Source organism: Styela clava, chromosome 8 (genome assembly GCF_964204865.1).
Source record: "Styela clava chromosome 8, kaStyClav1.hap1.2, whole genome shotgun sequence".
In the NCBI taxonomy this organism is placed as follows: Eukaryota; Metazoa; Chordata; class Ascidiacea; order Stolidobranchia; family Styelidae; genus Styela; species Styela clava.
The window spans coordinates 6249481-6826196 of record NC_135257.1 but is presented as its reverse complement, the minus strand read 5'-3'; the positions used below and the strand labels follow the sequence as shown (position 1 = coordinate 6826196).

The 576716-nt window shown below is 34.1% G+C and overlaps 32 protein-coding genes and 2 long non-coding RNA genes across 45 annotated transcripts in view; 12 read left to right on the top strand and 22 right to left on the bottom strand.

The window, feature by feature from the left end:
• Positions 1–3211: 3211 nt before the first annotated feature.
• Positions 3212–14195, bottom strand: LOC120346321 (DNA helicase MCM8-like). Its single transcript, XM_039416031.2, has 17 exons — positions 13978–14195; positions 12839–13001; positions 12159–12336; positions 11739–11844; positions 11139–11235; positions 10557–10757; positions 9847–9961; positions 9314–9439; positions 8599–8744; positions 7476–7693; positions 6256–6432; positions 5629–5778; positions 4902–5004; positions 4647–4784; positions 4447–4571; positions 3788–3956; positions 3212–3703 (listed from the first exon to the last, which is right to left on the bottom strand). The coding sequence occupies exons 1-17, from the start codon at positions 14037–14039 to the stop codon at positions 3536–3538; spliced, it is 2442 nt and encodes an 813-aa protein (XP_039271965.2). The 5' UTR covers positions 14040–14195; the 3' UTR covers positions 3212–3535.
• Positions 14196–14364: 169 nt separating this feature from the next.
• Positions 14365–21714, top strand: LOC120346352 (TBC1 domain family member 22B-like). Its single transcript, XM_039416062.2, has 13 exons — positions 14365–14765; positions 15031–15190; positions 15638–15863; positions 16446–16517; positions 16821–16943; positions 17243–17313; positions 17866–17994; positions 18210–18275; positions 18716–18830; positions 19550–19738; positions 20055–20151; positions 20504–20630; positions 20952–21714. The coding sequence occupies exons 1-13, from the start codon at positions 14701–14703 to the stop codon at positions 21084–21086; spliced, it is 1575 nt and encodes a 524-aa protein (XP_039271996.2). The 5' UTR covers positions 14365–14700; the 3' UTR covers positions 21087–21714.
• Positions 21715–22247: 533 nt separating this feature from the next.
• On the bottom strand, positions 22248–37547 carry LOC120346512 (uncharacterized). Of its 2 annotated transcripts, XM_078115141.1 has the most exons (17): positions 36884–37547; positions 36098–36211; positions 35174–35260; positions 34536–34696; positions 33860–33986; positions 33128–33251; positions 32313–32485; positions 31328–31564; positions 30425–30541; positions 29449–29569; positions 28883–28962; positions 27985–28052; positions 27276–27463; positions 26743–26825; positions 24974–25112; positions 24147–24293; positions 22256–23272 (listed from the first exon to the last, which is right to left on the bottom strand). In XM_078115141.1, the coding sequence occupies exons 1-17, from the start codon at positions 36993–36995 to the stop codon at positions 23089–23091; spliced, it is 2262 nt and encodes a 753-aa protein (XP_077971267.1). In that variant the 5' UTR covers positions 36996–37547; the 3' UTR covers positions 22256–23088. The 2 variants fall into 2 exon arrangements, with proteins under 2 accessions (XP_077971268.1, XP_077971267.1); XM_078115142.1 differs by lacking the exon at positions 30425–30541 and having other exon boundaries at positions 22248–23272.
• A 143-nt stretch (positions 37548–37690) lies between these two features.
• On the bottom strand, positions 37691–56898 carry LOC120345409 (uncharacterized). The gene is made up of 23 exons (XM_078115140.1): positions 56736–56898; positions 56169–56282; positions 55397–55495; positions 54985–55071; positions 54021–54184; positions 53028–53166; positions 52524–52647; positions 51115–51287; positions 47603–47845; positions 46864–46980; positions 45467–45581; positions 44738–44814; positions 43391–43523; positions 42743–42822; positions 42457–42512; positions 42182–42357; positions 41970–42046; positions 41679–41731; positions 41094–41281; positions 40577–40683; positions 39729–39867; positions 39163–39309; positions 37691–38876 (listed from the first exon to the last, which is right to left on the bottom strand). Exons 2-23 carry the CDS (start codon positions 56176–56178, stop codon positions 38690–38692), a joined length of 2691 nt encoding a protein of 896 aa, XP_077971266.1. The 5' UTR covers positions 56179–56282; positions 56736–56898; the 3' UTR covers positions 37691–38689.
• Positions 56899–58064: 1166 nt separating this feature from the next.
• Positions 58065–68874, bottom strand: LOC120345410 (uncharacterized). The gene is made up of 16 exons (XM_078115143.1): positions 68695–68874; positions 67626–67715; positions 67274–67354; positions 66557–66717; positions 65973–66099; positions 65374–65497; positions 64853–65022; positions 64169–64402; positions 63072–63188; positions 62650–62761; positions 62317–62396; positions 62018–62085; positions 61665–61861; positions 60213–60289; positions 59722–59848; positions 58065–58929 (listed from the first exon to the last, which is right to left on the bottom strand). The coding sequence occupies exons 1-16, from the start codon at positions 68735–68737 to the stop codon at positions 58779–58781; spliced, it is 1959 nt and encodes a 652-aa protein (XP_077971269.1). The 5' UTR covers positions 68738–68874; the 3' UTR covers positions 58065–58778.
• Positions 68875–79410: 10536 nt separating this feature from the next.
• LOC120345416 (sodium-dependent organic anion transporter-like) lies at positions 79411–85352 on the top strand. Its single transcript, XM_039414858.2, has 7 exons — positions 79411–79663; positions 80033–80157; positions 80330–80465; positions 80903–81021; positions 83331–83419; positions 84017–84115; positions 84609–85352. The coding sequence occupies exons 1-7, from the start codon at positions 79563–79565 to the stop codon at positions 84951–84953; spliced, it is 1014 nt and encodes a 337-aa protein (XP_039270792.2). The 5' UTR covers positions 79411–79562; the 3' UTR covers positions 84954–85352.
• Positions 85353–85905: 553 nt separating this feature from the next.
• LOC120345412 (uncharacterized) lies at positions 85906–92560 on the bottom strand. Its single transcript, XM_039414852.2, has 13 exons — positions 92359–92560; positions 92144–92233; positions 91854–91934; positions 90082–90186; positions 89850–90016; positions 89620–89749; positions 89429–89549; positions 88588–88757; positions 87790–88137; positions 87593–87673; positions 87191–87303; positions 86523–86677; positions 85906–86059 (listed from the first exon to the last, which is right to left on the bottom strand). The coding sequence occupies exons 2-13, from the start codon at positions 92181–92183 to the stop codon at positions 85981–85983; spliced, it is 1590 nt and encodes a 529-aa protein (XP_039270786.2). The 5' UTR covers positions 92184–92233; positions 92359–92560; the 3' UTR covers positions 85906–85980.
• Positions 92561–92713: 153 nt separating this feature from the next.
• On the top strand, positions 92714–94611 carry LOC120345423 (signal peptidase complex catalytic subunit SEC11A). The gene has a single exon (XM_039414866.2). The coding sequence runs from the start codon at positions 92802–92804 to the stop codon at positions 93330–93332; it is 531 nt and encodes a 176-aa protein (XP_039270800.1). The 5' UTR covers positions 92714–92801; the 3' UTR covers positions 93333–94611.
• Positions 94612–94959: 348 nt separating this feature from the next.
• On the top strand, positions 94960–98427 carry LOC120345418 (delta(3,5)-Delta(2,4)-dienoyl-CoA isomerase, mitochondrial-like). 2 transcript variants are annotated; one of them, XM_039414860.2, is made up of 8 exons: positions 94960–95376; positions 95549–95669; positions 95753–95880; positions 95953–96077; positions 96574–96687; positions 97200–97342; positions 97459–97609; positions 97913–98427. In XM_039414860.2, exons 1-8 carry the CDS (start codon positions 95337–95339, stop codon positions 98015–98017), a joined length of 927 nt encoding a protein of 308 aa, XP_039270794.1. In that variant the 5' UTR covers positions 94960–95336; the 3' UTR covers positions 98018–98427. The 2 variants fall into 2 exon arrangements, with proteins under 2 accessions (XP_039270794.1, XP_039270795.1); XM_039414861.2 differs by lacking the exon at positions 96574–96687 and adding an exon at positions 96412–96525.
• On the bottom strand, positions 98214–99017 carry LOC120345424 (centromere protein V-like). Its single transcript, XM_078115134.1, has 3 exons — positions 98900–99017; positions 98440–98624; positions 98214–98353 (listed from the first exon to the last, which is right to left on the bottom strand). Exons 1-3 carry the CDS (start codon positions 98998–99000, stop codon positions 98220–98222), a joined length of 420 nt encoding a protein of 139 aa, XP_077971260.1. The 5' UTR covers positions 99001–99017; the 3' UTR covers positions 98214–98219.
• Positions 99018–102226: 3209 nt separating this feature from the next.
• LOC120345413 (adiponectin receptor protein 2-like) lies at positions 102227–113343 on the top strand. 4 transcript variants are annotated; one of them, XM_039414853.2, is made up of 11 exons: positions 102227–102392; positions 102691–102802; positions 104565–104622; positions 105190–105337; positions 107456–107613; positions 108086–108272; positions 108573–108660; positions 109165–109264; positions 110484–110615; positions 111046–111107; positions 111777–113343. In XM_039414853.2, the coding sequence occupies exons 1-11, from the start codon at positions 102304–102306 to the stop codon at positions 111900–111902; spliced, it is 1260 nt and encodes a 419-aa protein (XP_039270787.2). In that variant the 5' UTR covers positions 102227–102303; the 3' UTR covers positions 111903–113343. The 4 variants fall into 4 exon arrangements, with proteins under 4 accessions (XP_039270787.2, XP_039270789.2, XP_077971259.1 ...); XM_078115133.1 differs by lacking the exons at positions 102227–102392; positions 102691–102802 and adding exons at positions 104293–104354; positions 104414–104481; XM_039414855.2 differs by lacking the exons at positions 102227–102392; positions 102691–102802 and adding an exon at positions 104133–104481.
• A 7412-nt stretch (positions 113344–120755) lies between these two features.
• Positions 120756–128351, bottom strand: LOC120346515 (ciliary microtubule associated protein 1A-like). 2 transcript variants are annotated; one of them, XM_078115440.1, is made up of 4 exons: positions 128098–128351; positions 127356–127466; positions 125376–125489; positions 120756–121440 (listed from the first exon to the last, which is right to left on the bottom strand). In XM_078115440.1, the coding sequence occupies exons 1-4, from the start codon at positions 128144–128146 to the stop codon at positions 120956–120958; spliced, it is 759 nt and encodes a 252-aa protein (XP_077971566.1). In that variant the 5' UTR covers positions 128147–128351; the 3' UTR covers positions 120756–120955. The 2 variants fall into 2 exon arrangements, with proteins under 2 accessions (XP_077971566.1, XP_077971567.1); XM_078115441.1 differs by lacking the exon at positions 120756–121440 and adding an exon at positions 123200–124522 and having other exon boundaries at positions 128098–128350.
• A 2005-nt stretch (positions 128352–130356) lies between these two features.
• On the top strand, positions 130357–132136 carry LOC120345425 (uncharacterized). The gene is made up of 3 exons (XR_005569910.2): positions 130357–130676; positions 131336–131404; positions 131971–132136. It is a non-coding gene; the product is annotated as an uncharacterized LOC120345425 (long non-coding RNA).
• Positions 132137–134016: 1880 nt separating this feature from the next.
• Positions 134017–134523, bottom strand: LOC120346517 (universal stress protein Sll1388-like). The gene has a single exon (XM_039416283.2). It carries the CDS (start codon positions 134521–134523, stop codon positions 134017–134019), a length of 507 nt encoding a protein of 168 aa, XP_039272217.2.
• Positions 134524–135054: 531 nt separating this feature from the next.
• Positions 135055–135688, bottom strand: LOC120346518 (uncharacterized). The gene is made up of 2 exons (XM_039416284.2): positions 135294–135688; positions 135055–135076 (listed from the first exon to the last, which is right to left on the bottom strand). Exons 1-2 carry the CDS (start codon positions 135686–135688, stop codon positions 135055–135057), a joined length of 417 nt encoding a protein of 138 aa, XP_039272218.2.
• Positions 135689–139298: 3610 nt separating this feature from the next.
• Positions 139299–156945, top strand: LOC120346463 (uncharacterized). The gene is made up of 23 exons (XM_078115515.1): positions 139299–139436; positions 139918–140012; positions 140860–141067; positions 141502–141648; positions 141922–141998; positions 142503–142713; positions 143075–143221; positions 143842–143886; positions 144356–144415; positions 144889–145040; positions 145157–145215; positions 145292–145485; positions 145612–145782; positions 145913–146202; positions 146685–146836; positions 147204–147622; positions 147843–148306; positions 149513–149668; positions 149803–149966; positions 150296–151200; positions 151460–152818; positions 155746–155955; positions 156075–156945. Exons 1-23 carry the CDS (start codon positions 139367–139369, stop codon positions 156638–156640), a joined length of 6321 nt encoding a protein of 2106 aa, XP_077971641.1. The 5' UTR covers positions 139299–139366; the 3' UTR covers positions 156641–156945.
• Positions 156946–160920: 3975 nt separating this feature from the next.
• On the bottom strand, positions 160921–163161 carry LOC144425712 (zinc finger MYM-type protein 1-like). Its single transcript, XM_078115240.1, has one exon. It carries the CDS (start codon positions 163159–163161, stop codon positions 160921–160923), a length of 2241 nt encoding a protein of 746 aa, XP_077971366.1.
• Positions 163162–168529: 5368 nt separating this feature from the next.
• On the bottom strand, positions 168530–170269 carry LOC144425711 (zinc finger MYM-type protein 1-like). The gene has a single exon (XM_078115233.1). The coding sequence runs from the start codon at positions 170267–170269 to the stop codon at positions 168530–168532; it is 1740 nt and encodes a 579-aa protein (XP_077971359.1).
• Positions 170270–175600: 5331 nt separating this feature from the next.
• Positions 175601–182825, top strand: LOC120345992 (eukaryotic translation initiation factor 2 subunit 3-like). Its single transcript, XM_039415615.2, has 10 exons — positions 175601–175820; positions 176290–176481; positions 177109–177316; positions 177854–178012; positions 178647–178781; positions 179153–179247; positions 179661–179805; positions 180432–180601; positions 180971–181143; positions 181927–182825. Exons 1-10 carry the CDS (start codon positions 175734–175736, stop codon positions 181991–181993), a joined length of 1431 nt encoding a protein of 476 aa, XP_039271549.1. The 5' UTR covers positions 175601–175733; the 3' UTR covers positions 181994–182825.
• A 79729-nt stretch (positions 182826–262554) lies between these two features.
• On the top strand, positions 262555–263506 carry LOC144425910 (uncharacterized). Its single transcript, XR_013477723.1, has 3 exons — positions 262555–262760; positions 263261–263354; positions 263463–263506. It is a non-coding gene; the product is annotated as an uncharacterized LOC144425910 (long non-coding RNA).
• A 15345-nt stretch (positions 263507–278851) lies between these two features.
• Positions 278852–281010, top strand: LOC120346641 (uncharacterized). Its single transcript, XM_039416408.2, has 4 exons — positions 278852–279012; positions 279573–279734; positions 280136–280298; positions 280422–281010. Exons 1-4 carry the CDS (start codon positions 278932–278934, stop codon positions 280592–280594), a joined length of 579 nt encoding a protein of 192 aa, XP_039272342.2. The 5' UTR covers positions 278852–278931; the 3' UTR covers positions 280595–281010.
• An 11739-nt stretch (positions 281011–292749) lies between these two features.
• Positions 292750–306035, bottom strand: LOC120346257 (phosphatidylinositol 4,5-bisphosphate 3-kinase catalytic subunit gamma isoform-like). Its single transcript, XM_039415960.2, has 20 exons — positions 305907–306035; positions 304969–305185; positions 303853–304031; positions 303158–303391; positions 302516–302614; positions 302131–302278; positions 301598–301805; positions 300828–300966; positions 300075–300263; positions 299420–299564; positions 298853–299043; positions 298448–298571; positions 298035–298154; positions 297249–297494; positions 296567–296805; positions 296028–296158; positions 295105–295317; positions 294654–294847; positions 294191–294319; positions 292750–293951 (listed from the first exon to the last, which is right to left on the bottom strand). Exons 2-20 carry the CDS (start codon positions 305167–305169, stop codon positions 293817–293819), a joined length of 3264 nt encoding a protein of 1087 aa, XP_039271894.2. The 5' UTR covers positions 305170–305185; positions 305907–306035; the 3' UTR covers positions 292750–293816.
• Positions 306036–307098: 1063 nt separating this feature from the next.
• Positions 307099–309515, bottom strand: LOC120345777 (uncharacterized). The gene is made up of 6 exons (XM_039415326.2): positions 309358–309515; positions 308717–308838; positions 308402–308475; positions 308175–308243; positions 307861–307944; positions 307099–307549 (listed from the first exon to the last, which is right to left on the bottom strand). Exons 1-6 carry the CDS (start codon positions 309454–309456, stop codon positions 307389–307391), a joined length of 609 nt encoding a protein of 202 aa, XP_039271260.2. The 5' UTR covers positions 309457–309515; the 3' UTR covers positions 307099–307388.
• A 2690-nt stretch (positions 309516–312205) lies between these two features.
• On the bottom strand, positions 312206–316080 carry LOC120346310 (uncharacterized). 3 transcript variants are annotated; one of them, XM_078115689.1, is made up of 5 exons: positions 314596–316080; positions 314164–314293; positions 313880–313984; positions 313278–313498; positions 312206–312984 (listed from the first exon to the last, which is right to left on the bottom strand). In XM_078115689.1, the coding sequence occupies exons 1-5, from the start codon at positions 314707–314709 to the stop codon at positions 312787–312789; spliced, it is 768 nt and encodes a 255-aa protein (XP_077971815.1). In that variant the 5' UTR covers positions 314710–316080; the 3' UTR covers positions 312206–312786. The 3 variants fall into 3 exon arrangements, with proteins under 3 accessions (XP_077971815.1, XP_039271953.2, XP_039271952.2); XM_039416019.2 differs by having other exon boundaries at positions 314164–314290; XM_039416018.2 differs by lacking the exon at positions 314596–316080 and having other exon boundaries at positions 314164–314562.
• A 147-nt stretch (positions 316081–316227) lies between these two features.
• Positions 316228–318223, bottom strand: LOC120345952 (uncharacterized). Of its 2 annotated transcripts, none has more exons than XM_039415561.2 (4): positions 317875–318223; positions 317604–317708; positions 316959–317164; positions 316228–316580 (listed from the first exon to the last, which is right to left on the bottom strand). In XM_039415561.2, exons 1-4 carry the CDS (start codon positions 318158–318160, stop codon positions 316383–316385), a joined length of 795 nt encoding a protein of 264 aa, XP_039271495.2. In that variant the 5' UTR covers positions 318161–318223; the 3' UTR covers positions 316228–316382. The 2 variants fall into 2 exon arrangements, with proteins under 2 accessions (XP_039271495.2, XP_039271494.2); XM_039415560.2 differs by having other exon boundaries at positions 316959–317179; positions 317875–318222.
• Positions 318224–318948: 725 nt separating this feature from the next.
• On the bottom strand, positions 318949–321220 carry LOC120345953 (uncharacterized). The gene is made up of 4 exons (XM_039415562.2): positions 320900–321220; positions 320616–320720; positions 319964–320184; positions 318949–319614 (listed from the first exon to the last, which is right to left on the bottom strand). The coding sequence occupies exons 1-4, from the start codon at positions 321183–321185 to the stop codon at positions 319603–319605; spliced, it is 624 nt and encodes a 207-aa protein (XP_039271496.2). The 5' UTR covers positions 321186–321220; the 3' UTR covers positions 318949–319602.
• Positions 321221–324018: 2798 nt separating this feature from the next.
• LOC120345971 (uncharacterized) lies at positions 324019–327222 on the bottom strand. The gene is made up of 6 exons (XM_039415594.2): positions 326880–327222; positions 326431–326580; positions 326194–326250; positions 325360–325632; positions 324817–324883; positions 324019–324604 (listed from the first exon to the last, which is right to left on the bottom strand). The coding sequence occupies exons 1-6, from the start codon at positions 326934–326936 to the stop codon at positions 324303–324305; spliced, it is 906 nt and encodes a 301-aa protein (XP_039271528.2). The 5' UTR covers positions 326937–327222; the 3' UTR covers positions 324019–324302.
• A 3396-nt stretch (positions 327223–330618) lies between these two features.
• On the bottom strand, positions 330619–411823 carry LOC120345445 (MAM and LDL-receptor class A domain-containing protein 2-like). Its single transcript, XM_039414898.2, has 115 exons — positions 411702–411823; positions 411353–411498; positions 410806–411037; positions 410387–410520; positions 409681–409805; positions 409049–409223; positions 408623–408828; positions 408387–408546; positions 407980–408070; positions 407660–407797; positions 406609–406876; positions 406185–406323; positions 405902–406107; positions 405577–405741; positions 405105–405219; positions 403424–403607; positions 402175–402359; positions 401624–401812; positions 400927–401066; positions 400691–400848; positions 400302–400443; positions 399866–400077; positions 399130–399286; positions 395077–395252; positions 394749–394995; positions 394049–394184; positions 393451–393558; positions 392705–392852; positions 390248–390437; positions 381102–381338; positions 380721–380909; positions 380159–380306; positions 379746–379845; positions 378761–378897; positions 377923–378055; positions 376850–376976; positions 375994–376104; positions 375151–375461; positions 374660–374835; positions 373971–374184; positions 373429–373588; positions 373175–373287; positions 372411–372572; positions 371924–372133; positions 370941–371122; positions 370048–370201; positions 369559–369687; positions 369049–369236; positions 367359–367626; positions 366894–367063; positions 366551–366812; positions 365774–365980; positions 365128–365328; positions 364626–364734; positions 364018–364202; positions 363345–363501; positions 362621–362814; positions 361203–361348; positions 360415–360814; positions 359920–360044; positions 359234–359465; positions 358495–358613; positions 358034–358229; positions 357558–357729; positions 356887–356990; positions 355765–355937; positions 355389–355539; positions 354981–355142; positions 354487–354684; positions 353032–353258; positions 352538–352736; positions 351911–352093; positions 351483–351664; positions 351223–351340; positions 350689–350866; positions 349941–350118; positions 349745–349861; positions 349331–349429; positions 348658–348831; positions 347961–348250; positions 347623–347776; positions 347193–347314; positions 346884–347032; positions 346512–346686; positions 346078–346237; positions 345826–345898; positions 345263–345463; positions 345047–345164; positions 344683–344818; positions 344186–344347; positions 343677–343887; positions 343315–343431; positions 342666–342805; positions 342138–342308; positions 341230–341323; positions 340722–340910; positions 340174–340397; positions 339488–339697; positions 338936–339070; positions 338725–338819; positions 338168–338379; positions 337660–337878; positions 336903–337148; positions 336466–336589; positions 336110–336251; positions 335851–335984; positions 335454–335613; positions 334987–335173; positions 334327–334512; positions 333948–334190; positions 333425–333621; positions 332907–333104; positions 332279–332447; positions 331949–332042; positions 330619–331235 (listed from the first exon to the last, which is right to left on the bottom strand). The coding sequence occupies exons 1-115, from the start codon at positions 411817–411819 to the stop codon at positions 330995–330997; spliced, it is 19635 nt and encodes a 6544-aa protein (XP_039270832.2). The 5' UTR covers positions 411820–411823; the 3' UTR covers positions 330619–330994.
• A 172-nt stretch (positions 411824–411995) lies between these two features.
• LOC120346520 (MAM and LDL-receptor class A domain-containing protein 1-like) lies at positions 411996–454563 on the bottom strand. Its single transcript, XM_078115232.1, has 72 exons — positions 454511–454563; positions 454265–454420; positions 453610–453767; positions 453203–453398; positions 452781–452918; positions 452279–452538; positions 451909–452035; positions 451445–451666; positions 450980–451155; positions 450162–450405; positions 449208–449420; positions 448372–448601; positions 447391–447541; positions 446592–446758; positions 446024–446330; positions 445445–445671; positions 445089–445224; positions 444362–444542; positions 444114–444217; positions 443731–443889; positions 443250–443518; positions 442873–443104; positions 442493–442656; positions 442145–442261; positions 441842–442007; positions 441334–441477; positions 440922–441052; positions 440381–440552; positions 437733–437991; positions 437263–437464; positions 436556–436823; positions 435516–435647; positions 435200–435336; positions 434819–435037; positions 434486–434685; positions 433633–433789; positions 433167–433353; positions 432170–432474; positions 431786–431926; positions 431549–431668; positions 430361–430615; positions 429378–429594; positions 428791–428974; positions 428216–428462; positions 427808–427974; positions 427036–427276; positions 426782–426926; positions 426127–426237; positions 425630–425781; positions 425175–425316; positions 424498–424742; positions 423698–423934; positions 422967–423189; positions 422174–422315; positions 421147–421291; positions 420608–420701; positions 420228–420359; positions 419310–419427; positions 418620–418746; positions 418321–418423; positions 417948–418043; positions 417304–417474; positions 416924–417018; positions 416085–416256; positions 415563–415704; positions 415039–415166; positions 414669–414777; positions 413962–414130; positions 413669–413770; positions 412664–412855; positions 412222–412414; positions 411996–412093 (listed from the first exon to the last, which is right to left on the bottom strand). The coding sequence occupies exons 1-72, from the start codon at positions 454554–454556 to the stop codon at positions 411996–411998; spliced, it is 12414 nt and encodes a 4137-aa protein (XP_077971358.1). The 5' UTR covers positions 454557–454563.
• A 1157-nt stretch (positions 454564–455720) lies between these two features.
• LOC120346521 (MAM and LDL-receptor class A domain-containing protein 1-like) lies at positions 455721–472532 on the bottom strand. The gene is made up of 29 exons (XM_078115231.1): positions 472362–472532; positions 471603–471767; positions 471129–471234; positions 470112–470262; positions 469592–469676; positions 469355–469504; positions 468787–468927; positions 467869–468087; positions 467602–467736; positions 467121–467229; positions 466697–466850; positions 466284–466368; positions 465590–465900; positions 465018–465147; positions 464343–464483; positions 464129–464225; positions 463594–463713; positions 462844–462998; positions 462525–462667; positions 462189–462305; positions 461716–461898; positions 460537–460681; positions 460193–460374; positions 459376–459517; positions 458487–458661; positions 457414–457538; positions 456709–456913; positions 456236–456345; positions 455721–455986 (listed from the first exon to the last, which is right to left on the bottom strand). Exons 1-29 carry the CDS (start codon positions 472447–472449, stop codon positions 455721–455723), a joined length of 4335 nt encoding a protein of 1444 aa, XP_077971357.1. The 5' UTR covers positions 472450–472532.
• A 2437-nt stretch (positions 472533–474969) lies between these two features.
• LOC120345326 (chondroitin sulfate proteoglycan 4-like) lies at positions 474970–508241 on the bottom strand. Of its 2 annotated transcripts, XM_039414734.2 has the most exons (42): positions 508088–508229; positions 507018–507139; positions 506421–506555; positions 505901–506067; positions 505029–505245; positions 504304–504447; positions 503921–504089; positions 503488–503616; positions 502402–502680; positions 500944–501968; positions 500253–500395; positions 499258–499409; positions 498539–498775; positions 497648–497852; positions 497125–497307; positions 496768–496841; positions 495470–495606; positions 493702–493895; positions 492920–493034; positions 492223–492373; positions 491326–491521; positions 490834–490946; positions 490022–490146; positions 489362–489551; positions 488701–488935; positions 488008–488133; positions 487503–487701; positions 486967–487088; positions 486467–486598; positions 485403–485486; positions 484523–484679; positions 484118–484229; positions 483471–483612; positions 482576–482740; positions 481834–482130; positions 481260–481436; positions 480462–480636; positions 479866–480018; positions 479092–479257; positions 477544–477659; positions 476995–477197; positions 474970–476735 (listed from the first exon to the last, which is right to left on the bottom strand). In XM_039414734.2, the coding sequence occupies exons 3-42, from the start codon at positions 506485–506487 to the stop codon at positions 475899–475901; spliced, it is 8010 nt and encodes a 2669-aa protein (XP_039270668.2). In that variant the 5' UTR covers positions 506488–506555; positions 507018–507139; positions 508088–508229; the 3' UTR covers positions 474970–475898. The 2 variants fall into 2 exon arrangements, with proteins under 2 accessions (XP_039270668.2, XP_039270667.2); XM_039414733.2 differs by lacking the exon at positions 507018–507139 and having other exon boundaries at positions 508088–508241.
• A 4037-nt stretch (positions 508242–512278) lies between these two features.
• LOC120345349 (centrosomal protein of 120 kDa-like) lies at positions 512279–559247 on the top strand. 2 transcript variants are annotated; one of them, XM_039414768.2, is made up of 20 exons: positions 512279–512604; positions 512995–513151; positions 514047–514161; positions 515018–515159; positions 515547–515692; positions 516160–516348; positions 517522–517761; positions 519944–520099; positions 520677–520839; positions 521446–521614; positions 522538–522687; positions 524902–525108; positions 525637–525739; positions 526488–526637; positions 548719–548901; positions 549079–549191; positions 549567–549663; positions 549934–550128; positions 556944–557068; positions 558447–559247. In XM_039414768.2, exons 1-20 carry the CDS (start codon positions 512562–512564, stop codon positions 558706–558708), a joined length of 3105 nt encoding a protein of 1034 aa, XP_039270702.2. In that variant the 5' UTR covers positions 512279–512561; the 3' UTR covers positions 558709–559247. The 2 variants fall into 2 exon arrangements, with proteins under 2 accessions (XP_039270702.2, XP_039270701.2); XM_039414767.2 differs by having other exon boundaries at positions 512280–512604; positions 519944–520177.
• Positions 530257–537543, bottom strand: LOC120345350 (uncharacterized). The gene is made up of 7 exons (XM_039414769.2): positions 536709–537543; positions 536574–536639; positions 534782–534879; positions 534135–534187; positions 533613–533717; positions 532117–532431; positions 530257–531278 (listed from the first exon to the last, which is right to left on the bottom strand). The coding sequence occupies exons 2-7, from the start codon at positions 536591–536593 to the stop codon at positions 530823–530825; spliced, it is 1047 nt and encodes a 348-aa protein (XP_039270703.2). The 5' UTR covers positions 536594–536639; positions 536709–537543; the 3' UTR covers positions 530257–530822.
• Positions 559248–564068: 4821 nt separating the features above from the next.
• The window catches only part of LOC120345815 (uncharacterized), a 13614-nt gene continuing 966 nt past the window's right edge, over positions 564069–576716 (top strand). The window contains exons 1-9 of the mRNA XM_039415369.2: positions 564069–564291; positions 567751–567895; positions 569762–569942; positions 573366–573559; positions 573916–574066; positions 574930–575053; positions 575709–575815; positions 575900–576070; positions 576554–576716. The exon at positions 576554–576716 is cut by the window's right edge and continues 966 nt beyond it. Coding sequence (XP_039271303.2) covers positions 564106–564291; positions 567751–567895; positions 569762–569942; positions 573366–573559; positions 573916–574066; positions 574930–575053; positions 575709–575815; positions 575900–576070; positions 576554–576716 — 1422 coding nt within the window. The 5' untranslated portion in view covers positions 564069–564105. The remainder of the gene's footprint in view (positions 564292–567750; positions 567896–569761; positions 569943–573365; positions 573560–573915; positions 574067–574929; positions 575054–575708; positions 575816–575899; positions 576071–576553) is intronic.

Below are 576716 nucleotides of genomic sequence, written 5' to 3'. Positions count from 1 at the left end.
TGTCCAAAAAAAAGTTCAGTGTTTATTTTTAATAAAGAAGGTTAATCTGGTGAACTCGTAATATTTTGATAAACACCGATAAACTATAATATATTATTCTGCTCTAAAATTTCTGTGGTGCCCCTCTTTGCTTGGTGCCCTAAGCACGTGCTTATATTGTTTAATGGTTAATCCGGCGCTGGTGACCATACGTCCTCCTTTTGAAGGATTAGTCTTCTTTTTTCGTTGAAAATTTTACGTCCTCCGAGGACGCTCTAAAATGCCAAAATGTCCTCCTTATTCACGGGATTGAATTTTTAAAATTTTCTTATGATATTATCAACAGTTTTTGATGTGTTTAGAAAATTTTAAAATAAGTAGAAACTTGTGATTATCATTACACATATGACGCAATGCAACGAGATACCTTGAGGTCAGTGTTTTATACCCTGAGTTCGGTGGAGCTGTTCCAGGGGTTCGCCGAAAGTCCTGTAGAACAGTTATATATATATATATATATATATAATAAAATCTTTTTAGTACCCTGCCTACTAATTAGGAAAAATTATCAAAGTTACTATAGTTCACCGAAGATATACAATCTTACACGTTTAACGTCGCGCACTCCAGTTTTTTTTTTAGCTAGTCCCGTAATACCAACTTAGACGGACTTGGTTGGTATTTGACGATGACACTGAGCATGCTCACGCTGCAAGTTTTTAAATTACTCAATATAACAATTCGTTATAAAATGAGTGTCGCAAGAAAAGGTGACATAAGTAAAACACGACGGAAACGTATTTCCTTGCCCATTACACAGTGTCTGGTTTAGAGCGAAATTAAACGCGAGATGCGCAAAATACAACGGTGATTTTCGGGAATAAACTTTAAAATACCTGAAGGCTTTATATATCTTCTTTGAAAGAACGCCAACCATGCAACAATAATATATAATAATAGTCTGATTAGAACGGTAAACTCACGTTGTTTATTCAATTTAAAGTAAACACGCGATATTTCGATCACTTTTGGGTTTTCTCCGACTTGCGGCCAGCGAGACCTCCTCAAAAGTTTTTGCGGTCCTTCAACCTAGCAACCTGGAACCACCCTGAGGTAGACTACTAGGTACTGGAAAATTTCAGTTGTGACTGACTTGTATCCTTTGGTATTTCGACTCATGTTGAGACTGGAGGCATGAATCTTTATTGTCACACTCCCTCAGGATCAGAGCTCAATCGATATATCGGGCCGATATTGCATGTTTGCCGATATATCATATCGGCAGTAAACGGCCGATATATATATATCGGCTATATATAACAGTTTGTTTGTAAAAGTTGTTTTATTCACTGTTGGGTGTAATTATTTTTAATGGATAATACACTTATGTGGTTTATTGTTTTTATAATTAAATTACACATGAGGGGACACCAAAGTCTTCAGTGCTTAGGGCATCAAAGGGGCTTAATCCGCCCCAGATTGTCACCCTATATATACATGAATGCGTTACCATCAGATCAGTGTGGAATTTCAGGATCAATGGAATTCAGCCGGTTCCGTCTCACGGAATTTTATGAGATCAGCGAACCGGTTCGCATTACTGGTCACTGTTAATGACTTTTTGTAACAGAACCGGGTGAAAAATATGACTTCTGTGATGGAACCGGCTGACAAAAAAATTGAATCCCACCACTGCATCAGATGTATTCATCTTACGCTTTACAAAACTGTTTCCTGGTCTGCATAGATCATACTTTTTTCAAGGAGCTAGGAGAAGTTATTCAATGAAATTACATTTGACTACGTTAAGGGAACTGAACATAATTCTACATCATGATATAATGCATTGTTAACATGTCGAAATTATGACTAGTTTAGCTGCATACAAGACAACTGCTATAAGTTACTTCGGCCTGTTCTTATTTGCCATCCCTGTGATGTTTTCATTTCATATTCCCAGAGAACTGTTTATGATTTGAGGAACGTATTTGTGACGTCTTGTATTGATCTTTCAGGCTTTGTTTACTTTGCAACAGGATAAATCCAATCTTGACATTCAAAGGTATATCTCTAAAATATGGCCCCATCGGTATAATTTCTATTGGCAGATACATTAGTGAGAATTTGACAATACATTTGGGAACTTTAGTTTTGTTGGTGGGCCGTATATTTAGTATGAAAACTCAAGATCACGGAAACCGTGGTAATCTCATTTTCCCGTTTACGCGCTTGTCAAAGCAAAACATGTAAAACGTATAGGACATGCGTAAAAAATCAATGGGCTAATTCACTTTGTGCCGGTATATTGGAGTGACAGTTCTATCTAAAAAGTGTCCACTTTTTGTAACAATCCGTTAAAATGAAAATCTGCTTTGGTTGCTTTTTAAATAGACCAGTGACAAAATATGGCCCACAAATCCGTTGGTTTCAATTATATAAGGTAGCTCGTACGATTGATTATACATAAATATATATATTTGAATAACCAGAGGATAATACTTCCCTCGTAAAGTGTCAAACACACATGACGTGAGAGTGTAAAAATATCTTGTCATTATTATTATTCCATATTTGCTCATATTTTTTAATGGAATTTTGTGGCGATTTTTGTAATACCTTTAGTCTGCAATACATTATTTTTAACTGTTGGATCCAGAATTAGGCATCTTAGATGGCGGTGTATGCTTAGGCTTACCATATTTCTGAAGCAAAAAACCAAGACGGCGCGGATTGGACAGGCCAACCTTGGTTCGATTCGAGGGGCTAAGTAATAGTTTACAATCCCCATACCATTGTGGGTAGATTAAGGGGATCAAAATTAGCTGTAAATCCTATTAAAATATCCTGGTCTTCGCTTCAAATAATGGAAATTGTTCAACCCATTGGAAAACTTGCACTTTGTTTCCGACATTTTGATGATTTAACGACAGTACAGTTGGGGGTTGAATTAACGCATGGTTCATACTTCATATCCAACTATGACATAACAATTTCTCTGAACCAGTGAAGTGAGACGAAAATCGGCTGCATCCGTTAAAATAAAAGTATTTGTAATAGTATCAAATAGAAAAATTATTTAGAATTGTCATGCTGCAAAACCGGGACACTTTATCGCCAGGACAGTGGAAAAACATGCTAAAACCGGCACCGTCTCAGCTGAACCGGGACGTATGGTAAGCCTATGTATGCTGCTCCCATAATGCTATTTGGTCTCTGCATGTGGCGTTCAAAATTTTTGAGATGTGATTTTTATTACTAATTTTTTAACAGAGAAAAAAAGAAAGACTAACTGTACCTGAATTTATTCAGCAGTTCTATTTTCACTTGAGTTATCAGATAAACTAAATTCAGTTTGAAGAATTGGACTGTGGGCATCCAAGAGGCGACTGGCATGTTCGAATCATAGTAAATTGATTGCAACTCTGAAGTAGTTATAAAATGTGAAATGTATGGCACATATGTGGGGTAAAACAAAATAACGATAAAAAATAAATTTAAGGACGAAATGGATTAAAAAACTAAAGAAAATTTAATTACGGTAGTAAGATAAAAGTATTCATAGTGTCTGCAGTTTATACATTCTATTCCCTTTATTCAAAAGGTATCCTTGTGTATTCAACGACTCAATCAAGTCGGAAAATTTTGTGCTATCTAAATTCAAGTTCTTTGCAATTCCCCACATTTCATCCATTGACATAATATTGCCCGATTTGCGTCTCGCAGCCTGGAAAATATATTTGATACAAATTCAATGTATTGTATAGCCTCCCCATATCCCCAATAACTAAAAAAAGTATTCAAAACAGACCTGATGTAAAGCAGAGACAAGTTTTTTTGCTGCACCTCTCCCACTTACACCCGATCCATTCAAGGATCTCGTGAAAACAAGTGAATCAAATTCATCAGAAAAAGTATCATACAAGCTGTGTTTCATTATCTCCACTACATCCATTGCATCTTGAGCTGAAACTACGTTTCTGAAAATGAGACAGACAGTATTATTGAAGGTATCAATCTTAAAATATAAGATCTAAACAAGAAATCAATACTTAGGTATATAAAAGCATCAGCATCAGTGGGTATGGTATGGTAAGAACTCAGAGCAGCTAGATTGCTTAGAAGATAGGCATACACGCATGACAGAATAAAAGTGTTTCTCTTTAATGAAAAATTTTTGGGTGAAACGTCGGATCCCAAAGAAAATTTAAAAATAAAATAATCGCCTTCTATTGTCTTCAATCATCTTATAGTTAGAATTTGAAATAAATCGATATGTCAGTTACAGATAAGTGACTTTTTTCCTACCATACAAGGAATTCGCAAAACGATGCATATGTTCACATCATGACCAAAAATCATGGTTTCAGTGGACTAAATTTCACTTCGAAGATATACTATGAACAACTATTTTGAATTTTTATATTTGTCAATTGTTTTGCAATAATGCAGCCTATCCAATTCACTTACCTCATCTCTACTTTGGCTTTTGCTTCTGATAATCTTTTTAAAGATTCGAGTTGCCTCGTGGTAATTGGTGTGCTGTCACCTTCATATCCTTGGCGTCTTAGTTCGAGATAGAAATTTTTTAGAACCTGTATGTTTAATTAAATTTTGAAACACTTCATATTTAAGAAAATATGTTTGATTTAAGCAATGTCGTGGTATACCTGACAAGCTTCTGGACTCAGAGTGATGTCATGAATGTTTTTTCGAGTGTACGCAATGTATTTCCAAGCTAATGCATGAGGCAGTGGATCACAATCCTTGCTTCTTGCGTATGTCGATAACCTTTTCTCCAAAGAAGACTGTAAAAAAGTTTAAACATAAATATAATATTAAATTTCTTAGACAAAGACATAGTTACCATGTGTAGATATTTTGGAGAGAATTAATCAACCCAGAATCATCACATATTTCATTACTTTGCAAGGTTTAGTTGAAGTCAGATCAAGTGTAGTTTCAGACTTTTCATCATACATTGCTTTTGAACCAGTGTGCATTGCCATTACGTGATCAGACAGCATTCTAAATAAAGATGAATGCATTTTATATAAGAATATTTCAAATTAAATGCTAGTTAACTACATAGTAAGCATGATTTCATATTTTGTGATTTTTGCAACACACAGGTACAAAAAGAAAATGTTTGTAGAGAAATAATGAAGCAAGGATGGTTTTGAATCTCATAATACACAATAGGTCGTATTGGAGCATGTTATATCAAAAAGTTATCCCTGACTCCAGCACAAAAGTTAGTATGTACAATGTACATTCCCTCCTCATATCATGCATTTTTCATTTAACCTGGGACAACCTTGCACAGGTTCCAAATTTTGGGGGAATAAGAGAATTACTTGACTCCTTACTGCCATAGGCAGTTCCCGGAATTGCTGTTTAGTCACATTTCCTCTAATGTCAAGTCCATGAATCTGAAACAACTGCTTCACTTATTTCATTTCTGATGGTCATGAGGTCGTGTTTTGCTATATGATTATTTGGTCGTTTAAAATAAATTGGACACTCTGGCTAATGAGTGAGGACAACGATTATGTGTTGATCCATAATAACACTAACCAATTCCTTTCAAACTATTTTCAGAAAACTCGGTCAAAAAAAATATGAAATTTCTCTGGTAAATCATCATCTTACTTGTCTTTTGCTTCATCTGGTGTGTCGAGCAGAATGAAAACCAAGTCAAATCTTGATAGCAAAGCACTTCCCATGTGTAAATTTTCAGATACAGTTTTTGCTTTGTTATAATGTCCTCCAACTGGATTAGCAGCTGCCAATATCGAACATCTAATCAAGAACGAATATGATTACGAATTGTATTAGGTATAGTATAATTTCTAAACCTCAACAAATTAGGAATGTCTTAGCTGAACCTGAAAACATGATCAAATATAATCGTAATCATGTATCTATACTGAACACATTCTTAATTCGTATTTTTGTATATCACCTTTATTTTAAATTACTGGTAGACATTGTTCAACAGAGAACATGTTCATACCATTGTATGTTTATAGAAATTGAATTCATTAAAATAATTTTGAATATCTTTATTACAAAATTCAAAAATAAGCATTGTTTTGAAAAGTTTATTGTTTTCTATAGTTATCACTAGGTAAATGAGATAAAAAAATACTTCCCAAAAAACAAAAATATAAAATTAAGACTGTATTCAGAAATTCAGTTTGGTATAACCATTCCTGAATATACAGTACCACAAGCTTACAGGACTATTAAGTTATTCTCAAATTCAATAATGCCTACCTTGCAGGCAAGCTGCAAACAACACCAGCTTTGGCAATACTGATACACTGCTGTTCCATTGCTTCCAATAGTGCTTGTTGTTGACCATGCATTTTATCAAATTCATCTATGCAGCAGACTCCCTGGTCAGCAAGAACTAAAGCCCCAGCTTCGAGAGCAGTGTCACCTGCAGTATCCCTGTAAGAAAATGCAAAAAGTAAATAAGCATTTGAATTTTGACATTAAAATCGATAAGTAAAAACAGCAAAAAGTTTAGATTTGGAAAATTGACAATGGATTGCTAATTCCCAGTTCAGAAAAATTTTGGCTCTGAATTGAAAAAAATTTGACTCCACACACGACTTCGGGTTATTAATAGGGATTTTGACTTCAGTTCCGAACTTCTGGGGAAATTAAATTTAAAAATAAAAACTGTGGCATATGCAAGCCTTCATTAATAGACTGTTGGGTATGCTACTTAATTTTTTTCTGCTGAAAATGTTGATTTTGCAAATGACCACAAAAAGCCTGAAATTTTGACTCCAGCTCCAATGAAAACATGTCAAACCTTGTACCTATATAGTTACTCAGAATTAACTCCATAGTCCATACCCACCCTCAGGTTACTAAGAATTATTAACCCCATACCCGCAAGGAGCAAAATGAAATGAAAGCCTTAACATTGCACCCAGGGTGCAGGGAGAGCTATAGGATGTCTTCTGGGCTGACAAGAACATGAAGAAGTGGCAATTCAATATTGCAACATTGAACGAGGGAGCACTGCTCTAATATATGGGCGTAAAGTAACTTACTGTACTTAGTCTACAGTGTAATACCAGTATCGAAGAACTTCCAACTTTTATGTAGCATGAGTTCGCAAAATAAAAATGGATAATAGTCATCACAGCCGCTTGGCGGAAGAAAACCCGCCATGAAAAAACTAAACAACAAAATTTTGGGTGAAATATCCAATCTCATAGGATTAATAGAAAATTTAGGAACAAATAAAGGTAAAAGCCTTCTATCAACAACAATACTCTTCAATCACTTAAAATTTCAAAGCAATTGGTCCTGTAGTTAAAATGAAAAGCAAAAAATACTAACAAGGAATTAGGATGAAAAATATTCATATCAGAACAACAACATAATTACCAAATGATCCATAGGTACACTTAGTGTCCAATAAATGCATATTGTAGTTAATATTCCTAACATAGAAAATATTTTTGTATTCAACTTACCTAGACAAAGTAACAGTCAGGCCACTGCTTGTTGATGTGTTGCCACAAACATACACACCTCGTGGTGCCAGCCTACTTGCAGCACGTAACAACTGACTTTTTCCTAAACCAGGATCACCAACAATTAAGATATGTGAATCGGCGCGAACAGGAATTCTATCATCTTGTTTTCGACTACCAATCTGAGCTCCACCAAATAATGATAATACGATACCTGCCTGTAAAGATACAATAACCTTCACATTAAAAATATATAGAAATATTTTCAGCAACAATGTACGGTGTCATGATCAACATGTAGTAAGGTAAGTTACAACCTTGAAAACAGATTTTTTCATCTACCGTATTTATTCGATTATAACGCGCAAAATTTTGAACTGAATTTTAGGCAAAAATCAATGCTGCGCGTTATACACGAGGTCTGAGAAATGCGGTATTGAAAATGTGGTTTTAAACATCTGAAACGTGCGTGCGCTCGCGCATGCACATTCCAATGCAGGACGATTTCGTGCAAGCACACGCACATGCGACAGCTCAGCGTGCGTTTGACATTCGTGCAAGCGTTCGATCTCGTGCAAGCACACGCACATGCGACAGCTCAGCATGCGTTTGACATTCCCGCTGCGTTGAGAATATTTATTTGCCATTATCGAACTGTACTGTAGATACCCGTTATATATTATGGCAAGACAAAAACGTTCTGCATATAGGGCTGCATTCAAACTGGAGGTGATGTTCCCGCCGATTGGGACACTGATTTAAACATAACCCAAACAGAAATCGAACAGTTGTTTGGTGAATCAGAGACTGAATCCGATTTTGAAGAGTTTTGAATTACTGTGTGCTTTTAATAAATTTTTGTTCATGCTGTGAGTTGTTACCTTATGTGCTTACCAGTGGTTAGTAGAGAAAAAATAAAAAATAAAAATTTTATACCAATTTTCATTCAAAATTTAAAGGTGCGCGTTATACACGAGTGCGCGTTATAATTGAATAAATACGGTAATTACTCTATTATCCATAAAGCAGCCATCAGACATAGTGTAGCTTAGAAACTTGAAGACCACCTGTAATAACCATGCAACTGTTGAAAATATAATCCAATAATTATGACAAAACATACCTTGACCATCTCCAGCCCATAGATAGTTGGACAAACTGATGCTACAAGAAGGGAAAATATATCATCTTGTTTCTTAATTTCTTCGATACCTTTCATGTCCAGTTCGCTAAACTCCAATGGTGTTTCAGCATTTAGACCTCGACAATCTAATGTTAAATAATATCATCCCAGATTAAATATATGTGGTTTGATCAATAGAACGGGTCTTAGTCGAGAATTTTATTTTAGCTGCCAGGTGCAGGGTCAGTTTCCTGTTCGGCCTGAACTAGTTAACATCGATTGAAAGCAATTAAAATATTGCAGAGGGAGTTCTAACTCAACTGTAACAGATACATGATGCTATAATACTAGCTTAAAGTAGATCATGCTACGATGTGGTAGACCCTCTTGCTGTAGTTTAATAGTTAAAAAAAAGTTTGAAACACAATCTGACTATCAAAATGCAGAAACATTCATTTCTTTGAATTTAGAGCACAGATACTGAAGCTCACTCTCAAATTAACTGACATGCCACAGACACACACTCTACATTTTAATTGTGCCTCCGCCAGTACTTGCTTGCCCTTTTTAAGCAAGTGTTCATATATTGTGCATTTCCAATCATTTTATGTTTATTTTCTATCCTTAAATTATGTTCGGGATATTTTTGCTATACCGCGATTTACAGATTTTTTGTAGTTAATACGAAAAAGCAAAATCCTGTTCAAAGTTTCACCTTGCATATTTTTTCTTCTGCTATTACCAACATGATTTCCTTCAACATAAATTAAATACATGCATTTATCACGTACACGTTTAGAGAAATAACCATTTTCTTCAGCCTTTTTTACTTTTACAATTCCTGAAGTAAATTTGACAACATTATTCAGTTTCATAAAATAGAACTTTTAATCAAAGCAAAAAGAGCACCATTACTGACAATTAAGTCCTGTCGATATATCAATTAACCACATCAGATATTCAAGGCAACAAAACTTGAAACGATAAATTTTAATTCAATTAGTAAATCTTGTACTGCCCCAATGGATAATTTGGATTCTCAGAAAATATGAAATTTCAGATTCTGGACGAGTTCATAATTTTGACTATTATAATTTAAAAATAAGACTTGGTCTTTAATATAAAAAAAAAATCAGAATTTTACCCAGGGCCTGTTATTTGATTCTGCTTTGAATGGTCAAAAAGTTGGCAATAGAGATTTTGGAAAACTGATGAATAGTTTATTGTCTTCCGAAAAGCACAATTTACCAGTAACTGTGACAACATCTCCAGGAGATGCAGTATCTGCTAAATCTCTTGAAAGTTCTATTTCAACATTCCTTGGCATCCGACCAGATTCACGATGAGTATCAGACAAAGTTTCCTGTGAAACATTAAAAAAATTAATTGAATTAATTACTAATGGGTAAGAGACATGGTCAAAATGGAATAATTTACTAATTTAAATACATTTCAAAAATATAATTTTTCAACAAGAAATATAGAATATAATATATACTGAATAGTAGTATACAATATAGTTGTATATACATGATATATAGAATATATTCGAGAATTGACTGATGTTAACTAAGAACACATAAGGATCTTTAAATAGTTTGTATTTTTATTAATAGTTTGGACTTTAGATAAACCATACTTTTTGCAGTTTTCAGAAATTAATTGAAGGCCTCTTTTGGTCAAATTGTGAGCTTACAATTGCTAAAAAGGATAATTTTTCAAATGAATCTACTGAACTCCAAATTATTCCAAAAGTCAAATATTTGAAATGTTGAATATACAATATAATAAACACTTTCACACCGAACTTGGTTTCCGAAAATATTTGATTCGTTTTAGACATCATTATCTTTCAGAATAGCTAAGATTGCAAAAACAGGGTTGGATCATTATGCATAAACAAATTGCCTGTTTCCCTGTCAAGCCTGAAGTAATATATTAAGAAGATTAATCCTTACTTGTAGTTTAACATTTTGCCAATCTGTAATTTCTGTGAGAGGATGATCACGTTCTGCTGAGAATGTTTTACCGCTGCATCTTGGGTCATCACAAGCATTTGGGGTGACATAGTTGTTTTCTATAAGCAAGATTGCCTGCATTCGACCACACATGTTGCATTTGAACGCCATTGTTGTACAAAGAGGTTTGACATTGCTCACCTAAATATTTTAATAAAAAGTAAAATGTTGTCTCTGGATTCTTCAAATAACTAAACTTGAAAATGATAATAAAAATAGTTATTTTTATTTACATAACTAGTTTTTTCAATGATTTGAATGGTGAAAATTTAGCTTTCTGAATACTAATTTTGATATTTTCACATCAAAATATTGACCGGTAGATCATTTTAAATCACTCATAATCTAAATTATTTCAGATATGAACAGTCCGATCTCAAATTCAAAAACTTTTTGAGGCAAGAAAACGTGTACTGTTGTCAAACACTTAAAATATTGAAATATGTCATACTTTGTAGGTTTTCCCAATATATTTTGAAATCATGTATTATGAAGTTCAAGCACATAAAAAAGACAACAAACCTTCACAATTGTTCCTCGGATTGAAACAAATTTGCCATAACTTCTTGCTTTGAGATGTTTTAGTGAAGTAGATGGCTCATAGTTACTTATCCTTGCTCTAAAAAAAATACCATCGTACTATACTTTGTTCTTCGGCCAGACTTTCTCAGACAAGCGGTTTATTACAATGAATGAATAGATGCATATTTGTAAACCACATGTCTGAGGAAGTCTGACTCGAGTCAGATGAAAGCTGCAGGATAAAATTTGTGTAAGAGTGATGTTCAATGCAGGTGCGTTCAATAACTTTATATGGCCATTTTGTTTCTTGCTACAGTATCTATGCAGTCGTTGTTTAGGGAACTGGTAACACAAACGCCCCAGAGAAAAAACTACATGATGTCAGAATTGAACCCAAAATCTGAGCTATCTTGATCAATTTTTTGGAATTTGGAGCCTGAGGTATGATTTTTTAATTCCTATTAGACTCTTATCAGACATAAAATCCATACCTTGATTTCTATAGCGATGCCCATTTAATATCATTTGAATAGTATTCAAATGACCGTGTGGTGTGATACAACAATCTAAAAACTACATTTTTTTTTCTGAAAATACTACCTGATTACAGGAATATCATCAACAGAAGTAGGTTTATTATCCTCTCCATCTTGTTCTATTCCAAGTTTTTGACATGCTTGTACAGCGGTTTGATGAGCCGCTAATCCTAATGAAACAAGAATATTTATTAAACTAAAACAGATTAAGAGGGAACAATGAATAGCATCGAAAAAAGATAAAATATCGAATTGTCATCAGATCACTAATGGTTTAGCAAAATTCTTGATAAAGATAAATGACTATTATATAGTAATTCAATTTTGAAAGTTACTTGAAAGTCAATTGATTGAGAATCTTAACAAAGATTGTCATTATGAATATATTTTGATATTATTATTACCAAACCATTCATTTTGGAATAAATTTGGTATAACCAGAAATCCATCTAGCGCCCCGATCAACTATGGCCACCAAACTTACCGAGACAATTCAGCAAGTGATCAGGATTATTGAATAGTTTATCAGCAAACTCAGGTAATGATGTTTTGATGACATTGTGTGATGTTATCTCCTTAAAATCGATTGTGATACTTTCGCTGTTCAATATTGTTTCTTGATCACATTTATCAAAATAATCTTTCATGTATAATTCTAGAACCTGTTAATTTAATTAAAATAAATAAATATTATGAACAATTGATGAAATTTGAATTTTTTATTCTGAACAAATAAATATCCAAAATGAAAACACAACCAATAACGTTGAAAAGATAAGAGAGATGGTTTCACTGAACTCAAAATTGTAAAAATAAAAAAGCTGCTGAGGATTTATTTTTTCTCTTCATTTACTCTTCATTTGTGAATACGGTACTATCACTAATATTCTTTACCTTTTTTAGTACCTATGCTCAAATTATAAACAATTGAAACTTTACAAAAGCCATAGTGCGAGTTCAGATTATCACTAACTGATAATACATTGGAGATTAAACAACAAATATGGAGTTTTTATGAATGAAAAGTGACATAATGATAGAGCAATGAGCATTCAAAAGTCTTTGAGGGGGGGAATGAAAAGAGCCAAATAGATTCAAATGGATAAGATGAAGTCTACTAATAGTGCAAAGATATGCTCTTTAATGAAGATCTTGAAATTATACCTTTACTATAGAAGCTGTAGCAGATCCTAGATTGTATTCTTCTACTGGAAAATAGTTTTTCCAGGCTCGATACGGACAAAAACTTCCTCGGACCAAGTCTGGACGGACATTCACTCTTGGCTGAGTCAGCTCAACTATTTGAGGCTCTCGAGGGCCACGGAAGCTAAAAATAACAGAAATCATCGAATAATAATGCATAGAGAACAAATTGGACAAAAAATAGACAGTAGCTTAATATTTATAGGTTCACATACTAGAGATCCTGAAATCTCTGATAACAAGGCAATTCCATGTTAAAAAAAAACTTAATGTAAACAAATAAACGAGGTTGCATTGACTTTCTTCACTTCGATACTGAAGAAACATGTTGATTGTGATATTGTTATGACTAGAGTGAGGATATAACTATATTAGTGTCACACGTTAAATATCCCATACTTGACCCCATGCCCCAACCCATTTCCCAGTTATATACTAAATTTAGTAGGCAATACTAAAATATTTTCAATCGTTGCAAACGAGTAGGTATCTTGCCCAGAGCCATGCTTAGAGTGAAACCTCATAATGAACAAAATTTAATGATATTTATTCATCACCATGCTGCCATGTGTAAATATAACATTGCCAAATTTCCAAAAATATCGCTAATCACGGGTGGTGAACTCACAGAAAACCTCAGAACCCCGAGCGGTTATCTCTGTATCTAACGTTAGCTGCAAAACTGTGATACATGATGTATTGCTGCTATTACTGCAGTACTGTATTAAAAGACTGAAGCAGTGAAGGGTGAAAATTAGGCTATGTGGAGAATAAAAAAATGCATATTTTGCTTATTATTATAATACAAAAAATAGAATTAATATGCCTCCTATGGAATATCATGAACACTGGTACTGCGAAATGAACAATGTAGCAGACATTGAACACAAGCAGACAACTTTCAGACTTTCCCTACTGCTCCATGCATTTAAAAAAAAAATTAAAGTTTGAAAGCAACTAAAGATACAGGTATATCTGTATACTGGTACCGGTACGGTATATAGAAAAAAACGAATCAGCTTGGCCAGATATCAGGATATTACCGGTATTACAAACTCTCATGTCCCTTTTCTTCTGTTGTTACGGTAGGTATGTCTTACCGAAAAAAGCTGTTTCCGCTTTTCTTTTTCTTCCTATTCTGCTTTTGGGGCGGAGTCGTCATTTTTCAATTTCTTTTTTTAATTCCTCGGTATTTCTGTAGATCAGATTACACGCAAAATAACCGGTCACAACAACATAATTACATGCAAATGCAGAAAGTGGAAAAGTGGGGATTTCCAAACTTCCCACCAAAAGCTGACTTGCTGTAGCGAAAATATAATTGCGATTACAAAAATGGAGCAATAGTTTCTTAATTATGCTTCAAAATTTATATGTATACCTACTGCATTATTTCGATGATTCATAGATGATCTCCAATTCAAAAAACAATGAAAATATAATCACTACAGTGTAATTCACGCACCAGTGCAGGCGATGACGCGTAACTACTCTTTGCATTGTAATTTACTTTGGCTACTTCTATTTTTTTACCTGTGGTACTTGGGTGGAATGAGTTCAGAGGGCAATTTTGCCTGTTTCTCATTCTGGACATTCATACATTGCTTGGTAGTGTTGTGTGTCTGATTCAAGATATTAATTTAAAGTTATAACTTGGGTTATTATTACTGAATTAGGGAATGTTGAAATTGGATTGTTATTAAAAACTGAATGAAGATCAGCTCCCATACGGTAACTGAATAAAAACCAAACTGTGCAAAAACAGTCGAAATACTGAAATAATACGTAATTACTAAGTGACCAACAGCCTGACAGCTACCGGTATGTCTTCCAAATCGCCAAGCAAAGTTCCATTTTGGAAGAGATCTTCACCGAAAATGCCTGGAGGGTTAGTACTTTTTCATTCCTGTATAGACAACTGAACAAAGGTTTGAGATGATAGCAGTATAGTAACAATATGCAATCTGCTTGTATTTGAGTTTAATTGTAGGATTGTCCTGACAAGTGACCTACCTGTTTGTGTACACAGCTCTGCAGGTTTCAGAATTTAAGCTTTATATTTCACTTGATATTATGTATCATTGGCCTTGTGTATATTTCAAAATAATTATCTGTCTATTAGAAATTGTAAGCAATAACTTTATACATTGTAGGTCAATCAAATCCTCAACACAAAACATATCACCAGTTCCGAGGCATAAATTGTCTTTCAAAGAATTTGAGCATCATACAGAAGATGCATGGGACGCTAGTGAAGATGATCTTCTCAGAGATGCTGTTTCAAAAATTAACATTCATCCAGAACATGCAAAGGTAGTATTGAACGCACGCTGTTGTTCTATAATTCAAACTTGAAAAAAAAAAAGTTGAACTTGTTAAAGGCGAAATGTTTTCGAAAATTTCTTTAAATATGTCATTGTAAATTTAGAAGTAAAATTTCTTGAACACTTTCTGCAAATTTAATTTGCATAATATTATAAAAAAATATTTACATATATATATGTATTTAATTAAGTTATATGTAAATGAGGTATACATCTATCTATGAAGGTTAGGGTTATGCACGTATAAGCTGAATTTTTCTAATGTGATTAGGGGATGCATGTATAAGTCGACCCCTTAGTTTGGCAATTTTTATTTGAGTTTTAAACTTGGCTTATATGTGAGGATATACAGTGTGTAATTTGCTTCAATTGGATTAGAAATTACTGAGATTCTCTATTTTTACCTTTAATATGACTTTATTTTGTTATCATACAGGAATCTGCAAAAGCAGTTATTGCGAGTCATAGCAAGCGTGCAAGTTTAACGTCAAGCAACAATGATTCAAAAAATAAATCTACTGCAGATGAAAAAGTGCTGCAAAGTTCAACAATGAAATTTCCCGGTGGTGCAAGCAGAACTGTTCCATCAGTGAATGTTAGTGAAGAAGAATCAGTAAAGAAGAATTCCACTGAACAAAATATATCTGAACAAGTGACTCAAGGTATGATAATCTGTAAATATTTGTTTTTAATAGATGTTTAAATCTGACTACTCAATTCATAGTAGAGTGTATTTATTCTATGTAGTTTTGAGTGACTTTGCTAAGCCCATCTTATTCTTTCCAACGGGGGTGTGCAACAGGCAGCCCATGGTCCACAACCCGGCCCGCCAAGCTATTTAGTGTGGCCCTTGCCAGCACTCAGATGTTGTATTATTGAGCATAAAATTTTAATCTGACAGTTTATGTTCAAAAAGGTGCTCACATGGGTATAAATACATAAAGTTTTTTACTCTTCCCGGTGTTGAATCTTTTGCCGTTTTGCCCCGGTGCCTACATTTCTGTGAGGCTGTGGCCCGCCTGGATGTCTAAGGTTGGTTATATGGCCCACCGACAAAAATTGTTGCACACCCTTGTTTTCACAGGTATGAACATTTGACTGCCAATATATTCTACTCAAAAATATCTTCGACTTCGATTTACTCTTTCCATCCAGTGTTTGTGTATTTTAACAGGATTTTCTCACTGTATTTGAATCTATTGATTGATTCATATTTAATTTAAGATTCTTTGTTATTTCATTAGATGATGAGAAGTCTGATAAATCTCAAGCACACATCACAACACCACCAAATAATAGTAAAGATCACCGTAATGGTAGTATTTGTTTTTTTGTACTTGTTTCTAAATTAGTTAAGGTCTTCTTTGCACTAAAATGACTCTAAAGGCTTAAAAATTCAGGTAATTGAAGGATTGAGATGGTATGAAAGACCCTAATCATTCCACAATTTTTCTGTTTCATTTTCATACGAAAGAGTATTGTGAGATTTTTAAGTGGCATAGCTTTCATGACAACATGTAATATGACACTTATTGTACATACACAGCATTTATTGTTTTACATCTATTGATGTAATGATTGTTGCTTCAATCATGAATGAAAATCTATGTGTTTTTCAGATGCCTCAAACGCACCGAACACACAATCCATGCGTGCACCGCTTCAAACAATTGATAAATCGAGGGAAACCATCCGAATCTCAAAGTTTAAAAATCTTATTGACAGTCCGAATACAGATCTATGTGAGTAATTGTGTAATAAATAGTAGTCGTGTATATTCCTACAATAATAGCGCTCATCATGAATACTAAAAATCAGAAAAAATTACTGATAAACAAAATGTTACAATATTTTTGCTACAATCCATTTCTTTATCCAGTTCAGATAGATATCATTTTTTTCTTTGAATCAAAACCTATAGCAGTTTCTTTTATTAGCTTCCCTTTGCATGTAGGTTTTAAAATTGCTTGATTTGTTTGTATTGTAAACTTTCTGTTCCACTCATTTATTGTTACCAACTTACCATATAAAAAATTTTCAGCTGAACTCCGGGAATTGAGTTGGTCTGGTATTCCAGCCTGCATGAGACCTGATACCTGGAGAGTATTATGCGTAAGTATACCAGCTTAAAACATGATAGTAATTATTGAGCACAGACTTCTAGCGAACTGGTCATCTGTTTTCACGTGTACAGGAATACATAGATCAAAAAATTGAAGAATTTGAAAATTTGTTGATCAAACTTACTGACCATACTTTTATGTTTCAAATTTCAATCAACCAAAACTGAGATGAAACACCCAGTTCAAGTAGTTTTTTATATGAAAGATATTTATCATGTTTCAATGTGCTCTCATTAATATTTTAATTTATTGGGACTTTGTGAGTTGCGACCAATTACTATGTTAATATGAATGTCAGTATTTAATGTTCATATTTTATTGTTTTTACAATAAATATACCTTATTATTCTTATATTGCATTGACGGGTCGTTTTTGTGATTTGGTATAGTCATAATAACAGGCTTATTTACTCATGAAATCTACATATATGAGACCAGTGCAGTTGTGACTTGTGAGTAATAATAATCTATGATTCATATTCCTTGCAATGTATCCATTCATTCAAACATATGACCAGAATAATATCATTCCTGTCTATAGGATTATATGCCTGCTAATAAAGAGAGACGTGAAAGTGTTTTGATAAGAAAAAGGAAAGAATATTTCAATTTTGTGAGAGATTATTATGACAGAGAAAGACAAGGAATGCATAAAGAAACGTTTCATCAGGTACGTCATATGATTCAGTGATGATTACAAATATTGTAGGTGGCAATGTGATGAGTCGTTAAATACTAGCAATATTTTTCAAAGATTCTTATTGTGCTGCAAGTTTAATATTAAACCAAATTTTTTCAATTTAGAGCTATAACTGTTTCTCATTTCAATCCTCAAATGTAATTTTAGTGGATCAAATCAACACTTTTGACTTTGGCTATTTTCAGATACACATCGATATTCCAAGGACAAATCCACTCATACCATTGTTTCAGATGAAAATAGTTCAAGAAGTGAGTGTATACTTTACTTCCTTTTTGCAAGCCAATCAGAAATAAGAATATGCAGGCAGAATATTTTAGGCAGAATGCATCATGCTTTATGAGTGCAATCAATATATAACTTATATTCGACAGTTTTTGACTTACCAAGAATTATCCAATGAACTGAATTGCCATTTTCTGACTGACTTGGAAAATTACAATTTTATTTATCACTTCATAGTGACTAATTGTGAGCACTTCTGCTTTTTGGTACTATTCACTTTTTGGGTGTCTAAACAGCAGAAGCACAAAAAAATGACAAATATGTATATTGTCACAATCATTATTATAATTTTTGTAAACATTTGTTTAAACTTCATTTCTATTTTAATGTTTGCTTAGTTTTGTAGTCAAGTTGTATAACACTTCTCACAAAATACTTACGGTAGGTTTTTTATTGTTTATTTTAGATGTTCGAAAGATTATTATTTATATGGGCAATCAGACATCCTGCAAGTGGATATGTTCAAGGAATAAATGATCTTGTTACTCCATTTTTTATTGTTTTTCTGTCAGAACAGATAAGTAAGTTATTCTGGTAATTGAAATTCTATATAGATACTGTACATGGTATCCAAAAGATTCATTTCATTAAGTTTAAATACATTTTATTGTGTGATAAATGAGAACCACAAACACAATAAGAACTATTAATAAACATAGGCAAAGAAAATTTGAATTGTTATTGGGTGAAATTTTTTGGGCACCCTATATATTGCATTTCCCCCTTTTCTACTATGTTCAACTCTACTGCAACGTTTTCTAACCGGGATGGAATTTTGCCTCATGGTTACTGTAGTATTCCCATTCTTCTTGAGCCTTTTATCATTACTATAAATAATACTTATTCATGATTGCATTATGAATTATTTAAACCGTACAAAAAACTGCGACTTGTGTTGTGTCTAACACTAGCAAAGGCTCCATTAAAGATGGAACAAATAATGTTCTTTTTTATGAGTTTTATGCGTAATGAGGTGAAAATAAGGAGTTTCAAAAATAGGCAACAGGAGGAATTTAGCATAAAAGGTTGGAAACCACTGCATGGTATTTGCATTCATAGATTGCTGAGCCTTGTTAAGCAATGTAATATATTTGTGAGGAATAATTCTGCTATTAATATTTACTCAGATTTTATTAAGCTGTTGGTAAGTCCATAACATCCATCCAAGTTCAAAGCAAATCTGTTATCCTTAGCTTAAATAGAGTAGGAAATGACTTAGATTCAAGTCCTAATTTCGTAGGTGCTGATGATGATGTTGAAACCTATGATGTGTCGCAGCTTTCACAAGAAATTCTAGATCGAATGGAAGCAGATACTTATTGGTGTACAAGTAAACTACTTGATGGAATTCAAGACAATTACACATTTGCACAACCAGGTGTACAAACTAAAGTTCAAAGGTTAAAAGAATTAAATAGAAGTGTTGATGGTGAGTACAAGATCAATCGTTGTTTTCGTTATTCTTGATGCATAGATTTGCCGAGATCAACTCTAGTTGGCTTTGAATGCTCAAACAATGTTGTGCCATTGCTGAAGTGTTTATATAGCGTTTTGAGAAATATTGGTTGTAAATTTAATCGGTGCATCTTTAGTGGATGACAAATGATACTAGGTTCCTTTGTAATCACTTTGGAAAGGAAAATTACATATTGCATTATATTCTGCATATTACTGGTGTATCATATTGTTTGTTGTTTAACGGATGCTGCATTCTATAAGATGAAATGTACTTTTACTTATTTCAGAACAATTGCACAATCATCTTGAACGTGAGCAGGTTGAATATCTACAATTTGCTTTCCGATGGATGAACAATTTATTGATGAGAGAAATTCCACTCAGGTATGCCTAGTCCGTCCGATGGCGATCATTTTTCTGACCCACTCACAGGTAGAATTAGGAACAAGGGCATTTCTGTGAGTGGCAAAAAAAATATGAAATTAAGGCGCACTGTAACGCCTTACCTACAGCCAGGATTTTCAAATCTGAAATTTCTGTGCATTGGTCGTTATGATTACGCCGCTCGTTAAAAGAGCCGTGAAATATTCAATCCATGGCTGATACGAGCATTTAAAATGTCTTGCCATAATACCATAATTTAATTGTACAAAATTTATTAGGTTTGGCCCCTGTCCGCACGATTGCCTACAGTTAATCTTTCAATAAGTAATAATTGAATTTTCTTTTATTTAAGGTGCACAATAAGGTTGTGGGATACTTATCTAGCAGAGACTGAAGGCTTCTCAGATTTTCATCTGTATGTTTGTGTTGCATTTTTAAGACAGTGGAGAAAACAACTCCTTGAAGAAAGAGACTTTCAGGTAATATAAGACAATGGGTGTTTATTCACTACCCAGAAGCAAAGTTTTATTTCAATTGATTTTCATACAATGACTGATTCAATGTAAACTGACTTCAGATTGCGAAATGGTATCATAATTTAGAATTCGAATATTGGATTAATATAAATAGTATTTGACCCAGTAAAGAATTTGTTTGAATTCTGAAATAGAACAGAATTTCTTATTAAGTGGGACTGAATGTGGGTGGTTCAAGTATATGCGTTTGAGACCATGCAAACCCTGGCACACGTTTACCATATGAAGAAGTCATCCTATGTGGTAATGTAATATTATTTCCAGGGTTTGATGTTGAGGTTACAAAATGTACCAACTCATCACTGGGGAGATGAAGAAATTGGTCTTCTTATTGCGGAAGCTTTCAGATTGCGTTACACGTATGAAGATGCAAAAAGTCATTTAGCGGCCAAAAGGTGATGCTTGTCATAAAGAAGCAATCGTTGTTGGTAGGTAATTATGACATGATCATATACTCATCTAAAACTGGTATAGTACAATCAGTTCCATTATGGCCAATGCTGTTTCTTCTATACAAGAGACTTCAGTATGATGATTTACACATGCACCAACCATGCAATTCGTCATGATTATATAATCCATATCAAGGTGTTGCACTTCAAGGATTGTTGAAAGCAGGAGCTATTACAGAAGCATCAACAACTTTTCATATATTTAACCATCTTCCTAACACCAAATAAAATAGATGCTCCTCAAGAATGGTATTGTCATAGAGACAGTTTGTAGCTATTAGAACGATGAGATATTTGACAATTTGCTAAAAAGCAAGAAACACTCGTCTATCCTTTGATCCAGTTTTTCAAATCTATAAAGAAATGTCAAACCTCATTGCTAAACATTCTAATATGAGTAGTAAGGTACGGTGCTTTCCATTTTCATATAAGTTGGAAGAAGCTACTTATTAATAAATTCTATTGTTTCATGCTTAGTATGATATTAGTTCATTATCTCTTAAATATTTAATAGTTTAGTCATGTATTGTTAACTAACCACTTAACTGTGCAATAAATCAATGCTGTAGAAAATGTGCCTTTCTGTGTGGTGAAATATCAGAAATATTCTTTCCAGCGATAATAAGCCATATACAATTTTTTGGTATTTGGAGCTAAAGATCCGGATGTGTACTTGAACAGTCACGCTACTGTTTATATGGAAGTGTAATGCTATTTTTCAATCTATCATCTCAAAATTTTCCAAAAAAGCAATTTGTTCATGCATATTGATATGGTGCTGAAGCATTTAGTTGAAGTAAGAGAGGCAATGTTACTACTACTGGCAACTACGTCGAAATGCCAAGAACTATATAAGTTTGTGCATTACGTATCAAAATGTTGATTGACATGGGACGTTGAGCAATTAAGTCAATAAGATTAGAAAAACTGCCCTTTTGAGCGTCGTCACTCAACTGAAATTTGGAAATAAACATGAGCCCACCCACATTTTGTCATGGTAAAGTGTTTGCGAGGTGAAACGCCAATTGTGAGCCAGTACTTCTTTAATTTGGTTTAGTGCAGTTACAGAGGGACCAACTCAAATATGACATCAATACTCCATGGAAGCATGTTTCAGGGTGCTTAAGTACAGAGACCACATTCTGAGGGTATGTTAACAAAAGAAGAAGCACTTTAAATTAGAAGTTTATTCTTAGTGTGCATGAGGTCTAGTAGGAAATTTAAAAAAACAAATGATAATAGGCAAGTATAAAATAAGTTTCTTCACCATATTACAAACAAAAGATAATATTTTTAACCCAATGACTACAGAGATAGTCTCTACTCAAATGAAGCTAAATCATTTTTAGAATAAAAGAAGCCACACTTCCCTATAATTGTGATTGAAAATAGTCCCATCAAAATTTTGAATTAAAATATCCCGGACACTGAACTGAGTGGCAATTTTAGATAAAAAAGCATAACAAATGTGAAATGAAGTATGCATGGCTTTTGTCTTTGGACATTGATTCACCTAATATACAGTAACTAACATCATAGTGTGCACCTACATCTGAAAATATATGTCTATGCATGAACCACGAATGCAATACGAATTCGGAAGCCAATTCAAGTAATTTTTTGCACTCCGTTATAAAATTTAGGGTTTAATTTAGAATTTTCAATATCTTGTTCAACAGATCACATTGTGATCGTATCTGACAACCTCTTGCCATCACATGACTTAGGGCATTACCAATGCATATGTGCCATTCATCACATATATCGGTATTTTTCAAAGTGATGATTAAACTGATTGGAGAAGATGATACCCTGACTAACCATTTGCATTGTGACAAATTTGAAATGGTGACTTGGGGATGCAGAAACTTCATGTATTTGTTTATGGAGAGAATATCCACATGTTGAATCCCCAGATATTTTGCATTCCGCTACCCATGAATAACATTTCATATTCTATTGAGCCGTATTTCTATATCCACATTAGCATAACGACAAATAAGATCAGCTTTTCCATCGCCGTTTACGTCAGCTATAAATATCCTATCTGCTGGTTGTGTACAAAAATTTCCTACATTTAATTCCAAGTCATCAAATTGTCCATCTTTATTGGCGAATTTTATTGTCAATTTTCTGTTGAAAAAAAAATAAATGGTCTAAAATGAACACACAACTAAAAATTTCAACACAATATATAAACTTTTATCCACTGCCTCAATAGTACAACATCTAATAATAGAAGCAATCGTCATCTGAAATACTAACATTTCTAATACAGTACGGCTTTTTCCACCGTCAAGTCCATGCATCTGAAAACAAATATCTGGCTTACTAATCCCATACCCGACATGGACTGGTAACCGGACGTGAGACTGTGGTTCGCCATATGTTTGAGCTGTCTTATCGGCTTTCTCCTCCCAACAGATAAATAGGTAAATTTTATCCCTAATAGACCTCAATGAAAATTGAGAAATTTGGAGAGTAAGGGTATGGAGTGTCCATTTTAACAAATGAGTCTTTATACTATTTTTTCTCTTCTAGGCAAATTTTTTGCCAAAGAATTAGTATCTCAAAAATTTAGTAAAGATTGCTTATTGTCTCTATTTGTATGATTATTGCTGCTTTGAGAAAGTTAAGTAATGTGGTGTCGATGAGTGTCTAAGATTCAAGCTCTGGTCGTCAGTTCATTGCTAAGTGCAGTAGTGCACCCATCCACTGAGAATGTAAGAAAGTTTGATAGGTGGGCAACCCCATAAATAGAAGCTGAATAAACTTGTCTTCAAGGTCAATTTGTCTGGAAAACAATTAGATGCTACTCTCAACAGGGTGTCTCAAAAATATCGCATCCCACTTGTCTCTAAGGTCCGACGTATTGTACTTGTCTAACGGGAGCAAGTGGCACACACAGAAAATACTCTCAGCATTGTAAGTGTCTTGATCTCTTGATAGAACAATGTTATTGAATAGACCTACAGTAAGTATTTTATTGTTTTGTAGAAACTAATACCTTGATTGATCATCTCTGCAAAGAACATCATCTCTTCCATCTCCATTAAAATCACCTATAAATCTGAACCAGCCAGTACATTCTCGTAAATATCCTTGCCAGTTCAGTTTTATCGGTGCACCATCAGGACTTGTATGTGCAAGCTTACTGAAAATTACAAGTTAAATTTAGTTCAATTCCAAACTATGGAATGGCTGGTTAATATTTTTTTTTTTGCAATTATACACAGCAAAGTGTATTCACTACAGGCAAAGGAAACTGTTTGTTCAAAGAAAGTAAAACTAATTACATAACCAAAATTGTTTAACGAATTCGAATGAGACAATACAAAAATTTTTGACTTTCATCAATAATAATATTTGAATGGGGGATTTTTATAGAAAATGGCAGATATAGGGTGATGACATTCAGAGTGTAATATTTCTCACATTATAAAAAAATAGTCTAATTCTCTGCAATATACCTGTTCGAATCATACCATTAAGATTGGACTAGTTGGATTAAAATTGGACATTGCATAAGTAGTATATCAGGAAATATAATTACAGTTAAAACTCGTCAGACAATGTACGATGAACGTGAAGTTGTCATATTTATTGTGATTTAAATAGTATTGCTTGATTGTTTTATGACAGCCGGATTGAAATTTAAAAATAGGTTTCATGCAGTATAGTGCTTCATTTGGTGCAGCTCTAACAATCTGATAACAACAAAATCTGATACAGGGAAACATCAATGTTCTGCCAAAAGCTTGTTTGGTTATTCAAATGTTAAAATATGATTGATTCAAAGTATCGGATTCTCGAGTGTAAAATATAGATACGCACAAAAATTCCTTATCAGACATGCAAAGTGCATCTGTTCTTTTATCTCCATTGAAGTCGCCAAAATACCACCTATTTCTTGCTGATGGATTACAAAGTACTTGTGGCATCTGTACCACATCCGTGAGATACATTTCTGGCCCTATGAATAAAACAACAAAGTATTAAATATATTTTACTACTATACCTAAAAATACAGAGTTTTGCTTATTACAATACCTGGCTCAAACTTACGTGGAAAAAATAAGTTATGCAATTGCCCTAAAATGAGATTAGGGAGAAAGGCCAAATAATTTATTGAATAAGAATTGCGAGCCATTTTTGGGTTTTGAAACTTACAAAAAATTGATAAACTCCTGATGAAAGGGTCATGAAAAGATGATCAAAAAAATGGTATAAGTTACAAAAGTGGCCAAATTATGACGTTAGTCTATCTATCAGATACCATTCAATGAATTGTAGCATGTTTAATTTTATAAAGATGTATCATGTAATGGATATTTTCATATATTATAATGAGGATTCTAAAACTTTGAAACAGGATGTTCGACAACTGGAATTAATATTACCTCAATTTCTAGTAATTCCTAACACTAGATAACTCAGCTCCACTCTAGACAGAAAATTGAAACGGTTATTCTTTAATAGTAATACATTAGTGTCTTGATGGCTCGGCGTTGCGGTGCATCGTGCTAAGTGTTGGGGATACGCTCGCCACCGCACCTCTGATTACCCTGGTGAGTTCGCAAGTTTGAATCCAATGTGGGGATAATTATATGCAAGAGAATTGTTGGACTCCTCGCCGTCACAGGGTGGTTTAGTAACCGGTGGGCGTTTGCGGCTTCCTCTACCATCAAGTCCCCCAACTCCTGTTGCATCATCCCCTTCACAAGTCAATGCTGCTACGAAGTCAACAGTTAAGCATTGACGTTTGCATGAGTGTAAAAATAGGCTTTTGATAAGCTATTCAATTCGTGAAAATAAAAAACAGAAACTAAAGAAATAACTTATGGAGTAGTACTGCTCTAAACTAAAAAATTTGGAAAAAGTAAAGCTATTATTGAATCGAGCAACATTTTTTGGAATCTTGGTTAAGACAATCATGTCAAGAAAAAAATCTACAAAAGTACTACTTGGTGTAATTGAATGGCTATAACCATAACAGTGTTTCATCTCATCAGATACCATTCAATGAATTGTAGCATGTTTAATTTTATAAAGATGTATCATGTAATGGATATTTTCATATATTATAATGAGGATTCTAAAACTTTGAAACAGGATGTTCGACAACTGGAATTAATATTACCTCAATTTCTAGTAATTCCTAACACTAAATAACTCAGCTCCACTCTAGACAGAAAATTGTAACGGTTATTCTTTATTAGGAATACATTAGTGTCTTGATGGCTCGGCGGTGTGGTGCATCGTGATAAGTGTTGGGAATACGGTCGCCACCGCACCTCTGATTGCCCTGCGTGAGTTTGCAAGTTTGAATCCAATGTGGGGATAATTATATGCAAGAGAATTGTTGGACTCCTCGCAGCAACAGGGTAGTTTAGTAACCGGTGGTTGTTTACGGCTTCCTCCACCATCAAGTCCCCCAACCCTTCATGGACTGGTAACCGGACAAGAGCCGTGGTTCGCCATATGATTAAGCCTTTCATCTTCCCAGGATAAATATTTAAATCCTATCCTACTGGCAATTAAGCATGTTATAATTGAAAACAACTTTTGTTACAGCAAAAAATGGGAATAATATGAAAACATACTTGGACCATCACAAGCACCAACATTGCATGGTTGTTTTTCAATATTTTGACCAGGAGGACAGCTACCTTCACAAATTCTTTCCCTGCAAAAAACATTGCCTGGCATTGCGAAAGCAATAAAAATTGTATTCAATGACCAAAAATAATTTATTTGGGATTTTTTGGTATATCTAGATATAGAACCTAGATATAGAGAATTTCAAAATCCATCTGGGATGACTGAAACCATATGGTCTGGAAAATGTAGTATAAAACAGAGTCATGTTTAACAGAGAATATTGCGGAAATTATTTGGTGACTAGGTCATATGAAGGCCAATTTTGAAAATAAACAAAATTAAAAAGGCCGACCAAGAAATTGACCAATGCCATTTTGTTGCATAAATTTCAAGTTAATATATCTAGGGACCGTAATTTCCAGAAATTAGTATATTTGAACCTTATTGAATATTCAATTAATTTTAGACATCCATGAATTTGAAGTATAACAGTTCCTGAAGTTCAGGTATAGAAAAATTCCTTTTGAAATATTACCTTGTTTTTGTACCCTCACAACTAGATGAACAACTAGACCAAAGATTTTCATAATCAGACTCAATGGAAATTCCGCCACAGTCATTTGTATTACAATCTTTTCTTTGTGTCTCAACTCCTGTTGCATCATCCCCTTCACAAGTCAATGCTGCTACGAAGTCAACAGTTAAGCATTGACGTTTGCGTGACTGTGAAAAGTAGGCTTTTGATAAGTTATTCAATTTGTGAAAATAAAAAACAGAAACTAAAGAAATAAATTAGGGAGTAGTACTGCTCTAAACTAAAAAATTTGGAAAAAGTAAAGCTATTATTGAATCGAGCAACATTTTTTGGAATCTTGGTTAAGACAATCATGTCAAGAAAAAAATCTACAAAAGTACTACTTGGTGTAATTGAATGGCTATAACCATACCAGTGTTTCATCTCATACCGATGACAGAGTGAGACAGATCTATCATAATTTACAAGCTCCGTTGCTAAACTCGTTCAAAAACTGACAGTTTCTAATCTACGAAGATGAGAGCTGTAGTTCAATACACTATACCTACCATACCCTTTCAATGTCAAATAGAACAATGAGCTAAGATAGCAAAACACCTGAAACTGACTAAATAAACAGTGACATTTAGACACATGAATGTAACGATATGAAATCCACATTTCAAATCGATTGTGAGCCTAATATAATTGTTATTAAAATAAAACTGACCATTGATCCTCCTCCACACCTATTACTGCAAGTACTCCAAGCAGACCACTCTGCCCACCTTGGCATACCTGGAAAATGAAATATTGTTAATCTAAAACTAGCTTCTCAGTTATTTTGCTTCACTAATCTCATTCTATAAACATTACAACAGACTTTGTTTGTGAAAGCTTTCTATCATTAATGCCTAAAATACTTTTCATCCAATCTTAGCAGCTAGTTTTTATTCATGAATTGTTTTTAACAACTTTTGCAATGGGGAGTTTGCTGTTTACCTGACAAGGACCTTAAATATAGGGTTTAGATAATTATCCCACAGAAAAGAAAAGCCAATGAGACTGCTCAAAAACATGGTCAACCACGGCCTCTGGTCGGGTTACCAGTCCATTGGTATGGGATTAGTTAGCCAGGTATTTGTTTTCAGATGCATGGACTTGATGGCAGAGGAAGCAGTAACTGACCAGCGTTTACATGAACCCCTCTCTGGCAGCGAGAAATCCAGCAATCCTCTCGCACATATTAATCTTCCACAGAATTCAAACCCATGCAGGGTAATCAGAGGTGCAGTGGCAAGTGTATTCCTAACTCTTAGCATGATGCGCCACACCGCCAAGCCAATTATAGCTCAAAGTCAGAGTATTTATGGGTATTTCTGTAAAAACTGCAAGTCAATATGCAGATCTCTGCATGCAAGTTGTGTTTTGTTACCTTTCTTTCTGTGATCTTTCCACTTTTAGTTTATGCCTCACTTTGACTGAGCTTCAGAGAAAAACTAAACAACATTCTGATACATTTCATCCCTCAACTACTGTTATATATATATGTACAGACAATACATTTTTATATACATTCTCTTATGCATGCAAGTGATAAATGAATAATTGTCACATCTTTGAATTACCTTCACAAACTTCTTTATTGCAGGATTGTCCTTGATATGATACACCTTCACATTCACCATAAGCAGAACATCTTCTTCTCCTGTTAGGTGAGAATATATCTAAATGTTGACGTCCCTACAACTTCACGTCAAGTTGGTTGCACAAATGCAGGATGGTATTTATAATATTCACACCACAGGTAAATTGCAGTTGACAGCTTAATTCTAATATAAGCAACCACATGGTTTTGAGAAATCACCAGTGTGAGTCAAGTATGCTATTTAATAACTAGTTCAATGTTGTAAACCTTTACTATTGGTGAAAAAAGAAAAGTAGATCATGCAGACTTTTGAACATTATCCAATTATGAATATATGTTCAATACTCAAGTCACTGAAACAGAATATAAGAAATAATAAGAACAATACTCAGTGTGTAACAAAACATAATGCAAATACTCCTCATCTTCGTAGCTTCTTACTCAAGATATTTTTCTCCAAAGCCTTTCAGGATTGCTAAGTACAGGCAACGCAATAAAAATATTTGAATACCCAGAGATTCAACCATGATATTGTATTGAACAAACCTCCATTGGAAACCACCGCTGCATTTTTCACTACATTCTGTGAAAGATCCCCACTCACTCCATCTCCCAGCTTTTCGTGGACATGGTGGACCTTGGCAGGCTATTCGTTGAAACTTAGATCCTAAATATAGGTTGATGACAGAATTTGATAATGATAAAAAACTGACCTGAAGATTAGAATCAATCGTGGTCAGTGTCTGAAAGATTTGAGATTTAGAACCGTATTTTAGATCTTAGAATCGTATTTTAGAACCGGTAGATCTTATGAAGAAAAACTGAACAAATCTTGCCATGAAACTTTTCCAGTAATAGTCATTGGTATATTTTAAATCCAAGATGAAAAAAGTAAAGCACAAACTGGTTATAAACAAAAATTCGATTTAAAATAAAAAATTAATGAAAACTATTTTAAAACTAATTTATATACAGACGGAGTTCATTAACTGAAAGTATTTTTTGGGCCTCATGATTGAGAGGGTCATTATTCAAATAATTATATTCTTCTAGATTCTAAAAGAGTCATGATTAGGGCTGGGCATTTCCGAATATCTTACGATTTCTCAATCAAATCATATTTTTTTTGAATCAAATCGAATCTCAAATACTTGGAAGATAGATAATTACAAGTGATTTTTTTTTGTAATATGTCTTCCAGACACATAAATTATTGAAAACATAGAATCCATCAATCAGACAGTTCGCTGAATGTTGACAAATAACAAGAAACATGTTACATCAATTACTCACTAGGAAGAAAAAAGTCATAAGTCAGAATAGCATTTTGAAAATATGGTTTCAATAAACAAAAATTAGGGATTACCCTCACTTTAACAGAAAAAACAAGATGGTGCCAATTTAAAATTTTTGACAGAACAGATTTACATAATTTACTATTCAAATCAATTTGAATATTCGATTCGAAATGTCCAGCCCTAGTCATGATCTGTGAAATTTGCGAGCACCAACCAATTAGCACCTTTGCATCCTGCAACTATTTCATCTTTCATATTTTTACATTTTCTAAATCTAGATCTTTCGCCAAATCCACAAGTCTCATCACACAAACTCCATGGTGTCCAAGATGCCCACTTAGCTAAGAAAATAAAAATATCAATTGTTGGTCTGCGATAATTTACAATCGACTCTGGCTTCCATTTGATTCAGTTTTGACTTCTAATTCGGCTTTCATACTCAAATCACTTTTTGATTACAAAAAGTAGGCATTCGCTTCCTCCTCTGGTAGACTGTAAAGAATGCTCATTAAACTTAATGCCCTTTGAGTTTTATAGGTAGTTTTAACTTTTTTTTATCTCCAATTGAAAGACTGCAATTCTGATTCATACTTCAGAAATTCAAATTTTGACTCAGACTCCAGTAAGTTCGAAAATACGACACAGGCTGCGACTCTCTTGTTGAGTCAATCGCTGAGAATTCCCAACACTGGTTGTTTGACAGTGTTACAAGTGTCAGTCTGCAGTCCCTGGACTATCGCTGTACTATTTATAAAACTATCTGTTTTTTATATTAGGTTTTGTTCACTAATAATCCAAAGGAGCTTATAATGCATATTCATGTTTTAAACCAGTACAATCTTGTCCAAGAATCCCATCTTCAAATTAATATTTCCACATTATCTATAAATCTTATCATTACAAGACAAATGAATATACAATCATATCTCAATTCTGAGATAAAAAGTCAACTTTTTATATATTTAGTTTGTATCAAACATATATGAATAAATCCATCACAGAGTATTCAAAATTTATACTTTTTACTTTAAAATGTGACAGGATAAGACTGAACTGTTAAGAACTATTTGTAATTTTTCACTAATGCGAAAAAGTTGAAAATCACCATTGACATCTACACCACTCACCTGCTGCTGCTAATTCATTGTAGCAGTTGTACAATAAATTGACTTCATATAAATCTTCATTTGTGAATCCTCGTCTTTGTGCTTTTACTAATTTATCATTTTTCCTGTTTAGTATTGTTGGTTTCTTATTTTTACTGAATGCATTACTTGGATAATGCATTACAGAAGTTATGTCATATTCTGAATCAAGATCTCGCACTTGACTCTTTAATCTCTTCTTGAAGTTGCCAAATCTTTCTAAAACATGAAAAAAAATTTATACTAGTAAACTGATATAATGGCAACAAGGGCATTTTAGCTAATGAATGATATATAAATGAACACGGGAGACAAAATATGCAAAACCAGTAACAAAACAGCATCATGACAATTGTCTAAAGTAGGGGTTCCCAGGCTCTTTTCAGTACGACCCCAAGGACAACTTTCAAGTGTCCAGTGTGACCCCAGGGTAATATATATATTTTTCATGAAACTTTATAGAGCTTCTTTCACTGGACTTTTGAGTTTGGTCATGTGAAGGTGTTAGGTAAAATAAGCTAAAACCAAACAGTGATGTCACAATAAGCATCTACATTTTCTATATCATAAACATAGAGCGATGCTTATGAGCCTCTTTTACAGTAAGCCATGGTATAAACTGCTAAATTTAACATAGTTTGTCAAATCTTAGATGATTTGTACAATTATCCTCCACCCTACCTTAGCGACCCCATGACCTGTTTGCGACCCTACTTACTACTCCGACCCAATTTAGGGTCGCGACTCCTGGTTTGGGAACCCCTGGTCCAAAGTAACTAATCTCGAACTACTTTTCTTCTAGAGAATTTTCTAACTAATTATGTTTCTCAAGATTGGAATTAAAAAAGTTTCTTTTGTCAACACAAACCTTAAAGCATGCCCCCTGCAAACTTCAACAAATATTTCAAATAACAGTATTACTTAAAACCTTGAACTTAGCAATTTGTTAACTGACTTCAAGCCTTACCTTTGAGTATGTTCTCTTCTAAAACTTTAAGATAGGAATCTCGATCTGGTCTAGAATGTTCATGATGAAATCCGAGCAGATGTAGTAATTCGTGTTGAACAACACCTGGTATCTCACAACCTTTACCTATAGATACTTGTTGTCCATTTTTTCTATGCCTTCCTATCATTGACCTATTGAAGTTAACAACGCAAGATTTATTCAAAACATGATTTGTGAAATCGTTGAAAAATACCAATGACTAAAATATGTTATCTTATTCCTTCCCACTATTCTGAGTTATGATAAATATATCCTTTAGGGCAAATAGTTATTTACACACTTCTTAAGGTTTGACATCAATTTCGCGCTGTCAAGAAGATCAGTGTTATCGGCAAATACTCCAGTCAATAGATCTGGGAAATTAGAGATATTGTTGATGTATAAAATGAAGAATAGAGGTCCTAAGCAAGAACCCTGGACGATTCCTGGAAAGCTCCTGAGAACTGTTGGTGTCAATTTTCTACATATTGCTGTGTACCTGTGATGTAGTCTTTAAAAATTGCGGTGTGCACAACCGCAAATTCCATAATGAAGTTTTTATCTTCCTACAATGTGAGCCATACTCGGGACAAGTGAGACACAACATTTTTCAGACACCAAACAACGCTATCATAAATTATGTGTTGCAGGATTGTGTATCAATCAAACTGTCCATCACGGCAAAAAATAATGATATAAATCAAATAGTGGATTGAAAAATTTATCATCAGCTTGAAGTTTCCTTTGATTTAACTCCCGGGTCCTATATACATGTGAATAATGATTGCACTCACATACAACCTCTTCCCGAAGTGAATCTGAAATAACGTTCCTCAGTTTTCCTTTCAATAAAATCGATGCATGTCTTTTCTTCATATCGTTTAATAGCTTCAATAATTGCCTTCTCTGCTTTTTCAGCTGAAATTACCAATTAATAGTATTTAGCTTAAAGTTTGAAATCATTTTTATTTCGAAAAGTGACCAAAATTGCAATTCTCTGAAAAATGGTACCATTTGCATAACAAAATTCTAGGATATATCACTATTCAGATAACAATACTGTTAGTTATACAACAATAAAGCATGTGTGTTACACACTACCAACACAACAAAAACAAACAAATTTGCTTATTATAAAAACAAATATGGATTTATGCTTTAGTTGATTGAAACAAGAGAGTAATTCGTATTTATATAAATTAACATGCAGGCCGTGCACCAATACGAAGCTGATCTAAGCTGAGCATGTAGTTTGCTGGAAACATTAGTGGACAAGTGTGACTGAATAAAAAAGTTTCCATACATCATGAGTGTTCCATGAATTAAAATAAAAACAAAAATAACAGGACTGGGAAAACTGAATTTGAAAAAATTAAATATGAGCAATAGACATCTAGCAATTTCTTTCAATGATTGGGCATTGCCGAGAAATCAATTTTACCACCAAAACACAATAACAAAACGGTCGCTATGCTCACTCTTTTTCCAAATGCCAGTAAAAATGAAACACAATGTTTTCTACTCACTAACAGAAGATGCCCATTCATAATAGATTTTATGCCTCTCATCTACAGGTTTATCATTCCATATACGACCTGTTGTTGACGAACCAGAAAATACGTCAAAATCACCAGGCATTGAGTATCCATAAAGCTAGATATATATATATGACATTGTTAGTAATTCCATTGAAATTGTTTCATTACTACAAAGGTCTATAACAGACCTGACAATGTCTCCATCTGTATGGTGGTGTTGTGTGCAATTCATTCTATTTTGAATGTTCTAAATAAATTTCTATGTAGCTAATAAAGGTAATATCTATTTGAAAGATAAAATTTGACAAGAAATATTTTTTCGTCAAGATATTTTGAACTTCCCCAAAACAGCTAAAATCTAAACTTATTTTTTGAAACTCTAAAGAAAAAAAACATCTTGAATCTTGAGTTTCAGGAAAAAAATATCATATTGACAACATTAATCGCAGTTTATTCATTATTCGTTCATAAATATATATATTACTAAAATGAGGGCAAATATCAAAATTTGACTCATGAAATGGTAATAGTGTATTTGCCTAGAGGAGGGAAAAAGACTTTCGAAGTAGACAAAGTGTTGTTGAGACTACAATGTTGAGAATACTGACAGAAGATGTATTTTAATTTGACCAACAAACTTTATCATATTTTCAATTGTACACACTTCTGTTAATTTAGGTATTTCATCTTCAGAAAATGCAATATCTCCTTCAAAACTTCCTTCAATAGCACATTCACAACTATCTTCACATCCACTTTCATCTGTTCTATAGCCGAATGGACATGGTTCAAAACAAGTAGAAAGATCAAATCGACAGTTAGAATCTGAAAGAAGACAAGAAGGCAATGCTCAAATGAATGTACACAAAGTTGATACCAATATCAAAATATGCTGCTATTTGAGCCCTCACACAAAACAAATATTCAATGTTTGGTAAAACAACAAGGAGACGAAAGAAAATTATGAAACAAATAAAGTCAATAACTCTTTTGAATACACATACAACTTTAACCAGTTTCTTCTACAATGACAGTTTTCAAAATCAGTTTGTTAATTCCTGTGTTCCAATAAATTCACTTTACAGCATATGTTTCTCACAATCGCATCACAATAATATTAACCTAATCTATTAGAACAAGGACAAAAGAATGCTGAAAAAAGAATGATGGAATTCAAAGTGACAAAGGAATAATAAAAAACATTTGCTTAATTTTGCCATCCTAAAATTATTTGAGTTTTGCAAATCATATATCACAATATTTCAGATAGACTAATTCATTAATGAAATATAATTGACGCACTTAAACATGAATTTATATGCATAGGCGTTGGTTCTACTTCATCACATGATGCTTTCTCAAAAGCTCTTAATGAAGATGACATTTGATCTGAAAACAAAGATATTCGAACTGAAAAAATTCTATCAACTGTTCAGTTGGGTATGATTATTCAGTGATAGGCTCATCAATGCAAGTTACTACAAAACAAAATGTAAGCATTCTGAACAAGAGCGTCGAGAAATTTGCATGATTTTATCAATACTGGAGTTAGAAATCAAAATTTTGATCCCATCCGAATCAGAAGTTGGAAAGTTACGGGCAACAAAAGTGTTGACTGAAATTTCCAACGAAAACTCATCCATTTAACTAAGCATTCTCAACAGGAGGAAAAATCTTGAATGCCCAGAAGATTTAGATATAAAAAATTTGGTTTTCTCAGAGCAGGGGTCCAAGGCAAAATTTCTCTCAACCTGGTGGAGGAGAGACGAGATTTTAGTGATTCCGAAAGTGGTGGTCATTTTTTGAATGTAGCTGGGTGTAAATTTCCCCAACTCAATGGTCCTTTTTCTGAATATTGAAGACAATCATGATTTGGATAACTATTATAAAATACTATTGTCGAAAATTTGGATATATGAATGTTATCATACTATATGGTATGCATACCAATTATTTCCTCCACCATTTAAAACAGGGAAAGAAGACAGAGATTGGCAGACAGACAGAGAGAGATGATGGTCATGGTATTTGAACCACATATTTTAAACTTGTGATGCTAACATAGCAAAGACCAGCGCTTCAACCACTAGGCCACTTTGCAGTTTCTCTAAATTTAGTAGCTCCCGATATCTGAGTAGCTGTCTGAATAAAGTTTTATTAAGAGCAAAGCTATAAAATTCAGCTTTAAAAAAGAAAATGCATAATGCATTCATGAATCATACATACCCATAACAATTACTAAGACAACTGCAATGAGGGCAGAAACAAGAATTAGAATTGTGATGATAACAACAATAAGCTTTGTGACATCACATGTTGTAGTACTCGACGATCGAACACCTGTAAAAAATAATTGATATACCTGAATATCAACAAGACATTATATTTATTAGGATAAATCACAGATGAAGCCTGCCATATTAATTATTTGAAAAGTAATCTATTCAGAAGGTCACAATTTAGATAAAATTTGTAGCCAAACATTCCCAAATATTTTAGTTCAAATCAAGGGAATGCTGTTCAAAAATTTTTAATTGAGATCTCAGACAATCAAAATTTCGGTTTATAGCCTCTGAGAGGTTGCCATTTTTGCAATGCTAATGTTGTTAAATTTTATTAGAAGTAATTTGTTGTATATCATAATTTTCCAAAAAATCAATTTATCTGAATACCTGCAAATCAAATTAATCACAAATCATAATTCAGTCTTGCTGTGTGCTAACAGGTATCTATTTCTGTACTGTCAGATTAAAGGAAATTGCTTCAGAGTACAACAAAAATAAAAAGAAAGGGAAGAAAAGTATTTTCGAGTAACACTAACTGATTCTAGGATTCCAATCTACTCCGCGAAAATAAAAACTTATTGTGACTTATTGTGTTACGTCTTACAACTTACTCTGGCATTCATGACTGTATTGAATAAAGCAACTAGCAAAATATTTCTAAACCGGATAAAATTTTTCCATTTCTGAACCTCAAATGGAATAAGTTATTGATTATTCCCAATTTCACCTTTCGATCTTCCACCAGCTGTCTTTAATTTCTTTCTATTAGTTGTTGTTTCAGTCATAGGTCCACAAGATTTGCCTGGAATTACAGTGTCTACTGGTTGAAGTTCAACCATATTTTGCCACCACAAGGCATATGCTGCTCATATTGGTAGTATTAATAAAACAATTCTGTCAGGACATTTTTGTCAACTTTGCACTAACTGTAAAAATGAACACATAACATATTTAATTTAAAATGAATAAATATTTGTCTATTCGGAATATAAAAACCAATGCTAAGAGGTTCAAACTTTGGATTCAAGTAGCAATCTCTGAGTCTGGATTTCACAGCTTTGGTTGTTAGTAACATTCAGACATGTATGGTTCTGTAACGCTTGTTTACAACAACAAAAATTTCTCCAAGAACAAAATAGAAACATCAAAAATAAAAAAAATTTACACAACATAAAATTGAAATTGAAAATAAAATTGTAACATATCAGTAATAAAAATATTATGTCAAGTTTCTAATTCTGGATTGGATATACAGTATTCACTTATTGCATTTATCATTGCATTGCGCTTATGACAACTGGTATCAACACCAGACAATAAAATGAGAGTGAATTGTAATTTAAAAAGATGTACAAAATGAGGAACTTTAAAATAAAAACAGGTGTATATATATTCAATTTTTGGACCTCCTGAAGTATGCGCACCAAGATGGCGCACAACCTGAACTCAGGTTGTGTACCAGGCTGGGGTTTAGGCTATGCGACATCTTGATGCGCATACTTCAGAAGCACCCAATTTTTTTTGAATAACCACCACAAGAGGGCGTTGTTCAAATACATAGTAATAGATGCCGTGCATCGTTCCGGAACATTAACACACGAAACAATCAAGTTTGCAAGAAAAGATCTGTAAACAAGCAGTACAAGGGTAGTAGAGCAATACAGAATGAAATGTACCCTCATTTAATTAAACTGAAGCAGAAAAATTTTTGAGGCGAATTACCAACTTCAACCGGATTCTAAGGTCATTTCCAAATAAAAAATTAGCTTTGTCGCGACTTCTGTCATTTTCAAGCACTGAAAATCTGAAAATGATCGGCACATTAGTTTTGAAGAAAAACAAGCTGAAACTGTGAGCTGAAAATTGATCAAAAGACCTACAGTAAATAACAAAAATACCATCAAAAATAGACTGACCAATTCACTAGCAAATTTGAATAGGTATACCAACAAAGCATCGAGTAATACATAAAAGAAGTCAAATCAATGCACAAGCTTGAAATATAAACAGTATACATTGTAAAATAAATAGGATAGTAATACATGCCAAATCAAACAAATAAAGCATAAACCTTAACGTTTAAGTATTGAACAAATGAAGACATTCAGAAATAATAAACAATATTTCATACCGCAATACCATGAGAAAAAATAACAGCAAATGGTTACAAAATCCCTTTTATATATTATAAATGAGTAGGCTTCACATGAATATCAGGACAAAGTGCACTCATATGAACTGTTATTCAAAACTAGAGTCATGGATACATATAGAAGTATGGTAATCGCAGATATCAAACATTTGATTTTCAAAATTGTGTCTCCTATGTATATTTCAAGGTAAATGCTCAAAAAAATTTGAAAATGTTCAAAATTGAAATCCTCTTGTGAAAATACCTACGGTATGGATCGTATGGAAAAACACCTGACCATACCTAATTCACACTCCCATAAATGAAAAGGCCTTGTAAAGAGAATTCGAGTATGTAAATATGACACTTCTATGAATGAGTCCATCATTTTCAAATGTCTAATCAACCTCCAATATTCGATCGAACTTCGATATGTTTATCTTCGAAGTGACAAAGAAGATCCATAGTTTTTGAGTTTGGCATATTGATAAGAACCAGATTATCAGAAGGATCAGTGCAAAAATTTCCTGCATCAACTTCTTTTTCACTTAATACTCCTACACTATTCGCATATAACAAAACAAGCCTCCTGAAAACAAGAACAGAATGTTCATTTTAGATTAGTATTTGAACCTCTAGTGTGATATTATTTCCTATTTGTTTAAAACAAAAACATCCTCCAAAGTCTAAATCAGAAGAGATGATCTTGAAGTTATCGTCATTTTATGAATAAGCCTACTAGAAATCAGAGCAGGATCTTATTCTGTCAAAATCTGCGACGAAAACAAAAAGGAACAGATTCCATCTTTCTGCTGACGACTTATTGAATTCAAAACAAGATGAACTTGACAATATATATGTAATTAAATTCTTACCTTTTCATTTCATCCTTGCACAGTACGTCATCTTTACCATCTCCATTAAAATCAGCGATGTAAATATTTTCTCCGGAACAAGATCTTGCTGTTCCTTTCCAATGTAGTTTTTCGACATTTCCAACTGTATTTGCATGCCCGAGAGAACTGAAATGAATGAATGAAAAAGATCTAAACATTTATCTTCAGTAGCACAAATTTTACTAATTCAACGGAATTGATGACAGGTTTTTAATAAGTTATCCCAAGCATTTACTTAATAAAAATATCTTTACAAATAGTCAATAGTATTTGAAAAGGTATTTTTCTTGTGCAGCATTTCCTAATAAATTTAGTGAGAATAAGATTTGAATCTAACATTCATAACCTGAGATACCAACCTAGACTACTTTGGGTTAATATTTCAAACGAAAGTAATATTAATTCCCACATAAACTCGCATATAAGCCAAGTTTGAAACCCAAAGTCGCCAAACTAAATTGCCACCTTATACGCGCATAACGGCATATATGCGAAGATATAATGTACTAAGAAGAAAATCATTAAAAATGAAACAAAGTACTTACAGGCTACCACCCGAAGTGATACATAACGCATCAGTTCGTCTATCACCATTGAAATCACCAAAGTACCATTTGATATTAGATGATGATCCACATAAAGTATTTGATATTTTCAATTCTCTCATTTCAAAGATGCTGTTATCTGTGAAATTTAAATCTTATTATTATTACTACTCCTAAGACATTAACTATTTACTTGTTTTTATTTCTTGTTTTCGTTAGTTTAATTGTGTAATTGCAAGATGAGGTAGAGATCTAGTCCAATGTGAACTCGAGGGTTCTATACTAAAAATGATAAATTATTAATGCACAAATTTATTAACACACATATCATCTTTTCAGTCTCCAGCTACATATTAAAAATATTCGAATCCTAATTCAGCGTCCACATACAATGAAAACAAAATTGGAATCCAAACGCTTTATCACATGCAAGCCTTTCGGTTATAGTTTCTATTCAAATATAAACTACAACTGCGCTATTAAAAATTGCAACTCACTTTTCTAGAAACGGGGGTAACGGAACAAATCAAATTTTCAAATATATTTGAATGTGATTATGTTCAATATAGATAATTCTGTAATTTAGGAATAATTTATTATATTTTATTTCAGAAATTTGTCACTTTGAAGATTTGACATCAGACAAAAAAAGCTCAGTTTCCCACTCTCAATATTATTCGGTCTTAGCAATATCGGCTCTGACTTAAATATTTGGTTAAAAATGAAAACAACACTGTCTAATACAATAATTTCCTGAAAATCAAAATCTTAAATTGAATTAATGTCCTATTAGACACTCTCATCTTTCATCTGTAATAAGACGTAAAAAACAAAAATAGTGAACCCACTTTCGTCAGTTCCATCACCATTATCCTCACCAGTACATACACCAACATTGCATTGTTCACTTTGTTCCTTTTGGTTTGGACAAAATGACTGTTGACATTTTTGTTTCCTAAATAAAGAAATAAAACCAACAAAATGCGAAAGTGAAAAAATGCATTGTGAGCTTAGGCTATTTGTTCAGGAATCATCAACATATTTATCCTAGGAGAAAGGAAAGTCGATAAGACGGTATAGTCATATGGCGATCCACGGCCTCTCATGCGGTTACCAGTCCATGTCGAGAAGTCCAGCAATCCTCTCGCACATAGGATCCTTGCATGGGATTCGAGCCTGCGAACCCACACAGGGTAATCAGAGGTGCGATAGCGAGCGTATTCATAATGTTTAGCATGATACGCCAGGCCGCCGAGACGTTTAGTGTGAGGACAAACAAATATATTGTTGTGAGAAAACTAGTTTAAATTACTGTTAATTCTGAATAAATACAGAATTGGGCAAGAATATTATGCTTGCGTATACCTGGTCCTGGTCCCATCACATGATCTCGAACAACTTGACCAAAATCCCCATTCTCCAATGGAAGAAGATGATTCTGATTCACAATTTTCAGTATTGCAAGATCTTTTGTCATATTCATATTCTTGAGCATTATAACCGCACAAGGTACTAACTTCATTGTTCAAGTCTCTACATTTGCGTTTCCTTTCCTTAATGATAAATCAATCCTTATTATTGATAATCAAATCGATTCCAATTGGTCATTCAGGGTTATATGGTGGACTTGGGTTGGATAATAGACTAACCACAGCTAAGATCCAAAATTTCTGCTTTCCAATGCTAACAATGTTTGGCACGACTATGCCAAACCCAAAATACCGTTATCAAAATAAAGTAAAATTCTTTTTACCAAAATTTCATTCATACTCCAGTAATTTCAAAAAATATATAAATAGGGAAAATAAATTTTTTAACTATCCCTGCCCAAAAAATTCTATCGTTACACTGTTTTTAAACCATTCATCCCCGAATAGTGAGTGCAGGGTTCAATATATCTCAGAATATAAAATACCATAATACCACACACAAACAAAGAATAATGCACACCTGAGAACATAAATGGCTACATGATGACCAGGTGCTCCATATACCAAGGGTATCTGAAAATTAAGAGTTTTGATCAATTTAATTACAATACATACCGTAAATTACATAACTTTATCTCAAATTAGATTATCATATTATATTCCCATGTTTTCATGAAATTGTGTTGGAAAGTAATTTTTTTTCAAAATATTGACATTCTTGTCATAACAACTGCATATTGATAACACTCAATATCAACTGTATATTCAAACGCATAGGTTCAAAATTTACAAGAGTAAAATAGCGCATTACCTTCACATGCTCCCACATTACACATTTCTCCTTCCGGACTTTCACCAGGACACACCCTGCCATTGCACATCTTATTTCTAATGGAAAACGATACATTATCAATAGACAGAAAATATTGACACAATAGTAAGTTCTCCGCAAGTTTATAGTTTAGAAATGTACGGCACTCACAAATACATCACTTCAAAAATTCAAAAGAAACAACAAATAACCTCATTCTCGTTCCCTCACAACTAGCAGAACAAGTTGACCATTCTCCCCACTGACCCCCTTGATTTCGACAATTATACGAGTCACATAATTTCTCTTCAAATTCAAATTCAGGAGCATTTGCCCCACATTTATCAACAGGTTTTCTGTCCACACCATGACATCTTCGCTTGCGTTTCTAGAAATGCAATTGATACGGCTCACAGATTTTCACAAAATTTGAAAGACATTTTATATACATACATGAATTTGTTTAAAAATATTGAATAGACTTTACCTGATTGCACTCTGCAGTACAAGAACCCCATTCTCCCCATTCACCAAGGACATCTCCTGCATATTAAAAATGCAAAAAAAATACATTAATTTCAAGTGAGAGTTTAGGACTAGAAAAAATGTTGGGACTAAAAATCAGATACAACAAACAAATAATCAGCCTTGCTCAAAGAATATTTTATTATCAAATATTGGTAGGTTGGGTGGGGGTAAGTATGGTTGAATAGATCAAATCAGCATTTGAAAGGCCTTCACTGAAGATGGCCAATATGATGCATTTATAATACCTTCGTAACATATTCCTGTATTACAAACTTCTCTTTCAGAATTTGAACCCGAACATAATGAATTCCCACATGATTTCTCTCTGAATTGTAATAACTTGTATTAATACACAATGGAGAATGACATAACAAACCTGGTCAGTTTCAACATTAGATCAATATCAAATTGCACATAAAATAAAACAATGGGGTTCTTACATAATATAATTGAACTCTTAATATTTTCATAAAAAAACAAATTACCGGTATGTGTACTGAATTCCCAATTTGATCATACAGGGTGGTCGCAAGAAAAGCAGAAAATTTGAATGTTAGATGAGATCGCAAATAAAATGCGTATAGGTATAGGTTGATTTGGAACAATATCCCACAAGCCGACCTTCAAAACACTACATGAGCTTGGACTTCTAGGTTAAGACACTGCTCTGAAGTGCAAGGTCAACATTTTGATGTATATTGATATTAGAAACCATAAATAAGCATAAAGAAAACACTGATATACCAAATACATCACATTTTATTACTAAATTAAACTGGAATCCAATTATATGCCAAACACAATGAATTTCACAATTTATAGGGGTAATTTGAAAAATATTTATTTATTAAAAAATTATTTTGTATTTTATCATCAAGATTTATATCACAAACCTTTTTCTTTCTCCATCACATGAAGCAGAACAAGCCGACCATTCTCCCCAACTAGATTCAGTAATCCCACCATCATTACCAGTACTGTCACCACCAACATTTGTGCTTCCTCCTGCAGGCTTACCTGACTCATCTTGCAGTAAAAAATATTTGAGTAGGAAAATTTAATGCTTTCAAGTTTAATGGTTTAAAACTAAGATCTCAAAATGTAAACTGAATTCCACTATCCCAAGGCACCTGAGTGAGTTTCAGTGATGGATTAGTGGTATACTTCAAATCAAGTTAAATTTTGTTCATAAATTACAGTGATAAGTCGGTAGTCGAAAATAATTCGTTCTGGATTGGTGTTCGACTACTGATTTGTTAGAGTACCGAAACTTTTTTTGCAATACAAAACAATGGTGATTTTTTAATTGATTGAGCAAATTTCTGAGGGTTCTATGAAATTCGTTTTTCGTGTGCGACTACGTCATCAAAATTGCGCACTTTGTTGCGATTCTGCTTTCATGTTAGTCAAAAAGACTGCTGTACAAGTAGTCTACCTTGACAGATTGCATAACTGTACTACTTCGTTATGGCCTTCGCTTCCACATATTTGAGCATCTCTTTTGTTGAATGGCAGCTCTGATGCACAGTTCTCACTTGGTGGTGCACTCGGGAGTTCGGGCGCTGGATTTTCGCTCCAATACCGCAGCATTTTTAACTAGAAATTTGTGTCCAACTCCCGAGTTGTTCGAGTCGGTCGACTACCAAGGTATCACTGTATACCGAAACAGGCCAACAACAAAAAGTAAACAGGAATACCGCATTTTCTTATTTTTTTGCTCATAAACATCAACTTTAATTTCATGCAAATAACTTGTAAATGGTTCTCTGACAAAAGCCACAACTCTTTTATTTGTATATACCATCTATGAAGTATTTAATATCATTGCTACGAACAATGATCTTTACAATCATTTGGAAAGATGTGAAAAGTTAAATTTTGTATAAACTGAAAAGTGTGACGCATACTACTCATTTTTTGCACCCTGAATAAAGTGTTCAAACCCAGGACATTGAAGCTACAAATTTGCATTGGAGATTATTATTTCCATATGCCATCCCAACCAAGATATCGGGCAAACCTCGAACACTCTAGGATGGATACTCAACTATCCAAATACATTGTTGATACCGGTACATAAATGGGTATGGTTGGTGGCGGATAGTATAACCAGCCATTGATCAATAAGTCATATGAGCCATCATGCATTATTGAGAAATCCAACATTATTGTTTCCACAATGAAGATTTCATTGAACAATAACCATATATCGACCAACAGAATATATTAGGCTTTCTTACCACAAGGTGGATGTCCACAATCCTCCACTATAAAGGATTTTCCAAGGCATTCTTCAGCCCCAGTACATTTCCTGAAACTTAAAAGGTCCATTGCAATTAAATATTAGCCAATATCTCACACTGAGAAAAGGTCGTGATAAATACTGGAAAGCACCAAAAGAATAATGGGGTTGAAAAGTACCAGAAAATCAGAAACTGCATGATTTGGCCTTTAAAGTGAATATAAATTCTTAAGAGTAATATTCTGACTAATCCAACACAAGAGCACTACATGTTGAAGCTTGTGGATGAAGTTAATCATTTTCACTCCAGTGGTAAAAGGGCTATTTTCTAAATGCTAGCTAACCTTACAACAGCTTCTAAACTATAATGGGGCCGAGAACCATATCAGTAAGGTTTTTGTGCAAAAATAATGCCACAGTTCATTATTGATTTACTTCTTGTGGCAGGCTCAGTTTGCCCCAGCTATTGGCAGATACCAGATAATTGAACGAAGCAGAATGAAATAAATTGCAGCGTAACCTTGGCTGCACGAGTTTGGATCATGTGACAATTAAAAGTAAGAGGGTAGATATCCTATTTGGAATCCCATAACCACTGGTTAATGCATGCATCTTAAAGACCAAAACAGAACTGAACTGGTAACCCAATGTGTGGCTTTGGTTCAACATATAATTAAGTCATCTTATCTCTTTTTTCTATCCAGGATAAATATAAAATCTTCAATACTTTCCACGTATTTCTGGTCCACACTTTTCATAACAATGACTCCATCCCTCCCAAGGCAACCAAGAATAGGGACATTCTCCACCCTCAGAACAATCCTGTTTTTCAAAATATCCACCTGCCCAGTGAAAAAAAACAAATTAGTAGTTCAAACAAAAGATAATTTTCTACCATATATGATATGTCAGTCAACTTATGACTGGGCTAGAATCTACAGCAGGGGTGGACAACTTCTCTAGTCGGCGGGCCAGATGTGGGAAAATGAAGTCTTCGGCGGGCCGGATTAGTACAAAAAATACTTCGGTATCTAATCATTGTTAAATGCTGGACACTCTCTGTCAACTTTACGTTTCTTGGGATATTCCATGGTTAATAAAACTTAATATAAAATCTAATTTGCAAAATCTATTTATATTTAGAATCTGAATATAACTGATAACAGTAGTGGGGAATGTTTACAACGCTCTTTGCTTTGACCTTATATTGTTTGTTTATTTAACACACGTTATAACGCAATTGTTTGTTCACTAAGACAATTGTTTATTTTCCCAGCTCGCACTGACAGTGCGGTGAGAGTAGAGCGATCGGTAACTTTCAAGAATGATGTGTCGGACCACATTACAGAGTGTGGTTGGATACAGTCAGCGAGCAAATCTGGTCTGTTTGGTGATTCAATCTTGTCCTACAATAGGCTGGTTAGATTATGATCGTAGTCTGTGTAAGTTGTATTTTAGGTTGCCACAGACTATCATGATAAGGAATGTTAACAAAACTTTACATTTTCTCGCTCACTCGATTCGGCAGTGTACTTTTAACATCTCTTTCTTTTGCCTTGTGTGCTTGTCGTGTGCCTCACTCAAGTCACATGGCCTGTCAGTCTGAGCAGGCAAAATTTTTGGCCTCTGGTCAAAAAACCTTTCCCATCCCTGATATAGAGCGTCCTAACTCAATTAAACAATGTGCTTTGCACACCTCTTTCTTGCGCCTTTTGGGCTTGTCGTGTACGTCACTTGTATTACATGGTCCGCCAGTCTAAGAGGGCAAAATTTCCGGCATCTGCTCCAAAAACCTTGCCCACCCCTGATCTAAAACAGTCAACTAGGTATTCAGTAATCCCATATACAACTAGTACTGGTAACTACTTGAAAAAAGAGAGAGATACTATGATGTCCCATTTTTTATCCTAGCTTCCAAAATGAATGTAAAAAAGATATCTATAATGACAATTTTGATGATAGTTGTAATTTAAATATCATTTGTGAAATACAGAGTTTATGCGTGTATGAATTCATTTTTTTCAACATGTTATGCAGTACAAGCAGAATTAAAAATATTTGCGTGAACTTAAATATTTCCCTGGTAAAAAAATCCCATACCGATACAAGATTATTATCACATACCTGGGCACTCTATAACAAGCTCTTTATTTTTGTTTTCACATTTTCTGTATCGATACAATTCACCCTTGCCACAAGTTGCATCACATGCACTCCATTCTCCCCACTCAGACCAGGATGCTGTATCACGAATCAACAAATATGAAATTAATAAAGGATTGCATAATGTGTCAGGACTAATTAATACAAAGTGCTTTAAACCATATTCTATGTGAAATAATTAATATTTCAGTTCTCCGTGAAATTTTTTTAATTTAATTTAAGAAGAATGTGGATTTCATTGCACATCTCAACAATTTAAGAAGACAAACAGACAAAGTGTCATTTATTTCGTGATCAAGGAGCATCATGCTAACACATACCGGTATATGATTATCTCTTCAAATATAACATTTTCACATTATACCTAGCAAAGTCGCAGAAAAAGTGGGAAATTTGTATTGCATCGACCAACTTACTATATAAATCATGAATAGAGCATTTCAAGCAGAGTAACTGGAAGCATTTGAATAATTGTGGGTGAGGTATATTTCGACTCCATAATCAGCATAACAGACGATAAAACAATTGTTAAAAAAACAAATAAACGAAAACTGATTAAAGAATCCTAAGGTTTATAGAATACAAAACTTAGGTTGGAAAGTTTCCCAAACGAGGTGGTACATGTTCACTCACCTAAGAGTAATAAATTAATTCACACACACAGTTTCTAATCACAAAACAAATATAATGTAATGCTCACCATCAGATACTGGCTTCAGGCAATTGTAAGCATTACGTATTTCAAATAAATCAGATTCTGAATAAGGAGAGTGGTTATCCCTTAAAACTCTTTCATGCGTTCCACGAATAAGAAATGTATCGAGTCCTCTTCCTTTTGCAAGCGAACTACTACCATATTGCACTCGAGACTTTAAATCATACATGGTATTTGCAATTAAAACATCATCCTTTACTTTCTTCATAAAATTATTTGCATACATTCCTGAATTAACAAATGAATTATTATCATATTTTGTCATAACATATATTAAATAGAATATAAGATATTTTGTTCTGTAGTAACTAAAATAAATCTAACATAAGCATGTAGTCCAACATACCACAGAGTTTGAAATGTTTTTCTGTGGAATGTTATTTACACATGCATATCACCAAGGCTAAAGATTGAAAAAAACTTCCTTTGTCTTATCCAACAAAAACCTTTTAATGTAGTTTAATGGCAGGTTTACCAGCTCTGAACATAGCGAGCTTGATATTGTTTGCATGCAAAAGAGAATTACATTTAACATGCCTAAATAAATGTCTGCTTAATCACTTTGGCATTTCTAACATACAATAATTTCACTCGACAAAAAGATTGGTATTTATGAATGATTAAACTCATTTCATTTTGTGTTACTGTAACATGAACTAAATTTTTTCCTCGCTTTGTCGATTGAGCGACTTGAAAACAACTGATAGTCTGAAATTATATTATTATTTTATGTTACGATCTCAGAACAGCTAACGATAAAAAAATCATAACTTCTCTTACACTTTTGTGTAGTCATTTTTGTGCAGAATTGCAATACAGTAGAAACTCTACCTACGAAAGGCTCTGGATACAAAAAATCCAACTTGCTTCCAAAATATTGCTTCGACTAACGTAAGATTTTCCACATACGAAAGGCCGAAAACCAAAAACAAAAAACGTGTCCAGTGATATTTGTATATTTTAGGTTAATTTAATGCAGTATTTGAAGCAGGTATGTCCAATTCAAATTTAATATTCGAATATTGTTTTTCATGTTTATAGGAATACCGAATATGGTGCACATATACTAGCATGCCATTCGCGTTTTGATTTAAAACATTCTACAAATTATTTCATTTTCATCGTAATCGAAGGCAGCCGTGTGCGGCACAAAAATAAATTAGAGGCATGAAAGGATTTTATTTAGTGCCGACTTGAAGTGCTTTTAACACGTCGAGGATGTTTTAGATAGAAAATATTTTACAATTGTTATCGTATATTTTTTAATTTAGTCGAGATAGTTTGTGCTCTCTCGGCAATAGTCTAAAAACAAATTGTCGTATTTAATTGTTTTTTATTGATCTCAAAACTTATTTAGTATATATCGCAGATTTTATCGTTAACCCGGCGCCGTTAATAACAATAGCGTTCAGTTAGGTTTAGGTTTTAATTTGAAATCAAAAATAAAATCATAACAGCCAACATGAAATATTTAAATCAGCGCCGACTTGAAGAATAAAACGTGATTACTAGTCTTAATTCTCCATCATTAGCGGATGGAGATTTGGGAATCAGGTTCATTCATTTGATTATGACAATCATCGCGTAATAACATTTGCATTTTTGTGAATCATCAAATAGTTCTGTGAGCAAAATAAAAATTCAAGCCCGTGGTAGCTGCCCTGCCAGACACCCAGTGACTATCTGCCATCTCATTGGCCCGTTTCTTTCCCGCGGGTATGTTATATCATTATTATAATTTATAAAAATATTATGCCTGAGTTTTGTGGGGGCTTGGAACAGCTTAGAGTAGTGGTTCTCAAATTTTTTAGGGTTGCGACCCACTATTTATTACCACAGCTTATGGCGACCCATTTAACTTTTTAGGACATAACACAGAACACAGCAATGGCTGGCTAATCATCGTAAAACTACCGTGTTTTCTCGAAAGTAAGACATGGCCTGAAAATGAGACCTAATTTGAATTTTTAAAATAATTTTATTTAAACCCCACCCTTGAATGAAATTTAAAATGTGTAGAAGAGGAAAGATTCAATGACCTGAGGTAAGATGAAAATCACACCACTATTCAAGATTGTGTGATGTTACTAGGGCTGTCCAAAATCGAATATTCGAATCGAACCGAATAATCGAATATTATTGCGCAATCCTAAATTTGTCTCTAATGTACAATAAAAACTTCATCTTCAATATTGTGATAACGTATGTGCAGTTATATCTAAATTATTGCAAATATGTTGCATAACTATGTCATAAAAGTTCCAGAGGTATAAAAGGAGATCACAAGCCTCCTTGAACTGGTCAAAAAATTAGGGTTTCGAAAACTATCAAGTTTTAAGAGTTGGAAATTGCACACTTTCAATGCCTGTAGTTCAGTGGATGGAACGAACCATTGTCATTAGAAGAAATTACAAATTCTATTGGAAAAAGGTATTGGACCTCCAAAACGTGTTTCAGTCCTGTACCATACTACCATGTTCCTATGATTACTGACTGAACAGCTACAAATCGATTCTATTTATAGAACTGGCGTTTTTGCTGACACAAAATTTGCCTTTTTCTCCTTTTGTGTTCTCTCAAATAACGTCATCTTTAAATCATTGTAACCGATAACTTTTCATTTATGACCATGCATGAAATGGATAATTACATGTCACCGGGCAATAGGAGAGACCTTTTTACAGCAAAGAAAGCGATAGAAACATGTGTTTGCTTGCCCGGTGAAAAACGCGGGGCAAAGGTGGTCGTGATACGCATTATGTACCGAATTTTAGCAATTCGTAAATTGGACGAAAAACGCTTCGAATTTGATTCGATTTCGAATATTCGGTTCGGTTGGACAGCCCTAGATGTCACAATCACAACTATGATATTTGCCACTGGATTTTTGTAAGGAATTAAAAACAGTGGATGTCGGTTTTTACATAATGTTTATTAAAAAACCTCGTGATTTTCTACAATGTAATTTTATTTTTGATAAATGAACTCAAAAGACCTCTTCCAAAAAACCATAGTGTTATTCTTTAGAAGAAAATAAAACTAAATCCTGTCTAAATTTCGGGGCAACACAGTAAGAAGTGCTGTACAGTGTACAAAACTGCTCTGCGTAAAAAAGCCACATGTTCATTCTTTGTGTAGCAAATTTTTGTTCCTTTGAGAAGATCGTAAAAAGGAAACTTTGACAGATAAGATTTTGAATTCAATCAAATTTCTTTTGTTTTTTTAAAGATTTACGTATTCGAGTCGCCACCGAACCTAATAACCAGTATAATTAATCAAAGTTTTCTACATCTTTTCACGACCCCCAGTGGGTCGCGACCCATAGTTTGGGAACCGCTAGTTTAGAGCATTTTAACAAGTAAAATGCGTCCCTACTTACACAATTTTCAACATACGAAAGGGCTTCCGGGACAAAGGTAGAGTTCCCACTGTATCAGAAAAAATTAATTGATAAACTCGTATTATATAATTGAATCATTCTTTTCATTACCATTTACCTTCAAGGATATTTTCTTTGAAAATTTCAATATACCCATCTCTGTCAGCACGAGTGTGCTCATGCGCCCATCCCAACAAATGTTGAAACTCATGTAGAGCAATTACAAAATAATCACAACCATCATCGAGTGAAACTTTCTGTTCACCATTCTTCGCATTTCCAAGAAATGAACTAAAAAAGATGAAAACTAATATTTGCTAAAATATACACATGGTAATTTATCTTCAAATGTTTGTGTATTGCTATTAACAATTGGCAATCTTCATCAGCTATTCCCAATCTAATGCATGCCTTCAAATCAGGGGTCAGTAACCTACGGCTCGGAGCAATATAATCCGGCCCGCGACGCTTCACTAAATTATAGTAACAAATTATAGCTGTTTTGTCGATTATATTCTCTACGCAAAAGAATTTACGTTAGACTAAATTATATTATAACGTAACAAGTATATAATTCCCAATTACTCGTTTAATGAGCCTATAATTTAATTATAATTTAGACAAATGGCAACAAAACGCAGAAAAGTTGATGGTTAAATGGCGCATTTAGGTCAGTCTTCGTGCGCTGTTTAAAATTTAACTTTCGATCTGTGTGATAAAATGTGATTCATCGGTCATCCATTCGATTCTTAACTTTTTGAAAATATGTGCAGCCAGCCGATGACTTGCAACCTTTATCTTTGGCCCGCGAGCGACAAAAGGTTGCCGACCCCTGTTTTAAATCATGCATTGTACAAATGTTCGGCTTCAAATGGGATAGCATAATATGAGATATTTTGGTGCTCCCGAAGTATGCGAACCAAGATGGCGGACATCGGAACGTAACATGGGTAACAGGTTAGGGTTAGGAGATAATTTTTTTCCAATTTTCCCTATTTCAGTCCTATTATCAGTTCGAAGACTAGCCAAGAGTCTCCCGTAGTATTTATACCTAAAATTATGGCCTAACCCTAACCTTGTACACATATTACATTCCGATGTCCGCCATCTTGGTTCGCATACTTCGGGAGCCCCGATATTTTATTTTAAACAAAATAGAAAATGGAAGATCAGGGAACATCTATTCTACGAATATAGTTGTTACAAATTGTGATTATATTCTAAAAGTCATCTAATGATGGGGTTAAAAGTGCTATTGACTGAATTTCTGCGGGACTAACTACTTGCACTTCTTGTATGTTTTCGCGTCGGTGGATCTGTATGCATATAATACAAGAATGCTGTAGCAAAGAGTGAAGGTAACTATTCTAAGTGTATGTCATTTTATAAATTGGAAACTTTAATAATAGAAATCTCTTATGATAAGGACATCTCGAATAAATATGCTAAAAACATAACATGGTTTAAAATCCCACCTTTCTAAAATATAACTAATATATTCAAAATCTAAATGTCTCTTCAACTTACGTGCATCCTTCACCAGATACAATAAGAGCATAATCTTTTTCAGTGGTGCGAGGTACGAATTCGATGCAAAGCATTTTTGTAAAATATTCGAAAGTTTCTTCGATAATTTGCATTTTTCTTCGACCTAAAAATATACCAAGCAAAGAAACCCAAAATAGTTTATTTTATAAATATTGGATTAAAAGCTAACACTGTATTAGTTTGCTTTGTTTTGCTTTTGAGATAAAATGCTCCACTCGCATACACAAAGATTACAAGCAATACACCATATCTCTCATATAAATATTATTTTTTTATTTTGTCGAATAAACTAGGGCCGCTACAGAAATGTCACACAAAAACGTGGGGATACATAGCTGTATGATTGTTTCGAAATTTGATCTGAAACAAACTTTGCAAATACAAACTTATACTGCTTTAATTGTCTGGTCTACATTTCTTCCAGAACATCAATCAGTAATAGCTTGTATAACTTGTTTCACTATTATACACATAGATACACACTCGCTTTTATATTATCATGCAAAGTATATGGTATTCTGTTTATTCCATCCACAACATCGTCAGTCCAAAGATGAGTAGAAGTAGTTACTGAGCCATAAAACAAGTCAAAATCTTCTTTTTCATCCAAATATCCATATTCCTGAAATTGATTTTATTATATACGATTAAAATTTCAAGAGAATTTTGTTGACCAAATTTGAAACTATTGCTATATAGAAAATCCCCTATTACATTCAAACGATGTTTGCAATGATCATAATTTTGATCGAATGAAAATGTACAATATTTAAAAGAAATGAAATATAATTATTGGCGCAACTCAAGAATTCCAGTCAAGACATGACTATGCCTTGATATAATACTATCATTAAGGATTTATTACTTTAATACATAATTCAATTCAAAATATTTGGAGTAAGCTTGCACATAATTTACAGAAACTTATTTTCAGTTACGTCGGAAAATTTTGAATTATGTAAATGTCGTAATTATTGACAAAAAGCACCAAGTTTTAGTAAATAGTCCAGAACAGTGTTTACTCCCATTGAATTTTGTGCTGCCTGTAGTTCCTAGTACTACAAAATTTAGAACACGCCAACTAGCATGTAATGTTTTATGCCTTCGTCATATGCTGTAACATTCTGCTCTCATTTCTAAAAGTATTTGAGCAAATGTGTGACTTTGCTTGATATTATATTTTTGTGAACTTTACCCAGCGCTTGGGTTTAAACAGTGTGTCAAAGAATTCCTAAACCCAATATTACTTTATGTCAGTTTGCACCTGCCCCATAGTTATGCCCTTGTCCTCCCCCCTTAGTATTCTACCATGGATTAAATCAGTAAGTACACATTTGAAGATCTCCGTATGAATATAATATTGAAAACAAGGTATATATCACTTTATATATATCTTTATGTGAACCATACAAACAAATACGTGTTTAAAATCTAATTAGATTGTAAAAATAACATCGAAAACAGAATATCAATCACCTTGGCCATGCTATTAATTTGAGATATATCATATCGTATGTCCCCTTGATATTGGCCATTCTCTGCGCATTCACAATTCGTCTGACAACCATTATCATCTTTTCGGTAATCAAATGGACATTCAAATTCACATATTTTATTATCGAATGTACAGTGAGTAACCACTAAAATTTAAAAAAAAAAAAGATTAAACAGTTGTCGCATCCTGCCAGTGCTGAGAGTTTGTGTGAGTCAAAATTATTCCATCCAGTAAAAAAGCATATAAAATTAAGAGGGAAAGAAATTTAACACACATATTTATTTGGGAAGGAAAACGGCAGATAACCATATAAAAGGTTAGAAAATATGGAATGCACTCATGTAAAATATTGCGAAGCACAGTCCAACCCCAGAACCTTCGTTTACATAACCCAGTGCTCGCAACTCGATAATTCTGTAGAGTGGGGGGATACTGAGTTTCCTCGAAAATAAGACCTAGCCTGAGTTTTAAAAAAGATTTTAATATAAGCCCTCTCCTTAAAATAAAATCTAGTTGATAGCGTGAAAGTTTTTTTGACCTAGTCGATAGCAAGAAGTCTCTCTTATCATGTTTAAATGATTAAACTAAAACGTGTAAAAAAGGAAAACGTGTTATTCATAAGTGAAAGGATATCGGTTTTCACATTTTGTATATTTGAAAATTCTGTAATTCTCTACTTAGTAACTTTGTTCTTGATAAATAAAAATAAGACATGCCCCTTAAATAAGCCCTCATGTTATTTTTCGAAAAGAAAATCGAAAGGCATTTAAATATACTAAGAAGGCTACTACAGTATTCTATTTTTACTTCAGCTACTACTTCAAAGTTGTGCAACATAAGTGTTAAAAATATCAAATGACATCACCTGGCCATGTATTAAACTAATAAAATACGGTACCAAAATTGTCGCAGAAAAATACAGTGTCGCATTTTTCATTAACGTACTTGAACACATATTTATTTCAATCGGCGAGGGGTCTTCCACATTACAAGTCGCATCTTGAAATGCTTTCCTTTCTGATTCACCTTCATCTGTATAAAATTCGGTTTATATGTCTTTCATTCATATAGCTAACCATTGTATATAAATGTACCTATCCAAAAATTGAACAATGTATTTATATTTTAGGACCGTAATTTGATGCCATTTTAACTTTAATCTACAAACTCAAAAAATTAAATTTTTTCGAAATGTACATAAATTTTAAATCAAATTTTTTATAAACCCGCAAACAAAAGTTTGAGGTTGATCGATGGAGCATATCTTCAATAAAGCATATTAAAGTCATGATTCAACAATACAACAGATCAATTCAAAATTAAATTTTCGAACACAAAAGTATTCTAAATTGCATACCTTGCATCAGCATTGCTATAACTGCAATGATTCCAATAACAATAAAGAGAATGATTCCACCAATAATTATCAACTTCACAGGGGATGAAGACTTTGACGCTGATAACGGAAAAAAATTAAAAAATGTTCATAAAAACAACAACAGTCAATGCTAAATATAACTCAAAGATAACTACCGGTAATATAGCCATCACAATATCAGTAAAATTGCCCCAAATGTTGAAAAAATCGCATTTACTCTCACATGGAGATGTTTTCATCAATGATAAAAACTAGCAAAAACTTGTATTGGTATATACCATATAGGACCCCGTACGGCTGAAGAAAAATTACAAACAAACAAAATTAATAGATTTTCAACGACTCTCTTCATCTTTGAGTACTGAAAAATCGAAATCAATTGGACCAATAGTTGCGAAGAAAAGCGATTTTTCACAAACACACAGCAAAATGATCCATGGGTTCACTTCGTGTCCAAAATAACAGCACATGAAATTATGCAAATAATGTTGCTACTAAAATCATCATATTATCAAACTGGCACAAACCAGACCCAGAAGACTATAGATTAGAGAGCGCAAATTGTGAATAGAATTCTAATAATCACACAAACTCAAAACATTAGGCCTGCAAAATAATGCAAAAGACATCTTAAATGTATTGAATTAAGCCTTTTCTGTATCCAACATCTTAAATTTTGAAATATTGAATTTATAATATTATCTGTACAGATAAAACCATCACTCAAAATAGAAAAATTATTTGAGCTGACCTGATTCCATTGTCTCTAATATTCACGATTGTTTCTTTGTAGAATAATTTAATAATATATGCTTGAAACTGGGTTATAGAATATATACTAGTAGCTTGCTCCCTTAAGTATGGTCTGAAAGACATTATAGACAACGTTATTTCATTAAGCTTTTAGGTTAGAAATCTCATGAATAATATATCAAGATATAGCAAACGAAACTGTACCAAATTGATATTTGTTCATTCATAAATACGACAATGAACTGTAAAATATTTACATATTATAGGAAAATTTTCAACCTTGAATAGTCTTGCAACCTGAATATCTACACAGGATTTACTACATTTATAGGGAATTTTTTTTTTTTCACCTTATAGTCTTGCCACCTGAATATTTACTCGATATTCACTATGTTGCACAACCTGTATATCTCCTTGAGGAAAAACATGATGATAACTATATTTTGATTATAGGTTCTAATTCTAACCTCGGTTAGTAGAGCAATTACAGAGTATAAAAAATTGAATTTGCTATGACTCAATGAGGAGAATTTAGGCAAAAATTTGATTTGAAGAAATGTCTTACCATGGCACCTCAGGAAGCCATATATTGATATGAACACTCCATAGCGACTCAAATCATTTCTTTGATTTTCAAAACTCTGTGTATTCGTTTTTCAATATCAAGAAATTATAATCCGTTTCATAACGAAGACAAATTTTCTATGTAGTGCCCTAATAATAAATTGACTAAAAGTAGAAAAACAAAATAAAATACAGCTGAAAATGGTCAAATCATAGACTATTCAACGGACTGAGCAATAAAATTGGCAAATAAAAAAAATCAGTACATTGATACATTGAATTTTGATAGCAATTGATATTGTGAAACAAATTTATCATAATATAAAATTTCTAGACAATAAAATCTAAATTTAAAAAATGAATTTTTAAATAACATATTTCAAGACATATCAATGAATTTTGTTGACTAGCGCTGCCTTTATTTCTACTCTCAGACAAAATTACGAACCAACTGTTCCTCTCAACTTTTTGAAATAAAGCACTATGACAGCTGTTATAATATAAGCTATACTTTAATATACCTCTAGCATAAATCCTATAAAACAGCTTGACGATGCAATACTGAAGAACTAAAGTGATTTAACTGAACTAGGTGGAAATATTAAATTAAATATATAGACAGAATAGCAGGAACACAACTACAAATGATTGTGAAATACCCTCACATGTTAATAATACACACATCATCGAATATGACCAAGTCACAGATAACTACCGGTACTTCCTTTGAAACTGATGCAAGAATGATTAAATCAAAATGAATTAATAAACGTTGAAATTATCTTTGAAGTAAGTTATTCACTTTTTTAATGCGAAATGAAATTAATTCAAAATCAAATTAATCAACAAAGTAATTCATTGCTTTAATTGAAGTCAATGTCGTTTAAAGTTTCAGCAACTTTCTTTTTTCTACCATGGCGTAGTTCAAAATATTTCATGTCAAAACTGCGTTGTGCCTGGATTCTCGCCTTAACCATGATACTTACTGCTCGAGAATCACCACTTCGATAAACAAAAACTATATAAGTGCGAATTGAATTAGAATATCTGTTTATTAGTCACATCATGGTTCATAAGTGTTTAATCTTATAATAACATCCTTTTGTTTCTCATCACAAGCTAAATCTGTTTTTCCGTCTCCATTTGAATCAACTAATAATAGAATTTTGTCTTCATCTGCACAGAAATTTCCTGCATCTGTAGCTATGTCATTGAATTTTCCTTCTGTTGTTGCAAACTTGATACTCAGACGCCTTGAAATAACAGTAAGTTTTAACTTTGAATTGCTAGATCAGGGATTCTCAACCTATTCTCAACCTCAACCTAGTTTGGCTTGCCTTGGGTCAATTTTGAAAGCAATAAATTCACACTTCTTCCTACTACCACATAAATAGCCAACTACTTGTTCTATTTCAGTATGATCCCAACTGTGGGAACTTATGAGATTTTAATTGCTTGTAGCATAATAGGGTTACCGGGGAGCCCGGCGCCACAGATCATTATATTTTCACAAGAAAAAAAGATTTAGTAGTGGTACATTTTACAGTAAAAGTGGAAAAAGGTAGAATGAATACAGGATAAGAGCTCCAGCTCTAGATTAATATACATTTACAACTACAGACTTTAATCATGTCAGTTTGGTTGTATTATGTTAACACAATAATTAATACACAATTTCAAGGTATTACTGCAAGTCGTCACACAACATTTTGCATTTGGACAACCCTTTGACTTGGAGAATATCTTACATATATATCACACTTTCTTGGCAATGCCCTAGCTAGCTGTAATAAGAATTGGCCATGGCCTGTAAGTTTAAATCTTGTGCAAGAGGATTGGTGTCTTCACCTTCGCAGAGTGGTTCATATAAGCACTGTTGGATTTGAGCATACAAGGCTTTGAAACTATTAATTTGTTACCTGATCCAATACCCATAGGCTATAAGTCAACACTCATCCAAGATTTCGTAATAACTTTTCTATTCCTAAGCCAAATCATTTGCCAGATTCATAAGATTCATGCACGTTTAGTTATAATCATGGTCTCACCTCTTTGTGATATCTTTGCAAAGTAAATCAAACTTCCCATCACCATTAAAATCTCCTGTATATCTTAATCCTTTTGAACATCCTGCTAGAGCTCCTTGCCAACTGACAGAACTGAAACTATTTGTTCCCTCACCATGACTTAATTTACTGTGTTAAATTGTGTTCAATAATCAATCATCAAAAAATAACACATTGCTGGCTACAATGCTTGCATGTATGGAACATCCTCGACCCCACCAATACGGTGTCTCAAAAGTGTCATGTTCCACTTGTCCTATTTTAGCACACTTGCCCCACTTCGCTACATTTTCCCCATTATTCAGCAAATATTTGTGGTCAATGCTTCAGTAGCATGTGTAGCGGAGTTCATGCTATGATCTGGGTTGGAGTATATATAATCATTTAGGATAGGTATTTATTTGTGAGATTCATGCAATTAGGAAAAGTGAGGCAAGCGTGAGACAAATAGGAAAAGTGTGGGACAATTGAGAGATGACAAGTATGTGATACCCCTTACCAGATAAGAAAGAGAGGCAATGGCTTATTATCTAATGAAGTGTGCATATAATTTTTGTATTTGAGATATTTCATTGGGAGTTTAACACCCCTCCGAAAGTCTTAAATGATATGGCTCAGCAAAGCCTACCCTACTTCACTATGATTTAGCAGGTGTAAATCTCAATGAATGTAAATCTCAATAATGAAACATAAATTTCACATGCACTGACCATTAGGCTTTTCCCATAGTCTAAATGATAAGCAGTGTACAAAATCAAAAATAGTGTCAGCATTTGCCCTATTGTGACTATTACAAATACAGAAACAAATTATTTGTTTCATGCAAGAGATTCTCAAACAAGAGGACAGTCACAACTCGATGGAATCGAACTCAATAAAACAGTGGTTAAAGTGCTTTAGTTTTGAAAAAGAATAACTTACAATTTCCCATCCTGATTTTTACACAATGCATCTGCTTTTTCATCTCCATTAAAATCAGCAAGATTCCATAAAGATGATTGCTTACATAACGCATTTGTTTTTTTAGATTTTTCAGAAAAAAGATCTTCTGCAAAATACATATTTTACATAAAACTGCTATTATCACATATCTGAAACATGACAGTAAATAAGAGTTGGAACAAATGATGAGCATGGAAAGAATCATTTCGGAACACGAGAAATTATTCCCACAACCATAACATATACCAATTTTTAATCTAGTAAATAATGATGAGAAAAGTCATTGAGGCTCTGTTAAGAAATAGAACATTGAAAGCAGAAAATAAACTATTTTAATAGTTGTGACATACAAAGCAATATTTTCTATGAACATTATAAATGAGCATATTATTAAGTTTTAAATCTTAATATAAAATCTTAGTTATTAATTAATATTTTCCGAATTTCAATTTAAAAAAAGTATGAATTACTTTCACATTTTTCTGTATTACAATCTGTTATCTCAGTAGAATTTCCTTGACATTTTTCCACTTTACATCTTCTTTCTCTGAAAATGAATCAATATACAGAACAACAATGTTACATTTAAAGTATATTAGTCAACTGAAGTTTTTATCAAAAATCAAATTTAAATTCCAGTTGTTTCTTTAACCATTATCAGATAAACTTTGATATCAAAATACCATATTTCCACCCGAATAAGTTGCTAACCTAGACCCAAGTTTTCGGCCTGATTTTGAATCCTCTAAATTTCCCATCCCTGATCCGGGGGTCTCAAAATCATACCTTCAATTTATCACTAGCAGCAGACTTATGTAAATAAAATCCTATTAACGAAATTAAACAACCATTAAATTAAAACGAAATTAAACAATAGACACTTTAAATTAATACGTTTAAAATCCATAAAAGTCATCATCACCATCTTCGGACAATCGACTCCAATCTTTGACAGAAACATGGTCACCATAAGGATCATTTTTAAGGAGCAATGGTCTTGATTTTGGCAGTCCACTGGGACGATGCGCACACTTCATTGATCCATTCAATGCAATTCTTGTCATCCATCCATATGTTTTCTTGTACATGGACTGTCACACATTTCGGAATGTTTTGTTCATTAGAGAATGTTTTTCTCTTAAAAATTACCATAGGCAGCAATTTCGTCCCATCAGCAAGGCATGATAAGACTGCCTTAAAACGTTGTTCATCATAGCCTGTTGTCTTAATCCAAACGGTTTTATCACTAGCTTTATGTATCATTTTGTTTTCAACCATATAGAAAAATCGTCCATCTTCTTAATCGTTTGTAGCAAACATTCATGTTTTTGGTGATGACGAATGATATATTTCTAGAACGATGTGATTTTACAATCCCTGTCCCGCGGCAGTTTCTGCACAATTTTCGTTTTTTTTTTCGAAGTACAAAGCCATGTCGATTCATGAAGCAGGAACACCAGCTGTTAGTTGCTTTGAGGTCTATTGAATTTTCTTCATTTTGACTAGCCCAGTTTAGTGCAAAAAGACTCACCTGTGCACTAGTGACAGCCAGGCCTTCCTGTCGATTTACGTTCACCCATTCAACTGCACATTCATCAAGTTTTGACCATTTCGGTGAAATGTTCTGGTTACTTTTACTTGGCATTTCTTTGAGCATGCACACATTCTGCTTACCGACACTTCCAATCACTGACTAGTTTTTTGTTCACATAGTGTTGGCGAGCGGCATTCATATTTGAGGTTTGCAAGGCTAGCTCAACCACTTTTAGTCTTCATTCATAACACTTTCTTTCCTGAGATGTAGACATCTTTTCACAGCGAAATATTGAATTTAAACAAGGCTCGTCTTATTTGCAGGTTAAACTTATTCGCCAAAATATACGGTATTCATCAGAATCAATAAATATAATGTATGAACTCACCTGCTTTTGTTTCCTTCACAAGTTTGAGAACAGCTTGACCAAAGGCCCCATTCATCCCAACCATCGCCCTCTGGTTCTTTTGGCTCACAATCTTTTGTATTACATAATTGTTTATCTTCAATAACCGGTTTACCTTCACTACCTTCGCATTTAATGGACATTTCATTTTTAAAACCGAGACACTGACGTCTTCTTGTCTTATATAAAAAAAAAATACCTGTTATCTCACAAAAAAAAACATTAATTTAATCAGATAAATTTTCAAAAATTGAGATTTTTAATTTGTTTTGAATGAATTATTTGTTTGTTCTATCAAACCTCTCTGTTAACGGTAAAAGATTCCTACAACTTACCATGTTACCACTTCCACAAGTCTTATCACATTCACTCCAGGACGACCATTGTTGCCAGTTAGCATCAGCTGAGAATATGATAAACAAAAATGATCACATATGAATGGAAGTGGCATGAAAAGCAGAATGAAAATGTTTCAATGTATAAAAAGCCCTAAGAAATTCAATCTTTTCCCACAAATTGAGATTAAAAATGGCATGAAATTACAGACCAACAAGCAGGAATTTGTTGTTTAGTTCTACAGAGATTTTAATTTTACAGTAGACACATTCTGTATGTTCAGTAAAGTAGAAAGTACCTCCACAAGCTTGAGTATTGCAATCAGAACCTTCAGAATCCTTTCCTTCACACATATCTGGCAAATTACAAGTGCGATTCCTTAATAAACAACATTTACATGTCACATATTGGTAGTACTTGAATGCAAGTCGTAGAAAAAAAATTGACAATATTGCTTGATAGAATAAAACTGATAATTAAATCTATTTTAATGCCAAAATACAATCATAAAATGTACCACCTTTCCATCAATCACATTGTTTTAATTAAGTGAAGTATCTCATATATACCTGACAAACAAGCGAAGTTTTCTGCAATGGTAATATTATTTGTTTTATGTTTTAATGCATACCTCCATTGTAAACCACCATCGCACTCCTTAGAACAATCACCAAATTCACTCCAGTCGCTCCATTCTCCTGGACAAGCTTCATTTTCACAATCAATTCTTTCAGATTTTTCACCTAGAACAAAACAATATATTCATGTCACACAACCTGCGAATAATTCAGAATATTTTACACGGAATAGCTATCTAAAACTTTTGCAATGATTCGAGATTTACAGATGAAATACCACAGAATTTTATTTTACAACATAATACAAACATTAAGTAATTGTTAATGAGCATTGGATTACGTTATTGCATTTTGTGTTTTCAGTACAGATCATCACTTTGACAGGTAGTTTAGAAATATCACATCTCGGCAGTTAGCATATTACGAATTTTGAAACAAAAAGGTATAGAAGTGGTTAATCTACAAGAGCTCATACCTTCACATCCTTCTACAATTTCTTCCTTTGCATCTTTACAAACTCGAAATCTTGACTTCTCTCCTTCTCCACATGTCTTATCGCAAGCACTCCAATTACCCCACTCTGTCCACTCTACTGCAAACCACATGAATATAGATATTTGAATAATTTTAAAAGTATATTTTGAGTTTTTTACAACAGTTTGATAATTAAGAAAAGCTTTGTTATAATAGTTTAGTAAGCATTTATAATTCAAAATCTCTGATTGTGTGAGTTTCTGTAATACATTAAATTGAAACAGCAACATTTTATTTTCTTCTATTCAAATTAAGGTAGTAGGCCTATACACAGAGGTCAGCTTTATAAATGAATGAATGAATGAAATAATACAAACCAATATTTAACTGAAAAGGTTCTGTATCTTTGTCAAAGTAAAAATCCTACACTTAAAAAAAGCTTGTCCAATTCCAAACACTTTGGATTAGAGGAGAGAGAGATTTCAATTTAACAAAATAGCATTAAGACTAACACGTAAATATACAATATATTGAATATAAAAGTTCCACAGTTCGGATAATGCCATTTTGTTTAGGTTAGTTTGCAAGACAGATGAAAGTCATCAAAACTCTTTATCTTTTGGGCTTGGCTGTTTTCAAGCATAGAATACAGTAAAAAATACAAGAATATAAGGCAATATAAATGTAAGGTCAGCTAACATGCATGAGTTTAGATAACAAATAGCAGCAATCGCCAATAAAAAAACAGGAAGAAAGAAGTGACTGGAAGCATCTAACACCTATCAACAGCCTGAACCTAGCCTAAACAAATAACTGGCTAATGATTGATAAAAACTGATTATGAAATCAGGAGAGCAAACAAAACCTCAGATAAGGTTTGAAACGTACAGAATATAAGATGGAAGAATTTGCCAAGAGGAAGTGGTACATGTTCACTTACCCAAAATTATTACAATAAATTAATTCACAATCTGGCTCACTGCGACTTACCACTAGATCTCCGACATGAGAAAACATGCCTAAGAAGATCAATCCTTAAATTCGCAATTGAGCAAATTGGCCAGTTACCAAAGATGTGGATTGATTTGATCAACTTACCAACAGGCTTTTCAGGCAAGCACTTAAATAGAATATTAACTCTGTAAATATCTTGATGACTGAGATATTTTTTCTCAACTTGTACTGGTTCATTATTTGAGCGATCCATAATAGTGGGTTGACCATTTTTGCTAAAGTATCGTCCAGAGAAATGAATAATAGAAGTTGTATCATATTCAGCATCAAAATCAGTTGGACTTCTTTTAACCCTCTTGGCAAAGGCACTTTGGAAGGCTTTAAAAAAAATAAAGTTAAGGATTGGTATTCTGATCCAATCTCTCTGATATTAGTCTTAACCTGGTCCTTATCCTTCTGCTTTGCGAAAGCCATACTGTCAATTTTGCACTTTCGTGGTCATGGTAATTACTCGAAAGATAGCTATAAATTTTTAGTTTTAATCGTTAATATGATACAAGCCTAATTGTACAGTAAAAGAAGTGTTTCCTTCACAATTCAATTCAAAAGTTCCAATATGACAATTTAAATGCAACCAATTCGCTAACTAATCTTGTACATGTCGTGTGAATGAACTGTACAAAAATCAACATTTTTTGCATGATATATTTATTTTGATTTGGTTCGTCTCCTTATCCTTTTAAACAGATATTTCAAAAATTAAGAACTACACTCAACCTTGCGTAGAATTAAATTCCCTACTGATTCTTAATAATGAATTTATATCACCTGGTTTTATATTTTCATACAAAATATCAACATAGCCATCTCTATCTGGTCTAGATTGTTCATGATGGAAACCAAGTACATGAATTAGCTCATGTGAGACGGAAGCTTCATTTTCACATCCAACACCTATTGATATATCGTGAGTTGCTCCACTCTTTCCAATACCAGACCTAAAAGCATGTTTAAGTACTGTATCCAAATATTAAAATGATTGTTTCTAGCAAATACACATTGGAAAAAATTGTCATGATATGGCACGAACAATATCCTCAAATTTTATCATCCCATTATAAAAAAAATTTGTCTGGCTACATTACCATCTTATATATGAAGAAGATTATTATTGTTTTTTGTTCACCATGTATTCTTGAAAACTGTGCTACAGTTTGCTTGTATATATATATACCTTTCTAGCAGAATCTAATATATTATCACATATTGACGATAGTAGAATTGAGTAGAGCAGTCGAAATCATGAAACAGCTTCAACAAATAAGTACAAGTTTATTCATAAAACATACCAACATCCAACCTTGGAAACGAATCGAATGTGTTGTTCTTCTGATTTTCGGGGAACAAAATCTACACAGGTTATCGATGATAAATTTTTAGCTGATGATTCAATAGCAGATCGAGCTTTGCTTGCTAAAATAGAAGGCTTTACCATGTTACATATGAAAAGACAGCAATTATCTGGTCCTCATTAATAATAACGTATTCTTTTTGACTGACTCTTGCCAAACAGATATAAAGCTGGAAAAATCTTTCAGATTGTAGGGCACAACAAGGATTAAATATGACAATAAAAGTCAAGAATGAGTTATCCCAAGTTCTTCACCCTATTATTTGCTAGATTATGGCACGAACACCTAGCTAGAACCATGAACTTCCAGGAATCTCGAGTTCAGAACACACCTAAAAATTTTATTTTAGATTTTGAAATTGTCCAAAAACGATCAGTTCCTCAAAAACTGAAAACCTGTCATTCATTTGACATATACCGTAACAAATAAAGCATTATAGGACACAAGTTTAAACATAAAAACATTTTAGTAACAGCAATAACTCAAGGTAATCTAATGTGGCTAATAAAGTAATCCTGGAAAAAAAAAATACTTACAAAGCCTCTCACTAATAGTATAAGGAATATTATGTCGACCATCTTCAGACTGTATGCCCCAGAGTGAAACTACTGCTTCAGTCCTCCTTCTACCTGAATCAAAATTCTCCTCAACGTAGCCATAGTCCTGAAAAATATCCAATCTTAAATTTAGAAATATTGCTATAAAAAATTGAACCTGTAATGAACAATTATACACACTGGACAGACTAAATCACATGCACGGATTCTAGAAGCTCTGCAAATGAGAGGCAAAATTTGAATTTATTGTGTTACAGGACAACATAATGGCGCGATGAATCAGCTTCTTGGACCCTGCTGGCATCGAAGTTTACAGATCTTTTAATCAGACTATATACCATCAATCCGACTAAAATACAATAAAGTGAATAGCCTTCGTGATTCATCAGAAAGCTTCTGGTTTTCCAAGAGACGTAGCATCTCCCTCCAAACCAGTCTTGCCTGTCTAGAGCCTTGTTCAGGGCAAAGATGTGAATCACTTCATAAGAATACATATTGCGGGGTATTATATCTTCGGAAGATTGAATATAAAACTACTTCTGCAATATTTTCTTGAACTGCACCTTTAAAAATGTAGGAAGACTATCCATATCAAATCTTATATCTCCTTCAAATACACCTTCGCTTGCGCATTCACAACTAATCTGACAATCTCTGTCATTTGTCTCATAACCAAATGGACATGGAGATGAACAAACCTCGGTATCAAATCTACAATGTGACTCTGAATAGGTAAAAATAATATTAATAATACTAGTTACAAGACAAGGATGCAATATCAATTGCTGGGGGAGAGGAAAGGCGATATACACTTAATCATACGGCATGCCACAATCGCTCATCGAGTTACCATATCGGGTATTTGACATATGGCTGCAATAGTCTTGTTAAACTAATAAATTTTTTCCAGTGAACCAAATTGAAAAAAACTTGATTTGTCAAATAACATGGAGAAAAGTAAAGGACATATACCGGTACATCTTGATCATAGGCCATCTGTGAATACCTTTTGATACAAACTTTCTGACCATAATTGACAATATATAGTCTGGAACTCCCACTGGTGAGATATACTACATTTATAAAGGCATCATCACATATGACGCATTTTCAAGCAAACATTTTCAGATATCATTGAATAAAGGTTCATAAAAACTTATAATGTATCCCAGACAATACTAAACCATGTCTAAATTGTAAAGTGAATAATCTGTACGAAACACTACACTTTAATCACTGCATTTTAAAATTGTATCCCGTCTAGCAAACAGTGAACATACTCAGGCATTCATTGATTCCAACAGGATCACCTTTGAATTCAACATGGCAATCTTTCAACACAGTTATAGTTTCTGTTTTTGCTGTAAAACAACATGAAAGAATTTTGAACTGAAAACCAGTTTGAAGAAATAGAACTGTTTTTATGTCTGCCTCTGTATGCATTATGAAAATGGTTAACTATAAATGTAGTTCATCATCAACTGTTGAGAGCTATTTTGATATAGCTTCACATATAACACCAGACAGCAGGTGGAATAAAAAATACAATTAAATGGTGCCGATATCCAAATTGAAATGTCATAACTTGCACTTTATACACCTGATTATTTATCCTTGCAAAGAAAATCTTACCCACAACAAGCACTGTTATGATAGCACAAATAGAAATAATTGCTGAAGCTGAGATGAAAATAACAACCCAGCGTTTTTTGGCTTGTGGATCTGCAGAAATAAAATTGATGATTCAATGATTAGACAAATAAGGATATTCGATTTGCACGAAGCATCATACAAATTAGAATTTAAAATGTCCATATAGATATATTATTAAATTCATAAATGCATCAATCCGTCGTGGTCATTTTAGGGATGTGGATCCTTATAAATTAGAAAATTCAGTAATTAAATATTTTGACATATTTTGTATGTAAATTGAAAAAATTGTATTTGAGGCAAAGTATATAGGCGTACATAAGGAAAAGTTTGAGAGTTTTGACTAACGGGCTCCAAACGGATGTATCTCTTGTACAGTTGTATAGACAGATGATTATTAATAACAAAAATACTGTGAAAATGCAAAAATATGGAAAATATATGGAAGATTCGAAAGTCATTATACTGGTACCAAAAGTGCCAGCTGAAAATGTGAGTTAGTGTAGGGGTGGACTCTCTACTTACAATAATTCGTTCAACTCATAATATAAGCATATAAATGAAAAATATTCCAAATTTCCGAATGTAGCACCAGGGCCAGTAAATATTTTATTTGAACTCATCCAATCTATGTTATCAGAGAAACAAGGTCGTATTGACTTAATAGAAGGAGCAATTGCAGCACTGACCCGTGTGCGACTGGGCTATAGCCTATTGTTAGGAAGTTCAGCGGTTGGAGTGAGTTCGCTCCAGTCTGCCAGTACTGCAGAACGGTACCGTTACGGTACGTTTGTGAGTACCATAAGTGCATAACGGTTTCATTCAAACAACAGATTCCTAGCATCAAAGAATTGCCCATACAGTAGGCTAGGCTAAATTCAAACATTTGACCAGTAGACAGTACATATCTGAGTACCGGCACATACAGTCGTACGGTACATATTACACTGAAAGTACGGTGCCGTACGGTACCAGTACAGAACGACGAAACAATGAAACATGAACTGCCCACCGGCCATACCGTACGGTAACGATACCGTTAACTTACCAAATTTTGTCTGAAGATCTTCTCGCGATTCGACTATATCCATTACTGAAATTGTTGTAAATAGCTAGACTAGTGGTGTAAACGAAATTGGCAATAAGCGTAAAGCGGCAACTGCAAAGGTTCAAAACATTCACCACCAACGTTAGCTGAGCACTCGCCCGCCAAAAGACGATACCGAGAAGAAAATGTCGCGGAGTCGAAAAGTTATGAAATCCGGACCTGAACCAGAGCTCAGTATTGTCAACGAATAATTTACGGTACTAAATTATTTTATGTCAAATCTTACGAAATATTCCAGTTTAGGCTTATGGGAAATCCCACTTTTGCCTAAACACAGGGATTATTTGTACATATCATCATAGTCGACAGCAATGTCCATTGCAGAAAGTGCTTCGAAATCTTCACCGGATGCACCATAATATTACTACAAGAGAGCTGTGCTCAAATATATGAACACGTTCCCAGAGCGAAGCAGTATTTACCTTTGACGCCACCGGTACCCACAAAAAATTCCGAGTTTCGCGTAGAAATAATTTACAGAATCAAACCGGACAGCCAGTGTTCCCATGGATAAAATAATACAGCAAAATTTTAGACGAAATATCAGATTTCATGCGAAATTTATAAATAAATAAAAGTAATAGCCTTCTGGCAAAAAAATCAATCTTTACTCACAGAAAATTTCAAAGCAATTGGTCCAGTATTCGAAGAGAAAAGCGATTTTTAAAAAATGATGTAAACAAATAATAACAATAACAACATAATATTGAAACGATCGTTATGTCCACTAAACGTGTCCAAAAACTAACTATCGTAGATTATTGTATCGACGTACCACATGTTTACGATAATTCCGTATATAATGCGAGACACTGGATAAGTTACTTTCCATAGCTGAAAAATTCGGTACGTACCGAATGCCGATGCATTCAGTGTACAGTATTGTGTGCGGGCCGCGAATCATGTTTTTTTTACTTATAGGCCGCGAGCCGAGGCCATTTATCTTTCAGTTTCGTAGCGCACATAAGGTAACTACCTGAAAATGATTTTAAAATGTTCCTTAGAAATTTAGTAACAAATATTGCCTTGTTCCCACTTCCAAAAGTTGCACGTTTTACAGAAAAAACGCTTTACTACAATAAATATGTGTTACCATCTGTCCTATTTTCTCCTTCATTGGGGTTTTCAGTTCATTTTATTCTCAACTATGAAGATCTTTTGAGGTTAATGAGGCATTAATAAATAAAGCTGAGGAATTTGTTTGTTCACTGTATGAAGAGGATATGAAGAATGTAAATGATACCAGGGCACGTCTATTTAACACTGGCAAACATAAGGATTATACTCTCCCACCCAACAATGATTCACTGAAGAAGCATGTGGCCCTCAAATCAGTTCTTGAGTTGGCAAACTGCAAGTATATAAAAAAAATAGTCAAAATAATGTATGCAAGTGTGCCAAAATCAACTTATATTGCACAAATTTTTGTTTTTGTATTGACTGCAAAAATCACAGTACACTCTTAGAGGAAAAGTCGATTTTCGAGATAGTGGATTTCGAAAACAATTCAGAAGAAAGTGAATTAGATATTGCAGTTGATTTAATAAGTATCATTTATTTGTTTGTTTTTTCGGACATTTGTTATTGTCGTAGTCCTGTTCCTAGAAATAATATTGCCTTTGTTCAAATACATAACCACATAAACTAAAAGAGGACTAATTGTAATATTTCTGTTCACTATGTTATGTACATATTGTACATTCATATAATTTTCTTGACTTTCTAATTGAGAAATTTCTAAGTGAGAAATAACTGATTTTTTTGTGTTTTCGTGCTCACGATGTTAATTTGTGACTTCATTGCTTAAAAATAAATACCTTTGATAGCTTCTATAAAATGGATGTCGCTTTTTATGCTGTTCTTGTTGTAAACTGTTTGTGGTTATTACATAAAATTTATTCGCTAATGTGAATCAGCGATGTTGGTGTCGCTGCTTTCGAGTTCACTCGCGACTCCTGTCACACAATTAAAGTATTTTTTGTTGTTGGTTACATGTATGCCATATTTTTCGTAATCTACCTAATAAATTATGATTGACTGAGGAAGTCCGATTTTGGTCAGGCAAAGCATTACAGGAATACATTTGTGTTAGTGTGCTGTGGGGCTCTCGAATTGCATAGTTCTTATGTATGTGTTGTAAACTTATGGTTATTGAATTTCCGGGAACCCCTTATATTCAATTTCGCATCAGGATTGTGGAACAAGCTGTAATGCGTTCAGTATGTTCATTTTCACACAAAACTGAAGAATTTATTTAGTTACCAGATGTGCGCTACGAAACTCATTTTCTGGACGTTTTCAAGGCTTCGTCTCACGGCCCATATCTGTGGTAAGGATCTACAAGTGTTTAATAACTTACTTATACATTTTTCAACAACGTCTTAGAATAACTTAACTAACATGAGAGCTATGCTCAAATATATGGACACGTAGCGCCACCCAGTGGCAATAATTTTGATGACGTCATAGCGGAAAAAAAAAGTGATAGCCTTCTGGAGAAAAATTTTTAACCACTGAAAATATCAAAGCAATTGGTCCAGTATTCGAAGAGAAAAGCGATTTTTTAAAAATGGAGACGGAGACAAATAACAAGAATAACAATAACAACAAAATTTTGAAACGATCGTTATGGCCACTAAACGTGTCCAATAATAACTAAACAGGGCTATGGAAAGGCTGCCCAACTCAACGCAAGGTCGAGCAGTAATAACTAATATTCATCCGCTCGCTAACAGCTGATTCGATTCAACTGTTACGTCATGCAGAAGTCATTGTTCATTGCCGAAAATGTAGAGAATATAGGACAGATCGTAGCACATATTTCTTGTAGTAAAAGCGTCTTTTCCGTAGAACGTGCAACTTTTGGAAGTGGGAACAAGGCAATATTTGTTAGTAAATTTTTAAGGAACATTTCAAAATCATTTTCAGGTAGTTACCTGATGTGCGCTACGAAACTCACTTTCTAGGCGTTTTCCAGGGCCTCGGCTCGCGGTTTATTACCCATATTATCACAAGTACAAAGCTCATTTTAAAAGTAACTAATAGTTTGTCCTTTCTACTTATTTTCTACACAAAATGAATCTATGGATCGTTTTGTTAAATTTGTTGTTGTTCTTTTCAGTATTCCAGTATTTCAGTAAAATTGTTCCAGCAGTTAGAAAAAAAGTTGTCGCTATAAAGCTATTACTTCTATTTATTTCAAATATTTCTGTGGGCGATTCGTTTTTCACTTTGAAGTTTTGTGTCATAACAGCATGAAAAATACACATTGCGCGCCCTGTGGCCTTCCGCGATCGCATTTCTGCGATTTGGTGGTCAGCATTGTGGGGAGTTTTTAAGGAGACCCACCAGTACGGTGAAAGATACTACTTCGTTTTGGACATGGTGCATATATTCGAGCATAAATCTCTTGTATTGGTGTATGATCACAGGCTTGAATCTCGATTGTAGGTAAATATGTGATCGCGTTTTTTCCCCTTTATTCTATATCACAAGAGGCGATTTTCTGTGTAGTACTTTTTTATCTTATGTTCATAGCCTATATTTGTTCGACAAATTTTCGTACTGTGTGTCTGTCTTGTTAATTTTTTTGTATCATGTCAAAGTTCCAAAAATATTATATACTATTTGCCGATGCGTTGTCGTCACTCATTCGTTTTGAACTACTGTCTGGACAAGCAACTACTCGGAAATGTGAGAGTGTTCATCAACACATTTAGTGTATATATAAGTAACATATTCGAATCGTGGAGATGTCCCTTTGAACTATATAATCTATATATAACCTGTCTATCTCTATAACCTGTAAAAGTGTTCGTTTTCAACTTTGCAATGAACTGAACAAGGCTCTGTCTAGACAACTACTAAACAGTTTGGTGGTGTTTGTATACACATTGGTTTTGAACTACCGGTAATCTATCTAAGCGCAATTACTCAATACTATAGTGGGGTTCCGTGACCGAAGATATGGTGGAAAAGAGGGCGATGGTGTGATGAACATACCTGCACAGTATATACGGTGTAATTTGACATGTCAATGTTCACACAAATTTCCAGCAGATGCATCTGAAGAGTCTAGTGAGAAGAGATAGTGTAAGCCGTAGGGCAAAACCCCATAGTTTGAATCATAGCCGGACAATGGCTTTTGCGGAGCTTAAGCGCAAGTGTATGAATGAACTTTTCATGCTTGTACAAAGTGCATACAAGAAAGTCTTGATAATGCCACGTTTAGTAGTTGTTTTTATGGTTAGCCTAGTTTACAATATGTCGATGAGCATACCCATGCTTTAGGAGCTACTTTTACTTGAGTTATGTGTATATGAACAAAGACATACACTTTGACGAGTCGCTTGCTCGGAGCATAATTCGGATCCTATGTGCATCTTTAATAATTTTTTCACTAGTCGTTATTTAATGCTGTGCATTTTTGGAGACAATGTGTACGTGAATATCTCATCCACGACAGATAGTCAACAAACTACACTGCAGCCCTACTACACTTTGCTGATAGTCAACAAACTACACTGCAGCCCACTTCATACACTCCGACAAAGTTAACATACCCGACCTTGTTCAGTAAATGACAAATTAGATACTCAAAAAACAGATTGAATAACGCTGCGTCTACTGGCACCAGGATATCAGGCATGAGGTCGACAATCCATTGAATGAAGAGCCACAATATAAACTTGATGTTCTTGAAAACACTTTGAGTATTTATTTCAACACTTTATTGGATACGAAGTGTATTTTTGGAAGACCGTTTTGCCAATACTTTTGAAAACATTCGACACTGTACCTGCCATAAAAGCAAGCCTATTTGCGACCCACAAGGAAAGAAACGTCTCAACGGGCTATCTCTGAAGATTCACCGAGAGAATGATCCAAACTGAATAATAATCGGCAAATTTACGCATTCTTGATTTGTTTTAAAAATTGACGTAAATTTGCCGATTAATATTGATTGATTTTTCGAAGCTACATAATAATCGGCAAATTTATCTGTACGGCGTGATCTTGATTTGTTTTAAAAAATGGCCTATGAAATTATTTGTGATTGAAAATATCATTTTTGTTCTATTTGCATGCAAAACATACTTTTCTAACGACTCCGCAATAAAAACAGCCAGAGTCCGCGACTATTCAACAAATTTTTATTTATTTTTGACATGGTCAGTAATCAGTATAGCACAGGGCTTCCCAAACTAGGGGCCGCGGCCCTCGAAGAGGCCGCGAAACAAATTTTAGGGGCCGCGAAAAGAGCAACAATTTTACACAAAGTACCATATCAATTGTACTTTTTAGACTCTTGATGCGAAATACAATTATTAAAAATAGTGTAAATCAAAAATTTCACGATTCCGAGTGAATACATCATCATAATATCGTGTTTCCCGGAAAATAAGACACTGTCTTCAATTTTATTTCGAAAATAACACTAGGGCTTTTATTGGGGATAGAGAATACCGAGATTTTTTATTATACAAAATATGTATACCGATTTCCATTTGCTTATAAATAGTACGTTTTTATTTAAAATAACTACTAAATATAGATTATTAACCATTTAAAAAGTAGAAAAGATTTCTTGCTATCGACTGAGACTGAGTGGTTCTCGAACTTCATTGTATTGTGAAGCCCTCCAAAAATATGCTCAAGTATCGACTCCCGTGAAAATACGTATTGATCATATAAACGAGAATATCGGTCAGAGACCGAAGACTTATCGATCGAAAGTTAGGGGATCCCAAAACAGCGCTCTTACTCCATAGAGACACCTTGTGTCCCATCACTAATTAATTAATAACTCGCTAATTATACGACATAATTCGCCAAAAATCAATAGGCTTCTGGTCCGAGATAAGATGATTCGTGATAAGATAAGTCCGAGATTCAATCACGCTTTCGTGAGATATCACGTGCATCTAACAGACAAATAAACAGACATACAGACAGACAAATACCTATCAACATACTTACCGATTAAAATCGATAAGTAACAAACAAAACGTCACGACAGTCAGTGAAATCGCATTTGATGGCCCCTGGTAGAAAGACTGCTTCATATAAATACGAAACAAAATTTTTTGTAACAGTAGAAGATATGGTTTGGTTGAAACGTTCACGGATCACAAAATTTCGCGACGCCCTAGCAAAATTGAAACGACGCACTTCCACGGGATTAAGTAAAAAACAATAGTTACGCTATCGACTAAGTAAGTCTTTTTTAAAGGCGAGCTTATATATTAACATCCTTGTTAAAATTCAGGCCTGGTCTTATACTCGGGGAAACACGGTAGAATCATCGCGCTTGCATAACAATGACGGCTTCAATCCTTAAGCTAGCGGTTTTCGAGGGCGATTTGCTGAGTGCGCCTCGAAACATATTACATATTATATTTATTCTAAATGTTTTATTGTCTCTGATTGTTGCAAATTCAATTCGTTTATTACTCCAGACCGCTGTGGTCCATATAAAAACAACACAACAAATAAACATAAGCAAAACTAAAATAACGCAATAAATACATAAAATACCTGATATGACAATCAGATTCACAGTAAGTCTCAAAAAAAGAGTTATAATATAGCATTTTAAGAGACCAAAAGTGAAGTATAGAATCTAAGATAGCCCGTAACAAACAGTATCTGGGAATCAAATAATGATTGTAATAGAATCAAATTCATTTTACCATTTGTTGTTTACTTTCTGTTACACGTAAGATAAGAGGTAAACCCTACATGCTGCAATTTCATAGGCTGCAGTTTATTCATTTGCTGAACCGAGATTATCAAACATGATTTTTTTTAGCATTTTAAAGAAAAACCTGGCAGAGATAAGAAAGAAACGTTAACCTTTTGCCTTTATTTCTTAGACCTACATGTTTAAAACCCTCAAAAGACATAAAGTACATATTAACGATGACAAAATTGTGTTTTGAGGCAGCATATTTTTCGTGTAGGTGCGCCATGAGTTTTTCCCCTGATAATTTGGCGTCGTACAAACCGCTGCCTTACGCTAAGTTCGATCTATAAGAGTGAACAACTCGAGATGAGGACCATGTCGTCAGTGGCCACTGGCCAGACATCATAATTCATCATTTAGGCCTGCATAAACAAACATTGAACAACGGCTGGACTTGCTATACAGCAAAAGCATTCGCACCCATTACACTGAATAATTGAGTAACGTTAATTTGAATAAATGTGTGCTTGTTTTTTATTTGGTAAGGATATAATAATAGTTGAGAATTAGCTGTGCCAATAAGATATCAAAAATGCATATTTCGAACTGTTTAGCATTATCAACGTGGACAAGGGCCGTTAAAAATTTTAATATGTTAAAAGGGGCTGCGAGCTCAAAAGTTTGGGAAGCCCTGGTATAGCATATATATATAAGCATGTTTTTATACCAGAATACTACATTCGTAGTTAGGTAACCCCGCAATTAAAGTATATCCTATTACTAAAGTTATAAACATGTTAAAGAACGATCGCTGCTAAAACAATATCATTTTTATTGAAGAAAAGTTTTTACCTGGTTAATTAACAGCGTATGATGTAGCTTCAATGTGACAAAATCGTGCTGTGTGACTTGAAATTATTTAATAAAATATTTCAGCCAAGAAATGTAACTTCAACAGAGTCATAAAAATAATAATATACTATGTGTATTACGATGCGAAATGAAAAATCAAGTTTACTAATTGGGAACATGCACGTCACTTACCAAAAATGACCAACTGCTGAGATTCTTTTATTATGATATTCAGGTCAATTGAGAATTACAATAACATTGCCTTCAGATTAACAAAAGGGAGGATGTTAATCCTCCTTTACACAATAGTCTCGTGACAAATGCGAAATGGACGTACAATAAAAACAGACTTCCACAAAGTTTTCGCTCGTAGCCATTGTCATTGGATATTCAATAATTTCATAACAATAGTGCGTGTGCTGACTCATGAAATGAGAAAAGCGTTTTTCAGTTGTGTCAGTCAATCCCGAAAAGAAGAACATTATCACATTTCAAAACGACTAGTTGTGTCAGAAGAGAAGTGTAGTTTAGAAAGAAAACGAGATTAGATTGCGCTTGTTTATCGATTGAGCTAATATGTCTATCAATTTTATTAATGCTACAATTCATGAAGTGACATAGTTCATACTAATTTTCGATATAATGATAACTATTTGTAGTATTTACGTATTTGAAACAAATATCCAACCTATTTTCCGACAGTATCGTCCTTACGCGGTGCTTCTTAAGCTTTTCGATTCTGTACGCATTTTCTACATATTGCCAGAAATTATTTTGGGCACCATTTGATGTGGGTGATGCACCATTAGATTTTCAAACCCAGGGCAAATAATTCCTTTCATGTGCCTCTCATCATAATTAAGCATGGACATTTTTTGTGACATGTATATGCCAGGAACACCAGTTATTACCAGAGTGTTTGATGGCAGTTCCTTTATTAGAAACATATGATTAGATTATCCAAAAGGTTTATTGAATCTTTTGTACAATGCCTCCGCCATTAATGCAAAAATGTGGGATTCGAGAAAAACCGCCCGTATGTTTTCAAATAACAAATTAGTAATTATCCAGTTGGGGTTAGGAATGATTATAAAATTTGAAGTACCAGCGCAGTCTGCATCACTAACGAAAACCCTGACAAGATGATTACTAATTTTCTTTTTTTCAGCGTTGGCAAGGCTGTTTTTGCGGGGGCTTTGTACAAAAGATCCGGTTTATTTTCTATGCATGTAACGGTTTGAATCATGCAAAACCAGGACCAATTAGCGTTAGCTTAAAAAGGTTTGATGTCACAGAATGACAAGACAGGCATCAAAGCGGGAGTAGGGGAGCAGAATCCTAGCCATTTATTCCAGAATTTCTCAGCAGCTTCAAAATAAAACAATTCTATCAAATTTTAAGATTCGCCGTTATACAAAAATTCCAGCATTCCTAAGCAATTTCTGCTCAGCACAAGATGAAACATTGCTGCCTTGAAAGCTTATATATATTTTTTAATAGTAATGCTTGTGATAAATACCTCTAAAATACGTCAAAATGGTATTAATTACTCGAACCGAAACTCATAAATTCAAGCTATAATACGTCGTTATAGGCATGCCTGAATTCACAATCAAAAGCGCGGTCATTGTTTAGCACCGGAAAATAGTTTAGCGAACGCAATACTCATCGTTACTCCGCGTAGTACCTCGATCAAATTAAGGCGAAGGCGTATTATAGTATGGAACACTGAAGGATTTCGTGATACGGTACTTCTCAGTAAGTTACGCCTCGCTCTAGTGATTTGCTGACAGAAATAAATTGACTTTAAACAACAACATTTTCTTGATTGTGAGGCCTAAAATGCTTTATTTATTCGGTACATTGCGCACAGATCGACTTGGGTGAACTGAGTACATTTCTACTGCATTGTATATACATAGTTATAAAATTAGTTTTGTATGATGAAATCGAGCGCTTTCTTCGGTGGGGAATTCCTTATATGACATCGGAACCGTATGCTTCGACAGCAGGCAGAAAAATAACCTTTCCTTAGGCATAAAATATGTTTGGTGATTGGCAAGCGGTAGAAACAGTTTTCCTCGATATAATACATGTGCGAATTGAGGTAGGTAATGTGGCAAATTTACTATCTATTTTGAATTCGATACGTCAACATATTTGTCAGAAATTACTTGAAAGCGGAAATTCAGTACGTAACTTAATCTATACTACCTTTCAGGCTTATTAGATAGTCGTGGTAGAAAGTGATTAAGGCTTGACTTCCAACATAGGTGGTTAATTAGTTATGAAATAATTAGTTAATTAGGGACTGGCGTCTATGTGTATATGAGAATATGAACCACGTCCACGAACCGCGAGAACACAGTTGGTAGAGCACACAGACACGTAGCAGTAATGCCCTTATCGGGTAGGACAGAAAGATGGGAACGTTCAGCTCTTGCAAGCTCATGCACACGTACGGACATAATTCCGCTTTTGGGCCATGCATATATCTCAGAATATTATAGCTATAGCAATTTTGTAGAAAGTAGGCCCTACAAGATCATAATTGGCCATATTTTAGGTAAAAAAATATTCTGGACAGTTTCATGAAATGTTATGTATGTCATTACTTTTTGATCAGCGAAATGATAATTTGTACCGGAAGAATGCTGTGTAAATCATCTTATAGAATTATAGATAGTGTCACAAACAATATTTGGACGAGAGTTGTGCAAAATGTCTAATCGTATTTTTCAGTTGAAACATATTGGCACTTACGTATTTGTTACACAGTTACGAATAAGATCATCAAAGTGACGTAACATTTCAACGTATATTTTAGCAAGCTGTGTGTCAGATTTTTGACACTGATAGGTCAAACTTGCCTTAATCATAGCGAAATCAAGCAGGACAGCATCTGTTTTTGTTGTGGAAACTATAGCCATATAATATTCCACTTATTGTCGTGGATTTTTGCCCAGATACTGGTACTGATTTAGCCTTTGTTAAATATGTCATCAAACATATTGCGATCCAAAAAATAGTTAATTATTATGTGCACTCTCTCAAACGTAATATGAATGTTTTTTTTATGAGTCAGTTTGATGACAAATCGTTTTTCTGTTAACAGCTATAGCGTGATATTTAATTTGAAATAGTCTTGGATCATTTTGTAGTGAAAGCCTGCAGTAGAAATGGAATAGACTATATACAGCCTTTTGGTTAGAGATTCCTGTATAAAAATCCCACAAAGCTATTCATTCGCCAACCGACACAGGCATTGGACATGGAATTTACCACTACAGCAGGAAATGCAACGACATTCGGGAATACAACGGCGGGATACGAATTTGACCCCCAGATTGAAATGTTCAAAATACTTGTGACGTGAGTGTGTTTCAGTACGATAATCGCTTTACTATATTTTAGCGTTTAGTGTTTCACGCGTCTGCTTTGAACAAGCAGCCACATATGATTCTGAAATTTTGAGAAGGACCGAATCGATGTGGCGCGACAGATATCACAAACTTCACAATTCAATGTTTTTTGGTTACCGATGTTACTTGGACGTAATCACAAAGCTGCTTTATAGTTGTATGTATTGGAAACCGCCAATATCACAAGGCATAGACTGGCTCCTGGTTTCCTTGCCAAAACACCACTATAAAATCAGCGTACAATAAATTGTATTATAGTACTATGCGAATGTGGAATTTATGAGCTTATAGTTCACATTATCTTACTCTCATTTTGCAGATGTATTCTCGCACTCGTAATGTTTGGAATGGGATGCGCGGTGGACCATGAAAAATTGATTGACAATTTTAAAAGGCCCATTGGAATTCTTATTGGACTCGGATGTCAAATTTTGATGATGCCTAGTAAGTCAATTTCAAAAATTTCATTGTACTTCCCGAGCAGTGTATGTTTTGATTTGAGTCCATAGGAAGTACATTCTCATAAAGTCATATTTCAGGCCTAATGGGAATTTCCTGCCTCGCATTCATGGAAAATCACCGAATGCGTATTAACTCGAAACTAATTTCTTTACAGTGATTGCGTATGGATTGATAAAAGCGACATCAATGTCTGAATTACAGGCAATCACGTTCATGGTGGTAGGCTGTAGTCCTGGCGGGACTTTCAGTAATATTCTAGCATATATGGTAGATGGAGATATGCCACTAAGGTGAGCAAGCAGTCCTAGCTGGAGACTTACAAGGATAAACTCGTGTTTTTTGTGTTGATAATACTGCCGAAAATTAATGAAGTGACAAAATTAAATAGCAAAAATATCTCATATTTCGTAATGATGGCTATCCGTAAATCACCAGCGAATGTACGTGTATATATATTAGGTGATTCATAGGTAGAGATTTGTCATCCAGTCAGCGATGTATAATTAGACTTTAGACATTTCATTCAATGAAATATGCATTGCTGTTATCATTATGTTCATAATTATTGCGATTTATTCATACACTCCTTTCAACTTTTGTTAACTATTTAGTTACGAGTAAATAATATAGTTTCAAAGCATGTAAACATAACAGATTTGCAAAATCGAATACTAAAGTATTATTGAATCAAATTTCAAAAATAGTATCACAATGACAAATATTTCAGTGTTGCCTTGACAACTTTGAGCAATTTGTTTGCCCTTGGAACAGTCCCCATGTGGCTCTTTTTATACACGTGGATTGAAGAGGTTGATGAAAATATTCAAATTCCGTACAGTTCATTAGGTAAGCATTTTTATTATTCATGGTTGCCACTATAGGCAAGTTTCTGTTGTGTGGGAGAATCCTGTTCCCCGTATATGTTACACGCATAATCACCCATTAGCTTTTAGACCAGCGTTTCCCAACCTTTTTTGGTCGCGGACTATTTTCTCGTAGGCGAAAACCTTTGCGGACTCAACGTGAGTTTATTGCAACCGTACTCTGTGCGAATAAGTAATGAAACCGAACACAAAAGAATTTTACCAAATTTCGGAGATTACGCCTATGTTAAAAGGGCCGATTTATTTAGTGTATAAATGGCCTTTTCTGTCACACAATATTCAATCCTTGACAACGACAAAAATTTAAAATGTGTTCTTATTTTAATTTAATTGTGTTCATGGTCATTCGCGGTTGCGTTGACTTATGAGTTATGACAAGACGAAAGCATTAATTCTTTTAAATGCCACGGCAATTTGCGAACATAATAATGTGAGAATATATTGCCCGGTTATATTTAGTTTTGAGATAAATTATTTGCGATCTTGCGAATTTATTATCGCCGTTGTACAACCTGATTCAGTACTTATTAAAAATATAATTAGTATATTGGTAAATAAAAATAAAAAATATCCATCGCCTTGCTTTAATATTAATTTATTTGTGATCATTTTAATCTGCGGTTGTGTTGACGAAATAAAAGCAATACTATTCAGAAAATATCATGACAATCCGTGGACACAAAAATGCGGGGTAAAGTGTCCGATTATATTTTTTTTTAATTCGTATTTTTGTGAATTCGACAAATATGAGCTGTTTGTGCAACAGTAAAGCCAGAAGTCAAGTCGCTTGCAGGCCAAAATTAAAGGTTGCAAGTCATTGATTGGCCGCGCATATTTTTGGAAAGGTAAAAGCCTGACGTATGACCAATGCATCACATTTTTTCATACAGATCAGAAATTGAATTTTAAGCAGCGCCCAAAAACTGACCATTTAAATATTGAACCAATTGCACTTAGCGTTCAACTTTTCTGCGTTTTGTTGCCATTGAATGCCTAATTATAATTAATTTATAGGCTCATTCAACGAGTAATTGTGAATTATATACTTGTTCGGTTATGATATAATTTAGTCTAAACATGCCGCAAAATAAATTCTGTCACGTAAAGAATATAACCGTAAAAACAGCTGTTTTGTTACTATAATTCAGAGAAACGTCGCGGGCCTGATTATATTGCTCCGCGGGCCATAGGTTGCGGACCCTGCAGTAAAGCAAAGAATTCTGAGGGAAATGCCCTGATACGAATACTACGGTAGCACCCGAAATTTTGCATTTGCAACATGTCTAAAAAAGCGTTTTTAAAAAACTCATGGTGTTTTCAGTATTATCTTCAGTATTTTGTATTGCCGCTTTTCAATTTAGAAAATTTAGGTTGCCACCATTGACACCTACCAGAAAAATTATTCCTCGAACAACAACGACTAAATCCAATCGTTTGATTAAACGACGCGCAAGTGACCTGACGCGTCACCTGTTACCAAATTTTCGAATAATAAATTGCTATTCTAATAGTTGAATATTCGAATATATGCCAAGCCGTACTCATTCAGTATCCAGAAATTATTGACTCGATTAATGTTATATGGATAAACTTGCTTTTTTATGTTTTATGTAATTTCTAACGTAAACCGTGGCTGATGGTTAAGTTTCGCAAAAACGTTTGCGGCCCGCAGTGAATTTCTGGCTCGTTGCGGACTCATTTGAGACCGAGGACTCGGGTTGGGAAACACTGTTTTAGACTATTCGTGTATAGTTTTCTGGAATAGAAACTGAAGCATAAGAAAATAACATCGTTTTGCTGGAACTTGTTTACGTTTAGTAGAATGGATATTAAATTTCTATATTATGATAGAATTATGTTAAAATCGGATACTGTTGACATCCATATAGGTTGGCATGTCTTTAGTTAGGCATAACAATAGGTGGGCTACTATAATGGTCAATGGTCTCGATATGCAGAAACCTGTGATGAAAGTTTGGCTACAGATGGTAGTGACTTTACTATAGTCGAGTCCGAGCGGAAAATATAGTTCTGAGTGGAACCATGAAATATTTGCCATATCTTTTATGTTTTTCATATTCAAGCAAATCCATGTTTTCACACACGGATTTTATAGATACAGAGGGTTATTTTTTCATGATAAAAATGCAATGTGTGACCCCATTCAGTAAAAAAGTATCGCCATCTCTGCTGGTCAATGCCTTAGTTTTTTTCTCCGACGCCACACCAAAAAGGCATTAATGAAAATTGAGAATTTTCTTGTTAATCCAGGGATCACTTTAGCAAGTTTGATCATTCCAATTGTTGCCGGAATCTTATTTCGATACAAGTTCGTCAAAATAGCCAAATATCTAGCAAAGGTCAGTTCGATTTTCGACATAACTATTCTATTCGCTGGGTATTCATGTTATTACTTGTGAGCAGGATGGTCGCCTTGCTACAATTGGATTGGATATTATTGTGCTATCTTTTAGCGATGTTGGAGAAATTTAGATTTGATCTTTACTGTAGAAAAGTTTTTCGTTACAGATATGACACTATAGTAAAATCAAATAATTTATTGACAGTATTTTATGATGATATGGTATTTGTTATACTTGAACTATTAAATATATATGACATTATTACTCCTGCTTAAGCTCGTTTAGAATTCAAACTATAGCTTGCTCGAGAAAGCTATATTTATTTATTTAGGCATCGCCAGGTTCACTGACCTTAGTGGAGCTGTTGTTATCATTGAATTTGATCATTATCATTGAACGAATTTAAGAAAACAACAAATTTTTGTTGAATTCATCATTTCATAAAAGCCAAGCAGACCTTGTTCACATATAAAAGGCAACTTTTATGAATGCCGTAAATGTTCACGTAGGGGTGACTATAATAACACATATTATCAAAGCGTATTTATTTTTCCCGATTTTATATTTATTTCTTATATCGCCCCTATTTCTCAGGGATGTGCAATATTCGGATTTATTCTATTGGTTGCAATTGTTGCAGCGATGTTGATAAGAAATGACATTCCAATTGTATTCTCGGTGAAGACTATACTGGTAAATTAATTTCTATTATTATATATATAACGACAATATCGGATTGCGTGGGTGTGATTTGTCTAATAATGTTTTACTCTTGAGAATATATTAGTTTCGGAACAGAATTTTCAGTTCTATCCCAGGGTAACTCGTCGTTAGGGATGGGTAGCAAATTATTCGAATCGATTGGGAAGGAAAATTTCGAAGCACCGCCATTTTTATTATCCGCAGAAGGCCGAGGTGAATTCGGCAGTTAATAATTTTTGAGGCCACATTTTTAAAACGCAATTTTTACATATGAATCTTTTCTTACGTAACATGTTTCTTATTGTTGGTGACAACTCGGCGAACTGCCTAATGTTGATGTAAATATTTTTCGGTCAGTTGTGTTTGATTGGTATTTGAAATCCCCACTACAGTAAACTTTGAGCTTAATTCTATGTTGCAAATTAAATAAATATCATTAGAAGCTTACTAGTTTGTATCAAATTTTACTGATGCTTTACTACAGCCAATAGCAGTTCTACCAATTGCCGGCATGGTGATTTCATTCTGCATCTCTCTCATTCCGAGACTTGAATTGTCACGGGAAGCAAGACGAACGATCGCAATTGAAACGTCAATACAGAATGGAAGTCTTTCGACAAATGTTGTTTTTTTAACTTATGGAAATCGTTTGAATATGTTCATGGCTGTTATTACTATACCACTGTTATACTCAATATCGCAAACTATTTATAACATTATTTTAGTAGTGATTTATAAAACCTGGAAATTTTATCAAACGTCCAGGAACAGAAAATTCTCTGGGCAATCTGTGACTGCAGTTGGGTACGAGGTAATGGAGATGACGTAACGACCAAATAATTTTCGTTGAAATGAGTCCAAATTCTACCACAGCTGTGTACTTCACAGTGAATTTGTGACCGAACATATGTGAAAGTGAAAAAACTTTCGGGTGAATCATTTCAAAAATATTGATTATAAACAGTATATTTTAGTTGCCTCTAGGAGGGTGTAGAATTCAACTATTTTCCACGATGATTTCCACATTTTTGCACAAAGCTCTCAACTACAGCGCGAAAGTCGTTTACGAATCCTACTGTTTTGATCATGATATTATTGCGTTTTTATTCTTCAACTTTACATTTTCATTACACATTTGTTTGTAATATCGAATTTGCACCGACGCACTTCTCTGTATTATAATTTAAATTGTATTTAAGGCGCTAAATAAATCATCCACAGTATGCAATGGAATTTGGTACATGGTTATACTTGGATACACATGAGGTATGCGGCATATTTTAGCTGTTAAGGAAAAAAGCTTAAGGTAGGTCGCGCGCAGATCGCACTCTGGCTTTTCGGAGGTACCAGCCCGTGACAAATTTAGGAATTTACTTTGGATGGGGATTGATGACATCACTAGCAAAATAGCCGTTCATTTGCCGCGACCGTTTAATCGCCAGCAAAAGTGGATCGGCTGTCAAATGCTCTCCGCAGATTAAAAGACTTCAAAGTTTTGCTGCGTCTTCACACGATTTTATTTAAAAAGCGATGCGATCATCTCCGAAATCTTTCGATATTACCACCAATAAGGCAGTAATTCGGCCCTATAAAAATCAGAAGTCGAACTCACTTACTTTATCAATTCAGCACAAACTGTTGTGAAACGCTGGTATTCCATTCTCGCAATTAAATACGTACTCGAAAATTACCCCGAGCAGAAAAATCACTTAGGGGAGCAACTATATGTATGATGTAGTTGAAATTTCGGCGAAAAAATTGTTTGTCAAACACATAGATAATTCGTTAATTTATTATTTCACAACTTTAATATATACTTATATTGAACTATAATATGACTAAAATTCATTTCAAGTTCAGCATTCAGGATTTTGACAATACCTTCCATCTATACCGAATCCTTCGCATAATTCAGCATCAGGGCATTTTCGATTTCTAAAATAATGTTATAAAGTTAAGCTACAATGATACATTTGATTAATTTAATCTTGTGGAATTGTTCAGTAGTCGCGCGGAAATATGACATACCAGTTTATCCAGAGTCAATCTTACGTCAATCATTGCTGGCATTCCGATTGACATTTTGCAGCCTTTTCGGTCGTATATGAGGTGACCATAGTAAGACTGTCCAGTGGGGGATGGTGCAAGTAAGCACCGACTCCATGCGACTTCCACCATCAATCACTTTCTTACGCTCCATGCCAAATTATTGACTATTAATGTCTTGTTAGCCATTTAATTATGACGTATTTTCGACTTGTCTTCATTGGGTAGGTATTAATATTCTATTACTAAAAAGCTACTTTGCTTTACAGTAGTTTTTACATTTATTGTTGACATTGTGTAAGTGTTTGCGATCTTGCTTCGAACAATACATTCAAAATAAAGTTATTCTCACCGCCATTGGTAACCCATTGAACAAGTTCTACTGCAAGACTCCCAGGATTCCCATGGCTGCCATTCTCCAAATTTTCCAGGACATGCATCCTTCTCACATTTTCTCGTATCATACCATTCTCCCTCGCATCCCCAACCAGAAAATCCATCCCTTTGCTGCAGATTATTACTCAAATAAGGTCGCTAATTATACCGAATATTCATCTATTCAGCCTACTTTAAAAAACTGGGGCCAAAATTGTTTGTGGCACTTGCTCTCTTTATCATAAGCATAAAGAACGAATTTACTACTCACCAGGTATGTGCCAATGTAACAGTATTGGTTCGTAAGTTATTCCAGTAAATGAAAATGATTCAAAATCACTGATTTAGAAGTACTGATGAAATACGTGAAAAACATCTGAACGGCTAAATTGATTCATGATCATAATTTTGTTGGCAACGCGATAATTGTCATGCTTTTGATTTATATATTAACCTTGGAATGAAACGAATGTATATGCATTGTCATAATAATGTTTGGAATATATTCATATCAATGTGCCATATTTGCATATTGGTAGAGACCAATATCGAAAAATTACGACCGCCTGGATCGATTGTGATTTAGTGATATCAGATAGGGTTTCGCTATGGTTATGTTAAAAATCCATTTAAGGAAAGGCATACCATACAACTTCGAAATCGTAAAGCTTCACTTATTCCACAAGTTTGTGTACAATCAGACCAAGTAACCCATTCACTCCATGATACATCATCGTGGGGTGCAAAAACTGCTTGAGCTATAAAATACGAGGCATATGGTTTGTGTAATATGTGATACTATATGCTTGATTGAAATAATATAAACTATTCGGATTAATATATTTATGCTGTGCCACGTCCCCAAACATGTGGAGGATCATGCATGACTAATGATCGGTACTATAGCGATCCAATGACGTATCACGTTGCCTTTACATCATATTGGTCAAAATGATAATATTTACGAAGTGTAGCAGCCAGGAGCATTATTGCAATACATATTGTTTTTCCAACTTCTCAACTACGAAAAGGAAAATACATACTCACATGACGGAGACACTGTGACGCCTTCTGTTTGTTGAGCGGTCGAAGTTGACTCTGTTGATGACAAGTTTTCATTCATGTCGTCTAAATGTAAAATACCTAATTGCATTAAAATTTAGATTTTTCTTTATCCTTGGTCGGGAGAGGCATAATGTGATGTGAGAACAATTTTAAAAGAATCCTATGCTATCAAATCATACCTTCTGGAGGTGCGTCTGGATCGTACGGCTGACCGAATTGTTCATCATTTTCGATATCGTCTGGGACTTCTTTCGAAGCGGACACAGTCAAAACAGATACTCCTTCAATGTTGCCTCCTCCGCCACCATGTCCAGCACATTCATATAATGCATTTATCTCCTTCACATCTTCTGTACTCAAGCTTTTCCTTTGACCTTTGATTGGGGTGCCATCTTTTTTTACAAATGAATATTCATCGGGACTGATCGACCAAGCTTTACTTCCGTAATGTGTCACTGAACCCATATCATATGGTCTTCCAAGATTTTTCACTGGGTCTAATATCTTCGCAAAATTCAATAGATACTCTGCAAATAGCATCCGTTTTATAGCATATATATTAAAATGTCACAGTTTTGCATCAAACTATTTACAAAAAAAAGAAGGGATATACTTGCGCCGTAAAAATAAAAAAAACTTTTAAATTTGAAATGAAACATTGGGAATTTTGCAACAAGATTACGATTTTCGGCGAAAAATCACTTTTCAAGGTCCGGGGATTGTTGACGCCTTACCGAAAAAGAGTAAATTTGCAAAATTAAGCAGTGCAGAAACGCCAAGATATTGAAGACAACATCCCACGAGAGACCAAATAATAGTAGTGTAAGAGTTTCATCAATTTAATAGTAACATTGACAGGCGGTTCGTTAATCTACATTTCTGCTTAAGGCATTTTCAAACGTGCTCCGCATGGATTTCTATGAGTGTTCTGAATACCGGTATATTCCAAACAAATTAACAACATTAAACTTACGTACTCTGATCTACTCTATTCATATCAATAGTAATGAATGCGTCTCTGTCTGGTCTTGTATGCTCGTGTTCAAACCCAATAGAATGCATTAGTTCGTGCATGATTATTCCGGCTGATTTACAATTTTTCCCCACTGCAACATCTTGTTGCCCACCAATCATTCCAACTCTTGACCTGTAATTGAAAGGACTAATCCTGAAACTATCTTTAAAATGTGTCATGATAAGTCCAATTTTTAATTGTAAATCGTACGCACAATTTAATCTCGAATGATAAGCGAACATAATAGACATATCATTTGGTATCAAGTTTATAGTCTTGAAGCCCCAACGAAAACTTAAATTTAGTGTGTCTGTGTCAAACACAAATATTGATTAAACTTTTCATCTTTGGGTGAAAAAGAACTACTTGTTAGCGATCCCAGTGATTAAAAATTGAAGCAACCATGCTGATGCTGAGTGGTTATTGATATACGCGTCGTCAACACCGTCTTGCAAACATCAGATACGTTTTCATTGAAAGAGAATTTTTTCATATTGTGAGGCGTCTCTATATCACCGAGGATACTGGCTACTCCCTATGTCAACTCTGCTTTACACTCATGTGTGCGTTGTGATATATTCGTTTTGAAGTATTTTCCAACTCACCAATTAAACAGAATTCCTTTTCTATATACTTCTTCGCTGTTCGAGTGATATAAAAAGGTTAGAACTATATTTCTCTGTAAATCTATATGATGATCTTGTTAGATAATGAACACCGGAAACACACAACTCCCAATTCGTTCGAATTCAAATCCTATTTCATCAAAATCCTGTTTACTATAGAATAAGCAAGCCTCTTACCAACACCCAACCCCTGACTGAAACGTCACATAATTTTCTTCCGAATTTCTGGGAACAAAGTCTATACAAGTCTTTTCTTTGTATTCCGAAATAGCTTTTTGAATCGCTTGTTTACTTTCGCCTGAAATATTTTCAATTGATAGAAACTCCATTCACTTTTGGAAATGGAAAGAGATAGCAAATCCTCATACCTAACGTTTCATCAATTGTATAGGGGATCTTGATTCGGTCATTTATTTTTTCTGCCCACAAAATGGCTGACTCTCTGACAGAACTCGAGAAAACAGCAAACGTTTGTTCACGAGAAGCATAGCCATATCTCTGAAATATTGAATACCAGGTGACTTTTTCTATGACTTTATCTAAAATGAGATCACAAGTACCAAATTTCATCATTTCAATTCAAATGAAATATATTTACTACTAGCAGCCCGTTAACTTCGGTGTCATCAAACTGTATGTCTCCCTGAAACGTTCCTTTTGAGTCAGATGAACAACGGCAGCTTATTTCACATCTGTTATCATCTGTTTCGAAACCCAATGGGCACGGAATGTCGCAAGCAGATACATCGAAAGTACAACCGTAATCTGAAAATAATATATTATTATAGTCAAGACTCAAAATAATTTCAATTTACAATCTTGGTTCTTACTTTCACACGCATTTATTTCCGCCACGTCATATTCAAGGGTGAAATCCCGACCTTCAGCAGACGCTTTCCTTATTGCTTGGCATGATTTGATCTCATTGGTAGGCGCTGAAATATAACGAAAAATGAATTTTAAAACTGGGTTCAAAATTAAATCTATTTTCGAATTCTTATTACCAAGTGACCCATTAGAAGAGAAAATCTAGCTGAGTGACAGGCAAAAATATCGTTTTGTTCGAGGAACATACGTCATTGTGAAAAAGTTAGTTACACTCGCTTTAAGAACATCAATAAAAAGTATGTTGTCAAGCGACATAACTCGCAGCAACGCAATTAGTATATCAGTAATTGATACTTATGATCTGCGTTTTGATGAATAATCGTGCAAGAGTATTCTTTGCAGTAGTCCATATTCTATACCAGCGTTTCCCATACTGTGTTCCGCGAGCGTCTTTCGAGTGTTCCGTGGAGAAGGAATCAAAAATATGGTCATTGCGATCTAGGGATCGTGAAGTTGTCGCCAAACTGACCGTTCAATATCGTATTATCGTCGGCCTAAAGCGGACTAACTGAGGTAGAGTAGTGGCATATTCGTGACCGTCGGTGCAGCTTTTTGACTGTTAAGTTTACATAGACTTAACATACGTCCCGTTTTAGGCGGGACAGTCCCACTTTTTAACGTTTTGTCCCGGCGTCCCGACCGGTCAGCCAAAAGTCCCGCTTTGGCGTTCCCCTAGTCAGCATGATACATGAACATTACCAAAATCTCGATACTGTTGTTGCCGTGTGGCGTACCGGTGGTAGCATACTTACTGAAGGTGGTGGTTGCGTGGTTTTGTTTGTTTCGTTGTTTTTCGCTAACATTATTAGCGGTTAATTGCTACAATTTGTTACGCGTGAGCCCCAGACGCCAAAAGGGCGCTTAACGTAAAGTCCTTTCTATTTATTGAATTGAAACCGATTATTTTTAGACAGACACCGCATGCACTCTCGATGACAATATAGTCAATGAAGACAGCCGGGATGGTTTTAAATGTGTGCCTAATGTAAAATCGGTAAATTTGAAGATGAAAAAAACACAGCTATGGCCTTTAGAGGCGTCCCGCTTTGAGGTCACAAAAATATGGTAACCCCAAGTTTACAGCAATCCTTTTGGTTTTGTTATAAGCAAACAAGTAGGTCTAAAGAATAAAGGCAAAAGGTCAACTCTTCTTCCTCCGTCCGTCTCTGCCTGGTTTTACTATGAAATGCTGAAAAATTACTCATGTTCGCTAAATTCAATTCAGCAGATAAATAAACTGCAGCTCGCGAAATTGCAGCAAGTACTTTTATCTCCATTAAAGGTAACATTGGAGGCAAGCACTACGTGATGGAAAGTAAACGACATAGATAGGTAAACAATTGTGAATTGGTGAATTTATTGATTCATATACACAGCATTTAAATTAGGAGACAATAAAAAATTTATAATAAATGCAATATGTAAAATATTCAATCATATTTCAGGTATGTTTAACCGTATTAGTATATATTTTCGGTTTAACACAATTCTGTTAGTTTTCGCGGAGCATTTGGCAACTCGTCACGGCGAACCCATTGGGAACCGCTACATTACACCGTTTTTCTTTATCAATTTTAGCTTTCCATTTTCTGGTGTTCCGTGAGGCGAGATAAAAAGTCTAAGTGTTCCGTGGCCGAAAAAGTTTGGGAAACGCTGCTCCATACTATTAACGTGAAGTTTGGCAAAGAATGAGAATTTTTTCTAAGATACTAACCTGTGATAACAACGATCAAAGTTCCAATTGCGGCAACAAGGATGATTGCGGAGCCAATCGCCAAAATACGTTTGTTTCTACCTGTAAATATATATGTAGCAACACAGTAAGTGCCAATCACGCGGCAGCGGTTCGAAGGTTCAAAAACACTGCTAGAGAGAAAAGTCGGGTCCCCCCCCCCCCCCTGGGTGCAGGGTGACATACTGAATATTGCTTTATTTTCTATTTGCACATACAGAAACACGGTTGAACATGATCCAGGTAAGACACAACATAAATATACGCCATACCTGTTTGAACGGCTGCACCATCTTTTTCTTCAGCGGGCATTATACAAATTCTTAGTTCACGAGCGAATGTTCGAGTAGCCTATTGTCTTTCTGTAATTAGATGGCGTTATTTTGATTACTATTTATTAAGGTAAAAAGACAAGAGCAATGAAACAAAAATAAATAAAATACCCCAAAATCGAGTATATAAAACACTAATGCGCGTTCTAGCTCACCTTGCCGTCGGCACATCAACTTGGCGGACACTTTTTTATGTAAAAATCATCATGACGCCAGTGGACAATGAAAACAGAACTAGCACGCTACAGCTGATTTAATATTTGTGACGTTATAATATGGGAAATAAAGCTTAAATGATATGCGATGCCAGATTATGGCAATAACGCTCCCATTGAATGAATAAACGTGTCGTGCAAAACAGTGAACAATTACATTGTATATAATAATAAATTATACAATATAAATTTTTTATGAATTTTGTGTTACTTATTGAAAGAAAACTACAAAAATATTGACATTTTATATCAATGTGAAAAATTTCTGGTAAGCGCCAAAAGTACACGTCGAGCTCCCGTTCCTCTCATTCCTGGTCAGCCGCTTGTTCAGTCGTTTTTCTGTCTGTCTGTCATATCGATTCACATATCAAAGTTCGAGCGCTATGGAGTACATCGATGAAATGCGACGATTGAACAAAAGACAACTGTATTTTCAAGTTTTGAATTTTGGAATGATTGTGTCTTCAGCGCTGATGATATGGAAGGGAATGATGGTTGTGACTGGCAGCGAAAGTCCAATTGTTGTTGTTTTGAGTGGCAGTATGGAACCAGCGTTTTACAGAGGAGATCTACTATTTCTCACTAATTACCAACAAGACCCAATTCGCGCAGGCGAAATTGTTGTTTTTAAAATTGAGGGACGTGACATCCCAATCGTTCATAGAACCATAAAGGTGCATGAGCGGGAGGATGGCAAAGTAAAATTTCTCACCAAAGGTGACAACAATTCAGTCGATGATAGAGGACTATATAAGCCCGGCCAACTGTGGGTTGAGCGGAAAGATGTCGTGGGAAGGGCACGGGGTTTTGTCCCGTATGTCGGGATAGTGACTATATTGATGAATGATTATCCTAAACTAAAATATGCAGTGTTAGCATTACTAGGAATGTTTGTTCTTGTTCATAGGGAATGAAATGTTGCAGTATTAATATTATTTCCTATATGTTCCACTGGTTGACTGACTTGTTCATGTTGCATTTCCAACTCAAACTAAATTTCATTCTGTGCTAATCTTGCTTACGATGATGCTAGATAATACAGTTTATTTCAGTGTCTGACTTTTGCTTTTTATACTGAAAATCAATGTCATTCGTCTTTGCTGTTTTTTTCACATTGTCGTAATACAGTAATATAGTATAGCTGCCTTCATGCTCTCTAATCGCAGAGCATTTGTTGTGTAGTGCGTTATGTGATTATGCACTGATACTCATTGAATTATAATGGCATTTATTTCTTTCATGGTCTATTCCTACTTCCCTGCCCAGTCATTGAAATTGGGATGGTGTGGCAGTTGGTATCACAAGGACCTAGTTTCAGTAATGGTATTGATATGTGTTGGGTGAACGAGTCGTTTGTATTTGTTTTGCCAAGTAACCAGACAAATTTTCCATGAGACTGAGAAAATAATTATGTGTGGTATTTGAAATGGCAAACAATTTTTCTAATTATGTACTGTTTGGCACTTACGTCAATAAGATAATTTGCTAGCTTGTCGTGATAATACCTCAAAATCCTTGTGTATCCACCACTGACCTGCCATATCTGTTGCTTGTAATTTTATCAAAAGCACTGTCTTGTCAGTTTATAAAATTTATCTGAGTGGCATACTTGAAATACATGAATTGCAAATGATATATACCGGTAAGTTATCATTATTTGCAGAAATTGTTATTGGAGTGTAACACTGGTCCACATTTTATGTTCAATAGACAAAGTATCTGGGTATCAGCAATGCTGAATTTACAGAAAATGGATATATAATTTACATTTGGTAATGCAAATTCGGTGTTGATGCAAGATAATGGTTTTGATGCGCAATCTGGGCAATTTGTTGAACAGTAGTTGTGTTTCTTATTATTTTTGTAATGCTATCGATTCCACTAAATCAGATTTTTTCAGTGAGTGGGGGGGTTACTCCATGCATCTGATGAAAATTTATGAGGCAAATGGAAATTTTTAAAGCACATTCTAGCAGCATAAAAGTGTGAATATTCGATTTTCTTTGTCGATTTAGTGACTTGTTTATAATTATACCCAGAAAGCAAGAAAAAGATTTTCTTATTTGCATCATCATTTTTTTGATTTATTTGTGACATAAAGAAGACCGGATATTGTGCTAATGTGTGTTAAAAGAAAATTAATTGCAATCATTACATTATTTGTGGATAATCTTGGTGTTTTTGTCTTGCAAGTTCTTTAGTTTAGAGATAAGATATTGTTAAAATAATGTAAGAATAAGTTCAAGGATGTCATCAGCCAGGGAACTTCGTTATGCTGTGAAAACGCTCTATAAAAACCTTATATTTATGGGAAAGGATTATCCACTCGGTTCCACATACTTTCGTGATAAATGCCACAATGCATTCATGAAAAACAAAGATGTCCAAGATCCAGAAAAAATCAAACAGTTGTTGAAACATGGGGATTACATCATAAAGGAGCTTGAAGCATTGTATATGCTGAAAAAATACAGAACATTGAGAAACAAGTATTATAAGGATGAGCCCCACCATGAAACTATATTCAAAGCAAATAAATAATACCGAGTACCCAGTGAAAACATTGATCAATGCTGATGTTTGCAATTTAAAGTATCAATATTTGTTGGTTGTGTTACATTGGAAATTTTTTCTATAATGGCAACAGATAATAACAACTTCACTGTGATAAACAATTGTAATATAACTCGTGTAAGATAAATGCATAATTTATTTCAATATCTTCAATAGGTGTTTCACACTTGCTTCAAGCAAGCTGGGATATATCGACACCCGTCGGTGAAAGCTGGAAATCCTAATCCAATTATATTGATATGTTTCATTCAAATCATTTGTGAGCATCTTAATGATATTTGCCAATTTTCTAACCATTAAATACAAGGTAATTGCCAAAGACATTGTCTAACTTAACATACAGAATGTTGTCATCATCTCGAATAATGACGCAGACCATGAATGGTAAGCCATAATTTAATATAGTGATATATATATATTCATATGAAAAACTTCGTTTCTGAACCCTAGAGAATGAATATGAATAACCATTATCATGGGAGATCGAGCAGTTAAAAAGAATGATGAATACTATAGTCAATTTAAATATGGCTTACACTCAACTCTTTGTTTTTAGCCATGAAACGTTTAGCTGTCAGACCGATGTCTGCAAATGTAGCGGATGTTGGCAACTATAAGTTTGAAACACTAGCTGTAACATCCCCAAAGGACTTTGTACTTCATGTGGAATTGAACAGGTAAGCTTGTCTATAATGATTATATATAAATGATAAAGTTTATCAAGGGCAATTAAGTCCAAAATCTTTTTGTTTCTTTACAGACCTGACAAGTTGAATGCAATGAACAACCAAATGTGGAGTGATATGATATCATGCTTTGATATTGCAGCCAAAGACTCCAATGTAAGAGCCATTGTGGTATCGGGAAAAGGGAGAATGTTTACAGCAGGTGCTGGTGATATGTCTTTCATTGTTTTTTCATTCCTTCCTCATTTGTAACAGTGAAATTGTCTTGCTTTAGGTCTGGACCTCATGGCTGCTGCATCATCACTTGCCCCAGATCCAAACAGTGACGTTGCAAGGAATGCATTTCGAATACATGGTTTTATCAAGTTCGCTCAAGAAAGTTGCAATTCTATTGAACGGGTGGGTGGCTACTAGTTATTATTATTTCTGATATCAGTTTCATAGAAAGAATTTTGACAAGAGTCTTAAATTGTTTCAAATTCTAATATATTGATTGCAAAATAGTAAGTCTAATTTTTCGATCTAAAATGCAATTGGTTCTTATACAAAACTGTTATGAAAATTTGGTCATATTTTCAATTCTTAACTTGTACAATGAAAAAGGGCTATAGCAAGTTGGCATTAGCAACCCTTATTACTGTAAATTGCAAGACTGCATTATATCTGTATACCAAACAAAGATCCTTTCATTTTTGGTCAAAAGTAGTTCTTAATTTATAACACAATTATACAGTGCAGCAAACCAGTGCTGGTGTCTGTCCATGGTGGTTGTGTGGGTGGAGGAGTGGATCTAATCACAGCTTGTGATGTGAGACTCTGCACCAACGAATCCTATTTCTGCGCTAAGGTATATTCGTTACTGCAGTGATATAATTTTGCATGTTTTCATTTCAAGTGCCAAAAGCCTGTGATTGCTGCAGTTCACAATGGTTGTATCGGAGTTGGTGTAGATGCAATAACAGCATGTGATATCAGACTTCAAACAAAAGATGCATATTACTTAGCCAAAGTATGTTGAGAATTTCATAAAACATAAAGTCAATATGGAGCGCATAATATTTGACAAACGGACAAGTGATGATATAACATTTTAAATTTACATTGCATGTATATGATTTGAAATCACCCCAAAGCTGAATGATTGGATTGTTTTACCAAACTACCTATCCTTCATTCCAATGTTCCTTGTACTGCTGGATCTAGGTGTAACAAGGATGCTTGAATAAGTTGAAATCAGTTGAGCAGGTGCTTATAACAACTGAATAATAGCGTTGGGTAAACTTGAATCAGGGACTTTTGAGGAAGTCTGCATAGCTAATATTCCAATAAAAAACGATCCAATGAGCAGATTGATGTAGTATGAGAAATTCTATAGATTGTTGCAGCAATAACTTGAAATAGGCTGTATTGATGTACAACACTGCGAAATACCATAATCTAATCTCTTATAATGCAAGTTGAGACTTTAATCAGGTGGAGTGAGATTCCATTTTTGTCATAATATTTTTTTTTCAACTTCAGGAGATTGATGTTGGTTTGGCCCCTGATGTTGGAACTTTGCAAAGACTGCCTAAAGTAATTGGTAATGACAGTGTTGCAAGAGAACTATGTTTAACTGCCAGAAAACTAGAAGCAGATGAAGCCAAACAGATAGGTTTGGTCAGGTAACTACTGCTTTCCTCCTCTAGCTATAAGTTTTAGTTACTGACTTACTGCCTCTGTTATCATCTTTGGGGCTACTGGTGCTCCACTGGATTGATAGTTAAAGCGAATTTTTCAGTCGAGTTTATGATGATAAAGATTCTATGATGGAAGCGGCCATGGAATTAGCTTCTCTTATTGCAACCAAGAGTCCTGTTGCGGTCCAAAGCACCAAAATACATATGAATTACTCAAGGGATCACACAACACAGGAGGGGCTGGATTATATGGTATGTAATAATGTTATATCCAATTATCCTTTGCAGAATAATGATAATTATGAACAAAGTGCCTTGAGATTACACATGCCAATGTTTGATAATCTGATGCAAAAAAGTTTCAATTTGGAATCTGCACTCATCTCGACAAACTTTTTGAATCATTCAACAATACCACTGGATTGATGAAACATTAGCACACATTGAAATTTTATTTAAAAATCAACCCGATATATTGAGAAAATTCTGTAGATCCTTTAGGACTCCTTACGAAACCAGTACTTGGATAAGTATGGTTATTTTTGCACTGTTCAGGCATCATGGAATGCAGCTATGTTGCAGACTGAAGATATTACAAAATCAGCACAAGCATTTATGGCAAAGAAAACACCAGCAGATGTCGAATACTCAAAATTATAAACTTGATTCGCCTAATTGTAGTATGCCTGCAACCCGATTAATTAATCAATTATGAAAGTGAGTTGGCTGCAACTGCCTTGTATAATTCTCTTGGCATTTCCAGGTCACAATGGATCCATGTGGTATTTCTTGGACCATCTTTATTGATTAGTAATTAAGCACCGATGATTTTTCCAATTATGCATTGCTTGTACTGATGATGCTATTTTGACCAGGATTGTATTGGTACAGGCTTCTCCAGTTGTTCATCGAATGAAGCTTCCCAATTTTGGCCATCATATTTTTCAATTGTTATACTTTTCACTGTGGAGTGATCTAACGAGTTTGGGTTGACGCCTGCATGATATAATTTATTTTCATATTATACAAATGTTAAAAATGAAAAATAAATTCTTTTCTAATCATCTGGATATCTCACTCACCATATCCATCCGGGTTAGAGCGAGGCCTATAAAAACTCTGGACCCCGCAAATTTTACAGAACATATGCTTGGCAATGCCTGTGTTGAAAGTATAAGTGGTCAAAGCATCGGATCCTTGGATTAGCTCAAAGTCCTTTTCCGGCACAATGAAGTGAATATTGTGTTTCTTTACACAAATGCTGCAACTGAGAGAAAGTAATGACAATGCTATAACATGGTTCAATGAGGACTTAGTCTGTTGCGCTCTTCTAACAAAACCTATGGATTGATTCTAAAAGATGGCATATCTGTCAATAATATATATATTGATGTCATCAGATCATAAGGCCTAACTGTTGCATAAGAATGAAAGAAATTTGTCTTGAAGCGGTATTATAACATAATATATGAATCGTCGAAATGCTGTGACAATATTTCAAGTAGGCTATGTGTTCTATGTCTAAAAACAAGAGAAAATTACTTGCAGTCATAAACATATAATTCTTCAGAGGCATAAACCTCAAACTTGACAGCTCCGCAATGACAACCTCCATGATGTTTCACTTTCTTCTTGGATGCCATTATAAATTTGTATAATACTGTAAAAGATATGGGAAACTAATAGTGAAACAAATGTTATTATATAAATGATCTATTGAACTAACTTTACAATTCTTCCGGAGGCACAATTGTACAACAGGTGCACACTTAAACCCCATACAGATATTAATTAGAACGAACCAAATTGTTGGAATGGTTTCAATAAGATACTGCGATGGAATCAGTGGAACACTTCAAAAATAATCTATTCTAAAGACCGATCTGGGAATTATACCGGTAAGTTTATACGCGCAACCCGCCAATATCGCACCAGAAATCCATTAATCACAGCAGAGCTGCAGTGTGCACACGCGACTACAGGACTATGGTTGAAAATTCACCTCCGCAGTCACTCGGCGTCCTTTCCACGACCAGCCGCTTTGCCCCTGGCGTACCGGTACATATCGAGCTCGGTTCCATTACATTTGAACCCATGTCAATTGCACCTGCATACTATTGCACCTATGGAAATTTTTTTGTTGTACGGATAGTTGAACCCATACTAACCCTAACCCATGGGTTTCAGCACCCGCATATTGATTGAACCCGCGGATATAGACATGGGTTCAAATGTACGTGGGTTCAAATGTACGGTCACCATCGAGCTCGTACCAGTAAACATTCTAATTTGGCAAAATTCGCCCCCAGTGGAAACCGAGCGCAATGGCTACTGATCAAATAAAAAGAGTTTGTTAGGTAAGATAGTACCGGTGCCATACTTATTACAGAGTTAATTATAAATATACGGTACCGATATCCATTCATTTTGAGAATATACGGTATTACTGCAAATACGAATAGGGTACCGGTACTGGTGCCATACTTTAAGAAAGTGAAGATACACCTAGCACCACACTGTATCAGGCAAATTTTTGTCATGTGACCATTGTGACTTTACCATTGTCGGTGACATTGAAGAAGACTGGCAGGAGAAATTTTTTCGACGTCGGATACGGGATTTCATTTTTGATATGGCGAAAGTTTATGAGACAGGTATGAAAATGCAATATAATGTGGAGAACAAATATAGCAAATTCTAGAGTAGACAAACTCTTAGAAAAGTAATTACAAAAATTATTGGAAGCATTATTTTAAATATGAAATTAAGATGTTCGGTTTATGATAAGTTTTGTCTTTTTTTTCAGGTAGTTACCGGTACGGTAAGACGAATTGCGGTACAGCACAATTCATTTCGGCATTCTGAAAACACAAAACTTGATGAAACTAACGAAGCATGTAACAAAAATGCCTGGAAAACGAGCAAAACTTAAGAATAAACTTACCAAAAGTAACCCAAATAACAGAATAATATATTTATTAATACTGAAATAATCAAAAGACTCGATGAGCAGCAGTAAAAGGCTCCTGGGGCGTTTCACACATAAAAGTTACAAAAATGATAATAAAGTTGATAGTGTGTCAGACACAAACAGTTTCAGTCAAATCAACGCATTTGGGCAATATTTACATGTGATTGAAGAGATTGCAAAACGAACACAAAAAAACAAATTCTAGAACACGCATACATGCAGATACTAAAATTTGACGGCAGTCCAATTGCTGCACATAAAAACTAGCAATCAAAGTTTCTATCGATTTTTTTTTATCGAGGGCATTCTTTACATTGAATAGGATTATATATTGGTTTACTAATGGCATAGGGTTTTTCAGTGTTTTGACCTTTTGTTTGTATTGTGTTCGCTTTCGCTGGTAGCTAGTGATTCCGGATTCTAATCAGCCCCCTTGGCACTGGTCCTTTGCTTAATCGCACATTACGTTTTGATTACCTGGTGCCCGCCATATTATTTGGAAAGGCAGAAAGGGAACACCGATTAGTAAACTTGCTCCCTATTTTGTACATTTTTCATATTAAACCAATTTAAAATCACTCATTGAGTGAACCGAGAAAAAATAAAATTTGTACTTATCAGTTGACTTGTTTGTATTTCCGCTCTAGTTGAAATAAAATTGTTAGATTGATCACTAATGTCAATGTTGCCGCAATGAAACAACGAGTACCTATGATGAACTCCAAGTAATTGGATATGTTTACTCTTTTGGTGCGATTAAAAACGTTGTTCTTATATATATGAACTAAATGGATGTGATGGCACAATGTATTCGAGTTTTCGGTCTGCCATGCTTTTCCACGATCACTGTTATTATTCATGCATAACAAATTAATAAAACACAAAATATAAAGGGTAGGCTATCAACTTAAGGGCTTATATCATCAAGAACTCTTTTAAATTAACTTTATTACATGCGATTTTCTTCCGGAAAAAAGAATTTTTTTGAAAGCTACAAAATTTCACTTGGAGCCAAGTTCATCACCAACGGAATACAACACCATCCTATGCTAAATAGACGCTCAGAGTTCATCGAAACCGGTGGGTCGGTTTACAACAAGGCATACTGCCCTACATTCGTGTTTGTATTATAGCCAAACAACACGCAAAAAAATATATTCTTGGAATGGTTCAGCACCAATTGGCAAGGAAATACGAGATACGACTCTGAATATCCAATTTGAGTGCATGAGCTATCAAATTCTGGACTCTTCGCATCCCTAGTTAAAGCTAGCACTGCAATCTCAAATTTTTTGAGAAGCACTACATTTATAAGTGCTGTTATTTTTTACATTTCTCTTATCCTATTCAATTTATTGTGATGGATATGGATTGATTGTTGAACTGATTATATCACTTAAACGTAGAATCATCTATCAACATTTGTCAGCCTTCGTGAATGGTTATCTACCTCTGTTTTATTAGATTATTTATATTCGGACAGACATTAGTTACGGTAAGTTAATCAGTAGAAAATCGGCATTAAGTCCTTCATCTGGCATTGAGATTAAGTACTTCTGTGCAGTGCTACCTGATTGCAGATTATCTTATAAACAGCACTCAATCAGCTTACCAGATTGGTTAACCCATATAGACCAGGTATATGAAAGCTGTTATATTATGTGTTAATTATTTTGTGGTATTCAACATTGCTTCCCCTATGTTTGGTAGCTTTTTTAAGTCACAAACGTAAATTATTCTCTCGATATCAATTGTATCATCCTTTATTACTGCTACTGAATTATACACTTATCTTCCACCTACCTCTTGTTCCGATATATTCTGCGTAATAGCATTATTTAAACTGAGAAGTTGTTATGATGCAAGTTGTGATTCATATTCTTTTATCTATTTTTAGAAATAATTTAATATAATAACCAAACAAAGTTTAATTAGATTAAGTATTTGTTTCCAATACTCTTCTGCTATTGTCATAATGGCATTTAGTCTAGTTGATGACAGCGCTCTGGACCAAAGTTTACAAGATGCAACGAATCAAACTGACATGAAACAAGGGAAAAATAGGTAGGTTTCAAGAGCATACTTTTTCTGAATTGAATCATATATTTAATGTTGGTTTTAACAATGTTATAATAGAATTATATTTCTCAGTTTTGAATTTGTTTGGTTAGACTTATATGACAGTTAAGAAATACAACAGTTATTTCTTATGAATTACTTTAAGCATTTTAGTTTGTCAATTAGACAATATAATTGGCTGAATTATTTTGTGGTCTAATTTTACCCACTGAGAATTCAGTCCATTGCTCACCAAGATTATCTAGATTTGTGAACAAATTAGAATAATTATTTTTAATTTCAGATGTACAAGTATGTACGATACACAACTTCATAACCTGGGATATATTTCAAGTGAAGATGAGGAGGAAGTGGAACCACTATTGTCAACTTCATGTCCTAATTTGACAGCAACGGTAAATTTAATATGTTGTAGATCAGTGTTCTTCAAACTTTTTTCAACATGACCTAACCCAATGGCCAATTTTATTTTTTTTTGCGGACCTCTGGTACTTTAATCAGACAAATGTACTCGCATATTCTCGCACAAAAGATTGAAGCTTTGTTCTGTTTCGGCGATGATGGTTATCAGTACTGGCCAATTTTGGTTTTAACATAAGTTGTGCAAGATTTTTCGCACAGATAAGTGGAGGCGAAAGAGCCATATGGCTAGTTCTGACATTGACATTGAGCCTTTCCTCACCTACTGGGGGGTCGAACTTAACCGTCGTTGTGGGTGATCAAATAAAATTGTTATATGCTGATTCAGGAACTTTCTTTTAAACTCCTGACACAATCCCTTCCATTAATATAAATCATGGCGCATTGAAAAGCAATATAGACTTCATTAACATAAATTTACAAGTAAGAATCCACCTACGACCCTCGCTAACAGGCAAAAACGATAAACATAAAAAAAAAATGTTTGTGTTACAGATTCACAGTAATTTTGTTTTCTTTCTGCGTCTTTCTCGGGCGTGTTACAATTCGCAGGGTCGGCTTATATGCGAATTTTTATAAAATCGCCATTTCAAAACTGGTTTCGGGGAGTCGGCTTATATGCGCGATCAGCTTATGTGGTAAATCATGAAGTCATGAGTCATGATCCTTTTGTATCTCATACTTGGGTAAATAATTTACCAGAAAACAAGGGCAATTGCCAATTGGGTTGTCCAATTATTCTTACATTGCTCTCTTTCATAATCATGATTCATGATGGCAGACTAATTCATTTTGATTTTGTTGTGCATCAAAAACCTACAATTTTTTTTGCCATTTTCTAGATAATTATCTTCTGATATAGAAAGAAAATCACTGTCCTGTATTGGCTACCACATGGATTTTCTCTTTATTTAGGTTTTAATATTATTTTAATATTATGACTGTGAAATATAAAAGAGATTGTCATGTTCTTGTTTAAACAATTAGTTGATGATTAATTTCTTATCTGACTGGTATATTTAGAAGTTATGTAACACATAACCTGTAGCCTCTGTTTAAAGTTTTATTTGTTATTCATCAGATATTTCAAACTTTATATAAAGTAACCACATTTTGAATGTTGATAAAAATTTAGACTTTGGTACATTTTGATTGTAACAACGATTTTATATTGTAACAATTGCATCATAATAAATAGTGATGTTTTCAAAATTCAAGCCTTTATTTTAATATTATAATGTACTATTTTTTCGGTAGTTATAGTTATCAATGGACATGGATAAAAAGCATAAAAACTAGATGCTGTCATACTTATTGCTGGTCAGCTTTGTCAGCTCTAAAAATAAATTAATGTTTGCATTAGCTATGTGTATCTCTCTTTATATTAGTATGTCGTAATATTATTTGGACCCATGACTGTACTCTCTATTGGTTTTAGTTATATAAGCCCAGACATTATTTGCCTCTCACATAACTGGTTGGGAAGTTGTTACATTCGTTATATGCATGAATATAGATTGTTCAGTTACGCATCAAATAGCCACCAGAAAGAAAACTTATATTTTTGTTAACGTTTGTCAACGGTTTTGTTTTAGTTAATTTTAAATCTTACAATATGGATTCCAGAAGCAATTTGAGACATCGTGATATGGAAGTAGGTATCACGGATGACTGTAGTTATAATGCATTATCACTTCATGTGATATATTCTAATTTCTTTCATGTTTACTCAATCAGGGAAGATCATCATCACCTTCAAATCTTGAAGAAAGTGAAGCCTTGCATTGTCCTTTAGGTAAAGTATCAATATTGTACTCTTTTTAATCTCGCTTTATTTTAATCTGATCAATAACGAAGTATTTTCTTATTATTTACAAATTTTCAAATATAAAACAGATCAATATCTTTGTGAAATAAAATGATTAAAAATCGACTTGAGGTTGATTCATTTTACTGTTCAAATTATAGCATATATCAATGGTTTCGGATATAAAACAACCATGATTTGGGGTACGGTAATACCTGGATTTGCGGAATTAATGTTATTGATAGCCCATAATATGTCTGGTGACATGATGCGGCCATTAGAATAGCGCTATTTATAAATACATGTTGCATCATATGCTATTCATTTTTATAATTGAATTGGTTTAAAAGTATTTTAATATTCAGTAATCGAAGAGAAATAATTTACAGTGAATATAATTCATAGTGTGGTGGTTTGGACAAATAATGTATCAACTTTTGCTCTGTTTATATGTGAAAATTCTGACTGAATTTCACCTCAATATGTTCTTACTGAAAGAGCCCAAGATTTATAGGCATTTATTTTTAAATTCTTATTTGAATTTGGCTCACCCAGCTGCGGCAACGTCATCGTCTAATGTCGTCCAAGATTCCGTCCATCACGCAATGAGTTATGTAGAAGAATCAATGCAAACTGCGAAAGAATCATTGCAAAATGCTTTTGAGAGTGTTGACAGATTTGCACATAAAGTTTGGGATGGAAGGTGAGTAGTAGCTTATGGAAATAATTCTATGAGTTTGTGTTTCAAATGCTAATATTCAAGGGAGTTACAGCTATGTAGAAAAATAGGAAAGAATAGTTTTCATATCCAAATAAGGCTAATAGATAGAGGCATGTGTGGTATACTATATAAAATAAAATATAACTTAAAGTCACCTCTAAAACTAAACTAAAGTTTATTATTTAACACTATAATTGTGTGATCCATTTCTCATCATTTCAAATGTTTAAATTGATTGAATCATAATCAATCCTGTTATTTTACCAACATTCACATGAACAGTCAATAGCAGTGCTTCCCAACTATTTTCAGTTTGCAACCCACTTTTAATTGCCATTCTTTGTACGACCCACAATGAGGGGTTGATATAATAGAAAAGAAACAATGTTCCCCCTTGCAATTTACTTTTAATGCGAAACATGAGCTTGTATAGTGGATATTATCGAATCAAGTCGGAGCTTGATATAAGACAAGCTCACACACAACGTAGCATTTGCACTCTACATATTGTGCTTTTGGCCCAAAGTCATTTCTTGCCTTAATGAAACCACATTTTATGTAATCAGTGTCATATTTTTTCACTACAATTTTTCGAAGCAACTTTTTTTCTCATACTTTGTTACTTTTTCTTACTAAAAAAAAATCAAACAAAGTTAGGGTGTTAAAATGAAGTATATTAACCCTGTTTAGCCGGTAACTTAAATGCAACTCATAATCTGCCTTGTAGCCTACCTACAGTTTCCAACATGTAGTAGCGTACTGGAATTATTAACGGGACAAGGCATAATTGGAATTGTTACATTCTTTGAGGATTTTTACATCAATTTCCCGATCTCATCGAAAACTGTTTGTAACATTTGGAAAAACTTCGCGACCCATTTTGTATAGGTTCCCAACCAGGAAGCACTGTTCTATACTGTCTGTGTTTAAACTGAGCTTGTCAGTAAATAGGTTGTTTTTTCTCTCATAGTCATTGTTAATTTGTAGTTGTACTTTCATCATGTATATAGGTGGTAGGTGGATGTAATATACTTTGGCAGTAAGCTTTTTCAATAAACTTGCCTGTACAATGACTACAAGTAACTGAATTTATGTGAATTTGGACAATCGGAAAGGGCTCATGTTTTTAAATTTATTGTCCTTGTGTATGTGATTCAATACATACATACTTCCTTTAGGTCATTAGTGACTAATACCAAGTTTTTTTTTATCTTTGTTTCTACATAACCATATTTTATTATGCTGATCCATTTTCAGCTGTTGGGATTGCTGCAATTTAATATCCATTGTTACATCATAGGAAGCATTGTTTAGTTGCAATTAGGTATTTTATTTAAGATATAGCAATTTTGAAAATTCCATTATTATTTTGATTTCGTGTAGTCAGATTCTGGATATTAAGCACTGATGTGTACTAATTAGTTATGTTTTTTTTGATATTTTTAACTCTGGAAATAGTAGGAAATTGTTTAAGATCATTTTGTTAGTATTATGGGTTCTGAACAACGGATACAGTGATGTTAGAGTTAACTTGGGATTATATAAAACCATGCAATATGCAGAATTCAGAAATAGAAGGTGTAGGATGTCTCGAGATCAAGATGATCATTTAAGTAATGAAGGCAGAAACGCCAGTTTTTCTGATCTTTTTAATGAATTATGGATAGAAGTGAAATCTAATGTTCAAGCTAAATCAAGCCGGAAATCTTCTGAATCATCTTCATCTACTGCTGAAAGCGAGGCAAAACAAAAAGTTGCGCTGTTAGATTTTAGCAAGTGAGAATTGTGAAAGAAAGAAGCTAAACTTTATTATTTACCATCTGAGTTATATTGTTTGTTTGTCGAATGAGTGGAGAATGACTGAAAGGGAGAAGAGTATCTATGACAATGTAATGGCTAACTTATGATAATGGCTAACTTATGATAATGGATCCTATGATATGGTTCGCTACTTCATAAAATTTTCTTATTTTGTTTTTGTGACCCATTTTGGTAATAGAGTGAATGGCTGTGTTTCAGTACTACCGGAAATGTCATTGTGAAACTCTTTTCTTGTCTGTATGAAATCCATACATTGAGGGCTGCATATGTTTCTTTTAGATGGCGTGTTGTATCTCATTTTCAACTTCCGGATTGGCAGAGAGACAATGAATTTCTACACCATTGGCACAGACCGCCCATGCCATCCTTTCGAGCATGCTTTGGATCAGTATTCAGACTTCATTCAGAAACTGGAAACATTTGGACACATTTAATAGGTGAATTCCCTGTCAAAATATATTTTTTTAAACAAATTTTAAGAGTCTCACAAAGCTAGTTGCGGAATAATGAAAGGAAATAATAATTCTCTTCATTCTTCCGTCTTCAATGTTGCCGTATACATATCTGAGCTGAAAATTGTACATGATGCGTTTCCTAATTTCATAGCAACCTCCTGATTAGTAAAACAGTAATTGGCTGAATCCTAATCATGTAGCATCTGGCTGTGATGTCACAATGAGTGCTCGTTATGTGGGCTTGATTAGAATGTGACTAGAATACATAAGTCATTAAAAATATATTGGAATTTGGAAATAAAATCATGTTTGTGTAACATTTAGTGCTCATGATAATATATCATTTGAGAGCACTCAAGTTTAAGAAGCCATTCCTAAAATAGTATAATCTATGTCATATTAATATTTTTACAGTCACAAATGGCTAAAAAGAGTATTTTCATATGTTTTACAGGTTTTATTATGTTCATTGGAATTTGTATCTATTTTCAATGTCTACCTGGAAAATATTTTGTCATTGAATGGCAAGAGAAAACAGTATTCACAATGTTTTTTCTCGGAGCAATCTTATGTCTGTGCTTCTCGACACTATTTCATACTGTTGGTTGCCATAGCGAACGAGTGTATAGAATATTTGGGAAGTGAGTAACATTAAAAAATTGCTGAGAATATTTAGTTTACTGTAAATTTATTACTGTAATAGGCCCTCTTTTGTATCGTCATCGTTTTACAGTTGTACTTTTATGCAGTGAATGCCTGCGATTTTGTGATACTATGAAGCAAGAGGGAATATTTCATATCAAAATAAATGGAGAGTAAATTGTTAGCTACATTATTACTTTTCTTGGATCAGCATATATTATGTAGCAGAAAATTTTATTTGAGATTACATCTAAACATGTGAACACATGTGAATTCATATTTTTTTCTTCCATTTGCAGACTTGATTATTCTGGGATTGCATTGATGATTATGGGATCATTTGTACCATGGATTTATTATTCATTCTATTGTGACACAGAACCAAAGGTAGGTTTAGTTTTTATAGTGAAATGTTAAAGAAGTTAGTTATTGAGTTGATGCCTGCCCATGGTCTGAAATTTATTAAGTGTTTGGTAGAACTATTCTATATTTGAATAGTATCAATATTAGATTTATGATTAGATTTATGATTAGTAATGATGATTTGACAGAAATTTATTTGCAAATTAGATCATTTATTCTTAAAAAAAAAATGTGTGAGGTTACTGTAAACCATGCCAAACTGAATTTTTTTTCACATTTCCAACCTTAATAATAGATCCTTGAATGTTAGAGTGATTGTCTAATAAAAAAGTTGACAATTTTAATATTTGGTGAAAGACAATACTACTATTTTTTCAAAACTCTGCAATTCTTAAAAACTCTATTTTGAAATCATATTTGACTGAAAATAGTTATTCTATAAAAAACCTTTAATATCGTTCTTTTATTTATAAAATACATCGTTTTGGAGAATGTTATATCAATAAATGTTTGCTCATTTGTATTCAGATAATATACATGACATCTGTTTGTGTTCTTGGTGTATTATGTATTGTGATTTCACAATGGGATAAATTCAGCACAGCTAGATTCAGGAGAGTCAGAGCAGGTAACTCACGACAGAGTTCTGAATTTGCTGAACAAATTTGTCTGGTTTGCCCAAATAGTTAAAGACCTAATTTTTTTTTATTCCATAACATCAAGGACGTTTCTGAATTATATTAACTGCTAAAGATGGGTTTCAAAATGATTTCTGAATTAATTTCAAATTGGTATTACACAACTTGAAAGGTGTTCTGTGTAATAATTGTCATAAATTTTGGCTAAAGCAACTGGGATGACATTGTGCTGTAATGAGGAAGTGACTCATCATGTAAAATATCATGTAATGATTAATTTATCCTATGCTTTATATCAGGGTTGGCCAACCTACCTGCGACCACGATCGACTGATATTGTCAAAATAGCCTATACGATTGACTGATCGGTAATAAGATCGCACACAAAAACAAACGAATTCGAATATGCAAATAATTGCACACACGCATACAAAAAATTCCGCCACTGCCAATAAGCCTGGTTCTTTGGATTCCCAATGAAATCGCCATAAATTTTTTTTTTTTTTTATGTTTTATTTAATTTGTAAATTTGATTATGTAATTGTACCCGAGGTGAATGATTCATGATTGATCATTCATTTGAGATCATCCAAATTATTCAATTCAGACTTAGGACCTGTCTAATTTTTAGTCGTAAGTGTTGAACATTCTTTATAAAACTTGGCCAAGTATGCATGTATTATCTGAACAGCGAAAAATGAATATTCCCAAACTTGACTGCTCAAACTTTCTAATTTACATTTTCTCCAGAGTCCTATTATCTGCTCGCTTAGGAATTCTGATGCCATTACGAGGTGTTATATTGCGTGTTTTTGTACGATTGTTATTCAGTCAAGGCACACGATATTGAGCAAGTTCATTTCTTAAAATTGGCAGCGGCGAAACTTGATTTTGTTATGTAATGATATGCTCTATCGGCCTCGTCCAAGCTCAATTACTATATCTGTATCGTATTTTGCGCATAAACAGTACTGTATTATTCCTGTTTTAAAGCACACAACATGCACTGGATGAAATTGGTCCAAGGCAATATTTTGAGGTATGTTACCGAATTCTCAGGCGTGGTGACGCGATCGATGTGTTGGCTACCCCTGCTTTATACAACAATTTTAGGACATTTATCAACCAGCAGAAGAATTATATTATAGAACATATTCAGTACTTTTATATACGAGAAATATTAATGTTCACATATTCTTTCTTATTCAGTATTGTTTGCTGCTCTGGGATTGAGCGGAATTGTACCATGTATACACACTATTATTAGGATGGGATTTATGCAAGCTGTCAATTATGGACAAGTAGGATGGCTGTCTCTAATGGCTTTCTTGTATTTATTCGGTAAGGTTTAAGGAAATTTGTACTTTGTGATCCTTCCCTCAATTAATTTGCATAAGCTGGAGATAAAAAAACGCATCTAATTTGCATAACAAATAGAGTTGTAGAAGAAAAAGTTATGAATGAATATTTTTATATCAAAAATGCAGAACAATATTCCATATATACATTTGTCTCAGACTTTGACTGGCTGCTTTAACTCGAATGTTTTAATCACTTGAGTCCAAATCTGCTATTGGTACAACTTTTAGTTAGGTACCTCTTTTTATTCAACAGTCTTATTGTCCAAATTCAAATGTGAATTTGTTAGTATCGGAGAATGAAACAATGGATATATTGCCCAACCTATAACAACAAATATTTTCATATTTCTCTTATTAATTGCAAAAAGATACTATACCCCTTTTTCTAAGTTTTCATGTTTTTTTTTCAGGTGCCTTTCTCTATGCACAGCGAATTCCTGAAAAGTATTTTCCAGGAAAATGTGATTTGTGGGTAAGTTTTATAAATATTATTTCATGTTTAGCCTGAATGGATGTAATATTTAACTGTTTCATTGCATTTGAACCCACGTACATTCGAACTCGTAATTTGAACCCAGGACAATTGCACCTGCATATTACTGCACCTACGGATATTTGAACCCATACTAACCCTAACCCATGATTTTAAGCACCTGCATATAGATTGAACCCGCGGATGTATGAGTGCAAATGTATGGGTTCAAATGTACATGGGTCCAAATGTGCTGTCACCTTCTTAACACAATGTTTCAATTAGATATCTTTGATTTAGACCCACAATGGCCAGATTGTTCAAAACCATGATAATGAAAAATATCACCGCGCCGTATGTTTGCATATCATAGTTTCAGAATTTTCAAGACTTTAGCTATAAATAGTTTCAATCATTTGGTTTTGTGATTTTATTCTTCGCTTTCTTATACTAAAACAATATTTAACAGATAAACAGTTTGTCACAAAAATATCACATTCTATATTAATTTAAATAACAAAATAGACATTCTGGTGATAATATTGCGTTTTGTCTTTCAAATATCTCTTGGATTTGGAAATTGTGGATGAGCATGATGTTCCTAATTGTATAGTTTTCATTCTGAACATTCCCATGCAGAGAATTTCAATTTTATCTTAATGTTTTCAGTTTCAAAGTCATCAAATATTCCACATTCTTGTTGTATTGGCTGCTGTTGTACATTTTCATGGAATATCGAATCTTCAACATTATCGATTCCAATTTGGGGATCAGTGCGTTATCACTCAACAATAATTTTTTGAAGCAAACATCTGCCAATCAAAGCGTCGTTGATTTATTTCTCATGTCAAGAATTAGTTTTCAGTGTCAAAATGTTTTGGCATGTTTAAATAATTTATAATGTATTATTTTTCAAATTGAATGCGACCTTGTCAGACCAAGTAATATTTTTCAATAGGTCTCACATAGTCCCATCCAATTTACATGGCCATTGTGATTATATTCGACATGAAATGGTATAACAATTTCATTAATTAGTATTAAATTGTAATTTTATGTTCTTTTTCTTTCAAATCTAATGCCTTGTTTCTACTTAGGTAATTATGAGAGAATAATTTTATTATATTTATGGAGACTTTATGCATGATGCATTTTATGTATAGACTATCTTTTCATTTGCTCTTAGTAACAAGTATTTGGTCGTCAGTGATCTTCAAGTATACATAATTGTTCAGGGTGAACCAACATGTGTACGGAGTATTTCTGTCCAAAACAAATGCAATATTGGCAAGCTAGTTAATAGTTCCGATAGCGTAAAGTTATCAGTATTAATATTATCAATAAGATATAATTCAAAAGTTCGAGATTTCAAAAGTTTTTGATTTTCGTTTCTAGTTGTGCTTTTGGTTGATTTTTAAAAATATTATTGTTAAAAAGCATGCCTAAATTTGGAAGCCCACTAGGTCCTTTCGAGTAGAAAATTTAAATGTAATTGGCGGTAATATATAACTTTTTCAACTAGCACTTTGTCTCTTGGTGATATATACTTCACATTATTGATTTAATTACAATAATTTTTCATTTGAATACTTACATGGCTCAATATTTTTTATGCTATGTTTTTTGATGTTTTAACGATTCAGGCTGGTCCTGTGAAGCAAATTTACAATTAGGACATTGGAATCATAGATAGATGTGATTGCAAAATGATATCTATTTTCTCTTACATAAGAATTCTGATTTTGTTTTTAACCTTAAATCTAAGTAATGTATTATATTAAGTAGTAGGGTTCATAATTTCTGTTTTTACTTATGCTTATACACAAAACAAATTATATTGGTTGATAAGGAAAACAGTTTTCAATTCAACTTCTATTAAGCATATAATATTTTCGAAAGCATTTAAAAAATTTTGATTGATTTAGATTTTGCTTTACACTTACACAAATGTTAAAAAAAATGTGGCTTTCGTAATAAGTTGACTTTACTATGATTAAATTTGCGTTATAATCCGTTTCTTACTGGCACAATCTTCCTTCCATATCAGAAAGGGAGGTCAAGGCTTTAAAAATGATATATGGTCAATATTGTATTCATATTTGAGTGAAAATTCTCACTTATTCTGCTGTCTCATTGTTGTATAAGAACCATGGTCGGCGAAGATCCATCATTTTCTGAATATTCGGTTACTGCTGTCTCAGTTGAAACAGTGTTCAATAAATAACCTCGTACAGTATTTCTTTCGAGTGATTGTTTTGAGCTAGTCTCATATGGTAACAATGATAATATCCTTTTGCCAATAAACCTGGATGGGTTCGCTGGTTTAAATCCAGTGGGGAATGATAGCTTGATTTAGGCTTTTTTACCAACCCAGTTGAGCGTTTTCGAATACCTGGTGATTTCAGAATTGAGTATTTTTTTAATCGAATCTCTAATACTGTCATTCGGACAGTTTCACGCACAATAAAAAGCATGTTTCATCAAGGGAGAAAAAAGTCATATTTCACAATTGCGTTTTGAAAATACAGCCTCGATGTAAGAGATGGGATTCAACTTGACCTTTGGCGGACAAAAAGACAAGATGCCTATGATTCAAAATTTTCGTCCGAATCCATTCGGTTCCAGTTATTCATTTCGCCATGAACCGCAATGCTTATTCTAACTAGGAAGGAAGCAAACTACGGTCCGCAAAAGCAGTTCGTGCGGTCCTCCGCCCTTTGAAAAAGTCTACAATACAAACCGCCGCCGCGTCCATCATCGTTAATGCATTAATTATCAGTAGGTAAGACGAGTTATGGTAGTGTTTCCTGATTCTAATCAGCTCCCATGGCACTGGTCCTTCGCAGGATCGCACGTTTTGTTCGGATTACCTGGTACCCACCATATTATTTTAAAGGGAATCAGCGTTCAGTGCACTTATAGGAATAATCTTGTTATTTTGTTAAGTTTTGACTGTTGTTTTTAATATTAATTGTATTAAAACCAGATAATCCAGAATTTCTTAAAATTATAAACCGCCAAAACAAATTTGGCTAGTAAACATAATTGATTTAAATAGCCAAGCCATATCACAAACCAGTTTAATATAATTTTTCTGTTTCCTACTTGATTAGTACATTTTAATCTGTTGATAATTAGTATATATATAAGCTACGCAATATTACTAGTTTTTTATCCTTTTATCTTTTCGGCAACACAGACTTCGCATCGTTAAAGTGTCTGAAAGACTGGGGAATCGGTGCAGACGCTGCAGTGGTATTCGTTGTCGTGTGACAACAGAGGAAACATCCTCTAATCAACAAACAAATTAGTCAGAATATTAATAAGGCTATAATTATAAACTTGCGCCAAATGTAGTACAGCTACATACAAAATGTATTAAGATTAAAACTATCTGAACTAATAATTGTTAAAATTATTGTTTTTGTTTCATCTCCGGTTCAACAATGTCAGCCACCATCTCAAATCAACACTATCACAGCGGATGGCAATAGTAACTGTGACGTCAAACAATCTATTTTCTCAACGCGGTCATTTGCAAAAGATATTTTCTGAGTGCGGCCTTCACAAAATGAAACTTTTCCCAGCCCGGTTCTAACCATTAGCCTGAAGGTATTGTAGCGAATGTGCATTGTGTAATTATGGATTATAATGTATTTAACTCTTTCATATTAATAGCATGTAATATTTCACAAAATAGGCCGCATTATGTTTCGCAACAGCGATAATGGATTCGCTCCATGTATTGCCTTTCTCGTTTCGACCACGTTCGTTTCCGGTTTGCCGAGAATGCTCTATAATATTGTGTTTTTTGTTTCACTCGATATATGACTTGAGATCTGACCGTAATCTTACTAATTAAGAATTAAGTGTGTACAATTTTATCTGTATTTGGAATTTGGATCGTGCATCTTTTCAATAATATACAACAATTCGACAATCATCATCGTGTGCTTATTATCGTCTGAGGGAATCCAGATTGGAGTCACATTCCATAACACGTGAAATTAATAACGTGGGAATCGAACTTTGAATATTAGGGTGAACAGCCTTTATCTCTAAGACCGCATCTTGTCTCTCTATAGTATATATAACATACAAACAAATAGGAGTTCACCTAACAGTACCATGCTTAAAATCAGCTTTTGCGCAAAAGTACTACTCTAAACCTTCCTGGCGAATCACTGAGAACTGGAGAACACAAGGAGAACTGGCTTGTTTATTCCATCACCCTTGTGCGTGTTCGCGTTGTTCAATCTTCGCGAACTACCTACCCAGATTGTCAATGGACTGCAGCGAAGTACAAAAGGACAGTTTTTGACATGAAAGCAGGCTAGGGCAAAGCACTTGTTTTTGGATATAATATGCCATTAAATGACGCTTAAAGATCACTGTTTTGAGTTATAAAATACGGCACTACCAATTAAAAGAACTAATAGCTAAATTTAGCCAATTCTCTCACAGCTTTTGCGGGACCAATTTCTTGTTAGTGCAACAAAAGTAAATCTTCATGACAAAAAATGACCAGTTATTTGTAAATGTAAATGTTTGTCACCATGTTGGTGTTATTGGACACGTAGTGGACATAACGATCGTTTCAATATTATTGGACACGTAGTGGACATAACGATCGTTTCAATATTATGTTGTTGTTGTTGTTCTTGTTCTTGTTCTTTGACACGTTTTTAAAAAGTCGCTTTTCTCTTCGAATACTGGACCAATTGCTTTGAAATTTTCAGTGGTTAAAGATTAATTTTTTCGCTAGAAGGCTATTACTTTTGTTTATTCTTACATTTTATATGAATCCTATGAGATATGATATTTCATACAAAATTTCGCGGTATTTATTTTTACTCATGGGAACACTGTTTTACACTTATTTCAAGCGGTTTCGCGATCGATTGTCTTGCTCAGTACTACAGCTACTGTAGGTCGGTACTGGTAAGTTGCCATACCGGTACCGTAACGCAGTGAAATTGACTTATTCCTTCCGCGGTATTACTAATGCTGCAATGCAAGTTTTATAGCCTATCGTATGCGGAACGGAATATCAGACCTACAGGTTCGGTACCGGTACTGGTAGCTCAGTACGTAAGTACGATACTGGTACTGGTGCCGGTACCGGTGTCTTACCACAATGAAATTACCGTAACTTATTCTTTCACGGTCCTACCAGTGCAGTAATGCAAGCGTTGTAGCACTTGTAGCCTACTATATTTGTTTATTTTGATGAGAGTCTACTGGAAACAACATAAAATTTGAAATGGAAGAATTGTTCTGTGATCAATTATCTGTCCTAAAGTGTAAACAACATAAAATTTGCAAGGGAACAACTGTTCTGTGATCAATTACCGTATATGGCCTACAGTGTACAGGTAAGATGCTGGCTGACTGCTAACCGGTACTGGTAGCTCAGTACGTAAGTACGATACTGGTACTGGTGCCGGTACCGGTGTCTTACCACAATGAAATTACCGTACGGTAACTTATTCTTTCACGGTCCTACCAGTGCAGTAATGCAAGCGTTGTAGCACTTGTAGCCTACTATATTTGTTTATTTTGATGAGAGTCTACTGGAAACAACATAAAATTTGAAAGGGAAGAATTGTTCTGTGATCAATTATCTGTCCTAAAGTGTAAACAACATAAAATTTGCAAGGGAACAACTGTTCTGTGATCAATTACCGTGTATGGCCTACAGCAGGGGTGGCCAACCTATGGCGCATGCGCCAAACGTGGCGCATTGCATGATTAGAAGTGGCGCATTGCATCTTTAACCCTTTTCATGCCAAAATTGTTAATTGCACTTGGCTTCTCAAGCCGAGCCGTTTTTTTGCGATTTACATGGTGACTTTTGATTGTACCTAAAATTTATTCTCCTTACTCCACGTCGCCCACTTACGGCTTGTTGGAATTGGAAACAACAGGCGATTATCGACTTTAGTTTTTGGACGAACTTTATCACATTCATTCTAGACTTTTAGCAAAAATTAGTAAAATTTACTATTTTTCCCTACTGAAGTAAAAAGTTCAGAACTTCTGGAAAAATAGAAAATCGTCATTTATCAGCTTGAAACATGGATTTTCCATTGCCCAGACTTCCCAAATATCTCCCAATAACCATTGAACAACCAGTTGAATTGCCCAAGCCTAAAAAATTTATTATAAATCAACCCACAACATGCTGAAAAGGACCCCTAAATACCACCTTTTTCATCCAAACTTCAAATGACCGTTGTCAACAAAAGCGAAGCGTAAAATACGTGTGTATATATGTGTGTGTATTATAAATTTATATAATTTCAACAAGAAGCGGACATTAGGCGTGGGAATACAAGAGATTTACGGCGCATCTGAAACATTATGTTTAAAACGTGGCGCATGGTATGTGAAAGGTTGGCCACCCCTGGCCTACAGTGTACAGGTAAGATGCTGCCTGGCTGCTAACTCAGTACCGCACCTACGTTAGGTACCGGTACCGCCGTGAATTCAGCTCTCATCTCTTTGTTGGACACGTAATGAACATAACGATCGTTTCAATATTATGTTGTTGTTCTTGTTCTTTGACACGTTTTTAAAAAGTCGCTTTTCTCTTCGAATACTGGACCAATTGCTTTGAAATTTTCAGTGGTTAAAGATAAAAATTTTCTCCAGAAGGCTATTACTTTTTTTTTCGCTATGACGTCATCAAAATTATGTGACTCTACGTGTCCATATATTTGAGCATAGCTCTCTTATTCTTGTTCTTTGACACGTTTTTAAAAAGTCGCTTTTCTCTTTGATTACTGGACTAATTGCTTTGAAATTTTCAGTGGTTGAAGATGAAATTTTTCTCCAGAAGGCTATTACTTTTATTTATTTCAAATATTTCTGTTAGCTCTGTAAGATTTGTTTTTGTTTGCTATGACGTCACTAAACGTTCTGCGGGTATTGGACGCCATTTTGTGTCCAACGAACCATCTTGCAATTTCAATTCACGCTGTCACAAGACAGGACCTTCTAAAGATAGAGAAGTTCTGGTACCGTAACACAGCGCGGTGACACTGAACTAACTCGTAGCTGTCAAAAGCTTGAAAATCCATACAAACATGGGAAATAAAAAGATGAAACTTGGCAGGTGGGTAGAGTTGTGTTTCTTTTAACCATATTTGAAGGTTTCGCGTTTCTACATTTGAAGGAGGGGGAATAGGGGGTGTGCATTTCCGATACGTCGATAATATCTTTGTCAACCAATTTGCGACCACCGTGTTTTCGTCTGTTTGATTGCTGTGATGTGGTGCTTTGTTTATAATTTAACGAGTTTTGTTCGAAATAACCGTGTTCTTGAAATATATGACGGTCAGAAATGCAATTAGAAGCCCAATGTTTTCACGCTGTCACAAGACAGGAACTTCTAAAGATAGAGTAGTTCTGGTACCGTAACACAGCGCGGTGACACTGAACTAACTCGTAGCTGTCAAAAGCTTGAAAATCCGTACAAATATAAGAGATAAAAAGATGAAACTTGGCAGGTGGGTAGAGTTGTGTTAACCATATTTGATAGTTAGGCTACTTCTCTCCCCCGGGATAAATATGTAAATCCTATCCTAATACGTCGATAATATCTTTGTCAACCAATTTGCGACCACCGTGTTTTGTCTGTTTGATTGCTGTATGGCTGCGTATACGATAGTCTCGACGCAGCAGAAACGATGATCAAGGCTTGAAATCCGTGGTCGCAAATACGTCTTTCGAGTGCCGTACTTTGGGGATTTGTATAGCTTTAACCCTTTGTCGTAGAAAGTTAATACGAGGTTTAGCGTGTAGAATAAATGCCGCCAATGCACCCACGGTGAAAAAATTAACGGGTTAGATATATTGGTTTTTGTTTTATAGCGGTTTGAATGAAATTGTCCGCAGACTGGCTACACCACCCTAGGCCTGGTGAGTTGTCCGTGTAGTCGAATTGTCCATCAGCCTTAAACGACTATGACAGTCACTGTACCAAAAATTGTACCCCGATTCGGGTGGTGTTAAGTTGACGCATGTTATTTAGTAACGTTTTTATGTGAAATGTTTGACTGTGGTTCGGTACCTGATCCTGACTCATATCACGAGATATTACAACTGATGTTTCAATTGTCACAGGACCTAAAATATATATGACAGTCCCTGTACCGTCACGGTACCCCGATACAGGTACTGGTAAGTCACCGCCGGTATGTTAGTCGTTGGTCACCGCATATGATTTTTGGGGAGTTGTTCTGCGTGTCCATATATTTGAGCATTGCTCTCTTGTGTTGTTGTTCTTGTTCTTTGACACGTTTTTGAAAAGTCGCTTTTCTCTTCGAATACTGGACCAATTGCTTTGAAATTTTCAGTGGTTAAAGATTAATTTTTTCGCTAGAAGGCTATTACTTTTATTTATTTCAAAATTTTGCGTGAATTCTATGGAATTTGATATTTCATCTAAAATTTTGCTGTATTATTTTTTATCCATGGGAACACGGATTTTAGTCAGTGTCATGACTGGCTGTACGTTTTGATTCTGCAAAATTCTTGCTACTGGAAATTCAAAACTTTTTTGAGGGTACCGGTAGCGTCAAAGGTACCGGTAAGGACTGATTCGCTCTGATATGACGTGTCCATATATTTGTGCGTAGCTCTCTTGTTTTGTTATCGCATAAGATGCAGTGTGAGTGGCCATGTGCGTAGTCCGTAATATAGGTTCTTTTTTGCCTTTTATCTATTTCACAGCAGTTAACTAAGTGGACGGCGTTGAAAATGAACATGCCGGGTCGTATTTCTGTAAATTGCAATCCCATGCGCGTGAGTATTGCTGTACTACTAGTCCCCCCAGAGGCGAGTCACCATTCTTCATGATTGGTCTCATACCTAAGACGTTTCTACCGGTATGTATGAAAAATCTCACCTGTTAATTTTATTTAAACAAATATGTGGCGGGACTGGAATTGTCCTACTTTTTTATTGTTTTGTATTTTATTTATATTTCGTGTCTAGTTATTGCATATGCATTGGTGTGTGGAGCCCTAATTCGCCCGACAGTTAGATTTAGTTACTCGACTCCAACCACCACTGCATATATGAACTATGCTGCGGATTCGCAGTGTCAACCTCTTTCTACTTTGCTGTCCTAAGAGTAAGCGTTGTATTTTGTCGCTCTTATTTTATCTGCTTCAAGCGTGGATTTTACACTATTTAAAAAAAGTCTCTTCGTTGGCATCGTGAACTTCGAACCTATTTGTGTGGCTTTGCAGCACACGGGATCTTCTGAACTAATTATTACAGTATCACTAGACTGTATTAGTGGCGAGCACCTACCGGTATTCCGGTTAAGTCGTACTGCTGCAAATACAGCTTTCAAACATTAAAAACAACTGTAACAGTTTATTACGCACTGAACTATTTTTTAAACTTTATGCCTTCGTCTAACAGACTCTAACAGTCTAATTTGTCCTTGGTCTTTTGTTTATGAAAGTGCCATAGCCTACTTCATAACACTGGTAGTTTATATGCTTCACTCCTGTTTCGATTATTAACAGTTTTTACGCGAGTATTCAATTTGTTCGGTTTAACTGAACTTGATATAACAAGAATGAACGCCTCCCCTTGCCATGAAAACGTGTTTCACTTGATCTACTCACAGAATTTCGTGTGTTCAGTTGATTTATGGCATAAAACAGAAAAGCACTAGGGTGACTAGACTACAACATCGACGCGACACAATATTGGGCTTTAAAAGCAAATAAACAGCAGGCATTAAAATTTTAAATGTATCAATCTGACTGTATAAAATTTGAGCGAAGTGCGTGATGAAATGACAAAATAGAGAAACAAAAATAGTTTCATTAGTTGAAGCCAACGTCGATTATCAAGGGAGTGATGAATTCAGAGTGCCGTATACCCATAGAAAATGAAGGACTGCGTTTCAAGTGGTATGATACACGTTCTGCATTGTGAGCTCCCGGACCCGGTTTCTTTGTACTGTCGCTCGGCATATAACACCGGGCACTCAGAGAATACTGAGGAGCTGCTCTTCTTACCGTATTGTAGTTGGGAACTCTGTATCCAGCAGGACCAGGAGTCTTTGCGAGGTCTTCGGCAAACCCCATCGCACTTGTTCGACCTCTCAGTGTGTAGCAAGCGCTCGATGGCTTGTTGGGTACATTGGATCCCAAAGCACTAGGCAACTTGTAAGTATTTGGGGAAGGATTAGCATCAAATCTTCTATATTGTGTTCGTGCTGACATGGAATACCTCGGTGCGCATCGCTCGTTTTGGGGATGCACCGATTCCACCCGGTAAGTTCCTGGACCGGGATTGTTAAAGGGTCCTAAATAGAATATGAAAGTTGTTAAATAATCTGTTCTAACTATTCTTCTTGCATTAGAGAAGGGAAAGGTTTCTTCAAACTGAGCCCCCTTGGAGGCAACAGGGCGGTCACCCGAGGGTCACAACTCACGAGCTTATGCTCTTGTTTTCACTAGGTATCATTCTCTCGTTTCTTGACAATTTATCGATTAACTTCATGCATGAAAAAACTGATGGAAATGCGTGGGTAGTTGTATAGAACTGACAGTCTTTGAGAACTGTATCGTACTATACTAGCGGTATTGAAATTGTTAGCTCATAATGTGAATACACGACCCATGTCTCATTCAATGACCCCGTTTTGATAGGCTTAGTGTTCGTTTTCATAACTTGCCACAGCGTGTACAAAATCCGGTGCTCCTGAAGTATGCGTACCAAGATAGAGTACACCAGAACGTAGTATGTGTACCAGGTTAGGCCATAATTTTGGGTACAAATACTACGGAAGACACTTGGCTAGTCCCTGAACTCGTAATAAAACTAAAATAAGGAAATTGGAATGAAATTGTGCCTAACCCTAACCTGGCACACATACTACGTTCCGTTGTTCTCCATCTTGGTACGCATACTTCAGGAGCACCCAAAATCCTACATATTTAAATGAGCGTTGGAGTTTAGCAATCCATACAGCCAAATGTTACATACTTGGAGATAAATCGAGTGTAATTTGAATGTTTATAGACCGTAAAGATCGGGCAGATAATTATGCCGCCAATACATCATTTCCAAAGGGAAACAAAATCCAAAATTGAAGCAGATTCGAACATAAAATAGCAAAACAATGCATATGTACCCTTCGAGTTCAATAAAGAGATTTATTATCCCTTTCATTCATCGGAGCCTTGCAGGATTTCTCAGCTAATTACGAATATGAATCAACTCCGTACACCTCCCGATATTTACTGTGGCATTAATGACAAGCCACTTGAGATTGCCAGGAATCTAGCTAGATCCATAATTAACGAAAAATTGACGCATATGTCACATTAATTATGCTGTGCATGATTGTTGTGTAGTGAAAAAGTGGGAATAGTACAATTATGAAATTCTGATTCAATTTTTCTGACCAACTTTGAGTGTTTCCAGCAGAGAATAACTTTATCCCGAGTTATATTGGGGAAAATTTAAAATCAGAATGAATTCTTGTGCTCGTCTAATGAATAATGATATAATACATATTGGACAACTTTGACAAATTTGGACAAACCTTCAAATTAAATCTGAAATGCTCCCGATTTATGTGATGCATGAAATTCACATTTCGTAATGCTATGCTCATCTAATTCCGAGAACCTAATTGAGAATAAACAATATAGATCTTGTACAGACTCATGTACAGACTCAGACAAACTCACGTACAGACTCATAGATATATATATATAATATGCGCTCAGGTACCAATGATCGATCTCATCATCGCGGGTAATGATTTCCCAAGGCCACGGCTGGCTTCTTGGATTAAGCTTATTGGGTCCAGTAGGCTATCGACCTTTGATTCCGAGTCACATTGAAAAATTCAACTTCTTATATTTCAAAATTGGGAAAAACATTGGTTGCAAAGATAATATATCGAATGATTCTGTGTCCTGTACTGGCAAGTCACAATTTCGAAAACTACGCTTCTACTTTTTCTATAATAGACAGAACTAATTAAACTAATTGCACTAACAATGTTATGATAGCTATTCTAACGCCATATGTAAATCAGCAGTTACATAAAGTTCAACGAAGCTTGATAAAATTTATTAGCATGCAAAAAAAAATAAAATGATCAGCAACGTACTTCGATGGAGAAGAAATATTTTATTTTTCACAAAGAAAAAATTTCATTGTAGATGATAATATTCTAATAAAGTCGGACAAACATTCAGCTAAGTCAAAGTATAAGGACCACTAAGAAAAGTGAAACATACTATACATGAAACAACTATAAAAATTCTGTTATATAAAGTTTACAATGTATGGACGGTTAATATGAACAAGACGGACACTATAAAGTATTCAATTCGGATATACATTTTGTATCTGGCTCAAAATTGGAGGCCAATCAAAATTCTACTAATGGGCGGATTAATCTTGATAAAATTCCACCCACGATAATTATGTACGGCTTAATTTTTTTTAAATATGGAAATGAATCTCAATGGTGAAAAGGTATGGCTTTTGGTCATGGACGGCTAAGTGCATTCAAAAGAAAAAATGTTTATAAATTATTATTACAGCAATCTTAATTTCAAATGATAAATTTTGTAAATGTTTTACATTAGTTCCTAAAGAACATTGCCATAAGACCATTCTTATAACTTAACTCGTGTTTAACGCTAAGGGCATAGGGTTTGATACTTATTTAAAATTATAAAAAAAAAAATCACTATTTTAGAGGTATCAAAACATAATTTCAAACACTTGATAATATTATAATTTAATAGTTTTTTTGAAAAATACGAGATTTTACATACGAAAATACGAAAATTTACATATCACTAACTTTTCTTTTCACAATCGTTAAATTTTTGTTTGGTCAACACAACCCTGTTTTTCGAAATGGCATAAAAATGCACATCAGTCAAGAACGTCTATGATCAGAGGAGTAATAAATTCGGAATGCCGGATGCCTATCGAACATGCTGGAGCTCTGGTTTTATTCATGTATACCTTTTCTGGAGAGTGAGCACCGGGACCAGGTTTTCGGGTATTATCGCCAGGCATTTCGTTTCGCCCTAGCATGGAATAAAGGGGTTGTTTTGTTCGGCTTACATTGGGACTAGTAACATCGTATTTCGCTGGGCCCGGGGTTCGGGCCAAATCTTCATCAAATCCGTTAATTTTAGAACGCCCTGTCATGGAGTAAGCTGAACTTGCATTTTTATTGATTACCCTGGGTCCTACTAGTTGGGGTAAGGAATACGCATTGGGAGCTGGATTTGCATCTCGCTTCCTAAATCGTGTGCGCATAGACATGGAATACTTAGGGGCGTGTCTTTCACCCTGGGGATGCACCCGTTGATTGTCATATGTGCCCGGGCCAGGTGTTTTAAAACCCCCTTTTTTGTGAAATAATGCAATGAAATAACCATTGTGTAAAGAATAAAATAAAAATAGCAAAGAAAATAAAAATGAAGAAAATGCGATTGGAATAATCAAAACCAGAACACCGAGAAGATGAGATGATTTCATGATGATGAAGTTGACGCAACAACGATGCAGATTGAAAGTTGAGAAAATGAAAAAACAGAATGCTTGATTAGAGACTACATAACTACATAATACTAATAATCTAGGTATAAGATAGAATCAAATGCAAGATGCTTGTAAAATGATTATATAAAATTTGGCTTGAAGTGCTATAATTACATCGAACTCAAGTTTGATGAAATACATTCAATTGAGGCATAGTGATACATACATTCTACAGGTTCTGTCACAAAACTTTCAAAAATGTTTTTGTATTACACCACATAGAATTTGAGTAGTCTTCCGTAAATATGAGTTCTATCCAACGATTTATCTTTCTCCCATAACAGTAAACAGTGTTAATCACTAACGCAATTTGTTGCGTGTTTGCTTATTGGAATAAATGGCGGGTATATTGACAAGAGGTAATAAATATGATCTTTTTTGTAGGAATATGCCGTAAAAAAATTTTTTTTTAGCTCACAACGAAACTGGGACTAAATGGTATTGCTAATATTCTCGAGCATGTTGTATAGAACAAATAATTTTATGTCCAGTTTTATCCAAATATTGCTAGTTCTAATTTTAATAATATCATGACAATATGCTACTGATTAAAGGCGCAGCACATCTATGATAAACACTACTGTACAGGAGATTATTTCTTACTAAAAGAATTGCAGATTGCTTTTCATTATTCGTTTTACTTGGAAATTCACTTACTTAATTCTGGCTGTCTTGCAAGCATCGAATATTTAGGTTCGCCTTCCGGTCCATGCCTTGTATAACGTGATTCTATCAGGTATTTTGGTCCAGGACTTACATCCTTAGAGAACACTGTTATATATAATGAAAAAAATATCACCGATTTTGGAACTCTTCAATAACTTACGATTCAGTAATGTTACGAGAAGGTTTAGATAAAAATACGGTTGCTGTTTGCGCAAGGTTACCTGACGATCACATAATTTATTGTTTCCAAACAATGTAGTACCAATGAAAGACCGGACATGCTTTTTGCGATAATTGAAGTGGCCTGCCTTGAGTAAATAATATTATGCTATTACGATAAGACTTATCAGATACAACTGAAAGTATTAACATGCGCGCATATAGTTCATTACAATTTTGCTGCGTATTAGTGAGGGATAGTACAAAAATTCCGTTCAGTTCATTTATTTAACCCAATTTATTATGGCGAGAGTGAAATTCACGTGTTTTGGCAGCCTGAATGTTATGAAGATTATACATTTCTTCATAGTAAAGTTATTTCGTTATTGTGTTTGCTCAGTCCCAACACACACACAATATGAAATTAAAATATATTTACACGAAGTGGTTGCGATAGTCGTTAATCATCCACAAAATTACTAAGATTTTACATTTGTGAATGGTTACGAACAAGTTATAACGTTAGGTACATATCCAAAATCATCATCGAATTGTACGAGGTATATATTAAAAAATTTTGGTATTTCGAGTAAATTAGCTTCTAGGCTTGTTTTTAGCCATGTTACTAACTCCATAATTGTAAATAAAACCCAGACGAGAAAACGGATCTGTTAAGTGTTCTTTACTTGGCATCTGCATTCTTGTTGCAAATAAAATTTTTGGCCCTGCTGACTTAAATCATTAAGTCGAGGACACTTTAGAACATCTCATATTACCCAAACGTGACTTCAATTGAAAGCTAACTTTAGTAGTTTCAGGCCCTACTTGAAAGTCTCTTTAGATTATTCCGATTACTTAAATTAGCTCGTTTAGACGTTATAGTGTAATCCGTTCAATGGGCTTGTCTTTTGAGAAGTGATTTACAAAAGATAATTTTCTACGTTTCTTTAATAATCCTTAAATTCCAAGTAAACGCACAATTGAACTTCGCTCATTGTTACCTCAAGGACATTGAAAGCCAATTTACAATGGCCATTTATGAGGTACGCCATTAAACGTTGGCAGACTCCAATAACATAAAACTGTTTCGATCGAGACGACATTTGTTATAATAAACAAATGCTGAATCCAAATTTAAATACATATTAGATATCGGTGGTGTGGTCTATTATCCCATATATGAATTTCACAAAGAAGTTATTTTGGAAATTAATTTAACATAGCGGCCATTAGGAATCATCTCATTCTGATTAAAAAAAAAGCAATTTATTTCAAATTATATTTGAAGGGAGGTCGCAATTACATTTTTCGGTATATTTTAAATTTATTTTGTACACCAAAATCAAGCTTGAATATGTAGATCGTTACGTTGATGAGTTGACACGGCTGATTTGGGGTTCGGTGTAAAACTTAACGTACAAGTACATTTGTTCACGCATGTAAATGCTGCAAATCATGGACCGTGATTCAATATGATAGAATAAGGTGCATTTCGGTTTCAATTGGTGCCCTATAGATTCAGAATGTCTGCATAATACACAATGTGGCAATATGCACCGGCCTGACAGCACTCGAAATTCACCTCATTCGATTACAGATAGCTTTTTCGCGTTCAAATAGGCGGAATTTCAGCAAACAAGCTCAATTTGCTAAAATGCTTATTCCTCCAAACACGCACAACCACACATGGTAGATCCTTATTATGATCTCGTCGGACCACAAAACGTTACAGTTTTCATTGCATCTTGTACATTGAAACACGCGAAAGTATTTCGTCATTTGAACCAGATTATCAATACACAGCAAACTTACTTGAATTGTCTAGTCTCATTCCGAATGAATACGAAGGCTTTTGATGTTTTGTGAAATCATGTCCTTTGAACCCAACCGTACTAGGAAGTCCATATCTACCAGGCCCAGGACCTGAAAATATACATCACTCTTACGTTATATCTATCTACTATAATACAAGTTCTTGCGCACATTGTACGTTGTCAAAAATTAATATTCAAGGGCACTTATACACATTTGAGCACAGTTATCCAATGTGCAAATATATTGGCAAATAAGGACATTAACACACGGGCATTAATGTGATAGACAGGCTGCCTGATTTTATATCACCAGCATTATATTATACAGATAGTGAAAGGTGTTAATCACTACTTTTTCTGCCTATGTACGGGCGTACGCCTTGTCTGACTGCAAGAATAGGGATGGCAAAATTAAGACGAATAGCGAAAAATATATGAAGTTTCAGAAGTATTGTTTTACACTTACAGAAATATGTCACCGATATATTTTGTAAGGCTATGAGTAGTTTCTCAGTGAAGTCTTTTTTTCCTGATAATTGACTATTGACACTTTTTGTTCACTATGAAGATATATATATATGTATATGCACACATGTACTTGTATTTATGTCTGTACTTACATATAGCTACGTATATTTTAATTGAATACACAATATAGTAACCATTGGGCAGATTTCAGTCAGAGTTATGTGTTGTTATAACTCTAATCTATGCAAGAAAAATGCCTAATCCATACTAACCTCTTTCACGCGCTGCGATCATTGTTTTCTTTCTTTCAGTATCCTCCATTATATTTCACCTTTTGACGTGTTTCCAACTAGATCAGACGCCACAAGTACACACTAATCTATGTAATTAGAGTGAAATGCAGAATAAAGTAAACTTCACTGCCTTCTCGCTTGCTAATGGGAGTGATAAAGTGACTGTATAAGACCCACGAGATTCCTGTCGACCTGGTTGCCCTGACGCCTGGTGCCTGGCAACCGACTCTCTCCCGTCTCGCAATCTACAGCACTCAACCATTTTCTAAAAGCTTTTTCTTTTGCTTTGTTTGCACTGAACGTCGTTCTCTCCTAGTGTGATCCGCAATGTATCTTTGATAGCTTCGAGGTGTTCTGCGTACTTTTGTAAATATTAGCCTATTGTGCTCTTCGGTAGGCGGTATTGTGTTCGCCTCGATTTAGACAAAAGATGGAATTTTGACACCGAATCGTGTGTGTAACAAGGTCTTAACTGCTCTAAGATCGGTTACCAAATGTAATTATTTTAGCGTTACAGTTTACAAGCTGTCTCGCAGCGCAAACATTCCCAATAAGACGATGTAAAAAAAAAAAATTATCACAGAATACCAGAATCGCTGAAATTATTTTAGTTTTATCATTTTCTTCTTATTGGAACATGACACACGATCTGTTCTTCTAAACACAGAGGTTTGAGATATTTTTGCCGATACTATATCAAATCTAAGTTATTGTCTATACTGTATGCGGAGTTGGAGGACAAGAACCGATCCTAGATGCAGCTAACATATGAACCATTACTTGTTTATCATAAATTTAATCTTCCTGTTTTTTACCCATTTTGCTGAGATGTCAAAATTAAACAGATCTCTCATTTTCAAGTATGATATGTAACATGTTTCACAAAAATATTTCGAGTAAATTCATAAGGCTAAGTAATTAACTGTTTGTTACATCCAACATTGAAATTGAAAAAATGTTATTGACTCTGAGTTAATGTGCTCTCGCGTAGGTCTTTTAAAGCCATTTAAGTGTCATTGATGGTTTTCAACAAGTGCTTGTAAATACAATGATGCGCATCGCATACGGTCGTCTGAGATTGATTTAGAAAAGCAAATTATTAAACTTCTGCGCTTTCAAAACGAGTAGACGGGCGTACTGTTTATTTTACAATGTTGATATAAGAAACATTCAATAAATAGCAGGAAATCACTCGTGCTAGTTGATCTTGAATTGGGAAGAAAGTTTTCGTCTGGTCTGTTTGGTCAATTTAATTCACATCTATTATGTCTCAAATATATTAAAGTGAATATATTCGGTTAAGAAAATCTAATAACGTCTAATTTCAATGCCTCCTTCGGTTGTGCAACGGAATTCAGTCCAGCAAAAAGAGATCTAATATGAAAAAAGGTTATGCGTGATGCTCGTACGAAAGCGGGGTAACACAATTTGCATTGACAAAACAAAAATAGATCAATATGTCCACTGGCAATGGAGGTATTTCGTGCTTTTGGCCCCAAAATAATTCTTTTTATATTTTAATATTGTGTGATTTTTTATGTTTGTTTCGAAAATGTTGCGATGTTTTTTGAAAGCAGACTATCTAATATTAACTAAATATTAAAGCGACAATCGTTAAATTCAACTCCATTCGCGGATAAAATGAAAACTAGTAACTACTTATTTCAGTTGTTGCAACTCAGTTGACGTTTTTTAGCATTGTGGTCAGAACCGATTTTTCTACCAGAAGTCCCAAGCCAGAGTTAGAGTCAAAATTTGTATAAGTCAGGGTTTGGATAAAGATCTTCTCCCGTAAAATCGCTTTGATACAACTGAATGAGTAAGTTATACTTTTCCAACAATAACATGAAAGTCCACTTCGCGTCAGTTCTATTTTCACCAATCACCATATATACCCCAATGGTTTAGGCCTTCAGGAATTTTTCATTGCAGTACTTTTCATGAAGTTAGCTTGACTTGCGACCTCAGTCATAATGCTAAATTATAAAATTACATATTAGAACATATAATATTCAATGTGCTGTGTGGCGTATTAGGAGAGTGGGGATTGCCAACCTTCTAAAGCTGCCACAGACATTCATTCTCACCGTCCATGAATCTGTTGAAAAGTGAATATTGATTGAATTGAGACAGATCTTGGTTTATTCGATGTAGTACAAAATATACGATTTAATACCAGCTTGCTTTGTTCAAGCATGCCAACAAAACGGGGCGTCGAAACGCCCGGTGAAACAACCGAGGAAAAAATAGGGAATACCCCAAATGTTCTCCTTATTAAGTCCCCTGTGGTGACCGAAAAACTGATATTAGGCGTAGAGCGAAAAGGCAATATAGTTCTTGTTCTTGTCTGTTTCGAATTTCATCATTGCAGTTAGTAATCGTTTAGTCGTGTACGCGCGGTGTATATAGCTTACAGATAAGCTTTGAATACAATTTTTCTAATATGACGAGGAACAAAACGAGTGGGTTCACATATTATTCTACTGGAATAATTTTTAAGTTATTTCTGGCAATTGTTGTGGTATTTTCTCTTGCGACTGCAGTTAAGGCTGTATACTGTGAGTATTAAATAATTATACAATCTTAACACGATTCTTCTGATTACCACGGCAGTATGTAATCTGTAGATGATTTTATTAAAAGAACAGTTGATGGGGTACAACAGTGAGAGCCATCAGAGAAACCTAAATAATTGCATTTATATGGCGTAGTACAAGCATTCAACCGTTGTATCCCAGACGAGACATATCCATTATCTGTAATCTCACGCCGTTACTCAAGCCTTTTAGAAAATGCATCAACCGAAGACACCCTATTTCTTAGACTAAGATTTTCATGAAATGTTTTTTAACCCTATTCTGGTACTTTGGCATTTAGTTCTTTATGTACAAATGTATACATCTGCAAATAAACCTAAAGTACAGGTTTCTGAAGAGTTCGGAAATTCCACTAAATGTCCATAAAACGAGGTGTTCAATCTTTTGCTCTGAATTTGTAGCGCCCTCCAGGTCACGGTAGGTGTCTGTTTTGTACCCCGATAAACGCTTTTTAGTAATTTTAGTGCGTTTATAACTGCGGGCCCCAGTGCGGGTTCAAGAGGCAGGGGTCACCTGGGATGTGCTCCGATAAGAAATCTAGGTTTGTGCGGTTCTGGTAAAAAATTGTTTAGCAAAAGTACACCGACGATAACAAGAGCTGAAAGTTTACTATTTTTCAGATTGTGCAAACTAGATGGATTGCCCTCCTGGAAGTTATTGCTACCATGGCGTGTGTAAAGATTTGATGGGTAAATGACGTTTCCGTATTTTAGTCTATATTCTTTGTAACGTGCCACTGATAACTAAACATTTTGATAAACTTATGGTAGTATCCCCTGGTTCAGCGCATACGTGAAATTATTCTTTAGTAAATTGCCAAAGAGCAAATTACTTGAGACAAATAGATTTTCGACACATCGAGTATCTCAGGCTTAAATTGAACTTGCGTGCTTTTTAATTAATATGGTTACAACCTTTGCTTTGTCAATGTCATTTTATTGCACTAGAATTATGCAACGTATTGCTACAATGTTTATGTTAGTGTTATTTTTGATACAAAAACCCACTCATGTCCTTTACTACTTTACTAATTGCTTTCAATAGTTTAGATTCGAATAAGCTCCTATTTTTTGTACATATTTCTTGCACTTCTTGAGCCATGCGTTTTACACCAAAATTTTCCAGTTTTTGAAAAATTGCAATACCGTTGGACTTTTCATTTGTTATAAGTAAGATCGTGCTTGACAAATGCTACATCTTCAGGTCACATATATTTGTTCATTGCTGTTTTGTTTTCATTCACTCTCTTATTTAGATGATGAATTCTGACGTACCGTAATCAAGTTGAATAAAGAACCAAGACGATAGAAGAACACACAATTTATACATTGATATTGCTTTACCTTTCGAATAGTCTCAGCATGTGTGATTTTTTATTGTCGATGTTATTTTAGATTAAATACAAAATTCTATTAACAATGCATGATATATATTTATTTCAAGGCTATGTTAAAAACTTCTAATTCTACCTAATTTGTTTGTAATGAAAGTTAAGTGTAAAACAAGAATTAATTTTTGAAACTTCGTCGAAAGTTTTGAAAACGGCTGCCAAATTTAGAATTCTACCGAGTACAAATCAAAGTTTTCAACTTCCTAGACGGGGGAGAATATTTCCCATTTTTCAAAGTGGATGGTCGGATTCAAATATTTTTTACTCTTTCAGGATTGATTTCATTCAAGACAATCATGTAGAAATTTTGTTACTCACGAAGTCAAGAACCGACAACTTAATTAAGAATCAGATTTATTTTAGAGTTGAAATTTGGTAATTTGAGACGAGAAGAAGAACATCCAACTGTTAGTGTTTCAAGTTTAATTAAGATGCTTATATCACTACAGAGCTTAATAAGCTTCAATATAACGTCCCTTATGTCGTTTGATGCATTTACCTCAATTGCTCCATATCTAAATTCGCCATTTGATATGTGCTAATTAACACATATATTTTAATCATAGACTAGTGTTTCAATTGTTGTTAGCTTGGTTGCAAATTTCGAACTGTTTTGAAAAACATTAGTTGTCTTTAAAATTATCTAATCCAGGGTGCATGGACACATTCCTTGCGGATCGCAAAACAATTTTAGCGTGTACTAAAACTAAACCATTGGCAAATATTTGTATTTATTGGCAGAACATTGTTGTGTTTTTAAGATGTTCTAACTGGGGTTGAGATCCAGAAATTTGAATCAGTTTCTAAATACCGATGTTGGGAATGATGTTTGTTAAAATGTTCGGAACGGAACTTTAATGTTGTATCTATAAACAATATGGGAATTTCGTCCTGTGATCGGTACAAGGAGAATGAATTGTCATATGCAGACAGGACCGAGCCGATAAGATAAGTCGCGCGTTTATCTCAACTTCGCACCTGAGCTTGCGTCTAGCAACTCCTTATTTGGAGAGACGTTTTGTGACTTTATTTTAGTAAAAATCACGCCCCTACTTTCAAGCGTGAGCCATGTGACAGCCATGACGAAACGCAGAGCTGGCTTTTTTTAGTTAGGTCCCGAAAGCCCAACTTGGACGGACTTGGTTGTTCTTTGACGATAGCACAAAATCTGCTCTTCCTTTCAAGCTATTAGATTAGTCAAATATAACAATTCATCAAGAAATAAGTGTCAAAAGAAAGGTGACAGAGGAAATCTGGGAGGAAACATATTTTCTTTCCTATATCAACTGTGTAAACCACAGTGTCTGATGTGCTTTCAAATGATACCTGCCAGCCACAAGAGAATATAATTTAAAGCGACATTACAAAACCGAACAACACAAAGAAAAATACCACGGTACTTCTCGGGAAGCAATTTTAAAATAACCAAAGGCTTAATTTTCTTTCTTAATTGAAAATATACGTCACCCATACAACATAATAATAGGGTGATCAAAACTCATGATTTCCTATTCTTTAATATATTTAAAGTAAGTAAACTCGCGATATTTTGATCACTTTTCAGTTTTCTTCGACTGCGGTCCGCGAGACCTCCTTAAACGTTTTAGCAGCCCCTCAAATTCGCAATCTTGGACCACCCTGATATCTAATCATAAATATCTATACATCAAAAGTTATTGATGAACGATATATCATCCGAGTATATTGAATAGTTATTGCTTTTTGATCAGATCGGATCATTTCCTGATTACAAATTTTGACACATCTGATTGCTAATCAATAATGAAAAACGACACGGTAATCACGAAATATTGGTCCATATATTAGTTAGCATTAGCATATACTTCGTGCAGTGAATAATTGAATTTCTGAATATAACAATTATAGCAAACATTTACACAATTGGTGACACTATTTAGTCTTCAATCTCCAGTCATCAACTGGAGGACATATCAGAGTTGGAAGGTGACTGTGATGCAAAACATAATCACTAACGGACCCAAGGAATGTTCTCCTAAGTGTTCCTCGTCCCCTGGAACCCATGACAATAACATTCGCCTCTTTTTTCCTTGCACACCCCACAATAGATTCACCAACCGCGCAGCTCGACTGTGCCAGTGCAACAAATTCGTGTTTCAGTTTGAGTTGATCACATTTCACTTCAAAATGCCTCTTAATTTCATTGACTCTAATTTTTGATTCGGCAAACTGCTGCTCCATGAGGGTTGCAATGGCAAACGCTGCTCCCGGACCAATAAACGGCATATCAGGACTTCCTATTTCAGCAACATGCATCAGTATTATATGATTTTCGGGCTTATTAATATGTTTCACGTAAAATTCAAAAGCTCGTTCCGAGTGTTCGCTGTCGTCAACACAAATTACAACTCGAAACTTTGAATTTGTTGTGCCAGTCATAGCTTTGAAATCAAACACTACTCAATATGCTGAAAGTTAGAAGTGAAAATTAATATTCGCATTATGGCACGAATAAAGATGCAATTTTATTTGTCAAATGCAAATATTTAATTTGGTTTTTGAAATCAAGTAAGGTCAAGAAATGTTACCAAAGATCGTCAGAATAACATCATAACCGATGTGACACAAAATATAACGATATTTCTATTTCTTATGATAGTTAAGAATTTTCAACAATGTGCATAAATTAACACAAAACTTTTCAACAATTTTTAGGTTAAAATTCTCTATTTTGTAAAGTTTCTGATGGAATTATTATTTTTTATATTGTTATGCATTTGTGATATCAAATAATATTGGCGAATAGCAATCTCAATATTCCAATGTATACAACCATATCAATAGATGAAAATAATTTACACTTGAATGTGAACTACCTCAATAGTGTAGTGATATCCACTTATGTAAGGGATTTTCGACGTAAAAGTAACTGATTATAATTATTTAAAAAAAAACAATACAAAAAAGAGTTTAATCTTCTGACAAATAAAACCTAAAAATGGATGTTGCATAATATATATTTATGTAGTTTTCATGCAAATGTATGATAAGGGCCCAAAATGTGATTACTCAATATGTTTTGTAAAGTTGTGAAAAAAATCATATATACATATAACTACTTTAGAGGCATTTATTGGGGTTGCCCCGGGCAGATTAAGACGGGAATAGTGCTGTGGTGAAGTACGTAATCACTGACTGTACCGACAAACGTTCTGGACAATCGTTGACTTCTTGATCCAATAACAACTAGATCTGCATCTCTTTTTTTAGCCTCATCTACGATTGCTTCGCCAACACGGCCATTCGGATGATGTATAGCATATTGGTGTTGTATTCCCAAGTGTTTGCAAATTGAGCTATAACGTTCCGCAATTACTTCACTTTTATGAACATTGTCTTCCGTTATCCTTTTCAAATCCTCGATTGGTACAGACAGCGGTGCACTAATCGCTAATGCAGGAACTGCGGGCGTCCCCGCTACGTGAAGTATTATCAATTTATTATCTGATTTGTGGATATAGCTTGTGTAATAGTTAAATGCTTGTTCGGAATGCTCACTGCCGTCAACGCATAGCATAGTGACAAATGAAGCTCCAGTTGCCATTCTCAAGAATTTATTCTAAAAACTTATTGATATTCTCTAAGTCTAAAACAATATATATCGATTAGTGTCAAAACACACGATTTTGATAAAACTCACCAAAATAACAAACCAAACACAGATAATCTTATTATTCCCACGACAGTTGAATCACATCATTTTGGTCGTACATATGAAATAGTATCGTCAAATAATATCTAACAGATACAAACTTGTCGCATCTACTACATTTGTCAGAATGCAATGAATAAAAAAGAATGAAGGAAGTGTTTAACAAAGCTGAAACACCCTTAGGCGTTACGAACAGTTCTTTCTTTTATATTAGAACATATTAGCATTGACATTACAGTATTCTGAATTTAAAATAGGATCTGAGATTGTTTTCTTCCCATTACCAATAGATGAAATGAAAATAATACGTCAATGAAGTAACGTCGATGCCCAGTTATTTTAAAATAATTTGTTCTAATGGCGCCATAAAAACATAAACAACTTACATTCTATGGGAGCGTTAGAATTTTGCTCATAGTATTCTACGTTTGCTGATGTGCTGTTAATTTAGAATTGTCAGCAAGCTTTATACAGCCTAGTTAAAATGAAATGATAATCAAAAACTGTGTAAGTTTTAGATCCCGACTAGCCTACTTTTATATCTGACTCCCCCTACCTCAATATACAGCTAAATATATTAACAATTACAATACAAAATAAGATATTTACTTCACAGTAAATAATTCATCAAACACCCCAGATTTTCCTTAGACACAATGTTGGATTTTGCATAGCCTCGTTTGCTCCTATTTTGGGCAACTCAGAAGTCTGACATAACATTGATTAATGCACCGACAGTTGTGTGTCATTGTGCATCCTGCAATGACGACTGCTTCAGTCGCAACAGTCGCAAATACGTTGACATTATTTAAGCGCGTAGCTGGATGCAGACGTGTTACGAAATTGATGATATCTATTAAAGAGTTGCAGCAATATTAAGAGAAGCAAATTACTTTTCTCATTAATGGATTTCTATGAAAATCAATCATTTGTATCGAAATGGTATCATGATATACTATGCTTAATAATATTATTGGACGTTAATCAATTCTCATTTTAAAGCATTATTCGTAACATATTCGTGACGTTCTTAATATCAATTCAATGCTTATGTTATCGAGAGGAAAAAAGATTTTTGTACTGTCTCGAACTCAATATTGATCTGGACGTTTTTACATATTTTTTCATTCTGGTCATTTAAATGCATAATTATGTCACCATATCAAACCGAAATCAATAAGACCGAGTCTTAAAATTAGGTAAGTACCTCATTAACAAGGTGTGCTGGTTGCAGCTATGTAAATTGAGTATGACAGTGCTTTTTCTTGCAGCTGCAGCCACTCCAGTTCTTCAACAAATAGTGTCACCAACAAAAATCCGATTTTGTCCATAAATACTATGTCGATTGATTTCAATATTTTTGTACGAAACTTTTTTGTGAAGACCTCTCATTTTTTTCATACTTTTTCTAACCCATAGCATCTTGTTTTACCCTAAATTGTCCCGATTTTGAAGATTTACAAATTGTGTTGATCACTCGGATTTTTCATTTGTGGCGTGCTTGGTAAACATCTATCTTGAGACATATACTTACTTGTTCATGTAACATATCCCGTGGGCGCCGTTTGGATAGGGGCGCAAAAAGGAAGGGAAGTTTTAATCGTAAAATATTTCAATAAAATAATTTAAAACTCGTATTACATAAATAATAACGTTGACGTATCACAATTCATCAACAGCCAGTAAAAATTATCAGTCAACGAACAAGTGGCACCTTTAAAATTTGCCATGAGTGCCATTTTACGTAGCTACGCCACTGTGTATACTCAACCATTAACAATATAAGCATGTGCTTAGGTCACCAAGGGAAAAAGTGCATTGCAGAAACTTTCCATATAAGAGTCTTCAATGGTGACTCAGTGTTGTAGGGGTAATTCGAGCTGCTCAACCGACTCAGACCTCAATATTGACCCGGTTGAAACAATTAGTGCATGTTCTTCGTTCACAAGTATAATCTTAAACCCCTTTATATAAAAATGTTTGTAGGCATGAGTACTATTTTAAAAATCCATGCAAATTAATCATGATTCCAATAGATATTTCCCAGACCTTTGACACCAGGAACATTTTCCCAATGCTTCACCATTCCAAACAATTTTATGCTTATTTTGAGTGTTTCAAGAATTAGCGCCTACAATTTTTTTTTATTTTTTATAAAAACTATTTGACCATGTGCCACTTACACGTTGGCTTAGTCTGTCGCAGCGTTTGAGGGACTAATTTTTGATTATTGCGACCAAACTAAAGCTCGGGGGACATAATGAAAATAAAGTTATTAAGAAATGGTTTTTGGAAACACAACAAGTTATTCAAATAGATCTTGTCCTTGAAAATTGACAAGTAACACGCGAAACAACAAAAACGAAGCAATGTTTGAAAGGCATTATCTGGCACCGTGTGTACTATAAAAAAACTGGCTCTTTATTCTAATCTTGTTACTGGGCAGTTCAAGCTGCTTCGTTCCACAAGTTTGTCCGTTTCGCAAAATAAATTTTTTTCTCATGTTGTTCAAATTAATAATGCTCCCTACTAATATACCGACATTGTGTGTCATTACTTATCGATCTTGATCGGTAGGTATGTTGTTAGGTATTTGTATGTTTGTTTGTTAGATACACGCGATATCTCACGAAAGCGAGGTTGCATGCGCATTTATCATGTCTCGGATCAGAAGCCTATTGATTTTGGATGAATTATGTCGTATAATTAGCGAGTTATTAATTAATTAGTGATGAGACACGCGGTGTCACTAATGAATCAGTGCGAAAGATACACGCCGCTAAATCGATAAGTCGGCGATCTCTGATCGCTATCTCGTTGTGTATTGCAGCAAATACTACTTCAGCTTTAAAGACGTCAGCATATTCAAAATATGTTAGAATTCAAGCACGTGGTACACACAAGCATACACATCTTATAAAATTAGTAATATTTATCCGAAGAATTGTAGCAATGTTGAAACAAGAAGTAGCAAATGCTATTTTAATATTATACTTTTTATATGAACGAGAAGTTTATATCAGTACAAAATATTTTTAAATTCTGGAAATGAAATAACAGATACGTAGTAGCCTCAAGCTGATAGTGGTCATTATTTTTTAAGTTAATTTTTACGTTTTCTCTTTACGTACCTATTTCATATAAAATGATAATGGTAATTTAACATATTACGTAAATGTTTGTATTATAACACAATATAATATACGCTTTGTTACTATATATATATTCACAATATCAAAAGATATTTTAACACAAATTAGATCTAAAATGATAAACTCGGTATCACGTTCACAATTTTTATTCCGTGAACAATGATGACAAATACTAACAAAAGAATGTAGGCATAAAATATTCATGTATAATAATCCGGTTTGTTAATAATAAAGTAAAAATGATGTTTTTGTGGATGAGTTTAGGAGAATGACTTTATAATACGATGAGTAATATTATAAGTTTACTTCATCCTTTCTCAATTCAAAAGGACAGAAAAAAATAAATGAAAGATAAAATGAGTTTGGACAATTTGTAATCAAACGCATGTTATTTACTTCGAAATTGAACTAAAGAATCATGACTGCCTGTGAGATGTGGGAGAGGACTCTGAAATCTCTGATCGTTTGGATTATTTGTACACAGCTAGGTGAGTCAAGTCAAATTTAACCAGTAAAAATAATATCACATAAGCACAAATTACGAGAAAATGTTAATTTACACAGTTTTACTGGGGAAGGGAAGTCGCAGGGAACCAAAGCTGGTTATCGAGCAGCGACACCCGAGGTTCTAATTTCTAATTAAAAAAGTTGGAATTCTAGAGTTTTGAAACTACTAGGATTCCAACTTTTTGAATTGAATATTAGAACCTCGGGTCAGACATGTTTTTTTGTTGTTGCTATCTTTACATCAATAACAAGAATGAATAGAGTGGAATAGGCTAACATTCATATCTTTTTGTAAATTTTAAAGACACAAGTATAAATGAAAAGCATGCTTGAATATTTAAAATGAGATTCATTTGTATACAATTTTATCTAGGATTGTATAACCACAAAGTTTTAACAAATTATCGTATCGATTCCACTTGATTAAAATTTATTTGTTTCCCTCCTATTTCGTTTTTTTAGGAACACACGCTCAGTGCAATTCAAAAACTTCAAAATTTAACATGAACATGGGAATATACGCGCTTCCATCGTCATCGTCTGATGTACAAACACAGGTATAGAATATAGCTAAACTGAAATAATATCTTAATCTTGGCAAAGACACCAAAGCGGTCAGCATTGACACAGGAAAGCTGACAGAACCTACATACGATAATAGAAATCGGCTGCCATGTCCCACGTTTTACTCCAGATAAATCCTAGCTGCGTCTCTGCGCGGGCCACAGATTGAACACTCCACTCGTCAATAGAGAGGATGGGATTTACATAATTATCCCGGAAAAAGGAAAGCCGCTGAGACGACTTAATCATATGGCGAACCACGGCCTCTCGTCCGGTTACCGGTTCATGTAGGGTATGGGATTAGATAGCCAGTAATTTCTCACATAACTATCCCCTAATGGGATTCGAACCTGCGAACCCACGCAGGGCAATCAGAGGTGCGGTTGAGAGCGTATAACGCTAAACCGAACCAATGTTTCTATGTTATATTTTCAATTCTCTTTATGATACAGTATAGATAGGTAATTTGACACCCAAATATGATGTATCAGTGTTTACGTTGAAACTTCAATGTTTATTTCTTGAAGTGAAAATTAGACATATATTTGACAAAGGAGGAAACGGAATGTCCGAGGGCGACAAGGCGGCGCGTCAGTTTCCTTCTTCGAGCTAACCATCCTCGGCAATTCTATTTATATTTTCAACAAAATTACATGCGTAGAGATTTGTTGTCTAAACGGGATATTTACAATTAGGCTTTCTCGGGTTAAGCTTTATCCAGAATGACCCACAACCTTTCAATTGACTCTATGATTGGAATGTAGGGAATTTGTACAGACCTAACTTGTTGTTTAGTAATTTGGTCGCGCCACGCTTTCTATAATGCCGAATTAATTAAAGTTTCAGGCACATGGTGTTAGCTCTATTCCCGATGCCTGTTCATTTGTCTTCTCCGACGTGTCCTGGTCATTCGGAATACCTTACAAGTTTTCATCTGTTATTGACTTGAATACAACCGATGGCAACCTCATCACCATACAAGAAGTGGAAACTGCATTCAGTCTTACAAAAATATCAGTCTATAATTTCAAAGATGTAGTTATATCAGGTGAACAGTATTTCTCAATATTATCATTCATGGGTAGGGTAGGATGTACATATTTAAACCGTTTATTTATACCGTTAGACAGGATAGCTGATAACGCGGCTCAATCGTATAGCTAACCACGGAATCTCGTATGGTTACCAGTCCACTGGTCTATGCCAGGCGTGTATGGGATTCGTTAGCCAGGTATTAGGTGAGGTGGCGAGCGTATTCCTACGCTTAGCACAATGCGCCACACCGCCGAGCCAAATAATAATAGAACTTGAGTAAACCTTATCAAAGGTGAGAAGACACATATGTTCATGTGATGATGAGGATATTCTGACATCCTAGTGTTCTTGAGATGACACGATTTATGTGGATACTAATATGTTTCAAATTGTTATTATTTGAACAAACTAGATAAATTAATATAGATAATTTTCTGTTTTCTTCAGACTATAAAGAATGTGAAAACGAAAACGTTTGTGGACAAAACACCAAATGTGAAGAAATAGAAGGTTCATATCAATGTTCCTGCAGTGATGGAAATTTTAGTGCAACCCATACTTCTGAGTTATATGGCAATATCACATGTGAACAAGGTGATGCCTTTAATTTGCTATGCTATGCTTATGTAAAAATGCATTATTGAAAATGCAAACTGCACATATACACTTTATACACTTTGTGCTATTATGATAAGAAAATAATTGTATATTCATATGATACTTCTCAAATGGTTCAGGTTTAAACAAATTATTATCAGTTGGACTCCACCCTAAATTTTAAACATTTTTTCCTTTACAAACAATAATATTTCCTTACCTATTGTTTTTTAAAAACAGTACAAAACAATTATTATGTTCATCATTTAGAATGTTCATCAAAACAAACTGTGTATGAATATGAAGTTGAAATGAAGTCTAGCAGTTATGATGAATACAATTCTAGTGTAAGATTTTTTTTATATATACTACATATTTATTTCACAATCGGATTTTTGATAACAACACATACCACTTGAAAAAAAAATGGACATGTCAAATATTATTGATATTTGCAGTGGTTATAGGACAACTATTCCTGTCAAGAATATCTGCATATTGTAATGCACTAAACATTTCACAATGACAAATATATGATGTGATTTGAATTCTACCAAAATATGATATTACTCCCAAAAAAAAAAAATTACTACTACTATGAATATAGTTTGTCAAAATTTAATATATGAAAAACCAAAATACATTTTGTTTGTATTTTCTCTGCATTTAAGACAATTTTCTTAGAAACATTTTTTTAGTGTGGAGATTTATATTAACTGAAAAAAAAAAAAATCAATCAAATCTGTGGTTTTGAGTTGCTATGATATCAATAAAAATTATACCCCCATTTATTGGAATGTAAGGACATGCTAGATTTTGAGCAAATTTGGTCAAAAGTCATACTTTTTCAGTTGGAAAGTGAGTTGAGAAAAGCATTCAGTAGTATATGTGTTGTTCAATTTTGGAATCAAGTGTTCGACAAAAAAAATGGTGGAAAATACAAAGCAAATGGTGTTGTTGGGATGAACACCACAGATGGAGCAATTCTGAGTCGAGATAGTGTCAAAACTGTTTTTGAAATGGATCTTGGATCAATACAGATTTTAAAGGTGAAACTTGAAGGTAATTTTTGACATCAGTTTTTAATTTCTACCTTAACACACCAATATCAATATTTGAAAACTTATCTATCTATCCTACAGCATTGTGAGGTTGGGAATGTTCATGTGTAATCAGGTCAACCTGGTATATAACGTTATCGGGATATCTAACAAATAGGAAATATACATATGTACAAATTTAGAGCACTGGTGAGCTAGTAAACAGGGCTAGTAGAGCACACAAAAACATTTCTGTCATTGGTTACTACTGTGTCCTTAATACGAAATCAATCCACAAAATCTTTGTTAATAGGAATAATCCTGGACATTGTCGCACATCCTTATTTTCCTCTTGTTCTTTCAGTAAGCATATATATATTTAGGATTTGACGAATGCGAGGAGAACACTCATGCCTGTGAGGAATTTACTGTTTGCAAGGACAATGCAGAGAGTTACACATGTGTTTGCGTTGATAATTATGTTGTATCTAAAAGAAATGATAACAAAGAAACAATCGCTTGTGCCCCTGGTAAAACAAAATTCTGGTTTTGCACAAATGCACTGCTACAAAAATAAAATAAATTTGAACATTTTATCAACATTTGATTATATTACGCTACAATTATGGTGTTTTATGGATCATGAGGCGCGCTTAAAATTTTTTTTTTTTCAAAAATCGATTGAATGCCTTTTAAGCCGGCGCGCATAATATATGGATCTAGTAGTGTTTTATGCTTCATTGCCTATACGCAAAACCAGTAGGGGTTGCGCTTGATAGTCCGATACACCTTATGTATAAAACGGTGTGCCTCATGGTCCGTAGAATATGGTAATAATATTATTTGAAATCAATCCATTATTTTGAAGCTATATCCATAATATATTTGTTGTGTTTTCATAAAAACATTGCAGTGAGGGAAAAAGGTTCTTAATTGAATGTATTTCACACTATTACATTCTTGTCATTAGACTGTATCACTATGTCTCTAATCACCACACCAAATTAACTATGAAAATCAATGAAACCAAGTACAATCAAGTATGACTCAGAATATTGACACTAGTATGACAACAATTTCAAGTACCGGTACCGGTATGCATAACTTGTCGCCTTATGCACCATTTATTTATTATGACTTCCTATTCTAGCTGAGGAAACAACTTCATATACAACAATTGAAGCTACTACTATTGGTGAGATTAATATCCAAGTTTACACACATACAACTATGTTTTTGAGCAGTAACAAATATAATTTCTATAGTCTTGAGTTTCTGCTAGAGATTGGTGACTTTGAGAGGTATCAGAAAACATGTTGTCAATTACAGATCCATCTATATACACAAATAATATTTAATTCCTTCAGCTCATCGCATATTGAAATCAATCCATTATTTTGAAGCTATATCCATAATATATTTGTTGTGTTCTCATAAAAACATCGCAGTGGGGGAAAAAGGTTCTTAATTTAATGTATTTCATACTATTACATTCTTGTCATTCAACTGTATCACTATGTCTCTAATCACCACACCAAATTAACTATGAAAATCAATGAAACCAAATACAATCAAGTATGACACAGAATATTGACACTAGTATGACAACAACTCCAAGTACCGGTATGGATAACTTGTCGCCTTATGCACCATTTATTTATTAGGACTTCCTACTCTAGCTGAGGAAACAACTTCATATACAACAGTTGAAGCTACTCCTATTGGTGAGATCAATATCCAATTTTACACACATACAACTATATTTTTGAGCAGTTACAAATATAATTTCTATAGTCTTGAGTTTCTGCTAGAGATTGGTGACTTTGAAAGGTATCAAAAAACGTGTTGTCAATTACAGATCCATCTATATACGCAAATAATATTTAATTCCTCTGGATCATTGCATATTGACCAAAATAACACTCTCAATTGAAACAATTTGTGGGTTTTCCCAATGAACAAAATGCCTTTTGAATGCTCAAGTAAACTGTCATTCATAGTGGATTCACCGTGAATCATGTTGTCAATATTTTAATTGTATGATTCAGGAAGGTAAATTTAAATGCACCTAATTATAATGAATTGATGTCTTCATAACATTGTTCAAAAAATGGGTAAATGATAATATGCAACTGTAGCAATTATCTTATTATACATGTTTCCTTCAAAAACCATTTGTCAATTTATTTTTTGAAAGTATCATACACTGAAACTACAACAGCCAATGTACAGTATGAAGAAATTCTTGTGGCTGATTTATCAATAGCCTTAGAAGAAAAATTTGAAGCTAGTTTGTCCTTGTCAACAACTTCAGAGTTCCAGTCATTGGAATCAACATTAACATATGAAGTAATTAATATATTTCCACACAGTTAATTTTTTTTTGCGCACACAAAAGTTGATTGTTTTATATTGATCATTTGCTAAATTTTTTATTTGATATACAGATAATAATCTTGTTTTAGGTGGGAAAATCATTGCAGAACGATGGAAATTTCATTGGCAGTACAGTCGATAGATTCAGGTTAGAGCAGTTTGATTTAGGGCAATCATGTCATTTTAAAAACTATGGTTTTTACACTAACTACCTTTTTATACAGTGAAGGATCTATTGTTTGTCACCTGGAGGCTACATTTGGCACTGTAAAACGCTCTAATTCTGATGATCCTAAGCGAGATCTTAGAAGAGAAACAGTTTCATCTTTAGAAGCCTTCATATATCATTTTGAAAGTGTTGGACTAATTGGAAGATATAAAATCATCCCAGGATCTCTGTTTTATGTAATTAGAGAAGGTGGAGCTTATTTTTTTCGTTGAGGTTTTCTTTATTAGTTATACAGAATGCGCAATTTTCGATAGTGAAAGCTTTTGCACATTCGAGAACCTTCTTTTCTCCTATTTAAGTACTGTATTCTTTCAGACCTTTCCTGCTATGGTCAACAATACCCATGTCTTGATGTAGAGGGAGTTAGAGTGATTGGTTGTATACCTCAATCATGGACTTGCGATAAGCTTGCTGACTGTCCAAATGCTGATGATGAATTTAATTGCACAGATGTTAAAAATAACATTAAGCACTCAAACTCGGGAGGTATTTCATTTAAATATCTAGTGACTACTGTTCTTTCGGAAGACAGGCAAACCTTGCTAACCTTAATCGTGTGTTTTTGCTATATAACATAATATGGTATCTGTTTTTATAGTATCATCTTTCTATACAGTTATGTCAACCTGTGGATCTGAAATAGTGTTGTCAAAAAATGAAAGTGTAACAATAAGCCATTCAACATGGCCGAAATACTATTCTCCAAACACCGACTGCATTTGGAACATCTCTACCAACTCAAGTTACTGGTTATCACTATGGTTCCACAGTTTCAGTCTTGAACTTGGTTATGTTTGCGAACATGACAGTTTGGAAATTGCAGTTCCTGTGAATAAGTTGTCTTCAAACTCATCTGCAAAATACTGTGGTATTCTGTCGGGAATAAGTGCCCCACCTTTTCACTCTGTAAGTAGACAAATTCTATTTTCCTCATATTGGTTAAAATAGTGACATTAATTGATATTGTATTTGATTGCATATTTATCACTTTCTCACTTGGTCTTTTTTGTAAAAATTTTGCCAAAATACAGCTTTGTATCAGGTATTCTGAGTATTTCTAAAATAGCTATATAAACTCTCCAGGGGATATCTGTTCTTATATGACAGTACCCATTTTGGTAAATCTGTGCCCCTATAAAATTACCATTATGAATGATCATGATTTCAGCAATTCATATTCTATGCGATTGATTGAAAATCTACTTTAAGGAATTGTATGAAAAGATAGGTTTTCTCAAAGTGACTATGTCACTTTGGGTTTACTCATATAATATTATAATGATTCAAATCTTTGCCTGTTATACAAAGCTACAAATTTAAAAACGATTTTGTAGTATGAGTTATTAGTTGAATGGTAAATAAAATACCATGTTAAACGTTATTTTTAGATAATACCACAAGATGAAGTATATATGCGATTCAAAACTGACGGCTTTACAAACTACTGTGGATTTCTACTGACAGTACGTCCCAGAATGAAATATCTGGGAAGTGGCAACAAAACCTGTAGAGAGTATCATTGCCAAATGTCATCGATCAGGTAAGTGAATGGCAAATACCATCGATTAACAATATTTGATCATAAAAACATGTTAGTGGCCATCCGGTCCATGTATCTTTGGAAACCTCTTCACGAAAAAGTACAAACCACAAATGGTTCATTTTTCTGTTAGGCTATTTACAGCAGCCAGAGAAGCTCATTCATACATTTCATGTCATTCAAAGGTCATCAAAAATAAATCCTGTGACTCACAGGATGCGTTTTTATGTGAGACAGCAAGTTATTATGCCAGTCTCTATGTTTTTATATTGTTGTAAAACTAATGTCACGATATTACAACAACAAAAAAGGAATCGTTTTTGCATGTTTTTGTATAATAAATTTTTGAACATAATATTTGTTTTAGCATGTGCATACCTTATTCCTGGGTTTGTGACGGAGAAGAAGATTGTTTTCTTGGAGAAGATGAGAAATCCTGCGATTATCGAAACACTTTTGCTCCTTCTTGTCATAAAGAGAGCAGTGTGAAAGCTCCCACTCAATGTGTTATTGAATCGCATTGTGATCGCAATGATTCACAATACATTTGCTTACCTTGGTCTCAATGTTATGATAATTATACCACTTCCAACTGCTTTGGAGACTCTTCAAACACAATTTCTTTTGAGAGTCACTCATTGTCGACATATGGATTTGATTGTGGAAACAATATATCAATTCCTTTAAGTTGGGAATGTGATCGTATGGTAGATTGCCCATCAGGAAAAGATGAGCTTAATTGCAGTTCATTAACAAAGGACCCTTTTGATGAAATTATTGAATCAGGTAATATAAAATTATTCCCATTTTCTATTTAATAAGACACGATTATTTCTAATCAAATCTATAAAAAGATTAAACTGTTTGTAAGCAATTATAGTGACATTTTCAAAGATGCAAAGTATTATATTATTGCTATAGCGAGGATGTGTATAGCTACAACTGAACTTCATATTTTAAATGAGACATGCTATAGCTCGCGAATATAATCTGACATGTTTTTCAGAAAATATGGTGAAGAGATGTGGAGGTCATTTCATAGGAGATAATCTGACAGTATTCACTCATCTGAATTTCCCAGAAAAATATTCTAGTAGTACATCATGTATTTGGACAATTCAAGCCTCAATTGGACGGGTTGTCAGATTATTTTTCATCAAATTTGCTTTGCCAAGTGTAGCTGGGTGCCTTGCAGATATGCTGACTGTTTATGATGGTCGTGATGCATCTCATCCTCTCATTGGTTGGCACTGTCGAACTCCATCACATATCCCTTTGTATATAACATCCACTAATAACACTATGACAATAATTTTCAAATCTGATTGTGACAACAATGGGCAACTTGTTTTAGCATACAAAGGTATCCCTCCTCCTCATATGCATGAATTGATGAAGTCATTTCAGGAAGATTGCTACATAACAGGTTTCTCATACAGAGGAAATGCCTCAACAACAGGGTCTGGTTTGGTGAGTACTTTAAACATTGTGTGTTTGTATTTGCAGACTTTGTTGCCATCTCTCTTTTCATGGGGTTGCAAATAAGACCGATGTATGGTTGTAAATGGATGGTAATTTAAGGTATTTTATGGTACAGGGTGATCAGACCAAGTGTAGACAAATGTTTATTAAAATATCTACAATATAAATGTAAGAAAAAAATTATTTTGCAGAAAATAGCCTTATAAAGATAAATAATCTAATCCATTGTTATTTTTCGATATATCTTTCCTTTGCGTTCACTACAAGCCTCGATTTGTCTGGAACTTGACTGCACCAGGCACGCATGGTTTCTTCTGGAATTTTGTCCCAACAAGTCATCAATCTATTCTTTAAAGCAGTTATTCCCAACCTGAGGTACGCGCACCCCTAATGGTACGCAAGCAGCTTTGAATTATTGCAACAATTAACTTTTGTATTTGCTGAACAGCGTTTATGGCGCTACTGACTCTTATCTTTAGAGATCGCCCTCGCCCGTTATTGTCCACCATAAATGACAGACACGTTTTCGTCGTTTTGCGTTTTATGTCACAATGCGTCTGCATTAATGAATCGGCAAATAAGGAGCGTTCATGATAGCGTCTAGCACCGATCAAAGTGTATTCGTCCAAGGTTTCGGATAATTTAGTGGTTGTAATAAAATGTATTGTAACGTAACGCGCGAAATGAGTTTCCTTTTGGTTGGACAGTAATGGGCGAGAGCGATAAAAGACAAGAACTGGTAACGCTATAAAAGGCGTTTAACGAATACAAAAGTTATTTGTTGCAATAATTTAAAGCTGCTTTCGTACCACTTGAAAAGCTCCCGTGTATCACTCACTAGTGGTGCGTGTAACTCAGATTGAGAACAACTGCTCTAAGGCATACATTGATGACTTGTTGGGACAAAATTGCAGAAGAAATCTTTCGTGCCTCGTGCAGTAAATTTCCAATCAGATCGAGGCGTGTATTGAAGGCAAAGGGAGGATATATCAAAAAATAACAATGGATTAAATTATTTATCTTTATAATGCTATTTTCTTTCTTTTTTTTCTTTTTCTCTTTTACATTTTATCTTGTAGATATTTTAATAAACATTTGTCTACACTTGGTCTGATCACCCTGTACATAAAACATGTATAAATTGATATATATTATTAGGTACATCCAATTCTCTCAATAATGAATCATATTCAGGAATGTCAGCAATGGCAAAAACAAAGTCCATGGCAACATGATCAACTTCCTGAGAAGCTTCCGAATGCAGGATTGGATGAAAATTATTGCAGATACCCTTTGGAAGATTGGAGAAAACCATTTCAAGCACCTAGATGTTTCACGCTTAATGATTCGGTAACTTGAGCTTTGAGTTGACAATAAGTTTTGAAATAGTGTCTTACCATATTGATGATTTTATTTTAGGTTAGTTCTGATGATCTGTTCTAGATTCCAGATTGAATTATAAAAATAAAATTATTGTAACCCAGGTTCCCTTTGAAAGTTGCGATCAGATACCAAGATGCAAGTTTCCAAAATGTCCATATGATGACATGTATCAGTGTGTTACTGGAGACTGTATTCCAGTTACAAGACGATGTGACGATATTCCTGATTGTCCATTGATGGATGATGAAAATGATTGCCAATATCGGTAAGGCAGACATATTTGCATAATGCCTTATGTTGTGTGTATGGCATTAGTTGATGGTTTGTAGCGATCAGCAACTCATAGCTTGGATGTATTCGTGTTTTGTAAAGATATATCGGTACTCCTGAAGTATGCGCACCAAGATGTCGCATAACCTTAACCCTAACCTGGTACACAACCTGAGTTCAGGTTGTGCGCGATCTTGGTGCACATATTTCAGGAGGTCCGATATATCTTATACATTTCATTTTGAGATGAAATAGTTTCGAATAACATTGGGTAATAAAGTGGAAACATAATGACTATGCAGCAATAATCTATTCTCTTTACAGTTGGAAAGATTTTCAACAGATCAAACATCTTCCACAAGCATGTGCGCGAGGTGTTATGCCATCATCTCAAGCGAACATAACTTCGCAAAATGGATATTTTGGATTACCTGATGCATTCGATATAGAATATGAAAACACAACCATATTCTGTGACTGGAAAATTGAACTCAGCCCTGCGTACTTGTTGTTGCTGTTTGACGCATACAATCTAACAAATCAAAATGATTATCTACAAATCTGGGAACATAATAAAGTTATTCTTGATTCAAGAATTACATCTCTTCCATCGAGTTCCTTTGATATGATGGTTCACTCCAACAGTTTGAGAGTAATCTTGAGGGCTACAGTATCAAAAGCGAGCCCTCCTATATTTCATATGAACTATAAAGAAGAAATATGTGTATATCGAGTCATATTACCAAGTTCTTGCAAGCATTCAAACATAACAGAAGGTGAAATTACATCACCAGGATATCCATATTCTGATTACAATCCAGGGACAACTTGTTTCTGGATTTTTACTCAAGAAAAAGATGAAACTTGTCAGTCACCAGAAAATATGTTTCGAATTGAGTTTGAAGTAATTGAAATAAAAATTGAAAGTGTTCCTTCAAAATCATCAATAGTTTCTACACATGAATGCATCGATAAATTGGTGTTTTATAATGGTATTGGTCCCAACAAACAACCAATTAGAAGTCCTGTTTGTGGCACCAGGCCTCCCTCATTTAAAATATTGAGCTCGGGACCTGATGTAATAGTTGAATTTATCAGTGATAGAAAAAATCCACTGGCTATATACGATTATAGTGAAGGCTATGCTGATGTAAGAAGAAAAACAAATTCTTGTTGTTCCTATGACTGCGAACTCAACTATGCCTGTGTGGACTGTCCGGAGGACACAGGTATGTTTGCATTCAATTTTCTGTGGCATAGCATTACGCAGACATCAAAATAAATATTCGAAAATGACATGGATGAAAGGCTACACTTCATATGTTAAGGTATAAATGATGGAAGACCCTTGTCCTTTAATATAAAGGCATTTATTTCAGCATTGACTAAATAAAATAAGGCAATGCGTTCATACGTCTTTTTGTTGATGAAATGACAATTATAATATTTTCCTGCAACCTATTTCAACTCCAAATTTCTTTTTTTCAGGTTACTTTTCAGTTTTATACAGATTTGTTCAGTTGGATAGTACAGAATCTACAACCTCTAGTGATTCAGATACCAGTGCCCCCAAACCATTTTGTGTGGATAGCTGGACCGAGTGGTTCAACGTTGCTAAACCGACAGGTATCACTATCGCCGGTGTCACACTCTCCGGTGGAGATTTTGAAAGTATTTATAAAATTAGGCAAAAATATGACGAAGAATGGGGAGGTAGCGGCAAGCTGTGTTCTGAGTCAAAAACTGTAGCAATAGAATGCCGCACTTCAAATGGGATTCCATGGCAACAGACAGGACAAATTGGACTTGAATGTGACTTGTTTGATGGTTTTATGTGCTATAATCGACCTCAGCCTGGCAAATGCTTTGACTATGAAGTAAGATTCTATTGCATATGTAACGAAAGTTCGTCTTTTAACATGGAAGAAATAATACCATTCACAGCAGCGTATAACACTTTTACACAACAAAATGATGTTGCTACTGACATGGAAAGCAGTGGATCAGGAGACATCATCATCAATACTATTCATAGCAATGTATTTACTAAACTTGAACTGACTACATCATTCTCGAATGGCACTCAAAGAACAAGCACAATGGCTAATGACAATGAGTATATGATTACAGAGTTCACCAGATTAAAATATCACACTGAAGCTTCCACAAAGTCAGAGTCTAAAAACCATGAGGAAATGATTACAGAGTTCCCCAGTTCAAAATATCACTCTGAAGCTTCCACAAAATCAGAGTTAAAAAACCAAGAGGAAATGATTACAGAGTTCCCCAGTTCAAAATATCACACTGAAGCTTCCACAAAATCAGAGTCAAAAAACCACGAACAAACGATTACAGAGTTCCCCAGTTCAAAATATCACTCTGAAGCTTCCACAAAATCAGAGTCAAAAAACCACGAGGAAATGATTACAGAGTTCCCCAGTTTAAAATATCACACTGAAGCTTCCACAAAATCAGAGTCAAAAAACCACGAGGAAATGATTACAGAGTTTCCCAGTTCAAAATATCACACTGAAGCTTCCACAAAATCAGAGTCAAAAAACCATGAGGAAACGATTACAGAGTTCCCCAGTTCAAAATATCACACTGAAGCTTCCACAAAATCAGAGTTAAAAAACCATGAGGAAATGATTACAGAGTTCCCCAGTTCAAAATTTCACACTGAAGCTTCCACAAAATCAGAGTTAAAAAGCCATGAGGAAATGATTACAGAGTTCCCCAGTTCAAAATATCACACTGAAGCTTCCACAAAATCAGAGTCAAAAACAAAGTTGAGATCGAAGCATTCAATTTCAGGTGACGAAGGAGAACAAACATCGGTGAGGTTAGGTAAGCAATTTTGATATGGACAGGATGTGCGACTGCTGGAAATTTCATATAAATTTTATATTCATCTAAAATCTATATGCTCATGACCAATTTTACAAAACATCCTCTGTCAAGGATTCTACTTTCCTACCTGACAAGTGGACATAGCTTAACTATGGAGCTGTGAAAGTCATGTCACAACTAGCTGGGCATTTCGAGTAAATTATACGAATCGGTTTAGAGCAAAATTTCAAATCGCCTCATTTGTTTTCTTTTCGTTTCGGCCAATGATTGAGGTGAACTCCTCATTTTTATTCTATTGAAGCCATACTTTTTCAACGCAATTCAGACATATGACTATTCTCTGTAAGGAGGTATTGATAAAACATGTTTCTTATGCTATGTGATCGCTCAGCAATCTGGATTCTATTTTTTCAGTAATTTATTTGTTGACAGGACCAATTACAATCACAAAGAAGTAGCATACAGGTATATATCTCACAAGTAGTTAAGATTCGATTCGAAAAATATATTTGATTCGATTCTGAAATCATAAGGTATTCGAAAATGCCCAGCCCTAGTCACAACTTGAACATTGTATAATTTTCAGTATTGACATGGACACAGTTGACATACAGTATTACACTGGCGCAGCCAAATTTTTGGAAAACTGAAAAAGTCCCTAATAACGCATATTGCATTTTGCTAATATCGCCGATTGTTTTTGTCACCGTGATGTGTTATTTAGGCCGTAAACACTTTTACGTTCGTGTTTAATCTCCCTAAATCACAAATTTCCCACAAATTTGTGCCACAGCGACGATGATGATTTATTTATTTTTTTCTCGCACAGGATAGTGAATTCGATGAGAGTTATTATACATTCGTCGGCGGCGAGATGCTAAAGACAAATAAAGAAGTGAATCCCCGACGAAAAGTTTTTGATTGAAAAGTGGCAATATAAAATACTAAAATAAAACCGTAAACAATTTAAGTTCTGTTGCACGCGACAGATTAAAAACGCTAATTTATGCATTGTTAATCGCAAAATTTCGTGTGCATACGGCACACATTACGCTTGGTCGTCGTTGGGAATCATATCGTCACTGAAATCGAAACACAGTCAATTGTGCGCGGGATTTACATTTTCATTCATTACTTTAAATTGCCCTCAAAATTTTTAGTGTTAATATTACACAAAGTTAGAATCCGCCGAATTCGCAAAATGGCAAAAATAGGAATCAAAACTGAATATAACCGGGAAATTTACAACACATTTTTATGTCCGCGGACTGCTGTGGTATTGTAGAACAATGATGCTTTTATTCATCGACGCAACCGCAGGTTTAAAGGAAGACAAATAAATTAATAAAGCAAGACATTTTAAATATGCACGTATCGGCCTTGGATTGATTACGGTCCTTTGTGCAAACAGAAACATCAATATTGTCCGTAGAAAAGTCGTTCCGCGGTGATTTCGAGGCGATAAATATGTGTTTTTGATTCACTGATATACCCTATATATTATAGGGCCTATAATATATATTTTAACTCTGCGGAATTTGATTACAAATGTTGAGATTTTTTTTTTTTTTTTTTTTTTTTTACGGATCAGGACGACAAGTCTGGAATCCAGCCCAAATGCCTTCATACCCAGATTATGCCGACGGAAGTTTTATGAATCAAATCTCTCTGCCATAGAGATCACCATTTTATGTACCACATAAAGAGGTAGACTTCCTTTCATCACATCCGCTATTTGTGAGATGGTATAATCGAATTTTGTTGAGTTTAATGCCATCAACTGGGCGTTTTAATACAAGTGATTTTTGAAGGCCGAAATAAATGTCCCAGAGTAAGAATTTGATTTTGTGGGTCCGAATTTTTACTCACTGCTATTTTTTCTTTTTTCCAACTAACTTAACTTCCAAGGAAGTTGAGAAAGAGGAATCGGATGATGTGGTGTCGTCACGGTATCTTTTATTGTCCAATTTTGGTTGAGTTGAGTCCGGAGTCTTTGGATTTGATTTATTGTATTCAAGGTTGGCTGGGGCTGAGGATATTTCGTCCGGTGTGCTGTCGAAAACGGAAGTTGTTGATAAGTCACAAGGGTCGATGTTGCGTAGCATTACCTTCACGTAGGCATTTCCTTTTGATGTAGGGTGGAAAGGTGTGTTGCCTATCGTTGAAGTCTGCTTCAACCTCGATGACTGCCGGGTTGGTTTTTGTTGTAGTTGATTAGGTGGAGTCGACAGAGGGCTCAAGACGTCTCCTGGATCTTCGCACTCCGACCAGTTACTAATCTCCTTTAGGTCATTAGAACCGGTGGAAGAGGAAAACTCGTGTAAATCCGAGACCAAATCAATTTCCGGTATCCTATTGTCAAGCATGCTGTTAGTTGTGGTGCCGTTCGAGGTATTTCCCATAGTAATTTCAGGTAGTGAGACATCTTGGTCGATCGTGGCTGGTATATCCGGTGTGTTTTGAGCAGTCGATGAAGGTTGTACGTCGTTTTGATCATTTTGTTTGTGTAATTCCGAAATCTTTGTTGATGTCATTGCAGGTTGTGTGACACTATTGTTGTTCACACGTTGTATATTCAAATGAGGTGGGTTTGCCGTCTCCAATCTTCTACGTCGTGGAATTGTCCATGTAGGTAGAGAAAGAGATGGAAAGTCTTTCTTTTTTGATGGGCAGTCTTTTTAGAAGGAAATTTTAGATTCTCGTAGCTGTCATGAATTGAATATTTTAGGCGACAGAAAAGTCGGTATACGCTTAAAAAGTCGGCTTTTTTAATGAGCGCGTAATCGCGGCGATTGTTTCAGAAGGGAATAGAAATTTCCGATATTGTGAAACTACCCTTTTCAAAATCCTTCCCGCTGCGCGCCTTCGCGTACTATAGGAAATAATTAATATATTGAATTAATGTTGATTGTTATAATTCGTAGTGTGTAATCCTGGTTGGACTTCATGGCTACAGATACAAAGCAGTACAGACATCAACTTTTCTACTTTCGCAGAGCAGATTTCTTTATTGAAACATTTGACAGCACTTCTACAGTCGCAAGACATTTGTCAAAACCCTATAGCTGTATCATGTAGGAGAACGTCTGACAAAAAGTCCATTTTCGAAATACACAAAGAAATGAAACAAGGAGGTTGGTTAATTTTAATGACATTTATAAGACTTCGAACATTTTTGCATCCACCAAACAGCGTACAATAATAATGTAAAATTTTTTTATTTAACGGATGATTTTTTTTCAACATATTTTAGGCAGTTCTCACAACTTCGATCCTGAGTATATTTGCGATCCACAATTGGGAGTGAAATGTAACCAAGTTGTCCCATGTCATCCGTGTGATTCCATGGAATTCAAACTATACTGTGGATGTCCGGGAGACTCTAATACAACTGTCAATGTGACACCATATATTCCCCCATCACAACCGCCAGAGAAAATTGACCCCTTATTGTGCTACCACTGCAAGGATACAAAAACAGGGAAATGCTCTGATGCTTTGACTATGGATATGTCTGTTGGGAATTGCACCAATGGTGCCTGTTGGTCGGCAGTTTACTATGATCATAATGGTATCACAGAAGTATGGCGTGGTTGTGATAGCAGTAGGTGCTCAACAGCATATCAAGAGGAAAAGTGTTTTTATACTGGGTCAGGAAGAACAAAAGCTGTATGCACAACTTGTTGTGAAAATGAACTCTGCAACATGCACTCATTTGAAAATACATTAAACTTGATTGAAAATGGTGCCTTCCATTTCAACCAATCACCATTAAATTTTGTCGCTCATTTATTGACTTATTACTTGTTTCTGATATAATTGGATACTTTAAACTTGTCCGACTCACCTCAGAAAAAAAAACACTCAATTGGTGAAACTGATAGTATGCAAATAAACTACATGCATTCCATACTTAAACCAGTCAAAGCACGTTATGTTGGTTTCATATATACTTGAAAAAATTTGAAAGGTAGGTCGTGAAGCGATATCTTATTTGACCTGGTGTCTGTGGAATCTATCCTAGATACCTGATGATTTTTCCCTTTTTCAAGATACGAAAATCACTACTTTAAATCAAAACTTCTGTACTTGTATATATATATATATATATATGATATATGTGTGTGTATACCTTTCAGCTCGTTTCAATGATTCAATGCAAATCATATATACAATTTCTGTAGCAAGCGATTTCGAATCAAGCGAATGTAATTTATCTCAGATGGGTGATCCGAGGGGAGAAAACTGTAAAATTATATTTTTAATTGAGCAAAATTTCATTCCCACAAGGACATATATCTATATGTGAATATTGGAATGTTGAAAGTCCAGCAATCCTCTAACATAGTTATAGTTGATTATTGTTATGCGCGAGAGCATTGCTGGACTGGACTCCTTGGATGATTCACGTAGCAGCAGATCGACTTCGACCACCCCCGTCATCCATGAAATACATGGACTTGTTATCAGACGGTAAGTCGAGGTTCACCACACGATTATGTCGTCTTGTCGACTTTGATTTCTCCGGGATAGATATGAAACCTTATCACGAAACATTGCAGTTATTTTTGCCAATCGCATTGCCTGAAAGTAAGCTCAAATTCTAAATAGAATAGTGTACTGTAGGCGATACTTAAGAAACCCGCGATTTTGTAATGTCTCGAAATGAAAGGTGTTGTTTGTTACATAATTATTACTACCACCAGCGCTGGATTAACCAACCATTGGGAAATATAAGCAAGTGCTAGTGCACCATGCAAAGGTGGGCACCACAGGGTTTTTTATAGCAGAATTTTCAATAGTTCATCAGTGTTTAATAAAATATTACGAGTTGGTCAGACGACTCAGACTTCAGAATGTTCGCTCATTCTTTCTCTACAAGTATCATATTAAACTTATCTATTAATTAATGTTTGTAGGTTTTCGAACTAAAAATCATGTAAAATAATCATAGGTTGGCATCAATTAGTAATGAACATTGAAACTTACTTACTCTTCTTTTTAGTATTCTCCTTGTTGTTTTATTTTGTTTTGAAAACTCTCTTTTTTCTTTAACTATTGTACCAATTGCTTTTTGGTTGAAGATTGTTGTTTCCGGTATAACTAGGATATTTATTCTATATATTTCAAAAATTTCCTTGGTCTCTATGGGATTTCTTTTCACTCCGAAGTTTTGTGTGGCGACATCATCAACATTAAAAATGACGCAGTATGTGGCAGTTACGCGATCGCATTTCAGCTTTTGTTTTGGAAATGAAATTGTGCTGAAATCTCTCTCTGATACCAGATGGGAGGCAATTTTGAAATCATTTTTCAAAATTATAGAAGCACTGGAATATATAGGGAAAGTTACATGTTATCGTTTCGGAATGAAATTTTACAGAATTTTCACAAGTTCAAGACAAAATATGTGCAGATCTGTATCTGCATCATTACGTCACCGGCTGCAAATGGATGAATTTGAACCTGCTTCACGAGGTGAATTTAAACGTTATGAAGCAGCTACGAAGGGAATTCTGCCAGATGTGGATTACAAGGCAGCTACGACTTGCAAACGTATCAGAAATAATGTACCTAATAATGGAGATGCACCAGGTTTTTATTTGAATGCCAGAGATAAATTTCGTATCCCTTCATTTTGCGCAATTAGTGACAAACTTGTAACTGGGATGAAGAAAAGAGGAGAGATGTACAAAGAAATATTTTTTTTTTATTGATTTACCCCTACAACCAAATGTCTCTTCATCTGTTGACAAGTATTCGCAGTGTTGTCAAAAGCTTATTGATGCTCACGCAGAAGATTTCAACAGTAATTCATTTTGTGTGGGGACAGAAGTGTTGTTGAGAATATGATGAGTAAATTCATTAGGAAAAAATTTAAGCTAATGTACTGGAAAATAGATACGGCTTGCTACCAAACCGTTAGTTTTGTTTTTATTTCAATGGATAAAATTTTGGGACCTTCAGAAGTATGTGCACCAAGATGGCGCACAGCCTGAACATAGTATGTGTACCAAATTAGAGTCCAGGTTGTGCGCCATCTTGGTGCACATACTTCGGGAGCGCCAAATTTTGTATGATCTATTATGTAATGCGTGTTGTGTAGGATACGTTTTTAGGACCTGGGCAAAATTTTACAGTTAAAAATTCTAAGAAAACCTAAAAATGTTCGTAAACGCTGTTTTATTACTGTTGATTATGATAAAATTTGATGTATAATACACTTATGTGGTTTACAGTATTAGCGCAACAAATCGGCATGATCCGCCCCTAACTACCACACAATTGTGATCTCAGATTTTGTAGCCTCGCTGTCATTTAAACGAAAGTAATAATGACCACGTCTTATCTGGTTTCCAATACAGTGTTTTTTTGCCTTTTCGATAGAGTGGATTGCAACGTAACATTACAGAGGCACGGGGAACAGTAGTGCAATGGTTTAATTTTCTTTTATTGTCTGAAATGAACTATAAATATACAGAGTGTCTCAAAAGTAAGTATACACTATTAATTTTTATTTGCTTTTCAAGTACTCATCATAGAGCGATCATTTCTTCAGGAAACATAGTATGAATGAGTAGTAAAATTTAGGTATTGTTTGCATTTTTCAACAACCCACAGAATGACAAGGAGATTAACCCAAGAAATGAGGTGCAAAATTGCTGTTTGGCAATTTGGAATTAATTCGGCTCTTTCACGACGAATAATTTATGTAATTCATCGTAAATTCATGGAGACTGGATCTGTAGTTGATGTACAAGGAAAACATTCAGAGGAAAACATTCAGAGCCGAATTAATTCCAAATTCTCTGTTAAAGAGTCGATGAGCTTGCCATACAGCAATTTTGCACCTTTAAAGTGTGACAAATTTAACATAGTAGTATTAACTTAATATGTATTTAAATATATTTAAACAATCAACGTACATTGATTATAGACCAGGGCCAGGCTCGTCAACCGGGTGTATAGTACACGCCAGGGTGTACCAAGAAGTTCGAAGGGTGTACCACATCGATAGGGTGTACCGTACCGAATGTTGTAGGGTACACACTAAGCACTAACACATGATATGTTAATTAAATTGGTTACAATTGACAATGGTATGTGAATGTGATATCTAACGGTTTGACCTACATGTAAACTTAAGGCTAACGTATGCCAATAATTTTCCGATTTCTGTCATCTGCTTGTCATAGTTGTGACGTCATAATACTTTTTTATAGCAGTGTGATTGATACCTTGCTAACGTTGCATACATCGAGAGAATCTTGTCGTGAAAACAACTAAGTCAGTGCTCTTCAACCTTTGTGTTATTGCGGAACCCCTGATATCACTTTTTATGGAACCCCAAATAACAAAAATAAGAATTAAACACGAAATACTCGTAACACGAAGTATTTGTAATTCAAATATTTCTACTTAAACAACGAAACAGAAAACCGGTAACAAGCGTGAAATCCAATGGCTAGGTTGTTTTTGCATTTCTTTTGCAATCTTCTTGAATCGTGGCTCCACGGCGCTCGAAGCAATTCTCATGCTCATGTCTACACTCTTTGAAAACTTCTTTTTTGTTTTTAATAGTTGTTAAAGCAGAAAATGCTAATTTACACGAATAGGTATTGGGAAATTGACACAGAAGTTTTAATGCTTATTTGCAATGGCTGTACCCAAAAAATATTCCTTCCCATGTTTTTCGAAGGTTTTCTCCGAATTAATATCATTACGGATATCTAAGAGTCCTTCTTGCTGTTGCGCACTTAGAAATTCATTCAAAAACGGAAACAAAGAATAATCATTTTTTGCAACTTTACTGGCTCAGCAGTCAATTTTACCTTTACGCGGAACCCCTAGGGCAGGGGCAGTGGCGTAGCCAGCCCAAAATTTGGGGGGGGGGGGCCAAATTTGAAAATTTTAGAAATTATATTGGGTTTAAAACACCCGTTCTTCAAGCGCAAAACAACAACAGTTGGTCAACAAGCAAACTGATTCAATTACTCAGCTGGATTTTTGTGAATACAAAATCCATTAATAAACAATTTTTTATTTGAAACAACAAATATTAACAACGCAATTTGAATAAGTAAAATACATCGCCCCGATTAAAAGTCCATCCTCCGCTTCCCGCTAACTATGCTCGACACAACTCGATTAATTTTCTCCTCGGTGACCATTTCACGGTGACAGTGAAGCACACACAAATCAGAAAGGCGATTGGACGTCATTGATGAGCGCATCCATGTCTTTACCCGTTTCATGCAGGAGAAAGACCGCTCAGCCTCAACGGTGGTTGCTGGTAGCGTCATAACGATCTGTATTGCGGTGTACACGCTTGGATAATCTCGAGCGCTCAGAAGAAGCCCCTCCAAACATTCGTCGTTAACGTCGGAGCTTAAAGAAGTTCTCCACAGTCTCACTTCATTCTGGAGGTTATCCAATAAATACAGACGCTCTACCTCATCCACGTGAACTGGTTTGTTCGGTGGAAGAATTGATAGCAATGAAAAAAATGATGGGTTGTCAATGAAGCGTTCCCGAATAGAGCAGCTCAAGCCGTCGACGTAGTGGAGATATACGGAACGTTTAAAATACTGGGATGCTGAATCAGCACAGACATTGTCGCGATAAACTTGTACTTCGACTACTCTGGGTATTGTCAACTCTTTCAAGCCAGCTATTTCACAAGCTTCTTTGTAAATATTCAATGCGATTTCAGAGTCATTGCGTTCTTCAGCGATAACGCTCTGAAGAGAGGATGTGAGGTTCTTTACTGACGGCACACTGACTCCGACCGCCTGAAGTGCGCGCGCTAGTGGCTCCATTAGTGCCGAATATCGACCAATCAAACATACGGCGTAGATAACCGACGACTTTTCTAGAGCAGATTTCAGAGAAAAAGCCTTCGCCCGCGTCTCACTGTTAGCATCTCTCGCCAAAGAATCAAGAGCCTCAAGTACTCGTTTGAAGTTGCATTTGAAGATTCGGATGCTCTTGTACTTCTCAGACCATCTGGTGGGGCAGAACAAAGGGATGTTAATTCCTAAACCCGCGCGCCTTTTAGGGCTCTCCCTGAAAAAACGAATAGTCTCACGAATGATATCACAGGTGCTTCTGATGATTGCAACTTTACTTTGGTCATTTATTACCAAATTCAAACAATGAGAAGCGCAGTGCACAAATATTGCGCGCGGGTATTTATCACGAATGCGTTTTTGCACACCGCTGACGTGACCTGCCATTGTCGTTGCACCATCATAGCCTTGCCCCACAAGTTTTTGCAAATCCACTCCTATACCAGAGAGGTGGGTCAAAATATTTGAAGAAATTGATTCGGCAGAAACAGAATCCATTTCCACTAATCCTGTGAAGCGCTCGCACACTTCACCACCTTTCACATACCTCAAAACGATGCTTAGTTGTTCTTTCCCAGAAATATCACATGATTCGTCGGCTATTACGGACACAAACGATTTATTAGCCTCCATAACGATATCTTGCACTATCATGTTGCTTGCTACCTTGAGAATTTCATTTTGTATCATCGGGCTTGTATACTTAGCGTTTCCGGCCATTCGAGCGAAATGCCTTTTCAAATCTTCATCCCCTGCGTCGATACGAAATAGAAGAAGGTTCACCAAATTTCCACTATCCCCGGAATGTCCGCGCAAGGGTATGTTACCCGAAGCACAGAACATGACAGTCTTGACAATGGAAGTCATTATTCGTCTGTTTTCTTTTGTTTGCGTAGCATATTGGGCCTCCATGTTTGCACGCACATTTTGACCAGTTTCCATGCTTTTGACACAATTTTTCGCAGCTATATTTGATTCTCGGTGGTAATTTGTGTCTCGATGGGCTACAGCCTTTTCCATAAATTTTTTGTAGTCAATGCATGGTCTTGTAACAAAGGCAGTGTCCCTGAGAGTTCCATGCTTCAAACGTGCTTGCATGACTATGCATATCTTACACAAACCACCCCCATCAGAGAGTTGGGTGTAAACTAACCAACTGCAAAATCTGTTATCGTCAAGCCATTTTTTGAGAAATTTACGACGACTTTGTCTAACAGTATCCAGAATCGTCACGTTTTTCGGACCATCCGAAGTTAGAAGCCTGTATCTCTCCGCATCGGTAAGCTGTGTATGTTTCTTAAGAATGAATCCAAGATCGTTTGTTTTTCCTTCGTTGATCATTAGTTCATCTTCGGGAATAGAAGTGATAGACGTAACTGACGTAACCGGTGCATCCACAGCCTGAGAAGCGCTTATTGATGTATTTGAGGGAAGCGAGTCTTTATTTCGCTGGAAAAAACTATCTAATTTCGCCTGTTTAAATTTAGCCATCGAAGTAATTGGTCATCAAAATCCAAGCGTTTCGAATAAAAATCCGGCGAGAACAAATCAAGACCGAGTAACTGACCGAAAGCTTGCGAAACAGTCTTTCCCATACGGCTCATAAGAGCGAACGGTCAAGTCTTTGTGACGTAACAATGACAATCAGCAAGCGTGACGAGACAAGATGCCACAAAACTGGTGGATTAGGAATGGAATTCTTGAAAATTTTTTTGGGGAGGGGCCATGGCCCCTCTGCCCCCCCCCCCCCTGGCTACGCCTATGGGCAGGGGTTCTCAAACCTTTGGTGTTGCGGAGCCCTTGAAAGGTTGAATATTATTCGCGGAGCCCCAAAATTAATTTTAAAATTGTTACTTTCAGATTATTGTTCCCGAGCAAGTGAAGAGTACTTTATTTATTCTAAATGCTGAACCTTTTTTAATAGGGTTAACACAAGTCATAAATAAATCTAAATTTTATACTAAAGCTGTAAATTTGACACTTGACGAACATATTAATAAATTAGGGATCGAATCTTTTCTTTTTTGACATTTTTGGAAGACTTAATTAAAAGGCCGTTAGTAACGTGCGCTACTTCATTTTGTTACAATCGCCGATTTTTTCCGTCAGCATGGCGTGTTTTAAACATCTTTACGCCGCTGTTTATTCTACCTAAATCAAAAATTTCCCTCGGCATATACATGTATTGTTACACAATGACGACGTTAATTGCTTTTTTGTTCTCGTGGAGAATTATGAGTTCAATGTGAAAAACATGTTACCATATTATAGTCATCGGCGACGAAATGCTAAAAATAATAATCAGTAAAAAGGTAAATCCACAACTCAAATTTCTTGATTGGAAAGCGGCATTCTAAAATATTTAAACTGAAACTTAAAATGGAAGATCACACTTTGGTTTCAGCAGACTCACCTCAGATAGAAAACGCTTCTATAGACATTGTAAATCACAAAATTTGGTGTTATGTTAGGTTTTCATCGTAGTAGCTGCGAAATCGAAACACAGTCAATTGTGCGCGCGATTTACCTTTTTTTTCATTCTGAAACTACCGACACAGCCGCACGCAATCAATGGTGCGCGCGATCCGCGATGTACCTTTTTTCATTCTGAAACTACCGACGGAGCTGAATGCAATAAAATAATTTTCAATTGTTCGTATTTTCCCCAGACATTGTGATTTTTTAAACAGCGATATCTTGCTTAAAAATAATCTCAAGTGCGAAAGAACAAATCAAGTTTGACAAATCCCAAGATCGCAAAAATACGACACCAATTTATTTATAGTTGGCAGTTTATCACATATTTTATGTTATTTTAGAATAGTATTCTTTCATTTTAGTAATCCTAATAGTAATCTCGAATCAAACGTGAGTAACGATGAGCACAACTACATTATACCGACGAGACACGTCAAATGCTCCATCGGTCTTGGATTGAATATTTTACGCAACAGAAATCTCGTTATCCGTTTTTTTAATCGCGAAAAATGTTGCGCGGAAATTTCCGATTCCAATTTTGAACCACCTTCCTTTTAAGAATCCTGGCTGCGCTACTGCTCATAAATAATGTCATTTTTTAATTCCGGCCCTTTACCATATTTCGAGGCTATATTGTTGTCAGATGTTATCAAAGCTGTTAATGCTTCTTTGAACAGTTACAAAATTTTGAGTCAGTATTTTGAAGAGTAATCGAATAGCTCGCGGAGCCCCTGGGTTTCTCTCGCGGAGCCCTGGGGCTCCGTACGGAGCACTTTGAGAACCTATGCCCTAGGGAACCCTATAGACTCACAGAACCCCACTACATGTGTTGCGGAACCCTAGGGTTCCGCGGAACCCCTGTTGAAGAGCACTGAACTAAGTTATGAAAAGGCTCAGAAAAGTGATTTGGATATTATTCCCAGTGATATCATAGAAGTTGTTAATTTTGTTCGGCCTCATTCCAGAAGCATAGAATGTTTTCAGAAATTTGAGACATAAACATATATATATCCAACCACAAGAATTGAGTTTCTTATGTATTAAAAATGTAGAATGGGCGGGGTGTACGAGTTTTTAAGAAAGGGTGTAGGTAAGCTACCATTCCAAAAACGATTGACCAGCACTGTTATAGACTCTGGGATATGAATGAAAACTTGTGAAACCCGTGGATTGTACTGGCAGAATCCCATATGAAAACCACTGTTTTAGAGTAATAGCACATGTTGTTATTATATCGTCGTTAATAAAAATATGTTCCTATATCTCAGTTGTTCTTAACGTTTGTGGACCTGCCGAATCGTCTGCGGACTTTCGTTGTATTCCAACGTTTTTAAACAGGTAAAACCAGAGGCGCAACTTGATTTTATGATTTTGTGCGGTTTAACAAAAAGCAACAGTCAGTATAAATTTGTTAAGTTTTTGTTGGGCATAGTCTGTGATTTTATGTTTATATTTAAAGGACATGCAATAACAAAGGGGTGTCAACCACCTACTGCCTGAGTGCACCACTAGTTATAACAGCATGCATTGCAACAAGAGAACAGTTAGCTGCGTGTAATCATCCGACAGAGCACATTTTTAGTTGACATATTTTTTTCATAAACAACATTAGATATCAATACACTGTGCCGAAATAATCAGTGTTGTGCTACAACAAAGTTGTGGGACTAGAAAAAGGAACATACGCAAAGCAAAAGTTGCAACTTTGTTAAGATATGAATTGATGCCTCGAAAGTCTTGATGGCCAAAGTCCGCCATTGCCGGACTTCAAACATTGTTTTACAGAATAGAAATACAATTTTACTCAGCGCCGTCCAGGCCGTTTATTAAGGCCGTCCAGGATGGGTGATGCTATTTTTTAATCAAAACTGCTATATTATTATTCTTTGCTGTGAATTCTATCATTTAGTGAAATTATTACACGCCCTGATATAAGATTCATTCATGTACACTTAGTTCCAATTTTCAACTTATCTTTAACACTGAGCTACATTTTATTAGTAGATTTGAATAAGGTGTCATTCAACAAAATATTAGGCTTGAACCCCAGAGGTTTGACATAACAACCTAACATATTTTGTAGCTATAAGCAGAAAGAATCTGAAAACGATATCATACAGAACACCCGCGACATCTGTGATGAAACATCGAGTTTTCAATGTATCCAAAGTATAACATTGACGGGCCTAAAAAAACTTATATTATATCTGCGAGAAACTATACCGAGTTATATACTGTTTTATGAAATGTCTTACTGTTGAAGTTTGGATATATGCGGTAAACTATAGTAATTTTAACACAATTGAACTGCTGGATAATATAATGAATTCATGATAAACATTTATTTCATAGGGATTAGGACAAAAAAAAATCTAGAAGAGGACCTTCGTCGAACCCCTGTAATAGCTCCACCGAACCTCGGGTTCAAAACAACACAATGTCAAAAACGATCGTTATGTCCAGTTCGTGTCCAATAACATAATCTCTTTCCACGAAATAGCTGGTGTAGTCGTTAGTTTTTATTAGGCTCGGCAGCAGTGGCGTAGCAAGACTCTCGTGCTCGTAGCAAGACTCCCAGAGGCTCTTATCTTAACCTTTGCGATCGTGTCGAACCCCTACGTTATTCTGCAAGCTTCCGTCAAACCCCGACATTTTGAACAGTAAAAACCAAAGGGCGAAACTAAAACTTAATAAGCGGGAACATAGCATACATAAATTGCAACAAGAGAACGATTAACTCTCATGGTCATCGGATTAAGTGTCTTTTTTGGTTACCTCATTTTTCAAAAATCTCCTGGGAATAAAATTGCCTTTCAGACAAACTTGCAACTAGGGCCGGTTTCAAGCCGATTTTATCAAATTGAGACCCAAACCTGCTATAGTGGGTGCATTTTTCTGTATTCTGTATGAGGTACAAAATATTACTGAAAATGTGAAATAAAAAGTGAAATAATCTTTCTTATAATATTAATTTGTTATGCACGGTAAATTTAGTAAATTATCGTTATGTCACTATTAGCAATCAAATTCTTCCGTTCTGCTTTATTTCAGAAATTCAGATTAACATTTTTGTACTTTGTCAACCTTTGTGTTATTGCGGAACCCCTGATATCACTTTTTATGGAACCCCAAATAACAAAAATAAGAATTAAACACGAAATACTCGTAACACGAAGTATTTGTAATTCAAATATTTCTACTTAAACAACGAAACAGAAAACCGGTAACAAGCGTGAAATCCAATGGCTAGGTTGTTTTTGCATTTCTTTTGCAATCTTCTTGAATCGTGGCTCCACGGCGCTCGAAGCAATTCTCATGCTCATGTCTACACTCTTTGAAAACTTCTTTTTTGTTTTTAATAGTTGTTAAAGCAGAAAATGCTAATTTACACGAATAGGTATTGGGAAATTGACACAGAAGTTTTAATGCTTATTTGCAATGGCTGTACCCAAAAAATATTCCTTCCCGTGTTTTTCGAAGGTTTTCTCCGAATTAATATCATTACGGATATCTAAGAGTCCTTCTTGCTGTTGCGCACTTAGAAATTCATTCAAAAACGGAAACAAAGAATAATCATTTTTTGCAACTTTACTGGCTCAGCAGTCAATTTTACCTTTACGCGGAACCCCTAGGGCAGGGGCAGTGGCGTAGCCAGCCCAAAATTTTGGGGGGGGGGCCAAATTTGAAAATTTTAGAAATTATATTGGGTTTAAAACACCCGTTCTTCAAGCGCAAAACAACAACAGTTGGTCAACAAGCAAACTGATTCAATTACTCAGCTGGATTTTTGTGAATACAAAATCCATTAATAAACAATTTTTTATTTGAAACAACAAATATTAACAACGCAATTTGAATAAGTAAAATACATCGCCCCGATTAAAAGTCCATCCTCCGCTTCCCGCTAACTATGCTCGACACAACTCGATTAATTTTCTCCTCGGTGACCATTTCACGGTGACAGTGAAGCACACACAAATCAGAAAGGCGATTGGACGTCATTGATGAGCGCATCCATGTCTTTACCCGTTTCATGCAGGAGAAAGACCGCTCAGCCTCAACGGTGGTTGCTGGTAGCGTCATAACGATCTGTATTGCGGTGTACACGCTTGGATAATCTCGAGCGCTCAGAAGAAGCCCCTCCAAACATTCGTCGTTAACGTCGGAGCTTAAAGAAGTTCTCCACAGTCTCACTTCATTCTGGAGGTTATCCAATAAATACAGACGCTCTACCTCATCCACGTGAACTGGTTTGTTCGGTGGAAGAATTGATAGCAATGAAAAAAATGATGGGTTATCAATGAAGCGTTCCCGAATAGAGCAGCTCAAGCCGTCGACGTAGTGGAGATATACGGAACGTTTAAAATACTGGGATGCTGAATCAGCACAGACATTGTCGCGATAAACTTGTACTTCGACTACTCTGGGTAATTTTCAACTCCTTCAAGCCAGCTATTTCACAAGCTTCTTTGTAAATATTCAATGCGATTTCAGAGTCATTGCGTTCTTCAGCGATAACGCTCTGAAGAGAGGATGTGAGGTTCTTTACTGACGGCACACTGACTCCGACCGCCTGAAGTGCGCGCGCTAGTGGCTCCATTAGTGCCGAATATCGACCAATCAAACATACGGCGTAGATAACCGACGACTTTTCTAGAGCAGATTTCAGAGAAAAAGCCTTCGCCCGCGTCTCACTGTTAGCATCTCTCGCCAAAGAATCAAGAGCCTCAAGTACTCGTTTGAAGTTGCATTTGAAGATTCGGATGCTCTTGTACTTCTCAGACCATCTGGTGGGGCAGAACAAAGGGATGTTAATTCCTAAACCCGCGCGCCTTTTAGGGCTCTCCCTGAAAAAACGAATAGTCTCACGAATGATATCACAGGTGCTTCTGATGATTGCAACTTTACTTTGGTCATTTATTACCAAATTCAAACAATGAGAAGCGCAGTGCACAAATATTGCGCGCGGGTATTTATCACGAATGCGTTTTTGCACACCGCTGACGTGACCTGCCATTGTCGTTGCACCATCATAGCCTTGCCCCACAAGTTTTTGCAAATCCACTCCTATACCAGAGAGGTGGGTCAAAATATTTGAAGAAATTGATTCGGCAGAAACAGAATCCATTTCCACTAATCCTGTGAAGCGCTCGCACACTTCACCACCTTTCACATACCTCAAAACGATGCTTAGTTGTTCTTTCCCAGAAATATCACATGATTCGTCGGCTATTACGGACACAAACGATTTATTAGCCTCCATAACGATATCTTGCACTATCATGTTGCTTGCTACCTTGAGAATTTCATTTTGTATCATCGGGCTTGTATACTTAGCGTTTCCGGCCATTCGAGCGAAATGCCTTTTCAAATCTTCATCCCCTGCGTCGATACGAAATAGAAGAAGGTTCACCAAATTTCCACTATCCCCGGAATGTCCGCGCAAGGGTATGTTACCCGAAGCACAGAACATGACAGTCTTGACAATGGAAGTCATTATTCGTCTGTTTTCTTTTGTTTGCGTAGCATATTGGGCCTCCATGTTTGCACGCACATTTTGACCAGTTTCCATGCTTTTGACACAATTTTTCGCAGCTATATTTGATTCTCGGTGGTAATTTGTGTCTCGATGGGCTACAGCCTTTTCCATAAATTTTTTGTAGTCAATGCATGGTCTTGTAACAAAGGCAGTGTCCCTGAGAGTTCCATGCTTCAAACGTGCTTGCATGACTATGCATATCTTACACAAACCACCCCCATCAGAGAGTTGGGTGTAAACTAACCAACTGCAAAATCTGTTATCGTCAAGCCATTTTTTGAGAAATTTACGACGACTTTGTCTAACAGTATCCAGAATCGTCACGTTTTTCGGACCATCCGAAGTTAGAAGCCTGTATCTCTCCGCATCGGTAAGCTGTGTATGTTTCTTAAGAATGAATCCAAGATCGTTTGTTTTTCCTTCGTTGATCATTAGTTCATCTTCGGGAATAGAAGTGATAGACGTAACTGACGTAACCGGTGCATCCACAGCCTGAGAAGCGCTTATTGATGTATTTGAGGGAAGCGAGTCTTTATTTCGCTGGAAAAAACTATCTAATTTCGCCTGTTTAAATTTAGCCATCGAAGTAATTGGTCATCAAAATCCAAGCGTTTCGAATAAAAATCCGGCGAGAACAAATCAAGACCGAGTAACTGACCGAAAGCTTGCGAAACAGTCTTTCCCATACGGCTCATAAGAGCGAACGGTCAAGTCTTTGTGACGTAACAATGACAATCAGCAAGCGTGACGAGACAAGATGCCACAAAACTGGTGGATTAGGAATGGAATTCTTGAAAATTTTTTTGGGGAGGGGCCATGGCCCCTCTGCCCCCCCCCCCCCTGGCTACGCCTATGGGCAGGGGTTCTCAAACCTTTGGTGTTGCGGAGCCCTTGAAAGGTTGAATATTATTCGCGGAGCCCCAAAATAAATTTTAAAATTGTTACTTTCAGATTATTGTTCCCGAGCAAGTGAAGAGTACTTTATTTATTCTAAATGCTGAACCTTTTTTAATAGGGTTAACACAAGTCATAAATAAATCTAAATTTTATACTAAAGCTGTAAATTTGACACTTGACGAACATATTAATAAATTAGGGATCGAATCTTTTCTTTTTTGACATTTTTGGAAGACTTAATTAAAAGGCCGTTAGTAACGTGCGCTACTTCATTTTGTTACAATCGCCGATTTTTTCCGTCAGCATGGCGTGTTTTAAACATCTTTACGCCGCTGTTTATTCTACCTAAATCAAAAATTTCCCTCGGCATATACATGTATTGTTACACAATGACGACGTTAATTGCTTTTTTGTTCTCGTGGAGAATTATGAGTTCAATGTGAAAAACATGTTACCATATTATAGTCATCGGCGACGAAATGCTAAAAATAATAATCAGTAAAAAGGTAAATCCACAACTCAAATTTCTTGATTGGAAAGCGGCATTCTAAAATATTTAAACTGAAACTTAAAATGGAAGATCACACTTTGGTTTCAGCAGACTCACCTCAGATAGAAAACGCTTCTATAGACATTGTAAATCACAAAATTTGGTGTTATGTTAGGTATTCATCGTAGTAGCTGCGAAATCGAAACACAGTCAATTATGCGCGCGATTTACCTTTTTTTTCATTCTGAAACTACCGACACAGCCGCACGCAATCAATGGTGCGCGCGATCCGCGATGTACCTTTTTTCATTCTGAAACTACCGACGGAGCTGAATGCAATAAAATAATTTTCAATTGTTCGTATTTTCCCCAGACATTGTGATTTTTTAAACAGCGATATCTTGCTTAAAAATAATCTCAAGTGCGAAAGAACAAATCAAGTTTGACAAATCCCAAGATCGCAAAAATACGACACCAATTTATTTATAGTTGGCAGTTTATCACATATTTTATGTTATTTTAGAATAGTATTCTTTCATTTTAGTAATCCTAATAGTAATCTCGAATCAAACGTGAGTAACGATGAGCACAACTACATTATACCGACAAGACACGTCAAATGCTCCATCGGTCTTGGATTGAATATTTTACGCAACAGAAATCTCGTTATCCGTTTTTTTAATCGCGAAAAATGTTGCGCGGAAATTTCCGATTCCAATTTTGAACCACCTTCCTTTTAAGAATCCTGGCTGCGCTACTGCTCATAAATAATGTCATTTTTTAATTCCGGCCCTTTACCATATTTCGAGGCTATATTGTTGTCAGATGTTATCAAAGCTGTTAATGCTTCTTTGAACAGTTACAAAATTTTGAGTCAGTATTTTGAAGAGTAATCGAATAGCTCGCGGAGCCCCTGGGTTTCTCTCGCGGAGCCCTGGGGCTCCGTACGGAGCACTTTGAGAACCTATGCCCTAGGGAACCCTATAGACTCACAGAACCCCACTACATGTGTTGCGGAACCCTAGGGTTCCGCGGAACCCCTGTTGAAGAGCACTGAACTAAGTTATGAAAAGGCTCAGAAAAGTGATTTGGATATTATTCCCAGTGATATCATAGAAGTTGTTAATTTTGTTCGGCCTCATTCCAGAAGCATAGAATGTTTTCAGAAATTTGAGACATAAACATATATATATCCAACCACAAGAATTGAGTTTCTTATGTATTAAAAATGTAGAATGGGCGGGGTGTACGAGTTTTTAAGAAAGGGTGTAGGTAAGCTACCATTCCAAAAACGATTGACCAGCACTGTTATAGACTCTGGGATATGAATGAAAACTTGTGAAACCCGTGGATTGTACTGGCAGAATCCCATATGAAAACCACTGTTTTAGAGTAATAGCACATGTTGTTATTATATCGTCGTTAATAAAAATATGTTCCTATATCTCAGTTGTTCTTAACGTTTGTGGACCTGCCGAATCGTCTGCGGACTTTCGTTGTATTCCAACGTTTTTAAACAGGTAAAACCAGAGGCGCAACTTGATTTTATGATTTTGTGCGGTTTAACAAAAAGCAACAGTCAGTATAAATTTGTTAAGTTTTTGTTGGGCATAGTCTGTGATTTTATGTTTATATTTAAAGGACATGCAATAACAAAGGGGTGTCAACCACCTACTGCCTGAGTGCACCACTAGTTATAACAGCATAAATTGCAACAAGAGAACAGTTAGCTGCGTGTAATCATCCGACAGAGCACATTTTTAGTTGACATATTTTTTTCATAAACAACATTAGATATCAATACACTGTGCCGAAATAATCAGTGTTGTGCTACAACAAAGTTGTGGGACTAGAAAAAGGAACATACGCAAAGCAAAAGTTGCAACTTTGTTAAGATATGAATTGATGCCTCGAAAGCCTTGATGGCCAAAGTCCGCCATTGCCGGACTTCAAACATTGTTTTACAGAATAGAAATACAATTTTACTCAGCGCCGTCCAGGCCGTTTATTAAGGCCGTCCAGGATGGGTGATGCTATTTTTTAATCAAAACTGCTATATTATTATTCTTTGCTGTGAATTCTATCATTTAGTGAAATTATTACACGCCCTGATATAAGATTCATTCATGTACACTTAGTTCCAATTTTCAACTTATCTTTAACACTGAGCTACATTTTATTAGTAGATTTGAATAAGGTGTCATTCAACAAAATATTAGGCTTGAACCCCAGAGGTTTGACATAACAACCTAACATATTTTGTAGCTATAAGCAGAAAGAATCTGAAAACGATATCATACAGAACACCCGCGACATCTGTGATGATACATCGAGTTTTCAATGTATCCAAAGTATAACATTGACGGGCCTAAAAAAACTTATATTATATCTGCGAGAAACTATACCGAGTTATATACTGTTTTATGAAATGTCTTGCTGTTGAAGTTTGGATATATGCGGTAAACTATAGTAATTTTAACACAATTGAACTGCTGGATAATATAATGAATTCATGATAAACATTTATTTCATAGGGATTAAGACAAAAAAAAATCTAGAAGAGGACCTTCGTCGAACCCCTGTAATAGCTCCACCGAACCTCGGGTTCAAAACAACACAATGTCAAAAACGATCGTTATGTCCAGTTCGTGTCCAATAACATAATCTCTTTCCACGAAATAGCTGGTGTAGTCGTTAGTTTTTATTAGGCTCGGCAGCAGTGGCGTAGCAAGACTCTCGTGCTCGTAGCAAGACTCCCAGAGGCTCTTATCTTAACCTTTGCGATCGTGTCGAACCCCTACGTTATTCTGCAAGCTTCCGTCAAACCCCGACATTTTGAACAGTAAAAACCAAAGGGCGAAACTAAAACTTAATAAGCGGGAACATAGCATACATAAATTGCAACAAGAGAACGATTAACTCTCATGGTCATCGGATTAAGTGTCTTTTTTGGTTACCTCATTTTTCAAAAATCTCCTGGGAATAAAATTGCCTTTCAGACAAACTTGCAACTAGGGCCGGTTTCAAGCCGATTTTATCAAATTGAGACCCAAACCTGCTATAGTGGGTGCATTTTTCTGTATTCTGTATGAGGTACAAAATATTACTGAAAATGTGAAATAAAAAGTGAAATAATCTTTCTTATAATATTAATTTGTTATGCACGGTAAATTTAGTAAATTATCGTTATGTCACTATTAGCAATCAAATTCTTCCGTTCTGCTTTATTTCAGAAATTCAGATTAACATTTTTGTACTGTTTTCTAAAAAAGACTTTGAAAATATTTTGAATGATTTTGCTAATAAAAAGTCTTTTTCTGAAAGAGTATAATGTAATTGCCTATTTTGACTATCTTGATGTCACAGGCATGCTAAGCATTAGGAATACGCTCGCCACCGCACCAATGATCATCCTGCGTGGAATCACAGGTTCGAATTCCATGCGTGGACAATTATGTGTGAGAGGATTGCTGCACTCTCCGCCGTCGTAGGGTTGTTCACGTAACCGCTGGTAACTTACGTCTTCCTCCACTATCCATTCGATGCATCTGAAAACCAATAACTGAAAAACTAATTAGCGCTCTTGAAGTATGTGCACCAAGGTGTCACACAACCTGAACCCTAACCTGGTACAACTACCTAGTAGTATATATTTACGGTTAGACTATGATCTAACGAAAGCAAACAAATAAATATTTTTGCAATGAAATTGAACTGAAGCATCACCATTTTACGTCAGAGAGTGTTTTTTATTTCATATTTTTGTAGCAAAAGCAATGATGTATGTATGTATGTATGTATGTATATATGTTTACATGTACATGTTTACATCCTACATGTTTACATGTTTATGTATGTTTACACATACCATAGCCATGCATACCATCCAATCAAAATGTATTTATTAAAATGTATTTGTTAATTGGGACCCAGAGAGTGTTTATGTTACACAAGTTCGACGCCCGAACGATACCCGTTCGTGTCTTTGTCTTTTTTATTTTGAAAGTATGTTTGTGTGTTGAATGTGGGTAAACTGGCGCATGCATATTTACATGTATTAAACCTTTATAAAAGGTTTTGCCAGTTTCTCCGATTTTCTCAATCTTCTGTGTGTTCATTGTTTGTGTTTTGTGTATGATTTTTTTTTTTGCGGGAAAATCAAAATATACTCATAATATATTATATATTATTATATTATAAACTTGCTATTTCGTGGAAATAATTTATTGACATCTAGCGGCGTTGTTGTTTATGGGTTATGTCGTTGCCAAATTCTCATAGTAACATATCATATTATTTTAAAGAAATGAAAATAAAAATATATTACATGCTGAATGTGAATATTTTTTCATTTTCTTGACCTAAATTATGTTATATTATTTATATTTTCAAGAAATGTTGTTTGTATGCATGAAGATCGCACAACACTGAAAGACAAACAAATTAAATCTGGCATGACTCTGAAAAGATCGTGTTATTTCATCATGCTTTTATCATTTTATGTATTTTATTTGGTTCTGAAGTCTGGAATTAGAATTTTTGATTTCGATATTCCTTTGCTTTGTGTGGAATTTTGTAGGAAAATTCTTGTTTTCTTTTGTGAAATTGCGATTTTCTGTTCATTTTCAGCTTATTTATTTGCATTTTGTGTATCAAGTCATGCCAGAAGCAATGACGGATTTAAACGGTGAAATCGTAATTGAGCCAAAAGTTCCCAAGTTATTAAAACAAAATTTAGATACGTTGGTAAGTTGTTTTTTGTTTATTAATTGGTACCGTAATATGAGACGAGCTTGTTTAATTTTCGTGCAGCTTATTGCTGTATTGCTATTGTGAGTTGAAATTTTTCATTGTGCTTTTTCACCGTTTTTGAGCATGGAATGTTAATACAGCAATACCAGTACCGTACTGCAATAAGGCACACTTAACACAATAACAAGTCTGCAATTGCACTAAACATAAACAGTTATTAAGTTTTTGTGAAACGTACTCAACGAGCAAAATACGGAATGCAACTTACAGACCTATGTTGGGTCTAGTGTAGTTTCTTACCTCAAGTAGGCTACTTCTAGTGGGGGCAGCGTAACAATTTTTGTATATGTCAATCTTAACCTCCATCTGACTGCGGAATCCAAAAATTACGCTACTACTGCTCTACAATGTCATATGACACTCTTATCTTCAACTAAATTAATTGATATTTCTTTTTACTTAGGACCCTAAAGTATTGACACCTTTGACACCCGAAGTTATCAGCAGACAAGCTACAATAAATATAGGAACAATAGGACATGTCGCACACGGAAAATCCACAGTTGTGAAAGCGATATCTGGAGTTCATACTGTCAGATTCAAGAATGAATTGGAAAGAAATATTACAATCAAACTGGGATATGCAAATGCAAAAGTCAGTGGAGAATACTGCAGAATCTTACCTAATTTTAAAAATTGATTCAATTTCATTGGAGTTTTGCGGAACTTACTACTTTTCTTATAATTTTGTGTTAGTACAGCGATTCCCAAACTTTTTGTTCGTGCGGCACCAACTTATTAGAAAAAAAAACTCATGGCACACATATATGAAAACTCAATTCAATTTTGTGATCGGTAACATGTACTTTTAAAGTTTGTAAACATGTAGGCCTTTGGGAACTGCTCTGTTTGTGGATTATTATGCAGACTCTAATGCAGTGATGCTGTATCAATACTGAGAATGTTTACCTGAATAGGTTCAAGAGTGATGTTGTTAAAGTAGTTGTATAAATCATGTTTTATATTTGAAATATTATGTCTAGTTTTATGCGAATTAAATTTTGTATCTCAACTATGTTTTTTCCTTGTTCACCTTTTTAAACATTGAAAACTGTATTTTGCCATGCTCAATTCTGACATGAGTTTCTTGGATGAATGAAGAAATTGGAGTTTAGTTTCATTCATATTTCAGCCTATTTGAGTAACAACCATAAACATCAAAACAAGAATGCTATAATGGCTAGTGTTTTTAATCCGTCCAACATTTTTTTTATATATTCAGATTTATAAAACAGAGGGACCACGCCCAGAATGTTATTGTGCATGCAGTAGCAACAAAGAAGATGAATTTCCCTGTAATATACCTGGATGTACAGGACCTTTCAAATTAGTTCGTCATGTTTCGTTCGTGGATTGTCCCGGTCACGATATTCTTATGGCAACCATGTTGAATGGAGCTGCTGTTATGGATGCTGCACTTTTATTAATTGGTAAGAGTACCTTCTATCTTCATTTATTTCAACTATAGGGTGGCAAGTGACTATTGAAATATTGTACAGCCTTGCGTATAAGCAGAATCAAAAACCGAAAAAAAAGTTGCCAAACTAAAGGGTGGCATATACACACATGACCTTGATCACACTAAAAATTGGGCTTCTATGCACATAACTGAACGCACTAGAAATTTGCCTTATACACACTTAACTATGATCAAACTACCAAGTACCAACGATATGACATTATGCCAACTTCATTCCAACAGCTACAAGTTCTCACGATGAGCAAGCACAAAATTACGCCAAGCGCTTGGCATGACAGCAATAACAGTCTGTGATTGTTTGTCATACACGTGATTGACGTGTTACGTTTTGTAGGGTCTGCTTTTATGCGAATTTTTATGAATTCATCATTTAGGGGGTCGACTTATATATGAGGTTGGCTTGGTGTGATATTATAGTTGACTTTTTTACCAATGTTTTGGAATATCTAGTTTATATGAACCATAATATGTTTACTGTTTATTTCAGCTGGAAATGAATCTTGTCCTCAACCACAAACTTCAGAACATCTTGCTGCAATCGAAATTATGAAACTGAAGCACATAATTATATTACAAAATAAAATTGATTTGGTCAAAGAAAGTCAAGCGAGAGAGCAATATCAACAAATTGAAAAATTTGTTCAAGGTAGGGTATTATGATGATGGTAGTTTAGATGGCTTTAGATGACTTTAGTGGTTAAATCAACTTGGATTTCATGCTAGCTTGTTGTTGATTATGGTTGTACTTGTATCTTGTTATAGTTAACTTTTAAAACACATCGATTGTGAATTATTCACTGTTTGCTATTCATAACTTGTTTTATCGAGATACTATATGTGATGGATTCTTTCTATGTCTGTATTGCTGCATGCTCGTAAGAAAGAGATAATTCAATTTCAAAAACATGTCAGTTAATACTATCTCTAATCTTTTGATCGACGGTTGGCACATTCTTCTTGGAACACGCTCAACATTGCACTGATTACCTTTTGCAAGTTTGCAATCTTGTGGAGGATAATCATGTGTAAGAGAATTGATTACATGACGCCCTGCTGTTGTAGAGTGGTTCACCAACCCGCTGACAAATGTCTTTCCCCCAGTCACCTAAGACTAATACCTGCTCAACTATTCCCATACCTGACATGGACTGGTACCAGGACTGGAGGCCATGGTTTGCCATATGCTGAAGTCATCTTATAATCTTTCCCATTCTATCCAATGCTAGTAAGTTTACTATTCATTGCCTATAATATTATTTGTTTACATTGTTTTATTATAGGTACAGTAGCAGAAGGTGCTCCAATTATTCCTATCTCGGCACAACTCAAATATAACATAGAAGTTGTTTGTGAATATATTGTGAAAAAGATTCCTATTCCTGTCAGAGACTTCACATCACAACCAAGGTTGATTGGTAAGAAATTTTATTGAAAAATATGCATAAAAGCAACTTGCGCTACCTTGTTTTTCTGTCCTGTTTGAGGCTAAAAATACTTCTCAGATTATGTGCCTATGTTGAATTAGATGTCATTGTCGAATTGCTATCTTAAAGGCCTGCAAAATTAAAAAAAATCACAGGGTATCGCTAGAAAAAGTGTCGTTTTTCAAATTATACCAGGAAACTACTACTGTAAGATTATGATTAAGTCTTCCATCTCAAAGAGAGGAGCAAAGCACCTAATTATTCAACATGCATTGAATTCTCCATATATTTCTAGTTATAAATGTTTTATATAGGGTTGATGTAATAAATTGGCTGGTTGGCTAATCATACCCTATTTTCAGTTATTCGATCTTTTGATGTAAATAAACCTGGTTGCGAAGTAATAGATTTGAAAGGTGGTGTTGCTGGTGGAAGTATATTGAAAGGTGTTTTGAAGGTAATATCAATTTGCTTAATTGTGTTTTTTGTTTTTCACTCCAAACATGGTTGTAGCTCGGTCCAACGTTCAACTTGGCCACTAGTTCCCAACCAATTTTTGTACATTAGTACCCCTTCCGTTACCCATATAAACTGTTTTCATTTGTTGTTCAATATTTAATGGATCGTTAGCTAGTTTTATGTGCACCCACACTCTATATATCGTACAGTGCATAATTATGTATACAATAATACAGAAAGAATACCGGTAAGTAGAAAATGTTAGTAATACTACTTTCAACTATGAAGTGCGAATTCTTCCCTGCCCAGTCAACCCTGCGCAAGGAGTGGGGACATCGTGCCCACACTTCGTCTTACAGTGTCAAAATGAACAATAATTGTAATTTGTAATTCTCGACTTGTAACGGACAGGTTGGTCAAGAAATAGAAATTCGACCTGGAATCGTATCAAAAGATTCTGAAGGAAAACTTGAAGTTCGTCCTATATTTTCGAAAGTTATGTCATTATTTGCAGAACACAATGACTTGCAATATGCTGTTCCTGGTGGTTTGATTGGTGAGTAGATTGAAATGAACTGGAGGGCCCATAACTACTGCTAAAGCAGTGGTTCTCAACCTTTTACTGACCGCGCACCACTTCACTGTTTTTTTACTCTGGCTGCGTACCACTGAAAAGCCCCTTTTTGGCGCGAGGAACAATGGCACAAGACAGGCGCTATGGGAGTATTTTATAATGTGCCACCCCTTAGTAACATAATTCGCAAGATGGACGAAAACATTCCCAACTCGATTCGTTCGTGGACAATAGCTGGCGAGGGTGATCTCTAAAGACTGGAATGGCTCATGAGACGTTTCTCCGACCTTTGACCCCAGAAAAATTCTTCCTATACTTCACTATTGCCAAATTTTTTATACTTATTTTAAGAACGTTTTGATGTGTTGGCTCTTATAAGCTGGTTTACGAGTTTAAAAACCCTAATTCTTATTAAAATTAATCAACCATAAGCCGCTTACAGTCACTGATAGCTCAGTTTAGATTAGTCTATCGTCAACATGCATCATGTATGTGTATTTTACTATTTTTATTATGCTGTCAAAATATCTCATTATTGTCACGCTTACTTTCTGTTGATAATACTATGCTGGTGAAAATTGAATGATCTGGTTGTTTTTGTTACCAAGGTGTTGGAACAAGAGTGGATCCAACTCTCTGCAGGGCTGATAGAATGGTGGGTCATGTACTTGGAGCTGTTGGTTCATTGCCTGATATATTTACTGAAATCGAAATCTCGTATTTCTTACTTCGGCGCTTACTAGGAGTCAAAACTGAAGGAGACAAAAAAGGAGCAAGAGTAAGTGATCATTCGTTTTCAGTAACATTTGCGAAAAGTTTACATCAGGGTTAGATTTATTTGATTACTTTGCTTCTAGTTGTTTTTCACAATCTTGATCTGCAACAGGGTTTATTAAAATGAACAATTTAACAGGAATATTTGTCAATTCATTACGTGCTTCCCATGCAACAGTGTTTTGACGTGTATAATATTAATTAAGAATATTGTGACCAGTTGCTTATTTGAGTAGACGTAAAAATGACAGTAAAATTCGTATGTATTTAATATCTTATTTTTTGTGTTTCGTTTAATGACTCTGTTGGGGAAACATACCCGGTCTGAAAGAAGATAATTTCTTTATTTCATGATGACATTTGTTTATTTCAGGTTCAAAAACTTGCAAAAAATGAGGTTTTGATGGTAAATATAGGTTCTCTTTCAACTGGAGGCAGAGTATTGGCTATCAGGGCTGATTTAGCTAAAGTAATGTTGACTGGTCCAGTATGTACAGACGTTGGTGAAAAAATTGCCCTCAGTCGACGGGTTGATAAACATTGGAGGTATGTTTGTGTCATCATGATAGATTTTAACGAGTCCAACTTCCGCTGGTGATAAAGCTAGGTCAGGTGATAGATAGATGATTATGGTCATAGATTCAAATTTTTTACTGCTCTATGTACTTATGATATTCACTCTTTTCATCAGTTTTTTTACGTTTGTTTCCTGGTTTATGCCATGTACCCATCTTCTTTTCTTGGGTATAATATATTGGATTGGTTATATAGTATATACATCAGCAGTGTGCAACCTCAATACAGGAGGGCCATATACAATTAAATGGCTAATTCTGTGGGCCAAATGTTTATTTAACATAGGCTTTCTAATAGTTGCAGGCACCAAAATTTTGGTAATTGATCCTATGACATGTGTTGTTCGTTTCGCACAAGCTACCACCTGTTAGGGCATTGTAACATCATAAACATGGGTAATAAATTGGACTCAGGTACGGTATAGGCTTTGCAACCCAAAGGGATTGGAATCTAACCTAACGTACCAGATTAAACTAAGTTAAAAACTCGTTTCATGAGCCCCATTCCACTTGAAATTGGCATGTATTCGTAAGCCGCACAATGTTTTCTTGTGTGTCGCAGGTTGCACACCCCTGTTCTGCATTACAGCGGCTTCTTGTGTATCTTGAAAAACAATAAGAAAACCGATTTTTATTAAGTATTAAAAATTAATTTCTGAAGCATTTATGAAGTATTAAAAATTAATTTCTGTACAATAAATACATCATTCAAATAATATACGATATAAACTAGTTGGGCATTTTGTTTGTTCAGATTGATTGGTTGGGGTCAGATAAGAAGAGGCACGAGGGTTAATCCGAAAGAGCAGAACGAAGAATGAAACGAACCATTTTGAACGAAATACATTCAAATCTATCATTATTTTAAATAGAACTTGTCAGTCATGGAGCTTGTGACAGATGACTGGAAATACAATATTGTAAAGTGTGATATTGACCGGCTTCGTTTATTTGTGAAACGTCTCTTTGAGCCTATAATTGATTGTTGCTTATTATTCTACTAGTCTAATATAAAATTAATATTATGTAGCACCATGCGAGCAGGTCCATTACATGACAAGGTGGTCAGTTGTCTTATTGGCTCCTGTGGTAAATAGGAGAAGTCATAACTTATTTGGGTTGGTTTATCGAAATTCGATGGTGTTTTGATAACTGATACACATTTTGCTTCCATCGAGGCTGTACAGAGTATTACTAAGTAATTGGTAGTTATTCAATTCTCTTTGGTTCAAAGTAGCCTGTTTAATTCGTATCATCCTAGTAGGTGTTACAGACCATGGTAAACCATAACAGGAGGGAAACCATATCTTGGATCACCAACATGCTATACACTGAAAAGCCCATTTAGAATGAAATTTGGAATGGGAATTGTGTAAACTCAAATACTGCACAATCTTGATTTTTGTGTGGATACAGTTTCCATTTATTCATGTAATGGTGATAATATTTGATTGGTCGACATCTTCTTCGACAGTACTCTTATCACTTTTGACAGCATATTGATGAATTTACGGTTTATTATTAGACTGTTCCTTACTTGGTGACATAATTTTATTGCAAATGGTGGATGCAGTGCTTTTCCTCTAATCATTTATCTTGCATTTAAAATGCCTGAATCTATTGGGATTTGAAAATCATATTTGACGTTTTGCATATTTGTAGTCTTTAATTATAGTTGGGTAATAGACCAGTGGGAATAGTTTTGACATACCGTTAATCTGAACTTTCTCATTTCTTGAGGCATGCATATATACAAATAGTCTTAATGCTAGAAAAGGCTACAACGCTGTGGTAAATGATGTTTGATTATGCACTCGCTCTTAGCGCTGGTACGACCATGTGACCTGGTTAGCGTTTAAAGTGTTCAGAAAGCGACCTTCGAGTTTTGTTAGCAACTAACTAGGATCACCTTATTCGGGAAGAGACAAAGCGGGGGTGTTCAGCCTTTTTCGTAGGCCGCGTAGGCGAGTCAGTTATCGATAACTGGGTAAAACCGTGGGCCGCACCTTCATTTAACATGGGCTCTCTGTTAGTTGCTGTCAACGACTAGTGTCTTTTTGTTATTGATCTTATGGCATTATTGGAGGTCCTTGCAGAAATGATGAGTTGAAACGCAAAAATGTTTGAAAACTTATTCAAATTTAAACAAATTGTGTGAGAAATTTGCTGCTGGATTATTTTTCCGACTACCTTCATCCAAATTTGCTTTAACGTAAGTGCTAGCAATTCGATATATATCCATTTCGAAGTCTTTGTTTTTCAGGCGGTTTATAAAGTCCATTTTAGAAAAAAATATGTTGAGCCAAAAATTCTCTTTCCAATATATGTGGAAAGTTATCTCGGTTGAGATGTTTTCGGTAAAGATCGCTAGGATTCATTTCTAAATAATTTACTGTCAAATCTTACTCTAGATTCGATTTAGACGAAATCAACTGATAGGTTAGAACCAAAACTTATTTAGCTTTTGTATCTCTCAATATAATTTTTTTTAAACTTCTACCCAATTGCCTAATCTTCGATTGCCCGTTCTTACCAGCTCATTAGCGTCTGCTCCGCACTTTCCTCAAATTGTGACAGCTTTCTGAATCGCGTTGTTTGCTTCGCTGTTAGGAGATTGTAACGCCATATGCATAGATAATAAATTGGACTCGGATGTAAGCTTTGGCTCGCGGGTCGCACTTTGCTCACCCCTGAGATAAAGGATTATAGTGTGCGAATTGGGGCCTTGCTTCAGTTGCCTAGTCAAGTATGGGAATGGTCAACTAATCACAAGTTTCAAATTCGTAAAATTGGATGCGGGAAACCGTCTCCGGCTGACAATTACTTGGAGTCTGCGTCGGTCGGGAGTACGCAATGCTCTCACACAAGAATAATCTTCACGGGATAAAAACTACCAACAAAGATTGAGCAGCGATAGTGTATTCCCAAATACCTTTTGCACAGCGCGGCGCCGCGCCTGAGTATAAATATAATAGAGAAATCCCGTCAGTGTGTGAGTAGCATACCTAGTATAGTATTGCCACCAAGACACGCTAATCGTCCTTCAGATCTCCCCAAAGTTATTTGACAAAACACTCTCTTCAAGTATCTGCTGCTTACTCCAGAGAACGAAAAAGAAGTGTTACACAGTTTTCATCTGACTACAGTTCTAAAACGTACAATAAATTTCCGATATATATTTGTACTTTGAAGTTGTTCCTCTAATATCATGTATTCTGGGGTCATTATAATTTCAATATTTAAGGTCGCCTTTTCTTTTTTCTTAGTTATGAAGTTGGTGTCTAGTGTCTACTTACTTTTGTCAAAACAATATCACTTTTTGCTGTCTAGCGTGTTACCTACAACTTTGGCGATTTCTGGAATGTACCTGAAAAAACATGAACCAATGACAGTTTATATATATATATATGTATTATGCATTTCTATACCAATTTATCAATGTACATTTGTTATATGGCTGTTCTCCTTCAGACCTTTATTCCGGGAAGTATACGAATATAACACGATTATGGATCGTATTTGAAATCTTTATCGAACTCCGCATTTCCGTTGGAGCCGCCACCCTTGTATCTAGAATTGATGGCCCTGATTTTTGACTCGAGCTTTGGATATAATTCCACTAGGTCGTCGGTTGTGGGTTTATAAAAATATTCCAAGTTCCATCCGGGTATTACAGTTATTCCAAGCAAACAATATCTTCCTGGAGCAGGCTTCTTTACAGTTATAGCATGCCAGTCACCTGTTAAATTGTTGAAAGATAAAAAAAAAACTGTTGACTACTTCACTTGGGATAAAAAGTTTCGAATACTGTACAAAATTTCGCTTTGTGCACAGGTGCAAACGCTTTTGTTTAAAGTTTTCCGTTGGCTTTTTTTTCATCTTAGTCGTGACTCAAACTCAGGAATTTAGAATTTTGAAATCCGCGCTATAGGAAGTTTGAAAATATCAAACCGGTTCCTGAGTTTGAGCGTCAATTTGTAAATTCTTTTCAGAGTATGGCTTATTGAAATGATTAAAAAATTCTGCTTGATGGGGACTTAGGGAGCAATTTTCAGAGCGACTAGAGAAATTACCAAAAAGGCTTAAAACTTCACGAAAAAGGTTGCCTTGTTTGACGGAAATGGAATATGCGCTTTTTTATTTGTTCGTATTATCTTAGGGCGTGTACAGAAATGTGTGGAGTCAGAGATGGTATCAACTGATATAATATTGAATAATGGGACAGATTTGACTATTCTTGACCAACTCCAAGAACCTCTGTTAACGTGACCCCGTTTAGGCGTGTCGTTTTCGCCTGACTGTCGCGCAGGTCGGGCGTGTTTTCATTGTTCTGCATTATACTGTTCAAATCCGTCAATTTCTTCTGGGAAATAAGGGATTCTACTTGTCTCCTCGGGCTATCAAACCTGTTGGGTGGCTTTGTAGCACAAAGAATCAACTGAGGTCTTTACAGACCTGACGAGCGCACTTATTTGTGAAACCACACCGCTGCAATTGACCTGAAGGAACGGTGGTTTCTTTTTTAAACAAATCAAAAGTATATGTATATACTCAACAGCTCACCTCTCTTCAAAGGCACTACAAAGGACTTAGCAGCGGGACCTATGTCTTGGTGGGTCAATCGTCCCGTTTGCTTCTCGATGGTGTAGATTCTGCAAGTTGCTCCGTAGTAGTGATGGCGCAATTCATCAGATTTTAGGCGGTAAAAAGGTGTAACTATATCACTCTAAGAAGAAAGGTATGCCGTTTTGAAAATGTTTGATGGCACGTCATTACCAAAATGAATAATGTGTTTACAATATTTTTATTGCTTTTTGTGTAAGTATGTTAAGTTAAGGGTAGGTTAAATAAGTTCAGTTATCATCAACTTATTTCCAATATGTGACTAATTAAAAATCGGTCCCGAATTCTACCAACCTCCAGAAGAAAGTAGATATGTTCTGCAAAATGTCTTGTTGCGTTCATTCCATATCTTTCCGGTAGATTATCGTACGTTTCATCACTTTTGTAAACATCACTTAGCCACCCTGATGTATCGCCAAACGGCTGCGTCATTGAAAGCTTCTCTGTCCAATATCGAACCGTCTAAATAGGTTCGAATTGTTTAATTTAAGTCACCAACATGTGAGCGTTCTCTAATTTATTGTCCCTATAATTCGATTTCTGGCAGTGTCAGGCAAACACTCAACAATCACTCAGAAGTTATGGACAGTCATTGTGATGTTAACCTCTGAGGAAGATTTGAACAAATAACAACATCCCAACTGTAAAACGGTATAACAACGAATTCTTTCTATGGAATGCAAAAAAATTGAAGTTTTAGCATGATTAGGTGACAAATCACTAGCGAATATACCTTGAACGTACCGTACCGAGTTTATAATAACCCCAGAAATGGGACAATACATGGAATCAACATCTGATGGTTCAATATCGCTGATGTTGTTGATAGTTGTATAGCTAGTCAATTTGCGACAACGGCATATCATTTTCAGATATCGCGGTAAGTAATTGATACTTTTCCCGGAAATCGAAACTATTCGTCTTATTAAAAGACACGGACTATTGTACTAGTTAAATATTAAAAATATTAAGCTTGTGGAGTTCGATATCTGCATAGACTCAAAACCATTGTGAATCACATTTCGTTGCAAATTATGAAACTTACTTTCCAACTTTCGACATGGTAAAGAAGTGTTAAGAACACGGCGAGTTGAACTAATCTATTCATCTTCTCACTGAAAACTACAAATTGATCTGAAGACCTCTTGGTAATTAGACTTAAGCAGTTTTATATGCAGCGATGACAAACGCCCTGGGCTTTTATGCCTTATTTTGAGTTGAAGTGTTTATTGTGTATAATTGAAACAGTGCGATTAAACACGCGAAGTAAAAGCTCTTCTTTCAAACTTCAACAAAGCAACAATGGAATTTTTTTTATGTAAATATGTGCAAAATATAGATTTATTCGAGATTAAAAAAAAAAAATTCCAAGCAATATCAATTTTTCATTACAAAACGATTTATTCATACCATTGAAAATATGAAAACGAGACTAAATTTTTCAAAGTTTCAATATTCATACAGAACAGAAGCGTATATATCTGATCAGAGGCTCATACAATGCCACCAAGTGGGTGGCGTAATTTTCCAAATTTTAAGCAAAGATACAGAAAAAACGAAAAGCGTCAGAGATATTGTGGAAGCTTTTGAAAGTATTAGCCATACAGGTAACACCTTCTTCTCGCCAATCTAGTTTTTCAGTGATATCCAGTATATCCAGTTTCCAGTGATTCGAGAAGAAGGTGTTAACTGTATGACCGTATGCATGATGGCGTGATCGTAGCAAATGCCTCTTTGCTATTTTTGTAGAATGTAATTTGTTTGAGTCTAAGCATAAACGATTGATTTGCAAATCAAATGTTAATCTCGAACCAACAATTGAATCTACCATAAATACTTTATTGAGTACATGAATTATAAGTTAGTGCATTTTAATACATTTAACCACTGAATGCTAAGAGCGTTTTGGTAAATTTACTGAATTAAGTTCGAAGCACGATTAGTTCCTAATGTGACATGCGAATTGGAGTCTTATGACCCACTCGTATCCAAAATTTGGTCGTTTTCTATTGTTTTTAGGTCATTATAATAAGGTTTATTCTTTTACGTCGTCTAGCTACACCAAATAGTTATCTCAATGAGAAATGAATGTTTCACTGATTTGGATATTAAAGTTGCGGTTCTTAAATTTTTTCTGTCTATAGCGTACAAATTGCACCTACAAACCTACAAATTGTCACTTTCTCGAAGGTTACTAAACATGCCAAACGCCCTGGGCCTCCATGCTTTATTCTGCGTTGTTTATTGTGTACAATCGAAACAGTGTGTCATGAACTCACGCATTGTTAAATAAATAAGTTAATCCGCAGCAATACAATTTGTAGATTAAAGATATAAGCATGGAAACGAACAGTCCTGTGTATAGATGGTGGTAGAAATATAAGGAAAATGTAAACTCAAATTAAATATTATTTGCCAGTGTTTATGATATCTTGAAACAAATCATAAGATTTGCTAATGGTGGAATACACTCCACATAAACATGCATGGCATGACTGCATTGAGAATTAGGGTTAGGCCATAATTTTATTCAATTTTTTATTATTTTAGCTCTATTACTAGTTCAGGGACTAGCAAAGTGACTTCCGTAGTATTTGTACCTGAAATTATGGCCTAACCCTAACCTGGTACACATACTACATTCCGGTTTCCGCCATCTTAGTTCACATACTACGGGAGTACCCCCGAGGACACTTGAACCCATGAATATTTGTACCCACGAACACTTGCAATATTTGCACCCACGAACATTTGCACTCATGAACGTTTGCACCCTGGACATTTGAACCTGCGTGTATTTGCACCCGCGTCCATTTGCACTCACGTATATTTGCACCCACGGACATTTGCATCCTCGGGCATTTACACTCATTGACGTTTGCACCCTGGACATATGCACTCACGGACATTTGAGCCCGGGGATATTTATACCCGTGTCCATTAGCACCCATGTACATTTGCACCAACGAAGATTTGCACTCCTAGACATTTGCCGCCACAGTGACGTTCGCTCAAGAATAACTGTGTTTTCGAAACAATTTGATTATCGAGTAATTAGCATAATTATATGTTGGAAATGAAGAAAGCTAGCAAGTTTTAGGTAGCCCTTATGCTTGGTTGTAGCCAAAACTTTTTTATAGGTATTGCAAATTACAATCCAACCGTTGTCTGTCATTTTCATTCTACAGAATAAAACAAACGTAGTCGAATTTGCTGTGGTGTGTATTTTAAAGGCGATGACAATGGAAATTGGTCATACAAATTCATCACGTCAACGTTAAACCAATTGTACAAGAGAGACGTGATTCTAGAATGATGCAGATGAACGTGGGTGCAAATGTACACGGGTGCAAATGTCCATGAGTACAAATGTCCATGGGTGCAAATGTTTGTGGGTGCAAATGTACGTGGGTGCAATTTACTGGGGAAAATGTACGGGTGCAAGTAAAATGAATATATATATTTATATATATATAGATATATCGACAGAGTAAGGTATTTTTTTTCACTGCTCATTTCCATTGTATATATATATGAACTATAGCGAGAGTGTTAGCAGATACATTAACGATTGTCTTAATTCATTGATTTATCAATATTCATAAACGAGTTCCCGGAAGATCCGAAAGCTTGCTTCTAATTAATTACCGACCCTCCATTAGCGTTGCTCTGAACGTCTTCATATGGTATGACGCAAGAATGTCCTCCTAACAAATTCATTCCAATTTCTGTTGATATTTTAGTGCGTGTGCTGGTTTTCTCAAAGATCATTCCAAGTGATTTTCCTTCCAGCTTGCGGAATCTATTCGAATGCAGTAGAACAAAACTAACAATTGATCATTTAAAAATCTAACATAAGAAAGAATAAAATAACAGTCTTCCTAGCACCGTTGCAATAATTTAGTACAAAAAACCTTGGTGAAGACATAAAACATAAATTTTGCAATAAAAGGCAGACCTTTATCACGCTTCAGTGATATATATATGGATGGATAATATACAAGCATGATATATATAGCATGATATATACAAGCATGGATAATTTAAACTCAAACATTTTGAGTTTTGAAATTGGTTTTGTTCACATGCAGACCACTATGAAATACTATTGACCCCCCAAAATACATTTAATTTAGCCATAAACCCAAATTATGACACAGATCAGCCATTTATGACCGGGCCGAAACCCTAGGGGAGCTGGAAATATCTTGTGATAATATACTTATCGTGGCGTAGGCTACTTTGTGTGCTTTTGGAGGATTTCATTCAGGTGGGCAACTGGTTAACTATTGACCAGACTTCACAAATATATCTAATTCACAAATATAATTGATGACGCCCTGTTATGTAGTATATATATATATATACATCTATTTGCTGCATTTCGGTCACATGTTATTTTTTGCTGTAGTTGGGCTACTCGTTTTCTGTGGCATATGGTGAGCCACTCACAGCGTTATTTTTAGCGGTTTTCAATAAAAAATGGTATGACAATTTCACGCAAGTAATACAGTTCGTTTTAAATATAGTGGAGTTGGTGCCCAATCGTCGTCGCCCAATTCCGAGGGACTACGTTATTTAGCATATTTGCGGGAATGAGGAACATCATTGGATATGGTCGACACCGCGAGCTGGCTATTTAATCATAGTCCATCATTAAAAACGTTCACGCTTCCCCTAAATGCTTTGCTTGTAAGCCACTGCCCATCTGTTGAATATATTTGTAAAAATATAGTCTGCAAAACGCTCTGCCCGGAAACAGAGCTCAATGACCTGTAAACATTGAAATCACTCGAGTGTGACTAGATTGACGGGTACTCGCATCCGAGACCCAAAAACCCGATTTTGCAAAAAATAAACCTCTTCCTTTGGCCTGATCACTTTTGTGGGTTTTGTAGACATCGCGACAGACCTTCTTGCCGAGTTTGGCACGGATTAGTTCCCTGTAAAATGTTCGTTTGTTCCCGAAACCCCGAATATACTTTCGTATCAAGTTTCGTCGTGCGTAACGACATCTGACTCCGACTGCGCTTTCGAACTGAAGTGCTCTCGGTTGCCTAATCACAAATGAGTTTCTCGTGTAACAGACGATATTAGACCATGCACATGAAAATATGAGACTACTCATTTAATTATTTTTATACTCGTAATAGATGACACACATGGAAAAATAATAAATTGACAGTATACATACTGAAAAGTATTGTTCAGGAATTGTTCAGAACTAAAATCTCATCGTCTACAAAATTATATTTTGCGAAGTAATTGCAATTTCAAAAATAGAATAGATTTTTTTATTGAGGTCAAAGTGTAACCTGAAAAGAGATCTAATAGCGATATTTTGAAAGTTGTTCATAGTGGAGTTTTGAATACCACATGACAAAATTTCCATAATTTCATAAATTGGATTATCTGTTAAATGACTTATTGCTGAAAGTTACGAAGTCGTGAGTTAAACTTCAAACACATATAAATGAGCGAATTTTCAGTCAAACTTAATTTTTTTTTGCATTAGTCGATGTGAAATTTTTATATTTATATCTTAAGGGAGTGGTTTCAATTACCTATATGACCTCGGACCCCAAAATGGAAAATTTGTTCTAGTGCATTTGGATTAAAATTTTTAGTATATTCGGATATATTTCAACATAAGAAAGCTAAAAATGTTATCATCAATAAAATTCGAAAAAATTGGATTTTAAATTCATTTTTTTATCGTTTTTTTCGGCCATCACTTTTGATATATTTGATGAAAACCAATGATGTCAATACCAATCACTTGGTATTTCAGAGACGCATTAAATTCGCAAATAAATGGGGTTAGAAAACTAATTATCGCATATCGAAGTTACTATAGGGTTTCATCGATTATCTCAATTTTGTGCATTCGATGTCGTTTTTTGTTGTATTCAAATGTATTTGTCTATAATAAGTGCATTACACGTGCTTTACATCACTTTTAGGCAAAAGAACTAGAAAATATCGATTCATGATGTTGAGGGTCTTGAAATCGCCATAATTATTAAGTTGTTTTGCGATAATTTATTGTATTAACAATTGAAAGTATTTATATGAGCAAGTTAAAACTACACGTTGTATTTTGGTACCTCCCACCATTAAATCGAACCATCACCTGAATAATTACCCGTTCTTTGAAATAAAATATATTCTTTCAAATATAGTTACCATTTCCAGAAAACTTTTACCATTACCAGAAACTTTTCCTAATAAATGCAATATTTCGTGTTCTGATGACCGTAAGTTGCATAATTATATATTTAAAACGGGAGAACAGAGGGAATGGGGGTGGAAAACGAAATAACTCGGCACCGTCAGGAGCAATTCAGACTTTCCGTACATAGACGTGTCCTAATTCCTGCGTTGCCACAAGTCTCAGCAACAAATTGTACCCCATTTGTTTAATTAGGAATGCTGTCGCTAAAAGAATAACATGAGCTTTTAAATATGCCAGAGTTCCAGTTCGTTAGAAAAATTTCAAGAGCTAAGTAGATCTTTTTAATCTGAATTTCAATTTCAGGCAATATATATATCTGAGTGGGATGCGTCCAAATTAGTCTACAGTGTATAGGCCATTAACTGATTTGCTTATTTGATAGTCGGAAAATAGTTACGCCAGTTAATGTAATTAATATTATGTGTTTACAATAATGCGGAAAAATCCTAGTAAAAGTACACAGTAATCAAGAATAAATATCACGATGACCGCTATATATCACGCACCACACTTTTTCTAGTATTTCGTTGTCAGCGATTCAAAGTCCAGAAACGTTATGAAGGTATTTCGAACAATTTTTACAAAATGAATAAAAATAACCTATATTCATTTGCCAAAATGGGCATGGTTTCAGAATCCAGTTTCATTTTTAAGATAAGGGAAAATCAATATGTAGATCAAAAATTGGTGCGCGTGTTTCGTGCCGAAATTTTAAAGAATTTAAAAACCAATTGAAAGATGCATTATCAGAAACTTAGAAAAGAGGGGCGATATTACATATTAGAAAATAACCTGAGTATCTTTAAGAGAGAATGTAAGAGTAAATTTATTTCTCATTTACTTTTAGTTTTACACCAATCGCTTATTCACTTCCTCATAAAGCATAAGGTACATGTATAGGTTCATAAATTTTGAGTTTGAGAATTAGATACAGATGTTAAAAAAAGACATTCCTTGTCGATCACCAACATATTTTACCAGGCTCGCACCGATTTCGATTGTAGTTTTGTTGGCATACTCAGAATCAACACTCACTTAGAGGCCAGCTTACAATGCTATATCACTTATATTCGTGAATGGTAATAGATAAACTTTTATAGTGCACAAGAGGGGTTTGGCTGATAAATAACTTTCCAATCATACCAACGGTTTGTGGATATTCGGCCAATATGTCTTTTTCCCGATATTTGCTGAACAACTTCTTTTTTCAGATCAACCATATGATTTTTCTTGCGATATTTACTAGTTTTATCCTCACCGAATTCTTCATTCTCCAAATACCATCTTTCCTTCCACATGTTTTTGAATGACTCCGAATTATCTTATATACTGTACAATGAAGCACATATTTCTTCAATCATTTATTGAACCGCTTTAACGTCTTTCATTTATTAAACCCTCAAAATGGAAGCAAAGCGCCTTGTTTTTTGTCTGTTTTCTTGTTAGCATCGTAATTCACCACATCTGCGATTAGGAAAACCACGCTAACGTTATTTGATCCAAAATGCATCTTCAGCAAAAAAATGATTTTGTTGATTTGGTTTGGGAAAATATAATAATGTACCGGTATGAATGTTTGGCGCTCCAGAAATATGTGAACCAAGATGGCGGACACCGGTACGTAGATGTGTACCAGGTTAGGATTAGGCCATAATTGTATTCTAATTTTCCTTAGTTCTATTACAAGGTCGGGGAATACCCAAGTGAGTCCCGTAGTATTTGTTCCTGAAATTATGGCCTAACCCTAACGTTGTACACATACAATGTTCCGGTGTCCGCCATCTTGGTTCACATACTTCTGGAGTACTGAATGTTTCATATTCATTTATCGATATAGATAGGTACCAGTTTATGGGACGACGTCGCCGCTTTTTTGTTAGCTTTCAAGCAAAATTTAAATAAAGTCGGCAATAGTCAAGCATGTTGAATTGATATATCAGCAAAACCCTGAAAAGAAACTCTATAAACACTCCTAATAATATCACGAAAAGACTCTATTCTGTCACTCTGGAGAGCATTATTATGTTTGCTCCATATATTCTCATGGCTGCCATAATTAGATAGTGAGATACTTTGCACACTTGAAGTGATATCCCCACCAAGGCTGAAGTATTAATCGCAGTGCATGTTATGGATTTTCCTCAAAATCGCAATAATATATGTAGAGTTCGACTAATTTCTATTATAGTAGCACAAGATACTATTTACCTCTGGAAATAGGAAATCTGATAACAATGATTAGCGTATTGCAAACCATGTCGAGTCAATCAGTACTTTTGTGATCACGACCATTCCAATAAATTGTATTCGAAATTCCAGTAATGTGAAAATTGTGGTAAAGTGTACGAATTATATCAAAAAAGGCTAAAACATCATCAATTTACAACTTTACTCGAAGAATATAAATCAGTACATAGCCATATTTTTTTTTTTATTCAGTTGTTAATCTTGGGGATAATACAGGGCTTCCCGAGATAAATATAGCGAAGAGTTAATTTACGTCTGCTACTCGTGTATGATGATTAGGGTGCTCGCCGCACATGAAGTTTGTGCATTCCTTCTATATGCAATCAGAGCAAAGTGTGTGTGTTTGTATAAGCAAATTTACTGAAAGCAAAGTTACGCGCATCACTCAAAAATATAGAACAATGATCTCTGAGCAAAGTTACAAGAGACAAATGAAGTTGAGCGAACTTCCGATACATTTTTGCACTTTTTAGCAAGGTTTCTAGTGCTTTTTGACGTTTTTTTATTGTTTTTGCACGTTTTAACAAGATAATCACGGCGTAGAAATGAGAATTGTAATTGGTTAGGACTGCAACACGAAATAAAAACTTCGTCACAAAACTTAGATTTTGAAATGTTTGTTTGTCGAATTCAAAATTTACCGCAATTGTAAAATTTGAATTATTCGTTTGCTGAATATGAAAATCTTATAAAACTTCGAATTCTAAACCTTTGTTACCGAATATGAGATATAATCTTCACAGCTGTTCGCAAGTTCACTAAAAAATGTTTCGTTTCTGCACTTGTTTCAGTCCTATTCATCATTCAAAAGAATATGAGACAAAATAAGCATATGGTTTGCCTTGAAGTGGTGGGAGTGACGGTGTCGTAGCAATTGTGTTCATTAGACAGTGGGTAAAAATTTATAATTGAGTACGCTGTGAACAATCAAATGGCGATAAACAAGAGAGTTATGCTCAAATTTATGAGCACATAGCGCAACATAGTGGCAAAATTGTGATGACGTCATATCACACGAAGAAACGAATCCCATACAGCACACCGGGATACTTAAAATAAATAAAAGTAATAGCGTTCTAGCGAAAAGTTTAGTTTCAAACTGATTAGTCCAGTAATCAAAGAGTTTTTTTCTGCTACAAAGAACAAGTACAACAACAACATAATAACAAAACGATCGTTATGTACACTAACATGTCCAATAACGCAGAATGCAGCCAGCCTTGCACAATGGATATGACGGCAAAATAAATGACATGAAAGAGGAAACACTTAAAAGTTAGATATCAACCCTAGCGGTCTAGATTCACGTTGGATGGATCGTTTACAACGTAACAATTTGTATATGTGACGAATGAGAATGTAGTTATGATAAGTCTCCGCGGTCATTTTCTCACGGTGTTTCGTATTTCCACTCAGAACGAGGCTTCACGGAAACTGTAACTCTTACGTAAAAATCTGAAACTTGCGGCTTGGTAGGAATATACTGCTAGACCAAGCAGGTTTCGAACCTAAAATACTTAATTCACAACCGCCGTGTATAGAGGCAGGGTGTGTGGTAACTACATATGCGTGTTATTTGGGTTTTTAAAAAACTTCGAAGTCTTCTCAAGATCCACTGCATATTTTAATCCGTCTCCTGTTCATTTTAATCGGTTTATATATTACTCGATTCCACACTTTTACGCTTTACATTGAGCAACTTGACATTTGAAATGTCTATCTTAATTATCTCCAAGTTTTAGCAACGGATAAAATTACTATCTAGAATTAAAAAAAAAGTCGGTGATTTGACAACTATTTTCATTTATAAGTTTACCGCAATACTTCCCACTGAAGTTAAACTTTAATTACTTATTGTATTTGAGATGTTTTTAACAGCTGATTAATTTCAGCATTTCAACCCATTTTTCTTAAATGTGTGATAATTATGATAAAAATACATTTGGTTATTATCGATTGTTCGAGCAAATATTCATTTCATCTTAAAAGTATTTCGAGATATTAGGAGGAAGTAAAAATCTACCACGAAGGGTTAATTTATACTTTAAAAAGGATACCTAAGTTCATAATATGCACTATTTCTTACGGCGATGAACGAGATCCGTCAAAGATTTTAGGCTAGAGCGAAATGTTAACAGGAAAACATGTTTCTCACTTTGGAAGGACCGTTTGCAAACGCGATGACCACTACACTACGCAAAGACATCAGGGTCGGTTTCAAGCCGATTCCACGAACCACGGGTGTATATGTTTCCCTATATAGAAGTCTCCCAAGAGTATTGTTCATTTTAATATGACCCAACGGCGTATGCGTTTCTGTAGTGTAGTGGTCATCACGTTCGCTTTACACGCAAACGGTCCGCATTGTTTAAAAATTGGTATTTATCTAGTTAGTGTTAGGAATGATTTGAAAATTAGAATTTCTTGCACAATCTTTTTTTTTTTTTTTTCAATTTTGAGTGGTAGCGAGTGTGTTTATTTTTTGCCCTAAGATCCGAAATTTTGAAACAAACGATTTCAGTCTTTTTCAATATTATTTTGCTCTATTCTAGAGCTATTCACTGATATTTGGCCGTTTTGGGGCTTACTATCAGTTCATCCTCCAAAAATGTGACCCTACAAGTTTTGGTGCAATGTGATAATGTTATGTATCAAATTACTCACTCTTCTTAGGTATTTTCGATTTTTGGATTCTGCCAAAAGCAATGAAGTTTCAAAAAAAAAAATATGAAATTTAATAAGAAGCATTTCCACACACAATCCGGTGGGGGTGATGAAAGCCGAAATGACTGCGTAATCAAACCTGAGTACCACGCCCTTTTGCCAGGTTACCAGTCCGTGTGGGTTATGCGATTAAAAATCGGTTATGCTGTCCAGTTAGTCAAGTTATCAAACATGGAATCATTTATTGATGCAACCCAGTGGTTTTGAATTTTTTTTTTTTTTGGTGAAGCATAATTCCAGTGGAACATTTAAGGGGCCCGAGGAATCCAATAGTGCGATAGTTCAGTTGTTTGAATAGTAGGCTACATATAGAAAATCTAATATTGGAGACACAGAATTATATTTATGCAAGTGTCGTAAGTTTTATAATATTGGCGAATCTAAATGGATTACGAGTTGGATTGCGCGAGACCAACTTACTGTACTTCCAACATGTGGTCGACTATGTCGAGTATATCATGTATTTTTATAGTCTTTCTTGGCAGTTTAGTGTGTTGGCCTGTAACTTTGCTCAGATATCGGTCTCCTGTATTTCTGAGTGAGTGCGCGTGATGTTACCAAGTTAGGCTTTTTCAGCTCATCCTCTCATTGGACACTGAGTGTACAAATGGATCTTTACAAGTCAGTGTATTAAATATACATTATCCAACTGGAGATCCAGAGTTCAGACCTCAGTCCAGTCGCGCTTATATGAAGATCCTACCCAAAGCGAAACCCATAAAGACACAAGTAAGCTTTCCTCACTGCTTCAACTTGTAATGGGCCGGAATCGATTCTCTTGCGTTCTTCCTTAGCTTGGAAAGTTAGGAGAGAGCCTTTAAATGATCAATGAAATTGTGCAAGATGATTAATGAAATCCATCAGTCGATGTTATGGTTGACACGAATCATCCAACTGAGCGAAGTCGGGCCAATTTTGCCAACCAGTAAAATTTAGGCTAGCCCTACTCGCGGCCAAAGTTAAGAAGTTGAGCCCTAGTTTCGTGGAGCTGATGACTTTATGTAAATGTTTAATCTATGGCTGCAAAAATTATACATAATGAGATTTTTTCCTCCGGTAGTGGGAAAGCCTACAAGAAAACATCTTTTTATATGGCGTTCGCTTAGGGCTAAATTGGTCGCCATGTCAATCACGTCATCGTAAAGTTGTCGCTCAACTAACGACTGTTGAATATCGCGTCACCGTCGGCCTAAAGCTGACAAACTTTTTGCGGGTGGTGGCATTTTCGTTAACCGTCGGCCTAGCTTTTTGATTGTCAAGTTCAGTATCAAGTTTACAGCTTTTGGTTTTGCTGTAGGTAAACATGTATGCCTAAAGGATAATGGCAAAGGGTCAACTTTTCTTCCTCCACCTCTGCCTGGTTACACTTTAAAATGCGGAAAAAATTACTTATGTTTGCTAAACTCGATTCAGTGGATAAATAATAATAGATTGAGCAGATAAATAAAAGTACTTCATTGTTACGTAACATTAAAGGCACACACTACGTAATGAAAAGTAATCGACATAGAAAGGTGAAAATAATTTATTAATCCATATACCCAGCATTTAAATTGAAAAGCAAAACAAAAATATCCAATCATATTTTAGATATTCGCGGCGCATTTAGCAACTCGCTGCATTGAATCATTTTTCTTTATCAATTTCATTTTTGGTGTTCCGCGAAGCGACCTAAAAAGTGCAAGTGTTCTGTGGCTTGGGGTAGGGGTGGCGGGAGGAAGCCGCCAGCAATCCTCTGGTACTAAATTATCCCCTACGGGATTTGAACCTGCGAATCTAAGCGGGGTAGTCTTAGGTTAGAAATCAAGCGCATTCCTAGGGCTTAGCACGATGCGCCACTCAACGCAAACGTAGTCAGCTGCAGTGCACTGGCTGACATAGATACTAAATACATTAAAATACGTGTATACCCTTCCCCTGGGTGTTGAAATCTCAGGAATGTTCTTTACGGCCTTACAAACCTGTATCATGATCGTTCTTTACCAAGAGGTCTAATCTAGAGACAGACTCAAAGTGCTTCAAACGGACCTAAGGTCTCCGCGATCTATTCGTCTACTCAAAATGACATTAATAAAATTTAAGCAGCAGCAAATACATCTGAGGTATTAAATAGAGTAATTTCAATTCACCCATCAATATTGATCGCTAAGTAACAATTTGTTTTTGTTACGTCATTATTGTGGGGCTACGTCAATAACAGTCCACCTCTTCACGAGCTCCATAACACCAAATATTTGAATGGTCTCGAATAGTTGATCTATATATCATCAGTTGTTGTCGTCGGTATGCTCTTGTCTTGAGCAGTCAATTATTTACTTCACATAGAACCGTGATTAATCTCGTTGCTGGTGTTATGTCTCCGCCGTTTGGTTTGGGCGAAGAAATTACTATATAGAGGACTTGCACGAGTCACGTGACTATGTTACTGGACGGCAATAAAACGAAAACGTCCATTTGGCTCCTGTCAGTTGCAAGTCGGATTATACGTTTCCGTTTTGTTTGGCTGTTAAAAATGGTTATTTCGTATTGTTCCGTTGGCCTTATAGTCTAGACAACGAAATGGATCTTCAGTTATATTCCACTGATTTCAAAAGATCCGGAACGTCGCGCAATGTGGATATCATCTATTGGCAGGACTGCTTGGTGTCAAGTCCAGAAGCCATCTCACTTGTGTTTCACTGTTTGCGAACAGCACTTCGTTGATGGTGAGTCATCATGTGCTGTTATCAAATTTTTATATATTCATAAGCTCCCTCATTTCAATGGAAAGCAGATGACAAACTACTGTTATTGGTAGGCCTAGGCGTAGGCCTACTTGCAGACTTGACTCGTGTAAGGTATTAATCGATAATTGCCATAAGGTATTGTTTTCCTAGTTAGCAGGTAATCTATCAGTAAGTGTGAAAAGTTGAATAGATAACTAAAGTTTAATGCCAGTGCTAATGCAAAAAATAACCAGAATTCAATTGAATTCTCCATCTAAGAATACGCTCGCCACCGCATCTCTGATCCCCCTGGGAGTTTCACAGGTTTCAATCCCATGCGGGGATAGTTATGTGCGAGGGGATTGCAGCTCTCCTCCCACTAACGACAACCTGGAGTAATTAAAGTAATCAGGTAAAAACATTTGATTACCAACAATCAGACAGCTTTTTTCGTCAGATATTTTTGCGCGGGAAGCCACAAGCGACATCGCTTTCAGTCAGTCACAAATGTTCGTGATAGGATAAGATTTGATTTTGTGTAGGATGTATGGATAGGCTGCCTGTTGGGTTAGGACAGCGAGTTCGAAACAATATTCAGGTGAGTTAAATGTTTTTTATACCCATTGTTTTCATTGCTATTATATTGCTTTCATTTTACTATTGTATAAGTGGTAAATTAGAGGTTTTCGGGCCTATACGACTTGGACTTATTAACTAATACAGAAGTCTAGATTGATGGATGATTCTCTTTTGCACCCAACTCACTTACAGCGGGTTCTATCGTTTTCTCACAAATAGGCCAAACTTAAAACCTATATGACAATACATAAGCTTATCATGAAGAAACTTAAACGTAATACACTTACTTTCAAAACTTTCGCAAATGTAGCGCAAAATCCATGGTTTAATAGAGATTCGCCATAGCCTTTTTACTTTAATATATTATTGTGTATGGATTGGATCTTTGTACAAAGACCCTACCAACGTTCAAAATAAGAGAATTAGTAATTATCCAGTTTAAGTTAGGAATGCAGATTGCACTGGAAATTCAAATTTTTAAATCATTCCTAACCCCAAATGGATAATTACTGATATGTGATTTTAAAACGTGGCGGGAGCTTTGTGCAAAAGATCCGATAAATTCAGTCCCACTGTCCATTGATTATGCTAGCTACAGTTCTGCGTCAATTTATTTATCAATATCTTAACTTTTTTCAGATGAAGAAATATTGAAGGTTAAAGATTCAAAGACACGAACTAACGAACGAGGAATATTACAAGTAAATATTATTTGAACATTTTATTTGACGCCTATTGATTCCTGTATACCACTGTTTTTGTTTAAAATGCTAAAAAATTCGATGCGAGCGCACCGCGTCTCTGGTCTTGCGATCAGAGTCAGCATTGTTATGCCACTTATTTGATCATGTGTTTTCTCTCGAAATTGTAAGATTTATATAAAAAAGTCAGACCCACGTTCACGTTTAAAATGCTAAATAGTTCGATGCAAGCCAACATTGGGTGCTCCTGATGTATGAGCACCAAAATGTCGCATAACCTGAATCCTAACCAGGTACACAACCCGAGTTCAGGTTGTGCGCCATCTTGGTGCGCATACTTTAGGAGGTCCGAACATTGTTATGCCGCTTTTTTGATCCTGTGCATTCTATCGAAATTGTAAGATTTAGATTTTGCACAAGCTTTAATAATTGTGTTTCAAAGCAGAAGTCCAAAAAAGTACTATAAATATAGTATCTTGTATCAAATTGGTGTATTCTTTGCGACCCCTAAAATTCGTTGCGCGCTTCCCTGCTGGATAGCGATCCCCAGTTTGCGATCTCTACCGTGAACAATGTGATAATGCTACAAATTACTGATCAGAGGTGATTAATTAGTCATATACTCCATGAAAGAGTTAAATGAATTCATTGAGTATTTTATTATTATTGTAATATTTGCAATTTGTGCAGTTTGAAGACTACACCTGATATGTTATAGAGTTTATATTTGAAATTTAATGTCAATCGCTGAATGAATTTTATTCGTCTATTCGTCTAAACTTTCTAAATTTTAAATTTTATGAAATTAAATATCGAAATTTACCCGTTACGTATTTTATTAAAACTTACGTATATTTTCAGAAGAAAATATTCAGAAAAGAGTCTCACTTTAACAATACAAAATGAGGTACAATATGATACACTAACATATCATTTCAACTAAAGGATGTAAATTTGGGGAAATCAGCGACATAGTTGAAAATGACCTCAATTGAATTACATAGTTGGTTTTTTGTATCTTTAGCATAAGCATAGCTTTGTAGTGTCTCTGTCAAATAACATTTGTGTGAATTAACTACCTGAAAATGGCATAGTTGGCTCCATGAAATTTAGTTTAATTCAAATTTAGAATTGACTTACACAAAATCACGATCTATATATTGATTTTCAGCGTTTTAAAACACTGCTTGAAAGTCGACAGAACAATTTATCATTGCACCAAAAGAAATTCGTCAAGTGTCAGATTTTCATCACTGAGTGAGATGGAGGCCTATCAAGTCTGAAGAGCAAGTATGTAATCATATCATTTGAAATCTTTCAATTTACATGTCTATGAATAAATAATATGTTGTATTTTCTTCGGGAAATCGACAGACAAATTATTACTTTTAATATTTTGAGTATAATCGCGAAATTAACTATTCTGTACTACAAATTAACTGTAGCAATATCCGGTGAATAATGGCGTAGTCAGTATAGCGCTGCACGTTCAGGGGCTAACTGCTGTGTTGTCCCATCTGCTGTTGTTTCGTTTAATTAATCGTCCAAACCGAAAGACCAATTACTATCTTGTAATGTCAGTTTAGGTAAAGTTCATTGGGTCAGCATAAATAAAAGGCGTTTCATCGCAATAGGGCGTCACGTTGTGATTACTACAAACAGTGAATTTTTTAAAGTAATACTATAAGTTAATCCAGCAGTGTATATCTGCAGAGATACTGAAAGGATTTGAACTATGCCTCGTTAAGTGCAATTCGGTTAAAACACAACCCCAACTTAATAACCATGCAAATATTAAAACTTATTGTTTACCTTGTTGTTCACCATGGGGTGCCTATATACACACTAATATGCCTAATTTCTCTGAAATCGTAGTCCTGGCCTTTTTTATTGATCTGATGAGCGTTTTTGCCACAAATGATAATGGTAATCAGACTAATGTCTTAAATTTAACTGTAGCTCATCGTGGTAGTAAACGCTCTGGTAGTAAACAGTTGATAACCATGTCATTGATGTTCCCAACTATACTTCAAACTGAAATCGCCCCGAATTTCCAATAATGATATTATAAGAGTGAGTCATACTAAGTGTATTAAGATAGCCGTTAATCTTACACCTTAAAGAACTCGTGTCCCAACTAAAATTTTCAAAAACAATACTGTGTAAATTATATTCAACCAAGTGTAAACTTTTTTTGGTTCATATCCCCTTGGTAAAAGTGCTAAGTATTCATATGTTCATGACTGTTTAAATTTAGAGACATGGAAATATATGTCATATTTTCCCTATTGTTGGTGCAGGTCACGTCGTGTTATGCCTAATCACGTGTGAAGAGCTTAATTCATGTAAACTCTCGTTTATAATCTCTACTGAATGGTGTTAGTTGAATCGTTTATACGGCACACACCGTCAATATAAGATATAGTAGTTTCAAATCTCTGGAATTCTTACTTTTTTAATTAGATGTTAGAAACGTGAGTGTCGCTGCTCGATAACCAGTTTAAAGATCACTATATACATGAGATCCCACCAAATTGTAAATCTACTATAGTCAGCCTATATATCCGTTGCTAGTAGTCTCAGTAATCATACCGTCCCATGTTTATAAGTTTTCGAATCTGGAAATATAATTCTTATTTCCTTATCGTTTATTCCGTAGTAATAATCTGTCCTGTTCTTATTTATATATATAAATATATGTCTACAATGTCTGTGGCTGAAGTTATTTATTGACCTATATTTTCAGGAAGTTGCTGGAAGGGAAAGACTATAGAGAACTTGAAGGTAAAATATAACACACTGAAACTATTAACTATTTAAGATTTAGATAATGAGATACAACATAGCACACTGACAGATCATTCAAAATAAGTAATATTTATAATATTGAAAATCTGCAAATAATATAGAATGAATGTAAATGGATATCAGTATGCTACAAGTTGTCGTCTTTGTATCTTTAGAATAAGCATAGCTTATCACAAGGGCGTGGACAATTTATTGAGGGGCGTAAAGGAAAAATTTGTTAGATTTTATCTTTCCCGCCTTATTTTCGATATTTTACTTTCTTGAATATGTAGCCGTATTTTCAACGTGCTCTTCATGAATATAAATGTATTTTATATGATGTGTTGCAATATTATACGCTGACAAATCATTTCAAAGTAATATTTGTAATTTAGGGGGAAATCTGTGAATAATTTGTCAATGAACTGACAATTAATATTTTCATTTTTATGTATCTAAACTCTAAAGTATAAGCATAGTTTCTCTGTGCTCCTGTCAAATTACATTTTCTGTAACTTATAAACCTCAAACTTAATAATGACGTAGTTCGAACATCTATATATAATTCAAATCAATATCATACAAAATTTACCTACATTTCATTATCTCATATAAATTTCAGCTTTCTGAAACACTTCTTGAAAGAGGGAAAGACAATTCATCATTATATCTAAAGACATGCGGGGTTATTCGTCCGATTATGCATCACTGAGAGAGGTGGCTGCCCCGAGTCTAAAGAGCAAGTATGTTATTAAAATCTTTTTAATCTTTCTAATTTACATTCATCACCACTATTCACGGATCCCCACAATCAATTTTAAAATTGGTATCTATTACTATTCCTAAATAAGTTAAAATTACTTTACTTAATTTAAATGCTAAACATTTTAATAGGCTTAATACCAGGTGAATTTGCAAGCCAATTTCTTAATTGAAAACCGGCATTATAAAATATTAAAACTAAAATCTAAAACGGAAGATATCACCATAAGTTTTGTTCTAACAGTCTCACAGCAGATTGAAAACGCTTTTCAGACATTGTAAATTTGTGTTATGTTAGGATTCTTTAAAATGTATACCATATAGGAACTGAAATGGAAACACAGTAAATTGTTCGCGCGATGTACCTTTTGTCTATTTTGAAACTACCGATGGAGCCCAATACGACTTTTTCTCTGTATGTGACGATATATAAGATAATTAATGCAAAATATATCGAACATTTTTTTTTTGCAATATTTTAAATTACAATCGTTCGTATTTTGTCGATATCTTTAAAATAATTTTGAGTGCCGAAAAAACAAATCAAATTTGATTAACTTCAAAATACGATTCCGGTCTACTTATAGTTGTCAGTTTGGGACGTATTTCGTGCAATTTTCAAATAGTGATTTTTCATTTATTAAATAATCGTAAAAGTTTTCCCGACTAAAATTCGAGTAACGAAGAACACAAATAAATTACTATGACAAGATATTTTGAATGTTCGCACCGGCTATGAATTGAATGTTTTACTCGAGAGACAACTTTTTATCCTCTGCGATCTTACTTATATATAATGTCACATTTGAATTTGCGCTCGTTGTCATATTTCGACACTACTGATGTCAAATTTTATTAGTGTTATTACTCCTTTGGACAGTCACAAAATTGGACAAGTCAGTATTTTATTAAGTAATCGGAGCGCCTAAGTTTCTCCCACGGAGCACTTTGAGAACATATGCCTTAATAGACCAGGGAAGAAATTTTCGTAAAAGTGTTTGAAGTATCGTTGTACATGTTTAATAGCTGAGTTTTAGGCGGAATATTGTACAATTTTAGCATCTCTTTGAAAATTAGCTGTTTGCATCTAATAATTAAATATTCACTCCAGCTCACCATATTAAGATTTTGTGTCAACGCTTCCGAGTGGCCAAAAACTTAATATGGATACGCATTATCGCAAAGTTACCTTATGTCCAGGCTTGACCATGGGAAACGTGCCATGAGATGGGATGGGATAACACACCTTTGTATTTCCCATGGGACGCGTGGGACACGAAAACCATATGATTTTCAGGGAAATGATGGTAAAAATTTTCGTTATGGATTTAGTGTCCATATATTTGAGCATAGCTCTCTTGTTAGTTATAAAGAGCAAAACATATTCAGTATTAACAATATACTTCGTGAAAGGGCTAATGGACACATATATAATAGTTATGAATAAAAAGTTAACTAAGTCCGTTTTTTCGGGAAACCTGCTGACAAAATATTATTTTTATTATATTGAGTATAAGCTCAGCTTCGGTTTGTCTGTCAAATGGAATTTTTTTTGGTAAACCCCCCAAATACTTTATAATATCATGATTCGGACAACTATCGTTTTTTTGTGGCTAATGAGCGAATAAGACAAGAATGAATTTTAGCAATAAAAAACCGTGTTTTTGTTATATTGCCGCCCAATATTCGGAATAAAAACTTGCATTACTTTGTTCCAAATTTTGTCAAATTTTCGTCATTGTTGAGAAGGAACTTTTCCCCTTGTGTTTGCAGTAATACTGTTAGTTTAGGCACCAATGCGCGCTAATAATTTTATATGGCAAAGTCTTTAGAACCGGACCAGTGTTCATTTCTCAGTATCGTTGGCATGAAATTTAATAGTATCAGCAATTATTCACTGGGGCAATGGTTTTCAAAGGGTGGGGCGCGCTTTGCAAAAGGGGCGTAGACAATTTTTGAGGGGGCATGTAGCTAATTAAATCTATTTTGTGTTTGTTGGACTTAATCGTGCATTTTTTGGATATTTTCATTCCATCCCCGTATTTTCAAGGTATTTTTGAATGAAACATAATATTTGTTATATGTAGCTTATTGCTAGCTAGTTATTTTTAAGTTGTTGCGAGCATTTTCATAACAAGAGTTACATTGTAATCACCACAATTCGTAAAAATATTTTCATAGCTATACTATACTTATGAAAAAAAATTATACTCAAGATATAAGTACCAGTACTTCTTCATCGATTTCTCCTTGAATCCTCCCTTGAAAACGTCTACCTAACTGCTAGAACAGCATTGTATCAATAATAATATAGAGAGGAAATCATTAATTCTAAAACATTGAAACTCATTTCTATGTATAATGAATTAAATTGAGTACACACTGAGTTTTGCGGATACAAGGATGTCTATATATCCTGTGTCATATTTATATGTATATTGCCTTCTTTTATTGATAGCATAGTCATTATTTTCTTGCATAGAATTTATTGATTTAATTTTCTGGGCCAATCTGGCTAATCTTATATATGTAATTTGAAAGTATCATGGTCTATGACCATGGTAGTAACCAGTTAACCGTGTCATTCGTGTTCCAAGCTAGAATTACATTAGCTTTCCAATAACGATGTGATATAAGTAATTCCAACCGAGTGTATCAATGGGAATTCTATATCATTTGGCACTGGTTAACTACGCCATGCAAGCCCCGAACTAAAATATCGTTTCAAGTGGCGATACTGTAACGCAGTGGTTCTCAAACTTCTTCGTATTGTGACACCCTCCAAAAAATATGCTCAAGTTGCGACTTTTCGTGGAAACCGTATTAAACCGTACCTTCCAATAAAGGACCTTTTTTGAAATGAGTTTTATTTAAACGATCAAAGAAAACTAAACCAAAGTCAGTGAAATAGCATTTAATGGGATTGGAATACTTGCGTCTTTTTACCTTAGTAAAGATTTGTGAGCGCCGCACGCATTTCTCTCTCAACATTTACTCGAGATCGATATTTTGTTCGTATTACGACCATGGTCGCAAATCTTGCTTCGCATGAATACGAAATCGCAAAAGGGATCAGAGTGCGCAACGCTTTTTTTTTTACCAATGAAGAATGATCCTTATTGAAGAAAATCCAAATTTCTTTTTACATCGATTTCGTTTAAAAACGACGAAGAAAAGCAGCAATGTTTTGTTGAAGCAAGATTTTGGCCAGTGAAACATGTTATCTAATAAGCCCAAACGGCATTTAGTATCATCGCATCCCCAGTTGCAACAAAAATCACGGAATGTTACTACTTGAACGATCCAAAGTCAATGTAGCCTACGTCGTAACTGCGTTTTTAGCCTTTTCTTGTTTAGTATCATTTTCACGCTTGTATTATTACTTTTTCTACGTGCCGCAAAAGAGATTCCGCAAAAAAAAAAAATTTACGACGCCCTGTTTGAAAACCACTGCTGTAACGTATCAATATAGCCGTAAATCCTATTGGTAATAGTTCGTTCATGTTCATAACTGTCTGAATCTAGAAATATATTTCCTATTGGTAATAGTTCGTTCATGTTCATAACTTTTTGAATCTAGAAATATATTTCCTATTGCTATATCGTTGATTGAAGGTACTAATATGTTTGGTTATTATGTGTATACATCTATATAAATGATCCAATAGAATAAATACACGGATTTGTCTATATTTCTTATGTTTTATTTATATGGGTATTACTTTATTGATAACATGGTTCTTAATATTCTGTGTAGAATTCACTTGTTTTTTTCCACAAAATAGTATCATACTATAAAAAAGAATCCGACTAAGCGCAGAAATGTATCTGTAAATTATCATGGTCTATATCAGTGGTTCCTAAACTTTTTATTCGCAGTAATATATACCCACCCAGTTTACAAAAACATTTGAGGTCAGAAACGAATATAATACAGAACAAATAAAAAGATAAATCATAGTTTATAGTGTTTTTTCAATGAGATATATAAGCTTATTGGTCTCCCAGAGAGTATTTTTTTTTTAATTTTTGGTGACATTTTCGTCAGCCACAATCTCAACTCACCCCGTTTACTAATTGAATGGCGATGTTTTTTTGATAGCACTTGTTTCATTGTTACAAACCCCTTCTCTACCACAAACGAGGTCGTAAATTAAAAAAATCCAGGTTTCTGACTTCTGTCTTTTTTGCATGGTTTGTCAAATTATGAGAGATTTTCATTAAAAAGATACATCTTTATAAAAATCACGTATCGATGCATTTCTCAAATATAACATATGGATTTTATTTCCTCATTTCATTGCATTTCAAGGAGCTCCATTTAAATTAAATATTTTCTGCGCTATTGAACCCCTGCCCATTGCAGCGTGTTCTCATTCGTCGTATTATATTTAAATTGTAGGCTCGTTAAACGATTAACTCTTCACTAAATTATCAGGTTATGATATAATTATAACCGCCCACTTTGGGAATCCCTGGTTTATACCACCTGGTAGTAAACAGTTAATAACTATGCCATTCATGTTCCAATCCAGAATCACAATAAATTTTCAATACTGGTAATATTGGAGTGAGTCTAATCAAGTACATTAATATAACCGTGAATCTTACTACCTTCGATACTGGTTAACCATGTAATTTGTGTCCCAAACTGAAATTTTCAATAAGGATAATATATAAATTAGGCCAATTGTACACCCGACTTATACTTCCCTTGGTAGTCCTAGTAACCAATAACCATCCAATTCATATTGATAAGTGTTCGAAGCTGGCAATCGATGGTAGTCCAAGTAACCATACGATTCATATTGATAAGTGTTCGAAGCTGGCATTCCTTGGTAGTTCAAGTAACCATACGGTTCATATTGATAAGTGTTCGAAGCCGGCAATCCTTGGTAGTCCAAGTAACCATACGATTCATATTTATGAATGTTCGAAGTAGGTTGATAAGTGTTCGAAGCTGGCAATATTCCTAATGCGCTGTTATTAAGTGCGAGTATTCATATCTTATATTCATGCGTGTATGTAATATGTATGACGCTTTATTATTGCAAATATTACGAGGAGGTACCAAAGCTAACATGTCCTTATCATTCTGCATACCATATACCATTTTTTTTTATCTTGAAACCCGTTTTCACCAGAGGGTATTAATGTAGTTGTTAATCCCCTCTCCCAAAATTCGTGTCCTAAAATTAAATTTCCTATGATATACTATAGCCGCAAATACCTTATAACCAGTATAGACCTTCATTGGTAGTGTTCCTAGAACCCATGCCCCTCATGTCCATAAGTTTTCAAATCTAGAAATATATTCCCTATTTCTTCATAGTTTATTTCGAGTATTAATATGTTATGTTCTTATAATGAATGTAGAATGTCTACAATCCCTGTGGCTAATTTAGAGGACCTCAATATTAGGTAAATATAACGCACAATTCCTGTGGTACACAAACATTTTAAGCCGTTCAAGTTTGGAATATCTCGCGTCTCGTGTAAATTACTTGTATATCTATCAATAAATAATATCTGCAATTTTTTCGGGAAACCTGCTGACAAAGTATTATTTTTATTATATTGAGTATAAGCTCAGCTTTGGTTTGTCTGTCAAATGGAATTTATTTTGGAAAATCCTCTAGTCTAAATACTGTATAATATCATGGTTCGGACAACTATCGTTTTTTTCTGGCTAATAAGTAATTCCAACCGAGTGTATCAATGTGAATTCTATACGATTTGGCATTGGTTAACTACGCCATGCAAGCCCCAAAGTTTACCTTTGCTTTACCTCTGCCAAACAGCACTTTTTGTGATTTATAAATCCCAAACTTGATAATGAAACTATATATTTATTTTCAGTTTTCTAAAACACTGCTTGAAAGAGTCATTGCATCAAACAGAATCGACATTGTTAATAGTCTGGTGCATCACGGAGTGAGATTGACGCCTATATAGTCTAAAGAGTAAAGAGCAAGTATATATGTAATCTTATAATCTTTTAATTCATATTTTGTCACGTATAAACTGATATATATATCATGTTCAATCCCGCTAGTCAGGAAGAGCTGCAAATATTTCAATTATCGCACAAGATGTCCAAAATATTATCCATTGGGAACCACTGCATTAGACCGTTTTCCTTTATATCAATTTTACCCTTTCATTTTTGTTTCGCGAGGCGAGATAAAAAGTGTAAAAGTTCCGTGGCCGAAAAAGTTTGGGAAACGCTGGTATAGAACAGTAGTTTTTTTTTTACCTGGGTTCAATCGAATTTTTGGTGTTCGTTGGAGCTGTTCCAGGGGTTCGACGAGGGTCCTTCAAATTAACACAGTTTTATATTATGGCACTTTTCTATCACATCGTCTACAAATTATGCAAATTTAGCTACAGTTCATCTCAGATATTAGAACTTACACGTTCAACAACTAATAAATTAGCGATCAGTAGAGGTTGCGCGAGACTAACTCCCAATCCTTTCTCTATGCCTTTGCGCTAGTGGAATTTACCAATGTGTTTAACATTCATCAATATGTTCTAGGCTCAGATCTTGATAGCCAGGGTCCTTTTAATGTGATTCTTTTAAATGCGTTGAATTATTTTTAGTATTGCTTCTAAATTCTTTTCTTGTGGTAGTTGTCGAGTTTGGCAGGATCCATTCGGATACAGAAGTCACGCGAAAAGACTAATATAACGATCAGTAGAGGTTGCGCGAGACTAACTCTCGATCCTTCTTCTATGCGCTAGTGGATCCGTATGCATGTAATGCAAGGATGCTGTAGCAAGAATAAAATACCACACTATGCGATTCAAGAGTACGCTGTGCACACTAACACAAATATATTTCTGTAACGTTTCGTCTGACCAAAATCAGACTTCCTCAAAAATCAGACAAGCAGTTTACAACAATGACAAGAAAAGAGCAATCATGCAGTTTAAATATAGCGATAAATAAATTTGTTTGAAATTAATTGTGACCAAACAATGAAAAAACAATTATTGATATTCAGAAACAGATTGCGAAATAAAAAAATGCGATCGGTTCTCAGCATGGAATAATTGTTCCGCGGCGTGCTTGATTTCACAATAAGTTTTACTAGAACATTTATCAATGTGTTCTAGGCTCCGATCTTGATAGGATCTTGATCTTGATAGATCTTGATAGGAAAGGTCTGGGCCTAGAATGATTTTTCAATTCTGATTTTTTTTTCGCCAAGTTAGATCGAAACAGCTAGCGAGTCCGATCGAACGCTAGAATACGCGTGTTTCAGCAGTCTTTGGAGTCTAAAAAGCGTTTCAATGTACGGAAGATACCCATCTATGATACAGAAAAATCTTTTTTTTTCTTTTTAAAAGAGGGGAGGGTGGGTCGACCCGCAAAACCACCCCCGGTCTACGCCACTGTGCAGTGGTTAGTTCACGGGCAGGTGTGCAGTTTTAGCCGGTATGCAATAAATTTTTCTGCTTTGTTAATATATCCAATTCCAATATATCCAATTCATATCTAAATTATCAAATTACATTTTCTGTCATTCATAAACCCAAAACTTGAAATAGTTCATATAGTTCACATAATGACATAGTTCGAAAAATTATTGGTACATTCAAATTTTTTCCCCCCAGCCGAAATTAAATCAAAATAATTAATTATTTTTTTGAAATTAATCACATTGAGCCACCACAACTTTTTGTTGAATCAAGTTTTTTATATTAGTGCTCGATTTAATGAAATATTCAAATTTTCCCCCGCTATTGTGTTTCATTCTCAATTTCGTTTGCACTGTATATTAAATATTTAAGTATATTACCACAGTTGAATATGTTTCTTTGGAAAAATGAGATTTCGGAAAACACCCCCGCTCGCTTTAAAATAACAAATTAATAGTTGTTCAGCTTGGGTTATATGGTTCGGGTTAGGAATGATTTGAAAATTTGAAATCTGCATTCGGGTGTTTTTTTTTTGAAGTTGATGCTTCCATTGGATTGAATTTAAATCTGTCATTAACTTAACTCAATCTACCCGCCCTCCATTTGAGCTAAATCTCATCGGAAAACTTGATTAGGGCGCTTTGTGCCAGACCTTCCGATACGCGTGTGCCTTTCGCTCAGCCGTGTCGTGTTGAAAATGAGAGAAATTTTTTATTTATTTTTTTTTTGAAAGTTTTGTTTTGGTACCGCTCTGATAAATACAAGCGAAATCGACTCGACAACAAAGTCTCCCACGAAAGAAAAAATTACGTCACCGTTCTGGCAAGCCCAAACCTTGCTTTTGAAGCAAAGTGAATATTCAATTAACAAAGGGCGCATGTTTTCGCGAGTAATTTCGATCGAGCGCATTTAATGTTTGTTTATTATTGTGCGGGTAATGATTACTAGCATTTATACGCGCTGAAAACGATTGCTCGCTAGCTCAAATTACTTTCTTTCAAGTAATAACATATTCCTCTGTATATTTCTAACTTTGAAATACTTACAGACATAAAACTCGGAGAATTGAAAATATGATAAAGAGAAATTACGTGCTACCGTGGCCACAAACAATCGGACAAGCATATATCATGCTTGAAAACGACGCAAAAGTTTCTTATTGCTTTTGTTTTGATTTACTCTTTTGACTTAGTGCACGATGAGACGTATACGTAAAGGATATTTACTCTTACTCAACAAACATATTAGGGTCACATTTTTATGAGCACCTAAGTGCTTTCCCGGCATAACAAATTAGTAGTCGTTCAGCTTGGGTTCGGGTTAGGAATGATTCAAAAATTTAAAATCTTATTCAGGGATGTGTTTTTTTTTCTGAAATAAATTCTTCTATTGAATTGAATTTAAATCTGTCGTAACTTAAATGCCCGACTCAGATTTGTGTTTGGTGAATTTGAATTTTTATTTAAATAGAAAAAAATTCTGATAAATAATAATTTATTTCTAAGTCATTGTCGCATGGATGTCTTAGCCGTACAAAAATACATTGGAAAATTCCCAATGATGTTTATTATTCTTACTTAAGTAAAACAGTAAAGATGGAAAGTAATAATGTTAAGCTAAATATTGGGGAAATGCAAGCAAACGTATCAACAAAAAAGCGCTGAACGTTTCCACGAATTTAAGAAAGAAATGAAATGGTCACTTCTAATTCTCTGATAAAGCTTAATAAATTGGTAGATTTAAAAACACGCAACATGAGGACTTTTCTTTATTTTTCTAGAATTTTCTGATTTTGTCGTATTGATACTGATCAGTTTGTTTTTCATTAGATCTTGCGAGTACTTTTGCAGAACAATGCTTTATTACACAATGGTATTTTGCGAAAATCTTAAGCTACGTGGTAAAGAGATGAAAATGAACTGCATAATTCTTGTTCCTAATACCATGTTTTATTTATACAAGATTCCCCACACTATATCTCCGCCATAACAAAAACGCTTGATCAGATGTTTGAAAGCCATGCACAACAACAGATTCATAAAAAAGCCCAATTTATTGGTGCAAATATTTGACTGAAAACATATTAATTGAAAGCGAAAGTTTTTCGGATTTTGTCTCCATTAGTAAATTCATTAGAACCGTTAAGTTTTAATGTCAGACACGACATAGTTTTGGTGGTAAAAAATGTAAATCAAACAGCTGGGGTGTACAAATTATAATACAGGAATAATAATACATACATTCATATAGTTTTTGATTGTTATCAAATTGTTGTGTTTGATTATTACTCGATCTGTTTATCCTGGGTTTGTGCGCTTGATATTCCAACGGTTGATGTTTTTGACTCCTTTTCAAAAGGTGCAGTCCGTCTGTCGGGTATCTAATGTAGCAAAGAAATGTGATTTCTTGTGATTGGTTGCTAAATCTGTTGAAGGCTGCAATGTTGCATATTTGACGCTTACACTGGATATTCATATTTTTGAGCGCATAGAAAACAGTTCCAAACAGGCTGGCAGGCCAGAAAATATCCAATTTAGACTGCACACATGCCGAGTCATATTAATTAAGCCCTCGCTTAATCGTTTGTTCATCTATTTTAGCTGATCCTCTGCTAATAAGTGGACATTCAAAAACTTGTTTGGGTATACCAAGGGCATGCCACTATAATGTCGTATTACCATACAGTTCTTCAAATAGCCGCGTTTTCATTACTTTAACTTGTTTCTAATTTCAATGTTGGATAGTGTTAGATTAATTTTAGGTTAAAACACGTCCAACTAACTGTTAACTGAAGGCGCTTATATTCACCCAATATGCTGGATAATGCCTCTGCTACAAATGCCTAGCACTGGTTAAACTTGTGCGTGCACTGAAAAATATACACAAAAGGAAACTGATTCATAATTTAAAGCCGAGATAAAATAATGATTATGAGACAGAATGTGCTTGGGCGCTAAACTGTGTTTGGAAAGACAAAGTTTTGGCGTTGGATGGATAGTTTTAAATTTCGCCGACGGAAATGCTTTGCTTTTATTCATTCCGTATCACATTAATGAAATTTGAAGCGTCAAAAAATAAATAAAAATACGCTCGTTGCGTAAATGAGCCTTGTTGGTTGTAATTGTGACAAAATTTGAGCATTTGAAAAAATAAAAATGCGGATTCTACTTGCTTTCATGCAGAGGAAAATATGGAATACATGTAAAGAAGAAAAATGTCTGTCTATTCCACATTGTTTTCTGTAGCTCCTTGCGTTTCAGACTTATTCATTTTTTGTTGTTGTCAAGATCGTTTTTGATTTTACAGTTTTTTTTCTCTTGGTTTTAAAAAGACCATTTATTGTGAATGTTTACACGCATTTTCTACTTGAGTCTTTTGCTTATCGTTTGTTCTCCTTTTCCCCCTAATAAGAGGTCATCTATGAACTTGTCCTGGAATCACGATGCCATGAAAATATAATGTAATTGTAACTTACGGGTCGTCTTCTGATAGTCTCGTTTTTATTACTTCAACTTGGTTCCAATTTTAATGCTCGATTCAAATTAGAATAATTTTAAGTTGAAACACGTCCGAATATTAACTGAGGGCAGCTAAACTAACACAAATTGCTAGGTTCATTTTGCAATAATATCGTCTGGCTTGAATATTAATTTTTTAACGAATGTTCATACTACTATCGTGTATTGTTTACTTGTTTTATTTCATTATTAATTGAGATATATTGGCTTTTCATTAATTTCAATTTCGGGTTGGAGTGGTTAAATGAGTGTTCTACCTTCTGCTTAAAACAAACATCAATGTCGTTATACAGTCAGTGCTGGTCAAAACTAAATTAAAAGGCTTTCGGTAAAAGGTATCGGGCATCGGTGATAATATTTTGTATCGGTATTCGTATTGATATCGGCTAAATGTAGACTGATATTTCCACGATAAGTAACTTTTTGATCAATTCCAGAATGTTTTTAAAAAGTAGCTCGAAATACTGATAATAAAATTATTTTTTGCTTTTGACGGTATTAGCCTCGTTAAGTATGAGCAATGCTGTTTCTCGGTAACGGCGACAAGTGGTATCGGTACATCTCTCTTGTTGGAATCTCTAGTATAATGTAATGGACGTTAATGTTATGTTTAAAATAGACATCCATCCCATGCGTTATTGTATCAAATGATATGTTGTAAAACAATGTACTCTTTTACTGCAAACATTAAAAACTCGTATGATATCGAATAGCATCCCTTATTATGCCACAATAGCATGTAATTGGTTACACATACTAATAGTAAGATTCATTTCCTCAGCTACAGACAAAGTTTAATTGTTTTATTCCGTATATATGTTTGATCCGAGGTTATTTTGAAAGTTATCGGCCATTGTACTTTTGGTGAATGACCGTTCATAGACTACTCCCTTTAAGGCAATTTAATCTCCTGTTCGTAGGACGAAAATAAGCATGTTGACGTAAACAAAATCTTGTATCGTCTTGTCTTCTCATATTCTTGTTTGTTTATTATTATTTCGGTATTTCGGATCATTGCAAGTCGGCTATTTAATTAAGCCTCAAGCCCTGCCCATTTTATGGGTATTTTTAAACTTATTTTTTTTATGTCAACCATTAAGCCCTAAAGCTTTACTCATGGGTTTTTAAAAGCGTCTGCTAGAGTTCTATTCAGCAATATATCTTTAAAACACACCCCTCGAAAAAAAATTTTGCAAAAAAATTTCAAAAATTTCTAAAAAAAAATTGGACTTTGAGATATTCTGTGTACAGTAGAGGGTTAATAATTAATTCCTAGTTAATTAATTTTTTCTTCAACGTTTTCGTCAAGTTTTTCCTAACATAACAATACCAAAACGACTATTATAGCATAAATGGTTATTACTCTGAAATTCACAATTGTATTTACAGTATTGTCAAGTTCAAGGACAAATTACCGATACTGATGACGTCACAGCTCTTATTATTACTGCACATACCACCCCCAATGCAAAAAATTAAATTTTTCCGACGGAAATGCGCGTAGAACGGCGTAAACAATCTCATACGCGCATTTACGCGTTAAAATTACCATTAATTTTACGTTTTTTTTACATACAAAAAATCTCCATACCTCTGCCAACTATGGAGCATTCGAAATCATATTTATCAAAACAACACAGCGCCAGGGATGGTCAGGGATAGTTAGTATGACTGAAAATACATGCTAAAACAATAATAAGTCGTTATAAAGGAGTATTTCCTGTCTGAGCTGAGTCACATTTTTTAGACGTCTGACAGGTGATTTTGAAATCCAGGCTATTTATACGATTCGCACTTTGCGTCACGGCTGGAAGGTTTTATCGCTTCTCTCATATCAGGGCATTACGTCGATAAACAGCTAAGAGCGATATTGACCCTATAAGTACCGAAATTTAAAAACTATAGGAAAGTAAACCCATATGGGCGTTCCGCGTTCCGGCTGTAGAAGGGTGAGTTAATGCTCGCATTAGAAGTTTGTCGTTTAAGTAGTGTTAATTTAATTGCCGTAATAAACGGATTGTTTGCTTGTTTTATATTTTGGTTAAATAGGTTCATTCATATTACATAAATTATTGATGTTGCTATTGTTTGCATCTTTTGAAATTAAGTATGTTGTCGACATACTTAGGTTGGACGTAAACTTTAGCAACCCTATACATCTACAATATGCGTTTCGACCTCTACAATAATCATTTTTATCACCACACTATTTGTCGTATTTCATCACATATTATTCGTCTCTCGTACATTGTTCATGTAGATTGGATATTTCATTGCCAGTAATGGACTACAATCATATTCAAAGTGGTGGAGTTGTTAATATTGTGAAACTAGAAGGTTATAAGTCTGAGGGAGTTGATGACGCGCAGCGTCACCGCCCAACACGTTATAGGCGCCTTGTAGAGCCTCATCATACGTAATAAGTTTCTTATAATTTACTTCCTCTACTATAAAAAGGCATAATAACTAAATGTATATATATTTTTACAGGATTACTCAATTATGAAACTTGACGACTCTTTCTGTTTTTCAAAAGAAAATGAAACTCAATTATTCAAATAGGAAGAAGAGTTTTATTGAAGATAACTAAGATGTGCTAGCCACCAAATGCGTTGAGTCCACACACAAGACTTTGATATAGAAAAATTGACTGTTGGTTTGAAACTGTATCCCATTGTCATACGTACTTTGAGATCGTATGTATGTGCACTGATTACCAATATGTGGTCGCAAACAAATGCACTGGGCAGTACACACGAATGTATTTATATCAAATAAGACTGTTGTTTAAAACTATACCAAAATGCCATACACACTGTAAAAGGATTATAAGCGGAAGTTCAACATGGCTCGACCCGTGAAGAACTATTTATGTAATTTGAATAATTGCAAACAAATTCTTGATTATATATTCATTAATGAATTGAATAATAGCTCAGAAAACTAAATACAATTGTTATTTGTATTTTAACACTCTGTAATGCAATCGTTTATTTGATGTCCTGGTATGAAAAAATTAAAATATTTCTTTCGTTTTACGTTATACTTATATTTATATTACTGATTTATTATTTATATTATTGTTTTTCACTGATATTGTACATTTTTTAATAAGCTTTTTTTGAAAATATGCTACTTCCATGTTTGGCTATCTTATTTGTTATAATCATTATTTTCTATAGTATTTTCAGATATTTTTTAACAGGAAAACAAGATATCGTGAAGACAAAGGAAAAGTATTGACAGGGATTGCCATGGCTTTTTTTTAAATATTTGTTTCGTTATAGATAAATTTAGACCCATTCCCGTCATTAGGAAAAATAGGGTTTTTATTAGGCTTAGATATTTTTAATGTTATACTAGCTTCTCAGACACAGAACTATGAAGGGACCTGGAAAAATTAAGAAAAGACGGATACAAGAAAAATCTACAAATTACATGTAAATATCTTTACTAATTTTATTAGGCTTAGATATTGTTAATATTATCTTAGCTTCTCAGGCACGGAATTTTGAGGGCACTGAAGAAATTGAAAAAAGACGGAACCAGAGACAAATCTAAAATACCGGTAAATATGTTATTATTATTATTGAATAATTATTAATAAAGCTTTTTTGATAATATGCTGTATCCACATTTGCCTATCTTATTTGTCAAAATCATTATTTTCTTTTCTATTTTAGAGATATTTTCAACAGGAAACAAGATATTGTGACACCGACAAAAGAAGAAAAGTATTAACAGGGCTCGCCACGGCTTTTTTACTATAAACATTTTATTTGTTATAGATAGATTTAGACCCATTCCCGCCATTAGGAAAAATAGGTTTTTTTTAGGCTTAGATATTTTTAATGTTATTCTAGCTTCTCAGGCACAGAACTATAAAGGGACTGGAAAAACTAAGAAAAGACGGATCCAAGGAAAATCAACAAATTACATGTAAATATTTTTACTAATTTTATTAGGCTTAGATATTGTTAATATTATCTTAGCTTCTCAGGCACAGAATTTTGAGGGCACTGAAGAAATTGAAAAAAGACGGAACCAGAGACAAATCTAAAATACCGGTAAATATGTTATTATTAATATTGAATATTTATTATTAAAGCTTTTTTAGTAACATGATGTATCCATATTTGCCTATCTTATTTGTCATAATCATTATTTTCTCTTCTATTTTAGAGATATTATCAACAGGAAACAAGATATTGTGACACCGACAAAAGAAGGAAAGTATTAACAGGGATTGCCATTGCTTTTTTACTATAAACATTTTATTTGTTATAGATAGATTTAGACCCATTCCCGCCATTAGGAAAAATAGGGTTTTTATTGGGCTTAGATATTTTTAATGTTATTCTAGCTTCTCAGGCACAGAACTATGAAGGGACTGGAAAAATTGAGAAAAGACGGATACAAGGAAAATCTACAAATTACATGTAATCATTTTTACTAATTTTATCAGGCTTAGATATTGTTAATATTATCTTAGCTTCTCAGGCACAGAATTTTGAAGGCACTGAAGAAATTGAAAAAAGACGGAACCAGAGATAAATCTAAAATACCGGTAAATATGTTATTAATATTATTGAATATTTATTAATAAAGCTTTTTTTGATAATATGCTGTATCCATATTTGCCTATCTTATTTGTCATAATCATTATTTTCTCTTCTATTTTAGAGATATTTTCAACAGGAAACAAGATATTGTGACACCGACAGAAGAAGAAAAGTATTAACAAGGCTTGCCATGTTTTTTGTTTTGTTTTCAATATTTTATTTGGTATAGATAGATTTAGACCCATTCCCGCCATTAGAAAAAATAGGGTTTTTGTTAGGCTTAGATATTTTTAATGTTATTCTAGCTTCTCAGGCACAGAACCATGAAAGGACTGGAAAAATTAAGAAAAGACGGATACAAGGAAAATCTACAAATTACATGTAAATATTTTTTACCAATTTTATTAGGCTTAGATATTGTTAATATTATTTAGCTTCTCAGGCACAGAATTTTGAAGGCACTGAAGAAATTGAAAAAAGACGGAAACGGAGACAAATCTAAAATACCGGTAAATATATTATTATTATTATTGAATATTTATTAATAAAGCTTTTTTTGATAATATGCTGTATCCATATTTGCCTATCTTATTTGTCATAATCATTATTTTCTCTTCTGTTTTAGAGATATTTCCAACAGGAAACAAGATATTGTGACACCGACAAAAGAAGAAAAGTATTAACAGGGATCGCCATGGATTTTTCATTGTTAACATTTTATTTGTTATAGATAGATTTAGACCCATTCCCGCCATTAGGAAAAATAAGGTTTTTATTAGGCTTAGATATTTTTAATGTTATTCTAGCTTCTCAGGCACAGAACTATGAAGGGACTGGAAAAATTGAGAAAAGACGGATACAAAGAAAATCTACAAATTACATGTAAATATTTTTTACCAATTTTATTAGGCTTAGATATTGTTAATATTATCTTAGCTTCTTAGGCACAGAATTTTGAAGGCACTGAAGAAATTGAAAAAAGACGGAACCAGAGACAAATCTAAAATACCGGTAAATATGTTATTATTATTATTGAATATTTATTAATAAAGCTTTTTTTGATAATATGCTGTATCCATATTTGCCTATCTTATTTGTCATAATCATTATTTTCTCTTCTATTTTAGAGATATTTTCAACAGGAAACAAGATATTGTGACATCGACAAAAGAAGAAAAGTATTAACAGGGCATGCCATGTTTTTTGTTTTGTTTTCAATATTTTATTTGGTATAGATAGATTTAGACCCATTCCCGCCATTAGGAATAATAGAGTTTTTATTAGGTTTAGATAATTTTAATGTTATTCTAGCTTCTCAGGCACAGAACTATGAAGGGACTGGAAAAATTAAGAAAAGACGGATACGAGGAAAATCTACAAATTACATGTAAATATTTTTACTAATTTTATTAGGCTTAGATATTGTTAATATTATCTTAGCTTTTCAGGCACAGAATTTTGAAGGCACTGAAAAAATTGAAAAAAGACGGAACCAGACACAAATCTAAAATACCGGTAAATATGTTATTATTATTATTGAATATTTATTAATAAAGCTTTTTTTGATAATATGCTGTATTCATATTTGCCTATCTTATTTGTCATAATCATTATTTTCTCTTCTATTTTAGAGATATTTTCAACAGGAAACAAGATATTGTGACACCGACAAAAGAAGAAAAGTATTAACAGGGATCGCCATGGCTTTTTCACTATTAACATTTTATTTGTTATAGATAGATTTAGACCCATTCCCGCCATTAGGAAAAATAGGGTTTTTATTAGGCTTAGATATTTTGAATGTTATTCTAGCTTCTCAGGCACAGAACTATGAAGGGACTGGAAAAATTAAGAAAAGACGGATACAAGGAAAATCTACAAATTACATGTAAATATTTTTTACCAATTTTATTAGGCTTAGATATTGTTAATATTGTCTTAGCTTCTCAGGCACAGAATTTTGAAGGCACTGAAGAAATTGAAAAAAGACGGAACCTGAGACAAATCTAAAATACCGGTAAATATGTTATTATTAATATTGAATATTTATTATTAAAGCTTTTTTAGTAACATGATGTATCCATATTTGCCTATCTTATTTGTCATAATCATTATTTTCTCTTCTATTTTAGAGATATTTTCAACAGGAAACAATATATTGTGACACCGACAAAAGAAGAAAAGTATTACCAGGGATCGCCATGGCTTTTTTACTATAAACATTTTATTTGTTATAGATAGATTTAGACCCATTCCCGCCATTAGGAAAAATAGGGTTTTTATTAGGCTTAGATATTATTAATGTTATTCTAGCTTCTCAGGCACAGAACTATGGAGGGACTGGAAAAATTAAGAAAAGACGGATATAAGGAAAATCTGCAAATTACATGTAAATATTTTTACCAATTTTATTAGGCTTAGATATTGTTAATATTATCTTAGCTTCTCAGGCACAGAATTTTGAAATCACTGAAGAAATTGAAAAAAGAGGGAACCTGAGACAAATCTAAAATACCGGTAAATATGTTATTATTATTATTAATATTATTGAATATTTATTATTAAAGCTTTTTTAGTAATATGCTGTATCCATATTTGACTATCTTATTTGTCATAATCATAATTTTCTCTTTTATTTTAGAGATATTTTCAACAGGAAACAAGATATTGTGACACCGACAAAAGAAAGAAAGTATTAACAGGGCTCGCTATGGCTTTTTTACTATAAACATTTTATTTGTTATAGATAGATTTAGACCCATTCCCGCCATTAGGAAAAATAGGGTTTTTATTAGGCTTAGATATTTTTAATGTTATTCTTGCTTCTCAGGCGCAGAACTATAAAGGGACTGGAAAAATTAAGAAAAGACGAATACAAGGAAAATCTACAAATTACATGTAATTATTTTTACTAATTTTATTAGGCTTAGATATTGTTAATATTATCTTAGCTTCTCAGGCACAGAATTTTGAAGGCACTGAAGAAATTGAAAAAAGACGGAACCAGAGACAAATCTAAAATATCGGTAAATATGTTATTATTATTATTGAATATTTATTAATAAAGCTTTTTTTGATAATATGCTGTATCTATATTTCCTATTTTATTTGTCATAATCATTATTTTCTTTTCTATTTTAGATAGATTTTTAACAGGAAACAAGATATTGTGACACCGACAAAAGAAGAAAAGTATTAACAGGGCTTGCCATGTTTTTTGTTTTGTTTTCAATATTTTATTGGTATAGATAGATTTAGACCCATTCCCGCCATTAGGAAAAATAGGGTTTTTATTAGGTTTAGATATTTTTAATGTTATTCTAGCTTCTCAGGCACAGAACTATGACGGGACTGGAAAATTTAAGAAAAGACGGATACAAGGAAAATCTACAAATTACATGTAAATATTTTTACTAATTTTATTAGGCTTAGATACTGTTAATATTATCTTTGCTTCTCAGGCACAGAATTTTGAAGGCACTGAAAAAATTGAAAAAAGACGGAACCAGAGACAAAACTGAAATACCGGTAAATATGTTATTATTATTATTGAATATTTATTAATAAAGCTTTTTTAGTAATATGCTGTATCCATATTTGCCTATCTTATTTGTCATATTCATTATTTTCTCTTCTATTTTAGAGATATTTTCAACAGGAAACAAGATATTGTGACACCGACAAAAGAAGAAAAGTATTAACAGGGATCGCCATGGATTTTTCACTGTTAACATTTTATTTGTTATAGATAGATTTAGACCCATTCCCGCCATTAGGAAAAATAAGGTTTTTATTAGGCTTAGATATTTTTAATGTTATTCTAGCTTCTCAGGCACAGAACTATGAAGGGACTGGAAAAATTGAGAAAAGACGGATACAAGGAAAATATACAAATTACATGTAAATATTTTTTACCAATTTTATTAGGCTTAGATATTGTTAATATTATCTTAGCTTCTCAGGCACAGAATTTTGAAGGCACTGAAGAAATTGAAAAAAGACGGAACCAGAGACAAATCTAAAATACCGGTAAATATGTTATTATTATTATTGAATATTTATTAATAAAGCTTTTTTTGATAATATGCTGTATCCATATTTGCCTATCTTATTTGTCATAATCATTATTTTCTCTTCTATTTTAGAGATATTTTCAACAGGAATCAAGATATTGTGACACCGACAAAAGAAGAAAAGTATTAACAGGGCTTGCCATGTTTTTTGTTTTGTTTGCAATATTTTATTTGGTATAGAAAGATTTAGACCCATTCCCGCCATTAGCAATAATAGAGTTTTTATTAGGTTTAGATAATTTTAATATTTTTCTAGCTTCTCAGGCACAGAACTATGAAGAGACTGGAAAAATTAAGAAAAGACGGATACAAGGAAAATCTACAAATTACATGTAAATATTTTTACTAATTTTTTTAGGCTTAGATATTGTTAATATTATCTTAGCTTCTCAGGCACAGAATTTTGAAGGCACTGAAAAAATTGAAAAAAGACGGAACCAGAGACAAATCTAAAATACCGGTAAATATGTTATTATTATTATTGAATATTTATTAATGAAGCTTTTTTTGATAATATGCTGTATCCATATTTGCCTATCTTATTTGTCATAATCAATATTTTCTCTTCTATTTTAGAGATATTTTCAACAGGAAACAAGATATTGTGACACCGACAAAAGAAGAAAAGTATTAACAGGGATCGCCATGGCTTTTTCACTATTAACATTTTATTTGTTATAGATAGATTTAGACCCATTCCCGCCATTAGGAAAAATAGGGTTTTTCTTAGGCTTAGATATTTTTAATGTTATTCTAGCTTCTCAGGCACAGAACTATGAAGGGACAGGAAAAATTAAGAAAAGACGGATACAAGGAAAATCTACAAATTACATGTAAATATTTTTACCAATTTTATTAGGCTTAGATATTGTTAATATTATCTTAGCTTCTCAGGCACAGAATTTTGAAGGCACTGAAGAAATTGAAAAAAGACGGAACCTGAGACAAATCTACAATACCGGTAAATATGTTATTATTATTATTATTGAAGATTTATTATAAAAGCTTTTTTAGTAATATGCTGTATCCATATTTGCCTATCTTATTTGTCATAATCATTATTTTCTCTTCTATTTTAGAGATATTTTCAACAGGAAACAAGATATTGTGACACCGACAAAAGAATAAAAGTATTAACAGGGATCGCCATGGCTTTTTCACTATTAACATTTTATTTGTTATAGATAGATTTAGACTCATTCCCGCCATTAGGAAAAATAGGGTTTTTATTAGGCTTAGATATTTTTAATGTTATTCTAGCTTCTCAGGCACAGAACTATAAAGGGACTGGAAAAATTGAGAAAAGACGGATACAAGGAAAATCTACAAATTACATGTAAATATTTTTACCAATTTTATTAGGCTTAGATATTGTTAATATTATCTTAGCTTCTCAGGCACAGAATTTTGAAGGCACTGAAGAAATTGAAAAAAGACGGAACCTGAGACAAATCTAAAATACCGGTAAATATGTTATTATTATTATTAATATTGAAGATTTATTATTAAAGCTTTTTTAGTAATATGCTGTATCCATATTTGCCTATCTTACATGTCATAATCATTATTTTCTCTTCTATTTTAGAGATATTTTCAACAGGAAACAAGATATTGTGACACCGACAAAAGAAGAAAAGTATTAACAGGGCTCGCCATGGCTTTTTTACTATAAACATTTTATTTGTTATAGATAGATTTAGACCCATTCCCGCCATTAGGAAAAATAGGGTTTTTATTAGGCTTAGATATTTTTAATGTTATTCTAGCTTCTCAGGCACAGAACTATGAAGGGACTGGAAAAATTGAGAAAAGACGGATACAAGGAAAATATACAAATTACATGTAAATATTTTTTACCAATTTTATTAGGCTTAGATATTGTTAATATTATCTTAGCTTCTCAGGCACAGAATTTTGAAGGCACTGAAGAAATTGAAAAAAGACGGAACCAGAGACAAATCTAAAATACCGGTAAATATGTTATTATTATTATTGAATATTTATTAATAAAGCTTTTTTTGATAATATGCTGTATCCATATTTGCCTATCTTATTTGTCATAATCATTATTTTCTCTTCTATTTTAGAGATATTTTCAACAGGAATCAAGATATTGTGACACCGACAAAAGAAGAAAAGTATTAACAGGGCTTGCCATGTTTTTTGTTTTGTTTGCAATATTTTATTTGGTATAGAAAGATTTAGACCCATTCCCGCCATTAGCAATAATAGAGTTTTTATTAGGTTTAGATAATTTTAATGTTTTTCTAGCTTCTCAGGCACAGAACTATGAAGAGACTGGAAAAATTAAGAAAAGACGGATACAAGGAAAATCTACAAATTACATGTAAATATTTTTACTAATTTTTTTAGGCTTAGATATTGTTAATATTATCTTAGCTTCTCAGGCACAGAATTTTGAAGGCACTGAAGAAATTGAAAAAAGACGGAACCAGAGATAAATCTAAAATACCGGTAAATATGTTATTAATATTATTGAATATTTATTAATAAAGCTTTTTTTGATAATATGCTGTATCCATATTTGCCTATCTTATTTGTCAAAATCATTATTTTCTCTTCTATTTTAGAGATATTTTCAACAGGAAACAAGATATTGTGACACCGACAGAAGAAGAAAAGTATTAACAAGGCTTGCCATGTTTTTTGTTTTGTTTTCAATATTTTATTTGGTATAGATAGATTTAGACCCATTCCCGCCATTAGAAAAAATAGGGTTTTTGTTAGGCTTAGATATTTTTAATGTTATTCTAGCTTCTCAGGCACAGAACCATGAAAGGACTGGAAAAATTAAGAAAAGACGGATACAAGGAAAATCTACAAATTACATGTAAATATTTTTTACCAATTTTATTAGGCTTAGATATTGTTAATATTATTTAGCTTCTCAGGCACAGAATTTTGAAGGCACTGAAGAAATTGAAAAAAGACGGAAACAGAGACAAATCTAAAATACCGGTAAATATATTATTATTATTATTGAATATTTATTAATAAAGCTTTTTTTGATAATATGCTGTATTCATATTTGCCTATCTTATTTGTCATAATCATTATTTTCTCTTCTGTTTTAGAGATATTTCCAACAGGAAACAAGATATTGTGACACCGACAAAAGAAGAAAAGTATTAACAGGGATCGCCATGGATTTTTCATTGTTAACATTTTATTTGTTATAGATAGATTTAGACCCATTCCCGCCATTAGGAAAAATAAGGTTTTTATTAGGCTTAGATATTTTTAATGTTATTCTAGCTTCTCAGGCACAGAACTATGAAGGGACTGGAAAAATTGAGAAAAGACGGATACAAAGAAAATCTACAAATTACATGTAAATATTTTTTACCAATTTTATTAGGCTTAGATATTGTTAATATTATCTTAGCTTCTTAGGCACAGAATTTTGAAGGCACTGAAGAAATCGAAAAAAGACGGAACCAGAGACAAATCTAAAATACCGGTAAATATGTTATTATTATTATTGAATATTTATTAATAAAGCTTTTTTTGATAATATGCTGTATCCATATTTGCCTATCTTATTTGTCATAATCATTATTTTCTCTTCTATTTTAGAGATATTTTCAACAGGAAACAAGATATTGTGACATCGACAAAAGAAGAAAAGTATTAACAGGGCATGCCATGTTTTTTGTTTTGTTTTCAATATTTTATTTGGTATAGATAGATTTAGACCCATTCCCGCCATTAGGAATAATAGAGTTTTTATTAGGTTTAGATAATTTTAATGTTATTTTAGCTTCTCAGGCACAGAACTATGAAGGGACTGGAAAAATTAAGAAAAGACGGATACGAGGAAAATCTACAAATTACATGTAAATATTTTTACTAATTTTATTAGGCTTAGATATTGTTAATATTATCTTAGCTTTTCAGGCACAGAATTTTGAAGGCACTGAAAAAATTGAAAAAAGACGGAACCAGACACAAATCTAAAATACCGGTAAATATGTTATTATTATTATTGAATATTTATTAATAAAGCTTTTTTTGATAATATGCTGTATTCATATTTGCCTATCTTATTTGTCATAATCATTATTTTCTCTTCTATTTTAGAGATATTTTCAACAGGAAACAAGATATTGTGACACCGACAAAAGAAGAAAAGTATTAACAGGGATCGCCATGGCTTTTTCACTATTAACATTTTATTTGTTATAGATAGATTTAGACCCATTCCCGCCATTAGGAAAAATAGGGTTTTTATTAGGCTTAGATATTTTGAATGTTATTCTAGCTTCTCAGGCACAGAACTATGAAGGGACTGGAAAAATTAAGAAAAGACGGATACAAGGAAAATCTACAAATTACATGTAAATATTTTTTACCAATTTTATTAGGCTTAGATATTGTTAATATTGTCTTAGCTTCTCAGGCACAGAATTTTGAAGGCACTGAAGAAATTGAAAAAAGACGGAACCTGAGACAAATCTAAAATACCGGTAAATATGTTATTATTAATATTGAATATTTATTATTAAAGCTTTTTTAGTAACATGATGTATCCATATTTGCCTATCTTATTTGTCATAATCATTATTTTCTCTTCTATTTTAGAGATATTTTCAACAGGAAACAATATATTGTGACACCGACAAAAGAAGAAAAGTATTACCAGGGATCGCCATGGCTTTTTTACTATAAACATTTTATTTGTTATAGATAGATTTAGACCCATTCCCGCCATTAGGAAAAATAGGGTTTTTATTAGGCTTAGATATTATTAATGTTATTCTAGCTTCTCAGGCACAGAACTATGGAGGGACTGGAAAAATTAAGAAAAGACGGATATAAGGAAAATCTACAAATTACATGTAAATATTTTTACCAATTTTATTAGGCTTAGATATTGTTAATATTATCTTAGCTTCTCAGGCACAGAATTTTGAAATCACTGAAGAAATTGAAAAAAGAGGGAACCTGAGACAAATCTAAAATACCGGTAAATATGTTATTATTATTATTAATATTATTGAATATTTATTATTAAAGCTTTTTTAGTAATATGCTGTATCCATATTTGACTATCTTATTTGTCATAATCATAATTTTCTCTTTTATTTTAGAGATATTTTCAACAGGAAACAAGATATTGTGACACCGACAAAAGAAAGAAAGTATTAACAGGGCTCGCTATGGCTTTTTTACTATAAACATTTTATTTGTTATAGATAGATTTAGACCCATTCCCGCCATTAGGAAAAATAGGGTTTTTATTAGGCTTAGATATTTTTAATGTTATTCTTGCTTCTCAGGCGCAGAACTATAAAGGGACTGGAAAAATTAAGAAAAGACGAATACAAGGAAAATCTACAAATTACATGTAATTATTTTTACTAATTTTATTAGGCTTAGATATTGTTAATATTATCTTAGCTTCTCAGGCACAGAATTTTGAAGGCACTGAAGAAATTGAAAAAAGACGGAACCAGAGACAAATCTAAAATATCGGTAAATATGTTATTATTATTATTGAATATTTATTAATAAAGCTTTTTTTGATAATATGCTGTATCTATATTTCCTATTTTATTTGTCATAATCATTATTTTCTTTTCTATTTTAGATAGATTTTCAACAGGAAACAAGATATTGTGACACCGACAAAAGAAGAAAAGTATTAACAGGGCTTGCCATGTTTTTTGTTTTGTTTTCAATATTTTATTGGTATAGATAGATTTAGACCCATTCCCGCCATTAGGAAAAATAGGGTTTTTATTAGGTTTAGATATTTTTAATGTTATTCTAGCTTCTCAGGCACAGAACTATGACGGGACTGGAAAATTTAAGAAAAGACGGATACAAGGAAAATCTACAAATTACATGTAAATATTTTTACTAATTTTATTAGGCTTAGATACTGTTAATATTATCTTTGCTTCTCAGGCACAGAATTTTGAAGGCACTGAAAAAATTGTAAAAAGACGGAACCAGAGACAAAACTGAAATACCGGTAAATATGTTATTATTATTATTGAATATTTATTAATAAAGCTTTTTTGATAATATGCTGTATCCATATTTGCCTATCTTATTTGTCATATTCATTATTTTCTCTTCTATTTTAGAGATATTTTCAACAGGAAACAAGATATTGTGACACCGACAAAAGAAGAAAAGTATTAACAGGGATCGCCATGGATTTTTCACTGTTAACATTTTATTTGTTATAGATAGATTTAGACCCATTCCCGCCATTAGGAAAAATAAGGTTTTTATTAGGCTTAGATATTTTTAATGTTATTCTAGCTTCTCAGGCACAGAACTATGAAGGGACTGGAAAAATTGAGAAAAGACGGATACAAGGAAAATATACAAATTACATGTAAATATTTTTTACCAATTTTATTAGGCTTAGATATTGTTAATAATATCTTAGCTTCTCAGGCACAGAATTTTGAAGGCACTGAAGAAATTGAAAAAAGACGGAACCAGAGACAAATCTAAAATACCGGTAAATATGTTATTATTATTATTGAATATTTATTAATAAAGCTTTTTTTGATAATATGCTGTATCCATATTTGCCTATCTTATTTGTCATAATCATTATTTTCTCTTCTATTTTAGAGATATTTTCAACAGGAATCAAGATATTGTGACACCGACAAAAGAAGAAAAGTATTAACAGGGCTTGCCATGTTTTTTGTTTTGTTTGCAATATTTTATTTGGTATAGAAAGATTTAGACCCATTCCCGCCATTAGCAATAATAGAGTTTTTATTAGGTTTAGATAATTTTAATATTTTTCTAGCTTCTCAGGCACAGAACTATGAAGAGACTGGAAAAATTAAGAAAAGACGGATACAAGGAAAATCTACAAATTACATGTAAATATTTTTACTAATTTTTTTAGGCTTAGATATTGTTAATATTATCTTAGCTTCTCAGGCACAGAATTTTGAAGGCACTGAAAAAATTGAAAAAAGACGGAACCAGAGACAAATCTAAAATACCGGTAAATATGTTATTATTATTATTGAATATTTATTAATGAAGCTTTTTTTGATAATATGCTGTATCCATATTTGCCTATCTTATTTGTCATAATCATTATTTTCTCTTCTATTTTAGAGATATTTTCAACAGGAAACAAGATATTGTGACACCGACAAAAGAAGAAAAGTATTAACAGGGATCGCCATGGCTTTTTCACTATTAACATTTAATTTGTTATAGATAGATTTAGACCCATTCCCGCCATTAGGAAAAATAGGGTTTTTATTAGGCTTAGATATTTTTAATGTTATTCTAGCTTCTCAGGCACAGAACTATGAAGGGACAGGAAAAATTAAGAAAAGACGGATACAAGGAAAATCTACAAATTACATGTAAATATTTTTACCAATTTTATTAGGCTTAGATATTGTTAATATTATCTTAGCTTCTCAGGCACAGAATTTTGAAGGCACTGAAGAAATTGAAAAAAGACGGAACCTGAGACAAATCTACAATACCGGTAAATATGTTATTATTATTATTATTGAAGATTTATTATAAAAGCTTTTTTAGTAATATGCTGTATCCATATTTGCCTATCTTATTTGTCATAATCATTATTTTCTCTTCTATTTTAGAGATATTTTCAACAGGAAACAAGATATTGTGACACCGACAAAAGAATAAAAGTATTAACAGGGATCGCCATGGCTTTTTCACTATTAACATTTTATTTGTTATAGATAGATTTAGACTCATTCCCGCCATTAGGAAAAATAGGGTTTTCATTAGGCTTAGATATTTTTAATGTTATTCTAGCTTCTCAGGCACAGAACTATAAAGGGACTGGAAAAATTGAGAAAAGACGGATACAAGGAAAATCTACAAATTACATGTAAATATTTTTACCAATTTTATTAGGCTTAGATATTGTTAATATTATCTTAGCTTCTCAGGCACAGAATTTTGAAGGCACTGAAGAAATTGAAAAAAGACGGAACCTGAGACAAATCTAAAATACCGGTAAATATGTTATTATTATTATTAATATTGAAGATTTATTATTAAAGCTTTTTTAGTAATATGCTGTATCCATATTTGCCTATCTTACATGTCATAATCATTATTTTCTCTTCTATTTTAGAGATATTTTCAACAGGAAACAAGATATTGTGACACCGACAAAAGAAGAAAAGTATTAACAGGGCTCGCCATGGCTTTTTTACTATAAACATTTTATTTGTTATAGATAGATTTAGACCCATTCCCGCCATTAGGAAAAATAGGGTTTTTATTAGGCTTAGATATTTTTAATGTTATTCTAGCTTCTCAGGCACAGAACTATGAAGGGACTGGAAAAATTGAGAAAAGACGGATACAAGGAAAATATACAAATTACATGTAAATATTTTTTACCAATTTTATTAGGCTTAGATATTGTTAATATTATCTTAGCTTCTCAGGCACAGAATTTTGAAGGCACTGAAGAAATTGAAAAAAGACGGAACCAGAGACAAATCTAAAATACCGGTAAATATGTTATTATTATTATTGAATATTTATTAATAAATCTTTTTTTGATAATATGCTGTATCCATATTTGCCTATCTTATTTGTCATAATCATTATTTTCTCTTCTATTTTAGAGATATTTTCAACAGGAATCAAGATATTGTGACACCGACAAAAGAAGAAAAGTATTAACAGGGCTTGCCATGTTTTTTGTTTTGTTTGCAATATTTTATTTGGTATAGAAAGATTTAGACCCATTCCCGCCATTGGCAATAATAGAGTTTTTATTAGGTTTAGATAATTTTAATGTTTTTCTAGCTTCTCAGGCACAGAACTATGAAGAGACTGGAAAAATTAAGAAAAGACGGATACAAGGAAAATCTACAAATTACATGTAAATATTTTTACTAATTTTTTTAGGCTTAGATATTGTTAATATTATCTTAGCTTCTCAGGCACAGAATTTTGAAGGCACTGAAAAAATTGAAAAAAGACGGAACCAGAGACAAATCTAAAATACCGGTAAATATGTTATTATTATTATTGAATATTTATTAATGAAGCTTTTTTTGATAATATGCTGTATCCATATTTGCCTATCTTATTTGTCATAATCATTATTTTCTCTTCTATTTTAGAGATATTTTCAACAGGAAACAAGATATTGTGACACCGACAAAAGAAAAAAAGTATTAACAGGGATCGCCATGGCTTTTTCACTATTAACATTTTATTTGTTATAGATAGATTTAGACCCATTCCCGCCATTAGGAAAAATAGGGTTTTTATTAGGCTTAGATATTTTTAATGTTATTCTAGCTTCTCAGGCACAGAACTATGAAGGGACAGGAAAAATTAAGAAAAGACGGATACAAGGAAAATCTACAAATTACATGTAAATATTTTTACCAATTTTATTAGGCTTAGATATTGTTAATATTATCTTAGCTTCTCAGGCACAGAATTTTGAAGGCACTGAAGAAATTGAAAAAAGACGGAACCTGAGACAAATCTACAATACCGGTAAATATGTTATTATTATTATTATTGAAGATTTATTATAAAAGCTTTTTTAGTAATATGCTGTATCCATATTTGCCTATCTTATTTGTCATAATCATTATTTTCTCTTCTATTTTAGAGATATTTTCAACAGGAAACAAGATATTGTGACACCGACAAAAGAATAAAAGTATTAACAGGGATCGCCATGGCTTTTTCACTATTAACATTTTATTTGTTATAGATAGATTTAGACTCATTCCCGCAATTAGGAAAAATAGGGTTTTTATTAGGCTTAGATATTTTTAATGTTATTCTAGCTTCTCAGGCACAGAACTATAAAGGGACTGGAAAAATTGAGAAAAGACGGATACAAGGAAAATCTACAAATTACATGTAAATATTTTTACCAATTTTATTAGGCTTAGATATTGTTAATATTATCTTAGCTTCTCAGGCACAGAATTTTGAAGGCACTGAAGAAATTGAAAAAAGACGGAACCTGAGACAAATCTAAAATACCGGTAAATATGTTATTATTATTATTAATATTGAAGATTTATTATTAAAGCTTTTTTAGTAATATGCTGTATCCATATTTGCCTATCTTACATGTCATAATCATTATTTTCTCTTCTATTTTAGAGATATTTTCAACAGGAAACAAGATATTGTGACACCGACAAAAGAAGAAAAGTATTAACAGGGCTCGCCATGGCTTTTTTACTATAAACATTTTATTTGTTATAGATAGATTTAGACCCATTCCCGCCATTAGGAAAAATAGGGTTTTTATTAGGCTTAGATATTTTTAATGTTATTCTAGCTTCTCAGGCACAGAACTATGAAGGGACTGGAAAAATTAAGAAAAGACGAATAAAAGGAAAATCTACAAATTACATGTAAATATTTTTACCAAATTTATTAGGCTTAGATATTTTTCATGATAAGAAGTTCAATTAGGTGAATTTTATTATCAAGTTCGATTTTATTGAATATTTTATTAAATGATATTTTTTTCAGAAGATTACTTACCAAGAAATAGAAGAAGCCGAACAATATCTGTGAAGACAATCACGATAAGGTATAATATAATGCATTAATGACTGGGTTTTTATAATATTGGTAAAGTCTTGTTTCCCAAATTAGTTAATTCGTTTGGAATTTAAATATGGGCATAGGGCGTTTCAGATTTTTCTGGAGCGCGATAGGACCCCATCAACAAGTCCTAACGAGTGGAAAAACCGACACCTCTTGGGTCCACATGGAAGATCGGTATTTTATTTTGACAATTTAGAAAATACTTTTTTTTTTTAATTATTAAAAAATACAATGTTACTATTTGCAATGAATATATATTACCCAATATTTCATTAAATATGTGACTACTGCACTTACTTTGCAATATGTTTTAGTTATATTTTGCATATATATAATAAATGAAAAAATAGATCTGTATAATAAAATAACGATTTTGACTGTTTTGTTCTATTCCGTATCAAAATGGCAGATCTAGTCGGGCTATTGAATTATATAAATCTACCCAGCAATTGTCTGTATTAGACAAATATTATAAGTTCGCAATTGATGAGGGTTCCCGAAAGACTACAAAAAGAAATGCATTGAAAGGTCTCCAAGAAAATGGGTGAATTTTACTTTGCAACTTCATGCATGGGTGGTGAGCATAGTCAGTGTTACTTTGAAACGTGGGTGAGCATAGTTAGTTTTACTTTGCAACTTCATGCATAGCAGTTTTGCAACTTCATGAATGGGTGAGAGTTTTACTATGTAACTTCATGCATGAGTGAACATCACTTCATGCATAGATGAATGTAGTCAGATTTACTTTATAACTTCCGTCAATTTTACGTTGTAACATATAGTGAGCGTAGTCAGTTTTACTTTGTAACGTCATGCATGAGTGCATGGGTGAGCATAGCCATTTTTACTTTGTAACGTCATGAATAGCTGAGCGTAGTCAGTTTTACAATGTTATGTCATTCATGGGTGAGCGTAGCCGGTTCCACTTTGTAACTTCATGCATGAGTGAGCGTAGTCAGTTTTACTTTATAGCGTCATGCGCGAGTCAGCGTAGTCAGTTTTACTTTGTAACGTCATGCATGAGTAAGTAAGCGTATTAGGTTCAATCAGTTTTACTTTGTAACTTCATGCATAAGTGAGCAAGTCAGTTTTACTTCGTAACTTCATGCATGGGTGAGCGTAGTCATTTTACTTTGTAACTTCTTGCATGGGCGAGCGTAGTCAGTTTTACTTTGTAACTTCATGCATGAGTGAGCATAGTCAGTTTTACTTTGTAACTTCATGCATGAGGGAGCATAGTCAGTTTTACTTAGTAACTTCATGCATGGGTCAGCGAATCAGTTTTACTTAGCAACCTCATGCGTGAGTGAGCATAGTCAGTTTTACTTTGTAACTTCATGCATGGGTCAGCGAATCAGTTTTACTTAGTAACTTCATGCATGGGTGAGCATAGTCAGTTTTACTTTGTAACTTTATGCATGGGCGAGCGTAGTCAGTTTTACTCTGTAAATTCATGCATGAGTGAGCATAGTCAGTTTTACTTTGTAACTTCATGCGTGAGTGAGCATAGTCAGTTTTACTTTGTAACTTCATGCATGGATGAGCATAGTCAGTTTTACTTAGTAACTTTATGCATGGGTCAGCGAATCAGTTTTACTTAGTAACTTCATGCATGAGTGAGCATAGTCAGTTTTACTTTGTAACTTCATGCATGGGTCAGCAAATCAGTTTTACTTAGTAACTTCATGCATGAGTGAGCATAGTCAGTTTCACTTTGTAACTTCATGCATGAGTGAGCATAGTCAGTTTTACTTTGTAACTTCATGCTTGGGAGGGCGTAGTCAGTTTTACTTTAGAACTTCATGCATGGGAAAGCGTAGTCAGATTTACTTTTTAACTTCGTGCATGGGAGAGCGTAGTCAGTTTTACTTTGGAACTTCATGCATGAGTGAGCATATTCAGTTTTACTTTGTAACTTCATGCATGAGTGAGCATAGTCAGTTTTACTTTGTAACTTCATGCATGAGTGAGAATAGGCAGTTTTACCTTGTAACTTCACGCATTTTGTAACTTCATGCATGAGTGAGAGTAGTCAGTTTTACTTTGGAATTTCATGCATGAGTGAGCAAAGTCAGTTTTACGTTGGAACTTCATACATGGGGTTGACTTTGTAACTCCATGCATGGGGTGAGCGTACTTTGTAGCTTTATGCGTGGGTGAGCATAGTCAGTTATACTTTGTAACATCATGCATGAGTGAGCGTAGTCAGTTTTACCTTGTAACATACTCAGTTTTAATATAAAACTTCATGCGTCGGTGAGCGTATTCAGTTTCACTTTGTAACGTCATTCATGCATGAGTGAACTTAGTCAGTTTCACTTTGTAACGTCATGTATGAGTGAGCGTAGTCAGTTCACATTTTTAACGTCATGCATGAGTAAGCGTAGTCAGTTTTACTTTCTAATGTCATGCATGAGTGCACTAAGTCAGTTTACTTTGTAACGACATGCATAAGTGAGCATGGTCAGTTTTACTTTGTAACGCCATGCATGAGTGAGCGTAGTCAGTTTTACTTTGTAACTTCATGCATGGGTGAACGTAGATACACCAAAGAAATTGCTGACTAGCATGACAGAGTATAGCAAGTTAAAAACCATAAAGGGGGGATTCGTTTTTCGTGCTTCGGAAGAATCAGATAAAATAAATATTTGACGAGAGAGTCGTGCTTGAGGAGACCCAATAAAATTTATATTTGACAAAAGAGAGACACCACCATAAGTATATCTCATTCTGCATGTACACTTGTGCAAGTGATCATTTCTATAGAAAATTTTCTTTCTAGGGTCACTTTGGCGACGATCTCCATGTTTAAACCAGAAACGTGACAATTTATACCAACCAATTTCGACGTGCAGTTTTGTACATATATGTTGAGCAATACAACAGAGTGTGTCAATATGATATGTAGGGTATAAGCGACTTAGTACTTATGATGAGGATCTACATTCTACAAGAAGCCTATAACGTGTTGGGCGGTGATATTTTGCGCTATTAACTTCCTTTGATGTATAACCTGCCAGATTTCTCGATAATTAAAAACTCCACCACTTTGAATATGATTGAAATATATTGCAGTCGATGAAATACCGACAAGTAAATGTGATGAATGAAACAACAAAATTGTGTGGTGATAAAAACGAATGATTCCAGTATCGTAGATATAGACGTGTGAATAATTTTTGCAATGTAGAGGGCCCAATAAATGGATATAGTAATGTTGAGAGTTGCTAAAGTTTACGACCAACCCAGCAGGCAGGTTAAAACATACTTTATTCTAAAATATGCAAACAATAGCAACATTAAATTATGCAAAATAAATCAAACTCCTAACACTAAATAAATAGTAAACAGCCGACTGGCAATGATTCAAAATAATAAATAAACAAGAATGAGAAAAAAAGAAAAGGCCTATAAAGGGTTTTGTTTACGCCGACAGGCCCATTCCTGACCACAAACAGATGGTGAAATTGTTTAAAAAAAGGGAGTAATTTATGAGCGGTCAACCAAATAACAAAGCTCAATGACCGATATCTCGAAATAAACCCTGTCAAATATATACAAAATAAAACAAAGAAACTTTGTCTGTAACATGCTACGTCGAGATGGTAATCAATTAATTTTAGTCTCTGCTTAAGATAGTTATTTAACCCAATGTCAGGCATTCAAACGTGCACAAGGTTTTAAAATGCCAGATCAAGCCCCATAAACGGCGCTCCAGAAGTGTGTGTACAAATATGGAGGTAACTAATTTTGTTGGGCCACTTTACATCAAGGACAAAAACCTATGTTAAGGAGTATTTTTACTTGGCCAACACAGGCAGCCCGATTTCAAAATATAACTATAAATCTAACTAAATATAACTATAAATATAAGGAAAATCTGAATGAAGGTATGGCTTAACCCAGTTCACATACTACGGAAATATATAACTTATAAACTTATGGCATTGTGTAAAATATGAACCAGCTTGCAATTTTATTTACAATTACCAGAATAATAATGAACGTGAAAGACTTCTAACATTTTCCCCCCATGTTTGTTTTTTGTCACAATATTCAAACATAGGTGAAGCAAGTATTTGCCTGAAGCAGAGGGCTAAGATTTTTTGCAATCTTGTAATTTCCATGTCATACGATGCATCTGTTATTGAAGCTGACGTTTGCTATCTTTGCCCAAATCGTACGGTAGCCTACTTTCAGTTGATTAATTTTTGCTGGCATAGTTTCGGAAGAATTACAAAGTTGCAAAATAATCGCAATAACGTTTGTAAATTAGATTGTAGTCTATTATTTATAGGTCAAGAGCAGTGGAATGAAACGAAATGAAGACTTGGATAATGCTGTCAGAAGAAAGAAACATATATAGTCCATTACCGACAGGCTGTGGCTGCTAGGACGTGTTACCGTAAATGATTGGGAACCACTGAATTAAGTAATAGATCAGGTGCTTCTGGCAATAATGAAAATGGGCACCACAGAAATATCTGCTCTTTAGTAATTTCCATAGACGATTTTTCAATGGGCTCAGTGTTTAGAATTAGACTAATTGGCAGATTCGAATCAGTCAAACGACATATACCTCAAACGACATATACCTCGATATTGGCCGGTTGAAATAAAATACTCAAATAATAACTTGAATCTGTTTGTGAAGGATGAAAAAGCTGACTGAACGTAAGAAATTTGGTTCGCGGATTCACTTCTCAAATTATCTTACGCATCTTTTCGCAATTACGCATTTTTATCGAAAAAACTAAAATGATCAAGAGCCAAAATGAGATATCATTTTATTTCCACGAATACTGTAAAAGTGTAAAGCAAACGCAAACGATAGTTTCAGATGAACGACTTCCATTCAGCTATAACAACACTTCCTTTAAAACAATCCAGTATGTGTATTGTAATTTTTGAGAGTTAATTAGCCCAGTCGTGGGTTGTCATGCGTGACGTTATTGAATAAGCTAGATTCTGATACACCAGGGCAGGACAGGATCAGCACACGATACAGGTGGTCGTGGTAAACAAGGGAGGGCATGACAGCAGGCCAAGAAACATAAAAATGGTGGTGGTAGAAACCTGGGTAGAGAATAGAAATTAGCGAGTGCGGTCCCGCAGAGGAAAATAATAAAAACGAGCAAGCAAATCGTCAGTCGATAAATAATACAATACAAGTAAAATGAAATATGACGAACTCGGCGACCACATACACCACATAACGTTTGCACCTAATATATGACTAAGTATTCGACTTCGGTACTCCCGAAGTATGTAAACCAATATGGCGGGCACCGGGACGAATTATGTGTATCAGTTTAGGGTTAGGCCATCTTGTTACGCATACTTAGAAGCACCGGCTATCGTGTCCATCTATTTAAGTATCGTTCTTTTATTATTTCAAATATAGTCTGATGGTGAAGATGAATAGAAGGAGGTAAAGTAATTGCTGACGTGTAAGTATGTTCACGGTGCAATATACTGCAAGGAAGTATTGGCTGAAGCAATGAGGTAGCTAGTGGCACATTCTAGAGCGCATATGCTGTAGGCAATATGCTTTGTTCATGAAAAAAGTGCAAAGCGAAATAAAGATCGCAGAAAATCGACTTTCAAAGTAAACAATGCAGTAAATTTCTACTAGACTCCGTATAGCGAGCGACTCATACGTTGAGTAAGTCTGTTGGCGCTTTTCTAATTTGGTGTTGGCATAATATAATTTGGTGACGTTTCAATGCAGACAAACTTAATCAAGGAATAATGATATGGTAAGAACGCTGGCGTATAATGAAAAATATTATCACAGGGTAAAAAGAAATCTAGAAACACATTTATTTATAGAAGTTTGACATTCCTCAAACTCTCGTCTTTGTTCATGTGTCGCAATTCGAAAAATATTCTTTTCCTTTGATGTGTCTGAATAGATGAGTCAATTAACTGGCCAAGTTTAATTTAAGTCGCCAATCCGAATCAATAAAAAAAGATAGTTCCCAGGTTATTCGTTCCTAATGCGAAGTCTTGAATAATTAGAAAAGCCATAAGTATCTCGCACAGTGATTATCAAAATTTTAATATATATCGTAATTTCTACAGTCTGTACGGCAAAGTATATTATATTTCCAAACCGCGTAACTATATGACCAGGCTCATTGACTAGATTCGAGCATTGAATTTCCAACTTTTTCGCGGAATATAATGATTCAAGGCAGGATGATTCAATAATTAAACAAGAATCGTTTAATTTTAGAAAGTTAGATAAGTCTTTGGCAATATTTAATTAAGCAAATTCACAAAAGGGTAATTTACCCTGTACAAAGATCTGCATAATAAATTTCAACACTTGTGACAGGAGCCGTTGTAAGTTAGGTAGAAGTTGTCTATTTTCGTATATAATTTTTGATAAAATTAAAACGCACTATAATGTTTTTGTTTCTAATAAATACGTGCATCCCGCCTTTTCTTCACCTCATATATATTTTGACATTTCAGTTTTGTAATGCGAGAATTATCCTCTTTTACTTTTAAGTAGACCTGATATGACTCAACACGGTATGTAACTCTGATTTTTACAATATAATATATATTTCCCATTATTTGTTCTTTCAGGGAAAAAATGGGCTTGAAAAATATTCGCAAAGGGTTGGAGATATCGTTCAACTCTTCTTATTATATAACGAGGTATTAAAAAAGCTATTGTGGACATTCCAACATCTTGTCCAATATTTGTATCATTGCGGTTGACATACAGACAAAACGAAATTAATCAAAATTACATGAAGAATGTATTACAGGAACAAAACAAAACAGCACCATTTGTTTTGTGAATTATTGAGGAGCTTTGAAAAAATCATTCAATTAGTTTTTGATTTTCAAAAGAATTCTTTACGGCTTTATGCTTAGCAAGAGTTATTTGCAAACTTCAGAATGTGAAATTCAGCTACAGAGCAACAACATTAAAAAATTTAGTTTGATAGCAAGATTTCATTTTAGGTAAATAATGATGCATCATTCACTATAACAGATATTACTAAAGTTGTAGGAGCAATTTACAAGGTAAGGAAAATATTACATTTGGGATATTGTCGTTGAATAGCCATAAATTTGACTTGATAAATTCATAAAAAATATTTTTTTGTTATTATTTGCTATACACTATCAAATACATCTATTTTGAATCATTTTTAGTTTGAATTGAGTTTCAATTTGAAAAACAAACAAAAAAATGAACATTTCTTCTGTTTTTCAGAATATAATCTTATATTACACGCAATGGGTCAGTAAAACAGTTGGAAACTCCGGCCTGTGTTGTATTGTGTTTGAGCATTTTCTGGAAAAGGGCGAATGCCGCTTAATCTACGTTGTAATTGTTTGCACCAAAATTGTTCAGGGAAGAAATATTGTTGGCGGTGAAAATCTCTTGAACTTGTCCCATCCAATTCGTTTTCAATCATTTCAAAAATTATATAATGCTGTCAGTGTTCATCAACCCTGTTAAAGATGCTAATGGCGTTATTTTCCAGAATTCGTATGACCCAGCCGATGAGGAATATATCATAAATGAATTCCTTCGGCGATTAAATGAGGCAGCAAATACAAATATTGAATAGAAGTTGATTTTTCGTCGTGAATATATGCTAACAAAGCCGGCTTCATAGAAAACTAAAATCGAATGAGGAATCTATTAGCGTTGGTTGGGTATGCCTGATAACTAAATATTAATGAAAATAAAGCTGACCAATTGAGACAGACAATCTTAAACGGGAACTTTCACAGTTATGAGTTTGAAATCTTACACTAAATGTAGATATAATGAGATTTTTGTACGTTTTAGTGAGTTTTTTGGTAGTTTTTGCATGTTTTAGCTTGATAAATGACAAATAACGATCAATGTGTTTGGACAATATTCTATACAAATATTGAATAGAAGTTGATTTTTCGTCGGGAATATATGCTAACAAAGCAGGCTTCATAGAAAACTAAATTCGAATGAGGAATCTATTAGCCTTGGTTGGCTATGCCTGATAACTAAATATTAATGAAAATAAAGCTGACCAATTGAAACAGACAATCTAAAACGGAAACTTTCTCAGTTATGAGTGTGAAATCTTACACTAAATGTAGATATAGTGAGATTTTTGTACGTTTTAGTGAGTTTTTTGGTAGTTTTTGCATGTTTTAGCTTGATAAATGACAAATAACGATCAATGTGTTTGGACAATAAAAGTGCTTGTTTTGTATTGCACTGTTTACCTATACTTGACACTATTGTGGCCCGCAAACAATACAAAAATAATTGTGGGGCCCGCGTGTACCCAGTGTATATAGAATACGTCAGCGTCGGAAAGTTCTCAACAACTTTTATCATTTTTCTGCTGTTCCAGTGAAGATATCCGGTCAATATCTTTTGTTAAGTCACTTTCATATTTCTTCCTATCTCTATTCATGAATCGATATTTTTTTCCGTCTATGTAATCAGAATGTAGAAGAAACGTTTTAAAACTGCTTTTTTCGATATTGTAATCGTACAAATGTGATGATACTCCACGTTCGGTTGATTTATAGTCGATGTTTACAGCACATCCTGCGATACTGTCGATCGTTATGTTAGTATTTAGAACATTGAACCATTCTCCGTTTGATATGTCTCCGTTCAGCTGATGCGCCGAATCATGTCCCTGAACACTTTACTCATTGCTGCCATACGTTGCAGTTAAAAATATGAGAACATGAAGCCAAAAAATAAAATGTTCCTTCCCATCTTCACCAACCAACAATAAAATTATTCGGGTACAGTTGTTTGCCAGGGCAACCTGTGAAAACTCAATGCTGCTGGATGCAAGAGAATAACATGTCGTTTTGCTTTATGTGTTTTTTCATTCCGATTGTAATGATATTGAAGACGTACTTAAGGGTAAACAGTACATCTCGCTTTTTATGTGCGATTCAAGCATGGATGAAACTTTTTCAAGCAAGGAATGTATATCGATATACCGTGAATTCACACGACCATCTGATGTATGTTTTCTAGGCATATATATGATAGAACCAATTTTGTGCATATCTTGAATGCATATTTCAAACGTATTTTGCGTACATTATGTAGTTTCTATAATCAGTATAAATAAATCTATATCTTATCTTAGAAAAAGTTTCGACAAGTTCTTTTTCAATATCCCGTTGTTTTGGTAAAATTGCAACTATACCGCCTTCAAAGCCAATTTCCATTTTTTCTGAATTTCTATTTATCAACCGATATTTTCCGTCATCTATATATTTATAATAAACTGGAATTTTTTTGTATTTTTTTCGTTCGATGTTGTGCCAATCGTATCAGCAAATCCTCCGCGCTTGGGTGATTTGTAATTGCCCATTGCCATACATACTTTTATCCTTAGTAATGCAGGTGACAGGGGTACCATCCAGACAAATGCAAAGGATAAATAGCAGCAAACTTGTGAATGATATATCTATTTTCATCTTTAGCAACCAACGTTAAATTGTTGAATCCTTGCGTCTGTCGCTACGACAAGAAGGGCAAATGAGGGATATGTTCCTTGTTTGCGCGTTTTATTGATTGCAAAAGAAACGTGAAATGATTTGTCGGCAACATTTTTTCGTACAGGTTCTGTAATCTCAAAAAACATACACTATCATCGCATAATTTTGTATGTAGCTAATCAATTGACACGCAGCCCCTGCTCACAGCAACTATAGGGTAATCTATGTCATCCATGCAAACCTCGGGAATTTGCACTACAAATATAAATTTTTATTCTGAAATCTGAACGAATCTAATTAGTGCACACACTCTCAATCTTGAGAAATGGATTGGAAGAGGCATCATGGATTTTGCATTACTGGATGCATTACAAAACGATTACAAGCGCGAAGGATTTGCGTATGAGGTTGACTATAACATCGAAAAAGAAAAATATAAAAAGTTTAAGTTCATTACAAATATATAGACGCCGGAAAATATCGGATTATGCATAAAAATTTGGAGAAATTGGAAACAGGCTTTGAAGGCGACATTGATGTAATCTTACCAAAACAACGTAAAATTGAAGAAGAACTTGTCGAAAATTATTCAAAGATAAGATATAGATTTATCTATACTGATTATAAAAATTACATAATGAATGCAAAATATATTGACAAAAACATCGAAGGAAACTCGAGAGGGGTTGGGTAGGCATGCGCAATCGATATCCGACTGCAGAAGATTTTTTGCGAGTCTTCAACAAAATGATTGAAATAGGAAATGGATGGAATGCCGTATAATATTGTATTTTAAATTTGTATTTGTAGAAAACTAATAAAAATAATTTTTCCGAAGAACGATGTGTTGTATGACATTACTCTCTCTAAAATATTCAGTGGAGTGTTAAAATATATTCAAGTCAACTTTTATCTTTGATGAGTAGTTAAATACTTGATATATATATTATACAGGATGCCTCAAAGTAAGTAAGGGAAGGTGGGCCACGGGGCACAACAGAAAATCAACTCTCACACTCATACTATACCCGAAATCAGGTCTGCGGTTCAATTTTTGAATCCGCCCTTCGTTGAGTTACAACGTCCTCGCAAACGGACAACGGCTGTGAGCGACGTAAGTTATGGGATAAAATTTGTTTGGAGGGTTGAAACTAAAATTTTAGCATTGAAGTTTTATTGTTTTTCTACCATAGCCTTTCCAACATGACAAACCAACGTCTGATATTTTTCAGCTTCAGTCCGCTGTAAAACATTCAAAACGTTGGCGTTTCGATGTGCATTCCTAATCTCGACGTGGGGTAGTCTGAAAATATTTGTTCCCTGTGGGGAACAATGGACCGGGGTTTAGTGGGACATGCTCCACTGGACACAATTCGACAGTTTTTGATTCATCAAGTGCTTGGAAGTCTAGAAATGCGTTATGTTTTGAGCACTATTAGGTTACCTTTTGACGCATAGCTCAATATGAAATGTAAACCAGATTCAATTTGTTTTGATGCAGGTTCGAAAAAGTAAATAACTTGCCTTTGGCCGGAATTATAAATTTTGCTTGGTAATATATAAATGCCGGTTTTATTTTAAATATTACATCATTGTTTTTTGTTCTTTTTGAATGTCCCCAGGGCCTGTCCGAATGTGTCCCACAGGTGGAACACTTGACAGACGTTTTTAAAAGCATTTTGGTGAAAAGATGTGTGTCGCTAGGGAATTTCTTAGTTAATAATACTTTGCCTTCCTAATTTATATGCTTCTTGCCAAACAGCAATTTTTCACCTCATTTCTTGGGTCAATCTCCTTGTCATTCTGTGGGTTGATGAAAAATGCGAACAATATCTAAATTTTACTTTTAGGATGTTTCCTGATGAAATGAACGCTCTATGATGAGTACCTGAAAAGAAAATCATAATTAAAAGTGTATACTTACTTTTGAGACACCCTGTATATATATATGCTTTATATTTAGGCTTACGTCCCGTTTTAAGCAGGACATTCCCACTTTTCACGTCTTGTCCCGGCGTCCCGACCGTTCAGCCAAAAGTTCCGGTTTGGCGTTAAGTCAGCATAATTCACGAACATTACCAATACACATGTTCTTGGTACTGTTGTTGCTGTGTAGCGTACCGGAAGCCTATACTTACTGAAGGCGGTTTTGTTTGTTCCGTTGTTTTCCGCTAACATTGTTGGCGGTTCATTGGTACAATTTGTTACGTGTAAGCCCTGTATGTTGCTAGAGAGGTTGCTAGTCAGCAGGACGTAAAAGTCGTACGCAAGAATGTAACATCGAACAACGTCTTTTTAAAAAGGTGTTATCTACAGAACAATATGGTTGGGCGAATAAGTAAATTATCATTGCTTGAAAGCGTACATAAAAAATTCTAAATTCGAATTATTTTGTATCGTTAGTAAACAGTAATATAGAGTATAATAAGTAAATTCTCATTGCTTGAAAGCGGCAGGCAATTTTATTATTCTTTTTCTTTTTGCTGTACATAAAAAAATCTAAATTCAAATTATTTTGTATCGTTAAAGTCAATTCCTTGCTATTTTCGAACTGAACCAGATATTTAGACAGAGAATATGCGCATGAACTCTCGTTTACAATATGGTCAATGAAGACTGCCGGGATGGCTTTAAATGTAGGCTTATGTGGTAAAATCGGAAAATGTGAAGTCAAAAGAATCAAAGCTAACGGGTCTTGGTCTTTGGAGGCGTCCCGCTTTGAAGTCATTAAAATATGGTAACTCTATATATATTCCATGTGAAAGTAATGAAACGGATATAAGTAAATCACAGCTATTTGCTCGAATTCGGGGTGAGTTTGTCTTGAAGTAACACAGGGCTTTGTATTTTTTTTTGTAAGAAAAGCAACGTGTGGCAATGAGGAAAGTGTTCAGGGACATGATACTGCGTATCAGATAAACTTGGGCAGATTGGACGGTAAATGGTTCGATGTTCTGAATGCTAACCTAAGGATCGACAGCATCTCAGGGGGTGTTGCAGCAAACGAATATAAATCAACCGAACGTGGTAGATTCTTTTATCAGTTAGATTACAATATCAAAAAGATAAGATTTAAAAAGATTCCCCTAATCTCTGATTATATAGGAGACGACAGATATCGAATTATGAATGGTGATCGGAACAGGTTTGAAAGTGAATTAACAAAAGACATCGACGCATCTTCGTCGGAACAGTAAACAACTGATGAAAAAGTCGCGGAGGATTTTCCGACGCTGATATGTTCTATGCATAATGATTACGAAAATTATATAATATACACGGGAAATCTTATTAACAATGATATCGAAGCAAGCTCGAGAAGTGTTTGGTTACAAATGCGCAATCGGCACATGAAAGCAGAAGATTTGTTGCGAGTCTTCAACAAAATGATTGAAATAGGGAATGGATGGGAAATTGTGAAATTGCATTTTTCCAAATGTGTTTATGTTGATAACTTAGACAATTATACCAAAGAATTAAATTGATGGCTAATATTACCTCTCGAATATATTCATTATCTGGAGCGTTAAAATATATTCAAATCATGAATACAACGTTTATACTCTGGTGCAGTTTAAAACTCAAAATATGTATATATTAGTATGCTATGTATTTCCAATTAAATGTAATAAAATTAGTATAGATAAAAACACAGATATTAGCTCAAATTCTGGTTTGAGTTTGTATTGAAGTAACACGTTGAATCATTAGTCGCAGTCGCATGTTGAGAGATTTAATTTTATGTTTTTGATAATACTACAGATATTTCGCGCGATACAACCACAAGTTTAAACAAGCAATTGCCGACTTCTTGAACATGAACCGACTGTAAACAACATAAAAACACATATCTTTGAAGTTTGATGAATATGCGCCATATAGCAAAATATTTGTGGATGAAGATGATTTTGTGTACGATCATCTTGATTTTAGGCGTTTTTTGGTAAGTCTGATAAACGGTATTCTTGCTACTAAATGGTCTCTTTCTAGCCTTGTACAGGCCAAATTCAAGAGAGACTGGTGCAGATTGGTGCGGTATATTAACTCCTTGAACTCTGAATCCCCAGAACGACGCTACTCTCTCATCCTGACATCCCACGGCGTCTATTCAATTCGACGCGTTAAAAATTTGTAATATCCCTAATTTTAAATCAATGTAACTTCTAAACCATTAGATATCAGATGGTATGTAATATGTCTTATAAAAGCTAATCTAGTCTCTTATTTATCACTGGCATCATTTCTTACGAGATGTTTTAATGAGATGTGTAAGCCTATTTTTAGCCCCATCTACTAATTTTTTGTATTTTGGTAAGATTTGACAACTTTTTTAGAAATGTGTCATCAATTTATTTAAAAATTTTGAAAAGTATACTCAATTACCTATCAGGAGATATACGGATGACTTTCTTAAATTACGCATAACTCATTTTGTTGCAGAATTTGTGCTATCGATTCCAATGGTTTGTGAACAAAATTGATCAACTATTTTGACGCCAAGTTTGCGTAACAACGCAGAGGGCGACGACGACATTGTCGTGATAACGTTCACGCGACGTTTGGTGCGTAACGCTGTGCGTAACGCTTTGCGTAAGGTAGATTGCGCAATTGCGCATTTGGTTGTTCACAGCTTGAGTTCAGATTGTGCCACTATTGCATCATTAAAATATCCTCGGACGCAGATGAAACCTCTATATTCAGACGAATCTTGATCGAACATAGATAAAATTGCTAAAAATTTAAAGGCCATTTTATATATGTTTATTATCTGAATATGGGACGCAAATGAATGGCCAAAGTGAAATATTTGATTCTCATGCATGTATAAGGTTCCGCCGGAAACACCAAGGCTAATTCTTCAACTTTGGATATCATGAAAATTGAAAAAAAAAAATGCGAACCTGAAAGACATGGTGGCACCAGTAGCTCACCTGGTCAGTGTTTTACATTTTGCGGCCTCATTCGATTTTCGAAATTTATATTCATGAATTCGTTCATTGTGGGCATCGTCTATTATAGGATAAAATTCGCCTCATAGCTATTTGACACGAATACAAATAACTCGTGTCTGTTTATATAGGCGCTAATTATGAGGACCTAATTATCTAAGGTAATTTACTTTTGTTATTTTGTCAACTTCTTTGCACATTCTGTCGCATCAACCCATAATCTTACCGAAGCATTGAATGAAAATCACAAAATGTATGCAGGTTTTCAAATTGAGTTTGCTTGTCTGACAATATTTCTCTTACGGAATATTTTTTATCTTTGCTTCAAGTAAAGTTATGATGTTTGACGACTATAACTAGATAAGTATAAATCACTATTTGTTTATTAGGCTATCAGTAAACAATGTATGAACAGAAAGTATATGGTGAATAACGAATACCAATAAATATATATACAAAAAGAAATGCATAATGCTACTGATAATCCACTATGCGCTCCCAAGTTTTTAGATAGCGTTCCAGTTTAGACAAAGACTGATATATAAATGAGCATTGTGACAAATAAATGTTTGACACAATTTTGCAATATCAATAATTGCAAATTATTTTAAATTTGTGTCATTAGTCGGTTTTCTTGTGTCTTAATGACCGAAGTGGTAGATCTTGATTTGGCAAGGTATTAGGCCTGCGTGAAGTTATTCGTGGCTATTCGTGTAGACCAGGGTTGTTATAAGGTTGAAGCCTGGATAACGCTCTAGGTCATGGTGATCCAAGGTTGTCGGCTCCGCGGGCCACAAATTTTTTTTTTTTATTGTTTGCGGGCCACAATAGTGCCAAGAATGGGTAAACAGTGCAATACAAAACAAACGCTTTTTTTTATTGTGCAAACACATAGTTATCAGACATAGCCATCCCAGGCTAATAGAATCCGCATTTGATTTTCAGTTTTCTATGATGCCTATATTGTTAGCATATATTCCCGACCAAAAAGATAGAAAGCCAGATAATAATTTAGACTGCCAAGCACATCATTCAATTTCGCCAATTGCCTCAGCTAGCCATAACACTATAGTCAATTCAGTGACATTAGTGTCAAATATATGTATCATTAATATGTAACAATATGTTTTTCTGATTAATTTGATTACAAAACAACTCGAAATGCGATTTATTGATTACTCTCCGAATGTGACGCGGGCCACAGATAATGAAGCGGCGGCGGGGCTGGGTTTGGACCACCCTGCTCTAGGTAGTTTCTTATAGTTTAAAAATGTTGGTGTCACCGGGGACTCAGTTGTTGGTTTCTGCGGGTGGTTGGGTTTGCTCTCTGGTGTTTATTCTTCTGGAGTACGGATTTTTGCTTCATCATCAGGTGGTATTGTTCGTGACCGGTCAACGCTTTTGGACGTGCGGCCATGTTGAATTTGTGGCATGTATGGGGATGCCATATTTTGAAAGAGGTCGATAATTGGGCTCCTAGGATAATTGGTACATATCGCCTAAGAAATTTTCTGTTCCTCATGATAATTCGACCAGATCCGTCAACTTCAACCATGTATTGGTCAAACTGTTTCACCTCTATGATAATTCCAGTCTTATCCCATTTATTCGGATGTGTGCCAGTTCGATTTTGGATTCGGACATGATTTCCAAGGCAGGGAGTTGTCGCATGTGTTCAGTCCAGGGTTCCGCAGACTTCATGTGACGATTCCTCAAGGCTTCCTCTCTGGCTGTTCTTGTTTCTCGCCATGTCTGTTGAGGTACGTATTTTCCGGGTGGAATAGGAATAAAGTCCCGAATTGGCCTACCAAATACCTGCATGGCCGGAGACATTTTAGTATCCTGATCTGGGATGTTGCGATGTTGTAGTATCGCTCGCTGGAATGCATCCGTGTTTAATTCTCAATTTGTGAATATCTGTCGACTATGACAGAGTAGTTAAACACTTTATAGTGAAAATAGTCTGCACATATAAATTGGAATGGATATACTGGTTGGATTGTGGGCGTAGGTGGGTTGCTTGGCTGAGATGGTGCCATACGATTGCAGTGCTTGCATCTTGTCCTCGCAGCTGTGATACCATTTGGGATGCCTGGCCAGAAAACGGATGTCTCTGCTCGTGATGTCATGACATAGAAGATACCCTTGATGGGCAGAATGAGTGGATTTTAGGATGCGTTCCCTGAGGTACGGTGGAACCACAATCCGGTTCTTGTAGAGCAGGGTGGGCCTTTTTCGGCTCGGGTGCCAAAATCGGCTAAATTTAACGACATAATTCTTCCGCGTGCTGCTTTGCTACTGTCAAAACAAAAAACTTTTTAAACATGTACAGACAGATCCACTATTCGGTAAAATATCAGTCCGGCAAATAGATTTGATTACTTTTCTTATTCTATATCAGTGAGCCTTCTGCTGCTGCATTACCGCTGATGGAGATTTTACATTGGTTTTATATTTGGTAACTTTCAAAAAAATAGACAAACTACTCGTTTCATCTTTTGGGATACTCCTGTTACGAGACTTAATAAAGTTCATAACTGAGAACAGAGATTCACAAGCATATGTAAATGAAAACATACATGAGTAATGCAGTTGCAAAGTTTTTAAGACACGAAATATTTTTGGCAATGGCATTCCAATCATGCAATAATTCGTTTTCTGCACTTCTCTCTTGTATTCCCTTCCCTAATCGCTTATAGTTCTTTCGAAATCAATTTATAACAGTAAGGTAGCAAATAGTAACTCTAACCAACACGAGCTATACTTCATAAATCAGGCAGAAATGAAGAAAAAGGGCAGCACAGACGAACTATATTACGTAAGAATGTAGCCAAATGAATGCTGCGGTCTTCTCGACAAATTTTCTCGGGACCTCACTCTTTTGTTACGTCATTATATAATTCTTTGTAGTCAATTTTGGCACGCGTGCCAGGGGTTGCCCACCCCTGTTGTAGAGTATTATCCCGTCGTAAGTGTGGAGGTCGTTACGAAATCTATGATTTTCGCGTAGTTCCACGGGGAGTTCATACGGAATTCTGGGATGCCATCTTTGATCATAGTCATGAGTTTTGACATGCCTGGGTTGCTATTAGTGGCTACTTTTACGTCGTCCCATGTAACTGATTGTAGGCTGTTGAGAGCATGGATTGTGGTGGCATTTTCGCAGGATGTGAGAAACTTCTCTGATTCATTAGATATGCAGATGTTAGCAATGAAAGAGCCAGGTAGAAAAGGTATCGAATTATGATCATTAGAATGCTCGATTGCGTTATCTAATGCAGATATGTCATCAATCAATGTCATCTTTGTTGCTTTACCAACTGGATGTCTTGACATGCTGTCAGCCGCTAGGTTTTTTAGGCCTGGAACGTGTATCATTTTGAAATGGTAGCGTAGCATTAGGTGAGGGTTCGAAATGTTCTCCAGTGATCTGTCTCCAAATATTTTCAAGAGTGGTTTGTGATCAACAGCAACTGTAAGGTTCTCGCACCCAAGAACAAAATAGCGCGCTCTCTCAAGGGCGTCAACAACAGCGAGGGCCTCGCCTTCTACTGACGCATAGCGTGATACCGACAAGTGTTATTTTCCATCCTGATTTGCAGCAGAATGGGTTTTGTGTGGGACATGAACAGTGTTTTTGAAGAAGCCGGAATCCTATCCCGGTTTTGCTCCAATCAGTGGTTAGGCATGTGGGTCTATCTTTGTCATAGATTTCGATTCAATTTCTCTGATGATTGTTTTTTTGGATTCCTCAAAGAGCTGGTTGAGTTCTTCCGTCCGGACAAATTTGGTCGACGGCTGGAGCTATTGGCGGAATGATAACATCTTTTCATCTGATGCAAAAGCGTATGATACCTGGTTCACCATGCCAAACCAGGACCGGGCATCGGTTAAGCTCGAGCCACTGAACAGCTTGGAAAAATGCTTTTTCAATGCTGTCCGACCATAATAATGTGTCATCGATACACTTCGTTTTGTCAGAAATATCAGAGGCGATTTCGTCAAAACGTCTGCTGTAGCCATTGCCAGATGCAATATATCCTTGTGGGACTGTTTTGTAACGGTATCTGCCCCAAGGTGTGATGAAACTTGTTAGATGGCGGTCATCTTTGTGTAGGGGTAGGCTATGGTAGCCGCTCCAAGCATCGAAAACTGTCTTCTTTGTGATACGAGGTACCTGGTGAGCTTGGTAGAAAGGTGATAAAGTGTGATGTGTTTCGCGAGTAGCAAACTTGTTCAGGGGCTGTAGATCAACAGTTCGTCGAGGCTTACCATTTTTCTTTGCGCATATAACCATTTCGTGGCACCATGTGATCGATAGGGACAGGTTTGATTACTCCTAGTTGAGTGTTTAGGGAACAAATGAGTATTTGCTATTGTTTTTGTATTTGCGGTTGTTTCCGGCTATTTCTGTTGCTCTCTGATCTGATCTTATGAAGACATACTCCTGGTTCCGAATACATGTATTGCAATTGTATATTTACAAATACAAAGATCAGTTCAAGTCATGACTGTTAAATCTAAGTTTCACTGCAAGCCCGAGTTCGTTAATTACTTGTCTATCGTTATCCCCCTTTTCTCTCCTAACGAATGGTCGCTTTTATGCTGGTTTTGGTATCCTTAGGGCATGACGCATTATCGTCATCGTACCCTACAGCAAGGGTCCGCAACTACATTTTAGCGCGACCAAAAAAAATTTTAACTTCTCGCGACCCAAGCATTTGGTACACATGTAATTATATATCGATTTTAAGACTATTGTCGACACTAGCATTTTTCTTGCACAAAATTATATGAAGCTTATCACATAAAATTGTGAATAATAGCGTTAATTATGACTAATGCAAATTATAAGCTTCGTGTATAATACACAACATATCAAATCGAGGTTTAATTTGGGAGACAGCAACTCGAAGATATTTTTCTACCTCTAGCCTTGATCTGTAATTGTATTTTATGTATGAAAACGCTGATAAGCGGGAAAATGTATTGGTTTTTTAATGAATTTTGGATGCTTTGCTGTAAGATACACGTGGAACCAATCTTTATACAATATTCGCTGTTATTCCTCTTATATTTAGGGGTTGAGTGATGTATTTCTATCCGATGAGGGTGAGAAGATGAGTTATTTGTCGGGCGTTGATCCCCACTGCTATAAGTGCTCCCTACGGAGCCTCAGGGCTCCGCGAGCTATTCTTTCACTTGGAAAACTGACTTGGTTAATTTTGTATCTGTGAAGAAGCATTACCATCACTGATAAAATTTGACGACGGTGGTTTCAAAATGTGGTAGTGATTCAAATATAACATTATCTATAACTAAAGGCGCAGCAGCCATGGTTTTCTATAAGCAGGGTTGCCATCTACCCAGAGCCAAAAATAGGCATGAAATCATACACGAGTCTCCCACTTTTTATCATTAGAAGTCGCTTCGAACATGGTTGTACCCTAAATATATACTACTACGTTGTACGCAGCTCTAAAATTGCAAAAAGTTATGGAAAGAGACGAAGTCACTGCCACACGCAATCTCTAAGACAAGGGTCGGCAACTTTTGTCGCTCCCGAGCCAAAGCCAAGTGTTACGAATCTTGGCGGGCCGCACATATTTTTTCAAGAAAGTTAAAAACTGAACGGGTGGCTGATGAACCACATTATTCATACAGATTAGAAATTCAAATTTCGGACTTTAATAGCGAGCGAACACTGCGACAACTCGTTGACTCAAGTCGTCTTATTATACAAAATAAAAACAAAAGCGATTTTTTTTCATAAAGATTGGAAAACGAATTATTAATGAAGAACAAGAATAACATAACAACGATCCGTAGGTTTAAGTGAGCACCGTGGGCCGGATTATTTTACTCCGTGCGGCGGATATGGCCCGCAGGCGGCCGACCTCTAACCTAAAGTCCTCATACTTTGGTTTCCCACAATGCTTCTTGTGTTTTTATGGTAATATTGTGGGCACCGATTACTGTTTTCCACCTTTCTCGATGTCGCAATAGCAGTAGTTAATAAAAAAAAAAATCTTTCCATGTTCGAAACAGAACTCATGGTTACGCTTACTCTAAATTGCAGTTTGTCCCTAAAAACAGTATTCCTAAAAACTAGCAGCAACTATTGTGTGTGTCACAGTTTGCCTGGAAATACCGCAAACCCCATTGTTGACAGAAAAAGTTCGTCCATCGTTTCCACGCAAGCTTTGTACGCAAAACAAGTATTGGTCATCCACGTTTCTAAGACCAAATAAGCACGCGACTCAAAAATAAGCACTTTACTTAGAAATAAGCACATCGTTACTTTATAAGACGCGGGCTAGAAAATAAGCAAAAATCTTAGAAATAAGCACGGTATGGCAACCCTGTCTATAAGGGAGGGGGTTCAGAATAGAAAATTCCCGAGCAACACTCATCGCTCAATCCATGGCCGATCCGTGAATTTAAAATGTCTTGTCATATCGATTCAATTGTGTTCATCGTTGCTCGCCTTTGAGTTGACTAATATACTACACTACGGCAACCATGGAATACTTTTTTAACCGTCTACTAGCAAGGAATGGATTGAAATCGTATTTTTGAGTTGCTCTTTCAGCACTTAGGATTATCGCAATGTTTCGTTGTTAAGGCAGAGTTTGCAGTTTATGAAGCCAATTATATTTGATACTTTCATATCGAATTCGGTCTATGCATAAATGTATCAGTGATTTCTAGATGCAGTGATGAGACAAATATCGACCGACACAGTAAAATGAGCAAACTTTCATTGGAGGGTTTAAATATGGGGTCGGCAAACCACATTCGGATTCGGCCCGCGACGCTTCACTGAATTATATTAACAATACAGCTTTATTGACGAATATATTCTTTACGTGTCAAAATTTGTTTTGAGAAACTAAATTATACTATAACCTAACAAGTATATAATTCACATTCACTCGTTTATTGAGCCTATAATTGATTATAATTAGAGAAATGGCAACAGAACGTAAAAAAGTTGATGCTGAGCGCAAATGGTTTAATGACGCTGAAAATATTCAAATAATCAGTCTTCGCGCACTGCTTGAAATTTCTGGGTGAAAAAATGTGATTCATTGGTCATTCCTTTGGTTTCTAAAATACGTGCGGCCCGCCAATGACTTGCAACCTTTATTTTGGCGCGCGAACGACAGAAGATTGCGGACCTCTGATTTAGACTTTAGAGCCAGTGAAGTTATACAGTCATTCCAACTCAAATCCTCGACCCACTGCCCTATCTCCCTCCACTTTCCTATCCTCGATCCGCTGCCCTGTCTCCCTCGCCTCGGCCAACTGCCCCACCTCCCTCAACCTTCCTATCCTCGACGCACCGCCCAATCTCCCTTAACCTTCTTATCCTCGACCCACTTTCCTATTTCCCCAACCTTCCTATCCCCTCCGACTTTTTTATCCTCGACTCATTGACCTATCTCCCTCAACTTTTCTACCCTCAATCCCCTGCACTATCTGCCTCAAACTTCCCACCCTCGACCCACTGTCCGACCTCCCTCAACTTACTTATCTTTGACCCACGACGCTATACCACTGAGTACCTAACCTAACGGCGCTAAAATTACGACTCGACCGTCAAAATGAACTTTACCACCTTGCGACCAACTCCCATGTGTTATACTGGTCGAGTATGCCAATGAGATGATTCAATCGTACGTCGACAAAACATGATTGACGGCATTCGTAATGTGGGCTGGAATCTCAATTGGTAATCAATAACCATAATTAGTGGATTAAAAATGTGCTACTAATTAGGCTACTGATGGCATCGGGCTTGGAGTCACTGTTTTCAAAATTTTAACAGGCCTTTCGATATCGAAATATCTGAGTTCCTTTTCCGAAACTCATTTAATGTCGCCTGCATTTCCGTGCAGGGCAAACGACGAGGAAGTAATCGAATATTTGCACGCTTAGTCTTTTTCAACGAATGTTCTGCCATATCCTTGTTGTATATACAAATTCTTTTTACGTGACTGAGGAGGCTGAATAGTCAAAAACAGTCAAAAATATAAGTCGCTTAGTGAGTGTAATTCCTTCAAAACTATTTTTAAGACATGAAATGTTTTGTCGTAGCTAGCGTTGCCAACTGCCCTCCAATCCAGCGTGTAGTCCCAAAATTGAGCTTATCTTATCTGAAACTTATTAAGCTGCAGAGGACGCAGCTTCTTACTAAAAAATGTCAAAGAAAAATACTTTATACGAACAGGAGCAATATTGCTCATTTCGGATCGGCATCATATTGTCACAAGACTCACGACAAGGCCAATTATTAGGGGCATAAGACGGCTTGTTAAAATTTAGAAAACTGTCATTCCCAGCAAGAAACCATCAGTAGCCCAATTAGTAACACATTTTTAAACTGTCAATTATGGTTATTAATTACCATTTGAGATTCCAGCCTACATATTATACGAATGCCGTCAATCCTGTTTTGTCGACGTACGATTGAATCATCTCATTGGCATACACGACCAGTTTAACCCATGGAAGTTGGTCGCAAGATAGTAAAGTTCAGTGTGGCGATCGGGTAGTAAATAATAGTACTGAATAGTATAGCACCGTAGGTCAAAGATAGGTAGGTTGTAGCAGATAGGGCAGTGGGTCGAGGATAGGTAGGTTGAGGGAGATAGGGCAGTAGGTCGAGAGGGGAAAGGTTCAGAGAGATAGAGTGGTGGTTCGGGGATGCGAAAGTTGGGGGATGGGGCAGTGGGTCGTGGATAGGAAGGTTGAGGGAGATAGGGCAGTGGGTTGAGGATAGGAAAGTTGAGGGAGGTCGGGCAGTGGGTCGAGGATAGGTAAGTAGATTGATGCAGGGCAGTGGGTCGAGGACAGTTTTCGAGTGAACGAATAGCTCGCGGAGGTCTAAGTGTCTTTAACGGAGTCCTGGGGTGCGTACGGAGCATTTTGAAAACCTAAATTTTACGTAGTAGGATGTAACAATGCGAACAACTAAGTAACGAATGTTTCCTCGACTTTTGATCTCTTGAATTCTTCCTCTTGGATCTACACTCTACCATTGCAAAATTATTGGTTCTTATTTCAAGAATTAGGACTTAGTTATTTGATTAGGACGTATATTTACCAAAACACAACTAAAAACTAACAAACAACACGCGAAAATTGCCAAAACGAGATAATATCCACAACCACGAAAGACTGTCTGAATGGAAAAAGTATCTGAGCGCTTCTGAAACGTTTATTGTTACTTCATTTTTGCAATTATGCTGATTGGCCAATGTTACGACAGTAAATAAGGAAGTGTATACTCGGGGAAACATTCATAATTATAATCAGTGATTTATAAAGTTGTTATACATAAATACGCTACACAGACGCAATGCTCATTTTTATGGAAAATTTAAATTGTTTCGCGATCCAGAGCGGGGGGTTTCGCGTCCCAAATTTGGGTCGCGACCCCGTAGTTGCGGACCCCTGCCCTACAGTACGTCTAATTGTTACGTATTTTATGACTAAGATATTACTCCTAATTTTAAGATTAGAGTGACTAAGTTTAAACACGTAATCTATTAACCAAAAGCAGATAGTTTACCCAATATCCTATAGTCCTATAAGTGTCCCTGTCTAGGCCGGCTTTTACCTCTTCTTTCCAGTGGAGGGGTACTGGTACTGGTGTGTGATGAACGACAGGCTTTGCTTCAGGGTCTATCATAAGTTTTATTGGCGTCCCGTCCATCATATAGGGAGCGGTTGGTGTTCGCAGGTGTTGAAAGTGCTAGATTTGTATTATTCGATTAGATACTCCTGTAGCTTCTGTCGGTTTTCCCCATTCGGCGAGTATGGTAACGACATTGGGATTGGTGGGGGAAGTTTGCGGCGGGGACATGTGCATATTTATATGTCACCATTTTTAGTCCCTGTCAAAGTTTTGTCCGTCATGTTAATTGATGTCATTTCCCTGTTGACTCCGCCAATCTTTGAAAAATTAAACAAGTTCAATGCATGCTTTCCTGCTCAAGAACAGCTTGTCCGAGCTGTCGTAATGTAAATGATCTGACGGTAACGAACTATTTTCCCGTTATCAGTTGTTCCTGAAAATCTTGCAACTAGGGCGCCAAGGATATGTATCCATTTGTTATTGGTCGCAGTCATTGTTGTTGGGGTTTGAAATTCTTTTTAAACCCCAATTTAACAAAGTCAGATGGCAGTATGTCGATGTTCCCAACTTTGGCACATATTGGTGGTGGTCCAGAGCCATTCCGTTGGATGAATTCTTGTAAACTGAGCGTTATGAATTGGACATAGAGTTCTCCATGTCCTCAGGTTCCTGTGATGGTTTGACCATTTTTGACGATGTTTTGCCTTTACAAACTGATTCAAAATGGTGTAGTTTCAAGCAGTGGTAGCAAGTCTGATTGAAAGCAGGACAGGAACGTTATTTGATTCTCAGTGGAGAACTTTTGCCGTGTCCTGTTTCTCCGCAGTAAGTACATGTGGCTTGCATCTTATCGGATGTGGGCTTGACTTGAATGCGCCCCTTTCGATATGAGCTGTGGCGTCTGTGGACTGGGAATCTGTCGCTTGGCAGACTGTCGCTTGGCCACGAATGCGGGCGCCAAAGTTTCTTACTGGTTCGTCTCTGTCTTGTTTCATGTTGGCGAGCTTGACTCTGGCGATCATGGCATTTTCCTTTGATAGCGTTCAGTATGTCTTGTTCTGATTTTCCTGTAAGATTAGGTGAGGTGCGAGTTAGATCTTTGCGCAGTGGATCGTCACAGCATTCCAATAGTTGGAAAATTATGTCTTGGCCAAATATTTTTGTGCAGCTTTGTAGTCTGTCCATCTTGATTCAAAATATGTCCATTCTTCAGTTGAGCTAGCAGATGTGATTGTTGGACGTTTTACTTTCTCAACTTGGGTTGTGGGTTGTTGAGTTTTTTGTGCGCTGTGTGTGGTAGCGTGTAAATTCAGCAATGCAGCAACAATAGAGGCCTCATCCTCTGTTTCAAATTCACATTCGTTGATTGGGCATCTGATCTTTGGCATCTTGATGTCACAAAGTATCCCACATAGGGTAAATCATAGATAATTATATATCACTATTTGTTTATTAGGCTATCAGTAAATAATAATTTACTATATGAAAAGAAAGTATATGGTGAATAACGAATACCAATAAATATATAAACATAAAGAAATGCACAATGCTACTGATAATCTACTAATAACTTTGTCATTTTTTAGCTCTCATTCTAAAAATAGGTTGGCTCTGGTTTTACTTGCGAAATTCTGTTGACAAGCTGGTATATATAATTGTGATGGATCATGGCTAAGGCAAAGTGCTAAATTTGTTTTCGATTGATATTCATGCTAAAATTTAACACAAAATGATATTTTGTAATGTGGTTTAATATTTTGATAAAATTATATTTAAGCAGGATCAAAAAACGCCGCTCCCGAAGTATGTGCACCAAGATGGCGCACAACCTGAACCATAACCTGGTACAAATACTATGTTCAGGATGTGCGCTATCTTGGTGCATATACTTCTGGAACTCTGAAAAAAAACGGAGGTTGGCAACAGCAAGCGGATGTACTTGATGAATATCCAGCTTGTCAAGTTGAAAATAGTACGACAAATTGACATGTAAAAATAGGAATGATTTAAAACAGAGGAATAAGACTCGGAAGCATGAAAATGTTTTGTGAAACCGTACGTATATGCATAAGCTGCCGGGAGACCATTATGAACGTAGAGGATAAGAGCATGTATATATATACTGGAATGAATTTTCTCGAATCATTGACTATACTCTATCGACCTTAAAGAAGATTTCGAATTTTTAAAACTATTAGTATATTTTGCAATAGAAACGTGAATAAAAAGAGAAGTGAGAATCTGTGAATGGCTTGCGTGTAAATCTTGCCAATCCTTCTGACCATTACTTTTTACCGACGGCGTCTATATTAAGAAACGTATAGCAGTCACATCGCATGAACTAAACTGACAACACAATCTTGTCCCAAGCCAAGCTAATTCGTGGCGAGTTCGCTTTACGTAATATCAATACTTTTCGAAATTCTCAAAATACCCAAATCAAAACCTAATTAACAATAAATTTGGTCATAGTAATTATATTTAACGTATTTTTTAGCATTTTTTTATCAATGGCTAAATTGTCAAATAGTGATATTATCTTACAGGTTACGAGTTAGTCATTATTTTCATTCATATACGGGTGTGATAAAATATATTTAGATAATTATACAACAACGTAATCAGCGTTATTTTTTAAAAAACAATATTCTGAATAATAGCAAACATCGAGGACTGTTGATGAAATTAGTATATATATATAGATATGTAACTAACATTGATAAATAATAGTTGGTTAGCTCAAATAATGACTTCAGTCAATTTCTGGACATGTTGAAGGAGAAAATTTTGCAGATATTGCGACATCATGCAAGACGTTAATGAAGGCTGCAACCTGTCACAAAGTTGGATTTGGACTTGGAAAAAATCCACGAAGCCGGATATTTATATTCCGGTATTTGTACTAGTTCATGATGCAACAACAAATACTTCGACTTGGTAATTTAATTTACAATATCTTCCAGTACTTAAAAAGTTTGATATAAGTTTTCATACCTTTGTCGAGTGGACATAATAAAGCCGCAAAATAATTTTCATAGTCAGAAAGAAAAACTATAGCTGCATTGTCTAAAAGGTTGTCTGATTAGAACAAATAGAATTAAATGAGTTTAACTGCAGACCAACAAAAGAATAATAATTTATCTATATATCGAATATTCTATATGTACATGTATTAGTAATTTTACCCATATTTGACACCGCTTCATTCGCAAGTCCGTTCATTTCCTCTCCGTGCTCGAGGTGAATAAATTCTGCAAACGTTCAATTTGTGTCAAAAAATTAACAAATGTCTTAAATTAGAAGGAAAATAATAAAAGAGTTTACTAGTACTTTTCATTGTTATGCTAATCAATAACTTTCCACGACGTTTTGAAAGCATTCAATTGGCATACATTTTGTGTACACAATCAGTAATCAGTAATCAGTAATTTATTTTTTCACCATTCTAAAGCACACAATGTGAATACACAATACAAGAAATAGGAAATATGGTACTTTCGGGCGAAGGGAGGCGCGAGACACCAAGACTGGTGATCGAGCAGCGACACCCATGACAAGTCTAACAGTAATAGATAAATAACATTAATATATAAATCGAACAAACAATAACTATTAGAACAGGTTTACGTTAAAGTAAGTCGAGGCGACCTGCATACCCAAAAGACACCCGATCCAAGGAGAAACGGATAACGACTCCGAGCACCGTCTTGTTAGTAACCATGGCAACGTCAGCGAAATCTTATACTGCGGAATACAGACACTGCCTGAGTTGAGCTTGAATTCATATTTATCCCGCGAGGGGAAGCCGATAACTTGGCATATTTATATTATTATAAAATAGTTTTGTTTGTCGCAGTTAGGGATACGAGAGTGTGTAAACAAGTGGAAGTATAGTGGTAAGGTGCTTTGGTGCCGGAGACGTCGTGTGAAGAGGGAAGAGCCTAAGGACCCAACCTGACGGTTAAAGGTAAAAAATAATAAAATTTAATTGGCGATTGAAAATAATCGACAAAATAAATAAATGTGGAAGTAAATAGTATTGCTAGTTAGACAAAATATGTACATAAAGAAACTAGTATATTAGAAAATTTTAGTCCATCATTGAAAACATGAATGCAGTAAACACTTTACGGTATCGATACCCAAGCAAACAGTATATGGAAAAGACATAAATTTAGTAAGTTGCAATATCATTAAAATTATGAAATTGGTGAGTATACTGGCACTTGACAAAGACATAAAGGATAGCTAAGTATTTGTACACAATCTGAGACCAAAATTATGGATCATGGGTGAAGTGACCCACCGGTATAGACTACCGGTATGGTTTGGATCCAAGATAACCCGTCTGAGCCTGATGTTGGCAAGATAAATAGTTTGGTTATTGTATGAGTGGCACATGGCTGTGCACTGACACGGTGGGGGAAATAACAAGTTCAATATTTACAGAGTCTCTATCTATTTCAGTTACTGTGGATTTTGGGGAAGTCAAGTGTTGAGCTGACAATGACAAGGGGTGGAGGGTGTCAGCACATCAAACAGATGTGGTGACCCGAGACAGGTAAGATGAAAGCATGACCTTCTTATATTTTATTTTAAAAGAGACATATGTGCTTTCACGTAAACTTTGTGGAATACTATTCCATATTATGACACCTTTGTATTTCAGGGAATTTTGAGATTTGCTCAGTGAAAAGCGAGGTACGAAAAAATTTGGTTGAAGAGCGAGTGTTGTGTTCATGCACAGAGGTAAGCGAAACAAAATAATTGTCAAAAGCTGTGGGCAAGTGGTTGTTTTGAAATTGGTGCATAACTTTGGAGATCTCTAGAGTGTGAATGTCAGATAGTTTTAACACCCTTGTTTTATGGTATAGGGTGTTTAGGTTTGTACGAATAGATGCTCTAGAGAGGGTTCTAACAGCTTTATTCTGTAAGATCTCCAATTTATGAATGTTAGTTTGCGCTGCTGAGCCCCAAGCGGTTATGGCATATTGTATGTGGGATTGAAAGAGAGCAAAGTAGACAGTTCGCAGGGTGGCATCCTGGACATAATGTGTGAGTTTTCCCAATATCCCAACCGATCTCGACAATTTCTTATGTAATTCGATAGTATGGGTGTTCCATTTTAAATTATTATCTATATGGAGCCCGAGATATTTATAGGATTGGACGACTTCCAAGGCAACCCCCCTGATTTTGATTAGAATGTTGGCATGTGTTGTTAGCGATTTTCGGCTGAAAACCATGACTTTAGATTTTTCGACATTTACAGTAAGTTTGTTGCATAACATCCACTCATATATTTTATTTATTTCTGAGTTTACAGTGTGTTGGAGTGTGGTCAAGTCTTTTCCACTAGCAAGCAGGCAGGCATCATCGGCGAAGAGCTTGGTTAGAAGATTAGAGCAGTTCGACAAGTCATTTACAGAGAGTAAAAAAGCCAAAGGCCCGATAATTGAACCCTGGACAATTCCGCACTGAATGGGCAACATTGGGGACTTATGAGAACCTAATTCAACAAATTGAAAACGACCACTCAGGTAATTAGCTAGTAGTTTGCTTACATTACCTCTGAAACCATAATGTTGCAACTTTTGAATAAGAATTTTGTGGTCCACCGTGTCAAAGGCTTTCTTTAGATCAAGGAAAGCACAGCAGACAAACTCACATTTATCTATTTTGTCATAAATATATGATGTTAAGTCTAGGATGGCATGGCTAGTAGAGTGGTCGGGTTGGAATCCGAATTGGCATTTATTGATCAAGTTGAATTTGGTACAAAAAATTAGCATTCTCTTGTATATTAACTTTTCCAGAATAAGACCAATTGAAGATAGAATGGAAATTGGCCGATAATTAGAGGGATTATTTTTGTTGCCGCTTTTGAAGATTGGTATAACCCTGGCAATCTTTAATGAGGAGGGGAAAATACCATAATTGAATGATAAATTAAAAAAGTGACTCAGTTCTGGAGAAATAATATCTGCAACTATTTTCAAGAAAAACGGGGAAATACCATCATGTCCAACTGCTTTGCCCTTTTTCAGGTTCAATATTATTTGGTGAACCTCGGAAGGTGTCGTTTGCTCCAGAAAAAAAGAGTGCTGTGAGGGAGCACTCAAGAAAGCTTTGAAAGATTTTATGCTATGTGGAATATTGTCAGCAAGTTTCTTTCCTACAGATGAAAAGAATTTATTGAATTCGGCGGATATTCTGGCGGGGTCGGAAACTGTGGCACCATTTTCAAGCTCCAATTCAGAGACGATGGATTCATTTTTGGACCTAACTCTAATAATGTCATTGATAGTTTTCCAAGTGTGCTTCACATCCCCTCTGTTGTTTTCAAGGATATTATGGTAATACATTTGTTTTGATTTTCTCTGCAAGTGCGTCAAAATGTTCTTGTATTTTTTGAAGTGGAGACGCTGGGATGAGTTTCCCTTTAAGAATTTTTTTCTAAACATATTGTTTTTATGTTTGATGGACTTACGAATTCTTTTAGTAATCCACGGTTTAGAGTAAAGTTTATTTTCTCTACGCGAAAATGGTCTTAATGGAGCATGTTTATTAATCAACCATTTGAAGTGACTAAGAAAAAGATCGAATGAGCTATTGAAGTTTTCCTCATGTATGCTAATACTAGTATAATTGTTACAGATCGACTCAACCTCCAATCTGAACAGGTCAACACAAAATTTAGTCATGTCACGTTTCATGCGAGTGTTTGTCTTTATATTGCCAGTAGTTGCTGATATTGTGCACATTACGGGAAAGTGGTCAGTGAGATCACTGAGCAAAATAAATGATGAATTGCAGAAATTTACGGTATTGGTGTAAATATGGTCTATAAGGGTGTGAGAGGTCGAGGTAACTCTGGTTGGTTTGGTAATGAGCGGGCATATAAAATTAGTCATGAGCATGTCTAAATACTTGGTAGTGAGATTGTTATGAGAATCAAGAAGATTTATATTGAAATCACCTAATATTATAAATTGCTTTTTAGCCATTGTCAGCTTCTCGAATAGACAGGACATTGCTGTGGTGAACGCTGGAATATTATTTTTGGGATGCCTATATATTAATACAACATACCATCGTCTGATTTCCTAATATGTTAAGTTCCATCTCCTTCATAGTCAACATGAAATTCAAATTCAACATATCTGGTAAATAAAACGGTGTTACAAAAATTGTCCTTCTATGCAACCTGTTATCTAATTTTATAATTGTGTTTTCGAGAATTTATTGGAAAGCATTATTAACTAGAGCTGCGTGCAGCTTTAACAGGCTTCCCGCGTAAAAAAAAACTGAAGACGCGTTTTGCTCACTGGAGCGTGAAAGCGTGGTCAGTCATGCATAAAATTTGCAATTTATGATGGATGACTTATTATCTGCATGTGATGTAAATTTCAAGTCTCTAAGTAGGGCCGTTCTCGAGAAGAAGATGAAAATGCAAAATCCTATATTGCTCACTGGAGCGTATCGCCGAGGTCACTCATGCGTATCCTTGACATATCATATCCGGAACATGTCCACTAATCATTGTTATGAATTTCAACCCAATAGCATGTATCAATTTTGAGAAATCGCAAAAAAACTGAAAACGCGTTTTGCTCACTGGAGCGTGAAAACGTGGTCAGTCATGCATAAAATTTGCAATTTATGATGGGGGACTTATTATCTGCATGTGATGTAAATTTCAAGTCTCTAAGTAGTGTCACTCTCGAGAAGAAGATGAAAATGTAAAATCTTATATTGCTCACTGGAGCGTATCGCCGAGGTCACTCATGCGTATCCTTGACATATCGTATCCGGAACATGTCCATTAATCATTGTTATGAATCTCAACCCAATAGCATGTATTAATTTTGAGAAATCGCAAAAAAACTAAAAACGCGTTTTGCTCACTGGAGCGTGAAAGCCTGGTCAGTCATGCATAAAATTTGCAATTTATGATGGGGGACTTATTATCTGCATGTGATGTAAATTTCAAGTCTCTAAGTAGTGTCGTTCTCGAGAAGAAGATGAAAATGTAAAATCCTATATTGCTCACTGGAGCGTATCGCCGAGGTCACTCATGCGTATCCTTGACATATCGTATCCGGAACATGTCCATTAATCATTGTTATGAATTGCAACCCAATAGCATGTATCAATTTTGAGAAATCGCAAAAAAACTGAAAACGCGTTTTGCTCACTGGAGCGTGAAAGCGTGGTCAGTCATGCATAAAATTTGCATTTTATTGCTAGCTGAGAACTTCTGCACATTTGAGGTGAATTTCAAGTTTGTAGGACCAATTTGAAAAAAAAAATAATAAAAATAAATAATAACTAGAGCTGCGAGCAGCTGTAACAGGCTTCCCGCGTAAAATAAAATTGAAGACGCGTTTTGCTCACTGGAGCGTGAAAGCGTGGTCAGTCATGCATAAAATTTGCAATTTATGATGGGGGACTTATTATCTGCATGTGATGTAAATTTCAAGTCTCTAAGTAGTGTCGTTCTCGAGAAGAAGATGAAAATGTAAAATCCTATATTGCTCACTGGAGCGTATCGCCGAGGTCACTCATGCGTATTCTTGACATATCGTATCCGGAACATGTCCATTAATCATTGTTATGAATTTCAACCCTATAGCATGTATCAATTTTGAGAAATCGCAAAAAAACTGAAGACGCGTTTCGCTCACTGGAGCGTGAAAGCTTGGTCAGTCATGCATAAAATTTGCAATTTATGATGGGGGACTTATTATCTGCATGTGATGTAATTTCAAGTCTCTAAGTAGTGTCGTTCTCGAGAAGAAGATGAAAATGTAAAATCCTATATTGCTCACTGGAGCGTATCCCCAAGGTCATTCATGCGTATCCTTGACATATCGTATCCGGAACATGTCCATTAATCATTGTTATGAATTTCAACCCAATACCATGTATCAATTTTGAGGAATCGCAAAAAAACTGAAGACGCGTTTTGCTTACTGGAGCGTGAAAGCGTGGTCAGTCATGCATAAAATTTGCAATTTATGATGGGGGACGTATTATCTGCATGTGATGTAAATTTCAAGTCTCTAAGTAGTGTCGTTCTCGAGAAGAAGATGAAAATGTAAAATCCTATATTGCTCACTGGAGCGTATCGCCGAGGTCACTCATGCGTATCCTTGACATATCGTATCCGGAACATGTCCATTAATCATTGTTATGAATTTCAACCCAATAGCATGTATCAATTTTGAGAAATCCCAAAAAAACTGAAGACGCGTTTTGCTCACTGGAGCGTGAAAGCGTGGTCAGTCATGCATAAAATTTGCATTTTATTGCTAGCTGAGAACTTCTGCACATTTGAGGTGAATGAGGTGAAAGAAAATTAAAATAAGACCCTGTCTTATATTTGGGAAACACGGTGTATGTTAGCATTGGTTGATTAGAATTTAATACTAGTTACACAAAAATGGTTTTGACTAATAACGGATTGGAAGTAATTACTTTAATATTAACTTAAAGAGTCATGTTTTTCATTAAAATCAGCAAAAACAAGTGGGTTCAACACACTTCTATAATTTAGTCTCAATTTGAGTTGTTATCTTCATCTCCACCGTACCTTTCCAGCATCGATTTCCATGCCCTCTGAAATACTGCTTTTCTGTAACTGACTTGCATTTGTTATCAGTGCAATTGATGACAATAGTAAGAGTAATTCAACAATTGAAATCATGATCATTATGACCATAAACGCTTCGTGATTTTTCTAATTTACCTGTAACAAATAGGAAAACGTGTTGTTCGTATATGGGTTTGCTTTGTATAAAAGTTCATCTGTATTATATGTATCAAACAAAGGTTCTTTAAAACGCCTTATTCAAAACATATCAACTATATTATCAAAAAAGTAATTTTCAATGAAACAACCAAAAATAGAATGAACTGTTGTTCACATAGCTGCAATGTGAATGCTGCTATAATCTATATTCTATTGTGCTGCTTTTATGCCTCCCAAGGCCCTTTTTCATTTCATAGTTCTTGAGTAGAATCTTACTCATTGTTTTGTTCTATCCTTCTATGTTTACTTTACGTCAAAATGAACTGTTTATAATTTGGGTGAAGATTCTCTGAGTCAGAGGACGCACAGGATACACGCAAAAAATCAATTCATGTTGTGACGATACAAATCTGTGGCAGTTCCACATAAAATATCCTGATTCAGTAACATTTGAATGAACTAGTTTGAATGAAATATATTTTATTCGCATTGCTCAAATTTTCTGTATATATATATATATATATTAGAATGTTATAGAATATTATAGAATTATTAGAATATTATATAATATAATGAAACTATTTTTGTAGAGTGTAGTTTGTCTGAGAGTAAGCATTAGCACCTGATTCACAAATCGAATGTTAAGAACGACCAACAGTTAGATGTACCATAGATACTACACAGGGCATACGTTGAAGATGTACAGTTACTAGGGCTTTCAATACCTTATAGCCAGTGGTGGGATTCAAATTTTTTGTCAGCCGGTTTCATCACTAACGTAATATTTTTCAGGCGGTTCTGTTACAAAAAGTCATATTTTTTTTAGCAAATAAACTAATTATTTTTAATTACTTCTCAATTAACAATTCAATTTAAGGGTTAAGTAAGTATCATTATGTCAAAATTAGCATCGAAATTTTTGATGATGTTGAGGATTATCTATATTGCTGTATATATTATATACTAGTTGATAATACTGTGACAACAATTGTGTTACATTAAGTAAATGAAGAAATGATCCTGTGAAATAACAATCCTAACTCATTTGTCCTTGCAGAAGTCAATATCTAAGATAGAAAAAAAACTTACTTATAACCTTGGTAACCAACATATTCCTATTCCCCGTTGTCCTACCTTAATTAATTATAATTACTTATACTTTTACTTGTACCTTTAAATACTTATTACAATCTGGACTATAATTTGGCAATAATAGGCTCTAGTTTGGGGAATGAAGTGGTCTAGCCCACCTCTTCATGCACCCAATTCTGGCAACTTTGGTTGGATATTTTTGGCAATCGACTCCAACTATAATCAGCTTGGCAATATATTTTTCATAGAAGTTTATCTCTACTGTTCACTCCCATTTATAAAATCTATCAATTCGGCAGTGGCAAACGTTATAAATTTATTAATATGGTGTGGCAACTGGCAAGTAATTTTTATTTATTTATTTTTTTAACTACCCGTATGTAATTTATAACTTCTGTATGGTTGTGTGTGTGGGTGCGTGTGAGCGTGTGTGAAATATTTCCATTATTTTAGGTGAGTGAACACGTACCACTTCTTCTTGGCAAAACCTTCCATCTTGTATACATTCTGTACGTTTTAAACCTTATCTAAGGTTTTGTTAGCTCTCCTGAAAAACCTGAAGGTGTGTGATCTACTGAAAACACACTACAACTATAAAAATTAACACAATGTATGACTGTTACGTTCGAAATTGATTATTTTATAATTTGAAAAAAAAAAAAAGTGAGCTATACTTGATCTCAACAATCGGTGTGTCAGATAAGATGCAAAAATCTATTGACAGTTATCAGTAATGCTAATCAGTTCGCTGATCTCATAAAATTCCGTGAGACGGTTCTAAAGAACCGGTGAGAACCGGCTGAATCCCACTACTGCTTATAACCACTGAATGCTAACCGCATTTTGTTCACAGTACTGAAACAAGGTCGAAACACGATTAATTTCCTTATATTACTTATGACAACAAGCTTTTATTGCAATTGTTATGACATGCGATGCGAGATCGGATCACATGATCCAGTCATACCCAAAATTTGGTCTTTTGTCAATGGCTTTGAATAGTCATAATTTGGTATTCACTTCGTATACTTGTATAGGGTTATAAATGTATTTTCATTCAACTCTTTCTTGAAATTCGTGCAACTTCAAAAAACTGTATTTTGATATTTGGCAGCACAAGTACTCTGTCATAGTTTGACCTCTGACAGAGTTGGGTTGAGGATAGCGTCAATCCCTTTCCTGCCATACAAACTATTAGTCCGGCAGAATCGGGCCTTAACATTGTTTTGGGACATAAAGTTTTTTTTTATTGTTTAGATATAATGTATATGACATATATAATGATACCCAGGTGGGTGGGGAGTATATAATGTTGAGCAATTTTTTTAAGTGGATTTGAAGTATTCGGTCCAAGATGACGCACATCCTGAACCCTAACCTGGTAAACATACAATGTTCAGTTTGTGCGCCATCTTGGTACGAATACTTCAGGATTGTCTTTTTATTAAAAACATCTATTTCATAACTACATGGTTTAGTTTTGCATACATAGTAACATTGAATCTTCTTACAATGTCAAAAATTCAATTTTAGTAGAATATATTTCACTAATACAGGCCAAGATCCATCGGCAGCATCTAGCCACTTTCTATTGTGCTCTTCAAACTACATTTGCGTTGCCGCGCGCATTTCGTTTTCCTAGTTTAAGCTTAGGGACTTAGAGATATTTTATTAGTTGAATTGGATTGGAATATTTGACCTCGTCTTTCACTCCGAACAAGGCCATGTAAAACCATCCACTGGTATCTAAAGATGTGTAACGTGTTTTATTTTGGAAGTACCGCAACCTTTCAGTGCTGCCTTGACTTTGGCTAAATTAATATATCCTTGTGGAGATAGAAGGTATGCGTATGCGAAACCGAGATGTGCACTTGTTATACCAACATAGTTGAGTCCAACGTTTTGAATACTAGTACATCCCACACATTTTCCTGCGTGCCTCGGTTGTACGTAGTAACGCGCACATTTTTGCGCACATGCATCAAATTCCACTTGATTATTGAGCTATAGGTTTTTGACGAGCTTTTGTGTATGATTTCATTCCATAGAATTTGTATGCTGTTCTAAAGAATACTAGTTTCAGCTTTTTCATTCATTCAAACCGCGTGTTGAAAGTAAGTTTTGTAATATTGCGTGTTGGTTTCCAACATCCTTAAATCGATCGATTTGACGCGTTAAAAAATTGTAATATCTCTAACTTTAAATCAACATAACTTCTAAACCATTAGATATCAGATGGTCTGTAATATGTCATATAAAAGCCTATCTAGTCTTTTAGTTTTAACTTGCATTATCTTTTACGAGATGTTTCGATGAGATGTGTGAGCCTATTTTTAGTCCCATCTTCTAATTTTTTGTATTTTGGTTAGATTTAATATCTTTTTTAGAAATGTATCATCAATATAAGTAAAATTTCGAAAAGTATACAAAATTACCTTCCGGGGTATATAAGGATGACTTTCTTAACATACGCATAACTCATTTCATTGCAGAATTTGTACTATCGATTCAAATGGTTTGCGGACAAAATTGATCAACTATTTTGACGTCAAGTTTGCGTAACGACGCAAAGGGCGACATTGTCGTGATAACGTTCATGGGACGTTTCGTGCGTAACGCTTTGCGTGAGGTAGATTGCGCAATTGCACATCTGGTCGTTTACAGCTTGAGTTCAGATTGTGTCATCATTGCATCAGTATCATATCCTCGGCCGCAGATAAAACCCTTATATTTAGACGAATCTTGATTGAACATAGTAAAATTGCTATAATATAAAGGCCATATTATATACGTTTATTATTTGAATATGGGACGAAAATGATTGGCCAAAGTGAACTATTCGATCCTCATGCATTTATGAGGTTCCGCCGGAAACATCAAGGCTAATTATTCACCGTTGGATATCATGAAAATTGAATAAAAAAACTGATAACGGGTACGCGAAAGACATGGTGGCACCAGTAGCTCACCTGGTCAGTGTTTTACATTTTGCGTCCTCATCAGATTTTCGGAATTACTGCATACACGCTACATTCCTGATATCGCTATATTTACAATGGATTTTAAACGAAAGCTTTGTCCAGATGAAATATTGGATAGTATTCATCTATCGGAAGAAGAAAAGATAAATAAAGTCCAGCATTGGCGCTAAAAACAATGCATCCATCGATATGTTCCATCATTCCGTTTTTAGAAATCCGTTTTTTTGCTATTCGTATTTTTCATAACTTTATGCAATTAAAACGGCAATAACACTGCATATAGTGTTTTTTAGTCGAACAGATTTTGAGGCTAGATGTAATGCGCAAACTCCGCCGTGTATCGTATACAAGTACGAACTTAAGTAAATGTATAACGTCGCTGCGTAACGGCGTAAATGTGTTAGGTCATTATTTACGTCACCTTGACGCCGCCTCGATCTTGCGACAAACAAAATCACGAATAAAAATGCTTCTAAAATTTGAATGGTGCAACATAATTTCAATCTAATGGTATCACTGGAAAGCTATCTTCAACAACTACAAATGTTGTCGATAATGTACTAGGTTTAATTGAAAATAAATTGAAGTTTTTTCAATTAGATTTAGGAGTTTTTCAGATGTTTTTTATGCTTTTTAATTTTGCCAATTTTCATAAGATGATCACGATATTTTATCTCAATTTTAAAATTATACTTAGTCCTGTAGATTATCTTTCACACGATGTAAAACTTGTCTAAATATAATACATGGTTCGCAAGATATGAGGGTTTCAAAGTTGCATAGCTCATACGGGATGCCAAAGCCGCCAAAGCGGCTTTCAGCGTCAGAAGACTTTCTCGGGAAAGCCGCTATAGCGGCTTTCGGGTTCAAAGAGTTAATACAAAAAGATCAGTACCATCTGCAATAAAAACAGCAGTACCCACTCAAATGACAGCTGGGGAATGGATACTCTTAGTAACTGCTTCATCGCGTGTCTCTTACAGTCTCACCAGTTTACATGAGTGCCAATTGGTATCTAAGCTCAGCCAGAGACAAAAAGTTTCGGACTGCAGTTGGCGTGACGAAATGTTTTCAAATATATATTCTACAATAAGATTATTTGATTGCATACTACTGAAAGTTCCGCCTTATATGTCCTTTCCCATTGCACTATTCTTTTACTGATATTCGATAATATGACGCTCATCTGACATAGTTCTTAAAGTCTGTAGATGTATATAATATATATATAATCTTTTCTACGCTGTTCAGATGGGAATGCGCGAATATATATAAGAATTGCTAATATTGGTTTGCAATGCGATGAAATCCCATCTTGGCATTTTTGCCTCTTAATTGCTGCGTATACTTATCGGGGAAGTTCTGTGGCGTGGTTATCAAATGAAAAAAAAAAAACATGGGAGTATTTTTTCTACTTCTCTACTACTATCAAACCTTAACATTTTGTAAAAACTTTTTTCGATGCAACCTTTTTTTAAAACATCCCCAGCAACCACAATTAATTCTGTTATTAAACTTCCGAAACAAACACATAAAATCATCAACAGATGCATATCACCGAGTAGATATTGCTGAATTGATCTTTATTTTACCATTTTTCATGTAATTCTTTTTGGTAAACCTGTTATCTATCGTAAATACAGCACATTTGACAATTTTGTAGTGTGACTTTTTTTTTCACATTTTTGATACTTGTAGTTAGAGCTCCTGGGGCTCTGTCAAACAAAGTTACATGCAAAATATTGGTTGAAAATTGCAAAACATGATCATATTGTTGGAATAACTTGGCATTTTACCACCCGTATATCATTCATTGTTGAGAATATTAATAAAATCATAAAATTTAAAAATCCGTTTTCGTGAAATTTTTGTTGTAGCTGAATTCCAGGGACAGCATGACAACAGGCAAGAGAAGCACGGTCGCCTCTTTTAGTTTATGAATCGGTTTCTTAAAAAATCCCGTCCTCCTTGGAGGCCGCTGATCGGTTATCTGGGAGCACGAACAAACAGATGGAAATGCGAATATATAATAACAATGTATTTTTGTAGAAGAGAAGAAGCAAAAGTGTTGAGAGTCTTTGGTAGTTTTGAAAAGCATTGGCATGAAACATGAGAATGAACTACATTCTTTCCCAGGGATATACTATAAAATGTAGCAATTTTCTCATTCTTGTTCTCGTGATATCATTATCTTTCACTGCGTCGTCGTTATCATCCCGCTGCATAACAATTCTCGCTAACAAATAATTGACTGTTCTCCACCGGGTGTATATCCACTTGAACCACTGGCGACTGCATTAGCAGGCTTGTATTGTTAATTGCAACAAAAACGGGTATTTTGAAATAGTACTCTTCATTTTACGCGTATGTTTCGACAGTATTTCCATATACCGTATATGGGTCGCGACCCAAAGCTGGGCTCAACAAATACCTAAAAGTTATTGATTTTATTTCCTAGTAAATTTGGTGCTTGCGTAGTTTGTGCACCAAGATTGCGCACAACCTGAACATAGTATTGTAACAGGTTATGGTTCAGGTTGTGCGTCATTATGATGCACAGGTTTGACGAAAAACACTAATACAAATATCGAGCCGTAAAAAAAATTGCTCAAGGCTGCAAACTCCACACCCATGTAGAAATGATGGACAATGACCCCAAGATGAATAATCACAAATAAAAAGGCCAAAAAGGTCCCCTTATCTGCCGGACTATATGTCTGGTAATTTAGTTCCATTATGACTTTCAAACTTATATCAATGAGGAATGAATGATTCACTGATTTAGATTAAACATTGGGATTCTTTGAAAAAATCTGGTACTGACTTATATACAAGATATATGACAAGCTGAGAATATTTTTTGAATGAACGGAAGAAAATGTTCGCCAATACTTATTTAGGGGTCACAAGCCTTCATGAAGCCGAGAGCTACTTCCCGGATAGCGATTAAACTAAGGGCTACCGGTCGAATGCACAGTTCTGAAAGGCCAATTTGGTCGATCAAGCTTCAACTATTACTACTAATGGTATTTAGCAATGAGAAACACTGATAATGTTAAAGATTTTCCATGAAATTATCACCAATTATAACTACATATATAGAAAATAAATCAATCAATAATAACACTTAAATTTTCAAATTTATTGTTTTTTAGATTGAACGTTTTAAAATGATACTACTTCTATAACAGCCTATCACAATACACCTTGCACATGCCTAAAATGAAACGGATTTAGCAGTTGTGCTATCAAATGTGACATTTTGCAAATAAATAATGTCATCAATATTTTTTTTTCAACCTGGAACAGATCTGGTCCATTCGATCGTCAATAAGTTACATGCTATCCGCCAGTATGTTGTTCTCTGGTGTGTAACTTGACACCGTAACTTTAAGTGAGTTTTGCTAATGTTCATTAGAATGTCGTGTTCTGTGTCCTTGATGAAGTTAATGTCAGAAAAGACTAATTCACAAGATAGGTGGAACCAACAAGCTTGCGACCTCCAAAGCTGCTTTTCAGACCCCACCGCTGTACACTGTACCAACAAGGCCTCAAACGTTTAGCACACTCAGATAGAGTTCGAGGGTAGATCATTTTGCAGGTTTACAATTTCAAACTCCATCTGTCCAGCATAAAATATTGATATGTCATGTTCATGAAATAATTGAAAACGAATGCCACGCGTGGCTCAAGCTGACTCAGTGTGTGTGATCTCATAATTAGAGCAGTTTCATATCGTCACGCTAATAACCGAATTGCGTAAGTCATTTTTGGCGATTTGAGTTTTTTATGAAATAGGTATTTATGTAATGCTGCGCACCTGTCTGTTAACTCAGATTTTATTTTAAGAATTCCGAAACCCATTAAATGGAGATTTAGTATGACATGCACATTTGTGCAATTGTTTTGTCATAATGAATTATCATTGTTACCGCTGGACTATTGTGACGTCACAAAGTCAAAATAACCTCGCGGAATATTTTCGAGTTTTTGCATCTCGGATTCTAGCTCAGCGTGTATTAATTTGAATTTATACTACAGTATAGGAAGGCGTGCACTTATGATATTCACTGTCCGAGTCCAATGCACCTTGGTTGGCTTTTATATTGGATGCATTGCTGTTTTATTCTTTATATTTAATCTTAATCTCATTTCGGTGGGTGTGCAGAACGTGTTATATTGATCAAATGGTTCCATTACATTTGAACCCACGTACATTTGAACCCATGGCAATTGCACCTGTATGCTATTGCACCTATGGAATTTTTTTTGTTTTTCGGATAGTTGAACCCACACTAACCCTAACCCATGGGTTTTAGCACCCGCATATAGATTGAACCCGTGGATATACACATGGGTTCAAATGTACGTGGGTTCAAATGTACGGTCACCTGATGAAATATATATTTTTAAACATAAAAAATAATGTAATTGAAACTGATTAGCTATTTTGGGGATTGGACATTGTAGATACTGAGAATTACATTCGTTTTTTGAATGTCTAGTTTTCAGGACTGGTGCATATAGTAAAGTTGCAAAATTACGTATGTCCCCAAGTCATAGACACATTTCTGCCTAAGTCACAGTGCGCCATTGTGACGTCACTTAACTGCGTCATACAAATTAACTTAAATCCGGCTACGATCAAAAAATTAAACCATGGCAAATTATTGACTCTCAATGGCATAACAATATCATTAGGAAGTTTTTTACATTGCTCTCTGGAAAATATATAAAAACATCAAAATGACACACAACAAAGTGAGACTTCCGATGTACGTTTCAGTACAACGTTCTAAATTAGTTTGATGTATAAATATTTATAATTAGGTTGTTATAAGGTATTGGCACGCGTTGGTAAGCGAACAGCTTTGAATTATTGCAACAATTAATTTTTGAGTTGGCTAAATTATGCCGACAACGCTTTATCTTCTGCTTATTATGTATTTGCTGAACGGCCTTTATGAATGTTTCCCCGGTCATCAATTTTCTTGATTATTTCCGTAACCATAACCAATCAGCAAAAAGTCAACAATGACGTAACAATTGCAATTTCTGCAGCCGCTCAGAGACTTCTGTCGCTTGGATAGATGATACTCATGTATGGTTGTAAAGTTAACATTGCCTCGTTTTTGTGTTTTGCGTGCTTTTCCTCAGTTTTCAGTTGTGTTTCAAAAGAACAGTTGTGAATTAAATATCTTAATTGTTATTATGTCTTCAAAGGAGCATTAATTTGGTTTATGTAATCAAAAATGAGTCTCGCGAATGCTGCGATAGACTAGCCCAAAATAAGCTATCAGTGCCTGTAAGCGGCACATGGCTGATTAATATTTAATAAAAATGATGGTTTCGAACACGTAAACCAGCTTATAAGCGCCAACACATAAAAACACCCTCGAAATAAGTATAAAAATCTTGAAATAGTAAAGTTCAGAAAGAATTTTTATGGGATCAAGGGTCGGTGAAACGTCCTATGGACCAGTCCAGTCTTTAGAGACCGCCCTCGCCTGCTATTGTCCACGAACGAATCGAGATGAGCATGTTTTCGTCCGTCTTGCGAATTAGTACTCCGTCAGTAAAAAGGTTGAGAACCACTGCTTTGAACGATTATATTTTAGTCATCGAGTCAATAATCACTTGTGTTTAGTTTCGGTGAAATAGCGAGCGTCATATGACCGCTCTAAACCTGGTTCACCTATGAGTTGACGTGGGGTATGTCACGTACCAAACGTCTGCGGGTTTATTTACCGCATGCGGCTAGGTTAAAGTCTAACGACAAAATATTATTAAATTAAAGCACTGAAATGTTTGAAATAACACAAGTACTGCGTCTGGTATTATCTACTACATTTATAACTTGTAATCACAGTCCATACAAACAGTTGCAAAATTATGATTCGTTTTTTACCTTTAAAAAAACACTCTGACTTTCATTTGTATCTGCTGTATAAAATACAAAATAAATTTCCAACAATTACCCTTAATTTTAGGCTTGAATAGTATTGGGCAATTTCGAACGTGCGAACTGCCACGTTAACATACGAGTAAATAATTTTGTTTACTCCTGTTTACCCGACAATTTTACACCGTTCCCGGTAAAATTCTGAGAATGTGTAAATACGTACCTGCATTTTTAGGAAAAAAAAAAAATGAGACTCAACTGACGTGCTTAAGACCGGTCACTTTCAAACCCGTAATATGAAATTTGTATGAAAACTTGCCTTCGGGATATATATATAGTACGTGAAGATTGCTGCCATATAAAAGAAAATTTTCAAAGTGGACAAACACATTATTTTTGGACGACGACGATGATGCTGCCGAAGTTATTTACAATTTTTTGTTTGGTTGTTTTAGCGATCAATGTTCATGAAGGTACAGGAATAAAACTGGTGAGAGATTTATGTTTTCAGTCCGAATTCGGATCTTTTGTACAAAACCCCCGCAAACAAAAAACACTCCAGCCAACGCTCAAAAATAGGAAAATTAGTAATTATCAAACAAATGGCTTCATGACTACTTCTGTAAACCTGTTCTCTTATTGAGATATTTTATTGTCTTGAATTAGTTTGTAAAAATTGTACGCAATGAACATGTACCTAGAAAAATAAGCGCGAACTTTTCTTCCTTTGAAATTCACATACAGAAAATGGAATCTTTCTATGGTATATATTTGCTTACTACGAAGCACATTAATTATTTTACAATAGCGTTGAAGTTATTATATTTAATTATAAATAATTTTTTATTGAGTCAATTGACTAAGCCTCGGGCTGTGTTATTGCAATTAAACAAGATATTTGAGCATGGTTTATGATTGTCGACCGACTGGTTTAATAACGGTTAAAAGTTAGCTTAAGATCCGTCACATAATCCATAATATCTAAAGGAAATATGACAACACAAACCAGAATATCAAATAATTTACTTGCGGATGATTTATTATTTTCAGACCGCAAAGTACTGGATTGACAAATTCAACATGGATATTAATATCGAGGGAGGTTGGTACACTGAAATATATAGAAGTACGGAAAAAATAGATCATCTTCCAGAAAGATATGGAGCAAACGCAACTAGAGTCTTTGGCACACATATTTACTACCTACTGGAGGTAAAGTTTGCTGAGAAACGAACAAACATACCGGTAGACAATGTTTCGGCCTTATCAAGTTTATATAGTTTGTTATTAAGATGATTCGTACGAACTGAAAGAAATTTCAATACACGATAATAAAACTGGTTATCCACATGCATACGTGATGTTCAGACTGTTCATCTTGTAATTACTGACGGGTATATTTTATTCATATGACGCCATATCTGATGACACCTATTGGTTATTGAGAATTTGCTTGTTGTAGAATTTCCGAAAATTTTCAAATATAATTACCTGTAATAAACGTATACGATAATCTAATGCCACCAGAAAGAATATTTAACATATTCCAAGAATTTAAAGGGTTTAATACTAAATATAAATAATTGTTTCGTTTCATAATAATTTTGAACCAGAATAAAGACTTTTCTCTGTTCCATCGACTAAAATCGGATGAGCTGTGGCATTTTTATCACGGGGCGAGATTAACCCTTTTCGTCATTGATCATGTGACTGGCGAACTTACGCGTCATTATCTCGGAAGGTCGGCCAAAAACTTTGTAGTTGCAGTCAAACAAGGTATGATGTATTTTGTTACCTATTAAATAGTCGGCGATATTTAAATACCACGATATCTATCTCCATTAACAGATCATTTACAGTCACGATATTGATATGATAAATTTTCTTCATATTTTGAAGGTGACTGGTACGCCGCACGCTTGACATATCCAGGTGAGGGAAAATACCCTCTTCTTGGAATCACGGTCTCTCCTGGGTTTGAAATTGAAGATTATTACCAACCAACGACTGAAGAATTGATTACGATGTATCCCAAACACAAGAAAGTTATCAAGTCATTGACGAGAGAGTAGCAGGAGAGCTAATTATACAAAATTATAAAATGTATATGGATGGCAAGCCAATAAAAAAATTTCATCATTTCAATTAGCGAGCGTTTTCTCAAAAAAATGTTTTAAATATACTTTATGTACCATCTTTATTTACAGCTGAAAATGATTGTTGGAATCATTCGCAATACTAGCTAAAACCGTCCAACATGTCCAATCTTCTACCAGTTGGTAAAATGGTTTTGGCTTGAACCATTCTTTTTTCAATTCAATTGAAGACCTTGCTTACGTTAGGAAGCTGTCAAACTCTTATTTGCAGTCGTCGCGACATTTCAATTTTAGTTATAGTAATAATTTATGTTAAAAGAGAATCTTGAGTTGCTTTGATTTGACAAACTTTATCAATATCTGCAATAAAAGAATTCACAAATACATACAAACCCGTCTAGTGTTTATGTATTCAATATGCATTTTAGAATGACTGATATGTAAAAGGTTATGTTGTGTTTAGAACATAAGAGCAACGATTAGAAATACAATAAGAAGGTTACATTTATTTCAAAACTCGTATATTTGATAAAATAAAAAATTCGAAAGTTGAAATGATGGAGTAAATGGAACTATAACTAAATTCACCCAAAATTCATATCGACATGTTTGTTTTGTGAATAACTATCTTTGCTGTTGTATAAAAAAACCTATTGAAATACAAAGGCGTCAAACTCAAGTATGTAAGTTTCATATTTAGTAAAGGTACAAATAGCATCTCTAAATATATTCACTGTGAAGCAAATGTACACAAAAAATACCGTACTCAATTTTGTGACAAAATACAGTATATGTCAAACATCCGTAAGATATCAACTAGAAGTTAGATATTAGGAAGAAAGTTTAATTATATCAGATCCGGTGTGTGTAACACATCCACGCATGTCAAGCAAACTTGAAAATAACGCATTTTTAACTATGGAACAGAGCAATACCAGAACGCAAGTGGAACATAATTCCTGATTGTACGTCCGTAATGGAAGTTGCTTTCCAAGTATAACAAGAGAGCTATGCTTAAATATATGGACACGTAGCTCCACCCAGTGGGAATAATTTTGATGACGTCATAGCAAAAAAAAAGTAATAGCCTTCTGGAGAAAAATTTTATCTTCAACCACTGAAGATTTCAAAGCAATTGGTCCAGTATTCGAAGAGAAAAGCGATTTCTTCAAAACGTGTCAAAGAACACGGCCACTAAGAACAACATAATATTGAAACGATCGCTATGTCCACTACGTGTCCAATATGGAAATTATATGGCTTAAAACATTAATTTAAGTGAGTGCAAAGTTGTTTCATTTTTCATTCACACTCTATTCGAGCTGGGATAAAATACACCTTGCAATGTCGCCAAAAACGTAGCCACATTTCAATATGTCTTTGTCGCATGCTGAAACAGTTTATGAATTTCCTGAATGCATAATTGAATGCATAAACCAGTTAACTGGAACCGTCCAACTCTTTTTTATGACACCACTGATTTCGTTGAGTTGAGAAAGTGTTCCCTTGCTTCTTTTTCACTTTGTGAAAGAATTAGAACTTATAGAATAACAGAGACGTGAATATAAATAAACTTTGCTATGAACAATGGCTTATACAAATTAATTATGAACACAAGGCAACAAGAACTTTCCGGTGAATTGCCTTAACAAACCTCGTACAGGCCCAACGTATATATATTTCAACTAGCAAAATTCTGATAAAAAGTCACCTTTATGGAGACGAAAATTAAATTTGAAGAAAAAAAAATCATAATTTATTGCAATTAAATGAATTACATTTCTCAAATAATGGATGTCTCGTACAGAAGTTAGCTCCGGAATACCTGTCGCTTTCATCATATGAAATAGGTTTATGAATAATGCTGCATGTCTTCGAATGATAAGGAATGCATGCACACACGAGTCCTGTTAAAGAGTGAATTTTAACTAAGATTGAATTGAGATAACTCGTTACAAATCGACAATAATAGGCTGTTTGTGTAAAAATCTAAATAGTAAGTCACTTGAAGATGATGAAATGCACCCTACATACAAATATAAGCTAAATTCCAAGTAGCTTTTTACACATTTGACATCAAAGATTACTCACAAAACGTACCTTAAACTTTTGAAACATCGCTTTTTGTTCAGTGCCCATCACGTGTACGAAGTCAGGCGTCAGCACAAACGGAACACGTTCTCGTTGAATTCCATAAAATCTCTTCATATTCCTGAGAAAATGCCCGAAATTGATATGGAACAGATTGCCAGTTGTGGCACGTGTTCCACTTGTCCAACTTGTCCCACGTGTACCACTTGTACCACGTGTACCACCTGTCCCACGTGTACCACTTGTTCCACTTGTTCCACTTGTCCCACGTGTCTCACTTGTCTCAGGTGTACCACTTGTACCACGTGTCTTACTTGTCCCACGTGTCCCACTTGTTCCACTTGTCCCATGTGTCCCACTTGTCCTACTTGTCCACTTGTACGTACCACGTGTACCACTTGTCCCCCGTCCCCCAAGTGGGACAGTGGGACATGTGGGACAAATGGGACAAGTGGGACAAGTGGGACACGTGGTACACGTGGGACAAGTTGGACACGTGGAACAAGTGGGACACGTGAGACAAGTGGTACACGTGGTACACGTAGTACACGTGGGACAAGTGGGACACATGGGAAACGTGGTACAAGTAGTACAAGTGGTACATGTGGCACAAGTGGGACTCGTGGGACAGGTGGTACACGTGGGACAAGTGGGACACGTGGGTCAAGTGGGACAAGTGGGACAAGTGGGACACGTGGTACACGTGGGACAAGTTGGACACGTGGAACAAGTGGGACACGTGAGACAAGTGGTACACGTGGTACACGTAGTACACGTGGGACAAGTGGGACACATGGGAAACGTGGTACAAGTAGTACAAGTGGTACATGTGGCACAAGTGGGACAAGTGGGACTCGTGGGACAGGTGGTACATGTGGGACAAGTGGGACACGTGGGTCAAGTGGGACAAGTGGTACACGTGGGACAAGTGGGACCCGTGGTACACCTGGGACAAGTGGGACACGTAAGACAAGTGGTACACGTGGTACACGTAGTACACGTGGGACAAGTGGGACACATGGGAAACGTGGTACAAGTAGTACAAGTGGTACAAGTGGGACACGTGGGACTCGTGGGACAGGTGGTACACGTGGGACAAGTGGGACACGCGGGTCAAGTGGGACAAGTGGTACACGTGGGACAAGTGGGACCCGTGGTACACCTGGGACAAGTGGGACACGTAAGACAAGTGGTACACGTGAGACAAGTGCGACACGTGGGACAAGTGGGACACCACATTTTGGAGACACCCTTGCGCTGACCGTAACTGTATCATCATAATTGGCTTATACACGTAATAACTAAAAATCGATCGAAACTTACCCAAAACATAGGTTGCTACACAATAGCCTGCACATGATAACATAAGTATGTTGACTGCTTGCTGAATTTTCGATGAGGTTGGATTTTTATCTTCCATCCACTTCTGGAGTACCTCATCTTTGAAAGAACCTCTAATTAAAGCCATGAAGTAAACCTGAAATACGAGTTGCAATCGCATTAGATATACATGCATAGAGAGATTCAAACCATATATCAACATACTGGAATAAAAGTTATTATTTGATCTCGTGATTGACGTAGTCAGGTGGAAATCAGAAAAACATATTGAAAAAGACTTAGGCCACGCCCACTAGAAGTATGTATGGCAGCGGTTCCCAGCCGGAGGTCCGTGGCTTCTCAAACGGACCACAAAACTCCCCGTTCCTCCCAGTTTCATTGCTGGATAAGGTTGTTTCACATATTGTTTACACTTTGTTGAGCATGGATAGTTTGATCAACACATCCACGCATGTCAAGCAAACTTGAAAATAACGCATTTTTAACTATGGAACAGAGCAATACCAGAACGCAAGTGGAACATAATTCCTGATTGTACGTCCGTAATGAAAGTTGCTTTCCAAGTATAACAAGAGAGCTATGCTTAAATATATGGACACGTAGCTCCACCCAGTGGGAATAATTTTGATGACGTCATAGCAAAAAAAAAGTAATAGCCTTCTGGAGAAAAATTTTATCTTCAACCACTGAAGATTTCAAAGCAATTGGTCCAGTATTCGAAGAGAAAAGCGATTTCTTCAAAACGTGTCAAAGAACAAGGCCACTAAGAACAACATAATATTGAAACGATCGCTATGTCCACTACGTGTCCAATATGGAAATTATATGGCTTAAAACATTAATTTAAGTGAGTGTAAAGTTGTTTCATTTTTCATTCACACTCTATTCGAGCTGGGATAAAATACACCTTGCAATGTCGCCAAAAACGTAGCCACATTTCAATATGTCTTTGTCGCATGCTGAAACAGTTTATGAATTTCCTGAATGCATAATTAAATGCATAAACCAGTTAACTGGAACCGTCCAACTCTTTTTTATGACACCACTGATTTCGTTGAGTTGAGAAAGTGTTCCCTTGCTTCTTTTTCACTTTGTAAAAGAATTAGAACCTATAGAATAACAGAGACGTGAATATAAATAAACTTTGCTGTGAACAATGGCTTATACAAATTAATTATGAACACAAGGCAACAAGAACTTTCCGGTGAATTGCCTTAACAAACCTCGTACAGGCGCAACGTATATATATTTCAACTAGCAAAATTCTGATAAAAAGTCACCTTTATGGAGACGAAAATTAAATTTGAGGAAAAATAAATCATAATTTATTGCAATTAAATGAATTACATTTCTCAAATAATGGATGTCTCGTACTGAAGTTAGCTCCGGAATACCTGTCGCTTTCATCATATGAAATAGGTTTATGAATAATGCTGCATGTCTTCGAATGATAAGGAATGCATGCACACACGAGTCCTGTTAAAGAGTGAATTTTAACTAAGATTGAATTGAGATAACTCGTTACAAATCGACAATAATAGGCTGTTTGTGTAAAAATCCAAATAATAAGTCACTTGAAGATGATGAAATGCACCCTACATACAAATATAAGCTAAATTCCAAGTAGCTTTTTACACATTTGACATCAAAGATTACTCACAAAACGTACCTTAAACTTTTGAAACATCGCTTTCTGTTCAGTGCCCATCACGTGTACGAAGTCAGGCGTCAGCACAAACGGAACACGTTCTCGTTGAATTCCATAAAATCTCTTCATATTCCTGAGAAAATGCCCGAAATTGATATGGAACAGATTGCCAGTTGTGGCACGTGTTCCACTTGTCCAACTTGTCCCACGTGTACCACTTGTACCATGTGTACCACCTGTCCCACGTGTACCACTTGTTCCACTTGTCCCACGTGTCTCACTTGTCTCAGGTGTACCACTTGTACCACGTGTCTTACTTGTCCCACGTGTCCAACTTGTTCCACTTGTCCCATCTGTCCCACTTGTCCTACTTGTCCACTTGTACGTACCACGTGTACCACTTGTCCCCCGTCCCCCAAGTGGGACAGTGGGACATGTGGGACAAGTGGGACACATGGTACACGTGGGACAAGTTGGACACGTGGAACAAGTGGGACACGTGAGACAAGTGGTACACGTGGTACACGTGGTACACGTAGTACACGTGGGACAAGTGGGACACATGGGAAACGTGGTACAAGTAGTACAAGTGGTACATGTGGCACAAGTGGGACAACTGGGACTCGTGGGACAGGTGATACACGTGGGACAAGTGGGACACGTGGGTCAAGTGGGACAAGTGGTACACGTGGGACCCGTGGTACACCTGGGACAAGTGGGACACGTAAGACAAGTGGTACACGTGGTACACGTAGTACACGTGGGACAAGTGGGACACATGGGAAACGTGGTACAAGTAGTACAAGTGGTACAAGTGGGACAAGTGGGACACGTGGGACTCGTGGGACAGGTGGTACACGTGGGACAAGTGGGACACGCGGGTCAAGTGGGACAAGGGGTACACGTGGGACAAGTGGGACCCGTGGTACACCTGGGACAAGTGGGACACGTAAGACAAGTGGTACACGTGAGACAAGTGCGACACGTGCGACAAGTGGGACACCACATTTTGGAGACACCCTTGCGCTGACCGTAACTGTATCATCATTATTGGCTTATACACGTAATAACTAAAAATCGATCGAAACTTACCCAAAACATAGGTTGCTACACAATAGCCTGCACATGATAACATAAGTATGTTGACTGCTTGCTGAATTTTATCTTCCATTCACTTCTGGAGTACCTCATCTTTGAAAGAACCTCTAATTAAAGCCATGAAGTAAACCTGAAATACGAGTTGCAATCGCATTAGATATACATGCATAGAGAGATTCAAACCATATATCAACATACTGGAATAAAAGTTATTATTTGATCTCGTGATTGACGTAGTCAGGTGGAAATCAGAAAAACATATTGAAAAAGACTTAGGCCACGCCCACTAGAAGTATGTATAGCAGCGGTTCCCAGCCGGAGGTCCGTGGCCCCTCAAATGGACCACAAAACTCCCCGTTCCTCCCAGTTTCATTGCTGGATAAGGTTGTTTCACATATTGTTTACACTTTGTTGAGCATGGATAGTTTGATCATGATGGGATTTGGAATCTACCAATTAAAATACCAATAGAAATACCATTAGAATGATAAACAGTGGCCTTGTGTGCCAAAAGCCTCTGAAATGGAGACTCGAGTCATAAAATGTTGTGAACCACTGAATTGTAATATACTACACGAGACCCCAAACGTGGTTCGAATTGAAATACGAAGCAGATTCGTGGTAGTCTATAGCTCCATATTCCGTATATTTGAGGATACATATAGATATGTATTTGAGAATACGTTAAAGTAGTTAATATGTTTCCATTGCGTTAAAGTAGTTATAATTTGGTATTCACTTCGTATACTTGTATTGAAGCTATAAGTATATTTTCATTCATATCTTTCATGGAATTTGTGCAACTTTATAGTACTGTATTTTGACGTTTGGCAGCACAAATACTTCGTGATAGTAGTTTGACCTCCGAAAAAGTTAGATTGACAGTGGGACAATCCCTTTTTCTGCCATACAAAATATGTCTTGTAGTCTAATTTCATTATGACTTTCAGACATATCTCAATGAGATACGAATGGTTCACTAATTTAAATTAAAAAATATAGATTCCTATTTTTTGCTATCTAGCGTGACACTAAGAAATTGGCACTTTCTGGAAGGTTATTAAAAATGCCAAACGCCCTGGGCTTGTAATGCTGAAATGTTTACTGCGTATAGTTGAAACAGTGTGGTTATATGCCTACACGCGAGGTAAAAGCTTTTCTTTCAAACCTCAACAAAGCCATGCTAGGAATGTTCTCTCTGTTAATAGTGCAAAATATAGATTATTCGAGATGAAAAACTTATTAGAAATTGATGGCAATGTTTATTAAAAAACAATAGCATTTACTGTAAACATGCGTATCATTAAAAATATCAAAATGAGACAGAAATATCCAATGTTTCAATATTCATACAAAACAGAGGCATTTATCAGAAGCTCATACAAAGCGACCGACGAATATCCCGGGGGCGTAGTTTAATTCCATTATAACTTTCAAATTATCTCAATGAGATACGAATGGTTTACTGATTTGGATTAAAAATTGGGATTTTTAATTTTTGTTGTCTAGCGAAACAACTAGAAATCAGCGCTTTCTGGAAGGTTACTAAAACATGCCAAAACGCCCTGGGCTTTTATTCTTTATTTTGCGTTGAAATGTTTATTGTGTATTTTGTGTATTTTGTGTATTTTGAAGATTTGTGGTTATTCACGCAAAGTACTAGCTCTTCTCTCAAACGTCAACTAAGCAATACTGGGAATGTTTTCTCTCTCTATAGTGCAATAGACTATTCGAGAAGAAAAACTAATTAGAAGTAATGGCAATTTTCATTAAAAAACAATAGCATTTACTGTATTCATTCATATCATTAAAAATATCAAAATGAGACCGAAATATCCAAAGTTTCAATATTCATACAAACAGAGGCATTTATCTGAGCAGAAGCTCATACAATGCGACCGACGAATATCCCGGGGGCGTCTTAATTTTTCAAAGGTAGCAAAATTTAAAATTCAGATTTAAAGATCAAAAACTAACAACAATCAACTATGTCATGAACCCACGCATTGTTAATTGAATAAGTTAAACCGCGACAATACACTTTGTAATATACTAGGCTAGGATATAAGCATGGGGAACAGTCCTGTAAAATGAGGAAAATGTAAAGTCAAAATTAATTTTATGGCTATTGTTTATAACATCTTGAAACAAATCATCAAATATGCTAATGGTAAAATAATTCCACATGAACATACATCTTATAAACTGTATTTATAATGCTTCAAGAATGTTGGTTTTATGAAAGTTATTTTATGTGTACATCGAAGCATCGCCAATAAAACCAATACTTTAATAACACCCATACTGTTCCGTCTGTTCAACAAGTCTGAAGAAAAACAAATATATGGCCGCATGATGGTGTGATCATAGCAAATGCTTCTCTGCAATTTTTGTTGAGTGTAGTTAGTCTCAGTAACAGCATTTTGTTGAATGTACTGAAACAAAGTCGAAACAGGATTAATTTCATTTCCTTATATGACTTACGACAACAAGGCATTCATGCAAGTATTTTGAAATGCGAAATGAAGTCTGATCAACTGATCCCACTCATACCAGAAATTTGGTCTTTTTTCTATTGTGCTTTGAAGTAGTTATAATTTGGTATTTACCTCGTGTACTTGTATTGAGGGTATAAGTGTATTTTTATTCATCCTTTTCGTGGAATTTGTACAACTTTGTAATACTGTATTTTGAAGTTTGGCAGCACAAATACTGTGCCATAGTTTGACCGCTGTCGGAGTTGGGTTGAGGGTAGCGTCAGTCCCTTTCCTGCCATACAAACTATGTCTTGTAGTTTAATTCCATTATGACGTTCAAACCTAAATCAATGAAGAATGAATGGTTCACTTATTTGAATTTAAAAATGGGATTCTTTGAAAAAATCTGGTCATGACTTCAACATAAGAGCAAATATAGCTGACAAGCTGAGAATATATTTTTCGAATGACCGGAAACTTTCTTGTTTGCCAATACTCTTATTCATAGGTCGCCATCCTTCATGAAGCCAAGGGCTACTTCCTGGATACCAATTAAACTAAGAGCTATCTGTTGGATGCACACTTCCGAAGGGCCAATCTGCTCGATGAAGCTTCATCTATTACTATTAATGGTATGTTAAAGATTTTCCATGAAATTATCCCCAATTATAATGCATATAGAATAAAAATTAATAAATAATACTACTCAAATTTTTAAATTCAGTGTATTTTAAATTGAACGTTTTAAAAATGATATATACTACTTATATCACAATACAGCCTGCTCCTATGATAAAACGGATTTGCAGGTGTGCTATCAAATGTTACACTTTGCAAATAACTAAAATCATGAATAAATATCTTTTTTTCAACCGGGACCAAATCTGGTCCATTCCCGCGTCAGTTAGTGGGAAACATGACGTTGCATGCTTTCCGCCAGTATGTTGTTCTCTGGTGTGTAACTTGACACCGCAACTTTTGCATATGTTCATCAGAATTTCGCGTTCTGTGTTTGTTCTTGATGCAGTTCTTGTCAGAAAACTTAATTCACAAGTTAGGTTGAACTAAACAAGCTTGAGACCTTCAAAGCTGCTGTTCAGAACCCACCACTGTACATTGTACCAACTAGACCCCAAAAGTTTGCCACACCCTGATAGGGTTTGAGGGGAGGTCATTTGGCATGGTTAAATAAAATAATTAAAAATGAATGACACGCGTGGCTCAAGCTGACCCAGTGTGTGTGATCTCATAATTAGAGCAGTTTCGTATATAGGACTGCTCACGCGTAACATTGCTGTCTAGAAAATATATAAAAACTTCAAAATGACACATAGCTAAGTGAGACTTTCGATGTATGTTTTAGTACGACGTTTTAAAATAGCTTGATGTATGGATTCTTATAATTATGTCGTTATCAGGGATTTCTCATTGCTTCAAAACGACTATATTTTGTCATCGAGTCTTGTCTTTAGCTGCGGTAAGATAGCGAGAACGTAACAGTATGGTTCGTCATACGATCGCTCTAAAGCTGGCTTAACTATGATAGTACGTAAAGGTCGTTGCCATATAAAAGAAAAAATTCAAAATAGACAAACACCATATTTTCGGACGACGAAGATGATGCTGCCGAAGCTATTCAAAATTTTTTGTTTGTTTGTTTTTGCGATCAATGTTTATGAAGGTACAGGAAAAAAACTGGTGAGATATTTATGTTTTCAGTTCAGAATTCGGATCTTTTGTGCAAAGCTCCCGCAAAAAACACTCCAGCCAACGCTCAAAAATAAGAAAATTAGTAATTACTTAGTTAGAGTTAGGAATGCAGATTGCGCTGAAAATTATTGACTACGAGTTAGAAATGTACCGATATATCGGTATCGGAAATATAGGCCATTTGTATGATATCGGTATCGGTATATGGCATTTACTCGTGATACGGCCTTGTTTAACTCTAGTTTATTATATAATATAGTGAGTGATTACCCTCAAGCCTTTCGAGCGGGTAGGGCAGCTGCTCAGCTATGTACGCTCCACCCCCGCGGAACGGTAACTGGTATTTTAGCGGCACATTTTCTGGTACCACGAAGTTTTATTATCATAACCTTGGACTTCTTAATGTTTTCAAATTCAAGCTATTATCAAATATACTTGCTTATTATTACAATTTTATAGATTATGCAGATTTTCAAAATGTCACCCGTGACGTTATTTGATATGACATCATAATGCATTCAATAATCATCATGACGATATGATTGAATTCGGTTTAAGTGATATCTGTAACTAAGAGAACGGTATTTTTTGGTCGAGGGGGCGGAACTCGCGCAATCTTTGTCTGATGGACGAAGTTCATAGCCACCCGCGGTCGTCTACTCTAAGAAGTATTATATTCCTAAAGTTGCGATCTTTCGATTCAAGTAACACCAAAGGAAAAAAAAATTACCCAAACTTTATTGAGCGTTCAGCATGCAATTCATATGTTAAAACAGTTGAGATTTATTCATGGCTATTTCAAAAAACCTGTTTTGTTATTGAGATATTTTATTACTTGAACATTGCCGCGAATTGGTTTGTAAAAACTGTAAAGAATGAACATGTAACTAGAAAAATAAGCGCAAACTTTTCTTCATTTGAAATCCATTTACCGAAAATGGAATCATTCTTTATTATTTGCATACCACGAAGAACATTAATTACTTTACTATAGCGTTGAAGTTATTATACTTGAATATAAATAATTTTTAAATGAGTCAATTGACTAAGCCTCGGCCAGTGTTATTGCAATTAAGCGACATTTGAGCATGGTTTATGATTGTCGACCAAGTGGATTATTAACGGTAAAAGTTAGCTTAAGAGCCGTTACAAAATCCATAATATCAAAATGAAATATGACAACACAAAATATCGAATATATTACTTGCGGATAATTTCTTATTTTCAGACCGCAAATTACTGGATTGACAAATAAACATGGGTATTAAAATCCAGGGAGGTTGGTTCAGTGAAATATACAGAAGTACGGAAAAAATAAGTTACCTTCCAGAAAGATATGGAGCAAACGCAACTAGAGTCTTTGGCACACATATTTACTACCTATTGGAGGTAAAGTTTGCTGAGAAAAGAGCAAACATAGACAATGTTTCTGCCTTATCAAGTTTATATAGTTTGCTAAGATGATTAGTACGAACTGATAGAAAATTTAATCCACGATGATAAAAATTCAAGGAGGTTGAATACTAAACATGAATATTACTTTCGTTGTAGATTGCCTTTCTTTTTTGAATCAGGACAAAGACTTTTCTCTGTTCCATCGACTAAATTCGGATCAGCTGTGGCATTTTTATCACGGAGCGAAACTAACCCTTTTCGTCATTGATTATGTGACTGGCGAACTTACGTGTCATTACCTAGGAAAGACGGCCAAAAAGTTTGTAGTTGCAGTAAAACGAGGTATGTCTTTTGTTACCTATTAAATAGTCGACGATATTTGAACAACACGATATTGATATGATAAATTTTCTTTACATTTTGAAGGTGACTGGTACGCCGCACGCTTGACATATCCCGGCGAGGGGAAATATTCTCTTCTCGGAGTTACGGTATCTCCTGGATTTGAAATGAAAGATAATTACGAACCAACGGCTGAAGAATTGATTACAATGTATCCTAAACACAAGAAAGTTATCAAGTCATTGACGAGAAAGTAGCAAGAGTGCACAATATACAAAATAAAACCGAGTTGCTGCGATTTGACAAACTTTATCAATATCTGCAATAAAAGATTTCCAAATATATACAAGTCCGTCTGAAGTTCATGTATTAAATCTGCACTTTAGGATGACTAGTATGTAAAAGGTTATGTTGTGTTCAGAAGATAAGGACAAAAATTGGAAATACAATAAAAAGGTTACATTTATTTTAGAACTCGTATATTTAAAAGAATTAAAAATTTGAAAGTTGAAATGATAGAGTAAATGGAACTATCTAAATTTTCCCAAAATTCATATCAACATGTTTGTTTTGTGAATAAATCTTTGTGCTGTTGTATAAAAAAACTTATTGAAACATAAAGGCATCAAACTCAAGTATGTAAGTCTTATATTTCGTAACGATTCAACTATACAATCTCCAAAATATGTTCGCTGTGCAACAAATGTACTTCAATACCGTACTCATTTTTGGGACAAAATATAGTATGTCGAACATCCGTAGGAAAGTGGATTTTTTCATTATTTCACTGAAGGTCCGTTGTGTATAACACATGTCTGGCAAACTTGAAAAAAAAACGAACTCAAAACTACGGAACATAGCAACACCACAGAGCAAGTCGAACGGAATTCCTAAATGTACGGCAGCAATGAAATTTGCATTTCAAGTATAATATTGAATTATACGTAGCTGATGTAAAACACCAATTAAGTGCAAAGTTGGAGTAATTTCGTTTTTCATTCACATTCTATCTGATTAAATACACTTTGCAAGGTCGCGACAAACGTTTTGCATAGTCAAATTTCAACATGTTTCGCTTTTTTGAACAAAATCCCATTCATGAATTTCCTGAATGCATAATTGAATGCATAAACCAGTTAACTTGAACAGTCCAACTCTTTTTTATGACGCCACTGATTTCGTTAAGAAAGTGTTCCCTTGCTTCTTTTTCACTTTGTGAAAGAATTAGAACCTGTAGAATATCAGAGACGTGAATATAGGTGAACTTTACTATGAACAATGGCTTATACATATTGATTGTGAACACAAGGTAACAAGAACTTTCCGGTGAATTGCTTAATCAAACTTCTTACAGGCCCAACGTTTATATATTGCAATTTGCAAAATTCTGATAAAAATTCACCTCTATAAAGACGAAAATGAAATTTTAGGGAAAAATAAATCATAATTTATTGCAATCAAAGGAATTACCTTTCTCAAATAATGGATGTCCCGTACAGAAGTTAGCTCTGGAATACCTGTCGCTTTCATCATATGAAATAAGTTTATGAACAATGCTGCATGTCTTCGAATGATAAGGAATGCATGCACACACGAGTCCTGTTAAAAAGTGAATTCTAACTAAGATTGAATTAAGAAAACTGGTTAAATATCGACAACAAAAGCGCCTAGTAGGCTGTTTGTGTGAAAAACAGGCACGCAAATATCTGTTGTTCCTAAACGGGAAAGTATGCTAGTCAAAACTCTCAATGAAACAACTTTGCCAAACATGAGACAAAGGTCAACGCTAGTGTTCCCGACTACCTGAGTAATTAATAAAAATCCAAATAATAAGTCACTTGAAGATGATGAAATGCACCCAACATACAAATATAAGCTAAATTTCGAGTTGCTTTTCACACATTTGACATCAAAGATTACACGCAAAACGTACCTTAAACTTTTGAAACATCGCTCCTTGTTCAGTGCCCATCACGTGTACGAAGTCAGGCGTCAACACAAACGGGACACGTTCTCGTTGAATTCCATAAAATCTTTTGGTATTCCCGAGAAAATGTCCGAAATCGATGTGGAAAAGATTGCCAGTTGTGGTTACCATTATGTTGTCATTATGTCTGTCGCCAATACCTAGAAATGGTAATGTTATAAAACTTAAAAATTAAGGTGTATTTCCTCCACATGTAGGCTACACACATGTAAATCTTACGCAAAACACGCTCTGCCGTTCATCGCTAGCAATACCCGGCAAACGTTTGACCAATGATATCGAAAATGCTCTTGTCAATTGACGATTTTCTGGAAGTTATGACCAGGTTAGCGATTTAGCCTTGGTGCGTTGACCGTAACTGTACCGCCATTATTGGTTAAAATCAATCGAAATTTACCCAAAACATATGTTGCTACACAATAGCCTGCGCATGATAACATAAATATGTTGACTGCTTCCTGCATTTTTGATGGGGTTGGATTTTTGTCTTCCATCCACTTCTTGAGTACCTCATCTTTGAACGAACCTCTAATTAACCCTCCAAATTCTTTTTGAATTGACGCTACAGTTGTGGCATTTGGAACAACTTGAATTAAGCCATGAAGTAAACCTGAAATACGTGTTGCAATCTCATTAATTAGATGTACAGGCATACAGTGCGCACAGAGAGAGATTCAAACCATATATCGACATGGCTTATACTCGAAAAAAAAACTATTATTTGATCTCGCAAATAACGTAGTCAGGTGGGGGTCAGAAAAACATATTGAAAAAGTCTTAGGCCGCGCCCACTAGAAGTATGTATGGCAGCGGTTCTCAGTCGGAGGCCCGTGGCCCCTCAAAGGGACCACAGAGCAGAGTGGGGGGCCACAATGCTAGACGCAAAACTGATTTTACTTTTCACTTTACAAAAAAATTCCCCGTTCTTTCCTGTTTCATTGCTTGATAAGGTTGTTTCACATACTGTTTACTTACACTTTGTTGAGCATGAATCGTTTGAACATAATGGGATTTGGAATCTACCAATTAAAATAACAATAGAAATACCATTGGAATGATAAACAGGGGCCATGAGTGCTAAAAGCCTCCGAAATGGAGACTTGAGCCATAAAAGGCTGAGAACCTCTGATATATATAAACTACACGAGACCCCTAACGTGATTCGAATCGAAATACAAAGCAGATTTGTGGAAGTCTATAGCTCCATATTTCGTATATTTGAGGATACATATAGATACGTAATTGAGAATAGGTACTTTTGGTAATTCAAGATGTTCTACTTTTGTGATATTATATATACTTTGTGACTAAATACCTTACCCGTGCTGATACAACCATATGGAAGCAAATACAAATCTAGTCCTTCTTCTTGCCATAGCTGATTCATCAATTGTAGCATTTGTAACGTTAACATGTCTTGTCGAAGATCATCCCCTTGCTTGAACATTATTCTGAATGTACATCATGAAATTTATTCTGATTTTATCTTCTTTTGATGATTTTCATGATTCATATTTAAAACTGTATTGTGCTGACGTCACGTATTGGTGTTTTGGCTGTTGTTCTATGACGTCATATTCATTTAAGCGTAGCCCAACTTGCCAATTAGTCCGTGAGTTTATGATGCATGCTGCTCTAGCAATACTGTCATTTAAATAAGGGAGGGGAATTTTTAAATTTAAATGTGGAAGGTTTTTTGCTTCACTCCGACAAATTGTGTTCTGAGATACCGAGTTGTCCATAGCAACGTCTCTAGTAATCTTAATAATTACGAGACACTGGCTTGTATATTTAGTTTTGATTATTCTTTGATAACCATGCTAGATAAAACAATGCATATATTTAGATACTGTGCCTACCTTATAGTTTTATCTTGTTCAGAAATAACGTTTTTGTCAAAATTTTCAAACTCCAGCCACAATGGTTTCTTTTTCGAATCCATAACTTTCGATTTCTCTACAATTAGTCTACCGAGAGTTATACGTGGATCATAAGGAGCCTGGAAGCTGTCAGGAAAATCACCAACATTTCGTAACTCCTCACGTAACAATTCGGCCATTTTGCTTCCCCCAAGTCCGTGTCGCAACTTGGAAACAACCTGAAAAAAAAAAAAAAAATTACAACGCACTTAAAATATCGTTATCACGAAGTACAATAACTATACCTTAGGTCAGAATATGATCAAATAAGGTCTCTAACGGTATTGAATATAATCAAGTACTACGAAGTGGTAATTCCAAATTTATGAAGTATCAAATAAAGTGAAACATTTATCATCTATAACAAGAGAGCTATGCTCAAATATAGTGACACGTAGCGCCACCTATTGGCAATAATTTTGATGACGTCATAGCAAAAAAAAAAAATAATAGCCTTCTGAAGAAAATTTTTATCCTCAACCACTGAAAATTTCAAAGTAATTGGTCCAGTAATCAAAGAGAAAAGCTACTTTTTAAAAACGTGTCAAAGAACAAGAACAACAACAACAACATAATATTGAAACGATCGCTATGTCCACTACGTGTCCAATAAAACACTTACATTAAGAGAAATAGTCTTCAGGCATCCAATAGCTTTAGCTTGGTCAGATAATTTGATGATCATATCTTTTCCACATCCACGTAAATATGCTTCAAGAAGGACTGAGTATCGATGACTGACATGAGGATTTTCCATTTCCGATCTCAGAAACCAGAAAAAGTAATGTCCGATTCGTTTGCTTTTAAGACTTCTGGTCAATAGAAATCTTGCCAGAGCGCTGTCGTGGTATGGTTCAAACTTTAAAGCCTGTAAAGGTAAATTTTTATTAATGCATATATATTTAATAGAATTTATATTTTATTTATGATTCATAATTCTCAAGTTGACCAGTTACCATAGAATAGCGTAGATAATACTATATTGATTGTGAATTACTGTGACATTTCAAGATGCATATCCCGCCACATCGAGAAACATCCATCTGGTGGTAACCTGACGTGCACAAGATAAAAACACTGAGAAATGCTCGCGCGAGACCGCGAATTTCGTTGCAACAGTTGGATAAAACGATTGAATTAATGATATAAACGGGTATTTGACCTGACCCTTACCATATTACAAGGCAAATGCCTAAAACATTTCATACATTACTATATACAACATACACGAAAGAATTTGTTAAGCGATGTTCTAAGTTGTCATTGTTTTTAAACATAAATTAGTTGATTCAAATGAAGTATTTCTGTAACATTCAGAAACATTACATGCTATTTCATAAATTGAATGCTGAATGGTAATATTAAAATTTATATTCAATCGGATATTCTATATATTAAAGGGTCCTACCTGTGTGAGTTGTAATAAATAAGCAAGCAACTTTTTATTCGTCAATTTTTTGAGTGTATTTGTGGCAAAAGCTCGAATTTTTTCATCGACAAATTGCGAATCCAGTAACTCCAATGCAACCTTGAAATCGAATAATATTATTCAATAAATACAACAATTATACTAATATAGCACACACGACAAACAATATTAGATAAAGTTAATTCGTGTGACATATTCTGTTCTTTTTTATTTTTTTTATATAAACAGCGAGCTGAAAATACTCGTATAACTTGGTTAATTTATACGAAATCGTGAACTCCATTCGCTATGATTTGCTCAGTATCTGTATAGTATAGGTTTTAGAAGTATAAACTTTAATTTATAGTCAATGAACTAACGAAAAAAAAACTATATTCATGTAGATCACGTACTTCAACAGATATTGCAGGCCATGTTTCCAGCAAACTTCTCATCTTACACATGCTTTCCAAATTTGCTGCATTGACTGATATAAGTAACTTAGGTAGTGTATTCGGGCGATTTCTACAATACAGTCTAAATGAATTTGGAAATATAGGTAAGATAATATATAGATATACCACGGTCACGTGTTTTTAGGTTACAAGATAAGGAGGTGTACACGACAACTGTTGTCATAAGCGTAACATTTTTTTTAAACAATAAATGGGGTTCTTGGGCTTATACATAATATTGTTACATTCAAATAATATTGTGAAAGTTCTCGAATGTGTTTGTAAACACAGATACAAGTTCATAACATGAAGGAAGTTCAATACATCTTCTGCAAAAATATAACCTTATAGAATAAAATATACCTATATTTGAACAATAAATCTTTGCTCTTTTTGTCCAAATCATGCAATTTATCTTGTTTTAATATTTCTTCTAATTGTCCCCACTCAGGGGATCCATGCACCGGCTCTTTTTCTGCTGTCGTATCTTCCGAGGCTGTTATTGAACTCGGTGCACCACGAGGAAATGCAACGGGGTGCATGTAAGTTTCCAACTAAAAATAATAACTAAAACTAAATAACTCCAACTAAGAATAATATTTTCGGATCTCTTTTACACATCAACGTCATACAAGTGCGAATATATGAAAAAAACTTCAAATATAAGATGAAAACTTCTCGACTTTTATCGTCGTCACAGCCTCTTATATTATTTTGTATAAATATAAAATTTATTACAATAATGCTCTTCAGAGAAATGTCAATTTATTTTTTAAAAATCAAGGGCAAAAATATGAAAATTTTTTAAATATAACATAAAAACATTTTAACTTTTCATCTGCATCACCACCTTTTCTATTATTGGATAGATACAAAATTTGTTACGATAGTCCTCTTCAGAGAGATGTACAACCATAATACATAATTTACCTCAATATGTAACTTTGTTACTGTTGTATTATTTCCACCTCCTTCATTTGGGGCCGATGTTGCAGTATGAGTTTCGAAAGAAATGTCTTCATTTTGTGACATCGGCCACATGCAAAATACTTGATTTCCAGTGAGAAGTACAGATCTGTGGTATTTGTTTTACTTATAATATTTGGATTTAACACTGGCTGAAGTATTTACTATTGAAATAGAACATATATCCCCTTTTTCACAATTTACACAATATCCATACGAAACGTAGAAATGGGAGATAGAAAGATGATTTCTCCGAGCCTTCAGTAAAATTTGAATGAATGACAAATGGTTTTAAAGGTATGACAATCAGTAGAACTTATATAAACGTCTAGTCATTGTAAGCCGCGCATATCTCTAGAATGGAATTCGGTTCCTACAGTGGACTTTTAATTTGGTAAACAAACATTTTTTGCAGGACATTACTCTTAATTCTATTAAACACATAAATGTGGTCAATGATAGAAGGTGTTAATTTTTTCTTAAGTTACTTTGATTTTTATAAATACAAAAAAAAATATTTTTGGAATATGACCAGTTTTGGGCTGAAGTTCAGGATGCGATTGAAAATGTGCTCGCTTTCAGCTTTAAACAATAGTGTAGTATTCATATGCGCATTCACCTGTGGTTCAGCAATTGCATGTTTGACCATCTAAGTACAAGGTGCTGTTCTCCATCGTTTTCTGTTGGTTTTAATCCGATTTTTACTTTTACGGATTTGGTTTTATAAATCCCAACAACATTAACGTTGATTCGCGCTTCTTTTGGAATATTTCTTATTTGAATATCAAATTTCAACCAGCAAAACCATCTAAAAAAAATATAGATATATATTTGTTTGCAAAAGATAAGCAAAAGGTGGTTTCCACAAATGTTAAAACTGATCAGTCGTTGGTTTTATCTTGTAGCGAGATTTACCCTACCCTTCACCCTACCTTGCATTTTCCAATTTTCTCATACTTCTTACATTATTTCATTTTTAAACTTCTAACCCCATTTTTATATCGCATAATGCACTTCTAAATCACGGGAAAAAATTCGACGCTCTTTACTAAGTTGACGTGCGTTAGGTGAAATTAAATATTCTTAACCGAACTCGAGATGGCGTAAAATATAAGAATACACACATATATATTATGGGCAGCTCATTAGGGCGGCGAAATGTTCAAAAAACACTGACTGAAATTGTTTCAAATCTTTCCAAAAATTAGCAAGATTTCAATTTGAATTATGCTAACAATGAATTGTAAGTGTACACCAGCTGAGCAATCTCAATCAGAAAACAACATCAAACGTTAAATTGAGTTTTTCTTTAGATAATGTTCATTCCTCATTAGAGTACATTGCGTTTAATTGCTACATTGGGCTTTCATACCTCAAAGATTCCGTAAATTTTATTGGATCGGTTTTAATCGGTGGAGCAAGTTGAAATTGACCATGATATAAGCAGGCTTCTACATAAACTTCGTCTGGTTCTTCCACAATCTCGTCTTCAATGGAAAGATAATCAAGTCCTAAAAATGAAATAACCTGTTAATCCAGTTTTCAAAATGAGAACATGCATTATTTGTCACAATGTAATACAATGTAATGGATCGTTTTGTCATTTTGTATTCCTATCAATGTTCTTATGAAAAAATTGGAGTTACGGATTTGAAATTTTCAGTGGGTAAAGATTGTATTTTCCGCCAGAAGGCTATTACTTTTATATATTTCAAAAATTTTCGTGGTCTCTGAGGAATTCGTTTTTTGTGTGTGCTGAGGAATTTGTTTTATTGTGTGTGCGATGACGCATTTTGTGGCGGTCCCGCGTTCTCGATCTAGTCAGGTGAAGTTGTGAAGGCTGCGGTACTGGTTGTCTACTATGATAGATTGCATACCCCTACTATTTTAGTTTTGCCTTCGTTTTCAATATATTTGAGCATCGTGCACTTGTTTGTTCGGGGACAATTACGATCGAAATTCGATAGCGCGTAAATGAAACAATTACGGAAACGCAGAAACATGAATCAAACTGTGTGCTCAGAGGAATACGGCAAAGCGATTCCATAAACAAAAAGATTAAAAAATCAAACGAAACTTGAGTTCTTTATCATTTATCAGCTTTTCGTTTAGTGTATTAATATCTACCATGTGGTTTCTTACCTAATATTTTAATTTGAAATTTCCTTGTCATATCCCACAAAGACAGCGCTACAATTTCGTTGTGATTTTTATTTATTATTGTGAGTTGCTGATGTTCTTCGGTTACCCCTGTTGATTCGTCGACAAGATACCAAGGATCATGATCATCGGGAATCGCGTCCTCTGATTCCATGAGTGGTGGACAGAGAGCAAGGTTTGGCTCAACGTCCTGTGTATAAATTTAAGTGTATAAAACTATAAATACCTATTAAATCATTATCTCATTATTTTTTGTAACACAAAGATATCTTACGCATCTATTGCTCACTTTTTAGCCGCCAAGGTTTATTCAACTGACGGGTAGGCTTATTAAAAATTATTTAGTTAATTTCACATGAAATAAGTGACAAATGACTAAATGAATTTGCCGGATCATACACATGGAACTAATATTGTATATTTCAAAAGTACTAGGATTAATGTGTTAATTTGGAATAGAAAGGGTAAATTTTTATGTATAAATTTCGATGTATACATGACTCAAGTTTTCGTACCCTCGATAGGCATTCTCTGATATAAACAAAGTCGATGATTCTGTAATTTCCCCAAATATAATCGTTTAATCCACAAACTTTCATCACGAATTCAGAGTACGTTGCATCTTCTGGAATTTGAAATGCTATGCGTAGAGCTGGTGCCAGGCTGGAAAATATGGAGTTTTTTTTATCCAAACGTATAAGCACAATGAGGCGATATTGGCTAACTAAATAATAACCAGCCTATTAAGCACGAATCTGTTTGAATATGTATTCATTCCCTAATTATAACTTTGATATTAGGTAAAATTAGATTACGTGATCATGTGTTTCATATTAAGTAGAATGAGGTGATCAATCTTTCAATGTACATTTATTAAATTGTAGAAATTAGTGAAGCAACCTTGCAAAAAATCTTTTCAATATTGCCGCTGGATAATCGTCCAACTTTACTGCCACTTTCGTACTGTTTTTATTTGGTCCGAATATGCATATCATAAACCTGTGAAAAATAAAATGAAACTACTTTAACCAAAAGTCACACGTTCGAACCTAGATGACATCTTGTGTTTTAATTCAGGTGAATACGTCAGATTAAACGTTACACTTTCTGGGGGTGACATAAGTTCAAAGGTAAATAAAAAACAATGCTATTCCAACATTTTGAAAAAGCTAGAATTTCACTAGTTCACTGTGCCTAAATTATTTCTTATTTTTCGGATTTCTGATAAAATATCGAGATACTTTATTTGATGCAAAATAACGAAACTTCAAAAATGAAAAGATTTTTGAAAGAAGAATACGATCACAGACGAGCTAAGAGTTATTAGGTGAAAGAACAAACTCACAGCAATGTGTCAGTATATATGTATAGTAAGAAAGGACATAATACAATTTCACTTTTTTTTTAAATGTGTCAACACTAGTTATTGAATTAGTCGTGTGTTGTATTCTAAAATCTAAATCATGGATAAATTATTATTTCCAAACCTCATGTGTATAAAACATTTCATAACAATTACATTTAGGAGAAATACGAATTTACCTTTCATCCTCAAGCTTTGATATTATGTTGGGAGGTAAAGTGCAAGTCTCTAGCGATGGTTCCATTGCATATTCAAGTGACATTCTGCCAGATATGGCTAGTCTCCTTACGTTTGTGAGTTTCCTTCTTGTCATGTATAATTCATCGTTTGCAATTGATTGGAAATTCCCCCAAATTACTCCCATTAATGACCCCAACTTTATGTTAAACATTCTTTCTTGACTTGTTTCCAGTCTAAATAGAACAAATACTGTCAAACAAGTTGATTGGTAATTCCAAAATATATGTACAAGTAATATACTTGATGTTTGTTCTATTTCGAATTCCCATGCGCTCAGGCCACTAAATTAAACCATGTGCAAAATATGGACGACCTACGTCTAACTGCGAAGATTTTTCAAACCTATATTATGGATTTGTACGGCTAAGTTTCTGGCGTAATAGAATATTTTTCAGATCAAAGACATGAAACACCCATCTAGTTTCCATTTGGCTTGTTATATTTATGTAGTTGAAAGTATACAGTGTGTCCATAACAGCTATTGATATAATGATCATATTTCCAATTGTGAGAAGACTTTATGGACACCCGTTTTATACTGGATTGAACTTAATTCTTTACGACCCGTTTCATAAATACTAGATTTGGTAGGACTGATATGAAATAAACGACAGTAAAACTTGGTGGTTCTTACCGAACAGGTGATAAGTTGAGAGACCCTTTCATTCCCGATTTCGACCACATCGATACGACACGTAGGGTCTGAAAAGTTTGTTGCAAATCGCAGATTTCTATCACGTGTCCATCCAAGATATAGGTTAGAATATATTCGATACCATCTTCCATGCCCGGGTATGTGTCGAACATCTTGGTCTAAAAATAAGCGATAATGATTTGGATTCGTGTTTGCTTTTTTCAGTTTGGTGTAGAAATATCGGATTGATGCCACATTCAATAGGAGATTTATTATATGACATTTTATCTCTCGGATGCATCAAAATCTTGGATAAATGGCGCTTTCAACGAGTGACGTTAAGTAATTGAAAAATCGGGGTTCTAGAACATTGTTAGCGGTTTACTAAATACTCCCGAAGTATGTGAACCAAGATGGCGGACACCGGAACGTAGTATTTGTACCAGGTTAGGGTTAGGCAATAATTTCGGGTACAAATACTACGGGAGTCACTTGGTTAGTCCCCAAACTTAAAATTATGGCCTAACCCTGACCTGGTACACATACGTTCCTGTGTCCGCCATCTGGGTTCACATACTTCGGGGGTACCGTATATTTGATAATGGGAAAAGACCCATACATCTTCTCGATGTATTCAATGGCTAACTGGATTTGGACATGGCATTATTGGTCTCAGCGAAGTGATTCATAGTACTGCTAATACTATAAACCTATATCTAACTCGTACATATGTACATCGATTTATGATTATCAGCATTTATATTGCTCCTATACGCACCCATCCTCTGGTTCAGTTTTGATGATACGAATTATTGTTATTTTTTAATACAGAAATCAGAAAATCACTTGCTGAACTCAAGTTAATATTCGAGTTGACAATTTTTTGCAATATTTTCATTCAACTGGTAATTAATTTTAATAAAATTCTTCAAATTTTGTGTAATTTTGAACATTTGGCTATCGAAAAAGCGTGTTTTATACGCAATCCATCTGCATCCCATAATAGTCAAGTTGGAAATCTATAGGTTCATTTATTGTACAAGTGTTATAATACTGTCAAATTCAGTGAATTTTTTAAATATTCTACTGCTCTAATATATCGAAAATTGCTCTCACCAAAGCTTGCTCTTTGATTTGTTCAACTGTGTGATTTCCAATACATTTCAGCGTCATCACTCTTCCATTTGGTAAGTTGAAATCTACTGTCAATGTCCGAATTACAGAGAAAAATCCTTTTGGCACTCTTTCAAACGAAGCTTTCCGAACAACACGTGACTTTTTCCTCCATGCATCACTGTCTTTCTTGCTTTTATCCATGGTGAGTGTTCTTATACTGTTTTTTAGAAAAGTAATTATGGAAGATATTTTTACTCCATTTTGGTAGAGCGGGGATGCTAAATATAAATAAGCAGGAATACTGCAATAAAATAAAAATAGTAAAATATGGGCAGGTCGCGTGGCAGTGGAATCAAATACTTCCGAGAACTAAGTTGATGCTGTCTGCATGTATCGTAAAAATGTCTCCAATATGTCGCGGGCGAATCTATTCGTCAAAAGTCGTCAAAGATGATTGATTACAATAGTTTAGCTTCAAAACACATTCAGGCCTTCAAATATATGATTTTCAATTGCAGACTTGTACTATTCCGTTCAGTGTTTCATATTAAAAGTTGACTATGAAAATTGTAAAAGCACTTCGTCCACCAAGCATATTTTAATATCGTTTAAATTTTGTAATTTCAAAAAGAACTTGCTGAGGTTTTGTATTAGATATTTAATGTTACATTCATCATCTTGGCTCACTTGAAATAATTGTTAAATATTTCCCAACAAGACATAATTTTTGTTCCAGATATCGTTTTTTATCGGTTCATCGTTTAATGCCATTTTCATATTATCATGGTACACTGGCACCCTCAGTACTAATTTAATACGACTTAACTAACTAACTATGATAAAATGTTTTCAAAAAGCAACTGGTGAAACGTTTGAATAACTGAATATTGTCGTTTATAATTTATCACCCTACTTACAGTAAGAATATACAATATTACCGCTCATGAAACTATAGTTAAAAGTCACTCCATTGAATTCCTGCACAGTATAGTATTCCTGTTATGACCAACTGCACTCAGAGAACTTTTGCTCTGCTGAATATAAATGAGGCTATTCCTGCTGTACAGGTTGTGCGAAGCTTGTGCGATGTCTGTGCTAGCTGTGGATCATTGACAGTGTTGCCGAATGATAATACGCGGTCTATACTCATACAGGAAGTGACGTCATTTTAGCTTCCTGATCAGGTTTCTCGTTTGTAGAAGGAAGAATGAACGCCTGTTGTTTGGTATTGTCATTTCCAACAATATTTAGGATGTCGATTTCTCATCAGACTATATAGATATACTATCAAGCTCGGCTTGTAGTTCTTGGTTAATATCCTGATTGGTTTAACCTTAGAAATATAAGGCTTTCCTCAAGTGGTTGAAATTTAGTAACGGTCGATGATATTCGAACAGTTGTTGACAACACCGGCGAAAGTGACTGATATTAATAATGTCAATTTTTACAGATTTTAAAAAAAATTAGCCAAAGAAGTACAAGACACGTTAAACCAGGACAACTCATATTATGCCCGATACGTATATATTTGAATCTGTTCATGTAAGACGCAATGTATATCTAATATCCGTAGCTCATTTTCAATTTTCTTAGTATCTTTTTACGGAAATAGTAACTGAACTTATGGCACCACTTTTTCCTTTTATTCTTTGCAAGTTTTCAATAACTATATATAGATATGCAAAACTTTGTTAAACTAAAGCAGGGGTGGGCAAGGTTTTTTGACTAGGGGCCAAAAATGTTGCCGCCTGGACACCTGGATTATGTAAGTGTGACGAACAAAGTTACATTTTATTAACAATATTTACAGTGTTAAAATTAAATTTAATCGCAATCTCAACAAATTCCTCGAGCAATTTTTCAGCTAAAAAAATCAAAATTGGTTTTAGTTGGGTTGTGGTAACATCAGACGGGACAGATTGAACTACCCCACGGGCCGGATTTGACCCGCGGGCCGTAAATTGCCCATGTCAAAACTAAAGCGTACGAATGAGTGGTATCTTCCGTACTTGCATAAGTTTGCTGTGCACTACGATCGATCATCTAATCAAGTCGACAAACAATATGAAGCAGATTGATTAAGATATTTCTGCGTCTTGTACACCTTCTTAGTTTAACGATAAATACAACTTGTTATGTATCAATATGATATATTTCAACTTTATCACAATATATTGAAGACATTGAGCATAGCGAACTAATAAAAATATCAACAATAGTGAACACAAAAAAGTTGATCTCTTTCGACACTGTACAAAAATCATATAATTTATTTATTTTTTGTGAAATCGTATGATCATGCCCTGATTCATTCGAGGTATTTGCTAAAGGTTTGTCTCGCATAACTTTTTTTTATTTATTTTTTTACCAATTCATTATAGGAACGGATATAGCTATAAAAATAAATTTGATTTTTAGATCTATTTCAACGAAGGACGGTTCTTTTGTTTCTTGATCTGTTTGCAGTTAACTCGGGTCACAGCCTGGTCGACGTTGTTGTCAGTCAGAACATCCTGGATTCGAGTGAACAAATATGGCGTTACTCTTCTGTGCATGGTGAAAGCGCTTACTGAAACTCGTCCTGGGAAATAAAAAATAGTTCATGATTGTACAATATTGAAATGAACTTATTTTGTATTAATGGGCTCGAATAGGAATTAATGAAACGATTTTAGGTTTGGATTTCACATTTCAATGTTGAACATGTTGCTTGCTAACACTGTGTGGCTTCATCTATGAAACTGATAGGTTCAAATTAAACTGGAAGTCATGAATAAATGGGTCGTAGGTATGGATTCTCCTTTGCAAAAACCAAGACTCGAAGCCAGCATATATATATAGCGATGCCCACAGAGAGAAGCAAATCAGGAACTGAAGAACTTAAATACTCACCGTTCGGCATGCAAATAGCTGCGATAAAGTAGTTTTTGTAGTCAGTATAGAAAACAGCATGGTCTTTCTTTGGCTCCTCGGTTTCTGTAAATTAATGAGTATAAAATGAAACCATGATGCTTTAATCAATATAGTGCCTAGCTAGAGCAATAGAGATTTCATCATTTATCTTATAGTCGCCTGTTGTTTTACCAGCCTTTACGTTTTTAGTCACGATACTTACGCGTTAAAATGTAGGAGAGAGAGAAAATAGACTGTGAGTAAGTATCAAAAAATTTTTTTTTTGCAAAAATATTTTTTTTCAATTTTCTTACCGCTGTTAAGAAGTTTTGTTCGTTCTGATCCCTTGACTGTGTATTTTACAATTCTTCTCCAAGATTGACCTGATTGAAAAAATATCACAATGGTAATAAAAGAACAATATTATTAATCTTAACATCATCAAGAGATTTTCTTCATTGATATAATTTTTAGGTTTATCCTGAATGCAATGAACTATCTCGACTGCGATAAAATATGCCTCATTGCTATAAATACTTACTAAAGTCATCAAGAATGTATTCTCCTGTGCCAATACGTTGTCCCCGCAGTGTGTAAATTTGATGTCTCATGGTTCTAAAATGAGACAGAAATGAATAAAAATATGGCAAAATCAGTATATTCGGTAGAGTTACTGATAGACACTTTCACAGCGCCTAAATAAATCGCAGATCTGAAAAGGTCAAAATTCCGATTCTTTTACACAATGTCGACTACATCAGACAACAATAGTGTATAATTGAAGTGTACATTTGAAAAAGGTCTACTTAGCGCTAACTCCCTGCACATAAAATGACGTCGGTGGAAAAATCCTTACCCGTATTGCATGTCTATGAAAGCGAGATCATCTTGTGATTCAATTGAAGCATCGGAACATAAGAGAGGTTGTGTGAATTCGTCATCCGTGTAAGCTGCCCATTTCCATGGTCCGTTTCTAACCTTTAATAAAATGAGACCAATAAGTTATTATTTAATCACTTTGCTAGATTTGGAATATCCTATAAAACTTGTTTTAAACGTAGATGTAAAGGTCTATTCATATAATGCGACATCATGTCAATATGTTATCCCATTTGCTTTTTTTTTAAATGGACGTCAAACACCATTGAAGATGCAGTCACAACAAATTTAACGTTATAATAACAAAGTTTTAATAGTAAGAAAGATAAGAATCAACGTTCCCCAACCTGAGAAGAATCGGAGTTTTGGGGAAGGGAGTTTGCTTTGTATTCGCCGTAGTATTGATAATATTATTGTAACTATAACTCATTCATGAACACATATTTAACAAACTATACTTAAAAGGTACAAAAACGGGATTGCGACTTGCGCATATCTCTAGCTGAGGATCCATTCGATTTGAATAAATGAATAGTTTTATGCGAAGTGAGGAAATTTAACAGAAAGGTTCGGAATAACTGATTTAAATTATCAATAAAAACATTGAAATAAACTTACCTTCGACCAATTAATGTTTTTCGCTGGGTTTGTGAAATTGCAGCTCTGGCAAAATGCTACAGAGCATAGAGCAGCAAAAACTAGCATAGAGTAGCCCATTTCGAAGTTGTCTTATTTGTAGATCTTTACTATAGAAAGTCAAGATAACTGTGTGTCTCGTTTTCTGATAGGTGATCTTATATACATTTTCAAATGTATCAATCCGCATTGTTTATTTTATTTTAAAAATGGAATAAGAATATGAGAACGGCACGTATTTTCTTTGTAATATTGTTTTCAAAACAGTTTACGTAAGCGGTATCATTTCCGAAAATGGCATCACTTCGAGTGATCATTTGTCTAAAGCGCGTGCTTCGGATCACATTAATTTATTTTAAATATTCTTTTTGTTTTCTTCTAATTTTGTTTTTCTACTCACTTTCGTTTGTGACGTTGCTTCGATGTTAACACAATCAATCGCCCCAAGGCCATGTGATATTTTCCGACCATGCATAGGTATCTCTTATAAACATAATGATAAGTTCTCTGTAAATTTGATGGTAAATTAAAACCATATGATTTTATGAAGTACAACAAAAATGGACAGAAAGTCAGAATCTATAACTTTCCTATGCCACGTGAAAATTAGTCAGTGGAAAAAAATTGTAATTTGTTTCTTAACTATCAATGCGTTAAAATGGAAATATTTTTAAAAAGTGAAATTTTTTAAGAAAATGTCACGTCCTCAAATGTTGCAAGTGACCATGCAAAAGTGTAGCAGATGATGTACAAGTTACAAGTTAGACTGGAAGAAAATTGAAACACCCTATTTTGAAGGCTTATTATTATATTTATAGCTCATACGGTTAAATATTTTCATGTTTGCAGACTTGCCGAAAAAGGGGAAAAAATACAATCCCTCTTCTTTCCTGATAATTAAAATTTAAAAAAAACGGTTTTAAATTTAACAGGAATTAAGTATTCACGTATTTTGGGGTTTGGCAGAATCGTACGTGACTCCAATTGTTGTTTTCTAAATTTAAACATAAAACAGGAAAAAAATTAGGCATAAAGCGGAACCAGTTGTTTACACTTATACGCAACAACTTATTAGAAGGCCTTAAAGAACGTACCCTGCCCTGGACACAAAACGTCGAAAAATTAAAAACGTTGATAAATATTTTATAATTAACATATCGCTAATTATCTTTTACGTTATAATAGCGATTATATATTTAAATGTGGTAAATTTTTGTTATAGTATAGTTTAAACAAAAGATAATTTCGATCTCATTCCAATATAAAAAGACCGTCCGTCGTCCAACTAAGAGTAGCGAAAAAGGCCTTTCAAATAAACTGGAATTGATGGAGAAACTATATGGTTTACATAAAATCAGTTCAATGTCGATCAAACAGAGATACGATTATACCTTACAAAATTACGAGAATGGCGGCAAAATTGCCAATATTTTTACAGTTTCTATAAAGCTTGTGCTGGTTAGGTTTTTATCCAAACATCGATTTATTATATAAATCCATATTATAACTAATCAATTGATTGATCGTCTTGCGGTTCTCGTTTTTTGTCGAAATTGTTTTGTCACAGTTCATGCATGTAAATTATGTTAAAACAAATGTTTACAAGCGTCTTTGCTGTTTATGAATGCACTTTTGTTTACGTTAGTGAAAAAACTTTCGCTTACTTTTTGATGAATATCACGCAGAATTCCCACGCCTGAAAATAAGCGTGCCGGATTGATTACGAGAAATACATGAAGAAGTACTGGACTATATATTGTAATTATAGCTAAAGACAAAAGTCAGAAAATCATTTTTTACCATTCTGTTTGTTATTTTTGAATATTATTTAAAATTTAAGGCATAAATGTAGAAATTAATAGCCGATATTATGTATCAGTGATTTCATTCCGAGGGTGCAGAGTTGTTTTGTATTTGTAGGCTTTCATTATGTTATTAAAAAACTGATTGCTAGCAATTACTGCTAGAATTTTTTCTAATTTTATCAATGCAATTTTAAATTGGAGGAATTATTGAAATGATTCTCAATCTTTTTTATTAAATTCCCCCTTCGTCTATTTTGGAACTTATTTTACCCTCATTATGAATAAAAAGTAACTTTTTTTAGTAACGTTTTTAAGTAAACTGAGCTCCCGTTTTTGCACAGCTTAAGTAGTTGAGTTTATCATGTGTGCATAATCAAGTAGTATAGTAATAATGAAAATAGTCTTAGTAAAACTGCTGCAAATGGAAACAAAATTCCCCTGGTTGGGAAACGTGGAATTATTGGATTTGAATGTCACTATATTGCCCACGCCAAAGTTCAAAAATATCTTCAAAAATCATGGATTATTTTGAAGCCGTGCATGACATCACAACTAACTGTGTCTGAAGCGTAAGTGTTTACCAGATTCGACTACGATGACGAAAACAGTCAAAAGATTTACACATATTTTACAAATTCTCTCTCTTTAACTACCATAGGCCAAGTAATATTATGCCGTTAGACAGCTAATCAAGCATGCCGCTTAACTGCTACAAAAAATAATTTTGTATTGAATAAGTATAAAATTATATATGAAAAGTTTTTTACAATTGGGAATGGAGAAGAAAAATGAAAATACTAACATCTAACATTTATGTTGTTAAACACATAGCGTGATTGTTTTCATAGTTATTGTGACGTCTTAATCGTGACGCATTATTTTCTGTTTTGTTCTATGTTTCTGTTTTGGCTTTTCCTATAAAATTGGCTATGCATACCGTACTGTCATAACCTTCTCTGCTAAATTAAACTTAAACGAGAAATGCTTCTTTTCAAAATAAAACAAGCATTGTAACTATTCGCGCAATGACACTGACGTAGGAAAAGACGAAAACTTTCACTCTTGATCACGAGTTTATTTTTGTACATAATATTTGTATTACCTTATTATTCACTGGGTGTTTGTGGGCGATAAAACCACAAAATACTCCTATATTCAATACATTTTACTTGAGTCTATTAACTTAGGGCACACGTTACCATACACCACACAGCTTTTAATCTTGTTAACTGGGTTTCAGTATAGATTCGTCCAATAATAAATGTATAACTATAACGTCCAAATTTGCCATATACCAGGAGGTTTGTCGGACGGCGAAAGTTTTTCGGACGCAGAAAATAAGTTCAATAGAAGTTTTTACTCTTAATGGTGAATATATATATATTTACAAACAGCTCCAATTTGTCAGATTGTTTGCCTAAATATTGCTATAGAACAACCATAGCCATATGTGACACAACAGGGACGTTATCTATTTGGTGAACTAGCTCCAGTCGCATCATACTTTGAGAAATAGGAATCTGTGTGATAATATATATTTCTGGGTTTCATTTTATGCATACTTGGTACGTATAGTGCAGCTGGCATTATTATATTCATGTATATATTATATCTCAAACTGGCAAATAACTCCATGATAGCTATCCATTTCTCTGCGGGTGAACATTCCTTCGTTCTGATTTTCATCTTTACGAACTCCGAGAACAACATACTTGTTTAGCGATGATTGTAGTGGTTCATCGCCATTTGGATACCATTCTACATAACCACCGTTGGCCCCATTGTAAAGTGTTGATTGTTTTGTCTGAAAGCATGAATAATTGTCGCTGGGATTTGTTCATCAAGGATGTCATTGAGAGATACTGGTCTATTAGAGACAATTTACATTGAAGGCACCTAAAATTGTTTTTCAATTATAAATTATTATACGGGTAAGATAATTGCTCGACAGTAAAACAGAATTCACTTCGCTTCAGCACGTTTACAATTACATGCCTCACTTTCAAAGCCGTATAGGAAGAAACCAAGCTTTAAAATTTGTTGCAGTGTGCGCGACTTCATTCATCGTGTTAATACGAAAACAATGTATTTATATACCTGCACGCTGTACTGCATCCCAGTGTAATACACCACCCAGCTGTCAGTTTTCAACATCGCGATTTTTCTTATATAGTTCTTCAGTAAGTTCAAATGCTCTTTATCAAAAATATCAGCTGGGTGAGCGCCTACGTTAGTACATGTTGATAGGGATGTTGACCAATTCCATCCTCCTTTCAAGATAAAACTGCAAACTCCACCATAAGCTATTACGCAGTGACCTAAAATGTTTTATAATCAATTGTTGGGAGCAATATAATAAATGTGTAACGTATAATAAATTACGAAATCATAATTTTTTTGCACTATTTGTCGAACCTCTGGTATACTTGCATAATTAAGCTTTATTGTGGTGGCATATTTCCAAAACAGGCAAATGAAATTAAGTGTCGAATTAAATAAAAATAGCTTACTATGCAATATATATATATATATATATATATATTGTCAAGCTTTGGGTGCAATATTTTTTATGGGTATATATTTCGAATCTGAAAAGGCGTGGAAAATCTAAAATATATTATAACTTTATCAGCAAAAAGTCTGAAATCATTGAAAAATTAATGACAATATAAGTAGAATAAGTTTAATTATATAAACACCTAATGATTGTTTCAAACTTGCCACAATAGATTGGTATTTTTCATCTAGTCTTCCAAGTTTTTCATTCCATTCTCGTTCCATTTCTTCTTGTGAGTCCGAAATAGCTTTGAATATTAAGATGAAATGAATAAAAAGAATTGTTTTACGGTGATACGAATAGTATGTGGTCATTCAATTGTTTAACTTCAAAACAAAATGAACGAGCAAAAGACTTGTTATAACTTATTATTAGAATTGAAAAAATCAGGTAGCCTACACGTATAACAATTTATACTGTGCATACCTTTAGAAACTATTTCTCTTGTAGTTGAGTTTACACGTTCGTAGTCGACGACGCCAATCGGTCCACGATTTCCTGAGGGGCCCCGTGGTCCCACTTCACCTTTCGGTCCAATTTTACCAGGGCGACCCTGCTGAATACGTAATGGTGAATTGTCGGAGGGTTGATTAATATCGCTCTCAAAGACGTTTTTGATTTTTTTGCAGATCATATGCTCACTTTCGCCCGAAGAATCACCAAATGAATTCAGTAAGTAAGCACAAAGGACCAGCATTTTCTTTAACATCATAACTATCGTTTTGGTTAAACCACAAAAATTATAAGTTGAACTGACCTGAAATGTTTAATTAAGTCAGTATAATTTCTTCTTATTAAATAAAGCAAAATATAATTTTGGACCTATCGATGAAACAGTGATATATCAGACACCAATACCTGAGTATTAAAGTTTTCCATTTCAACTTGATTCGACGATACAAACTGGTGAAACTGCACTACGAGCGCAACTGTGACTTTCTGAAAAAAATCATACGACTGAATTGGGGCCATATATTTCTTCAACACAAAATATGCTGTGCAATTCGAACACAACGTACATACTATAACGTAACTAACTTATTGCCAAGAATAGCACGAGAACCATGATTATTAAAGCTCTGAAAATGTGCATACTTGCGGGCTGCGTCATTATCCGAGGTATGAAAAGCGCTCATAGATCTAAACTCATTCACGAAACATCGCGTGAGAAGTATGGTTTTGTTCAAGACCTGCCTGCCATTGTCGTTCCGGGTCGTCATACCAAAAGACTTTACAAGTATCACACTTCAGTTGGTAATTATCATTATAACGTGAACATACATAACAGGGATATTAAATACTTAGCTAACCTCTTTTGCATGAGTTAATTTTAAATAAGGTCCGTTATAAAACAAGGGTGGTCGAAAGCAGTCATTCTTGCAACATCTGCTGCAACGTCAATTTTTCTCGCTCGTTAGAACATGTTGATGATTATTTGTGAACAACTAACATGTCTCATATAAGAGTTGATTTAAGTATGTTTCATCAACAACTTGTAATTTCATTCATCAAATCAATGCATTTTAAACATCATGGAGCTAATCAGAACGGTTTTATCAGCGACTCGAAATCTAAGATATATATATGTATTTTATTGGCAGCGCAAAATAAATGTAACAAAACGCATTATTTTGCGTTGTAACTTCGTATTTTCGGAAACCGGGTGTAGCGAAAGGTAAAATTTTATCTAAATTAATCGCAAATAATGTTTCATCGTCCAACGTCGGGTACTCAGCATTTTCCGGGAGAACTCGAAAAGTCATCTAATTTAAAATAAAGAATGTTTCACTATTTCAAAAAAGTAAGATTGTTGCAATCGAAAAATCGCCTGTAAGATGGCAGTCGGCACCAATAATAAAATGGTGCAATAACGCCGTCTTCGCTTTCTGAATATTCAAGCTGAGTTTACGGTGTTTGATGTCTGCCGCGAATGCTATTGAGGGCTCTTTGGGAGAAAACACAAGTGTAATCACACGAGACCGAGATTTCGTCACGAGCTAATAACGCTCGTCGTGGCAGTAGCCAGACCCCCTACTTTATCTTAATGCCTCAATATATATTTTCAGTTATTTCAACCAACAAAAATCTTGCAAATACGCAAATAAATTCGAACCGAAATCCTCTTCCGTAAGCTTCAAAATATAGCAAACTGGTCACGTAGTAACGCATCACTCATGCGTAGCGAACCGGCCATGAGCGAACTATATTCAGTAGACTATGATATTAGGTTGACTATGGTTTTGGTTTTGGCGTTTCCTATAAAATTTGCTATGTCATACTGTCATAACTTCCTCTGCAAAATTGAACCAAAATGAAAAATGCTTGTTTTTCAAAACAAAAAAGCATTGCAACTATTGGCGCAATGATACTGACGTAAGAAAAGTCGAAAACTTTCACTCTTGATCACGAGTTTATTTTTGTACATATATACTATTTGTGCTACCTTATTATTCACTGGGTGTTTGTGGGCTATATAACCATAGCCATATGTGACACAACAGGGACGTTATCTATTTGGTGAACTAGCTCCAGTCACATCATACTTTGAGAAATAGGAATCTGTATGATAATATATATTTCTGAGTTTCATTTTATGCATACTTGGGACGTATAGTGTAGCTGGCATTATTATATTCATGTATATATTATATCTCAAACTGGCAAATAACTCCATGATAGCTATTCGTTTCTCTGCGGGTGAACATTCCTTCGCTCTGATTTTCATCTTTGCGAACTCCAAGAACAACGTGCATGTTTTGCGATGATTGTTGTGGTTCATTGCCATCTGGATACCATTCTACATAACCACCGTTAGTTCCATTGTAAAGCGTTGATTGTTTTGCCTGAAAGCATGCAAAATTGTGGTCGGTGTTTGTTTATCAAGTGCGTTTTTGAGTTTCTACATATAGTCATGCACAACCATTTTAGAGAAAATTTACATTATAGGCACCTAAAGTAGTTTTTCAATTATGAATTATCAAACATGAAAGACATTCTTGTAAGTAAAACAGAGTTCACTTCATGTCAGCACATTTACAATTACAAGCCTCGCTTTCAAAGTCGTATAGGAAGTTATGCAAAAGATTTAATATTCCTCCTTCAATTTGTGGCAAATGAAACAAGCTATAATTTTTCGAATTTTTGTTTATTTTTTTAAATTAGAAGTAATTCGTTGCAGTGAGCATTCATTATGTTAATACGAAAACACCATATTTATATACCTGCACGTTGTACTGCATCCCAGTGTAATACACCACCCAGCTATCAGTTTTCAACATTGCGATTTTTCTTATATAGTTCTTCAGTAAGTTCAAATGCTCGTTGTCCAATATATCAGCTGGATGAGCACCTACGTTAGTACATTTTGATAGGGATGTTGACCAATTCCATCCTCCTTTCAAGATAAAACTGCAAACTCCACCATAAGCTATTACGCAATGACCTGAAATGTTTTATAGTTAATTGTTGGGGGCAATATAATAAATGTGTAACGTATAATAGATTACGAAATCATAATTATTAATAGGATATACGATTTCAATATTATCATGTTTAGTTATACAATTTAACGCATGTGAAAGACAGCACTATTAGTCAAACCTCGGGTATACTTGTATAATTAACATTTACTATGGTGCTGTTTTCCTAAAACAGGCAAATGAAATTAAGTGTCGAATTAAATAAAAGTTTCATACTATGTAAAATATTATATATATATATATGTTGTCAAGCTCTGACTGCAATATTTTCTATCAGGATATATCTCGAATCTAAAAAGGCGTGAATATATCCAAAATATATTATAACTTTATTAGCAAAAGAAAAATTGATGACAATATAAGTAGAACAAGTTTAACTATAAACACCTAATGGTTGTTTCAAAGTTGCCACAATGGATTGGTATTTTTCATCTAGTCTCTCCAGCTTTTCATTCCATTCTCGTTGCATTTCTTCTTGTAAGTCCAAAATAGCTTCAAATATAAAGATGAAATGAATAAAAAGAATTGTTTTACTATGATACGAATAGTATGTGGTCATTCAACTGTTTAACAAAATGATTGAGCAAAAAAAATGTTATAACTTATTATCAGAACTGGAAATTGCAGGTACACGCATAACGATTTATATTGTGTGTACCTTTAGAAACTATTTCTCTTGTAGTCGAGTTTACAAGTTCGAAGTCGACGACGCCAATCGGCCCACGATTTCCAGATGGGCCCGGTGGTCCCACTTCACCTTTCGGTCCAATTTTACCGGGACGACCCTGCTGAATACGTGAAGGTGAACTGTTCGAAGGTTGATCAATATCGCTCTCAAAAACGTTTTTGATTTTTTTGCAGATCATATGCTCACTTTCGCCCGAAGAATCACCAAATGTGATCAGTAAGTAAGCACAAAGGACCAGCGTTGTCTTCAACATCATAACTATCCTTTTGGTTAAAACGCAAATATTATAAGTTTTAATTGACCTGAAATGTTTAATAGGTAAAATGAAATGTTAGTATAATTTCTTCTTACTAGATAAAACACAATATAAATTTATAGCTGTCGCTGTTTCCTATCGCTGAAACATTATACCCGACAGACACCGAGGTACGAGTACCTGAGTTTTTCATTTCAATCCAATTCAACTATGCAAACTGCACTACGAGCGCAACTTGGACTTTCTAAAATAACCTAAGACTAAATTGAGGCCAGATCTCCACCGCAAAATATACTGTGCAACACAACGTGCATACTATAACGTAACTAACTTGTCGACAAGAATCGCACGGGGGCCTTGATTTTGGAGGTTCTGCAAATGCGCACGTATACTTGCGGCATTATCTGAAGTATGAAATGCAGTCATTGATTTAAACTCATTTACGAAACATCGCGTGAGAAGTATGGTTTTGATCAAGTCACGTTTGTCATTGACGTTTAGGGTTGTCATACCAAATGACTTCACACTTTAGTTGGTAATTAGCGATATAACGCGAACATACATGACAGGTATATTCTTAGATTACCCTATCTACATAAGTCTACTTTAAATATGCTTCGTTATAAAACAAGGGTGGTCGGAAGCAGTCATTCTTGCAACATCTGCTGCAACTTCAATTCAAAACATGTTTTTGATTTTGTGAGAACGACTAACATATCTCATAAATAAGTTGGTTTGAGTATTTTTCATCAACTGGTAATTTTATTCATCAAACCGATGCACTTTAAACGACATGATGATAATCAGTAAATTCGAAATCATTGTATTTTTGTGAATACAAAGAATAATAAACCATATATTTCAATACAAACCATTTTAATAGCTTTGCATTATATTTTCTAGTGTATATAATTATGTAGTTATTAAATTACATTCAACATAATAGTAATTACTTTTTGTAGCCGCGAAAAGTCGATACATTTATTTAGCAGGATAATTTCTATATAATCTATACATAAAGTAATTTGGAAACTTTTAATTTTGTATAGTCAAGAAACAACTGATTAAAAGTGAAAAGTTGTATTATATCCGCGTCATAGCATAAAATTAACTGAAAAACGAACGCAAATTGTACTTGTGAATTGTATTTCTAGATGCTGTTGTTGTTCTATAGGGGTATGGGTGTCCCCATCTGCGTGTCCTTGCTCCCGTTTGGAACGTATAGTGCAGATGGCATTATTATATTTATGTAAATATCAAATCTCAAACTGGCAAATAACTCCATGGTAGCTTTTCGTTTCCATGCGGGTGAACATCCCTTCTTTCTGAGTTTCATCTTTACGAACTCCAAGAACAACACGATGGTCTTCCGATAAACTTTGTGGTTCAATGCCACCTGGATACCATTCTACATAACCACCGTTGGCCCCATTGTAAAGTATTTATTGTTTTGTCTGGAAGAATAAAAAACAATGAGGTCGGGATTTGTTTATCAAGTATGTCTTAGAGAGCTACATGTAGTCATGGCAACTATGTAAGAAACAAGCACCTAATATTGTTTTTCAATTGTGAACTATTATACGTGCAAGATATGCTCAACAGTGAAACATAGTTCACTTTACTTCTACACATTTACAACTACTTGCTCCACTTACAAGTCGTGTAGGAAGAAACCTATACATAAGGTTTAATATTTCTCCTTCAAATCACAAATCAGTGTTTTTTTTCTATAATAAAATAAATTTGTTTCAGTGTGTGCAACTTCAATCACTATGTTAATACGAAAACACTGTATTTATATACCTGCACGTTGTACTGCATCCCAGTGTAATACACCACCCAGCTGTCAGTTTTCAACATTGCGATTTTTCTTATATAATTCTTCAGTAAGTTCAAATGCTCTTTGTCGAAAATATCAGCTGGGTGCGCGCCTACGTTAGTGCATTTCAATAGGGATGTTGACCAATTCCATCCTCCTTTCAAGATAAAACTGCAAATTCCACCAAAAGCTATTACGCAGTGACCTGAAATGTTTTATAGTTAATTGTTGGGAGCAATATAATAAATGTGTAACGTATAATAAATTACGAAATCATAATTATTAATAGGGTATATGATTTCAATATTATCATGGTTAGTTATACAATTTAACGCATGATAAAAGGCAGCACTATTTGTCGAACCTCGGGTATACTTGCATAATTAAGCTTTATTGTGGTGGCATTTTTTTCCAAAACAGGCAAATGAAATTAAGTGTCGAATTAAATAAAAATTGCTTACTATGCAATATATATATATATATATATTGTCAAGCTCTGGGTGCAATATTTTCTATCAGAATATATCTCGAATCTGAAAAGGCGTGAATATATCCAAAATATATTATAACTTTATTAGCAAAGCAAAAGAAAAATTGATGACAATATAAGTAGAATAAGTTTAACTATATAAACACCTAATGGTTGTTTCAAACTTGCCACAATAGATTGGTATTTTTCATCTTGTCTTCCAAGTTTTTCATTGCATTCTCGTTGCATTTTTTCGTTCAAGTCCGAAATAGCTTTGAATATAAAGATGAAATGAATTACAAGATTTGTTTTACGAGGATACGAATAGTATGTGGCCATTCAATTGTTTTACTTTAAAACAAAATGAGCGAGCAAAAGACTTGTTATAACTTATTATTTGAATTGAAAAAATCAGATAGCCTACAGGTATAACAATTTATATTGTGCATACCTTTAGAAACTATTTTTCTTGTAGTCGAGTTTACAAGTTCGTAGTCGACGACGCCAATCGGTCCACGATTTCCAGAGGGGCCCTGTGGTCCCACTTCACCTTTCGGTCCAATTTTACCGGGGCGACCCTGCTGAACACGCGAAGGTGAACTGTTCGAAGGTTGATGAATATCGCTCTCAAAAACGTTTTTGATTTTTTTGCAGATCATATGCTCACTTTCGCCTGAAGGGTCACCAAATGAGATCAGTAAGTGAGCACAAAGGACCAGCATTGTCTTCGACATCATAGCTATCGTTTTGGTTAAAGCACAAATATTATGAAGTTTTATTTGACCTGAAATATTTAATTAAGTCAATATAATTTCAACGATACAAACTGCACTACGATCTTAACTGTATTTTTATAACGAAACGTACGGATAATAGATATATATTTATATGAATTTTTTGAGATTGCGATTTGTTACTTTTTCATTTTAAACCTGATATACGCGGTACGCCAAATAGTCATTCGCCAATACTCGTGTGTTGGAGGGCGAAAGTCAGAATCATCTCTTACCGCACAGGTAAATTGAATTTCGTATTTATGGATTTCCGGCTATTGAAATGGTTTCCTCTGTCCCTTTTAGAAAGAAAAATCTAGTTTATGCAATGTAGATGTGACAGTTGAAGTTCCATACAGTGCTGGTTCAAATACTCTACCTTCGTTTATAGTTCATGCCAATAATTGGTTGATTGAAAATTTCGTTTTGGCTTTCGTCTTTATATATTTGATCATTGATTTATCGTCTAAATTGGACATTTCATGCCATGTTGATATATTCTAATTTTATCATTGGTGTTTGTTTAACGTCTGCTTTTCAACTCGGCGAGCATGGTGTCGTTGACAAAATGACAATGTTTGCAATGTTTCATGAACGACGAAATAAATATCTGAATTAGGTATGAATCCAAATACATCTTCCGTGGGCATGCCCTTAATACTCAGCGTAAATTGAATTCAACTAGTTTCCCGTTCGATCATTTTTCTTTGAATACTACGATGTACTCATGTTTTAAATCGACGCAATAACTTCCAGGGTTTCGCCTTTTACACATTTCATATAGGTTACATAGTTACTTCAGGTTGTTCGAGTATTGGCTATTATAAGTTCATTTACATTTGCGCGTGTTTTAAAAAATATGTGAACATATAAATCGAGAACTTTTCATGTGAGAAAAACCAATATGGTATCACATGCTCACTTCAACCCGACGGATTTTGTGATTAATTGAATATATGTATATATATATATAATATGTTTAAAATTTGAATCAATTTTTTGAATGACTACAGTTGGGTTCAGGAAATCAATATGCGCAGGTTGTGCCATTTTTGGGGCACGAAATGCGTTTTGGTATTATGTTGTTGTTGTTCTTGTTGTTACTATTTTTTTCCATCCTCTTCTTGTGAAAAAATCGCCTGTCACTTTGAATATTGGACCAATTGTTTTGAAATTTTTAGTAATTATAGATTATTGTTGTCGTTAGAAGGCTATTAGTGTACTTTATTTGTTCCTAATCTACCTATTAATTCGTTGAGATTTGATGATTCACACAAAATTTCTCTGTTTAATATTTAGTCACGGTAACACAGTTTTTATTCCACCCAGCGGCTGTCTTTCGTTTTGATTTTGCGATCTCGTGCCACGCGAAAGTCGGAGGCTTTTCGATACCGGCAACACAGTGTAGAGTGTAGACTTTATAAGTTAAGTCAGGGATGCACAACTCAAACGAGGATACGTGCCAAATTTTTAAATATAATCTTGTCGCGTGCCACGCACAATCTTTGGAACCAATTTGGATATAGGTTAATTTGGAATTTTATAGTGAAGCGTATTCAAGATCTATACCCTACGTGTTGTGTCATAAAGAAGAACAACTTCTTTATAAACAGATATGTCTTTTGCTACAGCGCGGATGAAAACTTATAATTGCACAGTATCACTCTTATCACAGCTTTCATCAAAAGCAAGTGAAAAATATTTGAAGTCATCTACTTTCGATTGCAGTTGCTCATTAAGATTTTCGCTTCTCTTCAATTCTTCTAGCAATGGCTAGTCCCCAAGAGACTGATTTTTTTGAAAAAAAAGATGGGTTTGCTCGGGACTATCAACTCTGCCACGTCTTGAATGCATTCTCGAGCAAACTCGCTATCTGTTAATGGCCTCGAATAGAGAGCAATTATTTTTGCTACAACATAAGATGCGGCAATGGCGTTTTTATTTTCCACCATGGGCTTTTTAAATACGTCCTGTTACAAGCCTATCGAATTTTTTAGTTTCACCACCACCACCAAGCTTTCCGAAAATTTTATCATATATTTTTTCACAAAAGCGTTCGAGTGCCACGTTTGAGCGTATGGCGTGCCAGTGTTGTGCACCCCTGGTACAGCTAGGGCCATGCGGTAGGCCTACTAGTCGGGATTGGTAAGTTACGATGCTCCGATGTAAGTTACGAGTTTCATCCTACTCCAGGGTAAGATTTCTGGGGAAATCGCGAGTAAAATATTTCGTTTTGGCCATCGTGTCCATATATTTAGGCTTTGTTCCCTTGTTTTTTTGATAAATGTTCGGCACAATGCATTTGGCAGTTAGCATTTTTGATAGATCTTGCTTTTTGTTGAAGATCCTATTCAAGCCTCAAATTAGTAATAACAGTTAAATAGGGATAAATAAAATAAGTCAACCACAGCTCGTGGTTGTTCACATGTGCGGACAGATTTCGCCGTAAACACAAGATGAGATTTAGGTAGATTTAACCTATTCAAAGATATTCTATTTAGGTTTCAGGGTGGATTGTACGTTATGCTACAGAGTAGTAACCAAAATATTACTCTGTCTCTGTTAGAAAAATCTGAATATTTATATTTAGATACTCTTTCTTGTTTTGGGAGATAACTATATGTCGTCAATGTTTCTTAAGTATATTTGGGCACTACTGGCAAACATCCCATGGTGATGGATTTTATTGCCACGTACAGCTAGGTTTCTATTATAGGTTTTTGAAACTCGAATATGAAAAAAATATATAATTAATGTTGATCAAACGAAAGCGACGCTTGATTGCTTTTTGTCGGTCGGTAACGAATCCTATATCACTCAAGTTTATATTTCCCAAAGTTCCAAATAGAAACCAAGCAAGTATTAGCAAAGCAATTCATATGTACACTCCATATCCAATAACCGTCGGATATTTTGTTAATTTAACAATAAATAAATTTCAACTCTTGGTTGACCACCCATCTCCAAAAAGCATTGTCGAAGTAAATCATTACATTATATATATCAACCACAACCAAAATACAAAAAGTCAAAAAAGGTTGCATAATTAAATTCACAGTAATGAAATATTGTACATAAATTTTACGTTATAGTATACGGAGGAGGTGGTTCCGTAGGATCCTGATGATCTTGTGCATTTTCACTGATTTGTGTTCTTCCACTAGTATTCTCACGAGTTTCGGGTTCGTCCTCAAGCTGGATTAAATTATCATCACCCCCTTCGCCTTCGTTTTCTGCATCCATTCGTAGAATATCATCGATAGGTACATATCGTCTTGGTTCTTGAGCATGTACAACCTCATGTTGTTGAAATCGTTCTTGTTGATGAGCAGGTAACTCACAATTACATGAATGATGAACACAAGCTTGTACTCTAACTTCATCTGGAACGAATAAGCGAAACTTAGCTGAGAATAAATACACAGTTGAAATTCCAATCCGGAATATATATTTGAAATAGGAAAGTTTATTTTAGGTACGGTTTGAAATAGTTCTATATCTAAAAACAGATAAGAGCATTGATAGACAAATGTTTGTATGTTAGTTTTATCATTACACTCAAATATTAGACTACGTATTAGTATATAATACTTACTGTGTCGAGGTGGTGCAAATCGTTCTTCATACGAAATACCATCATTTCTTAAATATTCATAGTCGGCCTGAAACATTTTTTATCAAGTAAATAACATAGGTATGTTTAGGCTACTTCTTGTTCGCATTGTATACGACATATTAAGTAAAGAAAGTCCATGAAACATCGAATGCACCCAAGCTATTTTTTGGGTTATTCTAATAATCGGGTTGCTTTCAATGCATTCGGTTAATTGGTATAGCGTGCGTTCAGTAAAATCGATGTGGGTTAGAATGTATTGTCAAAATGTTAGTACAATTTTGATTTTAGTTTTGATCTATTTGTAATAAACGTGTAAAATATTAAACAAAATTGGCCCAAAAGTAACAAAAGAGGGAATATTTTGAAATAAAACAATTGAAAATATATCATTCATGTTTGTACATTAATTTTTCTTCATATATATTTATATGAAATACCTTATCACGTAAATATTGTGATAACAAACATTTTGTAACAATATCACATCTACAATATGATTATGTATCGACGACTTCCACCCACCTCCGTATCACAATGTGTTCCACAGCATCCACATTGCGCATAACTTGTCATAATGCAAGAGGGTATGCTTAATATAAAGCATAAGCCTCCCATTCCTATCAATGTATAATGGAAATACTTCCAAATTATAATTCCTTCTTCAGGTAAGCAATGTTCTTTGAAATCCGCTGTCCCATCAAAGATTACGTTGTCAGTAATTAATAATATTTCCAAAGCCACCATTGCCGACGAGGTTAAAAGAGATAAAACAGACGCAGCGATGTGAGAAGAATTCTGAATCAAGTTCAAATAGATAATTTATTATGAATATGAACATGAGATATTATTGCGTACATTCACAACAGAACCACTAATGACTTTCATGTGCAAACCGTAGACCGTAGACTTTCGTTACCTTGGTCTTCCGACTTCGCCTGACCACACGATAGCAACGATCGCGAACGCGGAACAGCCCCAAGGTCCACGATTCTTTATTTTGATGACGTCATTGCACATAAGAAACGTAGAGCCCACAGAAATTTTTGAAATGAATAAAATAATAGCCTTCTAATTTATAGCGACAACAACAATCTTTAACCACTGAAAATTTCAAAGCAATTTATCCAGTAGCAAGATGGGAAACCGATTGTTTTCATATTAACTGCAAGGAGAATACTAACAACACTATAACTACCTATAGGTCCATTTCGTGTCTGTCCAGCAATTTATTTTATTTATTGTATATATACTATTGAAATATACAGTATATTTAATGCGTCAAACAGAAAACGCCATTGTTTCATTTATTACCACGATAAGGCAATAGAATAAATGAATACTTCTAGTTTTACTCACCCCCGCTATTGACGTCTTGCATGCCCGCACTACGCCTATGCTCCCACAAAGTAATGCCTGAAACATAGATTTGTAAGGGGAGATTGATTGGACGTAATAAATAAAATTATAAAACGAAAAAATAACGAAGAGGTAGCCATGAAGTGATAGAGGCAGACGGAAAGAAATGTGAACAAGAAAACCATGAGATATAAAAGAGACAAAATTAGAAGGAGATTATAAAACCCGAATACGTACAAATATTCCACCCCAAACTCCTTGTAAAGGCGCTGTCCATTGACAAAATTGTGACCAGTCAAATCCATGAGAATCATAGCAATATCTGCAATATTGAGTACTTGCCGTCCAAAATAGAATGCAGAGCAAACCCAATATGAACTGTGACGTCTGCGTGAAAATCATTTAGTCACATAGAGCTTTTTATCATAAACATTCAGAGCTACCTTGGTTCAACGAATAAATATGAACTGATATAAGGACCATTATTTATGAACTTTTGAATGAAGTTTGCCCGTACACAATAAAATTAGTTGCTTAAGATGAAAGTGATGCGCATTAGTCTAAGCTGGCAGAGGTGAGCCATGAACAAAGTGTTAGTTCGCCGGTGATTACTCGACGTCTGACGTACGTATTCCTATAAAATAATAATATAATAATAGTAAGTCTTTCTTATTTGATATACATACCGATATTGCCATTATGCTCAATCGTTTACTATTCAGGTATTCCACACCCGGATGCATTTCGCAGGCTTTTCTTTTAAATCTTTCCAGATACAAACAAGTAAAGCATCCAAACTAACACAACGCCCAGCACCTCATTGTTTGGTTTGCCTGTAAGAACGACTGAGCAAACAAAGTCGATCGATTATGTTTCACAATATCTATTATACTTCGAACAGAAAGTGCGCAGTCTAGTCAAGCATAATATCTCTATCATGTGACAACATAAGCTATTTCGATTAATCATTTACGGAATGAAAAGTAATAGTTACAGAATTAACGAATTCACTCGGATTAACAGGGTTTACATCCACAGATTAGGTTCTAGCATACAAGCGCTATATTATCGAGACAAAAGGCATAACAAAAAATACCCGAGGAAGTTGTCGCTGTGCCTCCAAATATCAAATATTAAATTTTATTCTTCAACACAAACAGTGTTGAAAGCCAAACAATGGACTAATTAATGCACCAAAAATATAGTATTGTAGGTTACAATACGTGGGAAACCACAACGTATGTTAGGCATTGAGATAGCGTTAGTCATCGCCCGGCTAACTATGTACTTCAGAACTGCACGCGACTGTCAAATTTATTCCGCAGGCCAAGTTTGATTCTAATGTAAGTAAATACATCCTTTAGCTAAGATTTTATCTCGTCGCTTCGTTCACCCCAAAACCGAAAATTGCGGAGGTTCAAATGATTATAATTATTAAATAAAAAATATCACTAAAAATATCATTTCATAAAATAACCTCGCTCTGTCGAACTTTCCAGGTCATCTATGATTACGTAGTTTAGTGCGACATTTGCCCAAATATATTGAATATTCAAATCTGAGAACAGCTGTAAAAATTTTGCATATACTCGTACCGTAACATGCAATTATTTGTAAAAGATAATGACAACAGTTCCACCAGCAGTGAAATCTAGACTTATTGCACAGAAATGAGCAAAGTTCGTTTTGAATTAAAAAAAAAAATGATGTGGGAATGAATATTCGCTTCAGTAGTTCAGTAGTTTCGATTTGATAATAATGGAATCAAAGGGGAATGCGCGCATAAATCTCACGGGTAATTGAATTAAATATTTTAAGAAAAGATCAACGGAGTTGTTTGATTTTAAAATACAGTGAAGGTTTACGAACGAACATCATTAGAACTTTAGTATTTTATATTGAAGACGGGCAAAAATGGCGCTATAAAGTTAGTCGGATTATTTACATAAACCGAAACTAGGCATATTTTATCTATCTTTCATTCAAAAACTAGGTAGTTGAAATCAAAACCTTACTTTGTCGAACTACGATTTCACGCTTTTCACTGCTCGCTTCATTCGTAATCCTATGACGATGATGATCATTGATCGTATCGAAATGAGCTCGTAGAAAAAATAAATGAAACTGTTTAATTAGCCGGTACCAGACTAACGTAAATGATGGTAATTGTGTGTTTTTTGGTTTGGGCGTGGGTTTCTACATTATCAAAATTGTGATTTTACCCCTGATCGAATCAGAAAATTTACTTTTAATTTCGCTTCGAAAACTACTAGCATAATTGGTTCGCAAATAAAAAAAAAATGAAATGAAATTCGAACAGAACCACGCCTGAAATCTAATATTTGTATAATAGCTAGTATAAAGTATAATAGCTGAGGGGATGAAAAATCGGTTAAGTAATCCAGTTATTTGGTATTCCCCAAAAATACAATTAGTCGTAAAACTATCGCTTGAAGATGCGTTAAACAATTTTGAAATCTTATGCAAACGTCAATGAATTTTTAACACCAAGTGAATCGTTCAACAGTATTGATGAATTGGATATAGCGATTGATATACCAATCAAGGGTCAGGGATGATTCATTAAATTGGGTGCTAAATTAGTGGTTATTTCATAACAATAATGAAGTGTCTTGAGGGAACGATTCCGTTACGGTATGAACAATATGAATCTAATTGCGAGCTTTTTTTCCTCTTTTTGTTCTAGGTTTAATGTTAGGGTCAAATTAAACTGAATTTATTCCGAAATCACTATTTAAAGTCTGGTCTAGATATTATCTCATGTAAGATGATATTTATGACGTCATTAATAATTTATGTCCATTGATGTCACTGTTAAGCTCTCAATTCAGTTGTAATTTGTACCAAATTATATATATATATATATTGATTAGTTGATTATTTCCAAAATCGTTCGCAAATAATTTCGAATAAGTCGCAAAATTTCTATCTATTTTCTACAAAATTACTTTTTATCTGCCTCGTTGAAATTTTTGATAAAATGATCAAATTTCGTAAAATAGACACTGAGAGAACGACTGGCAGTGTCGGATATGATCGTTTATGTCAGAGGTCGGCAACCTTTTGTCGCTCACGGGCTAAAATTAGGGGTTGCAAGTCTTGGCGGGGCGCACATATTTTTAGAAAGTTAAAAATCGAACAGATGGCCGATGAATCACAACTTTTTCACACAGATCAGAAGTTATAATTAAGAAGACTGCGACAACTCGTGAACTCAACCTAGTCGTCCTACTGAAAGAAAAAAAAAATTACAAATGACATTCAATTTGACACTTTTTGTTGCATCACGCTTTTCGACATCAGGCGACATGCCAAGATTAAAACATTTTCTAAATGGGCATCATTAATCCTGAGTTCTCAGCTTTTTCTTTGTAATGTTCATTTTCGAAAATAATTGTTCGTACACTATGTACTTCAAAAAAATTGTTCCCATGGTTTGTCCAATTCAGATAGAGTTTTACTTTTTAATAAGATACTTTCCATGAAAATCAAGCAGTGATACATGTCTCCAAGAGATTAGGGATTTTATTTCCTCCTTGCATTGCGTTGAATATTTTCTGCGCCATTGAACCCGCTGCACTCAGCATCGACTTTTCTGCGATTTTTGTCGCCATTTGTCTAATTATAATTGAATTCTAAGCTCAGTAAACGCGTAGCTGTTCACTAAATTGTTAGGATATAATATATATAATTTAGTCTACACGTGTCTCACAATAAATTCTTTTACGTAAAGACGTATAATCGTGAAAACAGCCGTTTTGTCGCTATAATTCATGCCGTGAAGCGTCGGGGGCCGGATTATTTTACTCCGGGGCCGGATCTGGCCCGCGGGCTCTAAGTTGCCGACCCCTGGTATATGTGCTCAAAAACAACCTCTGGTAAGGTATTAAATGTACATATGTCATGAAATGTTACCTTATGGCAATTCAATGCCAATAAAGTCAAATGTTTTTTTTTAATGCGTCGTGATTCGTATGATAGAAAGTGAACGTATCATGATGTTTAAAGGTTCGAGGAGTATTGTAAATATTACGGAACGTTTACAAAGTTTTTGCGGAAAGGCGAGAACGCGTTAGCAAACATCGGAAATCATATGAAATTCGTACAACTGGGATAGGACATTTCTGAAAAACCGAGCGAGAATCATGAAAAAAATCACCGGAAAGAGCATGTGAATAGCTTGCTAAACGATCTCATATCCTGACTAAGAACAAACGATGATTCGAAATCCGACGGAAAAGGATTTGAAACAGTTCAATAAGTACAATAAGTGGTAATTTACATCGTATCAACCCTTTATGAAACCATGTTCGTTGGGGTCATAGGTCATGTTGTGACCACGAAGCTATATTTGAAGTAATGAAATTCCCCCTTTTCCTATAATTTTTCAGAAAATGATATTGGTCACAGTATTTTATTACAGTTAATGATAAATCAAAAAAGTCAACAAAATATTCATTAAATTGCACAGATTTTGAAGAACATAAAATTAGTTGGCATTTCAAAGAAAAAGAAAATTTAAAAGAACACTGATGAACTGAAATTCAATAAAATTGCATATTTTGATGGCTGAAAATTAATGAACGACGACGGAATAAGATCCACAAATTAAATGAGTGAGCAGGTTGAATTTTAAATGTAACGTAAAACAGAGAAATGGAACATATTTTTTTGAAACTAATAACAAAATTAAAAATGCATTGAGATTTCTAAAATTAGTTGACTTCTGGAACAAAAATAAGAATTCAATAATTTATATACAAAAGATTAGAAATTAAAATCAAGCTTTAGATTCAGATGAACTACCAAAAGTAGCATAAACTGTGGCGTCACCACTGCCATCTCCAAATAATGGATTTTCAAAGCCTTTACTCGTTTCTATTACTCCAGGGGTAGTAGGAGTACCAAAAGTTTGTAAGTTGTAGTCTCCGCCACCACCAGATGAAGGAGATGAACTTGAAGAAAACAATGGGTTGTCATATGTTCGTTGTCCACTTTGTTCATCCAGTAAAGCTTGTCGCCTGAGAGATTTTAGAAGTAAAATAGATATTATGAGGCAGCATTTCCCTACCGTGGAGGAATTCAGTCGCTTTTAGGACGGAATTTTGCTTCATATTCACTGTAGTATGGCTAATATTCTTTAGTTTTTTATTATTAATATACTACTAATTTATGAACACATAATAAACTGCTCAAATTGTACTGGGACAGAGTTTGAGTTGCACATAACACTAGCAAAGCGTCGATTAAAGATTGAGCAAATAGAGTAGTTTTGTGCATAGGGAAGGAAGAATAAAGAGTTCGAAAATAGGCAAAGGGAGGGATTTAACAAAGGTGGGGACAACTGGAAGGTGTTGGGGAGACATCTTGAGCAACCAACACGCAAAAATAAAAAATCAAGCCAAAGTCTGGACCAGAAGTATGTCAAAGACACCGAAATATTATCACATAGACTCTATTTTTGCAAATATATCTCTCAAAGACAGAGTCAAGTTTATTTTTTCCATCCAGTGAAAAATAACATGCAAAATTGACAAAAAATAAAATTAATTTTTACTGGGGAAGGAAAGCCGCAAGGAACAAAAATTGGTTATCGAGCAAGGACACCCAAGGTGCAATAACTAATTAAATTTTTAAGGTTAGAAAGTAAGTTTTTAGAACACTGTTATTATAGGCAAGTATGGCTTGGGCAGTTAAACCAAATATGACAATATTTTTAACCAAAGAAATTTACCTGATATTGCCATCTCTTCTCATAACAAATATAATAATTAGGCCAATAGCTGCAATACCACCAATACATCCAAGAACTATTCCAGCAACTGCACCTGTAGAACAAAATTTATGACAAAAATGCTTATTCTGGACTGATTATCTGATTATAATGGATTTATGTGTAAGACTAATATATAATATCAAACTGAACCCATTAGTTCTTTATGTCTAGGCTGCCTCTGTTTCGAGATGCGGAAAAGGTGTTGTTGCTTTTTCAAAAATACAAAAAAAAACATTGATCTGCGAGTGCATTCAATCTAATAAGTGCTTGGAACATCCGTACACATACCTCCACTTAAGCCACCAGTTCCTTCAGGGGGTTCTCTATTAGTTTGGCATCTGGTTCCCACATATGCATCTTTGCAAGTACATATTGGGGCTTTATTTGATGTTAATCCACAAGTTCCTCCCTCACCACAGTAATTATCAGGACAGACATTGCATAAACTTTCATCAGCCTGTGTATATTATATTAAACGTTTTATTGATCAGAGAAAACAAATATAGGGAAGTATAGGTGTAATTGAACATACGATGTTTGTTGATTGGAAAAATCAATTTTATTTCTCATTTTATGAAGAGAAATTATTAAACTTTGTTTTATTATATAGCACATAGGGTTTTACCGATATAATTAGCTGTGCATCCTTTCATATATGTATCATCTATTATATCTGTATATTATATAATTACTGTGGTACTAGTAAAGACATCAAGTATCGTTCCAAAGATACCTTTCACACATTTTTAGGACCAATGTCAACCGGGGTATTTGTTGATGGGTATGCTTTTCTCTGGATCACTAATCCCAAAATTTCATGCCATAAGTATACTAATTTTGTTAATTTGTATCAATTATTAAAAAAAAAAATTTTATGTGACTTTTAAAATCAGTTTTCCATTATACAAATACATACCTGAGATTCACAATCAAATACGCCATCACATTGTTTTTCAGAGCTCAGGCAAGTTGATGTCGACGTACAATAGAATTTCCCACTAGGGCAGTTTGATGAGGAATCACATCCATTCTCATCTTCACCACTCCTAGGGCAGTCACGAACTCCATCACATCTGTATATACTTGGTATACAGCTGTCATCCGAACAACGGAACTGTAAAAAATAAATCATCTCAACTAATGTTGTCAGAGTACAACAAAAGTATACTTTTTTCACAGAAATTCAATCTTCAGAATTTGAGTTATATTTGTTATGTCAAAAGTATAAGAATAATAATATATGAGCAGAATGAATGAATTTTTTTCACTGATAACTGATGGAACAAATCAACGCATTCGTTGAAAATGAGAATCCTGTTTATCATGATGAAAATTCTAACACCCAAAGTGTTTTCACCAATATAACAAGAGGTTGATTGTGTTTACAAAAAAGCAGTCATATTTAAAAACAAAAATGATATGAATAAATCTTACTTCGTTATCTTTACAGTTTCCGACATTTTGATCAGGTGTTGTTCCTGTGTTTGGTGGTTTTGTTGGACAACCACGTTCATCTATGCCATTGTCACAATCCACCCATCCATCGCACCGCCAAATAGCTGTAATACATGATTCTTGTCCTCCTACTTTGCAGGATATTTCTTGAGGTGTACAGGTTGCCACTGCATGCTCTGTGAGTGAGAATTGTTGTTGAAAATAAGTCACATTTTTGAAGTAATGATGGATGTTGTGAATCGAAATAATATTGGAGGATCAATCTATCATGAAAATATTTAAATAAAATATAGAATGTATTGTGTGTAACAGAGATTAAAGTTTAATGACAACGAATGTCAAACTGAGACAATCTTACTTTTAAATTTCTGGTTTAAATGTCGGCATCTTTTTAAATTAAAAACTGATACAGCACAAATCAAAATTTAACTTCCATTATTTCTGGAATAAGAGCAACACAATTACATAATAAAAATGAGAGAAGTGATATGTCTTCACTCACCTCCATAGCATTGGTCTGAGAATGTAATATCATCCAAGGCAATATAACCCCCAAGGTCGTGTGCACCATCTCCTGCTTCTGCTTCAAACTCAACATGCCAGCCATCAGTATTACTACCAACGTCAACTCGTGCATAGTTCCATTCATTATTCGGACTTGCATTTCCAATAAGAGAGCTTACTCTGTGTTTTGATCCAGAAGGTTCTACAACATACACCCTGAGTATTGTTGAAACTGTTGATCCTGCGGTATAATAAAAATGACCGATTATGGGTATGTGAATTATCAATGTTAATTACATCTCGAAATTATCTCGTACGCTGTTCTCCTACAATTAACGAAAACTTAGCAATGTACAACAATATCAATGATACAGTACCTGACATGAAATGCCAAAATCTCAATTTGCATACACCAATACTGGAAGCAAAGCTTGCAGAGGTTGAAAATCTCATAACGTCACCAGCGTAATATTGTTTTACATTGATATAGGCAAATTTTCCATCATTTCCATATTGAGTGTGATCATCAGTAGGTGCAACATCGGTAATAGATGATGGATCACCTGGAAAATATGATTATAAAAAAGAATTGTATTATATACGAACACGCTAAAAACATTTTTGGCAGTCGAATTCATGATCAATAATGTTGAGCAAGTTTCGTGATATTTGAGTATAACAGTGTTCATACAGGTGTTAATTAATGCATTGACTATAACATTCTGAGTATAAAGTTATTATTTGACGAGGATAATAATAAACTGACAGAATATAACTCAGTGTGAGTAAAATACTATTGGATTGCAAGGTATTATGTTTAGTAAGATTGACTTTGCTTATATTATATGTCAAGCATGATCTGGAGGCATCTTCTACATAAAATAACTATTGCGCAGAGTTGAAAAAATAAAGTGGACTGCCAATGATTATTCAAATACATCCTAACAAACAATAAAATTTCTTTTCGAAAATTAAAGTGTATTGGCATCGGTAATCACAAAATTAAATTTAGAAACAGTAATATTTCATCTACTAACTGATTAGTCCTGTAGAAAGCTGCCAATCTCCATTGTTGTTTTCATTTTGAATATATTGACATCCTGAGGTAGAACCAGATGATAAATCAGTCCAAACTTCTGCAGAATCGAAAGTACAATCACCAGGCAACAAAACACACGATTTTTCATCACTTCCATCATCGCAGTCATTTCTGTAGTCACAAACCTTTAAAAAAATGAAGGTATTACATGATTTTCAGTTACAGCAAAAAAATCAGTTAGTTCCAGAAGTAAGAAATGACAGTAGTGTATAATTTAATGATTAATGATTAACATTTTGGGTACAAAGAAAATCTAAATTGTCTGGCAGATATTAATGTTGATATCTTGATTATATCTATTATTTCATTTAGCTTGCTTCATATAAGCAAATATTCATATAAAATAAACAGGCGCAAAATACTAAAAAATGTTCAACTTTTCAAATAGTGACATTAGAAACATACCTCATCATAGAGGAGACATTTTCCATCTGTGCAGGAGAATTGATCACCTGAACAGACAGAATTTCCACTTGGTGCACAGTTGTTAAATTGTACATCATCAATAGCAACATATCCATATTTATCTTCTGCGTTCTCAACTTCAAATATTACTTGAAAATCCCTATACAATACAAATTTACATATAATATACGATATTCAACTTTGAAGAGAGATAAAATTTGTAACAGTCTTAATTAGTCTTTCGGAAATCCTTTTTAACAGTAAAAATTATGTGATCAAATTATAGTAGTTAAGCAGAAAATTTGGAAAAAACTCTTACAATCATTGTAATGAAGTACAATGAACTTCAAAAAATGCCCCGACTCAATTACTGACATTCTTATGATATAAGAAATACCTGCTGTGTCCAACTGATACTGTTGCAGATTTCCAATCATCGCCTTGAACACTGGTTTCAAACAGTTGATCAACACCGCCAGCACCAGTCGTAAAAAGTTTTCGTAACACACGCAACGTTCCTACATTTGTTGACTGTTAATAAAAATACTCTTAATTATTGTTAGGTTAAATTCTCTTTGATTGTCAATTGATACCAGTAATTTAAAAATCTCAATTTCACTAAATATGATATATAATGTAAATTTAAATAATCATACCGTTGACATTGCTTTTATTGAATAGTAGAAAGATATTGAACATATTGAGGAGGAATCATGATATATGTTAGTAACCAAATGTGCTTTTGCTCCTCGTCCTTTATATTCATCGGTAGGTACAACCATGAAATATCCATTGCCACTGGTTTAGATAAAAAGATTGATGTGAGAAACAATCACTATTAAAATATAAATAACATATCATATGTTTCAAGAAACAATCAGTTCAAAATAGCAGAACAAAAACCATAAAGTGTCTCAATTAGTAATTTTTAAATAACGTTTAACAGAGCAGGGTGGTTTCGAATATATTATCTCCAAGTTGAAGTACACCTAATTTACAACAATTTTTATACCTTGTATGATCATTATCAGGCCCTGTACCATCACTTCCAGTTTGTCTTATCCAATCAAAATCTTGACTGACACCTTCAGAATTTGTCCAACCACATTGATCAACATCGAAATCACAAGTAGTGCCTGTTTCAAACCAAATGGATTGTCATGATTTCAATAATATTCAAAGTTACTAAATTTTAGTATATCAAAAATGCTAATTGAAAAATATCTAACGAGATATGTATGTGATGTTTTAAAATCAGATACTCCATGACAATTCTTTTTACACAAATATTATTACAAGATCAAATTTCAAAAATTTTTCTACAGATACAGGCAAATGTGTTATTCAGTTATTGAATTGACTGATAATAATCACTGTTAAAATAATTTTGTCCAATACGTTTAATTCTTTTTATATATAAATTTTAATTTCCAATTTTAATAAACATACCACATAATTTTTCATCAGTGTTGTCGCCACAAGTATCAGTAAAATCACATCTTTGGGCTGATGAATAACACTTTCCATTGTCACATGGATACAAACCAGCAGAGCATATTGGAGATTGTGTGACGGGTGGTGGAACTGTTCCATGTGATCCAGATATATCAAACAAACATTGATCTGAGAAACTAATGTCATCAATTGCAATTGATGGAGTATACCCACCAGATGTGTGTATAGCTTCAAATATCACTGAAAAAGGAAATAAAATTAACAATAAAAAGATAGCACTGTCATCCATATCGATTTATTGTGAATGCAAATAAGATATATAGAAATTAAATTCACTGCAAACAAATACCTGGTGTGATGTTCCATTTTGCTGTTTAATATATCACACAAAATGAATGTTATACTTATACGGACATTATTATTTTTACATCATAGGAAAAAAAAATCAGTTTTGCCCTTTATTTAATCAATCAAGGACTTCAGGTAAAAGGTACAACAGAAATTGTTATGATACAATTTGAAAACTTAGTGTTTTGGTTACATGCTAAAATACCAGTTATACTTAAAATAGGTTGTTTGAAGAAATATCAATTGTAAACGTTAAAAAAATTAAAAGTTACGGATAGTTTTCTTTCCATTGTCTTCCAAATATGAGGGACTACAAGTCAGCATTTCATAAAATAACAAATTTGGTTTTATAGTTTGCAATACAATCAAATGATTTCTATGTGAATAATTTGAATAAACATACCTTGGAAGTTTGTTGATGAGTATAACGTCACATCTTGCCTCTGCCAAAAATCACCAATTTCTCCATTTGTGCTTGACCACATTTGAGTCAATCCTTGATCCGGATCTTGCTCCCATTGCGTTCTTGTGTATACTCGCAATTCACCAGAATCGACTGACATTAAGTTGTAGTAAAATCGGACGACACATCCATCAGAATTTTTTACCGAATTGAAAAGACCTAATTTAAGATGTTTTGTTTAATTTTTCAATAATATAAAGAAGTATTTTAACTATATTAGGCCTATAATATGATTCAATACATTAAAATATTCTATCAGTATTTGAGGAAAAGTTAAAGCACGTCAAATGCTATGAATAGTTTCCATTGGATAAGTTAGGAGTTGTTAGATGTCATATCGTGTCGGAGTTCATTTGGAGTACAGTATGTAATGACTTCCTTTTTCAATTTTTAAGTTTTCATTTTTATATAAATTTGCTATGCAAATAAATGCGATAAAAATATTTACCTGGAGTTCCTAATCTTGCTTTTCCATTATAATCTGCTTGAGCACTAGTGAAAGGGTCTGCAAACAGGTATTGCCCTTGAGGTGATCTTGTTGTATGGTCAAATGATGGACCAGTACTTCCATCCAACATTGCCCCACCTTTTATTAGTTGCCATTGGATATCAGAATCTTCTTCACGATTGAAACCGCACAAATCAAATTCAAAGTTGCATCTGTGTAATAATACATACAATATTACTACATATATGCTTTGTTGTGTTTTTCCGATGGTGTTCAGTCAATTTTTAAACACATATACTATGCTAAATACTAAATTTTATACTGAAATGCTTACGGTAATAAAAATCAAACAAATATTAAAGTAAATAGTACCCATGGGAGATTGTTACTTCCTACTAAATCAGAATGTTGTGTTTAAAACTTACCAACCCTGATTGTTTCTATTACTGGTAATTGAACGAAATTAGTTACCTCCATATTGGTACCTACACTTCTGGAGCGCCCCCCAGAAAAATTAAAAAATTGGGAAAAGAATGAATGACTCAATAAAAATCTACCTTGGAGCTTTCTGATAACACAATGCATTCAATTCATCAGTTGCATCACCACAGTTATCAGCAAAATCACAAGTTAAATCAGTTGATACACAGACCTAAAATAAAATGAGAACTTGTTAAGATTAGAAGAGAATTGAGTGGCATTAAATAGAAGTATTCAATTTCAGTACAACTGTGTGATATGTAGAATATTCATCAATACAAAGCATACTTTGTTGGCGCAGGTAAACTCATTTGATCCACAAGGCTGATCAGAATATGGTGGTGGTGCACAGTCCTTGAACAAGAAATCATCTATAGCAATATCTTTTTGTCCAGTGTTCCCACGTCTTGTTTCAATGATAATCTACAATGATAAATGATTTAATGCATTATTCCAATTCAAATATGCTTACCTAAATGTTTTAACACAATTTTATATAACCAAAATATATTTTTGTTGCCTAAATATACAAATAAAATTTCAATATATCATGATAAAGTACCTTGAAAAAACAAAAAAAGATTGGTCATCAATAAGAAATATGAGTGAATCAAACAGTACTTGCAGAAAAAAATTTGACTTGGTTGTGTGGTAAGTATTCGTGAATAAGACAAAGTTTAGGGTTTGTATCAACAAAAAGGCAGAATGCTCTAGTCCAACTTCTGGATTTATACAATATGCTAATTAAAACAAAGACTCTTCTGTTTACAGAAAAAAATTTACAAAATGTAAAAGCAAACATTGTGAAACTTTAAAGAGTAAATAACTTTAGAAGCGTACCCTGAAGTTAGTTCTGCTTCCAATAAATGCTTCTGATAATGTCCAGTCATTTCCTAGTTTACCACTCTTGCTCCAGAGTTCAACAATTTGTCCCGCATCATTGATATGATGAGAGAAAATGTGTAATGATCCAATAGAATAATCAGTCATCCATGAATAAAATCGAAGTGCACACTGAGGTCCAGATTGGGATATATTGGCCGATATAATCTACAAAAAATCAGAATTTCAGTTTAGAAGTGTTTTGATCTTGAAGATTGGATGTCATTTTTACTCTACAGTTGCTTTGTAAAGAAATTCTTCACCACATTCACAATTGCACTGCTAGTTACCATTGCTGATTATTTCCATACCTGAACTGAACTTGCGATCAGAAAACCAAATCTTTTGACTTGTTATATACTTAGGCATAGTTATATGCGTTCCTTTCATATATAGTACATGTAAAATCCTATTTTACCTCAAGTTTGAGCATTAAATTAAGTAAGAGTATACTAACATTTATTATTTCAGACCTACAATGCTGGATCAATGTTAAGACATATCATATAATAAAAAAGGTTGTAGTCTAATATCAGTCTGCTCTACTCAGTATGATACACCAATTAAAAAATATCTAATAAAAATATACATAAGCATGAATATATAGAACAGTCTTGTCTTGATTTGAAAATAAAGTTACATACCTGAGTTGAATCTCCAAATGAAGCTAGAGAGCTATCAGCATATAAATAGTAAGCAGTTGCAGTGCCGGATGTTTTATCAGCACTAGGTCTGACACCTTGTTCAGATGAATCCATGCCAGATCCTCTACCACGTTGCCATTCAAATGTTGTCCCTGCCTTTAACCTTGTTGGTACAACTTCCCATCCGCATAAATTGGGATCTTCAAAATCGCACGTATCTTGCACTGTCATAATCATATAAACTTGCTTGAAAAATTGGATCCTTAGGTCCAGGTACCAACTTATGTACTTTTTTTTCAGATATGCTATTTCTTCTTGATGAAAGAATCCAAAATTTTTCTAGTTTGGCATAGTCTACAAGAGGTCTATAACCTAGGGGAGGTAATTGGGAATGATATTTCAAATCAGTTCTAATTATAATCTGTGACATTTATAGGCACAATACACTGACCACTACCTATTGTGTACAAGTCAGATAGACCCACATTTTGAGAAATCACAGTTTCTTCTCTACTATATATGTCTGTCTTACAAAAAACAATATTTACCACAATCCGATTCATCCGATTGATCTGCACAATCTGTTCGGAAATCACACACTTTTTCTAGATCGATGCAATTTTCAGCATAAGATCCAGACGATGACCGACAAGTAAAATGTAATGTTTCATCACAAGCAGGTGCTGGTGTTGCTTCAGGAGGATACTCTGGTCCACCAGGATGTGCAGGCAGTGTTGCTTAAAATTGGAAGCCCAGTAAAAATATTTTCATTCACTTTCACTTTAATATGGCACAAACGACAAATTAAACAAAACTAAGTATAGCCAGCCTACATCAATTATAATTTCAAAGAATAAGTACCGTGCATGAGATAATGATTTGGGAGATAAGAGTTTTTCAAAATATTCCAACAGGTTGTCTTGTGGAGATAAAACGAATTGCTTAGCTTAGCATTGAACATATAACTTGAGTTGAAATTCATCCAAATGCTTCCACATGAATATTTATAAATGGATCAAACTTGAAAATACCTTAATTTTGTTTTTAAACAATTACCTGATGTTAAAACAGTGCAAGAAGGTGAAAGTGAAATGTCATCAATGGCAATATCACCTTGGATGTTTTTACCAACAACTCCTTCAATTATGACCTAAATAAATAAATTTTGTATTTTGTAAGCGTTTTGTATTACCAATGTGAATGGATATTGTATATTCTGTATAGTTAGCATCATTTAAATATATTTACCTTTACTGATTAATTAATTAATATTCAATATTTTCTGGATTCTAATTTGGCTACTTTTTGGCTTTATTGAGTGAATATTCTTGCCCATTTCCTTATGCACACAATTTAGCAATTACGATTGGACAATTTGGCATTAGGTGACTCCAATTATGATCAGCATGTCGATATCTTCTTAGAAATATTTTTCTATATATTTCCCTCCTGCTAACTAATTCGGTGTCCAATTTGGCAATCCTTACAAAATTACTAATATGGTGTGACACAATTTTGTTTTTTGTTTTGTTTGTATACTTTTCTTCTTACTAGGTATATCTTATGTTCTTTTTTTTTTTCTCTCATTTAATTATTTTTTCTCTGTGTTATTGTATGTATGTGTGTGTGCATGTTTTAATTAACTCAGCACTTTGGGTGAGTGAGCAAACAGGTACAACTTCTGTTAACAACACTTTTCAATCTAAAATCTGAACGTTTCTAACCTTACCTGAGGTTTTGGTCACTTTCCTGACTCTGTAACCAGTTTAATTTTGTTTTTATCAATTATTTTATCGTCTTCTATGTCGAGTATGTAGTCAAAATAAACTTATACTTATCATCATGACGTTTTTTTTCTTAAAAAATTGTCTTTATTTCTTATGAATTGCTATATCTAATTATAACCCCAATGACAAGATATTTACTTCTTAACAATATTACCAATCTATTGTGTAACAATGTACCTGGAAATTTGATGTGCTGTACAGTGGAAAAATGGTCTTGTACCACAACAGTTTGTCCACTTCTTCACCAGTGTAGTCTTTCAAGTGCTCGTATCCCCCGTTAGAATATGTCCTTACATAGACACTGAGTCTGTATATATCTGCTCCAAACATGTAACGCCAGAATCTCAACTAAAAAGCAAGTTGTGTGAAGTTGTTAGTTCTAATAGTGGGTCATGCAGTTTATAAAGCTTTTTGCTCAATATTCATAGTAAAGTCTCCATTTCAAAAATTCATCATGAATGCATGTGTTTCTATAGCAAATATGGAAAATATCATTTTATTTGACAGTTTTTCCCTATTTGATATTTGAATGATTGAAATGTGTTAAGGCAAACATAGGTATTTTCAAAGTAAGAGCAAGGGCAAGGGGCAAAGTGTTGAGAGTCTTTGAAAGGAGGCCAGAGATCAATAACGTTTGAAAATCTTTGCTATACTATGTTTTCGTATTTTCATTCAAAAAAAAAATAAATTATAAAATATTTTCACCTGACATTCAGCACTAATTGTGACAGATGATATAACAGGGCTGACAAGCCATGCTCTGTTTCCATTTGATTGGGGAGCAGATGCATCAATGTAAGCAAATATTCCAGTTTGCAAACCAGTTGTATGATCTCTCAATGGACCTTTAGGTAGAATTTGTGCATTTGTTATAACGCAATCATTTAAACATAAAGGATAGGATTTATATAATTATCCTGAGGGAGAGGAAAAGGTGATGAGATGGCCTAAAAATATATTCATATCATTTTAATCATAATCAAACCATGTATGAAATTAGTTGGCCAGTTATTTGTTTTTGGAAGCATGGACTATAGTTAAGATAGTTTCATTACAATGATATTTTTAATCCAAGTGATAATTTATGGGGTATAATATAAAATCAGAAACATCATCAGTAATTCAAGTCAAATGCTGTGTGATAATAGATTTGATAATTCGACTTTTTTGTGGCTATTTTGTTTTTGAAATATCACTTTATTTATCAAATTCTTTTTATTATCGTAAACAAGAATAAATGCGAATTCGTTGAAATTTCTGAATAATAATAATCAAATTTTTTTATCAACTCATTTAACATAAAAAAATCTAGCACTTGATAAGGAATAGTTGATGATGATAATATCATATAAACCTGTATCTGCTGTATCAGTGGGTTTTTGTTCTGATAGATTCCAATCAAAATCGTCCCATAAATTTTCTTGTGTCCAATTGCAAAGTCCATTTTCAAGATCACATGTCTTTGATGTTGCTGAAATGATTTTTAAATAAATGTTAATATTGAAATATAGTAAATGTTAATTTTAATATACTCAAAGAAATGTATATATGAAAATAAGACAATTCCTTCTTTATAAAAAAATATTGTTTGACGCTGTTGAATTTTGCATATACCACAAATTTGCTATATCACTTGAACCAAACTATTTAATATTGTATCACATTTAATTAATCGTATAACAAACTAACAAATCATTTAGATACATGACTACTTACAACAGGATTGTTCATCAGAATTGTCACCACAATCATCAACACCATCACATTTTGAGTCAGCTATTGATATGCATGCTTTCGTGGTCGAACATGTAAATTCAGAAGAATCACAGTCTCTTGTGTATGTTGGTTTTGCACAGTCAACCAAAGCAATGTCATCAATCGCAGTTCTTCCATCATACTGACCATCATCAACTTTTGCAATAATAATCTAAAAGTATATTAGAAATAAAAGGCCGATCGTTAAACAAGATGCAAAATTGTGAACACCGATGTTCCATTTTAGGTAGATATTTGCTTGATTTTCCTCTTATACAGATACACAATATCAATTGAAATATGCTTAGAGCAAAATACTAAAGACTGTTATAATAAGGTTTCATTTCAAATTGTGTTAGTCATAGTTCAATATCGCATCTTTGTCGATTGAACTTAATAGACAAATTCTTCACTATATATTCATCATTTACTTTTCCTTGCCAATTCATAAAGGGTTAAAATGTACATGCCTGGTATTGGTCTGTTCTTTTTCCAATATCTATTCTCATCCTTTTCCATGAAGATCCTTGATCACCTTTTACAATAGCCATTGGATGATATTCGGAGTTAGTATATAAAATTACATCCAAGTCTCTCACATCATCGCCACTTTGATAATACCAAAATTCAAACTGTAAATACATCATTTTCATTTTTTCACACAACAAAAAACAATAATACTCTAATCCTGGAGTTGAAAATCTCCTCAGTACATCAGACCAAATCAATAAGAAAAATCGACAGCCAGTTATTTAAAATTGTAATTACAAAATAACGAAAAGAAATGTGACTAGGATATAATTTCCAAAAGCACAAATATTACATTTATTGCACTTTAAACATAAAAGAGCACTTGAATCATGACAACTTTTTTAAAATGTATTTATTGCTGATAACTAACAGGTCACGCACTGCTACAAATAAATAGCATGGAAGCTTTTCTATTAAATTAGTAACATCTACAAACCTTGCAACTGGAATGAGCCATCAGGTAAGTGGGTCCATTTAATTGAGCAACATCTTCCGCAATGCTTGATATTTTAACAACATATGTATATCCACCAGTATCGGCACCTAAAGTATGATCAAATGCTGGTCCGAATCTGAAAGTAAACATTACAAATAAATATTGCTGTTTAAAACTGAACCAAGTTCCGACCTATACATCAGTTTCAAGAAACTTCAAAGCATATCAAATTTTATCAATTTCTATTATTGCAGAATATAAATTTCATGCGTTCTCATGAAATTATGACAAAAATATTTTAGAACATTTAATATTTTTAACATTAAAATTTATATAGGATGACAAAATGTCTATAAAAGCTTACTGAGAGAAAGCATTCTTTGCAACAGAACGTTGCCAATTAAAGCCATCAAGCTCAGTTCCCACTGATTCCTGCCATGCATAATGAAGTTGTTCTTCAGTGTCAAAATCATAGAATGATGCTGAAAGTACGATAAATGATTAATTGAACTTTAGCTAAATGAGATGGAACAAAATAATATCAATTAATATTTAGATGTAGTAGAAGGTAGCTACTTACGGCATGTATCTTCATCATAACCATTGGGGCAATGGTACACAAAATCACATTTCTGGGCCGTGCTGTAGCAAACATTCAATGTTCCACAGTTTAAGTTGTAAGTTGAATCACATGCATGACCAGGGCCTCCAGTTATTGGAGGTTTGGTTGGAAGAGTGGTCTCAAATGGTAGCGGAGTGGGAGAGGAACTTCGTAAGCAACCTGTAATTCAAATAAAATATATCAATAGGATTCAAAAATAAAAACTATTCAAGTAGACTAATATTTGGTTACTACTACATCAAAAATACAGATAAGTAATTTCATTGATAGATTAGATTGGAAGAATTAATTTAATTGGATATTAATGAAAACTGAATATATCACATCATTAACTTATTTTTCAAACAAATTTGAGAAAAAAAACAAATTTGTTCAATAAACTATATTCGATCATATTTTTTTTATGAAAATTTTTACATTTCTTATGATGAGAATTATCTATCTTAATCTCTTAAACACAGAGTGATATTATAATTTAAATACAATCACCATATTAACATATTGGATACTGGCAACTATACCTTCACTGAATGAAACATCATCAACTGCTATAACACCAGTAGTATCATCTTGTAAGGTTCCTTCCAAAATGACCTGAAATTAACAATGAAAAAAAAAATTATAACAAAACGGCAATTTGATAACAATAATAAAAAATATTCATATGAATATATTAATATATAAATCTAGACAGATTAATAATAATTCATTACAAGCAGTTACCGTAATTTAATTAATTACTATTAATCTCATTTGCATCAAAAATTATATACCTGGAAAGGTCCTGTGACAGGCATGAGAGAAACAACATGTCGTCGCCACTGTCCAGTTGTTCCAGATGGAACGATAGAATTTCTTTCATATGTTCCAGCAGTTGTAAGTACATATATTTTCAATTGCTGAGCACCAGGTAATGTCATGTACTCATATAGCCTGGTAAATATAAAATCATGTTGTATGTACATTAGTAAAAAATTTAACAGCACTGTTTCTCCAAAATTTAGGCCTAGCTATGAGAACTTTTACATGAATATAGATGCAAATATTTTGGTAAATTTAGTAGGTAGTGACAATAATAAATTAATATTTTAATTTTTAGTAAGAAATTGTATCTTGCCAAATATGATCAAAATAACAAACCTTGACTGCAGATATTTTAAAGATAGAACAATTCAAGCTTAGCTGAACTCCTATAACATTTTCATACCTGATTGAGCAATCTTGAGTTGGAGAGTAGAAAACAAAACTGAACAATGTTGATGCAACTCCACCAGCCATAATAGATGAATCTAAGTACATATAACTTCCTTCACCCGATAGTGTTGTATGATCAGCTGTAGGATCTCCAGATGGTGTTCGACCAACAACCCAGTCTGAATTTTCTGCAATATACCAATAACATTTGATACTGAATCTGAGATTTTGTATTATTTTGATTGTTTTTGTACTTGGCTATTCCATATACTCCAATACAGATTTATCCGTGTTTTAAAAAACTTGAATTATCTTCAATTTTCCAAGCATAATGAAAGTACTCCAGGGTAGATAAAAGACTAAAAAAAATTATAAAGTAACTTACGTCTCTCTTTTTTCCAATCACAGAAATCTCTTTCGAATGAACATCTAGAATAACTTGCACAATCAAATGAATTTTCATCAGATTCATCACAGCAGTCATAACTAAAGTCACACCATTGTTCAGATTCAACACAATGTCCACTGTCACATCTAAAAATTAAATGAAAAGGAACATACAAACAAATTGATTGAAACTTTAATAGTTGCCATATGATTTTCTTGATAGGAATAATAAGGTAGAAATATTACACCATCTAAATTCAATGTTAAAAATATATAAGATATGTTAAAGACATTCATTCTAACTTACTGTTTTAGACCAGCGGTACAAGTTCCAGGTGTTGCTTCACTGTAAGCACAATTTAGTAAATTAATGTCATCAATTGCAAAGGCACCTTGAATAGATTGTTCTATTTTTCCATCGAATATGATCTATTCATAAACAAAAGAAAGAAACATCAATACAACAATATAATAAAAAATTGTAATACAAAATCCAAGTTAGAAAGCATTTGATATAGTAAGTATAGCTAGTAATAAAATCTCATTGATTCAAAATTAGAAATAATTTTTCTAACACAAGATACGGGTGTTTTGTGCAACATCAACAAAGGTTAACTTCACAATTTAAATTCCAGAAAACATCAATAACTAGTTTTATCGTTCCCTTGCTTGCTCTCAAATATTTGCACTTTACATAGAAACACATTACAAAATAAAGAAAATCAGAAAAAGCAAACCTTGAATTCTTTTGAGCAAGAAGGCAACTGTACAGTGACCAAATTCCAAAAATTTCCTTTGTCTCCTGTTTGACTCCAAATTTGTTGTTCAGAATTACCAGATGATATAAGAGCACGAAGTGTGCCAATGTCTTCATTCATGTAGTATTTGAACCTACAAAACGAATTCAAAGATCAATTAGGATCAATGTTCTTCACAATTATTCTGTCTTTTCTTTGTTTTGAAAAATGTAAAGGGCTGCATGATTATTATTTCTATTTATCTGTAAGCTGTATATCCCACAATAACACAAAGAGCATAATTTTCTACCCATATATTTCCATTGTTCATTACTTACTGCAAGTTGCAACTTTGTCCTGCTTGATTGTAAACAACACTTTGGTATCGATTTGATGATCCAATGTATGTAGAACCTGATGGTTTTGGCAGTATAATATAGTATCCTTGACCATTTCCAGAACCATCTGTATTAGGTCCAAGGCCACTTGCTGGATTTCCATTTATACCTTGTTGAAGTCTCCAGGTCAGTTGGTTGCCAACAACATTACTCCATAAGCATTGATCATTGTCTCCAAATGAACATGAAGAAGGACATGGTGCTTCATCTGATCCATCTGAGCAGTCGTTCTATTAAAAATCAAATGATACACAATGATATTGACTATTTAAGACTAAAACAAATTAAACAGGAAAAGGGTGTTATTAAATAATTAGATATATAAGATTGCATAAAATATAGAAGATCCAGCAAATTTAATATAGAAAATTGAAATAGAAGTTCATGAATCATCAAACGAGGTAAGCAAAAAAGATATTTAAAAAAAAATTTATATAGCACAAACTTAACAGTGAAGGCACTGCAAATAATAAAGGGCATATCTTACCTTATTTCTACTAATTATAGCAATGAATTAAAAGCAATTCAGCATGACAGTTATTCAGATGTTATGAACCAATGTTTGTGATATATTTGAATTTGAATATATTTGTTCTCTTTATAATAATTATTAAAATATTTTTATCTGACTACATACATTAAAATCACAAAATTTGTCCATTGCAATGCAGGTGCCATCAGTACAAGCCAGTTGTCCAGTTCCACATCCTAATATTGCATTAGGATCAACATCACAACTTGCTGAAAAACTGATGTCATCAATCGATATCACTCCTGACAGTCCAGCTTGCCTCTCCACTTCAATGACAGGCTGTAAAACATAGTTGGGAATGATTCAATGTTTTGTATTTTTAGGTATTTTTAAAGTACCGGTAGTTACATAAAATAAAATTTAAGTTATGATTTTCATATACAATTGAATAGTCATGTCAGTAAAGTAAAAACAGATGTAGGGCTGATTTTGAACAAATATTTTATTTTTATCATACCATCCATAGGAAATCTTAGTTTTTGCAATACACGGATCTTGTCATTACAACTGAAACAGGAGTGGGCAAATTACGGCCCGTTGTAAATATTGATGAAAACACTGTCATAGTGACCCTGATTGGTACATTGTGCTGCTTATTATATGAATTTTGGCCCAGTAAGTCTATAATCTGTAACTGGCCCACTCAGAAAATAATTGCCCATTCCTGAACTTAAAGGAGGTGTTAGTTGTTATCATTATATAAATAAATAGTTCTGGTGGTAACAAATACTAAATACTTTATAATACAAATACATTGAAAAATTATCCAAATACTTACTTCAAAGTATGTATTTGAATCAAGTGCTATTTTTTCCAATTTCCATTCAGTAGTCACATCACTTCCGGTAATTGAGTAAATGTAGTTGAGTCCAGTAAGCTAAACGTAATCAGTAGTTTATTTTTTTATCACCACATCGAAAATACACTTTTTACATACGAGATCAGGAAAAAAGATGAAAAGTCATTTATGAAGATTTTTTAATGTATTGCATGGTTTTGAATTCTTATTGTGTAGATAGTAATAATGCATTTTGAATACAAACCAAATAAAAAAGAGAATACCAGAAGAGGCACACAAATAAAAATAATATTAAAACTCAAAAGTTATGCTTTTGAGATATGTGCACGATATATTCAGAATAATTTTATCAATGACCAAATCAAATTGAAAATAAAAAAGTTGTGTACTTACAGCAGTACGAATATATATGTTGATTTTTCCTATATTTGATCCATAAATGTTTCTGTAGATTCGCATTTTACAAGCTCCATTTTGAACAGGCCTGATGACAGGTCCAGTTAATCGAGACTGAGAACATAAATGAAGACAATCTTAGCTTATCATTAACAATTAGTCTTCCTAAGCAAAAACAGATGAAAAAACTTACAATCTGGTTTGTATTTACAGATGAGGCCACAACATACATATAACTCCCAATTTCGCCAGTAACAAGAGTTGAGGGTGTGTGATCAGATGGTCCACTCACATAACTACCTCTCGTTAGACTGAATTGACTGGTAGCATCAAAAGCCCATGCACACATCGAAGATGAGAAATCACAAGCCCTAGATAGAAATTAATAAATCAAATCAAAATTTCAAATAGCTTTTTCCATGCTATTTTTGTTACAACATCAAACTCAGGTACTGTTGTCTATACATGTATTGTTTTAAATGATGATATAGATTTGTTTCTGAATGAATTTTTATCAACGTTAAATGATGTAAAGTTGAATGATTAATATTCACATTCAATATTCTAACTAAGGTAGGAAAGTTGTAGTCAGAATATAAAAAAGGTTTCCTTTCCGAGGTTTCGAAGATGAAGAATAATTGAGTAATTAAAATTGTACTGTAAAAAATATATATACAATATTTAATGTAATAGATATCACACAACTTTTAGAATATATTAGCGTTTGTATAATTAAACTACCGTATGTTTTGTGTTCACATCCGGACACCTTTTAATTGCTCAGTTTGAAAGCTTCAAAATTTTTAGAAATATACTCTATATTTGTACAGCAAAAGCCATGATATCAATTTCCTTGAATTTTTTACAAATGATTCTAATGACTATAGCAACAATGTTACATTCAGATCTCTCGACCTGAATAAAAATCTTATCTCACTTACAGATAATCAGGACATGATAATTCATCACTCATATCTCCACATTGATCTTGGAAATCACAAGCATTGTCTTCAGGTACACAAATACCATTTGAGCATCCAAATTCATCAAATTGACAACTCCCACTTCCACTTGGTATAATACAATCGGTAAAAGTTATGTCATCCACACCAACGGCGACTGCAAATAATAAGATTCACCTACATTCCACATTTTTGGACATCAACCTTCTATTTTATTATATCTTATAAGAATATCTATAATAAGGTTGTTCCTAATTAAAAAAAATTTAATTTGACTACATGCAATAAAGAAGGAATACATATAAAAAAACAAGTTTGCAGTGATTTAATCAACTTACTCATATCATGCTTATTTGTGCCATGCATATGCCTATAAGGAATTATTGCACAACAGTTTGGCCAGTAAATTAATACAACTACGGAAGATAAATACTCAACTGAAGCCAAAAAGCTTACAGTAATAAATTGGTTTATTAAATTAGTTTTAAGATTGAAAATAAAAAAATTTCATACCATCATAATCCCCACGATAAGCTTCAAATATAACTAGATGTCCATGTTCTACAGCACCAATGTTTACAGAAGCAGACTTCCATGCTGTTCCTTGGTTGCCAGTAACATACCATATTTCCTAGATAGCAAAATAAATATATTAAAATATTATAATATCATAGTTTATTGAAATATTATATATTATCATAGTTTTATATATAATCTGTAACATAATATATTGCACTAATAGTCAGAAAATATTCAACACAAAATCTACTAACCGATGATCCAGATTCAGTAATAAGAAGCAAAGCCATTCTCACATTGGGGTTCGAAGCAGCAGAATTTATGTAGTACCAGAAATTTAATTTACAGGTTGATTTTGATCTGGCTAGTGGGGGACTGACTAAATGAGCATTGTTCATGAAGTTGCCAGTTGATGAAGCAAGATAAGCATACCACCCTGGTTATTAACAAAAAATATTATATTGGTAAAAGTAATAAAGCAAATATTGAATTATTTCGTAATAACTTTCAAAAGAATACACACAACTCACTCAGAGTGCATTTTTTTCAAGTCGATAATCGAGAACCAGAAAGAGTCTTATGTGTAATAAAGTTGATTTTATTCTTGTTCAGATCAAATGAGTGAAACACTCCAAAAAAGTTGACTTTAAGAAAACCTTGAAGCTATAAATCTAGTATTTACCAGATGCAGATAACTGTGTGTGGTCACTTGGTGGAGCAGTATTTTGAGAAACTGCAGAAGATGCTTGATCTCTATACCATTGGTATAAACCAGAACTGTCATCTCTGTATCCACACATATCACCTTCAAAATCACAATCACCACAGTATAACTCATCTCTTCCATCTGAACAATCTTTTTGACCTAAGAGCAAAAATATAATTAAATGATTGAATAATCAGGATATTTATTTTTGAGTATAGGAAAGGTAACCATATATATGTATGTATGTATGAATACAAGACCCTAAGAATTTGATGATTTCAGATACATAAGCATGTTTAATTAGGGAATACATTGACCATTGGTATTATTCATAAATATCTGAAGTGGCAAAAATTACAGTGCTCAGCAAGTCAATATTTTTCAGTGTCACATGTTGTAGGTAAAAATTCAGTCATTTTGCTTTCAACCAAAGATAAATAATAATATGTCATCACAGAAAAAGAATAGATATAAATACCTGGGTAAAAAACAAATTTATCAGAATATTCAGACATTTTTTTGTTTGGTTTGAAGCTCTCAGCCTTATCAAAATATGGTATTAACAATTTTTATTTGAAATACAAAAACAAAAGACCAACTGACCATTACAGTACTTGAGTAAATCAACACAGACATCATTTCCACAATGGAATTGACCATCAGGACATGGTGCAATGGTAGTTGGCAATATAGTTGTTCCAGGTGGTAGATCGGATCCTGTAACACATTGTGGACTAAAAACAACATCATCAATTCCCATATCGCCAAATTCAGCATTGGATGATTGTCCTTCAATTATGACCTGGCAACAAGTAAAGTTTATTAAAAAATGGCTATAATAATAAAAATTATCAATGTTTGAAAGCAACACATTAATTGATAATATCAAAAACAATGTGGATCAATTACAAAATCGAATAACTTTCTTTCTTTCCGAGTTTATAATAAATAAATAAAAAAAAATTTTTTCATAGTGCATAAAATGTTCATATTCTTAAAATATGAACATGTAGAGTGCAGCATTTCAAATTAAGATTCAAAATATCATATTCACAGCTAAAAACCACAATGCCTAATAATAAAGAAGACAAGTTCACCTGAAAAGGTTGTCCTACTGTGGCTCCCAAATTAGCATCAGCTCTTTCCCAGAAGTCACCTTGATAACCACTCTTTGACCAGACTTGAACCAATGGTCCACCATCTTGTGTTCTAGTATATACCCTAAGTGATCTAATACTGCTTCCATACATATGATAGTAAAACCTTATGCTGCATGAATCAGAATTTGCCATCACAGGTGGACTGATTAGACGAGCAAATGTACCTACATGAAGTGATAAAATGAAAACAGATTACATTTACATTAGCATATTTTATCATCATATAAACAGAATATTTAACATTTCCTCCCGAAATGGGGACTAATATTAGAAAAGAGAAAAAGTAAATAACATATAATATATCTAAAAGTATATCGAATATATTTTAAAAATTCATGGCTATGAAATCATTGCCTAATGACAAAAAGTATGGAATAAAAATCATGAGAGTTAGCTTAGTAGTTGACGAGCCTAGAACAGAAATATTCAATTGTTAATCTGATACATAATAGATTGTTTGACTATGTAGAACAGCGTTTCCCAAACTGTGGTCCGTAAGCGTGTTTCGAGTGTTCCATGGAAAAGAAATCAAAATTATGTCTAAAGATTCAGATACTTATTTTTCGTCATGGAAGAATCAATTTAAATCAAAAGAAAAAAAACATGATAGCAAACTAAAAATAAGAAACATCGATTCATAGCAATTTAATGTGAGATCGCTGAAGATTTAGTGAGACATCCAGTCAGCAACACCAAATGCTGTAATATAGCAGCAAATATAGCAATGAAGCAATCTGATAAAAAAAATTATCTTTAAATAACACAATAATGTGAAAACAACACAACAATAAATTTGGTAGTCATGACGATCCCGGGATTGTGGAGTTGTTGCCCAACTGACGACCGTTCAATATCGCGTCACCTTCAGCCTAATGCGGGCGGATCTCATGAAGTTTCGTACCTAAGTACTTGTAGAAGACAAAGTATAACGATGTTTGCACATGTCCATCATAACTCCCACCTGAATCTGCATTGTTACGTGACATTGGAATGTAGTGGAAAGTAATGTAATGGTAAACGACATAGAAAGGTAAAATGAATTTATTGAATTATATACACAGCATTTAAAATAAATGCAATATATTTAATAATATTTTGGTGTGTTTAACACAACTCTGTTGGTTTTCGTGCCGCATTTGGCAACTCGCCACGGCGCGCTCTTGGGGAACCGCTGAATTACACCAATTTTCTTTATCAATTTTACGCTTTCAATTTTTGGTGTTCCGCGAGGCGATACAAAAAGTGCAAGTGTTCCGTAGCCAAAAAAGTTTGGGAAACGCTGATGTAGAATATAGTAGAACCTTGTCTACTTTGATACATGAATACATCCAAATGTCTTATCCATGAGCAATATTTACATATATAGACACAACCAAAATAGTTAAATCATACCACTTTTATTGATTCTTGAATCAACAATAAGAGAATATCCATCTCTTGTACCACGAGTATGATCTACACATGGGCCGGTTTCTGGACGGCAACGGAAACCATTAATTCTCAGCCAATTGAAATCATCTGTCTCAGACATTTGTTGCCAATCACACAAACCTCCTTCAAAATCGCAACGTCCAACATAACTCAAACAGTCTTTAAAAAATAGGTAAATATAGAGCATAAATAAAGGCAAGTATAAAAAATTGAATCATAATTTAAGCTAAATTAAAATCCATTTATTTTTGGTATACATTCAGTAAAACGTAATTTCAATGTCTCAAGTTTTGAGAGCTTTTAAAGCCAATAATCTGTAGTATCAGAATATAGCATAAAGGAATCATTTTGTGACATCAAGAATAGGATTTCATAAAAGATACCATAAGTATTCTAAAATGTTTCCAACCGCTTTTTACAATTAAAGCTCAAGCAGGAAGTTTTTTTTAACAGACCTGTTTCATCTGAATAATCCCCACAGTCATCAGTGTAGTCACATTTCCTTGATGAAGGAACACAAGCACCATTTGCACATTGGAATTCACTGCCAGCGCAACTAGGTTGAGCAGGTAGCATTTCACAATTCTGGAAGATGATGTCATCAATTGCAATATCACCTGTGTAATATAGCCATAATGATATTTGTTCAGAATTAAAAATATTTTGAAATGGATATTTTCATAAAAAAGAAATGCTCAAGAATTTAGCACAACGATAAATAGGTCCAATATGTGTTCAGTTAAAAATAAATTAACATAATAAATGATATTATATTTACCATATATGCAATTTAAAATATCAGAAGGTTTCCGATTAATTGAATTGGTTAAACTTACAGAATTTTAAGAATAGATTTTACTCACCTAGCACATCAAAACTTCTTGTTGCACTGATCACAATGGTGAAAGGTCTTGAAACTCTGCCAATTCTTACAATAGCTTGATTCCATTGATCTCCTTGTGAATCAATTCTTGACCATATAATGTTATCTTCACTATCAATCCTTTTACTGACCTAGGAAGACATTAGGGATACATCCAAAAATTCCAGACACTTACCGGTAATTTTAAATTATGTTACAATCTATGTATAAACTATTTTAGCATTATTTAAAAAAAAATATGCACACATATAAAAAAGCCAGATATAGTACGAAAAGTGAATAAAACTTTACAAATCACATTCAGTGTAATTTATAATCCAAATGATACAACAACAAAACATAGTTTATTTGCATACCTGTAATGTGCCAATATGATCTCCATTCATATGATAATACATTATCATTTCACAGGTGGCTGATGTTGCTTGCATTATGCCACTTTCTAAATGTGCCTGACTACCTTGTATTCCACTAGATGCATCAACATACATGTATGTACCAGTTCCACTAGTGTGATCTCCAGGCGGACCTGAGAAGAAGTATGGAATATATTTTAAAAAAAATATGCTTCAAGCTTCAAGACTATATGCAGTTTCAACAATATATCCTAAAATTTGCTGTAAATATCTTTTACTGATAGGTATATTAATCTTTATATTTACTGCTATTTACAGAAGTAAATTTCATAAAAACAGATGTGAGTATTGCTATAATTCAGTGCTTCCTTACCAGTGGGTCGTGAAGTATTCCCAAATGTTACATACAGTTTTCGATTAAGTTGAGAAATTGTGATATTATCATTACGCAACTATTATAAAACAATGTAACAATTAGAATTATGCGTTTTGTCTTGTTAATAATTTCAGTACGACTCTACATGTTGAAAACTGCAGGTAGGCTACCAGGCAGATTAGTAATTTGTTGAATTCGTGTGAACAGTAGTAAAGACACAGATTTATGTAACTAGAAATCTTATGTCCATTGAGTTGCATTTTAAATACTGGCTTAATATAGTTCATTTCAACACTCTAACTTTGTTTGATTCTTGTAAGCCACAAAATAGATAATTTGAAAAAAAAATGTAACATAGTGAAAAAAAACAAAAAAATATGACTCCAATTACATCAAATGTGATTTCATTAGGGAAAGAAATGACTTTGAGCCAAAAGCGAAATGTGTTGAGCGTTAATGATTTGTAGCGTGTGAGCTTGTCTTCTATCAAGCCTGGACTTGATGTGATAATATCTAATATACAAACTCAAGTTTGCATTGATAGTGAATTGCATTTTTTCTCATATATCAAATACAACATTTCATTGTGGGTCACACACAAAAATGGCAGTAAAAGTGAGGTACGAACTGAGAATGATTGGGAAGCACTGCTATAATTAGTATAGCTTTGACTAAATATATAAAGATGTCAAAAAGCAAATAGAAAAGAGTTGATGTAATATCAGCATCCTAGCAATATTTGCTACCTGTATTTTCTGAAGCAGAAGCACCAGAGCCAGCAACCCATTTGAATGCACCATTACTTGCATCATTCCATGAACAAGTATCAGAATCAAAGTCACATTCAAATCTGAATATAAATTGTACATAAAGTTATTCGATAAAATGGAAATAAATATGCTAGCAAGTAACAGGATTCACAGAAAATACAGAATTGTTAATTTAATGCTCAACTTTGTCCAACTATGGCTGCTGACATGGTCTGAGACTATTTTATGGAAAAAATCAAATTATGAGAGTAATTTAATCAACAACAATTACAGAGTGACGCCAAAAATGGAACCCATAAAATATGCTCCAAATGGCCTGGGTTAAGTTTTCTTGGTCACTCTGTAAATATATTTTAAACTACTAATTAAAACTACTATGAATCCTTTTAAATAATCATTAGTATCATCTCTACTATGAAGAAACAACTTGATATCATGAATTCTGAACATAAATATGCCTTTTCACATTCAAGTCAATATAACATTCATTTCTATATATTTAATTTTTCTATCATTAATATATACCAAGTATTTATGATACAGATTGAAGACTTGACAATCTTTTTTTGACTCAAAATAGATTTATGACATGGGTATAAAAGTCAATTTATATCAAATAATCACAATATCTCATCTTGAAGACTTACTCGCAGGAAGATTCATCATCACCAGAGGGACAGTCTTGAGTAAAATCACAAATTTGCGAACTTGCAACACAGAGAGGGCTATTTTGACATAAGTAAGCACATGCTGGCGGTATTGTTGGCACATATGGACAGTTTCCATCAAATATTGATATGTCATCAATAGCCATATCACCTGTTAAAATTTTTATATCATATTGTTATTTTTAACATGAATAAAGAATCAAATAGAACACATGCAAATATAACTCGCCAATATTAAAAAAGTATGGCCTGTCTCTGAAAATATAAGTTGAAATGAATAAATTAATTATAATAGTTTGGCAAGTGGTGCATTGCCTAGCGGAAATTACATTTGAGAATGAATAAAAGACTCCGGACACTCCCATATGATAAATTTATAGTATACAAAAACACTCCAAATCCTTGATATGAAGTTGACCTAAATTAGTATGCTTTTTGAATAAAACATATCATACCATAAGCACTTGGTCCTCTAAAAGCTTTAATTTGTACATTATATTGATTGTCGTCAGTAACATTGTTTGGCAGAGGCACCATTGCTTCAATCCATTGATCACCATAGTTTGCGCCATCTTGCCATTGTATGTAAGTTTGTTCACTGTTCCAATGTTGAATAACTTGCATTGTTCCCATACTGTCTTCATTAGGGCCCTGTTAAAAAATTTTTGAAAGCATACAAAGTTTAGAGAATGAATACACTGATCAGGATTGTAGATTCCCATGTACAGTAATTAACTCATGGCCATGAAGACAGCGAACTGCACATACATCGATGGCTCTAGTAAATAATCTTTCGTTTTGTTTTTCGTTTGCTCCGACTGTAGAAAATTTTTTTATTATTATTACTTTACTTGAAATATAGATTTAATATTGATTTTCTCATATCACATTGAAATCAGTATTGGTTGAAGAATACCTTCATATGATAGAAAAACTGCATACAGCGAGGCACAGAGTTATCAAAGCGAATTGAGAATAATTTAGCCATGTCTCCTTCAACTTGCGGTGTAGATGCTTCCATGAGAATATAGACACCTGGAAATTTTATTATAAATATTATCGACAGCAGAGTAACAAGAATTTACTCAAAAATAAAACCTCAAGATACCTCCAGAATGTTAGGAAATAATAAGAACTTGGAAAAATAAGAAATATACCTGTCAATGCTGCACGCATGAACGTAACTAATATAAACTAAGGAATTTTCAATACACAAAGTATTTTTAATGGTTTGAAACAAACAGAAGCATTTTTCAATTTGGCTGATTCTTTGACTGATAAATACTCATGACATAAGACTGAATGCCAAAATAATTCTTTGTGTCAAATATTTGTATTTTTATCATAATGTGTACTATCGTGACATAGCACTAGATAATACTAGATAATTCTATATACCGGTACATAAAATTACCAGATAGACACAAAGTACCAATTTTGCTTTTATATAAATAAAAAAAAGTTGTTGAAATCAAGCAGAAAACATGATAGAATAATGGAAGGTAACAATCTAACTTTGTGGAAACTCTAGGAACTTCATTTCAAAAATATATATAGAAATGCTTAGTGGTCACATTTTCATAAGAATCCAAAACGCATATAAAGTTTCTAATTTAATAGTCAGTAAAGTAATAAATTGCTGTAAATATTCGAACCATGTGGTGTTTGGAGAGTGTGGTCAACTGTAGGTCCAGTGTTTCCACTCATTGTCTCTCCCGCTGCTCTCATCCAATCAAAATCATCAGTGTGTTCAGAATTTTCCCATGTACAATATCCATTTTCAAAATTGCAAGAACCAAGAGGTTGACATGCTCCCGGTAATAAAACAATGTCATCTATGGCAATGTCACCCTGTTCCCCGTTTCCAACAACTCCTTCAAACACAATCTAGAATTAAAAAAATGATAAATAAGGTACGGTAAGTATCGCAAAATTTTCCAGAACATATCTGATTTGAATGACTATCCCTGGTGTCATATCTACTTTGTCTGATATACAAGGTTGTAATAAAAAATGAAGTTGCAGAATTGGCTATTTAGTACATTTTGTCACAATATATCTTGAAAAGTACTAAGGTCAATAAAATATGGCAATATTTTGGAGTGTTCTTTACTGATGCACAACTACTGTAGGTATTTATTTTTACATGTAAATATGTAAAAAAAAAATTTAAACTAACGTGAGCACTTAGTGTTGCAAACATATAAGAAAACTTATGACATAGATTTGACAAAGAAATGCAGAAAGTGAAATGTGGATGGGTTTACTGCCAATCGCAGCATATTTTATTATAATAAAAAAAAAATTAATAACGGTATTTGACAATTGAAGATATATTTACTTGGAATGAGGATACAGCAGATATTGTAAGTTGCATTGGCCTCCAGTGATCATTCATGTCTTCATTAACAGACCACAAAAAGTTGAGGCCACCTCCTTTTTCCCGGTGATATACATTAAGTTGACCTTGTTGAAAAATACAATATAGTTGTGCATTTGTGAATTGATAATACAAGAAAATAGTTCGGAAAAATTGAAAACTAGACAATTCAACAACTTTGGCTGAGGTAGAGGAATGGGATTTGGACTGAAGATTTTGAACTGTCATGCCATAATAGTTAGGTAAGCTTTAACAACTACATGACAAAAAAAAATTGACATCAGCTAACAAAAGTAAAAAGACAAATTAAATTAAAAGAAACATTTGAACTTAATGGAATCAATCCCAACTTGCATTGAGAGCAAAAATTAGAATCACTTCAGTCATAATATTCAAATAAAAATAAATAATTAAAAATCTTCAATTAAACACATAAGCCAAATTGAAATTACTTACCAACATGATCCCCAGTTATATGGTAATAAAATGTCATACAGTCAGCATCAGTAGCTGGAAAGAATGGACTCTCAATACGTGCTTTGTCACCCTCGTAAAGATAGGGGGTTGAAGCATCCATGTACATGTAATGGCCAAATTCTGTTAAATAGGTGTGATCATAACTTGGTCCTGTGCCGTCAGTAACCGTTGATCCAGAACCAACACTCCATTCGAATGAATCAGTACTGTCTTGAGTGAATCCGCAAAGAGCATCTCCATTTTCAAAGTCACATTCTGGTGATGGTGGACAAAAATCATACACAAATTTGACATCGTCAATAGCAATATCTCCAGCCCATGAAATTCCACGTACAGCTTCAATGATTAATTGCAGATCATGTGAACGTTTCACATGAACCTAAATACCAAAAAACAACATACATTGAAGTATAAATATTCATATCTATGCCAACTAGAAAAATTTTGAACCCAGTGATTTTTGCAATTATGAAACCGAGATATATTTCAATGAGATAAAAACGCTTTGTTTAAATTAGAACAACATACTATTTATTTATTCTTGTTTTTCATTTTTGAAAAATAAAAAAGCTATTTCGTTTTCTAACATAGTGCAACTCATGTTGGTGCGACAGGTGGTGCATCATGCCAAGTGATAGGAATATGTTTCTGTGGTACATCATATGATTAACCCATTTTTCTCCTTTCCCAGGATAAAAATGATAAATATTCTTATGTTTCTACAGTTCATATATTAAATTATTCAGGTAAGACAAGCTGAAAAGTACCTGTCCATATTTCCAATGAGGTCCGTGCGTACCAATCTTTGTCCAAATTATTTCTCTTGAAATTTGGTCTTGCCAATAAAGATTTAGTCGACCAACATCTCGACCATACATAAAGTACCAAAACTCCATGCACACACCATTGTGATCTAAACAATTTCCAGAATAAATATTCATTACGATAAATTGCAACAATTACTGCAACTATACAGAAATATAGTAATGTGACATTTATCAAAAAAAAAACTAACAAAAGACGTCAAATAGCATCATGGTCAGAATAATAGCTGAGTGGTATTGATTTTACAAAGCAAAACAAATATCAAGAAATGGGAATGATATTATATATAGCATAGGGCAGTGTTTCCCAACCAGTGGGTCGCTATTTGAGCTATTTAAGGTGGGTTGCGATTACCCACAAATTATTTCCAAATGTTACATACAGTTTTCGATTAGATCAGAAATTATTATTACATAACAATTATGAGATGATATAGGAATTAGAAATATGCGTCGTGTCCTGTTAATAATTTCAGTCCTCTCCTATATGTTGTAAACCAGGGGTTCTCAACCTTTTTTCCGTCAAGTACCCCCCGAGTCACGAAACAATCAACGCGAACCCACGGTAATCAGAAATCAAACAAAGTTATGATATATATATATATATATATTGAATAACGATTTGTTGCAACGCCAATTTATTGACCATATGTAACTAAATTAAATGGTCTTGTTGATATTATTGCCCTTGTCGTCTGCCTAACTAATGAATTCCTAAAATTTCTCCCAATTTTCAATAAGCATATTCACTTCTCCAATGCTCGCAGTATGCTGTCTTTAAAGATTTCACAGTTTGTACGCAAAGACTTGAATTTCACATTGTTGCGTCACAATCACAACAATGCAAGTTCAGGAAAAATCTACGTTTCAATTGGTGTCTAGTTTCAATGGGCACGCATTTTCCCATGGTAGTAATGGAGGATATTAAAAAACAGCAACATACAAAAACTCGACTGTCGTCCAAGTACCCTTGGAAATCTTCTCGTTAACCCCTGGGGGTTCGCGAACCCCAGGTTGAGAACCCCTGTTGTAAACTGTAGGTAGGCTACTAGGCAGATTGGTAATTTGTTGAATTCGTGTAGACAGTAGCAAAGACGTCGGTTTATGTAATTGGTAACCTTACATCCTATGAGTTGCATTCCTAATACTGGATAAGCAGGGTTAATATACTTTATTTCAACACCCTAAGATTGTTTGATTGTTGTAAGCCACAGAATGGATAATTAGCAATATATTATATACGGTATACCAAATGAAAAAAAAATATAGCAAAGAGTGAACGGAGGAAAATAAAATTGTTAAGCATAGTTTAAATTAGTAAATTATATGTAACTTGAATTATATCTCATTTTTGTCTATACCTGGGGTTATCGTCTCCGTTATCAACCTTGCCGCATCTCCATCTGAACCAGTAGAAGCATCAATGTAAGCATAATAGCCTGCAGATGACTGTAAAGTATGATCGACACCAGGACCTGTAGATGTTGAATCAGTCTTCCCTGTTGTACGACGCCACTGTAATTCAGCGGTTGGATCACGAACATAATAGCAGAATCTAAAAGTTGATAGTGAGCGTTTAAACATAGGACTCAATTTGCAATTTTTTTTGTCAGCGTAACAAATCACACAGCAGGACCGTGTTTCACCTTAGAATGTACAAAAAATATATTGATAAAAGAATTGAAAATATAGCCCATGTGAGCAGTGGTAACATGATTTATGATGTAGTTTATTACAAATAAAGTGTAGGAACTAAAGATGTCTAAAACTTGAAATCCTTGTATATTGTTCTTACTGCCAAGAGAGAAACACGTTACATTAACCTTAAATAAAAAGGTTGACTTGAATGTTGATGAAAGTATAGTTGAATATGCATGTGTGATATGACAAGATCATATTCTTATGATAAATTTTATTCAGGATGAATGAAGCAGTTTTAAAAATAAAAAATTTAAAAGGCAGTAATCGTTTATGTGGTTTAATCAGAGAATCCAAGAAGCATAAAAAACAGAATAATTCACTAGGACAGAGAATTTGAGAATAGGTGAAGATAGATACAGAAATAGTAAAATAAATTAATTGTACCCTTTTTCGAAGTCACAATCGTCTTTAGTTGGTTGTTGATCTGGATGTGTCAGCCAAGGTCTTGTAGTGGTAGTAGCACCCACCACACAAGGATCTACACTAATTTCAATATCATCAATAGCTATATGTCCTTCTCCTGCTACACCTGCTACATTCCCTATAAAAATGGCAAGTGTATTAGAATATATTGTAATATTTGAAATATTTATTCTTTTAGCTCAACAACTGGCACAGTCTAAAATTGTTAGTAATGGACTCAAAATTCACATTGCTTCTCACACTAACAGGAGTTTCTTTGATTATTGGCCGGTCATGTAACTACTATTACACAGCTATTTTCTTACACAGTTCTGAGAGATAATAAAAGAAAAGTCATTTACCACATAATTAATGTGCAGAATGTGAAGTAATCAATTTGAAATATTGATCAACAGAATAGATAGATAATGATTTATTTTCGAATATTTCATTACATATACTCGGAAGAGGGCAGGCAAGACTTCAAGGTTAACAAGGTTGACTGACCCCCAAGGAAAGTTCCTATCAGGACAAGCAAGATATGATGCACAGGCATCATAATTGCAGTAGTAGGAAAAAAAAAAGTTTTGAGCCTGGTTAAGAGGCCTCAATAAATCAACTCGTCAAATATCAATCTTTGAATACAATTTCAAACCTTCAAAGTAAAGCATAAAGTCTTCGTTGACAGTAAATGGGATTTGATCTGACACCCATACATTAGCATATGATCCATCAACAGTGAAAATAGGAGTGCTGTCCTGTCCACCAGCTTGTGTAAATGTGTAAATATTGAAAGTACCCACTCCAGATCCATAGATATGGTAGGATAGGGATAAACACCTAGTTGAGGATAAGAAAAAGATAATTTTTTTGAAGCATTGAACGATTAACTTTGAAAAGCGTTACAGCAAAATTTTAAAGATATTTTCAACATGACCGTTGTTCCCAATTTACAAATAACAGAAGCCTGGGATACTACTTAGCACAATTTTATCACGCACATTCACGAATTTATGTGATTTGATCCAATTTGTTTTGCAGCTGCCACATTATGTAAGAGAAACAAGTAAATTATAAGTAATGGTGTATCCTATTGGTATAGCATTGGTCAGCATTGGACTATCAAACATTACCAAATTTATTTGATCAAAGTATTCAATCTTCTCGCTTATTGCCATAATGAATATTTGTAATGCTATATTTTCCTGATTTTGAGGATGAAGGCTTTAACACAGATAACCGGATTTTTCTACAATAAATCACCTTTCATTTGTAGAACTAGATACATCGAACATCTCTGATGTAAGTATTGCTTTGTCATTTGGAGAAGCAGATGTCATTGTCATATAGGCATAATGTCCTTGAGACGTGCCTGTATAAATTGAAAAATGAAAGAACTATTTCAAACCAATGCCAAAAAGCATATTGCTGTATAATATTTTTAGCACTATCATATTTTATGCATACAATATGATGATATACAGGTATTAAAAAATGTGATCTTTGCTTATATTTGTGAATTATCTGAGTGAAGACTTTAAACAGTAAAATTATTGAATGATGAAATAAATGTTTTTGGTGATGATATGACTACTGAATATAAGTATGGACAAAGTTAATAATATGTTTCACTTGTGAAACTATCATTTCTCAAATATCTCAGTTTTTCATCCTATGGCAAAAATATCATTAATATCTCATTTTAATTTTTAGTATATAGCATTTAAACCATAAATTAAAATACAAAAATAAATGATGAAACCACCTGTGGTATGGTCTGTAGATGGTTTATCAAAAGTGGTGGGTGTAGCAGCCTGGCCCCACAACCAATCCAGTTGATCAGCTGGTGATGGTAGATTGTTGAACGCCCAGAGTCCATATTCAAAATCGTTATTACCAGGGTTTGGACAATTAAACTCAAATATAGCAATATCATCGAGAGCAATGTAGTCCTTTTCACCAGTTCCTAAAGTAAGGAAAACACCAAGAAAGATAAATAATAAAAAATGAAAAAGGAGTAAGTAGCCTTCAACTATAGGGTTATAGAACAGTATAGACCAGTTGTTCTTAAACAGTTTTTCTGAGGGGACGTGAGGCTAATTAGAAAATAAAAATATTTATTAGATTTGATCTTACCCACCTTATTTTGAATATTTACGTTCCATCCACATATTTTTAATGGTTTTTTGAACAACTTAAAAAGTCAGAGAACCATTGTATGGACTGTCTCTTGAAAAAGTTTTTCACATTATGGAACTTCTACTTCATGCGAGTTTTGGATTCAAATGAATAAGTTTATACATTATCACCATCTCGTTTTGAATGAAATATTAAAAACATTGATACAACTTACAAGTTTTGGCTACTTGCAATAACAAAATGACCCAAACCTGAATATATATTATTTTTACCTGATTCAGTCTCATACACAACTCTCCAAGTTGCATCAGTTGCATACATTGCTGCATATCCAAATGTCCATCCAGGTTGAGCTAATGTTGATTCCCATGCCAATTGATTTGTTATTATTCCAACAGAATTTTCTAATCTTTGATATACTCTTAAAGCTCCAGTTGTTTGAAAGGATTCCGTGTGATAGAAAGTTGCACAGTTCCCCCCTACCACAAATATAACATGTTTTATTCAGAATAGATTGAATCACAAAATTTGATATCAATTAAAAGAGTACCACAAGCAGAAAATAGGTTAAACGTTTCCCGTTTATTTTTTCACACGAATTTGTATGGGATGGCAATTACCAGTCATCGAGCCTTGTAGTGCAATTAGTATGCACTCCTTACTGCATTATTTATGTATTACTATTGTTATTTATATAGAGTTTGGTTGCCATCAAATTTTATTATACCTCCCAGTTGGAGGTCGCGATCCACCAATCGATATCGCCAAAATATGTGTTACTTTGTTTTAAACAGTTATATTCGACTTATGAGTTGGTTTGTATCAGTTAATTCCCCTACGCTTAAGGTAACAAAGAATTCGAAAACTAATGACATCACTAGGTTCGCCCTTTCTCCGATTAAATGAAAAAAATACAAGAGAAGTTCTCTCGTTTTCACTGTGGCACGCAATTATAAAATTCAAAAAACTGACCGAGGCATGGAAATTTTAAATAATTCGAAAAAGAAAAAGACTGTATAATGTACCATAAAAATAAACATGCTTCTCACCAAGGCAGTAGCCCCAATATCCAACATATTCAGCTGTTGTTGAGCACCATGGTTTATTATATCCATTTCTTGCACATGTGTGGTACGTCACTCCTAAATATGTGAATGGGAAGACACATCGGTGTGAATTTCCAGTTCCGCCAGTTGTGAAAACAGTGTTTGTCTCATAGCAATAAATCCAACTTCCAGAAAAAACTGGGGTAGTTGAGCACCATCCTTCCCCAGGGATACCACTGTCAATGCATTCATGGTAGAGTTCACCCTATTACATATTATATGAAAAAAAATATAAGATTATATTTTTCATACCGTCATGTCCAGTTTTATTAAACTAAAAACAAACCTCATATTCAAATGGAAATGAGCAATGTAGTTCTTGAGAGGTTGTCAAGGGTTTAGACATCAAGTAAGTATTCAGTCCTTGTGATGCAGCATTCCTGGCAATCATGTAAAAACCATTTGCTTCACCCATTGTGTGATCATATGATGGTCCAATGAAATTAGGATCGGAAGCTGGAATAATATTGAGTCATACAGAAGACAATAAGCCAAGTGCAAAAAAAAGGTAACAAAAAATGATCTGCTTCATTAAATGCAATTGTATATAGTTATAGTCACCAAGTTTTACTATTCGATAATTGGTACCTAAAATATTTTATCCTTTTCTATACATAGAGCTGTACGTAATTAGGCAGGGTTAAATTGAATTCCTATCCTATGTGGACTGTAATAAAAATGAAAAAGGCATGTCAACTTCCAATCTTGACCTTCACTCTGCAAAGTAAATTCATTATTTAAAGTAACTTACCAATATAATGCTCACTGGCCCAATAATAGCCCTGTATTGAGGAAACGCTAGAATAACCACAAAATCCGTGTTCAAATGTGCATAATCCTTCACCAACAGAAATTTCTGGACAATAGCCTTGTGTGAAAGTTATATCATCTATAGCAATATCTCCAACCCAACCATTATTTCGGGTTGCTTCGAACCCCAGAAGATATGGATCGTACATACGGAACTGATGTTGGTTATAATTCCAAGCATTTGCAGCACTTGAAGATCTTCTCCATACCTGTATATACAGTATGTATCTATTTTGAACAATATACAAAACAAAACACAGCAAAAATCTTGTCAGGTTTGAAGCATGACAATCTCAGAAAAAGATACGGTTGATCATGTAAATCAGGGGTAGCCAACTTGCTTTCGGCCATCAAAATAGCTCGCGATCGACTGAACAGTAAAATGGTCACTCAGACACAAAAACGAATAAGTATTGAATATGCAGATAACTGCACACAAGCATACAAAAAATTCTGCCACTGCCAATAAGATCGTTTTTTTTTGTTCGCATTCTCAATAAAAAAGCGACAAAAATTTGTATTTTTTATGATCAATTTTATTTATCAAATTGATTATGTAATGAAACCGAAGCAATTGTTTGATGATTAGTTTAGGATTTATGCAAATCATACAATTCATACAGATATAACACCTGCTTAATTTTTAGTCTTGAGTGTTAAAACTTCTTAAAAAAACAATACCAAGTATCCATGTATTATCTAAACAGCGAAAAATGAATATTCCCAAACCATTAATGTTACGTGACTGCTCAAACAGTATCTAATTTACAATTTCTTCCGGGTGAGATTCTTCGCTCGCTTGAAATTAAAGAAAATTTAGCCTTCTGATGTAGCTGCTACCGTTGGAAATAAAATTTATCACAAAAATCATAACTCTTGGAGCGAGACAATAACATATACTGCAGAAGTTAATGTAGGATCGTTTCCCAGTCAATTCTAATCATTGGCGGCAAAACTTGCATTTGTCACTTGCCCAGACTCAAATACTATACCCAAATACTATATCATATTTTGCGCCACGCACATTGCTGTATTATTCTGGTTCTAAAACACACAAAATTCGCAACTGGTTCAAAGCAATTTTCTTAAGGTATTATATAAAATTCACACAACATCAGGAGCGATCGACGTGTTGGCCACCCCTGATGTAAGGTATATCATTTCTTATGAAATAGACTTGACAAAACTAATTCGATTTCCCAAAATATTTAGGGGCCATCAAAATTCTTTGTATAATCACCATATCACCACACCAATATCATGAATAAAATATCATTCAATCTTACTTTTCTAAGTGATTAAAGAGTCTTGCTGTACACTGACACAAATATATTCGTGTAACGTTTTGTCCGACTAGTCAGACAAATAGCTTAGAATAGTTATCTTAAATCTTCCTATAACATCCTTGAATGCCTATGAATCACCGGCACAAAAGCATAGAAGAAGGATAAGTTGTTAGTCCCATGAAACCAAATCAATAGCACAAGAGATCATACTTTGTTACAAAAACTACCCATCAAATTTAAGGCCGATGAAATGTTTCCTGAAGAATTTTCATAATAAATGGCAATGTTTGAAGGTTAAATTTATTTTAAATGTTTACCTTACTCACAGTTAAATTAAATATTTACCTTAGTTTTTTCACCAGTATTTTCATTTATGCTAAACAAAGTTAATGTTCCAACATTTGATCCAAACATGTAATATGCAAATTCCATACAGAATCCTTCAAATGAAGGTCTGGCAAAGTAACGATTTGTGACCAGTGTAGCTGTAGAACCATCTGTCCCATTTTCTCCATTAGCATATAAATAATGACCTTCAGAAGAATAAGTCATTCATAAAGATAAGTTATGATTTGATAATTGCTTCTTGTCAGTTCACTAGCAATTGCATGATCACCCCAATATAGATCCTTAGCACATGTTCCTTCCTATTATATTTAATTATATTTTATTTTATTGGTAGGCTATATAAGGAAATGTTGATAATAGCAAGTTCCTGTTTATTTAATCCGCAGATGATGCCACATTTTGCAGAAAACACATACATTTTTAAAGGGTATTCCACATTTGTGAACTTGTTTTATTTATATGGTATAAGTCGTTATTGTAAATGTGTGTTTGAGAAAGTGTATTCACCAAATTTAGCAACTGTGTCTTGAATTGCTTTTCCATTATTTTTCGGACGATACGTGCATTCTACCCAAGGGGGTAATGGGGTTCCGGGTCTTACTTTTTGGGTTACAAATGTCCATGCTTCCCTATAACCTGAAACGATGAATATCTGCTTTAGATTAGATGATTCTTAATATAGGAACTTCCCATAAATTTTCTTTATTCAATAATTTGTAATTTGGAAATTTTCAAACAAAAATCCATAGAAATATTTCTGTGTAATACAATGGACATTGGCATAGAAACCACTGAAACGATCTGGAAAAGTTTTGACGGATCAGGCAACGTTGATATTTCTATAATAGTGCAATGATGACAAAGATTGCACCTAACATATTTTCTTTTGGTTTGATTTATAGCAAACAACATTTTTAGTCATTCAATCGAAATTATGAAACGGAAAGTTTGACCAAAATATACTCTGAAGAATATTTTCATCTTCTACCACATTACCTGGGGTAGGACAACTTGGACCAGTGGCTCCTAGGGATTCCATAAAGGCAATGTCATCACCATCAAAATTAGTATCCATACTGGAATCTTGGACAGCTATAGCAATGAGAGAGTCATAAGGCACTTGATCGAGATATGCTACCATTCTGTCAACCTTTACATGATAAAAAATGATTATGAACAAGAACAATCAAAAAAATAGTACAGTAATACCAAGTTTATAGAAGACCCAGTATTTGACTAGTATTTTTTTAGGCGGGCATCATCAGCCTTCGGTAATACAAATTCAAACAACACTGCAACACACAAAGTTTTATTGGCAGGTGATAATTTCCAGCTGTAATTTACTCTTTGTCTTAACGTAATGAAAAATGAATTACAGGAACATTGTTCATGGCAAAGTTAATTACCATTAACATTATTTATAAGTGTGCAAAATATTTACAAAAGTATTCAGGATGTAAATCAATCAAAATGGTGGAAACATCTTTGTTCTTCCATTAAAAATATATTCTTAAAAACAGGAGATATTTGAAAAAGCTCATAATCAAGAAACGAGAATATCGGTCAGAGACCGAAGACTTATCGATCTTAGATCGGTAATTAGTAAATAACTCGCTAATTATACGACATAATTAACCCAAAATCTATAGGCTTCTGGTCCGAGGTAAGATGCATGCACATGCAAAATTTGGAGCAGATTCAACCACGCGTTCGTGAGATATCGCGTTCATCTAACAGACAAACATACAAACAGACAGACAGACAAACAGACAAATACCTATCAACATACTTACCGATCTTAAGATCGATAAGTAATTAAGGAAAAGATTTCATTTATTTTCAATAAATCATGCTTAAATTACTATAGTACATGAGTTACTGCCACATACCTCACTTGCTGAACCATATGTATCATAAAGTGTTGCAGTAAAAGTTTCTGAAACCATGTCTACAATGACCACACTATGTCCTCTACCATTCATCTGATAATCTTTGCCATTTATGTTAATCTGACAAGTATTGCCATCTTCAAATCCAGCTGACTCGAGATGAAAGTCATATCTTGATGTACCTGAATGAAAATTGTTTCAAAATCAATATTTTCAAACAATCGTGTGAAAACTTCATACCAAAATTCTTTAACAAAGGTTGGAGATAAATTCATATTTTTGATTTAATTATTTTTCAGCTTGAAGAAAATTGTACATTTTTATCCAAATTAGACTTGAATTATTTACAAAGCAAATATGAATGATTTTATGACTTTTTGAAGAACAATTGCGCGATGTGGAATATAACAAATAATGACAACACTTCTCGCTTCAACAGAACTATCGCATTTTTACATAAACTTAAAAAAAGTTGGTAAGTTTCATTTTTTTTCTTATATACATAATGACGTGAAGTGCAAAAACAATATTTAGATACTAGCTACATTTTAATGCTGCAGGCATCATTTTAATCAAGATAATATTGTATCATTGTAAGATATTAATACATTATTGTTGAACTGAAAGCCAAATTAGTGCAAACATTTATGTGCGTAAGTGTTATTATTATAAACCTTAGGGCTATATTACATGGCAAATTATCAAGATACAAACTAACTATACATGATGACAATAATGTCATGACATTTCCAAACTCGTCGCAAGAAAAGTAATTTTTTGACAATATTGATAGCATGTTAAAACACATTTACCTGAAATTCTTAAAAGTCATAGCCCAACAAAATAATTTAATTGCCTCAGGTTTTTTAAAATAATCGTAAGAGGACAATAAAAGTACCAATGAAAGCTTTAACTTTTTCATTCCCAATGATAATAAAACGATGATACCAATTATTCTATGAATACCCTCCCTATATAATTACTTTGTGCAGGTGTTGTATGATCGTATCCAGGACCAAGTCCATTCAAAGAACCATCTGATCCAACACCAGTTTCCCGTGTCCAGGTAAATCCTCCTGTACCAGAATCTTTCCATTCACAAAAATCAACTTCCACAGTACAATTAACAGGAACATCACTTGTACTTGGATAAGGTTCAAAAGTACTAGGTGGAGCACTTGTCAACACTTGTCCTGATCAAAGATAATAGTAACTGATGACATAAAAGAATAGAATATCTACTTGATGATTAACCTCAGTTTAAATAAAACTTTGTACGGAAATATACTCAGATAGAGGCAACGTTTAGGTTAAAAAGTAAAAAGAGCAGTAAGTTTCATAATTTTCAATCACTTGCTCACACTCAGAATATGTGATAAAAACTGTTGACTGATAAAGTTTTGACATTGAAATACTAGCTAAATATTGAAGGCCTTAGGTGAACTGGAAATGTGATATTATTCTACATACCAGCACAATTAACCCCAGCAATGAAGCTGACATCATCTATTGCAATGTCAGATGCATCAATAACAACATCTTTGATAACTTCAAATAGGATTCTGTATGGATCAGTCATGACGATATCAATTTCTTGATAGTTCCAGCCATTGCCTTTGTTACCCTCATCACCTTTGAAATTAATAAAATATAATAGAATTACAGAAATTTTACAGTTGACATGCAAGGTAGAGCAGTGGTTCCCAAAGTTGATAGGCCGAGGGCCAAAATTAGAAGCGGAAAGATATTTGCGGGTTGAAAGCCGAAAGCGCCAACAGGCTGATACCGAGTATGTATAATTAAGATAACGTTATACTCAAATTTTGGGTGCTCTTGAAGTATGTGCACCAAGATGGCACACAACCTGAACATAGGATGTGTACCAACTTAGGGTTATCAGGTTGTGTGCAATCTTGGTGCACATACTTCTGGAACGCCAAATTTTGTTAGGAATATACATATGCTCAAACTGTGATAGTGTCGTAACAATTAGCGGTATCTACGCAAAAAAGTAAAAACATAAAGTCTTAAACCATCCCACTCAAGTTTGACGGGCCATATTAAATTATTAGGTGATCATTAGGTAACTCATCCATCTGCATTGAATTCATTTATTTTGTTCGAATCACTGAAATATATTGTGTGCTTATTATGGAGAGTGAAAAGATGAGAATTTATCATGTGAAAAAAAGCTTGCAAGTTCATTAATTTAGATGTATTCAATATTGTCTTACTAAAAGTTGTAATAGACAATGTTTCGGTCTTCAAAATGACATTCAATGTTCCTGTGGCTGATCCATACATATGATAGTAGAAACTTAGGCAAGAGCCAACTGTTGGTTCATATCTGTTGAAAGGAAAAGAACTCATTTTATAAATATTGTGTGAACTTTGTAAATAAAGAACAAATAAATAAAGGAAGGCATGCAAATAAACATAGATCAAACCCAGTCAAAAATTCACAAATCGACATAAAATATTCCATTACCTTTCAGAAGAAAGCCATGCTTTCTTTCCAGCTAGGCTAACTGAAGTTGATTCAACATATAGATAATGTCCTTCTCCTGTACCGAGTGTATGATCAGTTGAAGGTCCTGTATTTGAACTCGGCGTTGACCCACTGTTCCATATCCAATCAAAATCATCACCTGGCAAAAATATTTTAATTACAGATTAAACACATTTTCAATTATTTGGGTAATAATTAACTAATAAAAGGTGAGAATTTTTACCCCACTTTGCATGAAACAACAAAACAAATTATTACTGAATATGTATAAAATATTACGGTACATGGTAAATAATAAAAATGAAGATACCTAACTGAAAAAAAAAATTATAAATAGGAGGATTTATAGGTAATTAACCAAAAATTTACTGCCACCCGAGTGTAATTGGCTTTCCGATTTGAATGATAAATTATCTTGCATTTATCGAATATTGGAAAAACACAGTGAAAAATTTATAGTATGAAAATAAAACCCATAACAATACACTGGTGCCATTCTCAAGAAAAGAACGTTTTTGTACCTTCTGCTAAAGAGTTATACCATCCACATAGATCGTTTTCAAAATCACAAAATCCTCTTCTGGGGCATTCTCCATCCACTATTTTGATATCATCCAGTGCAATTGATTCAGCTTTATCTTGAGTAGCGAATTCACCAATAATGGCTTCAAACAAAATTGAGAAGGAGGATGATCCACTGTTAACAGTCACTCGATCCATCAGCCAACGTGATCCCTAAAATGTAACGGTTGAATATATAGCTAATGAACAATGGTTGCCAATGGTTACCTTTTTGAAAGCAAGTGGTTACAGTTTCTCACTTCTGTTTCAAATAAAAAGTAAAGTAATAATTTAAAAACTGAAAAGCTTTCAATAATATCAGCATACCTATTGTATATCCTCACATGTAAAGCAGATCTCGAATATAAGCCGACCCTACAAATCTCAACTTGCCGTATGCACCTATCCTATCACAGCAAATGGTTGTGAAAGAAAATTAATGCAATCAGAATCAGCCAAATTTTTCTTGCCTGAGAGTTATTTGTGTATAAGTTGACACCTTAGTTTGGCAACATTTTTTAGTTTTAAAGTCGGCTTATATGTGAGGTGATACTTTACACAAATGTTTATGCTTGTAAGATGTTATGGAATTACGTTGATCACCATAAGGCTTGAATCATTATTAAATGTGGATTAAACAATGGTATACCTGATTTCCTGATTTTGACCAAATCTTGTGTTTACCAACTTGATCAGCATAGTTGATATAAATATTTAAAGTACCAACATCTGATCCCTCAACAGTACCATCCATATGATACCAAAATGTTACACAAGATGCATCACTTTGTGGAAAGATGCGAGTTTCAAAACGTGCTGTTTCGCCTATATTATATTTGAAAATAAGTAATATGCCAAATTTTATACCATGTTAATCAGTAGGAAATTTTAAAATCTTGGAAAAAATAGTTATACCAATCTATATCTTTCCGACCAATCTTATTTAATTTTTAATCTTACTCAAAATTTCATGCTTTTGTCAAAAGTTTAAAGTTTGACAACAGAAACAAAAACCTTGTCATACGTAACTTTACAAAATCTCATCAATCTCACACTGAATAGCATGAAATACACATAACTGATAATTAGAAAATAAATGCATTTTTTTTACTTTATATTTTACAACATCTAAAAATTTACCTGGAGTGTGTTCATAAGCACTGTTGCAGACATAATGTCCAGATGGTGATTGTGTAGTGTGATCAAATGCTGGTCTTGCTTTTCCAGCTGTTTCAGCTGGGGCTCTCCACCAATTGTAATCTCCCTCAGCATTTACCCAAGTGCACATGCTTGATTCAAAATCACACTCTCCTTCAGGTACAGGACAATCTCCAGACAAGATCTTAATATCATCTATTGCAATATCTCCATCAAATCCACCTCTTATTGCTTCAAATCGAAGTTGATAATCATAAGTCACCAACCATGAGTAATATTGTCCATATAACCATCTGTTAATGTAAAACTTTTTATATTGAATAACAAAATAAAGAAACAGAAGGAGCATGTGTTCCTCAGTTACGAGCCGTGTGCGATTACACCACAAATAGTTTTCTTACATCTCTACTCTACTCAAGTTTCACCTTTCACATACAATAAATGTCATAAATTCAATATATTTCATCAATAGAATCATTGTCATAAATATTTTGAATATATTTTGTATGAAAAAATGAAATATTTATTTGCAACTATTACCGGTACTTTATTTTTACTTTCTGATTCCAACTAACTAATAACAGGAAAACATAAAAAGCTAAAATTTGCAAAAGGAAAGGTATAGATTTTATAATGCGCATCTATAGTTCATTCAATTGCTCAGTCAGTAGGAAGAGAAATTCTTGTTAGTACATGGTCTAATAAACATAAATTTCGTTTATAGGGTTAGAACTTCATATTCCTCCCTACATTTACTTTAAGAAATACCAAAAATAACACGAAAAATACACATAGATATTACGACATCAAATATACAAAGTAGACCTGTTCGGTTGAGTGCCAGTTCTTGACCATACCAGGGCCCAACCATCTGTTTTTCCATATCTATTTATAAGTAATCTCAATGATCCTATACTTGGTCCAAACATGTGATACCTGGGCAGTAAATAATACTGTTGCTAAAAATATGATGCATAAAATGAAGACACACTTTTTTGGTCAATTCCAAACCTAACTTATAAACAAATGCTAATTAAATCTGCAGATTGATGGAAAATATTTGAGACTTTATTAAACTTCAACCAACATTTGACTATTGTAAAGGCTACAAACCAACATTTTCAACAATATAATATTGTGCATGTTACCAGGAGTTTTTAATAGATGTGAAACTGAATTATTGCTTTGGTAGTTGAAGAAAATATTCTTGAATTATGTCAATATTTAATGTGAAAATATAATTTCAAATTAAATTAGTTCAGTGGTTCTCAACCTTTTTCAAGCTGCCCACTTTTTAGAATTTGTCCAGTCTCGCACCCCACACCAAAAATACCTATCTAACAATAAGCCACAGATTACAGATAGTATGGTGAAAGTACGTTTTATTCAAAAACATGTTTGAAACGAATGGATGGAATGCGAATAATGAAATAAATGTAACTATCCAAAATAAAGCAGGCAAGATCAAATTTAACAAATATTTTTATTTTAATTAGCATGATGCCCCTTCAAAATATTGTCTACGCCCCCCTTGTGGGGCGCGCAACATCGTTTGAGAACCACTGATCTAGTTGTACTGTATAATAAAAAGTTTTAGAATATTATCAAACCTGTGCCAAAAATTATCAATATTTACAATATAGTAAGATGAGGACTCTCATTAATGTAACAAAAAAATTACCAAAATGTAACGCAAGATGCACCGCTTGCCACCGCTGTTTGATTCAGAGTCGTCAAGATAGCTCTCCTGTCAGGCTGAAGTCTTGAGCTTGCATCCACCAGCATGTAATATCCGCCACCATTTGGACCTAAATAGATCAAATAATTGGTATCGTATAACTAGGTAGCTGTAATATAACAAAGTTGATACTAAGGACACATACAATTATTAAATCTTTTTACCATATTGCTTTCCCACTGAGGTTCTACCACATGCAACAGCCGTGAAAATAAATTGCAGAGTGCAAGACACTAAATACCATATTACTCGAAATACCTACTTTAGAGTTGAAGAGCCTTGTTGACCTGTTTTGATATTTTAAGTTGGCTAAATATTGCTCGAGGGATTGTAGGTATATTAGGGTTTAAAATAGATATGAAACCAAATTACTAATTACAATGATTCACGCGGAAGCTAAACACATTATCACAGCTTAACTGCTTAAATAAACATTGTTAGTAATTTGGCAACTTTTCCCAGGATGCCCACAACAGTATACAGATATATTTGTTTAAAAATCATAGTGGTTGAAACTGAGTGAAATTTTTTTATATAATATCATCTGATACAACGGTTTTACAAACCGCTGAACTTGAAAATAGCTCTAAGATGGTATTAGTCATGCAATAATGAAACAACAAGTTGTGTCTGAATCAAGTATGGATATCAATACATCAATTATAATCCAGATACATCTAATTTTTTTTTTTGTGTGGCCAGAAATAAAATAAAACAAAATAGTGAGTCACTAATGGTTATTCATACACAAAAGGATCAACTCACCTAATACAATCGTATTCTATCAAACACAAACCAAAATAGTGTCTGATTTGAACTTTTGTAAGAAATGAAGAGGGGATATAGCAACTCTACTGACAAATAGCAGTGGGAACTGTAGAATTACAGTATGAAATAAATACGGTAAACAGTAGAGGCATCATTCGCCTCTTTTCAGTTCTCAAAAATCGATTGCTTGATTCGTTAGAAATCAAAAACTAACTTGTTCATTTTTTACATTGATTGAAGAAGCTTACCTAGCGTATGATCGTATGTTGGACCAGTATTTGCAGTTACACTTGATGTTGAACCATCCCATCTCACCCAGTCAAAATCATCATGTTTATAATTAATCCAACCACAAGTTCCATCTTCAAAATCACAATCAACCTAGTGAAATAAAAATGTGTACATTTTGAAACTATTCATGGTTTGTAGACTGATCACCTCACCACAAAATGTCAGGTGAAAAATTTGGAATAAAATTTTCAAATTATTTGCATTTGCTGAATTGTCAATATTTATATACTTTTTCATGCTTGGAAGCCCTAAAAATAGGCTTTAGTAAAATCTTTCCACGACGTCATTACCAAATGTTTATATGATTTTATTACTAAACGCAAATAACAGGTTACATTAAGCTATTATTTATTGAAAGAATTTCATATGAACAAAAGTGTATTTGATACCTATCATTTTGTGCTATTATTGTATCAATCTTGTCTATGATTTTTATTTTATGAAATAAGAAGTATAAAAAGTAACATATAATATTCAGAATGGTTTCTGTTACCTTAAATCAATTATGAATGTTTCACAAAGACAAACAAAATAAGTCCGTATATTTAAGTGAGAATAACTTGATGAAAATAATTTTCAGCCATTATACAGGTATGTTTGTATAAGACTATTATTTGGAGTATGTTTTAGATTAATATGTAAAGAGTATTCTATATCAGCATGTAAGTACGTGTATGTACTCAGAATCGAGTGCAAAAATAAAATAAATTCAATTATACATTTTAAACAGATAGTAAAAGAGCCATTTTACAATAAATTTTGCACAAGGTAGTAATAATGAACATTTTAATATACCTGGTCAGCATCGGGAATGCTGTCACCGATGTTACAGTACTCTAGCACTATATTGTCGATTGATATGTCATTACATTGATTTATTCTGATGCATGGTGATCCAGTAAATCGGAGACGCCAACCATCAGGTCTGTTGCCTAAATAAATCAAATTGAAAAGCCGGTATCATCATTAAAATTAAGGATTTTCGTTGTTTACCTAATTATACCTGATAAAATGTCTCTCGTAAAAAATCGCGTTAGGGAACAGTTGCTTTGCTGGTATAAATTTTGGAGGTTTCATAAAACAGATTCGTAATAATACTGGGTTTAAACTAATTTAGGAATCCCTCCCAGAGACCTCACCATGCTGAGGTAGCGTTTAATATCGTATAGAAAACCTGTATCTAATTCAATATTTGTGAAGTTTCTGAAAAAATTGATCGACACCATAAAACATTATTCAAGTTGAACAATAATCGAGACGATTTAAAATAATAATACCTATAGTAATGTGTTAGTATTAAGCTATATTAGTTCTAGATCCTAACATGTCCTTCTGTCGCCCAGAAGACCACTTCTGGGACTTTTAATAACTAATACAGGGATGAACATACGTGACAGTCGTAATCGATTGTCATTATATTCAAAAACTTATTAATAAAACTAAAATATTCCGACTTTTCGTCGTGCTTTTTCATTTTTCACAAACTTATAGTAATGTAAGACGTATAAGGGCGTGAAGCAGATTCAGATTCAGATTTTTATTTTCGTCGTGCATGGAATATTGTACAAACAAAATTGATCAAAATATATAACAAAACATCAATTAAAATATACTGGAATACAATATTTGCGCAATTGACGAGGGACCGCGAAAGACTACTAAAGTCATCGTGTCAGTGACACCGTGTTTGCTAAGATAAGCAGAAGACGTCAAACAAACGTCAATAACATGAAATAATTAATTTTTGAAAATAGAGTGAATACAATTTGGGAAGCCATACCTATAGTAAGACGAACATCGTTCCATCTTTTTCCGTTTCCTCCGTTTTGTTCAAAAATGATTTCACCGCCTCTACCAATGATAGAGTCATAATCTCCCACCTTAAGAAATGAATAAATATAATTGTACAAAGCAAATGAACGAAATTTATTGTACAGTGTTCTTAATTAAAGCCAGTGACTAATTGAAATCATACAATACACAAATCTTTTCTAATAAACACTCCATCAACGGCCTGAAATAATGTCTGCTCAACAAATTCAACACAGAATTATTTTAAAACATGCTCCATTAAAGGGCCGGCATGGGTTATATGTTGAACCAATCAGGATATGATATTTGTATCAGTTCATTCACCTAATCAAGCCATGTATCAAGCCCAAATTCACGTTTAATTCGTTCAAAATCACTTACTCCGAGTATTAGAACTCCTCCTGGACCAGACCCTCCCATGTAATATGAAAAACTAATTTGACAGCTTATTGAAGATTCAGAATATCTTGGTGAAAACATGTGTGCCATAGCTAATAACGTCCCAGTCGCCGAATCGACGTGCATAAACCTGCATTAGAATAAGTAGATTTCAGTATATAATTTTATTTTTAAATATATCGATAATGTTAATACAATATCAAAATGGAGACAACCAAATTCTCACAGCACAGATATATGTACAACAAAACATAGTGAAAAAGCTATCAAAAATGGCAGGTATTCAGTATATTCGATGACAAGTAACGCCATTGACATATTAAAGAAGTGGTTTGCACACAAATATAGAAAAACTCTGAATTCCACAGGTTTATTGATAGATTTACAAATAGCTTAGATTCTTGCTAATTATTAGAAGCAATCTATAAATAACCAATTTGCGGGTTAATATTAACTTAATGCTTTAGAGAACGAAATCGTATCCATTGAATTCATAGTCATTCCGTATCATATGTATGGAGCAATAAGCAAATAATCGCCTTACATTCCATTAGCATTGCCATCAGCGTCTGTTGGAGCACCATTTGGATCGGTAACAACAGATGGATCTTCTCTTGCCCATTTATAATGACCCTCACTGACATCATACCATCCACATTCGTTTTGTTCAAAATCACATGTTCCACAATTTGCTTCGTCAGAGGAATCGGGACATTGGTCGAGGAAGTCGCACCTGTAAAATGAGTTTTTGCCATTTATTTTGAGAATTGTATATTCACCACGCGACAACGTCATTTGCACCGAAATATTACCCGTGCATGTAAACTATCTCGCCGGAATGCAAAGTGTATTTGAAACAACGTATGACGAAAAAGGTAATCAGTTGTACGAAGATAAAGTTCTGACGCTACTGTTTCTTACTTACTCGTATTCAGCAAGTATACAGGTCGAGTCGTCACATGCAAACTGCCCGCCAGGACATGGACTGGGTGTAGGTGCGGGCGTAGAGCCGATGGGGAGTTCTGCGCCATCGGCAACTTGTATTCCGTCCTGGAAGACCAAATCATCAATGGTAACGTCGCCTGAAGTTCCAGTTCCGACTACAGCCTCGATGACTATTTGCCAACGTTCGGTAATCAGATTGTCGAAATTTACGTAGAACCTGTAATTAAAAATATTATGTTTCGAAACTCTTAATCATTTGTTAAATATAGAAACGGATACGTTATTGTCTGAATTATTATTCAAATACACGGGAATTTTTTAAATAGCCACAAAGACGATCTTAGTAATTGAGAAGATTTGTTTAAATGGGAAAACAGATTCCCAGGCTGAGGAATATTATTCACGCGAAATAAAACAAATGACCGTATGACGGTCATTATTGTACGTCACGTCTCCGAACTTTTAATGTTCAAAAGAACAGCAAGGCGTCAGGGAATATCGATGATGTCGCAACATCGGACAATAAACAGAGCAATCGGAAAGCGTCGAAATGTCAATGGTGTCAATACCGAAGTATAAGCGCTTTGTTATAAGGAAATATCAGAAATCCATCACGAAACTAAGGTCATCGTTTATCTGATCGGTAAATTCTGACAAAGTGACTCAAAATTTTGTTCTGTAATGTTCCAGTGACTGATCGACTATGACAAACTATGGGAAATATTTCTCGATTGTTTGTCAGGGTTAGCACCATACAAAGAAAAATTCCACACGAAAAGACGGCTTTATTCAACTTGCAATTTTATCCTTGCCCGTTTTGATACATCCTTTGTTTGATACTTGACATACATATACATATATGTTATGTGAAACGCATTTTCACAAGACTAACCTGAAGTAAACGTAACGCGGAACCCAACTTTTTCCTACGTATTGTCTATTAAAGTAAGACGAAGAAATTTATTTAGCAAAAACAAATCCTATACGTAACAATTAATATTTTTCTTAACATACAGAAAAATCCCCGAAACATGTGTTGCCACTTGCGTAAAATAATTACTATGATGTAGCAATGATGAAAATTCATTGGAAGCCTATCATATATGGATCACGGACGATTTTGCACGTTACGCACGAGTTATCCATTTCCCGTGCCCAGACGAGAATAAATTGAAGAACCGTTTCGTTGTTTTTTTAAAAACTGAGTTCAATGAATTTCATGCATGATTTCAGTAGACGATTCTAGCCTGAGGAAAAAAACGTACGTGTTCATAAATCCAAAAAAATCCGACGGTTTTAAAAAGACGGATACCATAACCTTGTGTCATTCCAAATTGTTGCTTGCTAGTTCGGTGTTGGCGGGGATCAGAGCATTTTGCAATGGCAGAGAATTATCACACGCCAGGGAAACATGAGGGGAAAATTGCTATTATAACCGGTTCAACTCAAGGCCTCGGATTCGAAGCAGCAAAACGACTTTGCAAAGATGGAGCTTTTGTCGTAATCAGCAGTAGGAAACAGGAAAATGTGGACGCCGCATTGAAGCAAATGCATGATGAAGGCCTTGACAACTGTTCGGGTATGGTCTGCCATGTTTCCGACGCAGAGCAGCGTAAAGCGCTCGTGAAGTCGACTGTAGAACGACACGGTAGGATCGACTATCTGGTAAATAATGTTGCCGTAAATCCATGTGAAGACAAGAAAATTCTTGAAACGACGGAAGAAGCTTTTGATAAAATTATGAATGTTAACGTAAAAGCTGGATTTTTGATGACGAAAGAAGTAGCTCCACATATGGATAAAGAATGGGGTGGGGCTATTGTCTTCATGTCGTCAGTGTGTGGACTTATACCAGAAGGTTGGCCCGGTATATATGCAGTCAGTAAGACTGCTGTATTGGGTTTGACCAAAGCATTGTCATATGAATTATGCCACGATAACATCAGGGTAAACAGCGTAGCCGCCGGAATTTTCCCAACGAAGTTTGGAAGTAGCATAACGGAAAATCCGTTTCTGAGAAAACTAATGTTGAGTAGAATTGCGCAGAAACGCTTTGGGGATTTGCGAGAATGCGCATCTGTTGTTTCATTTCTTTTATCAGAAGATGCTTCATATATTACAGGTGAAAATATACCTGTCACGGGGGGATTGCCAACTCGTCTTTGAAATGATACAATAAGTGTAAAACTACTATGAAATCTATACAAAAACATCCAGCACCATGAACTGTTCTGCTGCGGAATTTGCGAGGTGCGAGAAAATGGCCTTAGTGTGAAATTCGTCTAAACTTTGTGTGCCAAATTTTTCTTCCGAAATCAATTTTGCCAAAACATTTTTTTTTCTTTTTGTTAAATTGATTTTCGATTTTGACGGGAGTAACAGTTTATAATTCAAATCGCGATTATCCATATATGGTTCAAAAAGTAGTCGTGCATTTTACGCACTTGGCAGTTATACTAACCACAAAAGTATCCTACTCAATACAAATATTATTTAGCCGGTTTTCATTAGTTAGCATTCTTTTTAATATCAATTTAACAAAATACAACCAATCGCATCTTTTTATCGGAGTCAAATATGACTGATTATTTTACTTCAAAAACCAGAATGGTCTTGGATAAAATTTCACTTTTGAAAATTTTGAAATATCGTTTATAAATAATGATTATATTTTTTCTTGTTTCTTGCTTTCATGCTCTGTGATTTTTAATTTATTAAACATGTACAAAAGAAAACTTGAGTAAAAATTATTTTTCATTCTAATGGGAACAACAGTTTTATAAAATTGTTAATATATAATATAGCCTCGAGATAAATGCTGCTCTGACATTACACGCTTGAAAAAAAGCTTGTTGTACAGCGGGATCTTCTGTCAATGGCTTTCACATAGTTAAGATTTTAATCGTCTTGATTTTTGTTTTGTAAGCCGTAGCAAAACGTGCTCCGAAGGATTTTCTTGGAAGCAAAAATATTTGATAGATGCCTATCATAATATAGTCATATTCAAACAATTTACTACGAAACAATTCTTCCATTTAATGCTGAAAAGCATTGAGATGAAATCAATTTATTGTACCTTTCCAAAGAGACTGGTAGAAAACAGGATCTAGCACGAAAAACTAAAATTTTCAAAGCTGCCATCTATTTTGTAAAAAATAAAACGTTTCATGTACGATGATAATTGTAATTCTTATGTTCGGACCAACAAATTGTCAAACGAACAGCGAATTTTTTTTCCTAACAACCATTCTATTACTACTGGCTACTGGCCATAACCTAATGCCTCAAAGAATCGCCTTTAGAGTTTTAGACCATCAATCTTTTCATCACGTGTTTAAACGGATATATTTCCATGTCACTATATATGAGGTGGGTGGTTGGACATAAGGTGGGTTGTTCCATCCAGAATTGAATAACACAAAAAATTTTAATACAAACGAAAAACGTTCAAGTTAGATTCCACGGAAAATGCATTTTTTAATTTATCCTTATTACCAATGTGCGATATGAATTTGGTGTATCTAAGCGATATCTCTTGATATAAACAACAACAAGAAATTTCAGCAAGCGGAATTTGGACAACATTCATCAAATATCTTCGATAATAAGAAATTCAAATAAAAAGCCTAAAAATGAATCAGTAACTTTAACATCTGACATTTTAAAATTATATTTGTTGTTAAACGAATTTTCTATTTCAACCTGTGTCACGATTTGGTCCTTTACAGATCAACACTTGAACGAAGCATAATGAAGCACAACGAAATGCCAGTTATTTTATTATTATTTTTTATTATAATTTTGGGCCCAATGTCTTCAATAAATGAACGGACTGCCTTTGGGTAACTAATCGAGTCATCTCCTGATCTGAACTTGATTTACATGAATATGGTCCATGATAATATCAGCGTGGGATGTTTGTCTTCTTTCGATATTTCGTGCGACATTGGGTTAGTGTTGATTTCTGGCTTATCATCAAATATTTGTTTGGGAAACTGCTTCACATGCTTTGCCAAACACGGAAATACGGTAGGAAATAAAACGTGACATGAATTAAGACTGCGTCGGAAATAAAAAAACATTCGATAGTCGGAGGTGGCGACTTTAAAGGCAGCATTCTTGATTGAATTGCAATATTCATGCAATAACTTTAATAAACTAAAAAACATATTTGACAAAAAATATTTTCTTTTGGCGCCTCCAAAACGAAAATTTTGATTTCGGATCATTTGAGGGTCTGTGTCCACTAACAATACGTGCGATATGGAATATTTGTACAGGCTATATAAAAAAAAGGAGATCAAAGATTATATTGTAGACCAGGAGTCGGCAACCTACGGCCAACCTACGGCAACCTACGGCATTATAATCCGGCCCGCGACGCTCCACTAAATTATAGTAACAAAACATCCGTTTTGACGAATATATTCTTTAGACTAAATTATATTATAACCTAACAATTATATATTTCACAATTACTCATTCAATGAGCATATAATTTAATTATAATTAAGCAAATGGCAACAAAACGCAGAATAGTTGATGCTAAGTGCAAAGGGTTCAATGGCGCTGAAAATATTCAAATGGGAATTTATGAGATGCAATAAGGAAATAAATCTATATTCTATTTCAGAGATGTATCACTGCTTGATTTTTATTATAAAAAGTACCATCCGTTCGGTTTTTCAACTTTCTAAAAATATGTGCGGCCCACCAATGTCCGAGGCCCGCGAGCGACTAAAGGTTGCCGACCCCTGTTGTAGACCTTCGCTAACAAGAGTTTCGTTTCGTACAAAACTTTACGATAAATGCCCCTATATAATCAGTGAATGATTATTATATTAGAAATAACGGCACCAAAAATAAAATAAAATTAAAGCTCAAGCATGTTTCGCGCGAAAGTCATAATATAGTAATGCATGACAATATTAATGATAATAAATCGAAACGCAAGGATGACTGGAATAAGATATTAAAAAATAATAAATCGAATAATCTAATTGTACTTGTATATTTATTAATTCTAAAAGCCTTCTTCGAGAATACAGCGTAACAACGTAACAAAATCTTCTTTCTTGAGTTATGAAAATTACTATATACAACACTTATAATTAGCATACATAGCACTTCAAGGACCATAAATATTTGGTCGAATTTTCACTTTACATTATACAATTTCCTAACTGAATATCTTACATTACCAAGATAAAGAATATATAATAAGAAGTTATTTTAGTGTCTAATTACAACAATACGTGGAAACTTAATTTTAAAAATAACCGTGATATTACTAGTGGTAAGTAGTAATTTCGCTAATTAAACCGGTTCACGAAGAGTGATTTACTAAGTAAAATCCAATTTATACTAAAACTAAAATACTGTAATATACTAGTGCTTCTGACGTCAATTTGTTACAGCGTTCTTAAAATACAGCTTGCGTATGTTAATTACAGCTCACTTCATCATCACAAAATTAAAATTTCAATCATTCTTAGGCGGTTGAATCTGATGAAAACCGCTACTTATCGGCTTCCTCTACTTGTGGCAATATCACGATTAAACTAAAGAGATTTCATTATTAAGTTGTTGATGGTGGATGGTAATTGCATTTTCTGTGATACAAAGAGATACCATGCTTAGTGTGGAGAAATGAGTATGATTTTCTGAAAATCTTATGTAACAAAAACAGGCAGTATGAATATTTCAAACATGTACAACAACATTCACGACAGACCCAAAATTTCAAAATCAAGCTTAGTCAAACATGTGGCGGTTGAGTTGGAACCTCACAGTTCAGTTTGTTAATACCAAGTTTGAGAATATGAAAATCATTCTTCATTGGCATCAATAGCCAATTACACGAAATGGAATAAATTTTCGGTTTTTGAAAATTTAGAATTAGATTTTTCCAAAAATTAAAGATTTGGTATTCACAAAAATAAATCTATAATACTTTTCTAGTGTTTCAACCCTGGTCACATTAAATTGATAAGAGATTATAGGGGGTTACGTCACGAGGCATATTTCGTAATATTACAACATTTCAAGTTGCCTAGCTAGGTCGGTCGACCACAAGTGACATTCCGTCTAGACTCGTTGTTAGTTCTTATAATGTTGTGGCCTGAAATGTTTTTATAATATTACATTATTATATCATTGCAAAAATATGTGTGGTCATTGGCCCATAAATCGTCGATGCACATATGTTGTATTTGAGATAAAATTTTGAAACTCAGCTTTATTAAATTATTCAACAATTGAACATGTTGTCAAAATGGTTCACCAACATTATTTCCAGAACCCAGTATATACAATCCGAAAGGTATTTGTTAGAGGCCATAAAGCAGGTTCAAAAGCTAAAACTACTCTTCAATATTTTTGTTGAACAATTCATTCCACAACATTAATGAAATGACTTGAAATTATGTTCAGAACATTTTTTTATTGCTTATTTCAAACACAAGACTGACTCAGAATATGGTTAAAATTCGGACCATTTTATAGCACTATACTAAACGGAACTGGTAGCCATAAAATAATATAGACTTAATTTTGTTCAATTCAGTAAACAACAAAAAAATTGTATCCAGTGGAATATCAAATATTTTCTGTATGAACCCTCAACACGATTTGAAATAAAACGTTGTATAAACAGTATATTGGTATATTATATTACAATATCATAAATAAAAATTTGCCATTGTTGTTGCTGATCATCCAATTTGAGGATATTTTGTAGAAAATCACCGCCAACCCTCGCTAGACCCCCACTTCCCTGTAGTATTGAAAAAACGTTGCGGGAGTGTGTTCATTAAATCACCCATTTTGCTCGAATAGCTTCGTCTTTTTGGCTAGAATTGATCTCATTTCTAATGAAATCGATCTGAATTATTCCTAAAGTTGATAAAAATTATCAGAATATTTCACTTGGGCGTCTTGGGCGTGTGCCTGAATAAATTATGATGTAGAAATCCCCGTTGGCGTTATCTGACGTAAGGAAGTGAATGCGTTGAAATTACATACAGGACATATTGACACCGAATCAAAGACATACGCGGCCAATAAAAAAGTGTAAAATATCACAAAAATCGCCATAGTATATAAAAATGAAAATACCGCATGCATAGATACTCTATTTAATGGGAATGGTTTTCTTTGATCAAACACAATCCTTGACTACATTTTAGATTTTTTCATTAATTGAGCAAGAATACACAAGATATACTTGCTAAAAGATCAGATAACGCCATAGTATAATGTGTGGTCAGCTGTATCAATGAAGTAGAAGCGAGCCAATTTCTTAATAAATGAATTGGACATGAACTTAAAAATTTACGACCCGCAAAACGCGATAGGATGCTTGAATGAATCTCGTTCCAGCCGGACACGAAGACGTCCCCAAGGAAAAGGTTGTTTCGGTAATATAAGGCTTAACAATAAATAAATCCCATCACATATAAACTCTTCAAAATTCGAGAATAATGCCCACAAGGAAAAATACATTACAAAACCCTTTTTTACAGCAGCTTACATGGTATATCGACAAAACTTGATAAATTCATGACATGAAAAATTTGTCGTGTGGTTTATGAAACAAGTCATGATATCGTGTAACAATCAGAGGCGCGTATTTCTAACCACGAAGTATATCGAGTAACATTTAGCTTGCTTTTACGAAATATGTCATATTGAAAATAAAATTAGATTTGCGGAATATATAAATTAAATCAGAGATTTAAATCTACCGTAAGTATTCTGGTAAGATTCCTGCCGCATTGGTATTTGAATTGGATATTTGCAATCAATTTTTCTTCTTTCAAATTTATATAACAGAAAGTCATGCGTTATGGTATTAGTATGTAATATTTCTATGTCATTGCAATGAATATTTACTATTCGAGTATACATAAGCATTACAAATAAACCGGCCCGGTTTTTATCATTGTTGGATATAAGACCCTAGAGAAGGGGTGTGCAACATGTGAGCGTCTTTTTATGTAAACTGTCCGGATTAAGACTTTATGCTTGATAATAGAAAACTGAGCGTTGGCAAAGGGCGCACAAAATGTCTTGGCGGCATGGGTTGTGGCCCGCTGGCCGTCTGTTGTACACCCCTGCTGTAGAATCTGGACAGAGTTTATGTACGGGGCATTTGTGTTCTAGAAATGCATAAATTTTCAAAGCAAATTTCGACAACTCTGGCTAAACTGCCGGGCATATAGTACAACAAGAGAAAAAATCCAACAAGACCATTTTCATCAAATTGTAAAATCTTCACACACCAATACTTACTTGTACATATATTTATTTTCGGAGTGATAGTAAGAAAACGCGTCACTAGAAATCTCTTACAAAGAGGTAAAGAAGCAGTTGTGGCTTCGGTAACAGGTTTTAAAATCGACTTTCGTGTGACAACGCAGCCGTAGGCTTATAAACCACAAGGCGTATTAAATTGAGTATCGATTTTTAGATTTTGGTGTAGCAAGTTTAAAGTGAACGAATGACATGTTTTGAACTATTCCTGACCTAAACTTGTTACTCTTGTTTTGAAATAAGCATATCAGAATTAAAATAGTGCTCAAGGCAATAAACAATATAATATCGTATTTAAGTACTATGAAATAATCCAAAAATTGTAGAAAATTAACTTTCGATTCACTACATAATATGACTCCAAGAATTCGTTGAAATAAGATACCCAAAATGAGCGAAATTTTGGGTCACCACACAATTAGGGTTTACTGTTGAATATACTCCAAATATTTTTGTAACGTCATTGTGATATAATGAATAAATATGTGGATAGACCTTGGATATAATATTAAATTTAATTTTATAATCATAGTTCAGGCAGACGAACTGGTACACACCGTTTATAGTTTCGATTTCGTATATTGAGAACGACCAGGTATGATCAAGTTGGATATGTGGATAGACCTTGGATGTAATATTAAATTTACTGTAATACTCATAGTTTAAGCAGACGCATGGGTACACACCGTTTAAAGTTTCGATTTCGTATATTTGATAACGACCAAGTATGATCGAGGTAATCAATTTACTTTAGTTACCCGTCCTCTCTGAGTAACTCTCAAATTTTTTTGCTCAAAATAAAAATGAAAAAACCTGTCAAATGTTGGAGAAGTTGCTGCCAAACGCTCAAATACAGTTGTATGTGGACCTCCCACTGCTGTTCTGTACGATATTTTAAATCCACCTCTCGTTTGTTCAGTCATATGAAGATAGAAGATAAATCCACATCGACTACGGCCAGTAGTGGGCTCGAGGACAGGGCCATACAGTATAGCACGATCCCCTGAAACAGAAATATTTTTATTAGTCGTCTGCAAATACATAGCATCGCTCTATTTTGTCTTTATTTGAATACTTGCATATTCAGGATTTTTACATTATGATCGTCTATGACTATGTACATATAAGTATTGTCATTTAACGGTTAAGTGTATTGTCATTTGATGGATTTACGGATGCTGTCCGAAATTAATGACACGTTCGGCGCTAATTAACTATTATTATGTGTGCATCTCTATACCCTTCAACGCAGTTCAGTTACCATAAAAGCTTATTGCAATATAAGTATGCTTGACTTATTTGCAATCGAATGAAAGTTAAAATTCACGATATAAATCTTTCACACTGTGGTAAACTAAAAATTGAAAAAAAAAAAATTTGAAAAAAAAAAAAACTTTCACTAATTCTTGCTCGGCTGAACAAATAAAAAGACGTGGTATATGCATTTTTAAGGAGTGGTTAATTGGCAAATCAAATCAACAGAAGGATGCCTAGTTTATTGCGTTCCGTAATGCAGTATCCTTATGTCAGCAGTTATGTTGATTACCGCTGAACAGGCGGGCGTGTTGATATTCGTTTTTAAGCAGGAGTAGTCAGAAATGATTTTGCAACACTCGTTGTACATATTTGTGCAACGAGCGTAAATATTATGGTCTGTGTAACACAGTGTAAAAATTATAGGAATTAAGTAGTATTTTCTCGTCGTATAATCAAAAATGCAACGATTATAAAATTGTATAGAGAAATGTGTGCGTCATTATCAAAACTTGAATATAAAAGTTGACACTTGTTAATATAGCCACATATCGGTATAGGAAAGACGTATATGCGACCGTTAATTTCTTATTAATAGTTGTCAGAAGTTTTAACCTACTTGTCTCGATCGAACCTCGAATAAAATGCGATATGCGCTAAAAGTTGTATACAATGTCTTAATTTCAACTTCACAAACAATAACATCGTGAGAGGTTCGTTTTATTTTCAATGGATATAAGCAGAAATTGATAATAGCTAAAAAGCATAAAACCGATGACAAAATTTTGTGCAATTTCAACTATTATTTTTAAACTATTATTGCTTGAAAGATGATGATGAATTTAGAGGAGATAATGTTTTAAAAAATGATTATTTCAAAAAGTAGAACTGCGAAATACAGTAAATTTAATGTATTACAGCAATAAACAAATGTTTCTTAAAGTCCATACAGACATTACTATACATCATATTTTGCAACATTTATGCTCGTATTTCTTTCACGAAAAAAAGGAGTCATTGCAACCTGAATTCTTAACTGTCTATTTTTTTTTGGTTCGTTTTATTGGTCTTAAATCAAATATTATATACTGCAAGGTCGTGTATGAGAAGAATCCCAAAAAACAAATTGATTATTCACGGTGGTTGGCTTTTCAGTCGTTGGCATGCTTATTACGAGAAATGGAGCGATATACGTTTTGCACATGAATAGACTACTTTAGGGTCTATTGTTTGAAATCGAAACACATCTGCAGTACCAAAACCACCAGTCACGAAATACGGGGATTGTGAATTAGAAAAAACTCTTAATTTAAAAGATGGTTAAAACCGACACCGTGTTGCCGTAAATTTGCTGTATATGGTTTTGCCAGGGGAAATATTCGATATTTGTAAATGTAAACTACAAAAATAATTTTGATAGAAAAATCTAAAAATATTTTTGAGGGTAAAATGTTATAGATCAGGGGTGGGCAACCCCTGGCACGCGTGTCGAACTTGGCACGCGAATCCATTTATTCGGCACGCGAGCGAGGCTTCAGAAACGAAATCATTTTTCTTCAGATTAAAAGTTTCAAGACTCTGAATTATCTGTTGAAACTCTGCGTCCGTTTAATCGTTATTGTTTGTTAACAATCCGTTATTTATTTAAATTCTTTTTGTCCATTCATGACATATGGCTTTAAAGAAATATATTATGACGTCACAACTAAGTGAGCTCTCGACAATTTGGTCGGCACGCGGAAGAATTTTGTCCTTAAATTTAGGCGATTTTGGCACGCGAGCCGGAAAAGGTTGCCCACCCCTGGTATAGATGAAAATATATTCAATTTCAACAACTTCATATCCAGAATACAACATATATAGTTCCAACATCAAAAATTGTTCAAGTCAAATTGAAATAACAAAATTTTAGTAGTGTTTCGTCGTGCAGTGTTGAGTGCATATCAATCCCATTGTCACATTATAAGCCCTATTTAGGTGAGTGTTATTAAAATTCATTTGCGAAAAATATCATACCTGCTCTATTTGGTCTTTTTGCATCAACAGTCATATAAAATCCGGCATCTGTATTAGTTGTGTGATCTCTATTGGGACTTGTTTCACCAGGATTCAAATCGTTTGATTCGTGAGCCTGTCTTCTGTACCAATCAATGTCGTCAGTAACCTGTGATTATATTAATCGTTAATTCTTGCGTCGATCGTGTTAGCTATCGGTTGACGTTTTAATGAAGGTGGCAAATTATATGTTATACAAATTGATTTTATATATTATGACATAATATACAAGCAGTACACAGTCAGTTTCAAACCAGGTGTAATATGATTTAGTAAAAATGTTTTCTTCGAAACATTTGACCGACATCGTCACCTTGATCGATAAACAATAATTTAAGAAGTGGTGGTACGTTTTGCATTTCAATCTTAAAGTAAATTTCACGTTAAAAAGCGTTGAATATCCGTGTTATCAACATTTATGATATTTTATGATACCACCGATCACGCAATCTAATATTGGGTTTACTATAAATTTTCAGGCTAAATTTGGGCACAGACAATATGGTATTCGATATATAAATCATAAAGCAGATATTCGCAGTATGTTTATATTGCCAGGACGTTGGTTTATATAAAATATTACAGCCTATGCGTAATTGGATGACGACATAAGTGAAACCAATGGCATGAACAACTAAAAAACACACGACGATTTCCGTTTTTTGTTTAAACAAATGGAAGATGGCATAACAAAAATAATAACAAACCTTTTCTTCTGTAAACAGGCAAAGATTTTGTTCAAAATCACATCGCGTGTAACCACCACATTGTTGTTCGTCAGTCAAATCGCCGCAGTCGTCAGTAAAATCACATTTCTGTAAGAAGTATTGAAAAAAAAATGTTTAAAAAATGTAATTTGTGTAAAATGAAATATAATATAACAAGTCCGTCCACCCTATATATACTTTTTATGTAAATATCGTTCAGGTGCAATGACAGCACATGAATCAAATAACAAAATCCACAATTGTTACACTTTTAGACAAACAATTCGATATTTGCTGAACAAAAGGATTAAAAAGTCAAAAGTAAAAGCAAAGACTGATTAACTTTTTAAAGGTACACAAATGTATAATGAAGTTACGATAAATATTCGCGAACGCAAATACTTTGAACAATTGGTAAAATCAGTCAGTACAGAAAAGACATTCAGATATTATTTACCTGATGTTACAAGAAAAATCGTATTTTCGTCGTTAATTTACTCTTGTTTTGATTTTTGGTGCCGTGTCAGTAAGAAAATCAGTAAAAACCGTCGTAAATATTCAATCATACATCAATACATTTACAATAATCACGATTTACCATATCATTGCTGACACATCCTCCTCTATCACATTTCGATTGCCCAGAACTGCACGTTGTTGCTGATGAGTCTGGAAGATCACAGTTCAAGAAAACGACATCATCAATAGCAATACTGCCTTGAACATCGTTTGCCCTGCCATGAGATTGTCAGTCAGTCATTTATGGCAAATACGGTAGTTATACCTTTTAACAGTCAATAAAATTCGCTACCATAAACGACAAAAGCTTGATCATTTTTTATTAATTTAAGAAACTGCCCATAAGAACACAGTTATTTCGTTATCGTGTTCCTCATGGAAAATTCAGGGATTCTGGCTAAGACGAAGGAATATGTGTGGAGAAATAACATCAAAAACGTGTGATCTATTATAAGGTTTTTCCCTTGAAATTCGTAATGGGGAAAGAAAGAAAAATTAAGGAAGGTGGTTGTAGTGCGGAAAGAATTTTAGCAGATGAATAATGAAAACAATAATTTAAAAAAGCAACAAGAGAATTAAACAGCATAGAGTTGGATGAAAATCTCAAGTTTCTAAAATTCAGTGGATTTTGTAAAACGTCCAATGTTCCTAATATTTTCAACTTTGTAAGTTTGGCATAGGATATGATACCTAAAAAAGTATAACACAGACATCTTTACGACAGCCGATTGCAACAAATAATGCATCAATCTCTGTTATCTAAAATTCAAGACATCAACCTTGTAGCATAGAAGAGAACTTCAAAATCCCCAGGTATTCTGTTAATAAAAGATCTTCCAAGATGCCAGCCATTTCCAAAGTCTTGTTGTAGAAGTTTCCAAATCATGTATTCCTGGTTGCCTTGTCGGATATATACTGACAACTCCCCGACATCTTGATTGGCATATGCAGTCGCACCTTTTGTTATCGGATCTCTAACCACGTGATAAGTGTTATTTCGGGAATGTATTTCGCTGTATTTTGATTCTAGAAATAAGATTGAAATATATTATTTCAAAAAAGACAAATTTCTATTTGACAATAAGTTAAAAGAGGGGTAAAAATTACCTTCTGCTGTTCTCGAATCTGGCGCACAAGGTGCCCAACATGGGTAGCATGTAGCTTCCAGCCAGTCCCAACAACATCCCATATAACTTCCTTGGCAGGTACCATCCAAGCACTCACCAATTTCCCAACCTGGGCAATGCCATCCAATGTACTTTTCGGCCATGTGGAATGCAAATCTGTGAGTGTAAGAATACAGCGTTGATAAGCAATTGAAACGCTTGTTAAAATGAATTATTAAGCTTCGGATGCAATGAATGATGCCTCTACCGGCCGAAAGAGCTGTTTTCCCTTAGCAAATTTAAAAAAAAAACGTGACAACCCCCAAGTTATGACAGATATGGTATACATATTGATTGTTCAACACTTTATTATGGATGATTATCCTTGTTCCAATAATATATTAAACAAAGCTATTTCACAGACGAGTTGAGTAGAACCTACAATGACCGACATGCCTTTTATTCGTACATTGAATAAATGCGGAAAAGTCTTAAGTGCTCCACTTCTAGAGTGTTTGAACAGACTATCCAGTTTCAAATGCCGAAAACTTTTTATGTTGATATAGCAGTCAACTGATTTGACCCATAAAGTTCTTATTCTTGTGGTGCGATAATACATTTGTGAATTTCAGACTGCAGCGGGATTGCAACCTGTCTAAATGCTTTACTTTGAATCCAAATCTAAAAATATCAGCCAGAAAGACGTCCTAAAACATTGCAAGAAGCACGGTAGGTCGAAAATTGAATTAAACCTTATAGGCGTAAATAACTAATGCCTAGTGACTTTTGATAAAGCAAACGCAAAATATGACTATTATTGTGTTTTAATATGTACGTTCTGTTTGAATAATAATATGTTGGATGACTTTAAATCAATCACAATCGATGTTGCGTTTGACAGTCGTCAAGCGGGTAACGAGTAACCGACTTTTTTCAAAATTTACCGCTATGTGCAGAATTGAGCAAACAGCGTGAAATACAACGGCATCGCTGTTAATGATTATAAAGACCAAAAATATAAATCTTTGGTTAGGGCTCTCCACCTCGGTTCAAACAAATTCGTGCATAAAAAAGTTAGGAAAAAACTTTCTATCCGGTCATATCGTTGCAAGTCACCCGAAAGCGCAATCCAAAGAGATCTTATGATAAAGAGTGATAAAGAGAATTTAACAATGCTTATTGAGGGTGAACCATAAATAAATTATAGGTGGTCGAGAACTTTAGAAACTATTCATGCATTGCGAACGATTTTCAACATCAGTGGACCAGAAATGACTTTCGAATCACTATCTGACTATCACCATGATGATTCAGCGTTGTAATATGTTTTCGTAATGTATCGAGATTTGTTAGTTTTTTCTAGTGTATTTTACTTCATGCATGGTAGATTCTTTTTGTGTATGTGGGTTCAAAGATAATGGAACCGTCTGAGTCATGCCTGCCCCCACACTCGCAAGTAGAAACGAGTATTACAATGTCACGTTTTCTGGTACCATGTCGTTTCATTTCAAGTTTAAACTTCTCACTGTTTTTAGGTTTCAAAGTATTACCATTTATAATTCCTTATAACTATAATTTTTTAGTTCACGCAGAATGTTTCCTGATTCTTATATTATTTGACTGTTTATGACTTAATCTATCGCGCAACCAATTCGGTTATTTTCGCTGCCAACATTTTATTATTTTGAATAATAGAAGGCAATTGCGAAAATATCATAGTGTAAAATATCATAGGCCACCTGGCTACGTCCATGTGCTATAACCCAATAGTTTTATCATTTACTTTTTTATCATGGTATAGTTTTGTTAATCATTGCATAGTTAGTCTATTATCTTTTTTTTGCAAATTTTCTTGATTTCGTGCATTCGATATCATTTCAAGAATATTACAACATTTCTCGGAAGTCCAAAAAATCAAAAACAAATCAAATAAACTTTAGAAATTTTACATAATTTAATCTCTACATTCATAGTAATATCAATGCCTTGAATTTCAGAACAACAGCGGGAAGTGGATGTTGAAACTAGGCCAACCTCACATTATTGTACACAAAGTGTAAATATGGATATTTTGATAATATGTTGTTGTTGATGTTATTGTTAGTATTTTTTTTCTCGTGAAACAATTGCCTTTCTTATTTCTATAGCAAACCTACTGCTTTGAGTTTTTCAGTGGTTAAAGTTTGTATTTTTCGCTAGAAGGCTATTATTTTAATTTATGTTAAATATTTCTGTAGGCTTTATGGGATTCGTTTTTTGTGTGCGATGACGGCTTCAAAATTAAAAATTGGGGTTATACAAGGACATGCGGGGCCAAGAATTACCACACAAAGCCTTTCAAGAATAAGCAAATACAGATATACGTGACGACCCCTTTCAACGAACCATGAAATATTTCAAGGAAAAATTGCTCGTTCATAAGTCAGTCTGGTTTCATAATACGCAAAATTCCTTCCTTCCCAGTGCATAGAGTAAGATTTCCGCAAAAGTTCATTACGTCTGTGAGCTTGTGTCCAAACAGGAACTGTATCATACTTTCATTTGTAGGATTTGTCTTTCTATCGATAACGAAGCGCACAACTAGAAACAAAAGGTAAAGAACCGCTTCTGGTTTTCCCTTTTGTTTCATTTTTTTAATATGGATATTTGTTGTATAAATCAGATTGTTAAATGTAACATGCAAACCCCAAAAAAACACATCATACTTTTTCATTAGTGCGGGGTATTTCATAAAACCACGAACATTTCTTTGATTTAAATGCAGTGTTTCGTCCAAACTGCAATATAATGAGTTGTGGTGAAGACATTCAGGCATAAAAACCACGGGTTTTCGTTATCATGATCATTATTTCAAACGTCTACCGTGCCATATATGTTCATAGTAGTCGACGAATTGTTCGGCCCGCTTCATTTAATGATAATAGCATTGTTCGCGCGGCGGTAACATAGGTGAAATCATACAGACATAGAATAGACACTCTCAATTTTGTATTGGTGGGTAAAATCACAGAACATCACCAAGAAAGTTTGACGAAAAAGGCATATATTTTTGAAAGATTGGAACTCCCACTATACACCCCTAAAATTTTCATGTTTTGTTGATTTTGTTATATTTTACTTAAGCTGTCTAGTCGCAGTCGCGATCACTGGACCATAAAACACAATATGCGAATGCTTAAATCTCGACACAATGAGAAAAAGTTCTGTGTTATTTAAAATTAAATGATATTGAATGATGAATCAATCACCATCACCATTACTATTGCAAAAGCAACACCAAATGGACGCATGTGAATTTTCTGCTATATTTGGTGAATAAATTGCCATGCATGCAATCTTGATAATAGTGAATCCTCAAAAAAAAAAACTATAAGTTCCAGGAATAAATGCTGTGGAATATATGAATTTGATACAACCCTGGGTTCAGAATGCTACCGCTGCCTATAAAGTGTCGAAAAGTACTTTCAAACATTGCAAAAATTGCATGGTATCTGTTTATTGACTGGATTGTTATTTTTATGTGAATTTAGATTGCAAGCGGTACAACTACCGCTTTTCACAACACATCCAATACCCTCAGTCTGTAGAACATTGCGTGCAGTCTTAAATCTCACTACGGTTTTGTATGACGATTAAAGCACTTAATCTGCGGATGGGCAATAGGTACTGTTAAGGTCTTAAAACAAGATCAAGTGTTTACATCTTCAACAGTTTCTTCTATTAACCCCATCATAGTTTTAGTTGCACGTGATAAAAATAGACATGGATGGATTTTATTAACACATAAACCGGTAAAATAAAGTTTGTTATAAAACATATTTCGGCCTGTAAACGAAATTGTAACTAATTATTCAATATGCTTTTCTGAAAAGTATAAATATATTTAATCACGGCATTACATGAAGGCAGTTTACAGAAACCAATTTGAAATGAGCTCATCTTCAAATTGTGAAAGTTGGCGAATTTATGCTCACTCATTTAAACGTAGTCACTGTCTTAATACCAACAAATAACAAAATGACAATTTGGAAAAAATTAAAAATGGTTCACTTACGCCATCTCACAAGTAGCGGCTGAGTTGTGCATGATTGGTGTTTCGAGTCTAGCAGGTGCATTGTTGCCGCCTGTGCTTGGCTCCACAGCAAAGTAGTGACCTTCACTGGTCTGAGTGTCAGCGTCTCCTGCAGGACCGTTGTCACCAGCATCGGCAGCTATTAAATTGTAATAGTGACAAATCGTCACACAATTCAATAATTCTCTAAATTTGATTGCGAATTCTTCTGTGCACTAGGTGATCAATTTTCAATCGGTGAATTTGAGTTTTAGCAACTAGTATAATCGGCAATTTGAGTACCACTTCAGTTTCAGATTTAACTTAGGACTACTCAGGAAATCTCTGATGAAATATACCATTAAAATCCTAACTTTTATTATTCAAAAGATTGCTTTTAAAGAATATTAGCGCTAAGTAGTTATTGGAATTTTGTTTCAAAGATTTCTGTATACATCCCTGCTTCAAATAAATCATGCTTGTTTATTCTCAGATCTTGTCTGAAGAAAATGGGCACCTTGCAAGTTTGATTGCTAATAACAATAACATTGGCCTTTCGTATATTTTGATGTAAATTCAAAATACATTAACACACTATTTAAATATTTCTACACTATTTTCCATAGTATTTGCACAAACCAATTTAAAAAAATATATACACTTAGACTTCAATGAATAATATATAAAAAGATTTGAAATGACGTGACAAAAATGTTATTCTTAATTAACACCAGTTTACCTTTCGTCAAAACCCATTTATATTGTCCTGTGCTCGTGTCGTACCATCCACAAGGACCATCTTCAAACCTACATGATCCACATAAATCCTCATCGCTGCCATCCTTACACTGATCTTGGAAATCACACATTTGATCAACCGGAATCGTGGTTGGACCACCCAATGTCAAATTTAAGCATGTGAATGTTGTTGGAGGGGCTGTTGAGTTACATCTGTAAAAGGGGATCGCATTGGATCACAGCAAAATGCTGGTTATGCTAGTTCAGCATTTGGAACCTTTTTTGCCATGTTGATTACCAAGTGTGCTGGTTTGCAAATTTTGAATCGAGTTTGTGATTAAAATACTAAATAGTATGGTCGAGCTTTTTGCTGTCGCATAGGGCCTAATGTAATCACTGCTCTGTGAAAATATTCTCTAAAAGTATAAGTTACTTACGCTCCTGGCGTGCTTCTGAAATCATCAATTGCAAAGACACCGAAATCTGTTGGTGATGATCCTGCTTTTTGTCCTTGAATTATAACTCCGAAAATACCAGGAATAGTTGTAATTTCAAGTTCAGCATATCCCCAGTAATTTGCTATATGAGAAACAGATAGTTCAACTTATACAATACTGGCTACTGCTTGGTATTACGAAAAAAAAATCCATCTTATCAAAACTTCAGAGGTTGTTATTACAAATCTATTTTGTTGCTATTTTGAAGTTTCTGTTATATCAGAGATGGATAAATCATCTATGTTTTATACTGGAAGAATGACATTAAAATAATATTACAATATTTTGTTTTCAAATAATTAAATATATAATATTTGATAATAGCATACATATTGCTCCAAGATTGTGCCATATTTGATCTACATTGTTTTGGTGATCATCAGTCCAGACTGATAAGAAACCTAGACCATGTCCAGATGTGAACCACCAGAAAGAGATACAATGATCATTTGATCCATCAACTGGTTGAAACACTTCCGAAAGTAACCTAAAAAACAAATATGCTAATACTTTACAACACTCCTTGAAATGAACAAAAATCAATACAAGAATCGTTTAAACTTACATTCCCTGTGCATCTTTATCCTGTCCTGTTATATCTAATGCCATATAATGTCCTCGACTTGTTGTGTGATCCCCAGCTGGTCCCTGACCCGAAAAACTTTGTGATACTCTTATCCAATCCAAGTCATCTTGTTTTTCAACCTTAAATTACAAAATATAAGTTTTAAAAGATGAAATGGGTATTTGCATCATGTTTGCAATGATTATTTAATTTTAGCCTTGGTCAACACAAAATACTTTGTTGAATAATGAATAGATTTGTTGAATAGTGAAGTAGGATGAAAATTCGGGTTCAAATCCTGTTGAAATATTGAATTTACATATGATATTACATATTTAGTGGTGGGTTAGGTAAGAGAGGGTGGTTCACATAACTGCTGGGCGGTTACCACTTCCTCCACCATCAAGGATATGCATCTTAAAACAAACAACTGGCTAACAAACCCATACCACACATGGACTAGTAAACAGTCAAGAGGCTTTCCTCTCCCCCAGGTTAAATATATAAATCCTATCATATTATAGATTATACAACAGATTCATATCATATGAGTAAAACGTTGAGCAGTCAAGTCATAAATCATGAGTTTGGGGTTAAATATCAATTTCAGTTATGATATATATAGTAACTTTGCCATTTATGACATAAGTTGTGTATTACAAATTGTACATTTCCTAATAAAAGGGGTTCATTCTACCTGAGACCATCCACAAGAGTCCAACTCAAAATCACAAGTTCCAAAAGTTGGGCAAGCACCATCAATGAATTCAATATCGTCGATTGCTTTGTCACCATTTATAGTTAAGCCACGCACACTTTCGAAAACGATCTGGTAGTCAAGGGCAGAATCAATATTTGCACGACCATGTCTCCAATCAGCTCCAGTCTGAAATTTAATGATTGAAAATTGGATTAAGATTGAAACAAAGACTAATAAGCTGACAACTTGTTTTTTATGAAACCTTACTTAAACTTAACTTTCAAAAATATTAAGCGAGAATAGAAGAAAGAGACAAACATGTCAGCATAATTCGTTATAAAGTAAGTTTCAGATAAAAATAAATCTACAATAAAAATGTTTATTAATTGTCTGGAAAACTTGGTTAAATTTAGGTTCAAATATAGTTCTTTCTACGCCCAACATACCATGCGACATAATTGTACAAATAGTTGTTTTTGCCATGACTGCTAACTTTATGAAATCGCATACAATCGCATAATCTTCATATAATATATGATATTGCCAACCTGCTCAGAAATTGAAAAAATGGGCTTTCCAAGTTGCCCCGCTGATTTCAAGTAAACGTTCAAGGTTCCAAAGTCATTTGCATCACCAAACATGTAATACCAGAATTGAAGGCACATTCCATATGTAGGTGGATAAACCTTACTTGTCATACGCGCGAGGTCATTAGGCTGATGGGAATCAACATCTGCAAAATATTCAATAAATTCATTGCAAATATCATAACTTTGATTTCTCATTTAAATAGAACATAAAATTTAATGAAACACATCAAAAAAACATTGAATCTAAAATTGTCCTGTAAGAGAATATTGATATCTCCAACTTGAGAATATAATAAGTTTGCAAAACACTGAAATTACATACAATACGCATATAGATAAAATAGACAAAATAACAAATAGCTAAGATGCACAGAAAATTTGTTTGAATAAATTATATTTATCATTATATGCATGGGCGTGTATTAAGTTTTTAGAGTTAAGGCTTTGAATCTAGACTTACAGAAATGTACTTGGCCCTTTAACCCTTTCCGTGCGGTGGGCACGTATATGTACCCACGACAAAACTCGCTAGATTGCGGCGGGTACGTTGATGTACTCCACTGTTTTATTTAGCAATCGGTCGCAAACTGTTGGTCTAGTTTTTCCGGGTTCTAGTTTATTGATAAGAAGTCTTCTTCGAAATTAACATAAGCGATGGTAAATCTCGCTTTCGTTTACCATGGGAATTTTATTTGCGGCGGAACGAGGGAGTGTTTTTGAAATTTATGCAAATTTCAGTGTTTTTTGGGTGGTAATAGAAGACATATTATCCCTTCCATCTACCAAAGTATTTTGAGTTAGATAACGAAATTGCTACAGCAATATTATGCTATTGTTTGCCAACCAAGAAGCGGTAACAGTAAAGGATTTAGCGAATATTTCTATTTTTTATCACGGTTTGAAGTTTCAACACCCAAGAAAATAAAATGTCTTTTTTCTATCTGGTTTGTGACTCAGACCACCCCTTTTGAAAAAAAAAATTTTTTTAATAGCCAATTGCAAGCTCTTTAAATAAGCTTTCCAACTTGTCGTCAGTGGGCAGCAGAGGATCATTACTTTTTCGTTAGTCGATCGATTAGTTGTGGGGGTACAAATGCATAAAGTCGGCGTAGCAAATACGATTATTTAATAAAAAATAAAAATCGCATGGAAAGGGTTAAGTATTTGATATAGGTCTCAGAATTATTAATTTTCTTTTAAATATTACCTGCCAAGTAGTAATGTCCGTTTGGTGTTCCATATGTATGATCACCAACTTGTGGTCCAGTACTTGTACTTGAACTAGCACCGGATGTCAGTATCCAGTCTTGGTCATCCTGGTTACCTTGAGTGTAGCCACAGTTACCATTTTCAAAATCACAAACGTCAGGTGTTGTCGGGCAAAGGCCATCCTGTGATAAAAATAAAGAAAAATGATTTTGGTCATGCTTAAAATGTTTGATAAAATTAGTTTAAATTCGTTTGTAAAAAACTCAAAAATAATTGTAAAAGAATCTAGGATATTGGATTCACTGTTTTTGCTTAATATTTTGCCCTTGCGCAGTGAAAGCACAATCAATTCATGTCGAAGATTGACAAAAGAAGTTGAATATCAAAGATTCGAATATGAAGGTTTCTTGCCACAATGCACATTTTATTCAACACTGCAAAATATTGAAAATTGCCAGGCCTTGTTGCAGTGAGTATATTCAATTGGGACTTCTGCCAGACTGCCGTCTGGGTCGGACGTGTTTTTGTTGCTCTGTTAGATGAAGGATCAATCAATGCTGTTGGACTGAGAATGCTGCGCGCTGTGTGTTTCGGTATTTACTATTAGATTTGTATCTCGTGATATCAACATGATCAAGGCCCATCCACCGGAATTAAAGAAGTTTATGAATAAAAGATTGGATTTAAAGTTTGTGTTTGGCAGTCGTCGGGTGCGGTCGCATTTTTGAACGGCGCAGAAAGATTAGATTGACAACAATGAACCAGCACTTAAGGAATATCAACAGGTAAAGGCCGAAATATGAAATTACATGGCAGCATAAAGACAACATACGGACATCATAACAGAATCGAAAGATGAATACAACAGGGATTGATTCAGATATTTTATTTTGTGACAAAGAGTATGATATACTGCTATTTCTAGAAATTCCGCTTGAATACTGAGTATTCAACTATATATGTGTAAATAGTTTGCAGTGTAACTTACAGTGTAACATTTTTAAACATTCATTTAGTGGCATATTTTTGATTTGTTCTCTCTGTGTGTATACCGGTACCGGTACTGTTTTAACAATGTTGGCCACGTCAATGTATCAATTAGGCTTCAGACCTGCTCACGTGTGATTAGTGTTTTTCCTAATAATTGCTTTTATGAGTGTCCGCACACCGAATTTGCCGCCATGGTTTTGCGTTTGTTTGTATATTAAACCACTTATCATCTTTTCCGCAATGCCCAATCTAGCAATCAGTGTAGTTTTTCATGGATTGGTTTTTCTTAAAGCTTTCATGGCTTCATGAGTATGACTATCGTCGCAAATTTATTACATTCCATTCCCCACATTATCTTTGCATGAGGTTGTAGGTATTGGTCATTATCAACGTAATTGTTGAAAGAGAGTACAACAGATTACTATCGTGTATTTTGTTTTTTAAGTTTGGCCCAAGCCTCATTTAATTGGGCTTGTGTTTTTGTGTGCGTGCTGGTGGGCAGGCACATGAGATACTTCATGTTTTAAACTTTTTTGTAGGTTTTGCTTGCCCTCCAGAATTCTCCATTTTAAATTTAGGTTTGTTATGGAGTTTTCGAAATAAACTATCTATCTATCTATTCCAAACTTAAATTAACTAATGATATGTACCATATTTCTCTGAATAAAAACAATATTAATGAAACATACTGGAATGGAAACATCATCAATGGCAATATCTCCAAACTCTCCATTTCCTCTTACAGCTTCAATAGTAATAACATATGATCCAGGTGTATCCAAGTATGTTTTAGCAAGATACCATCTGTGGTAATAAATCAAATTTTGTACAATTACCAAAATAAAAAGGAGTGAATATTATTATAATCGTGTTGGTACATAATTTTTTAAGATGGCCTGGATTTTGTTATGTCCATCACTGTATTGCAAGAATTGAACTATAAATCGATATCTTACTATGATAATAATTTCTAAACATACCTAGCTCCAAAGAACATTTCATCAAAAATGTGAACAAATTTAATAATTTTTCTCTAACAAGTCCCTCATAATGTATACTACGGTATATGTTATAAATCGCCCAAATTAGGTAAATGAATTATATTTTTCATAGTTCAAGTTGTCAGTTATTTAGAAATTGTGGTAAATTTTTCATTCTTACTTTTGTCCTTTAGATTTTGAATAGGTCCAAATTTTGGTTCCAAGGCCAGATGAAGTTGATGGCCGAGAGTAAGCATTTAAGCTTCCTATGTTTTCACCAAACATGTGATGGTAAAATTTCAAGCAACTCCCTTCAGGACCAACAGTAACAGTAGTACTGATCAACCTGAAATATATTAAAGGAAATTTTATGTTAAAACATATAGTTTCTTCATACACCTTTTCAATCGATAAATTGTTAGATGAAGATAAATTTTACATATCCAATGCATATGATCATAAGCCATACATGTAAAAATGGGAACATAGCTTGCAAAAAATATTACCTTGCAGAATCTCCATTAGTTAATGAATTACTTTCTAAATAGATGTAATGTCCAGTGTAACTTAATAATGTATGGTCAGATGTTGGTCCAGTGTTTGTGGAAGGAGTTTCTCCCTGATTGATTGTCCACCTAGCCGATCCACCATTATTATTTGTCCAAGTACAGAAGTCACTGTTTTCGAAATCACAATCCCACTGTGTCGGAGACTGCAAAAAAATGTTTTTGGGGAAAACATACATTATCTCAAATTTCTGAAACTGACATTTTACAATAAATTATTTACCGCTGTGGGTGGTCTGGTGATAGGTGGTGTCGTAGTTTTAATCGTAGAATTACAAAATGCAGTGAGATCCAATACAATGTCATCAATTGCAATACTTCCAACATCTAATGATGACGATTTAATGGCTTCAATAACCAATCTGAACAAAATAAATTTATGAATGAGGGTTTTGGTTTCGTTAAAGATAGATGTAGTTTCTGACTAAACTATAAATACAAAAACGAGGTTGGTGATTGTGCCTGGTGTAGAAAACATACTCTTTAAAATATCATTGTTGTTGCACAAAAATACAGACACAAATTCCGTCTGAATAAAAAATAAGCAAGTGGATCAATTGATTTGCTTGCTAGATATCTTAGGCAACATGAATACAAAGAAAGTATTTACACATCAGTGAACAAACTAGAAACGTATATTTCCATACCTCCAACTCTTTGTAGAATAAATTCCCAGAGCAGAAGTAATCCAGAAGTCTCCTTGATCACCAAAATCTTGATATATTCTTTCACTTTCCTGAAGCTCATTCAAATTTTCACTAGCATCTTGCACATATACATTGAGTGTTCCCACGGATGCTCCAGTCATATGGTACCACCATCGCATACATGCACCAGATGTAGGGGGATGTGTTTCACTTGCTAATCTTGCTTTACTATAACCATTCACTATACCAGTAACATACGCAAAATGACCTAAAACAATGAAATAAAAATGCAATGTTACCTCGAAAAATGAGAAAACTCTAAAAAAGCTTCTGTCATTTGAAGCAGTGATTATTACTGTAGTAAGTAGTGTGATAAATAATTTTAATGGAACTTGAATCCTTAGTTAGGTTTATGTGTAAGCACTTTATAGTAACACTCTAATATCTAAATATTTTATGCTACTTAAAATATGTTTCAAATTAATTTGACTAACAAAGTACTGTATTATGTACTATGGGAAATATCATATAATATTGCCATTCTCTAATAAGATTTCTTATCTACGTTTTGTTTATACATGGCTGTGATTATATTGAATATTTAATTGATAAAGTCATTCAACATTAGCCTCCTTTATCTCCACAATTTTTTCAAATTTTAGTTAGGTATACATTAGGACACGTTCAAATGATGACAAGATTTGGGTTCAAATTTTGGTTTTATTCATATCAGTATAACTAAAGTAAGGTTAATGTCAAAGCTAAAACGGTAGATATAGCCATTATTGATAGCTAATAAGAAATTTAACAATACCAGAATAATTCCTAACAACTCAGGGGGGTTTATTGGTTATTACAACAGAGAATGATGATGACTAAAAATGTTTTATACTTTTTCAAAAATATTTCTCAGGTTGAAGTCAAACTTCAAAATAAAACTACAAATGCAATTACCGTACCTATTCTTTCAAAATTTGAAAACTCATTTTAAAACTTACAATTGCAAAAATATCCTCATAAAGTATTTTGAACAAAACGAAAATAACTATACCTTGTGGTGAGTTGGTTGTATGATCATTTGGTGGACCAGGAAATCTATTTGGTGTTACAGAGTCAGACCATATCCAATCCATATCATTGTCTGGCTCATTCTCCCAGAAACACATATCGATTTCAAAGTCACAAGTGCCTGCAGAAACAGAAAAATGGAAAGTCATTGAAAAAAAAACATTTTTTACAGCACATTTGAAATCCCCCATTTGCTTCATCACTTATAATGTGTTAAATTTCAAAATTCCCCAAAAATATATTACCTTTAGTATGTTGTTTCAAACACGATTCACATGGCAATAAAAAAAACAGTGCACTCACCTGGTGGAGGGCATTCTCCATCAATAAATGAAATATCATCAATAGCCATATCACTTGTTGCTGTTGGTCCTCTCACAGCTTCCCAGACAAGCTGTTAAAAGTAACATGCATCTATTTTCGATAGTTCCCATGAATCATTTAGAAAATTTCTCGTATTAGATGGCACAGTTTAAAATATATTATATGAGTTCACACTAGATGAAAAAGTAAAATTTTTGATCATATCAGCACAAAACTTTTCTATTAATTTGTTGCATGTTTCCCATATTCACTTTAAATTATGTTCCAGTCAAAAAACCATAAAAAGCCAGTATGAAATTAGCCTATTAAATCCAGTACACTATAAACTTTATCTAAGATAATGTTAACTTGTGTATTGCAATTCCATAATAGAATGATTGAATTACCTTGAAGGGGTAATCTGTTGGAAATACTGTAGCTTTAGCATGCCTCCATACATCACCATTGTTGCCAGACTCAGACCATATAAGTAATTGTGTGCTCATATCCTCATACTTTTGTGTGTAAAGATTCATTGTGCCCATTCCTTGACCATACATATGATACCTTAAATTTTATATTACAAAATTAAAAAATAGAATGAGGGTATACTGTGATAAATAATGCAAGGTAAATGACTTACCAGAATGCTACACAAGAAGGTCCCGTTGTAGGTTGATAGGTTTGTGTCCACTGTATTGTTTTCATTCCAGGTTGGTAAGAAAATAAGTTAGCAAGCATGTATACACCATCTTCTGTTTGTCTTGTATGATCAATAGAAGGACCGGTATCTGGGTTTTTTCTAGCTCCTTTGGTTTTAATCCAATCTTTTCCATCATCTTTTGATGTCTATAAATCAATCATTCAATATTTAAATAAAAACAGACATATCCAAAACAAGCCGCCATTGCAAGTCAATCAAAATTGTTTTTTGTGCAGTCCAGCTGTATTGTGTTGAACTCATAAAATTTGGAAGTGAAAGGTACAAACTATTCAATACTAGAAGCAAAGGTCGCAAAATTACAATTAACATCTTTCAGTATGTGTCAATAAAAATAAAATAGTTTACTTGTGAGAAATGACAAGAAGCCTCAAAGTCACAATATTTATCCATTGTTGCACAATCTCCTGGTGTAACTGTGATATCATCTAATGCAATGTCGCCATCCAAACCACCTCTAACAGCTTCAAAAATCAGGCTGAAGTCATCATTAGAAACGAACGAGAAGAAATTGTACACCCATCTAAAAATAGCAACAATATACAGAATTAGAAATAAAAAATACAAAATTAGGCTGATAATAATTTTTCAATGAATGAATTTATGTTGTCCTTGTTTAGCTTATATTTTGTTTGGCCCCAAATTAGGTTACACTCATTCATTAACTATACGGAAATACAAATGCCTATTCAAGCATTTGGTATTTTGATGATAACTATAATATATTGTATGAATTACCGTAACTGAAACATTCATACTCAGCACCAGAGTAATTTCATCTCATTCAAGTTAACTTACTGGTAGTATAATTTAAAAAGTTACATTTAAAACAATAAATAAAGCCACTATCAACCCTGAATTTTTTCACACAAATATAAAGTCACGTATATTCACACAACCACCACAAGTGTTATTATTTGACACATTATTTAACACTGTCACACATTGTCATTAATTTAATTTATGTGACGTCGACTTACTGATTTCCTGAAGAACCACTACGAGTCCAGAATTTCCATTTATTACCATTTTTGGTAAGTACTCTGTACACATTGAGAGTTCCAACATTTGGCCCAAACATATGATAGTACCATTCTATACACATCTGTAAAATAGAAACATTGAATCTTGATCATGCCCAAATATCATTTAGTGATTAATATTAAAATGCATTCATAGCACAAGTATTTAAAACTTAGAAACCAGAAATGTTCGATAATATTTAAGGTTGATTATAAATTAGATATCAGACTAGCTGATTAATAGCTGGCCAAATAAATATGCAGAGAGCGTCAGGTGTGCTTGTCAACTCTTCAAATTGATAATATTGTTAAGAATGCAATTTCAACTCCAGTAGAGGTTAATTATGTGTGAGGAGAGAGCTACACTATTATAGCTACATGTGATACAATTTTGTTTAATCTACCATTGTTCAGTTACAGCTTTCTCCACTAACTATGTAACTACATATTTTTAAACCATGTCAACACTGGTAGATGATGGACAAGAGAACATGGCTTTTTATATGAAAAAAATATTCCTATCAGTTTTCTTCTCATCCATGATAATCATGAAATATTATCTCATTCAATTATTGCAATGCAAAGGTGAAATAAATGCAAATGGAAATAGATAAAATAACATTTATAGTTCCAATCTTATACTATTTTTTTATATTTTACATACCCTTGAATCAGAAGTTGTTGACTTTGGTTGAGAATAGCTGATAATTTGTGCTTTATCATTGGCTGGCATACTTCGTGTTGAATCAAAATATATAAAATGTCCGTTTCCATCCGGTCCAAGAGTGTGATCATATCCTATGAAAGAGCAGAAACAAAACATTCAGCAACAATATTTTTGTTAGGTAATAACATAGTAGTTACCCAAACAAAAAATTAAAAATGTTTTCCAAATTGAATTATAACATTTTAGGTAACTGAAGCACTCAGCGTTCCATCTTTTTTACATAATTGGAAGCAGCACACTCTTTAGTATTCTTAATACCTTGGCTGCAATTATTCTTACTTGATAGTAAACAGAATATTATTTTCTTCTGCGTCTTGAAAAGATCACAAAGATATATATGGCCACAGGCAACTTACCTGCTCCTGAGTGTACAATAAGAGAGTTGTCAACAGCTTGTCCATAGATCCAATCAAAATCATCTTTATCTTGTTCTTGATACCATCCACACATGCCGTCCTCAAATGTACAAGTCAAGTCATATCTTTCTGATGGAAGGTAATTAGGATCACAATTGATAAACTCAATGTCATCCAGTGATATATCTGTGGTGCCGACAGCGAGGGGTGATGGAATACCCCTGAACTCAACCTGAAATATTTGAATGCATAGCATGGAAATGCATTTAAAGTATTTTTTCATAGCAATTGTACACATACAGCCTGATCACTTCATTATTTTCGAACAATCATACTATAACTATAAAACTTTTTTCAATAGTAGAATGGTATTGTCTATTTTAAGAAATTTAACATAAAATTTTATGTTAGATACCTAAACTAACAAACTGTAACTAAAAAGAGAAAACATAAAAATGTGCCATATAATAATATTCAAAACTAAGAATCAAGCAGTACTCAAAAAATTTGATAGTTAATAACTAAAATAATGAAACAATGGAAGAACCTTAAATCCTGAAGGTCTTTTGCCAATGGGAGCATATTGCTCACTCCATAGTTTTCCTTCAGTTCCAACTCTGAACCAGACATCTCTATAATTGTTGTTATTGTTTGCATCAGGATACACTCGAATGACAACTTCTCCAGCATCACCTAGAAATTTTGAATGTAGGTCTATACAAATAAAACTTTTTGCTCTAGAATTATTTTTATAGACATTTGCTCGAAATAAAACCCACTCAAAACGAACATAGCGAAGAAAACTCACAAATAGAAAAAGTTCACTGATGAAAAACAGCCCTGACATAAGTCATCAAACCCATGATAGACAAAAAAAATGATGGTAATATACTGACCTGCTCCACCAAGCCATAAGTAAAATTTCATCTGACAAGCTAGTCCAGATTCACCCATTGGTACAGTTTGCATGATTGCTTTAGCAAGGAAGGATGATTGAGTGTTGTCAATTCTCATAATATATCCTGTTTTGAATAAATTAGATATTTTAATGTATAACAGATCTATTGTGATAATAGTTATATAGACTACTGAAAAAATAAAACAATGAAGAACACTGGAAAAGTTCCTGCTGTACTCTCACTAAATAAGACAATCAATCAATCAATCAATCAATCAAGTTCAATATTATTTTAGAATACTTCAATAGAGAACTTTGATGGAAATTCAATATAACATAAAACATAGTTTGTTTGAAGAAGATGGTTTGAAGAAGATCTACTATGCATTTCTGCATATCAAAAGAAACAATCACAACAATCAAATATAACTTTTTCTAATGATACTACACTGCATGTAATGCAATTAAAAAAAATATCTTGAATATATAATGTATTCCTCGATTCACAAATATCTTGCCTTGTGGTGTACTTGTTGTGTGGTCAACCTGTGGTCCTTGTGGGTCTATGACGTGCAAAGCTTCTTCTCTCAACCAAGCCCAAGTACCAGAGCTAATATCAGTCCAACCACAAGTATTCTCTTCAAAAGTACATGCTGCACATTGATTTTCATCACCTAGTCCAGAAGGGCAGTCAGCTATGTAATCACAAACCTAGGAAAAAGTTCATGGAATGTCGAGAATATTTCCATAACAAGTACGATGGTAATCGTTTTTCAAACTAAAAAAATGATCACCACCACTATTATTTATATTATCAATGTATTGGCTAGACTTAGTATGATTCTTTCAGACAAATATCTGATTTATCACTCAAAGATACAAACAAGTGACACAAAAAATATACATACATGTCAATAAATACATCCTACATATATATAGTATTCTATAATTTGTCCCTACCTTGGATAATGCAATGCATGTTGATCTGTCATCACAAACAGCTTCACCAACGTCACATGGTGAAGGAGTTGGAGGTGGTGTTGTCCCTGCTGGTAGTGATCCACCAATAAATACACATCCAGGACTGAAAACAATATCATCAATTGCAATGTCTCCTTCGTGTCCGTTTCCAACTTTTCCTTCAATCATAACCTGCAAAACATACATACATAAGTTTTCATGCTCTGAAGAGTCACTAAAATGATGTATTTCAAGACTAGGTTAATATGAAGCGTAGGTTAATAGTAGTTGTAATAATTTTTGAAATATTTTCCTATCATTAGTTTGGTAATAAAATGTTTTTACCTTTTCATAATTTTTTCCAAAAATATCCATATGTACAACCTCAAAGTGAAAAAAAATCAGTCTACAATATGTTGAGTTAAGTGATAACGCCTACATAATGTTTAAAAAAGGAATGAGCGAATACTACATTAAAGTCATTCCAAGAAAACCAAGTTGATCTTGTTGTATGCACAAAAGTAACTTGATAGTTAGCTCACTTAAATAAAATTTGAGTTCAATGGCAGTTACTTTGCATAGAACTGAACATCACGATCCAGCCAAATATGTATTGATGATTAGGATAGGAGAAAATTTACATATTTATTCTGTGGGAGAGGATGAGACTTATGCATGGCCTCTCGTCCGATTACCAGTCTATATCGGGAATGGGATTAGTTAGCCAGGTAGTTGTTTGAGATGCATGGACTTGGTGGTGGAGGAAGCCATACCAAACCACCACCCTGAACCAACCTCCAGCAATCCTCTCGCATGTAAATATCCTCGCATGGGAGTCTGCGAACCTGCGAACCCAATGCAGGGTAATCAGAAGTGCAGTGGCAAGCTTATTCCTAATAATTAGCACGATGCATCACACCCCCGAGCCGATTGCTGATCTTAGATTCATTCTGTTTAGCAACTGAAGTGATTCATTATTGTTATAAACAAGAAAGTATTCAATACCTGAAAATTTTCAGCATCCGCTAGTGTGATTTCCCTTCTTGCAAAGTAGTCTTGTTCAAGAGCTTCTTTTCTGTACCAGACTTTTATCCATGGCCCTCCAACCTGAAAAATATTTGATTCAAAGAATGATTTTTAGATTGTTGCTGACTATTTTTGGAACAAATTTTCATAATTATTCTACAAGAGCTAATATTTTTCCTCATGATGGCAATTTTTGAGCCTCATTATGGCCGATTGTGAGAATGTATAAGAAGGGAATTCAGATATATTTAGAAATTTGTAATTATATTTACCCTTGTTCGTTTGTAAAACGTCAATTCTCCAACATGTCTTCCAATCATGTGGTAATAGAAAGTCATTACACAGTAAGGTAGAGTTACAGTTGCTTGAATTGGTGGGAATGTAAAAACTGCTGTATCGTCCGGATAATTCGGACGTGCAGCATTCATGTACAGAAAATATCTGTTAAAAATATATACAGAGAAAAATACCATGAAGCTATTTTCAGTTTTTCTGCAAAGGAAGTGACGTTTAATCAAAATAAAATAAGAATTGGATAATTCTAATTAATATTTATTTATTTTTTGCAATTTTGTATTTTTTGTTCATCTACGATGGCACATAAGAGAAGTTCAACTGCTATCACAGAGACTATTAGGAGAAAACAGAACGGAATTATATTCAAAATGAACAGAGATGATATGAAAACTAGCTTAACTTAACAGTATTCTCATAGTTATATTTTATTCAATAACTAATTAATTATAAATTAATTTGCTGAAAGGGTCCTTCGTTGACCAAATGCAATAACATAAAAATATTTTGTTTGTGTAGGAAGTTGTTTTAAACATTCATTTTAGAAAATCTTTATTCCTAAAACCATATGATTGCAATAAATGCAAGGAATGCACAGTTCAAAAACTTGGGAATATTGTTACAAATGCTAACTGTCATATAAATATGTATTCAAAACTATTTTATGAGCGAAGGAAATGTCTACCCTGTATCTGTATTGGTTGTGTGATCTCTGCTTGGCCCAGTCCCTGTTGTATGAGTCTGATCAGCAGATCTCCATTCCCAGTCAAAATCACCATCCCCAGAATTATAACCTGAAAATTATATTCAGTCTAACACCTTGAACAAGCTAAAACACTTTTAAGTGTTTTTCAACTTTGTTGGTTAATATAGTATTTAAATAAATCAAACAGGTAGGAAATATTTGAACTAAAATGTCTTATTCGAAGTAATGATGATAAATAATGCTATCCAGCTTTGTAATAATTAGCGACCAACACACACATAATTAAAGTACATCAAAACTACTGAAACTCAGAATAATTAATTACTGTCTAATGAGATTAAAAACCTACCTGTGCAAAAATCTTGTTCAAAATCACAAGTTGTGTATTGACTGCAAGATGACTCATCTGTTCCATCACCACAATTATCAGTTAAATCACAAACATATGCACTTGGTATACAAGCTCCATTGCCACATCTGATAATACAATAAAAGAGAAAAATATTCATTGCAGATTCAAAAAATAACAACTTGTATAGTTTTTTTATGAAAGAATGTATGTATATGTAAAAACCTGGCAAGCTATACAGACTATGTACACCATATTATGATTACAAGCAGCGCATTTGATTATATAGTGCATTTGATAAATAGTAACGATATGAGATTATTATAAATATTGGAAAAGCATGACAATCTCCACGAGCACTGTCTTAATATTTCTATGAAGTAATTTTGTTGGATTTTTAATATATTTGGCTAATAAAATTTTTTTTCATATTTACCTATGGGTTTTCCATTATTTTTCTAGGTATTAAAAGTTAGTTTTGTGTGTTAGACATATATTCAAAACATTAGAATAAGGCGTAATACCTGTATTCATCTGATGAACAAGATGTCTGTGGTATCGGCAATGCACATCCAGTATATGAGATATCATCAACTGCTAAATCACTAGGTCCACTCGCACTACGAGTTCCAACAAATGAGAGCAAGAAAGGTTGAGTTACACGTCCTTAATAAAATAAAAATAAGTGATCAGTTATTATATACAAGGAATTTTTTTTTTCAAATAAGAAGCCTGGTAATACACCGTTCTATATTCTATACCTCATCACAATGCTTCACTAAGTTATGGTTCAAATTGTTTAGAGCTAATTTTTTTTCAATTTTCTTAAAATAGCAAACTTAGAACATAGCTTTTCGAAAAGTTATTTTATTTTTTTTTTAAATATGGCAATTGTACATTCCAAAAATGGATTAAAATAATCAGTAAAAATATCTCATCACTAGTAAACAATAAGAAAAAAAAAATATTCAATCACAATAACCCAACCCCACAGCAAATATCTCGAATCTAAATATTCAGAATGAGTATACTCTCAAAATAATTACCTATAAAAACATTTCCTTGTATCCAGATATCACCCTCATCTTGACTGTGCTCCCACACTGGGAAGGTACGACCAACAGTTGTCAATGTCAAAAATACTGATAATTTCCCAGGGTTAGGATTCAGAAGAGTTTCTGTGAAACCACGACCTTTCATGTGGAACCAGAAAATCAACTGCAAAAACATTTTATGTCATGATTTATAGAGCAAATATTAGTTGTAATTAAATGTAATACTTCAAGAATTATCCCTAATTTTCATGTACAATATCCACTTTAATTCAGAAATTAATTTCAGAATTGAATTTGTACATAAGATTACACTTGAATAAAACTAGAGTAAAATAGAGCGTTTTTGCTTGGGATGGCATAGCACAGACACCTATGACTATGATGTTCAAATTCTAACACAAAAATTCTTGTTACACTGCAAACATTTCTTGTTACTTGAAATTCATTATCTATCACTACACAAGAATGCTATGAAATATCATTAAATAAAACATTAGAGCAGTTGAGCAATAAAATAATGTAAATATCCAAAATAAGGCAGGTAAGATAAAATCTAACAAATATTTTTATTCTTAATTAGCTTCACGTCCCCTTAAAAAAATGTCTACACCCGCCCCCTTTGTGGTGCGCACCCCAGGAATGACTGTATTAGAGTAACAGAGAACTTATGGTGAAGTTTACTGTTGCGAACAATAATAATATTTTGCAATTTTTTATCTATTTACTTGGTTGGCACAAACACATATTTCAGGTATTCTACATCCTATAGAAGCCATATAAAAGTCCCTGTTCAATTAAGTATAATAAAATTGACGCAAACCTACTCATACCTGACAAGTATCTTTAGATTGCTGTAAAGCTGGTGTTAACATAACTGCTTCACTACCACGACCTCCATTTGATGCTTCAACGGCCATATAGTAGCCTTAGAAAGTATTAAGAGGAATATATCGTTTTTGTCAAACAAAACAATGTGCTACAGAAATAAAATAGGAAAAAAAACCAAGACGGTTGAAGGTTATGTTTGAAAATTCGACCAAAATTATTTAGAATTCACACTAGACAAATATTCATTTGAAATTGTAAGTTTAACGAAAAAAGAGAAATATTCACCACAAAGCTAAATGAATTACAATATTTTATTTCAATAAACTGAATTATAGCTTTTCACACCCAGTAGTATACAGGCATTAAAAAAATAACACTATACCAAGAGATGTTCCAACAGTGTGATCGACAGATGGTCCGGTCACTATACTTGATGTTCCTCCATTATCACGATTCCACACATAGCTTCCTGAAGTAAGACTAATCCATCCACACTGACCAGTTTCAAAATCACAAGCACCACAAGTTCCTTCGTCATAGTTGTTTGCACAATCTAAATCCACAATGTTTAATTTTGAATACAAAAAAAATGCTACATAGACAATTTCAATCATCTGTGGGATAATTATGTGCAAGAGGATTGCTCGCCACCGTAGGTGGTTCACATAACCAGTGGACGGTAACAGCTTCCTCCATCATCAAGTCCATGTATCTAAGAACAAATAGCTGGCTAACTAAGTCTATACTCGATAAAGACTGGGAAACAGAAATATGATATATGGGAATATGATTAAACCGTCTAATTGGCTTTTCTCCCCCTCTATTCTATCTTATCTGTAACACACTGAAAACTGTGCAACACTGTACATATTATTTTCATGAAAATTGAAATAATTGCTTAATATATTTCATGATATATGTATATATATATATTTTGAGAAGATAGTCAGGAAAAGCATATAACTTGGGTTTAGATCATATTCAATGAATCACTAAAAAGTGCAAAAATCTCCCACAAAAACACACCTTGCACAAAGTCACAAACTTGAGTACTGGAAATTGTTGTTGAATCACCAGCTCCACATGTACTAGTTGTTGGTGGACTTGATGTTACACATTGGCCTGGAACAAAATGAAACATAAAATCCTCACTGTGACTGGAAGATAGTAATGTTTAATCCCAAATAAAACAAGTGGAGCATTTCAGCAAGATTATAGTTCAGTACCTACAATCATATATTTATTGAATTCAGACAGTGACTTGCAAAACATTTTAATATTGCATTGTTTCAATTTCCAGAACTACTTTTTTTGGCTTGTATAAACAAAATGTCAACAGTTATGAAACTATACCAATATGTACAACATTAACATCTAACTCAGATTGCATTAATCTCACCTCTTCTTATAAGTATATCATCAATAGCAATATCGCCTTCTTCTCCGAGACCCACTTCTCCTTCAAATATCAAATAGAATGTTCCATATGTGTTGATTTGAATCTAATAAATAGAAAGTCACCAATGTCATAAATTTGTGATTGAACTTGTGTTTACCATTCCACTATAAAATTATTATTCAACAAACATCTCTGAAATTTTTGAATGCAATCAAAACAAATTAAAATTTTATGACAAGCCAAAATAATCTGAAACTAGCCAGAACAGAGAAGGTATTAGCGCAATAGTTTTGTATTACTTGTTGAGATTGCCAAGCATTGCCTTGACTGCCAGTTGCATTCCACAAAGAGTTACTGTATCCCATTTCAGATCCATACATCATGACGAGTCTCAATGTTCCAACAGATGAGCCATACATATGATACCTTAAGTTGTATAAATAGCATAAACTAATTAAAGTTGAATCACTGCAACGAAACAAACAAGAAACTTCTCATACAATATGACAATGTATTACATCTATTTATATTTTCAATGCAGGTGCTTTAGATTTCTTCACTGCAAAATATTTATAAGTTTCCAGAATTCGAGTTTATTCACTATAAAGTGTAACTGAATTGTTTTTTGTACTAAACAAGATTTTGCTGCAACAGCATCAACTTCAAATTCAAAAAAATTAAATTTGTTTGTCTGTATATTTTATAATTCAGCCTTTGGTATATATGCAATTTTGAAGTGTGAATCAAAGACCAATGTTTCAACATACCTCCCTAATTTGCCAATGTAGTTGGCTGTGTTTTAGCAGTAAAATCTGCTTTCAATATACTGAAATTCTGTTTTATATCAGAAAAGTGATATCATCATAACTGGAGAGCTATATTTTGTAATATGTTGGTCTGATTGACTTTAAAACTTATTTAAAATTATTCTTTAAAATAGCAAACAAACATTTTATATTGTGAATATTTAAACACTGTAACAATCTTACCAGAAGTTAACACAATGATCATCAGTAATATCTGAGTTCCAATGTATAAAATCTTCACTTATTAACTGAGCCTTATCTCCAGGGCTGCGATATGATGCTTCAATGTATGCATAGCCACCTGTATTTTAGTAAACAAAAATAGTATTTAATCGATGAAAATATTGTGAATGCTTTAAAATTTAACCTGTATAAGCATAGAACAAATCCAGAAACAATTTACTCCTATACAATGACAACTTGATTAAAATGGACTGTAAAGGTAACACTGTTCACCAAGTGAGAGTAAAAGTCAACAATATTTATAAGGTAGTATGTTCCAAAATGTTCCGATAATCTGGTTAGCTATTTTCTATCTTGACTAGGATTGGCACTTGTTTACATACCAGAACATGGTGGTTCACTAAATAATTAACCGAAAAAATGTTAACCAATTTCAAAATTTTCAGGAGTAAAGTTGATTTTATCAATATAATGATTTGTTGATTTGCGAAACATTACATTTTTCAAATTCAAATATATACATCATAATTGCATAAAGTGAATCCCAATCTTCAGTTTTCACAACATTTTTACAGTTGTATACTGGTTTACAGTATGCTTTTTTGTTTTGTTTACGTGCTTATCTTGCTAAATTTATTGTATAAAGTGAATGAACAAATATTAATCTTTATATAAGGTGAAAATTTTCATTAAATGAAATAAAAAAAGTAAAAAGAAATGTTTCTTTTCTTATAGCTAGTATTTGTACTATACAATTGTCTCTCACTATAACTTTATGTTAAAAAATTTTGCCAAATCAAAATGCAAAATGTACCTAATATTTCATGTTAAAATATACATATAGAAAATATATGAATATAGATAATAGGATTCAGAAACCAGTTTGGTGTGCACCTATCAACAGAAACAATGTCATACCTTTTCCAGTTGAATGGTCACCAGAAGGTCCGGTATTAATCGTTGGTGTACTTCCACTGGTCAGAACCCAGTCGAAATCATCTGATTGTGTATTAACCCATCCACCTATACCTGATTCGAAATCAGCTACTCCTGAGTAAGGAATAAATTTAAGTCAAGTGTTAAAAATAAATATTATATAACACACAGTATGGGGAATAAATGCATCAATTGTTAGCCTACTTTAATCTGATTAGACTTCTGATTACTTAATGAAATGATATTTCAAGTTCAATTTTAAGATTTACAATTGCCTATATATTCACTATATTTGTAATCACTACAAGCTTTATTGAACAAACGACCTTTGTTGTTTCATAAAAGTTCAAGTCAAGACTTACCAGGGTCAAAACAATCTGTGTTTTCTGTTACTTCAATATCATCAATAGCAATATCACTCTGATCTGGTGAGCCAATGATTGCTTCAAAAATGATCTAAAATACCAAAAGTAAGAATGATATTGCAAAACTAGAAAATAGCATTGTCATCATCAAACTAAAGTTATATCGACACAAGTTATATCAACACAATAGCAAATATTTAGTCTATTAGTCTCAAGATAAGCTCCAGGTAGTAGCCTGAAATACAGCTTGTAAATAAGTGTGGAAGTAGCAGCATCTTTTGTGATAGATTAGCCCATACAATTTATTTCTTATTTTTGGATAATGTTAGCCTGATATAATTCTGGGACTGACCTGTTCTTGAGCCAGATAAACAATTGTATATAAAAAAGCTATAAATGCTATGACGTTGTTCTAATAGTGCATGCATATTTTTCTCCAGTGATTCCAAAATAATGTTCTTGTAAATTGACAAAAATATTAAAAACAGGAAAATGTATGGATAGTACTTGAAGCATACTACTTGGAAATATATTACCTGCCATGGATTTGTTGTAATAACTTCCATTGATCCTCTTTTCCATTCCACACTTTGATTTCCATAAACAGTATATCGTGAGTGTTCAATTCCATCATCATACAACAATCTCAATGTTCCCACTCCACTGCCATGCATATGATACCTTAAAATAAGAGCACATAGATAGGATCTTCTTCTCTTGATAATATTTCAATAACGATCAATTTTATTTAGAGAATGATTGGGTCTCTGTGGGGTTATATACCTATACTTTTTCTTATACTTCATACTACTTTACCACTATTTTTACTATTCAACTCAAAAGATCAATTCTCCCTCTAAAAAAATAAAACTGACATCGTACAATTTGTTACATAGAACATTAAGACCCACCAAAAAATTATTTATATCTGTCTTTGCAAAGTCGATTTTGTGATCGGAATCGGTATGGTGGATCAATAAAATTGTAGTCATGGAGTCAAAAACTTGATTTCGAACTATAATACTATTCCCGACCCCACTTTCTAATCCAACCATAAGATGGATGGACTTTGAAAAAGCCGGAACAGGGATTACAAAAGAAGTTGTTAAGGCAGTGAATGACTGAATTACTCCCTAAAAACTGTCAAATTACCCTGTTGGAGGTAATTACCTCCGGTCTGGGAAGCACTGTTCTATGCTTTCATGCCACTGGATACCTACGTATATGTATAATGCCAATGGGACGTAGCAACAGGGAAGATACCTTTCATGAGTGGTTCAAGTTTTGCTGCACTTATATGAATAAGATGATAATTTATCCAATTCATACATGTCAACAACTTACTACCTATTATTCTAAAATAGGATTGCCATTGTGTAAAGATTTGTATTGAACTAACATGTTTAAGCAAGATTTTTTGAAATTGTTTGAAAAGTTGTCATTTGTCAAAAAAAAGCATACATAATTTAAGCATCATTAATTTGTAATTTGGTAATTGATGGATTTATATCAACCAAGAAAATTGGGTCCTATCATGATAATATGTCAAATGAAAAAACCCACCAGAAGAAAACGCAGGCTCCATTAGGACTGGCAGGTCTGAGAGCACTAACAATTCGAGCTGTATCACTTGATTTCTGGTTGGTGGATTCAATGTACAAATAATAACCAGAGGTTGTGTATGTGGTGTGATCAACAGGTGGACCTGCCATAAAAATAAACTTGACATATTCGAATATACTTAATAAACTATTGCAATTTTTATTCCCCTTTTTCAAGAGAGTAGCGGGCCAAAAATTTAGAGATGGGGGCAAATTTTCTTTTGTATAATGACATAATACAACTTATGCCTTTTGCTTCGAACAAAGCCAGATAGAAGTAGCAACTGATATCTAACAATATATTAAAGAATCGCTTTACAGACATACTTCCCTGTCAAAGCTATGAATTAACTCATTTGACTTATTTGGTCAAAAGATTATAGCAAGCCAGGAAACATCCAGTTTTCCGCAAACCGTTCAAGAATAGAGCAAACTGGTGTTGAAAAAGCATAGCATAGAAATTTATGTTTTATAACAAATGCATTTTCAAAAATAGTCCATAAGACCTCTCCTGGCTACTACTATGCCTTCTTCAGACTGGGTCAGATCCTGTTACGAGAGAACATGGATTAGTAGCTTCCAGGTTGTTGCAGGAACATTTCCCAAATCTAGTCAGGTATGTATAGGCTCGTTATTTGACAAGGCCCTACAAGTACACTATACTCATCCTTTGCCTACCTCAACCAACATACACTTAAACTCGAATGAGATTCGAACATTCAGTAGAGATCAAATCTTTATTAAAGGATGATAACCTGTGCCAGCAGTAGGTGTAGGACCCTTGCGCCTTGTCCAAGTAAAATCACTTGCTGGATCATCTTCAAATCCACACATGTTGTCTTCAAAATCACATTTGGTTGTAGCAGGACAAGCACCAACAATGAATTTGATGTCATCTAATGCTATTTCCCCAGCCATGCCATCTTGTCGAGATGCTTTGAATACTGCGTTCCATACACCAGCACGACGAATGTGAACCTGAATACAATTGATAAATGATAACAAATTTAGTAATGCTACTGCAGTTCATTCAATAATTTATATTGGTCAAATATAAAAATTTAGGAAACAGAATAATCTGATTTTTTTCCAAGATTTATTCACATACCTTTGCTACTAACAAGTCGCTGAACACAACTAGCTAGCTAGCTTCATGGCCCCCGCGCCTACAAGTAATCGAAAAATCACTCTATTGCTAATCACTGTTCATTCACAAGACTATTTTTTCTTTTCTTATCCCATTTAATGCAAATGGTAGATCCATGAAGTCTCAGTTCAGAGAATTGACCATCGGAATAAAAATTTAATTTTGTACCAACTCATAGAAAATGGCATGGCCCAATATGGAAATTTAATGATAGTCCAAATTGGGTCAATTAGGGAAATGTGAGAAGGTGTTAAAAATTCAGTTGCATTAGCATACTTAATGCTGTAAAATTTAAGAACTGAAATGTTGAGACTTTTCCCATGAATTCAAAGTTGTTACCTGCCCATGATGCCATTTTTGTTCTCTCGTTCCAGTTCTCACCCAAACAGTACCAGTCACAGCATCCCTTTGTTCAACAAATATTCGCAAAGAATTAACCTTAGGCCCATACATAAAATACCAGAATGTCAGACAAGCTCCTGAAGCATCATATGCTGTTACATCTGGCCCTCTAAATAATGCATCTCCTGGTTGGTCTTGACCCACAATAGATACATCAATATAAACATAATGACCCTGAATAAAAATATAGTTAACGTCTTTATAGGCTGAAAAATACATATACATATTTAGTAGTTGATACTAATATTCATTCTTCAGTGATATCAAATTTGCATTTTTCTTTGGCTGGACAGATGATTTTGGGATAAGATAACAAATTTATCTCGGGGAAAGGGAAAACTGCTAAGAAAGCTCAATCATAAGACAAAATAAGGCCTCTCTTCTGGTTACAAGTCCATGTCAGGTATGGGATTAGTTAGCCAGCTATTTGTTTCAGATACTTGATAGTGGAGGAAACTGTAACCGACCAGCAATTATGTAAACTATCCTTTGGCGGAGAGGAAGCAATGGTCTCACAAATAATGATCTCCCACAGGATTGGAATCCGCAAACCCAAGCAGGATAATTAGTGGTGTGCTGGCGAGAGTATTCCTAACGCTTGGTACAATGCGCCACACCGCCGACCAAAAAAGATTTCCCGAAGTTGGAAAGCAAGAATAATCCTCAACATGTTACAGCATGTGAGAAACTTTCTATTATCCATAGCATATAAATATAGAAATTAGAAATGCTTATACCGCAGTACTAAGGGTTGTGTGATCAGTATGAGGGCCAGCATTTAATCCAGGTGAATTTCCTTGCCATCTTGTCCAGTTCATTGCATTAGCAGCATCATTTGACCAGTCACATAATATTCCATCTTCAAAATCACAATCCCATGGTGTAGGTGGAGGTGTGGGGTTGTTAATAGGTGGCAAAGTTGGAGATGGCGGTGCTTCACATTTCGATAGTATTACAGCAATATCATCTAGTGCAATATCACCTTAAAACCAATGATTAAATTATTTTTACCACCAACTATTTACCATTGAAGTAAAGTTTTGGGTTCCATATCCAGTGACTTTCAATTGATCAACGATAATCAAATTATTATCACTAAATTGGCATGCTTTTCAGTATATTCTTGCTCTAACGTCATGTGATACAGTCAAACCCACCAGAAAATAAGAGGGAAATATCCAGTCTTACAGATTCAAGTCGCATCATGTTAGTATATGTTTATTTTGAGTTCATGATTAGTATAACATATGATGAAAAAAGTGATAAAAACGAGAAAAAAAAATTGGTTACAGGACCAGAAGAGCAAACAAAACCTTGAGCAAGGTTCAAAATGTACAGAATTTAAATAACAAAAGGGTTGCCAGAAAAAGTGGTATGTGTTTACTCAGTTACGATTGAATTGTACAAAACTCACCAGTGTAACCATCATCTCCAGTAATTGCTTCAAATATAATGAAAAATCTCTGTGTTGAAGAGACATTTACAGTGGCTGGTAACCAATAGTCACCTTGAACACCAAACATATGCCAAATTGGTCCTTGCAAATGTAATGTATTCTAAAACATAAAAAGCAGTTCAATTTTAATACACACATAAATTAAAGTGATCTTGTCTAATCATGAAATAGTAAATTTCAATTATAAAAAAGTTGTCACTAATGTAAATTGGAGGTAGTCATAGTTAGAAATTATTCCTTTTTATTTTGTAGATCTAAACTTTCCTGTCAGTCAAATAAATTTGTATTCATTTTTCAACACTCATGGTCTGTATTTTATAATCTACAGATTCAAATTTGGCAGTAAAAATTCTCAACTTTCTCAAGTAATTGGCAAAATACTGTAGGTTAAGAACGACGTAATGAAAATACACCTGAGTATCATGTGCAATGTAAACACTGAGGTCAGCAACTCTTTCACCAAACATATGATACCAGAATGTCAAACACATTTTATCTGTTGCTTCATATACTTCACTCATCAACCAAGCTTTATCTCCTTCTAGTGAATGAGTTGGACTGGTTTCTAATGAAAAGATTATGTAGAACAAGAATAGTAGATATTTTCAAGTTGAAATTATTCTCAGAAATGAAAAAGTAATAATATTTTATACAACTGACTGTTACATGAGAATGAGAACTGACTTCATACCAAAATTGAAATTGCAAAAGAACTTTATAATGTCTGGACATTTGGTTATTTGGGTCAACCCATGATTGCTTCCTATAAACGGTTTTATTGCCATTTTGGCAAAACAGAACATATTAAATCTACATATCATTTGGGTAGTCAGCAATCGACGTACTGTTCTTTTCCTACTTCAAAATATTGATAAGAAATATAATATGGAAAGAAAAAAGTGATAGTTACCAATATAGATGTAATATCCTCCATTTGTTCCAGACGTATGATCAACAATTGGACCAGTTCCAACACTTCCTGTTTTTCCAGTGTTTCTCAGCCAATCAAATTGATCATAAACTAAATGGAAAATAAAAAATAAAACAGTTGGTTACATCATATTCAAAATTTTATTATAATATTGATCGATATTCACCTCTTTTTTTTATATGAACAATTATCTTAGGACACACATCGGTGCCATATTTTCCTGACCTAAACAAGCTGGAACAATGTTACTAGAAAGGTATATCACCGGTTCAAACAATTCTCAATTATTTGGAAAGTAAATATATAACTCATACACGTTCTATTATGAATAACTTGCGTAAAAAATCCTTTTTTGGGAGATAAGTTTTAACTTTTATTTAATGAAAAGTATCATACATATACCTAATGTTGAGGGTATTTGCACTACATATTGTTACATCTGTACTTCACATTTAATAAGTAATGTGTTGTATATGTTACAATAAAAATAAAAAATAGGGATAAGACGAGAGAAATGCATAAAGAGTAACATCGAAGCATATCAAAAATCTGACATGGCAGAAACCACTGTGTGCCAGCTTTTTGATATGAGATCCCTGTTAGGTAATAAAACATATTGATTACTGTTCCATACCTGGATCTCTCACATTAGTCCAAGTGCAAAGGCCTTCTTCAAACGTACAAACACTTTGTGGAGAACATTCACCAATATCATTTTTAACATCATCAATTGCAATATCCCCTGACCAACTAGCTCCAACTTCGCCCTCGATAATGACCTAGAAATGAACATGTAGCTAGACTATATTAAAACTATTTGCAAAAAACTTAAAACTTTAAAAATATAAACATAAAACAACAAAAAAAGTACTCCTTCTGATTTAGTACCTGGTAGTCATCCTGTAATATTGTAGCAGACACAGAAGAATATCTCCATAAATTTCCTTGTGCACCAGTTTTCTTCCATACTATATGTGCTACTGATAGAGTTTGAGAAACAGGTTTGACATACACAGTCAATGATCCAATATAAGAGCCATACATGTGGTACCAGAATCCGAGACAATGACGACTTCCAGCTGGATACACTTCACTAATGAGACGAGCTTTCTCTCCTTGCACCCGAGGTCTGAAAATTTGTTGTTATTTAAATCCCTTAAAGACTGATGTACAGTTATACACAAAATAATAAATATGATGGTAAATATCGCTATAACAGACTAAACTTATTAAATATATAAATTTTAAAATCAATCAATATTCAATGTTGGAAGAAATATTTATGAAAAGTAGATACAATGAAAATGAGCATGCTGATTTGTTCATTGCTAACAGAATGCATATTTACTTTAAAAAAAAAGTAGATACAGGCACAGACATTGATAGTGTGCAGTTATTAGTGCACAATAAGTCCACACGGTATAATCAAAAATATGATAGAAAAATGTTCCAAATACTTGACACAATACGTTAACAACAGATTCTGCTTTCCAGATTCTGTACATTTAAAAAGCAATGACTTGCAATAACAAATGTTGATCAACTCAGTTCTATCCCAATTTTTAAAAATTGAAATGATTGTTTCAGAACATTCATAGACAAGAACAGTAAGTAGATGACAATACATAAAATTAAATTATGGAATCCACAAATAGCTTACAATGATGTTTCAATGAATGCATAGTATCCATTTTCAGTTCCAGTAGTATGATCATGTGGTGGTCCAGTGCCAGATGAAGAAGTTCCATTTCTATCTCTGCTCCATTGAAAATCATCAGCTAAATCTTGAGTCCAGTGACAAAAATCAGCATTAAAAGTGCAAGTGCCCTAAAACAATATTCAAAATTAGTTCAAATTTAAATAATGAGGTGGCAATAATGTCATCGTTATTGCTATGAGCATTCACGACAATGAAATCTAGATGCTCTTTCTTGTGATAAGATTTTCTGAGGTAAGAAAAGGACAACAAGTCTCCATTTTAATGAACGTATGCATATTTTTTCAAAAATATTCAAATTCATGCTATGCAAATGATTAAAATTATTAAAATAAATAATAAAATACTTACATCTGGAGGACACCTTCCAGTAACAAGTGAAATGTCATCAATTGCTATATCTCCAGAAACTTTTTCACCAACAATTCCTTCAAACCACAATCTAGTTGGACTATAGGTTTCCAAAGATCGTTTCCCTTCCAACCAGTAATTTGCTTGTTGTCCTTCTCTGTTCCAAATGTGAAAAATTTCCCCAGAGCTATACTCCAGATACACATTTAGGTTATCAATGGCATATCCATACATATGGTACCAGAATCTAAAATAAATTCGATAGTGCTTTATATATTAAGGATTAAATTGAATGAAATTGACACAGGAACAGTATAGTATGAGCGTTTGCTAATAAATTAAAATATTTTTTCAATACTGGTGTACATTGGTTTGCTCATGACAAACCAAGAAGAGCCATACTTTTCATTTTAATTTATCAATAACAGAGTATTCCTCATTCACAGAAACTTTGATTGACTACTTGAATGCCATATTTTTATAAATAAAATGAATACACTAATAAGAAAACACTGCAATTTGTGTAAAAGAAATAACAAACAGGTATGAAATTTATTAAATGTTATGACACTCACGTTAAACAACCACCAGTTGACATCGGTGGAACCCATGAAGAATATATCAGAGCTCTGTCACCCTGTACTCTGGGTGAAGATGCTTCAATATACAGATAATAATCATCTCCTGTTGTATGATCACCAGATGGTCCTGTGTTATCACTAGTTGTTGATCCTTTCCTCAGAGTCCAGTTGAAATCATCTGATTAAAAGAAAAAAAAGTATCACATACCCAAAATATTCCATCTACAAAAACAGACTTAACGGTATTATTTATCATAGAAGTTTAACAGTTTAAGAAAAGGTCAGAAGATCTCACCTAAATTTATTAATATTTGTATTAAAATAATATTACGCCAGAGAATTCATGACACTAATTAAATAACACAAAAATTTAGATCTTAGTTGTAAGGTTCACTTATTTTTAGTATTTATTTGGCCAAATTGGTCCTTGCAACTGCAATGTACTTTAGAATATGGAAAGAAGTCAAATTCAATTCAAGGAAATGAAAAAATATTACATTTCTCTTTTGCTCATAAATGAATTTCTGTTAATGGTATATTATTGAATATTTGGTAACAATTGAAAGGAGATTTCTACCCACCATCTGAACTTTGTTTCCAACTGCAAATTGATCCAGAATAAAAGGGGCAATCAATTAATCCCAGAGCATATCCTGTAGGATAAGCATCTTCAGGCATTAAATCACACTTGGTGTTATCAGTAAATTTAACATCATCAATTGCCATCATAGTTCCAATTTGATATGATGTTGTTCCCTCTATAATGTAACGCCACTCAATACTACTAGCCAGTGTCATCTGATAAAAAGGCAATAAAATATAAGGTGTACTGGGTATTGTGTACTGAACTTCAAGTCCTTTCTCCTTGTTTACTTTCTACTTTGGATTCGAATGTGTCAGTTGCTATGAAGATACTTGAACGTGATAGCACCGTATTATAAAAATAAATAAGAATAGCATAATCTATTTCCCAAATATAGCAAATATATTAGTGAGCTTTCGTTAGATCAGAGTCTAACATCTTCAGACAAAACAAGGAATGCCTTAATCAAATGGCGAATTATATTTATTAATTATGTTTAATTTTGTGAGAAGAGTTAATGCTAATCTTAATAAAAAATTGGTGCCCTCAAAAATATGGGTATATTATCATAGAAATCAAAATTTGTAACAGAATATCATTTTATTATTTACGAAATTTCAAAATTAGAAAGCAAAATATATAACAAGATATTATGTTATAAGACATTTTTACTATTTGAAAAGTAACATATTTTATAATTTAAATGTACTTAATCATAATAATAAAAATAATATTTGCAATCTGAATCAGATTTTAAATCATGTGAGTAAAATACATAACTATAGTGAGTCAACTGCAGAATGTTGACCGTTTTACCATAAGCTCAAAAGCACATAAAATCTAGCATAAAATAATCTGGAGCGACAAATATAATGAATTGAAACAAGTGAACCATATTACCTTTGGCCTGAGACTATCATGAGAAAATTGGTGGTAGAAACATGAATGACATTTAATAATGAGAGCAAAATATATATTTACCTGTGCATTTTTCCATCCATTAGAAGGTTTAAAATACTGTTGCCACATTTCATAAAACTTTGTTCCGTCATACGTATCATGTGTTCCTGGTATTCCTTGGTCAACATATACACTCAATGTCCCGACCTGATCTCCAGCCAAGTAATACCAAAAACTCAAGCATCCTGTTCCATAAGTTGGTACCAGCATTGTAGAATTAAGCCATGCAGATTGGTAGTACGGATCTTTGGGTGAGTAGATATAAAGATAGTGGCCCTGAAAGTAAACAGATTAATTCAAACATGGATTGTTACAGTCTATAGCGATTAGTTCATTCAAAGAACAGTCAAGTATATGAGCTGTCTGACACAGCAAAGAGAACTTCTAGTAATGTTAAATCAAAAGAATTGAAGGCGATAAATATTAAAATTATAGTGACCAGAAGGGCCAACTGTTCTTGCTTTCCAGCCCGCTAGGAGAAATCAGGTATTAAGCTGTGCAATCGGGTAATTCAGTTCTTTTCTCGACATTTAAATATAGAACCCTACTAAAAAAGTTATTGCGCAGTAACTGACCAAATCATTACAGCATTTTTCTTGGGAGGATGTTTTTATAAGTTTTAACTTGAAGATTGGTTTTGAGGATTATTAACCCCTTTACCGTTAAATAAATTTTTGGGAAACACGCCCCACCAGCTTCAATTAAATTTTACCAAACTGTTTCTAGTTCTCAGTTGATAAAATCATAGCTGTTTTTGGCATCATTTATGTCATAAAAATGCATCTAAAACACAGCATGCATGACCTAACACAAATTTGCTCAGTGCAAGCAGCACCATAGTCAACAGTTCCGTCACTGCTATCACTTTCTACAGCTTCATCACTGTAAACTTCATCAATGTCTTTATCAAAATCACTATCTGATTCTGATGAACTATCACTATATTCATACAATAAACAATTTTTTCATATTTTGTCAACCCCGCGTTTGACAGGCCATTTCAATTTAAAGTTGCATGCTGCACCGTCCAGGTAGTCAACCCATCTCCGAGTCAGCTGTAACAACAGCCACAAAGACATAATTATTGATTTGTCAACCTACGACGTGCGGGGAAAACGGTACCCAATTGCTTGTAATTGTGCATTGCGAAATAACTTGTGGTTAACTTTTTACGTATAGCCTGTATAATGAATCCTGTTTACTACTCACCATATCAGTTCCATAAGTATGATCAATAGGAGGTGCAGCTAATGGATCAACTCCTGATCCAGAACCCAGTAACCAATCCATTCCATCATATTCTCGATCATTGACAAAGGTACACAAACCCTGTAAAATAAAAAAAATCAATCACAGAATTCAACAGATCTGTATTGATTGTATCAATGTCAATATATATTGAAGCTAAAGAAATGTAACATTTCTTGAAATGTATCCAAAACAAACCTTTTCGAAAGTACATGAAGCAATTGATTCACATGTTCCAGTTGTTATAATTATATCATCAAGTGCCATATCACCGTAGAATGAGTACCCAACTTCTCCCTCAAATATCAATTGGTAAGAGCCAGGATTCAAGAAGTTAACCTAAGCATTTATTAAAAGCAATGAAATTATTAATGCACGCACAATTACAAATTTGTTTTTTTCATAAATTATCAACTGTACACATCATCAACCTACATCACAATATTTAACTGTGGTTATTAGAGTTTGTATTAAAAGTGTCATACAAACACCTAAAACAGTTCACAAAAAAGTTTCACACTGGAATTTTTATTCAATCCAATGGTATTTTTTGTTTAATCCAATAGTTTTCAATTCATTTACCTGCGCCACACGCCATCCATTGCCTTGATCACCAGTCATTGACCAAATTGGTGTTCCTAGTGCAGCTCCTGGTGTCAATAGTTCATACAGACGCAATGTTCCCACATGCTCTCCATACATATGATAGTAAAATGTAATGCATTCAGCTCCTCCACCACTGTTGCTTGATTGAGTATATACACGACTTGTCATTCGAGCAAGATCACCTTCAACTTGTGGAGAAGATGCCTCTATATACATATATCTACCATATGTTGTGCCATATGTATGATCATATGTTGGACCTGTGTCAACACTACTTGTACCTAAATAAAAACAAAAATTTGCATAAGCATGGGGTTACCATATTTTTGTGACCTAAAAGCGGGACCCCTGCAAAGACCATAGCTGTGATTTTTTCTACTTTAAATTTGTCGATTTTACATTGAGTGCCTACATTTAAAATCATCTCAGCTGTTCATGTGCTGTCTGTCTCAATATTGGTTTCAGTTTGAAAAATAGAAAGAAATTTACATTGTTAGCGTAAAAAAACGAAACGAACAAAACCAAGCATCCATCTTCAGCAGATAGGCTAACGGTATGCTACACAGCAACAACAGTATCGAGAACATGACAATTGCTACTGTTCTTGCTGACTGGCTGAATGCCAAATCGAGACTTTTGGCTGACCGGTCAGGACGCCTGGACAAAAATTAAAAAGTGGGACGGTCCTGCTTGAAACGGGACGTATGATACATGAGCCAAATCATTAGCTTGCATTCTAGATAGAAAATACAATGTAGAAATAATTATAAATTTCCTTAAATAAATTAAAGGTTTCAGACAAATTTAATTGCTTATTAGTAATTGGCTAGACTGAACTGGCTTATAGACAAGATTATTAGATCTAAGATACAATAATTAATAGTTTTTTTCATCAAATTTGTTATCAAAATTTTTTTCTGAAGTACTTGAAATACGTATTGCTAATGAAACAATTGGCCCAATTAACAATTACCTCCAGATGTTTGTACCCAATTGAAGTCATCATCTTGATCCTGAGTCCAACCACATGCAAGATCATCTTCAAATGTGCAATATAACTCAGCATCTTTGGGTGGAGGACATAAGCCAAGTACCATCTCAATATCATCAATAGCAATATCCCCATAGTATGATACACCTCGAGTTCCTTCAAAAATGATCTGAAAGAAGAAGAAATAGTATTTCAATCGACTGACTCCTACCGTAAACCTCAACTCTGAGTTTGAAATCGATATCAAAGCGAAACTTCACCTCTGATTATGGCAAGACAAAAGATACTTTTAAAAGTAATAAAGCATATTTTATTTCAATCAAAAAGTTTGATTTTAACTAAAAATCAGATTGTATAAAACTCTTTCTCTCCCTGTGTTCCTTTTTGTCTCAAAATACATATATACATATAAATGGAAATAATTTGTCAAAAGATGATTTTGTGTTACCTGATAATTCACATCACTGATGATATCGACAATAGCTGGAAACCAAACATTAGCAAGTGTGCCAGTGTGCTTCCATATTATTGTACCATTGTTGGTGTCTGTTGATTTTTTCAGATACACAGACAATGTGTCAACATCCCGTCCATAAGCATGGTACCTAGAATTGTAATTCAAGGATTGTTGTTAGATACCCATTCTGAGTGACTAGATTTCCCAACAGTACTATCCGGTGTCATAATGAAATTTTGTTTCATTTCGACTATCTGAGTAGTGTATTTTAAATGACCCTGCCCCCAACTCTTGTATTTTACTGGGAACAATTAGATTTATCACAGTATATTTTTCGAAGCAGCACATTCTTTTTCTATTTATTACTGCGTGATACCAGTTAATTGGCATACCCTAAATATTTGAAAATAAAATAATAATCTAAGGTCTTAGACAGTTTTTCAATCAAAGCTCATGATCATATCTTATAATAAATTTGGACAACCACTGGACAATGCTTGGAATTTTGGTATTACATGCGTGGCAGTTTTGTTGGTATATTATATGTGTATCTCCAACGAGATTCAAACTTAGATGCTCCAATTTGGGGAATTTTGTTTCATTTCGACTATCTGAGTAGTGGATTTTAAATGACCCTGCCCCCAACTCTTATATTTTACTGGGAACAATTAGATTTATCACAGTATATTTTTCGAAACAGCACATTCTTTTTCTATTTATTACTGCGTGATACCAGTTAATTGGCATACCCTAAATATTTGAAAATAAAATAATAATCTAAGGTCTTAGACAGTTTTTCAATCAAAGCTCATGATCATATCTTATAATAATTTGAAATCTTCACCAGAAATGTAGGCAAGAACCTCTTGTTGATGGTCCCATCCCACTCACAAGTTTTGCAGTATCTCCTGTTAAAGTTGTTGATGCCTCAATGTACATATAATAACCAGCTGCAGTACCAAGTGTATGATCAAATGGTGGACCAGTATCTAGAGATGCCGTTCCTCCTGCATCACGAGTCCAATCAAAGACATCTTGCTTGGACTGATAAAACAATAAATACTTTTTAACATACATCATAAACAATTTATTATTATTATTTTTAATTTTTGAAACAACATCGAAATCGCATTCGTAGAAAAAACAATGATAGCATAATCATACATTAAATCCCTACCTGTGTGTACTGACAAAGACCTGACTCAAAATCACAATTGAATGGTCCTGCTGGTATTGGTGCTCTTGTTGTTGCAAGAGTTGTAGCAGGTTTTGGTGTGGTATATATACCATCTCCTGCTTCCGTTGGTTGAACAGTGCAAGAAAATTGCAGAAATTGAATGTCATCAATGGCGGCATGTCCATTAAATCCAGATGTCAAAACATATTCAAAGACAATCTAAAAATTATTGCAATTGATTGATGTCATGGCAGCATGACAACTCATCGAAAAGTGTACCAACGGTAATTAGTTGGTTCACATTGGCATCCTTACATATACTGATAGTACGTTAGCCGCAAGTACAGTGACTTTTGACATAACACCCCAAATGATTCTTACTTTATAAGAGTTGGCCATATCTGACAATGGTACCGATCCTTCTCTCCAGAAATCTCCTTGGTCCCCAGATAAACTCCATTTTATATTGAGATTAAAAAGTATGCCAGTGTGCTCACTGATATATACATTCAATGCTCCTGCATACAAGTATATAAAATTTATAATAATATAAAATTTAGATTGAGTAATAATCTGAGTATGATAAAAGTGAGAGAATTTGTATTGAAAATAGAATTTCAACTATCCAGTATCTGTATATAAATCTAGTACACAGGGAAGTGAACATTGAGTGCTTAGAAAACTTTGAATTTTTTACCTGTATCAACTCCAGTCATATGATAATAAAATCTCACACAATGAGCATGATTTGATGGCAATGTTGCTGAATACATCTGTGCCACCTCACCATCGGAGTGAGGTTGAGAGTGTCCAAAATATAAATAATGACCTGTAAAAAATGTACAAAATAATTTACTATGAACATATATATATATATACAAGCCGGTAGGCGCCCAGTTGGATCTCCGCCATTGCATGAGGCCCGCGTCATTTCAGTTTACTAACGGATAATAGAAGACATTACTAAAAATGCCAGTTCATTTCAAACGGTGCACGTTCCGTTGAGTTAATTTCAAACACTGCCCGTTGCGTTGACATACTCGCGTGACTGATATGTGGCTAAAATAAATAAATAAAATGTTCACTGAAATCCTTAAGGATCCTTCAGTTTATAAAGTATTGAGACCAAAGATGACTTATTGGAAATACTCTATTTTGCTATGCGGAAGGTAGCATTCATAGAATTTTAAATTTTGACTTGGTTGGCTAGAAAACGGCGATCAATTGTGAAAAAAATGGAAATTTCCTAATGATCAGTGCGCTTTTCATTGTTACCATGGAATTGAAATCCATATCTGGACTTTCTACGAAACGCATATTACAAGGGTGACAGGATAACCCACATAAATAATTTCATCCAGATTGGTTCAGCCGTTAAGACGCTACATCGAAACAGAGAGATACACAGACAGACAGAACGGCTGATAATAAGGGTCTCCTAGAAGCGGAGATCCAATATATATATATATATATATATATATATATATATTTGTCAATAAATTTAGCCTATTCATGACAAAGAATACTGCAGTCCAGTCAGTATAAATAGCATTAATGCGTCTGACATCGATGGCTCAAATTTATTCCAATGGATTCTGTTCATGATTTATATTTCTGATATATTTATATACATATATTGGCACGAACTTGGATACTCCTAATATAAATGTAAAATAATCGATGTAGATAATTCTGATAAATAAATTTGGTAGACCTAAATACACAAATGAATCTCACCCAGAGTGGTTCCATATGTGTGATCAACATCGGGTCCATCACTAGAATAACGTGGTGGTCCCTGTCCAATGAGCCAATCATAATCAGCTGGATCAATTCCAGAAGCAGGTGATCCAACAGCATTGTTTTTCCATGTACAGGCTCCATTTTCAAAATCACAATTTCCTTGTATTGGACATGCTCCATTCCGCAATAAAATATCATCAAAGGCAATGATGTCAGGATTAGTGTCACTTTGTGATCCACCAACAACTCCTTCAAATGCCACCTTAAACAGACAATTTAAGCTTGCATAATTTCAGTTTCATTTTGAAGAGGAAATTTTATACCGGTAAAAGATATTATCACAACACATTTGACAATACAGTGCATCATATAGCCTTATGGAAGCATGATCATCTTTATATAACAAACCTCAGCCTCTCTTTCGATACCAATCCAGATCATTCATGAAAATTGTTTCATTAATGATAAAACTACCATACTAAATATTTTCCATATTTCACTCCTCTATCAAGTGACAAAATTCATATATGATTCAATGTGACAATGTACGTATTAAAAATAGCATTTTGCTCAAACAGCTATCTCAGTATATGTGTATTATAATGTTCAAGGTGACAAAAATTTAGGAAAGAGACTGTATACTTATTGGGAAGCTTTTTTATACAAATTAAACACACATATTCGAAATAAATAAATCATACCTCAAAGTAGCTGACACTGCTAACAGACACTTGAGCCACATTCCATACATCTCCCTGGTCACCAGTCATTCCCCAAATTGGAGCACCTAAGTTTGAATCTCGTTGGAGATACACATATAATATACCAACAAAACTGCCATGCATGTAATACCAAAATTCCAAGCATTGTCCAGTGGTTGGAGGTGCCGTTTGAAGGAAAAATCTAAATGTAAATTTGAAAGATATGAATTAGTATATGTTTTTGAATTTTGAGAATTGAGATAGAATAAATTACTGTAAATGAATAAGTATATTTGCATCAAATATCGACTAAAAATATGTTCAAATTATTTAAAAAATTTCGGAATACATAAATTAGTTATGCTATACAAGTTTTGATAACAGGAGGGAATAAAATACATATCTTTTGCACTAATTTCATTTGTGTTCAAAAACGAAAACCATACTTGCTTATGTTTATATATATTCACCTTATTCTTTCACCAGATGTATATCCTTGCAATGCAGCCATATACATGTAATTTCCAATAGATGTATCAAGTGAATGATCTGTTTGCGGAGCTTTCGAATAAGATACTAAATTATGGCCACTTCCAAGCTGCCAATCATGAAGATTTGTCGGATCATTTTTAGCAGAACATAAAGATTCATCCTCAAAGTCACAATGGTTAAGTTCATGGTAAGAACATTCACCAGTTGTAAGTCGAACATCATCAATAGCAATGTCGCCTGAAAAGGAATAAAATTTAATATTTAACCAAAGTAACAAAAATGGTGAAGATGCTCAATCATATAATTAACTTTATAAGCTACATCCTAAGCTCTACATCAGAGGCGTAGCTTAGGGGGGCAGTGGGGTACATATGCCCCCTGGCGCCAAGGTACAGGGGCGCCAAAATGGGGCTTGCAAAAATTTCACAACAAGGGTAAAAAACGGTCACAAGCAAGATCGCACCGGCGGCAGACGTCTTAGTACATGGCAAACTGCACGCTTGGTCAGACCACTTACGTCGACTGCCGACGTCATCACGCACATAGCTCGCGCACGGTCAGATTTCCATCGTAATTACATGGCCAAAAAATCTGGCCTGGAAACCAAGCAAAATTTGATTTGGTAACGTTAGGTAAAAAAATGCACTGGGTTAATTTTGTGGTTCTGTATCGTTAAGTTCTTGCCTGCGCACTCCGATGTAAGTTGATATTATTTCTGTGCTGGAGACAAATGGAAACGGAATTTGGTTGAATGATGTTAATACATGTTTTAAGTAATACGTGGTTTTGTAGGCTATTTCGTTGTTGTCAAAGTACCGTACTTTGCGGCAGATTTACATAAAATATATTATACTGTGCTAAAAGACCCCAATGCCGTTTTCGACAATTCGTCGAGATTGCACAGACTTTGCAAATTTCTACGACACAGACATCAATGGCCACGAACTTTTTCACCGAAATTGGAGATTGCAGAATGCTGCTCAGTAACAGAACTGTAGGTACACCAGAAACTCCTTTGGCTCTTCTTGGTTTTATCGTGTCTTTTGGAGATGACGTTTTACCCAATCTGCGAATTTCTCTACAAATTTTGTTAACAATACCAGTTTCAATTGCAAGCTGTGAACGGCCTTTCAGCAAATTGAAACTTATTTTGTCGAATTCGCGTGCATCAACGGGACAGGATCGTCTCAGTGATCTTGCACTTCTAAGTGTTGAAAGAGAAACATTGGAAAAAAACAGATTTTGAGGACGTGTTAACCAGTTTACGACAGTGAAATTAAAAAAATGAATTTATTGTAGACTATGTAAATCATCTTTGACAGTAACTGAGTGGGACATATGCTCTATTTTGTATAGCTTTGCTTCTTCTTTAAATAAAATGTTCCATTAAAATTTGAATTTACATATACATATATTTTTGAATAAATAATAAATTATTTGAATTTGAATTCACATATCGTCACGCTAATAACCGAATTGCATAAGTCATTTTTGGCGGTTTTAAGTTTTTCATAAAATAGGTATTTATGTAATGCTGCGCACATGTCTTTTAAATCAGATTTTATTTTAAGAATTCGAAAACCCATAAAAATAGAGATTTTGTATGAAATGCAAATTTGTTCAATTGTTCCGCCATAATGAATTATCATTGTTAACACAGGACTATTGTGACATCACAAAGGCAAAATAACCTCGGCGAAGGATTTTCGAGTTTTTGCATCCCAGATTCTAGCTTAGCGCTAATAATTTTCAATTTATACTACCGTATAGGAAGGCGTGCCCTTGTGATATTCACTGTCTGAGTCCGATTCACCTTGGTTGACTTTTATATAAGGGTACATTGCTGTTTAATTCTTTATATTTAACTTTAGTCTTATTTCGGTGGATGTGCAGAGCGTGTTATATTGATGAAATATATATTTTTAAACATAAAAAATAATGTAATTGAAACAGATTAGCTATTTTGAGGATTTTGGATTGTTTGGTTTTCAGGACTAGTACATATAGTCAACTTGCAAAATTGCGTATGTCCCCTAGTCATAGACACATTTTTGCACAGTGCGCCATTATGACGTCACATGACTGCGTCATACAAATTAACTTAAATCCGGCTACAATCAAAAAGTTGAACTATGGCAAATTAATGACTCTCAATGGCATAGCAATATCATAAGGAAGTTTTTTACGTTTTTCTCAAAACAGAAAAAAATGACTTACGCAATTCGGTTATTAGCGTGACGATATATAATTTGTTTTTACATATACAATTAAATGCAATAGAAAACATGATCAAACGCGGGGGTCGGGGCGCCAATTTTATATTTTGCCCCGGGCGCAAAATAAGCTGGCTACGCCTCTGCTCTACATGAAATTGGTGTTTCACTTGAAGTTTCATGACAAATATCAATTAGTTCATAAATTAGCATATTGTCCATGTACATAATAGCCCAAAAGCACAATTTTTCATTTTGGTCAATACAATCACATGTCTGAGCAGAAATTCATACTTCTTAGTGCAACGAAAATTTTTGAGAAAATGCTATTGCGACGTAATAGGAGAATAAAACTATTCTTATTTAGCATTAAGGTTGTGAATATCTTCCTAAATATCCATTATTAATCATACCATATACATTTCCTTGAAAGCTAATGTACTGAGAAGGTGTGATCGGTTGAATTGTAATTTGTTGTCTGTACCAACTAGGATCTAAAACATCACTATTCTGACGTGACCATAATAGTTGGCCACTGTTCACTGTAACCGTTGGTGCAATTCGTACTCTAAGTCTGTTATTAGGCTGAAAATAATAATATTGTAAATTTATATTCGAATGTCCTAACATTTTGTAAAAACAGTTTCATTGGTTGAACAGTGCAAAAAAATTGCAGAAATTGAATGTCATCAATGTCATCAAACTCAAAAAACATAATTTTTTAAAATTTTGAACACGGTATGGAGTGACCACACTGAATATACCAGTAATCTTTTATTCGAAACCTATATAAGATTGAAATTTGTATCTCTTGTATAGGTTAAAAGTTAATTAAAATAGAAACCCTCTTTTGATGTTTTAAAGGTTAAAAACCGACCAATACTGCAAATTCGTTTAGATTGCAAGTTACCAGTTGTCAATAATTTTTTTTAAATGGGCGAAAATGAAACTTACTGTTCCATACATTCTGAACCAGAATGTTAAGCAGTGTGGTACTGCAGATAAATCAATAAGTGGACTGTATATTTGACCACCAAATCCATATAATCCTGGATCAGCATACATGTACAAATAGTATCCAGAACCTTGAAACAGAAAACAGTAAATGTAAAACAACACGTTGGCAAATATAGATTAAATCTAACCAATAGCAGTAAAACAAGCAGCACAAACAGCACTTTTGTCAGCGATAAAAAATGTTAACACAATTAAAGGGAAAGTAATTTTATTTCAATGTAATATATAAAATTAGCCTACTATATCGATGCACTTAGGTGCTTAGAAGTTGTGAGCTTTCATTCTATTGAAAAGCATTGCAAATGCTTCTACAATACATATTTCAATTGTATTTCAATTGTACACTCACTTGTTCCAGTTGTGACATCAACATTTGGGGCAGTAGGTGATGCTTGAGAGCTTCCAGAGACTCTAGACCATGGAACAGAACCAGGTTGAGGTTCATTCCATTGGCAAAAGCCAGATTCAAATGTACAATCCGCTGGGGATGATTCTATAGGTAATATATGAGGCTTGTGATAGTCAACAAATCAACAATAAATAAAATTTGTTGGAAAATTCTATTCATCTTTTATAAGTTTATGGCAATGTTGGTAATTTAAATTTCTGTATTGAGCTATTTAAGAACGAATACCAAGCTGATATAAAGATATAAATTTTAAATAATAATGCTACTTTTTATGTGAAGTTAACATATAACAAGAATATAATATTCCTAGTCGCAGTACTTAAAAACTTCGTAGTACTGTAAAAACTTCAAACTTTGATGATAAGGATTTGTTAGAAAAACGAATCAAGTAATGTGGATGGAGTATTCCATAGAAGATTATGCATGTACATATATTTCACATTGATACCTGATGTTGGCAATGTACTTCCTATTGGAAAATCGGTAGGTGGCGCACTGGGTGTTGGTTGTTCAGCAATAGGTGGAAGCACAGAGCAAGAACCAGAAATGAAACTGACATCATCGATTGCAATATCAGAATTGATTGAACTACCAAGTTCGGCTTCGAATACGACCTACATTTGATGTAAGAATATAGGAATATAAGGAGTTGTTTAGCACTACATACAATAAGCTTATTGCTTTGTAATAGTGAATAACAATGATCAATATAATATAAATAGACTAATACAGTGAAACAGCATCAGTTTACCCTATATTCCCTGTCGGTACTTCTGACATGTAATCTTCCAGTTTGCCATCCAGAGCCTTGATCACCACTAAGTTGCCACAATAACATCACAGTGGTTTTAGTTCCATCTAGTGTCGGCTAAAAAATGTTATTGTATAAAATTAGTATTCACATGAAGATGACTTGAACCTATAGAGTCAGTCTCTAACACAAATGAAATAACTAGGCATTTACAATCATTTTCTCTGCATATCGACATAATCATTACAAAGTGACATATAGTAAGAAAAATTGATAAGCTTCATGCTGTCTTTTCTAAACTCATCTAAGATATTCTATGTTTGAATAGTAAGTTGTTTGATTTTATACCTGCTGCATGTAAACTCTCAATGTTCCCATTCCATTTCCCAACATATGATAATAAAAATTCATACATCTTCCACTATATGTTGTTTGACCAAACCATTCTGATACATATCGAGCTTTATCTCCTGCTGTTCTCGGATAACTGGTCTCAACAAAATAATATCGACCTGTGAACAATTAATTTATTACATATTAAATAGGGATAAAACATTCAAGAGTTATTCGCCATAGCCAGGGGGCCATAGCCCCCCCCCCCATTTTGGGCTGGCTAAGCTCTTGTTTGTCACTATCATTTATTTTTCTGCATGAATCCAGTATCGACTAAATTGTTATTACATTGTTTTCTATGTTTGAGGTGTACAATGTTTTAAATTCATTTTTACCAGTAGCATCTCCGGTTGTGTGGTCTGCTGTAGGTCCACTATTTGAACTTGAACTCGATTTTCCTGCACCTTGAATCCATTGGAAATCATCATTTAATTTGGTATTATGCCAGGTGCAGTGCTCAGAGAAATCACAATCTCCCGGAGAACCACAGGAATTTTCTTCAATTCCAAAGTCGTCAATGGCAATATCACCATCATAAGCTTGTCCCACAATACCCTCAAATACAATCTGAAAAAACAAAATATCCATAAAGATATTTGTTAGAAAATAGTAAATTATTATGATTCACAAAAACGTTAGAATAATTTTTATACCAAGTTCAATTGACCCGAAAATTATAACCCCATATATCATAATTCCTAGACAAAATAACCTGATATCGTTTTCCCAGAGGTTTTATTGGCACATGTGCTGATAACCATTCATTGTCTTTTTGAGCAGATCTTGACCAAGCCGGGGTTGTTATACTGCCGAATTCATCTTTGATGTATACATTCAAGCGACCGATATGAGCACCATACATATGATATTGGAAATGAGCACATGTTTCACCACCATTTGATGGAGGTAGAAACACAGGTGATGTAATTCTTGCAATATCTCCTGGTGCTTTGAAATATGTCTCAATGTACATGTAGAGTCCTAAAGAATGGAATGCGCATTTAGATGTTCAGCACTCACAATTATTCTAAAATGTTATGATGCAAATAGATTGATACTTAATATATTAGCTGTTTAGTTATTCAATGAAAATCATTTTTCCTCAATCCATTTGATAACCAAGATTATTGTTTTTAAATTTTGCATTCATAATAGTACTTTCAAATGTTTTACATAATGTTAAATTACCGTACCATATATTGTTCCATAAGTGTGATCAAATGTTGGCCCAGTTCCTGTTCCACCAGTTCCAGAGTAAGTTCTTGTCCATTCGAAATCATCATCAGTATTTTGGGTGAAACCACATATCGTTTTGTCATCAAATTGGCATGTCCTTCCATATGGCAATTTTTCTAAATACGATTGCAATATTTAAGTGATAATTGAGATTACAAAGTAAAATAAACCTATTATATTTCTATCCAAAGTTTATTTCAGAAAATACATTTTTTCTCAAGATTTTGAAAAAAACGCTCAGTTCAATCTGATTGGTCAGTATACTTTTAAATCGAAAGCTATATAACTATAACTCAAAACATAGACATCATGTGTTTAAATCAAAGTAGCAAAATATTACGATCACAGTCTTTTAGTGTTCCACTGGTTACATAAGTCTCATCAACTTTTGTATCAGAGAAATCGCTCCTGCCATAACATTGTCCTGCATAACTTGAATGAAATCTAAAAACAAATTACAAGTATAAATAACTATACCCATGGTATCAGCCTCTTTCAAATCTTTCCATATCTTTTTTTTTTTTCGATTCGTTTATATGTAAATATTAAATCTCTTTTTAAAATGGAAACTAGCAACAAAATAATTACTCTGTCATATGTAGTGTCCATGCAACACATCCTTCAGTCTTTGAACAAGCTTCTGCACATCGATAATAGTCATCTCCGTATTCTCCAAAGTAAAATGTATCTGGTGGATTTTGTTGTCTTGGGCCGGTAATCAAACCCCATACCATGTTAGTACTTTCAGATGTGTCCCAGCAAATATTATCTGTATGCAGAAGTACCATAAATATGACTTTCTTTTCTAACAATCTAAAATCGGGATTAGTAATTATTACACTTTAAACTTCAGATCTGATTTTTGAAAAAGAAACCAAATTCAAGGTATTAAAGTATTAAGTATAATATTCCTCACATATACATAATTAATTGCTATCAAACTTCAGAAATTTACCAAAATAGTAACTGAGTTCATTGCACATGGAGCGATTTCAACATATTTATATACAATCAATATGTAGAAATGTGCAATAGTGTAAAAGTTTAAGGTAAAACTTATAAAATAAGAAGATCAAGCATATCAATACAAAATTGTTATAGTCCTATAAAGAAGCTTTAAAAATGTACAAAAAATATTTGTGCTTGTTCCATTCATGTTGACCATTAAAATTTGATTCAGTATTCTCGATCTATTAAAAGATTGTAGTAACCTGGGTGTATGCGTATAAAAATCTGAGATGTATTTGGTAACAGGATGTCTGATTTTATTGTACAAATTTACAAATTCTTTTCTGAAAATTAGTTTGCCACTTACAATCATCACAAGTTCCATTATGAATATAAATATCATCAATTCCAACACCAGATTTATCATCAATACCACGAACTGCTTCAATATGAACCTCATCAACAGATGGTGTGTTTAAATCAGTTGGAAGATTTACACGAGCCTAAAATTAATCATTTTTATGTAATATATAGGTGCAGTTTTAAAATAAGATTTGTCCATAGGTCTTCTGTTTTGAAAAAAACTCAAAAACAGTTTGTATTAAAATAGGTTTTGTCATCATAATTTGTAGAATTCTAAAATATATTATACACGATAGCAAAATGATCATCTTTATGCTAGAAAAACATATCAAGTCAATGTTACATAACAAAATGCTGTACCCTATGCCAGTCGATTCCTTGATCACCATCTCTTGTCCACACATTGTATCGTATTCCTTCTTCCATAAAGAAGACATATAGATTTTCTAAATTGGATCCATGCATTGAGTAAAAAAATTCCATACATCTTTGTCCATTACCAATAGTAACAATGGTAGGACTGATCACATGTGCTGTATCAAAATGCTGTTTTCCATTTCCAAGTGCCCAGAGGTATTTACCAGTTCCTAAAATTTCACAGAAAAACACATTTTTTGAGTTATTGCCTATGAGTCACATTTTTTTTACAAAAAGTTCAAAGAAACATTGAAACTCATCGATAATGAAGATAGGTACACACACAAATTTATGGCAACAGTGCCAAGGCCAGCTATTCCAATCACAATAAACAAATAACGTTCAATATCACTTTTTAACGCAGTGAATCATCAATTACATTAAAGATATTGTAAAAATAAATACAAACTGCAGAAGCTGTACAATATATAGTTATTAGTTTATGTTATATTTTTTAATGCCAAACTGGAGTAATTTTTGATTATTCTAATAGCTTTTTTCAATTCAGCAAATAATATGGACCTGTTGAGTGGTCTCCTTGAGGTCCAGTATTAAGCAATCCAGATCCAGATGCTTGGACTGCCCAATCAAAATCATCAGTTTGTGCATTTGTCCATCCACACATATTCTTCTGTTCAAAATTACATGTGAAGCCTGGTATATCTGGTGTGCCAGGAGCAATAGTTGTCGGAGGATTTGTTGCTGGTAAAGGTGAAGCTTCTGGTGGATAAACTGATCCCTTTGTGCATGATTGACCAATAGTTATAGTAAAATCATCTATTGCTGTGTCACCATAAATAGGCTGATCTATGACGCCTTCCACAATCAACTGCGACAAAAAAAAAAAACTTGAATGTAAACTTAATATCACAATGCGAAATAAAGAATAATTATTTGAACCAAAAAGTATTCAATTTGAAATGAAAACAATTGATTAAGAATAATCTACTAAACAAATATTAGTTTGTTCCATTGAACTTAGGCTTCATTATTCACCATAAAATTATAAAAATTAAATTTCATGGAGAGAATAGCAAAATAAATTGTACTCCCAACCCATTGGTTTACAATAAATCACATCGGCACTTACATAGTAAATTGATGAAGATACAACAGTGACTTGAGCCTCCTTCCACAAATTACCTTGTTCCCCTGACAAACTCCATATTACTTTATCCACCCCTGAATCATCTCTAATGAGTACGTTAAGAGTTCCGATTGTTGTCCCGTACATATGGTAAAAAAATGCGAAGCAATCTATAATATCAATAACAGTAATTATTAACATCATAGCATGCTATCATAGCATAAATTGTCACAAAAATATTTAATTGAATGAAACACAGAATGACTATTTCTATTAAATATTTCATAGAATATTTTTTTATATTATTCCAAGTAGGTAAGAAGAGAGTTGCTGAACATATGGTAAACTCAACCATTTTATTGATGACAAGTCTGAATCAGATAGATGAATAATCAGATGGTTTTATAGTCAAGAAGCAAAAACCTGATTGACAGAAGATGTCTTAAATGATCAAATATTACAACAACTACTCGGCAATAGTCAACAATTGTTAATATTAAAATATTGTTATCCACACAATAGGATCTTACATCCCATGTGCATATAATCAGTGGTGTAACAGAAAAAACATATTTCTACTTCCTGTTGATTTAGGAACTAACAGTTTCGAAATTTCTGTCCGTGTAGAATTGATTAATATTGAGAAGGTCTACATATCAATAATGATTATGATGTATTTTCAAAAAAAATCAATTAAACAAACATGAGGACTATAAAAGGACTGAAAAATACTTGAATTTAATTCAGACTGTTAGAATCACCATTCAGACTGTCAACAAAAAATGAATATCATGTCTTTTACCTCCTGTTGTTGAAGGGTATTGTTCACTAATAATTCGAGCACGGTCTCCCAATGCTCGTGGAATGGAAGATTCAACAAACAAATAAGCTCCACTGGAATCACCATTTGTGTGATCATTATTTGGCCCAGTGCCTGATGAAGGAGTTGAATCCTGAAAATCGAAGTGAGGAAGTACTATAATAAAGATGTGTACAGTTATATTCGATTAAGTTTTTAAATGTATATTGGTAGTCTTAGTCAATATATGAAAGCCACAGCACAACTGATCACTCTGTGTGGGGTCACAAGCCGGAATCCTGAGTGGGATAATCATGTGCAAGAGGAGTACTCCTCACCGCCGTAGGGTGGTTTACTTTACATAACGCTAGTCAGTTATGGCTTCTACCACCATCAAGTCCATGCATATGAAACAAATAACTGGCTAACAAATTCCATACCCAACACGAATTGGTGACCGGACAATAAGATAGGATTTACATATTTATCCCAGGGGAGGAAAGCCGATAAGATGGCTTATCCATATGGCGAACCACGGCTCCTCGTCTGGTTACCATTCCAAGTCGGGTATGGAATTAGTTATATTGTTTGTTTTCGGAAACATGAACTTGGTGGTGGAGGAAGCCGTAAACGGCCAGCGGTTACGTGAACCACCCAACGACGGCGAGAAGTCCAGCAATCCTCCCGCACATAACCATCCCTGCATGGGATTCGAACCTGCGAACCCATGCAGAGTAATCAGAGGAGCGTATTCCTAACGCTTAGCCCGTTGAGTCACACCGTCGCGCCGAGGCTGTAGGCTGTAGTTCACCATGTTACATGACATTTCTCTCCCTAAATTTTATACTTCCCTGTATGGCCTCTTGACTATATACTGAAAAAAAATTGAGTAGAGCAACTTTCAAAAATGTTGAAAAATTTGAAATATTGTAAGTAAATAGTTGGTACAGATCCCTAAATTACCCATGAAAGTTCAAGTCTGACCTGATTCCAAGACCAATCAAAGTCATCTTCTCCAGTTAGTTGTGTCCATGTACAGAGACCAGCTTCAAATGAGCATGTTCCCAAAACACTACATGAACCACCGACCACAGCCACATCGTCAATGGCAATGTGAAAATCTGGTCCGGATCCTTGTGTGGCAGCAAATATTAGATTGAAAGCAATACCAATACCAGGTGTAAATGTCGCTCTAGCTGGTAACCACTGATTACCTGGAATTTCAATTTTATTTTTTTCTCTCAAACTGAGTTTTGACGAAATTTTGAACACGAAAATTGATGATTTTTAATTATAATTTCAATTATAAATGACCTCAAATCATACAAGATTTATCTTATGAACCAAGTAACAAGCACCATGTTTTGAACTCCTACTTAAGTCATGTGTTTTTATTTTTTTCTCTCAAACTGAGTTTTGACGAAATTTTGAACACTAAAATTGATGATTTTTAATTATAATTTCAATTATAAATGACCTCAAATCATACAAGATTTATCTTATGAACCAAGTAACAAGCACCATGTTTTGAACTCCTACTTGAGTCAAGTTTATTTGCCCTAATTTATTAACGTAGCATTTCATGGTGTTCTTTCCCACATAAATGTGATTTATTGTGAACTCATTTCAATTTCTATTCAATTCTAATTTCCAATAGCTAAGACATACAATAGTTTAATTACATTTGTTTTTCGAAAGTTTTTGGTTTTCCTTTGGTTGGATAAATGAGTTATTATGCTTTTTCATATTTGAATGATTCAAATAATTCTTTATTGTAGTATAATGTGCAGAGGTGGTGTAAAAGGTATTTTATTACAAACCTTGATTCCCAGTTTTAGAAAATATTTCAGGTCCATTTCCAGATGAAGTTTCTAATTTATAGAAAACTTGGAAAGTTGCAGGGCTATTTCCATACATATGATAAAAGAACTCGATACAAGCATCAGCATGGTTTAGCAAATATGATTTTGATATCAAATTAGCTTGTTGTCCACTTGTTTGACCAGCAGAACCATCCATAAGAAAATAGTATCCTAGAATGAAACCACAATGATAATTAACAGCAAAAATATGGTAGCCTTTTATTATTATCTCCTCGGACAGGCACTGCACATTGAATTATCGAAGTGGGGCGCGAGTGCCTATCGATAAAAGTATTAGAATTAACTGTGTTGGCATACATGCTCATCACCTCACCCACAGTGTAATATGTGGGGTAAGCAATGCCGAACAGGAAGATTCCCGAATGTGTTCTATTGCACATCATTCTGCAACCAGATGCATATATAATCTTAGTAAAATTATGACAAACTAAGAGTCAACTTTGAAGTAAACATTTTGTGTCTGAACTTGGTGGCATGGCATGTTACCAACAATACAATACTTTATATTTTGCGCTGCCAATTAAAACATTATATAAAAAATTATAATCATCAGTCATCACATAGTAAATGAGCCTTATAGTAATTTTGACCAACAGTTTTAAATAATGAAGAAGTCATGGACGCCTAGTTAAATTATGGTAATAATGTCTGAAACCTCACATTCAATAAACTAAACATAGCTATGCCGTGAAATGACTATTTGTTTGGTATCTTGTTTTGGATCTGAGTTTAGGTAGTAGTTTGTACAAATATAATGCTCTGATAAAATCTCCTTACAATATAAGAAGAAGCATGACAAGTCATTACCACGATAGATGACAATCTGACATATTTTCTCAAATTATGTAAGCAAACAAAACACAATGAATCAAGAACATTCAGCTCAGTCACCTGAAGTTGTGCCTAATGTGTGGTCTGTAGCAGGTCCTTTATGTCCTGACATTGTACCACCTTGTTGATATGTCCAGTCAAAATTATCTGATGGATCGTTAGTATAGCCACATTGATCTGACTCAAATATGCAAATATAACCATCTTGAGGTTGTTGAACACCACACGGTCCATCTGATATTGTGATCTCATCTATAGCAATGTCACTTAGATAACTTGAACCAACAACACCCTCGAACACAATCTAAAATACAAAATGTTTATTCAATATGAGATAAATTAAATAGAGTATGTTTAGCACCATAAAATATATTTCATCTATTAAATCAAATATGGTTGAATATAAAGTTTAAAAACCTTTCATACACTTTTGTGTGGGTAATTTCTAATAGCAAACAAATTTACTATCAAGCAGAAATATGGTAGTACTTAGGAAAAAGAAAATTTAACAAGATGTGGTTAACATGAAAAGAAATAAAGTCTGTTGTCTATTTACCAGTGCAGAGCCACATTTTATTGTTATATTTACATTTGTGTGCCAGTTACTTGCCACATGAATCACTTTGCAATGGTATATTATCCAGCAATTTTCGAATAATATAAGCTTTAGTATAGCTTATATAGAATATCCATAAAGAGCCAACAGAAATTAGAGAGCTGACTTTAGCAATTAATTTTATTTGTAAATAGTGGACGAGGTAAATCAGATTAGTAAAAATCATTCATAGCGAAAGTACTTTAATCAATATGTACACATTATAATAGGTCATCCTAGATGACCCTTTCCCAAAAATATTGCAAAGTAATCAAAATCTCACAGCAAAAGCTTGAGTAGGATTCACAGTAATATTAGTTGGAATCCACTGATTTCCAGTGTTCCCAGATCGCGTCCAGTAGGGTGATGATGGCAGGGAACTACCATACTGTAGATAAACATTCAGTGTTCCCATTGAAGAACCATACATGTGTCGGTAGAAGGTGATGCACTGTTGTCCTAATAAATTAAAGCCATGATTTAGACAAGAGTTTATCCTATTCTATTTTTATCAAAATAGTAAGTGATAAAAACTTATACAAAAATTGAAAATAAACAAAACCAGCACATTAAAATGCAACTCCTATCTGTCAATTACAAAACTTAAATAACTGTACAAAATCGTACATCCAATAATGTAAGGTAATGAGAGTGGAATGAAATAGAATATTGAAAATAACAATATATTGAGAATATATAGAACATTGTTATGAATTGTCTACATATTATATGTAGTCTTCTTCCTTACCTGTCTGAGAATATGGAGCTTTGAGTCTTGCTTTTTTGTTTGAAGTTTGTGGACTGGATGATTCTATGTACATGTAATATCCAGAACCAGAAACATCAGCAGTAGGGCCAGTAGGACTTGAAGTTGTCCCACCAGTACGACGAGTCCAATCAAAATCATCTGCTTTGTCATTTGCCCATGCACATTGATCAGTATCAAAATTGCAATCAAAGGGTAGTGGTGCTGTTTAGAAAATATATTTGTCAATTTGTTAGAAAATAACACTCATTGAAAATTGTATTAATTTCACATAAATAACTTTAATTAACTAAATCCTTAATAATATAAAACTTTTTGAATAGCATTCATTTTGAATCACATTTTAACTGGAAATAATTTTTTTACAGCCTGATATGCAAATCTCATTTCAAACGTCAATTTTTTGTTTTTCAAAGGAAAATATAATAATTAAAAAAAATATTTACGAGGAGTTGTAGGAGGTGGAGGAACTGCACCAGCTGGTTGGACAGTACAAGTACCAGATGTCCATGTAAAATCATCAATAGCAATATCTCCTGTTATACTTGATCCAACTATACCTTCAACCACAAGCTATAGAAAATAAAAAAGAGCTGAATACTAGTACATAAAACCAAATGCAACAGAAAAATATTCATTTCGTGAAAATTAAAAAGCAATATAATCAGACTTCAACAATCTAATATACTTTAAAACAGCAGCTCTCATTTTTATACAATGAAGTTAATAGCACGAATTTGATATTTTTCCGCAAATATTCAATATATCTCCTTACAATTATGCCTTGGAATCCGTGTCTTCAAAAAATCAACTCACCATGAACGTTTCAGTTGCGGTTACCGGTACAGATCCGAGTGTCCACTGGTCACCAAGGTTTTCATTCCCATAAACCCAAATAGTGTAGTTAGAATCTTTAAAAACTTGAGAAACCCTTAATCCACCAACTGAAACTCCATTCATATTAAAATAAAATCTAAAACAATATGTTCCACTGAATGAATTCACTTGTTGACTTTGCAATCTTGCTCTATCCCCAAGCTTTTGTGGCGAGCTTGTCTCAATGAACATGTAGTATCCTGTTTAGAAATATAGAGTGCACTATTAAAAACAACACTTAGAAATTTTTTTTCACATTGGTGTATAAAAAATCCTTTAAATACTTGTTTTTATTATGTGCAATAAAGCATGGTATGATAAGGCATTTGTTTGCTGTATTGTTATATACAAAATGCTACTTATTTGCAAATATTTCAATTTATTTCAGATTTATGTTAAAGTAAAATATAACCTAAATAATATTAAAGAAAAAACAAATTACCTGTGCCAGTTGTATGGTCGCCTGATGGCCCAGTCCCTCCTGTCAATGTATCACCTCTGTTTTCAATCCAGTCAAATTCATCAATTCCCTTAGGTAAATTTTTCCATGCACATAGATCATCTTCAAAAGTGCAGTCCACTGGATTAAAATAAAAAAATTTTAGTTTGACACATCCAACATGTTTTTATTTCAGTAGTGTATAATAAAGTAATATAAACACATAGTAGGCAATGACATTCATTTTGCATTTTTATGAAGAAGCATGACGTGTGGTACTTCTTAGAAAAAACGTTTTATGCCAGATGGCAAACTGAGCAACTGAGATATCCAGAACACTAACCCGATTTTATATACTTTCGACACAGACTGGTAGACAGGCTGTAGTTTGCCAATTAATTAAGCATGGATATTATGTGACTTACATAAGGAAAGGCAATCTTTCTGTAATATTGTGACATCATCAATAGCAATGTCTCCACCAAAACTGCTTCCACGAGTTGCTTCAAATACCACACTATAATCATATATAGATGGAAAATTGACTCTTGCTATCATCCATTTATCGCCCTGATTACCATCCATTTGCCATCTCCATACGTCAGTTCCACCTTTTTCCTCCTAAAAAATTATTGAATGTTTGGTGAAAACAATAATTTTTATAAATTGAAAGTTATAAATAAAATCAGAAATATTTGTCCATTCCTTCGAATAAATTGGGATATAATTTGTTTACTTGTGGAGAAGCATTGGGATCATATTTCAAAAAACCGCTATGACCAATTTTAAAATTCAGACTTTTTTAATTTAAACAATAAAAACAATTGCATACCGCACGTTGATAAACTGTCAATTTTCCAATATCTGCACCATACATATGATAGAAAAATTCAACACAATGGTGCCCATCCTCAGATGGTTGTTCAGGTCCAACTAGTCTGGCCTTATATCCTAGTGCTCCAGTAGAAGTCTCTAAGTACATGTAGTATCCTGAAATAGAAAAATATGTCAAAGTGAGTCAGATGAAATCTAAAAAATTATTCACAAACCATAAATTTACTGACAAGGCCTACATTTATCAATTGATGAGCCAACTTGAAATGAGAATTTTCATCAAGGCTTGCTTATAAGAGGGTCAAGAACCCACACATTTGAATTAGAAACATGCCTGCTATAACTTTTCCAAAAGGTAATGATGAGGAAAAGAAAAAAGAAAAAGAAAAAAGTTGTTTTTGTGACAGATATATCGTTATATATATATAAGAATTTTAATGCAAGGAATTCGTTCATGATAAAAAAATAAGGATTGCAAAATTTTGCAAAAATATAGAAACAATCGCATTTGTGAAAAATTTACAATCATAGGTATTCAAAATAAACTAACCATAAGTTAAAATTATAAAGTATCACAAAATCCTTAGTTTTGCTACATGCGTAACATAAAGCATCAATATACTTTGGATGAAAACATGAAAAATAGACATTACCATCTGGCGTGCCATAGGTGTGATCATTCTGTGGTCCAGTTGATGCGGAACTAGTCGCTCCTTTTTGTCTAGACCAGTTTAATTGATCATCTACATCTTGGTTGTATCCACATATTGTGCTGGATTGATAATCACAAGTGTGGAGAATTCCTTCAACTATGGAAAAATATTAAAGAGTATTAAATAATTATTTCTTAATACTTATAATATCTAATAATATTTATTTAAAAATTATAAAATACTCACAAGTTTCACAATTTCCATCAAACATTTGAATATCATCAACAGCCATATCACTTGTAAATGCTAATCCTATCTCTCCCTCAATAACAACCTATAAAAAAAATACTGTGGTATAAATACAGCCTTCGATATCAGATTATCCAAGCTGAGTTTACCACATATTCAGCATTGGGCATTTTTTCTTTTACTAGAAAACTCTCCGTTCTTCCTAGTTTGCCACCTGCGCCGCATGGGGCATGCAGGCTAAACATTCGCAATATTCAACTGACTCGCTCGATTAAGAGGCTAGAGCATTGGTTTCCAACTGGGTTCCCTGAGCAGTTGGAGGGGCGGTCACCATGCCACGTGCAAATCTGATTTTATTTTTCCTTTTACTAGAAAACTCTCCGTTTTTCCTAGTTTCACTGCTTGATAAGGTTATTTCACAGGATGTTTTCCCATTGTTGATCATGAATAGTTTAAACATAATGGGATGATAAACAGGGGGGGGGATAAGTGCTAAAAGCTTTCGAAAGAGAGTCACAAGATATGAAAGGTTGGGAACCATTGGGCTAGAGCAGGGGTTCCCAACCCAGGGGTCGCGAACCCAAATTGGGTCAGAGTGATATGTAGGTAGGGTCGCAAACAGGTCATGGGGTCGGTGGGGTCACTGAGATATGGTAGAGGATGAATGTACAAAACATCTAAGATTTGACAAACCATGGTAAATTTAGCAGTTTGTACCATGGCTTACTGTAAAACAGGCCCATAGGCATCGCTCTATGCTTATGTTATAGAAAATGTAGGTGATTATGGTGACATTACTGTTTGGTTTTAGTTTATTTTACTTAATACCACTACATGACCAAACTCAAAAGTCCAGTGAAAGAAGCTCTAAAGTTTCATGAAATATATATATATTGACCTGGGGTGGCACTGAACACTTGAAAGTTGTTTTTGGGGTCGCCCTGAAAAAAGCTTGGGAACCCCTGGGCTAGAGTATTACCCAATACCCCACACTGAAATCTCAGGTTAAAAATAATGAACCTTATCAAGTTTGAATAATAAGAAGATGCCTATATATTTTTATCACAGTGTCATCTCGTGCAGGAATTTGGTTATTGAAGATAAAAATGATATAGTGCAAATACCAATTGAAGAAACCTAACAAGTATTCAAATTGTCCAGTTGTGCAATGCAGATCAGATTTAAAAAAAACATGAAATTGCTCAAATTAATAGATAAATGAATCACATTGACGAAAGGATAAAAATACCTGGTAATCAACATCAGTAGCAATTTCTATCATTGCAATTTGCCATCTATTGCTCTGATGACCATTCCGAGCCCAAGTTGGATTGGCAACATATGGTCTTGTCTTTATATATACAGCAAGAGTACCCATGTCTCCACCATACATATGGTACCAGAATGTAAAACATTTGACATTGGTTACACCATTGGATTGTATCAGAGGCCCAACAATACGAGCCTTTTGACCTATACATAATTTTAAATTTCGGAATTAATACTAACTAAAGTCATCTTTAGTTTGGAGGGAAAAGAACCTTCCTGATTGAGCACCCCGTACCCAATGGGTGATGGGCATGAGATTTGAGAAGGTCATTTTTAAACTGTGATACCAACATAGTTAGTCCAAGACTTGAACTGCTAGACCATTATGTTTAATTCACTAATTTATTTGGTGTAATACAAAAACTAATATGAGGATATGAATGCTCAGTTCACCTGGTTGAGCTGGTGGCGATGATTCAACATACATATAATAACCGTTTTCATTTCCCTGAGTGTGGTCATCTGTTGGTCCTGTACCAGTTGTCGTACCTGGACCTTTATTTCTAAATATGAAAAATACAGATAATTAAATTATTCTAGCATATACTTGAATGTAAAATCTTATCTACTACTTTGTTTTTTATTTTTTGTGCGTCGAGGTGCACACCACACCATACCTTTGCTCCAAAAGAACCAGGAAAAAACTTACAATCAAGAAGCTAATATTTAGAAAGGATAGGAGGCATAGTAAATGTAAAACGTAATACATACTGGTGCTGTTGCTGGTATGGGACACAAGATTGAGTCCCAACTACAATCTCAATAACAACATAAATGTGGACATGAAAATCTACTAAATCATGTACTATGAATAGTGTGGCAATTAACATTATCTAAATAATTTGCATATAACACATCTTAACTACCTCGTCCATACTAAATCTGCAGTAGGGTCATCAATCCAATTACAGGTATCTTGCTCAAAAGTGCAGTTAGATGAGCCATATTGTATGGGAGGTGGTGTGACTACGGGTTCTGGTGTGGTTTGAGGTTGACCAGTTACTTGAGCAGATGAGGGCGAGAGAGAACAAGAGGTAGTTGTAAACTTTATATCATCAAGAGCAATTGATCCTGTGATAAAAAATATTTATTTCGACAGAGTCTAGTTTCTCTGGATAGTAATGTACTGGTACTGACGGTTGTTTGAACTACTTTCATGCAATGTCGCCAAATTGGTAACTTAGGTTGAATTTGAAAATGTGTATTGTATTCAAGGTACACTACACTTCTAATACCATATTAACTGGAATTGCATTAAGTCTGAAGTAAACTCACATGCTGATGACAACATTCACCATAAATAAATATTATACACTTAGCTCTTACGTTTCTCAATGATTAAGTAGGTGAGCTCATTTAATTAATTAATTAATTAATTGGATTCCTGCCAAAAAAGTCGCAAACGATAGAATGTGAGTTGCAACAAACAAAAGTGATAGTTTTTGTTGAGTATGACTTTTAAAAGTTTAGTCTGGAAGGTGTGGTGAATTAGTTGGTCATGTTAGGCTGTTAGCCTAAACATAAACAGTTTATTGAGTTCATTGAAAAAAACATAATAATGAAAGCATTACCTTGAACTCCATCCCTGTTAATAACACCTTCAATAATATATCTCCTATGATTTGTTCCAGAGATGGAGACAGATGCACTTTTCCAAATATTTCCTTGAGATCCTATTAGTCTCCAATGATAATATCTTTAAAACAAGAGATAGAATATAAAGTGATATAATTTATTATTATGTAATCTTAAAAACAAATATAAATCCATCATGTCATTGTGTTCCAGTGTGAATTAGATACATAATCAATTCCTTGTTATAGAAAAATATTATTTAAGAAATGCCAAATTTCATAAGCAGTAAGGGAAGCTAAAATCAGTCTTTTATAGTTTTATACTTTTTTATAGAATTAATTATTGAATATTTTCTTTCCTAATAAAACAAATTTAAAACTCATATCTCATCATATGATGATTATAAATACTAAATTTTTTTATTACAATTGATCATTGTTTATTTGTAGAGTTGATGATGTACATGTGACAAATATTAAAAATTTATCAAAAGACATATGATTTTACAAATTAAAATGTGGTAGAAATGCATTCAGCAAGCAAATTGAAATAAAAAGTCTCTATTCACAATGAGATCATAAATGTAATAAACTTCAAAGATAAAATACTGACACAAGTTTGAACTAGAATGCAATGTGTTGTGTAGATTGCGAGTTTATTGAGTGGCCATGTCATAAAAATTCCTGAAATTTCGCACAAAATTTTAAATGATAAAATCAATGCTTTCATGCGATGTCATATTGTTAAAAATGGATACAGTGAAGAATTATATCTTGAATCCTATTCATACTTGTTTGTTTAATTTTATTCAATGTTTATTTAAGTTTTTCAACTTTATTTGTTACATCTTTAGGGCTAACCAACTATTTACGGTATTGACAAATTTCCTTTGCAGTTTAATATATTTGAAGACTTTATGAACACCATGTACAATAACGTAGCAACAATTATGATCTTTGTAAAAAAACACAACATAGATGATCATGGATAAACCAGGCCTTAATCATAATTAGTGAGTATAAATTTGATAACAGTAAAGTAACAAGAAACATAAAAGTAATATTCTTACATAAATCCTGTGTTAACGCTTTGTTCTGAAACTTGCAAAGTACCAGCATCATCTCCAGCCATGTAATAAGAAAATTGCAAGCATTTCTGAGGACTTGAACTAGATAATGTTTCACTGACCCACCATGCTTTGTCATTCACTTTCCGTCCAGTTTGATCGAGGTATAGGAAATAACCTGAAAAAAAAATAATGATGTTTTATAAAATAATATAAAATATCGTCTACCAGGCATTAATAAAATAAAACAGAAATAGTATCTGATTTTTAGATTTTTTTCAAAAAGTGTAAATTATTACTTTATTGAAAGATGTAAAGTTCTAGTCATCATTATGACAGTTTCATAGGTTTAATGGCAATAATATTTTATATGGAATTAAAAATTCCGTCCATAATTAAAAAATAGAATTATAACAAGACTTGTAAGGTTGTTCAATCTTGTATATCTTGTACAACTGTTACAAAAGTTTACATTACTCTCACATTTTGCCAAAAAGGTCATCCAAAAGTTTGATCAATTAATTTTTATTCATTTCATAAGATGTTGATCAATTTTCAAACGAGAATATCGGTCAGAGACCGATGACTTATCGATCGAAAGTTAAGGCATCCCCAAAACAGCGCTCTTACTCCATAGTGACACCTTGTGTCCCATCACTAATTAAATGATAACTCGCTAATTATACGACATAATTCACCCAAAATCAATAGGCTTCTGGTACGAGATATGATGAATATAGGTGCAAAATCAGGAGCAGATTCAATCTCGCTTTCGTGAGATATCGCGTGCATCTAACAGACAAACAAACAGACAGATAAATACCTATCAACAAACTTACCAATTAAAATCGATAAGTAATAATTGAACAAACTTTTTATGAGTGCTATATACCTTTATCAGTACTAGTTGTCGCATCAATAGTTGGTCCAAGTTCCGGATCAAGTGTTTTACCGCGTAGTTCAGACCAATCGAAATTGTCGAATGCTTTGTCATTGTACCAGATGCATGGAGTAGCGTGGTCAAAATCACAAAGCTGTTGAAATAAATGATATTATAGTCTCTTTCATTGTAGAGCAATTTCATTTGATTATCATTTATGTAACCACAAACACCAACATAGATCATAATGTAACAAAACATCACTAATAGTTAAGGAATATTTAGAAACCTTACAAATACATCATGACTGTAACACCATTGTTTTTCGCGTATTCCCAAAGAATTACAATTTTTGTATTTATGGATAAAATATGTGCACTAAATTTCAATTTTGTTACATTGATGGAGATACTCATTCAAGGAAATACTTCTTGCGTCTCATAAACTAATCCTGTCACATTATGTGCACCTCTTTATACCACTTTTGTATTAGTGGTAGTAGTTTTATTTCATTACAATGTGTAAAGTAAATAATCGATGATGACGAGCATTAATTTATATACAAAAACATTTATCTCAGATGGAGGGTGACAAAAAAAACAGTGGAGTACAGGTAATTAACTACATTGTTTATTTAATGTATGATTGCAGCATGAAATTAGAGAATACATGCTGTTGCAAGGTAACAGACAATGACACCGATTATTCACAATTTTCTCCACCATCCATTATTAACTCTTTCAAGCTAGATAAACAGTTGTGCTGTACAATACATTTATTCCAACTTATTAGCTTTTCTGCTCACAGAATAAATAGACTTATCACTCACAATGTTGCAAGCTTGATTTAATATGAGAACATCATCGATAGCAATGTCACCATAAAAACTTGTGCCCACTGTTCCTTCAAACATAATTCTGTATGGATCTGCAGGTCCATCAAAATGAATCTCAGCTTGTCCTAACAGCCATATATTGCCTTGATTGCCAGACTTGTGCCATACTGCTGGGCCTGGAATAAATATTAGTTTTTAAGTATATAAATGCTGTGATCTTTAATTATATAAAGTTCGATCAATTTTGAGATATATACATAGTATCAAAAAATACTTTGTCATTGAACTAAGAAGAAAATATTTTAGTGGTTGGAGAAAAACAATAACTATTATTTTACCAGCTACAACACCATGTGCAATGTGAACAGAAAGATCCCCAATTGTTGAGCCATACATATGATGATAAAATTGCAAACATTTTGTTGTTGCCTGATCTGGGCCAGGAAATTCGGGTGAATAAAGTCGTGCTTTGTCACCTGCAACCTACAAAACAATAACATTTAACAGAATAAAACAGAACAGCTTTGTTACAACTTGCTTCAATTTTTTTACTGACAGAAAGAAAATTTCTATGTTTGTACAAAAACATACTGCACAAAATCTCAGCTTCAATTAGGAGAAGGGTACAATGTACCAGTCTCAAAACAGATATCTCAAACTATGCATGTGAGAAGCTAAAATATGAAGATTGTCAGTCAAAGTTATGTCAGTCCATACCAGACCTTAATTAATTGTGTCAGATGACTTACATAATAACATAATAATTTTGTCATCTCCATCCACCGAGACAAGTACAACAGGGTTCCTACGTCATTAAAACATTAACTAGAAAACATTTACTGTTTACTAAGTAAACATGACTGGATATCAGTAATTATTACAACATAACATTTTTTACATAACACTGTTTAAATCATCCTACATGAAACAAAAGTATTCAATTGGGGTAATATTTGCATAATAAAAATCTATTCTAAGCTTGAGATGTCATCCTATCCCAGTTACATACGAATCTGCATGAGAACGTTTATTCATATGTTTTTACAACATAGACAATTCGATTTTCGTCATTTTCGTAAAGTCTACATACAATTTCATGGATAAGGATGAGTGAGATCATTTCATTTTAGTTTATTCAAGATAATGTTTACTGTTCAACACTTTGATGTTATGATTATCTTGTGTTATATACCAATTTGAAAAAAAATGATTTTATGGAAATAGAATGAGTGATACGAACACCTCATATTTAGTGGTGGGATTCAAATTTTTGTCATCCGGTTCCATCATAGAAGTCATATTTTTCGGCCGGTTCTGTTATGTTTTTTAGTAATGCTAACCGGTTCGCTGATTTCATACAATTCCGCGAGACGGTTCTAAGGAACCGGTGCGAACCGGCTGAATCCCACTACTGATCATATTGTTACACAATCATTGTTTTTACATCATTCCATACTGAATAATCAAGCCACCTGGTTTACTTTATGAAATCAAAATCTCTAAATAGTTCTACATACCCTTGGACTGGATGACTCAATATAGAGATAGTGACCATATGCAGTTTGTAGAGAGTGATCATATTCAGGCCCAGTGTCCTGTGATGTCGTTGTGAGGGTCGACCAACTCCATGTGAAATCTCCACTACTATCTGTATCCCAGCCACAAAAATCATTTTTTTCAAAATCACATAAAGCAGCATTCTTAATGTAAAAATTTAAAAATAAATACTATGAAATAAGAAAATACAGTTAAATTACAATATGAAAGTATTATAGATATGAAATAAAGAACATTCTTTTCTATTATATCAATATATCAAACTATTCCTGAATAGAAGTCAAGTAATAAAAGTATGATTTAATTTTATATTTAAATTTGAATTACAATAAATAACCAAAAAATGTATAAAACAAGCAACTGGTAATTAAAATCAATAGTATTCTTTATAACATCAAATCCTAATTCACATATTAAATATTGCAATATATACCTCAGGACATGTTCCATCAGTTTTAGAAACATCATCAATAGCAATATCAGACATATGATATCCACCCAAAGTTCCTTCAAATACCATATGGAATTCAGATCTGGTGTTGACATTTATCTGTTGCAATTAACACAAGAATAAAATAGCAAAAAATGAAACCAAGTACACATTGTAACAATAAGCAGAAAAATGACCATTTAAAATTCATCAATCCAATCAAAATTGCTACTTGGTCATAGCGAATCAAAATGGTATGGCTCAAACAAAAATCAGCATAGTGATTTGGTATGAAACACTACTCACAAAATGAAAATAAATATTAAAGGTGATACAAACCATAGCAGGAAGCCAGTATTTTCCCTGAGTTCCATGACGAGCCCAAACAGGATCTCTAAGAGTATCTTCCGTTTTTACATAAACCCTTAAATAGTTGACCTCAGAACCATGCATCAAATACCAGAATCGAAAACAGATAGGACCTTCAAAATTTTATAAATAATAAATTATTCCAGCATTTACATTACTTTTTCTATTTCTACGCAGCCAAGTATTAGAGTGCTCTTATACAACTTACCTAATTCAAATGTCAAATTTTGCAAATGCACACAGAAGAATATTCTTCAACGCATGATTATAAAAAAGCTTAAAAATTCACCTGTAGTTAGTAGTGGTGGACTGACAAACCATGCGATGTCATTAGGTACATTAGGAGGGGAACTTTCCATATACATGTAATAACCCCCAACACAATCTATTTTGAACCCACTGACGTGGTTTGACTCAGGAACTCTCAAATCCGGATTGTCAGATCTGAAAAAGCAAGTATATATCTAAATTACACGCTTAGCATGCATTTCTTATTGGTAAATAAGAGTAACATTCATAAATTACCAATTATGAGTGGCACGAAGAGCATGATTGCCCCTGAAAAACTTTCCAGACACTTTGTTGTTGCAGGATATACACGTAACCACAGGTGATTTAAAGCTACATAGATAAACCTTGTTCATGCATTAAAACAAATGGAACTTCGAACTAATTTTTACTCAGAATTGATAACTATATGGCATGCAATGTGATTACAATGTATTAATGTTGTATGCACCAAATCACAGCAAATGGTTGCAGGAGAGAATTAATGAAAATGATAACCATTATTGTTATGTTTTACGTTTATTAATACCGGTATGAAGTACCCCAAAATAATTCAAATTCATCCTCACTATCACTGTCAAATTCCCAAAAGAGATCTTTCTAGTCCTCCAATGTATATATGCGATCAGTGTTTCGCGTGTATTAGTCAAATTTTTAGTGCGATCAAAGTTATGCACATATAAGCCAACCCCTTAGTTTGGCAACTTTTTTTTAGTTCAAAGCTCGGCTTATATGCGAGAATATATGGTACCTTCCAATACAAGCATTATCCCAAAGTGAACTTCCCGAGTTTGTTGCATATGAATAAGCAGCACACAATGGTTGAATGCCACATTCTGCTGCACAAAGATCTTCATCATCTTCAGTAAACCTGAAATGAAATTGTGTTACACACATTTCCATTTAAGATTTTCAAATTTTACAGATCAGAGGCACGTTGAAAACAATATTCTGGCCTATGAAACATATACACCAATGTTTTATATTTTGAATTGACTTGACAACCCTTCTGACTTGAAGATTTTGCTTTGCATTCTTATGACCTTAAAATTTCAATAATGTCAATCATGTAATCTAAACACAGAATATAACTCCAATTAAACAAGAAACTTACTCACAATACTAACATTTTTTAAAATATACATACCATAACTATAAATGATTATGGTACAATAAGAATTGTTTGCATTGTTTATTTAGTTTACTAAACCTCGAATCCTGAATGTGCAGAGTGAATTGATCAGAAGTAGTAGAAAATTTAATAACTCATAGTAAACTAATCTTACGTCCCAAAATAAAAGGTGTCTGGTGGTTTGACATTGTTTGGATGATCGATCAGTCCATACATTGAGTTCATATTTTCCACCCTATTGTAACAGACATCTGAAATTATAATGGTTTTTCTATTAATATGACTGATCTGGCCCCATAGGAAAAATTTTAGTTCTGTTATAGCTCTCTAAAGTTTTATTTTCATTTACTTTAAAAGCATGCTCTTACTTCCAACAGTATGATCATGTTCTGGTCCAGTATATTCAGTGGTAGTTGCACCAAAGTGTCGAGTCCAATCCATATCATCATCCCTTGAATTTAACCAACCACAAATTGTTTGTTCAAAATCGCAATCAAATTCGCCAAGTACTGAAATTTGATAATTAGTTAGTAAAGTTACAACTGAAAAGTGAAATTCAACTGAAGCAACATAAAAAATAGTCAAAAAATAGAGAGACAATATTTTTAGCACATTAAAATGTAACAAATACAAGTTTGTCACTGTCAAGGTTTAAAAATGAACAGACAGATATTTTGTGCGACAAACAATTCTACAATTTATATTTCTCTTCATCATTTAACTTAATCATAATAAATATTTTGTTCTATAAATTTTGTTCCCAACAGTAACTGTAATGTCAGAACATTTTCAGTAATCATTAATTTTTGTGTGTGAATTTATTATAGATCAATTTATTGCATTGTATTGGGAATATTTTAGTCAACATAGAATAAGTTGTGCATCCTGGTCTAGATTATTGAAAATTTTTTTTTAGAAAATCATTTATTTTTATCCTCCTCAATCAGTTTTTGTTGAATTTGAAAATCTACTTTAATATTTGGTTAATTTAAACATTTTAAAAAACACTTTGAAGCAAGCAAATAAAAGTAAAAGATATTTACTAGTAGACTCTTTGAAACTTGAATCCTGATGTAGAAGGTCTGTATTATCTTCTTGGGAAATTTTTAGTCTGTATCCTTGATGACGTATATAATGATTCGGGAAATTGTATGATTCATAAACAGTGTAATCCTACAAAAACAAGAGTAAGATGTTTATTTATAAATTTTATGAGCTCTTATATACAAAATTCACAACACTACAGGTTATTTATGCTGTTCTTTACTATCTAACTCTTGCTACAGCATCCTTGCATTATACATGCATTGCATTGTAATGTCGTATCAGTCTCGCAGAAACCCAACAGATAAGAACTTCATTCAATACTTAATTTTATTTTGCAAATTATCAATTTGTGAACCACAAGATAGACTTGAAAGCTACCAGTACCAATTTTGAAATAGTGTAATAATTCATAAATTTTCTTTTTTAATAATTCATATTTTATTGTATGGTACAAATAACTTACCGGTACTATTATTTTATAAACATGATCTGAAAATTGTAATATATGAACCCTTTAACAGCAGTAAAATGTGACGATGCTATAAAAGAGAAGCATGTAGATTTTTACCTGGAAGAACATATCTTTTCTTGGCCAAAATGTAGCATCTTCCAAAAAAAGGTTTGTTTCTTCGTATGGACTCAAGAGCAAATTGTAGCTAGATTGTCTCAAAAAATATTTTGGATTCATTTCAGATTCAAAAGAAACTGTCCCAGAAATGCCTCGAATGCCAGGTGAAACCAGAAAAAATCTTGACCCACTCAAGTCATCAACAATATAGGCCTCATTTTTATCATTCACACCCATTGTATATGTTGGGTAATTGTAAGAGAAAAACAAATATGGTCCATTCCTCACTAAAACGGCTTGAGTCGGTGCACCTATATGAAAAAATAACCATATAGAATAAAAGAAGAAGAATGTAATATTGTGTATCAATAAAATACAACATCTGTAAAATGTATACTGTATAAAATTTTAACAGGAGACAGTTGCTAAAGATAGCCTATATTTTATACATCCACATAAATACTACCAAGACAACAAACATGCAATATTTAATATTGAATAATTCCGTCACACATGTATGAGTGATTTGATATTTTTTCAAATATTTTGTTATCAAGCTGACACTATATCAACATACTTCTTAAAATAACGCTAACGGCTCAAATCAAATTTTCAAGTTTTCTGATATAGTTACAACCAAATTTTTGATGATCTATTAAATAATAAAAACTGAAAAATATTAAAACAAAATAACCTTCACAATATCCCAGACTCATGACAATGTCATCAACTGCAATCACACCATTGTCACCTATGCCCAATACAGTTTCAAGTACAATCTGTTTGTTAGAAATTGAAAAAAAACTTATAAATAAATACTTGAATAAAATAAATAAATAAATTATTGTAGCTAATAACATGAAAATTAAAATAATAATTCAAAATAAATTAAAATATTAACCCAAGTTAAGACTAATACCATATCCATTGATACCATTACAGCACAATATGATGAATTTATATTTGTTTGAATTGATATTCAGTCCCAAAATCTTTATCTTGTGAATGTGATGCTAACATGATCAGGATAATGCTCCAGCTACTGAAACAGCACCAAGCAGAGACACCAAATAGAGATATTAATTGAAGTAAATTTATTCATATTACTCTGTAATCAGATGAAGTGTAATTAACTCCTATTTGCCCTTGCAACCACCTGTCCCCATGATCACCTTCCAGTGACCATATTCTTGATCTTGTGAGTGATCGATCCTCCAATGCAACAACCAATGCACCTATATTCTCTCCACTCATGTAAAACCTGAAATATGAGTGAAAAAATTAATCTAAATATGAATCACAACTGTATCCAGCTGCAAAAAATATAAATAATAACTTTTTCTTCATTCAATTCTATTTCTACATCAAATGTTAACTTTTCTCCCATTCAAAAGAAAAGGAAAGATAAGTAACTTAGACATGTTACTCATCAAAATGCATATGTGTCAAATCAATCAATGTCTTTGAACTTCGAAATAATGCAATTGTTATTTGACCAGATTAACTTTACATTTGTAAGTGAATATTTTACCAGAAACTAAAACACTTGGCATCATCTGTGGTTGCAGGAACAACAATTGAAGTGATTCTTGCAACTTCTCCTTTCTTGCGATTGATGGGTGACACAAATAAATAAAGTCCTTAATTCAAAAAAAATATATAATAATATTAATGTAATGATCCTTCCAGTAATGCTTAATTTGCTAAACTGAGTGAGTAGCTTGCCAATACAGTTTAAAGCAAAACTGTTCACTCAGTGACCCTGTCTGTCATAGATGGCTTTTATATTCATAAAAAAATATACACATTTCTGATCATATGTTTACACAGTTTCACTTGAAAATGATTTCAGACAAAGAGCCAGAATATATTTCCAATTGTTCCAATATTTATATATATCAATAAAAACAAGATGAATATATTGAGAAAAAATTATACATGGTATAACAAGAGTGGATCTAAAAATCACACTCAATATTGTGTTATACATTATAATATCAATCACTAATTACCTTGGTCTGTACCAGTTGTATGATCACTGGATGGTCCCAAACCACCAGAATCACTGCCTTTCGATTGAGTCCAATAAAAATCTGCACCACCGTCATGTGCCCAACCACATAAACCCGCTTCAAAATCACAGGTTCCTAAAGCAAAAGAAGATATTAAACTTAAAATTGGTTCAGAAAACAATTCGTTTTCTGAAGAAAAAGTTTCTGATGTGATAAGAACTTCTTACCATGATATAAAATTATTCCTTATCCAAACAAAACACATACCTAATGGAGAGCAGCTTTGTGCAAAAATTGTCACATCATCAATGGCCATATCACTTGTAAAGCTTGGTCCAATAACTCCTTCAACAATCACTGTATAAGAATTTCCAGTAGGTGCTGTGACATTCATATCAGCTTGCCACCAAAGATCTCCCCAGTTATCAGAAATTGACCATAATTTTGTTTCAGCTGAGTTTACAACTTGATATACATTCAAAGTACCTAGATAATTATGTTATGATTTAATAATAGTTTTCTATACATGCCTGACGGTAGGATTAATATGCTAAGTATTGGAAATCAGCTCATCATCGTCCATGTAGTTAATTTGAACTAGATTAACAGATTTAAGACTTGTAAAGAATGATTGATTATCTAATGCAGGTGTGTGCAACCTTTAATACAGGCGGGCCAGATGCAAATAACTGGGTGAAACCACAGGCCACACCTTATTTAACATAGGCTTTTTAATAGTTGCAGACACAAAAATTTAGGTTATTGGTATTATGAGATGCGTTATTCGCTTTGCACAAGCTCACTGTTAGGGCATTGTAAAGTCATAGGAAATTAAGTAAACTCAGGTATCAGGGCATAAGCTTGGCAACTCAGAGGGTTGGAGTTACTTGCACATACCAGATTAAACTTATTTAAAAACTCGTTTCGCGGGCCTCACAATTTTTTCTTTTGGGTCGCATTTGGCCCACGGGCCAAAGGTTGCACACTCCTGATTTAAAGCATGAATATGCAAATGATTGTTAACCACTTTCTCCAACCTAAAATATAGCAGTAGATGGCTAATTAATTCTTAGGTAGCATTCTACTGTAATGGCGTCATTATATTAATAACAACTCCATTGTAAAATATTGATGTGAAATAATGCTGTAAATAATAATGCTAACAAACAACTGCTGTAAACTGACCCATAGTATCACCATAAGCATGGTAAAACAATCGAAAGCAATTTCCATCAGTGGATGATGTGTAAGGTCCAAACTCCAATCTTCCAGTTGCACCTTCAAATACATTGGTCGATACTGAACTTTCTGTGTACATGTAGTATCCTGGAGAAATAAAATTCATTAATACACATACTAATACATTATTTCTCATGTTAAATTTATCAAATGTTGTGATGCATAATTTGAGTGATAATAAGATCAAAGGATAAAAGCAGCTATTTATGTCAAACTATATGTCACAGGGTATAAAATAATATCAAATTTATGAACACGTTTAAGTGATTGTCATGGTTTTGTATGAAGCTTAAACTACATCTGGAGTGTTTATTGTGATTGAGCGTGTATATTTCAAGTTAACATTTGCAAACAATTGTAAATTCAATGACAATGATTCATATTAATTAGATTAATAATAAATGCATCCTTAAGAAACTCATCAGTACAAACTCAAAAACAATGTCTTTACAGTGAAAAATTCTGGCACACACTATACGATGCAGGCTGTCTAATGCCATATACCACTTATTACCTGCACTTGTCCCAAGTGTGTGATCTACTGACGGACCAGTATTGGCAGATGTTGTTGCTCCGTTAAATCGAATCCAGTTGAAGTTATCATTCGATTTTTGTACATAGCATGGCGTTGCAGCGCTTTCAAAATCACATGTCGTGATTGATGCTATTAACATAAAAATTTAATAAAATATGTATGAATTTTACTAGAAAAGATCAGTCTGTTTATAACAAAATAGTATAGAACACTTACATGTACATTGCCCTGCTGTTAACTTGATATCATCAATAGCTATATCGGAGAAGCTGGGCTGACCGATAACTCCTTCTATCATAATCTACAGGAAACAAGAAAGACAAAACAGTATCAACACTTGGTATTACATAAGCTATAACCTGCTCAATACAAAGAAATTATTAGCTCATATTCAACGCAATAAATATGAATTATTCTATTTGATTCACTTAAACACTTTATAAAATGAACTTAACTCTGAATTAAAAAAATTCTTAAGACATTCATACAAGGCATATAAATTAGTAGGCCGAAGGTGGCGCTATGTGAAGAATTAGTTTTGTATTCTTTCCTCAAAATATGCACCCAGAGATGCTTTAATAAGATAATATCCTCGTGTTATCATTTTCAAATTTGCAGGTATTCAAACCAAACTCATCAACTTTTATCTCAATATTCAAGAACTGTTAGATATTCATTATTTTTGAAGATGAAGTTGCATAATTTTATATATAAAAAACAATAATTGAATTTTTACCGAATAACTTCCAGTTATTGAAATGTCAATTGCACCTCTCCACCATTTATCCCCTTGCGTACTAGATCGAGACCATTTAGCATCAGTAAGAACCGAACCTTGTTTTAGATACACATTCAGAGTTCCAATTGTGCTTCCATGCATATGATACCTTGATAATAATAGGCAACAAAATTAAAAACCTACTGTAATATACTACTGTTCTATTTTCATGTTTCTCTTACCTGCTGTCAATGTTACTAGGGTGCTTGACAATTTGTTCCAAACAATGCTCTGGACCACGGATGTCTCCGGGCCAGAAAAAATTCATTTTTCCCATGTACACAAATTAAAAAATTCTCACAATGAAATGGCTATCACTTAGCCTCACAGTAATAAAGGCACCGGGCAAAACAGCGAAAGATTTAACAAAGCAGACGCAAGAGCAAAAATATATGGAATTGTACCCATGTGTACACCTTTCTAAAGATTAGGATTAGGATTCAATGCTTGATGGGTACAAATATGGGACCTCCAGAAGTATGTGCACCAAGATGGCACACAACCTGAACATAGTATGTGTACCAGGTTGGGGTTCAGGTTGTGCGATATCTTAGTGCACATACTTCGGGAGCGCCCAAATATAAGTGTTGTCAAAAACCACACTGAATGTCTTGGAGGGCGGATTCTGGCCTGAGGGACGACTGTTGAACACAATTTCTACACAATTAGTTACAGAGATATGTCATGCTGCAGCATAATCTGATAGTTTGATTCGATGGCATCAGTTGTTATACATGTTAGATCAAAGTCCTGATCACTTGTCTAAAAGGGAAAGAGTACCAAAAGAGAAGTGTACGAAACCACTGACTTATTTCATACATGCCAAATAAATTCCAAACACAATTTGAATGAATACTGCCAAACCTCAATGGAGCAGAGTGTCATTCCACAAGACCAAAGTTCTTAGAAAGAAATTAGTATGAAAATTTTGTTGACAAGAAGAACTTAAATATCTCAATATTTCAGTTTACATACCAGAATTCTAAACAGTTTGTTCCTCCGCTTGATGTTACTGACGGACTCAGTAATCCTGCCTTTGCATTAGCTGGCATTCCGGCTGAATTGGTGTAGACATACCCACCTTAAAATTTTTATAAGTAAAATTATAAATCAAGGTTACAAGTCTTTATATACCACTTATACACCTGATGGTCAAAAATGAATTTCTACAAATGTTTGTCTTTAACTAAGCTTATATTTCGTACTTTTAATAAATTTGGGTAAGTAGGTTTTGCTCGTCTTTCCAGCCTTTATGTCGCCTTTGTGTTATTTTAAAATTATAGTATATTACCCACCAAAACCAGACCAAAGTTTAATCATCAAAATGCCCTTCCGTTCAGCCCCAAAAACGCATGCCGAAGCGATGGAGCGTTAGAGGAATAGGAAAAAAGTTGGTTCCATAAAAATTTCATATCTTACACTTAGATTGGTGCGAACAATAATTCTTACCTTGTCCGTTTCCGTGATCACCAGCGGGACCAGTTCCACTATTTGCCGTTGTACCTGTCTTTCGAGTCCAATCAAAATAAGAAGAATCTGTTGCTGAATATTGGGTATAACTGCACAATCCAGCGTTAAAATTGCAATCTGCTGCCGTGGTTTGAGCTTGGGAACCTGTAGCAATATACAAAATTAGGATCATAAATTTTAACAATATGATAAATAAGGGACAGTATCGCTCGTCTGCGAAGTAAAAATACGGGTTCGCCACATTCCTAATAATCCAACGTAAATTCGCATGATAAAATTCTGCCTGAGAAACTCGCTGAAAGAACTAATGTCCCTCGCAGCTCACGTCGACCTGTCTATGAATACTGAACAATGGACTGGCAGAATAAATGTATAATCGGCTTTATTCTCCCGTTTCAAAGTATGCAAGTCCCCGTTCGTTTCTTCCGATTAATTAATATGACCTGCGGCCATCAAGTCCATGCATTGAAACGACTGATTGGTCCATCTTATGGACTTTCCACTTCCCAAAACGGATATGAAATCTTAAGTAGTTTAATCTAGACAGGATGAAGGTTTGCCTCGGGAGTATTTCATTTATTTTTTTTGCCCAAATTAACTTTCGATGTTTTAATTGAGCAAAGATTTTCGATAAAAGGAATTGTAGTATTAACTGAATATTTATCTATATATGATTCGCTTTCTGATGTATGCTCTTGCGCATGTTTAATATAAATTCTTAATATTATTATTACACACCTTTGCAAACAGCCAAAACACAGAATAAAGCAAAGAAAATCTTTCTCCTCCAACTGTCGGCTTTCATGTTCCAATGCTTGACCGCCATATTTTTTTGTGTTTTTATGTCGATAAATTAGCGAATCTTTTTAGTGCAGTCAATAAATACGAGTAGTGCTTTAATATAATAAATACCATAAACTTTTGCAATATATTAGTTTGATAATAGTAGGAGCCTAGTTGTCGCTTTAAAAGAAAAGTAGTCGCTTAACCACTGGTTTACGGAAGCTAAATTTAACTTAAAAAAGCAACATTGAAAAAATATAGGTAATGTCCACATTCATAGACACCTCTTTTAGGAGAAAATCGACTAGACCTAGAAATTGTCATATCGGAATGCGTCATTTACGATCGTATATTGGACCGACTGTAATTAGCTGTTTTATAAAATTGAGGGCTTGCTTATGACTACATTTTGGACTAAACATATTCATTACTCTTTATGAATTAGGTATTTTAGGTATTATGAATTAGGGATTTGTATGGCTAAAAAAAGTTTGCTCATTGTTCTTTACTCATTTTACAATTCCCAACCTAACCCATAGAGCTGCTCTGCAACTTTGGCTTTATGCATAATATGGCTATACCGGACCAGGGACCAGAAAAATTACCATAAATATATAAAACACATAACAGATTTCTGTTTATAGCTGACCAGAAATTTCTCCCGATATAAAATTGTAAACCACGAAATTTTACTATTTTACACGCTGATAAATCGACCCAGAAACTGCCCTTAGCTGCAATAAACATCACAACAATATTGTCCCACGCATTGTCAGACTAAAGTTTGTGTATACCAAAAAATCCGCGTGTTCGCTTGTACCAGGATGTCTATTGATATAATTACACATTAATAAGAAGAGAACACTAATCAAACAACATTAGATCAGTCTGTATCAATCGCAAGTTGCTAAAAATTAACTGCATATCATCAGAGACCCATCAGTATTGATTTGACCCACAGCGTAAACTAAATGCATCGGACTTGTTCGGGTAAAACAAACAATTTATTTACAATGTTGCGCCATCGTTTTAAATATATTAATCATCATTATGAACATGCATAAAGGTCTTTAAAATATGCGACATACCTGACGCTATCGGATATTCAGATTGCGCGTTTCCTATTATGCACGAATATTTGTTTGAGTTTGGCAGGTGAACGCTTCGTTTCCGAAATGGAGAACGTCACAATGTTTTTACCCTGAACGGAAAACGAATATCTTTTGGCACCTACAACCATTCAAAAATTGCTATTTCTTCTTGTCCGTGTTACGCAGTCGCGGGTCCATCATATGCCAATAAATTTGGCTCGCAATCGTATCCAGGACGAGGATTGAAATGATATTTTCGTTATGTTATCATATTTGCAGACCAGATCGTAGGCTCCAATTGTGACCAAATGTCCAGAACTCGTTCACTATTATATAAATAGCAAAATACTAACATATTGCGCTCAAGAAAATTTTATGTCACATTCCGACCCGATATAGTTATATCAATCTCGTAGTTTCAATTTTTTCCATACCCGAGACTAATTCAGAGTTAAACATATAATCCTTACATCAATTTTAAGTACACAGCTATAAAACAGACCTTTGCAGTCAGATATTGTTGCATTGTTTGCTCAAATCATTCAGAATTGTTTTATAGTTATCCTGCTCCATCACAATAGGATATCGTGCAAACGAACATAGCATGTCATGTTGTAACATTTTTAAACCCCAAGAGTACGTTTCTGCTGGTAATCGCATTTAAGGATAGTGCAATAGAATATCTTGCGGCTTCACTAGTCCCCTACCAAATAGGAATCCCAAATAATCATTATTTGCAACGGTGCTACATGAAAACACTCCCTCGCATGATCAAGTAGTGAGTTAGGTCAGTTTTATTTCAAACAATTTTGCAATTTTGCTTGTTTTGATGTCTGCTAATATGCAACTAACATTGTAAAGATAAACTTAGGCTCTCAATGTCTTAGTTAGATGATTACTTAGTAACATTCTGAAAGTACTACCATATGATCTATATTCTAATTTGTTTTATCAATGTCTTAGTTAGGCATTCAGAAAGTACTGCCGGATAAGACCTGATTTCTTGCTACACTTCCCAACCCAAATTGTTATATCCACAGATTGAGTAAATATTTGTTCGCAAAAAGTAGATTTCTATTATGAAAATGTAAAAACAGAACTAAGGCATACTGACTGGATCGGCAATACAGGCAACAGCATTTGTTAGCAAAGACGCACAAAATGGGTGATCAACTTGATGATTATACACAAGCACAAGGTACATCAAGACTAAATTAACTAAAAAAAAACCTGGCTGTGTGGCGAATTGTGCCAAACGTCAGGAATACGATTGTCATCGCACCTACCCTGCGTGGGTTGCAGGTTCGAATCGGGTAGGGTATAATTATGTGCGAGAAAAGTGCTTAACTCCTCGCTGACATAGGGTGGTTGGTTCTCGTAACCGCCTTCTAATCAACTTTCCTCTCCTCCGGTGAATCCTATTCTATCCTTCTATTTCCTCATCTTGGCAAGCAAATGTGGGATGGTAACTGTTCCACGTTCCTGCACATATATTTTAGCATAAGGTTGAAGATGCAGGGGGTAGGGTCAATTTTTTCCAGTTTTTCAAACAGTAACATGATTTGTGTTGTCTATTAGTCTAATGAGAGAGAGAAAAAGGCATTTCTTCAGGTGTGAATTTTTTCATAGAAGTTCGCACAGCAGCTTTGCTAAGAAAATTTAGCATATAGAGAGCAGGGTTCAGAAATGACATTAATGGATATAAAAAAAATTACTATGCACCAAAAATATGGAATAAAATGAAATAAAAGATTCACACAAAAAGAAAGTATCTATGTAATAATACATCATTAAAAAAAAATTACTTTTGAGGCAAATGCTGAATTTTTAGGTAGGTAAGTAGTATAAAATATATAACAGTTCATAAATACAATTGAAAACAAAAATGAATATATGAAGTAACATTTGATAGTACCAAAAGTACACAATACAATAGCTTGATAAAGTAAGGCACGAAACAAGAAAAATAAGTTGACATATGTATTCCATTCCATTTGGTATGAACTTAATTTTACATAATTAGGCATGATTTGAATGTTGTCAAAATCAAAATATAGAAAATGACCGATATTTTTCATTGAATATTAATTCTACGCTTTAAATCTATTTTGGCCAAAGCATGATCGCATGCGCCACTCAAAAGCAAAAAAATCCTAAGGCCTCACAAACACATACCATTCATATACCATCTATTGGCTTGAGTTCAACAAACGACGCAGCAAGTGCAAATTTGACAAAGTTTTTTTCATTAATTTTTTGGCTTTAAATTAGCCTAAAAAAAGAGAATCCATCATTGATCTGGGTGATAATTATACAATTAAATTGAGTCAGACACATAATTATTTGTTATGAAAATTATTGCATCAAATTGAAAGGTAGTTGTAACTCAACAAAACAAATCTCAAATCCAATACTGATTACTCTCAAGTCCTGAATTTGGAAGCAAAGAAAGTTCAGGTGTAACTGCCGCTTTCGACAGTGATGCCGTTGACCGAGGTCTGCTGTCCGCAATACCAGCATAAGACGTACCTGGCTGACTAACAGCCCTATGTAATTCCGCTGGTACACTGCCAGTAGCACCAGTGCTTCCTCGATAAGGGATTGCATATTTTTCATCAATCATGGAAGGTATACTTTCGTCAGATGAATAAAGTGCTAATACATCAGGGTCTATAAATCTAGCACTTCTGCTGTGATAGAGTCTTTGGTTTGGATAAATATTGTGATTAGCAGCATAAAATTCGGCTTCTGCATTATCAGGGAAATCAACACTTCCCGTGTCATCATAATGATAGACAGTCGATGGTGTGTATATAGTTGAAGGCACATCATCTCTATATGATTGGGGGCCTAGGGTTGAACCCATTACAGTAAAACTATGCCGGTCTTCACCATAATTTGAAGGTTGAACAGACCCAGGCCCCAGCCTCAAAAGTGTGACAGTTACCCCCGGGCATGCAGGACTGCGAAGTGACTCTCCTTCTGGGTGCCTTGAAATATTAGTCTGATTATAATTCATCGTGGGATTCAAATTATTTTGTTCTAGGATATCATCACGAGAAGTCAGTGAGTGATTTTCTTCGCTTGCTTGATCGTTTTTTGTTCTGTAACTTTTCCCTTTGAACCAATGTTTGTGGCGAAGAAATACAACAGTGAGACAAAGAGCCATGATTAATAGTAATCCAAGAACTACAGCAACTGGAATAAGCCATGGTAATGAAGTTTCATCTTCTGCGGGCTGAAACATAAATTTTTGTAAGAATTTACACAAAAGCAGGTTTTGGACACAAAATATAGAAATCAAAAAAATGTTTCACAGAATATTACATTTACAAACTGAAAACATCAGGTTACAGGTCCACACACATAACACATTGGCCTTTGGTGCATTGTGCCAGGCATAAGGAACACGCTTGTTCTCGTATCTCTGTTTACACTGTGCATGTTCTAAGGGTGTGGATGTGCTAGAATTCAGGTATCAGAAGACAATATCATACCTGAGGATTTTCAGCCATAATATCTTTAGGATCCATTGGATTGTTGTCCTCTGTTGATATTTTTGGGTCATCAACAACATCTTTGTCAACGTTCTCTATATTTTTTTCAGAAGGGGATACAGGTAAACTACTTCCAGAAATGATACTCGAAGTTGTTGAATCAACACTATCATCCATATCGGCATCAGCAATTGTAGTAAGTTCTAAAAATTCAAGTACACAACATTAGCAATAAGTGTCAAAACTAACTTTTGATAAGTTTAGTAAATATATAAAATTCATCCTCAAACAGGTGATGCAGAACCATTATGCAACAAGTTTCACATAAAATGAAAATTTACCCCAAAACCATTATCTGGAAATTCAATACCCGTTCCACACTGATAAATACTATGCACAAAACGTCATCTTAGTTAGGCCCTTACAAGCTGATATACTCTGACTATGTTCGGTACAGATATCTGTATAGTTAACAACATATTAAATAGTATATACTTGTATTTTGAATCAAACTTTTTAAAAAATTGCAGTAAATCTTTTTAAACTTGCCTTCTTTTACGAGAAATTGTTCAAAGAATGAAGAATAGCCTTCTGCCTCTTTTTCAACAATATCAAAATCAAAGGTAAATTCGGCAGGTTGAGCAGAATTATCCTCGACTGTAAGTCTGAGAATGAATAAAAAAAAAACTTGATGCTCTTCACCATTACTGCGAAATATTTGGATAATATCAACATGGCACATAGAGTCAGGAACTAGATACTGAAGCAAAATAAATTACTGAATACAAAAATCCTCATTCTATGGACTTTTATACCAATAATACCATATTACTAATAATGTAAGAAAGAGTACAGACAACTTTCAAAACAATTAACAACCTCATTATGCTAACTTCAGCAATTTTAAAAATATAAACAACTGCCAGTTCAATTCTTCAACAGAACTTATTTGAAACAGTGATACCCTTCATTCTACTAATGTTAATAACCAGTAACCTGGCTCAATGCTTTACCTGACAGACCACCCATGAAGTAATCACAAAAACTACCGTAAACCTCATGTGGACAAAATGATGCCTCGTTGAGGGAATTACAGAAACTAATTGCACACACGGACCAAGTATGTTTTATAGATAAAACATAACTAAATTCTACACCCCATGCTTGGCGAGGTTTAATTTCTTTTTGGTTCGAGTTACGAAGTCAATTACGACACCTTTTATAAGTCTTCTTTTCAGAACATCAAATAGATCGTTATAAAACGACAATAGAAAATTACACGCTATCGTTTGTTTATCAAACACAAAAACAAGCTGTGGTACTCAATCCTATTGAATTTGACACTAGAGTGGACGAAAGAACACTGTTAACAACAAAATAAGTCACGAATGACTGACCACCGTCGATCGACCATTATAAGTAGTAACAGTAGTACTCTGTCCCAATACAATGTGATCAATAGCTTCAGACATGACCATTATCACCCAAACATCCATTCAATTCAAAATTTTTGAATCAATGATAATAATAGCTAAGAAGAGTAACATAAATGGTTAAAATGTGATTTATAAAGTATCATATTTACTGCTTTATTGGACATGAAGTTGACTAAGGATAGCTTCCCTAAAATCCATTTTTCCGCATTCAATGAGCCAAACGATTTTTAGGTACAATTGCATCTCCTTATGGAGCAAACATAGTCATCAACAAAATTTTTTATCAAATTATTTTCAATACGATTTTTCACACTGAGCTGTATTCTTAACAGTATAGTATTTGATTACATCTGATTTACCAGTATTGAGAATGTTTATACTACAGTTTTCCTATACAAATGAGTCAAGCATACTGATGTGGAAATGTCCCAAGGATATGGAGAAAAAAATAGTTGAATTTGAACTCTATGGAATTCCTGAGTATTATTTGAAAAAAAAAATGTAAGGTAATAGCTTTCTAGCGACTTCTCCCATCTGTAAGTATTGAAAATTTGAAATTAATTATGGAGAAAAGTGATCTCTTCTAAACAATGACAAATTAATGACAATTTAGCAAAACGATCAATATGTACACTTTATATCTAACAACAGCCTTACTTACCTTAGTGATATACTGTCCCCCGTTTTTCCATCAGTAACATTCAGATTCTCAACATAAATGAAAACACGACCAAGTGCAATATCTTCATGACTGAATTGATCGACTTCTTCCAATAGATGAGAATATTCGCCACTTATTTCTCTTTTCCGAACAGATTTTGATGTCTCTATAAAATCAATAATTTCATAGGTATGATGTAATAAAAGTATACAGGCAATCAAGTGTGACAGAATTCTTTAATCATTTTTAATACAATTGCGTCAAAACCAATATCGAACTATTCTTTGTTTTGTAGAAGTCGCATAAAACAAATTGTCGTAAAAAAGGCTTTAATAAAATTCAAGTTGAATAAACGTAAAGAAATTTTGATTATCATAAGTTGAATTATCATATACCTTGAGAAAATGGAATAAGACCAGTTTCTCATATGTAACTCGAAAGGAAAGAAAGACGATAAGACTTGACCATATCCAGATCACAGCCTATCATCCAGGTATAAATTTATGTCAGGTACGAGAATGGTCAGCCAGTCTATCATTTCAGATGCATGGACTTGATGACAGAGAAAGTCGTAACTGACCAGTGGTTACTTGGGCCACGTACGACAGTAAGAAGTCCAGCAATTCTCCCAGACCTAGTTATTCCCCATGAGATTTAAACAAGATATAATGGCAAACATGTTTCTAACGTGTAACACGTCACACCAACCATCGATCGAATAATACAAACAATTTCACACGATTCGTAGTGGTTGAAGTGAAATGAATATATTACCTTCAGGAGGAAAAACCTTGAGTATTTCTCCATTTTCTGGTTGTCTGATTACTTCGAATCCAGGCATTGAATTTGATTTATCAAGCAACGGAGTGGTGTTCAACGATGATAACGCTAATCTTGATAAACCATCATTGCTGACAGATAGGGCACCTTGAATTTAAAAGCGAATAACATGTTAAAAATGTGATAAAATTTGGACGCAATAAAGGATAGGATTCTTATCATTTAGAGATATACTGACAAATGATGATTTGAATGGAAGCTTAATCATAAATTTGTAACACTGCCATCTTGCAGCTCAATAATCAGTATTTACAGATGAGTGGAGGTTAGATATCCCTAATGCTTAGCACGATGTACCAAACTTCCAGCAATGGTACAAAGATGGCTGATGGTAAGTGGCTACGATCCACTTATTTTCAAGCAAAATATTGTCTTACTATTGTACTAGAAAGTAGTGACATCAGACACAGACGTCACCAAACTTTTTGATAGAGACATTCCCTAAAGTGGGGGCCACGGCACCCGTATACTCTTTCCTTCAGGAGCAAATTGAATTGTTTTTAATGAAAACAAACCAAGACAGAAATTACCTTGTACAAGAAGAGGGGTTACCATGATTTGTAATGTTGCTGTAACACTCATGTTTGATCCAACACTCCTGTTATAATGAACATTTATTTCCATTGAATCTGTTGAGAGTGAATTTTTAGTCATTGCAAATGTGACTTTATTTTTTGAAACATCTTCATAAGAAAAAGAGGAGTTCTGAAAAGAATAGATATTTTTTTATTAAATTTGTTAATCAAAGCATGTAGGAAAAAAAATCAAACAAATTAATAGGTTTGCATATGTTACAATGTCCAAAATGAATGGAAAATTCTAATATATTTGAAATTTAATAAGGTAAATAAATATATGATTTTAAAAAAAGATATAAAATAGTTTCATGTGGAAATTTGTCTGATATCGGAAGATAAAAAACATAAAACAAACTTCATTCACATTATGATGGTGCAAACAAAGGAAAATTAATGGAAACAATGTAAATTTGATCAATTCGGCATTACCACATTTAATATTTAGCCATTTATGATGTCTGCATATTTTTCTCCATTAAATTTGACCCCATTTAGAATATATTCAATATTCCATATTTTATTTCATTTCAATATATTTGAGAAATGTATTCGAAATAAAAAAATTTAAGATTAGGAAAGACAAGGATAGCTATACATATATTCAATCAAGCAACAACTGAACTGTAATCTTAAATTTTCACAAAGTATACATATTATTTTTATATATTCTGAAACGTAAATATAAAAAACCTTTAACCACCTATCTCAGATATACATTTTTATTCCCAATGTATCTAATAAACCAAATACCTGATTTTCATTAACAAGAATCATTCCAGATTCAGGAGGCTTCGTGACATGGAATGATACAAGCGATAAATTTCCATTAGTTGAAACATTCAGAATATTGCTGGTAACATCTGCTGAATAGGATGCTTGCACAATAGAAATTTGTGACGGATTCAAACTCAAATGCACAGGAACAATCTAGCAAAAAAATATTAATCATATATTTATGATCAATGATCGAATCTTCTATAACAGTTGATTGACCGACTGGCCAAAATTAGAAGCGGAATCATAGTCATGGGCCGGGAGAGAGGAGCATCTGCAGGGGGTCGATATCGGTACCAATACATATAATTTGGATACCGATACAATTCAGTTGTGACAAATATACAATGCTTAAACTGTGATAAGGACGTAACAATTGGTGGTATCTAGAACGCAAAAAGATAAATTATGAGGTGTTGCACTAGGTCACTAATTTCGTCAGAGAATAGTAAATCGTTCTGCCAGCCCCAATTGACCCACGGTTTGGGGACCATTATTCTATAAGGGTTGTTTAAAAATTTGATTCTAAATTAGGTTGATTAACACGAACCTTGATTTGAAACAAGTTGTATGCCGGCCTTTGTATTCCATCAGTTACACTAAAGTACAAAGCATCATTCAATTGCGATTCCGTCATGTTAATTTTTTTGGGGACGAAAACAACCTTTCCCTCGTTGACATCAAACTGAGTGAACTTTGTTATTTTAGTTGATGACTCATTTACAAAGGCCATATGACCCCTAGATGGAGGTCGAATGATAGAATAAGTGACTTCTTCAGGAGAATTATCAGGATCAACAGCATTTAGGACTTCAGGAAGTACAAGAGTGTCAAATCCATCCACAACCTAAATAGAAAGTTGGCAAGTAAGGTTAAAAAAGAAATGATTAAAAGCAAGAATTTCCTTCGCTGGTGATTCGTGCTGGGTATTTTGAATCGAATAAAGTTGACAACAATGTCATGAATAAGTTGACAACAATTCAGATTTTTTTTCTGAACACCACAAATAAAGTGATCAATATCACCCATCATCGAAGTAGCCTACATTTACATATTTAAATATAATTATGCAATAATTGGATCTCTGCTCTAGGAGACCCTTATTCTCAGAGTCTGAACATGTTTCAATTCTCACCAACATAATACCTTTTGTGCAAAGATAAACTACGCACCAAGGCCTACTAATGAAAGAAATCACATATGCTTGCCAAATGTTTCGTAAAAAAAATAACACCAAGCTTTCACGAACGAACGAACACATTTTACAGTTTAAAATATATATAGTTACTCACCTCGAGTACTTTTCCTTTTGTCAACAACTTAGGCGGATTATCATTAACAGGAGTTATAGAGATATTGAAAATATCTTGAAAAAATGTTCCAGGAACAATCCATGGTTTTCCTGTACTTGCTGTATATCTTTTGTCAACAAGGAAGACGTTGAAATTGAATGAATCCTGTCAAAATAAAACCATAAAAGAAAGTGATGAAAAACTTAAGCAAGTCTGTTAATGCTAAAGCTTGCGTAATTAAATGTCTTTAGCTTTATCTATTATGATCTTATTTTTGGAATTAACACACTTTGATTTCAGATTGTCCAGATAATTTGAATGTAATATGCATGAATATCGCAAGTATGGGCCAACTACAGCCCATCAAAGTATTTTAAGCAACCCCCCTGCTCTTGGAGAAAATTGTGAGAATTTCTCATAACAACATATCAAATTTAAATTTATTTTTGACTTTAAATTGTTAATAAAATATTTATGTTTTTATTTTATTATTTTATATCTCCGATTCAACAATGTCAGCAGCCACAATTTCTCAATGTGGCCCTACACAAAAAAACATTTTCTGAATGCATCCCTTGCAAGAAAAATTCCAGGCATGTCGTCAAGTTATGCTCCCAATTTTCTGAATTATATTTTGTTACAATGATTTTGAGGTTGGGCGATTTAACATTGTGCTAGGCGATTGTGACACGTTTGCAACTGATCATATGCAAGAAGATTTCTGGACTCCTTGCAAACATAAGGTGGTTCATCTAACAAGTGGACTTTGCGGCTACTATTTCCATGGCCAATATGCATGAGTAACCGGACAAAAGATCATTTTAATCATATGGTTAAGCCGTCTTATCAACTTCCCTGCTATCTTTTTTTTTATTTCATCCTATAGCATACATACCTCAATATGATCGGAATGATCATGAAGGTAGAACACTTCATTTTTAATAAGATTGGTCTGAGTGAAACTCATATTTGGCTTTGTTACATTCTCACCAGAAATTGAAATGTTTCCATGAATCGGCAACCCAACCAGAGAATAACTAAAATAAAAGTATTTGTGTAATCAATTATTGGACGACTTATTTGATTATGACTGATTTGATGAATCAAAGAAATAACGAGATATCAATGTTCAAATATATGGACACAAACGAAGGCCAAAACGAAGTGGTTGATGGACCAAGGAAATAACAAGAGAGCAATTTTCAAATATATGAACACGAAGGCGAAACGAATCAGTATCAACTGTTTTACAGTGCAAGTACCAGATCAACAAATCACTAGGATGTGATCACGATACCACAACACACAATTTTCAATTTTGATAACATCACACAAAACGTCGAAGTGAAAAATGAATCCCATAGAGCCCACAGAAATAAATAAAAGTAATAGCCTTTCAGTGACAACAAGAAGCTGATTTTAATCACTGAAAGTTTCTAAGCAATTGGTCAAGTAGTTTATAATGAAAAAGCTTTTTTTTGCGTGACAACAACATGATAACAAAACGATCCACTTTGTGTCCGAAAATAATATCAAACTCACAATAATCCATAAAGATTTCGGTCTCTGTGCAAAGGAAGCTTCTTATACAAATTACTGGCATCAAATATATCAGTTGTTATTTGTATTTTTTCACCTTCAATTAGAGTGCAACCTTCAGAAAAAAAATACAAAATGACAAAAAATTAAGAAAAATGAAATTATCTTTCACACAACATGAATCTATATCTCATTATCATTAAAACAAGTTGAGCATGAGCATATAGAAAAAATAATAATCAAAAAAATGAAAAAATACTTTTAACTAGATAATTAACAAGCCTTTGAGGTTTTTCTTTTTCTACAAATTACTACAGTAAAAAAGAGCGATTTTAGGAATCCTCAATTGATACATTCAATTTGTACAACTGCTTTGACATCTTTGAATGAACAAGTCAAGTAATCTACCTTCATTAACACTGATTGGACTTTTCTTTCCAACAATCTCAAAAGCATCATAAGTTATATTGATTGGTATTTTGACATCAGTTATGTTATCAGCAGGTGGAGATAGGACAGTAACAACAAAACTATCAACCGCTGACCATTTTTCAACTTCAATGTCCTGAAATAAATACATACATAACCATATTCATTATTGTGAAAAGTGAAGAGTTTAACAAAAATCAGTCAGTCAAAATAAAATTTGATGCTACTTTAATTAGCTATCAAGGCTGACAACATACTCAGCAAAAGTACATGATTCAGATAACAAGTTTCGGAAGATCAGATGACAGATCCCAAAAGATGATATTCAAAGTAGCATGAATTGTGCCTCTACCAAGATCATTATTCATGTCCAGAAAGATTGATTATCAGCCCAAACAAATATTAAACATGGTTGAGTAAAGAAGGAAAGTTCATGCTACTTTGTATATATCAGTATAAATTGTGCTGAAATAAATTCGGAATATAAAATATCATTTGAAACCGGGGTGTGCAACAGGCTGCTTATGCTGCTTTAAATCTTTCGCCATTTTGTACAGTGCCTTTATCACTGGAAGGCTAAGTGATAGCTGCTTTCTCTTATCTTGCCTTTACCGCAAAACTCTGGTTGTCATTTTTTAATTCGTTTGAGTACATGAAAAAACAATTTTCCTATGTGTGGCCCAGCTAGATGTCCGAAGTTGGTCAAATGGCCCACCGACAAAAAATGTTGCACACCCCCACTTTAAAACAGTGATTGATTGTGCCCCGAAGGATTATATTTAGAATAAAAACTTGATTGCAAAGTGTAAAAAAGCAATTTAGATGCATCAGCTCATACACAATTGAAACTAGCACTTACTTGTTTAAAAAAGACTTGCTTATCATCTATATCTTGCTGAGTAAATTCCTCCAATGTTTCATTCTCTGTTGATGTGTGATTAGTCTGTGAAAAACACATTTTGAAGGTCAAATATAAGTGTGTACATAAGAAATAAAATACCATATTTTGAATCCCCTTCTTCTCAAAAGAGGATTGTACGCCATATAGGCCTTTGCGCCTAGTGTATGGATCAGGTTGTGCTTTATTGCGTACACTGAAAACTAGTATCGATGATATTGCTTTATGAACAAACCGTTGTTTTACGTTTTCTTTAAATAAAATACAATAACCATAAAAATATCGAGTTTTTAAACTTGTTTAATGAGCTTAACAGTAATCTGATACTTCGTAAAAACTGGTGCATCTCATAGTTCGGTGCACTTTATGTATATTTAAAACCTCAATCTAAGAAATTTATTAACGATGTGTGATCATGTGTCTTATCACCCGGTGCGCATTATTGTCCGTAAATTTGAGTACTGCAACCCCTTCTCCATTATGCCATACAGTTTTATTTGTATTGAGGTTATAAAACTACAAGATAATTTATATCGGGACTAAAAAATGCCTCGGTCCTTCGATTCAAATCAGGGGTGTGCAACCAACCAGGGGTTCTCAACCTGGGGTTCGCGAACCTCCAGGGGTTCACGAGAAGATTTCCAGGGGTGCTTGGAAGGCAGTCGAGTTTTTGTGTGTTGCTGTTTTTTAAAATTCTTTGTTACTATCAGAGGAAAATGCGTGTCGATTGAAACAATATATCTTAACTTTGTTTGGTGTCTATTTACTGTGGGGTTCGAGTTGATTGTTTCGTGACTCGGGGGGGGGGTACCTGACAGAAAAAAGGTTGAGAACCCCTGTGTTAGGGCATTGTAACATCATAGGCATAGATAATAAATTGGACTCAGGTATACGCTTGCAACGCAATAGGATTAGAATTACTAGCAGGGACCAGATTAAGGGCAACAGGTTGGACACCCCTGATTTAAACAAAGGAGTTGATTAGAACATTGAGTCATAATTAAAAATTTAATGAAAAAACATACCAGTTTGACTATCTTCCCATATTTAGGTCGAAAAATAATTTTGTATGTAATAATTCTGTCAGTTGTCTCCATATCATTAGTTGTAGATCGGAGAACATCTGATGTGATATCAATAGAAGTACCAGGAAAAGACTGTTGAAAAGAAGATTTATTTATCTAATTTAGACCAAAATGATCAGAATATTGCCTTTGCTTTGAAAAAGAAATAGTTCATAAAATGCATGGCCAAAAACATAATAGGCAAGTGATGTATATACATATATACTAAAAAATTTAAACTAAATTATTTTGTATATTCAAATTTGGAAAACACAAAAAAAAGTCTTAGTATTATCAGCATTTGAGCAATAAATGTCTAGCGTCAACACCTTTTACTTTAAATTGATATTTTTGATTCATACCAATGTTCATATCCTCTGACAAAACGATTTTCCCTATCTATCCTTACAATATTTTTTCAATACAAATCAAAGACATCAACAAAATGTTCATATAGATACCTGTATTCCTTTGTTGTTTTCTACAGCAATAATCAATGGTTTTGCAGTTATCACAAATATATGTTTATTCGCGTAATTTTCACCATCGTCCACTTGAAATGTAATCCCACCAGTGGTGGAGCCTGGAATGAATGAATTATTATAATGGGGAACTTTATTTTCGTTTATTTTCCAACAACCATGTTATGAAGTTTAATTAATTAAATTAAAATTAGATTTCCTCTTCAAGTAAATCATATTAATGCACTCGTATCATATAACTTTAATACAGAAAATTGATATTTTGAATTTTGCCAAATTTGCTTGCTTCTATAGCGATCACTGACATTCATTTAACAATAATTTGAGGACTGATGGGAAATGCCATTTTATTGCTGGCTACATAGAGTTTCAACTAAATTATATGGAACATGTGGTATATAAATATTTACAGCTGTTGTTATGTCAAGGCAACTATTTACCGTTCTCAAAATGGCATAAAAACCCTTTTGAACAACTCCATCAAATTAGCATACCTCCTTTCATCTAAGTCTCACCTTTATGGACAAACACGATACTTCCGTTGTTAACTTCCTCCTGTGTGAATTCCAAAACCGATTTTGATGGATTATTGTTACAAGCAATCCAACCATTACTAGGTGGAAGTATCCTGTATGTTACATCACCAGGTCCAGTATCTGGATCTTCCACTCCCAGAACGGTCGATGATAATTTTGTGATAGAGTTGGTCCAAACCTGGTATAAATACAGATGAGTGAAAATAGTCTATGCATAATATCGCCAGATTAGAACAGCATTGGGGGGGGGGGGGGGGGTGGTAAAAAAGCGGAGAGGAGTGCCAAAATAAATCGATTACAAAGATACTCTCATTCACATTGAAATAACCAGAGCTCAGAAAGGTTTACTAATTGTGAATATCTAGAAATTCGAATATACTGAAATTCAAAATTGTTTTTTGCGTTTTTCTCAAAACTCAAAATTGTGACTTAGGCCTGTTCTGTTCTCATCCGGCGATATACACAATGTACAAATGGAACTTACAGTCATTCCAGTATTGTTAACAACAACAGGTTGTTCGTCATTCTCTGGGATAATAGTAACATATGAGGCAACAATGTTGCTTTGTTTTTTGCCATCAATTGTGAATGCTTGAAGACTGAATGAATCCTGGATGAAATTGAAAATAAGTCATAAAATTAAATATATTTATGCTTAATAATATACGAAAACTGTGCTGACAACTTGGACGAAAACGAAAATTGAGATTGAGGCACCCATACATACAGTAAAATAATAATCTATGTCTGTTAATTCTGTGAGTTGTTAACAAATTGCTGCTATTTACAGGAAATATATTTAATTTAGGACCTCTGAAGTATGCGCACCAAGATGGCGCACAACCTGAACTCAGGTTGTGTACCAGGTTAGGGTTCAGGTTAGGCGACATCTTGGTGCGCATACTTTAGGAGTACCTTAATTTATATAGAATAGTCATTTAAAAATAATCAGCGACAACAATAAATTATAAACTTTGAGAGGCTTCGAGGGTACTGTCTGCTGCATGTCCTAGTATTCAGTGCCACACAGATACTTCTGTAGCATTCACAAACAGAGTACCCGGAACTTCATTAAAGATAGCCAATAGGTTATGTTGTGATTCAATTGACAAGCCTGTGTTGTTACTACAAAAATATGACATGGGCCAGTGATAAAGATCACAAAAAGAATACAAACCTGCAAGAAATCGGAACCGTCGTGAGAGTAATAAAGAAATTCAGCTGTTGCCAAGCGATAACTAAAACTTTTCAAGGCAATTCCAATTTGTTGAGTTGATTCCAGGATACCATGCTCTGGTGGTTTAGTGACTCGAATCTCCACTGTGGCTTCATCAAAATGTATTCCTTCAATATATAAATATTCTCTTATGATTGCTTTAGTTCTGCCCTCTGGAACTGAAAAGTTGTTCGTTCTGGAAATAAATAAGAAAAATAGTTCATACTCTCGATTCAGAACATTAAAATTTCCAAAATGGCACAAATAGCACAGTCAAAAACTGGCACATAATGCCACCATCAAGCCTTGGCTTGTGTTTGTTTTGAAAGTCAGTTGTCTTGGATTTAGAACCCATGCCCACCACTTCCTCCAGAATAAAAAATAGGTTTGTAATGGTAGCATACCACTTCTTATAGAAACATATCATTGGCTGTATGTCTGCAGCTATTTCCAAGCAGGGATAGTCAAATTATTTCTATAGCACTGTTCAGAACATTTGAACCAAAAAAATTTTCATCACAATTTCACACCAAAAGCTATGAATCTTTCCAAAAATTATGCTATACAATATTATTTTGATATCTATTTGTACAAGAAAATTAAGTAAAAATCCAATACTCACTTCAAAGGGATTATGTCAGGAACAATATCAAAATAGAATCTCAGATTATCCAATGATAATATTTTGTTCGAAACATCGAATGTAAAATAATCAAGTAGAACTCCGTTGATAAAATCATTGTCGGAGTAATCAAATGATGTATTTTGTGAATACCAAACTAATCCTTTATTGATATCAGATTGAGTGAATTCTAGAAAGAAAGTGAGATGATGGAGTAAAAGAAGTTTGAAGAAGATTGAGTTTTTATTAAATTCAAGTTAATTTTGTCTTTTCCATTGTTCGGAATGTGAGCACTATTCAATATTAAAAATCATTTCAAAAATTTTATTTTCATAAATGTGTGCAATTTTCTACTTTTAGTAGAGACAGTAAAGTTATATCTGTCTATGAACTACTGGTAGATATCATATATTTGACTTCAACTTGACCAAATTCTTGTGAATTGCACGTCATATCAGCATCAATTTTACTTTCACTCCAATTAATAATATGACAACATAGCAAAAAGCAATCACATTGATATTACATCGAAAATACCTATAAATAAGCCAAACAGGGAAAGGTAATATAACTGATCAAAACAATACACTACATGGATCATAACCCTTCTATTATGTGTTGCTATGCAGCTAAACACTAACAATAAATTTGTAAAATTACCTGTCAATGGATCGGTATTAAACTCATCTGAATCGACATTTGTCAGAAATTCTAAATTTCCAAATTTCGGAGATTGCTTGATGAGAAACACAATATCTGCAGCTCGAGTGTCAAGATGAACTATCCTGCAAGAAATTCAAAGAAACGTTTCAAAATATTTGAAACATGTATTTGTTGTTGATATTCGTTTTGGGTTATTGTTAATTTCAGTTTTCTACATTTTTTTATTATTGTTTTACGTTTCATTTTTATGTCTGGCTTGCACTTGCAGTGAGGTTGCTGCTATTGTATCTGATATAACCGTGTAATGAGAATGTGTAATCACTAAATGACAATATGTAATTTAACATTCGAAACTGATACTATTTATGTAGCTTATACCCATTGGTGGGAATGTCTGTGCAAAGCATGTCGCATATGTGACATGTTATAGGATATAGGAATCTTCATATTCATTTGAGGGAAAAGTGATAAGATTGCTTAATTATATGGCGGACCATGATCTCTCATCCAGTTACCAGTCCATGTTGGGCATAGTAAGAGGTAATCAATTATTTTTTCAGATGCATGGACTTGATGGCAGAGGAAGCCGTAACCACTTCTCTAGGATGGTGAGGAGTTTGGAACCTGCGAACCAGTGTAAGGTTAATCAGTGGTGAAATGGTAAGCATATTCCTCACATTTGGCACAATGCACCAAACCGTTTCTTTATCACATCGCTTTGAAGATTTTTAAAAAATAAGATTAAAACTAGAGTGATTTACCAATTACCTCACATTGGGCTGCTTTGCAAGGCAAATATATTCACTCACCTTAGATCTTGTTTCCTTATTTGTACTTTTTGTCCTTGATCAACCACAATAGTTCGATTCTTCTGAACGGTTGGTGGTTTCTGATGACTTTCTAAAACAGCCTTGATTGTAATCTTGAAATAAGATTTTATAAGACTGCATTAAGGAAAGCTAGCTGCATCTAGCTTTTTAATAGGTAATAAAACTAGGGTACAAACTATGGCTTGGTAGTCAGTTGAACTTGCAAATACTTTTAAAAAAAGATAGAATATAAATAGAAATGTATGTCATGAACGAAAATCAGTCAGGGTCTTTTGAATCTATTAGCCTATGCAAAAAAGTTCAAAAGATTCAGAATCAAAATCTAAAATAAAGTTAAATAGGTAATCTTCTGGTAAAATTTACAATTTTAACAAAAATCCTGATTTAGGTGATTACCATGCTATTTAGATCAAAACATTCCCACTGCACACTCAGTGAATAAAACCTATAGTGAATTTGAAATGTTCTTACATTTCCATGCTTGGAAATTTCTCCAGCAGATACTTGGAAATCAATGCTATCTTCCATTACTGGTGAGCCACTATGTTCATAAACAACAATTTCATCAAAAATATCCTGTTGGGTGAAGAATTTAATTGATATTGGTTGAACATCTTCTGAAGAATTATTAAGGTACAATAGTCCATTACTAGGAGCTTTGGTGATCCTGTAAATCAAATTAAATATTTAACCTTCGATTATTATTTATTCAGTAGAAGTCAGAATTCGCCTAGAAGCAATACTTTGCTTGAAGCTCTGCCAATCTAATCAAATCTATGATGTAATTTATGAAAAAAATGCAAATAAAATAGCCTAAATTGTTTAACAGTTCTTTTGGGGTGAGTAATTGATTCTGAATATGTTTAAATTTGAATAACTTTACATCGACTTAGAATGTATATTTACGATTACATTGATCTATAACAAGGGTGAGCAATTACTTTTCTGTATGGGCCAGACAAATATAATATACTTAGTTAGTGGGTCAGTCAGAAGCATAAAACTCCATATAAAAAACTATGAATAAAAAACAGTTCATTTACATCAGCCAGTCCAACAGCAAGGCAAACGTTTATATAATAATAAGGAGCTCAATGTAACAATCAGGGTCATTATGAAGGTATTTTCAACAATATTTTTAACAGAAATCTATATCCATAAAACTATAGTCATAATTTTAGCAGACATAAATGGGATCCGGCCGTAATTTGTCCACCCCTGATCTATAACCGTTTTTAAACAACTAGTTTACAACAAATATTCGAATAGTACTTCATCTGCGCAAAGTTAATTGAAATTTGATCAAAGTAGATAATTGCCAATAGTATTTAAAATCTGAAATAAAAAATCATTTAAAAAAAAGCATGCCTGTAAGTAATGTCTTTCTTTAAGCCTTTAACATTTGTAGAACACCATAGATTTTCAGATGTTATTGCGATTTCTCTTCCTTTGATAACAGTCAGTTCAGAAGAGTTTACGATTCTCACAAAAGGATCTGATGCAGATATAACGAATAAACCTAAAATTTTAAAGTTTTTATAAAATTGGTTTACAAAAATCAATTTATACTAATCGTTATGTCTAACTAAAAAGCATAGCATAATTCCTCAATGATTGTATAATGAATAAGTTAAGCATAAGTAATAAGTTTAATCTGACTCCATAATCAGCATAAAAGCACTACATCAATAATGAAAACAAAGATAAAAGGATGTCGTCAGACAGGGGCGCAGCTGGGATTTTTTAAAGTTCAAAGTCGGAAGCAGAAATTTCTATGCAAGGGCTTCTGCGTCGCCATAGCCCAAAATTGCACGTTTGATAATAAAATAGTTCATTATGAAAGTTTTTTCTATTTTAATTTAATTGTGCTTGACGGAACTCGAGGTTGCAACGACTTACAACAAAATGAAAGCATTACTAATCTAATATATCCTTGGCTGTGCCACTGTCTGTCGTCAGGAAAAATATTTTTTCACTTATTCTGGGGAAAAAATGATACCCAAAAGAGTATTCACCAAACCATTGACAAAAACTGAATTAAAATGGAATTCTCTATTCAGCAAACCTGTAGCATAATGTTTTCCATCTCTGACCCAAAACACAAATCGACCAAAATCATTTCCTTCATGTTTTAACAAAACTTCTCCATTGACTATTTGTCGCTGGGTAAACTTGAATATCTAAGGGTTAAAAATATAAAATGGGACACATTAACAATGATTTATAAAGCTATATTAGCTGTTAGGAAGAATATACAAGGAGAGAAATGGTGCAGCAAAATAGACTTTTTTTTTCGACAGAATAAATTTTCTCGAAAGTGATTCACATTCAATAGTCCAGTTTGACACTGTAAAGTTTTGTCTGACCAAGGACAGGCTTCTCCAGGCATGTATAATTCAACTACTTGAACTTAGTCAGATGAAACGTTACAGAAATATATTTGTGTTAGCATGAAGCCACTCTCTTGAATCAGTTGAAATAGCTGTCCCAAATCTTGCTACAGCTTTCTCCCATTCTATGGATAGTGAAAAAGCAATCAAGAAGGATAAGTAGTACAGGATTTTCATGGCACTAGGTTACGTAAGACAAGTTATAACTTTACTTTTAGTTGCCTTGAGGGATTTTTACAAATAATATTATATAAATACAAGGATTTACAGATATTTATTCACCACAGTAGCAACAAATTCCGGTAATCTGCAACATCTGCACAACCCTACCCTCTAAACCCCCTAGCGGTCAGAAAAGTATGTATACCGTCAGTAGCACAACAACAACATCGATCCAAACGATCCAAGATCCACTTCTTGCCCTATATTTTAAAATTACAAAATCCAACCACAATACCTTTTCGTGTCTTCTGCTGGTAGCATTAAGTATGTCTCCATCTGCAATACCACGTCTTGTGTATACTAAATCCAGATCACTGAAATTTGTATCTGCATCAGTATACCATAAGTCGTCCTTAGTAAGAAGTCTTTCACCATTTCGAACTACTTGAAATGGCTGACTTATAACTCTTACTGGTCTCTGATCGTTTACTGGAATAAAAAAAAAATAGAATGTCATAAGAAAAAATGTTTGAGTTGTTCTAGTCGAACATAGTATAAATCAAAGCAAAGTATGCAGCCTGCATAAAACAGAGGTATAATAGGTAGATCTGTAAATGACTGGCAAAATAGAAAAATATGGCACCAGAAAACAAGAGAGCGATGCTCAAATATATGGACGCAAGTCCAAAACGAAGTAGTAGGGGTATGCGCAAAACATTACAAGGAGGTGAACTCCTGTAAACTTTCGATTATTTTAATCAGTGAAACTAACGCAAATGTGGAACCGTCACAAGGTGCGCAATTTTTGATATGTCACTGCATACCAAAAAGAAATCCCATCTATATTGCACACAGTAATTTTTGAGACAAAGAAAAGTAAGTCTTCTAGCGAAAATACAAGCTTAAACTAGTGAAAATTTCAAAGCAATTTGACCAATAGGAAAAGGCTGTAAACACTAATTTGGCTTATGTCTTATTTTACTAATAAGATTGAAGACATGGGCAAACAAATACGATTTCAATATTTTGGACCAATCTATCCCTTAATATTTTTGTATATGGATGAACACTGAACAGTATTAATGATTTCCTCCATATCTGCCACGGATGAAGAATAATACTCGAAAATTACGACTAGAAAGATGCTACAATATAGAACTAAAATAGTTTTTTTATTCTTCTTGGATCATGCAAAAAATACAGACATCAAAAACGTTTTCTAACTTGTTTATGATGACATTAATAAATGTACTTGTAATGATTTGTAGGCATTCCATATTGTCAATAATTAATTAATAATAATGTGCTCGAAATATATACATATCGGATGTACTTGAAATAATGGATTGCTCATATCATTTCCTGAAGTATCGATTGGTTTTATTGATATATTCATAATTTAGTCATTATATTAACAGTCTGTTTTCTTAGGAACTTGAGTTAGATAGGCTCGCAAGAAAAACTAATACAATTTCGTCGTATCAGTTACTGAAACAATTATTCATATTCAGTATTCTCTACAAACAAGACTGAAGACTCAAGAGTCAAGACAATTAGGAACGTGAAGCACTCACTCAATTATTATTACTTTCTACTATTCTGCATTTTACTGGGTTAATTGTCACAGTTGTCTTATATCGAAGTACAAATGAGATCAGCTAATAGAACAAAAGTATATATCCTGGAAAATAAAAAATAAAACAATGTGGCATTGAGTACCTAATACCTTGTATTTAAAGCCAGGGGTGCAGCCAGGAAACATTTATATTGAAGGAAGGGGTAGTTACACTGGAATTGAACAAGCACGTCAAATGTGCGATGTGGAAATCTTTTTCCCATAATGCCATTGACGGAATGCCATTGTGCCCTCGTATAAAGTATAATGCGGAATATCTTCAGTTAAAAATGAAGTCATATGATGGCCAACTTTCCCCAGACACATAATATTAACATCTAAGACAAAATACTCCCTTTTGTTTAGAAATTTAGACAGGTAAGATTTGGATAAAATTATATCATTGCCATTACTTTTTTTAATTTAAAAATCAAAATTATACACCAACCTAACTGTATTGAGATAGTGAAATTGCCGTCCAGATGCACATTTGATAGTTTTGCAATTGTCTTTGGTAATTCTCCATCTAATATTGGAACAACACGAAAGCTGAAGTAATCAGATTCAGTTTCTGAATCATCATGTCTAAATTAAACAAAATGGAAATTAATAAATGAAAACATGAAATGCAATGTAAATTTAGATTACGACTTCTACACTAGGAAATAGAAGTATTTTACAAATATTTTAAATAGACAGCTTTTTTGAAATATACTAAATATTTAAAATCCATCATCACATTATATGCCAAATTTAATACAATTTCATAATATACTATATTATACTTTTAAGTTAATACAGATTAGTTATCTGAAATTAAAATTCATTGTAGGGCAGAATTTTAGAATACTAAACATTTGGAAACGACAACCCAATCAATACAATTAAGTTTTGTTGGATTCTGAAGGTCTACGTGCCAAATAGATAATTGATAAATCAAACATAATATTGTAAAATACATTGTCAATTATTTGGACACTGACCTAAAGACACCTAAAAATAATCATAAACACAAACTCAGCATATCAGCACATGGCCAGTCATGATTGTCTGTGATTCAATAAATAGCCCTATTATCCACAGTAGTCAAGATTTTATCAGTCAACATAATAGCAATCTGATATTATTATGGTCTAGAATTCTATTGAGTTATATTCGTTCATACATGAACTCCTAATACAGAAACTGCACTTAGACATGAAATCCGATTAGTCTAGGATGAACCAAAGGACAGCCATGTAAATATATACAAGTACTTAACTAGATGTGGTTTCCTACAGGTCTGAAACATAGTAGGTGTATAATATTAAGGTGGTGAATCATAGCCAGACTTTATATAAATACCATAACATCCAAACACAATGATATATTGTTTTTGTTGTCTCCTCGCTGACATAGTTCAAACAGAGGACTTAAAAAGCTTTACACTTGCCATCGCACATCTGATTACCATGTGCGTATTTGCAAGTTAAAATCCTGCGAGGGGGTTAATTATGTGTGAGAGGATTGATGGACACCTGATTGCAATAAGGGGATTCACAGAACTGGTCCATCTTCCTCCAAAACCAAGTCTAAGTATCTGAATCGAATTACTGGATAACAATTCCCCCACCAGACATGACGAAGTAACCAGACAAGAGGCCAAGGTACACCATATAATATAAAGCCATACGAAAAACATAAAAGACAAACAGGTTGCAAAATTACAATAACTTTAATATTACATCTGACATAATATTTACTTACTTGTAATATATTTTTTGATCAATGATATCTTGCATTGTAAATTCAGTAATACTGTCAGATGCCTCTTCTGTACCCTGAATAATATAGAATAGTATAGTAAAATAGTAAACAAAAGTTATTCTAATATCTTATCTTAGCTTTGAAGTGGATGAAGGTATACGGGATTGAGATATAATTGGATGTGCTTGAAAAAAAGTTGTACAAAAAGCAATGAGGTAATTTGGCTTTGGATTTCCCTAATAGACCACACATGTTATAATCTACTTTTTTGTTTTTAGTCTGTATTTTCTATCACAAAATCTAAAAAAATGAGGCACAACACAACAAGCAATTAGCAAAAGAATACTAGCCACTTACTATTACAACTTTACTTTCATCCTCCACACGTCCAAGTATTCCATGTTGTGGATTACGAGTTACGTTGAAACGAAATCTATCAACATTATCATTTATTTGACTTGGTGGAAGAGAAACTTTCAAAAATCTAACATTGATGACTTGTTTTTGACCTTCTTGTAGTTGCAAACCTTTGTTCACTAACTGCAAATGAAAAAATGAACTATATATTGGAATGTCACATTCACAAAGTGGATAGAGCCTCAGCAGTGAGAGCAAAATAAAATCTATTGTACAACAGACCCCAATGTTACAATCTAGCATGTGGTTTACCCCAATGCAGATCAAATTGACCATTTTAGGGGTGAATAACCCTAGTTGAGAACCCTGGTTTAGAAAGACCAGAATAAGTTTGCTCGGTCAAGGGAAGCACTTAACTTAAAATGGAACATCCAAAAATTCAAAACAAAATGCATTAATCAAAATATCTAAATTGATAAAACACATTGTCAACAAATGAGGGGTAACACATAAATCATCTCACCAAAATCCTATCTAAATCCGGAACATATGTAACATTGAGTCGTATTTTATCGGAATGATATAACTTCTTAATAACAGCAACAAATGGAATCATTTCATTGAAAGCACGAGAAGCATGTTTTGGTTTCACTTTGATAGAAATTCGTCCAGTTTTTAACTCTTCTAATGTGAAAGCATCACCATTTGATATGGTCAATCCATTATCACTGTGATGGAGAAAATATAAAAAAATAAGTTTGCAGTGTATAATATGCTCTTATAAAGTAGGATGTGTTAGTTTTAGAATGTAAAAAAAGTTCAAGAATTCGTATATAACGGTTATGTATGTATACAATAATTAATATTCATGTTTGTTCTAAATGAGAAGTCCTAGCTCCGTTCCCAGCAAAGGGCTGCTTAAGCGAAAATAATTCTCAAAAACTTCCTACCTTCTCCCAACAGTTTTCACTAAAATATTTAAGACTTCCAACCTATAAATACATAATATCTCTCTGCCACACTCAACAAATATTATAGCTCTCTTAGCAAATCTTGGATGTAACACTCTTTCCAGAACTGTGCATATATTAGCAAAAAGTCCCATTGACTCAAAATTTGCGCTGTTTGAAAAAACAGTACTTCATTCTGCTCCCAACTCTGGGCACAAACATTCGACTCAAACTACCAGATGAATTTTCTTATATTTTTTCAATAATGAAATTTTTTGTTCAACACTAGACAAGGAGATTTAAAATAAGACAGTCCGACTCCTTTTCAAAAATGAATGCCGGCCCGAGACCATTCCCCCTACATGTTCAGACATTTTACTTATTTTATGGAAACCTTGTTTAGAGAGTTTCAACAAACAGCAAATAAATTAAGACTTCGCAAAATGTAAAATTGCAAATCTTACTTGTAGAACAATTCAGCATGTTGAATAGGTTTTTCCAGTCTAATCTGTATTTGATTGTTGCTAACATGAACATGGGTTATGTTGACTTGCAAAAAATCAGCTGTTAGTTTCTTTTCTTGAATCCCATCAGTCAAAAGCAATTTATTTATAGAGAAAATTACTCTGACTTTTTGAACATTTATTACACAGGTTATAACCGGTGTTTCGACATTAGCTCCTGACACAGTGAAGGTAAATCTGAAATACAAAAGTTACCTAAATATAATGCATATTTAAAAAATAATGCCAAAAAAAATTGTTTCATAGTCTTGAGTGTAAAATTTTGGAAATGGGAAAAGAAAAGTTGATCACTAAGTTGAAAAATTTCTTATTTTAAATTTAATCACATCAAAATTTAATCAAAATTCAAACTATCCCCCACTAAGAAGCAGCATTATAATATAATGTCAATTTTGAACTTAATCTTCGCAACACTGGTACAAAAAATCGTTAAAAAGATTTATTTCTGATTATACAAAATCTTTAGATATTATAATTTTCAATTTTGACGATCAAAATTGTGGAATGCAAAACTGGCCATAATTCAAATTCAATATAAAAAGTTACATGTGAAAAATTTCGAAATATTACATGTTCCCAAAAACTACTATAATCTTATTTTTTACTTCAGGTTTTAAAAATATGACACAGTCAGAATTAAAGTACAAATAAACTCATACCGGTCTTTTTCAGTATCCTCAACAACTGACGATGAAGTTTTTAAATTATGATACCGAACATGGCCTTGCGATAATTCGTTTTCTGTGAAATTAGATGATCTTATCCAACTTTCTTCCCTTAAATTATCATCGGCAATTTCATGATTGAATGTCTAAAAAATATTTTATTATTCATAATATTTCTAAATGTAGCTATATCCTAGGTCGTTTTGACGAAAATTATTTCAAGTTATTTAATGACACCTCTGTTGCTGGTGCATGAACCTTAAGCTGTAAATGCAAATGCAAGATTTGAGATCTTTTCATTTAAAAAGTTAAGACAGGAGTAGGCAGCACAGTTTTGTACCAGGGGCCAAAAATATGGCCCACCCGGACTCATGTAAGTGTGACGTAAAAAGTTACATTATATCAATAATATTTATAGTGTTACAAAAGCAAAAGTGGATAATAATAAGCCTCCTGCCAGAACGAAATGTAATCGCAATCTCAACAAATTTCTTGAGCTATTTTTAACTGAAACATCAAATTTGGTTTTAGTTTGTTCGTGGTAGCGTCAGGCGGGCCAGATTGAATTACCCAACAAGCCGGATTCGGCCCACAAGTCAGTGGTAGAGCATTGGTCATCTCTTGCAGCTCTTCTATCAATACTACATTTATTTGAGGCTTTAAGTCCTTGGTTTGAGTTCAGATGAGATTTTAAAAGAACATATTATATCCAAAATTTTTATTAGTTTTGAGTATTTAAAATTATACTTATTGAACTATTAAAAGAAGCAAAGTTTAAGTATCTATTCTTGCATTATCTCTGCATCTCTTATTTCGATAAATATATTGCAATGACATCTGATACCCTCATAGACACCAATGACCCTATCAACAAATCATACTTGACAAATAAAACCATATATCCATTGTAACATTATAAAATGACAGCGATGCAACAATATTCAAACAGTCTGCAAAATTGCTTTGGGATTGATTTCTAATGAACTCACTTGCATTTCACCTAAAGATGGATTTTCCTTTATTTGAAAAAGAAGATTTACAGAACCAGGTTCTGCATTTGATGTTACAGCTAGTTGTTCAATTGTGAATATGAAACTACTTTTCTCCAAAAGTGTAATTTCTCTTGTTGTCACTATAGATTGTAATAACAGAAATAGAAATAAAAGAGTACCTACAAATTACCACCAACCACAAATTGGCAGTTGAAGATTAATAAAAAATAAGATCAACTGTATCGAAAAAATATTGGAAATCAGAAATGTATGTTAATATATCCCTAGTATACGGCCTCATGAAAATACCCCGTCCCATTCACTTTTTTATTGACCTTTCATAAATGAGCATAGATGACAATAGCCACATAACAGTAAAAGTGAGAATGACATTTTCAGTGAATAACATGATAAAAATAAACAAATCAAAGCTCAAAGGTTGGGCATCAGTACCGATATGGTAAGACTCAACAGCACACAATTTGCTGGAAAAATATGCAGACGAAAGCTTTCAAGTACAATGGGATAAAAAGATTAAAACTGAGGGCAAAAGAATGGGTCCCATAAATAAAAGTATTCTGATTTAATTAAAGTAAAACAGCAAATTCTTGGGTGAAATATCTGGGTCCCATCAAGCATATGGAAACTTTGAGGGTAGGGTAGGTTATCAAAAAAAGATCATCAATACCTGAAATATTCAACGAAATAGTTGCAATTCTCAACACAGCAGTTGAGGTAGATTGAGAAAGAGTGTTTGAGACTCTCATAACAAGCCTTGCATTTTCAACTTCTCCTTCATCCACGAACACTATATTTCCTGAGTTGATATCTTCCTGAGAGAATTCTATTATTGATTTCCCTAAATTTTTCCCATTTTCAATATGAAAACCACCTCTCTGATTTCCCAATATCGTGTAAATTATTTCAGAAGGAGGGCTGTCAGGATCAGTTGCATTTAAGATATCTTGAGGTAGATGCGTGGACGTGCTTTTAACTGGACGGAATAGATATTGTACAGGGATGTGTAGCGTTGGTGGGTCGTTAACTGGTTCAACAATTATGTTTAAAGAAAAAACAGCTCCATCATTAAGAACTATTCCAGTGCTGACAAATTCAGGTTTCCCTGGGAAATTTCTTATGATATGTTTGCGTTCATTTAAGCTTTTATGTTCCAAGTTCCAAACTACGGTAAAATTGATATAATCATGAGTAGTTTCTGAAGCATCATGACAAAAGTAGAGTTTTTCGTCCGCTAGATCTATGGCGGAAAATTCAAATAGTGTTGCCAGTGATGAACAATCTTGAGAGTTTAATAGAAAACCATGGGAAGGAGGATTTGAAATTACAAACAAAATATCTTCCTTAGTGTCTTGTTTTTCAAATCCTTGGACTGACAATGACAGTTGTTCACTGGTGACCTTTGAACTTTCACCCTCCGTAACCATCAAAGGATGAATTGTTAAATTGACTACTGGTACAACAAATGCTGGAGTGGTCGTGGTTGGTATAGTGGTTGTAGTGGTCCTAGCTGTTGTTGATAACCTTGATTTGGATTTCTTGGAATTGTAGATTGCAAACATTGTTGATACGGCCGAGTTAGCTTCATTGAAATCATCAATGGCCGAATTTTTTTTCGATCGATCGAAATTTACAATTTTCTTGCATCCAGCGGAAACATGCCTCGATAATAAAAAATCTGAAAAACCTTTTCTCCTGTTAAAAGAAACAAAATGAAAATATATGAAAAACTTTTATCAGTTGATAAATAGAACCATGGACCTGCTTATCTTTAAGTAACAGAGACAAAAATATGTAATCTTACAGTGTTTTAAAAAACTTCAATAAATATGAAGCAAAAGAAGGTGGTAACAATAGCAAAATTGATAAAAGACTGAAACGCAGCACCAACATCATGCAATTAGTTAGCTTATGCCATGACCATGACTGCTTTAGAGCATAAATGATCAATTATATAAATATAACAATCATTTAAATTAATGATATACGAGTAATATGACCAGAAGGTTTTTGACAACCTCAATATTATAAGAGGAGTGACTCACAGTAGATTACCGTAAAGCATATTATAACTTTGTAAGTTTGTAAGAGAATCCTATCCTATAGTACACATTTAAGTTATCCATACCTGTGATTAACTCTCAAATTCTTCATGCATCCCGGAAACGCACCACTGACTGTTCCTGTTCCATCACTGCTGCCTAATGAAACAAGGCTGTGTGGCACAGCATCATTTTGCAATAAATTACCAGGTACACCTCCAATATACAAATGTCCAGTCAAATCGAGATTATGGTGTCTTTCTCCTATTACAGTTCCTTTTAATTCTGGTGATGTTTGCTCAACAAATGCCTTTGTGCGTTTCCCATCGACTCTTATGTCTAAGTAGGATGGACTGAAACTAAACCTAAGTAAATAATAACATACAAAGATGAAATTACCAATGGTATTTACCCTATTACAAAATTATTGCTATTTACAGTAATTTGCTTGTAGAATTTACTACATTTTTAGAAAGCAAATCTGCAGTGTACCATACTAAGATGATTTTCACTATCAAACTATGTACAGAATGATAAAAGCCTTTATAACGCCTAAAAACTAACATTGTGGAGCTTATGGCCGAATTTTTGCTATTATTAGAAAATCCAAATAGTTGGGGCCAAAATATAATAAAAGGTCAAGAGTGGAAATTAAAATTTTGAATTCTAAAGTCCTTAGAAGTCCTAAAGTAACCAAGGTGTGTTTCTTCCTGTTCCTAAGTTCCAATTTTTAAAAACAGAGCCACGGGTCGAAAAAGTTTTAGTCAATTTTTGGTGCTCCAGAAGTATGCACACAAAGATGTCGCACAACCTGAATCCTAACCGGTACACACATACTATGTTCAGGTTGTGCGCCATCTTGGTGCGCATACTTCTGGGGGTCCCAATTTTTTAATGGGTTATAGTCTCATTGAAACTCAATAAGTGAGATGAATTGAAAATTTTGAAAGTTTTGGCATTACCGGTATATCATTAATTTATTAGCATTTTATCATTATCCTTGTTAAAAATACTGTTACTGGTGATAAGTCAATAATTAAAGTGACTAAATGATGAAGTTTGGTTTCACCCAATATATTCAAGCATCATAGAATAGTACAATGCTGATTTTAGTCCCCATGGCTTACCCCAGTTAGAAATGACAAAAAAAAACATAAAAACATGTACTGTACCTAACAGAGTGCCATGCTCCGTCATTGATAGGTGATGTTGTATGTAAAGCAACAACGCCTCCCCCACCACCTTTATTCACCGAAGCACCAACAACTCCATCAACCATTTCAAGCCCAATGAATTCACCTCTAAATTTGAAAATCAAAAGTAATGGTTATCACAGTCACAGAACAAAAAAATAAGCATTAAACCGTCAAAAAATAAGATATGTGAAAATACAGCTACAGAAAATCTAATATATGCAGATGTTAAATTTAGTACCATTGTATATCAATATCAGTTTCAAAAATTCATTTTTTCATTGCTTGAAAAGGTATTTGGATGAAGGACTGTATGGTCTACCTAATTTACTTCACAATGTATTTAGCAATTTTGGTATAATGTGTTCGAAATAAAATTTTACTCACACTCGAATAAAGCACTCACACTCACCTTCCACGACCAGCATTATATAAAATAATACCACTTCGTGCGGATGTTTTTAACATGCATTCAAATGTCCCTTCATCTTGTACAGTCCAACGATTCAAGGCAACATAAGATGATGGCGAGTCAAAAGTTATTGATTCAGATCGACTTGCTCTGAAGATCTTAGGACACCCTATAAATTCCAAAAATATTGAAGTTGAAGTACTGCACTTTTCCATCTGCTTTTGTCTACTTTCCGTCTACTTTGGTAGGGGGGTTGCTTTTAACTCATTCAACTAATTTTAATCTACCAGAATATCGGATCACAAGAGCTTGTAGAAACTTGCAATATATTACAATAAAACTATCCATTAATATTCTCATAACATAATATTGAATTGTCTTACCCGAAACAACATGATATAAGATCCTTTCATTTCCAACATTTTTCAGCGGCGTTAGTAGGTCCTTTCCGTTGAACTCCGCTTCCAATAAACAACCACGAAAATATTTTCCCGGCCTTCCTCCATTAGGTAATGTTATATTTCCACCTGAAAATAAGATAAACAATGAAAAAACAAATTTAATTTTGGACATCGTAATATATATTCCTCAAAATAGAGTTTGATCGTGAATAAAAATCATGAGTCTTGATGGTAATAGTACCTAACTGAAAACAGTAATCAGACTTTGATATATTAAAAGGAATAACTAGTGATCAGAAAATGCTTTGATCATGAACCCAAACATCAAATTATTTGATTACATTCATTCATTGACTAATCAGTAAGAAGTGACAGTGATGTAACAATCGAAATTTTTGAAGTCGGTTAGAGATTTTTTTTTTATTCAGACAGATTTCAGATATGGTTGTAAACATTAGTTTGTTTTCAGTTTTTTTTATCCATCTTGTCAATTTGAATTTTAATAGTTTAAATCAAAATGATGGTTATAAACATGTAAACCAGTTTGTATGTGCCAACTTCCAGAAACACAGAGTATCAAATTTTGCAATTGTATGAGAAGTATGAATAAGGAGGAAGTTTTCTGGGGTCAGAGGTCAGGAAAACTTCTTTTGATCTTTTGATAAATAAATATCTGATAATACAATAAAATTTGATCAAATATTTACCTAAGCCACCAAGAAATATTCCGAAGTCTGTAGCAAGTTTTGCCCTCCTGGGATTCGGCACATTAATTTGTCCAGACGTCACATCTCGTCCATTAAGTACTAGTTTGATATTGCTGCCAGATCTGACAACTTTGAACTGATGCCAAATCAAATTATTTAAGGAATCTCTGTCAGATGTTGATAGTACCTCTTCCCCATATCCAAGATCTATTTTGACCTGGGTAAAAAAATTAGAATATACTTCCCTAATAGGAAACTTTCTCAGTATGCGTATCTAAAGCTCCTCTCTTTTTTCTAATTCTATTATAGCCCTGTGGGTGTGTGTGTGCGTGCAAGTGTGAATGAATTGATTCAAGAATTTTAGATGAGTGATCAGTGAACACGTAGCCTACTACTTCTTTTCGGCAATACCTTTCAACTTATATTCTGAACGTTTTAAATCTTATCCAAGGTTCTGTTTACTCTCCTGATTTTCATAATCAGTACCGTATTTATTTATTTGTTTTTATCAATCATTTTATCGCCTTTTATGCTGATTATGGAGTCGAAATAAACTTATCTTATACTCCTGTACCGTTATTTCCATTATCCATACAAAAGATGTATAAATAATCGATATAAAGGTTTCACTCATAAATGTCTCCAAAAAGTTACTTAAAAATAATTCTCTTCCCACATTATCATCATTTCAAAATGACATTTGCCTTCATAATTCAATTTGTTCTGGTACAATGTATAAGTAAGTCAAGTTTTAAGCGATAATTCTGACTTTTTGAGAATGTACTATCGTCCCTTCATTTTGTTATCCCCTATTGTCTTTTTTTGCCCAATATGAGACTATGGTGTTCCATGAAAAAAAAATAACATCATACCTCTAATTTACCATTGACTAATTCAACAATAAGATATTGGGATTGCCCAAGTGCCAGAAAAAGTAATCCATCCGCCGAGCTGGTTTGAAATCTTAGCGAAACGGTTGTCGTATCAAGAGGCCGAGAATTCAGAGATTGGAAAAGAAAACTGTCTCCATGAAATGAAGCTGAAGAATAATATCAAAAAATATCGATGAAGCTATTACATATATTTGATAGAACAATAAAATAAAGAAAATGAAATTTGGTACTTATCTCTGTATCATACAGGCATACAGCAGTACAGCAATGGGCTATACCAAATATCAAATTCAATTAGTCAAAATTCAACTAGAGTGACTGAAAATTATTTACTAATCTTACGCTATGACAGTGGTTTGTTAATTAATTTAATTTTCAATTGTATGTATTGAAGTGATACAGCTGTACAATGATAACAGATAAACTTCACACATACAGACATAAGGTCCTGTGAAAATTTCCTAACATAATAAAAATTGTATAAAAGTTTCGAAGTTACCTAAATAGGCTCCTGAAATCTTAATATGACACAGCAAACACACTACAAGTAGATAACTTGTCCTCATTGTATTTCCATAGTTCTGTAGTTAGGCTATGATTTATAATTCCCATCTGACCACTACCGCAGTACCAGCTGTTATCAAATGCAGAAATAAAACTAAATATGGTACGGTAAGTCTCAAATCAAGTTTAATTTTTCTGACCAGTAAAAAAAAAATAAATATCACGAGCACAAATTACGAGAAAATGATAATGTACAGTTTTACTGGGGAATGCAAGTCGCGGGGAACCAAAGCTGGTTATCTAGCAGCGACACCCAAAGTACTACTGTTATAATCAGATGAACAATAAAAACAAATGCGTTGAGCAATTGTTTACAGAGGGGGGGGGCAATTCTTTTTATATTTTGAATGTTAAGGGGCTGTTTTTTCTGATTGGGCACTAGTGGCAAAATTCATTATTATACAAGGGAAATTGTTATTCAAGTGAATTAGGATTTGATCAAAAATTATAGAGCATGCATGAACATAGCAGCAATACAATATTAATATAACTTAAATTCGTAAGGAAATTAACTTAGTCTTTTTTCATTTACCCATAGTCATCAAGTAGATGAATCTTTAATCGCTCACTGAATGTTGCTAGTGAGTTTTCTTTAATATTAGACGGAATTTTTTCCCCAAGTTAGAATGCCTTCTGTTTCGAGCAACTTTTTTGCTAATGGAAATAAGCATCGATGCATGAAATAAGTCTTTTTTGTAACACTCATTGTGGCATGGCTATGAACGGTTGGATTTTTTAGTATAAAAGTTATGAAATATTGGGGGTAGCATATGATTCTCGAAGCGATACATAAATTTGGCAATTTCAGAATAGATAGCTTTCAGTTGTAATACTCCACACTACTTGTATAAAAGTGAGTTATGAACATGCTGTGATTCTGCAAATAGCATGCAGCGAATTGCCTTGTTATGCAGAATTACTAGCAGACTAGTGGTTATAGTGTCGTTTTATTAGTATCTCCCCAACTGATAATGCCACATTTCAGATGAGAGAACTGATATAAGACAATACAATTTTCAATGCATCGATACCGAGGATTATACAGTTATACGTAATTTGTAGGTGACTGTGAAGCTTTTTTACATACAGACATAAGTGATCAAGGATAGGATAGGATTTACATATTTATCCCGGGGGAGAGGAAAGCCGATAAGATGGCTTATCCATATGGCGAACCACGGCCTCTCGTCCGGTTACCATTCCAAGTCGGGTATGGGATTAGTTTTACTGTATTGTTTGTTTTCGGAAACATGGACTTGGTGGTGGAGTAAGCCGTAACCGACCAGCGGTTACGTGAACCACCCAACGACGGCGAGGAGTCCAGCAATCCTCTCGCACATAACCATCCCTGCATGGGATTCGAGCCTGCGAACCCACGCAGAGTAATTAGAGGTGCGGTGGCGAGCGTATTCCTAACGCTTAGCCCGTTGAGCCACACCGTCGCGCCCAATACCAAAATAAAACAACGACAGAACTGCTGTTCCACTCTATTTACTGATTTACTCCTCTCCATCTGAATAATAGCTGGGGCATGTTCACTAAACTACTTAAGTTAATATTCGTGTCACAATCATTTTTGCATATGGTATTCCTAACACCCACCTGGCTTCGCCATCAAAATATTACGTCACTACGACCTCAAAATCCCTTTAACGAGCTTGGCGAAGTAGATATAGCATAGTTACGATTGCCTGAAATGACATCTTCGCAAAACGATGAAGAACTCATCAACGCCAGCGATCTCTCTCATATCGGGATCGTTAGGGCGAGAAAACGAGAGAAAGAGCTTGCTCGATTTCGCGTAATCGTGTGCGCGTCTTGGATGACTTGGAGTGGACGGGTGGTTAGGGACTGTTGGGGTGACGTAATTTTTGAATGAAGTAGTCAGCTTATAGCATATATGATTGTTAGATGAATGTGATGTTACCGTATGTTGCTAATTTGTAGATTGTCTCTGACTTGTAAGTCACTCGTTCACCCTTCAGCTTCAGCGCCCACGTGAATGAAGATGCGTTAAAAATCTCTATATGTTTTTATTCGTAAATTTCCACAACACACAGAATACTAATCTTAAAACATTTATCCACACTAGCTTTGAATGGTTTACAATTTACATCGTCTTCTCTCTATCGAAAGATATCGGAGTCGTATTTATACGTTGATCATAAATCCAATTAAATGCTGTAAACGTGAGCTCGAGATTCACGTTTTAACAGAAACTCCTATTATCTCAATAAGGGTAATTAGGTACATCGTACGGATGGGAACTTAGAGATAATTATTTCAATCAGTGCCAAAGGTCTTGAGAATATAGATTTTAATTTGATAATGACTGGATGGAACCTGTTATGTTCTTAAACCTGGTGTAATTTGATTCCTACGAAAGTCTTTGTTCGAATTTTGGGAAAAAGTAACTTTGTTTTCATATTTTTAACATGAAATGGGGTACATTTGGGGGTTAGTTGCTATAAGCTCAGGGTTTAGGAATAACATATGCAAAAATGACTGTTCCACGCCAACTAGAAGTAGCCTACGTACGTCGCGTTGCGAACATGACCCCATCAGCCAGTAGGCCTACGCAATCTTCTGATCTCAGTAAACTCTGATGCTACAGCAGTACAGTGTTTTCGTTTTCTTAAACCAGAGTAAAGAGCTCAAACTGACGCTGCGATTAAGAGATTGAAGAACTTAACGCATGACGTCAGTATATGGTGGCGTCACGTATTTACAAAATTGTAGTTTGAAATTTGGTACTAGAGATCACTTCTCAATCGGCCCCGCGCGACCACATAGGAGGAAATGCTCGAAGATTTTCCGGATTGTGGCGTAATAAAAATGTGCAACAGTTTGTAAATGAAATTAACAAAATTTTTTGGCTCGCTAATTGATTGTTGACTTGTTGAAAATAGATATCATTGAAAGCGATTTTTCATCCTAGATTTCATTTCAATTTGGAAAGAAAGAGATGACCCTATGGATAGGTTTTCTTTTGGTATATTATGCCCAGAGCGAATGTAAGAATTCCACATTTGTTCTGCGTTCCGTCCAGCATAACCGATATGCGGCGAATTATTGCTCCAGATTTTAACTATTCGATATTGGAGATAATGATAACGACCCGAGCAAATGTGAATTGACTGATCCGCAACAGCCTGTCTCATCTGAAGATGCAAAAGTTTTATGTGCAGAAAATAGGGAACTGATACAGATCGGCGGCCAAAAGTCAATTCTGAAGTAAAATGTGCGAATAACACAGAAAACAAAGAACTGGCCGAATCGACAATTCCGTTAGTTTTGTACACTTAATAACATTACATATAGATTGATATTAATTACGTATTATTGAAATATCGGGATATCTGCAATGTCAAATATCGGCGTAATGGTATTGGCGAATGACAGGTATCTGTACATCTCTACTACATATATCTTAAAATTTCCGTAGTCTAAAGATTTCTGGCTTTACGAAAAAAATCCTCGTCGGGCCGTCTGTATTAATTAAAAGTCAATGGTCGAACTAGGAAACGAAATTGCGGAGCAAAAGGAATACATTGATAGAATAATTTGTGTGATTTTTACCATCTGAATATGCGGAGAGTTCGGAAACGGACGTTCCAACAAAACTTTGTTTCATTCCTGTCTAGTTACAGGCATGACCTCACGTAGTTACGAAACTATAATTTAATTTGGTACCGAAGATCACTTGTCAATCGGCATTACTCGGCCACGGTGACCGTACATTTGAACCCATGTGTATATCCGCAATAATATGTACGTGCAATTGTCGTGGGTTCAAATGTATTGGAACCCTCGGCCATATATATAGGAAAATCTCGAATATTGTACAGAATATCACGCAATAAATATGTGAAACAATTTGTAAATAAAATTAGCAAAGTTTTAAACAAACTTATACAGCACATTGACTTGATGGTTGATTGTTGGCTTGTTGAAAATGAATGTCATTCAAAATAATTTTTCATTAACTAAAAAGAGAAGAGCTCTTTCATATGTGACGACCCTAACTGATCTATAATGAGATGCGGCGGCTAGGGTTTTGTTGTTTATCAATTCTGAAAAAAACATCGTGTTTTAAAACAAGAGCTTGTTTTAAATCATTTTTTTTTTTAGTATTTTTTATTGAAATATCCCTTGCATCGCCGCGAAACTACGCCAAAACGTTGCATTCTGGCGACTGCACACGTAGCCGGAATTATAATTTCAAAAATGTAAGTAAAAATACCTATTTTGACTTTTACTTCTATTGCGTACATTTATCGCCAAGTTTTATATCACTAACAAAGTCATAAGGTTTCAACCGAAATGTTTATCCGAGATATCAGAGAGACGTCTTGAGTAAAGAAATACATTAAACTTAGCTCACGAGACTACTACAAAAGCAATTAGATCAATGGCAGCCTTCGGCAAAACGAGTAGGTTGCGATAATAAAAATAGCTTATATCGGCAGCAATTTACTGATATAAACGATGAGACACCCTGGCCTAGCCTATGCTAATTGTAAGAATCTTCTGATGCAAAGACGCCACAATCAATCTGTTATGACGCATAATATGGATTTCGAGTTCATGTATTGGCATTTTTCTCATAAAATGAAGGCATTATTACGGTTAATACTGTTCAGTTAATTTACGCTTAGCATACTTTGTTTTTAAGGTTGAAGTGATAGAGTTTTTCAAGGTTATACAATCGTAAATATATAATACTACAATACAATCTGATTTATTCGATCGCATTTCAGTTTTCGCAAAGTGGTTTCGTCGTAGCAGGGTCTTTAACGTAATGGCTTATCGGTTGCGGCTTACTGCGCAAACCACTGAACAACAGCTTTAGAACGTGTGTATCAAAAAGTCACTTTGGTGAGTATGAGCCTCTATCGATATTTATGAGGATTTGAAGATTTTATTGCAAATAAGAAGCGCTTGGCAAGTTTTTACATCCATTTTTCTTCAACATATTTTATACAAAAATCAAATAGTACAGCCATTTTGAGCAAAACAGGCAAAAAAACTTCCTTCAAAACAAGTGTTTTGAAACAATTCTTTTTGAACAAATCCTTAGCGGCGGCAATAATTGGTTGCATCTGGGTACGAAACCAAGCTTCTGAAAAGAGGATTTTATCAAGAATAACTTTCCATAAATGGAAAAATTATGCCGACGTAGACGTTTTGAGTAGAAGAAGATGTAGAAGATGCGCATCATGCTAAGCGTTGGGAATACGCTCGCCACCGCACGTTTGATTACCCTGAATGGCTTCGAATTACACGCGGGATGGTTATGTGCGAGAGAATTGCTGGACTCCTCGCCGCCGTAGAGTGGTTTAGGTAACCACTGGTTGGTTACGGCTTCTTCCAACTCACAATCTGATTTACATGCTCAAAACCATTAGTTTTAATTAAATATACAACCACGCGCCGATTACAGGTACTGATAGTTCATTTCAGCCAGGTCTATCGCAGATTTTCGGGAACTAATTTTTATTATTTAATCTAAAGCTCATCGGAAAACATAATGACAATTAAAATGCTTCATTCACAACTAATTTTTGGAAACACAACTGAAATCTGACTAATGACATTAAAAACCGCGAGAATGAGGCAGTGTCCACAACAATGCTTGAATATTTGTCTGAGCGAACAAGGTGTCTGAGCGGATGTAAAAATTACAATTATTACGCCATCGTTGACATTTTACTAATTGGTCATTGTTACGGAAAGAAGCAAGGAAATCGATGCTCGCGGAAATCTATATCTGTGTAAGCCTGAATGCTCAAAGCTAAAAAATTATCCGTTAGATGACGCACCTAACGACATCATGCGTAACGAACAAAATAACCGCTCAAGTCAAAGGGGATTTTTGTGCAAATCTGCTATTTTACGGTTTTAGCCGAGATTTTGAACTCATTCTGTCGCTTGTAAACGACTCGTTTATATATTATTTTTGAAGTTTGCTGCTGTTAGACGAAAACTTTTCAAAGGGAGAAGCATAGCAAAGTTAGATCTGTTGGACTTGAAATCCTGACAGAAAGTCAATACTGCAATATTTTTTGAAAACAAAATGCAAAAGGAGGTTTATCTAGTTGTGGTGTCAATATTGGAAGGTAAATTCATCTCATTCATTTCATTTTTGTTAATTTGCAAAAAAATATTTTTGAAACCTTTAAGTGGCTAATCCACTAACTTTAGACCCCAACCTCTGAACTTTTGACTTTCTAGTACCGTATTCCAAATACTGAAATATTGAGATAAACAATTGGCTTGTTTTTATTCCAGTATTATCCAAAGAAAATATTGATATGCACAATTGGCTTGTCTTCAACATCGTGCCATATTTTAAGCAGGTGTATTAATTATTCAGCATAAGTCAGGTCGATCAGAAATAAAAAGTGTCATTTTTAATAGTTCTGTGGGCCATGGCCCACTGGTTGAGAACCAGTGTTCTAGTCAGTTTGTATGAATAAATTTTTAACTTATTTTTTAATATTTTTCAGGCCGTAACTTTCCTAAAAGGCCGAAACATCAACTTTTAGTGGAGTGCAAATTTGATGGGGAGCAACTTTCTACTGATCCTATCGACCATGCAGATACACCAGACTTCACTACTGAACTCGCTTGGGAACTTGATAAGAAGGCTCTCCATCAGCACAGGTACAAACTTGTTTTCTTGGTGATAATCAACGAACGAAATCTTTATTTTACAGTTGCAAAAGATATAATAAGCTATTATTATTAATCACTGTATATATCTAGTTGTTAGTCCTTGATATTATTCTGTTCTTCTAACTATTCCTTAACAACACTTTCTTTCCCATCATTATCTTTGGTACATCAATGTCAAATAATTAGCCTCATGAAAATCAACGAAAATTACCATTAGATCAATGAAAGCTCATAATGTGAAAAATATTAACTTATATACCTGTTGCTGCTATGGCCATGACTGCCATTCACTTCTCATTACTAATGATGGGTATAACAAGTCAATTTATCGACCCTAATCTATTATGACAAGAGTCAACTAACCAGATATCTAAAGCAAATCTTGGTAACGTACCATCCATGGCTTCATTAATGCCTGTTTAAAACTTTGTCAAGCTTTCTTGGCAAGTTTTCAAGTTTGATGAAAAGTGTTCCATTAGAAAGATTTATTTTTTCTAGTCTATTTCAATTTGAGATTGCAAATATACTTGTAATTTGGATGAACTGTTTAAAAATTAGTCAAATGTTCATATACATTCATACATGATGTTTATTTTGCCATATTTTTTTCAATAAAACTTAAAAGCTAGCTTACGGTAGATTGAAGTCTTGAAAAAAGAAAGGTATTGGCCACAGTTCACCAGCTATTATAGTCTTTGATTTGACTTGATCCAAATCCTAATTGATGTCATTCAGGAATATCATGTTCGCATTGCTCTGCAGATTTTTTATTTTTTAATCGGCTTCCTATTTTGCCCAATAATTGTTACTATTGATTTTTCTAAGATTCTCAATATTTATGCATAGTTCTCAAAGTTGTCTCATGTTTGTTTCTTTTTCTAAGAATGCAACGCACACCTATAAAACTTCAGTGTTATGCCGTAAACACAACTAACGGAGTTCGGGAACAGATTGGATATGTGCTGTTAGATCTTCGACTAGCTCAACAAAATCCACAGGTATAGTATATCAGAATAACTAATTGTAATTGAAACTTTTAAAATACTTTTTCTGTTGTTTCTTTCTCAAGCCTAGTAATAAATTTAGGAATTGATTTATGAAGTGACTCAGAAGAAAAAAAAACATAGTTTTCTTAATTCTTCCCACAAAAATGAAGAACTTATTTCACCATTGATCTTATAATTGTGTAGGATTGTACTCAAAAATTCCAGTAATTCATGTTCTTTCTAGACTATGTTCCAAATGACCTGGTTTTTTTTTTGGTGTGCTTGAAATGTTCATCAAAAACATTGGTATAAAATATATCATAGAAGAAGGGTATTGTGTTCATAATTTGATAAACTCTTATTTGAATACAAATGTCTTAAAAAATGGAATATTATTCATTCTATAACATTATGTTGAGTGTGCGAGCTTCATTTTTACACCACGGATCATTACGATAAAACATCAACTCAAATACAGTTTCCCGTCAGTGGGGATCAAACCCATAATATAGTTGTTTCATATTTTAAAAATATACTTTATAAAATTTTATTTTCAAAACCTCTAAATTAATATTATAAATTAAATATTGAAAATATATATTTTAGGCTGTAAGAATAAATTTGTGATAAAATATTGTGAGCCACCAAAATTTCTGGTTGTTCTGACTCCATATCTGGCTCTCCGTTCTTCATATCAAGGCTGAGATATATGGATACCGGTAACTTTTGTAGCTGCTAATTTTTTGGATTTAATATCAAGTTCTGTGTAATATTTCTCAAAATGTTTCATCATGACATTGAACTATGATACCTACTGCATTGGAAGTGAAACATCATACTATTATTACATTTTTTCTTATATTCACAGGCTCCAAAATGGTACAACTTACTAAGTAGCAAATACTCTCGACTGAAACCTGCCATCAAAATAGGAATGGCTTTGGAAGATGATCAACCAACTCAAGACAATACATTCAAGGCTCGTGATGCCCCACCAAGACCAGGAAAAGGTGTTTTTGGCCTTGCATATACATTTTGAATACTTTTTATAGTGTATAAATGTATACAGCTTTTTACAATTATACTCCACTATGCAATCACTATTTGAATTTGTAATTAAATATATCTGATAGGCATGCATGCATATACTGTTCGCGTTAACTTTAGCCAAAATCAAAAATTTCTTCTCAGAATGTAATATTATCAGTGCCTTTAAAAATATACAACCGTTTTATATTCTTCTTCTTGACTTTGATGATCATATTCATATATATGGCTGTATCTGTCCCTTGTGATATGATGACTGTATTTTATGTGATGCAATAATGAATATTTTAAACAGAACAGTTTAAATTGGTCTTAGTAACGTACAATTAAAATACAATTTCATATTTCAGTTGTTTCATCTGCTGGTGATCTTGAAAAAGAATTAGTTGCAAAATTAAATGAAGAAGAAGGTTATTTTCAGATTGGTCCTTCTGACAACTGTTACGATATGTTTGTTTTGTCTGTGACAATCGCATTTGCTGCTAACTTGGAGCAAGTGAGGGATTTTTTTCATCATATACATCAATTGTTCTTAGTTTATTTTATGCAAAAATCGATTGTTCGATGAGTTGGCCAATTAGTCACTGAGTGAGGAGTTTCATTGAACAATGGAGGGCTTTCCCCCAAAAGGATGAATCTTTAGTAGGCTACTAGGCTCCTTTGATAAAATAAGCCACTTAGCTAGCTAGAAAATTTATTTTTGTGATTTTTAAACTTCTGTAAATATATAGAGTGGGTAACGTATCCATAGGACGACAATGGCCAACGAGTCCATGCATCTGAAAACATAATTTATAACTGGTTAACTAATCTCATACCCAACATGGACTGGTAACCGGATGAGATGCCCTGGTTCGCCATACGATTAAGTCTGTTTTTTTGGGTCCACCCTGTTTAATTTTTTCATTTAGGTTGAATGAAAATTATTAAAAACTTTGGTAATATCAGTACTTCATATTTCAGCTAATTCCTTCGGACAAGAGAATAAATGCTGCCGGCAATGCAGGATATTTTTTTTATTACACACTGTTGGGAAATGATGTGGCTAATGATCCATTTCCCGATCTTTTGAATCCTGAATTTGTTCCTGAAAGAGCTTCAGTCAGAATTAGGAGTTCCGTTAATATTCTTAGATTGTATCTCGCATCTCAGGTAACTTTGTTTATAGAATTTGTTTATACCAAGCTCGAACCATCATATACATATTAACACAACCATGTGTGTCTTCCAGCATGTCAATAATTATTTTACCCTGGGTATGTTTGTACCAGGGCTCGGTAGCCGTTCGAAATCACAGTGGCTCTAGTTCCAGAATCACAGTATATTCAAACAATTCCAATTTCAATTCCAATTTTTATGTCAGAGCTGGTCCCCGGCTCTATAGCCGTTTGTGTTTGATCACTAACATGACACATCAGCCTGAATGCGGTTTCGCTTAAGCGGTATTCAAAATTGTGATATAAGGGTATAACATTTAAAAAAAATAAGACGTTCAAATATATAAATTCAGGACCTCCAGAAGTATGTGCACCAAGAACATAGCACAACCTGAACATAGTAGGTGTGTACCGGTTAGGATTCAGGTTGTGTGACATCTTGGTACGCATACTTCTGGAGCACCTAAATTCAACTTCAAACTATTATTATTATTATTATGAATTGAAATTTATAAGCAGAAAAGGATAGTTTTCATTATTTATATTAGATATCAGAAAAATATAAATGTCACGAAATAATTATGTCAGGAGCTGGAGCCATTAAAATTTCTGGCAGGTCCGGCTCCAGCTCCATAAAATAGGTTAAGCTGAGCTCCAGCCCCATCAGAATGTCAGGGCTCCATGGTTCCAGGATTCCACTCTGGCACCCAGCTCTGGTTTGTACACATGCCCTAACTAGGACATGATGAGGATGGGAGTCATTTTTTGCTTTCCTAATTTAGTCGTATCATTGATTACTACTAGGCAAATCTACCATAATAATTTTTAATTGTCATGAAATAATATGAGTTTATAAGCAAAACCGCATGTCATTTTTGGCTTTGACCACATGAAATTCCCTTATCTACCTATTTGAAAAACCAACCGCCTCTTAACAATTTCAGGTTGACTCATATTTTGACTCTGAATATGGGTTGAAAAAATTTGACGTAGACTTGTAACTACAAGATAACCATATTTCGGCATTAATTTACAAACCTCACGACGTCGCTGAATTTTTGATTTCAACTCCAGATGTTCATAATTCCAACTTCTGACAGCAAAAAAGTTTATAATATTAATTTTGACCCAAACTTAAAACTCCAATATTCCATTATTCCTTTTTCAGTCTGGTTTGCAAGTTCATCTGTGTTCCGGCGATCAATCTTTGGGAAGTGCTGAAATCCCACTCAATGCATTACTTAAAAAAGGAAGCAAAGAAATTGAAATTAAACCAGTCATAACAGAAGGAGCGTTTACACTCTGCCCTCCCAATCTTATGCGACAGCAATTAGAAGGAAACGTGGAGGCGAAAGTTGGTGTGTCAATAAGTTTAAGAAGGGAAGAAATATCTTCAGATTCTGTACAGGTACTGAAAATAATTATCTGTTGTGTAAGATGTGTTGCTTTGTTATGTGTTCAGAATTTGTGATCGACTTTGTGGGTTAACCTTACCTGTTGTACCAAATGGTCTTGTACAATCCCTTCGCCGACGAGAAGATATAAAACAGTTTAAATAATAATAATATACATTAGGAATCAATTGTATTCTATATAATATATTCTTTACTTTAAGAATAATAAAATAATAATTTCTTGTAATTGCCATTTGAAGATTATTAGGAATCAATTGTATTCTATATAATATATTATCTACTTTGAGAATAATATAATAATATTTTCTTGTAATTGCCATTTGAAGGATTAGTCAAAAATATGGAACATTGAACTTATGATAACGTTATGTGTAATAATCGATTCAAATGTGTTAGAGCCCAGCGTTTATGTGAAATCAAATTCAATCACATAAATATAAATTGATGTTGGAGAACTCCGTGGCATGGAAATATTTCCAATATATTTCATATTCCAAATTATTTTTAATCAATATTTTAATCATAGTTTTTTTAATCAATAATTTTTCAAGTGAGGTTATCACTGATCACAAGTAAAAGAGGAGATACTTTAGCATGCCACTTTTTGATAATTTTTAAACAAAAGTATACATGCAAAATGAATCAAAGTGCTCCATACAGAGCCTCAGGGCTCTATTAGAGAAACCTAGGGGAATAACAACATAAATAAAATTTGACAATGGTAGCGCCAAATTGTGGCAACGTGGTAATCTAAATATGGCATTATCTTTCGGAACTTGTAGATCAGTGGTTCCCAACCTTTTTACCCTGGCAGACCGGTAAAATTAAATTAAATGTACTAGCGGACCGGCAAAAATTGGAATGACCGGGACAGAAAAGAATAACATATATGTGCCTAATATAATGCAACGTCGGACACTCAATATGCTTCTAGACAAAAAAGGCACACTTGAAAACATTTCACACGAAGAAAAACTCTCAAATAATGTGCCGGCCAAAAATTGAAACGGGTGAAACATAAAATAATACCATATATTTGCGTAATGAAATGCAGTGTTGGGCACCCATTATGCGTAAGAATGGCATACATAAAATATCTCACATAAAAACATGTACATGCCAAATCATGTAAAAACACAGTTAACTCTAGTGAGAATTTTGCTGCTGTTTCGTTCTCAATATAGGATTGCAAACGGGGCCTCAAAGAAGTTTCTGCAGCACGTGGCTCTGCAGCGGCGTAAAGTTGATTACCGTACTTTGCTCCGTTTTAATTAAAGCTAGGGATGATAATGTTTTTTTGCATAACGCATATGTAACTGGTTGAAAATACGGACAACAGTTTGATTGCTCTATTACTTAGCGATGGGTATTCGCAATGTGTATATATGCTCATTGGTATCCGTTATCAAGAGATATCCAAAATTGTGACAGTGATTCTTCTTTAAATCTGGACTGTAAAGTAAAATCCTAATTTTAATCAAGCTTTTTCTTTTTCATCGGGTTTATAATATTAATCACTCTGTAGTTGACCGACGCCTCAAACGAAATGAATTTACATTACAATGACAAAGTCGTCGATAACTTGGCACCAGGCCCAATCCTACTGTGGCTGTTCAAAATATTGGAAAAAATCTCAGCGGCCCATGCTTTTTTGCGCGTCTCGTGACCACCTGTAGGGTCGCAACAAGTTCATATCTTACTGGGGTATTATACTGTTCTTTTCTGTTTTCTGGTTCGAACAAAGAAATATGCATAACGTTTTATATGGATTGTCATATTAATCAGGAAAAGCATGCAGAACAGAAAAAGCACGCCTGCCGATTTTTAGGTTTCTGAATCTTGCGAGATTTGATGGAGCGATAAATCGCAGCCGATAAAGCGAAAAGTGTGATTACTCGGCGCCAATATGTCACGAAAGACGTCGCCAAAATGTCGCAATATGACGGCGAAAGAGAAATTGCGCAATAAACAAACGCAACCTCAGTTTTCGGCAAAGCGATTGAGACTGCCTAAAAACAGCGAAATTTCTTGCGGACCGGCAAAAAAGCTTCACAGACCGGCGGTTGGGAACCACTGTTGTAGATAATGTCATATTTGAATTTCTGTGATGTTGCCACAATTTGACACAATAAATAAACTATCCAGGAATAATAATATTATATTGCATTGTTTTAGACGCCATTTATTGATGACTCCATACCACCAGTTCCAACCAAAATTGGTCAACAAGGTGATGTTTTGACAACAGGACATTTACTATCGAGTGACGATGCAGCTCCACAAGATGTACCTGAAAGAGATGTTCTTCCTGATAAACAAAAACCAAAAAAAGTGAGCAAGGAAACGAAACTGAAAAAGGCAGGAGAAACTCCTGAAATGCCAAGAAAACCTCTTTCTCCTGAAACTGAGGTATTGTTAGGGGTAGTTATATTTGGAAAACTGTACTGCTCACATTGATGTGACCATCGTCGGCTGTGAAGCTAGCTGTCTTGCTACGAAAAAACATGAGCATATGCAGAGGCTGTATCTAGTGCGTTTTTAGTTAGTGTCTTAGGTAATTCCACTTCTAAGTCCAGAATCCTGTTTTTAAGTCTTACAGACTTAGTCATATTCTAAGGAATACAGCCAACAAATATGCTATACTTAGAGCTCTAAATTCTTCTGTAGGTTTAACTTATTCCCGTTATTTGGTAAGGATTAAACCAAATACCTTAAGGGCTCTTCAATCTCATCTCACCTTGTAACTGTAACATTTGCACCAAATCGGAAGATTGCATTCGTAAAATTATTTTCTTCGCTTATAGCATGAACTTTTATTTACAATTTCATGCACAAAGAATGCTATTAGGGATGGGGTTTGCCCACCAGTTATGTGTGGTCAGTAAATTAGTAAATGAATTTTTTTCAGGTGGGTCAGAGAACATCAACTCCTACACCGCCCTTGCCTGAAATGAAATCGTTTACTTTGGATACCGATGATGAAGCTGATAGTATCCATAATGATTCTGAGACCAACGTCAAAAGAATTGCGAAAGATAAGAAGGAACAAAGGAAAGTTGAGAGGAAGCCAGGTTTGGATTTTAATATTACGACATATTACCATATTTCAAATAACAAAGGTTTAAAAACACTGTCGCTTTACACTATCAAATGCCTACAGGGCCCATGTGTTCTAGCCAATTTCATGTATTTATTCAAGAAATAACTTTTGCCATGCCCTAATGATCTTCAAGTCCTATCCCAATGTCACATGTATAGCCTGATTATTAACGATGGTATTTGTAATCTGTGACAAGTAACTCCATAAACAACCCCTATTTTTACTCATCATTTCTTTGTGATATACCGTAGTTCTTATATGTGATATGATGTTAGTCAATGTTGACTTGGCTTGTGAGTAAGAATTGTGAAAGGCAAATGTTCTGGATAAAAACACTTTCACCATGAAACTTAAGGTGGTGTGATAAGTTAAACAGTGTTAATGAAAGTTGTCTTCAAAAATTACAAAATAAGTAAAGACTACCCATATTTTATTCATGTGAAATGGTTTGCAAATCAGAAGTCAGTTTCAAACTAGCCATAGTTTGTTTGTATAATGTTTCAATTACCCCGCACCTGACAGAAAACACTTTTGTCAAGTTTCTTAGATAATAATTGTGAATTTGGTAATTTTTTAGTATCCGCTGTTTCGACACAAGATCCTATAAGCGTGACAGAGAGTAGTGGATTAACAACAACAGCAACACATCCTGTTGTACCACCACAAGCAAGACATTATAGGTTTTCTCTTCATTTGAAAAGTATTGCTGATCTAGATTTACCATTTACTTGCAACGCATTTATCAAGTGAGTATTGTTTTCTTTGGACCTGATTGAACATATACAATTGGTTTGGAGTAATGAAATTATTCATTTCAATGAATGTTCCCCAACTTGACCACAGAAAATACTTTACCATTGCAACATTTTTGATGCTTCTTTTAAGAATTTTTTTGACTTTTGATTTGGCACTTATAAACTGGTTTACATGTTCATACCCATCATTTTGTTTCTAAATATTTATTAACCGCTTGCCATTTAAGAGTACTGATAGCCAACTCTATACTAGTCTATCATAGCTTTTTCGAGACTCTGATTACTGCAGAAACATGGCTGCTAGTATTACTGAACCAAATAAAGGAGTTGACACTCTGAGAGACATCCATTCTTACCAATATTCTCATAAAACAAATTATGGATCAAAATTTCCAATAATTTTTTTTCTTGTTTTTGATTTTAAAGAAAATCTCTTTAGATAATTTTTGTATGATATTTTCCTGTCTATTATTTTCAAAAACCGGCTTTTTATATTACCTCTCAACTCAATTGAGTCTAAATAGGAATCCACTCTTATCTAGCAATGAGTAAAACACTCTATCACAGCTACATCCAGTAAGTAAAATCTATATGAAAATAGTTCCTTTTACAACTATCACTCCAAACAAGGCTGTGCACAAGCAGCAACTGCTAGATAAAAAGCTTCTAAAATTTGGAATGGCTGGAATCTTTTCTGTTTTTCATTGTCTACCCAACTTATTAGACCCTAGTTTAGATGATGGGCATGGAGTTAAAGCCGAGATTTTAACTTGCGATGCCATCATGGAAAATCTAACGTTTTAATTTAACCACTAGTCGAAGGTGCCCTGAATTGTATTTCAAATTTGTCTTTCAAGTCCAAATAGGAACAATTTTTGTTCATTTTCACGTTATATAGCTTTGCAAATTTTCAGATACACATATCCATTCTTTGGAAGTGCTGCTCCTGTATTGACGAACCCACCTGTTGAAATTCCAAGAAATATTCAGACAACTCTACCTCGATCTTTATGTACATTTGATTTTGCATGTACTGCTCCATTATTGCACAATACATTTAACAGGTAATGTTCAGATTCCGAGATTTTACTACCCTAAGATGTGTTTGCATATTCAGTGACAGTATAGAATTTTTCTACTTATTCCGGGGAAGAGGAAAATCGATAAGATGACTCGATCAGACAGCAAACTGAAGCGACTCGGCCGGTTATCAGTCCATGTCGGACATTGGAACAGTTAGCAATTCGTTTCGGAATTAATTCAAAGCTGCAAACTTGCAAAGGGTATTTAGTGGTGTGTTGGCAAGCATAGTCCTGAGGCTTAGCGAATTGTCCAGTCAATTTTGACTTTGTCAAATAATGACTGTAAAGTATGGAAAAGTCACTATACTAAACTAAAAAGCATTGGAATAGGTTGGGGAATATGAAAAAAGTTTATTTCCGCAGTAGATAAAACAGACTTGGAAAAGAAAAAAGAAAACACTTCCAGTCACTGTTTGTTTTATTCTGAATTTTGGGGCCCTCGAGTCAACTGACTAATAAATGGTAGGATGGGACCATTATTCCATTGTACTACTGATAACACTGTGTGTGTTCCTGATTAACATGAAAATGTACTGTGTGTGTTTCTGATCAGCATGAAAATGTACCCAGGGATGTTCAGTACGGAAAGTTTTACGATCTTCATTCAGCTCTGGGGTGAATAATATTTCAAATCTTAATCATGATTGAAAACAAATATAATTGACTTGGAAATTCTCACTTTTGACTCTTCGGAATATTCAAATTTCAACCACACGGCTTTTAATTTATGAGAGGATTTCTTGACTGTTGTACTGATTACTGTTTGATTTGGGTTGCTAGTATCTACTGCCAACCCAGTCTTTGCAAGGGAAAATATAATCTGACTACCCAGTTCGACCTGATAATCAGTCTTCCTTTTTTAAACCTATATCTTTTATTTGCCAGGAGGAATTCAAATCATAATATCTAATTTGTTATTTATATGCTTGTAGGTGGCGCTATTTAGTGTTATTGACGATATTATGCCATGTGCTTGTTGTTAATGTAAATTTAATGAGTAAAATATTAAAAGTAGACCAGGGGTAATGCAAACAATGAATTTGGATATAACGCAGAAATATAATTTTATTCAATATCTAATAAAGATTACCACATCCTTTGTAATCACAAGTTATCATGAATAAAATCTGATAAAAACAGTTTCATAAACTACATTGTGTACAGTGTGAATCAGCGTTATTAAACTTTTTTGTTTGACTGTTACCGTATAGGTTTTGAGTGGAGAATTTCTATTGCCAGGTTTTATAGTCATAGTCAAGTTGAGTCACAACATAATTAAAATACCAGAAATGAAAAATTTTGTCCGCTGTCTATATTTTTATTTGTTCAAATAAAATTGTTGGAATACTGATTAAAAGAAAAAGATGAGAATTTGGAAAATTTATTTTCAAAGTCAACTAATATTGAAAATTGTATGTTTAAGACAAAATAATATGCTTTTCACAGTACATGATGCATAGTAATTTATTGTTATTGGATTAGGGTAATCCAGTTTTTCTAAATGTTTGTTTTATTCTCAACCATGTGGAATTCCTCACTTATAAGTGAGGAACCTTAAGTTTCTTTTAATGTGCTCCTTTCGTGAATGAAAAGTAAGAATTTTTGTGATCCTGTTAAATATATTTAGTGATTTCAAATAGAAACTCGTGACAATAAGTTTTTATTTTGTTTGTGATAATTATGAATTACCACAAAATGTAATGCATTTTTTCATTTTTTATATTGTTTAAGTCTCAATAATATATCGTTTTTAACAGTAGCATCTATATCACTATGTTAACTATGTTTGCCCATTTGCTCTTTATTTATTTATAGGGAGTGCCCTGATGTTTGTATCCCAAGGGGGAAATGTTGCGGTTGCCTTTTTTGTTTGAAGTTTTGTCAACACAGCATTTATTTTCATTATCTTGTAAAAGTTAATAATGGTTGGGCAAATAACTTTTTTTTTGACATTTTTTCAGATCATCCAAATAAAGTTGCCTGTTTTTTTCAAATTTTATACCATATTTAACACAATTTAAGATGAAATTAATTCTTGTCGTTGGAGAATCTGATTCCCACTATTGTGAATATATTCTATGTTCCAATTATAAATTTCATATGGATACTTTCAAAATTGTATGCCTACCACAGTCACTTATATTCATCTTGTTATTTTAAAAAGATGAACCTGGCTATTTTCTTATTGTGTTTCAGTGTTCCATTGATTGCTGAATTGTGGCATCGAGACAAAGAGAGTAGTGACATGTTGATTGGAGCTGTTGCTGTACCTTTGCCCGTATTGATGACGCAAGATCCTGTGCAGTTTATCAGTCCTGGGGAAGGCACAGGAAATGTAAAACAAGGAAAGCAAGGCATAAGATGGTCGTATTCATCAATGGTACACATGATGTCTGTTCAGGGGTAGGTGAAGTGCATTGTGTGGTCAGACCTTGCACAATTTTTATTGACTTTTTCCTTAACAGTATAACTAGAATTATTTTGAGTTTTGTGTCAAGCGCTGATCTAATCCAGTTTCAAACAACTTTGCTCTCACTACTTTTAATTCATGTGTATATCATTTTCTTCTCATTGTTGAAAATTATTTCTGCTAAATAAATTTGTTGCAAGACCTGACTGGAACCAGATTGATTGAATTGAAAATTGGCTCGGTAGTGTGGTACATCAGGCTGTGCGTTACGAATACCCTCTTCACTCCACTTCTGATCACCCTGCTTGGGTTTTGTAGATTTAAATCCTTTGGATAAGGATATAAGAGAATTGCTGAACTCCTGTGTCCATACCCGACGTGGAATGGTAATCTAACGAGAGGCCATGGTTCGCCCTATTATTAAGCTGTCTTACCGGCTTTCCTCTTCCCCTTGGATGAATATGTAAATCCTAAATAAATAGCCGAGTACTTTTAGTAAATTTCTCTGTTTGTATCTACAGTCCCAATAAAAAAGTAGCTGATCTTAACCTTGCCTTGACACTGGAAGATTATGGCACTGTCAGAGAACAGAAGCTTCTAATTCCTCAACAACAACAAAAACAGGTTAGTTGATTATCTTTTATTCATCTGCTTCGCGTGTACCCAGTATGCTCCCCAGCTTTTCACTTCAATATTTTGCTAATAGCCATAAAACTATTTTTAATTCTTAAACTGTACTGTGTTATCTATTTGACCGACCATCTGTTATGGTATATGCACCATTCTCTGGGTATTTCAATACAATTACATTTAAGTTAGGATTTTAAAGTGTGGTATCACACCTCTTAATCGGAAGGGTGTTTGATTTTGGGGAGGGGGGATACTGTGTTATTCTGTGTATAATTTGTGTGTACTGGGCTATAAAAAAAGAATGTAAATTTTTATCTGCTGTCATATTATTCTTGCTTTGGTGATATGTACGTGTGTGATTTGCTAACTTGATAGAGTTAGAACCTTGAAATTCACAGACAGTGCAGATTGGTAATTCTGAAGATATTTTGATTTTTGGAATTGAACAGAAAAGTTAGTTTGTTGATATTACCTGTAACACTCCACATAATTGGACATTCAGAAAATTCCAAAATCTAAATCTGTCAATTTTATACACTCCAACCATAAAGTTAATGTGAATTTTTACTGATTGAAACAATTGGAAAACTAACGACTTTCTGTGGAAGTGCGAGAAGTAGTTTGCGCCTGTAGTCATATTTTATCAACGTCTTTTGTAAAAGTTTTCATTCTACGTCTGCCAGCATTGTTTAAATAAAATCATATTATTATGTACCAATTTTCTCATTTAACATATTGATAGCGCGATCAAATGAAACAAAACAAAGTTCCACAACAATCTGCTGCATCAGCCCGAGTCGTTGTGGAAGAGCCCCGAGAAAGTGCAGAATATCGAACAGCAATGGAACTTGAATTATGGAAAGAGCAACAGGAGGAAAATTTTGAACATCAGGTAATCTTATTTTAAAATTAGCAAAGAAAATCCCGGTAAAATCGAGTGGAATTTTATGTTTTTTTAGGAGATGTTGGTCACAGTTTGAAATATAATTTGCCCTTGATTCAATTGATTTTGTGAGTAATATAACAAGAGTGAAAATGCTCGAATTCAATTGGAATTTAAAGTTTCAATATCAATGTTTTTATTAACATACCATTTTAAAATGCAGAATTGTGTAAGATTTCTGCAGAGTTATTAATACTATACCAAGGAAAATCACAAAACAAGTGTGCTAGTGACTAATGAGAGTAGCGTTGATTTACAAGTGGTAGTTCTTGGTAATTGTTCAAATTTACACTTGCTATTATCCCCTTGTTTACTTTACTTCTCATTGTCTCAAGTATTGATGGAGGCACTTGAAAATAAAAATTAATCGGGAATTGCATAGGTTGTTATCATTACGTTAGGCATTCTAACCGGTACTCCCGTAGTATGTGTACCAAGTTAGGGTTAGGCCATAATTTTATTCCGTTTTTCCTTATTTTAGATCTATTACTTATTTACGAGTTCGGTGACTGTCTGTGTTAGCCAAGTGAATATACCCCCTGCCCATAGGTTTCAGTTTTTTTACACAACTTGATGTAAGTATGCGATCAAAATTAGTTACCTTCATATTGGTACACACACTTCTGGAGCACCTTCTAAGTTCTAATCGATAATTACAATAGACCGCCAGATTATAGGAATTTAAAAAAGAATACAATTTTATATTTTTGTTTGCATGTAGATTGTAGATACTGGTTTCTTTTTACATTTTATGTTCATCGAGGGCTGGTATTTGTCAGCGCTACAAGCGTATTTGATCAACGGTGACTTGATTGCCAATTTAATAGGATAGTGGTGTTGAGTTATATAATAATCAGTGCTGACTATGTTTGCTAACAATGATTAGATATTCTGGACAACTCGATCGCAGGCTATTTATAAGAACAACGACTGTTTACAACCAACAGTTTTATGTAGTATCGTATTTTTAAAACGCATGCCACCGTTTTTCACGCCATTTAAATGAATTTGCATCGGTTTTCAATTCTATCATATGCACTGTCTGTTAAACTTAACCTGCGTTCCTTACTTTAATAGAATACATTGACGGATTTTAAATTTTTTCTACATCTTCCAAATCAATATTATTTAAGGGATGTCTTGATGAGAATGAAAATTTAACTTTTCTCGACTGGTTTTAAAATCTTTCACATAATCGTTAGGCAAATTGAAACGACAATGTATTAACGTGAACCAACTTCAATCAATAATAATATTCAAGAGTGATTTTATCTATTGCGAAAATTTAGATCTTCTTGACTCTACTGAAATCTTCCAATATTGACCCATTCCTCTTGAAACCCTAGATACGTTTTACTAAGCACTGTATTCTTCATCATAAACTTACAAATGTACTTACGCATGTACAAAGTACAAACAACGTCAGAGTTTGGACAATTTTAATTAGCCTAAGCAGAGTTAATGCGCGATGACAATTTTTGTATAGAAAATTTTTCGTTTCCAGCCGATTGTGCTCAGTCTCAAGTAAGCCTACATTTCAATGATGCCCTAAAGTTGTGGTTATCAACCCTTATTCTCCTGTGGCTCATTTTCAGTGGCAAAAAAAAATTAAGGTCAACAAAAGCTTTGATAAAAATTTCGAATAAACACGATATAAATATCAACAATAAAGTAAAATTGTCAATGGCCAAACTAATCCTTGTGCCTCTTTATTAGATTGTCAAGTTGAACTTTCAAATCTTGGTACAAAACCATAACATTTTTCTTGGGACCTACTGTATTTCTTCCCATTGAGAAAGAACTCCAGGCTCATTTCAAAAATCCTCAGGCCCACTATCTAGATAAAACACTGCCCTGAATAGCATTCCGATAGCTGATATACTTCTACGAACCATTTTCTATACTGTCTCTTAGGCTTGCACGTAATTGACAAAAATCAATTCCGTAATTACGGCCAAATCGATTACGTAATGACCCCGTAATTGCGATATTTTTTTCACACATTTAAACCTAGCATACCAACCAATTTAATCCACTTCTATTCCGAATGGGACATCGAAGTTTGGTTTTCATATTCCCGGCAGTACCACACGCCGGAGACAGATGTTAAAGACAAATATCAAGGAGTGAATTCAAAATAATTTTATTCTGATTTTTATCTTTTGTATTAGCTTTGATTTTCCTTTATCAACTTTATCACCAAATTTTATGCGATCAATTTTATCATTACCAACACTGGTAATATATTTAAGAAACGATAGTTCACTTTTTTAAAATCGTATTGACGTATTAATACGACTTTCGTATTGAATAAAAATTCCGGGTTGCTAATTTATTAATCAACTACAAGCGTATTCTCTCGTTTGATTATACTTTCGCTTGCCTCGCGACGAAGACTTGTTATTTCACCGTTTTTTACAATATCCGACTTTACTACTTAGTTACCATTTTATAATAATTATTGATGCCGACTTATTGACGATATTCCGAATTCCATGCTTCATTTTACATTAAATCATTTCACGGCCTAAATGTTATAACATTATTTACGATAAATTTAGATCAAATATTAATTATTTGCGCATTATTTAAAATACCGTACTTATATGACATGCCTTCTCCGAAAATACAAAGTTATATCGCAAAACAATGCATTTTGTGACATTTATTTTGCACTCATGAAAATATTAATTTATTTTTCTAACTCAAGTCGACAATCCTATTTGCCAAGATTGACACAAGTTTGGTCGAGTGCCGGTGGTATTCAGGTCGACGATAAATCAAAATAAGTTGCCGCATTTGGTAATCATATTTGGCCGACATATTGCGATTTGCGAGGCATTGTGAAAAACATATTGAGCAATGCCAAGTCCGGACAGATATATAACGATAAAACCGGTAACAGAACATCAAGATTTTGTAATAGAAAATGGATTTCGCGCAGAATAAACACGGGAAATCCCGTCGTAATGTTGTTTCTCTGCCGTCTCAATCGCTTTACCGATGCCGAAAGGACTAAGTTGCGTTGGTTCATTACGCAATTTCTCTTCCGTCTCTTGCTGTTTGATAAGCGCGACATTAATTATCACGACATTTACAAATAGACCATGTTTTATAAGTTGATCTCTTACATTCTTCACTCATTTCACCCGAAGAAATTGAAACCAGGTGTGTTGGCGTCCATCGGTCTCGACACAATTCTATTCCTTATTTACGGTTAATATGTACATTGGCCATCTTAGATAAGTTGATAATAGGTTAGTAAATGACGCGTTATGCCCTCCCCATCTGCCTAACAAGAGAGAGAAAAACGGCTGCGAATACCGGAACTCTAACTTCTTTTACTTAAACTTTAATTTTTTACAATCGACGGAATTGACTGCTCTGAAGAGAGCTCGTTTCAATCGCGAAAGCGCTCGACCAATAATTACGACTTTACGTAATTCGTGACTTCGCTTGCGTAATTCGAAATAATTCCGTAATTCCGTAAATTTGTAAATTACGTGCAAGCCTACTGTCTCTATAAGCGTTCCCCGTAATTCAACCTTCTATACAAGACGTTAACAGATATTTTTTCGAAGTTTAATAAAATATATAGCAGCAGTAACACAGTGACGAAGAACAGTACTTTTATAATATTGCCGTAGCCCATAAGTATATTGTTTGCCCTAGTCTAATCAGTGCTAGGCTATCACACATTTGAATAATTTTTGAGAATGCGAACCAACTTGAAGTTTAATGCAATTGTCTTTCATATGAACTTTAAACACCTGTGGTGTGACTTTTTAAGAGATTATCCTAATTATATCCATTGTACGGAATTAACTACAAAAACGAAAATGGCGTTTTGTGACAGTGGATGGGTCGGATCATACCTTTTTGGTTATAGAGTCTAATAGTAAATTATTTTGCGGGACTTATAATACGCTTTCATTCCCCCAGTAATACAACCCATAATATTTGGCAAGTAGAACTCAGTTTAGAAAAAGTTGCTTGCAACTAACAAATATGAATTGAACAAAATTCAGGTATTCGACATTATTACAATTCAATATGTCGGTCAAAAAAAGAAAAAGGTACTTTCAGTTAAATTTGTATTCCCTGAGTCGATAATATATGGTTGTAAGATCTGTGCTATATACTAGCGTCGCTTACTTTACATTTTGTTAGCCTTTTCGGCAAAGGATTCGTTTTGCAGTCACCTTCCCATAAAACGTAAGCATTTTTAATCCCACCTCCGAATGTGTTTAGGAAAACGCAAAACGGAGCGGCTACGCTCTTTCCATGCACCGAAGCGTGGTTAACAGTCACCGCAGTAAACCTTGAAGTAACTGAACATTCGGTGTACAACGTTCTTAGAAAAGCCATAAGTACCCATTGCTCTGATAAAATAGGTGGAAAAAATAATATAGAGTTCGTGTAGTACGTTTTTCCGCTTGCAGATAATATTGTTCTATTAGTTCTCGCGTGGGCGATATTTCCGTTCTTGGAAATGGAAAATTGTTTGGCTTTTATCACGTTACCGACTCCTGATACTGAAATGCCATCCAATGCCATTGGAGGGTCCACGGCGATGTCGAGCTTTGAAATCTGAAAATGATTAAAATTCATTTATTTCAATTTTTTTCAATACATTAATCATTTTTTTCTATTATGTCATTATCTACCCCAATCTGAACCTTTCGCCCATGTAATACAAGGTATGTATTTGACTTTTTGCTGACTTACTATATTATACATATAATGACCGACATACTGACCAGTGAGTAGTGACCACTACGGTACATCTGGTGTAATATCGAATCAGCATATTAATTGTTTGTTAATTTTTTTTTCACTTATACCGGTATACACGTTTAACCCCTTGTGACGGGAAGAATAATTTTTGATAATTCCTCACATTCCTAGTATTTTTGCATATTAGTTTTTGAAGGTTTGCTTTATACATTTTCCACTTTGAATGCCAGATCCAATTTTCGTATACAATACTCGAATATATAAAGCATATATAAAGTTCGTTCTGTAGAATTTTTGTTTCGAGTGGCTCAAGGTATTTTACATCTCAATTTTGGAAATTTTGATTCTGTCCAATTTTCCCTATCTTTTGCATTTGGTGGCAGGGGTATTACATATTCAGAATTGATGATATTCTAAAATTCTATTTGGTTTCATTGTTTAGTTAGTGTAATTTATTATCATTGTCAGGTCAGCAATTTTGTCATGGATTTTCATTGTTTAAATTCACTAATCCCTATGTCTGAATTTTAATTAAAAACACATTATGGAAGCATCTTCAGTTTACAATACCATTTAAAACTGAAATATCTCTCCAGACTATCTTTGTTTACTATTTCAATGTTTCAATATTACGAATTTGACTTTTTTTTTCTAATTGCTTGCATGAGATAACATTATCAAGCTAGCATACCGTTCCGCCAGACGAAGCATTCAATTTATTCGTTTTCAGTTCATTTTCCAATATATCCAACGGTATCGCTCCTGGCGGTTTCAATAATCCATACATCCCTTTTGAATCTCCACAATATATTCTTCTTGCGTCAACAAACGGATATGCTCTCATATCTAACGTTCCCCTAGCGTTACAAGCATGAAATTCAACTTCGTCGTCTTGGTCGTCTTTCAGTTGTACATACGTTCCTTTAATGTCTTGCAACACTGGACCTGGTCGATGCATAGGGCCGAGTGGTAGCTTTGGCGGTTCCTTGACTTTATTTGGAGGGATCTAAAAGAAAATTGGTCTTTTTTCAATGTTACGCCATGACACAGGGGTGTTCAGACAATACTCGAATTTGATAAAATTTGAAAACTTTTATGAATAAATCATTATCGTTTTTTGACGGAATGGTCCTGTATCATTTTGCGCAACAACTTGAGGAACTTATTAAAACTTGTTAATTATAAACCGATTAAACATAGACCGGAGTAACGCTTGTTATTAAAACAAAACATTCGTATACATTTGTTATCTTGTGCTAGTCCGTGTCATTTCATTATTGATGAATCGGGTTGCACCTCGTGTATCTATTCAAATATTGGTCGATATTTCGTCCGCTTGCGAAGAAAAACACACGTGTACTATTCTCATATAATATAACAGATAATAGACGAAATCAAGGACGCGTCCTAACCGCCAGATACAGGTACTTTGTGGCACTAAGTAAAACTTAAATTTCGATGCGGTATTGCTTTAGTTTGTTTAGTTGAAAATTTTAAAATTTCATTCCAAATAAAAATTACTTTCAACAGCTTTTTTTTTTAGTCATTTTTCTGAGCCAAAGAATTTATGTTTATAACTCAAATCTTGCCTATATGTACTTTCTCCCTCTTATTCATGTACCATTGATTTGTTTTCGTCACCCAACAGTTGTCAAACACGCCTACCCCTTCAAATTGTTTTATTCGAAGATTGAATAGGTCGCATTTTATTATTATACGTAAAATTTGACCAGTCAGTATAGCTGACTCGATGCCGGATATTTCAAATTATTCTTTTGTATTTCCCAACAAAAAATAACGTCGCCACCCTGACCAAATATACCTGAAAGCCAATAGTTTTACCCTAGCCCTGCGATTTATAAGCGCTGTTCTCGCGTTGTGACTTGTTTCTCTAACTAAAATTATCGTTTGGATTTATTTGTTCGATTCGCCTCGGTGTTGAGAAATAACTAACATATGGACTTCAAATCTGACCAAGGCGTTATTTCAATATAATACGTTTTAAATGGGACTGTTTTGCTGCAAAATCCCATTTGATACAAATGCCTCTACATTAAGAATGATTTCGTACCAAAAATGGGAAAAAGGAAGTCTTACTTGTAAGAGAACCTTTAATGAAGAATTTCGGTAACCCAAATTCTTGCACTTTTCTAATCTTAGAAATCCGAAATGTGTGGCCAGACTTACCAGGTCTTGAATTTTTGCGTTCTCCAGCGTTCCCTCGTTTCTGTAATCATCCAGCGGTTCTTCTGGACTGAGATTATCGTATGATGCCAACTGCCTGGCATTGTTCTAAACAAATTAAAACAAATTATGTATAACTACCAGTAGAGGTTACGCGAGACTAACTTCCAATCCTTCCTCAATGCCTTTGCGCTATAGTGGATTGGTATTTGTATAATGCAAGGATGCTGTAGCACTGTAGCAGGAATAAACATGACCATTCTACGCTATTCAAAACTCCTGCTGCACACTAACACATTTGTGTGCAGCAAGACTCTTGAATTGCATAGTTAAATTATATACCGGTATACTATACGAGGCGTGAATTATACAGGAACATATAGCTCATATTCATACAAAGTTTAAATCGGAATCATTTATAAAAATTTGAATGCAAGGAATGTTCCCTATTGTTAAACAAAATGCTATTATGTTATAACGTTATCCCATAATGCTGGTGATTTAGTTTAGAAAAATTCCCCTTACCATATTGTTTTCTGAAGCCTTTCGCCCTTCCCGTAATAGAAATTCCTCCGGACCTGTCAAATATTGGATTTTTTAGGAGTTGCCGGGTTGGTATTAAATTTCAGTATCATATTGTTGGGTTGACTTTTAATTCAACTTAAATAAAAAATTGTTTTGTTTATTTATTGCTGCATATGATATTTTTTCCCAACTACATTTGATTGTTGGCGAACGCCATATGCGTTTCTTCGGCATTTCTGAATTTGCAATTCGAGCTCTTGCCTACCGGTTTGTGAGTGACAACTTAATCGTTTTTTATGAAATGCAACTGGACACGGTCAGTCGAATGGATTATATAATGAGTATTTGAAATACCATCTTAGAAATGAAAAGTATTTGATTCTATGGTGTATCCCTATGTTTACGAGACGGCAATTTCGAAATGATTCGAAACTTGGTGTAACAAACTGATACTGATGTTCAGTGTATCTCCCTCAATGTAAATTTACTTTTGAGATGGACGTCTTTACAATGTATCGGGAGAATTTCGACCGCGGTTCATATATTGATTTTTTTTTCTCTTTGACAAACACATAGATGATTTTCTATAACCCAGTACTGTAGCAAATTGGCGTCCTTGTCAACAATAAATAGTGAATTGTACCAACCTGTAAATTGTGTTCTCGTCCAATCAAAGGTTATGACGGTATGAAGGCCAATAGTTACAAAGAACACCGTAGACAACAGGCAAACAAACGCTCTCCGTCTAAAATTGAAAAAAAATGACACATTACAAAGTATAATTTCGTATGTTAAATAAACCTACGACGTCATATTATGACTTCATTACATGCATGTGTGTTTACTCTCACATAAATTGAATTTTCTTTTATTAAATTTAATCCCGCAAATCACTTGGTGTATTCGACCCCCAGTAAATAAGAAAATTCGACCTCCATTTTATGATTTTTTATTGCGACAACATTGAAATTCGGCAGAAGAATTTTATCGTATTACCTTGCGAAGGCATGAATTACCAAATTTCGATGAATATGGTAGTATATATTGCTTCCATACGTTTTATAATATTCTAATATATCATTTGAATAGTATTTTACAAAATATTTCGAATGTCCGGCGAAAAAATTATTAAAACTACAGTACGAAGCGATTGTTAGAATGAGGTTTTGGGGTTTAAGGTAAACAATGTATGCGACACAAGTTTGCTTATATCCTGTGTGAATATTTCACATTTTTGATGTGTTTCTCAATCCATGCAAATTTCGAAGTTCACAGCAGTTTACTGATGTTTGATAAATTTTTCACGTCTTGGGTGTAGCTTTGATTATGTCTAAAGTTCGAATTTCGTTGTAGTATTATCATTCAATTTGTTGCGGTTTAGTTTATTTGGAATCGAGTAGGTAATGCTCATTATCAATTCGATAAGCAATTTTTTTAGCATGCGATTTCTCCCGTTATTTCATGGTCATAAGGAATTCTTAATATCGGTGTACTGTACTGTATACTACTACTGTACCATACTCTTTATGTACATTGACAGTGACAGTCAAATATATTTTAACACGGACAGACAGTTCAATCATTGTAAAAGCAATTTATTAGTTTAGCCAAAACTTGTTTTTAGTTGTATTACACTCTCATGCTATATGCAATATTCATGTCGTAATATTTTTGTCGACAAACGCGCGTCATTTTACAAGGCTAGTTTTATCGTGATTTGTAGGTAACTAATTTGCTGGCCTACTTTACATCAAGTTGTGTAAATGGACGGAAGGCTATGGGCAGGGGGTATATTTACTTGGCTAACACAGACAGTCCCCGAACTCATTATAGAACTAAAATAGGGAAAATCAGAATAAAATTATGGCCTAACCCTAACCTGGTACACACACTACGGGAGTACCCATTATTGTGTATGACTTACAGTTAAATATTTGTATCTTATATTCATAAAATGGCGGCGGAATTGGAAATTTATTCAAAGAGCCACGCTCTCATTTCAGAATACAGGGTGAAACAAAACACAGCATCCAGGTCGTTTGGAACAATATTCATAGATAACATAACTTTGTACAAAGCGTGCTAGATTACTGAGACTTTTGCTTACTATCATACAAAACGTGTAAAAAATTTTTTTTTTCCATTTTCGTAAAAGTAGGTAAAAAAATTTATTGGCTCTGTTTTATTCGTGTCGCCCTGTATGATATTCTTATGTCTTCGCCATTTTTTCACCCTAATATATCTGTAAATACTTCAGGTTTCTAAAAAAGTTTCAGATTGTTTTCAGAATAGACAGTCACAGCCGTTTCTCTGACACATTTAAAACCGCAGTTTATACAGATTTCCAATCTTCTGTCATCGGCTTCCTCGTCCAGCGACCACAAGTTATCTTGCAATTTTCATTATTGAACAGAAACAAACAACTAAGGTTCGACTTACTTGAAATGCCACCCCGACATGTCTCCTTTATTTCTGAGTAATCCCTCCTTTATTACTATTATTATGCTGCAAAGCCAATTAAAAGAATGTTATTTATTAGTACTAAAAAAAACAATTGAGCTGTAATACAGTTACCTATTAGTTGACGGCTGTCTGTCCCCGCCTTTTTACAGCAGAAATGCGATTACTTCAAGTTTTTGTAAAATTTGATGTTTTCCTGATCTGCCGGTTTAAGCTAAATTTTAAATGTGCTGCGAGATGTTGCAACATCGAATGTATCCTGTAAGTACAGTATTAATTATTAATGGTGTTTATAATTGTTCGCAAAGTTTACAACGGTAGTCTCTTTGCTCCACAGAATAAGCCTTGAAATTGTGTTTCTGCTTCGGAACAGTCGCATTTAATAGTGGTAATTTGTTTCTCGACCGAATGATTTTGCAAAATCGAGTACTAACGAGATTACGACAGTCTTACAAAATGTTAGTCATTTTTTTTTTTTTCAATTTAACCAAAATCGCCGGTTTATCCGAATATGGTTGCTGCTAAATTTGGGGATCGATTTTGAATTTCGTATGTGATATTTTGGCCTTCATGATACAATTCAAGCGATCGATTGAATAGCGAAGTTCGTTTTATTTTCGTCAAATGTACTTACTGAATGCTTCAACTACGAAATAAGCTACTCTGTTCGATTTAGTAACTGGTAATGAAGAAATGTTCGATAAGAAACCTGAAATTGGCCAATTGCCAATCCAGGCTGGCGGAAAGTTTAGTCTCTGTCCATTTTTTTATAACTCAACCGTGTTCCCATGAATTCCGTGTATTGGCTCTAGATGCCTGAATGCGACTAATTATTTATTCATTCTCAAAAATGATTCATATCCATCCGAACATTGTTTTGATACAAATCAAGCTGTTTCGAATTGAACTGAATTTTGTTTCGACTTCATGTCTAAAATATACTATTTTAACAGTAACATAGCCTATTTGATTCTGCCTTACTTGAGTAAAGGCGTCTTTTCTGCGTCTTTTCTGCTTTTTGGCAAATTTATTTTCAATCCTGAACACACTTTGAAAATAACCTAAGATTCGAAATTGTCATGCTGTCATAGCCACATCAATTATACTGATACGATTTTACCTCAAGAAAATTATTGACTCAATTATTCTATTTATTCCAAATCTTGTATATTAAAGTTTCCAAGTCTAAACACATTATTTTATAATAACGTTCACTAGCTATCGAAAGTCTGTAATATCACCCTGCCATAATCGCAAAATGTAACCAATACCATATTTTATCAAGAAAATTATGGTCTCAATTATTCCCTTCGGGCATTTATGAAATGACTTTTGGTCGTCTGGTGAAAAAAATTCCGCTACTATCGCGATCTAGATCTGCGATGTAATTGATCGCAGCCGACGTTTTTATCGAAAAATGACTCAAATTGACCAAACATGATACTCTCGATTAAGATACGTTACGCAACTATCTGCCACACTCTACTTCGATGAAAAATCGGCGCCTAAACAATATTTATAGGAGAAAGACGAGTTTTGTGAAACTTTTATTTAAATATTGTGTCATAATGCTCATTTGTCTGTTATAGAACTAAACTGCTTCAAATTTCTCCGTTCATAGATTGTAACTTCCGTAATGTTATGTGTTTCAAATTTGCGTTTGCGTGTAGTGCCTTAGTCACCTTGTTCACTTGGTAATTTGATATTGTTCAAAAAAATGAAAGTTCCTGATACAACGTCATCAAGTATTTATCATTCACTGTTTTGAACAATTCTATATTTGCTCAACAACCTGAAGGCCCAAAACCATATTGCTACCTAATTTGAATTAATCGACAAGCCAATTACTCATTTACGTCCAGTTAGTATGGATAGTCATATGTATCATAATTCTACCTTTTAAGCTAAGGCTCTACTATTATTAAAGTAGAAGATTATACGGTATAATTGCCTATAAAACTAAGTGCAAGCAGGCGACGATTTAATCCTAATCCATATAATTAATCTAATCAATTCCGTTAATTTTGTTCAGCAGTCAAACATGGCGGATAAGTATATGAAATTTTAAAATCATTTCTGGGAATATTTTCAATAAAGCAACTTTTGTACAATTTCAATTTCAGCCTCCAGAATCGTGAATATCCATAATTGCAGTTGAGCTGTTTATTTTTGTATGAAATTCAACAGTGAAGACGCAAAAGTTTTTCGATTATATTTCGTCTGCGTTATCGCACTAATAACAGTGTCGTTTTCGAGCGAACAAATTCCATATTTGCATAACAATATCCATGAGTACAGTTAAGCTCTTTATTTTTGTATGAAATTCAACAATAAAGACGTCAATTTTTCAATTGTATTTTGTCTGCGTTATCGCACGAATAACATTTCCGTTCTCAATGCTTCCCCTTATTATGGTAATCGAGAACAAAATCTCGTATACTAACATGTTTTAGGTATTCAACAGTTCAGTCCATTTTGACTAGTGCAACCAAGCACTATATAGACCGCGAATAAAATGCACACATCACGTCAATCATATATATACCTTGACTATTGGCTTTCTCTTACTCACTCTACTTTAAGAAATATGATTATTTCAAGCTTCCTCACATAGACCCACCTTGCGCATTTTTTGGTGTACTCCCATTTATCTTTTTATCAATTACAGTATATATATACTAATTCTTATTTGATAAATTTTATAGTTTGTTTACTACGCGATGTTTTACTTGAATATTTTCTTTGTATATTCAACCAGCATCTATACATTTAATCAAATACCGTTTTTAAACCTTTTCTATACGTTCTTTGCTTGGCATGCTGGTTATCTATATATGCCACCCCGAGCACGCGTCTTTCCTCGTATGCCTCTCCGCGTTTCGCGCGAAAATGGGTACGCATGGCGCCATGAGCTCTAGCGTGAGAATTTGATTTAGTTTCTCTCTCTCTCTCTCGTCGCTTCTGTGCGAGAGAATTTGTTACTTTCTGAAATATGACCCTGTAAATCATTTACCTAAGATTTATAGTATTTATTTATCTTTGTTATGATTTACGACCCAAAACTATGTTTGATTTGATTAGGCTTCAACCACTCAAATGTTGTATGCCTAACCGTTTCGTTGTTTTGGTACAGATAAATTGCTTGTGGTACGCAATATTAAATGAATCGATCAAATCGTAGCAACCAGTAACTATCGCTACCTGTGATACTCCGTGTTTATTATGCTCATTAAAATACCTGTTACCAAGCATTATATATTAAGTACATGTATATTCCCACGTAGAAACGAAATCGGTTTTGTATATTCTGTGGCATTATGTGATTGGATTCTGCTAAAACCTAATTATTCATTCGTGGCCTACCCCAACTACATACCGTTAATGTAATATGTGCCTTTCCGTGCTGCCAAGCGCCACGGTTTCGCATTGTCGTGTAGGGACCTATTTCAACGTTGAAAAATGAATTACTGTAATTATCAGGTTAACATTATTCATTTTTACAAGTTAATAGTAATATCCCAAATAAAATGCACTCGTGTTGGACGAGTCGTACGTATTTGCCCTAATGTCCTGCCTAATGCCCAAGAGTAATTCTCATTACACCTAATGAACGAAATTTTTCAAGTTATAGACATGAATTAATATTTGAATATTTCCATATCAATGTCCGGAATTCAGTTTACTCATTTTGTTTCATTCAAACAAATAATAATTGCTTAATCCTCCACCGTATACACTTCATCTTGATAATCGTAAATCTTCGTCGAAGCCTAAGCAGTCGAGTCGATATTGATATTAGTTTGTTTGTTTGCGTTTGATTAATAAAATGTTGGTATGTTGTAGTTGATGCAGGAAATGAAGCGACGCAAAATAGAAGATTAGATTTGAGTTTAATATATTCATTCTATTGCATCATCTATTGCGAGTTTACTTCCTATTGGCCGTCCGAAATTACTACTTTTTGCTTTCGCAAACCTACGTTCGCGCAAATCGTCTTGGTCGCACATCTAGTGAGCGTGTCCCTCAAAAAAATTCGCGCAAATAACACCAATCTTCAATGGTATTTTATTATTAGAAATCAGTTGGTGTTTTTTTGATGCATAACAAACAACGATTAGAATATTGTTACTGTTGACGAATGAACTATCCTTGCAATATACTGAAAATGCTCGTTTTGTGCAATTGTTAAATAAATTCACATTTCAGTAACAGGGTTTTATAAACCGCTGGTTATAGGTTAGAATTAAACAATTATATATGATTGCTATGTAACGTAAGGCTATCTGAACTTAAGAAAGCTTAAAATGAACCCAATTGCCATCATCCTATACAAACATTAATTAAAAACTAGCGTACTACTACAGTATTGAGGTCTGTGTTAGTGTATATGCGACAACGTTCAAGTAATTCTTTCTAAGTAACTCTCTGTCAGTTATGATCTATTGTCACTAGAACATAGCATTGTATAAGCGGCCTCATATTTCAGTTTCTAGTCAACATGACGGTACCAGTCGTCTCTTCCTGAATAGTGTAGACTTAGTAGTAATACCTCTGACCATTCCTTCCTAGTAAACATTCATTAGTTCAAAAACTAACAAAACACTGATCCTAATCCTGATCCAAAAGCTTAATACCCTGTTACAAAAATAGTAAAATATACCTAGTTTACTATGTAATGGAATTATGCTTTAACAACCGCGAGTATCAGATGATCGCACCTTGCACTCAATTTCCACTTCTCTCACTTCCGCTTCTCTTTCTTGCCTGGCATGAATAGATTGCTATGAAATTTTATAGTTAGATCACATTACTGCCAATTCCTATGCTATTTATGAGTTTTTATTACAGCTAAATTGACGTCCTCAATTTGAAAGATTAATTGGGGAATTAGGGGATAAAGCTAAGGATAACGAACTAGGCTAGATTGGTTCGCAAACCATGAGTCGTGGATTATTGAATTCATCACTTGGTGCTGTAAATACATGAAAATGAATGTTTTGTAAAGAAAGTATTGGCGAGGTGGGCTCAATGCCAGGAAAAATATTTAACAAACAACTAGCGTGGCATGTGATGTAGTAGGCATACGTTGTCAAATACATTTCTTTATAAATTTGAAATAACCTCAACATTGAAACATACACTGCGCTGTTTTTTTGTTCAATATTCAACATTTTGGAACCTTGCGATTCCGACTTGATATTGGGGTATACAATGGATTGTCTTCTATCGCCTTGCATTCACATTATGATACTTTATTTATTTTGCAAATTCATTTACAGCATGTAATTCTTTTTCTAATGCCTAGCGACCACCAACTAACCTTCTAGTAATCTGTGTATTTACTATAATGTTGATCATAACAATGAACTTAATGAACGCTAATAAAAATACGGATCTTCCCGTTACGCTGGCGTGCGTCGCTATAGACATGATCTATTCACAAGCGTACCTAATTATGTTCCTGATATCGTGTTGGCTTGGATACAAAAATATTCAATAGAATGATATTTTTAAACGGTGTAAACAACTCAAACCAACCAGAAATAGCCTTAGTATAGTAATAGCCAAAGGTCACAAATGGGATCATTGTTAAGAGACTGGGAACAATTTGTTTATCATCCAAGAAACATATTACTTTGTATTTGCCATTTAGAACGACAAACAGTATATTGATACAAACATCTGAAAATGCACTTCGACTCCGACACAGTCAATTTAACATCTAGTTGAAATTTAATTTTCACTATATTTTGTAAACAAAAGAGCAATGCTCAAATATGTGGACACAAAAGCCAAGACGAGGTAGTACGGATATGAGATCTTTTACAGTAGACCGCCAGTATCGCAGTATTCACGACTTCCCCTACCAACCAGAAAGCAACCAATGTGAATGCGGAACTGCCACAAGATGCGCAATTTTATTTTTGCTGACGTCATCGAACACAAAAAATGAATCCCATATAGCCCAGTTATTAGATACGGTAAATAAAATAGCCTTCTAGCGACAAATACAATCTTTAACCACGAGAAGAAAAATACTGTCAACAAGATCAACAGCAACATAATAACAAAACGATCCACCGGCCACCGATCCAATAGTTACAGATGCTATCGTTCGCGTTCCGACCCATAAGTTCGAAACTAAAATGAATATAGTCATGCTAACTACGGCGCTGAACATACTTGAACGTATTCTATCTGTACCCTAACTTTTAAGAAAAAAAATCAAATTAACTTCGTTTTCGATTTGCGACTTTTCTACCATCCGTGTATTGGATACAGTCAGCATTGGCTTGTATGTTTCATCGCGGCATCATTTGGGACAAATACTTTCCCCAATATTCTACATAAAAGTATTTGTATTCCTTGAAAAGATCCAAAATTCTATTAAAATCTAGCACAAAGCAACACCAGTTTTCAGCGCGATTCGCGTCGATTACCATATGCCCCTTCAAGGGAGCTGTAGTATCTCCATCAAAGCATATTCCTCAACTGAACTCTCTGATTGATTATAAAAAGTGAAAATATAATGGAATAGTTACACAATAGAATACCGGTATTATGATTTGAAAAGTTTGAGTGATTAGTGATTACCATCAAATCTGAGCTGAATCAAATTTTTTTTGTATTTCATAACGATTCACAGAAAAATATTTTTTTCAAATTTCCCAATCTATGATCGAATCGACGGGCTATGTATAGCATGATAAACGTTTTAGCAGCTTATTTTAAATGTCATTCAACATGATAGGAGATCAATTTCACTTAACCATTGTCACGACTTTATCTCCGGGCTTTCTAGCAATACAGAACTAAAGTTGGCGCCGGTTTTTGTTCATCCATTTTTGTAAACCGAAATATACTGAACGCGTATACACCAAGTCCTATAAGAGTCTCTCTAAGTATTTACAAAAAATAGTTTTAGGTCAAGTATACCTTCTGCTTATGAAACATGCACTGATGTGCTTGCTTTACACAAAATGATATAATTCTTCATCAACCTATGCTTGTTCGAGCATATCTTTCCAGTTAAGTTTAGCTGCGATTTCAAATTAGTTAAAGTTGGCCTGAACTTAGAGTTGTAGACCCGATGCAATATTGAATATTTATTTAAATATACCTTTTTTGCTGCAAAATAGCGATTGTAAGTTTGGACAAAATTCTCGTGTATTATATTATTCTATATCGTCTTTTGCTCTCCGTGTCGGGTATTACCAATATTGACAAAGTAGTTTTTGATTAATGAGATGGGATTTATAAATTACACAAATTGTCGCGCCCGTCATGAGCGATGTCTTCCCGTGTTTTGATAAGAGCAAAATAAATTCAATTTTGTGGTCGGCCTCGAAAATTTGTGCCAATTCATGGCCGCACTTATTTATACCAATAAATCTCTTTAACAAAATGTTTTTTTTTCTGAATAGCTCTTTATTTTCCCTGTAAATTATATTCGAAATCACTTGCCAGACGAAATTCTGAATACTATTTGAATATGGAATTCGACAACTACCACACCGCCGATAGAAACAAATTAAGCAATGGTTTCATTATCGTTAATATATTATTATTATACACCATTAGCCTTTTATGTTAGCAAAGCAATTTCGAATACATAACTATTTAAAAAGTGAAAATCGACAGTTACCACACGTCCGATAGAAACAAATTAAGCAAAGCTTCCATTATCGTTAATATATTATTATTATTATACAGTTATACACCATTAGCATTCTATTGAAAATATAAATAAATGTGATATTATGTTATCAAAGCAAAATATATTGATTGCCCAATATGCTACGTTTTTGCCTGTGTCTGGATTTTGAATTTGTTTTTACCGTGCCAAGGATAAATGGGGCGAAATCTGTTTGATGTGGACTTGTTTTGCTATGCGGTTCTTTACAGTTGATGATTTTTGTATTGCCAACCACCGTATCAAATTAAAATCTGATCAAGCGCCCAACAGAGCATTCATAAATGTTAATATTGCCTTCATAATAATGTAGATTAAAGTGCGTTCATCGATTTTTATATTATAGTCTACTCCTAACCCGTCTTGCCAAACAGATGTCGTTGTTTGGCAAACAGTAATGATTATTTATATAAGGTTTTGAAGCCTTAAAGAGGACTTGTATTCTTTTTTATATAAATGTAAAGCTTGTATCTGGACACAGTATTGGTAAATCTCCTTCGCCACCATAATATTTTTACCTGCCTTATTCGCCTTTGCGCTTAACCCTGTTATATGTCGCTTAACATCAAAAATAATACTATTTGCTGGCAATTAATTTCGATATCGAATATTCGAAATGAATATACTTTACATTATTTTTACGACATGTTGAATTTTACAAATGAAATTTCAAAAATGCATCATGCCTTGCTCTATATGTTTCAAGAACACCAAAATGACAATTTCTGCAAAAAATAAATAAAGTGCAATAATTTGAATTTTAAGTTCTCAACAAGGAGATTGTTTCAACTCACACAAATAAGTACTTCAACAATCTCCTCTCCTTAACAATCTGCTCTCGCTCCTTTGTTTATATTTCTCGACATAATTTAAAAGTTCCTTGCAGTTGATTTGCAAATGCTACCTTGTATTGATTTTGATATCAGTCCAAAATGTCAAACTTTTTGACAGACGTCACGTCTAACCCTCGCGTTATACAAACATGAAATATTTTATTTCAATAATATGACCGCTTGATCGGTTTCATCATTATATTAATATATGGTCAACATGCAATTGGTCAAGTGTGGAGAATAATTATATTACTTTTATGTTGTCTTATCTGTGGCGTATGCTTGATCAAAATGCACGAAATTCTATATAGGGAAACCTTGTGAACACAAAAATTTTGATTTGTCTGTAAATTGGTTGTTATGACATTTTTGTATGTCTGCTGATCTCAGTGTCATTTCTTTTATTATGACAACTGAACACACATGTGCAAATATTATTGTTATTAGGGAAACATAGAAAACAAAAGAGCAATGCTCAAATATATGGGGCCAAGGCCAAGACGAAGTGATATCAAATCTTTTACAATACCGGTAGTCTGATAAACAGATCACTTACATGGGATCACGGAACCACTGCACGCAATTTTGAATTTTGATGACGCCATCTCACAAAACTACGAAGTGAATAACGATACCAATAAAGCCCACAGATAGCCTTCAAGCTTTAACCACTGACAATTTCGAAGCAATTCGTCCAGTTGTTGAGGAGAAAAGCGATTTTTTAACAACAACAACATAATAACAAAACGATCCATAAGTCCACTCCCGTGTCCAAAAACCGTATGATTTCAATAAATTTCACATAATTGCGCAGGATTGATGAACTCCACGTCGTTTTCTATTGAACACTGGAGACTGCTTTTCGATAACTATGCATTTAATTCAAATCCACTTTGAAAACAAACGCATATAATGTGAGAAATTCAGTCCAATTATTTTTTGGCAATCATCTTCAACGCTCTCTCTCACACTCTTTCAATAATATTTCGATAAACTGCAAGTGAGACCCTGCTCAAATCTTAGCATGTCTTGCATGTGGTAGTGGTCTCCTGGGTAAACTCTTTCAATGTTTTGATAAAATACATTAGTATAATTGATTTGATGACTAATGGAATATTGATATTGATCGAAATCAGAAAAATTGAAAGAATTAGTAAAAGAGTACGTCGGTGTTATAATCGATTAAGTGTGGTGGGCGTGTAGCTGGATCCGTTTTTTTTTTGCTTCTAGTGTAGGGTTCTTATTCATCTCTTGACTAGATACCCGAAATTAGATTTTTCTGCTTTTTTATGCGAAAAATCGTGCTAATATTTGCATTCTCTCAATCCCTTCATAACATGGTTTTGAAGAACGTAAAACGTTCCAGAAAGGTAGAATAATTTCTTTATGAGCAATGTATCATCTTCCATCTTTGAATTTACTTTTAACCGGCTTCCGTACGTTTTCTGTATACTCAAATTTCATATACATTTGCTATATATAAATATCGTCTAACAGTTGGTATATTCAACGCACTGCAATATTCCTGTCAAAATATTTAACTGCGTGTTGTTTCCAGCTGATTACACTAGGTTGTGACGGTTTATGCCATTGCATTTTCCTTTTTGCCTGATGTTCTTGATGATATCAAACAGCCATAGAACATGCCTGTATCGCAGTCTGTACTTCCCACGCTCAATGCTAAGAATACATTTTCACCAGCTAATCGCTGGGTTTCCTTATAGACCAACAACAGGTGGGCGAAAATGTACAGCACTCAAAAACCACTTTTTTTGTTAGAAATGTTTCATCGCCTCTGCGTGACTTTTGTGGCTTAGCAAAAGCGTCGGAAGCATGCACTCATAGGCTACCGGAATGAAGGTTTTGTGAGTTTTAACAATGCATGGTATCTTTTTTGTGTCACCTTTCAGGCAGCGAGTTCGTGTAGATACTTCTACATATTGAGACAGAATTTTGGGCGCTCCAGAAGTGTGTGTTCCAATATGGATGTAACTAATTTTGTTCCCCTACTTTACATCAGTTGTGTAAAGGGACTGAAACCTATACTAACCTTGTACTCACACTACGGGCGTACTGAATTTTGTGTACATTTCAAACATGTACTGCTTTCTCATGACCTTGTAATTAAAAACAACATTTACATGAATTGGTTCAAACTCCATTTCATCAGGACTCCTAGCAACAATGTAATCTCAATATTTCTCACGATTATAGCAGAGCACACAGCGATTTTCCCGCGAGATAGGAACGCAAAACCAAGGCGATTATGAAATCCACGTCGTCCTGTCGTATCATTTTGTAACTGCTTATTGTCGAGACCAGCGATTTAGGCGATCATTTCCGGGTGAATCTCGGGACAACAATCTTTTATGGAAGCCGGCGCTTTTTTGAACCTCTAGCAAACTTCCGCAACCTTGTTTGCATTGGAATTTATATGAAGTTAAGTTAAATTTGAAAATCGACACATGCCATCCTCCATCTGAGAGAATAGCCGTAGTTGATAAACGATTTTGTGATAATCACCCCACTTAACGTTTCCTAGCGCCTGCAAAAAAACGATAATATAATATTGAAAAGAGGACTTTTCAATACGCGTTATGGCAACATAATGAGTTGGCCTCGTTGGCTAGATCCAAGCAGGTGCAACTTTATTAAATACTCGGAATATTGTTTGTTTCTTAACAACATGTTATGAGCACAAATTGTTTTTCATAAGCCAATGTAGGCTGTGTCTCGACATATTTCGGACATTAATTGAACTCGGCGACTTTCCCACGCTTCAGACTCCTGCATTTTCCGAGACCAAGTAGTCTAAATTTTTGAAAGCTTTTTTGGTACGGTTCCCTTCAGAGATGGTATTAAATTATTACGTGATATAAAATTGGAATTTTACATTCAGTAAATCCATGCTAATGAGTTTCTGTCTGCTATAAGCAAATTGCATAATTGGGTTTCCATATTACTTTTTATTTAATGAATTCCGCTACAATTTTATTCAAATATTAAAATTTAAAGACCCCCAGTTCTCTAATTAAGAGTGTATTAATGGCGTCATTACAACTTTTGATATTAAATCTGTACTACGTGACTGACGTTATGTTCTCACACTATCGTGTTGGATTAAATACTTTGTTATCTGTGTATGGGGTCGAACTGTACACAATAAAGTAGGAGCTTGTATTTTGAGTGGTATAAGGAATTTATTTCAAAATACGATGTCGCTTGTTTATCCAGTGTCATCTTAAAGTCATGAAAGATCCCTTCCAGATATTTTACAAAAAATCTTAATGTACCGGTATGTACATTTTGTTTTGGGATTTCAGTTTTTCGTCGATCATAAGCATTTAAATATTTAAAAAATCCAATATAGTTTACATACGCCAAAGTTTTTGTTATCAATTTCACTTAAAATCTATATTTTTTGAAGTCATAAGTCTGATTCATTTGTGAAAATTCACCGACCTCACAGCCCAGAGTGGAACACATGACACAACGAAATTCTGATTTGCTGGCGAAGTATAAAACTCGCATAATATTTTTTGTCACATTGTTTTAGGAAATCACGTTTGTGTTATTATAATCCTATGTTTTATTACAGTTAAAAGCGAAGGAGCTTGCTCATATGAAGTCACTGGCGGAAGAATGGCAGAGACGGGACAAAGAACGAGAATCCATTGTTTCTAAAAGAATAACTGAATACAACAGATTGGAAACAAAATTGAGAAAATCTTTAGCAGAAGTTGAAGTCAGAGAAAAACAATTGTCTAACAACGAACTCGAGGTTGGTGTTTAAACATCGGAAGTATGAAGTTAACAAGAAAAAAATGACCTGCAATACATAATAGCCAAATACCTTAGCATCAATATCGACAAAATGTCTCATAATTTTTATATACCACAAATATAAATTTCATTGATATATTGTAGTTGTTACTTAAAATTCATAAATTTTTCTTAGCTGGCAAGAATTCGAACCGATGTTCAGCGCGAACACGAGAGAGTACTGGCACAAGCTAAAGAAGCGACGAGCAGAATGAAAGATGATTGTGTTCATCAGGTACAATTGGAAAGGTATGTATATCCCTTTTACTGAAATTTATCACTTTCGGGTTTTATCCTCTCGTAAATTGGCAAAATTGCTTCATGTCGGCAATCATTTTTCGCTTTTCTCAACAGCCAAACACCTAAAAATCTCTGTTTATAAGAGCACTGCACGCATTAGTGATAAGTTTTTTCAGAGTGAATTTTCGGCCCTATAGATTGAAAATGCTCTAATATCAAATTCCAAATTCGCGGGAATATTCAAAAATTTTACTTTAATCCCTTTTATTTTACTTTTTCTCGATATGTTTTATTGCCGTAATTACTATCATACTGTTTTTTTTTTGTCGTTGGGATCAACCACTATTACATTACCTTTTCATCTCCAATTTTGCACTTTTTCAGGGGTCGAATCAAAATATTAGAAGAGGAGAATACGAAACTCAAATCACAACTTGTTGACGCTGAAAGAAAATATTCATCTCTGGAACAAAAATTCCAGGTATAACTTGCTGTTCAGTTTTTCCTGCTTCAATATCCACCGATATCATTTGTATTATTTTGTTCCGAAAAATGTTAAATTGTAATTGATTTAAAAAATATGACAAATTTTCATCATTGCACCCGTAAATACAAGTACATTTTACAATTTTTAAACATCGTAAATTTCCCTTTTTTTCAAGTAACTTCGTTCAACACCATTCAAATTTAATATAAAATATAGATTTTTCTTTTTACAATAATCATTGTAATATTGTTCCTTTGTTTTAAGAATTTTAAATTAGAGCAAAACAACATGCCCGAAGTTCGACTTCAGTCCGAACTTCAGTTGATGACTTTGGAAAAGAATGAATTGGAGAGAAAACTGGAATCAGTCAACAAATCTAAACTGCATTACAAACAACAATGGGGAAGAGCATTAAAAGAACTTGCTAGGTTGAAACAAAGAGAACAAGACCACGCTATGGTAAGGTTTATATGAGATATTATATTACTAGTAAGGTGCGCGAATGCAATTTCGTCGAGTTAGCCGTGCCATCTGCTGCCTGTACTCAAGATGGCAGGTACTATGTTTGCCAATAGTTTTAGTGTGCAACGGCGAGCTTCGCTCGAGTTTTCCATGTCATCTGTTTTTAGCGGAGATATTGTTTATTAGCTGTTTAATCCTTTAAAAGGGAAAGTTGAATGAACATCGTGTGATCGTCCGCATAAAAATCCGAGATAATTTCAATCTTGTTGGAACAATTGCGAAAAATAATTGAGATTCAACTGTTAACGCTATCTATTAGCATTTTCATGGCCTTGTTTACTTGTCACGTCAAATTCGGAATTTCGGTCCACTCTGAGGCCTATCCCCGCCAGTATAATATGATAATAAAAGTGGGAGTATTATATTGTTTACTCGCTCTGGACAGCAAATTTTCAAAGTGGGGGCGTTTTAAAATAAAATGTTTGCGTACGACTATTGCCAGAAATGTACCAAACACGTAATGCAAAAAGACGCGGAATTGCACCAATGTGCGGTTTTTCTGCGGTTCTGGCTTGGCCAGGTCAGGCATTGTCTCTTTCCATGTATTCCTTTCAGCTATGTTGTAATAGCGCATGTTTACACATGATGGTTTTACGAAATTTGATTACTCGTATCAGTCATGGCTCATAGATAAGGAAACATAAAAGTTTGGTCGTTTAAAACGTTGTATAAGCTTTGCTGGGAGCAGATTACGCGTGTTGAAGTAGCCATACTCTCTTAATAAACAATGCAATTAAATTTTATGACTTTTCAAAAAATGATTTTTGCTTAGCGACTAGCGGAATATCTTCGGTATGATCTTCAAGACGCCATTTTGTTTTAACAAATTTGTGATGAGTTTGGTATGGTTTTTACCTCTGATCGAAGTAAGATCATCATTGAAACCGTTCGAAATGTTCCAGATCAAACTGTACTTCTAACTACATCTAACTTTTTCTGTATGCGGGTCTTCGTATTTAGTTGAATATATTTATCATGGATATGGGTTATGCGTAGGCCTCGTCATTTCGAATCAGATCGAATAGTATATCATTCGAATCGTGTCAGACAAAAAATTCGAATCGCCGCCATCTTTTTTTTTTTTGTTCGCTGAAGGTCGAGATGAATCCCCAATTAATTTTTGATTGAAGCAATATATTCAAAATACAATTCTTACATATACGACTCATTTCTTCCTAGTGAGCTTTTGATGAAACGTGTTTCTTATTGTTTTTGAACGCGCAGCGAACTGTCTGAGTCATAAATTCTATGTTTTCAGTAATTGATATGTTCGGAGGATCCATCACAGTAAAAAAAAACATACAATTACATTTCTTCCAAGTATTCGAGATTCGATTGAAAAAAAATATTCGATTCTGAAATTATCGAGTATTAGAAAATGCCCACCCTATAGTAATGAGTCAAGCCTGATTCGCCCTGAATTTAAAACTCAATTATCCAAATTGTTGGGATTCAAAATCCGTTGTAATGTAATAAATGTTATCACGCGTTTACTTGGAAAATTAGCTTATTAAGTCTTGCGACCTTTGGAACTAACCGGAATAGTAATTTATCGCCATTTAATTTTATGGCGCATCAATATTTCATACGCCAATCTATGCCAAATAACATATATTGCGTATCTGGAGAAAGCAGAGCCTTTCTTCTAAATGATTCCAACCAACAATCAATCATACCGTTTTTATTTTTATATTTTGAAGAGTCGTGGAAATTCCCGGTTTTGAAAATGCCGCTCAAGGCATATTTGAACAGTCGCAAAATACACTTTATCAAAATTCCTCTAATGAAATAACCACTATAGAGAAACGGGCATTGCCGATTTTTTTCATTATAAGATCTTGCCAATCCCACCATCGAAATATAAATGACTAGGATGCGCCTATAAGACGTTTTGAATTCTGATCTTGCGGACCAACGAATGATATAAGATCATAGTTTGTTTGTTGCACGTGACCACGCCACTCTGATCGAGTTGTTATTATGTTTGTCTAGTTAGCGTCTTTGCAACATTTTTATTAAAAACTGAATTAGTTTTTTGCAAAGGTATAAACGTTACTTTCGCACTACTTGAGGAATGCCCGTTATACGGCCAAGCATTTTGAGTGGTATTGCCATCACCACCCACGTATGAATGAGATGCTGGTTTATTTGTAACCACACCTTCAGACGTTAGCAATATCTTACACGGCCCATGGCTTTCGGTTTGTTTTTGTAGTATGGTAATAAATAAACACGCAAATGAGAGTGCTTTTGTATACACTCGTTCTTTGAGAAATAAATTTAAATTTTCGTATGTTTACTTTTCCCCGTAATCACAATTGTGGGCTATATGGGAACATACCTGGTTTCGATCAGGGTCTTTTGACATTTTTGCTGGAGCGTAATCCTAATGAAACATTCCAGAGAATTGAAAAATCCCTGTGCAATAAATAGTTTATCTAATTGTCTTTTATTGACTAAATTGTATATATTAAGCAAGCCTTATACTGGCAAAACAAAATGATCTTTTTGATAGCAGTGGCAAATCTAATAGGTCATTGATTATATTTAAACAATATACATATATTAATATAGACTCTCAGATTGGGATGGAAACTTGTGGAACCCCTCGACTGTACTGGCGAAACCCTAGGGGACCGCGGAACCCTGGTTGAAACCCATTTTCAAGCCCACTTTCAAGTAAAATTAAAGTTATGCTAGCTTATTGAAATCTTCAACAGTCGACTCCAACTTCACAGCCGAGATGTTAAACTTTTTTCCGTTGTTTTTTTCCGAGTTGCAAGATACAATGAAATGCCCTAAAAATTTAATTTGAAATTTTGTTTAACACCCCCATTCCTCATATTTATTTAAATTTAAAAAAAAAATGAGCAAAACTACTTGAAAACTGCAGTGTTTACGATGAGAATACTGGAGATTAGCGTTTCGAAATAAACTATGCATCTTTCGCTACTTTATCATTATCAAAACCTAAAAATGACAACAATTTTATACTGATTGACGATATTGCCTTGTGATGACAACACATAACTATTGTTTGCTTTATTATTTTTTATGTTGTCGACAAATCTGGCTTGTTTTAGCTCATTTTATCAGAGATAATTTACTTCTTGTCGGAAATGCTATCCAAACTTTAGGACAGTCCGTTTTACAACATTAGCCTCGGGTTCCCATATACGCACTGAATGAATGAACGTCATGAATTTTCTATGCTAGTAGATTTCCTGAAGATCTAACGTGTTGCGAAACTCTTTTCATAGATCAACGGTTTTCAACCCCGGGCTACAATGCAGTTTGGATTGTTTAATAATAATGGGATTTGGAATCGAACAATCGAATTAACCTTATATATACCTCTATGCTCCGCGAATTCTAACTTTTATAGTCGGTTCGTAGCCCATCTGACCTGCATGTAACGGTGGAAGCTAGTTTACTTATGATGACTTGGACAGCTTCACTGGACGGCGATATGGCTGTCAATGTAAACGTATTGTAAATATATTTAAATTTCTAACATTCCCAAGAAACGAAAATGAGACGACAATTTCGTTGACTTGGACTTGACCAAAATAAGTCTAGCATGTTCGCAATGCGTGCATTGCTCGTATTTTTAAAATGGGGAACAGGGGGGGGGGGGGGGGGGGTCACCATTGCTAAAAGCCTCCGAGGGGGCCACGAGTCATAAAAGTTTGGAAACCACTGTCTTCGGGGTTTTCATGACTTTGGTGAATTAAATTTTTCAAGTGGCTCATTATCTGCAGACAGTTCCGTGGCAAGGGTTTATATATACCCATATATAACTATTTGCATGCCAGAGATATGAGTACTATTTCTACTAATAGGTAAGAACCTAGGTCAGTTCGTTATTATTTGCTTTTAAACTTGTGTACAAAGTACTCGTGTTACCGCAATACATACTGGTCGTTTTATTTAAATTTGTTTCTGGCAAACGTCGAAAGCTTATGTGCATACTAAACGATTGCTGCTCAGTCAGAGCGCAATTGGGGTTTATCTCTTTGTCCTATATTGACTGTTCTAATAATAAACATTGTTCAACCGCTGTCACATGATGATTAGAATTTATTGTCAGTCGAACAAATTAGTTGATAATCGGTTATTATAGCACTTTATGTGTACTCGTCGCATAGCTGATGCTTATTTTCGCTAAACCTATTATACTAATAATCATACGATTCATATTGTTTGTACAGTTGTACACGACAATGGCTGTCGAAATAACTTGCATTTTGCAGTCGTTCACTGGTTGGTCGCGACATGGAAGCTTCAATTTTCCGTTTCTTTCTTTAACCAAACGTTCTCATCTTTATTATAACATAATAACAGCGATTTTACTAATTTTTCCAGTAGTGTACATTTTTAGATGTTATCAGGGTGTTGGAACTGGACTTTAGATTCACACAATTGAGAAATAATATCAGCATTACAAAATCATTTGTAACTTTGTTTTTTGAACGCGAAATGGCGGCCCTATGGATCGTTTTGTTATTATTATGTTGCTCTTGTTGGTATTCTTCTCATTATTATCGTTATTGAAAAATAGCTTCTCTGTTTAACTACGGAACCAATTGCTTTGAAATTTTCGGCGTTTAAAGATTGTATATTTAATATTATTAACTTTTATTCACTCCTTAATTATTTGTGGGCTCTATGGGATTTGTTTTTTTGTGTACGATGACTTCATCAAAATTATAAAATTGCGCAACTTATGGCGGTTCCGCGTTCGCTGTTATTTGGTGGTCAGGCGAAGTCCCGAATACTGCTGTAACAGTAGTCTACCATTTAAAATTGCATACCGTACTATGTATTTTAGCCTTCGTGTTCATATATTTGAGCATCGCTCTCTTGTCTTGTTTGGCGTTAACAATTAATTCGTCATTATCACGTTTCTTGCCCAGCAATGCTGTGTTTATGACATCATAATTGTGTGACATTCTGTCATCGCCCACTTGCTTATCTTTACGCAATTTAAGTTTTCTCTCATGTTCGTGGAAGCGATATTTAATTGCATTTCGCTAAGAGGAGCCGATATGTCCTATATTTCCCGAAATATTGTTTGATCATATGGACATAGAAGTGGCGAATTCATTCTGGACAAACAAACATGCCATGACCAGTTACTGCGCAAGACGAAAGATTCGCCTGTAAATTGTTAAATTTTATTTGAAGATGCTCTGTGTATGAAATGAAGAGTGAGGACATAATATATACAAGTTTGAATGTTTGAAAGTAAATTTGCTTTGGTGTATTGCTGCAAACAGATGCACGCACTCACAATGCCATGAAATAAACATTGCGATCGATGTGATTTAAAATCGCACAACTGGTGATTCTTTTAATATCTTGCCTCAAATTAATTTTACTTTATATTTGAAATATAACAAAATTTTTACGAAACTTTTCTTCATCCGATATATTTGAAAATGGCCCCGGTCAACTAACTACAATACTGACTATACATTTTACACAAAACAAATATAAATGTGCTAGAATTCTGCATTATCCTTCTTATGACGGAAATTTGTTTTATGTTGCAATGGATTGGTTGTGTAGCTGCGCTAAAATTCAAATTTAAATGGCTGTCCATTAGACCTCCACGGTGTAGGCCATTTGAATAGCGCTTGGGAGCATATGTCCATTCGTACTAATTATATCTCATGTCAGTGGTTCCCGACCTTTTTTCCATTCGATCAGAATTAAAAAATCATTTTGGTATTTCCCGGGATCCAAAAATATGCTCTAATACTAAGCGTCGTATAGTGCTAGTATGATATTAAACAAATATTTTCCCATAAATTACTTACAAGTGAGAGAACTGCACTTGTCTGTCATCAGCGAATTTTTGGAATTGTGGGTGGCAAAATAGATGCTGCTTGGTTCTTACGTAGTAATACTTCCCGCATAAACAATTGAGCAATACTTTCATTCCAAATATGAAACAAACATTAAATTTACCAAAAAATAAATCAGTAAGAAGATTTTCAGGCGACCCAGTTTTGGGTCGCGATCCATAGGTTGCAAGTTGCAACGTAACAAATCACGCAAATAAACGCTCCGAAGTATTCCAAATTAAAGTGCAAGAGGTATGATGTTTTGATTCGAGGTTTTTGACAATCCTTTTAACTGAATTTGACCACTCCTTTCCTACGTCCAAATTGCATTGTCATTTCGTATATATCAAGCTGGCGGGAACGTTGTGTACATTACGTAAAGATGTTTGTTATAGATTGTCTGTCACTGGTAAGGTATGTTTGAATTATGTGTGCGGTAATTTTTGTTTTTCTAATACTGGAATTGACTGGAAAGCGAAATCGGAGAAATGATGCAATACTCATCCCATTGCTATGGGAGTGTTCAAAACTATCTTGACACAATTCAAAATTAATGCTATTCGGAGAAATTATGATCGAATTTTTGTGCGTTTTGCGTCAGATAGAACATAATTCCTAATTAAATTTAATGGCAATGTATTTTTAAAGTTCATCCGAAAATTTGACTCTTTTGCGTATTCGTAAGTTATGAGAATATGTCATTTTTGCCATTATTTTGAACCGCGTTTCAGCTTGAATCGAATTTCTTTTACCAGATCGAGAGTGTTTTCTCGAAATTTTGAATTGAAAATTCAATGCTCTAACGATCATATTGTACCCAAATGAAGCTAAATAATCAATCTTTCCCAATCGATTTAATTTTAACGAGAATTGCCATTTTATAATCCATAACCTCATCCACAGGCGAATTTAAAACGACAACAAGAAGAATTAGAGCAAATGAGAATGAAATATTTTGCAGACGAAGAAAGAAAATCGGATAAAGAAGGGCAAAAGCAACTGTTGGAAATCAAAGAAGAATTGGAAAGGTTTGCTGTTAAATAATATGAAAATGTTTTATCCATCCATCAAGAAAATTTGAATTGCAGACTGAAATTCTCTTTCCGCTACAACCTGTTTTATGAACTTTTGAGCCAGACATTCAAAAACGGTTTTGTTAAAATGATTTGTTATTATAGTGTACATTGGAAACGAAACTTTATTTGAGCTCTTATACAATAACAGGTGGTATTATAAATAATGGTATAAGTCGGTATATTTCAAGATTCTTTTTTTATTCTAGCTATAATGTTCATGTTACATATTTCGACTGCGTAAATAAAGACATACCAAAAATTTTATTAAATATAAACGCGCGTTGCTAAGCATTACAAATCCACCAATTATTATCGAAACATAATACTCACAGAATTGGGAAGAATTTATTGCAATATTTTACCATCGAGTATTTCAGTGTTTATTAGCTGACTCCTTTTAATGGTCATGATTTTCTATTGTATGATCAAAGTTTAGAAGCCGCATATGTCTTATAATAAAATTATTTTCTGCGTTTATCGTCTTTTATATTCTATCCCACCAAGCAAAAATATTCAGAACGATTAAGCTCTTTCATGTATGAAGATATCGAAAACTACTCACTATCAAGTAGGATCTATCCAAGATTTATCCATATCAAATATTTTTACGTTGGCTATCGGAAATGGGGATGTTTTAACCACGCGGTATAACCGTAAAAGTAACGACCAAATGATTCTTTTATAATCTGACCTAACGTCCTATGATATAAAAGACTGTCATAAAAAAGGAGTAAGTCTTAAAAGAAATGGTACGTCAAATAATGTTGAAAGACTATAGCAGTGGAAAGCCATCCATCCCTTTTACTTTTCTTTCTTGGAATATAAGTTGTCGAAATGAATATGGTGTGGAGTTGGAACGGCGTTCTTTACACGTCCAATTTGAACATTTCTCATGTTGATATCCAGCCCCCTGCTCAGAGTTATCCTGTATAATCTGTCATAGTTCATAACACACTATTGAGCGATCCGCGACTAACTGACGACCCAAGTATTATTTTTGCCCAGTATGTCATTTTTCCGACTTAGCCCAATCAGACTCTTCTGAGGCATATTTTCATTTATAGGGATGATGTGTTTTGAAAGAATTCTGTTTGATTCGATCTCGATTAGTTGGGCTTTAACAAGCATATTTACATGTTTTTTCGTCGACTCAATTTTAACTCAGGCTTCCGAATTCAAGACTTGAAATCTTTCCTCCGATACCAAGGAAAAGCTCGCATAATGCATTCACAGCAATGCTGTTGATATTTAAAACAGTTTTTGATGTGAAATGATATAATTAATAATCTTCTATACTCTTTTCAATGATATTGAACTGTCATTACTTCAGATTGAAGGCAAAAGAAGCATCTGATATAAAGCGTGATCCATCAACAATTGTAATCGGTACTCAGATGACGACAGCTGCTGAAACATATGAGCCAACGCTGAGAATGACTAAGGCCGATGAACATATAGATGAACACGTCGCCCGCTTGATAGAGGAAAGAGACACTCTGCTGCGCACCGGGGTTTACTCAAGGGAGGACCGTATCATTTCAGAGCTGGATCGGCAGATTCGGGATGCCATATCACGGAAGTCAAAAGCTTGATATTGTTATTGAACAGAATTGGTTGTCGTTTTTTATGAAGGTTGTCAGGTTATTGGCCTTGGCTGTGGTGGAGCAATAATAACAGCAGTTGAAGTGAAAAAAAATTCGTAATTTTGGTGCGGCTGTTATTTGAAGGCTTGGATTCAAAAAAAGAAAACTCTTCAAACAACATATAATTTCACGTTATATCAAATGATGAGAACCCATTCCTTATTTCCTTTGGGTATGCACTGTCAGCTCTCCATATACCTTTTTAAATTAATTTTTATTATGCCTGTTCGGTTTTTTTCATATAAAAGTTTTTCTGTTTGAAATCAGAAGTCGTATGAAACTGTATTATATGAGAGTTTTTATAAAAAAAAAAAATGTACTAGTAGTAGAATTTTAATGTGGCCGATAACATATATCCGTCTATACTGTATGTGTGCTCGCTTCTCTGGTAGATATCCTGTTTAATAAGCGTGTATTATTCCTATTTGTTTGTTTTTTAGAGAAAGTAGAAAATATTTTATTAAACAATAAGAGCAACAACCATCTAATGTCATTGTTAGTTCGATTAGCGTTAGAAATGGGATGGTGTTTGTGAGATCTTTAGGGAGAAATTCATATAAGATTTGCAAAGTTATCGTTTGCTTCATATCAGTACATTCAAACTGCGAATAAGCCCTCGATGTTTGGATTTGAGTTAACGTGATTTTGACTTACTATTTATTTTGTTTGGTCGTTGAGACTGTTTCTATCTTTTGTCTACATGGGTTGGAGAAAACCATTTTTACCTGTTAGGATTCTAAATATTCCACATTACTAGTCAAAATAAGTTCTCGTCTCGAATGCGATATAGGAGACATATAGCTGGCTTACTGCTACTATTCGAAACTATTTGTTATGTTTTGATGGAGTCGATTATTTTCAGGGACGCCCTGGTATTATAATATCTCTCTACTATGATGTCATTCAATGTTTTCACTCGGAGTAATTATGCATAATAACATCGCGATATCTGTATCATATTTCACGCAAGCATTTAGCTTTCAATATTCACAATTATCATTTATAAAATTATGACATTAGTACCGAGTCGATTTTATTACCATTCTTTCAACTTTATCACTTTAATATGTATCACCTTAGGATTTTCATAGTCACCAAGTTTGAAAAATAGGTCCTAAATAAAAAAATCTTTTCCTTTCGGATCATATCAATTTTCGGAGACAAAAAATACGTTTGGAAGCGGATGAGTAAGGAATGATGTGACGTTTATATTTTCGAACATGTCAGACATTCGCGCATTTGCAGACGACGTTAAAATCAGAATATTAGGTTGCCGAATCACGACCGTTTGTATAAATTTGTGAATGTGCGAATGGAATTTTCCATGCTCAATAGTGACATCGTGCGGAGAGTAGGAAACTAATAATGACTTCATTGATATCATACCCCTCAACGAGGCAATCTGTAAAGTGAACTAAAAGTAGTAAAGTTTTCAGTTATGTACTATTAAAAGCATACTTCGTTTGATTAGTCCTTGGTTAGGTAAGATGCCATAACTTGTAAATGAGAGTCTCATACAGTACACTTCAAGTCGAGTCGTTAAATATAAATAAACTTTCGAGATTTCCTGATAATTATTTCTTGTAGCGAATCATGAACATCCTCACATACGTCCGCCAAATCTGTACTAGTGTTAGAACAGCTGAAATAATGTCCAAGCTCCTATCAATGACTGATGACGTTTTTCTTCAAATTTTGTTCAAGTTACCATTACTTTACCAAATCACGTGCTCTGCTACAACCGTACTTGTGGTGCCCCTATTCACGGTTATCTTACTACCGGAATTCGATTAAATAAACATGCAGAACTTTTTTATGTGCAAGATTGTGACTATAAAGTGCTGGAATCGCAGCGCGCTAGATGCCATTCATCGACACCTGAGTGCTACCTGGATTTCTCATTTTTAGCATTAATTACGGAAGATCCATACCTAATGACCTAAAGCAGCTACCGATAGGGAGTTCTCAAAAAATAATTGATTCAAACATTTTCTTTCAATAAGTTAACACATGGCAACTGTTGTAGTATATAGGCCAGTACGTTAACCAGAAGTGATTCCTGTCGCAATAATTCAAGTAGTTACGTGAACGTGTGTCACTTGTCATGTGCTTCTTTTTCAGAGACGGCTGTCTAGATAGGGGGTTCCCAAACTTTTTTTTCTGCGACCCCAGTTTTCATGAAATCGAAGACTACAGATACTCGCGACCCCACAACGAGAAAAGTTCAAAAATCAATATATTCTACGTACGTAACTGTTTAGTTGAGTGGTTTCCAACCTTTTTACCCCGGCGGATAAGCAAAATCGATTAAAATGAGCTTGCGGATCGGTAACAAAATATTGAAATAATCCGAGTGTTATTATAATACTCCAATGTGATTTGGCACAGACTTGGCCCAAAAGTTGAAAATTATTGAACACGTCTGACGATGCTCCGAAGAAACAACGGGGAACCCTCAGACTCTCAAAGGATTTTTTATAACGCATTGCACCGTATAAAGATCGCGATGGGGAAATCTATGAGATTCCGAATATTAACAGAACGCCGAGTTCTTTGGCAAATCAAAGACAGACTTGATAAAACGTAGTCGGTTATGAGAAAGTGTACGATACTTCGGGAAAGGTGCTTCCAAATATGGATACATTTAAAATCTTCTTCTGTGTATTCCAACAATGTTTTTGTTTATTTCTATGTTGAAATATTGTAGATTGCTCCATAATTAATTCGAAATCAAAATAGAATATGAAAGTAGAATAGGTAGAAACGTGTGAGTGGGTCACCCTATTAAGTGCCTTTATTTTGTTTTATTTGTTGTCGTTTTGTTTTCGACTGCGTGAAGCGCTTCGAAGTTATGTATATGAAATACAACACGCTCAATATTTTTGTTTTTGGAAGATTAATTAGATGTTCAAATATGATCATATCGCAATGAATGTTTTCTTAAATCTATAAATAATTCCAGAAAAGATTGTTACACACAAACGTAGTAAATTATAACATGTATAATCTTATACCGCAAGTATCTAACGAGGATCAACGTAAATAAGATTTACAACACTAATATCATTGCTTGATTTCAAATCATTCGCAATTATCTTGATAACATCTGATGAACCAATAAAATGCGTTACAATTCCATATTGGGGCATTCATATTTGTACTAAAATATTTATATATTGATTTTGCAACGTGAAGTAATAAAAATTATCGGAGATGATATGTACACGCTTGTATTTATATTTGTTCTTGCAATTCAGAAAAGCATTTCGTTCGATGATTTTCTCTCTGGTATCAGTAATTTATATGCACAATCGAGTGCTTTCTGGATTCGTTACCAGCTGTCGTCTCTGGGAAAATGGTTCACAAATTTTCTTTTACACAAACTTAAGAGTTTTCTTATAACGTTTTCCCATTTGTATCGGGCGTTTTCTGAATATACAGATCGTACTTTGACGTATTGATCACGGGGCTCAATAACCAGCTCAACGTTCTCTACGCTAAAATGCCAAATACTTCTTTTTGCATTCTTGATTTACAAATTTTATCTATTGGGAACTCGGACCAACTACAAACACAATTACTTTTGCTGGGCCACCTCACTGAATTGGACTGCGTGAAACTTCAGAAATTAGATAGACATCGATATAAAGATATGTAACCTGCACTATAAACAGCTACTTAACACGTCTTTAGTTTGTTTAGAAATCAGTTTGAATATTCCCAATAAATCATGCCAATTTATCATCCAATGACCCGTTTAATATTTTATTTCTGAATCTATCTAATTCAAATTATATGATTAACATATAAATATATTATTCGAATAAAATGAATGAACTTTATTGATGAATAATTTCGTTTTACATTTCACGATAAAGTTCATGAAATGGAATAAAAATTAAATAGGAATCTTCATACAGAGAAACACAAATTGAATGCATCAAAGATTTTCTAAAATTTATAATAAATCACCTGTTATTGAAATCACTAGAAAACAGAAGACAAATGGCATTTATTTAACAACACAAATTTACTTAGGTGAAAACCTGCAACAGCATTGCATAGTAAAATTATTCTAAATGTGGGTTTTTTTGCTACAGCATGTACTTAATTTTATATTTACTTAATTTTATAGTATTCTCACAGTTTTTGAATACTATTTCTTCATTTAATCGGTTTAATCGATTTCTTGGAAAACCGAGGCGTCGATTGTTTACCTTCAAGTACATATTAGTTTTATAGCATATAATTGCACTATCACTATAAAAATACCAATGAATAATTCTGATTGAAATGAATGAAATATCTGTCATTGTCGATAAGATGAATGACTATGATACAGAAATATCTTTTGTTTTCGAAACATGGTAATTGAAGAGTCAACAACTTGATCTGATATGCTTTGCAGCATAAGCTCAGATATTGATAACTGATTGATTGGAAAGCGAACCAGTCATAGCTTATGCTGAGAAACTTTCTCGATTAATCCGAGCACCAACATAATTATTCAACAACTGCAAAGAATTTTTGTTTGGGGTAGGTTATATCCTTTGATTGTCCGTTCAATAAACTCGCTTGTTAACATTTGCTAATTCAAAATATATGATGTGAAGAAAAAAAACTTCGAATTCCGATCGAAATGGGTAAATCCTAATCTCCCCAGAACATCCAACCACCGTTTAAAATAAAAACTAATTTTAGAGAGTCACAAACCAGGTGTAACAAAAATCGGTATGCAAATAGTTATGATGGAGCAGGAATTTATTTTTGAACTTTAAGCAGCTTACAACGAAAACATAACAGAAAACAGCGCATTAATGATTTTTATACGACAAGCGCGTGCCATAGTACAAGATAAAATAAAATAGCTCTCGACCAGATTTTACGAGACTATAAATATTCAAACACTTGACAATTGAATTTAGTAAATGCCGATATCTTATCGTCGACGTAGCTTGATGCAACAAGAAGGTGTAACGGTATATGCATCCAGAACCGGTGTCTGGTTAAAGGATAAATATATTGAAAATTTGTATGAAAGTTGATGCATTTTTTAGAAAATTGAACTAAAATTAAATGAATTTTTGGGCCGCTCAGTCATACTGGATAAGAAAGCCAGTGGGCGAGAGTCGCATTGGTCAGATTGCCATTTAGCATACTGCCCGGTATATGACGGAAAAATATATTTCAAAGGATGACTTATTTTTCATTTTTTGAATAACAATGGCGCGAATGCATCGTAATTGTACTGTAAAAATAGCAATAGCGTTTTGTTTATTATTTATAATATTATTTTCTTATTATTTTGATTGCAGATATTTATATTGTCTCGCAAACATAAAAAGTATGGGTAGGTATTCAATAAAAAACTTTTTATTTTTTGTGCTGAGTGCTCTCTTTCTTTCGTGCTATTCGTTGGTTGTTTCAATTCCCGATGGCTCAACGGAAAACAGAACGCCTGTTACTGAAAGAAGTATTGTTATTCATGAAATCACAGGAAATCCACCAACAACTGACAAACCAACGGATCAGGTAAATTGAATTCGTATTTTTCACAATTCATTATATGAATAATACATTGTGCTTTGGAAAATTTTGATATAAAGTTTGACGTCAATATTTAGTATCGAATTATATTCCAATGAATATTTTTAAAAACTTGAAATAAACTCGTCATATTTGTGTTTATTCAAGACAAAACTTTATATCATAATTTAACCCAAAATGTACTTATCCGTAAAGACGAAATCTAGAAGGCGGTTATCTTCCACAAATTATCGATTGTTAGGAAAAACAAGATAATACTTATTTTACTACAATCAAGATATCGGATGTTGAGGGTATCATTACATAATGACATCATTCATTATCATTATAATAAATACTTACCGAGTATTAAATCACTCCCTATTTATGGTGGATGAGCTAAAACTTCGAGGGTCTTGTTTCCTTGTGACTATCGATCGTAATGAGAAAGGAATTTTTCGTCGATGATTCTTTCAAATGTTTCTCGTATGAGCGTGTGTTAGGAAAGGATATATTTTGTTGTCATGTCCTCCGACACTCAACCAATAAAATAACCCGTCAATAGCGTTTGCTGGAAATAGCTATTGTAATGTGTGTTGAATTATATAGTTTCAAAATATAGTATACGGAATAGATATAACCGATACACATCAATTTAAAACTTCTACTTGAAACCCCCCCATTAAGTAATTGTCATCTTTAAATAACACCGAAGTGGAAAGTTTCACTATATTTTCTTAGAAGACTCACAATCCTAATTTATTGCCAATATCCACAGATCTTAATGTTCTATAATGGAAATATTAAATTTTTTATATTCGAAATACCAAGAATTCGAATACCACAATCCTTACAAGTACTTATAATTGATAGTGAGTTTAAAGAAATGAATTTTTAACGACGTCATTCACTTGGTTATCACTTATTGTGGGCACGATCAAATTGTGTTGTTATTGTAGTCTTATTCGTAAGTTAAAAATGAAATCCTTTACTAGCTGATTATAAGTTTATGGTTTCATATGTGCTTATTTCAAAGTAAACAATGCGATTCACAATTCACAAAACACACACGCCATTTTTTTTATCCTACACCGCGCTAATCTACATATGAATCAAAAATCATCATGATCTGAGATGGGGAAAAAACTAACAATCAATCCACTGGCTGGTACACACAATCTTGCACAGAAGCCAGTTGGCATAAAAAGAACTTTCGCAACCAATATTCTGTACAATTTATAGCAACCCCATAACGGCCAGGCCGGTGTTTTTTGTCTCTAATAATATTCGCACCGACATTTAGTATTGATGTTTAGTGAGAAATGGAGCTTTACGGGACGATAAGTTATTCTTGTCATGTAAAACAACATTGTGATAAGTCGAAACATTTCTGTTGTCAAGAAACATGCATATTTATGTACGGTTTATTTTTGAGGTCAATCAGCCATTGTTCTGCGTCGGAGTTAATATTAGGTTTTATTTACCACAACTAAGAATTATAAATTAATTGCAGTTCTTATAAAACCAATTGGGCTGTTGCAAAGCTATATCAAATTTACTCAGATTTTGAAACAATTCATTAATCACACATACATATTAATATTCGAGTCAACAGAATTCAAACTTTTCGCTAACATTCTCGGTCATGATTATTTTGCCTGATGATTTTGTTCTGGGGTCAGAGGTCAGTGACGAAATTTCTAAAAATGCGCCAGACATGACATTGTATAACTATGATATGGGAAAGAATTTTAATCACTATAATAGTTTTTCAAATACATAAGAGTGCTATTATCATCTACTCAAAAAATGTTCACATGGAATTCTTCAATTATCATAAGCTTCAATCTTTCTAGTTATTCTTTCTTTCTTTAGTTCCATATAATTTAATATTAGTTATTGATTTATATTTTAAATTTTGACAAGTTGTATAAAGTATAATTTGGATTGAATTCGAGGAAAGAAACTTGAAATTTTATTTTGCCTTGAGACCCGACGTCGCCGCACGGGCACATATCAACAACAATAATACGTTATACACGCGCATAACGTCGCTACTGAAGTGGTCGCGACCGCAACCCAAAAATGCGACCGCCATTTTGCAACAGTGCTGCAGACTGTGATGTACATGTGCTTACATGTGCCATGCAACGTAGAAATACCATTTATTTTTTGATAAATATGAATTATCAATTAAGGAATAGGGGTCTCAAACAGCGAATCTCCTAGCGCTTATACGCGATTCAGCTTCCATGACGTCCTATATAAATCCATACAGTTTACGCGCACGTTCGCTTCTAATATGACACTAGTGTAGTATAACACTATATTTGGAAAGTCGTAATTTTGCAACCATTGGCGGTATTGATTCGATATAGCTTAAACAAGATGTCCTATCCATTGCAAACCACTTATAAAACAAAACAACCTGGTCCAAAATTATTTTGTGACTCGCCGAGTTTTTTGGTGACCCAACAAGTCTCAATGGAAAAACGAAATTTCAGTGATGAAAATTGATAAAAAAAACGGCTTAATTCAACCTAGTAATAAGTGAACTACTATAGTACACCGAATTGTAGACATTGGCAACAGTGCTAGCATAACGTTTATAACATAACAACACAATTGATTTGCTTATTTCTCGCAACTTGTCTTGCAACAGCGGTTCCCCTTCGAAGCTGCACGAACCAAGGGCGTCGCATAATGTTTTGTGAGGGTGTACGGAAACTTTGCAGTTTATTTTTTCCCGCATAAATGTCGAGTGGAAAACAAACTTTTATTGACTTAAATCAACGACCACATAAATCGGAAAAACAATGGAGCAGAATAGTAGTGACTCCAATCAAAAAATATATAATTCTCTAAGGGTGGAATTCCCTTCCAAACTTCTTTGAAACAATATAAATATCTGACATAGCATTATTAATCGCATGCTTGTGAATCCATGTTTTCGCATATAAATATCGAAAAATCGAATCGCCTCAGTCCTAATAAAAGCGCCGTCAGTAAATCTTAAAACTACATATTATATAATACTAACCAAATAATTATTGGAATGATGCAACTGCAAGTTTCTCATCGGTGCAAACTATGATTAAATATCTATGACCCAAGGTCTTCTTTACCAACATAAAAATGAATAATTGACCCATTTATTAAAAAAGGTTCCCAACCCCTGTAATAGATGATAGTTAGGCAGACACATCACCGTAGTCGATCTAAAATTTATACATCCATTGCACAATCATACATATAACTTTCAACAGTTTCAACTCATAAAAACTTTCAAATGAAATTCGAACAAGCGTTGTCATTTAGCAATGGACTGTGCCATGCTTCATACACACAATACATTTGCAGTATACTACTTAGTTATGTGATTTTGTTGAAATTTATTATTTGTCGTTTTTTATCAAGCATGAATGTGTGACTGATAAAGTATTATATCCAATTTTATATAAACAGGTTTTAGACTGGAAAAAAATCTGGAAACCGGAATGGACAAATTGGATAAATATTAGCAACCCTCGTCCACCATCATCAACGTATTTTATGAATTTGACAATGAAACAAAAGTTTCTGACTGTACTTCACATGGGATTCAAATCAAGTAATTATTTGGGACTTATATTTTAACTATACAGTGTAGTAAAATAGCCATAGTTTGTTTTTATGCGAATGTGCTTAATTAAAGCAAATATGTGAGCTCAAAATGGAAATGTTGAAAATGGGACCGAAACAATAGAAATGAACTTAATCGCCATCTGGAAATAATCGAATTTTTTTTTTTTAAACGAAAAGGGACAATCACGAAAGCAGAAAATAGAATAACGCGATAGCATTTTTGTTGTAGATATTATATATAAATATCTCTATGTAAAACTTATCTAAAATATCGTCTATTTGATCGATATTGATAAAAAAATTTGTATGTAGCTAATTGTGCAAAATTCGAAAAAGTTGCATGAACTTAAACGTGTATAATACACTGCAAAGCCGCAATCAGATTCTTGAAATACCATGGTCGGATTTTGGGGTGCAATGTGGCAGGTGCTAAAATTGGTAATTGAGTTGTTGACATAAATTAGAGAAGATCAAGTTCAATTATAAGAGACATGCGCGACTTGTCTCCCAAATTGGGAACAGCTGTGATGAATTACTATAAAGCAAAGACGTCATTCCAAATATGGACAATAAAATGTCACAAAATGGTTGATTTTGGAACTTGTTTACATATTTCAAAAAATAATACAATCTACAGTGATTATAGCGTAATTCCAATAGACCTTTCGGGCGAGAATCGCATGTACAAAGATCACACGCAGATAAGTAATTCTAGCTTGAATGTATATTATATAATTTAGATATTAAATGAAAATTAAACTAATTTTACGTTTTATTTATAACTGCCTGTCTCAATGATGAAAAGAAATTTGAAAAATGCCGACGCGCAAACACTATTCGAATTATTGCCGCACACCTGTGATCTCAGTTGCCGCCGATGTCGCTAAAAAATTTCGACCCCATTTAGGGATCAAAGTGGTCCCGCAAATGTCATTATACGTCTTTGCCACCTGGATTGGATGACGTAGGAAAAAACTAATATAGGCAAATGATAAAGTTTATGCAAGGGCGTCTTAAATCATAATCATGTATTGTCTTCATCTCGTTTTATTTTTATCATATACATCTATTCCATCACAATTTTCATGGTATAGAAAATTACCAAAATAACGTTGTTTTGACTTTTGGTTTTTGATTTACACATTGAGTGTCGAATTTATATTTTTGGTATTGCAAAAATAGCTTCAGGAATTTTTCACAAAACATTCTTGTAAGCTTAAATTTCTGTGTAAAAAGAATACCAATACAACGTCATAAAATAATTTAAACCTACGAATGGCCGTATGAAATTTACATTCAAAAAAGCAGTGGGGATGTCATTTAATTACATGGCGATGCAGTCATAGTAGTGAGGAGACGTATGCCACTTTTTCAAAGACTCAAGTTAACCGAGTCATCCAATTCTAAATCAATCTTATCTTTAAAATTTTTTGGACTTGGACTTGACTCGAGAATCTGATGGCAGATGACTCACATCTTGGGTTTGGGAGATTGTACCCAACAATACACAATGGTATTGTAGCAGGCCTCGTTATAAAATCCAATCAGAAGCAAAACATATTTTTGTTGAGAGTTGGTGTTGATCTTATCGTTTACTGAACCTGAAACATTTTTACTCTGTCATACCAATGCCGAAATCCAACGTACGAGATACCGGTTATACGTGATCTGCAAAATTGTGCGATTCAAATATTGTCAATTGGGAAACGCCTCGGAGTCAGTTTACCAATCAGGCTCATTTTAATTTGCCCATAACTACCAGTAGTAGCTATTGAAAGAGCATTAAGCATCTCATCATTCATTTATCGCTTAAAAGTGAAATAAACCTAATACTCTATTTCTATTATTATAGGCAGAGTTAATTGTGAAGACAGGAATCGAGAAGATTGTCCAGTTTGGGCCAATTTAGGATATTGTGACCATGAAAGACCAAGATACACGACATGGATGGCTGAAAATTGCCCAGAAAGTTGTGGACAATGCAATGAAGGAAACTCAAAAGAAAATGAATACGCAAAGTGCAGAAATTTGCGGTACGTAGCATATTAATGGGATACAAACCTAAAAATACAGAGTGTTTATTTTATATGTTTTCATCATAAATAAATAAGATGGTAGAAAGCAGAAATCACTCCCAAACTTCATCAATGACAAATTCGCCATCACAGTATAGCTCTTGACCTAGCAAGTGAAATCGCCTCATAAAAATTCAGTAATATTCGTTCACAATAACATAAATTCATTTGATTAACATCACGACGAGCACATTTCAAAAAATGTTTATAAAACAAATAAGTTTGCCTTATAGAAAGTCGGGACGATATGTCTGAAACCAATCAGCTATTATTGGTTAACATGAGTATTTGGGTGTCTCAGGCGGAATTCTAGTTGAACCGTGCATGCTAGCTAACAACCACAAATATTACGATATAAGTAAACAATAGTCAATCAAAAATAGATACATATTCATACATTCTGAAATTTTTTTGTAAATATAGTCATTCTCGAAAAATAGTTTCAACTACGTTTCATCATCATATAACAAAGGACTACCTTCTTCCTCCGATGCTTCATTTATATCACATTCGCTTTTATTATTAGGGCGTGGGTTGTCTGGAGGGACAAGCATTTCATATGAAGCACATGTAAAAACAACACCAATACTAGTTAATCCTAGAACAATTCCTCCTAAAATAGGTAATCGTTTTGGAGTCACCATTAGTGAAGACAATATGGGACCAAGGATTTTACCAATGCCAGCAATAATCAGTAATATTCCTTGATTGCAACTTTGCGTCTCAATACTAGTAATCTTTGAATAAATGGACGTGAGAGGCATAATAATGGAAGGAATGCAAATCGTTAACATAATCCAGTCGATCCAAAACATTGGCAATAGCCATTTTGGATTTTCTACGTCTTTCCTAAAATATAACACGGTCGTATATACGGTAAAAATCGAATAGCAAAGTATACCACAGAGGCAGCCTGATAGCATGATGACACGATCGTCAATCGTTTTGCTTGCGATTCCAATTAGAGCAAATACTATAACAACAGCGAGACCACCGGCACCAAATATTAAACTGTTTTCAATGTCATGCCAACCGAAGAAGAATAAAGTAATCGGTGTCAGTGCTGATTCGAGACCAGTCAAAGAAGTCCATGTTACAAAACCCACTAGAAGGCAAACAATTACTTCAGGCCTAAAAAATTCATCACGAAAGCTTTTTGTAAGTGGATTGATAATGTCTCTTTCATCGGTATTTTCTTCTGTAACACTGGTATTTTTAAGCAAATTATTATATGATAGAATTGGGTCTTTTTCTACTTTTCTTGTTTCAGCATAGTTTATTGGTACGTCTTTAAAAAACAGTATAACAAAAATTGTATGTATTACCCACATCATAGCCATGAGTAGGCCAGGCGAAGTTAGCTGGTTCACACTGAAAGATCCAAGCTTGAAATCAAGCTTGAATAAGAAAAGGTTGAAACCAGGACCAGCAACCATTCCTATGTTTCTCACAGCACCTATTATTGATAGCATTCTAGTCCTTTCTTCCACTGTTGTCGTTTTCGATATCACGCCCATGTAGGCAGAACCTGCACCAACTCCAAGTCCAGCCATTATTCTTCCAAACCAAATCAACCTGTAATCACCTCCGACAAGATACATCAAGTTTCCTGCAATCTCAAATAAGTTACTCACAATTGCCAATAGTTTATTCCTTCCAGTTTTGTCGGATATCCGACCATATATTGGGGTTGATATCATGCCAGCAATAGTAAATGAAGATAAAATAATACCCAGGAATCCAGTCGGTGCGTTGACAGATATAAGATATCCGTTCAACGAGGGTATAATTACAGCATATTCTACGTTACAAAGAAAGAAATATAGTCCGGTACAAAATAACCTGCCACATCCTTCCCTCATGCAAAGCATGTTGCTTGTAAAAACTATGCAATAAACAAATTTGAATATTTTATTGATTCTTATTATCTTCTAAAATAAATTGATTAAAGTTAGAAGTGTCGATCTATCAATTTCACCATCATCAAATCTCATGAATCTTAAATATAACATACCAGTGGCATTTTTACGGGAAAGAATTTACATATTTGCGAAACGCGAATATGATATCTTCACATAAAAATGGATTGTAATACAAAAATAGCTCATATATTTAAAAATTTACCGACACAACCAATACTCCTCGCACCAATATTTTGTATTTAAAATATCATTCTCTTCCGTCTAATTAATTTCATTTATTGATCGAATGTCTCGTATAAAGAAAGATTATGCGGCAATTCTTTTTAATTACGGTTTGCAAATATATATAAAGTGTCCAAGAAGACAGATATATGAAAATTGATTGATTATCAACAACTAGGACGTAAAATTCACTGATATATTCTGGTATAAGTAATTCCACTCAGACGCACACGCCAAAATAAAGTTGCTATTTATCCAAATATAGCAAAATGTTGCTCTGGTACACTGGTCAAAAAACAATTTTTGAAGCATTTTTCATCCATTTTTTATTTACTGGTATAAAAAGTAATATCATATTTGAAATTGATTGCCAAAGAGCAAAATAGCGATGCCATATTGGCTCAGTCGATGAAAATTAAGTTTAATAAATAATGTACAATCCAAACTATTGATATAGGTTTTGTCTGACCGAAGTTAGTCTAATAATAATTATTATTGGTCACTTAATCAATAGTTCGATATTAAGTATGTAAAACCTAAATCAAACGACTACATGGTATTTAGTCATCTTGGTATGTCAGGTCATGTCTGGGTCAAACACTGTTTAGCATGTTACAGATAGAGTGTCCGTTTTTGTCCTGCGTTATGTTGTAGTACAATAAATGACGGCATTTTGCAAACAAGGATGTGCAAGTTTGCTTTAAAGTTGCCTAACGTTGCTATTTCTCTTGCGTTTCCTCTCACTAATTCTCATTTCTTCGTAGTTGTAAAGAGCTTCTAGGTGAACGTTGTAGAATTAACTTTCTGTAAATGCCAGACTTGTAGCATCCGAGTCAGATATTCTCACAGTTGATATCGTTTATTAATTCAAGTATATAATGATACACAGAACAAAGAATAGGAAACCAAGATAACTGCTCAGTTGCTCCGATACACCCTCTATGGCTTTTGAATGATATTATAAATACATCGTTTACATTTATGTTATGAAAATACAGCAGGTTTTAATAAAGCGAAATGTCATTCAGATCTTGTATTATAAGAGTTTGATTCATTCTACAAACTGTTTCATATAAAGAAGAGATAAATAGAATATGTTTTGTTAGAAAAAATTACTCAAACCAATGCTATGTACTTAAATCTGATTTAGTAGCCAAGTTTTAGAATACGGCTCCTTGGTATACTAATTGCAGAATTTATTGTATAATGAATAAAATGTGCGATCCGTTTTATACAGGCAAACGTGTGAGCGGCTGTCTAATTTCTGCACCGGACCCTTTCGTTCTCATATGCTTCAGTGGTGCCCAAAAACATGTCATGTATGTAATGTGAGCGACAACAGTGAAGCCGAAAATGAGGAAGGATCAGGTGCCGACGCGCCAAAACAAACATACATGGGCGTTACGTACAGATGGAATGGAGTTCAAGTCAGTAAGTAAATTAATCCTATATGTATATAACGATAATGTATGCAGTGATACAAGAAAATTGATTTCTTTTTCCTCTTCTATCTTCATTATCTCTCTTTACATTTACCTCTGCTATTTTTCCGTTGTAGAATAATCATCATAAATTTGAAGGCTCACACATTCCCAAAATTAAATATTCCTTCAGTAACTATTAAAACATGAGTAGCACAAATGTTTGATTTACTGGACCACTTAAACAATTGACAATGGAATCGAAAGATATGAACAATAATTAAAAACGAATATCATCATGTAACCCCTATAGAACATGACGAGTAAGTGCGTTAAGAAGGTACTCATCATATCTTAAACTTACAGAAACGGCACAACACATACAGAAAGAAGAAGATCAAATATGTTTTCCAAGAAAATGTGGAGAGGTGCCAATTATGAACAACAGATGGTCTGCTTCACGGTATGAATCAAGATTCAGACGTTCCATGGAAGAGGAAAACAGGCGACGACAAAGGTAAGGCGCTTTTCCTGTCAATCAATAATAGAATAAAAGTTAATATAATATTTTTTTATGACTTTCAGACAAGAAGTCGCACACGTGCTACAAATACATGTGACGTCGTTTTATTATATATACTACACTACATAATACATATATAACAACCAGAAAACTTCTGCTCGTATATTTAAATGTATATTTATATACATTTAAGTTAGTTTTCATACTCGTCCCATCTTCGCCTACGATCGCAATGTGTAAGCTAGCGCACTATAAACTACACCATAAACGTCTAATCTATCGAAAACATCAGAAACAGGCTTTTGACTTTCGCCCTCCATCTTTCGTCACGTCTGTTTCGAAATCTTACTTGTGGGTAATTAAGAGAATTTGATGAATGTCACTTTAAATGATTATACTGCTTATAATTTTTTGAACAAAAATGAAAAGAACAACTTTTTGGAAGAGCCAATACGTACACGAGGAAAATATTTTTTATGGTCCTTTGCATATCATATCACCAAGTCATATGCAATATAAGGATCTTTTGTACAAAGCACCCGCCACTAATGCAAAAAAATGCGGGGCGGGGTCTTTGTACAAAATATCCCAATATTATAACGAGAATATCGGTCAGAGAGCGGAGATTTATCGATCGAAACTGCGGTTTCGATTCATGACTCTATAGTGACACCGCGTGTCCCATCACTAATTAATTAATAACTCGCCAGTTAAGCGACATAATTCATCCAAAATCAATAGGCTCCTAATCATTGAGATTATTGCATATGCCGCGGTATTTGATTGTAGAGAGAATATTACTCTATTTAGGAAATGTGATAAATGAAAGCAACAAAACAAAACATTTTGTCTTGCAGACAACACCAGTCATATTTTCCAAGAATCGGCAATCGACCGTTTCCAGACGTTCGACTGAAAATAGTCGGCGGATCATGGGCAAGAAAGGGGGAATTTCCTTGGCATGGATTGATCTTACAAAAGGTATGTTCCACATTGTTGAGGTGATATAATATAATAAACCAGTAATCGTAGCTTCTTACGGTTCGTCGAGTCTTCGACGGCTGGTATTTCACAATCGATAGCCTAAAAATCTAGTTGCCTCTCTCTTCCCTCACAGAAACCACCTAGGCCTAAGGAGCCACCGGGATCTGTTCTTTTAAATAGCACACAAAGTTTCTTATATTTATGGTGAGGTACTTTATTTTGAGATAAAAAAAATGGACTTGCGTTACGCTACACGTTTCAAGTTTGGGCATCATACGCATAAATTTCCGCCTGTACTAAATTGTGAATGAAAAAGCATTATATTTGAAAAAAATAGTGTACTTCAAGTGTAAATATACCCATTTCACAGTTCGTCCTCAATCCAGTTGTATGTCGTCTTTAGTATATCTAATAATTTTAAAAATACTCACTGCTTTAGTTTAAAATTTTTCATTTTCGCGTTTCTTGTTCTTATAATTTATACCGGTATCGAAGACGAACTGTTAAAACTAGATCAGTCGTCATGGATAGGTAATCGCTGTTCTGCTGGGTGCACAGAATCAGACAAGGTATATAACAAAGTCAGCCACCACGAGTCGATTAAACATTTTTTCGAATATATTAGATTGCTAACTGGAATATTACTATTCAGGTTGGCAAATACGTCAGATTTTGTGGCATTACAATCATATGCGAACGCTGGTTAATAACTGCCGCTCACTGTCTGGCTTCGACTGAGTTCGGCTTTCCAGAAACGAGGTAATGAATATTTCAAATACCCTTTGTGAAGTAATACTAATTATTCGACATTAAGTCACTTACGTCATCTTTTTTTTTTTTTAGGGATATGATAAATACTTTCACAGTATATGTTGGAAGACATCAAGGCATGTTTGGATACATGGAATCAACAACACAAGTCTTCAAAAAAGCAAATCTCAAGAAATTCATACTTCATCCAAAATTCAAAATAACACCGAGTTATAGATACGATATTGCGTTGATTGAACTCGGGTAAGTTGGATCAAAATTAATTTAAATATAATATTTTAAAATATCATCTAGGACTTATTCATATGCAACCCTGAATCCTGATAGGAAGATAAATGACAGCTTCGTATGATATAAGTTTGTTTTTTCATTCTCGTTGACCAATATTTATATACAATTGAAACTTTTCCATGAAATTTTGTACAATCTTAGTATGTATCGTAAAAAATCTATCATATATACATTACCTGTTGAAAATCGTAAAATATTTGGGTGTAATAAAAATGAATGTAAAGAGGGGATTGTATCTTAAGGTTCTGGATATTTAACGAATTATAACATGTATGACTTAAAAATTTTATTTACATCATCAAGCATTCGAAGTATATGTGTACAAAAATATAATGAATTGCGACTGTCACAGTACATTAGACTTAATGATCTTGCCTCACACTTAATCTAATTCTTTATTCAGCTTGAAATATCTATATATATGATTTTTTGCAGCACACCAATAATGTTCAACAGCTACGTGCAGCCCGCGTGCTTGCCTACCGTTAATACTAACATGAACAAAGATACCCTATGGAGTTACGGATGGGGAGCTACTCTTGGATTTGGACCAGGCGCCAAATACCTGAAAAAAGTTGATCTACCGTACGTGGAACGC

Coding starts and splice junctions, on each gene's coding strand:
- LOC120345412 (XM_039414852.2), bottom strand. CDS start 92,183: ATGCCCGCTGAAGAAAAAGATGGTGCAGCCGTTCAAACAG. Junction 88,138..88,587: donor TATGAATAGAGTAGATCAGA/GTACGTAAGTTT, acceptor TGCTATTTGCAG/AGTATCTATTGAATTTTGCG. Junction 86,060..86,522: donor TCAATGGGTTACCAATGGCG/GTGAGAATAACT, acceptor ACATTATTTTAG/AAATCGAAAATGCCCTGATG.
- LOC120345416 (XM_039414858.2), top strand. CDS start 79,563: ATGGAATTTACCACTACAGCAGGAAATGCAACGACATTCGGGAATACA. Junction 79,664..80,032: donor ATGTTCAAAATACTTGTGAC/GTGAGTGTGTTT, acceptor CTCATTTTGCAG/ATGTATTCTCGCACTCGTAA. Junction 83,420..84,016: donor TAGCCAAATATCTAGCAAAG/GTCAGTTCGATT, acceptor CCTATTTCTCAG/GGATGTGCAATATTCGGATT.
- LOC120346257 (XM_039415960.2), bottom strand. CDS start 305,169: ATGGATAAAAGCAAGAAAGACAGTGATGCATGGAGGAAAAAGTCACGT. Junction 299,565..300,074: donor ATGCAATTGCTGAACCACAG/GTGAATGCGCAT, acceptor CAAATACCACAG/ATCTGTACTTCTCACTGGAA. Junction 297,495..298,034: donor ATTTATTACAACTCACACAG/GTAGGACCCTTT, acceptor TTACCTTTACAG/GCTTTAAAGTTTGAACCATA.
- LOC144425711 (XM_078115233.1), bottom strand. CDS start 170,269: ATGGCTAAATTTAAACAGGCGAAATTAGATAGTTTTTTCCAGCGAAAT.
- LOC120345349 (XM_039414767.2), top strand. CDS start 512,562: ATGCAAAAGGAGGTTTATCTAGTTGTGGTGTCAATATTGGAAG. Junction 514,162..515,017: donor TAGCTCAACAAAATCCACAG/GTATAGTATATC, acceptor TTATATTCACAG/GCTCCAAAATGGTACAACTT. Junction 548,902..549,078: donor TGTCTAACAACGAACTCGAG/GTTGGTGTTTAA, acceptor AATTTTTCTTAG/CTGGCAAGAATTCGAACCGA.
- LOC120345418 (XM_039414860.2), top strand. CDS start 95,337: ATGTTGTCATCATCTCGAATAATGACGCAGACCATGAATG. Junction 96,688..97,199: donor ATGCATATTACTTAGCCAAA/GTATGTTGAGAA, acceptor TTTCAACTTCAG/GAGATTGATGTTGGTTTGGC. Junction 97,610..97,912: donor AGGAGGGGCTGGATTATATG/GTATGTAATAAT, acceptor TGCACTGTTCAG/GCATCATGGAATGCAGCTAT.
- LOC120345423 (XM_039414866.2), top strand. CDS start 92,802: ATGGAGTACATCGATGAAATGCGACGATTGAACAAAAGACAACTGTAT.
- LOC120345409 (XM_078115140.1), bottom strand. Junction 46,981..47,602: donor CCTGAAGCCAGTATCTGATG/GTGAGCATTACA, acceptor TTCGTGATACAG/CATCCTGGTCTGAGTGGGGA. Junction 42,358..42,456: donor GTACTGCAGAGTGCAATCAG/GTAAAGTCTATT, acceptor TTGCATTTCTAG/AAACGCAAGCGAAGATGTCA.
- LOC120346517 (XM_039416283.2), bottom strand. CDS start 134,523: ATGACTGGCACAACAAATTCAAAGTTTCGAGTTGTAATTTGTGTTGAC.
- LOC120346520 (XM_078115232.1), bottom strand. CDS start 454,556: ATGGCTGTTGATGATATTCAAATGTTTGATGGAAATTGTGAAACTT. Junction 452,919..453,202: donor GAAAGATTGCCTTTCCTTAT/GTAAGTCACATA, acceptor ATTTTAATCCAG/TGGACTGCACTTTTGAAGAT. Junction 428,463..428,790: donor TCAACTGGTGGTTGTTTAAC/GTGAGTGTCATA, acceptor AATTTATTTTAG/ATTCTGGTACCATATGTATG.
- LOC120345992 (XM_039415615.2), top strand. CDS start 175,734: ATGCCAGAAGCAATGACGGATTTAAACGGTGAAATCGTAATTGAGCCA. Junction 178,782..179,152: donor ATCACAACCAAGGTTGATTG/GTAAGAAATTTT, acceptor CCCTATTTTCAG/TTATTCGATCTTTTGATGTA. Junction 179,248..179,660: donor TATTGAAAGGTGTTTTGAAG/GTAATATCAATT, acceptor TGTAACGGACAG/GTTGGTCAAGAAATAGAAAT.
- LOC120345413 (XM_039414853.2), top strand. CDS start 102,304: ATGGCATTTAGTCTAGTTGATGACAGCGCTCTGGACCAAAGTTTACAA. Junction 105,338..107,455: donor CATAAAGTTTGGGATGGAAG/GTGAGTAGTAGC, acceptor TGTTTCTTTTAG/ATGGCGTGTTGTATCTCATT. Junction 108,273..108,572: donor GTGTATAGAATATTTGGGAA/GTGAGTAACATT, acceptor TTCCATTTGCAG/ACTTGATTATTCTGGGATTG.
- LOC120346321 (XM_039416031.2), bottom strand. CDS start 14,039: ATGACGACTCCGCCCCAAAAGCAGAATAGGAAGAAAAAGAAAAGCGGA. Junction 11,845..12,158: donor TCACTTGCTGAATTGTCTCG/GTAAGTTTGGTG, acceptor TTGTTTCATTAG/GATTAGCGGCTCATCAAACC. Junction 4,572..4,646: donor TGAGTCCAGAAGCTTGTCAG/GTATACCACGAC, acceptor TTAAACATACAG/GTTCTAAAAAATTTCTATCT.
- LOC120345410 (XM_078115143.1), bottom strand. CDS start 68,737: ATGGATATAGTCGAATCGCGAGAAGATCTTCAGACAAAATTTG. Junction 65,023..65,373: donor GTTTCCAAGGTTGGATGTTG/GTATGTTTTATG, acceptor ACATGCTTTTAG/GTCTGGTATTGGAAAGAGTG. Junction 62,397..62,649: donor GATGGTGGTTTACAATGGAG/GTATGCATTAAA, acceptor TTGTTTATTAAG/GAATCGCACTTGTAATTTGC.
- LOC120346463 (XM_078115515.1), top strand. CDS start 139,367: ATGACTGCCTGTGAGATGTGGGAGAGGACTCTGAAATCTCTGATCGTT. Junction 141,068..141,501: donor CAAAGATGTAGTTATATCAG/GTGAACAGTATT, acceptor TGTTTTCTTCAG/ACTATAAAGAATGTGAAAAC. Junction 155,956..156,074: donor CAAAGAAATGAAACAAGGAG/GTTGGTTAATTT, acceptor AACATATTTTAG/GCAGTTCTCACAACTTCGAT.
- LOC120345326 (XM_039414733.2), bottom strand. CDS start 506,487: ATGAGGACAAGTTATCTACTTGTAGTGTGTTTGCTGTGTCATATTAAG. Junction 505,246..505,900: donor TAGTCAATGGTAAATTAGAG/GTATGATGTTAT, acceptor TTTTTTACCCAG/GTCAAAATAGATCTTGGATA. Junction 480,637..481,259: donor TTCTTGTTAATGAAAATCAG/GTATTTGGTTTA, acceptor TATTCTTTTCAG/AACTCCTCTTTTTCTTATGA.
- LOC120345350 (XM_039414769.2), bottom strand. CDS start 536,593: ATGTCGGGGTGGCATTTCAA. Junction 534,880..536,573: donor ATGTCGGGGTGGCATTTCAA/GTAAGTCGAACC, acceptor TTTCAATTTTAG/ACGGAGAGCGTTTGTTTGCC. Junction 532,432..533,612: donor ACGCAAAAATTCAAGACCTG/GTAAGTCTGGCC, acceptor ATTTTCTTTTAG/ATCCCTCCAAATAAAGTCAA.
- LOC120346515 (XM_078115440.1), bottom strand. CDS start 128,146: ATGGAGGATACTGAAAGAAAGAAAACAATGATCGCAGCGCGTGAAAGA. Junction 127,467..128,097: donor GATCGCAGCGCGTGAAAGAG/GTTAGTATGGAT, acceptor GTATATTTTCAG/GTCCTGGGCCTGGTAGATAT. Junction 125,490..127,355: donor AATGAGACTAGACAATTCAA/GTAAGTTTGCTG, acceptor TATATATAACAG/TGTTCTCTAAGGATGTAAGT.
- LOC120345777 (XM_039415326.2), bottom strand. CDS start 309,456: ATGGGCTACTCTATGCTAGTTTTTGCTGCTCTATGCTCTGTAGCATTT. Junction 308,839..309,357: donor AAAACATTAATTGGTCGAAG/GTAAGTTTATTT, acceptor ATTTTATTAAAG/GTTAGAAACGGACCATGGAA. Junction 308,476..308,716: donor TTCATAGACATGCAATACGG/GTAAGGATTTTT, acceptor GTCTCATTTTAG/AACCATGAGACATCAAATTT.
- LOC120346310 (XM_039416018.2), bottom strand. CDS start 314,449: ATGATGTTAAAGAAAATGCTGGTCCTTTGTGCTTACTTACTGAATTCA. Junction 313,499..313,879: donor AAGTTTGAAACAATCATTAG/GTGTTTATATAA, acceptor AAAACATTTTAG/GTCACTGCGTAATAGCTTAT. Junction 312,985..313,277: donor GGATGCAGTACAGCGTGCAG/GTATATAAATAC, acceptor TCATGCTTTCAG/ACAAAACAATCAACACTTTA.
- LOC120345952 (XM_039415560.2), bottom strand. CDS start 318,160: ATGATGTTGAAGACAACGCTGGTCCTTTGTGCTTACTTACTGATCACA. Junction 317,709..317,874: donor AAGAGAAATAGTTTCTAAAG/GTACACACAATA, acceptor TTATATTTGAAG/CTATTTTGGACTTACAAGAA. Junction 317,180..317,603: donor AACTTTGAAACAACCATTAG/GTGTTTATAGTT, acceptor AAAACATTTCAG/GTCATTGCGTAATAGCTTAT.
- LOC120346641 (XM_039416408.2), top strand. CDS start 278,932: ATGATGCTGCCGAAGTTATTTACAATTTTTTGTTTGGTTGTTTTAGCG. Junction 279,013..279,572: donor AAGGTACAGGAATAAAACTG/GTGAGAGATTTA, acceptor TATTATTTTCAG/ACCGCAAAGTACTGGATTGA. Junction 279,735..280,135: donor ATATTTACTACCTACTGGAG/GTAAAGTTTGCT, acceptor ATTTTGAACCAG/AATAAAGACTTTTCTCTGTT.
- LOC120346512 (XM_078115141.1), bottom strand. CDS start 36,995: ATGGTTGAACTTCAACCAGTAGACACTGTAATTCCAGGCAAATCTTGT. Junction 28,053..28,882: donor CAATAAAGAAGTTTGTGAAG/GTAATTCAAAGA, acceptor TTCATTTTCCAG/GTATGCCAAGGTGGGCAGAG. Junction 23,273..24,146: donor TGCAGAGATGATCAATCAAG/GTATTAGTTTCT, acceptor TTTTTTCAACAG/AAAATTGACAATAAAATTCG.
- LOC120346518 (XM_039416284.2), bottom strand. CDS start 135,688: ATGGCAACTGGAGCTTCATTTGTCACTATGCTATGCGTTGACGGCAGT. Junction 135,077..135,293: donor AGTCAACGATTGTCCAGAAC/GTTTGTCGGTAC, acceptor ATCCATTTTTAG/GTTTTATTTGTCAGAAGATT.
- LOC120346352 (XM_039416062.2), top strand. CDS start 14,701: ATGTCTTCCAAATCGCCAAGCAAAGTTCCATTTTGGAAGAGATCTTCA. Junction 14,766..15,030: donor TCACCGAAAATGCCTGGAGG/GTTAGTACTTTT, acceptor TATACATTGTAG/GTCAATCAAATCCTCAACAC. Junction 17,314..17,865: donor ATACCTGGAGAGTATTATGC/GTAAGTATACCA, acceptor TCCTGTCTATAG/GATTATATGCCTGCTAATAA.
- LOC120346521 (XM_078115231.1), bottom strand. CDS start 472,449: ATGGCGGTCAAGCATTGGAACATGAAAGCCGACAGTTGGAGGAGAAAG. Junction 471,235..471,602: donor TGATCACGGAAACGGACAAG/GTAAGAATTATT, acceptor AAAAATTTTAAG/GTGGGTATGTCTACACCAAT. Junction 464,484..465,017: donor AAGTTTCAAAGAGTCTACTA/GTAAATATCTTT, acceptor ATCAAATTTCAG/TACTTGGCGAATTTGATTGC.
- LOC144425712 (XM_078115240.1), bottom strand. CDS start 163,161: ATGGCTAAATTTAAACAGGCGAAATTAGATAGTTTTTTCCAGCGAAAT.
- LOC120345953 (XM_039415562.2), bottom strand. CDS start 321,185: ATGATGTCGAAGACAATGCTGGTCCTTTGTGCTCACTTACTGATCTCA. Junction 320,721..320,899: donor AAGAAAAATAGTTTCTAAAG/GTATGCACAATA, acceptor TTATATTCAAAG/CTATTTCGGACTTGAACGAA. Junction 320,185..320,615: donor AAGTTTGAAACAACCATTAG/GTGTTTATATAG, acceptor AAAACATTTCAG/GTCACTGCGTAATAGCTTTT.
- LOC120345971 (XM_039415594.2), bottom strand. CDS start 326,936: ATGCATCCGGGTGTGGAATACCTGAATAGTAAACGATTGAGCATAATG. Junction 326,251..326,430: donor GAGTTTGGGGTGGAATATTT/GTACGTATTCGG, acceptor TCTATGTTTCAG/GCATTACTTTGTGGGAGCAT. Junction 324,884..325,359: donor GAACACATTGTGATACGGAG/GTGGGTGGAAGT, acceptor AAAATGTTTCAG/GCCGACTATGAATATTTAAG.
- LOC120345424 (XM_078115134.1), bottom strand. CDS start 99,000: ATGGCATCCAAGAAGAAAGTGAAACATCATGGAGGTTGTCATTGCGGA. Junction 98,625..98,899: donor TTATATGTTTATGACTGCAA/GTAATTTTCTCT, acceptor ACTTTCTCTCAG/TTGCAGCATTTGTGTAAAGA. Junction 98,354..98,439: donor CTCTAACCCGGATGGATATG/GTGAGTGAGATA, acceptor TATATCATGCAG/GCGTCAACCCAAACTCGTTA.
- LOC120345445 (XM_039414898.2), bottom strand. CDS start 411,819: ATGAGAATTGACAACACTCAATCATCCTTCCTTGCTAAAGCAATCATG. Junction 408,829..409,048: donor CTTCTTGTCATTTCTCACAA/GTAAACTATTTT, acceptor ATTGATTTATAG/ACATCAAAAGATGATGGAAA. Junction 355,143..355,388: donor AAGAAGTTTTGATGTGCTAG/GTGAGTAAAATC, acceptor TATATTACACAG/GTGATATTGCAATTGATGAC.